Source organism: Caretta caretta, chromosome 7, assembly GCF_965140235.1.
Source record: "Caretta caretta isolate rCarCar2 chromosome 7, rCarCar1.hap1, whole genome shotgun sequence".
In the NCBI taxonomy this organism is placed as follows: Eukaryota; Metazoa; Chordata; order Testudines; family Cheloniidae; genus Caretta; species Caretta caretta.
Window position 1 is genome coordinate 114,061,524 of NC_134212.1, and position 496,259 is coordinate 114,557,782.

The 496,259-nt window shown below is 44.1% G+C and overlaps 5 protein-coding genes, 1 long non-coding RNA gene and 1 pseudogene across 15 annotated transcripts; 3 read left to right on the forward strand and 4 right to left on the reverse strand.

Annotated features, from left to right (window-relative positions):
• The first annotated feature begins 26,244 nt into the window (after positions 1-26,244).
• AFAP1L2 (actin filament associated protein 1 like 2) lies at positions 26,245-148,873 on the forward strand. 4 transcript variants are annotated; one of them, XM_048856997.2, is made up of 20 exons: positions 26,245-26,554; positions 102,227-102,355; positions 102,845-102,922; positions 108,936-109,030; positions 119,106-119,196; positions 125,618-125,701; positions 127,634-127,839; positions 129,159-129,338; positions 131,659-131,748; positions 132,859-132,943; positions 134,749-134,853; positions 135,695-135,906; positions 137,591-137,736; positions 138,142-138,253; positions 139,424-139,663; positions 139,747-139,939; positions 143,447-143,611; positions 144,751-144,944; positions 146,366-146,488; positions 148,120-148,873. In XM_048856997.2, exons 1-20 carry the CDS (start codon positions 26,539-26,541, stop codon positions 148,144-148,146), a joined length of 2,571 nt encoding a protein of 856 aa, XP_048712954.2. In that variant the 5' UTR covers positions 26,245-26,538; the 3' UTR covers positions 148,147-148,873. The 4 variants fall into 4 exon arrangements, with proteins under 4 accessions (XP_048712954.2, XP_048712955.2, XP_048712956.2 ...); XM_075131065.1 differs by lacking the exon at positions 26,245-26,554 and adding an exon at positions 81,277-81,366; XM_048856998.2 differs by lacking the exon at positions 125,618-125,701 and having other exon boundaries at positions 26,247-26,554; positions 127,637-127,839.
• Positions 70,136-70,482, reverse strand: LOC125639577 (small nuclear ribonucleoprotein F pseudogene; annotated as a pseudogene).
• A 3,278-nt stretch (positions 148,874-152,151) lies between the features above and the next one.
• VWA2 (von Willebrand factor A domain containing 2) lies at positions 152,152-227,386 on the reverse strand. Of its 3 annotated transcripts, XM_048857000.2 has the most exons (14): positions 227,187-227,385; positions 209,962-210,022; positions 198,882-198,956; positions 191,980-192,113; positions 189,676-189,785; positions 181,584-181,778; positions 180,899-181,032; positions 179,788-179,920; positions 177,282-177,337; positions 175,555-175,662; positions 172,802-173,383; positions 170,445-170,996; positions 161,908-162,030; positions 152,152-159,738 (listed from the first exon to the last, which is right to left on the reverse strand). In XM_048857000.2, the coding sequence occupies exons 2-14, from the start codon at positions 210,011-210,013 to the stop codon at positions 159,605-159,607; spliced, it is 2,388 nt and encodes a 795-aa protein (XP_048712957.2). In that variant the 5' UTR covers positions 210,014-210,022; positions 227,187-227,385; the 3' UTR covers positions 152,152-159,604. The 3 variants fall into 3 exon arrangements, with proteins under 3 accessions (XP_048712957.2, XP_074987167.1, XP_074987168.1); XM_075131066.1 differs by lacking the exon at positions 175,555-175,662 and having other exon boundaries at positions 227,187-227,386; XM_075131067.1 differs by lacking the exons at positions 209,962-210,022; positions 227,187-227,385 and adding an exon at positions 196,923-197,124 and having other exon boundaries at positions 198,882-198,958.
• Positions 226,665-235,313, forward strand: LOC125639578 (uncharacterized). The gene is made up of 2 exons (XR_012669425.1): positions 226,665-226,885; positions 232,898-235,313. It is a non-coding gene; the product is annotated as an uncharacterized LOC125639578 (long non-coding RNA).
• A 2,249-nt stretch (positions 235,314-237,562) lies between these two features.
• On the reverse strand, positions 237,563-294,621 carry TDRD1 (tudor domain containing 1). The gene is made up of 24 exons (XM_075131068.1): positions 294,274-294,621; positions 292,768-292,838; positions 289,225-289,372; positions 288,453-288,558; positions 286,967-287,030; positions 284,813-284,917; positions 284,232-284,414; positions 282,831-282,974; positions 277,183-277,357; positions 274,112-274,198; positions 273,703-273,885; positions 259,894-260,001; positions 258,403-258,573; positions 256,116-256,367; positions 255,783-255,911; positions 254,797-254,907; positions 253,886-254,056; positions 252,592-252,846; positions 251,927-252,043; positions 251,372-251,485; positions 244,933-245,100; positions 244,303-244,518; positions 244,077-244,126; positions 237,563-242,285 (listed from the first exon to the last, which is right to left on the reverse strand). The coding sequence occupies exons 1-24, from the start codon at positions 294,590-294,592 to the stop codon at positions 242,193-242,195; spliced, it is 3,540 nt and encodes a 1,179-aa protein (XP_074987169.1). The 5' UTR covers positions 294,593-294,621; the 3' UTR covers positions 237,563-242,192.
• A 22,490-nt stretch (positions 294,622-317,111) lies between these two features.
• Positions 317,112-374,119, forward strand: CCDC186 (coiled-coil domain containing 186). 3 transcript variants are annotated; one of them, XM_048857143.2, is made up of 17 exons: positions 317,113-317,267; positions 317,849-317,943; positions 337,273-337,987; positions 340,583-340,709; positions 344,110-344,238; positions 345,288-345,500; positions 347,501-347,620; positions 349,089-349,214; positions 349,564-349,662; positions 350,575-350,661; positions 353,637-353,779; positions 360,607-360,862; positions 361,991-362,180; positions 363,632-363,712; positions 365,040-365,250; positions 367,932-368,151; positions 369,969-374,119. In XM_048857143.2, the coding sequence occupies exons 3-17, from the start codon at positions 337,290-337,292 to the stop codon at positions 370,050-370,052; spliced, it is 2,784 nt and encodes a 927-aa protein (XP_048713100.1). In that variant the 5' UTR covers positions 317,113-317,267; positions 317,849-317,943; positions 337,273-337,289; the 3' UTR covers positions 370,053-374,119. The 3 variants fall into 3 exon arrangements, with proteins under 3 accessions (XP_048713099.1, XP_048713101.1, XP_048713100.1); XM_048857142.2 differs by lacking the exon at positions 317,849-317,943 and having other exon boundaries at positions 317,112-317,267; XM_048857144.2 differs by lacking the exon at positions 317,849-317,943 and having other exon boundaries at positions 317,112-317,267; positions 349,089-349,193.
• A 7,539-nt stretch (positions 374,120-381,658) lies between these two features.
• On the reverse strand, positions 381,659-419,948 carry ADRB1 (adrenoceptor beta 1). 3 transcript variants are annotated; one of them, XM_048858252.2, is made up of 2 exons: positions 418,504-419,948; positions 381,659-381,901 (listed from the first exon to the last, which is right to left on the reverse strand). In XM_048858252.2, exons 1-2 carry the CDS (start codon positions 419,797-419,799, stop codon positions 381,767-381,769), a joined length of 1,431 nt encoding a protein of 476 aa, XP_048714209.1. In that variant the 5' UTR covers positions 419,800-419,948; the 3' UTR covers positions 381,659-381,766. The 3 variants fall into 3 exon arrangements, with proteins under 3 accessions (XP_048714209.1, XP_048714212.1, XP_048714210.1); XM_048858255.2 differs by lacking the exon at positions 381,659-381,901 and adding an exon at positions 404,387-409,422 and having other exon boundaries at positions 418,504-419,946; XM_048858253.2 differs by lacking the exon at positions 381,659-381,901 and adding an exon at positions 415,843-416,792 and having other exon boundaries at positions 418,504-419,946.
• Positions 419,949-496,259: the final 76,311 nt, after the last annotated feature.

The window sequence follows — 496,259 nt, forward strand, 5'->3', positions numbered from 1 at the left end:
CTCAAATAAATTGGTTAGTCTCTAAGGTGCCACAAGTACTCCTTTTCTTTTTGCAAATACAGACTAACACGGCTGTTCCTCTGAAACCTTTCAATTCAGAATGACCCCAAAGAAGAAAATCTCTCTAGAGACTGCAGAAGTCAGGAGCTGTCCTGCTACTAACCGATCTAGTGTTGCTGTCTGCAGTGTAATTCTCAGCCTGTTGTTGTTTGGACTGCTAGAACCTCCTGGTGCGGCAATGCAGTCAAGGAGAGAGACTGAATCCATACCTGTCTCCTTTTCCCTCCGGTCCTCTTCCTTTGCTCTCATGCTGTGAATTCTAAATGACCTCTCTGGACTAACAGGCTCCTTCCCCTGCATTCTGCTTTTTTCCTTGTCTGACAGGTCCCCACGGGCCTGAGGCTACGTCCTGCACCAGCATAGCTGATAACCCTGGAGTGGAGACACAGCTTGTACTCACATAAGTGTTTTTTCTGCCAGCGTAGGAATAACCCCCCATCTTTCCCTCAACACAGCTGCATCTAAACTGGGGGTTAGGTTGGTCACAGCGTGTGTGTGTGTGGGGGGGGTTTCACATCCCCTCGGTGTTGTAGCTATGTCAACTTAACTTTTAAATGTAGATCAGCCCATAGTCTCTCTGGTTTTCATAAGGGTTTCATAGTGGACTGGTCTGGGGACAAACTTGCTCTAGTTCAGTTAAACTAGTGCAAACCTGTGGCTTATGTCAGTGTAACCTGTTCCTGACTGACTTCAGTAAAACCAGCAGAAATGTCAACATGGCCTTTTTCACCAGTTTAACTCCAATCTGTGTAGGTACAGTGGTGCAACCCTGAAAGCGGAGAAGTGGATGCCAGGAAGAACGAACTACATGTGACAATAAGAGGGGATGTGGAGAGGATGAGAGAGAGAAGGAGCCACACATGGCAGATGTTAGTCTGGTTGTTTAACATGCCCCTGGAAGGTGCTCAAATACTATGGAGGAGGGTATAAGAAGCTGAATAGAACAGAATTAGATCTGTGTAGCTCATGGCTGTTTCGGTTCACTGGCAAATCTGAAGACTGAATTTTTTTCAAAACTTTTGGCAAATCAAAAAGTTGAAAAAAGTCACCTGAGGCCAAATGCAAAATTTTTGTTTCGAGACAACTGAAACACTTCATTCTGCTTCTGAGCACTTTACGATGTGTTTGTTTAACATTTTTGGTTCGAGATTTCCTTTAATTTTATTTTTAAGAAAATAAGCAATTTTTTTTGAAAATATCAAAATGTTTTGAAGGTTTTTTTTGTATGTTAGGGGAGATTTTTTTTTTGACTGAAACAATTGAGTGAAGTCAACATGAATTCACAAAGCACCTCAGTATCACCAAATCTGCATAAATTTTTTTTCCCACCAAAAAAAGCTTTGACTGAATTTTTTTTTTTTACCAGCTCTAAATAGAACAGAACAGACTAGCAGACAGGCCTGTGGTTGTATGTTCAGTGGTAGAGCTTTCCACTGTCCTTTAGCAGAGACAGCTTTTGTGCATCAGTCTCATGTGCATGCACCACTCTTGCTGTTTCTCTTTATGCGTTGCGGGAGGAAGTAAAAGACCGGACTTTTCTTCTGAAACCCACAACTAGGTCCATCTCCTCCCCCCGAGCCAGTGCAATGTTATGCATTTTGAGTAAGAGTCATAGTACTACTCATGAGGCACCTGTTCTGCAGTGTGAAATCGCCTTCGCAAGAGATTTTATCAGATGCAAATAATGGAACAGGACGTAAATAAAGTCCTAATTGTGTCCTAGAACAGTCACTCCAGTCATCATCCATCTTCGTATTAAACTAGTGAATTTCAGCTACTCAGCCGTGCTGGCATCTCTCCCTTCTCCCCACTCCCTTTTAAACTTCTATTTATATTCTCTCAGTTGTCTCTGCCAGAAGCTCTCATGTGGCTACATTAGGCCTTTTCAAAAAGAAAGTTGGATTACAGTGATATTTCTCCCCATAGGACACAGCATAAAAGGAAGCTACAGTATAACTTCATTATAGATGTACTAAATCTGGCCTATTTAAATGGAAAGCTTAATGATGCTAGGAAAGGCAGGAGTGCTTTAGTTCTGGAAACTGAAGCTGCTGTTTTGTTGTTTACTGAAGCTGACTGGTTGACGCTAACATAAATTCTGCTGTGGGAAGATGGAAAAGAGAAGATTCAGTGATAGCGGCCGATATGTTCCCCAGAAGTTTATTTTCACATAAGCAGGTTGTGTTGTTGTGTTCTGAGGTTTAATATTTATGGCAAATGGGTTGTAAAAAAATAACTATACAGCCACATGTCCTTTAACACATTGGAATAAATTCCAATTTATTTGTGCTTTTATATATGGACCACTGGCTTCTTTGCTCACGTAAGCAGCATTGACGTCAGAAGAGTGCTTCTGGTTATTGACTTTGGCTGGGTTGAAGTGGTTTGTCCTATGGAAAGGGCAACTGCTAAAAAACCTTGGTTTTGGGGATAATGCCAGAATAAACAACCTTCTGTGAGCTCACAACTGACATCAGACCACAGTCTGCATAGTTGAGGGGGAACTAAAAAACAAAAATCCTGGTGACAATGCAGCAAGTAACATGTCATATTTCATGTTTTCCCAGATTTTGGTTAAACTCATTTTTCTCTCTCCAACATAGGAGTCTTAGTGCTGCTGAAAGATGCTAAGGGTACGTCTACACAGGAAAAAACCAGTCTCAGAGCCCAGGTCAACTGATTTGGGCTTGTGCTGGGGAGCTAAAAGTAGCAGAATAGATGCTCAGGCTGGAGCCTGGTCCCTGAAACTTCCCCTCTTCTTGCCAAGTTTCAGAGCCTGGACTCCACCCTGAACGTCTACACCACTACTCTGAGCACCACAGCGTGAGCCGGTGTCAGTTGCCCTGGGCTCTGAGCCCGCTGGTGGGGGGTGTTGCTATGTTGACATACTCTTAGAGGGCAGCTCTGTAACGGCAATTTCTCAGTTCAGGGCCTGAAAGCTAGATTTCCCACTGAGGTACTGAAACACCTAAAGATACAGATAAATGATTTTGCAAATCCCACCTGCACGTTAAGGTGGCCAGTAATTTAGGCCTGAGGCTCTAAACACAGTTTTTGTACCCGTCTAACTACATTGGTGAGGGGGGGTCATTTGTTATTTTGAACTGAGATGTAATAGAGTGGATGCAGTATAAAGGTGCCTTCTACTGATGTAGTTTAATCCCCTTCCCATAAGGGTAGGAGCACACTTATAACTGTAGCCACACTAGGGGCGCGGTCATGCTTTAGCTCAGGAGTGGCCAACGTGAGCCTGAGAAGGAGCCAGAATTTACTAATGTACATTGCCAAGAGTAATGCATCAGCAGCCCCCCAGCACCTCCTGCCTGCCGGCAGCCCCGCCAGTCAGCGCCTCCCGCTGGCTGCAATCAGCTGTTTCGCGTGTGCAGGAGGCTCTGTGGGGGAGGACCAAGGGCATGGCAGGCTCGGGAGAAGAGGCAGGGGCCTTGGGGGAAGGGGTGAAGTAGGGGCAGGGCCGGTAGCAGAGTCAGGGGTTGAGCAGTGAGCACCCCTGGCACATTGGAAAGTTAATGTCTGTAGCTCCAGCCCCGGAGTCAGCACCTATGCAAGGAGCCGCATATTAACCTCTGAAGAGCTGCATGTGGCTCTGTCCCCAGAGGTTGGCCGCTCCTGCTTTAGCTACTAAACTATGCAGTCTTGTGTGACTTCTCATACTGCTGTGGAAAGTCCCCCTGGAACATCACTGGAAGTAAGAGCAGAGCCAGCCCCAGAATGAACAGGAGTATCATCTTTCAAGCCCACTGCCTCCCAAAGGAGGTGCCATCTGTAGGGGAGAGAGTGCTTGTTCCCACTGCTCGAGCTAACTATAATTCATAACATGTACAGTTTGGATCAGACCACTGAGAAGGAAATGTCAAAGCATTACAAGCCAAGAGGAGCTGGCCCAAAAGACAGCTGGCCCTGCTGGTCTTAACAGAAAAATCCCTCCCCCACCTCCAAAACCATGATCTTTTGAAACAGTTAATGGCTGAGAGAATCTAAAGCATCTTTGGAATGTATAAAAGTCAAAGACTTTGTGTAGTCGAGTAGCTAAACAGCTCCTGCTTTTGTTTATATTGGGCCTAATTTGTCTCCCTTTCATCCCTGCCAGTCAGAAATCACTGTATGGAAGTCAAAGCAACCCTATCGGTGGAAGAGGAGAACCAGGCCCCTGGACTTTCATGCACAGAATTTCACAGTGTTTCACAGAGAGAAGCAGTAAGACCTCCAAAGCAACAGGGTTCTGAGACTGAAGCTTCTGCCCGTGATCTCAAGCAGGGACTTCTTTCCCCTCCTACCGAAAAGCTGGCCGTGACGGGTTGGATCACAGAAACCCTCTGGGGGTTGCCAACTGATGTGCCAAGACTACTTCTGCCCCTGCTTTCCTGCCCTGTCAGCTTAGGACTTCAGTGCCCTGCCTGGTTTGAGCCAGACCTGCTAGCCTGCTGCAAACCCAGACCCAGGTCTGAACCATGTCCCCTAACAGCTGTTAAGTTTAACTGAAAGCAGCTTACAGAAGTGTTCCTGTCTTTAACACTCAGATGCCCAACTCCCAATGGGGTCGAAATCCCAAATAAATCCGTTTTACCCTGTATAAAGCTTATACAGGGTAAACTCATAAATTGTTTGCCCTCTATAACACTGATAGAGAGATATGCACAGCTGTTCCCCCTCCCCCCCCCCCGCAGTATTAATACATACTCTGGGTTAATTAATAAGTAAAAAGTGATTTTAAATACAGAAAGTAGGATTTAAGTGTTTCCAAGTAGTAACAGACAGAACAAAGTGAATTACCAAGCAGAATAAAATAAAATATGCAAGTCTAAGTCTAGTACAGTGACAAAAACTGAATACAGATCAAATCTCACCCTTAGAGATGTTTCAATAAGTTTCTTTCACAGACCGAACACCTTTCTAGTCTGGGCACAATCCTTTCCCCTGGTACAGTCCTTGTTCCAGCTCAGGTGTTAGCTAGGGGATTCCTCATGATGGCTCCTCTTTGATCTGTTCCACCCCTTATATATCTTTTGCATGAGGCGAGAATCCTTTGTCCCTCTGGGTTCCCACCCCTCCTTCTCAGTGGAAAAACACCAGGTTAAAGATGGATTCCAGTTCAGGGACAGAGTAGCAGCTATGTTAGTCTGTACCTTCAAAAAGAAAAGGAGTACTTGTAGCACCTTAGAGACTAACAAATTTATTTCAAGAAAGCTTATGCTCAAATAAATTTGTTAGTCTCTAAGGTGCCACAAGTCCTCCTTTTCTTTTTAGTTCAGGTGACATGATCACATGTCCTGTGAGACCCCCAAGGCTACATTCCTCCCAGCTTGCCTCACAGGAAGGTCTGCCTGCAAACAGAGCCATCCACAGTCAATTGTCCTGATTGATGGGAGCCATCAAGATTCCAAACCACCATTAATGGCCCACACTTTGCATAATTACAATAGGCCCTCAGAATTATATTTCATATTTCTAGTTTCCAATACAAGAGTGATACATTTAGACAAATAGGATGACCACACTCAGTAGGTTATAAGTTTTGTAATGATACCTTACAAGAGACCTTTTGCATGAAGCATATTTTAGTTACATTATATTCACACTCATCAGCATACTTTCATAAAATCATATAGAGTGCAATGTCACACTGGCTATCTCCCACCTGCAACCACTGGCCCACCCCAAACATTGACCTAGTTGCTGCTTCGCTTCCCTTTGCACCTTCTCTGAGGAAAGTGCCCCTGAAGTACAGGATGGGCTATCTGTGGGGAAATTAAGTTTATTGCAGCTTATGCTCATGAATGAGAGAAGTGTGGGATTCTGAGCTTTCTTATACAGTGAGCCACATGCCAGTGTCACTTAGCACAATTTGTTCCACAATACCCTATGTGTGGGGGACTGGATGGTTTATGGCTTTAGTGATGGGCTAGAGAGAGAGCTGTACACTGTTTGAATCCGAGCCACTGGAGGCTCTAGGAAATAAAGTGATAGCCTCCATTCAGTTGCTAGTGAACAAGTGTGCATGTGACAACCCCTGTTCCCCATTACCGTTCTCAGAAGAGAGGCAGGAGACTGTGAGTGGCTTGTGGTGGCTGAAATAATGTTCTACTGCTGGAGAAGACGCCTTCCAGAACAGGCTTGAAGCACAGGGGGGGTTGGTGTTGTACCTTTATTCCAGGACTACCCAGATGATTTAGGTCCTGTTCCTCGGGACAGAACCTGGTCGGGGGATGATGACAAAAAGCGCCACTCTTATTCCCTGATCCCTGGATAATCCAGGGTCTTGTCTGGCCTTCATACAAGTTAGAGCAGTCTCGTGGTTTAACCCAAGGGGCTGATACAGCATTTTGGAGTTACCAGAATGCAGTATTCCTCGGGCCACGGCATCCATCCTTCGTCTCATCTCCAGTGTGCCTCCTATGATACCTGGAGATTCTCCAATGCTCAGGAAATCCTCACTTTCGTGATTAGGATAGCTTTATAGCCCATTTGTACTACCATACCACAGTGACACAAAGAGGCTGGAATGGGGCCCTGGATCTAGCTGTTAGTTGCTGCAATTCTTGGTCAAGTAAATTAATATCTTCTTTAAATGCCTCCTTTTAACATGCTTCCGGCCTACCATAGGTGTTGCTTATTCAGACTTTTGTGAGGTGCTTTTAAACCTTCTTCAACCACATCTGTGAAGATGTCATAGCTCTGCTCCAGGTAAATGCTCACACCTACTGCCACATGTAAAAATGTGCACACACGCAACCTGGGCCTGGCCCTTACCATTTCTAAAGCTGTACCGATTATGGCTCTGTTTCATGGAAATATGAGCCACTCTCCCATCCCCCTGTATCTGCACACAGCGATTATTTTATACAGCTCTTCTTCCTTTAAGATTTTAATGAGCCAAACTTATTTTTAATCTGATTTAACTGTGCTTTGCTGAAATGATCTGAGGGCTAGATTTCACTCGACACACACAGGGAGGCTTTCCCAGGCTGAATTAGTCCACCATATAAAAAGCAGTCTGGTTTTGGCAGGAAGTGGAGAAACAAAGGTAGATTTGCATTTTATTTTTCTTTCCTGCTGCAAATCCTAACTTGTCACAACTCACTCAGTGCACAAGCGAGGGAAAGACTTTGGTGGACAATGTTCTCTGGGAGATGAGTGCTAACCATGGCACAACACGGCTGAGTAGAAACCTAATATGGCCCACAGTATCACATACAGCCAGGGCTGAACACCGCAGGCAGTGGTGAGCTGGAGCCGGTTCGCACGAACCGGTTGTTAAATTCTGAAGCAGGTGTGAACCCGCTTCTCGGCAGAAGGCGCTGCGGCTTTGAGGGGCTCTGGCCGGGAAGTGATGTAATTCCTCCTCTGGCCACCGGGGGCGCTGCGCTGCGGGAGCCATGTGGGCTGCCGCCTGGCCCTGGGCACAAGCCCTGTTGCTGCTGCTGCTCCCCTGGCCCTGGGGCTCCAGTTGCTGCCGGGTGGGTCCCCGGCTGCTCTGCTGTGCCTGGGCTGCGGCATCCTGCTCTCCCCGTGAGTAGCCACCACCCTGCCCGCAGCCAGCCCCTGCCTGCAGCCACCCCCTGCAGCCCCTGCCTGCAGCCAGCCCCTGCCACACCCCCTGCCCGCAGCCAGCCCCTGCCACACCCCCTGCCCGCAGCCAGCCCCTGTCTCCAGCCACCCCTGCACCCCCTGCCCGCAGCCAGCCCCTGCCACACCCCCTGCCCGCAGCCAGCCCCTGCCTCCAGCCACCCTCTGCACCCCCTGCCCGCAGCCAGCCCCTGCCTCCAGCCACCCCTGCACCCCCTGCCCGCAGCCAGCCCCTGCCTCCAGCCACCCTCTGCACCCCCTGCCCGCAGCCAGCCCCTGCCACACCCCCTGCCCGCAGCCAGCCCCTGCCTCCAGCCACTCTCTGCACCCCTGCCCACAGCCAGCCCCTGCCACACCCCCTGCCTGCAGCCAGCCCCTGCCACACCCCCTGCCCGCAGCCAGCCCCTGCCTCCAGCCACCCTCTGCACCCCCTGCCCGCAGCCAGCCCCTGCCTCCAGCCACCCTCTGCACCCCCTGCCCGCAGCCAGCCCCTGCCACACCCCCTGCCCGCAGCCAGCCCCTGCCTCCAGCCACCCTCTGCACCCCCTGCCCGCAACCAGCCCCTCCCTCCAGCCACCCTCTGCACCCCCGCCCGCAGCCAGCCCCTGCCTCCAGCCACCCTCTGCACCCCCTGCCCGCAGCCAGCCCCTGCCTCCAGCCACCCTCTGCACCCCCTGCCCGCAGCCAGCCCCTGCCTCCAGCCACCCTCTGCACCCCCGCCCGCAGCCAGCCCCTGTCTCCAGCCACCCTCTGCACCCCCTGCCCGCAGCCAGCCCCTGCCTCCAGCCACCCTCTGCACCCCCTGCCCGCAGCCAGTCCCTGCCACACCCCCTGCCCGCAGCCAGCCCCTGCCTCCAGCCACCCTCTGCACCCCCTGCCCGCAGCCAGCCCCTGCCTCCAGCCACCCTCTGCACCCCCGCCCGCAGCCAGCCCCTGCCTCCAGCCACCCTCTGCACCCCCGCCCGCAGCCAGCCCCTGCCTCCAGCCACCCCTGCACCCCCTGCCCGCAGCCAGCCCCTCCCTCCAGCCACCCTCTGCACCCCCTGCCCGCAGCCAGCCCGTCTCCAGCCAGCCCCTGCCGCACGCACCCCCTGCCCTGCCCACAGCCAGCCCGTCTCCAGCCACCCCCACACCCCCTTCCTGCAGCAGCCCCTGCCACACCCCCTGCCCTGCCCACAGCCAGCCCGTCTCCAGCCACCCCTGCACCTCCTGCCCGCAGCCAGCCCCTGCCTCCAGCCACCCTCTGCACCCCCTGACCGCAGCCAGCCCCTGCCTCCAGCCACCCTCTGCACCCCCTGCCCGCAGCCAGCCTCTGCCTCCAGCCACCCTCTGCACCCCCTGCCCGCAGCCAGCCCCTGCCGCACGCACCCCCTGCCCTGCCTGCACCAGCCCCGGCTGCACCCCCTGCCCTGCCTCCAGACACCCCTGTCTCCAGCCCCTGCTGCACCCCTGCCCTGCCCGCAGCCGGCCCCTGTCTCCAGCCACCCCACACCCCCTTCCTGCAGCCAGCCCCTGCCACACCCCCTGCCCTGCCCACAGCCAGCCCGTCTCCAGCCACCCCTGCACCCCCTGCCTGCAGCCAGTCCCTGCCTCCAGCCACCCCTGCACCCCCTGCCCGTAGCCAGTCCCTGCCTCCAGCCACCCTCTGCACCCCCTGCCCGCAGCCAGTCCCTGCCTCCAGCCACCCTCTGCACCCCCGCCCGCAGCCAGTCCCTGCCTCCAGCCACCCTCTGCACCCCCTGCCCGCAACCAGCCCCTGCCTCCAGCCACCCTCTGCACCCCCTGCCCGCAGCCAGCCCCTGCCGCACGCACTCCCTGCCCTGCCCGCACCAGCCCCTGCCGCACCCCCTGCCCGCAGCCAGCCTCTGCCTCCAGCCACCCTCTGCACCCCCTGCCCGCAGCCAGCCCCTGCCGCACGCACCCCCTGCCCTGCCTGCACCAGCCCCTGCCGCACCCCCTGCCCTGCCTCCAGACACCCCTGTCTCCAGCCCCTGCCGCACCCCTGCCCTGCCCGCCGCCGGCCCCTGTCTCCAGCCACCCCACACCCCATTCCTGCAGCCAGCCCCTGCCACACCCCCTGCCCTGCCCACAGCCAGCCCATCTCCAGCCACCCCTGCCCGCAGCCAGCCCCTGCCGCACCCCCCTGCCCGAAGCTAGCCAGCCCAACACCCCCGTCTCCAGCCAACCCCTGCCGCACCTCCCTGCAGCCCTACCCAAAGCCAGCCAGCCCCACCCCCCTGCCTCGCCTCCAGCCAGCCCCTACCTCCAGTCAGCCCCTGCCCTGCCTCCAGCCAGCCCCACACCTCGCCTCCAGCCAGCCCCACACCTCGCCTCCAGCCAACCCCGCACCCTCCTGTCTCCAGCCAGCTCTGCACCCCCTGCACTGCCCGCAGCCAGTCCCGCACCCCCTGCCTCCAGCTAGCCCTCCCCCATGCCCCTGTCTGCAGCTGGCCCCAGGGAGCAGCTGGGACCCACACATGTGCACACCCTAGGGTGACCAAACAGCAAGTGTGAAAAATCAGGACAGGGGGTGGGGGGTAATAGGAGCCTATATAAGAAAAAGACCCCAAAATTGTGACTGTCCCTATAAAACTGGGACATCTGGTCACCCTAGCGCACCCCCCAGGGAGTGGCGGGGACCCACACATGTGAAACAGAGCTCATTTCTAGTTCAGGCCCATCTTTTTAAAAAAGAACTTTAGGCAGGGTTAACATACATCCGTATTTTCCCAGACAGGTCAGGCTTTTTGGTTCTTAAATTGCCATCTGGGAGGAATTTTTAAATTTTAAAAAATCCTCCCGGGAAAATACGGACGTATGGTAACCCTACTGGGTACAAAAAATACATACCGTGGCACATCCCTTAAACCAGAACTTTTTATAGGGAACCAGTTGTTAAGATTTTGGCAGCTCATCACTGACTGCAGGCCTGGCAAACTGTAGACAGATTGGAGGGAATATCAGAGGTTTGAAACAACAATGATTAAAGAGCTGGAGGGGCTTATTTATGAGGAAAGATTTACAAGAGCTCTTTCTCTCTAGTTATTTTTGTTTTATCAGAACAAAGGGGGAACTGTCTACAAGTATTCAAAAGGTGTAACAGCACCATTGAAGAAGAAGAAATGTAAGGTATAATTAGGACTAACAGAATAAACTGAGCAAAGGAAAAGATGGCATGAGTATCAGGAAGACCATTCTGCCTCTGAGGTCTAATAGACTGGAATAGTCTCCCCAAGAAAAAGGTGGAAGACTCATCAGTTGGGACACTTAAAACTAGACTGGACAAAGCACTGGACAATATATTGCAGAGACCAGTCCTATATTAGCATGGGGATAGATAAAATGACCTCAAAGCTCTCTTCGTTTTCTGACGTACTGAACCAAATTCTTTTCTTGCAGTGCAAATTAAGATTCACTCCTCTGAAGCTTAAGCGTAAAACTGGTGAAAGGAGCTGCTGTGCTGCTCATGAGAGGCAATGAGAAGTCCACTAACTTCAGTGAGCTTTGGATCAGGTCCTATGTGAGGAGAGGATCAAATCCAAAGTTAGCAGAAAGGAAGAAAGTGAGTCACAACAAAGATTCCGACAAACATTAGACATTCAAACGTGGACTGGAGCAAAAAGGAGATGCATAGATAAGTGTAATAACACAGTAGTAATGAATATAAATTTTTGGTCAATATTGGTACAGTTTCTTGAAACAGCAGAACTGAATGTAGCCCAGGGCTAAACAAAAAGGAAATGATCAAATTTCAATGTAGCGTTTCAGAACAAACAAAGCTATTTAGCGAGTGGCTGACCTGGTCTTAAAAAATTTATAATAGGGAAGAGACTCCTTTTCATGGCCTTTGTGTTTTTCGACCAAGCTAGCTACAGAAAGCAGCTTGGAAAAAAAAATAGGAGAGCATAAAATTACAGCACATCAAGACACATGATTAACTTGGCATTCACTAGCGATGGATGCACTTATTAGTATGCAAAGGCTAGTCTTATGCTAGTCTAACACTTTCTCTAAAATATAATATGCAGCTCTGTTTTAAGGGGTAGTTAATTGGCCACAAAGGTATGAGAATGTGGACAGCCCTGAAGGCCTGTTACATCTTAGACCTTGCTCATAAGAAAGAATAATGAAAAATGTAGGGAACAGGTAGGAGTCTCCTATTGACCCTTTAGCCCTTGACATGCTCTAACACGCAAATGGATGGGCCTGAGAATGCTTCAAATGAAGTACTGCCAAAACCCCTATTGACTTCAGAACTGAGGCTGGGAATTTTAGCTCCTTGCACTAAAGAGTCCATGTAATTTCTAGGGCTGTCAAGTGATTAAAAAAATTAATTATGATTAATCGCACTGTTAATAATAGAATACCATTTATTTAAATATTTTTGGACGTTTTCTACATTTTAAAATATTGATTTCAATTACGACACAGCATACAAAAAGAAAAGGAGTACTTGTGGCACCTTAGAGACTAACCAATTTATTTGAGCATAAGCTTTCGTGAGCTACAGCTCACTTCATCGGATGCATACTGTGGAAAGTGTAGAAGATCTTTTTATATACACACAAAGCATGAAAAAATACCTCCTCCCACCCCACTCTCCTGCTGGTAATAGCTTATCTAAAGTGATCACTCTCCTTACAATGTGTATGATAATCAAGTTGGGCCATTTCCAGCACAAATCCAGGTTTTCTCACACACACCCCCCCCCACACACACACACAAACCCACACTCCTGCTGGTAATAGCTTATCTAAAGTGACCACTCTCCTTACAATGTGTATGATAATCAAGGTGGGCCATTTCCAGCACAAATCCAGGGTTTAACAAGAACGTCTGAGGAGGGGGTGGGGGGTAGGAAAAAACAAGGGGAAATAAGTTACCTTGCATAATGACAGTCATTATGCATATAAAAAGATAAAGTCATATAAAAAGATCTTCTACACTTTCCACAGTATGCATCCGATGAAGTGAGCTGTAGCTCACGAAAGCTTATGCTCAAATAAATTGGTTAGTCTCTAAGGTGCCACAAGTACTCCTTTTCTTTTTGCGAATACAGACTAACACGGCTGTTACTCTGAAAACAGCATACAAAGTGTACAGTGCTCACTTTATATTTTTTATTACAAATATTTGTGCTGTAAAAAACCAAAAGCAATAGTATTTTTCAATTCACCTCATACAAGTACTGAACTGCAATCTCTTTATCACGAAAGTTGAATTTGCAAACGTAGAATTAGGTACAAAAAATTACTGCACTCAAAACCAAAACCATGTAAAACTTTAGAGCCTGCAAGTCCACTCAGTCCTACTTCTTGTTCAGCCAGTCACTCAGACAAACAAGTTTGTTTACATTTGCAGAAGATAATGCTGCCCAGTTCTTGTTTACAATGTCACCTGAAAGAACAGACATTTGCATGGCACTGTTGTAGCTGGCATTGCAAGATATTTACTTGCCAGATGTGCTAAAGATTCATATGTCCCTTCATCTTCAATCACCATTCCAGAAGACATGCATCCATGCTGATGACAGGTTCTTCTAGATAATGATCCAGAGCAGTGCAGACAGACGCATCTTCACTTTCATTATCTGAGTCAGATGTCACCAGCAGAAGGTTGATTTTCTTTTTTGATGGTTCAGATTCTGTAGTTTCCATGTCGGAGTGTTGTTCTTTTAAGACTTCTGAAAGCATGCTCCACACCTTGTCCCTCTCAGATTTTGGAAGGCACTTCAGATTCTTAAACTTTGGGCTGAGTGCTTGTGGTGTTTAAATGTTGCTTGTAATTATTAGAATTGGGAGCACTGGCTGTTGGGAGTCTGAAAGGACAGGAAACAGGAAGGAGGGGGAGGAGTTGAGAGGCTGGGAGAAAGCTACAGAGGGTGCAGCAGCAGCTTGGTAAAGGGGTTTCCACTTTGAAAATAAAGTCCTGTTGAAGCTTGTTAGTACCTTGCCTGGTTGATACAACATTTTGGCGACGAGGATGGATCTTCTGCCTCTGAACCCACCTGCACCCTTTCTGTAAAGCCCAGGTGAGCCTCCAATTGCTTTTACTACCTGGATCCATATGTTTGAGACTTATCTGCTTGCAATCAGTGCTACAGATATTTCTGAAGTAAGAAAGCATGCTCTGCTAATCCACTGCCTTGGAGCAGAAGGGCAGCATATATTTTACACTTTTCCCTTTGCAGATGATAAATATGAGACTGCACTCACTGCAGTAAAGAATTTTTTTGTGCCAAAAGTGAATGTAGTAGCTAATCGCTACAGATTTCACCAGCGTGAGCAGAAACCAGGGGAAACTATAATGCAGTATATTGCTTCCCTGAGGAGTCTGATTGTAATTTGTGACTTTGGGAATACGGCAGATGAGATGATTAGAGACCAGCTCATTGAGAAAACAACCATGCTTCATGTAAGAGAACGCTTACTTCTAGAACCACAAATTACACTAGAAAAAGCAATAACCATTGCTACTCAGATTGAGTCAGCTACAGCTGAAGCCAAAATAATGAGCATGGATACAGGAGGCATAGTCCAGGCTGTGACTCCTTTGCAGAAAAGTTCACTACCACTGCAGACACACAATTGCAAGAGGAAAACGAATGAAGAACCACCGAATCAACAAATTCAAAATACAGTAAAAGCATGTTTTTGCTGTGGATCCCCACAACACCTTGCAAGCTACACAGGATGTCCGGCAAAAGTGGCTCAGTGCAATCATTGCAAAAAGATTGGATATTTTGCTAAAGTATGTCGCAGTAGCCAGTTCAGTCAACAGGTGTATGCAGTTACAATACCAGATGTTACTCTGCTGAGCGTGGACAAAATCACTACTGCACATATTCCAGAACAGATAAAGTGCACTGTAAACATTTCCGCCATACCCTCAGGCAAACCACACTCTATTCAGCTAATGTTGGACACTGGCTCAGCAGTATCTATACTACCTGATTCCATCTATCTGCATTACTTTAAAGATGTGCCTCTTACTGAACCCAAACTTCACTTGGTGTGCTATTTGAAAAACCATATTGCAGTACATGGCTGCCTGCCAGTAATAGTTACTTTTGGTGAATGCTGTGTAACTGCAGAGTTCTACATTGTCCACAAAGGCACTCCTATCCTTGGCAGAGATTTATTGGCTGCTTTAAATCTCAGCGTAGTTAATGGACAAATTGATCTTCCTCAGCAAAGCACTCTTGCGGTACACACACCAGTTTCAGCTGGGACCCAACACCAGGTTGAGGAGAAACTCGGCTGTGCTTAAGGGTTTCTTCATAAAGTTAAAATGCGGAATAATGTGATGCCTGTACGACAGAAGTTACGGCACTTACCATTTTCAGTCAGGGAAGCTGTTTCAGAGGAACTTAGAAAACTTGTTCAAAAGGACATTATTGAAGAGATCAACTCCTTGGAATGGGTTTCACTATAGTAGTGAGGCAGAAGAAGGGGGGAGGCATTCTCCTTTGTGTGGACTTAAGGGAGCCAAATAAAGCTATTGTGATTGACAGCCATCCTCTTCCTCACATAGAAGAAGTATTTGCAGAACTCCGTGGAGCAAAGCTGTTTTTTACTCTTGATTTGCAGAGTGCATACCACCAGGTTATGTTGCATGCAGATGGCAGAGATCTCACAGCATTTATTACACGAGGGACTATTTTATTTTAAACGTGTTCCATACGGTCTTGCACCTGCCCCAAGTGCCTTTCAAAAAATGATGTAATTGATTCTCAAGAATCAACATGGAGTTCAGTGCTATCTGGATGATATTATCATGTTTGGAAATACTTCTGAGGAGCATGACAATAACCTGCAGTCTGAACTAAACAGCATCAGCCCAACAGGCCTCCAGCTTAATAGGTCCAAATGCAAATTTAGACAAACTGAACTCTCCTTTCTGGGACATACAATTTCACAGGCTGGACTAAAACCTGATCCAGATCATATGCTGGCAATTTCAAATGCTCCTCCTCCAACAGATTTGCAAACCTTACGTTCCTTCTTGGGTCTTACCTCCTGGTATGCAAAATTCATTCCCAATTATGCTTCTGTCATTGAACCGTGACGGGAATTACTACGGAAAAGTTCAACCTTAGTGTGGACAACGGAGGCACAAGCTAGTTTCAAAACGGTGAAAGACTTGATTGTACATAGTCCAGTACTTGCACTATTCAGTCCTGCATTGCCCACAATTGTAACTACTGATGCTTCTGATTATGGACTTGGGGCTGTTCTCACACAACTGCATGAGGGCAACACAGAGAGGACTGTTGCATTTGCTTCAAAGACACTAAGTAATGCTAAGAGAAAATATTCTGCAGTTGAAAAAGAAGCACTTGCTTGTGTCTGGGCTACTGAAAAATGGAGAACTTACCTGTGGGACCACACGTTCAAGTTGTGCACAGACCACAGCCCTTTGACAACGTTGCTCACCGCGAAAGGACTGGGAAGAGCAGGATACCGTATTGCTCGATGGTCTGCAAGACTACTCTCTTTCAATTATGAACTGGAATACAAGCCTGGAAACAAAAATTCGGTCACTGATTGCCTTTCTCGTCAGCCTTTGCCTTCACCAGATGGTCCACCGGAGGATGAGGATGTCGTGGTTGTGCTTATTACAAGCACTCTTACTGCAGTTACAAGAAAATAATTTCAAGCCGCTTGTTCAGCATGTCCAATTCAACAAAAACTATGGGAATTTCTGACAAAGAGATGGCCCAGTCACCCTAAAAACCTTGACCCAGTTTTGCTGACTTATTTTAGAGTTTGGGATGAACTTTCTTTGTTTGATGGCTGTGTGCTACGAGGTACACACCATCTCCTTGTGTCAGAAGAATTACAGTCAAAACCCATACACCTGCACACGATACTTATCAAGGAATTGTCTGAACCAAACAACGACTACGGGATCTGTATTGGTGGCCAGGGATGGACTCTCAAACTGAAGCACTCATAAAATCCTGTGTCACTTGCCAAATGTATAAGACAGCAGTGACATGTACCCTTCCATTACAGCCTGTTCCTCTTCCTGAATCTGCATGGGAAAAAGAGGCAATTGACATTGTAGGACCCTTTGATACTGCTGCAGTTGGCTGCCATTATGCCATCACTTTAATAGACTATTTCAGTAAATGGCCTGAGGTAGCGTTTACATCACAAATCTCTTCTGCTACAGTAATTAAGTTCCTCTCTTCAGTTTTTAGCAGGGAAGGTAACCCCAAAGAACTGGTTTCAGATAATGGTAGTCAATTTACTTCCCTGGAGTTTGAAACTTTTCTAGAACAGAGGAACATTTTACACAGAAGGTCATCCCTATATTACCATCAAGCCAATGGGGAAATCGAACGGTTTAACAGAAGTTTGAAAGAGAGTTTGCAAACTGCTGAACTGGAAGGGCAATTGTGGATACCCTTCACTACTGATTTCTTGCAAGCATACCGAGCTATACAACATGCCACAACACGAAGATCACCCGCAGAGTTACTGCATGGGAAACAGATGAATACTAAACTGAACATTGCTGGATTGTTAAAGGCACGACCTGATGCTCCAAGCGACGATGATGTGAGAAAAACAGTTGAACAGAACCAAGCAAAGGCTAAGGCTTTCACAGACAAGCAGTGGGGTGCTAAGGAACCAAAGTTTGAGTGTGGTTCCTTCATTAGAATACGAAAACCTGGAATTTTACGCAAAGGGGACCATAGATTCACAGCTCCTCTTAAAATCATAGAGAAGAAGGGACCTTACACCTATCGACTTTCTGATGGGCAGGTATGGAATGCTTCTTATCTTGCACCTGCCTATGCACCAAGAGGAGATTATGCCAACACCCAATCTGCATTGGATGACTTCACCATAGTACCAACACAACAAGACATTGCACTGGAACTGGGGCTTGAGAGACAGCCTGTCAGACCCAGATGACCACCTGTCTGGACTAGAGACTACGTTATGTAGTATCTACAGTGTTTTCAGTGTAATATTTCTGCCAACAGTATAGTGTCTTGTTTCATATTTGTTCCTGTGGTTAGAACAATAATGTTTATTTTAATTGGGAGAGTTTCTTAAGAGAGGAGGGAATGTGGTGTTTAGATGTTGCTTGTAATTATTAGAATTGGGAGCACTGGCTGTTGGGAGTCTGAAAGGATAGGAAACTGGAAGGAGGGGGAGGAGTTGAGAGGCGGGGAGAAAGCTACAGAGGGTGCTGCAGCAGCTTGGTAAAGGGGTTTCCACTTTGAAAATAAAGTCCTGTTGAAGCTTGTTAGTACCTTGTCTGGTTGATACAACAGTGCTGTAGCTATCTTTAGAAATCTCACATTGGTACCTTCTTTGCGTTTTTTCAAATCTGCAGTGAAAGTGTTCTTAAAACGAACAACATGTGCTGGGTCATCATCCAAGACTGCTATAATATGAAATACATGGCAGAATGTGGGTAAAACAGAGCAGGACACATACTATTCTCCCCCAAGGAGTTCAGTCACAAATTTAATTAATGCATTTTTTTTTTTAACAAGTGTCACCAGCGTGGTAGCTGAAGCATGAAGGGGCATATGCTAAACATTCATATCTGGCACATAAATACCTTGCAGTGCCAGCTACAAAAGTGCCATGTGAATGCCTGTTCTCACTTTCAGATGACATTGTAAATAAGAAGGCAGCAGCATTATGTCCCGTAAATGTAAACAATCTTGTTTGTCTTAGCAATTGGCTGAATAAGAAGCAGGGTGGATTTGATCAAAGCACAGTTAAATCAGATTAAAAATAAGTTTGGCTCATTAAAATCTTGAAGCAAGAAGAGCTGTATAAAATATTTGCTGTGTACATTGATTTAAATTGATTTAAATCATGATTTAAACCACTAGTCAGGAAGACTTGACTTAATCATGGATTTCTACATAAAAGTGCATTCTTGTTGGTTGTTATAACCTTAATACATATTTTTCACAACTCCAGAGATAGATGAGATAGATGAGACCCAAACTGCGTCTCTTTTACGGCCTGCTGCCATTATAGGTTTTCCCTTCTAGTGAGTGAATGGTTTTGTAGACCTCAAATCAATGAAGGCTACATTCAAAAAGACCTCAAGACTTCTGGAATATGCTGCTTAAACAGTTTCACTTTTGTTTCTACTGCCTGTCCCTTCCTTCTCGCATTTATCTCCAGACTTCTTCTCCTTGTCCAGATCTATTCCGCCCCGAACAATTTTCTATTCACTGAACTTTTTAAAACGTTGGTAAGGGATTGACTCTGTGTATACAAATTTGCAGAGGGACAATAGGGTTGAGGTCTGTTATTTCTCACCTCTCTCTATTATTTATTTATTTATTTTAAAAGATTTTTGCTGTTAACAAGCATGTTATCTCTGGAGACACAAATCCACAGTCAGAACTGCAAAACTAAGCATCTCTGATGATATCTTCTAGACTGAGCACTGAATCCCATCGGGTAGATAGAAAGATTAACCTAAATAATCTATACAGAAGCCCTTGGAACCATTTAAGAAGATTGGGTCCTTAATCCATGAAGTATTGGAACTCATTTACAAAACTTTTCTTAAACATTACATGAATATATTGTCTCATACTATAGAATTAGAATTTATAATCCCTATTTCATGATAAGATATCTTTGAGCTATAATGTGTCTTAATTAAAGCTACCTTTTAGATAGGTTTTTTCCTCAAAAAGCATTTTATCAAAAAATCCGATTTAAATTAAAAAAACCCATTTTTAAAATTTTTTTAAATTGCTGATTTTTATCCATCCTGATAAGAAGTAGGACTGAGTGTACTTGTAGGCCCTTAAGTTTTACATTGTTTTGTTTTTGAGTGCAGTTATGTAACAAAAAAAATCTACATTTGTAAGTTGCACTTTCACAATAAAGAGATTGTATGATGGTACTTTTATGAGGTGAACTGGAAAATACTATTGCTTTTATTCTTTACAGCACAAATATTTGTAACAAAAATAAAAATATAAAGTGAGCACTGTACACTTTGTATTCTGTGTTGTAATTTAAATCAATGTATTTGAAAATGTAGAAAAAACATCCAATTGGTATTCTCTTGTTTAACAGTGTGATTAAAACTGTGATTAATCATGAATAATTTTTTTGAGTTAATCACGTGAGTTAACTGTGATTAATTGACAGCCCTAGTAATTTCTAGTTTTATTAGACTACAAAGAACAAGGTATGTCTCTTACATGGTCTTCATATAGGAGCACCATGTGTTTAAGGTAGATACTTCCTTGGCAGAAGAAAGGGGAAAGACAGGAAAAGCTAGTATCTGCTGCCCATTATTGCTTCTTCAATCGTTCCTCTGTCATGGTCACTAATTAATCTCAATTATTCTGGGACTGGCCAGCAATCTTTGGATTCCAAAGAGTCTTAATCACAGTCATGTGGAGAAGTGAAGAGGGACAGGAGGAGGAGAAGTGAAGAGGGATAGTAGGTAACACAGACTCAGATTCATGTCTTCAGGCAGCAGAGGTCTCTAGGATTCTCCTGATTTTGCAAACACAGCTGTGGTGATTTGTTTTAAACATATAAATAGCACTTGATTTCAGTGGGACTACTCCTGTTTTAGGATAAGCAAGTACCTTAAGCATTTACAGGATCAGGGCTAGGTCAGTAGATTCTGGAAGTTGGAGTAAGGATCTAATAATGGCATACTGCTCTAGAAAAAGTCTGCATATTAAACAAGTGAATCTAGGCAAAGATCCATCTTGAGAAAAGGGGGGAAGATTGGTTCTGTGTGGCTCAGCAGAGTTTTCCAAAAGAATTCTGAACAGCTCTGAGATGCGTCTCTCTGTTGTGTGAAAGCCTATGCATTGCTTGAAGAAGGCCCTCCCAAATCCAGGCCGTTTCTGAGCCGGTGATGGCTTTTGTCTGGATTTCCCCAGTCTTGCTGACATCAGAGACTGCTCCTCACCAGCTCAAACGACAAGTCTGAGAGAAGAGAGGAAACAAGGGTGGGCAAAAACAGCGGAGAACACTTCCTGTCTGTACTACACAAAACTGCTAGACAGCTGGGACAAATTAATTAGGAAAACTAACATCCACTTGCCTCCCTACCCTATGTCTCCCCCTCCCCGCCCAAAAAAACAAAACAAAACCGCATGGTCTGTTTGTGCTGGGTTGGAATCTACTCCAGTCCTTAGCCAGCTTAGACACAACTTTATAAAAACCTGCAAGAACGAGCACCAAAGCAGTTTCTCTCTGCAGATTCAGGCTTCCTATGTTCTTGCAGGATTGAGCCTCCCAGAATTCTATAGCTGGCCTTGCTGTCACACAGATATGTAGATAAACAATATCCCAGACCATATTCCAGCTCTGTTGATGCAGCAGGGAAAGGGAGCTGATTATGTCTCCCTGATTCTCTGTCTGTGTTTTGTCCCAGCTCAAGTATAGATTAGGATGGCCTATATTAGGGGGGTCACAGAGTGGCATATGAGCCAGCTTCGTGCCAGCTCAAGAAAAATGTCCAGTTTCTGCCCCCTTACTGCTGCATGAGCTTGTTCACATCTGCCAAATAAAGTAACAAGTATATTGAACTGAGGCATAGATCTTGTTTGTATACGTGGCACTTACACATCCCAAAGCTGCCTTTGGCTTTAGGCCCACAGACATGGATGATCTTGTGGTTTTACAGGATATGAAGATTCTATTCCCTGATTTGCCTTCCTGCTTGACCTTAGACAAGTCCTCTTTCCTCACCTCGCTCTGTCTCAGTATCTCATCTGTAAAACAGGGATAATAATACTCCCTCAAACAGGTGCTGCGAAGCTTAATTCATGACTGTGAACCACACTGAGTTCCTTAGATGGAAGACACTTGGACCATATTTGAAAGAGCTCTGCTCCCTTTCATGCAACAAGGTAAGTGGCAATATCTTTGAAAGAGGTCAGGTCAGTGGCTACTGTGCCTTCCTGAAAATCTGTCCAGTGGATCACAACAGGAGCTTATGGGGGCTGAGTGCAAGGCATGACTGTAGTGAAAGATGGAGTGTTGGACCCTTTACATAGCATAGCAGTGACTATAGATATAATAAAAAGAAAAGGAGTACTTGTGGCACCTTAGAGACTAACCAATTTATTTGAGCATGAGCTTTCGTGAGCTACAGCTCACAAGTGAGCTGTAGCTCACGAAAGCTCATGCTCAAATAAATTGGTTAGTCTCTAAGGTGCCACAAGTACTCCTTTTCTTTTTGCGAATACAGACTAACACGGCTGTTCCTCTGAAACCTATAGATATAATGTAAGCCCTCTGGGGCAGGAATGATTGTCTAGCACCTAACACAGAAGAACAAAGTCCCGCGTAGTCTCTTAGAGACAACGATGTGCTAGACAGCATATTTTACTATTTTATTTTTCAGCTCTCATGTGTAGCAATTTTGCCTCATGGCAATATTTATTTTTATTTTTTTGCAGAGGAACATGGGAACTTGTGGAATGTATCAGAACCATGGTTCCTGGTCTCCACAGATATTTCTCTGAGGCATCTCTTGTAAAAATCTTACAATTGGCAGATATGGGGTAATCTTCCCCCTGCCTCTCTATGACATATTTATCTTATTGCCTAATAGTGAGAGGCTGGTTTGAGTCCTAAAGCAGGAGGCTTTTATCCCTTGCAAACTTCTTTGTTAGCATTAACTGTTGTAACTCTGGGTATTCTTCTTGTTATCCATATAAACAATCCAATTCCTCTTTGACTCTTCTTGGCCTCAGTGGCATCATGTGGCAGTGACTTCCACCAGCTACTTACTCCCTGAGTGGAAAAGTATTTTCTTTCATCAGTTTTGAATTAGCTACTTTTCAGTTTAATTGACTGTTCCCTTGCTCTTATGAGACAGAGAGAACAGACTCTCTGCTCAGTCTTCTCTAGACCATCTATTACTTTTATCATGTCACCTCTTATTTGCCTCTCTCTTGTCCAGTGGTCTTCAGCTATACCTGCCTTTTATTGTTCTACTTATTTTATGGCAGACGGGTGCATGTTTTGTAACTTCTGTAGGCTGAGCATATTGCACACACCAGGGGCTCCTTGCACCCCTCTTTTCCCACCCTCATCCCCTTCTATTTCAGCAGCTCCCTGCAGCCCCCCCCATTCCTTATGTCTGGGGCTCACTGAGATCCCCACTACCATTCCCTTCCCATCCCAAGGGTCCTGTGAGAACCACCATCCCCCCAGCATGCCAGGAGTTCTGTGTGCCCTCTATTTCTCCTATGCCACAATGCCCCATTCTCCTCCACGCATGCCAGGGCCTCTATGTGCAGTCCCATACCCCCCTTTTCCCAGTGCCCATTTCCTCATTTCACCCCATACCAGGCTCCCCCATTTTCCCTCCCGATCAGAGGTCCTGTGACCACTCCATTCTCCCCATCCCTTGCAGAGACTCTGTCTGGTCCCATTCCTTACCCCCATCCCCCTTTCAGGAGTTTTGTGCACACCCCTTTCTCCCTTCCCTGTCACCATTCTTTTTCTCCTTTCTTCTTTGTTTCTCCTTCAAGGTGTCAACATAGTTAATCTGTGTTGGGAGGATGGGCGGAGCTAAAATGAGGGGTATTGTTATGCTGGAATGTGTTAATGGTTGCCATCAAGCACCAGTTGCAGAGGTGGTTGAAACTGGCAGTTCTGCTAACCAACTGCCAGGGGTTCAATTAGTCACCCATTTCCCCCCTTTCAGGTTTTCTTTTCTCTCCCCCCCCCCCCAATCACAATAAAAGGGTTCTGCCCATTGTTGCCTAGAAAGTTCCTTGGAATTTTGGAACAGATCAGAAGCAGTGTTCAGGAGTTACTGTCACTGACAGAGAAATGCCATCAAGTTGAGAGTAGAGTTTTGTGAGCTCAGCCAATGAATATATAAATCATGGGGAAAGCCATTATCCGATGAAGTGAGCTGTAGCTCACGAAAGCTCATGCTCAAATAAATTGGTTAGTCTCTAAGGTGCCACAAGTCCTCCTTTTCTTTTTATTAACTAAAATGTTAGTGGAGCCCAATTACAGAGGCCCCAAATGAGATCAGGGTCCCACTGCGCAAGGGGCAACGTACAAACACAGAGTGTTCCCTTCCCTGAAGATCTTACAGTCTAATTAGACAAGACTGACAGAGAAATGGAGGCACAGAGGTGAAGTGAATTGGCCAGGGTCACAGCAGCAAATCAGTGGCAGAGCTGGGACTAGAACCCAGGACTCTTTTGTCTAAGGCGCTCAGGAGAGCTGGGTTCAAATCTTGGGTCTGACACACTCCCTGTGTGACCTTGAGCAAACCGAGTATGGACTCCTTTGAGGTGCAGTCAGGGGTCCTCTGCTCTGTCTGCGTCCTTCTCTGGATTCCTTGTTCTGGCCCTTTGACTCTCCATCTCATCACCGTTTTTTATTTTATTGTATTTGTTGTTCCCTGTGGTAATGGCTCAGTGGCTCCTCCCCCTCAGACTAGGGGGAGGAGCCACTGAGGTGGGCCTTTAGGTTTGGGTGGACCTTTAGGTTTGGGTGAGCCTATGCACAGGCCAACTTGACAGAACTGATGGGGAAACTGGTGACGTGACAAGTGAATTGGCCAAGGTAACAACAGCAACTCAGGGGCAGAGTTGAGGGTAGAAGCCAGGTATCCTGACTCCCAGGCCAGTGCCCTATCTACTGGATCATGCTGCTTCTCTTGGTGATGTTATAACACAAATAAGGGAAAATAAAATAAAACCAGGTCCCCTCCCAGAATAATATTCAATCATTCTTTTGTACAGTAACTTTCAGCTGAGGATCCCAAATCCCTGTACAAATAAGGGTAAGTATCATTATCTCCATTTTATAGGTGGAAGTCAAGGGTAAAGCACATTTCTAGGAAAGCAGGAACTGCCCCTGTAATTTTTAAGCTGATGGTGTGGGAGCACTTATCACAAAGAGCAGAAAGATGAAGCAATTTAAAAGTACAGAGGAATTACCTACTAGTAAATTGGGGGCTTGAAAAAAGAAAAGGAGTACTTGTGGCACCTTAGAGACTAACCAATTTATTTGAGCATGAGCTTTCGTTAGCTACAGCTCACTTCATCGGATGCATACCGTGGAAACTGCAGAAGACATTATATACACACAGAGACCATGAAACAATACCTCCTCCCACCCCACTGTCCTGCTGGTAATAGCTTATCTAAAGTGATCATCAAGTTGGGCCATTTCCAGCACAAATCCAGGTTTTCTCACCCTCCGCCTCCCCACACACAAACTCACTCTCCTGCTGGTGATAGCCCATTCAAAGTGACCACTCTCTTCACAATGGAGAGTGCTGCAGTTTCCACGGTATGCATCCGATGAAGTGAGCTGTAGCTCTCGAAAGCTCATGCTCAAATAAATTGGTTAGTCTCTAAGGTGCCACAAGTACTCCTTTTCTTTTTGCGAATACAGACTAACACGGCTGTTACTCTGAAACCTCTCTTCACAATGTGTATGATAATCAAGGTGGGCCATTTCCTGCACAAATCCAGGTTCTCTCATTCCCTCACCCCCCTCCAAAAACCACACACACAAACTCACTCTCCTGCTGGTAATAGCTTATCCAAAGTGACCACTCTCCCTACAATGTGCATGATAATCAAGGTGGGCCATTTCCAGCACAAATCCAGGTTTTCTCACCCCCCCACCCCCATACACACACAAACTCACTCTCCTGCTGGTAATAGCTTATCTAAAGTGATCATCAAGTTGGGCCATTTCCAGCACAAATCCAGGTTTTCTCACCCTTCGCCCCCCCTCCCCCCACAAACTCACTCTCCTGCTGGTAATAGCCCATCCAAAGTGACCACTCTCTTCATAATGTGTATGATAATCAAGGTGGGCCATTTGGAAAGTGAGTTTGTGAGTGGGGGGCGGAGGGTGAGAAAACCTGGATTTGTGCTGGAAATGGCCCAACTTGATGATCACTTTGGATAAGCTATTACCAGCAGGACAGTGGGGTGGGAGGAGGTATTGTTTCATGGTCTCTGTGTATATATAATGTCTTCTGCAGTTTCCACGGTATGCATCCGATGAAGTGAGCTGTAGCTCACGAAAGCTCATGCTCAAATAAATTGGTTAGTCTCTAAGGTGCCACAAGTACTCCTTTTCTTTTTGCGGAGACAGACTAACATGGCTGTTACTCCAAAACCTGAAAAAAATAAGTTAGCTGTAGCCCAAGTACACCAACTTGGAACCTGTCTCCAAGTCCCTGCAGGAGGTTCCCTCAGCTCTGGGCTCTCACTGCCCAATCTGGAACCGTCCACAGCAATAAAACAGTTTGGTTCTTCATCTGGGCACCACATTTCAGCGACAGTCATCAGCAATCTCTGGCGCCCTGCTGTACAAGCTGCCCTTTGCTCTGGCAGAGGAACTGTTCATAATACTTGAAGCTTCCTCTTTTCCGAGCCCTGATCTCCCCCACCCTCCCTTGACAACAATGGAAAAGGACCCATCTATTGCCCTGGGTTTGTTGTTTGTTTTTAAAGGTAGCTCAGTTTTGCTTAGATCGGTTACACCCACAGGGGCTGTAACGTGTGTGCTGTAGTCGCAGCCGCTGTGACAGACTCGGGGACTGGCTAGCGAGGAGTTCTCACACGCAGCCCCTTTTAGACACACGCCTGCTGGAGTTGCAGTCAAGTTTGCAACGAGCTACTTTCGCAGCAGCGGGTACAGCCGCTGTACGTGACCTCACAGGGAGGAGCTTTCAGAGAGGGGAGCGAGGGAAACGGACTGGAGCCGGAATAAGAGGCTGAGAAGTGGCTTTAGGACAGAGAAATACATAACTGGATTGGTGGGAAAGCGATCGTCTTCTCTTGGGGGAATCCTTGGGCATCTGGAAGGCTGAAAAAACCCGAGCTGCTGCGAAAAACCTAGCCCTTGTCTGGATCTGCCTACAAGCCAGATGGAAAAATATAAAGGTAAGCTAGGAATGGTGCTTATTATTCCTGGGTGACGGTGCTGGGTGGTGCTACTGTGTGGGTGAGAGCGGAGAGGTTTTGTGGGGGAAACACGCCCGCAGAGGGATCTCTCCTCTCCCCTGCATGGGTTTTAAGGGGCTTGGGGGAGCCGATCCCCGTTTTCTTTCAATTTCTGGGAGCCGCCTTCCCAGCATGGATCAGTGGCGGCTGATGGGTTTCCGCTGCGGACTCCGATCTCTGTAGTAGACGGATGATCGGCTGGGATTCGGATTGAAATTCCAGTTTGGGCTTCTCCACTGAACTCGCCTCAGCAGCTGCGCGTGTTTGGGTTGATTTGGTGTTTTACCCGCCCAGGCGCCCTGGCAGTTTCAAGATCCTCGGAAAAGGGGGATCCCTAGGGGAAGAGGCTAGAAGCCCTGGTGTGCATTGCCTTGGGCACCTTTTCAGACCTGGCTCCGTTTGGGGGTGCCCCCCTTTAGCGGTGTCCCCCAAGGGCTCCGCTGCATGCCCCCCCGAGACCGCGGGGGGCTGCGGATTAACAAGGAGCGAGGGGAAGTTCAGGGATAGGGCAAAACTCAAGCCAAAAAAAAAAAACCCAAAACCCCAACCAAGCCGGAGCTGGAGGAAGCGTGAGGAAGACGGAGTTCCCCTGGCCGGGCTGGGCGGTTTCAGGTGGGCTCGTTGCTGCTTTGGGAGCTGGGGCGGCGTCCAGCCGAAATGGAAACCGCAGCAAGTGCAGACAGGCGCAGTCCCTGTCAATTGGGGCGGGGGGCACGGAGCCGGTTTCCTGCTTCGGAGCCAAATCCTCCCTCCACGCCCCTGCAAGACATTGCTGCTGCAGGTGACCTAGGAAGAGAGGCGGGCCGGGTTTAAGCCCGTTTTTCAATAGAGGGGTGATGGGGGGGCGGTGTCACTGGTCCAGGGAAGCCAGTGGAAAGACGCCTGTTGATTTGGGTTGGGGTGCGTCAGAGTTACAATCAGCCTGACGAATCCAATGCAGCTGTGGCTGACCAAATGCACAGCACAGGACTCGATTAGGGGCAAAGACCTGTAAAAATGGAACTTGGCCCCCAGAAAGCGAATCCTTTGGCTGTGCTGAAATCCCCAGCCTCCGCCATGGCAAAGCGAGGGCAAAGCTGACCGGCCTCCTTTTGCTTCTGCAGCGGAAAGAACCCCCCCCCCCCCACCCCCTTTGGTGTGCGCTTGGGGGCATTCGGAGCACATCCAAATGAGCTGCATTATTTCAGAAGGACAAGCTGCTGGAGGGGAAATGGCAGCTGGTCTCCAAATAGGTGTTTTGTTCTGCTATTGAGCTGAGTGGGGTTTTTCTTAATTACTGCTCTGGTTTGCTGAGTAGTGTACTGTATAGTGTGAAACCAGAATCGGATCTGCTATGCTGGTGTAAGTACACGGAAGTCAATAGGTTACTAGGGATGGATGCCGGTGTAGCTCACTTTGAGGAGAACAGAAGCCACAACAGAGGAAAGAAAGGTCAGGCTTGACAAAGCCCTGGTTGGGATGCTTTAGTTGGGGATTAGGCCCTGCTTTGAGCAGGGGGTTGGACTAGATGACCTCCTGAGGTCCCTTCCAACCCTGATATTCTATTCTATGATTCTAAAGGGCACAACACTAGCCAACGACGATGTCTCCTTCAAGATTACACCTGTCACTTCTGTGGAAAATCTGCAAGGCACAAATGGGGCTCCTCAGCCACTTAAAAACCAACGAACCCTGTTGACTGACATCATCTGGGGATAGCCAAAGGGAGCAAAGAGAAGAATCAACCTGTTTTTAAATTCTTTGTAGCCTATGCACACCTGCTGACTGTCCCTATTTAGGAAAGGACAATCTCAGGGTAAGACCCCCAGCTGGTGTAAATCAGCCTGCAACCAGCACCAATTTATGCCATAGAATATCGGGGTTGGAAGGGACCTCAGGAGGTCATCTAGTCCAACCCCCTGCTGAAAGCAGGACCAATCCCAGTTTTTGCCCCAGATCCCTAAATGGCCCCCTCAAGGATTGAGCTCACAACCCTGGGTTTAGCAGGCCAATGCTCAAACCACTGAGCTATCCCTCCCCCCCGTTCCGTTCCATCTAGTGTGTGGAAAAAGCCAGATCCCTGACTGGCATAGCTATGCCAGGATAAGTGTAGCCCAACCCTCGGGCAAAACATAACTTGGTCAACTTCAACCACTCCCTTCTAGCCAAGGAAACAGGGAGAATGCCCTAAACTAGTGGGCACTTAGGGTCTGATCCTGCTTCCATACGAGACTCCCATCTCTGGAAAGACGAGCGGGCCTGTTCTCTGCAAGGAAAACCTATAAATGCTTGTGCTGCAGAACAGACGTAGCAGTTGCTCTATTCACTGGGCCCCCTCAGGATGTTTTAGTGAGGTAACAGGGAATTTTGTGCTCAGCCAACAAGTTCCAGCCTGACTTTTGATTTAACTGATGCTCGTTAGTGTGACAGCAACAAGATTTTATTAGGATGAAGTAGCTGCACCAAAGCTGTGGTGATTGTGCCCATTTTAAATGAGGTTTAACCGACCTGTTGTAACCCACATACCTCCTGGGTGTGGTGTTCTGTTCCATTTAGTGGCACTGAAACTGCTAGAGAGAGTTAAATGAGTCTGCTCTACTTAGTTAAGAGCCAGTTGGCTTTTAGCTCATGGGTAGAGGCTCGTGCACTAAGCTCCAGAGATCCCCTGTTCGATCCCGCCCGCCGATGACCGGGGTCTGACAGTGTTACAAGTTGGGGCTTGTTCGGGATTTCAGCTGGGAAGTCTCTGAAGTTCGTGATGCGCTTCCTCAGCTAGGGGAGGTATGTCACCCACATACTGGGTGTGGTGCTCTGTCCCATCTAGTGGTACTGAGACCACTTAGAGAGAGAGACAAAATAAGTTTGCTCTACAGCCTTAGCTAACAGCCAGTTGGCTTTTGGCTCATGCACTAAGTTCCAGAGGTCCCAGGTTCAATCCTGCCCACCGACGACCGGGGTCTGTTGGCGTTACCCTGGCACACCTCTCAAAAATGCAAAGATGAAAAATTTTGTACATTGTTAACTGGTAAGGCTGATAAGCTACACTGGGTGAACTTCTGACCCTGCTGGAGTCAGTGAGAGTTTTGCCATTGAGTATTTTCTGAATATGGTAGCACATTGGCTAATTCAGTAATATGTACTTAGTGCAATGGGAAATATGATACTTTCAGCAAGGTTTTATTGAGACCACAAAAGGCATTTTAAAGTATTGCTAGATATTATCTCAACATACCACTGAAATGACATTAAAGTTAATGTTAAGAGACAAATTCTTCATTGACTTTTTTGCTACACCCTGCACAATTCCATTCAAATAGAATTGCAATGGCTGCATCTTAATTAATCTACTGCCATGTGCTGGGTGTTTTAAAAATATGCTCCCAGTTCCACAAGAGTAGCAGGGATGTATTCTGGACATGTGTGTTGAACAGAAAGCACAACATCTGCCCTGGGCAGGGAGCCCGGGGGGTGGGGACATGGGCTGGGCTGCTGTCAAAAGTGGAGGGTCCGCAGATGCCCGAGCTCCCCCGGCTGCTCTTACCTGGGCTGGCTCCAACTTTTGGGGGCGGGGCCTTGGGGGGAGATGGAGGGGCAAGGGGCCAGGCCTGTGGCAAAAAGTGGACGGGCTCCTGTGTTCCATCGTCCTTGAAAGGTTTCAGAGGAACAGCCGTGTTCATCTGTATTCGCAAAAAGAAAAGGAGTACTTGTGGCACCTTAGAGACTAACCAATTTATTTGAGCATGAGCTTTCGTGAGCCACAGCTCACTTCATCAGATGTGTACCGTGGAAACTGCAGCACTCCTTTTTTGTTGGTTTCAATGCTGCTAAATTGTAGCACTCCCATATTGCATGCATGATGGCCTCTACATGAGTATACATGGCAGGATAGAATCTTTCACCCTTGGTACCACCAAGAGAAAGATAATGTGTGGGAGATGCCCTACTGCTAGAGATAAGTGAGACCCAAAAGAACAGTCAGAATGCCAATTTACTATTGTTTCACCACCTGCATCTCCAATCCTCGTATCTTTTCTTCCATCAGCTCTATCAGGGGGCACTTCATGCAGATGATCTGAAGAATGGAAAACCTGTCTTATGAAAGGGGACTCAAGGAGCTTGGCTTGTTTAGCCTAACCAAAGGAAGGCGGAGGGGAGATATGATTGCTCTCTATAAATATATCAGAGGGATAATTACCGGAGAGGGAGAGGAATTATTTAAGCTCAGTACCAATGTGGACACAAGAACAAATGGATATAAACCAGCCATCAGGAAGTTTAGAGTTGAAATTAGACGAAGGTTTCTAACCATCAGAGGAGTGAAGTTCTGGAACAGCCTTCCAAGGGGACAAAAGACATATCTGGCTTCAAGACTAAGCTTGATAAGTTTATGGAGGGGATGGTATGATGGGATAGCCTAATTTTGGCATTTAATTTATCTTTGACTGTTAGCGGTAAAGATGCCCGGTGGTCTATGATGGGATTTTAGATGGGGTGGGATCTGAGTTACTACAGAGAATTCTTTCCTGGGTGTCTCACTGGTGAGTCCTGCACACATGCTCAGAGTTTAGCTGATTGCTATATTTGGGTTCGGGAAGGAATTTTCCTCCAGGGCAGATTGGCAGAGGTCCTAGGGGGTTTTCGCCTTCCTGTGCAGCGTGGGGCATGGGTCACTTGCTGGAGGATTCTGCACCTTGAAGTCTTTAAATTGTGATTTGAGGACTTCAATAGCTCAGACATAGGTTAGGGGTTTATTACAGGAGTGGGTGGGTGAGATTCTGGGGCCTGCGTTGTGCAGGAGGTCAGACTAAATGATCATAATGGTCCCTTCTGACCTTTAAGTCTATGAGTCTCTGACAGGGGTGGGCAAACGACGGCCCGTAGGATTGCCCCCCATGGTGCCACAGGCCCCATGCCACTCTCAGAAGCGGCCGGCACCACGTCCCTGGGGCCTTAGGGGAGCGGGGGCTCTGTGCATTGCCCTTGCCTCCAGGCACTGCCCCCCGCAGCTCCCATTGGCCAGGAATGGGGAACTGCAGTCAATGGGAGCTTTGGGGGAGGTACCTGGAGGTGTGGCAAGGGCAGCCTGTGGAGCCCTGTGCCCCCCCCACCCCAACACGGATGTGGTTCCAGCCACTTCCCGGAGCGGCGTGGCGTCGGGCCAAGGCAGGCAGGCAGTCAGGGAGCCTGCCCTGGCCCCAGTGTGCGCTGCTGCCACCCCCGGAGCTGCTTTAGGTAAGCGGTGCCGGGTCAGAGCCTGAACCCCTCCTGCTCCCCGCCCCCCAACTTCCTGCCCTAAGTCCCCTGCCTGCACCTCGCAGCGCTCCTGCACTCCAACCCCTGCCCTGAGCCTCCTGCCACACCTCACACCCCCGTGCACCCCTGCCCTGAGCCCTTGCCACACCCCCATGCATCCCAACCCCCTGCCCTGAGCTCCCTCCCGCAGTCTGCATCCCTTCTGCACCCCTGTCCTGAGCCACCTCCTGCACTCCGCACCCCTCCTGCACCCCAACCCCCTTCCCTGAGCCCCCTCAAACACCCCACACCTCTCCTCTGCCCCAACCCCTTGCCCTGAGCCCATTCCCGCACCCCCTCCCGCACCCCCTGCCCCAGCCCTGCATACAATTTCCCCATCCAGATGTGGCCCTCAGCTCAGAAAGTTTGCCCACCCCTGGTCTATGAGTTCAAGGGAAGGAATTTCACTTTAAGATCTTCCCATCACTTAAGGGGTGGGGGGCATACGTGCTGTCCAAGCAGAGAAAACGCCTTTCCTTTTTAACTTGAAGCAGGGCCAGTTTTATTCCAGACACCTGTTGAAGGACACTGTTTCTTTAAGGCCTCTTTATGATGTTGTAACACGTTCTCAAGAAGAGATATCCCACCTCCTTCCCAAGCCTTAGTGACCTTGTCATAGAAATCCTGCTAGGAGGGCTGCAGAGAGGGTCCATGCGGGGTATAAACCTGAGAAGGGGTTTCCATAGCAGGATGGAGACTCATGATTTGCCTCCAATAATCAGCAGCGGGCTCTGTCCAGGATAAAACTGAGATTATAGAGGGTTCCCTTACCTGCCCTCCTGAAATCTTTTATCCTTCGTCTCCCCAGCCTCTGAGAATGAAGCTGCAAGTTTCTTAAGTATAACATACCCCTGACTCAACTAATGCTGTGAAGACTTTGAAGCAGGATCTCCCCTCAGAGACGCCTTTCAGCAGTGCCTGATTTTAATCTGAAAGCATCTCATCTCTCTTACAGCACAGCGACAAAAACAGTCTTTGCATGTTTCAGAAATTGTGTGTGGGGCAATAGCTGCAGCAGGAAAATTAACCCATTTGGGACTGTGGGGGAGAAGGTGCTTGCAAAGGAAAGAGGAAATGTGTTGGGTGGAGGACGAGCTACATCCATCAGTGCCTTGGCAATGTATTGGCATTGACAAGATAAGTTGTTTTTTTTTAAAACTACCGAACCCATATACTCCAACTGAAGCATGATTTCTAGTCAGATCTTTCAGAGAAGGATAGGTGGGGCTCCCCTTGTTCTTGGCTGTTTGGGCTGGAAGAAGTTGGCAAACTGCATTTCTTTTCATCTGAAGATCTCCAAGCATTTTGCATACATCAAGGAGGTCTTGCAACGCTCCTGCAGGCTAGATATGTTGTACTATGCCCAGTTAAGCTGTATCTACACTCGCAGGAAAAGGGGTATTTTAACATCTAAATGTAGCTAAGGGTTTACCCTGACCAGCTAACACACGTTAAACCAACAGCTTGCCTTGTCTAGTGAAGACAAGGCCTTAGAGCTATGAGTAGACATAATCAAAGCACAGAAATGTTAAGTGATGTGCCCAGGGTTAAATAGCAAGGCAGAGCTGGGAATAAAACTGGAGAGTTCTGACTCTTACATATCTAGACTAGAGTTTGTGGCCCTTATCTAACTCAAGTTCATGGGCGATCATGTTGAGTTAACTAATATGATTCTAAATTCCAGTCTACAGGCTCCACAAGTGGTGGTGGCGTAATCTAGAACTCAGCCAAGGATAATGTTTGCAGTTGTTAGTTAACTTGATCTAATTGGCAATCTCTGAACTAGAGTTAAAACGGGACAACATGCTTTACTCTAGTTAAACCCTACATCCTAGTTAAACCCTACATCCTCTCCTGTAACAGCTACCTCATTTAACATCTGTTAGAAAATATATAGATGACAAATGGCTGTCCTCCATGTAACATGCCTGTCCTGTTATGGAAGTGACCCGTGTGGGTGTTTGTGGAGGGAGCAGAGGATGCCACTGCTGGGAGTAGGCTGGATTTACTCAGTGGGGATCCAAAAGAAGAAACCCTTTTTGGTTGTTGTGAATGGCTTCCAAAACCACAACCCAACTCAATAATAGATCCACAGCAGCCACTCTCAAGCCAAATCCCATCCTACACACAGTCACCCAGACTAGATCATTATTGCTGTCTCTCTTCTAGCATAGATGCATCTCTAGCCTCAACAGAGCACCTGAGGATCCTGTAGTTTGCTACTTGTGGATGAGTCTCTCTGTGTTCTATGGATTCCGAGGCCAGCAGGCACTGTTGTGATAATCTAGTCTGACCGTTTGTTATAAACTTCCCCAAAATAATTCCTAGAGCAGATTTTTTTAGAAAAACATCCAGTTTTGATTTTAAAAATTTCCAGTGATGGAGAGTCCACCATGACCCATGGTAAATTGTTCTAATGGTTAATTACCCTCACTGTTAAAAATGTATGCTTTATTTCCCATTCTGAAATAGTCTAGCTTCAACTTCCAGCCATTGGATCGTGTTATACCTTCTCTGCTAGACTGAAGATGGGATGGGTTCGGTCACAGAATCCTCCTTGGGACAGTCACTTGATGTGCTGAGATTACCTCTGAGCCTGTTTTCCCTGCCAGGTTGGGGCTCCAGAACCCTGCCTTGTTGAGCCAGGCATGCTAGTCTGCTGCAACAGAGACCCAGGTCTGGTCCATGCCCCAGAGCTGCAGACTTTAACCAAAAACTGCTCAGCAGATCACCTATCTCCAGCACTCAGACGCCCAGCTCCCAATGGGATCCAAACCCCAAATAAATCCATTTTACTCTGTATAAAGCTTATACAGGGTAAACTCATAAATTGTCCGCCCTCTATAACACTGATAGAGAGAGAGCTGCACAGCTGTTTGCTCCCCCAGATATTAATCACTTACTCTGGGTTAATTAATAAACAAAAGTGATTTTTTTAAGTATAAAAAGTAGGATCTAAGTGGTTTCAAGTAATAACAGACAGAACAAAGTAAGTTACCAAGCAAAATAATACAAAACACGCAAGTCTAAGTCTAATACATTAAGAAACTGACTACAGGTAAATCTCACCCTCAGAGATGTTCCAATAAGCTTCTTTCACAGACTAGACTCCTTCCTACTCTGGGCCCAATCCTTTCCCCTGGTACAGACCTTGTTAGTAACTCGGGGATTTCTCATGACGGGCAGCCCCCTTTGTTCTGTTCCACCCCCTTTTATAGCTTTGGCACAAGGCGGGAATCCTTTATCTCTCTGGGACTCCACCCCTCCTTCTAAATGGAAAAGCACCAGGTTTCAGATGCATTCCAGTTCAGGTGAAATGATCACATCTCATTGTAAGACTTCATTACCCACTCGCTGGCACACAGGTATACAGAAAGGCTTACAGTTAAACAGAACCATTTACAACCAATTGTCCTGGTTAATGGGAGCCATCAAGATTCCAAACCACCATTAATGGCCCACATTTTGCATAATTCAGTAGGACCTCAGAGTTATATTTCTTATTCCTAGTTTCAGATACAAGAATGATACATTCATACAAATAGGATGAACACACTCAGGTGATTATAAGCTTTGTAATGATACCTTACAAGAGACGTTCTGCATAAAACATATTCCAGTTAGATCATATTTACACTCATAAACTTGTTTCCATAAAACATTATGGAGTGCAATGTCACAGAAGACTCCATTATTAAATATTTGTTCTCTATGTTGGTACTTATATACTGTGATCAAGTTACCCTTTAGCCATCTGTTTAAGATAAATAGATTAAGCTCTTTCAATCTACCACTTTAAGGTAGGTTTCAGAGTAGCAGCTGTGTTAGTCTGTGTTCGCAAAAAGAAAAGGAGTACTTGTGGCACCTTAGAGACTAACTAATTTATTTGAGCATAAGCTGTAGCTCACGAAAGCTTATACTCAAATAAATTTGTTAGTCTCTAAGGTGCCACAAGTACTCCTTTTCACTTTAAGGCAGGTTTTCTAATCCTTTAATCATTCTTGAGGCTCTGCAGACATAGGCTTCACTGAAGAAAATCAGGGAAATTTTTGGCACCAGCCACAATTGAATTTGATGAGTCATATATATACATTTGTACATGGCTTTAACTTTCAGGCATGTGACTATTCCTTTATCCTCTCCACAGTGTGCAATGAACATTGGGGGTTTGCTCCACACGCTATCAGCCAGGAACATGGGATTGGTGGTGAGATACTGTGTGCGCAGTCTGGAATATACTTTGAATGAAATGGTCTGCATAAATGGGTTTTGTTATTACAACACCCTTCCCTCCACCCCTTCCTGCCTCCTCCTCCTCCTCCTCCTCACCAGGATGGTACCACTGAACAATTTAAAAAAGGGAAACAGCTCACAATGCAACAAGCCAGCACTCCGAAATTGCCCCTTGTAAAATACCTGTAAAACATTGTGGGACTTACCCTTGCTTTATGTTGCTGTGTTTATTTCTTTGTTATGCTGCAGCTTGGCAATGGGAATGCTTCCTCCACTCCCCAAACACACACACCTTTGCCTCTCCCCCCCATGCCCTTACACAACAGGATTTGTTTGCATTGATTCCCAACTGGGGAAGAGAGATTGTGTTTGAATGAGCTTATTGTTTTGGAGTTTTCACTGAGTCTTTTGACTGAAGACCACAGCCCTGGAACATATTAAGTGGATATGCAAAAATGCCCGTGCTATTCTTCTGGAATGTTTGAGGTTTGTAGTTCTCTTTAGCAGCAATGGAATGGGCACAAGTGGGTAATTACAGTCTTGAGGCCAAGTCTACACTAGGAACTCTTAGCTGGTATAGCTGTATGGGTATGCTATCCTGGCAAAACACTCCTAGTCTGGACGCAGGAAGGTATAACTGTGTCTATGCTGCTGGCTTCTATGTTGGTTGGCGTGTGAATTCTGTAGTGTAGACTCAGTGTAAGTCAAATAGACTTGGCAACCTGCCCCGCCCCCCCACAAGGTTTTATGGATTGCACACAGGGATATATTTGACTTTTCAAATGTAAATGCTAGAAATAAACCCACTCCAAACATTTCTAACTTTGGATCTGGGGCTATATGTTTGACCCATTTTAAAATATGGTACAGCTGGAAAAGGAGTCAGTCGAAATGTCTGTTTAAGATACTTATGTGCCCCTATACGTGTAGTGTCTGCATGCCTCAGTCTTTAATGTATTTATTTATTTGTCCATGCAACATTCCTGTAAGAATGGGAAGTGCTGTTATTCAGCTGGGGAACTGAGGTACAGAGAAGCTAAGTGACGTATCCACGGTCATGAAGGAAGTTTGTGGCATAGGAGGGACTTCAATCCATCTCTCCCATGTCCTAGGCTCATGCTATAACCACCTTCCTGAGCTGGACCTTTTCTCTGTGAAATATAATTATGCCCTGGCCTTCCTATCAGAAATATTACAACCATTCAAATAACCTGTTCTATGCTCTTCAAAATGATTGAAGCCAATTTTGGATGAAAGGAAACCATGATAATAAAATGTCCAAAAGTGACAGCAGTTGAAGTGCTCACAGTCATGGGAAGAAGAGAACTTGGAGGTGCAGGAACCAAGAAAACATGTGCAAAAATAAAAGGAGTACTTGTGGCATCTTAGAGACTAACAAATTTATTTCAGCATAAGCTTTCGTGAGCTACAGCTCACTTCATGGAATGCATCTGATGAAGTGAGCTGTAGCTCACGAAAGCTTATGCTCAAATAAATTGGTTTGTCTCTAAGGTGCCACAAGTACTCCTTTTCTTTTTGCGAATACAGACTAACACACCTGCTACTCTGAAACCTGTCAAGAAAACATGTGGCAGCTGTTAGATGTGCAGGAAATAAAAACTAGGCAAAACGTGGATATGTATGAACGAGGCTGAGTGTTCTTATGTGTGACTGTAACCCTGCAGAGTGAAGTTACTTCCTTCAATATTCAAGCAGGCTCCTCACCCTGAGCTTATTTGCTTGGTTTAGACTGTTGTAATCACATCTTATATCCCAGACCAACAAGTAGGACAGACGAGCACAGTAAGTTTGCCAGTGGCTGAGGAAGCTTAATGATGTGACACTCGTTTATTTGCAAACTGTGTTTTATTTTTCTGGTCCTAGTAGGTCTCTGTGCATCTCTGTGGTGAGTGTGCACACATAAGCACCTTGTTAAGACTCAGGAGAATGGGTTCCATATAGAAATGGGCCAGACTGAAACACCTGAGCAAACACATTTGAATTCTAGGAAAGTGCAGATCCAAGTCTTAGGATCATGCCTAGTTTTATATTATAACAGTGACAGTTTGTAGTTTTCACACAGGGAGAGGCATTTCTGTCTCTCTTAGGTGCTTATCTGGCCCCCATTACCATTGTACCTGAGGGCCCCCCCCATCTTTAATTGTATTTAGCCTCACAACACTGCAGTGAGGCAGGACAGGGCAGTGGTGTTATCCCATTTTACAGCTAGGAAACCTGAGGTTGAGAGACTACAGGTGAAATCCTGTCGTCCTGTGTAACCCCCCCCCCCCCCCCCAGTTGTTGGCAAAATTTCTCATTGACTTCAGTGGGGCAAGATTTCAAGCGAAGACACTTGCCTGGGATCAAGCACTGTGGTGGAGCAAAGAACTGAACCCCCTGATGCTGAGGGAATGCCTGAGCCAATGGACCATCCTCCTGCTTTGGGAGGGTTTCCATACACATAGCAGGACATCAAGGGGATGATCTTCAATCCTCCCTTTCTCTATGCTTTAGGTAAGAGCCCTGCTCAAAGGATCATCACACCAACCACGCCTCAGGAGGAGGGAATAGCAGGGCCCTGTGAGGGAGAGGAGTGGGCTGAGGAGGTCTGTCTCTGTGCACATGCTTCTCCTTAAATCCCACAGAGGAGAGTGGTGTTTGCCCCAGCCAGCCAAACTTTAAAAAAACAAAGACCTCCTGGGAGACTTCCTGATACTCTGGTGGACCAGACTGACCCTGCTTGTGGCATGCTGCAAAGCTCATCTGTGGGGGCCGCCGCTGTATTGCCAGCCCCAGGTGTTCAACAGTCATGAGTCAGGCCTCCCAAAAATCTCAAGACTGGCCAGAAACTAACTTTTGTTTTTTTTAAATGAAAGCTGACAGTCTCTCACAATCACAGGGCTCCAGGAGCTGGAGCTTTAAGAAAAACACCAAAGAGTGTGCGATAAAACCTGCACAAGCTGATGAAGCTGGAATGCGCAGGGGAGTGAATGTGGTAAGAGGGGTGGCTATCACAGTCAGTGTGGTCTAGGCAGTTCAATGTGGAGTCTGTCCATGTGCCTTGTGGATTTTACACTTTGCCTTATACATTTAAATTGCTGTAAGAGCCCTGAGTGAAGGTGAGGTGTTCTGAAGGCTAAATAAATGAATCCCTGGTGCATGGCCAGGCTGCTAGGGTTTAGAGGTGGCCATTTCACTGGGCCAGGAAGAGAGGGGGGATTTCTGGACACTGAGTTATGTCTACACTGCAGTTAAAAACCCACAGGTGGCCTGTGCCAGCTGGCTTGGACTCACAGGGCTCAGACTAAAGGGCGGTTTAATTGTGCTGTAGATGTTTGGGTTCAGGCTGGAACCTGGGCTTTAGGACCTTGTGAGGTGCAAGGGACTCAGACCCAAATGTCTATACCACAATTAAACAGATCCTTAGTACTAGCCCCTTAGCCCGGGTCAGCTAGCACGGGCCAACCACCGATGTCTAATTGCAGTGTAGACATACAGTGGGAGGAGGGTTGGGTGAGGAGCCATTCTGATCCACTTTCCCCCTGTTACAAATCATCCACCCCACTCCCTGTCATCTTTCTGGTCCTGAGCTTTAGCTGGGAATCTGTACTGCTGTTTCTGCAGCAGCCGCAGCTCAGAAGAGGGCATGACTGACTACGACTGAAAGTAAATGAAGCTGGATGTCTCCAGAAACAAATGGTAATGCTAATGATTGGCATTGTTTAGTAAATGTGGCGGGTGGGCCAAAATCAGTGAGAACAGCTGTTACTAAAGGAAAGGCAAGCATGGGTAATTGCAGCTGGCAAGGAGAGCCTGACATACTGCCTGCAGACTAGAACGTGGTGAAACAGTTTAGCTGTGGAAATATAGACCCCATTGGATATCAGCAGCTGGGGATATGTTTGAAATCATGCAGGGGAAAGCATGAGAAAATGGCAATTGTTTGGTCTAAAGTTCCAAATATGAAGGGTAACTTTCACTAAAATACTTTTTTCCCACTGACCTATTGCCTTCTTCGTAGGCAAAATTCCATGGAAAGCACATCTAATGCTCTGGTGTATGGCAACATTATTTCCAGACAGAGCTGTTTATAACTGAAGACAAATATCCTAGTAGTATAGGATCAGACTGTGACTCCCACATAACATATATATTGTGCCACTTGTGATTTAAGAAAAGCCAATGTATTTTTTTTCTCAAATGAAACAGTCTACTGCTTATGGGTGATTTCCCCCCATCCCGTTGTGTTGATGTTTTTGGATATGCATAGCATGATTCTTATAAATGAAGGGAAATATTTGCAAGTCTTGTTGGCAATTCAGCTTTTGGGTTTCTTGTCACAGTTTCTTATCACAGATTCCAAAATTTCCCCAAAGATTATAGGGAGATTTTGGTGTGATAAAAGAAGTCAGTCCCCCAAAATGGAGAAGATATAGGGTCAAATTTGCAAAAGTATCTAAGAGATTAGTCACTTGAAAATGAGATTTAGGCTTCTAAATCACTTAAGGGCTTTTGAAAATTTGATCCATAATATATCAGCAGAAACAGATCCACTCTTAACTAGAGAGGAGTCTGATCTGGAAAATTCTCAAAGAGGTTTTTCCATTGCTGTGGGAACTCTACCTCCCTGAGCTACAGTAGCTAGGTTGACCGAAGCATTCTACATGGAGGGTTAGGTGGGCAGTTTTTCACACCCCTGAGTGCCATAGTTACATCAACCTAACTTTTAAGTGTAGACCAGGTCATAGTTAGAAAATGGAGAGCAGGCTTTGGCGGCGGTGGTAAAAAATTAGCGTACTGGGGTCCCCATCCTTCCGATCCTGCTTTCACACAGGTAACTAACTCCTTCAGGTGTGCGTGGAATGTACATGTGCAGACTTCTCTGTCCCGATACGTGCATATATCCAAGAACATATCTTTGAGCTAAAATCACCCCACAAATCTTTTTATTATTGAGTGTGAAAACCATTAAGACTCAGGAGGAAACAGTTGGCTGACAGGGATCCTGACCTTTGTTATGCAAGCTTATGCCATGTCACTGGTGGATTTAAACTGTATGTTTCTCCACAAGCAAGTTTGCAACTTGGAGTTTTCTTGCTGAAGCTCTGCAACATTCCAGCAACTCATTTGTTTCATTTAGTATTGAGACAAACCACTGAACATGGCTGACCTGTCTAGTTGGCCTCCATGCCAGACAACTCAAACTTCCAACATTACCATGCCTATTGTAAATGATATGTGCACTGTAGGTACTCAGGGTAAATAAAATCAGAAGCCACTTGGTATCCACAGGCAGTTTGTGCATAACAGCATGTGCAAAATTCGCAACTGCAACTCATTGCAGCCATAAAATTGTAAATACAAGAATGGAGGCTGCTTTTAAAAACCAGTGACACTATCTGCATAACTATATAAAGCAGGCACAGGGTCAGATGTCAATGGAGCTTCACTGATTTACACTGGCTAAGGATATGGATATATGTATCCAAATCTTGTTGCAATCTTAACTTTGGAGTCACTACTAATGTCTCCGTAATTTCACTTTCCATGGAGCAGATTAAAGAACATGTGCATCTCATAAGAAGGTATATAGGTCTGTTGTCCAGTAGTTTTACCAACATAGGATCCTAGGACTGGAAGGACCGCGAGAGGTCATCTAGTCCAGTCCCTTGCACTGATGGCAGGACTAACTATTATCTAGACCATTCCTAACAGGTGTCTAACCTGCTCTTAAAAATCTCCAGTGATGGAGATTCCACAACCTCCCTAGGCAATTTGTTCCAGTGCTTAACTACACTGACAGTTAGGAAGTTTTTCCTAATGTCCAACCTAAACCTCCCTTGCTGCAATTTAGGCCCATTGCTTCTTGTCCTATCCTCAGAGGTTAAGAAGAACAATTTTCCTCGATCCTCCTTGTAACAACCTTTTATGTACGTGAAAACTGTTATCATGTCCCCCTCAGTCTTCTCTTCTCCAGACTAAACAAACCCAGTTTTTTTCAAACTTCCCTTATATGTCATGTTTTCTAGACCTTTCATCATTTTTGTTGCTCTTCTCTAGACTTTCTGCATTTTGTCCACATCTTTCCTGAAATGTGGCACCCAGAACTGGACACACTACTGTAGTTGACGCCTAATTAGCACAGAGTAGAGCAGAAGAATTATTTCTTGTGTCTTGCTTACAACAGTCCTGCTAATACATCCCAGAATGATGTTCATTTTTGTTTGCAACAGCGTTACATTGTTGACTTATTTGGTTTGTGATCTACTGTGACTCCAGATCCCTTTCCACGTCATTTCTTCGTAGGCAGTCGTTTCCCATTTTGTATGTGTGCAGCTTCCTAAGTGGAGTACTTTGCATTTGTCCTTGTTGAATTTCATCCTATTTACTTCAGACCATTTCTTCCATTTGTTCAGATCATTTTGAATTTTAATCCTGTCCTCCAAAACACTTGCAACCCCTCCCAGCTTGGTATCGTCTGCAAACCTTATAAGTGTACTTTCTATGCCATTATCTAAATCATTGATGAAGATGTTGAACAGAACCAGACCCACAGTTGATCCCTGTGGGTCCCCACTTGTTTTGCCCTTCCTGCCTGACTGTGAACCACTGATGATTACTCTCTGGGAACAATTTTCCAACGAGTTATACACCCAGCTTTATAGCAGCTCCATCTAGGTTCTGTTTCCTTAGTTTGTTTATGAGAAGGTCAAGCGAGACAATATCAAAAGCCTTACTAAAGGCAAGACATACAACATCTACTGCTTCCCTTTCCTTCCCCCTCCCTCCCCCCCACAAGGCTTGTTACCCTGTCAAAGAAAGCTCTTAGGTTAGTTTGACATTTTTTTTCTTGACAAATCCATGCTGACTGTTACTTACCACCTTATTATCTTCTAGGTGTCTGCAAATGGATTGCTTAATTATTTGCTCCATTATCTCTCCAGATACAGAAGTTAAGTTGACTGTAGTTCTCCTGGTTGTCTTATCCCCCTTTTTATAGATTGGCACTACATTTGCCCTTTTCCATTCCTTTGAATCTCTTTCGTCTTCCATGACTTTTCAACGATAATCACTAATGGCTCAGATATCCCTTCAGTCAGCTCCTTGAGTATTCTAGGATGTATTTCATCAGGCCCTGGTGACTTGAAGACTTCTAACTTGTCTAAGTAATTTTTAACTCGTTCTTTCCCTGTTTTAACTTCTGATTTTACCTCATTTTCACTAGCATTCAGATGTCCAGTCACTACTAAACTTTTTGGTAAAGACTGAAAGAAAAACATCATTTGCCACTTCTGCCATTTCCACATTTTCTGTTGTTGTTTTCCTCTCCACCCCCCTCTTATTGAGTAATGGGCTTACCCTCTTCTTGGTCTTTCTCTTACTTCTAATGTATTTGTAGAATGTTTTCTTGTTACCCCGTGACACTGAGCCAGTGAGAGCTAAGCAACCAGCAGGCTAAGTGACCTGAAATCAAGCTTTAGGAACATATTAGAAAAGTATATAAATAATTACTCCTGGGGGAATTCTGCAGCAAAAAAAAATAAAATTTTTGTGCACATTATTTTAAAATTCTGCAAATTTTATTTGTCAAAATAACAGTACATGATCATGTCAGTTTCAATTATTTTTGGTAGTTTTATTTCATAATACCTGTCAGCAAATATGTCTGTAACAATACAAACACACACAAAAAATTCCCCCAGGAGTAGAGAGTTACAGAAACCCCTATGACAAGTTTCAGAGTAGTAGCCGTGTTAGTCTGTAGCCGCAAAAAGAAAAGGAGTACTTGTGGCACCTTAGAGACTAACCAATTTATTTGAGCATAAGCTTTCGTGAGCTATAGCTCACTTCACTTCACTGGATGCATGCAGTAGCCCAGGGCGCCTACTCTCCCTGCCTGCCCCTGCTGCTGCGAAGGCTGCCGTCTCACTGGGCGCGGGCCACCCGGCTCCCCCTGAGTGGTGCCTGGTTCCTGCTGCTCTCAGCCGGCAGGTGCGGATCCCCAGCCGAGCCCGGCCCCTTGCGTCTCCTCCGTGGCAGCGCCCCCTGCCCGTGTCCTCCTGGGCGGCCATGGTGGCAGCGGCCAGGGAGCCTGAGAGGAGAAATGGCCCCCTGGGAAGCGGGGGAGACTCTGAGGTGAAGAGGCTGCTGGCTCTGGTGTGGCCCAAGCGCTGGAGACTGACAGGTACCTGCCCCTAAGCAATAGTGTAAAAAATAATTTGGGACACCGCTTTTTGGTGCCCCCAAATCTTGGCGCCCTAGGTGGCTGCCTAGTTTGCCTAGTGGTTACACCAGCCCTGACCCTCCCCCTGAAGCCCAGCCACAGGGGGCCCCCCTGCCCAGATACCCACATCCCCTCCCTCCCATGGGGGCCCCTGGCCCAGATACACTCTTCCAGAGCCCAGCCACATTCCCCTTTGCCCAGATACCCACATCCCCTTCCCACCAAAGCCCAGGCATGGGGCCCCCACAGTGCACACACCCATCCTCCTATCCCCTAGAGCCCAGCTGCGCCCCTCCAGCCCAGACAGCCATTCCCCTAGCCCTCAGAGCCCAGGGATCAAGAGGGATGAACAGCCTGATGCTGGATCCCAGGCTTGTGTGGAGTTTCCTGCACGTCGCTGTCTCCTTCCCTCGGGGTGTGCGGGGAACTGCAGCTGCTGGGAATCCTTTAGCTTCCTCTCCCTCCCCCCCTGCAGCATCGTCTATGTGCAAGCTGGGCTCTGCCGGGTCGAGCAGCCCCCAATGGTGGCCAGCAGCACTGCAGCCAGTTTCAGTGTGGGAAAGGAAATTCTGCGAACGCATTAATTTCTGCCAAATTCTGCATTGCGCAGTGGCACAGAATTCTCCCACGAGACATAAATGATAAACAGGGCTATTTCTTATAGATAGTTATCAAAGCCATGTAAGTGGACTAAATCCTTTGAAATGTAAACCTATATTGTTAGAGAACTAGAAGTAAATACTAATTGTTTGTCTGTTTACACCCATATATTGTTAGATATTAACAGTGTAACCAGATTAGCCTGTATATGCTAAACTTCAGTTCCTGTCTGTTCCTATATTCTATTGATGCAGAGATCAAAAGGGAATATTAGCATTTAGATGAAACTTGGATGTAATAATATCACCGTCTGTATTTCTCTTTGAAGTTTGTAGTAAACTGTCTATGAACTGCTAGAGTAGTTAATTACCTTATGCTAATGGATGCAGCTAGTTACCAGTGTGTGCCTAGGAAATAGGAGGTTTACTTCAAAGCAACAATGTATATTACCAATTCTTCATCCAAGGAATGCCTACTGTGTTATCTTCTGTCAAGAGGCTATCGTAGCCTGCCAGAGATCTATCAAAGAACTCTAGGGCCTGATGCTTACCATCTCAGATCTGCTTGAACTTTGTCAGGGAAAGTTTAAATTGTAAGACTGAGGTCTCCAGCTCCATTCTGGATTACCCTGCAATTTCTCATGGAAGAATTTAAACAGACTCTACACATGGACTGCCTATTGGACTATAACCTATAGAATTGATTCTGGGTGAACTTTTGACAACTCAGCAGCTCATCATCTCTGCTATGAAGCTGACCTAAGAACTTTATTCATATCTGTATGTATAGTCTTTAACCGTAGTACTCACCTTCTTTTCTTTTATAATAAATCTTAGATTAATTAATAAGAATTGACTATAAGCATGTATTTGGATAAATCTGAAATAATCATTGACTTGGTGGGTAGTGTGTCCAATCTCTTGTGATTGATAGAAATTTATATATGGTAAATAAGATTTTAAGTAATCCTCACAATATTGGATTTGGCTGTCTGGGTGGGAGCCCAGGACTGGATTACTTTAGGGGAGCTGTGTTTTTGGCTTCTGGGTAACTAGTAAGGTGTTGCAGACACTGTTTTGTTGCTGAATCTAAGTATTAAAATAAACCACCAGTTTTGGGAATCGTCTGCCCCATTCTTTGCAGTTTGCCCTGATTGAGCAATCTCAGTGAGGCCCCTCCAGCAATTACGGTCACATACCCTTTATGACTCTAGCCAGTTTAATCTTGTTTTGTGCCTAGGCCTTTCTAATTTTGTCCCTACATACTTGTGTTATTTGTTTCATAGAATCATAGAATATCAGGGTTGGAAGGGACCTCAGGAGGTCATCTAGTCCAACCCCCTGCTCAAAGCAGGACCAATCCCCAATTAAATCATCCCAGCCAGGGCTTTGTCAAGCCTGACCTTAAAAACTTCTAAGGAAGGAGATTCTACCACCTCCCTAGGTAACGCATTCCAGTGTTTCACCACCCTCCTAGTGAAAAAGTTTTTCCTAATATCCAACCTAAACCTCCCCCACTGCAACTTGAGACCATTACTCCTTGTCCTGTCCTCTTCTACCACTGAGAATAGTCTAGAACCATCCTCTCTGGAACCCCCTTTCAGGTAGTTGAAAGCAGCTATCAAATCCCCCCTCATTCTTCTCTTCTGCAGACTAAACAATCCCAGTTCCGTCAGCCTCTCCTCATAAGTCATGTGTTCCAGACCCCTCATCATTTTTGTTGCCCTTCGCTGGACTCTCTCCAATTTATCCACATCCTTCTTGAAGTGTGGGGCCCAAAACTGGACACAGTACTCCAGATGAGGCCTCACCAATGTCGAATAGAGGGGGACGATCACATCCCTCGATCTGCTGGCTATGCCCCTACTTATACATCCCAAAATGCCATTGGCCTTCTTGGCAACAAGGGCACACTGCTGACTCATATCCAGCTTCTCGTCCACTGTCACCCCTAGGTCCTTTTCCGCAGAACTGCTGCCTAGCCATTCGGTCCCTAGTCTGTAGCTGTGTATTGGGTTCTTCCGTCCTAAGTGCAGGATCCTGCACTTATCCTTATTGAACCTCATCAGATTTCTTTTGGCCCAATCCTCCAATTTGTCTAGGTCCCTCTGTATCCTATCCCTGCCCTCCAGCATATCTACCACTCCTCCCAGTTTAGTATCATCCGCAAATTTGCTGAGAGTGCAATCCACACCATCCTCCAGATCATTTATGAAGATATTGAACAAAACCGGCCCCAGGACCGACCCCTGGGGCACTCCACTTGACACCGGCTGCCAACCAGACATGGAGCCATTGATCACTACCCATTGAGCCCGACAATCTAGCCAACTTTCTACCCACCTTATAGTGCAATCATCCAGCCCATACTTCTTTAACTTGCTGACAAGAATACTGTGGGAGACAGTGTCAAAAGCTTTGCTAAAGTCAAGAAACAATACATCCACTGCTTTCCCTTCATCCACAGAAGCAGTAATCTCATCATAGAAGGCGATTAGATTAGTCAGGCATGACCTTCCCTTGGTGAATCCATGCTGACTGTTCCTGATCACTTTCCTCTCATGTAAGTGTTTCAGGATTGATTCTTTGAGGACCTGCTCCATGATTTTTCCAGGGACTGAGGTGAGGCTGACTGGCCTGTAGTTCCCAGGATCCTCCTTCTTCCCTTTTTTAAAGATTGGCACTACATTAGCCTTTTTCCAGTCATCCGGGACTTCCCCCATTCGCCACGAGTTTTCAAAGATAATGGCCAATGGCTCTGTTATGAGTTTATACTCATCCTTTTAGTTTTCACTTTTTGTAGGACTCTTTTTTTGAGTTTCAGACCATTGAAGATCTCCTGGTTAAGCCAGGGTGGCCTCTTGCCATACATTTCCTATCTTTCCTATGCAGTGGGATACTTGGCTCTTGTGCCCTTAATAATGTCTGACAACTCTCTTGAACTGATCCCCCCAACTTAGACTTGCTTCCCATGGGATCTTACCTACCAACTCCCCAAGTTTGCTAAAGTCTGCCTTCTTGAAATCTATTATCTTTATTGTGCTGTTCTTCCCTCCTTCCATTCCTTAGAATCACAAACTTTACCATTTCATGATCACTTTCACCCAAGCTTCCTTCCACTTTCAATTTCTCAACCACGTATTCCTGTTGCTTTTATTGTCATTCTCCTTAAAAGGTAGAGGCATTGTTGTTGCCTTAGGGCAAATCCAGTCAGCCAGAGAGGACAGATTACAGTGTAACACTCCATAGCTGTTACGGGATAATTCTATTGTGGCAGCTAATGAACAACGATAAAGCCGTGCATAGGAAGAAGACTATGAAGAAGAATTGGATTCCAGGGCTTTGGGTAACGGGCAGTAGTACATTGTGCCTCTGTAGATTTTACCTTGCCTCTTATGGCTGAGGTAAATCCCAGAAGGGGTGTGTGGAATAGACCTTGACTAGCTACATCAGTGCAAAAAGCTACCTGTGCCTGGTCTCCACTAGGATTTCATTCGATATAGCTGTCTCCAGTTAAAAATACAGCTATTTTTTGCAGCGGAGACCTAGTCTGTGTGGATCATAACTTCTTGCACTTTCCGTATATGTAACGCCCTTGCTTTCCTAACACCGTAACAGGTTGAATTGCGCAACTAAGATTCTCACTCAGCCTCTTGTTTCTATGATTTGATATATTTCCACCTCCATTTGAATTCCCCTGCTTTAGTCATTTGGTTTATTCAGTTTCGAGTGTTGCTTATTTACCTCCCTTGTTTTAAACCCATGGCAGCTTTATTCTCCTGCAGCTGGTAATCTTGTGATTGCTGTTCAGTCCAGTTCACTTAATGAAGACACGATAACCTAATGATGCACAGTGGCATCTTCCACTTGGTGAAGGCCACGCCCGTGGAATACTGTATAGACACTAACTGATTCAGACCCCTGTCATAACTGTAATAACCTCTGGGAGCCAGGTTTGGATTCCGTTCGCCTCCATATGGTATAAACGTTGGATTCCGTGGCCTGGTCTGTACTAATAAAGTTGCACCAGTTTAACTAAATTGATCGAAAAATTTATCTAGTTAACGTGGTGCAAACCTCTGATATAGATGTGCAACTTGCTGGTTAGCAGGTGTTACAAGTTCCTCCTCTGTGCCCGATCCAAGGAGGACATGAGGCGGTTACAGATCCCAGTGTCAGAGCCTGGGTCAAGCTATAGAGACTCTCCCTTTTAGAATTGCAGGACCTGGTTCTCCCTTTTAGCACCAGAGGTCCCTGGGTCAGTGACCAGTATGGGCCAAAATCATGGCCATCATGGAGGTATTTACCCCTGCTTATGTTACTCAGCTTAAATCAGTAACCTATAGATGAAGCTAAGCAGATTTAAGTGGGGCTTAAGTTGGCTTAAGCATGTTTACATTAGGGATTTGCTCAAGATCAATTTAAAAATTGCTCTAGTTTTCAAATCCTTCGTTAAATTGTTGTAGTCTAGCTAGTATAGACAAGGCGGTTATTTCTAGAAATGGGAGTGAGAGTTAGGGAAAGGAAATAAAATGAAAATTCTACTGCATAATTGTTAAGTTTGAATTCTCTTATGTGGCCAAGACCAAAACCAGACACTTTTTATTTTTATTTTTTTCAACTAAATTTGTTAGTCTGTAAGGTGCTACAAGTCCTCCTTTTCTTTTTATAGACTCAGGAGGCCAAGAACTCCAGCATCCCAATAACTGAATGACTTCTTTTTAACTCCCTAGATATTGTCTACTAAAACTGCCTTTGGCCTGTCAGTGCCCTTTCAGTGCTCAATATAACCAGCCTGGGGCATCTCTCAAGGATAATGATAATGTCTGGGATAAAAGCAAAAATGGAACTGCAGTGTCCTGGTTCCCAAAAATGGAACCCCGGTGCCCTGACTGCTTGTCATGTGCTTTGACTATATTATAGAGCACTTCCTTTCATGAGGGCAGCTTGTTAGTAGATTCCTGGGTGACACACACAAGCAACATTTTCTGTTGGTTCACATTTGAATTTATTTATTTATTAAGATAGTGGAATTGAATTGCTGTGGTTATTTAGATAAAGAATGGCTAGCTCGACCTTCCTGCTATACTTTTGATTTAAACAATGCCATTTCCCCAGATTATTTATTTATTGCCAATGCCATGTTAGCTCTTATGATTGTTCTTGCAGCTTTGTGCAAGACAAATACTGTAGGGATTGCCTGCTGTGTTGTCAAACAAAAGCACTTGCAGAGTGTTCAGGCACCAGGGAATTCTAATTAATCATCTGAGTGGGACAAGAGGACACTAACATGGTTAGTGTTGTAAATAGCTCTCACAGCTCTATACAGATGATGAAGTGAAGTTGTTATCCATATATTTGGGGCAGGTTTGTTTGTGCAGCCGTTGTCCAAAGTCAGTTTCACTATAGAAAATGATACACACCATGGCTATTGTATTCTACTTCAAACAGCATGCTGGACCTAGTTCAGTTATTTTGACTCTTTGTTAATAAGATTTAAATTCCGGAAGGTGCTCTTGGGCTGTATAATGTTAACTTCTCAGTAGGAAAATCTCAGACCAGATCTTCAGCCAACCACAAAATCTTTGCAGTTGAATTTCATTCCCAAGCTGGATTAAGTTTTTGTTGGAAACTCTCTGTTTTCAACATATGTTCTTGTTTTTCCCCACAAACATAGCTGTCTCATTGGCCCTAATTTAAAGGAAACGCAAAAGGCCAAATTCATTCGTGGTGTCACTCCAGCAAAGTCAATAGAGTGACTCTGGGGATCAGTTTGGTCCAAAGATCTTATGCTGGGTTTATGGAGAGGTTACCAGTTTTATTACTATGTTACTTAACTGTGTTTCTTGCCTTTGACAAGTCCCAAAATCAAATTTTGATAACCTGGAAAAATCTGTTCCTATTGCAGGAGTAATGCAGAGTTGGCAAATCATTGGCAAAATATAAGCAGTAATATTCCAGGGATTTAGTATAATTAATATGACTAACACTTGTTCTAGAAATAATTAGGACTATTAATTGGCAAGAATGAAGCACATTGCAGCCACATACTCTGTTCTATTATTATTGGTTGGCATTCCAGTACTATCTAGAGGCCCTGACCAAGATTGAGACCCCATTTTACTAGGCACTCTACAAACACATGAGAACTTACAAGATAAGTAGACAAGACAGAAAAAGGATGGGAGGGAAAACAGGTACAGAGAGATGAAGTAATTGTCCAAGATGACACCACACCTAGGTCTCCTGACTCCCAATCTAAAGCCCCTATCCATTAGCATGCTGCTTCCCAGTCATCCTAATTATGACTACCTAGGTGCTGTATCACTGCTCAGTTATATCTCACCTTGGCAAGTAAACAGACTCCATTTAGTCTTATGGAATCAACTTCCGTTGTATAGAAGAAAGCAGCCCTTAACATCCAGTTGTGTGCGATGCTTACTTCAGTTCCATCCCTCTACGTGAGCACACTTCATCTATAGAAAGACTGCAGCATGGATTAAGAACTATAATGAACACTCATTAATTAACAGAGGCACTGCCATATTTGGCCCAGAAGTGGCCAAAGTGTAGTTTCTAGGCTGAATGTGCCCCATGCACTTCTGCAATTTGGCCTTTCTCTCCCTTCATCTTTACCAAGCTCCAAGGAGAAGCATTGACCCCGTCTTGGGCAAAGTTTGGGTGCCCCTGTCTGAGACTGAATCATGCTCTAGAATTACTCTGAGAAGCAATTTAGACTAAGATATTATTTTAAAATCAATAGTGGAAGAGATTACTAGGGAGCTAAATTGTGAGTATTCCTCACTTAATGAGCAAGGGAAGGATATAATGAATCTGAAGTAAGTACATGTGCATTGCAGAGGAGGTGATCTGGCAATAGTTGGTTATCCAGCCATCCCCTCTTCCTCTAGTCAAATCTCCTGGGCCAGTTAAGCCAGCAGTGCAAACCGGCTGTTTCCCAAAAGAGAACTGAGCTCTACAGATGAAAACACCACCTTATGAAAACACCCCCCCCCTTGGAAGTGGAAAATGGTGCAGAGCAGTACCGGCAGCTCTTCTACACAGAAAGTGAACAATATTTTACCCATTTAAAAGTAGAGGGAATTTTTGTTCTGCAAAATATAATTAGCCAGGGAGAATGTAAGTGCTCATATCGATGTATACATAAAAAGCCATGTAAATGTTCTTCATTCACCATTTTCTATAAACAGGAAATATCTTTCAATCCCTTTAAAGGTTGGCATCATGGGAGATGCCCAACATGGATGAAGGCCAGTCAGTCTGTGGCCCTGTCAGGGACTAGGGCCTGCAGCAGAGTCAGTCTCCTAGCAACCCAACAAGTGCAGCTGGCTTGCAGCAGGCTACCTCAGACTTTAAGGCCAGCAGGGACCTTCATGATCACCCAGTTAGACCTCCTGCACATTGCAGACCACAGAACCGCCCCCACCCACTCCATAACCTCTGGCTGAGTTGCTGAAGTCCTCAAATCATGATTTAAAGACTTACAATTTCAGAGAATCCACCATTTACTCTAGTTTAAACCAGCAAGTGACCCAGACCCCATGCTGCAGAAGGAGGTGACACCCCCACCCCCCCAGGATCTCTGCCAATCTGACCTGGGGAAAATTCCTTCCCTACCCCAAATATAGCAATCAGTTGCACCCTGAGAATGTCGGCAAGAGCCAGACTCCTGGGAAAGAACTCTCGGTAGTAAGTCAGAGCCCTCCCCATCTAGTGCACCATCTCCGGCCTTTGGGAATTTTTGTTACTAGCAGTCACAGATAGACCATATGCCATTGTGGGCAGTCCCATTATAGCATCCCCTCCATAAATTTGTCAAGCTCAATCTTGAAGCCAGTTAGGCTTCCCCCACCCACCCACTGCTCCCCTTGGAAGGCTGTTCCAGAACTTCATTCCTCTGATGGTTTAGAAACCTTCACCTAATTTCAAGCCTAAACTTGTTCATATCCATTCATTCTTGTGTAAACATTGGCATTTAACATTAATAGTTCCTTTCCCTCCCTGGTATTTATCCCCTGATGAGAGCAATCATTATCTCCCTTCCCCTGATTGACTGCACTACCTGATCAGTCAGGAAGGGCAACTGGCTAATTTTTAAGCCCAGCAGCAGCTCTCCAGCTGCTTAATGTGTATCATGCCTGCAGCTGTGCTTGTGTAACCCACCTAAACCACTTAGAGATGAATACGCTCATGCAGTAAAGGCTCATACATTAAGCTTCTGGGGTCGGTCCCAAGTTTGATCCTGCCTGCCGACAACCAGGGTCTGTTGGTGTTACTTTTGCCCTTGTTCGAGTCCCTGCTTTAGCCTGCTCCCTCTTGTTCCAGTCCTGGCTCTTGCTCTGCTCCAGCCCTGGTTCCCCTGTAACTCCTCCTTCTCCGGTACTGATCCTCAGCTCTGGCTCTGACCTATGACTCTGGTTAACCTCCAGCTCTGGCATTCGACTTCTATCTCTCCAGCACTGAACCTCTGCTCATTCCTGGACTTTGTCCACACAGAACCCAGTTCTAAGTGGTAGGTGGCGCTCTCATGTTAACCATTAGGCCAGACTGTGCAGGGCCCGGTCTCCAACAGGCCCTCAGTCAGTCATGTCTTTTTTCTAAAACAGGAATGAGCAAATCACAGTGTGACTCCAGGAAAAGGTATATTTCCACCACTCAAACACACAAAGCTGTAAGGAGCGAGTGTAACACACTAGCTGTGGATGTGGATGTGGCAGATCTATTCTCCCTTTAGCGGTTGGTCCTGGTAGATGGAAGAAACCTGCTCCCTAGAACTGTGCAGGTCAGTTATGTAGCTCAGGCCGTACCGAATTGTGCTTTTGGTGCTTGTGGCGTGGGTTCTATCCATCCTGCTGATACAGTGGATCTCTTCTATAATCAGAATTAGGGAGCTATATAATTTCTCAAAGAAATGAGAGCTGGAAAAGACCTTTTAGGTCATCTAGTCGGTCCCTTGGTCCTTAAAGTACACTTTTTTGTGTGTTTACTCCAATCCCGTTTTAAATATTCCAAGTCATGTGGCTTCTGTCATTTCCCTCTGGAGATTATTCCACAGTCCTATAGATCACTAGTCTTCAAAATGTAATGTGTACGGTGCCTGGCACAATGGGGCCTCATCCGATGACTGGGGCCTCTAGGTGCTACGGCAGTGCTAATAGTTAGAATAAGTATAGGCCTTAATCTCGGAAAGCTCTGACGTGCATGTTCACATGCTTAACTTTGAGTAGTTGCTTTGGCTTAAATGGGACTGCTCTTGTGTTTAAAGTTATGCATGTGCTGAACTACTTTCCTGGATTGGAGCCCTAGTAGGGAAAAACAAGTACAATGAAGCCAGGAAAGGAAAAAAGGTATAAGAAAGGAACACAGTGTAGGTAGGATGTTTATATAAATAGAAAGCAGGATGGCAATAGATGACAGTTAAATACAGGGCATAACTGTGTTTTATGGCAGTATGGATATTTTTTATCCTTCCCTTTGGGCTGCTAGTTGGTGGATAGTGTTTTTGGTCTCCGCCTATGTGTCTCAGTGTATTCATCTGTACAATGGGTATATACTATTTCCTTACTTACAGAGGTGTTGTGAGAATTAATTAACTAAAGTTTACAAAGTGCTTTGAGATCCTCACATGAAAGTTTTTTTTATTATTACTGTTACTGCGTTGTTAATATGTAAATGATAACAAAGGAGAAACTGGAAAATGTTTTCTACTCTCTCCATGAAATATGCAGTGCTGGAAGGTGATGCGGTCTTGTCTACACTAGAAACGGTCTCGTGGTATACTATACCGGTAGAGCTGTACCTGAAAATCCATTAGTGGTGTAGCAGCAGGAGAGTTCTTTTAGCAATAAAGCTTATACCAGTTCACTGAGAGGAATGAACTAGACCAGAAAAAGATTATTATTATTTGTTTTAGTTTGCTACTATAACAGCATCTACCCAAAAGCTTTTGCCACTGACACAGTTGTGCCAGCAAAACTCTTAACTGTAGTCAAGGCTCCCAGTGTCCGCAACTCTCACTGAAGTCAGCGGATGTTCAGGGTGCTCAGCATCGGAGTGAGCCTTTGACATTAAACTCCTGTATCCACAAAGCAGCCCTTTCTGTTGAGAGGAAACTGGAAATACATGGTTAGAAAATTAATCTAACTTTTTATGCCCACAGAGCTTTAGAATCTCTTGGTGTCTTTGGACAGCTTCCACATCTCATACAACTGATGCATATGAATTATAAATGTCAATCAGTGGAAGTATTTTAAAAACTATGGTGCCAGAGGAACAGTTACTAACTTTTTTTAGTCTACGTTTTAACAAAATCTGACCTTCAGCTAGAATAATGAGACACATACTGGGAATTTTGAGGATCAATAAAGCAATATTGCTGCTGAGGGGCATTTAAGGCAGCGAGAAACTGATACAATGAAAATTTCTGAAGGCGCATTTTGATTATCTGGATATAATGTTTATTTGACAGTGAAGATCAGTATAATTAAGGGGTAGGAGAAAATAATGAATAATGAGTCCAGCAAGGAAGGAGGAAATTGTGCTTCTATGGAGCAATTGCAAAAGGGTCCAACCATATGGAAAATTCAGTTCTATGGCGAGTTAAATCACTCGTATGTAATCAGGATCAATGGAAATGAGCTGATGTCAGTATTGGACTGGCCTAACACAGAGATGGAAAATTGTATGGTAACATCCTCTAAGAGAGACCTGCTAATAACAAGAGAAAGTTCCATTCAGGCTGGTTTTCCATAATTTTTTTTACCCAAGGAAGGGTCTGATCCAAAGCCCATTGAAGTCAGTGGGAGATTTCCATTGACTTCAATGGGCTTTGGATCAGGTTCTAAAAGAGAGGTGGAAGGCAGCAGAAAGTAGCACCCTGCAGTGAAAATCCTTGTTATACTAGACATTCTGGGTGAAATTCACCCCTGTGTAGAGGACTAGTACAAGGCCTGTGCACTGCTGAAATCCCACCTCATCACCCAGCATAGGGCTAAAATGGTACCTAGACCTTGCTGCCCACTGCAAAGGGGTGAATTTCACCCCCAAGCCCCATCACAGTGTGTTCGAAGGGATGGTTCTCTACTCTATGCCTGCAGGAGAGCACGAAGATGGAGCTGTGAGCTAGGAAAATGGTTTTATTTAGAAGACAGAACTGTGTTTCCTTGGAGAGAGAAGAATGGAGACTCCACATGGATCAGACTGTGCTTAGTACAGGATGGCACTAACAGGGTGACAATCCAGTACAGAGGTTTGACTAGGAAACTGAGAGTCAACTCCTGGTTTTAATTCCCAACTCAGGCACTGTCTCCTGAGACCTTGGACAAGTCACTGAACCTCAGGCTATTAATAATCTAGGAAATCAACATACTACTTGCCTACCTTGTAGGGGATTTAGTTCAGTAATATTTGTAAAGATCTTTCGATTCTTTGTGCAAAGGGTTCTATTATATGCCACATTTTCTTTAGTGTTTGTTTATGTATATAGGTGCTGGAAGGGCAGAGGAAGGTGGCGAGGGAAAAGGGAGCACTGCTCAGAGTTCTGCTGCATTCCGGTTACACCTCGCTACTGGAATAGCCCTTGGGGCTCCGTTACCAGTCGATGCAATTTACAGATGATCCCATTTAAAGCCATCTTTGTTCCTTCAACCTTCTGAGCGGAACTGGGTGCCAGTTGGCATATCCTGAGAATCTGGCCTAGCATCTGTATTACTAATCTGAAAGCTTGTTTAATTTGGCATGAAACAGGCTAACATTTGCCAACTGATTTTTATTTTAAATGAGGTTGAAAGCGGGGCTGGGGAGTGGGGGTGGGGGGAAGAAAGCAAATGACGATTTTGGAGAGAAGATTGCATTGCAGGTAAATTTGAGCGGTCTGTGAGAATTGCCACAATGCTGCACCCGGCTAATTGGCAATTCATTTAGTGATGAATATCAGCCATTCACACTAGTAGATATTAACTAAATGGGATCATTTGGCAGGAAACAATGATCCCTCTGAGAGAGTCTCCCAAAATGAAATTGGTTCACCAGTCTGAACTGGGTTAGTATATAAGAAAAGATGCCATTGATTCAACAAACAAGGCAAAAACCCCATCCTTTAACCATAATTGGACTCAGCCGTCACAGAAAGTGGAATGTGCGTGTGGGTCAGTATTAATAGAGAAATGCCAAAGGCAGAGAGAGAAGGATGGAATGATTTGACCAAAAGCTGTTTCTAACTAAATAAAATAAGAGAAGGAGGTGGATACATGAAGTAAATGCAAACTCCCTCAGGCTGATTCTGCTCTCATGCTGATGCAAATCAGGAATAACTCCACTGAAATCAGTGGAGGAACAGCTGTGTAAAGCTGACGTGAGCAGAAAATTTTATTTCTTATTTCTTCAGTATAAAAACATCTGTGAACTAGAATCAAGACGATCTATCACCCATTCAAAGCATATTCTCCGGGGAAGCCAGGCATGGGGGAAAACAACAGGGTAGAGGATGTTCAGGAGCCTTCTTCCAAAATAATGTCAAAGCCAGACATGTTGTATTTACATGGTAAACTCTGGAGGCAGGGACTGTCATTGTATTTTGTGTATGCCTAGCACAATAGCTTTCCTGGTCCGTGACTGGGGGATAATAATAAATACAATGACACTAGCATTGTCTCCTGGGGTTAACTAACAAAAATTGCCTGCTGAAATATGGAGAAGAGTTTGGCTTAAAACGCACGATCACCCAATAATTTTGCCTTTGACACCGCATATGTTTCCTTTACATTTGGTGCAATAAATAAGCCTCTTCTGCTTAACTCTCGAGACACTTTCTGTATGGAGGAGAAACCACGCTTATGATGGGGCTTCACAGGGGGACACTCTCAAAGGTGCCAGGTCCAATGACAAAGCAAATGCATATCTTTTCTGCATAAGCTCTGTCCAGACCTGTTGAAAGTTGGCATATGTCTTCTCTGAGAAACAGCTGCTGAGAAATCTGGGAGGAAAAATATTCTCTTCCCAATCTGGATGATCTGAGACCAGCCAGCTGGTTGGAGAGCTTGCCAAATCTCAGAACAATTGTGGAAATGTACAGTAACTGGACACAAGTGGTTGTGGTCCAGGAGCAAAGGGATTTATGAGCCCTTTTCAGATTAAAGTGTGAGTGTCTCTTAATATTAGGAAACTGACAAATATCTTTTGGCAAATATGGAGCCATTATTTACTTTGCAATGGATAAACTTCTTATTCTGTGAAATTTACCATGTCCCTGATTCCACTAATCCTCTTGAATCATGCCTGCCTGGACAGAGCTATTCAAGCTTTCCAAAGCCAAATGTTAGCATCTTCATTTGAAATATCATCTTCAGACTAAAAACCTAGTAGTGATTTTCCTGGTTTGTTGTATAAAGTTGTAAAACAGATTATCCATCACTCTGAGAGCCAAATTCTGGCCCAACTGAAGTCAATAGCAAAGTTCCCTTTGATCTCAATGGGACCACGTCTTGGTCCTAATAGACCAAATAAAATAACTGGAACTGGTTGTGAAATTTCCATTGAAATTATTTTTTCAAAAGAAAATGCAGTTTCTACAGAACCAAATTTCACATTTTTTATGTTTTACTTCAGACAAACTGAAACGAAATATTTTGTTTTGTGTTTGTTTGACCTGACTCCAAATATTTCAGTTTGTTGAACTGACCAAAAACATTTCATTTCAGGTCAGTCCAACTTTAAACTGAACTTCCCAGGATGCAATGCGATCTCTCCTCTGACTGAGCCACATGATGGTATCATGAGAATCAGATGCCTGCAGGTGCATCATGGGAGATGCAGTCTGGCCAGAGAGGTGTTACAATCTTTTCAGTGATGTGGGTTCCATGGTCCACGCAGCCCCTCCACAGGCCACATACAGAAATAAAGTGGCTTCCTTCTTGTGGTTTGACTTCACAAGTATGATACATGTGAGGTCATGACCTCACATGCACCATACACCCAAAGTCATGCCGCAAAGTGGACTCCATTTTGTAGAGCAGGTCTGCTGCAGGGGCTGATGTGTTCAGGGGCTGACCGAATTGGCCTGTGGGCCAGAACAAGTGCGTAAGCCAGCAGATGGCCCAGTTTCGTAGGGGAAAATGGGACCATCGGGCACCTGAACTGCAGCTCCTAAGAGGCAATGTGGCACCCTAGGGAGTTGCAGTTTAAAGTGGAACCAGCTGACAAATTTGATATTTGAAATTTTCATCCCTATTCATAATTAAAACAAATGTTGAAGTATCAGAATTTCCCACAGGATGGAAATTCTCATTTTTTTTTCACTCAGCTCCTTATTTTTTTATTTATTTTGTTTAAAGTGTGCTCAACAGTCACTTCTAAGAGAGAAGGGGAAAATCTCTGTCACAAGCCTGGGTATCTCTATTTGTTCAGTATAGATTTCTGTAAACTTCAGACAAAGCATTTTTACACATGCACATAAAGGTCCTGGACCTTATGCTGTTCAAGTTTATGGCATAACTCCTGTTACTTCAGGGAGAGCAAAATTGGAGCCAAGGTTTGCATCATCACGGCATGTAATTAGCTTAAGCCATGCTCATTCTGGCATCAGTCCTGCCCTTACAGCATAGAGGCAGTTTCCACAGTATGCATCCGATGAAGTGAGCTGTAGCTCACGAAAGCTTATGCTCAAATAAATTGGTTAGTCTCTAAGGTGCCACAAGTACTCCTTTTCTTTTTGCGAATACAGACGAACACGGCTGTTACTCTGAAACCTAGCATAGAGGGTGTGTTTGTAGTAACTCTTTTACATCTATGTCAGTCACAGTGCAAGGGCCTGAATTTCCACTCTATGGATTTCTTCTCCTTTATGTCTCTTCCTTTCATCAGCATTAGTGTAGCCATGCTGTTGGGAATAACAAGGACATTTTGCCATTTAAAAAAAAAAGTCATAACTAATGCTCAGAAAAAACCCTAAAGATTGTTTACTTGCATTAGGAGGATAACTGAGCAAGATGTAGGGTGGGAAAGCAGTGTGATCTAATGGCTAGGGCCATGAGTAGGGACTTGCTTACACTGCCCCACAGTTCGGACTACTGGGGTGTGAGTAGCAGTGTGCACCTGTTTTGAAGAGGATTACATTGATACAAACTAGGAACCTTTCAGTTTGTGCCTGCAGCATCCACACGGGAGAGAGAGTGCAGCACTGCTATTTGCACCCCTCTAGTCCAAACTCAGGGGCAACGTAGACATAGCCGTAATATAACTTACGTTGTTCAGGGGTGTGAAAAAACACACCTGTCTGAGCCTCATAAGTTACTCTGACAGAAGCGCCGGTGTGGACAGCACAATGTGGGTGGGAGACGCTTGTTGGAGTTGGTTTAATTATGGTGACAGGAGAGCTCTCTCCCGTTGGCATACAGCGGCTGCACGAGCAATCTTACAGTGGTACAGCTGCATCGGTACAGTTCACTAGTGTAGACATGGCCTTAGCGTCAGGTCATCTGGATTCTATCCCTGATCTTCCAGTGACTTGCTGTGTATCCCGTTGGAAAGTCATGTCACCTTTCTCTCCTTTGGTTCCTTATCTGAAAAATTGGGATATTTCCTTTCTCCTACCATTTGTCTGTCTTACCTCTTCAAATTGCAAACTGTTTGGAGCTGGGACTGTCTCTTACAATGTGGTGGTGCAGTGCCCATCTCCGATCTTTGTTGTGTAGATGCTGCTTTAATGTAAGTAATAATAATTAGACAGAATCCCATGTCACTTAATGCTCAGTTAGACATGCTCATGGTCTTCCAAGGGAAATGGGGAAAGCCCCATCACATGAGTGATTAAGACTAGACAAACCCCTGGGAGATATGGGAGATGGGATGCAACCATCCTGCATTGGCTGTGGATAGACTAGATGACTTAAGGGGTATTTTCCATTTCTAATTTCTATGAAATGAGCGTTTGCTTTTTGGAAGCTCCATTCCTCTCTTTTCATTATTCCTGTTTTTAAACAAGGCAATTTTTGTTTTTCAGTGATCAATGGGCAACCTTTGGATCTCTCTTGTTGTCATTCCTAGTAGTCAGTCGGCTTTCTCTATCTCCAGTTCTGACCACAGCCAGTGTCTCGGTAACCTTTCTTGGTAGATGCAATGTGTCATCCTATGCCAGGGGTAGGCAACCTATGGCACGCGTGATTTGATTTTCAGAGGCACTGACACTGCCTGGGTCCTGGCCACCGGTTCCGGGAGCTCCGCTGCTGGCCTAGGGTACTGGCTGCCGGCCCCCTGCCAGCCAGGGTTCCATCCGCCGGCCCCGCTCAGCCCGCTGCTGGCTCTGGGTCCCGGTCACTGGTCTGGGGGGCTCTGCTGCCAGCCTGGGGTCCCGGCTGCTAGCCCAGGCCTCTGCAGCTGCCCCCAGCTATGGCCCACTGGCCTCAGCCAGGGGCAGTGAGGGGTGCAGACAGGGGCAAAAGGGGGTGCAGCTCAGCACCCCCACCTTAAAAATTGTTCCAGTGCCACTGTGCTGGGATATTTTTAAGTCCTGATTTACTGCTTACATCACTGTCACGCCACATGGAACAGCGCGCTGCATTTGTCGTCAAGATTGGAATGTACATGCAAGAACTGGAATCAGAATTTTCTGACAGATTTCAAGATTTCCAGCAATTTGGCCCAATGCTTTTTCTAATTAAACCTGAAAAGTTCAATGAAAGCGACTTGGATTTGTCTGTATTTCAGTGGATGGGTGTTGAAGATTTTGAAATGCAGCTCATTCAGTTAAAAAGCTCAGAATTGTGGGCATCAAAGTTTGGAGATTGCGGAGTGCACTTAAAGCTACCGAGAGAGATCATGGGACCTCTATTCTGACCTGATGGACGTCCCTGCCAGTGACATTTAACTGTTAGAAGAAAATTTCCTTGGCAATGCTTTCAGCATTTGGATCCACATACCTGTGTGAACAGGTATTTTCACACATGAAATCTGTCCTCTGTCCCTCTCGGAGCCGGTTAACAACTCAGAAGCCTGTGTGCAGCTTAAAGTATCCAAATACGTGTCAGACGTTGGAAAACTCAGCAAGGAAAAGCAAGGGCAAGGATCACACTAAACTGATAAGATCTGCATTTTAATTTAATTTTAAATGAAGCTTCTTGAATATTTAAAAAACCTTATTTACTTTACATACAACAATAGTTTAGTTATATATTATAGACTTATGGAAGAGACCTTCTAAAAACGTTAAAATGTATTACTGGCACACGAAACCTTAAATTAGAGTGAATAAATGAAGACTTGGCACACCACTTCTGAAAGGTTGCCGACCCCTGTCCTATGCCTTAAACTAAGCATTCGAGGTCATGTACTACTTTATCCTCTTCCCATCGCTTTCTCTTTAGAGAGAAAGAATTTATTTTCCCTGTCTCTAGGGCCTGGTCTACACTAGAAAGTTTTATTGGCATAGCTATATCAATTAGATGTGTTTGTGGGGAAAAAATCACACCCCTAACCAACATAGATGTGCTGGCAAAAGCCCTAGTTGAGACTCAGGTATACTGGGTACCTTATTCCCTCCAGGGAACTGGTGCAAGCTATAGAGAGTTTTTGCTATACTAGCAACCTCTTTTTAGGCCTTCTCTACTTTTAAAAGCTTTTCCCTATATAAGGGAAGGGAAACAGGGGTGTCTTCATGGTAGAGGTCTACTATAGGCCACCAATCAGGAGGAAGAGGTGGATGAGACATTCCTAGAAGAAATAATGGAAATATTCAGAACACAAGATCTGGTATTAACGGAGGGACTGTAACTATCCAGACATTTGTTGGAAAAGCAAAATAGCAAAGAACAAAATGTCCAGTAAGTTCTTGGCGTGTATTGGGGACAACTTCTTGTTTCAGCAGGCGGAGGAAGTAACCATGAGGACAACCCTTTTTAGGCTTGATTCTAACCAGGATGAACTTGTTACAGATCTAAAGGTTGAAGGCAATTTGGGTGAAAATGATCATGAAATAAAAGATTTCATCATTCTAAGGCAAGGAAGGAGTGAGAGCAGCAGCAGAAGCAAATGGACTTCAAAAAAGCAGACTCTAACAAACTCAGAAAGCTGGTAGGGAAGGTCCCAGGGGAAGAAAAATCTAAGGCAAAAAGGCATTCAGGACAGCTGGTGGTTTCTCAAGGAGACAATAATAAAGGCACAACAGCAAACGACGCTGATGCAAAGGAAAGCTAGGAGGAATAGTAAGAGGCCACGATGGTTCCATCCGGAGCTCTTTAATGACCCGAAAATCAAAAAGGAATCTTACATAAAGCAGAAACATGGACAAATTGGTAAGGATGAGCACAAATAAATCTCCCTGCATACGGGTGCTATATATGGTGATTTTTAAGTAAGGCTTTCGACATCATCTCACATGACATTCTCATAGATAAAGTAGGGAAAACTGGTCCCGGTGAAATTAATGCCTGTGGGTGCATAAGTGGTTGAAAGACGACATTAATGCAAACTAGTTATCTTTTAGTTTATGCCAGCAGCATCCCCATGGGCCAATTAGAGCACAGCACTTTGGGGCACGCTGCAGTTCACACCCCTGTAGTCAGCACAGTCTAGATGTCCCAGAGAAATGGTCCAGCTACTCATGTAGCTATTTTTGTCTGTCTTCTGGAGGTGACAAAATGGCCCTCTAGTGGTTCTGCACAGGGGAAAATGTACATGCTGCACTTACAGAAACCTGATGGACAATAACTCAGGCAAGAAAAAAAGAGTTTCTCATGTGAAGCTCATATCAGTGCTGAAGATGAAGAAGTCCACTGTGGGATCCTTCATTTAAAATTTGAAAACAAAATGGAAGCCCCATAAAGCTAAACATTGTCCTCAATGCCTGTGCAGTCCCAAACCCATGTCTCCATTGATTATGGGCGGGGGTGCTGTCCATTTCTAGATGAACTTTGATCATTTCTGAACTCTGGTGAATTTTAAAGAATCTCAGATCCGTACATACCCTGATTGGAATTTTAGGGGCAGTTTCCACCCCTACAATGGGCCAAACCAACACTGGATTCAGATAACCATGAACGTTGGGGAAGTTGTAACTCAGGCTCATTCCTCTTACAAGCTGTGGGTTCTGTTCATGTCGGTTATGTTGGAGGGAGGTACTTTCAGTGTGCAAATGGGGCTCCGTAACAGCCCTGCCAAGGAAGGCTAATCAGGGGATGAGCTGAATCGGCACATTTCATCAGTGTTCTGGACAGGGGCGGCTCTACCAGTTTTGCCGCCCCAAGCAGTCGCCGCCGAATTGCCGCCGCCACTACAGTGGCAAAGCTGCTGCCGAATTGCCGCTGCCGTGCCCAGACGGAAGAGCGTCGGAGCTGCCGCCGAATTGCCACCACGGGACATGGACTGCAGCCCCATTCTCAGTGTCGCCCCAAGCACCTGCTTGGAAAGCTGGTGCCTGGAGCCGGCCCTGGTTCTGGATATGCTTCTTGTCTGGCCAGAGGCCCCCCACTTCTGTGGCGTGAGCTGGGTAGCTGTGGCTCTTACAAATGAGTCAGGGTTGCCTACACCATTCACATCCCCCCCACCATCAGAATGGACTTTGTTACTGGGGTCCCCCAGCCATAGAATGTGCTAGTGAAAACCATCACAAGGTTACTATAGTCCAGTGACTGTTTAAAATGAGTTGATGTGAAACAAAAGCCAAGGTTTTCTTCAGGAGTTACACAAGCAATCACGCTCCTACGGTGAAGTTCACATGTGTGCAGAGGGCCAGCCGGAGGCCTATGCACCAGTAAAACAGTCAAAATATGGCACAAGTGGCATTCAAGTGCTGCATAAGCTTTGTCCTGTCCCTCAGCACGAGAGGGAATTTTGCCTCTAATGATCAGTTTAAAGAGGTGGAGCTGCCCTTACGTTTGCAGCTACATACCTATAGTGAAGGTCAAATCAGAAATACAGGAAACTCTATAACAGGGGTCGGCAACCTTTCAGAAGTGGTGTGCCGAGTCTTCATTTATTCACTCTAATTTAAGGTTTCGCGTCACAATAATACATTTTAGTGTTTCTAGAAGGTCTCTTTCTATAAGTCTATAGTATATAACTAAACTATTGTTGTATGTAAAGTAAATAAGGTTTTTAAAATGTTCAAGAAGCTTCATTTAAAATTAAATTAAATGCAGATCCCCCCGGACTGGTGGCCAGGACCCAGGCAGTGTGAGTGCCACTGAAAATCAGCTCGCTTGCCGCCGGTTGCCTACCCCTGCTCTATAAAAATGATTTAGATCCATAAGCAGGGAATGCCTTTTTAATAGTCCCATATCCAGTTGTTACCCAGCTGACCTGTATTCTGAGCTTGGGAGGCAGGGCGTGGGAAGAAGTAGACTTATAAAAAAAATACACTCTAAAATAGCTACAATAAAAATGTAAAGAGGAAACCTTCTTGACTGAGACACTTTTATCTGTTGCTAAACTAGATGATCTGTGCCCCCAGCTTACACTGAATCAGATGCTTCATGATGTATTGTCCTTAAAATATTGAAGCTGAGATCTCCGTTGGCACCAGAGACAAGGGCAACTGCCTTGGCCACGAGGTCTATTTTATAGATTTCAGAAGTGAGCCTCTTGTCTCTTGACATATAAACATGTTCCCAATGATTAGCAAAGTACCATGTCATTTTGAAGGAAGAAGGGGAATTCCTTACATCACATTAAACGTTGAAATATTGATCTTTTTGTGACCATGAGAGTATCCTAATTCTATATCTCAGTGTTGTCAACTCTTGCCATTTTTAACTCAAAGCTCATACATAATACGTGGTGGTTTTCTTAAAGTGCCAGTTCCTGGAGTCATGTGATTGTGTAGTATTGTTAGCAGTGACTCTGAAACAGACTTGGAGGTCATGGTGGATATACAGCTAAACATGAGTGTCACACTGTCTGAAGTGGCTCACCACTGCGAGTGCCCCTACCTCAGGGCAGACTGTCAGAAAACAGGGCCGATTCCCCCAAGCTGCTGGTGTGTGCTGTAATTAGATGTAATCAAACCAGTAACAAATGTGAGTTCCTGGATCACTAGACCACTCTGACCACAGAGTCACAGACAGTCCCCTTAGACTCACCAGACTATCTGGCCACCCGGACAAACTGTGACTCTGCTCTGAGCTGGCACCTGGGTTGCCAGCATCACAGTGAGTTCCCACTATGATGCTGCAGCCAAAAGGGTTGGTGCCATCCTCAGATGTATAAACAGGGTATAAGGTAGGAGAGGTAAATTCTTGTATTGGACCAATTTCTGTTGGTGAAATAGACAAGCTTTCGAGCTATACAAGCTATTCTTTCAGGCCTCGGAAAGGTACTCGGAGTGTCACAAATACACAGTGGAACAGATTTTTTAGCAAAAGTAGTTAACCCATATTCTAAGAGACCATTCAAGGTGAAGTGGCCCATTAACACCTCTGCAGTCATAGGACAAAGAAGGGGGAGTTAGTGGGTTACAGGTTGTAGCAATAAGCTATAAATCCAGTGTCTTTTTTTTTAAGCCCGTCTAGCAAAGTTATGAATTTACGCTTCTGGGCTTGTCTTTTGAAGACCTTGTGCAGATTTCCTTTGAGGACAAGGACTGACAGGTCAGATCGGGTGTGTTTGTCTTTTATCATTTTTCTGTGTGAGCTCATTTTGAGAGCATAGTGATTTCTAGTTCCACCCTCATAGTTGGTATTGGGGCATTGAGTTGGTGGGTCTTGGTCTGTGTAAAGCTTGCTTCTGATGATGAGTTTGGTGAAGGGGGGCGGGTTGAAGGCCAGAAGAAGGGGTTCAGGAAAGATTTCTTTCAGGATGTGGTTCCATTGAGTATGGGTTGTAATTGTACAGTGATACTCCATTTGGGTTCCAGTGTAGGGTGGTAGGTGACAACTAGGAGTTAAGGTTCCCCCAAATCCCCATTTTGGGTGTCAGAGGAACAGCCGTGTTAGTCTGTATTCGCAAAAAGAAAAGGAGTACTTGTGGCACCTTAGAGACTAACCAATTTATTTGAGCATGAGCTTTCGTGAGCCACAGCTCACTTTCTCCTAGAAGCATGTCCTGTGGTATGAGTGCCTGGCTGTAGAAAACAGATTTCTTTGTGTGGTTACTGGATGTTTGATGGTAAGTGTGGTGATCTGTGGGTTTTTTTTGTATATAGTTGTTTGTTGATGCTGATATGGGAGTAATTGAGAGAGACTGTGATGAATGGGTGTTGGTTGTGGCTGAAATCTATGAGGGAATTTAGGTCATCTGTCCAGAAGATGAAAATATCATCGATATATCTCAGGTACATTATTGCTTTTGTTGTGCATTTATCCAGAAATTCTTCCTCAAGTTGGCCCATGAAGAGATTGGGGAGCCATCGTAGTACCCCTGTCTGTTCCCATGGTTTGGACCAAGTGTTTGTTGTTGAATGTAAAATTGTTATGGGTGAGGATTAAATGGATGAGTTTGGCAATGTGCTTGAGGTGGATATCTGAGCGTTGCCCATTATCTTGTAGATATTTGAGGCAGACAGCGATGCTGCCATTGTGATGGATGTTGGTACAGAGGGAGGTGACATCCATGGTGGCAAGGATGGTGTTCTGAAGGAGGTTGTTAATACTGCAGTGTTTCTGGAGGAAGTCAGTTGTGTCCTGGAGGAAGGAGGGTGGTGTGGTGAATGGTTTGAGGATGGTTTCTATGAGTCCTGATGTTCCTTCAGTAAGAGTGCCATGGCCAGATATGATGGGTCTGCGTGGGTTCCCTTGTTTGTGTATCTTGGGAAGCATGTAGAAAGTCCATGGGGTGCGTTCACAGAAGATGATGTTTTAGAGTTACTCTTGCAGTTGTTTGAAGAAGGATTTGATAATATCCTCGAATTCCTGGATGAATTGTGGTTTGTGGGAGGGTCTTTGAGTTCTTTGTCCTATGACTGGAAAGCTGTTAACAGGCCACTTCACTTTGAATGGTCTCTTAGCACAGTGTTTTTCAAACTGTGGGTCGCGACCCAGCATGTAAGGCACTGGGTCAGCACCGCCAACTGGGACATTAAAAGTCCCATCAGCGGTGCTGCCCAGCTAAGGAGGCTAATGCCTACCTTTTCTGACACCATGCTGTGCTCCGGAAACAGCCAGCAGTGAGTCCGGCTTCTAGGCAGGGGGGCCATGGGGCTCCGCGCGCTGCCCCCGCCCCGAGCACTGGCTCTGCACTTGGTCAATGGGAACTGGGTGGGGGGAGCCAGACCTGCTGTTGGCCGCTTCCAGGGTGCAGTGTGGTCCGCAGTGCCAGGACAGGCGGGAAGCGTGCCTCTGCACCCCAGCTGACCGGGAACCGCCAGAGGTGAGTCCATGCCCCAGAGCTTGTCTCTCTCACCAACAGAGGCTGGTCCCATAAAATATATTACCTCACCCACCTTCTCTTTCTTAGAATATGTGTTAAATATTTATGCTCAACAATCTGTTCTTTTATGTGACATTCTAAGTACCTTTTCCAGAGCTAAAGAAGAAAGCTCTGTGTAGCTTGAAAGCGTGTCTCTCACCTGCTGAAGTTGGTCCAATAAAAGATATTACCTCACTCACCTTGTGTGTCTCATATTCTGGGACCTGCGGGCTACCACAAAACTGCAATAAACAGGGATAGGAATTTGCCAGATGCCTTTTTCCCTCCCTATGAGGGAAAAATCTGGGTAAAAACCTGCAGTAAGGTTATTCTCCAATCCTGTTATGAATCCTTGTTTGCTGTGGAGATTCTCTTTGGCTGCCCTCTATTTTTGGAGGTTTGGAAGCCTCATTGGGATGTTCCGAGCCAGATGATCTAACATCTGGGTCTCAGCTTGGCTGGGCAGGAGTGCTTTCTAGTGTAAGTGCACATCTGTAAATGGGACCACTGTCATGGTTTCCATCCCTCCAACACAGCAGGGCTGTGCCAAATGTCCAGCAGTTTGTGGTGTTTGGGGGTGAGGAGAGATGGATTCCAGGATATTTTTTTTTCTTCTGCTTAAGAGATGAGATTGACATAAACTCTGTTAATCGGCAGCAGTTCAACATCTGCAACGTCAACAGCTGCATTTGGGGAATGCTGTTTGAGAATTGTTTTGGGAAGAGTTCTGGTTAACTCCAGTTGTTCAGTAAGATAGTAGATTGATGGTTAAACCTTGGAAGTTATCTTGCTTCACTATAAAATCGATCACAGCCACACTATAAGTTTCTTGCATTTTCTTATCCCCCGTACTTTGCATATCCTTTCTGTGGGAGAGGTTGGGAGTTGCATGGAAAAACAAATGCACACTGGAAAAAACGTGACATTGTTTTCACGTGTAGTAACCCCTCCCTCCACCCAAGCATGTGCTACTGCCCATATCTCAGCTTTAAATCGGGGCGGGGAGGGGAGGAGGGAGGAGGAGGAACAATAGGCTGAGTCATCTGGCTCCATGTGTATATTTACAAAAGAAAGGCTGGAAAATCATAGGACTGGTGGAGAAAGCTGGATGATTCTGGGCAGATACAAAGGCAGTTGTAGGGTCTCCAACACCTCTGCTTTATCATTTGCAAATATAAACAAATAAATTTCAATAGTGTAATGGGATCACCAAGGGCAAGATTCAGGAAAACCAGGGATAAAATAATGGGGCCAAATTGCTCAATTTTCCTTGGAAAACATCACGTATTAGCACTAGGGAGGAACAGAAAGGTGAAAGGGCTAGAAGAATAAAGCACTTTGATTTCTAATGCTCATGACTCCATCCAAGATGGGGGCAGTAGGGGAAAGCATGATTCTTTCTCTCTTCCCAAAGGACCAGACTTGATGGAGGAATTTAGTGTGTTGTGTTGACAATTCCAGTTGCTGGGGCCTTATTTTGATCTCATTTACAGGCCCCAGATTTATGAATTCCAGGTCTGATCCGCAGACACATTTTGGAACAGCTTAGCCAGCTCGTGGGAGATTTGCCTGTGCGGGAAGAATTCTCTGCTCCTGTGGAGCTGCCATAGAGGCATCTGTGCCCTCCCCCCAAACTGTAGCCAATAGGGTGTGGCAAAGGCTATTGGGGCATTGCTGGAGTGTCCCTGCACCCTACCTATCCCCAGAACAGCCTCTTGGGGCAGTGGCCATACGGCTGAATGTATCTCAGCAGCAGCCCTCCAGCATCAGGTGCAGAAAGCAGTGGATTTATGTAGTGCGACAGGGTCAGGCCAGAAGGCTACAGGAGAGTGATTTTTTTTTTTTTTTTTTTGGTGAAAAACTGATCTTTATTTTCCAGAAATATACAAACTTATTCTCTCATTTCTCCATCTTCTTCTTCTACTCCTCTGATGTACAGGACATTGTTACATCTTAACAAAACTTCACCAAGGTGTCCTGACAATGCACCATCTATGTATTCTTCTGTGTCTGCAAGCTGCATGTTCATGTAGTCGTCGACAGACACCAGGTAGCCCTTGTACTCCATCCCCCACTTCAGCTTCACCATCACCAGCTTCCCTGTCAGCCCGATCAGGAAGGGCTTGGGGTTCAGGGGCAAGCTCATCGTAACGCGGCCTGGCACAAGGCAGTGGTAAAAACAAAAATTACTTGCAAAAATTACGTGCACCTGCTGGAGAGTGATAGAAGGCAGCTATATTAGCCCCAGGTTAAGTAGGTCCCTTTTCCCTGGGTAAGGTAACAGGGAAGGTTCCAGAACAATCATGAACTTTCTGGAAACAATTAAGGCAGACAGGCTGATTAGAACACCTGAAGCTAATCAAGAAGCTGCTAGAATCAATTAAGGCAGGCTAATCAGGGCACCTGGGTTTAAAAAGGAGCTCACTTCAGTTTGTGTTGTGTGTGTGAGGAGCTGGGAACAAGATGTGCAAGAAACTGAGAGTGAAAAGGCGTAGTACTGGAAGACTGAGAAGTACAAGCATTATCAGACATCAGGAGGAAGGTCCTGTGGTGAGAATAAAGAAGGTGTTGGGAGGAGGCCATGGGGAAGTAGCCCAGGGAGTTGTAGCTGTCACGCAGCTGTTACAGGAGCCACTGTAAACAGCTGCAATCCACAGGGCCCTGGGCTGGAACCTGGAGTAGGGGGCGGGCCCGGGTTCCCCCCATTCCTCCATCCCCCCTGCAATTTCCTACTTGATACTGGAGGAGTTGACCTGGACTGTGGGTTCCACCAGAGGGGAAGGTCTCTGGCCTGTTCCCCGATCCACTAGGTGGATCAGCAGAGACTGTGGGGATTGTTCTTCTTCCTTTTCCCCATGCTGGCCAGTGATGAGGCTAACTGAGTGAATGGCAGATTTGAGCCACGAAAGTGGCCAAACTGAGGGCTGCCATGAACCTCTGAGGCGAGCAAATCCACCAATAAGCACAGGACCCACCAAGGCAGAGGAGGAACTTTGTCACAGTAGGCATGAGACTTATGGAAAATATACAGAAACAAAGTGAGAAACCCTTTTCCCTCTGCTCTCCCTACCCTCTTCCTGCCCCCAGACTAATGAAATAACAGCAAGGAATTTCTGACTGCTGTGCTCTTGGTTTCTCTCCCTTTTCTCCTTTCACTACTACTGCTGATTGCTGATCTCTTCCTAATGAAGAAACTCACACGAGGATGCCTATATCCAGGGGAGGCATTTCCTCGTTCACTATAGTACCGATTTTTTGTGGCAAAAGCACATCATACTTGGATCAAAAATTCTATTTATCTTTTCCAAGGAGAACATTGTAAAAGCTGCTTTCACCAAAGGGGAGAGGGCTTGTTTCTGGACCCTAGGAAGGATGGTAGGATAGTTGTGATGGGTTGGGTTGAAGGGAACCATCTCTTGTCGTTTGATTTCTCTTATGTTCAGGGAAACAGGACTTGGTTCCTTCTTTGATGCAATCCTCTTTATTTACAAAGCTACCTGATGCTTTAATCAATTTCTCTTTCTAATGGGCCCCACAGGGCCCCAAACTTTGGCTAATTGCTTGGGTCAAAAAGGGGTAACAGTATGATCTTGCTACTCCCCTCCCTTAAGAATAAGAACATAAGAATGGCCATACTGGGTCAGACCAAAAGTCCATCCAGTCCAGTATCCTGTCTGCTGACAGTGGGCAATGCCAGGTGCCCCAGAGGGAGAGAACCTAACAGGTAATGATCAAGTGATCTCTCTCCTGCCATCCATCTCCACCCTCTGACAAACAGAAACTAGGGACACCATTCCTTGCCCATCCTGGCTAATAGCCATTAATGGTCTTAACCTCTATGAATTTACCCAGTTCTCTTTTAAACCCTGTTATAGTCCTAGCCTTCATAACATCCTCAGGCAAGGAGTTCCGCAGGTTGACTGTGCGCTGTGTGAAGAAGAACTTCCTTTTATTTGTTTTAAACCTGCTGCCCATTAATTTCATTTGGTGGCCACTAGTTCTTATATTATGGGAACAAGTAAATAACTTTTCCTTATTCACTTTCTCCACACCACTCATGATTTTATAGACCTCTATCATATCCCCCCTTACTCTCCTCTTTTCCAAGCTGAAAAGTCCTAGCCTCTTTAATCTCTCTCATATAGGACCCATTCCAAACCCCTAATCATTTTTGTTGCCCTTCTCTGAACCTTTTCTAATGTCAGTATATCTTTTTTGAGATGAGGAGACCACATCTGTATGCAGTATTCAAGATGTGGGCATACCATGGATTTATATAAGGGCAATAAGTTATTCTCCGTCTTATTCTCTATCCTTTTTTTTTAATGATTCCTAACATCCTGTTTGCCTTTTTGACTCCCTCTGCACACTGTGTGGATGTCTTCAGAGAACGATCCTCGATGACTCAAAGATCTCTTTCCTGATTAGTTGTAGCTAAATTAGCCCCCATTGTATTGTATGTATAGTTGGGGTTATTTTTTCCAGTGTGCATTACTTTACATTTATCCACATTAAATTTCATTTGCTATTTTGTTGCCCAATCACTTAGTTTTGTGAGATCTTTTTGAAGTTCTTCACAGTCTGCTTTGGTCTTAACTATCTTGAGCAGTTACTCCTTTCGCCAGATCATTTATGAATAAGTTGAATAGGGTCCTTGGACTGACCCTTGGTGAACACCACTAGTTATCCCTCTCCATTCTGAAAATTTAATGTTTATTCCTACCCTTTGTTCCCTGTCTTTTAACCAGTTCTCAATCCATGAAATGATCTTCCCTTTTATCCCAGGACAACTTAATTTACATAAGAGCCTTTGGTGAGGGACCTTGTCAAAGGCTTTCTGGAAATCGAAGTACACTTGGTCTCCCAATAGAGACCAAGGGGAAATGTCTATCTGTATGTTTGTCCTCTCCACAAAATCACAACCTCCACCATTGCAGACAATCTAATCTGAAGGATACAATGGAAGCTGATCACTCCATCCTCCCATAATATTAGAATAAGGAGTTACTTATTATGAAACTAATGGTAGGTAAATGTAAAGAAAAAGTGAGAAGAGACTATTTTGATCATCTGGTCTGACCTTCTGTATAACACAGGCCATAGAACTTCCCCAAAGTAATTCCTAAAGCATATCTTTTAGAAAAACACCCCATCTTCATTTAAAAAAGAATCCACCCTGATCTTTGGTAAATTGTTTCAATGGTTAATGACCTTCACTGTTAAAAATTGATGCATTATTATTAGCTTGACAATTCCAGTCTGGCATGTGACAACTGTTGTTCAGCTCCCACGGGATGCTCTCCTGAAAGTGTGTTCTCCTTGTGTTGTGAGTTCAAGACCTTGTCCTGACAGGGAAAGTGATTGGAATGTAAGGTGCCCCCAGCTCCTCACCAGAGAACTCAGCATTTCACAGGACTGGATAATGTTGTACTAGTGTGGTAATGGTTGTGCTAATATAATATCTATGTTAAGCATCCAAGTGGCAACGGGATATTTCCCAGAGATAAGTAGAGCTGGACTGAGCTGATATCAGTGGGAGTTGGGTGCCTCTGTGCTTTTGAAAATCCCACCAGGCACCTATCTGCATCTTTAGGTGCTTAAATACCTATGAAAATCTGGGCCTTAACTACTCTCTCTGTTTTCCCCATCTGCAATATGGCAAGCTTGTCACAGGGTGACTGCCCCTTTTAAGAGGCACTGTGCCCAGCCCTACTTGTGTTTCAGTCAGCTCTCCTTCCCAAGTGGGGAGAAATATCACAGTCCCATAATAGGCAGGTCAAGTGACTAATTAGGCTGGGGTGGAGAAAGAGAAGCCTTTAGAACAGTGGTTTTCCACCTGTGGTCCATGGACCCCTGGGGGTCCACAGACTATGTCTAAGGGGTCCACGAAAGGTTGTTATGATAGAACAGTGGTTTCTGCAAACTAAGAATTGCAAAGGGGTCCACACCTCCATCTGAAATTTTTTAGGGGTCCATAAATGAAAAGCGTTTGAAAAGCACTGCGAGCAGTGGCTCTGAATCTTTCCAGACTACTGTACCCCTTTCAGGAATCTGATTTTTGTGTTGCATAGCCCACGTTACACCTCACTTAAACTACTTGCTTACAAAATCTGACATAAAAAAATACAGAAGTGTCACAGCACACTATTACTGAAACGTTGCTGACTTTCTCATTTTTATCATAAATTCTAAAATTGATTGGAATATAAATATTGTACTTACATTTCAGTGTATCGTCTATACAGCAGTATAAACAACTCATTGTCTGTATGAAGTTGTAATTTGTACGGACTTCGTTAATGCTTTTTATGTACCCTGTTGTAAAAGTAGGCAAATATCTAGATGAGTTGATGTATCCCATGAAGGCCTCTGCGTACCCGCAGGGGTACATATACTCCCAGTTGAGAACCACGGCTCTAGAGAGCCAGAGAGATGCTTGTGCTGCTTTGCACACGCAGCCTCTAGAATTCGCTAACTTAGGTCAAAGAGTCAAATGCTTTTTTTAACAGGGCTGGACAGTTTTGAAAAAGGACTAGATGACTGTATAACCAATATTAACACCTGTCTCTATGCCAGGAAGAACAATTGGAACAATTTACCAAGGGTCATGGTGGATTCTCAGTCACTGGCAAATTTTGAGTCAAGATTGGCTGTTTTTCTAAATGGTATGCTCTAGGAATTATGTTGGGGAAAGTCTGTGGCCTGGATTCTGCGGGAGGTCAGATTAGACTCTCACAATGGTTCCTTCTGGCATTGGAATCTATGGATCAGATAGAGGGCTCTTAGGGTAATAAAAAATTATTCTTCAGGAAATGTGGTCACTACTATTGTAGTATCTAGAGCTCCCAGCTGAGATCAGGGCCTTTTTGTGGTAGGCAAAAAGCAGCAAACTGGGGAGACCACCCATGTCTCCTGAGTCTCAGTCCAGTGCTCCAGCCACCAGACCATGTTGGCTGATTCAGGGGTCAAGCTGTCTTATGGAAGGTCCACTTTTCTCTGCAATATCACCAGATACTGGTCATAGCTGAAAGCAGGATTTGATGGATTAAGGATCTGGTCTGTTCTTGCAACCTCTCTTTTCATGTGGTCGTGCCATGGAGATTTAAGACAACGGGATTTCTGTTTTATTCATTCATAATTCCATAAAGTTCTAATCAATGGTCTGGTGATGGCTTTCAGCTATCTTGGAATGAAAAGCTAATACATGGGTTGACTTCTAGTACCCAGGAGCCAAGGGAAGTCTTAGCCATGGCCAGATTGTAACGCGGTAGCGCAGACACTAATATCCATTGTCCACCCCCTCAGTGTGTAATGAATAGTGGATTTCTACCAGGAGGATGCTTGCATACAGGACCCTGGTGTCTGGCTGCCATAACTCTAAGCCTGATGGCAATGAACTTGTTACTGTCTTTTATTTTTGGTGCTGGTTTCAGACATGTTTTTTTAAACGAGTGACTCCTGCTGCTAAGTACAGTCCTTGTTATGACTAATGGAGGGCCAGCTCCTCTTATGGGGGTCACTGCATCCTCCACGGCTCACCTCCTGCTGGAAAAGACACCGTTCCCTGAAGACGGCAGGGAGCGCTGCTGAGTGGAGTTCACTTTTCTGAATATTGAGCCTCATGTACCCAGGCTTAGCAGCTGCTGTGGGGCATGGCCATCGACTCTTACTAACAGACCACACCTTGTGACTCTCCTATGGATCTGGGCATGGCTCCTAAGGTTCCTTTGAGTGATAGGGAGTGATCCTTCCCTATTGCCAGCACGTGTGTGTTGGGGATTAGATGTGGTGATGCTTGCTTTCTATCTTTACCATCTGTCTTCCTTCCATCCCCCAGCTCACCCACACAGAAGAGAGTAGGATTTGTTTGCTTAGATTGCAATCTCTTTGGGGCAGGGACCATCTCTTGGCACAGTGCCTACCACAGTGGGGTCCCTAAGCACTTCCACAATACAAATAATACAAATTATTATTGTTTATTACAGCAGTTCCAAGGGGACCCGAACCAAGATCAGAGCCCAATTGTGCATCCAAACACACAGTGAGAGACGGTCCTTGCCCTGAAGTGCTCAGTCTAAATGATATCCTGTAGGTAAAGTCAGTCTTTGCTGCTGTATGTTCTGAGCTGTGCTGCTGCTCATTCATTTTTTCTCAGAGTATTTTTAGTGGAGGAATGCACCTCCTGACCCACTGTTTGTAGCACTGCCTGTGAGAGCTCTGTACTGGGAGGCCACACTACGCAGCAGGAGTCTGCTCCCAGGCATGTTCCAGCTGTGGCTGTCTAATCTGTTCGTATTCTGGGAATAGCTGGGTGTTTTCATGTCCCCTGGGGATGTTCTCTGTTTGCCTTCTTGCCTTTGTTAATGCTGCTCAGATTATGGAGAGAACTTGGAAGTGGGACAGAATCTTGATTATTATTATTCATAGTGTATTAAACAATAACATAGCTCCTGGCTCCTTCGCTACTGGGAACACAAGTCTGGGGGATATTCATGCATGTACCAGTCAGTTTTCCTTTCATTGTCAGATCCCTTAGGATGCACCTCACCTGGAGAGCAAATGAAGTTCATTTCTAGGGAAGTTTTCAGAGTGTATTGAAAAGACAGGTCCAGATTCCCTCCCACACTGAGATTCAGGGGGAGGTGTGATGTCAGAGAGCAAGTGACATCTCCTTCCCTCTAATTTTTCCCACACATGTGTGGAATGAATTTTGTTATGTGCACCAACATGGAGGTGATGTGTGACACAACACCTCCATATGGGTGCACATCACCTTCATATTGGTGCACATAGCAACGTTCATGTGGTGGGGGTGGGGCCGAGGGGTTCGGCATGTGGGAGGGGACTAAGGGCTGGCGTGCAGGGGTGTGAGGGCTCCAGCTGGGGGTGTGGGCTCTGGGGTGGGTCCAGGATAAGGAGTGAGGAGGTTAGAGCTCTGGCTGGGGGTGTGGGCTCTGGGGTGGGGCTGGGGATGAGGGGCTCAGGGCTGGGGCAGGGGGTTGGACTCGGGGGATGAGGGCTCTGGCTGGAGATGCGGGCTCTGGGGTGGGGCTGGGGCAGAGGCTTGGGGTGTGGCAGCGGTGAGGGCTCTGTCTGGGGGTATGGGCTCTGGGGTGGAGGGGATGAGGGGCTCAGGGTTGGGGTAAGGGGGTTAGGGCCCCGTCTGGGGGTGTGGGCTCTGGGGTGGGTCCAGGATGAGGAGTGAGGAGGTTAGAGCTCTGGCTGGGGGTGTGGGCTCTGGGGTGGGGCTGGGGATGAGGGGCTCACGGCTGGGGCAGGGGGTTGGAGTCAGGGGATGAGGGCTCTGGCTGGAGATGCAGGCTCTGGGGTGGGGCTGGGGCTGGGGCAGAGGCTTGGGGTGTGGCAGGGGTGAGGGCTCTGTCTGGGGGTATGGGCTCTGGGATGGAGGGGATGAGGGGCTCAGGGTTGGGGTAAGGGGGTTAGGGCTCCGTCTGGGGGTGTGGGCTCTGGGGTGGGGCCAGGATGAGGAGTGAGGGGGTTAGAGCTCTGGCTGGGGGTGTGGGCTCTGGGGTGGGGCTGGGGATGAGTGGTTTGGGTGCAGGTTGCCCCGGGGCAACTCTCCCCACCTCTCTCTTCCCGCAGCAGCACCTGGGCTGTAGAGGGAGAGGTACCTGTTCCTGCTGCGGCAGCTCCGGGACTGGGGCCGTGGCATAGGTGCCTCTCCCCCAGCCTTGGCAGGTCAGGGGCATGTACTTAACTACCTTGCTGAATGGGCCATGAGGGGGTAGGTCAGCTGCAGCAACTGGCTTTTGCATAGGTTTGGTTTTTCCCTAAGTATTGAAATTGGCTTCATTACTCTGGGATAGGGGAATACATGAACACAGCAGACCCTCTGATCACTTTTCTGTTGCGCAGGGGTCAAGGGCTGTGCTCCAAGTCCAACATGTACTTAGGCGCTTTGCTGAATAGGGATAATTTGGGGAACTGGAGGGGCCAAGATTGCTGAGCCTACCACTGCTGAGAGTCCCCTTACATTGATTTTAGTTCTGTATTCATTAGATGATTTCAGTGGCTTATTTCAGGCTTTTCATCTTCTCTCTGTTTTCTTGGGTGTTAGGGAAAGTTTTGTTCTGTCCAGGGCAGCTCTGAAGCCAAGGTCCTTCTGGGAACCAGATGTGTCAACTCAGTTAAGATATATCCTGTCTCAAAATTTTCAAACAGAAGTTGAATTTTATGTCGGAGGTGTGTGTTTTCTGAATCCTCCTGATTCTGGGTGGGTTTGTTTTTATTGCTGGTTTTCCATCTTGTTGCAAAGAAGACGCTCTGAGGCCAGATTCTGATCTGATTTACACTAGCCTAAACCAGGAACGACACCTACCACACCCTATGGAGTTAGTCTGGTGTAAGTACAATCAGCAGCGGACTCCTTATTTCACAGAAGCTTCTAAAAGAGAGCTCAGAATATTGCAGCTATTCCTTAATGATGAGGTAAGTGTGGGACAAGCAATTCACAGAACCAACCCACGGTCTTGCTCCTGTGTCATGCACTTACAGGAATTGTTTGTTAGCAATGGGAAAAAACAAGGAAAGTGGGTAAGCAATGATTTTAATGTTTTTCTTTGCAATGAAAGACAGAATAAGAAGCATCTCTCTAGTGGGAGCATGTGTATTTCGACTAGAGATGGGCCCGAGCTGTCAAGCTTAGATTCTGATCTGACCTATCCAAAGGGTTGGGGTGAGGGTGGGGTTTGTGCCCAGTGTTCTGGTTTGGGCCCATATCTGATGTTGACTGAGAAACACTCTCTGGAGTCTCCTCTCACTGAGGCCAGGTCTATATTAGAGAGTTTTGCCACATCTCTGCAAAGCAGAAGAAGGAAAGTCTTAACTCTGTAGCAATGAGTTGTGTATTAAGCTGGAAGGTAAAATCTAGGGCCCGATCTGTGCTCTGTCTCACATGGTGCCCCTCCATAACTTGCTCCAGGTTCTTCTCAGGGTGAATACACTTGAGGATCTGGTCCATTATTCTTTCCTCAGAAAGATCACAGTCTCACATTGCCCAAGTAGAGGGTGCCAAGCAGTGGGCGAAAGATGAGGAAGGAGAAGGGTTACAGTCATAACACATGCTTGCTCTCTTCAGATGGTCACACACCTTGGGGTTCCATTAATCAGTACCGCTGTTACTTTATTTTGCAGTGTGTCAGGAGATACCGGTCTGAGTTGAAAAGTGATTGGTGGGGCATTTCACACATGGGGATGCCATGGCAAAAGGCCCAGAGAAAGAAAGCGAGGGGGAATCAAGTCTGGTCTTGTTTGGGGCATGGGGATGGGAGGGGGTGTGAGAGGAGACAAGATTAAAGATGTAAGATGGGCAGAGCAGTGTAACTTAAACCCACAGCGCCACCCTATGACTAAAGAGGGTAACGTGTGGCTGTAATCCTAGGTAGATTCAAAGTAACCAGGGAGATGAAGCAGGGTCTGGTCTCTTCTCGATATGCAGGAGCAGCATTGTGGTTGCACGTAACTTCCCCTGCTTACTGGAAAGGGGACAGAGACAAGGCAGCAGATGGGTCCAGTAGAAAGAACACTAGCCTGGAGTCAGGACAGCTGGCGTTACCACTGGCGTTGCACTTCTTTGTGTATCTGGTTCCCTCCTAGCCTTTGTCTGTTCTAGGCAGGGATTGTCTCTTATTACGCATATGCACAGTGCCTAGCACAATGGGGTCCTGATCTCAGCTAGGGCCTGTAGGCACAACTGTGATGATAAATGTTGGGCAAACTTCTCTCACAATTGTTCTCTACCATATGGCGGAGCCTGGAGACAGAATAGAGATGCTGCAGTTCTCAGTCTGCATGTGACTTACCTTAAATACACACTGAAAACAGAGAGCCAAAGTATCTACTCTGACCATTCCAACCATGCCAATATCTCAAGGAGCAGTTGTCAAGGGAAAATGTTTTATTTTATGGCCAATAACCAAACTTGTTCCATTGCACAACAATGCTATCAGGTTTTCAGTTCACGTTTAAAAGAACTTTTTTTTTGTACCAAGATACATGAGATCAGCTGTTTAATAAAGTGTACAAAAGACCTGCGCCATCTTGGTCCCATCAGATCTCACAAGCTCAGCAAGGTTGGTCTGAAAACCAGGATGGAACAACCTGAGCTGCCGGACATGGTGATGGTTATTCAGTAGGTGACCCACCCTTCCACTGAGTCAGGGCATCAGCATGGGATTACAGGTGCTCTGCTGCTGGAAGTGACATCTTTCACCAAAGATCTTTACCACGTGTGCTCATGAAGGATCCCAGGATGCTTTCTGGGAGTTTAGCCATGTAAACTCTAGTTCGCAGCCAGATTCCCACTTGGGTCATCCTCTCCAGTTAAATTTCCCATGCAGTTTCAATCAGATGTAATGGTCTGCTTCATGTCCTATCCTGAACTGTTGGCCCTAAACTGTTGTATAGTGCTGCTCGGGTCTTTTAAACCTATGCTGCATCCCTTCTCAGAGGTGGCTGCCTTTCAGTAGTGGGCTTTCTGTCGCATACCTCCCTTGCAGAGGTGTTGAGGCTGAATTAATTAGTACACCAGACCCTCTCTAGAACGCGCGTCTATATAGCGCAAATTCACATATAACGCATTCGCGTCCATGGATCCCAAATTTAATTACTTTAATTGCAATTCATTTTAATGCAGTCCCTGCGTTAACGCGGTACCGCGCATGGGTCCCAAATCTCGTGTTCTAGCGAGAGTCCGGTGTATATGTAAAACACTAATAGATCCTTGACGGAAGGCAATAAAGAAGGACAAATTTTATGATTTTAACTTTTTTTAATGAATGGTGTGTAAGTTTGGATAAGATGGGGTATTCATGGAATCTAAAGAGAAGAGCTTTGCTTAGCTGAACTGAACCAATCATCTGAACACTTCTGTGTTCTCCCATCATTAATCTTTTTGATTTTAAATTTCCTCTATTCAGCGTATCACATTGTATGAATGTCTGGACGTAATTTCTGGCAACCTGGCACTTATGCCTTTGAACCTGTGAAGTTATAGCGGGTGAGTCTGATTGAATAGGACCCTAGAGGCAGAGCTGTGGGAGAAGCTCAGGCGTGTAAGTATGCATGGTTTGGAATGGAGATTTAAGTCACATCAGTTTCAGAGCATGCTGCCAAAATCCTGGCCAATTTTGAGGCTGTGATTGTTTCCTACATTACAGAAATGGTTATTGTGTCCTTAAACTATTTCAGCTGTGGACACACATCAGGGGCATTGGAACAGTGGGGGCCATGGGGCATGGCCCCATCACTTTTAAAAGTGGGAGGGCTATGTGGTCTTGGGGGGGAAGGAGGCGGCGCGGGAGCCGGGCCTGGGGGGCGGGGGGGGGGGGTAGAAGGCTGCGTGGGAGCCGGGCCTGGGGGGGGGTAGAAGGCTGTGTGGGAGCTGGGCCTGGGGGGGGGAAGGAGGAGGGCCATGGTTCAGGTGCCGGTGGGCTCCCCCCTCCCCCCCCACTTTTAGGGAGTTTTTGCCATGCCTGCCACACATTAAATAACTCCGGGAAGAGAGCTGAAAAATAACACAAAGCAAACAAAGAGAAGAGTTAGTCATAGTGTTGAAGGACTCCCCTTAGTAGTTTCTGTCACTAAGAGCTCATTCCTCCCATATGACTCACAGGATTGCACCTGAACCATAGCCAACCTGCTAAGTCTTTCTCTTTTGAGCGGATGTTGAGTCATATGTTAATTGTCTATGCCAATGTCTGGGTGTGAGATACAGCTAAAATTCTGTTGATGAGCATAGGTTATTCTCAAGAAAATGGCAGCATGCAGGAGTTAAATCAAATAATGGGAGAAACTAATTTTGGTCATTGCCACTGGGTTCTTTTCTGCTTTTCTAATGGCCAAACAGAAAAATAACCATCGTCATTAACTAGTTTCCCTAGTCACTGTGTGCTGCCAATGAAACTCTCATTTGGTTAGTTTCTGAGATTCACAGCCACACTGTGAATAAGGGAATCTGGACAAGAATCAGGAGACCACATTCTGGTCCACGTGACAGCTTCAAGGTATGAAAACATCTTCACCGCCCCTTCCCTACAGAGTGCTCACACTGATCTAGTTGTGGATGCTTGCCACTAATCACCGGATCCTTGTAGAATAGCACAAGATCCTGTCCTTGCCACTTTGTAGGTCTTATACTGCCAGTGACCTTGGACTTCCCTACCTCCTTCATCTGACTCAGACAAAGATGACAAGGGAGAACAATGCTTTGTGTTTTTCAGCGTTAGCATTTACTGTACAATGCAGCATTAGCATTTGCTGTAGTAATATTGTCAGATTTCCTGTAAGGGGCAACGGCCAATGAATCTTGAAATCTTGAAAAGCGCTTGATGGGGAAGGAAGTTATTCTAGTTGGTACTCGGTTGGTACTCGGTTCATTTGATCATTTGCTATTGCAATAGTGCCTCACACTAGACATATGCACTTATATAGCCTAATAATCACCGCATTACTTCAGCTTTACACCAGCAGCTCCATTGGCTTCAGTGGTGGGATGCTCATTCTCCGTGGCAAGGAGAACGTGGAAACAATGATGAACACAGGCATGGTAGCTGGACCCGTTCCAGAATGGGCCGAAATATTTGTAACTCAACCCTGGTTTGGGTTTTTTTTTACAAACCGGTAACTCAGGCCAGGCTCACTAAGAGGTTTGCAAACTATCTGGTGGAACTGGGCCAAGTGTTGAGGGTTCTCAGGCTGATTCACTGTGTTGAGTAGAAATGACGTAAAATGTGGCGGTCCTCAGCTGAGTTTTTCGTTTTGAGTCCTAGGGCATGTTTGAACAGTGTCATGAAGATGTGTGACTCTAAGCACACACAAATCTGGCCCAGATCCCCAACAACTTGAAACCACTGAAATTTGCAGAAATCTCATCTAACATCACATATGCTTGGTTCTAATAATACTAGACCCAGCATGCCAGCAATCAGCAGAGCAAACATTGCTTTGTACAGCTGTGATGTGAAGTCTCTGTTTCAAGAAACAACACCTCGGGGAAACCCAATAAGACAGATAAACCAATGCCTTAGCCATCATATGAATCCAGACCTCAAGAAACAACTTTTCCCTGAAGGCTCGACAGAAACCCTCTCCTGTCTAAAAATGAAGAAGAAGTTGTTGCTATTAATAAACAGAAAAGAGGAAGGAGAGTGGGATTCATTTAATTGTAAGGGCAGAATTCTTCCTTTCGTTTTCAGCAGTGGCAATAGTTTGCTGGAAGGTGCTTTAAGACAGTGATATTTATGGATCCTGCCTTTCTAATATGGGAGGGGGAACCGGGTAAATGCAGAAGAGAACTTCTGCTATTTGGAAGGGGTTCAGATTCTGGGGCCCACAGTCCTGGTTTGATTTATCTATCTTTTAAATTCTAATGACTTCCTCAGGCGTATCACAAACACTCCTGTTCTTGTCACGTCTCCTTTTGAAGTTGGATTTCCTAACGCTGCCTTTTCTGGAGGTTTCCTGCTGCCAGTCCGCTGACTAACCCAACTCAGTTCTATTCTTTCCCCCCCACCTCTCCCAAATAATCTCTCTTCTGTTCAGTTTCAAACAGCGACTTTTCCTGTTGCTTGCTGCTGATTTGGGCAAGAAAGGTACCATGCCATACTCACTCAATCTGCTCACAAAGGGCAGATTAATAGAGGAACTACAGAATGGCCAAAGGTGCAAAAAAATGCTGTGAAATATTGGGAAGCTGCCCTAACGTAGCCAAGGCCTGGGAGAGATTATGGGGCGGGGGTTGTGTGTGTACATGAAGGGCAGCCATGATCAGTAATGCTCGGAGGTATACACCTAATTATTGAGTTTCCTTGCTTTGACATAAGAATCAATAACTTGAGGAGGGAGCACAGGGGTAAATGGAAGCGTGTATGTTTCTACATGCATTGCAATCGCTGCTTTATCTTACAGCCTGTCACTTTAGGGCTGCTCCTATCTAGCTAGGTACTTGTGGCCCTTATCACCACAGTATCTGAGCACCTGCCAATCAATAGATTTTTAGCAACACAACACTCCTGTGAAAGCAGGGAATGCTAGCCCCCATTTTACAGATGGAGAACTGCGGCACGGGGTAGATGAAGTGATTTGCCCAAGGTCACACAGGAAGTCTGGCTGATTTGGGAGTTGAACCTAGCTTTCCTGAGTCCACATCCAGTGCCCTATCATCATCGCAAATCCCAAAGAGAGCTGGCATCCTTGTAGACCGAGTGCCACCTGGATTGATCTCTGGCAAAGTGTCCTGTCCACAAGACCATCTGTCCTTCCCAGTACCATTTTGCACCATCACTGAACAGTTTTAATGGGACTTTCCCTGGGTTGCACACCCCTTTTTGTTGAACGCATCTTCCCTTTTACTCATCCCACCTCCCTGGGTGACTAGGAGGAGTTAGACTCCTTTTCCACAACCAAGGACGGGGACTCTTGCATTGCATTGACAGACCTGCTTTCTGACTAACCTATGTGCAACTCTCATCACCCACTCGGATGAAAGTAGATGTTGCAGCAAAAACAGAAGGCCGAATTACATTGTGCATCAGCAAAAATATGATCAAAAACACCCTGCGTGAAACTAGCTTGCTCAGGGAGCCTCTTAGGTTATTCTTGTGGCATTCTTCATGATGGCTCCTGGTATAATTTTACAAAGTACGTACCATGCTGTTGGCTTGAATGCAGAGGCGGCAAAATCTATCAGAAGCTGGTAGCTGGGACAGTACCATCTACACATTTCCTTTTCTGTGGGGGGGGGGAAACCCCTCTTGACTTGGCACTTGCTGCTTGGGAACCTCAAAGGCTATTGTTCAGGATGGAGGAGTATATGAGCTGAGAAAGGATTTCGCAGGCCATTGAACACTGCAGTGCAGCTGAGGGGGTCGATCAGTGCCTGCACCCTTCATCACAAATGTGCTCCCACAGCTGCCTATCTTAGCCCTGTGATATTTATTGCGTATGAGTCGTGCCTCTCCCACGCTCCAGGGGCGTAGTATGAATGTTCGTTCCAAGCATGTGGACTGAACCAATCTTGTCCCCAAGTCCTCCCTGCTGTTGTTCCTCTTAGTGAGCAATTACTCATGCAAGTAGTTCCACTGAAATCAATGGGAGTAAATGCTCACCGGTGTAACATAGGGTGACCAGATAGCAAGTGTGAAAAATTGGGACAGAGGGTGGGGGGTAATAGGCACCTATGTAAGAAAAAGCCCCAAATATCTGGACTGTCCCTATAAAATCGGGACATCTGGTCACCCTAGTTGCACATCAAATCCAAGGATGATTAACTTCTTCCCCCTCTCCCCCATTCAACTCACTTTCAGTTTCCTCAGCTCCCCACCCATGTCTCAAAAAGCTGGGAAAAATAGATAAGGCAAAACAAATGAAACAAACAAAAACCACAACCTCAAAATTCTCATGTTTTCTTAGCCTCGTGAGGATTTTCAAGCTCTGTGGTGCTGCATTCTCTGACTTGCCATTGATTTGCCTTTGGGAGCTGGAGTTTAAATGAATAACTGTTTGAGGGAAGGTTGAAATATTGACTAACTATTTGTGGTAGCAGCCTGTGGGAAAGGATTGATACAGGAAGACTTGTCGGTGGTGGTTGGGAAAGGAGAATGCATGACACCATTCTCCCTCCCCGAACTGTGATTTTCTGGATCCCTTCTCTATGTTGTAGAGAGTGATGTCATTCTCCAAAACTGTAGTCCTCCCTTAAATGGCATCACTGAATTCAACTGATCAGAATGGAGAGAGCTGTGATCTGAGTACAGGACGGGATGCTTCTGTCAGCTCTCTTTCTCACTTGTTTTGTGGCTGGGGGCAAGTCACTTCACCTATTACTCTGTTTCCCGGCCTAATATTACCAGGGTTGTGGCTCTTCATCTTCAAAGTGTTTGATAAACATCCATGAAAGAACATTTGTACATGTCCCCGGTATTAATATGATCACTTGCGGGTGCTTTGTGTTTGCAAGATAGTAATCGTAGGCTCAACTGAATTAATTCCACAGCTGAAGGCAGAAGGAGTCTTTTCCAGCCAGAATATTGGTTTTACTAAGTCAACAGGGAGCACCTTCAAGTTAACAGCTATTATAAGGTTCTTAACATGAACATTTAAATTAAATGTCCTTATTTTCAATGAAAAAAATGGCAAGAATCTGAATGGGCTCCCAAGCTGTGGAAAGGGGGAAATCATTGAATATTGGAAAAAGGATGAAGAACATTTTTGCCTGTCTGCCCTTCATGCCCCATTATCTCCTCTTCCCAGCCTTTCCATTTACTTACTTCTCTTACCGGAGTGTTTGTCAGGACCTTTTGAAGATGTAAAGAACAACACAAGTGATGAACGTCATTATTTATCAAGATTAATTATTGCTTTGTCTTTTCAACAATGGATCCAGCTCCTTGAACTATCTGTGGGTGAGAGAGTGAAGCTTTCCTAAAAAATCTCTTTCTCAGGAGGAAGTTGAGCTGGTGAAAAGCTTCTCAAGGGGCTAGAAAACTATAGTCCCAGGCTGTGCATTGTCCAACTGGATGATTCCGTCCAGCCCCCATGAAGTAGAACAAAATGGCGTCCTCCACCTAGTGTGACTTCCCATGCACAGTATATGCGAGGTCATGCTGCACAGAGGACACCATTTTGGACTGCCTCAGGCATGCAAGTGACTTGTCATGGCATGCCACTGCACAGGTCACTGGGTTCTCCTTATGTGCTTTCTATGGATCTAGGCCCAGTATGGATAGGCTACTTCCCTCCTCTGCTGTGCTGCCAACCCATCCTCTTCAGGGAGCAGCAGGATGATAAACCCAAGGATTTCCTCTTCTATACCTTTTACTTACGAAGGGAACAGAGGCCAAGATCAAACCCACTAAGATCTTATTGAACTTTCCCTGGGTAGCTGCAGGACAGGGAGAAAGAGGATAATGTATGTAACAGAAGTGACTGCTGCACTGGGCCCAGGTAAAGTAGTGGTGCCTCTCCCCACTACGGAGCAGGATCCCCACCCATATTTAACCATGTGAACAACTGCACATATCACTGAGCTAAGCAACTTCTGCTATGATCTGCCTGATCACGCCCCTCTTCTAGAACAGAGCAGAAGACCTTCCCAAGCCAACTAACACTCAGTGCAGAAGTTCCTGTGGGAATTACCTCCTTGCTTTTAGACATGCTGTTCTTACCTGGGAATCTTTCATTACGCGGCAAAAATCAGGGACATGGAGCTGATGGGAACATGACATAAGCCTGGCTTTGTACAGCACACGGTTGAGAAAGTTGAGCACAGGACTGGATTCTCCCTAAACCTACCCCGATGAAATCAGGAGCAGAGCTATTGAAGACAGTGGAGTTGCACTGGTGGAAAATGGTGTGAGGAGAAAATCAGACTGACAGTAACTAAACGCCACCTATACAATTGTGCGGGCCACATTCTGGACTGATTTACACCCATAGCAATCAAGGGGATGTAAATAAGTGCAGGATATGGATCATGCTTTGCAAGTGGGCTTTTTTACTTGAGTCAGTCAGCTCCTGCCTTTGTATCCTAACAGTGAAGCTATATTAAGGTGCACAGGAAATGAGGGAAAGTTCTCTCAAACGCAGCAAAACAACCATTTACCGGATAAAAGAGATTTTGTTCCTTAGCCTGTCTTGGATTTTGTTTACATGAACAAGAGCCAGTTATCCAGAGTGGAAATAATATTCTGCATTAAACCTCTGAAACCCATTACATAAACACTGCAAAGGTATTGCTAATCCTATCATAGATTTAAGAATTAGATCATTGTTTTCATTTAATGTTTCAGCAGAAAATCTGCAACAAGAAACTGCTGATGAACAAGTTGAAGCCTTTCCAGGGAGCCCCATTTCCTTGGGACATTTTTAAACTGAGATTTGACTCTTTAATCTCCCTTTTGTATTAACAAACCGCCAAGGAATCATTGTAGCTTGGCTATAATTTAGCCAGTCTGGTGACTTCTCTTTTCTCAGCATTAGAGCCTAACGAATACTTACCTCATCCATTGTAATTTACATACTACCTCAACACATGTTGCCATAAACCCCTCTCACCTTCCAGCTTGTAATAACAGATTGGACTGGCCTGCAAAATTCTGATCCAAAACTGGAACAAGGGCTGAACTTGCCCTAGAGGTCAGAAATGTTCAGGTCTCAGAGGACGGTGGAGGTGGAGGGTATAGCAGGACCATCTTGGCTTGTAAGTGCTCAAAGTGAGGACCTGGCATAAGAGCTGATCTTTCTCTAAGGAAGACAGACCAAGTCAGGCATGCAATGCATGCCTTGCTTATCTAGACAGCCTGCCACTGGATCTCTCTCCCCTCCACATCTGCACAACCTGGAGCATTAGCAACATAGCACTGTGCTATGCCACGCTTCCATTCCTGGGTGTCCATGCCCATGGGTTCTTCCTCCTTTGCAATCAACTCAAGTAGAAGGGGCATTCTGCATCAGATGTTGGTGACATTCATGGGGAATGGCTGCTCACTCCACCCCCATTCAGCTGTGAGGGACTGTCTCTCCCGTTCCAGTTGAAGTGGGGATGGAGATGATTGAAGAGTAGAGGAAGGTGTTATCACACATCTGCCTTGAGGCTCTCTGCTTCTCTTGTCACCTCAGCACTGTGTAATGCAGGGGATCATTTAGGCCACAGTAGGTTGTGCTGCAGAATATAGGGCATGAAACTACATGGTACAAATGGCTTTTTTCCCCCTCTCAATTTTAGCTGAATAAGTTGGAACATGGAGCGTTTCAGATGGACAAATTGCTCCAACACAGTAGCTCAATCAAAGGCCAGGAATGGCAATTCAAATTCTATTATTATTAATAATCAAAATAATAATCAAGTTGAGTCTACACTATTTAGCCAAAAATATTGTCACAGTAATTCACAAATGTGAATGGTGATTGGGAATTGTTTAAGATCACTTGACTAGTTGCCCAAAAAGCCACACTCGAGGAAGAAGGCCGTTAAAAAGGGGAGGTGAAGGCAGCTATAAAAAATACACACACAAAAGAAAGAGGAAGTTGATAGTAATGAATATAAATCAAAAGCTAGGAATTGTAGAAATTTGGTAAGGGAAGCAAAGGGACTCAAGGAGAAGTCTATGTCCCTCACAGTTATGGACAATAATGAGGAGTATTTAAGTATATTCAAAACAAAAGGAATCCTAGCAAAGATGCTGGTCCATTGCTAGATGAAAATGGTAGAATGATCAATACTAATGGAAAAAAGGCAGAAGTGATTAATAATGGGCTCTTCAATTTTGCAGAGAAAAGCATCACATGAGCCAATGGCTGGAAGTTGAAACTAGACAAATTGACTAGAACGAACGCATAAATTTTTAACGCTGAGCATAATTAGCCTTTGGAACAACTTACCAAGGGTTTGGGGTGGATTCTCCATGGCTGACCACTTTTAAATCAAGACTGGATGTTTGTCTAAAAGATCCACTCTAGGAATGAATTTAGGGAAGCTCTATGGCCTGTATTCTATAGGAGGTCAGACTAGAAGATGATCACAGTGGTCTCTGCTGGCCTTGGAATCTATGATCTATGAAAAGGAATTGAGAAATATTCATATTGGTGCATAACTGGGCAATACTCAGCAGCTGAAGAATATGGCCTTGGCAGCACCATTTTTCTATCCAACTCAACAGTTCCGTGCCGGAGTTATGGCATGGTGGAAAGGCTGGATTCTGTGGCATGTAAAGATGGTAAAGTGGGTGGGATTAGTTTTCCCTAGCAATGTGGATGCTGGGAGAGATGTTTGACTGAAATACTCTGAAATCTGGTGGAAAGAACCCTACTTAGACTGTAAGATCTTTGTTCTATGTTTGTATAGCTCCTAGGATAATGCAGTCCAGGGCTGGGGCTCCCATGTGCTACCGCAGTATAGATAAATAATGGCCCAAAATCATGAGTCAAGTCCTAAAAGAAAGTTATGAGTTTGATGTACAAATCATGGGATTTGGAAAACTGACCAGACAAAATCTGGAGTTTGAAGTGATTGAGGAGAATGTGAGCTACATTGCACGGACTGTCACTGTGGCAAATGATGTCACTTATCAAATATTGCTGTTCTCCCCTGCACGATACACATTTTTAAACTGTGCCAGCTGGTTTGCACTACTAAATAACCCATATGCTGTGTTATGTCCTCCTGGGCAGCTGTAATTCTGCCTAGAAATAAGTGTAATGTGTTATATGAGACTGCAGATGTGACCATCCTCAGGTGCAACAGGAATAAAGATGTTGCCCTGCTGTTAAATATAAGGGATCACACATTATGTGCCAGATCCTGCTCTCATTGAAGTCAATGGGAATTTTTTCAATGATCTTAAAGGGAGCAGGACCAGCCTTTATTATGTTTACAGTTGTAAGTAGGGGGCTGGGATCTTCTCAGGCCTCACAGTGTTAACTGGTCTTGGAACCCTGCTGAGAGATGCTAAATGAGCCAGTCCTTCTGACTCACTATGGGAAGTGGAGTTTGTAATTTTCACCATATATATAAGAGAAATGGAAGTGGCAGATAGGGTTGAGACATATGAAGGGAGAAGTCCTGGGAACTACTAAGCCGGAGAAGGCATGTGCTGAAGCTTCTGTTGTTTTATATTATGTCATTATGAAAGAGAGGAATTTTGACTGTGAACAGAGTGTGTAGATTGTGTTCTGGAGTGGGTTTGCCGGCCCCCTGTACACAGTTGCGTAATAGGATGCCAGAGGAAATAACTGGTTTGCGTATTGCCACAATGACTAATGCTCAGAGTCTAACTGAATGCTCCCTGCTGTCCCTCTACAGAGGATTGATGAGGATCATATGAAACATTTTTGACAGTGGTTGAGCAAGAATATTAAGAGATGAAACATAGCCACTAAAAGCCCTGCGATGGCACCTGTTAACCAACATCTCATAGTACTTGGCATACATCCCTTCCCTGTGAAATAACAGTGTAATCATACCCATTTTACAGATGGGTAAGCAGAGGCACAGAGTAAGTTAATATGGCCCATCAGTGTAACACAGGGAATCAGTGCTGCAGTGGAACCGGAGGGGGAAAATCGCATATCCCTATTCTCAGTCCTTTCCTCTGAATGCAACAAAGTTTCTTCAACATTTTTTCTTTTGCCTTCTGCAATGTTTCAGTTGCTCATTTTAAGAAAGGATGGTCTTGAGCCATATAAAAGATTGAAAACACGAGAAGAAAAAGATAGGAAGGATACTACCTGGTATTAAGACTCGGTGGTGTGTGGGTCCTTCCTCCTTGCATGACTGACAGATTCCTTTAAATTGCATCTTGCCTGCAAGAGAGAGATCCTGCTCCAGCTACTTTGGGCAGGGTTAACCCCCTTTATTTCTTTGCTTCAGGTACGTATGGCAGAATTTTGCTCCTGTACTGTAACTGGCAGTAATTATGATAGCACTAATCATTAGGAGTTTGTGGGCCCACAATCATGATAGCTGGTGAACTTGTTGTAGAGAGGGGAAGACTGAGCTACCAAGGAGGGTCCCACAGCCAAAGCCCCCAACGGCCTCAGGGAAACCATGTTTCTAGCCACGTGGCTGATGTGCCAGTGGCTATGGGCACCAACGTGTAAAAATAGACACCAATCGGTGGTGCTTTCCCTGCTGGCGCAGGAGGGCAGGAACAGACTGCTGGGTGGGGTGGGATAAAAGGTGCACTGGGAATGGGGAAAGTCCCATGACTCTAAATCTGCCTCAAATGCACTCCAGGAGCTGCTGGTAAAGTGCTATGTGACCATTTAAGAGCAGCCACCCTTCCTTTACTGATCTGCAGCAGCCCTTCATTCAGACATCTGCAGAGCAGCTCTTGTGCACGGCAGCCCCCTGCCCAGGTAGGAGCCTGCCACCCGAACCAATTGTATTGTCACAGAGTTAGTTCCCCACGTCTCTGTTCCCACAGGGTTGAGCTCAGCCAGAAGACCATATGTTGCCCATCTGCATGGAGCAATCATTGGATCTCCCACTCCCACAGGTTAACTAAAGGAAACAAAGGATAGGTGTATGAAAAATACTGGACCAAGCTTGTTGTTAAGGGACAACTCTCCCCAGGGCTTTATTCATGGTACAAAGCCCTGTGCTTGTCTCTCTCAGTCACGTCCTGTGCATGATTCTGTCTTGAAAACAGCTGTTTTATATGATCCAATGTCCTTTCTGGGCATGGTTAGAAACCACATTAGACACCAAACAGCTGTCTCTTAGCATACAGGGCAGCTGGTCTCTCTAGCTCCCCCACAAAGTCAGCAGCATGTAACCCTTCTGGTGAGTAGGGAATGGGCATGGAAAGCAAAAAAACCCCAGAGATCACACAAGAGAGAGAGAAAAATAGAAAACAAAAGGGGGGAAAAAAGCAACCTGAGGAGAGGAAAAGGTCAGGGTAGGGGGAAGAGACAAGGTGACTGCTGTAGGGGAAGGGTTGCCTACATGCCAAGCCATCAGACGGTTCAGTTCAGGAGCAGTTCATCTTGGTTTCCTTGGCCAAAGTTTTCCCTCCCCCATCATGCTGCTGTGGGTGTTTGTCTGTCCGGACTCCACCCCAGAAGTGTCTGCTAAGTGTCTGCTGGGAGCATGTAAAGCTCGAAATACATGCACTTACAGGTGCAGTGCTTATTGTCATAAGCAGTCCCCTTGGCTTCAGGTCACTGAGCCATGCTACAGGATACTCAGTTACATGGCTATATTTATTGGTGCAACGGGAAGTAACTCACAGAATTAAGCGCTACGCCTGGTAGTGAGTGCATGCAGGAATCAGCCCACAGACTATTTAAAAAGCTCTTGGGGATCTTTTGGGACGACAGGTGTTCTATAAAGATGCTGTTATGAAGGGGATGTGCCGCTGGCCTTATTCAAATCTCGTGCAAAGAATTTGCTTGCCAGAGTGAGACCTCCTGTGGCGCGGCTGAGTCTGGTGTGATGCACTGCCTGGGTTGTAATGGAAAGGGTGAGAGACCCATATCTCTGCGGGGCATCGCTGTGTTTGTCATGAAAGCTACAGTAAGTGACCCAAAGGCGTGGGATCGCTCAGAGAAAAGCCTCTATTTCAGCCGTCTGAGTGCTTTTCATGCTTTCTCTCCCCCTCTTCCTCCCCGTCCCCCCCCCCCCACCCCGCGGATGCTGTTTCTCATCTTCCGATTGAGCAGGGAAAGTAAGTCTGTTGTTTGTTCAGAAAACTGAAAAGCCTTTTGTGCATCTTCTGCTGCCGGTTAGTTAAAGTTCAGAGTTTCTGGGTTAGAGCTGCTGGCTCGTCAATAAGATTCTTGTTCAAATGTCCAAAGCAGCCCACGCAGAGCTGCTTGGGCTCAACTGTTCCGTTCTCAGCCTATGACCAACAAGACACATTGTCTGCCCCTCTTCCTCCATTTCGGGCTTTGCAGCAAGATCAAGCCAAACGTTTCCAACTTGGATGTGGAGAGCCAGGCAATTAAAACCTGATTTAGGCACCTCAGTTGAAGTGGTCTCTCTCTCTTTTTTTCTGACACAGCTCAGCATTTTGAAAACCCAGGACAATTTATTCAAGTGCCAAAATGTGCTGAGGGGCTTCCTACAGCTGGTTGAAAATGGGGGGAAGTTTACAAACATTTTGAAATTTTGAAGTTGTTTCCATTTTGCAAAGCGCAAAAATGCCCCATTTTTCTTTGTGAGGATTTTTTAAATATAAGTTTGTATCTTAAACATCAAAATGGTTATTGGATTTTTGTTTGCTGGAAGTTGTTGTTTTTTTTTAATAAATAAAAATTTTCTATAATCCTTTTAATTTTTTTTATTGAAAACTTTATGAAAATATTCCTGAAGAACATGGGCAAAAGTTAATAGTTTTTCATAAACTGTTTTAATTAAAAAAAAATTTCATTCAAAGAAGTGCCAAGTATAATTCCTAACTTGACACACCCAAGTTTGAAAATTGTAGCCTAAACTTGCACCTTCCAGTGGCCATGATTTGATAACATCAAAACCAAGTTACATTGTGGTGTACAACGTGTGTTTAAAGGTTCTGCAGTCCATCTTCCTACTCATGTTATGGCACCTATCCAACCTATGTGAGCATCATTCTACAGCAGTACCATGTTTCATGTACTGTATAGAACTGATACGTTTGCTATGTACCAATTGGCATGCAAATGCAGCTTGCTTTTAAAGTATGTACTGTCCGATCTTGCTCCTGTTGAAGTCAATGGAGGAATCCTGCCTTTATGCTGTGGCTATTTACCATTTTCACAGCTCATCTTTCATAGGAATCTCAAGTGGGTAAGGTGGAGAGATGGCTGCTTATTTGAAGAAGTAAGTGCTTTGTTATTTTGGAAGACAGTCTCTTCTAAGGGTCATCCAGCTGTTGCAGCTGTCACTGGCAACGCATCTGGCTCTTCTCACGATTAGAGAGAATAGCTTTCTTCCGCTGTCACCACAGAATACTCTTGCCTTCCCAGCAATAGTCAGCCCTTATAAATGTCCCAATTAGCCGAGTAAGAATGGGGTAGATCCCCACGGTATGCTGCTAACACTCACTATTCAGGGATTTGAATGCTCTCTCTAAATCGGCTTTTACCCAGCACACAATCCTCAGAGGGTCTATTGATTTTTTTTTTTCCCTGCAGCAAAGAAAGAAAACCAAAGTGAGAAGGCATCTGCCTTCTGCCAAAGCAGCCTCGTGGGAGAGCATAGAATGCTGCCATCTTAGAATGTTTACTAGGGGAAACCAGAGAATGAAAGGCTGCTACGGAAAAGCCTCCGCTCTACATTGTATTGAGTAGACGCTTTCAAGGGAATCTGACATAGCACAGTTCCCTCTGACTGATCTGTGAGGAAACGCCTCCACTGTTTCTGCCTGCGGCAATTCTAAGAATCAAAGGAGCATGGTCAGTTTCACTATAGCTCTGGACATTCCAAGGGGGTTGGAAGAGTACACTATACTCACCAGATGGGGCTACAGAACTAATAGTACTTCTAGCCCCCTCCAGGATACATATGGTGTGAGAGAGGTGCTTGATTTCATCTCCCTTACCCCTCCTCCCCCCATCTTAATGCAGCCTGGGACAGGCATAAGAGCACGAAGTACTCTATCAGTAGTAGCGTTCTGCTTTCAACAGGAATCAATGCCCCCGATCGCTTAGAAATTCTTCCAGTGCATCTCTTAAAGGTTTGAGCAAAGGTGGTCTTGGGGTAAAGGCACTAGAGTGGGATGCAGAAGGACTGGGCTCAGTTCCTGGTTCTGCCACAGAATCCCTGGGCAAGTCACTTAATCTCTCTGCGTCTTGGTTTCCCATCTGTAAATAAAGGGGAAAGTAATGCTTCCTTTTTTGTACCTTGTGTCTGTCTCATCTGTTTACAGTGTAAGCTCTTCAGGGCAGGGGTTGACTTTTACTACGTGTTTGTACAGTGCCTAGCACAATGGGGCTCTGAACTTGGTTGGGATCTGTACCTTGACATAAATAACTGGTAATAATTCATTTCGTTTAGATTAAATGAACTAGTTCAATCCCGTTCAACAGGGATTTCTGAAACACCTGTGTGAAGGTTAATCCTCAGCCTGCCTTCTTGCTTCCTTAGAATGCCAGAGTGTGAACTGGATTCTTCAAATTAGACATAGATATGTATCATCATCAGAGCAGAATGGCAAAGATTAGAGGCTGTTGGAAGGAATATTTTTGTAACCCTATTTAATGGTCATTTACCTTTGAACAACATTAATGTTGGGCATAACTTGTGGTTACTTGACAAAGAGTGTGTTGCCTCTGGATCTGATGTGAACTGGCTAGTTTTTTGGCTCTGGTTTCACATAAACTGGATAGCCAATACTTTGAGGCTAGAGACTTCTTTTCATCTACCAAGCATAGCCCTAGACTCGTGCCAAGATGGGGTCAGATGCATTGACATCCAAATGTCGTGAGTGGAGCGTGTAGCCTTTGTGTGGAAAGCAACTTTGTTATTGCAACATTAAAGTCCCCGGCTCTCCACGTGTCACTCTAGCAACGAGGATGCTTTGCTGGAATGAAGTGGAGTTATTGGAATAGGCTGCTTCTAGGAAGCCATAATAGAAGTAGCAGTAGTAAAACTGGATAGAATACATCTTCACCTCATGCTTTAGAGTCAAATGTCGGATGGGAGAACTTCAAAAGCATCCCAGAGACTGATTTGTAAACCCACATATCTCTCAGGGCTGCCAGTCTAGCCCATTCTCTTGGACTCACTTTCCTAGTCCTATGCTTTGGTGACCATCTCAATCCAAACTAGAGCAAATGGGTTTAAGGCCAAATTGTTAAGGGTCTGCTGCCACAGACTCCAGACTAGACGCTGTATGGGGTTTGGCAGATCCGTATAGTTCTTTTCCCCAGTTACCTGGTTCCCTCATGGATCTGAGCTTCCTAAATGCCTTTTAAACATTATTTTAAATTTCTAGGGGCCCTTTGAATGATTGTTGCCTAGTAACCACATGTTACAGGGGACAGATGGTCTGGTGGTTAAGGAACTGGACAGGGATTTAGGGGACTGAGGTGCATTTCTTGACTCTATTACAGAACTCCTGGATGAACTTGGGCAAGTCCCTTAATCTGGGCCTCACTTTCAACAGGCTAAAAATGAGGATGATAATCTCTAGCTCTCTCTCGGGGTAGGTGTGATTTTTAGATACCATGCTGATAAGTACTGTATGAAAACATCACATAGATAGGAGCTGCGATTCTTAAAAGGAAGGTGCTAGACTAGGGTAAAAGTAAAGCCCCACATGAGGTCAGATGCACAAATCTCATTGACTTTTATAAGGACTCGTGTTCCTAACTCCCTTTCTGTACTTTGGAAAAATCCCACCCTGATTCTACTAGTCCCATCCCCTTCCCTTGCTGCTGCTGCTGAACCCTTGCTTTCTAATGTGCTAAACAAAGGCCATGGAGATGTTGGCTGAAGAGCGCCATGGGGCTGCAATTTGAATCAAGTGGAGTGCTGCGTGTTGTCAGAAGCCCCACAGGGACATGACCAGAAAGGCAGGCCTAGCTACATCAGTGATACCTTACCACATGGTCGCTTCTAGACCACCAGGGTGAGAAGGCAAAAACACAGGAGGAAGAGACAGTCCATGGTTAGGACACTAACCAAGGACTGGAGAGACCTGGGTTCAATTCCCTACTCCAGCACAGACTTCCCATGTGACCTTGGGCAAGTCACTTAGCTCATCTGGGCCTCAGCTCCCCATCTGTAAAATGGGGATAATAGCACTGGCCTGTCTCCTGGGGTGTGGTGAGGATAAATACATTAGATTTTGAGATGCTCAGGTACTATAGTCATGAGGCAGTATAAATATCCAAGATACACATTCAGGGCAGAGGGGAGCCACTGAGGACATTTGGATCAGGCTACTCTAGATACTTTCCAAACTGGTTTGCCCATCACTAGGTTCAATATAGTGTTCACACAGTGGGACAAAGCCTCAGCTTGTTGAAATCACTGTAGCTCCATTGACTTCAAAATTCTACCTTGGCTTAATGTAGAGACACTTCTGGACCATTGCTAATTCTTACCCACCTGCTGTGATTTTTCTTCTTCTTCCTCATTTCCACCAAGTATCCCTTTGGCTCCCTTCATATTCATCCTTGAGACTTCATCTTCACTTTCCCGCTTGTGCTCATTGCTTTCTTATTAAAATTAGCACGTTCCTTCCTCTCTTCCTTCTTCCCTCTGAAATGAATAGTTCCATTCATTGCAGTGGCAATTTATTTGTACAGGTATCAGGTTTGGATATGGAGCGTCCCACTGAGATCAGAGAGAGATTTGCATAGGAACAGGCCACGCATACATTGCTGTTGTTTGAAGATGAGCTGAATGTTTTTCCTTGAAGGCCCTGATCCTGGTCCATTGAAGTCAATCGGCATCTTTCCACTGACCTCTGTGGCTGTTGGATCAGGCCCTAAATGAGCTGTTTGAGTCACGGGAAACCTGAAGACAGCTTTGGCATTCTGACTCCACTGCTGGAAAATGTAACCTATTGCATGAGCTGTGTTATTTGTAAGAGATTTTACCCTGTGTGCTATAGTAGTTCTAGATGCCTGGGAGAATCATAGAATCATAGAATATCAGGGTTGGAAGGGACCCCAGAAGGTCATCTAGTCCAACCCCCTGCTCAAAGCAGGACCAATTCCCAGTTAAATCATCCCAGCCAGGGCTTTGTCAAGCCTGACCTTAAAAACCTCTAAGGAAGGAGATTCTACCACCTCCCTAGGTAACGCATTCCAGTGTTTCACCACCCTCTTAGTGAAAAAGTTTTTCCTAATATCCAATCTAAACCTCCCCCACTGCAACTTGAGACCATTACTCCTCGTTCTGTCATCTGCTACCATTGAGAACAGTCTAGAGCCATCCTCTTTGGAACCCCCTTTCAGGTAGTTGAAAGCAGCTATCAAATCCCCCCTCATTCTTCTCTTCTGCAGGCTAAACAATCCCAGCTCCCTCAGCCTCTCCTCATAACTCATGTGTTCCAGTCCCCTAATCATTTTTGTTGCCCTTCGCTGGACTCTCTCCAATTTATCCACATCCTTCTTGAAGTGTGGGGCCCAAAACTGGACACAGTACTCCAGATGAGGCCTCACCAATGTCGAATAGAGGGGAACGATCACGTCCCTCGATCTGCTCGCTATGCCCCTACTTATACATCCCAAAATGCCATTGGCCTTCTTGGCAACAAGGGCACACTGCTGACTCATATCCAGCTTCTCGTCCACTGTCACCCCTAGGTCCTTTTCCGCAGAACTGCTGCCTAGCCATTCGGTCCCTAGTCTGTAGCTGTGCATTGGGTTCTTCTGTCCTAAGTGCAGGACCCTGCACTTATCCTTATTGAACCTCATCAGATTTCTTTTGGCCCAATCCTCCAATTTGTCTAGGTCTTTCTGTATCCTATCCCTCCCCTCCAGCGTATCTACCACTCCTCCCAGTTTAGTATCATCCGCAAATTTGCTGAGAGTGCAATCCACACCATCCTCCAGATCATTTATGAAGATATTGAACAAAACCGGCCCCAGGACCGACCCTTGGGGTACTCCACTTGATACCGGCTGCCAACTAGATATGGAGCCATTGATCACTACCCGTTGAGCCCGACAATCTAGCCAGCTTTCTACCAACCTTGTAGTGCATTCATCCAGCCCATACTTCCTTAACTTGCTGACAAGAATACTGTGGGAGACCGTGTCAAAAGCTTTGCTAAAGTCAAGAAACAATACATCCACTGCTTTCCCTTCATCCACAGAACCAGTAATCTCATCATAAAAGGCGATTAGATTAGTCAGGCATGACCTTCCCTTGGTGAATCCATGCTGGATGAGGCATGAGGTCATTTTCCATAGTAATGGGGGATGCGGGGAGCAAGCATTAACCTTAAGGAGAAACACAAACTCTATCTTGACTTCCATGTGGGCAGCTGTTGGGGAAGCTGACTGACAGCTGTAGCTCCGAGATAAACCGTGGTGTTGTTTGGGTTGTGCTCTTACTGTTATCGTTACTTATATGTAAAGTGTCACGTCTGGTAGAATAAGCTAATAGGACAGTATATTTCGGCCTTGTCTCCAGTGGGATTTTGCGCCAAGTCCAGCAGTCAATGGCCAGCCACCCAAGTCACTGCACCAGTGCAAATTCCACTGTAGACTGGAAAATTGTGATTTACACTGTGGTGTTTCGTCTGTTTGCTGGACTCTCAGAGAATGCCTGAGAGATGCGATAGATATCAAATAATCACTCTTCTGTTTTAATTACAGTTATTGGTAAAATCCCAGTATTTACAAGTAATTCCCCATTTCCACTTGCTTGTGAAAAGCACTGGGACTTCTTGGTATTACTGGTACCTGATTTGTGTTGCAATGGGTTATGTCAGGTCACGAGACAAGCCAAGACAATGCAGCACAATGCAGACATTTGAAGGTGCCCATTGGTGCTCAGCCAGACCAAAATAGAAGTAATCTAATGTAGAGAAGCCACTATAAAATGTAAAGGGCTCCCAGGCAATAGAGCAAAGGCTCCTGAGCAAACTAAGTTGGATTATATACATTGATCTGGAGGCAGTAGACTGGTGTTTACAGTCAAACCCAGGAGCAATGGTAAATTGTTGGATCCACAAAGTTAGCCAAATAAAATCAAATGGCGTTAGAGTAGCAAACACTTGCTACCACCCAGTATATGGGCTTCTTACACTCCCTCCCTCTTAGGGCATGTCTACACTTACAGCTGCTGCAGCGCGTGGGGTGAATACGCTCTATGCCAATGCGGAAGAGCTCTCCTGTCGGCACAAAAACCACCTCTGCACGCGGCAGAAGCTATGTTGGCAGAAGCAGCTCTCCCACCAACGTAGAGCCCTGTGCACACTAGTTCGTATGCTGTGTAATTTATGTCGCTTGGGGTGGAATGTTCATACCCCTGAGTGACAAAAGTTTTGCCGACATAGGTAGTAGTGTAGACATAGCTTCAGTAGGGAAAAAATTGCCTTGTGATTAGGGACTAAGACTGAAAACTAGGCTCTATTCTTGGTTCTGCCACACACTTTCTCTATAACCTTGGACAAACCACTAATCTAGATGTGTGTCAGTTTTCCTGTCTACAAAATGGGGATATGAATGCTTTCCCTTCTCCCAGGGTGTGGAGATACTTCATTGCTGTTTTGTGTGGGGTGCAGATCTTACTGTAAAGGGTGCCATGGAAATGCTTATAAATAAATAATAGCATCTCCCCATCTTAACCGCTCCATATTTTGTAGCCCCACATCCCCTAGTGGTGCAGCAAGAAATTGTAATAATTAATATGCTTATGCAACGCATGAGCTTGTTGCCAGTCTCTGGTGCAGCATGTGAATATCAGGAAGTGATTGAGTTAATGTACAAGAGGAGAGTCCTAAGAGAAGGAATCACCATACCTGGCTGACTCCTTGCCCTTCCCACCCACTGTCATTCTTATTCGGCATTTCCTTTCTTCACAAAACACTCGGTTCTTTCTGCTCTGGAATGGTCTCCTGCCCCTGTTCCTAACTTACCCCGGCAACAATAGGAGAAATCAGAAGTGAGTAACTGAATGCCAGCTAATAGAGTGTGAGCCTTTTTCCAGAAGCTATTCGACAGGGAACAGTTACATAGAAAGAGGAAGGATTTTCTTATAACTAAAATAAACTGATTGGCTCTGTTTAGTCGTGGTGCTGGGGGCATGATCCACTTGACCTGTTCTCCACTCGCTCTTCAGGTTGTAAAGGGGGTGTTCTTTCCATGGCATCTTTGTCCTGAACACTGATTCAGGAGCTGATAAGTCCTGCACTTGCTTTCACATCCTCTACATCTCCATTCAATGCAAGTGCGAACTGCTGGAAGCTCTTCCGAGCAACATAGTCCTAGAAGACATTGAGTATCATGGGCATACTCTATTTCTTGTGCATGAGTCTTTGGGTCACTGCAAAGATAAAATGGAATCAAATTTGAAGTGGCCCAAAAAGGCAGCGTTCGGAGCTGGACCCCAGTCTGAATCAGGTTGAGACTAGGGCTGAGGGCTCAGGGCTCTAGGTAAAATCATGGTCTCATTCAATGGTGCCAAAACCTTGCCAGCTGCTTTCATGGTAGTTCCAGCAGCGAATGGCCAAACTCTCACAAGATCAGCTGTTCTCACAAGGTGTCTAAACTCTTTGGACAAAACCTTTGTGTGAGATTTCAGGTATAGCTGAACTGGAATCAGAAAACAAATCCCTTCCATTTTGAGATGTGATCCAGAGCCAAAACCCTAAGAATAGGTTCAGCTCAGAGATGCAAATCCAAATCCCTCCTGATCAAAAAAAAAAATGTCAAGAGGTTGGGAATTTGAGGTTCAGTGCATGTCCTCTCTCTAAATGTAACCAGATGTCCCTGTAAAGAAATCATCCCAATTGTTTGCCATGTCTCCTTTAGCTCTAGAACAACTGCTTACGGAACTTGAGGATTTTCTGAACATACTGAATGAAGAGAGCCTCAGCAGCACAGCTGTAGTGAAAAAATGCTTCCTTTCTGACCTCCTGCGAGTGTACACGAAGACAAGCGGTACGTGTGGAGTCAGAGCGTGGCGGGTGAGAGAGGGGCGTTACATGGGTATTTTTATAAATTGGGACTGGGGAGAGGGGATATGAGAGAGAGACATGGATTTGGGTTTTAAATTGTGTATAAATTACTAGAGCTATATACAAAAATAACCAGAGTTGCACATTTTTAAAAGTAAAGGATTTCCAAGATTCCTGATCATTTCTGTTTTCCTTGTTAAAATTCGGTTTATTTAGTCCACACCATAAGATACACAGGACATGCCGTCTGGCTGAGTTCATATTGAAATTTTAACTCCTGGAATTTCCTGGCTGTTCAGTGTTTAATTTCTCAACATAACATTTTGTAATTGGTAGAGACCAACTGCATTTAGTAGAGACTTAAGTGTACATACACACGCGTGTGCACACAGTTTGCTCCTTTCTATGTGAAAACTTTGCAGCATGAATGGGACTGGCCCACTAAGACATCTCTCCTTCCCTTTGTTTGCAGGTGGCGATGAGGAATACATTTACATGAACAAAGTGACCTCGGTTAAACAAAAGGGTGGACAGGAGAAAGAAGGTGGAGGTATGGAATCTACGGCTACCAATTGCCTGGGATTTAACTTCCCAATGGAGAGAGAATAAAGGGGCATAGGATTTGATCCTGCTCCCATTGACATCAGACATGATTCCCATTGATTTCAGTGGGTGCAGAATTGAGCCAATGGAAGGGGTGGAATGACAACTGTATTTTTACATATTCCATGCTTTTGGCTAACACAGTGAGATTATTCCTGGAAGTAGCACTTTTGAGGGCAGTACTTTGGGATAAAAATGTCTCCTTGCTAAGTATGTAGCTTCATGGAACCCTACTGAAATATTTAAAGAAGTCATCCCATTTTATATAGACCCAAAACAAGTCAATGCATGTCTAAAAATGTTTTTTTTTTTTTATTACTATGTTCAGCATGCTGCTTTGCACCATACCACTGGTGGTTTCAAATAGTCTAAACTGGTGCAAGGTGAATTATTTATGCACAGAATATACATATCTTGTATTTATGTAGCACCCCTTCCCCCACAATCCCAGGTAGATCCTAGCATTTTGAAAACTGTATAAATTGAGAACAATAACCCTGGGTGAAATGCTCATGATGGTTATCCCACAGTTTTTCTGACTAGATCCACCTGGTTTTGCATTCACAACATGGGAAGGAATTCTCCAAAAATTCTGAATTATTTTGTGAAAATTTCTCCCTTTCACAACATTTATGGAAACTCAGAAGGACCACTTATCTCCAAAGCTTCATGCTTATAAATATAGATCAGCCCTTTAGCCACTTCCTATTATTATTATTCATGTTTATTACAGCGATGCCTAAGGGCCAGCTGAGAATGGAGCCCCATACAAACATAAGAGACAGTCCCTGCCCCAAATTGCTTACAGTCTAAATAGACAAGACAGAATGAGGGTAAGGGAAGGGGGACAACACACAAGCAAAGTGAACAATATGATGGCCTGCAAAGATCATGTTAGTTCCATGATTTTTATTGTGTTTAAATCTGCTTCATGCAGCCAAATTGTGGATTAACTTCAAATGCTTCTGGAAATGAGGCCATCTCTTTTTACTATGCGTATTCACAGCCCCATCACAGTGGGTCACAATCTTGGTCAGTGCCACTAGTTGCATTAATTATAATATTAAACCATAGCCAAAGAAGGCCTGCTTGTATCAACCATGACTTGAGCATGGAAATCAGTGGTAATGGAAAGATTAATTTACATGGATTTGCTATCCTGCGTCCAATGACATGTACAAGGCTTGGCCAGGTAATGCAGTGAGCCATGGAGCCGTGTCAGGCTGTTAAAGCCTGCTGTCATTGTTTTTAGTTCAGCCTTTTCCCTATCGTGGGCTGTGAGCCCCCACTTGTAATCATTCCCTAAGGGATATATCCCTTGCACTTTCAACCACTTCCCCAGACTAAGTTAAACTTCTAAGTTTTGTTTGGCAAAACTGAAGGCAGTGGCTTAGGTTCTATGTATGTGTGGTGTAAATCCTAGTTATGGATGTGTAAAAGACCCCAGTTCTGTGACTGACTGGACGGGAAACCCCGCATCTGTGCAGAGCCCTGTTGAATGAATGGGTGCAGGTGCTGGAATCTGCCTATCCAGTCAGTTGCAGGATCAGGGCCTTAATGTTTAATTCATTCAAGCCCTGATTGTGCTAATGTGGACTCCTGTACCCATGCGAAGTCCCATTAAAATCAGTTGGACTTTGCATGATAGGTGCTTGGTGCGTGCTAGCAGATCGGGGCCTGGACCCATTCACAGTTAGATTGCACTGAGAGCATTCCCTTTAGGAGCAATGCAAGATAAGATGTTTTCTAAAGACAATCACATCAGCTCAGAGAAAGGGGGGAAAAAGCCTCTAAAAACAGGTGAGGAATGGCCAACAATTTTTCTCATTGATGAATCTACTTCTGATTGCACTAATAAAGACAATGAGCTGAGCAATACAGTCCTTCGTAGTTCTCTCTTTATGGCATAGTAATTGAATTCACTCTGGTAAATGACCTAACAGAATACAAGCTATCTGAAAAATACCTTGGAAGGAAAAATAAATATTGTTCTTTGGTAATACCAGCGTGGAAAATACAATACAAATGCAGACATTACAGCAATTATTTGGCTGGATACAGGAATTTGCTTGGTAAAATTCTTTGGTCTGTGTCATACAGGAGGTCAGACTAGATGATCACAATGGTCCCATCTGGTCTTGGAATCTGTGAATTATTTGCCTTGTTTGCAGATAATGGAGAGCACAGTTGTATAAGAATGAAGAAATAGGACATTTTATTTCCGTTAAAACTGTGCATGTTTACGCTTATTTCCTTTTGCCTGTTTTTTGTCTTTCTAAATGTCACCTGCCCAAATTCCAGGGCTTGGGGAATTTCAGATCCAGTGAAACCTGTACTAAGTGTCCTGTTATTAAGGAACTTCTTGCCTTAAGAGAGAACCGGAAAATATCTCCTATTGTATTAAGGACAATTCTGCGATGTCTTTACTGGAAGCGAGTGTAAGCAAACTGGTTTTGTAAGGTTTTGTCTACACTTATTGAGGGAACGATGCATCGGCAGTCAATTTAGCGGGTTTAGTGAAGACCTGCTAAATTGAACGCAGATGGCTCTCCGGTTGACTCCTGTACTCCACCTGAACGAGAAGCGCAAGGGGAGTCAATGGGAGAGCGTCTCCAATCGACATTGCGTAGTGTGGACCCTGCGGTAAGTAGATCTAAGTTCGTCGACTTCAGCTACATTGTTCATGTAGCTGAAGCTGGGTAAGTTATATCGATCTCCCCCTGTAGTGAAGATAAGGCCTTAGACTCTTGAGATGATACTTATGGCTGGTTTAGAAAAATAATTATTCCTCAAGCAGATCCCTCCTTATACAAGGAGGGGAGAACAGCAGGAAACTCCTTGAAGTCCAGCAGGGATCTCACCATTCACATCTGATTTACCCTGAAAGTGCCCAAGTACTACAGTAACAGGCTATATATAAAACCCTGAGATCCCCAGACTCAAACTGCATCCCACGGCCAGCTCCTCAGCTCTGTGGAGCTGTGCTGATGTACATCAGGTGAGGATCTGGAAAAAGGTCTCCATCCTGCTCTTGATTTGCAGAGTAGATTTGGGGGAGAGAGGGGGTGGAAATGAATAAGGAAAACAAACTGTTTATTCCTGGCCTGCTGATGTTCATTAGGGTGATTCCTAGGCATGAGGTGAAGCCAAACACTCACCATCTGATGAAGTGAGCTGTAGCTCATGAAAGCTCATGCTCAAATAAATTGGTTAGTCTCTAAGGTGCCACAAGTACTCCTTTTCTTTTTGCGAAGACAGACTAACACGGCTGTTCCTCTGAAACCTGTCATTATGCTTAAGCAGATGCTGGCATCACACAAGGAATGTAGAATTTTGGATGAGTGATCACTGCACAAAATGTCACTTGTCCCTCTAATTGTCTGCAGTGTTTGGAGGGCGGCTCTGTTCTGTGCAGTAGTTACAGATAGGCAATGTGCTTTTCTGCTAAAGATGCACCTACACAGTGCGCTTCTTGAGAGAGGCTGGGTACCTGTGAACGCGCTGGTAACCAGGGGGTATGTCGACACTGCAAATTATAGTCTGTGGTGATGAGCCACAGAGCCTGGGGCAATTGCCTCGGGCTCAGGGAGCTAAAAAATCACAGCGTAGACATTCAGGCTCTGCCTGGAGCCTGGGCGCTGAAACCCAGTGATGGGGGGAGGGTCTAGGAGCTCAGGCTGCTGCTGCTGCTACTTTCAGACCTGCAAACCCTTGACCCAGGCTCTGAGACTCTGTGCCAGGGATTTTTCTTTACTGTGTAGATATGCCCACTAGGTCAGAAATCTGAATCTCCTCATCTCTCTCAGAACAGTTTCATGGTGCTACCCTTTGGGTGCTCCTCTCTAGGAAGTATCACCCTTGATGTTCTCTTTCCAGGAGCGATGGTGCTGAAAGTAGCACCCTTGATGCATCCTAGAAGAGGGAAAGCTCCGGCACCAGCTAGTTAGTAGTGTATTTTAAGTGTAACCATGGGGTGCCTTGGCAGCGCCATTTTTCATTTCTGCATGATGCAGTAAAGCAGCGGTTTTCAAGGCTGATGATCAGACACCTGGGGCAGCCTAATTTTAATGTCAACTGTGCAAGGAACCGAGCAGCCCTGCCTGTCGTGGCTGTGCTTAGCAAGCAGATATTTTCAGTTGGTTTTCACTGACTGAGCAGTTTGGCACATGGCTGCTTCTGACCTTGTAGCTTAATGAAACTGTCCAGCATTAACAAGGAGGGACGCACAGAAGCTTCACCACAGGCAGCAGACAGCCTGGGGGATTACGTCATTGTGTGTTTCGGATTGTACTGATGCTTCTGCCACCGTGCCAGGGGCTCATTATAGGATGCAGATTCAGAGCTGTCATTGTGGCTTCCGAGTCTGAGACTGAAATGGAGCAGTGCGGGTCCAGCTTTTATTTATAAAACACATAGAAATATGCAGCGAAGTTCATGCCAGAGTCTTCTGAACCCCATGGTAAGCTGCACTAGGAAAGGCACAGCACCCCGACTGTTCTAATTTATATTGTCCCTATTCACACCGGGAGTGAGGCTGGGCTTTTCAAAGGCGCCTACGGGAGTTAGGCAATCCATTCAAAGGGAGCTGGGCACCATATCCCTTGTCTAGGCTCTGGCACTTTACGTGGCCCCCTTTATTGTAGTATCTTTTAATGTATTTCTCCGCACAATACTCCAGTGAATTAGGACAGTGCTAGTATATCCATTTTACAGATGGGAAACTGAGGCCCAGAAAGTCTAACTGACTTGTGCAGGGTCACACAGGATGTCTGTGGCATAGCAGGAATTGCACCTGGGTCCCAGATTAACACCTGAATCACTGAACCATCCTCCCTTCTTGGTCTGTTTGAAACTCCTCCCCCACCACAGAGTGCCAGGTTCTCAGCGGGTGTACACCACTGTAGCTCAATGCAGCTATGCTGAAAATGCCCACTGAGGATTTGGCCCTGTATTTTTTTTCTAACAATCTTTTCCTCGGCTATGAGGTCCTATATAAATGCGTTAGTTACTAGTGTTACAGTTCTCATTTTATTATTAGAGTAACTGGACTTTGCACCTCTGTGGCAACCTTTGTGCTTGAAGCGAGTGGTGTTATCCCCATTTTATGGAGCTGGAAATGGAGGCACAGAAATTGGTGATTAGCTCAACCACAGAGGGTATCCGTGGTAGAGCTGGGAATAGAATGTACTCTCAGAAGAGCCCCTAACTTGCAGTCCCCTGCTTTACTCACTATGTCACACTGCCTCCCAAAAACCTTAGATGTTCCTAAGGCCTAATCAAGATGGCCATCCTTTAGCTACAACTCGTTTTACAGAGGTGACAAAATTCAATAGAAACCATTTTTTGTAGAAAATAAATCTGTTCCTTAGGTTCTAATTGTGGTGCAATAGATGACGTATGTAGTCTTTAAAGGGAAAGAACTTTTGAAACTTTCTCCTTTTGAAGACTTTAGGCCAGGACCTCCACTGAAGCCAGTGTGGCTACCTGATTTTCACCTATTGAGAATCTGGCCCTTTGTTTTTAAGAATGTTAGTGAGTGGATCTGGGAGAGTGAAAGTGATTTTTACCTGCAAGTGAAACCATGTACAGCAGAGTAATAACAGAGTGAACGTTTTAGAACGGCTCAATATAGACATCGTCATTACAAGTGAAGTGATTTTTATTTTAAAAGTCATTTTGGTCTTCATAGTTTTCATTCCAAGTGGAAAAACATTCCAAAACAAGAAGAGCTCCTACCAAGAGAACTGGTTCTTTAGTTGTGGTGCCGTAGCACTGTATTCTTGGCTATGGCCTGAAATGACATGGTCACGATGAAGCATCGAAGGCAGACTCTGTAATTAATACCCTGCTTCCTACTCAAATATAACGTAGCGCACAGATGTTGCTGCACCGCTGCTAGGTAATAAGTGCATTGCTGGGACATGCCACGTGTCATTATTCTTGCTTGTTTCTGTTTGTAGCACTGGATTGTGGAGAGTCTTTGTCCAATGGGGAATCAGGACACCATTCATCTCCTCCTCAGAAGAGTCTGCCGGACCTTCCTCCTCCAAAAATAGTATGTGTTTGATTCCTCATCACTCCCTTTTCTCTCTCTTTTTCTCCTTTGCTTTCCACGGTCTTAATATTTAATCAAATCTACCTCTAATGATAGAATTTTATATCTTTAAATTCTTCATGGCACATACTGGCTCTAAACACGGACAATTTTTTAAATTATGCAACATATAATGTATGTAATTCACAAAACTCTCTCTGTAACAGGATGTTATTGAGGCAAACAGCGTAGTCCTGGTAAGTTTCAAAACAGGCTTAGGTAACTAGGGTTGAGATTTTCAAAAACAGGAGTATAGGCTTGGCACCTAACAGCCACTTGTCTTTGAAAATCTCCTTCTAGATGCGTAACAGCAGCAGCAATGATTAGACTGCCTGGGAGAAACTTACAAAGGCCAACAATCCTCAAACTTCAGGGCATTTGGGTAATCGCCACGTGGTGTCAGGACAATATTCTCTCTCTGTTGTGTAACACTGCACTACTTGATCACTGCTGTGGAAGACAAGGGGGTTTGCTAGCATCTGGCATTGTGCACTTTCACAGATAGGCCAGACCCTAGACCAGAGGTGGGCAAACTACGGCCTACAGGCCACATCTGGCCCTTGGGACCCTTCTGCCCAGCCCCTGAGCTCCTAGCCCCCCGGCCCCTCCCCCGCTGTTCCCCCTCCCCCGCAGCCTCAGCTCACTGCGCCGCCGGCACAATGCTCTGGGGGGCGGGGTGGGCTCCTGGGGCAGCACAGCTGCAGAGCCCAGCCTGACCCGGTGCTCTGTGGTGCGCGATGTGTGGTTGGCTCCAGCCGGGAGGCGCGGCTGTAACGCCGCCAGCCACCAGTGCTCCAGGCAGCACGGTAAGGGGGCAGGGAGCAGGGGGGGTTGGATAGAGGGCAGGGGAGTTCGGGGTGGTGGTCAAGGGCTGGGGGTGTGGATAGGGGTCAGGGCAGTCAGAGGGTGGGAAACAGCGGGGTTGAATAATGGGGGCAAGGGTCCCGGGGGGGCAGTCAGGAAGGAGGGGGGGTTGGATGGGGTAGTTGGGGCAGGGATTACGGGGGCAGTCAGGGAGAACAGGTTGTTGGATGGGGCAGAGGTCCCCGGGGAGCAGTCAGGAAGGAGGCAGGGGTTGGATAGGGTGGCGGGGGGCGGTCAGGGGACAGGGAGTGGGGGTGTGTGTGTGTGGATGGAGCAGGGGTCCGGGGGGGAAAAGCGGGGGCTGTCAGGGATCGAGAAGCAGGGGGTGGGGGCCAGGCCAGGCCTGGTTGCTTGGGGAGGCACAGCCTCCCCTGACCCGCCCTCCATACAATTTCTGAAACCTGATGCGGCCCTCAGGCCAAAAAGTTTGCCCGCCCCTGCCCTAGACCATTGTTCCCTTCCATATGGCAGTTTCTTACGAAACCTGCAGCCAAGTGGATGTGTGAGAAAGAGGAAGAAGATGTGAGTGTCGGGACCTGCACCCGTGGCAAGGGTCCCTAGGCAAAAGCAGAAAGGAAGCTTGATTAACGTTGCTGTTCTCCTTGCTACGCTGTAGGTTATAATCCTTTAATCCTAATTCAGGGCCTTAAAGGGGTTTTAGGGGAGTCAAATCAGTCAGTGTCTCGCCACAGAATTCAGATGAGTTTGTTATGCGTAAGACTTGGAAGAAAGCTTGCAAACTCTCCTATGATGAAGGACTCATGAGTCCGGCCATCTTAACACCTCTGCTGGCCAGGAAGGAATGGAGTTTAAGCCACTTCTCTTCCTCTTTCTTTGGGCATAGAGTGCAGCTGCTCCCTAAGACTATAGCAGCCCCTGCATCTGCTCTGCAGAATGTGGCACGGGGTGGGGAACATTATTGTGCAAGTTGCATCCTGAGTGCAGCTTTCTCCCCGTTCATGCTTTTTGGTGCTTGAAGGTTTGCTGCGTGCATGTGTATCTTGCGAGACCAATTGTACATGATTCAGGTTTCCCTGAGACTTTGTACAAAAGAAATCTACAAACAAAGTTCCCTTGGACTTTTCCATGGGCCAGTTATAAATGTAATTAGGTTACAGTTCATCACAATCGGCTTTCAGTGGGATTTTGTTTCCTTGCCAAAAGAGCAGCCCTAGCTATTCTCCAGAGACACTGACAAGCGGGGCTTACTGTTTAGCAGCCGATCAGACATGGGAATCTCAGCAGTAAGGACTTTCTGATGTAAAAGGACAGCAGACTTGAAAGAGAGGGGTTAGTGGGTGGGGGGAGAGAGGGGTTAGTGTTTGCTAGGGACTCACTGGAGAAACCGTTCCTTTAAAAGGAAGGAGAAGCCAGAGGGTCAGATAAGGGATTACCATAAAGGGTCTTATGGGAACTCTGCTGTAAGGGAGTTTAAGGGATGGATGTCACGTCAGGGTGCTGGGAAAGTGAAGCCTGAAAAGGAGAAAGGTAGGGCTGGATTAATACAGAAGCCTTTTAGATGCACTGCGGTTGTCCTAATGGATGCATTCCAGAGCCTGTGGAGTTTTTCCAGTTAACCCATCTGGCTTACTTGTTAAAGCTGCCCATGCTCTCCATGCTGAGAAGGGAAGGCAGCCCTCGCTCGTGACTGGGAGCAGTGATCTGCGTGTAACTGGTTCTGATCGCAAGGGGCGCCGTTCCTGGTGGAGGTGGTGGCAGCAGGAGGAGTGGCGCGATGGGTAGACGAGGCCACAGGCCGGGGTAGCAAAAGAGCCCTGCGCCAAAGGGAAAGCCTGCCTGAGGATCAGCAGATGCAGCTCTTCTCATGCGGCCTGTGCTGTGCGACATGGCCCGAGGAGCTGCAGCTGCACAGGCTGAGACACACACTGGCTCTGACTGTGGGAAACTTCGAGGCAGCTTCTCCTGGTTGTTCGGTGGAACAAATACAGGAATGCACCTCTAGCTCAGCACAGTGTAGGCATGGGAAAAACTACTGCTCTCCTCCTGCCCCTACTGTTGCCTCCAACAAATCAGAGGCTCTTTCTTGATACCCCTCTTTAATTCCTGTCCCATTAAATGAAGATTGCCCAGTTATTGATCAAAAACACAAGTCTCTCATGCGTCTCACAAGTCTCCCTTGTAATGAGTCTCACATCCAGTCAGTTAGGTTTGAACCTAGGACCTTCAGTACTGAAGCCCCAGCATATACAATTTGAGCTAAAGGAGCAAGTCTGTTAGAGGGTAGCAATAGTAGGATGTTATCCTCTATGTGAATGTGGCACACACTTTATATGTGTGTTACACTCTCTCCATACTTCTTCCTTTTCCTGGCATACATGTAATGGGATTGACTGTCTCTGTTCAAGGGAGACACCCTGGGTTGGATGGGCAGAGGTCAGGATGATGGTGCTTTGGAAGAGCCATGCAGGATGAGCTGGCACTGTACCTACCTGCTCTGCTCATCATTTAGCTTCACATTGATTTTTGAAAGCAAGCAATTCGATTGCATGTTTAAAGAGGGATGAAGCAAGTGAATGAATCAGACTTAAGTGCAAGTGGGGGGCAGGGAGGGAAACAGCCCTTCCACCTAGGACAACAGGAGAGTCTGTTCTGCATTTGACAGGCCGAGAGACAGATTCAAGTGTTGCCAGCACATCTGCTTGTGCAGTCTGCCATGGGCCCAGGTGCTGGGAATGACTGCTGCTCTGGCTGGAAACAGAGTTTCTTCCCCAGCTTGGCATCTGGCTAACCCTGAACTTGAAAAACCAAATCCCACAAAAAAACTGTCTTGAGAATGAAAAATCTCTGTCTAACTGTTGTGGTGGGAGAGAGACCTGTAGGGCTGGTTACGGTCTTAAAAGACTCCAGAGTTTGTTCCCAGTATTTCGAAAGCAGACCCCCAAACAGGAGCAGGATTAATCCTGCAATGCATTTAGGAAGACCTGGTTTACACGAGAGACATTTGGGGATCAGATTTTCAAAAAAACTGAACTTCAATTTAGGCACCTAAATAAAGGTGAGATTTTCCAGAGAGCTCATCTCCCATTGTGAGATTAATGGCTAGATTTTCCAAAGACTTCGGTGGCTGATGTGTTGAGCTTTTTTAACATACTGGCCTGATTGCGGGTGCTGGTCAGGAATTTTTTTACTTTTTTTTCCCCCCACTGAAAAATGCCAATTTGTATAAACCAAAACTGTTCGCGGCAAAGGGTCATTTTCAATACATTTCCTGAATTGAAAAAATGTCGAAAAAAGCTTTTGAAATAGTCCAAATGTCCCATTTGGAAAGTTGAGATTTTTCAGTTCAAAACAGCTTATTTCAAATTTTAACTTTATACTAAAAATTAAAAAAAGAAAACAGGTCAAAATCAAAATTAAATATTTTGAAATAATCTGATCCAAATTTCCCATTGCCCTGAAAACCCCTCACCCCCACTTTGTTACTGAGATTTTTCAAAAATTTGACTCTTTTTGTCCTGATTTGGGACAGAATTTTTTTTTAAAATCTCAAAGATTCTCCTGCCCAGTGCTAGTGCTGACCTGTTTTGAACATCTGGCTGTAATGATCATACTTCTGCATGCCTGAAACACACCCCACATCCACACAACAGTGCTCCTAACACCGTGCATGCATGTCAACCACCATCTGGATTATGCTTGCTCTGAGCAAAGCAGCTGATCTTGAAAGGTATGTCTCCACCAGAATTAGACACCCCCACCATGGTCCATGCCAGCTGACTTGGGCTCATGGGGCTAGGGCTAAGGGGTTGTTTAATTGCCATAGCCTGAGCCCGAACATCTACACTGCAATTAAACAGCCCCTGAGCCCAAGCCAGCTGGCACGGGCCAGCCATGGGTGTCTAATTGCAGTGTAGACATACTTATATGTGAGCAATCCCATTGATTTCTCAGGTCATTAGCGCTACACATGCACTTATGGGTTTGCAGGAAGGCAGCAAAGGATAGCATTTAAGTAGTCCTGATTAGGCTTTGAAGTTCACTGAAGTGGAGAGGGCAGGGAAGGGGCGATTGCTTGTGCTGATGCTGTGTGGCTGAGGAAAATTTTCTGAGACGCCAGGTTAAGAGAGTGGCAGCATGTTTGATGACATTGCTGTAGCTTTGGCAAGGGATCTGCAGTGTTTTTGTCCCTGGGACTTCTCGCTTTTCCTTGATGTTAAGGCAGTGGGAGTGTGTTTTCTGTTTTTTAGGAATTTGCTGTGGGTATATCAATCAGCACCAGTTACTATAGTTGGTAGGGGTCGTGGGGGGGAAAGAATGTAATTAAGTGGGCGTGGTTTCATTAGCCTCTGGTTAAAAAAACCGCAAATTCTTAGTTGACTGATCAGCATGCTCAGAAGCTATAGGACTTTCCACTCTGGGCAAGTTGTGGCTTTTCCAGAAGCCCTAAGCAAAGGGCAGTGAAGTGTTGTGCTGTCCCGGAAGTGAGTTCCCCCTTATTTCCAGCAGGGGAGTAATTGGCGTCAGGTATAATCTTCTCCCCCATGCATCAGATCAGCTATGTTGGCTGGGAAGGCTCGAGTCCGCTCACTCCCTGCTCACCTGCAGTGGTCCATTAGCGGGCTGCCACCTGGCCCTCAATTAATATCCAGCCAATTTTCCTCTAACTTCTCCATAGACATGTTGGACAGCTGCAAAAAGAGGCTTTGGTTTTGCCTATGTGCCATCCTCTCCAGTGACAGTGTGGTGAACCCTGGAGTGTCCGGGGTGCTCAGCTGCTCTCAGTTTGGGGAAATTTTTCTCCTTTAGCCAATTGTACCAGTTTCCCTAACAGTGCTGTGTGCGCTCCGGAGGTCCGTTTGAGGTTTAAGAATGAAGGTGATGAGTGAGGTGGAAGCTCAGCAATTAAAACCCTGGGAGCTTGGCTTTTTTTTAAATTTTTTTTTTATGTGTGTGGGGAGAATAGAGAGGGTGGGCGGGATTGAAAAACCTCATCAGCTCATCGCTTTGTACTTTGATTCAGAAAAGGGCAATGACCGGAGAGTGATGCTCTTAGGGAGGCTGAGTTTAATGAACAGAGGCCACAGAAACTGAAAGCTACAAAGGAACCACCCTGGTCTCTAAAACCAAGTGTGGGAAGTTGCTTGTAGAATGATGAGGTGACGGCGGGGTGTTCATTATCCTGTGTGCTGGGAATAGCTGTTCATTATCTGGCACTTACAATGATTCTTTTCTAGGTTCCTTTTTCAGTGCTAGAGCCCAGCATAAGTGGGTCTGATCCAACGCCCACTGAAATCAATGCAGGGCTGTGACCTGACTACGTGTATGCACAATGCCTAGCGCAACAGGGGCCCTTGTTTTGGATGAGGCCTCAAGGTGCAATCACAATATAAACCTCAAATAACAACAATGACGTCTATGGGCTTTGGATCAGGCCTTGTATATATTTAATTCATTCTCTCTTCCTGTTCTCCTCCCATGCCTTAGCCCTAGCTAGGAGTTCTGTGCTCTGCTCCCACTTTTCACCACATGCTTCCAGTTGCCCCTAGTGAAAACACACTAGTGTCTTATCGTACCATTCCCACTTATTAGCGTAGAAATGGCAGTGCTCTGGGCCGTTCCTGTATGATGCCATCAGATGTTTGTTAGGGTTTGCATGCTCTGTTGTGCCATTGTGAAATGGACAAGTGTGCTGAAATGACCAGACTGGGTTGGCTAACACAGTGCAGTATATTTTTGATCTAAGCTAGAGACAAAAGAAGCCCACACCTTTGATAAAGAGAAAACAATAACCTCTAAAGAAGCTGAAGCCTAGTCCCACATAGGCCCTTTTGGTTTCCATTGTCTGTATGAAACAAAGTAACCCTCCTCTCTCCTGAGACTGTGTTGGACAGCATAGGAAGCAGTCAAGTGAGGGGTTTTATGTAGGCAACGATGTCTTCCCAATCTGATTATTGCTTTAAATTCTCTGCCATGTACAATGTAGGCTGGCTGCAAGTGCCAATCTGCCACAGATTCAATGATAGAACTAGTCCCTGGCTGAGGAAATGCACCCAGTAAAACTATTGAGTGTTTATTTTTCTAATTTAATGCTTTAGCCGAAGTTCTTAAGCATTTAAATGTTGTAGGAAAACGTAGGTAAAACATTCCCCATATGTCCTCAAAAACTGAATGGAAAGTATACTAATAATACCTAGCAGTTCTATATGGAGAGGGCCTCTCCTTAAAGCACTTTGCAAAGGTAAGTAAGAATTACCCCTATTTTACAGAGGTAGAGACCAAGAAAGGTCAGGGACTTGCCCGTGGTTACACCAGGGGTCTGCTCATAGCTAGCTAGCCAAAGCCAGAGGTCCTAAGTCTCAGGTCACTGCCCTGAGCACTAACGCAGACTGTATCCCTGTATCCGGGCTAGACTGGGAATACTGCAGTGTTAATATTCTCCTTCAAAGCCTGGTAGGCCAACAGTCCAGGTTAGTGGGTTAATATCAGAACACAATAATTCCTCTCTTGGCTGAATGGTGCTACAGATATAAGAACATAACATAAGAACTGCCATACTGGGACAGACCATTGGTCCATCTAGCCTAGTATCCTGTCTTCCGACTATGGCCAATGCCTCAAGAGACATTGGCCAATTTATACATCGTGTTGAAGGGATCCCAAAGTGCTTTGAGACAATGGGCCATGTCCTTAGCTGCCTGTGTCCAAATTCATATTGAACAATTTTGGCTCTTTAGGCAGAAGAGCTAACATCAATATGCCCCTTAGTAAGGACGGAGGTGCCAGCCAGCCATTAGCCAGAGGTTGCTGATTAACTTAGAGTTAACTCTTAGAAGTAACTTAGAGTTGCCAGAGTCTTTGACTTGACCCTTGCTCTTTAATACTAAACATGAAGAATTCAAATCAAATCAAAGAATTTAAAAAAAAATTAACAAATTAAAAAAAACCTAGGCCCTGAAAGCCAATGAAGTATAATCAAACAGGCAAATAATTGAACTGTATAAACAACTATTACCCATTGTGCCATTGGGGTAAAATGCAAAGGCAGATCAGCAATGGCCTGCTATAGCTTTACACAGTGTGTTAGGTGCAGAGAGGTATAAGGTATGGGCCTCCTTGTGCCCAAGCACCGGGCGCCCCAGGGGATATTTATCCCAGCAGAGGGCAGGCAGTGCCTCTGTCCCTGCTCTCCTGGAGGTTGATGCCCAGGGGAGGGAGTACAGCTGTAATTTGCACGAGTGCTCCATAGGAGCTCTGCTGGCAGGGGCTGTGAGGTGAGGGGTGGGCACTGAATCAACGCACTCTCCCAACCCCCTTGGCCCTGCCCATATTGGGATGGCGTTGGCCCGTTATCTTCTCCTCTCCCTTGACAAACCATTGTGTGGGCAGCCAGGAGTGAATGTACGATTCCTGGCCCTGTGCTGTAAGGATCTTCAACAGGAGAGTAAGGAGCGGGGGACGTGTCCCCCTCATTGCCTGCCAGTGGCTGCATCTCTACTCCAGACAAGTGAGATTTCAGCCCCTATGTACAGGCCATTGGAAGCTGGTCCCTGATGGAACTCCCAGCACCCTCACCAGAGCTGATGTTTTATGCTGGTACCAACTAGAATCTAGCTCATACCCTTGCAATCCAGAACACACTATAACCCGGGTACTAAGAGAATAACTGCCACTAGCTAAAATAATGACAGGTTTCAGAGTAACAGCCGTGTTAGTCTGTATTCGCAAAAAGAAAAGGAGTACTAGTGGCACCTTAGAGACTAACCAATTTATTTGAGCATGAGCTTTCGTGAGCTACAGCTCACTTCATCGGATGCATACCGTGGAAACTGCAGCAGACTTTATATATACACAGAGAATATGAAACAATACCTCCTCCCACCCCACTGTCCTGCTGGTAATAGCTTATCTAAAGTGATCATCAGGTGGGCCATTTCCAGCACAAATCCAGGTTCTCTCACCCTCCACCCCCCCACACAAATTCACTCTCCTGCTGGTGCTACTCGCTTTCAGCTGTTTTTAACTGAGTTATATGAACATAGCCTTTCTGGTGACCGCAGATACGGATTGTGTTCTACTATGCGTGGAATGGGAGAGGAAATGTGTGGTGCTGGACAAATTGAACAGCAGGGCTAAGCTACAGGATGGTAGCATCATGAGGACCCCCTCCCCCCTTGTGTGGGCTGTAACTCCACCCACTATCTCGTTCTGTGCAGGTTTTTATGCTGCGGTCCTCACTGCAGTATCTGAGCGCCTTCCACTACTGCATTCAAGTTTGCAGCTCAGTGAAGTCAAGTGCAGTTGTATGAATGGCTTGAGAAGTAAATGGGTTTGGTTTTTACCCACCTTCTCGTTCGTGTGTTGGCCTTTCCAAGGGATCAAGGAACTGTTTTCTCTGACAGCTTGTGTTGGGGGGAGGGATTTGGCAGATGAAACAGGGTTTTTCCAGCTCTTGGACTCTTTTCAAAGGCTCGTTTCACTTTAGTGTTGTTTATCCACTTCCTTCATTTTTGCTCATATTGGCTTTAAAGATGCCTGATGTTTTTCCTAACTTGGGACTTTGTGCTGTGTGACCCATGGGCTATGAACTTTCAATTAGGGAATTTGAGATAGGGTAATAGAGTTCAAATGCCTGTTTGGGCTAAAGGTAGGTAATAGTTCTACCTCTCCTCCCAACTGTCCTCCACTCAGGTACCCCATAACTATTCTCCTTAGTGTTGAACGTCATCCCCAGTTGAAATCGATAGCTTATGTGCAGCCATCTGAACCTAATGGAAGGAGTCCATTCAAACAAATGGCAAAACTCCCATTTACTGGTGCAGTAGTATCGGATCCATGGTTAGAATGAACAAGCTGACCGCAGCTTTTCCAGGGTCTGTTCTATATCCCCGAAATTGAGGCTTTCAGGAAAATTGAAGAGTTGACTATGTAAAGCACTGCAACATTGTGACATGGTATAAGAACTGCCAAGCGCAGCATCACAACATTCCTTTAAACCTAATTCGGAGAGCTGTATATCGAAAGCCAGTTAAATACTAGCACTTACTGATGTGTCTTTCCTGGAATCTGAACCCATTTACCTAGAGGTCATGAACTGCACATCTAAAAGGACCCCTCCACTGGGCCACACTTTAGCATTACCAAAAAGGCTTGTTCAAAGATTCGGAGTGTTCAGCTTGTTACCAAAAAATATGCTTGGTTTATTCATTCACAGATTGCAGAAACGAAACAGCCTTCGAGCCCCAAGATTGAGTCTCCAGAGGCATATTATGAAGAGGCTGAGCCATATGACATCTCTGTGAATGGTACGTCAGAGCTGGTTCTCTGCTTTTCATGGCTATCATTAACTAGAGTGAGATGCAGAACTCAATGTTTGTGGAAACAATCAAACAGAACTACTCCCATTCAATTCTTTATGGCTGATGGTACAAATTCGATCTGTGTGGATTTGCTGGTCATAAGAAGGGTACATTTATAGTTTATAAAGGATTAATAAATGACTAGTAGATGTTCTACACCTGCTATAGACAAGAGCAGTATGTATTATAGATGGTTATAAAATGTTATATCTGTTGGTGGATTCTCCATTTCCTGAAGTCTTCAGATCAAGACTGGACGTCTTTCTGGAAGAGATGCTTTAGCCAAACACAAGCTATTGGACTCAGTACAAGGGTAACTGTGGGATTCAGTGGTCTCTGATATACAGGAGATCAGACTAGAAGATCTAATGGTGTCTTCTGGCCTTAAAATCTATGAACCCTATGGGTATATGGGACTTTATATCAATCTTGAAGCATTTGTTAAAACAGCTCTTCAAAATGTATTAACTATTTACATAAAGGCTACATTTATAAATAGTTTATAAAGTGTGACAGTTTATAAACTGCAGTGGTCTAGATCACTAGACCGTCCCCTCTTACAGTCTCGTGTACCAGAGTTAAGGATAAGAAGTAAGGCTGATGATTTGGATGAGAATTCATTACCATTGTGTGAGCAGCGCTAGACGCAGCTGTGCAACCCTGAGCTTTAAAATTTGTGACGAAGAAACAAAGTGGGGGATGTTGTTTGAAATTATGCAGGGTTAATTTATTTTGACAGTCATCTCTTCAGGATAAGGACTGTATCTTCCCATGTTTGTACAGCGCCTAGCACAATGGAGGCCGTGATCCTGATGGGGAGCCTTTGGGAGCTACAGCTCTCCCATCGGCTTAATTACTCCACTTCTGTGAGAGGCAGTAGTTACGTTGGCGGGAGAAACTCTCCCACTGACCCAGCACTGTCTACATGGGGGAATAGGGTTTGTATAACTACATCACTCACGGGTGTGGATTTTTCACACCCCTGAGTGATGTAATTATACTTCAGTAAGCGTGTAGTGTAGACCTGGCATTAGTTTGAGGCTAAGGTGAATGATATAATCAGATAAGTTAAGTGGAGTGAGTTGGAGTATTAGCTCCTAGTTATCACCCCATCTGCATCAATCTCTTTCTATGTTTAAATCAGCACCTTCTTGACAGCATGGGACCTGATCCAGCTAGCTACTGATCAGAGTCGGCTTGGATTAGTTTCCATTCTCTCCAAAGCACCATAGTTTGGGGCGGTGCAGATAAAAGCCTTCAGGGTTGTCCCATCTCTGTAATGAGGAAGCCAGGTTTGGGTTTGCAAAACCTCACCCTGAATTGGTTGGCTTCTAGATGTCATTTTATCTAAATGGCTCCACTCCAGTCAGAATACTGCAGGCCAAATTTTGTTCCGTTACTCCTGATCAGCACTTTGGGATTAGTTACCAGGCCCTGTGAGTGGAGAGAAAATCCTACCTCCAGCAGGATTGGTGGGTAAAGCACTTTTAGAAAGAAAAATAGGTGATTTTTTTTTAGTGCTTGGGGTTGCAGCCTTGACAGAGACAGTGCAAAGATGCTATTATGGGGTTCGGCGTGCAATCCAGACCACGGAGGGAGGGGTTGTGTCACCATTTGCCCTGCAACCCTGGGTGTTTTACAATGCTTTGCTGCTGTCACTCACAGCCTGGGGTGCTCACAACCAGTCTACAAGCATGCAGGCCATATCCTGAAGAGCTAGACAGCCCTGGTTCAGCAGGTCTCACCCCTATCTATAGCCTGTCTATAGCCCCACTCTGGCTTCCACCAGCTTTGGTTCAGAGGTGAAAGTAAGCTGGTACGCCCCAGTATGGCGTACCGGCAAGAGCCGGTGCACCGTACTGGGGCAGTCCGGCTTCCCCAGGGGGCAATTTAAAGGGCCTGGGGCTCCCAGCAGTGGCTGGAGCCCCAACCTTTAAATAGCCGCTGGAGCCCCGCCGCCGCTACTCCAGGGCTCTGGGGGCTATTTAAAGGACCAGGGCGGTAGAAGCAGGGAGCCGCAGGCCCTTTAAATAGCCCCCAGAGCCCTGGGGTAGCGGGGGCTCCGGGGGCTATTTAAAGGGTCGGGGCTCCAGCTGCCTCTGCCGCCCCGGTCCTTTAAATAGCTGCTGGAGCCCCGCTGCTTCCCCAGGGCTCTGACGGCTAATTAAAGGACTGGGGCAGTAGAAGCAGGGGAACCCCGGGCTCTTTAAATAGCCCCCGGAGCCCCGGGCTGCTGCTGCTACCCCAGTTGGGGGGTGGGTGGAGGAGGAGAAGGGGGGGCACTTACCTTATAGGGTGGGCTGGGGCTGGCTCTGACCCTCCTCAGCCCTGCCCCTTCCACCCTAGGCCCCGCCCCTTCCAGGGGCCTGAGCTGGCCCCAGCGTACCGGTAAGTCACTTGACTTACTTTCACCCCTGCCTTGGTTACAACCAGCAATAGACCTTAGTTGTCTTTGCCTGAGGACCGGACTGGTCAGAGAATCAAATACATGTTCTTTTGTCTAAGGCAGACCTGTTTACCAACTGCCCCAGGCATGCCTGGTTTAAACACACTTTCGTCATAATTTCAACATATATCCATAACTCTTAATACAGGCTGCACACATACATCATGCAAGACTATTAACAGTCAGTGAGTTATTCGTTTTCAAATGATACCTCAGAAGGCATATTTTATACAAACATTATTGCAATAGGGTGGGAATACAGGGATGCTTAGGGTCACACCTGCCCCTTTACAAAACTGTGGGAGGGTAGGCCTCTGGCTGATCCAGAGGTAGCAGGGCAGAAGGATAGCTCAGTGGTTTGAGCATTGGCCTGCTAAACCAAGGGTTGTGAGTTCAATCCTTGAGGGGGCCATTTGGGGATTGTCCTGCTTGGGCGTTGGACTAGATGACCTCCTGAGGTCCCTTCCAATCCTGATATTCTGTGATTCAGAGCCCTTTTTCCTGGACAGGGCTTCTGCCACCATATTTTCTTTCCCCTTTATATAGAAGAAACCTGTTTTGCCACCTTTCTATGTAGAGTCTCCAGGACATAACATCAGACAATATCCATAATTTCAGCTACCGGGTTTTTTACAAACACTTTACAAACATGTTAATGACCAGCGTGATGTTAGATTTCAAACAATATATTACATGTCATCTTTTAAATAAATATCCTGACACCAGTGTGTGAACTGTGATGAGCATGTCAGGCCTGAGGAGTGGCTGACACAGAGCAGTGAACCTCAAATGGGCCTCTGGGTCATAGACGCCCCACAGCGTCACGCTCCCCTGTGCTCTGAGTCCGAGGATTAGAATTCTGCTGATAAAAATTTCACCGTCAGCTCCACCTCCCACAAATTAAAAAAACCTCCAGTTTTTGCCAGTTTCACGTCAGATTCTTTCCCTACCCAAGCAAAAAGGCAGCTGTAAGCTTCATCCCACAGGAAAAGTTGGGAATTAGCTAGCAGGTAAAAAGAAAAGGGAGTCACACCCCTTGTTTCTTTTCCGGTTGTTTTAAATTGCGTGTAGTCACCTGCCAACACAAGACTTCCTCTAACTTGCTTTGGAGCCTCATTCAGGCCAGAAAGCATCGTACACGCCAGGGTGTTTTCCAATTGCCTTTGCAGTGAGATAATAGTTACATTTTTTGCCATACACATAGGAAAATATAATTGTCCAATTATGCTGAGAATCACAGCATACAGGGTCATGTACCAAACCTATTCGTATGTAGCCAGGTATCCTATCTTGTGTATATGCCAATTAAACTGGGTTATGTTACTCAGACAGCTTTATAAAATGAACATTTTTGTGCATAGAAAACCTTGTGCGAGGAATAAACAATAATTCTACTGAAAACTCTCTCTTTTGCTTGGCAATGCAGGATATTTAATTCAAAAACAGGAAGATGCACTGTCAGGGAATGCCTCTAATAACTGTGATGGCACCTTTGTCCTGAGAAGTTTCTAGTGAATGATTATGTGGGCACCAGGCATACAGCAAACAGGATAAGATGGTTCGGGGTAGTGTCAGAAATATAAGATTTCAGTTACCAGAAGCACTGTCTATTGGCTGCTATTGTTAGTTTATCATTAGACAAATGAGAAATGTATTCCATGTTATATAGACCAATGAACGGCATAAATGCAGGGGACTGGGAGTCAGGACTCCTGAGATCTGTCCCCAGTGTGTTACTGACTAGCTATGCCCCTTTGGGCAATTCACTCAACTCTTCTGTGCCTCAGTTTCCTCCTCTGACAAAATTGATATAATTATACTGCCAAGTACCTATCTTGGGAGAGTTGAGGCTCACTGGTGAAGAACAATGGGATGTGTTCTGGTCCCCTTTCTTATGTTGAGTAGCCCTTACTCCTCAGATGGCTCCATTGACCGTGGGTCTGAAATCTAATATGGGGCCACTTGTGGAATAAGGTGCTATTCAACATGAGTAAAGGTGAACTGTCCTTGAGAGATCCTTGGTTGGAGAGTGTGGTGCATCATTGTTAGGTGTTAGTGTTCCCCTTCCTAGTCATCAGCTGCTCTTTGGATTCCCTTCTAGTTTATATGTTAGCTTTGTTTGTCTTTCCTAACTATTTTAAATGTGAAGCCAAATTTTTACCTGCAAACTGGTCGCCGCATCCTTGGAGAGTAAAATGGTAATAAACTTGGTGGTGTACACCACTGCCCTCTGCTGGATGGAATCAGAACTGTTCAACTGTGCCACAGGCCCTGTAGTGCAAATAGTTGGTGGAGATACTCTGTTAGTTCAAGTGCTAGGGGAAGGATCTGAATTCTATTCCCTCTATGGCCACCATACGTAGCACAGTGACAGCTGCGAAGTCCGAAGTGGAAACAGATTACAGTATGAGATGAGAACCCTATTTTGGCTGGTTGCTGACCTGGACTGTGTTTTAAGGCTTCTTTGTTAAATGAATCCCTTTTGTTCATAGGCCCGGCTCCTCCTGTCATTTATGCTGGGGGAAATCACAGGTCGCTAATGGAGTTACACCTGATATCCTATAATTTTAATGGAGTTGCACCTGTATAAAATGCTGTGGGAGGAGAATCAGGCCCATAAAGTGAACTGGGATGGGAATATGCAGGTTCAGACAAGTCCTGAATGTCAGAGTGGACAGTATTGTTACTCACATCTTAACTGCTGAATTACAGGGCTCTTCAGCTGGTATCTGCCCCAGACATAAATAAGGTACTTTGCAGGTGGTTATGCACAGACACCTTTGCAGGGGGGTATATGGAAAGGAAAAAGCTTAAGAAGTGTCCAAGAATCTCCATGGTCCTAGCGAAAGTAACTCTCTGACCAGTTCACAGTTGAGGCAGCTACTTTAGGTGAATGAAAATCTGGATGGGAGATCTGTAATGAGATTATGACGTTAAGAAGAAGTTTAATTAAATGGCTGAAGAGGAGCTATAGTAGAAGGGGAAAGGGAAGGTGTGTTGTCTACTGGCTACAGCACAAGTCTTGAGTAAAGAGACCTGAGTTCAAATCCTGGCTCTGTCTTTAAATCTCCCTAGGCTTGATCCTGCATTCTCTAGGTTCGGAGTTTTGCTGTTGACTTCAATGGGTACAAGACTGGACCCTCAGTCCCTCAATTTCCCCATCTGTAAAGTGGGGATAATGTTACTTATCTCCCTCATACGGGGTGATGGAAAGTGCTTTGAGATCCTGGGGCAAGGATGCTACATAGGGGCATGATTCCTAACCGAGTGGTGAAGATGCAGGTAGCTGGGGAGCTGCTGTTCGTCTCTGTTACTGAGTTTTCGAATTTAAGTCTTGTATCTCCAAGCAAATGGATGTAGTAAAATAAAACAAGAATAGTAGCACTAATAAAATTAGCAAATATGTTGCCAAGAAGAGACATCAAAGCAAATCCTCCAGATGGGCTGAGGAGATAAGCAAGTCATGTGGCATCAGAGGTGGGACTGAAAGACACTGTAACAAATTGTGGATGAATAAATTAGAATGAACCCAATAACGACAGGCTTGTTAGGTCTTGTGGCCTTTCCTTCATCCGCAGTATTTTTGCACATAGTCTAAGAAGGCCATTGCCCTTTGTTATATTTGCATTAGTTACTAGGATCCCCTTTTGCTTTGAGTCCATGCTGATATGGATTCCATCCTTATCACTCTAGCCGGATGCTGCATTTGCATAATTGAGTGGCACGATACGAAACAGAATGGGAATGTGAGTGACAATGTGGCTGCCTAATTAATAATAATTCAGACTGAAATATTTCATCTACACCAGTTGATTTTAATTTTGATGGTTATTTTAAAAAGAATTGCCTAGTTCAAGGGGAACCAATATAAAATGCGGGGGCTTTCTCTCTCTCTCTCTCTTTTTGCTTGTGACTATGCAGGTATTCTTGGTAGGCTTGCTGTCACTGGAGCCAGGACAGGGTTGCAGGTTACCGAGGGAGTAATTTATGCCACAATAACTATGGGTACAGCATGTTTTCAAAGCCTGAACTTCTGGCATTGTCTTTGTATTTACTGTCATCGTAGCTGAGAGGAGCACCTGCCCAAACTATTCATTTCGTTACCACCGGCATTCCTCCCTTACGAGCATGGATGGATCACCACCACCATTTGGCACATTGTCAGGAGGGCGGGGGTATGGTGGGGGAGGTATTGAGAAGGTTGCAGTCACTTTTTGCCAATCAGTGTTTCATCCCATATAGAAAGAGTTTTTATCAGAGTACATCTGAATGGCGCTGCTTTTTATTGATGAAGATGTTGCAACCAGTGAAGGGGCTGATCATTAGCTGGTGTAAATAGGCATAGTTCTCTGGAAGTGGAGCCATGCCGATTTACACTAGCTGAGGATTTGTTCCAAAGTCTTCTAGGAGGTAAGCTGTAGAGTGGGAAATAATATAGTCGTCGTCTTTTGAAAGCTGAACTACCTGATTGGTTGATGGTGGGCCATTAACACGATACCCATGGGCATTCAGTGAATTTTGCAGTAGATAGTCTCCTTTCGAGAAATTGGCTTAATTAGTGTTGCTTTGCACTAATCACCTATTGGAGCTATCGTATAACACTTAATTGGGAGAGATTTGGGGAGCAATATTGTAACATTGCTGTGGCTTCTGAAAGTTAATTTTCTTTAAAAATGAATACACCTACCTTACAGAATAATGCTTCAAAGAATCACAGTGAAGTCTTTTAAGTCTATTTTCTCTGTTTTCTTCTCAAAAATGTCTACAATGTTAAGGTAACACTGCACTTGAGTGGACATTTAACTAAGTCCTGATGAGAGTAGCATAATGAGATCAGTATCTTAATTCTGTTCAGTAGGGATGAACATGCATGAATTAAATACGTGGTGGACAAATCTTGGGGTATGCCTCTGATGGATCTGTGTGAACCACACTAATAATAATGGGTGGCTGGCAGATTACATCTGTATCATGAACACCTCAGTCTTGTTGCAAATCTCATGGAAGTTGCTGGGGAGTCTCTCTATTGACTTCAATGGACTTTGCACCAATGACCAGCCATCTTCACCTTCTGCAAACCTTCATGACGTACATACATCAGAGCTGGGTAGCACTATACATAGTGGGTGTAATTTTCAAGCATGGTCAGCATTGACCTCTGCTCTCATTTGAATGGTAAAACTCCCCTTTACCGCAATAGGAACGGAGTTAAGCCAATGCTGAGCACTCTTGAAATCCCACTCCTTATTAAGAACGTAATGGACAGTTACATACTGTTCTTGACTGAACATAAAAACAATCACTATTATTTAAGGCTATAATTTATTACTAATTCTTATTGCCACCACTCAACATCGCTTCACTGGTGCCAATGCTCAGATGTATGTCTTGCCATAGGTTCCATGTTGAGTCGATATAGCCGTGGCTCAGAAAGAGAACTATAAAATAACATACTATGAATCATTGCTTGTTGCATGGCCTTGCAGAGTTTGTTTTTATATACAGGAGGCAGGGGCTGACTCGGCAGGGACTGGACATAGCTTGCAATCGTGCTGCAGGTTTGGAAATTTTGGCTTCCAGTTGGGTGTATAAAATATATCATTGGAAAAATACAACCAAAATCTGATAGCGCATCTGAGGAAAGCTTTTAAATTGGAGCCTCCTTTGAGTATTTGCAAAGAGAGAATCTCAGGTGCAAAACATCAAAGCAACAGTTTGGGCTAGAAGGAAAAACCGGATGCTGGGAGATCAAATTCACTAAGAAAATGGCCTTAGGAAATCTTCAGCAGAGGAAAGTCCTGGGGCAGAGCCTGTGAGCTGCTGGTGACTCTGGCATGGTGCGAGGATACTCTCACTTGCCTGATGTGAGCATGTGTGAAACAAACAGAAATTGCCACCCAGAAATACACTTGGTGACCAGCTTTGCCTTTGTTACAGAAGACGGAGAAGCAGTCAGCAGCTCTTACGAATCCTATGATGAAGAAGAGAGCAGCAAAGGGAAGTCAGCAACCCACCAATGGCCATCCACTGAAGCCACCATTGAGCTAATGAAAGATGCCCGCATCTGTGCTTTCCTCTGGAGGAAGAAGTGGCTGGGACAATGGGCCAAACAGCTGTGTGTCATTAAGGACACTAGGTTGCTGGTATGCAAACATTTGCATTTTCTTCCCCCCCTACCCCCAAATAACCTATTTTCTCAGACTGGCTTCTCAATACCCATATGGCAGAGAGTCTTATCTTAATTCAGATGCTTTAAGAAATATCCACTTCGCCTCCATGTGGATTTCTCCAAAGATTTCCACTCAGTAACAGAATCAATAGAATACAGACAGCTGATACCACAAGCCGAAGAACAGGTAAAGCAGTATTGTTGCTAATTGTTCTAGAAAACAATGTGAGGTAAAATGTTCATCGATGCCAAAGCCAGAAGGGACCACTGACCATCTAGTCTGACCTGCTAAGTAACACAGGCCAGAGAACTTCCCCAAAATAATTCCCAGAGCAGAGCTTTTAGAAAAACACCCCATTTTGTTCTAAAAATGGCCAGTGATAGAGAATCCACCATGACCCATGGTAAATTGTTCCTATGGTTAATTACCATCCCTGTTAAAAATTTACACCTTATTTCCAGTCTGAATTTGCCTAGCTTCAACTTCCAGCCCATGGCTCATGTTATACCTCCGGAGGCTAGATGGAAGAGCCTGTTATCAAATATTTGTTCCCCATTTTTCAAAAGTGCTTAAATCCCATTTTCAAAAGCGAATTAGGCACTTAGAAGCTGACATCACATGGAAAACCAATGGCATTTAGGGACAAATTTACAAAGGCATTTAAGTGTCTAAAGAAGCAGATAGTCACCTGACCTGTTTATGCACTTCTGAAAATCCCACTAGGCACCTAACTCCCATGTAAACTCAACCTAACTCACTGAAGAATTTTAAAAAATCCCACTAGGTGCATCTGTAGGCCCCTAAACACTTTTAAAAATCTGGCCCCCCTAGGTGCCTAAGTATCTTTTGAAAATGGGACTTAGGTGCCAAAGGCATGTCAGCACTTTAGAAAATTTTACACATGGCCTAGTGGTATGTAAGTAAATCAGGAACTCCTTTGTTCTAATCCTGACTCCTCTGACAGCAACCTCCCATGGCTGTTATTTTACTCAGAACGTTATTTAGACCCTGTAAAATCTTTTGAGATATAGTTTGTGTGAAAGATGCTGATGTATGAATCTGTGTGTGTGTGTGTGTTTAGGTGGGTATATATCTGTGCTACATATTTTTGTGTCGTGTGTGTGTGTAAAACATCTGGACGCTGCAGCTGTAACTGAGTTGGGCCTTCTTTGTGTTATATGCAGCCATTACAGATGTGCATGGTGCTCCATTTGTGCTGAGGTTAGGAAGTGGGTTATGTTGAGTTTACATGCTTTTAATCTCTAACTTTACTTCTCTCCTTCTGCTCTCAGTGCTACAAGAGCTCCAAGGACCACACCCCTCAGCTTGATGTGAACTTGCTTGGCTGCAGTGTCATACACAAGGAAAAGCAAGTGAGGAAGAAAGAACACAAGCTGAAGATCATTCCGATGACCGCAGATGTGATTGTGCTGGGCTTGCAGAGCAAGGACCAGGCAGAGCAGTGGTTCAGAGTGAGTGGAGCTGTGTCACTTGGCAGATTAGCTGGAAGATAATCCACTCTCCCAGTGGAAAAGGGAGCTGTTCATTCCACTCTGCCCCTGTGGTAACTCCCTCTGCTGTACCCAGGGCTGGATTAACTCGGAGGCAAATAAGGCACATGGCTATGGCCTAAATTGGTAGGTGGGGCCCAAAATCATAGGCCGGGGTCCTTCACCACCTCCCCTTTGCCCTGCTGAGGGGGCACAGGCCACCCGCAGCAGTGCCCTCCTCCCTGGCACTGCAACCCTAATCTTGACCCCCCATGGTGGTGTTTGGAGAACACGTCCACCCTGCAAGAGCAGCTCCTCTACCGGGGAGCTGGGCCCAGTTTCCCCACTCTGGGCATTGCCACCTGGCACAGCCCCATTCAAGTTTGGTCCAGCCAGCCTTCCATCATGATGGGAGAAGGTGGCTGACCTAATCTGAGTGGGTGGCATTGCAATACTCCCTCCCCGCTTTCCCCTGGGACCCCCTCTCGCACCAGGCTGAGAGAAGCGTATGTTTGCCCCATTGATGGGTTAATCTGGCCCTGCTTGTACCTCACACCTGCCTTCTCGGCGCTCCCTCGCACTCTGCCCTGACTGAGAAATGTGGTGAATAAGTTATTCCTTGCAGTTTTCTCACAGTGAAGAAGATAAAAGAATGTAGAAGGTCCTCTGATTCATTGAGGTGAAATGGCAGTCTCTCTCATTCACTCTTCTGGAATCATTTTTGCTGGCAGGGAACCTCTCCATCTCCTGCCCTGGATTCTCCATGCTGGGCTCTTCACACGTCTTCACAGGCTCAGCACTTCTGCCAGAAGAGTGTGCATGCTGGGATGTCAATCATGTGGGGCCAGCAGAGTCAGATCAGCCGCGAAAGCTCTGGCTCCCTGCACCATGGTCTGAATTTAAGGGAAGGGAGGGGAGGATATGTTGCCAGGGAAAGAAGCAGCTAAAATGATCCTTTAGGATTGTTTAAGTTGTTGAGAGGCGGGGGGGGGGGGGGGGGGAGAGAGGAAGAGGGGGTTAGAAAGAGGAGAGGGACAGAGAGTGAGTGACATGGGACAAGAGCAAAGAGTGTGGATATGAGGCTACATACCTTTACTATATTCATAGGGATTCAATGCACTGCACTGGAACTTAGCTGTACAACTCCCATCGACATTACTGTGGCTCCGCTTGGAGACTGTGCTCCATTCCACTGTTCTTCTGACATACACTGGCCTCATTCACAGCTGCAAGCACATAGACACATGCTCTGCTTCGTTTTCATGTCCAGGGCAAGCGTGTTCCCAGCAAACCCCTGCCACCTTCTCTATGTCGGAGAATGGAGAGGACCTCCCCAGCCCAACCTTTCCAGCCAGAATAAAGAAGGTCTTTCAGCAAGAGAGCACTGAACTCCCAGCTTCAGTCTAATTGATGTTTAATGGAAAATGCTGCAGAGACAGAAGAACGCTTAATGCCTCTCTCTGTGACAATGTGTGGGAACGCTTTTTGGAGAAAGTCCCAAACACAGAATAGCCAAGGACTGTACAGGAAACATGGTTGTTTCATGGAAACTGCAGCAGAACAATGAACCTTTACAAAGATCAGTGATTAACTCAAAGCAAGCAGAAGAGCTCTGTTCACTTGCAGCCTTCAACACGCTCACTGGACTGATACAGCGGGCCAAGTTTTGCCCTGACTTAAACCCACTGCAGCCCCTTTGAAGTCACTCAGGTCGCAACATGTCAAGTCAAGGCCGGATTTGGCCCTTAGAATTTCTGTTCATTTGAACTTTATGGGCCAGGCGTCACCCCGTTGAAATAAATTATGAAGAGTTACATGATTTACACTAACTGAGGACCTGGCTTTAGTGATTTCAGTTCCCAGGCCAGTGATGCAAATTGTGTCATCTTACTTTGCTCCTAGTGCCTAGCATCCTCTGAATTTTGTTTTCTGTTTACAGTCCACATGAACCCAAAACCTCAAAGAGAAATTCTGTCAGAATGGCTTGCTCCACCTACATTCATGTCTGCACCCTAGGAAACTGAGCTGGGCAAGGGGTTTGACATCAATCCCTAATTCTGGTTTTGCTTGCAATGGGTCCCAGGTTTTGGTCACTGTGCTCTGGTTTCTCTGAGCCTGCATTCATGATGAGCCTGCATTCATGATGCTTTTGACAAAGCCGGTCTGAGGTCCAAGTTTTTAACATTAGGTGAATTCTGGCATGATGTTGAGTTTTGCTGCCTATGTTCTGCATATCTCTGAAGATTATGAGTATTGGTAATTTTAACAACTCTTTTAGCTTGCTGCTTTGTTCTCTGTGCAGGTAATCCAAGAGACCAGTGGCCTTCAGTCTGAAGTAGTGGGTGAAGGCAATCAATACATTCCAGACTCCCACCGTCTTAGTTACCTCAAGGTACAGCTTGTATCTTTAGCCAGGTGATATTCAATGTGTAAAATGCTTTAAATCCCTTTTTTTAGAGCCTACTCCTTTAACAAAACACATGGAGAGTTTACACCAGTGCAGTAACTTTATCTGGGCAAGAAGGAGGCTGAGACTGATATGAATGCAACCACGCTTTACTGCTGAAAGACGCATAATTGGAACAATATTAATTTTCCTTTATATACATAGAGGGCATAAGCTAACCTCTATTATTCCTGAACGGCCATCTGCAGAGTTTCTTGCTCCTTCCACTGAAGTGTCTGGTGGAGACATGTTACTGGACGGAATGGACCACTGGTCTGACCTAGTGTGCCAGGAGCTATGTTCCTACCCTGACCCTAGTATAATGATTTGCCTGCATCCAAACTCTCCAAAAGTTTGGATAATTTCAGATCCAGATTCAAACGTTGAAGGCTGGGACCATCTCCAATACAAATAAATGTTGGGAGTCTTAAGAAACAGCCTATGGAGCAGCACAGAGGTGACTATCTGAGAGAGGGGGAACTGGAGATTCTCCAGTATTAGGCCATCACAGTAGCACAATAAACCCAAGTAGGTGCCCAGATACCATGGTGAGGGACACAGCATGGATGGATAGATGGACAAAAAGAGGCGGCAATGGATCCCATCCTACTTTTAGGAAAATATTTATTAAAAAAAATAAAAATTTAAGAAGCTTGGCCTGCAATTTAAAGGGGAAAGGGCTCTAACTAAATGCCTGCCAGGAGTGGATGGGTCTCCGAAAAGCACACAATATAGGCTAGCTCCAGTGATTTTAACAGAGCTACACTGCTCCAAACCAGCCGAGGGAGGGGGCCCACACGTTTAGAGACCTGGGTTTGCAAATGTGCCGGGGTTGCTACATAGGACATATGTGACTTTTCATGCTTCCTTCTGTGATGTCCACACCTGGTTCCCATAACGATCTCAATACTTTCCCAAAATTTCCCTTGACCAGCCTAGAGACCCAGTCCATGGATTTTTTTTTTTTTTGCCAGCAAAGACATTCTTGGCTGATGCTTGGTGTTAATAATGTATTGCCTTGGCCCCGTGGTGCTCACGTTTGGTCCTCGTTGACAGGCGGAGTTGTCTGAGAGGCATTCTGTGGCATCAGAGAGCGGGAGCAGCACGGACGGCCACCCGGAATCCATCGAAACAAAAGATGGTAAAAGAAACCAATGTCTGGTGTAACAGGACACCCCTTTGCTTGGTCTTCTTACCCCACAGAAACCACAGACTCTACTGGGTGTGCGTTCACAGGACCATGTGTTTGAGTTCCCACTACTCCGGTCCCAGTGCAACAGTCTATTTACAATACCCTCTGTGCTTTCAGACCGCTCCTCAGGACCTGAGGCCTCTGTGAGCCTGAGCTCCCCCCCACCCCACTGAGCACTTCCTTCCTGTGTCTCTTTATCCTGATGGACTAATTGGCTCTTTAGCCCACCAGCCTGATTATCTAATGCCCTCAATCTGCTTTCTGGGTGGGGCAGGGGGAACTAATTGGCCTCCAACTGATCGGAGAGCAGGTTCACCTGTTCACCCTCTGCACTGGGGAGAAGCTTGCCTGGATGGGTTTCTGCTTATTACAGATCACCAGCCCCACCCATTGCACTCACAGTGGACCCCAAACTGATCTGACAGCTGGTGAAAGCTGTAGACACATTAACTTCCATTTTTTTCAGGGACAGATGGAAAGGAAGGATGATCAAGTGGTTAGGGCTAGCAGTGTCCAGCCCCTAGCACAAGGGGGTGGGAGACGATTCTGTTGTGGTGGTCACCACTGCTGCATCCTGTCTTGACCACTCCTCCAGTGACGGGCTGGGGAGAGAGATGGGAGAGAAGGGGGTTGGAGATTGGGTGAGCTGTAGGTGGGGGGTGGTCAGAGATTGGGTGAGCCAGGGTCAGAGGGGAGCAGGAGGGAGAGGGGAAAGGGGGAAAGAAGGCAGAGAACAGGACCTATAACCACAAAAAGACCTGGGGGGCTGAGGGGAACATAGACCAACTGTGCCCTTCTAGGAGCTCTGCACTGGGGAGAGGGGTCTGCAGGATAGGGGGGGCTGGAGTCAGGGGCAGCTGCCCCCATAATTCAAGCACTGATTAAATGTTCATTCACTTTGGTCTACTCCCATTTCAGAGAGGACTAGACCAAAGCGAGCAAACTAACTAGTAATGCATGGCAGCTGGCTCCACAAGGTTGCCATGGCCCTAGGGTGAAATTGACTCTTTTTTACCATGATGCTGTGTGGCTTATGCAAACTTTGACTGGGACAAAATCGTATCCCTAACAGCGGGGTCCTGGCCTGTGACTGGAGCTCCTAGCACTGCAGTTATACCAATAATAAGGATGTTAGACTGGTACTTTGAGACCTGGGTCCACCTCTGCCAGACTTCCTGTGCTGTGTAAGTGGCTAAAGAGGCACTTAGGTACCTAGGCGTTTTTGAAAATCCCCTAACTCCTGTTGCAGTTAATGGGATTCAGACACCTAGGTGCTTTTGAAAACCTCGCTTGGTGCCTATTGGCATCTTTAGGCATTTAAATACTTTGAAAAATCTGACCCTTAGTCTGCCTGGAGTTTTATAGCTGAACCCTGCCTCACAGGGGTATTGTGAGGATAAATACATTAAAAAAGAAAGATTGTGAGGAGCTCAAATGCTATGCGGGGAGGGAGAGCACAGAAATACCAGATGTGGCCCTTAGAGCACATCCTGCATGTTGTGTACAAATCAGAGTACCCGTTGGTATGCACAGACTGTGTTGTTTATGAGGAGGACCTCGAATAAGTGATGCGTCTGTTTACTATTGACTCATTTTTGGCATTCACTGCTAGGCATTCTATATTTTAAAAAATATGCCCGCCAGCTAGTTTGGAATGAGAATCTTACGTATCGCTTTAACAGCAGGTAACATAGTTTGTCTGTAGCTCCAACAGCATGATTTACATACTGTCCATTTCTCTCTGGTTTTGCTAGTCAAGAAGAAGGGTACAACTGGCCTTAAACTGAGCAACCTGATGAACCTCGGGAGAAAAAAATCCAGCTCATTGGAGAGTCCAGAGAGGGCACTAGAAACTTCCAGTAAGCGACCAGAAGGATGTTACCATGAAAGAGAACCCACAATTTTGTATTTTCAGCCTAGCACCCTTAAGATAATTGTGCTCACAAGAGCAGGTAGCAGCATGAAGGATGAGTTGCCAATCAGCCATCAGCCCCTGAAAACATCAGAGATAGACGTAGAAGGCCTCTGTGCTTCCCTCCCCAGAAAGCAACATAAGACATGGGGTTCCTGAGCGCCCAACAGGGAGAGGTTTGTGTGGGATTTAAAGCTTTGGGTGAACAGGGTTCCATAGTTTTGCATAAGCTTTGACTAAAGGCAGGTCTACACAGAAAGCTTCCATTGGCATAGCTATGTCTCTTGGGTGTGAAAAATCTACAATCCCTGAGTAACGTAGTTAGCTGACTTACTCTGGTGTAGGCAATGCCAGGTTGATGGAATAATTCTTCTGTTGACCTAGCTACCACCTCTCAGGGAGGTATATTAACTACAGCAACGGGAGAACCCCTCCTGTCGCTGTAGGGAATGTCTATGCTGAAGCGCTGCAGTGGTCCAGCAGTTTAAGTGTAGACATAGCCTAAGCATCCACAGTTGTTTGCTGCTCTGAACCTAACCTGAATTCTGAAGGTAAAAGTGTGACCAGTTTTCCACCCAGGATGCATGTCACAGCAAAATTTGGCTCCAAACCTTTACAGTTAACCTATGTGTAGTAAGCCCTCTGCCTTTTAAACCAGCAACCTGAGAACCAGACACGTCTCTGTTGACATACTGGCCCAATGGAGGCTTCAAATGTGCATGTGATTCCCAAGCCTACGTCCCAATGTGGTGGAAGATGTTACTAAGCCAGCATGTGCTTGCTTGCAGGTTACCTGAACATACTAGTGAACAGCCAGTGGAGATCCCGTTGGTGTCACATAAAAAATGGTCACCTCCATTTCTACCAGGACAAGAATAGAAGTAAATCTGCACAGCAACCTCTGAGTCTGGTGGGCTGTGAAATTATTCCAGACCCCACCCCTGACCATCTCTATTCTTTCCGTATTCTGCACAGTGGGGAAGAACTAGCCAAATTAGAGGTATGGTGGCCTATGTTTCTCCTAGGGAATTGTCGGGAAGGTAGCCATAAAAATTCCTACCGCCCTGCAGGGTAAACTCAGCTGAGTAACATTCTCAGAAGTAACTCTCTTTAGCCGCAGATAAAATGTTAAGTCTCCAGGACTGCTGGTAACTGGAAACAGACCTTCTTCATATTATGAAGAACACTAATCTTAAAAGGCCAGGATCTCAGCTGGCATAAATTGGTGTAACTCCATTGACTTGCCATTCACTTACACCAGTTAGGTTCTGGCCCAGAAAGCACAAGTAAATCTATTCATATCTGCTACTTTCACTTGCCTGTATCCTGGACTGTTTATCTCTAATCTTCGTTTCCTCTGACATCAGCATGACTGGAGTAGGAGGAGGACAATGTGAGCAATTTCCTGTGTTTTCCAGTGGGTGGAATATTTATAGCTAAACAACAGGCTTGAAATGACTGCTACAAGGTCTGAAGGTGTTTAGTTTAGCCGACCGATCGCTGTATGTCTGAGGTGCCCAGTAAATCACAGACCATATGTCTGCTGGCAGATTTAAAAGCTAAAGAGGTGCTTGAAAAAATAACAGCAGTTTGTAAATGGGAGAAACTAAACTTCATCAGAGTGTCACAGTCAAGGTCCAAGCTGACTGGTTGGTTTCCAGGCAGTACTAGAACATTGCACTAATTTTACTGGACTGGAAGGGGGAGGAAGAATTGATTCCAAAATATCGATTCCACATTTTGCCTGATTTAACAAAAATCTGCTTAATTTTAGGGTTACACAAGACCCGGTGACTTTTAACAACAGCGGTCTGTGCAAACTTTATCCAGTTTTGATTCACATGAGTCGTCCCCTCCCCCCGCCAGTTTTGCTTTGTTTCTTTGAAACATTGGGGTTCAAGCCTAGTTTTGCAGTGTTTCAGATGGAAGCTATCTGAAGCCATCAGGCGTTCCACAGGGTTCTCCATTAGAGATGGTCTCAAGTCGCAAAATTCCTATCTGGACTGAGAACACTCCAAACAATGAACTGTGGCTCGTTCAAGCTGCTGGTGAACATTGAGGGTTTCAGTGTGTCTCATTACAAAGACATGGGCCTTATTCCAAAGTCTGATCTGGATTGGGGTATAGATTTCAAACCTCCCACGCACTCGGAAAATGGTCAGTGGATGTTTGGACACAGGGTTTTGATTCAGACCCATAAATCAGCCTCAGTTCTCTTGAAACTTGTCATGTTCAGAGACCCTGCAGATTTCATTATTGAAGTTTGTGCAGGTCTCCTAATACTAGCAATCTTGAAAGTCCTGTCCTCTACTGGTCAAAGATTGAAAATTCAGTCTTTCCTTGGCAAAATTGGATTGCTTGAAAGACTCCAGCCAGGGTAGGGCTATAGGCAGCTGAGATCTCCTCCACTGTAAGAGGGAAAACTCAGAGCCCTGGTCTTGGCAGGGAGGTAAAAGAGGAATTACTTTTAGAAATACTCTAGTTTAAAATATAAATTTAACTATAAAGTCTACGTGTGGGACCTTAATCCTTGTCAATTTGATTAATGTCAAAGCATTGCAGTTTATTTATCCTAACAGACCCAAGTAAATCTGCAATTTACCTTCCCATCTAAACCATATTAAGCATCTTGGAAACTGCTCTCTTTACAGCCATAAAAATCTGTTTCTTTGGCTATGTTGTAGGCCAAGTCTTCTGAGGAAATGGGCCATTGGCTGGGCCTCCTCTTATCAGAGTCAGGCTCCAAAAAGGACCCAGAAGAATTCACCTATGATTATGTCGATGCTGACAGGATTTCCTGCATCGTGAGTGCTGCAAAGAATTCCTTCTTGTAAGTCACAGTGGCAGCATTTTTGGCTTTGAAAAATTCCTTGATCTTCTAGGCAGATCCTGAGTGCACTTGATCTCAAAAGAAGAGCAGCAGATCACATTCTCCTGATGCTCAGCTTCAGACACTTAGCTGGGCAATCAGGAAGGCAGTGTGGTGCTCATTCTCCTCCATTGTCACTCACAAGCGGGACTGAGGCAAGGAGACTGTGGATTGCACAAAGGAGCAAACCCTACCTCTGCCACAGAGGATACCCTGGCTGTGGAGTCAGTGTGGAGGGCAGACTGGAAGACCCGGTGTGTAGGGGTGGGGCTGAAGGCTACATTGCAAATGTCGTTTCCCAGCCATGGGTGGGAACACGGGGGGCACCTGCAGCTTTTGAAAGCATGTTGCTTTGGGTATTTACAGCTTAATGCAAAGGAAGTGCTGTGAGCCCAACACCTATATCGATAACCTGCCCAAGATAAGGACCCAGGAGGAGGAACTCTACGATGACGTGGACCCGCCGGAGGAGACCATGGTACGGCTTTACAATGGCAGCAGTCTTCTGCTACTTGGGCCATTTGCTTATCCCTTTTCTCAGAGCAGCTGAAAGAATGAGAGTTGCTTTAAAGCTGTTGTGATTCGGGGTGATGCCGATCTGCCCACTGAATACCCCAGGGGGTGGGGTGGGGGAATCCTTAGAGAGCACTCAGACTCTTAGACAAGTAATTGCATTGAACCCTGTGGCCTCTTGATGGCAGCTTTGTAGCTATGATCTGCTGAAGACAGTCTCACGCATGGATATTTGGCTAGCAGGGCAGCAAAATACTTCAGGGCTAAAGATAAAGGCTGCTTGAATTGCAGATACCTCTCATTATAAAGGTAGACATTTCTCCCTGAACAGCCAAGGCTTTCTTCAGCAATACAAGGGGAGATCTTTTCAAGCATCCACTAAAAGTCAAACTCCCTTTGCTCCCTGGGAAAACCACCCAGAAATTTGCTAAATCTTTCAGGAAAATTCCCCTTTCTTCCCTGCGGAGTGTGCCTATCTGCTTACCTACCTCGTTTATTCAAAAGCAATAACTTGGACTCGCATGGCTTAGGGGATTGTTAGTGGAATACAGAGTCTTTCCTGTCTGGCTTGCTTCTTTGAATTCAGCCCAGAAGGGTCGTGGTTGAACGTTGCCAGTTAACAGCTGTTCACTGGTATGAATGAAATAGGCTGGTGGTCTCAGTCCGGAACCTTGACCAACACATCATTGCAACTGTTGGAATGGCCATGGACAATGAAAACTGACTCTTACAAGGACAGTGGCCCTTTACTTAGGATGGGCAGCGTGAAGCAGTTTGTCTTGCTCCTTCCCATAATAGACCTGGCCTGAGGATGATAACAAATTGGTTTTCGTTCACTGCGGGTCTCAGCAAAAAAAGTGTTGGCCTTTTTTTTCAAATCATTCAATTCATTTGAAAAATACAGAGAGAGAGGGCAACATTTTCAAAGGCACCTAAATCCTATGAGGAGTCCTAAATCCACTGGCTTTCAATGCGACTTTGGGCCTTAGACTTCTCAATCACATAGGTGCTTATGTAAATGTTACCCCCCAAATCATCCAAGTCAACCTTGTTGTTTCCTAGCATGAGACTGAGATTGTGCCTGCCAGCAGGGATTAGTCAGGATTCTTTTCAGATTATACTTTCTCTTTTGCAGGAAGAAACACCTCAAAGTGAAAGCAAAGACGAACTGGACCAAGACAAAGTGTACCTAGACCTCACACCGGTTAAATCCTTCCTGCACTCCACTGGCAGGAAACCGACACAGCCGTCACCTCCACTATCCCCATCTGTGGACAGTGCCAGCAGTCAGGCCACAGTGGACAATGTATCAGAAACAACTCTATTGGCTAAGGAAGCAGAGACCTGTAGAAAGTTAATGGAAATCCCAGACCAGGTGCTGTAACGACTCCAGTGACAGAGGTCATCAGTTGATTAGTCCCTACTGCCAATTCATTCCTAACATTTTTCTCTCAACAGACACTTCAGGAGAAGATGGAGCTGGAAGAGTCACCATCACAGACAACCACCGTCAAAATCCAGATGCAGCAGCAGAAAATCACCTTCCCGCAGAGCAGTCCTGAGATCAAAGCCACCCCAACAGTCACAGCCAGCGTGCAGTTAGCGTCGGCACCCAGAGAGAAAGTGGAATGGCCCAAGGTGGCAAATACAGGTGGGTCCACTAGACGACATAACTATGCCGCCAAAGGGAATGGTGGATGGGTGCGCAAAGTCCACCACTTATCCAACTGCTAGAATTGAAAGTTTTCTGCACTTGGCTGATCTTATGGTGGTTTTTCATCTGCTAGTGGTGAGTAAGGGCTGCACCCTGCAGGGCACTGGGGAGTGCCCAAACTTTTGTGCAGCCATTTCAGCCAGGATCTCTGCTTTTCCTCCCTCCGTCTACGGCAAAATGGCTCATCTGCTTGGTGACCTCTGCTGTGGCTCCAAAGGTCCAAGCATGCCAGGGGGGCAAAAGAAGGAATGAAATGTGCTTGCTAATGAGTTTGGGACACACAATGCCAAGCTGGGCCAAATCCGTAAAGTGGGTCTGCAGTGGACGCTTGCAATGCTGGCTCTGGCTTGTGTCAATACTGTAAAGCAGAAGGCTTGGCAAGTGGCAGTGATAAGGGCAAAAATGCAGACTGACTTTGTGGGAGATGTCAGCTTGGTCTCAAAATTAACACCTCTGCTTAAAGCAGGGGAGAGGGAGGATACAAAGGTGAAATGAGTCTGCTTTCAAGTGGACACACAGCTTCCAACCAGCCTTCTGGAAAGGCAAAAGAGACCAGGAATCCCTCCCCCAGATTAGTTTCCCAGGGACAATGGGAATAAGAGAGAATAACTGTGAAGCATTCAATGGATATTGCCTTTGAGACAGGATGACGACTTCCTCAGAGGGGGCCGTGGGTGGGAGCTGTCTAGTATGATGATGATAAACCACAGCAACTGGCTAAAACCGTTTTGTAAGAGATGCTAAATGTTAAAAAGGATTGACATGGACCATGAAAAAGGGGCTTGCAAAGCAGATCCTGGGCACAGAAAGGAGATCCTTGAGACACAGAAAACAGAGGGAAGAGTCAGAGGGAAGAATGCTATGTAACATCTTTTCTTTTCACTGTAACCAAACTGGGGGGGCCATATCTAGATTCACTTTTGCGACGCTTGGATCTAGTGTTGTTCTGGAAACTGTTACTTTTGTTTTATAATGCATTTCTCTTTCTTTTTAATAAATCTTGCTTTCAAGAAAACCAAACAAGCATTACTGTTGCTTGGGTAAATGCCCCAAAGAGAACCACACCCCTCCAAGCAGAGGCAGTGAAGAGGAAAGGGGTCTGAAGCCTCTTCACTTGGTTTCTTGGTCAGACATGGGCTTAAAGGATCTTTGCTACAAGAAACTGTGCGGTGGACAGCCCCTTGAAAGGGATAAGGCTAAAGGCTTAGACACTTGTTTCATGTATTCATAGCACTTTCTGAGTGGCCTAAAATGGGGTTGGCCTCTCATGAAAGAAGCAAAGACACATTCCCTAGCAGGATACAACAAGTGCAAGCCCTAAACAGACAACAGAAGTGGGGAGGAGCAGAGGAAGGGGAACCATAATAAGCTCATATGGTTATTCAGTAAGACATGAGAGCTCTGTGGTGATCTAGCCTCCTCCCCACATCTCCCGGGGTGAGGGAAGAAGTGAGAAGAGAGATTGATTAGATGGAGGTGGTTTGGCAGATGGTTTGGGGAAGGGCTTCCATGCGTAAGGTGCCGCATGAAGTCAGATGTGAGAGAAGACAATGAAGGGGACCTGGTGGCATTGGTGGAGCGAGGAGAGGTAAAGGGAGAGCAGGAGGAGGCCAGGTCACAGATATAGGCAGAAGCTGCGTGTTGTAGGGCCTTGAAGGCAAGGAGAAGATGTTTGTGTTGGATGTGTAGCGCAATGGAAAGCCAGCAATTCAGAGATGGGACAGGGTGGTTGAAGTGGTGGGAAAGAGAGAGGATTTTGTCAGCAGTGTTTCAGATGGAGTGTGGAGGGACCTGAGGAGAAGGAGTTGAGATGTGGATGAATGCTTTGGCCACTGGGACAGGAAGGAAATGTGGGGGGAGGTGGGGAGGGAGAATGGTGGGTGACAGGATGTGGCCATGGTTCGGATGAGGAGGGAGACGGAAATAGAAGTTAAACACTGATGCTGTGTTCAAGATACAGATAGACACAGCCTATTCCTAACGGGGCCTAAAAGCTAAGGGATGTAGACCTGGAACAAAGCATGAACTGTGTCCAGAGGTGCTGGAATCTCCATCAGGAGGAGTAAGTACATTCTGGGACTCTCAGCAGACATATGGCGAGCCTTGCGGTGTCCCCCCCTAAACACATCTACTTTAGGTGTACGAATTAGGAAGCCACCTCCTTCCATGTTGTTGTAAACCTGGCTCCAGTCCTCCTCCTTGCCCTGACCGCCCCCAAATCACCAGGGTTAAGATTTCAAAACAAGGATTCTGGTTCTCCCCCCCTCTTCCCACCCCCCTCCAAATTTGCATACCCCGGATGACAGTGTGGTGCTGCACCTCAATTAAGATGAGCTGACTTTAGAAGCCGTGGAGTTGTGGGTCTACAAACTTTCGAGCCAAGACTTTCAGAAGTCACTCGAGATTTTGGGTGCTGCAGTTTGAGGGTGCCTGATGTGAGTCACCTCCAAGAAGCCTGATTTTCCAGAGGATGGGAACTCAGCGCTTTTTGAAAAAATCCATTCAGGTCATTCAGGCTGAGCATTCAGCAACTGCTGTTCCCAAAATCACCAGCGATACCTGAACAGCTGGGCCTTGACTTGTTTTCAGAGCAGTGTTGTTAAATTGGTGGTGTCCTTTAAAAGCTCACATACAACTGTGTCTTTAAACTACTTTTCTATCTAGAACCTGCTCTCCTGGGGTGACTGGAATATGTCACAGTGTGGATGGTGTTGCCTAGTGAGTTAAGCACAGGACAGGAAACCAGGGACTCCTGATTGCTAAGCCTGGCTCTGCCACTGTTGCCTTTTTTGTTTTAGAGCTGTGAAAATAAGGGATTTTTCAGTCTGCCAGCAAGCCAAACATTTAGAGGTGGGAGGATTACCATTTTGGGTCAAACTGAAAACAAAACTATTTGAAATTTTTGACAAATTGAAAAGTTGGGGGAAAATGTTGTGGGTCAAGTGAAATGTTTCAACAGACTTGAACCATTCCATTTCGAGTTCAACCATTTTTAAACATTTTGGGGTATTTTAAAAAGAAATGTAGAAACACTCATTTTCAACCGAAAAACTGACATGGTTCGTTTCCAAAACCTCAAACTAAATGTTTGGGGTTTTTTACTTTATTTTTTTTTAAACCAAAACAATTTGGCAAAACTGACATGAATTCATGGAATGTTTCTGAGTCACCAAAACTGTATTTTAACTGGAAAACATTTTTGGCTGAAAAATGTCCCCCAAGCTGGACTGTTTTTTCCATTATTAAAATGGAGACAATATCTCAGAAGGGTGTATGAGAATTTAATTCACGGAAGCTGCATAGTGGTATATCAGGCCTAAGTGATCGTATTACTTTCTGGAGCAGTTTGCTTTGCTTTGCTTTCATGGATACATGAAGACACTGAAAACTTTTTCCCTGTAGCCTTGTCCACTGCTAAGCCTGGCTTTGCTGATGTGTTTGCAGTGCCTGTAGAAACCAAACTGGGCAAGAACAGGATGGAGGCTGAGGTGAAGCGGTACACCGAGGAGAAGGAGCGGCTGGAGAAGGAAAAGGAGGAAATCCGGTCTCAGCTGACCCAGCTTCGGAAGGAGAGACGGGAGCTGAAAGAGACGTTAGCTAGCTGTCCAGGTAGGAGCCCAGGGAAATTTCAGCTCAAAGGAGCAGGTTCTGAAACAGACCTAGGCACTGGCAGAGAGACCATTAGGAGTGGCATATGATGCTTTTGCAGGAGAGGAAGGATGTACCCAATGGTTCAGGTGCTAGCCTGGGACTTGGGAGTCCCAGGTTCAATTCACTGCTCCAAAACTGACTTCCTGTCTGGCCTTGGGCAAGACACTTAACAAATACCTTTGAGGCTCTGAGCCTAATGTGCTATTTCAGTGGGAGTTAGCTGCCTCAATACCTTTGAAGATCTGGGTCTTGGTCTCTCTGTGCCTCAGGTCTCCATCAATAAAATGGGGATAGTAGCACTGCCCTACTTCACAGGGATGTTGTGAGGATAATTATATTAAAGAGTGTGAGACGCTCAGCTACTGCAGTGACGGAGGCCACCTAAGTACCATAGATATTGAAGATCCACGGAGCACTCTGCACTGATTCACATAATGGTGACTAGACTGGGGTGGGAACAGGCTCTGGGAATTAGTGATGTAGTGCCAACCATTTAGTGTTAAGTTTTGGTCCCTCATTACACATCTGAGCTAGGAGGAGACGGACCCCTAACTCGTTATCATGGGTCTATGCAGTTAGTCACGTACGATTCGGAATACTCCTTGTAGCATACACAGGCTGAGCATGTCTGACAATGCTAGTGGCTGATGTGTTTGCAGTGCCTGTAGAAACCAAACTGTTTCTAGTTTGACAACCCACTAGTGGCTGGGGCCAGGGCCCGAGGCTGCCGGCAGACACAACCATACTCAGTGTGTTACAAGGGACACCGGACTGCACAGTCATTAGTGTTCTTATTCCGATCACTAGTCCTCCCTCACCAAGTCATGCAAGTCTCCTGTCACACATACTAACCTGCCCAATCCCAGTTATGGAGGGACAATTGCCGAGATCCTCCTCTAACAATAGAGCCTTCAAGGGTTGGTACGCAGGTAATTGCTCTTTTACACTCGGTCTGCTGACAAATGCATGAAATCCACTGAGCGTCTGAGTCTTGCCTGAGAAAAGCAGCATATGCACGGGAGATCTGTGAGTGCAGTTATCCCCACGGTGCCCTGGCTCAGCTGGGTGCGTGTATTTATTTTGTCTTCCCTCTGCAGATAGCAGCCTGGTGGCTAATGTGGAGCAGAAGCTGAAGGAAATAGACGAGGAGTGCAAAATGAAAGAGAGCAGGAGGGTTGACCTGGAACTGAGCATTGTGGAAGTTAAAGAGAACCTGAAGAAAGCTGAGTCTGGCCCGGTGACACTTGGCACAGCTGTGGACACCACGCACCTGGAGAACGCAAGCCCCAAAGTATGTGCCGCGCTAAACAGCTGCTGTTTCCCAGCCAAGTGGCAGGGAGTTGCTAATCACGGCCTGGCTCTGGGGAATTGAAGTGCTTTACATCTCCCCTGTGGTAGCTACTACTAAATAATCTCAGGATTGCAGCCTCACAAATAGGGATGGGCCCAAACCTAAAGCCCAGATCCTGCCACTTCTGCACTGTGGAAAAGGAGAGATGAAAGGTGCTAGCTGGGCCCTGGGGAGACCTGAGTTTAATTCTCTGCTCTGCCATAGGCTTTGTGCATGGAGAGGTGACGTGTGTGTATATGGAGGTGAGGGGGAAACAGGGTCACCCTAGGGTCACCACAAGCCTATGGGGCCGGGCGCCTGCCCTGGTGTTTGTTCAGGTCTCGCACAGGGACCTGGGGGAATTTTACCAGGGCCAGGGGGTGGCTAATGTGTAGGAGCCCCCAGCCGGGGAGGCCTTGGAAGCCATGGCTGGAAACCACCTCGCCTCCAGGGGCTTGGGGCAGGACCACTCCTGCATGTGTTGACTCAGAGTCAGTCCTGCTTGGTCCCCCTTCCTGCATGGCAACTGGTGGAGTTGAGCCAATCATGTGACCTTGGGAGAGGCAGGTGCAACAGCTGGGTGCTGCAGGGAGGGAACATTGCTTTCTGGAAGGGAAGACTGGGGGTGAGGGAGGGAGTGTGACACAAGCTGTTCAGGGGATGGCCGAAACTTTAAATTGTGCCCCCCACACACTGTTGCGTTGCCTCTGTGTGCATGACTGTAGGCAACTCACTTAGACCCAGACCCACAAAGGTATTTAGGTACCCCTTGACTAACCCACTGATTTCAAAGGGGAGCTAGGTGCCTAAATACTTTTTGAGGCTCTGGGTCTGAGTGTGTCTGTGCCTCAGTTCCCCATCTGCAAATTGGTGATAATAGCACTGCCCTGCCTCGCAGTGGTATTGTGAGAAAAGATGCATTAAAGAGCCTGAGGCGTGCTGAGATACTACACTAATGATGGCCAGTAACTACCTAAGCGCATTAGATCCAAACTTTGAACCTTGTGTCCATCCCTTCTTGTAACCTTTGTCCGTATTGATGACTGAAGCCAAACAGCGTGGTGGCCTGCAGTGTACTTGGTTGATAAATATAGAAATTACAGACCAAAAAGACCTATTGGGGCTCACCCTTGAAGAACTGAGCCACAAAGAGCCACAGTGTAATCCCCAGTTTGCCCCTTGATGATGTGATACTCATGTTCGTGCTGTTGCAATTGCACCCCTACAATTCAGCCTCATTGCTAGGTTGATGCCTCAGCATGGATCAGCTCTTAGAGTTAAGCAGAGTGGTTAGCTATTTTCTGGCAGGTGACTAATGACAGGACAAGTTTAGTAACACAAAATCATCATGGTCACAACACTTACTTTTATTGTAAATACAGGTAAAAATGGCCAGTCCAGCAAGTGGCACAGAGAACTCCCCGGTCAACTCGGCAACAGCGTTAAAAAACAGGCCTTTATCCATCATGGTTACAGGAAAAGGGACGGTTCTACAGAAAGCAAAGGTAAGGCCCAGTTTAAGGTGGGGAGCAAAACGAATCCCCTTGGAACAGATGCGTATACTCAGCTGTCATTGAACTCTGTGTGCATCATTCAGTTCCATTCTCCTCTTTCAAAATCCTTTGCTTCCAGTCTTGCCTTCTCAGCACTGGAAAGTGGCTGCAGACTGCGATTGACCTGTGACGGGCAGGAATGAGAACCATTCTTCTGTGCCTTGGTCTGTTGCTCAGAGGTGATTAGCCTTGGTAATGGTTTTGCCTTGGCGGGGGTCTGCATCTGGACAGGCATCTTCATCTTCTAACTGCAATTTAACTTCCTGGCTATGGCTCTTAGAGCGCTCTCTGTCTTTACACAACCACACTGAGCTGAGCAGTACTGGACAAGCTAAAGGCAGCACAATGTAACAACCCAAGCATTAAAAATCAATCTGTCAAACACGCCCTTTTCAGAAACTTGCCTAATCTTTGAAGCACAGTGAGGGAAGGTGAAGACAGATCATGCTGTATGCGTAGGACACAAGACAGGAGCAGTTTCCCAGCTCCACTCACTGCGTGACCTTCAGACAGCAACTTAACCCCTCTCAGCCTCAGTGGGCACTTTTGTAAAAGGGTGGGTGTGCTACTGTGTGGCCTCTGTTAAGCAGAGGGCCATACAAACAATTGAGACACTAGGTGGGTAGGGTAATACCTTTTACTGGACTAACTTCTCTTGGTGACAGAGACAAGCTTTCAAGCTACAGAGTTCTTCTTCAGGTTGGTGTAGTTTGAAAGCGTGTGTCTCTCACCAACAGAAGTTGGTCCAGTAAAAGATATTACCTCATCTACCTTGTCTCGCTAGTATCCTGCACCCAACACTGCAAACATACAAACACTAGGTTGTATTTATGATGGCCTATGCTTTCAGAAGTGACTTGTGATTTTTTTTTTTTTTTGGGTGCCCAACTTGAGAGCCCTAAACAGGGCCCAATGTTCATGGGTGGGGGCTCCTCACAGCTAGATCACAAGCCTTTGAAATAGTCATATGCTGGGTACCCACAATTAGTATCCAGTTGTGAGCACTGAGGCCTATCCAACTAAAGTGAGATGGTGAGCTGTGTGTGGTAGGGACCCATGTATCTTTCCCTTTGGGCTTCCCTCCCCGTACTCCATATTCTCTGTCCTATCGCAGATGGACACGTAAAATGTCCCAATCAGACTCTGCCCCTTAGGGCCACATTAGTGCCTTTTATCACACAACACCCATCTGGAAAAGCTACGAAACTAGCTGAGCTGCCTTCACACCCTTCTTAAAACTCCTTTCACGAATGCTGATCTCCTTTTCAGTGCAATATGCTCTCTCTCAGGCCTGGTTCCTAACTGCGGGTGTAGTTACTGTCTACTTTAGGTTACAAACATGGCTGGGTGTAGAGGTCCCTGGCGTCTTATGTGACTACAGTGCTGTGGCCTGTGAGTGGTACCACTGAAATATCTTAACCCCTCAGAATACTGGCTGAGTGAGCTTGAAACTGTAGGTGGAGGAATGAATGATTATAGGATACAAATTCACTTACGCAAAGACTAATGCTATTGGATTCCTTTCTGGAGCACGTGGGACAGAATTGTCTTCACAGAGGTTTGTGGTGTTGTTTTTTTGGCAGGAATGGGAGAAAAAAGGAACCAGTTAGGATGACTACATTTTCAAGGATGGACTAAAAAGACTGGAATTGCCTATACCTGGACCAGAGGATTCAGTCATTTGTAGGCGAAGGGCCAGGCTAGAGCGGCAAGCCATCCTGTCCTCTATCACCACCCTGGGCCACTTGCTCAGTAAAAAGACGTGGGACAATCTGTGATCATCAAAAACCATCCTGCCCATTCCCATGGCACAGCTGAGAATATCACAAATGGCAAGTCTTGGAATCAGCCTCCTACCCTGATTGATGTAAACAAGACTGTTACTGTACAGAGGGCTGGTTTGCATATGTCTACTTTGAAGTTCTATCATTGCATTATTAATGTTTCTTTATTAGTGATATCTCCCCTTGTAGCAGAGTGAGAGGGGGATGTGGTGCTTGTCTTTACAGGCCTGTGCTTTCTATACTCAACCGTCACTCCCAGCCAGTGTGGCTCAGGAAGGTGGCCACGCAGAAGTAGGGAAAAACCCGTTCTGCTGAGAAGAGAAACCTGCACTATGGAATGGGGAAGCAGCATTAGCCAGGCATAGGAAGTCAAGGTGCATTAGAAGGAAGCGAGGGGGAGCTAAGAGTACCCCTTATCCAAGTACAAGTCAAGTCCTGGAGTAACTGTCAGTGATACGAACCATGTAGCCACCTCAACTGCTCAGAATCATTTCCCCAGCCTTTCATGTGCCAGAATACAAGGATGATCCCTGCTTAATTGTCTGTCTGTCTGTCTGTCTGTAAGTAAAGGGGCAGGTTTTGGAGCGTGGGAGCTAGTTCAAAGGGATATGCCCAAAAGCTGTTGCTAGGAGATTGAATTTATCTTGCTTTATGAAAATAGTGAGGGTTGTCAGAGAGCCAGAGCCTCACCTGAGAACAACAGGATAGTGTTGGAGGTTACCTGTGAGGGTCTAATAGCAATGTTTGTTACAAAATGAGGGAGTAGCATGCAACCTCCCCACCCTTCAAATTATGTAGCTTTGGGTTGCTGGAGCCAGAGCCAAATTGCAGGGCTGACCCATAGGGGACGAAGGGAAATAACACCCCGCCCAACCACACATACATTTCCCTCATTACTGGTTTTCCCATCTGGGCCTAACTCGGAATAGTGCTGCCCTGGCCCATCTTTGTAGAGAAAGAGGTTGCAGGTCTGACTGAAAGCAAGTGGTTCTTCTGTGTGTGTAGTAGACACATATTACAGCCCCAATATTCTACAGCATATACAGACGTGTCCTGTGAGAGAGACCCCCCTACACTAATGCCCTACTCATGGGACAGGCTTAGCTGCAGCATCGCCAACCCTCCAGGCTTGCCCTGGAGTCCTCAAGAATAAAAGATTGTCATGTGATGAAACCTCCAGGATTAAGGCCAACCAAAATTGGCAAGCTACCTGAGATGAGGTAACAGCCAGAACAGAGGCCTGATTCTTCTGGCTTTTATAGTTGCCATTGGACTTTACACCGCATTGCTGTAACTGTGAGTCTAGCTGTATTTGAGGAGTCAGCAGAAGTTTCTATAAAACCCTGTCTGGTGTTAAAGAATTTTTACAACTGAAAAATGGACCCTGGAGTTGGAAGCCTGGTTGGCAAAGACTGAGTCCCACCCACCCACACTTTCCAATAGTAATTGTTGCTCATTGATTTTGCTCTTCTAAAGTTAGACATTTAAACAGGAGGGGAGATGAAATAATCAGCTCACCAACAGTGCTGGGGTCCTGGGGAAGGGCCCCCCCCCCTTCCTAGCCTGTGGAACCGACAGGCTCCTTCACTATCCAGCTAGGTTGGATTAGCTTTTTTGGAGCCCCTGGTTCTGCAGGCTGCCGTACCAAAGGACAGTTCCTGCCACGGCAGCTCTCAGCACCACAGGACTGGAGTCCCTAGGGATGCTCCAGCCCTGGGGGCAGACCCTGCAGCCGATACCACAGCATGGCCTTCTGCACACTCACCAGCCCAGCAGGCAAGGAGCTCTAAGAGGGGATGCTGACAGATTTCCTCAGCCCTGGTGTTTCTCCAAGACCAAGTGTGATCTCAGCCTTTAACACTTTGCATGGTCAGCAGCTCCTCTGTGGTGCAATTAACTCACAAGGGTTGGACAAGGAACTACAAGGCTGACTCACTCCACTATTTAGCCTTCAGCATTAATTGAACCACCAGGGCCAGAAGCAGGCAATCCCGCCAGGGACCACTAGGTGGAAGCGCAGCATCACACTTTCCTATTCTCTGGCTTTTTGATTAGCCAATCTGGCCCCACTCCCAGTTAGATCAGGTAAAAGGGGTTCTGCTCTATTAGACTCATTGGATCCAGCTATTTAACAAGGTTCTTATGCAGCTTCAAAGAATTAACACCCACAAGTCACCTTGAAACTGACTCTCTATGCCAGAGGGGGAGATTAAATGCAAAGGGAACCAATGAAGGCCAGCTCCACAATTTATACCCAGCCCTCCTCCCATTGTTGTTTTTTATTTTTTAAAAAAGCCTCATCTCTTCACTAGCCGTACAGTGGTGTTTAGCTGCTTTCCTTCAGTACTTTCCCCTGACCATCTCGGGAAGAACGCATTAGGGCCCTGCCTCGGCAAAGCCTGTCGGGAGATTCTGCAAGGCAAGACAGGGCAGTTAGTTCAGCATCAAATGCCAGGTTTGCCTTTGAAAGTCTGCCCCTAAACACAAGCGTTGCTGACTCCAGGCCTTGGAGAACAAGGAGTGCATTTACAAACCTCTAAATCCCTAGCACTGGTCTCTGTTACGTTCAGAAATGTAACGTAGACAAAGACACAACTGTGGTGGAGGGTCTCACAAAAATCCAGGTTTCTCTCCCCTCAACACAGGTGGGGTATTGGCCCCACCAAACTTTCATTTTCTACCCATCATGCATTTCCTGTCCCATGAGAGCCTTACCATGTCACCTCCCGCCCCCCTTTGCTATAACATGAAAGCTTCACTTTAGCATGTCATTGCATCCTGCCCTGTCCACCCCACACCCTTCTCCTGACATGGTGGAGGAAACCCTCTTACTTGTAGACAGAGCTGGAAGAACAGCTGCCTGATCCTCCATGCCCTGTTGCTGCAGAGTGGTCCTCCTGATGTATCTATTCCTAGGAATTACATCTAATACTGACTCTTATCAGGGGATTGAGAGCATCGAGCACTTTCCACATCCACCAACTGGGTGAGTCCTGACCCATGCTGTTTACCTACGACAAAACGTTAAACAGTGAATGCCTCTGTCATTGCCATGGTCTTCCTAATTCAATGCTGTTTTCTTGGGCATAACTGTGACCCATCCCGTGACGCTTTAAAGATTTTTTTTTTAAATAAAGGTTGAATATGTTAAATTAGGGGGCTGCTTTTTTAAACAGCAGGTGGTGGTTGTTTTTTTTTTAAAAGGAACAAGCCAGGACCAGTCCGTCTCCCCAGCTGATCACAAGTGTAACTGGTGTTACAGCCTTACACAAACCCAGAAGGGGAAAAACATAACTAACATCCCTTTTGTCCACTAGGTAGTAGCCTTGTGACATGCTGTTTGTGCTGCAAGCTCTTAATGACACTAACAGGAACAGGTTCACTTGGGAAGAGAGGGAAAATAAAATCGGTCATAAATGTATGTCTTAGCCCAGCCTTCACTGCACTCCAAAATGAAGGTAAAAAACCCACCCTCTTAAGTAAGCTGCCTGTTGCGTGTGTCTGAGAAAGGAGTCGCCACTTTGTGAATATAAAATCCCCTCCCTGAAACAGTCAGCTTGGTATCACAGCAACAACACGAACTACATGGTAAGGCCCAGGTCAGCCATCTCTGCTTCACCCCAATTGTGCTGGGTTTCTTGGTAGAGTTACCACATGCCCTGAGAACCCAAATCAACACACCCTTTCAGAGCTGCTCTACCCATAGGTTTTGTACTGTTTTAAATTATTTCCATTAGGGGTGGTGGGTTTTTTGCGTTTGTTTTTTTAACTGATGTAAAGTTTTATACCAGTAAAACTCCTAGCGTAGATGCAGTGAGACTGGTATAACAGTGGCTTATAGCAACATAGTTTATTCCTCTAAACTTCTGGTATAACTTATTCCCAAAGGTGTACACAAGGAAATGGTGCATAGACCAGTCTAGCTTGTCACTTTAGGGGGATTGTACCACTTCATAGTTAAAGCCGGGCAATTAGTGTGCATAGGCAGGCTCTAAGTACATAAAATGGAAATGAATATTGCTTCTCTGTCAAGCACATTAGGTCATGGTTGCAAAGTGCTTTGAGAGAGTCGCAGCAGAAAGGCACATATCAATACAAATTAATTAACAAGCCCATTACCATCCAGTGGACTATCGACAGCGATAGCTCAAAGAGAAGGAATAGTTTCTGTCCATACATCATTTATGGAATGTAAATGGGAGGAACAGTTGCTTTCCTAAGCGATTCTTATCTTTTACAAACCATTGCTCCTCCGCCTGGTGTTAAATGTCCAATTAATCATCCCTGGTAAAAACGACACTAAGAGACAAACGACACATCATGAATCATTCTGGTAACAAAGAATGCAGCCAAGAATCCAGTCACAGGGCAGGATCCTTCAAGGCGCTCCTCACATGAGCAGCATGGTGCTTCCTCAGGAGAGCTAGTTCCAATGAGGCCAACAGGAGCCCTCCCGTAAGCACGACGCAGTTGAGTAAGTGTTTGCACGATTGGGCCCACAGGCCGGCCTCTTCAGGAGTCCTAACTTGCATCAGATTTGCAGAGAACAGCTGATTTACTTCGCTCACGGCAATGTTTATCGAGTTAACGTCTAAATATACATCTCTCTATCACTAATCACTTGGTTATTTACTGGCATCTACTGGAGTTTTAACATATACACAACTCAGCATTCCTGTGCCAGCTGTCCATCAAGGAAACAACAGTGAACATCAATACATCTAGGCATCTAGTACAAAAGTCTCATTTTCTGTGAAAATGACTTACAAACACATTGATAAAATACAAAACTTGTTAGCCCTGCTCCTCATGGAAAAGTTCTCTGGGAATTTAATAGCGTTCAACAGAAACTACATGTAGGATTTTCAAAAGTGCTCAGTGCTGGTGTGACTCAGCTCCCATTAAAGTCTGTGGTAAAGTTTCCACAGAATTCAAGAAGTGCAGAGGCTGGCCACTGCCGAGTTTAATACATAGAATTTAATACAGGATCATTATTACAGTGGTGCCTAAAGACAGCTAACAGGCCTCTGATGCTGTACCAATACATAGTAAAAAATAGTCCTGGCCCTGAAGCGCTTGAAACAGCGTGCACATATAGTGTTTATATATCTGTTTGTCAAACATCTCTGTATCTTTTGGACATCGAGACACTGATCCAATATCCACCGAAGTCAATGGGGCTGGATACGGCTGTATAATATGACAGAAGCACAAATGGGACTTGTTCTGGAAGAACATCCATTGCTATAACGCCAGGGTTTTTCTTAACAGATTTCTTTTACCATCCCTTCTTCTTGCTTTGAAGGCATTGGACAATCCTTCACTGACTGCTGAGGTATCTCGCAGTCCGACGTAAACAAATCAGAGCAGCTGTCTCCTCAGCTCTTTTGAAAATCCGTCCACTTACTCAGATGCCTATATATGGATCTTAGGAGTCTAACTCTAAGATCCCATTTTAGAAGATCTTGCCTCAAATATTTATGGACATTGTTTGGGACAAGAACCAAATTACTCCACTTTCATCATGCATATTGTTTAGGCTTAGTTTAAACAAGCTACCTACGTTGTACGGGACAAAGCCTCCTGTCTTCACACAAGCAAAAATTCCCAGTGAAGTCTGATTAAGGAATCAGCAGGAACTGGCCCAGTATTTGTGACTTTTATAGGTTAACAACTCATCTCAACGAGGTCTTTGAACTTCTCATGCCAGTTACAGGTCACAACAACACACCTATCTCACTGCAAAGGCCAGACACCTTCTGACAGGAAAGCAACCAGCAAACCAAAGAAAAAGACAAGAAAACAGATTTTTTTCAGGTCTTCTGAGGAAGCAGTGGGAATGTTAAAGACAGACGCGCCTAGCACTAAAAGTAAAAACACTATCTCAGATTCAGTAGTTACAGAAGGGCAAGATGTTACTTGTTTTAAAAGGAGAGTCAGGGGAAATAAAGCTGAAGAGGGTGAAATGTATGGCACTCACATTCCACTTTATGACATGAGACCAGGCTTTCCCACTGAAGTCAACATACGGCCATCTGAAGGGATCATCCAACTTGCTATGGGGAGAGAATCATTCCTGTTTCCCATTAGTTAGCTCCCAAACACCCAATTACTCCCAGTGAAAATTTGGCATTTTCCTCTCTAGAAAAAGCTTTTGTTTTCACCCCAACAGATCTTACTCTACCACCCATTTTGCTAAATCACCTCCCCTCCTGCTGCTTGGTAACTGTGCAAGGTCCGAACAATCTTCCAACTTTTAGGGTCTGAACTTCCCATCAAGTACTTTCTCATTAAGGATTTCTGTTTAACTTCAAACTAGGCTCCAGGAGTGAATTTAAAGAAGGACCATGTGTAAGTGCCAAGCCACCTCCGCTTTTTAACTAAAAATTGCCAGATTATGGTCTGTGCATTGTGCAAGACCATTTTTGTTTTTTGAACTGAGATAGAGAGACCAGGAAGTTAAAAGGCAACCCCGATGCACTGACACCTTTCAAGCTGCAAGTTGGTTTTATTTTCCCCCTAAACAAACAAAGTAACTTTTTTTAGCCCAGACCCCACAAGTGCTTTCTCTGGTGCTCGTTATTCACACCTGTGTCATATCAGGATCTACACAGTGAGACAGTTTTATTTATGGCTGTTCATTTGGTAGAACATTGGTTCCTTTAACTGCACCATGACCACCTGGGTTTCTCTTTCGCCTTTCTACAGCAGGTCAAATAAGCCAACAGGTCCACCTGCTCCCATTGGCCAGCCACATCCATTCAGATATATACTGATTGACATACTGTCCTCTACAAGTGCAACAGACTGCAGGGACCTTCAAGTCTGATTCTGCAAACATGGCCAGGTGAGACATCACGAGTCTCCTTGACTTCAAAGCACAATGCCAGGTAGTAAATGTTTACAGGGCCTGGCCTCGTATGCGGCTGTGTCTGTGGCCTAATGTATCTGGGATTCGGTATATGAAAATGATCACAACAGTTCAGTCCCTTTTTAATGCACGTCATACTATGAGCCAAATTCCTCCTTCCTTTACAACAGGCAAACAAAGTCAATGGGACGTGCAACTGAAGGCATATTTAGCCCACCATGGTTAAGATATTGCAGAGGGAAGTCCTTGTCTGAATTACAATTTTCTGTCCATTCTGTCAAATTCTACTTGCTTCACTGCGGATTCATAGACAGGACAGGCCTGATTTTCAGCTGAGCTGAGCACTGCAGCTCCCATTGACGTCACTTGGAATAGTGGGTGCTCAGCCCCTCCTAGAACCAGACCCTAAGGTATTTCTATATTTCTGTGGTTTTCCCATTATCACACAGCTCTTCTGGAGTGGGGGGAACCAATAAAATAAGCCAACTGGGGGTTTCATTGGCCTTAGAGCTGGGATGAATTTGACCCAATGAGTCATGGTTCACTACAGATAGCAATACCTAGCTCTTATAGAGCATTTTCCATCAGTAGATCTCAAAACACTTTACAAAGGAGGTCTACCTCGTCCCCATTTTAAAGAGGCATGGAGAGGGGAAGGATACTGGCCAGAGGTCATTCAGCTGGCCCGTGGCAAAGCCAGGAATAGAACCCACGTCTCCCAAGTCCTAGTCCAGTCCTCTATCCACTAGGCCTCACTGCCTTTATCTCCATGATCAGCCTGATTTTCCCAGCACTTTCCCGACGTGTCGCCTTCTTAGCTGCCTAGGAATGTCATCTTCCACCAGTCGAGAAAGCTGACGAGGCATGGAACACGCCGTTTTCATACTTCTCCAGGGCTGTTAGTTTTATGCTGTATTCTATTCATATTACACACTAAAACGATGACACCAAAAAAAAAAAAATGTAAGGAACCAAAAGCCAAGCACTCAAAAGTTACGAAATGCCAGAATTCAGATTATCTGTGCCACCTTAACTGGGCCCCCGCATGTGTGGGCGCCTAACTCCTTACAGCTCCTTTGAAAAACTCAGTTAAACACCCTCCATCTTGCATATCACCATTCTCTGTACTGTGGCAGCACCTAGGGGCCCCAATCAGAGATCCGAGCTCTATTCCACTAGACACTGTATCTACAACCACAACAAAAAATGGTTTCTGCACCAAGGAGCTTAAAGTCTGTGGTTTTATCCAGACCAGTTTGCCCATCCATATTTTAAATGAAGCAAATTCATGGGGGAAAAAATCCCTGGTTTTGCCAGGCCTCTTCCCCACACTCAGCCTTATCCCAGTAAAATTTATGTGCTTCAGAAATGCTCATATTAGCAGTGTATTAAAACAAAAGTATATCTATATAGCATGGTTACAATCGTACAACATAGGTGCATAATCAAGCCTAAGGGTTCATTAGATCTATACAAATCTTCTCTGTATGCAACATAGTATGAGGAAAATATTGTAAATACCTTTATACTTTTAAGAAAGCACATTGCAATTACTCAAGTCGTACACTGTACGAAAGCTAAAGGAAGAAGAGCCAACTCTGTGTTAAAGGCAAGCTGCCAAAAGACAGTGAAAGTGAAGCAGAGTTTAACCTGTGCATCTGTTAGACAAAATATACAGCAGAAAATGCCAGAGTGTTGTAAATATTACAGCGAAGCAGGGCAGCAAGGGATAATAGCATAGTCTCTCTACCACCAACAAACCATGCAGGGAGTGCAAGATGACAGAGAATATTTTCAGAGCAGAATTTGGCTGGAAGTGGAACCAGCTCCCCAGATGTTTCCCCAGTGTAAAATACAAACTGTGGCTTTGGATGGTAGCCAAGAGACTGCTGTAGCCCATTCTTTCCAGAACAGAACCCATGGACACTTTTACAGAAGAAGTAACACCAAAGCGGCAACCAGGCCAGCCATAATTAAGGGAGAAGGGTTAGTGCCTCTTCCTGCTTCCAACGTCAGTCCGGCAATTGCGCTTCCGTCGCTGCTTGCCTCAGGCGCGGAAGCCGAAGGATGATCGACGGGCGGCTGAGCAGAGCCAAAGTGGAAGTTCTCCTTTATTTCTTCCAGCATAAGGTATAGACTAGCATTGCTGCTGTTGCAGAACTAGCTTTAATCTCCATGAGTGGGTTAGACCATTGTCCTTTAGACAGCCACCCTGTGAAATAATCGGTCTCTCTTTTGGTACATCTGTGTGACTAGTAAAACATGGGGCCAAGGCACTTGGATGAAGGGGGTTTTCTTCTCTTTGCTATTACCCTGAACACTGAACCCTAGAAGCTACAACCCTGAACACTGGCAGTTGCAGTTAATCTTTCTGGCTCTGCTCTGCGCACAGCAGAACTGGAGTTTCTGCTTTCAGTCTCTCCAAGGCGATGGGCTCCATGAGGAAAGCAGTTAAGAACAACATAATAAAGTAGTTAAATAGCCCCAGGAGAGCAATCGTGTATGTCTAATAGCTTCACAGGTGATCCACTGAGCGACACCCTCTGAAAGGTGCTGGCCTGGGGCCAGATTCTGTTCTTTGGAGGTGCGTGTGCAGCTCCTATCGAACTTATGGCTCAGCCTCGCCTGCTCCATGTAAAGCTGCCACGACCGCTAGCCTGCTGGGTGAAGAGCGATCAGCATAAAACCATTAAGGGAGCCAGACGTGCTGCCTATTATGGTTCCTATCCCTGTTCATCACAATGGTATTTCCGCCTTTCAAGGGGGCCAGTTTTACAGAGACCTCCCCCAACGGGAGGATAGAGCTTCCTGGTAAAGCCATGGAACGAGCGTTCCCAGCACTCAGAAAGGAGCCTGGGTTTGGCTTGGAGGAGAGGGGCAAAGAAAGGAGGCGTGATAAGCGAGGGTAAAAGAAGAGGGGCAAACAGAGAGTTTGCAAAAGGGAGCTGATGGAGACAGAAGCCGTGGTTGAATCCAACACAGCAGCCAGGTTCCAAAACACAGTAAGGTGCAGTGTATGCAACCGACTGCAACCCCATTTGTAACCAGCTCTGGAACCCTTACACTGCTGTATTTGTAGCACAGATGACTCGGACAAACCCCCAGCTGTCCTAGGGAGAGTTTGGCATGAACCAAGCATGCAGGATCGGGCCACAAATGGTATCGTTTACATAAAAAACCCAATTCAGTAGACTCAGCTCCTTAGCACACCAGATCCAAAGCAGTCCTTAGCTTAGCCCAGGATGTGTCCTCCGCACTGTGTGTGGACTACTCCGCTCTAGGCTTTAAACAAGTCAGTTTTCAGCCATCACCTACCGTTCGATTTACATAGTAAACTAATCTGATCTCTAGGACTAAAATAGCCAAGCTCATCTTGTAAATATAGCAACGTACGTATTAACTGCTGCAGCTCCATTTTAGAGTTGTTTCACGTTAAGGCCCTTCCTAACAACAACAAAATGCAGCTAATAAAAATGCCCATTAAGCCAAACCACATTACCTCACCCAGAAACAAACACAAACAAAGACAAGAGCTAAGCAAGGGAACATCACTGCATTTGGGATTGAGAAATCAGTAACGCATAACAAAGCCCATCACTAGCTCTCACTTTCATTTGTCTTCCTGTGTTTATCCAATAATTCATTCTAGTGACTTCAACTATAGGAATATTTAACTGGGGCTGGTAAGTAGCGTATGGAAATTACAGCCAGACCAACGGAGCTGAACTGATTTACTGGAGCTGAGGACCCGGCTCTTTGTTTGCACAGCCATACCTATAGTTTATAGAGTCATAGATTTTAAGCCCCGAAGGGACCCTCGTCTGACCTCCCCTATAACACAGGCCACAGAATTTCACTCCCTATTTTCGCCATCTAGATCGTAATTTCTGGTTGAGCTAGGGCATCTTTTTTAGAAAGACGTCCAGTCTTGATTTACGGATTTCAAGTGATAAGAATCCCCTCCACACCCGTTGGTCAGTTGTTTCAATGGTTAATTACTCTCGTTGTTAAAAATGTGCACTTTATATAGCTCTGTTTACAGATACATTATTTAGGCTAACCCCTTTCGGCTTGAACCCCAGAAGTACTCCAGCCTTCTCTAATAGTCTGCTGCCAACTCACAGATCTTTCAAACAACATACGTGAAACACCAAAATCTTGGAGTGGAAAAGCAAAATGGTCAATAATAAATATTGAAACACAAAATATTGAGTTATTACAAAAGAAAAAAAATATTGACTACTGATAAGCCCAGCTGGTGTCCTGTGTGAACTTGGAGACATTACTTCAGTCTCTGTGCCAGATTAAATCATTCATTGAAATACCTGGTGGTTGCTTGCCAGATCGTCTTGTATATTAATGGCTGCAAGCAAACATTAGTGAAAGGAGAACTGCACAGTGAAACTGCCCAACTCAGTGTCCCGACTGAGCGTGCCTTTTTGCATGTCGGAGAGCTCTGTTAAGCTGCTGCAAACCGCTGGGATTTCGTTGGATGTGAAAGTTTGTGGGAGGGACCGGTGATCTTGAAAAATCGCCCCTTAAAATTCCTGTTACAATAAAAATAAACAAATGTCGAGAAAGAAGAATGGTCCCCAATACAAAATCAATGTTCAATTCTTTGTACAGATAAAGTACATTTCAGACAATACTAGCAGATGCAATGGCAACAGGCACATACTGTGGTGGTGGTAGCCTGTATGAGGTCAGATATTGTGATCTCAGGTGAGAGTCAGGACTTCTGGATTCTATTCCTGGCTCTGCCAAAGTGTGTGAGCTTGAGGAAAACATTTCATATGGATCCTGAGGACTTGACCTCCAAGGGTTGAGGAAATGAACAGTTGTGAGTGAGTTGTTAACCGCCCTCTCCTTTCCATATTGCTAAATGAAAGGAGGCCGCAGGCAGAACCTTGCTAAATGGGATTAGGGTCCTGGCATGGGAAAGAGGCTCATGGTGTGGCAAATAGTGCAAACCAATGACTCCACACAATATAGGGTTAAAGCCTGAGGGCAGCTGCAGCTCCTAAGGACCCTGCTTCAGTCTAGGAACCCTCTGTAAAAACTGCGTCTACGCATTAGCAAAAGACTAATAGTCCGAGTCTCTGCTTCCCAAAGCACTAACTACCTCCCCTCTGATGCTGGCTGACGTGATCCCCTGACCAAGATAATCCTAGAGTTAGCTTCAAACCCACCACTTCCCAGTGTGAGAGGTGGACCCCTGTTAGTGCACTGCCAGATTAGTCTATGGGGAGGGGGTGTGGGGCAGAGAAGAGGGAGGGTAGGAAAAGCTTCAGAGTCTACTCTGTTCCCTGTCACAGCAAGCACAGTCCCATAGCCATGGGCAAAACAGCCCACAGCTCCTTGAAAGAGGTCTGCTCCCCCTCAATACAGGTGGGGGTGTAGTGGGTGGACCTAGGTACAATCCTATCAGCCCAAGCTGCTCTTCTCAGAGTGGAACTGAGGGCCACATGAGCCCCACGGAGCTGCCAGAGGACGCCACCAACCATTCACCCCTCCCCCAGGTTGTATGTGGAGCCTCTAGGTGCATTGAGAAGGGAAAAAACCCAACCGCTGCCATCACCACCACGGTCCCACATGAACTGAAGGAAAGGCAGAGAGTGGAAAGAGAGAAAAGAAAGGGAGAGAGTTTCACTTGTGCCAGGATATGGCAAGGAGAGACCCACAGGTGGCTAGAGCACAGGCGGCCAAACTGCAGCTTTTGAGCCAGATGCAGCTCTTTTACAGTTAAAGCGCAGCTCACAGAGCGCCCCACAACCCCATTTTCTGCCTACCCGAGCTCGGGGCTTCTGCCCTGCAGCGGGGTGGTGGGGCGAGGGGCTTCTGCCAGAGGCGACTGGTTCCTGATGAGAGTGGGGGGTCACAATTTAAAGGTTCACCCCCCCCCAACAAGTTGTGAGTCATGCCCCTCCATCACATTCTCCCCTTAACCTGAGTGGTCGTCCCTGCATCTTCCAGCTGTTTCCACGGCCTCTCCCCACGACTGCAGCGCCCAGCTGCACCATGTGACTGAGCGGGGCCATCAAATCCTGGCAAAAATCTGGAGGGTGGCATGTGACTCCACATGCTCTCCCCCCAGGGTGTCACCTCTGGCTTCTGCCCAACAGGGAGAGGGGTCTCGGGGCTTCAACCCCCACAGGGTGTGCCTGCTTCAGCAGGAGTGGGGCTGAAGCCCTGAGCCCAGACAGGCACCTCCTGGGGGGCTGAAGCCACAAGAACCCCCTCCCCACAGGGCAGAAGCCCCTACCCCACCACTCCACCGCAGGGCTGAAGCCCTGAGCCCCAGCAGGTGCGCCCCAGCTCTTGAACTTCTGAAGACCGTTGTTTGTGGCTCAGAGGGTCAGTTAGTTTGGCCACCCTGGGGCTAGAGGAAGCAGAGGACGTCTGCCAATCCGTTATAAGGGGGGGGTCTGTCATGAAAGGAGCAGGAATCTTTGCTCCTGCAAGTTGTATTTAGCATTGTGTTACGTGAGCTGCATCCAATACTACCTCTGCGGCCCTGAGGATGTCACATGGGCAGCAGCTCTGTGCTGACTGGGCCGCAAGCGACCTGCGGGCCGCCGGTTGAGAACCACTGCTCTTGACCATATAGCTGACGCTCCGGCCCCACCCTTGAGCTCTTAGCCCTCTGACAATGTGCAAGCCTCAACCTGCACTGCCGTCTGAAATTCACTGACTGGTTCCTGTTCAGCGAGCCTTACTGCTTTCACAGTGCGGTCCTTCCCAGCCTCGGCATTCACACCGGTAGCTTCCATTCCTGAGAACGCACACTCCCTCATTCAGGCACGGGTTAGGTTTGCACAGGTTCACCGGGTGTTTAGCCTCTGTAACAGAGAAAAACACAAACAGAACGGCAGGCTCTGGCGCATTACACAATATTAACTTCTCAAACCCGCCTCCGGCGTGAGCACGTTGGCATGACAGTAAATGTTGCCCTTGCAGGGAAAGTCGGTTGGATTTACAGAAAGAGGTGGAAGGAAATAAAATACTTGAATGGCAGAGACCCAAGCCGTTTGCCGTGTTGTTGTGTGTACATTGTAACAGCAAAACACCATCAGTTAAAGTCTAGAAAAGGTCAGGGAAGAGGATTTACTTTACTAGCTGTCCTGAGTAAGAGACTGGCATGGCTCCCACTAAGGCAAGGGCATCGGGTCCACTAACAGACACCCCACAAAAGAGAGTAAGACATGTTTCCTGTCCCAAACAGCTTACAGTTGAAAGCCCCAGTCCAGCAGTCAGATGCATTAGCACAGAGCCCAGAGCTCCTGCACAGGAACTGAGAGAGACCACACAAGACATGGGACAGCATCTTAGATTAAAAAAAAAAAAAAGAGGGTGGAGAGATTATTGGTAGAAAACAAGGTGGGAAAGATTTCTGAAGAAATGGGTTTTTAAAGGGGGATTTGAAGGAGGAAAGTGTGTGTGTGTGAGAGAGAGAGCGCACAAGCGCGAGCGCCTATCAGCTCTCCTAGCATAGCAGACTACAGCTGTCGGAAAGCCTCAGCACTTTTCGTGCCATTTTTCTGTAAAAACACAGGGTTAAGCAGCAGCATCTTAGAAGAATCTTCTTGTACTGTGACTGGCATTTCTGCAATAGTGTTTGGAGGTATGTGAAATTCCTCAGCTAAACAATTAAGTGGCTTAGAATGTGGGTCTTCTAACCACATCACTTTTGTTCTCTCACAACTTGGTGCCTGGTAAAGAGTATAAAAATCAGTTTCTCTATCCCCAAAATTGGCTCATTTGGATGCTATTTTCTATCAGGATTGTGTCTAAATAGTTATCCATCAGAGCAACTTGGGATCCCATTCATGAACTCTCCAGAGAAGGTGGGAGGTAATGCAAAATACTGCAATGCAAGTCTCTGCCCTCTACGGGGTGGAATAAGAACTACTCAACCACATGGTATAAGCACCCTTTCCCTCACCCTGCATCGGTTTCCAACTTTCTAATTCCAGAAAACCGAACACCCCTGCCCCACCCCTTCCCTGAGGCCCCGCCTCCTGCTCACTCCATGGCCCCTCTGTCCCCAATCCTGCAAACAAATGAACATGAGTATCTTTACACCTGTATGTAGTTCCGTTGAGTTGAACGGGACTACTCACATGTGTAAAGTTATTCAAATGCGGAATCAGAGCCATAGTCCTCCCTCTGCTCCATTTCAATCCCAGCAATAACATTAATTTATAGACTAAGACCAAAAGGCACTAATTCTAGTCTAACCTCCTGGATATCGTAGGCCATTAAATTTCGTCCCATCGTGCATGTATTGAGTCTAATAACTTGTTAAATAGCTAATGTTTGGCTAAAGCATACCTTCCAGAAGTGCATCTAGTCTTGATTTAAAGACTTTATGAGATGGAGAACCCACCACTTCTCATGGCAAATTGTTCCAATTGTTAATCACTCTCACTGATAAAAATGTGTGCCTTATTTCTAATTTGAATTTTTTCTGGCTTCAGCTTCCAGACTTTTTTTATGCCTTTCTCTGCTAAATTAAGGAGCCCTATAGTATCTGATGATATTTCCCCATGAAGATACTTCTACACCTCTCAGTCATCTCTCAGTCTTCCTTTTGATAAACTAAACATATTGAGCTCTTTCAGCCTCTCATGGTAAAGCATTTTCTCTAGCCCTCAAATTATCTTTGTGGCTGTCTTCTACACCCTCTCCAACTTTTCACCATCCTATTTAAAACAGACACCAGATTCAGATAAAGTATTTGTTTCACCAATGCCATATACATATACTCCTACATGCTGGTGTTGCTCTCCAGAATGGATGCATGATAAAAGGGTGAATAGGTCAAAGTGAATTTAAGCTTCAAATGCAGGTGAGTCAGACAGCTAGTAAGAATATAACTTGTAAAACAGAAATTGGGGAACTATTTTACTTTCTTGGAGGATAATGGGCAATCCAAAAGGGATACTAAGAATCTGCTCCACCCTTAGCTGTATTTGCTTAATAACTTGTCAGATATTGCTCTTGTACAAGTACAAAACCTGAGTTGTTCATGTCACATCATCCGTATAAATGTTTTGTATAATGCAACATTGGTGCAACAGTTCTATTCCATCTATGAGAAAGTGGACGACAGTTCATGTTTGTCAATGGTGGTAAATTGTGGAAATGATAGACCAATAAATATATTTTGATTTCATAAATGCCTATATTGTAATTCTGTGTGTGGAATTAGGACCACACATTATCACAGCTGCAATGGGTCCATTAAAAAGGCCCACTCCTGAAGCCCAAATACAAATCCACAGAGCACAACCACTGAAATGCACACCTGTCCAGATACCTATATAAATAAATCTGGACAAACTGACTCCCACCCCTACATGCAGATACACACGTGTATTCATGTGTACACATGTAGCATGCCCTAACACTTATACTTCCACATTATTTATTACTGTTGTTTTGTGCCTAGAGACCCCAACTAAGATCAGGGCTCCAGGGTGGCAGGTGCCGGACATACACATAAAAAGAGAGAGTCTGCAACAAAGAGTTTATAATGTAGCTAGACAAAGGTGGGGAGAAATGTCTGATACATTGGCTCTTCTGAAATTACTAGTCAACAACATTCACTTTTTAAGAAATAATACATTTCTTTTAGACTTCCCTGCTCTTTTAAACACTTGTTATGAAATGAACACACACATATTTTATCTCATTTTTTTTGCGCACAAGCCAGCAAAAGGAATAAAAGTCAAAGAGTTAGGCTGCAAATTTTATTCACACGGGTATACACACATGTGGCAATACACACAGCTCCCTACACAAAGACACACAGGCTTTTACACACATACAATGCATACATGCACACACACACTTGCCTACACAGAGACACTTTTTCATATACTTTTCCAGGGGCTGCCTAAATCACCCAGCCGGGAAGGGAGGAGGGTGGGCTGGAGGGGAAAAGATGGGATGGGGGTGGAGGAGAGGGGATGGGGGAGGGAAAGAGGCCAAGAACGAGAGCAGGGGGTGTGTGAGAGGGGGCAGTGAAGGAGAGAGGAGGGGGTGTGGGGGGTATGTGAGGTGGATGGGGATGCAGGGGGAGGCAGAAGGCTACAGATGCATGACGATGTGGAGGGCACAGGGGTGTATATGGACATAATGGGAGTGCAGCAGTGTATGGAGGTGAACGGGTGCACGGCTGCAGGGGGAGCGAGGGACATGGGGGTGGTGGCTTTGGGAGGTGGAGAGGATGGGTGGGAGAGTACTGTAAGGGGTACAGGGCTGGGATGGGTAGGTATGGGGGCAGGACGGGATGGGACGGGGGAGGGATGCAGTGACGGGGGTGGGAGTGCAGGGGGTGGGAAGTGGAGGGATCCAATGACAGGGGGATCAGGGTGTGGGGGGGTTGGGGCAGGGAGGGATGCAGTGATGGGGGGATGGAGGGTTGGGGCGGGGAGGGATGCCGTAACAGGGGATGGGGGTGCAGCCCCATTCCCAGCATTCTGAGACGGGGATACACACACCTCGAACTCCTGGGTGCCGGCACTGGGGCGACAGACAGACCGTGGTTCGCCGCAGGGCATGTGCCGCAGCTGGAGCCCATCCACACGAGGAGCGTGAGGAGAAGAGGGCCGGCAGCAGCTGGACAGGTGCGTGCTACGCGACCCCTCAACAGCCACCTTCTGAGCGTGAGTCGCACTAGTTCCTCCCCTGCCCTGACCCGGCCAATGGGAGCTGCGCCTGTGGGTGGGGCAGCACCCGGACCCCCCGCTCTGGCTGCCCCTAAGGCTAGGAGCTGGACATGCCAGCTGCTTCCCAACCCAGGAGCCGTGCAGCATGGTGGCTGGCGCCACCAACCGGATAGTCAACGGCCCGGTCAGTAGTGCTGACCAGAGCCGCCAGGATCCCTTTTTGACCAGGTATTCCAGTCCAAAACTGGACACTTAGTCACCCTACTCTAGCCAGTAAGCTCTTTAGGGCAGGGGTCCTTTACTAACTCTGTGTTTGTACAGGGCCTAGCACAATGGGGCACAATTCTTGGCTGGCGCTTGGGCATTGTCACAATAAATACAGTTAGTATTAACTACACCACTAGCAGCCACTGGAGAATCTCCTTTAGCTCAAGAGAGGAGAGGCTTAGCTTTTGAAACAGAAAAATCCTGCATTCAATCGACATTCTCATTAGGAAGATCCAAATGGCCACGGTGAAGTTCCTTGACAGGATTTGTTACCGTACACAGACAACGTCTGCATTACAACAGACACTATGTGGATTTCTACTGTCCAGCCAACCATCAGTGGCACATCCTTTAGCAGAAGATTAACATCAGGATTCCAGTACCAACTTCCATGACCTGTGACCATTATTTAGGTTTTACACTGAACAATTCACTGATCTGCTCCATCTGTCCAAGCTGGGGTCAAGGAATTGGGGTGGCGGGAGGAGTGTCAAAGAGTGCACTGAAAACACTAGCCTTTGATCCAAGCTACCTTTCACATACTTTTAACATCAGAACCCATGATTTTCCTGCCTTTGCAATCATCACATGGCCTCTGGTTCTGTTATTATGTCTCCGGCTTAAAGCAGAAGTTGAAATGATAGATTTTTCTCTGTTACACTGTCCTTGTCCCCAGCCTTGGCCCACAAACAATAGTTACCAGCACACGCAAATAACAGCTGCAATTCAGGAAATGCTGTGTTTCTGCTCTGTAATCATGGACTTTTGCCACCTTCTCTTCTACAGCCAAGACCTACTGAACACTTAAGCAAAAGTCTGAGAGCCTAAGTGGAATTTTCCTCACACGTAGACCCTATCAGCTTTCTCTGAGCATGGGAGAATTTCACCCTTAATACATATTTCTCTACTGCACATCAACTGCTATTAAAACTGCACAGAGAGGTCAAGATTCCCCCTTGTTTCTAGTAAAGTGCTATGCCCTAGGAACATCACCCTACACTGACCCATGATCACCCTGTGGCTCTTTCTCTTTGTATGCCCTATATTAAGCAGCTCTGAAGAAGGGGCACTTTAAGGCCACTCTGTACTCTGCCACCCACAATCAAAGAGACAAGGTAGGTGAGGTAATATCTTTTATTGAAGTAACACGTGGGTGAGGTAAAAGATGTTATCTCACCCACCTTGTCTTTCTAACAGGGACCAACATGGCTACGACCATACTGCATACCCACAGTCAAAAGTCCATTCTCCTCTGGTGTATTGAGAATTCCTGAGGAATTACTGACTTTCCCAGTCTCTTGTCTTTAAAGGGCAACTGAGTGAATAGAAGGAGCTGACTAGGTCTTTAAGGTCGCACTGTTACATGCTATGCAAACATCCCAGACTCTCGGCAGGGAGGAATTTGCAGGTTGTGACTGAGAAGGTTTTCATGTTGTCTCAGTCCACGGGACGTAATTTTAATTGTAGGAATTCCCAGAAGTTTGTTCTCATGTGCAAACAGAAAATTAGCCATGCCCTGAGCACCAATTGTTTCACATACCAGCCAGTTCAAGTAAACATCATTTTCCTCTTGGGAACTTAAGCCATTTCATTTCTTCAGTGGGGGAAGCATGACTCACTTGTCTTGTGGGGCATCCCTTCATCTTAGGGCCTGCAGTCTCCCAATCAGACACCTCCACTCCAGGTCAAACACTGAGGTCCTTACTTAGGCAAACTCCCACCAAAGTGAATGAACTGACCCTGAAGGTCAGAAAAGCAATATAAATACTCAGCACACAGAAAAGAAAGAGACCCCTTGTTTTGCAGCAGGGACCCCTAAAATCCATTGCAATCTGCTTCCACCCCACCTACCCCAGCATGCTAGTGATTCACCATAAAGCTGATCAGAGCCTCCTCAATCTGCCATGCCCCCAAAATTCTTTCTGCATCATCACATTCCCTTCTCTCCCCCACAGACAAAGCTGGGGAGGATTTGACAGTCCTTTTTTCTTCTTTCCCCTAAGCATTAATTAGTGATTAACCTACATCCATTTAACGCCAGCAATACATTCCTAAGGACTCTACTCGGTAAACAGAATACACTGACCCTTCTAAGATGAGCTGATTATTATGCCTTTGCAGCCCACACATGATAACTTTCTGATGGGCCAGCTTTTAAGCTCTCTCCCCCGTCTTGGATAAAGGCAAGTGCATCTTTGAAGATGAAACATGGATCAGCTGGGACTCTTTTGATCTTTGATGCTTTCAGACAATTACAGAATGTTCCTCTGACCATCTATAATCATTTCAGCCTAACCGCCTTCCAAGTGGAAGAGTTTAATCCCATTTCATCTCGACTTTATCTGCTCATAAAACATTAGCACATCTGCCATCTCTCTTAGCCAAGGCAGTGCTTTGAAAACGTTGTTCATTCCTTCCTGAAACAGAATTACCCAATAGAACCATTTCCCATCTATCGAAAGGCTTGACCTTTAAAGCAGTTACTGGGCATAGAAGTGTTATTCTATTTGGCTAGGCACTTATATGGCCCTCATCCTGGTAGTAACTGAACACTTCCCAAGTATTCAAGGATTGATGGCCATAACATCCCTTCAGGGAAGAATTATTCTCATTTTATAGACAGGGAACTGAGGCACAGGGAGACAAGGGACATTTGCCAAGATCACACGGGACATCTGTGGCAGAAATGGTAACAGCCCAGATCACTCAAGTCCCAGTCTAGTGCCCTAAACTCAAGACCATCCATCCTACCTAATCGCCCTCATTTTTCCATATTCAGATGATGATAAATATAGCTGCAGATCTCAAAGCACTGGATTTGCCTGTACTGGCAACAGGGCTTCATTATAAAACAGAGAAATGGCAAGAAGATAAATTGAGTCTTACCCTGTATAAATATATGCCATAGAAGGGCCCAGTGCTGCAAGTCACTGAGTAGCTCCTGCAAGCAGCACTACTGACTTGCTCAGCACCCTGCAGGATCAGGCCTTAAATCATTTCAATGGAGCTGCATGTGTAACCCACACACCTCCTGTGTGTGGTGTTCTCTCCCATCTAGTGGTACCGAGACCACTTAGAGAGAGCGATTAACAAGTCTGCTGTACAGTCTTAGCTAACAGCCATATGGATTTTAGCTCATGCGGTAGAGGCTCAGGCATTTAGCTCTAGAGTTCCAGGTTCGATCCCGCCTGCTAACAACCGGGGTCTGTTGAAACTATGGCACTAAACACATGGGTATAAACATCAAGTACCTATGTATATTCTTAAAACTAATTTACAGTCATCACCTGTATTCTTCCTGCTTAATAAAAGCACCTCTAACTCTTTAGATCACCTGTGTCGTTACCTTTACACTTACCTGTACATCTCATAAGAAAATACAAAGCAACAGCTTTTTAAAAACACCCCAGAAGGCTGAAAGTTATTCCTTTATCCCCCTTTCCTTTGATCATAAAAGGACACCGTTCCATAGTTAGCAATGGGGGCTTTACCCCAGCTATCTGGGGGATTGCCCAATTCAGAAAAATAAGGAGAAAAAAAGACAATGAAGAAAATAAATTTTTGTCCATGTCAGGTCCACGTGCTTATGAGGGCTCTTAATTTAATGGAATAGCCCCTTCTATGTGTTCCCCCTTCTCCAGTGCCCCAGGCTGTGTGCACGTGAGCCCTCAGACAGCAGCTTTTCACTGAACAGCAGAACACTGAGCGCACTCGCAAAAGTGCCCCTAATAACGGGGACCGTTTGCAATGAAGGCAAGTTACAGTCGCCCCACCTAAACGTTCAACCTAAAGCTACCATGGTTAGTTAGTGGCCAGTAACTACAAGGGCAAGCAAGTCAGCCGTGAGCAGCAAGTGGACAGGGGACAACAGGAAGGAAATGATGGGACTGAGCCACAAGTTTCAGATCTGGATCCAAAGCCTGCTGAGATAAAGGACTCACACAATCAGGTGTTGGAACCTTCCTTGTGGCTCATAAGGAACTTGTCACCAGCTGCTTTGAAATACGTCCCCTCTTCGTACCCCCAGTAAGAACATTGCATTGGATACCTTGCAGTGTATGTAGTATGTGACATCCTACACATTTAAAGCAAGATTTAAACTCTCTTGTGCCTCTAACACACAGAGTGAAGCTGATTTAACCCAAATAGGATTACAACAGGCAACCACAACTGGTAAAGTAGCCAAACCAAACCTCATGGACTGGACCGGGGCTCAGTGAGACCCTTGGGTTTGTCCGTTTTATAAGGCTTCTAACAGCTGGTTTCTGGGTGCAGCGGGAGAACTGAGAAAGGGAGGCCAAAAGCCATCTCACCTTCACATATTCTTTCCATAATAAAGTCTTTGTAATTGCGCAGATCATCGTACGATGAAACGTGGACCAGGCAGTTGGGAGAACCGGCCACCCTCAGCAGCGTCTCCCTCCGTACACCCCCAATCCCGACAACAAACACCGACACGCCGTCGCTCCGCAGCTGCTCAGCTGGAACTACTGCATCCTCGGTGCCGCTCCCGTCCGTGATCACAACCACGGCCTTGCTCACCCCGGGCCTCGCCCCCTTTGGAACGGTCATGACGTCATCATGAATGTGCAGCAAGGCTCTGCCCGCGGAGGCCGAGCCACCAAGGAAAGGCGCTTGGCTGATGGCTTGAAAGAGAGCTGAGCTGGTGACGTGCGCGTCCAGGGCAAATGCAGTGCGAGCCCTGCTGCCGTAGACCACGAGGCCGATCTGGGTGACGTCCCGATTGATACTGAACTGCAGAGAGCTGCTACTGACAAAGTTCCTCACCCGCAGGAAGTTCTCCCTGCCAACTCCAGCTGAGGCATCCAAGGCAAAAACCAGATCCAGAGACTGGGACTGGCAGCCTGGAAAGGAGAGAGCAAACTTTAAGCCTTTCAGAATATAGTCATTATTGACCGAGCAAAGCAGAGGAGCCACCTCCCGTAGGCAAACACATCACTACTGGGCAGTAATGAACTGCGGCATTATGAGGAATGGCAGATTGCAATTCACAATTCATTGTTACAGGAATATACAGCCCCCTCGTAATGAGCAGCTAGAGAAGATAATCCCCAGCTATACAATCAACACAAGCGCTACTGCATTAGATTATATTTCTAGTTTCTTTCCACTTGTTACACTGGTTCGAGCCAAATCCTTCACCTTGAATGGTCTCTTACTATATGTGTTAACTACTTATGCTGATCAACCTGTTTCACCTCATATTTAGCTGTGACTACCTGAGTACCTTTCCCACATGTGACAAAGAGCTCTGCCTAAGCTCGAAAGCTTGTCTCTTTCACCAAGAGAAGTTCGTCCCATAAAAGATATTACCTCATGCACCTTCTGTCTCTCTGTACCAAGGGTATTCCTTTTTCAGTCAGAGGCTTGGCCCTGTGGTCTGAGCCCATAATTGGAGGAGCCAGGACACTCGGGTTTGATCTAGGCTCGGACAATGACTCCCTGGGAAGCTTTGGGCAAGATACGTACCTTCTCTGTGCCTCAGTTACCCCATCCATAAAACAGAGATCATAATTCTGACTACCCTCACTCTGAGGGGCATTAGAAGGATTAATTACTTATGGCTAGACTGTGCCGTTGAGGCCCTGTCACAGAGTGGCCAGCACTTTAAGAGCCTCACCTGTGTCTGATGAGCTGCCCCCCAGCTAAAGCAGTGAAGCCAGGAATCAGGTGATAGCTTGGAGATCACCTTGTCCTCATAACAGGCAGCAAATAGCTCATTTGAGCTAGAGAACTGCAGGGAACAGGGAAGGCTCCTACAGGCGTCTCTGAAGCAGTGGAAATATCCCAGGTTATATGTGGCTCCCAGGCAGGCAGCCTGTGGAGCGTAATCCTGTAGGGAGCTGTCTAGGAAGAAGGAGGGAGCAGAGAGGCTTGCCTTGATGCCCAGGTAGATGTACGGAGTAAACAAACTCCTGCAGAAGGGTCTGGATCAGAGGGGAAGTTCACGGTTGAGATGTCAAACTTGTGTTAAACAGTTTTATTTTGAAGAAATAACACTGAGTCCCTGAAGAAAAGGGAGTGAAATCCTGTGACTGGAGAGCGTTCTTTGGTGCACCGACCAGTGAAATAGTTCACCAGCTTCCAGGCCCACAAGGCGGGGGCAGACTAGAGCCGCAGCGCCCCAGATGAAGCTTGGATGATGCCCTAGGGTCTTCATTTCCTCCCCCTAATCCCCACCGCAGATAGAGAGTGCACATGTTGCAGTTTACCCCTTTCAGCGGCACATAATACTTGATCCATATGAGCCCCCCCTCCCCATACCACTAGCCCGCTGGCTAGCCAGCTCTCTGGGCTGGTACAGGAGTTGGGAGCGGACCACAACCCGTCCTTACCGTTTTTTGATTGATTCGTGCCTATGGGTGCCCGAGGAAGCAGCAGTCTTAGACACAGCCACCCTTGCAGCTGGGGAATATAGGTCTTTGCATGGGAGGGGTTCAGTGCTTTCAGCCTCTCTAGTCCCTGACACAAGCTAGCTCTCAAGGTCCAGGGAGTGCTCTGCCGATTATGGATCAGTATCACTGGATTCCCGACCATTGTTATGTGGGGGAACCGAAGTTCATTCTTTTAACCATCCTACTCCTTAAATCTTGAACTCCCCTGAGCAGTTATTCTGTCACTGCACTACAATCTATAGCCACGGCCTTACCTGGATGACTGTCTACACTGCAGATTTTTTTCTGCAGCTCAGGGATCTTGTTAAACAGATCCGAGGGGTTGGAATAGACAACCGTCCGCTTTGGATTCCCAGTCACGTTGTCCAGCTCTGCTCTTAAGAAGTCGCTGCCCACGCCAATTAGGAAGAGCCCTCTGCCCCTGGTATATTTAGCTGCTTCTACCACAGGATCCTGGGACTCCGAATCCGTGAGCAAGACAACCACACGCGGGAGATCGTCGTGAACATCCGCGAAGGCCGGAGCACTCTTAAAGCCATGCTGCGTGACATACCGAAGGGCTTTGCCGGTGAAGGTTCCCCCTCCGCTGAAATGCATGGTGTCAACGCTCTTCATGAGACCGAGCACATCCTTGTACTTGCCCACTTTGATCGGGATCTGGACATCACTGCTGTACTGGGCCACTCCAACGTTTGCTGGGGAGTCTTTGCTCAACACTGCCCGAATGAACCTTTTCAGGAAGGCCTTGTAGCGCAGGAATCCCTCCAAGGTGGTACCAGATGAGCTGTCCACCAGGAAAAGAAGATCCACGCTGCACTCCAGACTCAACTTCGGTGCTGAAAGCAAAGGAAGTGAGTAACTGCATGTAAATCAAAAAATAAGCAAGCACATCATGTGGGTCTCCTGCAATCCCAATGATCTGAAGGAGAGAGAGAATGCACCCCAGAGCCTCTCTGTCAAGAAAACAAAACAATGTGTTGGGCAACATGTTTTGTACAGTAGGAAAATCATGCCTCAGGACACCATTCGCTTTGGTAGGATGCCACAAAAACCTCAAGGGGCTGAGGAATACGTTGCAGGAAGTCATCCAGTGATTAGGGCATCTTTTGATACAACTTGAGAAACCTTAAAGGAGTCTGATCTCAGAAAATGTGGAGCACCCACCCCTTTAAGGTTTCTCAAGTTGTATCAGAAGATGCCCTAACCACTGGATGACTTCCTGCAATGTATTCCTCAGCCCCTTGAGGTTTCTGTGGCATCCTACCAAAGCGAATGGCATCCTGAGGCATGATTCTCCTCTTGTACAAAACATTCTTGGGCACCCAGAATCATTAATCCCTTCTGAAATTCCCAGCCCATATGTGCAGGTAAGTTCTTCAGGGATCTGAGGGAGGAGAGGCGAGGGGTGCAGAGCCAAGGCACAGGTATTTCAGCTGTCCCCCTCCTTCAGCAGGATCCACTTCTCATGCCCTGCTTCCAGATTTCCCCGCATACTGAGATGGAAGGAGCCCCAATGAGGCTGTAGATGAGAGGTGGGCAAACCTTTTGGCCCGAGGGCCACATCTGGGTATGGAAATTGTATGGTGGGCCATGAATGCTCATGAAATTGGGGGTTGGGGTGTGTGAGGGCGTGAGGGCTCTGGCTGGGGGTGCGAGCTCTGGGGTGGGGCTGGGGATGAGGGGTGGGTGCAGTAGGTTGCTCCGGGCTGGGACCGAGGGGTTTGGAGGGAGGGAGGGGGATCAGGGCTGGGGAAGGGGGTTGGGACGTGGGAGGGGGTTGGGATGCAGGCTCTGGGCAGTGCCTACCTTAAGCAGCTCCAAGAAGCAGCGGCATGTCCCTGCTCTGGCTCCTATGTGGAGGTGAGGCCAGGCAGCTCTGCGTGCTGCCCCATCTGCAGCTGCCGCCCCTGCAGCTCCCATTTACGCGATTCCTGGCCAATGGGAGCTGCAGGGGGCAGTGCTTGGGGTGGGGACAGCATGTGAAGTCCCCTGGCTGCCCCTACGTGTAGGGAACATAGGGGGGACATGCCACTGTTTCCAGGAGCTGTGCGGAGTGAGGCAAGCCCCGGACCCCGCTTCCCAGTGGTAGCTCGAGGGCCAGATTAAAATGTTTGGAGGTCCGGAGTTTGCCCACCCCTGCGGTTGACCAAGTTCACAGGGGCTTCTGAATATAGTGGGACTCAATGACAGCTACTGGTGGGGAATGGAAAATGCCCCCCCCCCCCCGATTTTTGCACTTGATCAAAGTTGCACAGGCAAAGTTCAGGGGACACGGGGTAAGCAGCATGGCTAGCATGCAATGGTCCTGTACTAACCCAGCCCAGCTGCTGCTGCTGGAGCACACCGTTCAGGCTGTGTGCTCGCAGTGCCAATGAAATTTGACCCAGCTGCCCCTCCTGACAGATGGGGAGGCAGCCTGGCCAAATGGAGTTGTGACCTAGCACATGGGGAGTCTGTGCCTGTAGGGCAGAGTCCAGGGGAGTCCGCGGAGAACCGACTCCCGGTGACAGGCTCATGCACGGTGTGGGTAACAGGGGACACTCCCTAGCAGAGGGAGACTCAGGGACCCTGCTGGGGAGAGGGGGAGGAAGAGGCAAGCAGGGACCAGAACAGGGTTCTTAAGAGGGGTAGGGAGAAGGACCGGAATTTGCCACCTCCTGGAAACATCTAAATTGGCACCACTGGTGGGACTCATTTCTTGGTGCCTTCTGCAGCCACAGTGGCTCTGAGGAGAGAGCAGAAAGGATCATCCCCTGGAAATGGTAACACTAGGCAGCAAGTCCCAGTCACTGACAGCCCTACAGCCCTGTATCAAGCGGTAGGAAAACAAACTCAGCCCTCTGAGCAGGGTTTAAAAGGCAGTGGTTAGCCTCAACCCCATCCAGCAAACTGCATTATAATTCTATACCAGGGCTGTTACAGGAAGGCAGGCTGCAGAGGGATGGTCCCAATCAACAGATTCAAGAGCTAACACCGCACCAGTGGACCAGGTTTAGGCCCCACATACCGCAGCTGGCATCTCCTCCAAATCCAACAGGACACACACAGTGGTACCTTTCTAATCCCTCTGGAACGCATGTGCCTCCATTGTGACAAGGCTGGGAATCACAGGGATCTGCAAAGGCACCCGAGAAGGAGAAGGAGAGAGCCTGGGTTGGGCCCAGAGAGAAAATACAGCAGTCATGCTACACAGTGGATTAGCTATAAGTGTTTTGAGAGTATGCAGAGTCAGATGGGCTCTAGGGCATTTGGAAGGTAATTGTCCTTCGCTTTGCAGAAAGGTCTCTTTCTCTACTCAAATAAAGCATAGTTAAGTAAGGCTGGGATGTCTGTGTAGCTTTGCTTGAGTATTAATAATGTACAAAGATAAGCCCCATTAGCAGAACTCAGTAATTTCTTAAATTTAACTTATTTACACTTGATGAATATATTCTTGACAAGGGCAGCTCCAACCATTTAAAAAAGCCTGCTCTCTTTAAGCACGGTTTTGTAAGACCACATTACAATTCAGTGTCAGCTCTATAAAGCTGTCCATTCCTACGTGTGTTTGCCACCTTGCACTTGAATTGCTGTGGAGTTAAATCACTTACATCAGGGAAATGCTGGAGTAACTCCACTGGAGTTACACTGGTGTAAATCTGAAGTAACTATTGAAATCAGTGCGGTTCCTTCAGATTCACACCAGCAGAGAAGAGATTAGAACCTGGTCCATTCTGTTCAGATACCTTTTGGTGCATATTCAGCATGGATGGTTCTCGGGTGTGGCTTACAACACTTTTTGCTCAAAAGCTACCATGAGAAATAGTGAATGCAAGCAGTCCAAAACACTCTACCACTGAACATTTCATCTGCTGGGCTGTATTTATGGTGTGTCCCCGTAGCACGGTATGGTGACACCATACATTGACGGTATCAGAACAAGTTTGGCAGCTATCCATTTCATTTTCAAATCCTACCCTTTCCTCCAGAATTTACTGCATTGCTTGTGTAGCACATACAAATTTTGCTAGATCGAGGAATCTCCATTTCCCTTCCGAATCAGGGGGCTTAAATGATGAGGATGTATTTTCAAAGGGCATTCAAGGAAAATAAAGCAATCAGGTCACTCCATGATTTGAACCACTGAGTGGTCTGTCATACTGGTAAATCAACCAGAGGAGCTATTCCCACACAACCACAAAACCAAGTTACACAACTACTAAGTGTCAGGTTCCCTCTTAAATGAATGATACTGATGGTTCCAAATTACATGGCTGAAGGCATCTCACTCAACTACAACTTGAGCAGAAACGTTCCACGTTGGTAGCAATGCAGTCCCCAAACTAATGCAATACTTGGACACTATTTCTTGCTGGCTTATGCAGATGATGACAATAGTAATTTGGGAACGGTGTGATTCTATCAACAAACAAGAACGTGAAGAATTTCAGACTAATAAAGGTGAACCAGCTCCTCCAGGAGTGAAGGGAGAGACTGAAGGTAACTGTTTTAAGCCAGCAGAATGATTTCATGGTCAAGAACATGAGTGAAACAAGAAATCTCACTCTTTTCTTTAGTGGTTAATGAAAGACTGGTAAAGGGTCTATTCCTCACGAACATCCATTAAGAATTATGATCCCTGCTTTTCTGATCCTTGCTGAGGAACTGAATGTGATTTTAAAATAATCACCTGAGTTTAGTTCACTTTTTTTTTCTTAGACTGTAATGAGATTTTTCAGAAAGGTCATGTCCTACCTGGGCATGTAGTTCGGTAGCATCTGGCCGGGTGTTTGATCAAGACTCTTTTCCAACTAAGATAGAAAGATTGGTACAAAATATGAAATTGGACTGACCAAGTATTTAAAAGATTAAGAAGGCATTTGCAAGGCTGACCATTTAATCAAAGTTCTTGACAAATGAGTTTTCCCTCAAAAAATGCAGTTTCATCAAAATTGAAACATTTTGTGGGAACAGACTGATTTTTGACAGAATTAAAATTTGAGGTGAAAAAGTTGCAACAAATCATTTTGACTATCAATTTGCTTCACTTTGTTTAGACTACTAATTATTTCATATGCCGAATTAAAATATTTGATATTATAATATTTTTACAATACCAGATATTTCAATAGTTCTGAATTGTCATTTTTTGGACTTTTCATTCTGTGGGAAATATCAATCTTTTGTTCTGAATCTGAATAAAAACAAATTTTGAAATGTTGCAACTTCCCATGAAACGGAAACTCTGATCTCCAACCAGCTCTAACTTTTCCAGTTAATAAGAGAGCAAGGGCTGCACTAGAAAGCAACTCTTGATTCCCAAGAACCCCTCCATATGAGATCAATGAGCGAATGCTCATTGATCATGTTTTTGAAACCATTCATCTCATCTTAAAGGTGACCTGGAAGGGAAAAATAAATGATGTGTGTCCCCCTTTTTTGCTTGTTTATAACTAAGGCTGCGTGTCGGTCACGGAAGTCACAGATTTTTTTGCAGGGGCCAGTGTGGTTTGCTCAGGGGCTGCCCGAACAGCAGCAGCAGTTTAGGTGTGGGAAGGGGATCAGGGCTGGGTCAGGGAGTTGGGTTCCAGGGCAGCGCTTAACTCAGGGGGTAGGGGAGCTCCCCCAGAAGCGGCTGGCATATCTCTGCAGCTCCTAGGCAGAGGGGCCAAGGGACTCTGCGCGCTGCCCGTGATTGCAGGCACACTCCCGCAGCTCCTGTTGGCTGCGGTTCCCCTCCAGCCTGCCATCCCCTCCAACCCCAGCGGGGGTCCCGGGCCACGCACCGATGCCCACCCCCCCAGAGCATTCCCCCTGGAGCATCCCTGGCCCAAGTTTTAGTTAGGGGTATATAGTACAAGTCATGGACAGGTCACGGGTCATGAATTTTTGTTTACTGCTCGTGACTTGTCCATGACTTTTATTAAAAATATCTGTGACTAAAACGTAGCCTTATTTATAACATGCCGGGGGTAGGAGAGTTTTGTTTTAAAAGGTGGATGGATTCCCGATTTTTTTAAAACTTTAGAAAGATCAGCCTTGTCAAGTCTAATCTTCCCTAGTTTTGCTGGAGGACTCATTGGGGCTTAGAGGAGTGTAGTGTGGCATTTCTCAGCCCTTCATTGAAGAGGAAAGGATGCTCACTCTTTAACAGATCTGTCCTTCCAGGGGTTTGTTAGACATTTGGAGTTTTAAAAAAAAGATCTGAGATTCTGGACAGCCTGAATAAAAATAGATTCCCAGCTCAATGAGTCAAGTTTCACTTCCTTTGTATTTGATGTCATAACCCTACTAGTCTGGAAAACAAGACCTGAATTTCTAGTATAAAAAACAAGCAAGAGAAAAAACACCAACAATTCCTCCCCTTCTGCCTCCCTCCCCTTCAGGCTCTCTTTATATATCAGACAAACAAAAAAAGAGCACAAACCTACATTTTTCTTTGCAGGTCACTTTAAAATTCTTTCATTAATTGTACAAATTGCAGTAATGAAGCTTTTAGAAGGCATTCGATTTCTTTAAGGATCTGATAAGTTTCACAATCTTTCAAATACATCCTCACCTCACCTCGAGAGGAATCTCCTTGTGCAACTTGCTGCCACTGACCTGACAATATACTTCTCTTTTTTGCAACCTATCTGCTTAATATTTTCTTCGGTATGAGTGGGAGCTGTTTCCAGACAGCTATTGAAGCCTCTCCATAGCCCAGCATCTCCCAGTTCCATTAAGTAAGGATAAAAGGACTTCCCTGAAAATAAAAGCTTGCCTGGCTAATATCACAACTAGCTGGATTTGGTTCAGGGTCAACAGAGTATCTGGGATTTATCCACTCTCTTTATTGCATAGAATATAAGCAAGTGTTGCACAAATAGGAATTGTGTGAAATACATAAATGAGGCTATTTACATAACAGGCAGGATGGTCCAGTGACAAGGAAACCTGCCTGGGAATCTGGGTTCTAACCCTGGCTCTGCCACTGACCTACTGGGTGATCTTGGGCAAGTCACTTTGCCTCTCCATGCCTCCGTTTCCCCTCTCACCCTTTGCTTAGATTGCACCTTCTTCAGGGCACAGACTTTCTCTATGTATATGTACAGAGCCTGTCCCAACCTCAGCTGGGGCCACTAGGTGCTGTTGTAATATAAATATTAATATAAAGTTACAGTAAATCATAAACCCAAGTCATCGTACCTAACAATGGAGGTGTGTGCGCTCTCACTCTGTGTGCACTACTAACTTCAAGAGAGAAGGCTCGCTGACTTACCTGTAAAATGGACAGAGAGATGTATGCACCGCATTTGGTCTCTTTGACCCTTTCCAACACATATAGTTCCCAGCCAGCTCTTTCACGGTCTCCAGTGTCTTGCGTTCGCAAGGGTGAGATTCAATCTTGCAACCTGGCACAAAGAGTGCACACAAAATAGCTGGTGCATTTGTTTGCAAGTGAAGTTGTCTGGGAGTGGGAGTTGACACAGCTGGGATATTGCTCAAGCCACAGCAATGCCAGCTTGTCTCATTGTCCAGCAAAGAGAGTTCATTGCAGCTTTTCGACAAGTCCCTCGGTGATGCCCCAAAACAAGTAAACCTGTTGCTGGTGGGCAGGTCAGCCCTTTACTGGATTCCTGGGGGCAGCTTCTGTAGTCTGCATTGTTCTGGCACAATACCTGCACCCATGTCCACCAAGTCCACCCCTGTTCTTCTGTTCTACAGAGCTTCCTATACCACCATCATCACTGTACTAGCTAAGCACCTTCCAGTAGTGGGTTCAGCAATTTGACTTACATGATCACTTGTAGTTCTTAGGGGATTTTCACCTCTCATCTATCTTAGGTATTTATATGACCCCCACTACTGTATATCTGAGTGGCTCACTGTCTTTAATGTATTTATCCTCAACGCCCGTTTGAGGTAGGAATTATCCCCACTTTAAATGGGGGGACTGAGGTACAGAGAGACTAAGTGACTTGACCAAGGTCACACAGTAAGACTGTGGCAGAGCAAGGACTCAAAACCCAGGTCTCCTAAGACCTAGGAGAGTTTGCTGATCATTGGACCATCCTCCCTCTCACACAGAGTCCCTGGGGTTTGAGCAGCGCACACAGGGGTGTGGCTGTGCCACGAAGTCATCTTTTGATTGATGCTAACCTCTCAACAGCCTCCATTTCTTTCCTCTAGACAGAGGAGAAGACCTCTCCCAAAGGGGTAGACTGTGCTACCCTGTGAGCTGTGTTAGAGGCGCCAGCTTTAGAGAGCTGTGTTAGAGGCGCCAGCTTTAGAGAGACGCTCTGGAAGTGAAAGGCCAAGCTGACAATCCCCATACAGAAGTGAAAGGCAGGACAGTCATTAGTAAACATGCACCAGGGTGGCATAGTTACCTGGAGAGACAGCACTGCAGACAGTAGAACTGGTGAGGGTGCTATATAGGCCATTGGCAGCATCGTCCACATGTTCAGCAAACAGCACATGCTGCTCAGCTGGTTCACTGGCCAGCGTGTGCAGCTCCTCCCACCTGCACAGGTGACAGGACATGTTAATACAATCTTCTGGCATTAAAGAACAGGAACAGACCCTTTGCAGTCACAGCTATTTTCCTGGATGGGCATTAAAAAGAACAAACACTCAGAACTACGAGTGATGTAGCTTTACATCCACACAGGACCCCAGTGTATCTTCTCTTAAAAATCCATTGACATTTCTAAAGACACATGCTCATAACAGAGCACTTCTCCCTCCAAGCGCCCTTCTTTCTCGCTCACCCCGTTCACAAAATGAACTCCTACTCCACATTCATATCCCTCCGGGGGGCTGGAACAATTTGTACAGTGGGGCGTGCTGAGAGCCATTGAACTAAACTGTAAACCCTATACATGATGGAAACCACTTCAAGCCAGGGAGCGCTCCCGCACTCCCAGCACCCATGTGTCCCTCCCCAAATTGCTCCTCCGACTCTGTGATTGCCCCTCGCCCACTTGGTCTTGCTCAGGGGACTTAGTTGCTGAAGGCAATGGCTAGTCTGTTAGCAGTGCACCACTCCCTGCCCCCCAAGAGACAATTTTCTACCTTGGAAACTTGACTCCCACAGCAAATACTGTGGTACCCCTGTCCTTCAGCTGCTTAGCGGGTGTTGCTACATTGCCTTGTGATTTCCCGTCCGAGAGGATGATCAGGATTTCAGGGACAGAGGAATTTCTGCCACCAGGGAAACCTTTCTGGAGAACGTATTTCAGCGCGAGCCCCGTTTCTGTGCTCCCGCCTCTGAAACAAGCAAGAGAAAATTGAAAAAAGAGGTTTTGGGCTAAGTGTCCGAATCCCTTTTGCTTTCTTCCCATTCCCCGCTGCCTGCTCTCTGGTAGCACCAAGTCTAGGGCACTTCTGCACTTAGACCCATTGCACAGCCATACTGATGAGTCTAATTCTGTAATTTTCACCACCTTCCTGCTATTAGTTGGCAGCTCCCCTTCCTTTGACTCTTCCTTCCCCACCCCACAGGTGCAGACATGCCTTGAGAAAAAAATCCACAGATGCAATAATGGGATGGCTGCTTTCAGTGAAAGACTCCTGGTAACTCATGTATTTAAGAGAAGGCTAAACCATACCAATCAGCATGGTCCAGCAGAGAGAGCATTGGGTTAGGACCCAGGAGATTTGGCTTCAATTCCCCCCTCTGTGACCTTAGGCAAGCTACTTCAATAGTGCATACCTCAGTTTTCCCATCTGTAAAATGAGGATAATGAGGCTAACCTTTCTTTACAAAGTGCTTTGAGAACTACACTGCCCCTGTATGGAAGAGCTGATTAACAATGAAATCTTCCATTTACCAGCCCCACGTACAGTGTTTGTGAAAATACAAACACTTCAACCATCTTGCTTTCCAATGGGTATAAATTTTATACTGCAGGTACAAGCCCCTTACAGAGAGCAAAACCATAGTGAAATTTCTTTCGAATAGAACTATAGCTAGATGCCTAGGGAGCAATTGCTAAAAGAGGGCAGGGAGGCTGTGCATGGCAACTCACTGTTTGTTTTGGAGAATGTTTCTTAATTAAGTGTTGGCAATTCAGCTGTGCCCAGAGGCACAGTCCCTTCTCTCGCTCGTTAATCTTTGATTAATTTGATTTTCCACAGAATGCCATTTGTTCATCAGTAATAAACCCCCCAAAAATGCAAATCCCAAAGGACTTCTGAGTGTATCCCTGGAAACTGATGAGGGGAGAATACAAGGCACTCTTTATTCAGCCTTCCTAGAAAAACTTTTCAATTAATGACGAACAAAGAGCGAGGCACAGAGAGCAGTTCACCTGGATTTCACAATAAATTAAACCAGTGAGGTCAGGAAGGTAAAGGTGGGGGAAAGCCACCCATGATTCCAGCTAGTGGAGCACAGCTGTGTAGATACAGCTCCAAGCTGGAAAAGCATTCTGGGTATTAATATGCAAATAAGCAGTCCCAAGTATCCCAGTCTGCTTTAGAATTCAATTATCTGGCCACTGCCACAGGCACCTTCCTGACTGGAGAAGGGGTCAAGCCTGCAACCATTTTAAATTGGCACAAATTATCAACTTCACTTCGTTTTTGTCTCTGACACGAACATACTTTAATCATGGGACACCATTTCATCACATTATTATTATTTGTCTGACAATAGCATCTAGAGGCCATGGTGGAGATTGGGATCCCATTGTGCTAGGTGCTGTACAAACATATAGTTAGAGAGTCTCTCCCTGAAGAGTTTATAGTCAAAATGGACAAGGCAAAGGGTGGGAGAAGGGAAGTACTATTATCCCCATTTTACAGATGGGGAACCAAGGCAGAGAGATTCAAGGTCAGATTTTCAAAGGAGCTCCAAGGGGTGAAGATCTCAGCTGGGTTTTTTCAAAAATCTGGCCATAAGCACTTCATAGAGCCAGGCCCTTATTTGGTATCTATAGAAATGATGAGTTCTTATGAAAATCTGGCCCTAATTTTGGGTGCTGAGCATTTGAAAGTCTGACCCTGAGCTCTCCTGAAAACTGGGCAGGTCATGTGAGGGCAAAGGTCACACAAGCCCATCTGGGAACTTAACCCATGTTGTGTGACTCCTAGTGAAATGCCGAAGCACAAAGCCCTGCTCCCTCTGTGTTCTTCTTTCCTCCATGTCTAATTCAGAGAATGATCCATAAATACAGCTCTTGGAGATGCACATGCAGCGAAGAGTCAAGTAACGGAATATTTTGGCAGTCATGCTGTTCTGAGGCTGGAGTGGGAATGCCTATTGGCCATGCTAATACGATAGAAAGCGATTATTTTAACACTGACTATCATTTATTCAGTACCCAACTAAATATGTACCCTCACAAGTGCCAATGGGTTGTACATTCCACTAGTGATATAAATTACTTTATAAACCAGGACAGTTGTTAAGTACTAGGGAACGACAGAGCCTATGAGCCTTTCAGCTGCTCTACAACTGCTAACAATAAAGGTCTACAATGTCGGTGTTGTAAACTGCTGCTTGCTATTTAAATACAGAATAAGAATCCATCTTCTCCATCTCCTTCCCCAGTATCAGGCGGCGTGCACGGTTAGCTGTAAGACTGTTACAGTTCTACAAGTCTAACTGTAATTATAAGACTTATTTCCTTACTGGGTATTAAACAATGCACTTTTACCAGATAGCTCTCTAGTCTAATTTACACCACATCACAGGCAGCTTGAGGGACACAGAAAATGAATAAAATACTATGTAAAATTTTAGGAAAAACACAAATTTACAATTCTATACAGCACAGCTCTGGAGAAGGAAGGAAGGCCCTGTAGTTGTTTCCTTAGGCTCTCCCACCTCTATCCACATGTTGTCTCTTGTCTTAGTTTGTAAGCTCTTTGGAGGCAGGGGCCATCTTTTTGTTTGCATGTACACACAGCCTAGCACAATGTTTAGTCTAGAGAAGAGAAAACTGAGAGGGGACATGATAACAGTTTTCAAATACATAAAAGATTGTTACAAGGAGGAGGGAGGAAAGTTGTTCTTGTTAACCTCTGAGGATAGGACAAGAAGCAAAGGGCTTAAATTGCAGCAAGGGCAGTTTAGGTTGGACATTAGAAAAAACTTCCTCTCGGAATACTTCAGCACTGGAATAAATTGCCTAGGGAGGTTGTTGAATCTCTATTACTGGAGGTTTTTAAGAGCAGATTAGACAACCCCCTATCAGAGTTGGTTAGATTTTACTTAGTCCTGCCTTGAGTGCAGGGGAGTGGACTAGATGACCTCTCGAGGTCCTTTCCAGTTCTACACTTCTAGGATTCTATGAATGGGGTCTGGTCCAGGACTGTGGCTCTGAGACACTTCCACAGTACAAAGACAAATACTAAAAGCTGTTAAGGCACAGCTATGCCAGGCTTCTATTTCTGGCCTGGCCACAGCCTTCCTGCGTGAAGAGGACTGTATATTCCAAAGGGATCCATAATTCTGGGTGCCTCAGCTTCAGCTGCCCAACTTGAGCTATAGAGGAGCTGTTTAATGTGAAGGGATTTGGACACGTAATTCCCATTAGGTAGCCTTGAAAAATCTTAGCCTTCTATTAGAGTAGCATTGAGAGAACCTCCAGTCAGCACTGGGTTCCTTGCGTGGGCACTGACAGGCAGAAGGTGACATTGTCCTTTTCCAGAGGAGTTTACAAGTGAGGGCCTCAGTCCTACATATTACTCTGAGTGAGAACTACCCAATTAGATGAGTGTAAAAACTAGGGCAGTTGATGTATTGACACCAACACTTTATTTTAACCCTGGTCCCTTTAACATTTACCCTTTTTTTTTACGGTTTAACAATTGTCATGTGTTACTTCCAACAACTATATCCAGATAAGCCACAAATTTCCTGCCCCCACCCTCCTGCGGACTATATAAGCCAAGAGTTCTGTAACCTGCCATCCTTGATTCAACATTTGATATCAGAGTAAGCCCAGACCACCTTGAGCCCTTTGGCTAATTAAGCCTCTCTATCCGAAGAGACATTTCCATCTGTTGTCTAATCCTGGCTGAGGAGTTTCAACATAAACCATTTCCTGTTATTGCCTTTTAGTATTGCTTTTACTTCAATCCAAAGCAATTACAGGTAGCCAGACTGCAAATGTCAATTCTTTCTTTGAGGCATGATGTTCTTCTTCATATATATTGTCACACACACACGGTCTCTCTCTCTCACACACACACACACACACACATCCACCTCTGTACTTCCAAATCACGTTTAATTTGTTTGAATGATTCTCTATTTTAATAATGACTGAATTTCTTGATATCTCAAGTATTTGATCACATGTACGCTCAGAGCTCCTAAGTTCTCCAAGTCCATTTACTTCTCTTTGTTTCACCATATACCTGTCTTTCTTTTATATATAATGCATTCCAGGAGCTTTTCTTTTATCTTCTCTCTGATGCATAATCCCATTTTCCCCCTCAACTTTCCATTATTTTCAACCAAACTTCAAGAACATATGTTAAGTCTCTGGTCAGATGCTACTGGCCATCAGTTTGTTTCAGTCCCGGTGTGACTTGAACCATCCATAAAAATCTAACAAATTCTGCAACATGTCCCAAGCTCTGACCCAGCAGCAGAGGTAGTTGAGGTGCTTGAACTAACAGTTATTATGGCTGAAAATATTATAATGCTACTTCATAATACTGGGAGAGTCTCAGCTGGTGAAAATTGGCACTGCTCTGTTAAAGTCAATGGGTAATCCCAGTCGCGGTGTGAGCTTGGATAACCTCTCCTGACTCAGATGCTTTAGCTGAACCACAAAATATAGGCCTGAATAACTATGAAATTCTATGGTCTGTGCTATATATGTGGTCTGACTACATGATCATAATGATCTCTTCTGGCCTTAAACTCTATCAAATCAGGTTTTCCCATGTATAAAACAGACATATTATTAGTCACATAACTCACTGGATTGTTGGAAGCCGTAACTAATTGCTTAACATTTATAATGTGCTTTGAGATCCTTGGATGAAAGATACCATATGTGAGTGAAAATATACAATATATTCAGTTTGATGGCCCCAATAAACTGTATCCATTTGAGCCATGGAGATTAGAAAAGGTTCAAATCAGAATTTGGGGTTAGGGCCCCTCAAAAAAGAAATTCTGCCATAAGCGCAGGACAGAAAGCAGGTGTTATATGGGACACATCTCCCCAGCAGAAACAAAGAGCATCAGGATCACACTTTCAGAGTCTCTCAACCAGAAATCTTATTTTTGGCAATCTGATAGCTGGAATCCATCCATAACTATTTTGTTCATTCCTATATTTCAGCCTTTCATCTAAAACTAGATGAAATGGCCACATGTAAGGCCATTATTTCTGTTAAATCTGTCAACATTCATCTGCCATCATTAAAAGACATTTTCAGTGCCAAGCCAAATTCCAGATATCCAATGTGGCCTCATTTTCTCTGCTGTCAGAGGCTTTGAAACAATAGCCAAAGAGGAGCTGGTATCCCTCTGCTATACTTCCCCCGGAACATTACACAAAAGGTTTTCTAGACCGTATAATTAAGTTATCACTGAAAAAACTACAGATCTTGCTCACTTGAAGTTGAAGAGGATCTTGAGTTTGTTTGCAAACTCTGGGCCATATTCAGAATTTGTTTAGACACTTTGACTATTGAATGAGCTGATCCTTTAACCCGAATGCCTTTTCTGCTGAAATTCTACAGCCTGTGGGAGATACTCCTATATTTTGTCCCCACTTACTTTCATAGGCTCAATGTGACCTTCCCTACCACCCAAACAAAAGAAAAGAGCACTTTTTAAAAAAGGAGATGATTTGGGCTCCAATTTCCTTTCTTACAGCTTAAGGTTCATTCCACACTTAAAAGTAACGTCAGCATAACTGTGTCAGTCAGGGGTGTGAAAAAACCACATCCCTGACCAATAGATCTATGCTGACAAAACAGACACAGCTGTGTTGATGGAATAGGTCTTCTGTTGATGCAACTAATATTCGGGGAGGTGGTGTTCCTATATGAATAGAAAAACTACTTTTGTTGGGGTACAGTGTGTTTACACTAGGGGGTTATGCCAGCACAGTTACACTGACATAAGTATGATTAGGGTGACCAGATGTCCCAATTTTATAGGGACAGTCCCAATATTTGGGACTTTTTCTTATATAGAGTCTATTACCCCTCACCCCGTCCCAATTTTTCACACTTTCTATTGGGTCCCCCTAGATGGCATAGGTTCCATAGTGTAGACATACCATTAGGCTAGGATTTTCAGAGGCCTGAAGGAGACAGAAGCCCGGACCTCACCTCATAGGCATCTTTGAAACTCCAACTCCATTTCCTAGAGCCACATGAATACATCAAAATCTCAACTTTCATTAAAAAGTAAGTTTCTAGGACAAAATCTTGGCCTACTGAAATCAATAGGAGTTTTGTCTTTGACTTCAACAGGGATAGATGCTCCCACTATCCCTTGTGACTGGGGAGAACAGCTTGAAAATATAAACCCGAAACACTCAAAAACCAAAAGACAAACAACAACAACCTGACGTTTATCTGGTTTGTTTGTTTTTTAAATCATGATTTTTAAGGTGAACTTGTGATTTTGGGAGCCTGATCAAGATTTTTGAACACTTTGGTTGACAAGACAGTGGAAATGGAAACCCAACTGCAGTGTGATAAGAAACAAAGACCAGAAACAAAACTGACAACTATAGAAACCAACCAAGTCTAGCTTCAGCAAACAAGCTGCGTGAAGTGCAAGTAGTAACAAATTGGCATGGGTGGTTAAAAATCTGTGCATGATCTTTATCTCTGAGTCAAATTTACAGTGCTTCCTTATTCCCATCAAGTCTCATGGGGACCTATAAGAATTCATGGCACTACTTTTGAAGGAGCTAATCATCTGGACTTAGAAGCAATCACGGACCAAAAACGCCATTTTAGTGTTAGACCTCTGCTCTGCCACATGGGAGCCCCACAATCAATTTTTATTCTAACTGGCCAACCCAGAAGGGACTGAGAATGTTTTTCTCCAGAGTAACCCCTACGATTGATTGACAGTGTAGCTTTTTATTTTATTTAAAGTGAATTTTGTAATATGGTATTACGTCACAGTGGGTTTGGCTCTGGCGACTACAGTTTCAAGCTTAACAGAGTGAAAGTCACCTCTGCTAGTTGCTTCAGAGTTAGTCTCTAGGAACACATAAAGACCAAGGATAATGACCACACACATATTTACCAATACTAAGTCTAGTCTATTTCGTAAGTTTTATTTAAGTTACAATTAAAGTTGTGATTACCCAAGCATAAAACTGACCTATGCACAAGTTACAACTAGAGTTCTACTCACATCCTTACCAATAGTGTTAGGGTCTGATGGGTCTCTCATGGCTTGATCATCAGTAGAGGGATGGTTCCTGCTGGAGTCTCCCAGAGGGAGCTCAGTTTTCCCATTCTGGCATCCCCTTTTTATAATGTGATTCTGTCTACACCTACATTCTGCGAGTGTCCATAAAAGCGTCTGCCTTCTTTTCTCTTATTGCTCTGTGTCCCCTGGAAACTTAAGGGACCTCAATTTTCTATAGGCTGTGTAAATTCCCTTTGTTCTCATTAGCATTGATGCACAACCTGTATCCCATGGTTAAGACACGTCTGAGACAGATGCGGCTTTACGGTATTTTTATGATCTAATATTAATCTTCTGGGTAATTTTTCGCAATATTATTACTTGTTACCTCTTTTCCCATAATTTTAGGGCATCAGGTTATTTCTTGGTCACTTATGTCATCATTTCTGGTCTCCAAGGCCTAAAATAGCTAAGGTAAAGTCTTGCAGGCCTCAACCTACGGGTCTTGCATTTCAGCTTGTCTTACTCATGTCTAATACTTGGTTCCTCTAAATACTGATCAATCTTATACTTTTATAATCCTACAAATTAACTCTAACATACAGTGAATATATGTAACATAAATTGATTAATCATAACATCACACAATAAATGAATACTAAACTAAAATCACTGGCTACAACAGGCACTGCTGATGAGCTCTAAAGGGAATCTGGTTCACTCCTTCCTAGTCAGCAGAGTGAAGGACAGGGCACAAGGCCTGGCCAGAAAATGCACATACCCTCAGAGAGAATAGGGCTGTCTAACAGAACTTACTTGAACACAATCTTCTTGATTTTCTCCTTCACTTCCTCCTTGGTTAAATACAAATCCAAGGGGAATTCTAGCTGGGGAGTCGAGCTAAACTGGATCACTCCCACTCTAACCTGAAAGAAGAGGTTAAATAGCATAAGGAGCAGGTGGCTGGGAGGGTTGTATTATTTTGATTATGTGACAGATTTAGGAACCTTGAATTGTTTCAAGATAAACCACACTCTTCTCATTGCCCTTCTTGGCTAAGACCCTCCAATAAATACCATTCACTCACATTCCAAGGCTGGGGGGGTGGTGGGGAGAGGGCAGAAGCTCACTATGATTGGGGGAGGTGGAGGGATAGGAGGGGGAGTGAGGAGAGCTATTGAGCACAACGAGGCAGCCGGCTCCAGGCACCCAGGCAGGTCTTACTGCCAGTCCTACAGCAGTTCCTTGGTGGATGGCACCCCGTGCCTCCCTTGCTCCTCGGCAACTGTTGCCCTGGGCGCTCACACTCCTTCCCTCTGCCCTGGTGCCTACCCTGTCCCCCACCCCAGCAGGTTGGATATCTCCACTGGGTCCTGCTGTGGCTGGAAGGCTGGGCTGGAAAGTCACATGCGCCGGTGCCTCTCCTGGCTGGATGGGGCCACACATCCCCTCCCCCCCCACCCACAGTGCAGTACCTGCCCACCCACCCAGCTAGCATAGCTGCTTCGATTGGCCAAGAGAAAGCAGATGGGGAAAGGAGAACTTGGGTTTGAACAGAGACTGGGAGTGGCTGGGCCATTACACATATTGAATCTATTTCCCATGTTACGTATCCTCACACCTTCTTGTCAACTGTCTAAATGGGCCATCTTGATGATCACTACAAAAGTATTTTTCTCCTGCTGACAATAGCTCATCCTAATTAATTAGCCTCTTACAGTTTGTATGGCAACTTCCACCTTCTCTGTACGTATACAGCTTCTTACTATATGTTCCATTCTATGCATCCGATGAAGTGGGCTGTAGCCCACGAAAGCTTATGCTCTAATAAATGTGTTAGTCTCTAAGGTGCCACGAATACTCCTGTTCTTTTTGTGGATACAGACTAACACGGCTGCTACTCTGAAAGCTGTATATTCAGTTTCCATGGAAAATCTTCCTCGTTGTCTATCCCCATAGTTAGACCTTGATTTAAGCCAACATCCAAAATAAGAAAGGAAAATAATGATGACCGGAGCTGGATCCCTTCCCTTCCCATTTATTTTAATTCATTTTATGCTGGATGGATCCCAGAGACTTGGATTCTAATCAGAAGGTCTTGCCCAACCAATCATCACACGCTGGCTCTGCGGGACATCAGCTCTTTGAGAACACTGTGCTACGGCTGGAACCATACAGTTCCACGAGCTCTCAGGAAGACAGATCGTGCCTGTGTGTTTGATGAAACAGGAAGTGTCTGGTATTTTGTCAAGCAAAAAACTAGAACTCCACAGAGGGTGGGGGCGGGGTGGGGACATAAGAACAGGGCAATAATTGTTGCTTAAGGAGAAATCGTTCTTAATCATGTAGAGACAGGAAATCCAACTGGAAGCTCCTCACTGGTTCTTTGCTGGATATGACAGCTGTTCCCAAGTGTTAAGGTTAGCCATGAAAGGCACAGCTCCAGAACCAATTGACAAGCCCCACACACTACTGGGAAATCTGAGACACTTATTGCAGGCAGGCATCTATAGGCCACCAGTCACCTTACTACACTGTGGATGGCCTGCAGGGAAATCCTTCCATTCTACCCCTTCATTTTGGAATAGAGAATACTTTTAAAAAGAGAGAGGACAAACAGGACCTCCGCAGGCTTCATAACCACTTATATCCATAGAGATAGCTGGTTAACCTCCCTGGGATAAATTCTGCAGCCAGGATTTCCAAAAGTGATTTGTGATTTTTGGGTGCCTGACTTGAGACAAATTCAAGGGACCCGATTTTCGGAAAGCATTGAGCACCCATCCTCTGAAAAATCAGGCTCTTTTAATTAGTCTCAGTGTAGGCATCCAAAAATCACTAATCGGTTTTTAAAAGTCTGGCTTGTAACCTTTAGTCTGCAAGAGCTTGTCCCATATTTTTAAATGCCAAATGAAACTTTGAAACATTTACAACATATACGTATGATCCAGCATCAGCTCTTCATAGAACCTCGCCGTATCCTTTTCTGGGTAACCTTTGGATCCCTCCCTTCCAGCAACTCTAATGTTTGTCATTTCACTCTACACATATGGTGTTCTGATGTATCAGGTAGAACCATGCTGTTTGTAACTAAAACAAGACATTTACTGTCACACTCACCCTATATGGATTGATGTTCAAGGCATCACAGAGTTTGCCTGCGAAGTGCTTAGATCTCTCAAAGCTTCCTTTGCCAATGCTGTATGACCCATCTAACAGAAGGAGGAGATCTACTGAAGCAGAGCACTGCATCACTGGAAGAGAACAAGATATATGCTGTCAGGATGCACATTTATACTTAGATCACAGATGACAACAGAATTCAGTGAGCCAGGTTTACTGGGGCGGGGGGGAGAGAGGGGAGAAAGTTCAGCTGATCATCAATTTATCTCCTCCAGAGAGGAAACAGCAAGAAATCCAGGCATATGGGATTTCCACTGTATTGTCCTGGGGCCAGCCTTGGAGTTCCCAAAATCTAGTGTAACTTTGTGGTCTGGCCCCCAGCACTGTAGTACCAGAAACAATACATCCTTGCAACTTGGGGTTTCCCATGTGCTCACCTATAAAAGCTCTTAACGCATTTAGTGATTCTGTTTAACACAGAGACAGTGCACTAAAGCATCCACTAAGATGATCCACAGGACGATGCAGAAAAGGGTGAGCAGCAAGTGACTGATTACAGTTTATATGTGGATATAGAAGACTTGAGTTGTAGCAGTTGTAGAGAGGAAGGATGGTCCAGTGTTTAGTGTTTGCATAGGATTTAGGATATAAGGATTCAAAGACCATGTTGAGCTACAGACTTCCTGGGTGACACTGGGCAGTTGGTAACTGGGGCCATAAGACAAAGAAGTGCCAAAGTGAATATCTAGGATTAAGCGCATTATACAAGGACAAAAAATTAGAGCTGGTTGAAAAAGTAAAAAATAAATTACATGAAAAATTTCAAAATTGTTTCACCAGGGTTGGAAACAAGCCATTATCTTCCCCCCCCTCTTTTTTTTTTTTTTAAACTCTCATCTTTGAAGCTTTTATCAGAACAGTTATCAAAATTTGCATTTTAATGCAAATGTAAGGGGACTGTTGCCCCCTTACTAACATTCAGTGGGGGTGTTTTAGTTGCTACCTCCCAGTACTAAAAAGGGAGAAGGGTCGATGGGGAATCAGGACCCTGAGACTGCCAGTCCCCAGGAACAATGGGGAGAGGCCAATGCTCCAGGTCAGCCTGAATGACACGGTGGACAGGCTAATCAAGGAGTCAGGAGGCCAGGGAGGTCCCGTCCTCCCTGTGAGCTGGATTTGCCTGGGTCAGACAGACAGAGTGGGGCCAAGCTAAGGAGAAAGCAGGGGCCTGAGATGAGCTGGGGAGATGAGCTGTGCCAGATCCAGAGAGAGCAGACCCTGTCCTGAGAGCAGAGCTGCAGCCCCAAAGCTAGAGGCACAGCCCAGAGAGAGCAGACTTGCCCTGAGAGCAGAGCTGCAGCAACCAGAGCCAGAGGGGCCAAAGAAGCAGCCCACGAAGCAGGTCAGTGCTGGGAGCAGAATCACAGAAGCAGCCTGCGGAGCAGACCTGTCCTGGGAGCAGAACTGTAGCAGAGGCAGAGGGGCCAAAGAAGCAGCCCATGGAGCTGGAGGCAGAGCAGCAGAGACAGAGTGGTGGAGCTGGGGCTGGAGCAGTCTGGAGCTGGGTGCGGTGAGCAGCTGGGGAAACCGAGGGGGACCCTGGGCAGCGGGCCCAGCACAGGGAGACACCTCAGCCAAGAGGCTCTGCAGGCCAGGCTTGGATCGTAACCCCAACAGGGCGGGGGCAACACTGGGAAGAAGGGTCCTACCACTTAGAGCCTGAGAGCGTGTGGCCACCACCAGAGCAAGTGTCCAACCCACAGCATCCCTACAGCACAGCCAGGACCTGAGAAGAAGGCCTGGGACTTACAAGGAACAGACTGTGAACTGCCCTGACATTCCAGAGACACTGTTTGTGATGTTTCCTGCCACAGAGCGGGCTGATGTGTTTTCTTTAACCTTTCCCATTTTCCCTTATTCTTTTTAAAATTAATTGTTGATTAAATAACTTGCATTTGCTTTAAATTGTATGTAATGGTCAGTGGGTCAGAGAAGTGCCCAGTGCAGAGAGAGTACCCTGGAGTGGGGACACCCTAGCCCCTGTCCTAGGTGACCACAGCAGGGTTGGGGGTCGAGCCCCCCAGGAATCCTGGGCCCAGCCTTGTTGGGGTTACGAGGACTCTGCCAGACAGGAGAGTGGAAGGGGAGTCTTCAAGGGCAGGGAGGCCAAAGACTCAGATCCTTTCGCCGGGGTAGTGCAGAAGCCAAGAAAGTTCCCCACAATAGTGGGACTATTCCCCCGCTTACACAAATGTTGCAATATATTTAGCAAAAATAAAGACATTTCAAAGAAGTCAACAACTTTTCAACACAAAAGGAAATCTATTTGACTGAAAAATTGTAATGACCTCTTAAAAAAATTGGTGGGGGGGAGCAACCCTCATCTATGCTGAGGGAAAGTAGGTTTTGGGTGGTGGGAGAATAGGTGGCCAAAACAAACAAATCATCTTTCCAGACCCCAGATCCTGAGGCTTGAAGGAGCCAAAACAGCCCCAGATATATCTTAGAGCAGCTCTTAATAAGCATGTGGTCAACTTTAGGCATGTGGTCATGTGACCCGGCCCACTGACTTCAAATAGGACTGCTTAAAATTAAGCACATTCATAAGTGCTTTCCTGGATTGGAGCGTTCAGCATTTTGTAGCCCTACGTGAGATACGTCATACAAAAAACAAGTTACAGAACCTCTCCCCAACACCACCACAACACACACACACACACACACACACACAGAACTTGCAACATATCTAGTGGCTAGTTGAATCAGACACATTTTGTCTCTGAAGAAAGCAGAAAAGCCTTTTTTCAAACACGCTATTTTAAAAACACAAACTATCTGATCAGCTCTGAGGCTTTGACTAGATCAGTCGAGCTTCAGGCTGCACTGGGATGATGTCCTGGTGTCACCTAGGCATGTGTGAAAAATGTTTGCTCAGTAGTTACTAGTTGCTGTGAGTGTCTGCGCCAAGGTGGAAGCTGATGGTTTTCACTGACAAAGATTAAACTGGTTTCGGAGGAGCAGCCGTGTTAGTCTGTATTCGCAAAAAGAAAAGGAGGACTTGCAGCACCTTAGAGACTAACCCATTTATTTGAGCATGAGCTTTCGTGAGCTAAGGTGCCACAAGTTCTCCTTGTCTTTTAAAGATTAAGCTGAGGCTCCCTTTTCAGTCTCTGCAGAGACACTCAAACCAAAACACTTCCCTGGAATTTGGGAAAAAGCTGGGTAATAGGAAAGAGGACATGTCCCTGACGTTGGCAGAGCAGCCACGAATTCTTGCAGTTTTTCAGCAGCCTGTCACAATCATGACATTCACCTCAGGAAGCAAGGCATCGCATCGCTGCGTAGGGGACGCTAGTTTGGAAGCAACCTCAGACGTCTCACTCCTCAAAGCAGGGGAGTGGGATTATCCTAAGGAAGCATGGCTACGTCGTGGCTTCAGAGAAATGGATGGAAAACCAAAAGGCACCTCCTACCCCTCAAGCAAACTTTCTCCCACCCTGTAATTTCCAAGGGATGAAATGGAATCTTGGCATAAACCACGGCCTCCCACTGAGCTAGAACTGATAAGCAACGACTAGAACAGCTTGCACATACAGGACATCCTTCAGCTGGGGATCTGAAAGTACTTTACAATGGTGAATTGGTTAAGCCTAGAGATAGATTAGTATTCCAAAAATCAACCTGTATTATAATCCCAGATTGCTTTAGATTCTCTGGCCTTCAGTTTACCTGTGATCTTCACAGGCTCCTGCTAGGAACCGATTACCTAAATCCCTTAAAATTAGTGTTTTGTCCAAAATCACACAGCAAGTCAGCAGCAGAGCTGAGAACAGAATCCAGAAGTCCTGACTCCTAGTCTCTAGTCTAGCAGTAACTACTCGACCATCCTCTGTCCTGAAATACATGTGAACAGTTGCTCCTCTGCCAGGTAACACCAGGAGAAATTTTAAGAGGGGGGAAAAAAATTTCACTGTGTCCTTAATGTCAGTGATATGTTCAGAGAAAATTTTAAAGACCCCCTGCAGCATTTTGTAAGACCAACTTTGAGGGAAACTGAGATGCAGTGTCAGAAAGGAGGAAGCAGTAATTACAGAAGAAGGTGTAAAGGGTGTTCCAACGATAACTGGAGTTCTTTTTAATGGCCCAGCTATAAAAAAGCATTTGTGGCCAGTGCCCCTCCCCCCACCAGTCACTTCTCTTCCCAGACACAGTTTATCATCACAATTTTCTCATTCCTAGTAGTGAGAAAGTGTGTTTATAATTAGGATTTTCTAATGCCAGATTATAAAGGATTTAAAGCATTCCATTCTGGGTCGCTGGGTTTTGTTATACGGTAGCCTCATTCTCTCAGAAGTCCTGTTCTTTGCAAGTCCATTCCAAGCCTCGATTGGCTGGAACGCCAAAATTAAGACAACAGTTCCGCAGCACAGACAAGCTATAGCAGGCAAACAGGGCCTCGTTGCTAGTGCTGTTCGCACTTCAGCAGCTCCGCCTCCGTGTTTGAAATCAAAGCACTGAGACCCACCAGTGAGGTGCGTAACTATGAGCTTCGTTGGTCATGTCTGCTCTGCATGAGTATTCACACAGCCCAGATTAAACTCCAAAAATTGTCATAACCCATACTGAGGTCAGTGACAAACCCAGTAAGGATTCTCTGGAGACTCTTCTGTCTTACTGGGGAAAGAATCTGGAAGAGATGTCCCCATGACGTTACAAAGTCTCTCAGAACACTGCTAGGAACTTCTGTAACCATATTAATAGCATTAGCTGCTCTATATCCTAAACAACCAGATACGGATATTAGAGTTCTGAGGTAACATCTTTATGGAACACTATGCCCCTGCATGTTATAACCATGAGTAACAAACCGATCAAGAGCACCAATGTACAGGGTATCTGCCGAATAATGCTGTCATAAATATAAAGGGAAGGGTAAATACCTTTAAATCCCTCCTGGCCAGAGGAAAAACCTTTTCATCTGTAAAATGTTAAGAAGCTAAGACAACCTCGCTGGCACCTGACCAAAATGACTAATGAGGAGACAAGATACTTTCAAAGCTGGAGGGTGGGGGAAAACAAAGGGTTCTCTCTGTCTGTGTGTTGCTTTTGCCAGGACCAGAGCAGGAATGCAGGTCAGAACTCCTGTAAAAAGTCAGTAAGAAATCTAGTTAGATATGCATTAGATTCTGTTTTGTTTAAATGGCTGATAGAATAAGTTGTGCCGAATGGAATGTATATTCCTGTTTTTGTGTCTTTTTGTAACTTAAGGTTTAGCCTAGAGGGATTCTCTATGTTTTGAATCTGATTACCCTGTAAGGTATTTACCATCCTGATTTTACAGAGGTGATTCTTTTACTTTTTCTTTAATTAAAATTCTTCTTCTAAGAACCTGATTGCTTTTTCATTGTTCTTAAGATCCAAGGGTTTGGGTCCTATGCAAATTGGTGAGGATTTTTATCACGCCTTCCCCAGGAAAGGGGATGTAGGGTTTGGGGAGGATTTTGGAGGGAAAAACGTTTCCAAGTGGGCTCTTTCCCAGTTATATTTGATAGACTCTTGGTGGTGGCAGCAATAAAGTCCAGGGACAAAAGGCAAAATAGTTTGTACCTTGGGGAAGTTTTAACCTAAGCTGGTAAAAATAAGCTTATGGGGTTTTTCATGTAGGTCTGCACATCTGTACCCTGAAGTTCAGAGTGGGGAAGGAACCTTGACAAATGCCCTCTCATTTTTTGTTTTCCTCGTGCTCGTTGCAGTCCCTGCAGTCACTTTCAGTTGCTGCACTAGCATTGGCTAGGGACACTCCCGGGCTGCGGCTGTTACATCTTGTATGATATAGAGATAGCTCAATGCAGCCTCATCTTATCCAATTGTTTTTCTCTTCCTGCATAACTAGGTCCTCCTGGACTGCTGTTTCTACAGCTGTTACAGACTTAAAATGAATGTAATTAAGAAATAAACACACAGAATGAGGAGGAAGTCTCTTTTCTATCATTCTTTAAGTCTATAATATGATAGGGATGAACTGTATGTTACAGACAAGTTCAAAACCAGTCAGGTCCTGGCCGACAGGAGCTTACCTTTAAGTTGGACAATGGACACTGGAAAATGAAGGTTACAGTAAAAGATCATGCAATATAATTTTGTAACATACACCTCTATCTGACTATCGAGGTACTTAATATGATCCCCATCACCACGGCCGCACAAATAACAACAAATTGATTCTCACAACACCTCTCTGTGGGGAAGCATCATCACCATTTCACACACGGGGAACTGAGATAACGTGATTTACCATAGATCACTCAGGAAGTCTGTGACAGAACCTGAAACAGAACTCAGGTCTTCTGAGTTACTGTACAGTACCTTAACTATAAGACCATCCTGGCTCAGACTATCCTGTTGGTTCCTCTGTTAAACACATAACTAGGGTGACCAGATAGCAACTATGAAAAAACGGGACAAGGGATGGGGGACAATAGGTGCCTATATAAGAAAAAGTCCAAAAAAACGGGACTGTCCCTATAAAAACGGGACATCTGGTCACACTACACATAACTAACTTGAACAAGGGGTTAATATGCTGAAATATTACCTTTAGGTTTGAGGGAACAAATTTAGGCAAGAAGGCTGAAGTGGTGGAACAGAAGCCAACTGAAATAAATGAGCCTCAAATCTGAAGGAGTAGATTGAGGTTGCATGTGGAACATAGCATTTGGGAGAGTTTTCCAGCATGGGGACACTGATGTAAGGATCCATTAGTGGGAGGGGAGTTAGCAGGGTGGAGGGTGAGTGGAAAAGTAGGGGGAGAGGTGATGTAGGCAGCATTAGAGCTGGGCAAAGCCTTGAAGGTGAGGATTAGGCATTTTTGAATTTCTAGTTTATAAACACAAACTTACGTTGGCCAGCAGCAGAAATCTTGACAATTGTCTCCTGGTTGGCATGAAGTTCTTGTAGACCCCATGTGAGCAGCACTGTGGGATCAAATATATATTAACCCATTAATCTGATTATTTCTAAACTATTTAAAAATACTTCTGCAGGGCATTCATTCATGTTAGTGCCACAGACACCGATTAAGATGTAATTAAAGTGGGTGGGTAGGAGTGGTAAAGAATTTGCAAAAACAATGTTTCTTGGGGTTCCAATTTACTCTCTGAAACGTGCCAAGTTTACAACTCAAAATATTGTCTAACTAGGGTTGCCAACTCAGATTGGGATCTGAAAAATCAAGTAGTGTTTTGATTCCTGTATCCTCAACAGGATCATCAGATCTCTGTTCTCCAGAAGGAACATAGCAGGATGCACTAATCAAATAGGGGGGGGTTTTAGTCAGTAGCGCTAGGAGATAGGATTGTGAAGGAAAAGACACAGCTGACGTCTTATGTCAACGTGCCAGTGTACAGTGCCACTTTTCTGACTGCTACAACACACCTTACATTTGGTGGATATCTAGGCTTTATCTGATTTATAGATTAATATATTCTAAGGCCAGAAGGGACCATTACGATAATCTAGTCTGACCTCTTGTATACCACAGTTCATAGAACTTCCCCAAAATAATTCCTAGAGCAGAGTTTTCAGAAAAACATCCAACCTTGATTTAAAAAATGGTTAGTGATGGAGAATCCACCACACCCCGTGGTAAATTGTTCCAAAGGTTAATTGCTCTCATCCTTTAAAATGTACGCATTATTTCCAATCTTAATTTGTCTAGCTTCAATTCCTAGCCACTGGATCATGTTAAGGGCTTTGTCCGCTACACTGAAGAGCCCATTATTAAATGTTTGTTCCCCATGTAGGTACTTATAGACTGTAATTAAGTCATCCCTTAATCTTCTCTTTGTTAAAATAAATAGATTAAATTCTTTAAGTCTATCACTATAAGGCACGTTTTCTAATCCTTTAATCATTCTCATGGCTCTTCCCTGAATACTGCAATATACCAATATCCTTCTTGAACTATGGACACCAGAACTGGTAACAGTAGTTCAGCAGTGGTTGCACCAGTGCCAAATACAGAGATAAAATAACCTCTCTACTCCGATTTGAAATTCTCTTTATGCATTCCAGGATTGCATTAGCTCTTCTGGCCACAGCATTGCACAGGGAGCTCATGTTCAGCTGATTATCCACCATGACCTCCAAATCTTTTTCAGAGTCACTACTTCCCAAAATAGAATCCCCATTCTGTAAGTATGGCCTACATTCTTTGTTCCTAGATGTATATATTTGCATTTAGTCGTACTAAAACGCATATTGTTTGCTTGAGCCCAGAGATCCATATTGCTCTGAATCAGTGACCTGTCCTCTTCATTATTTACTATTCCCCCAATTTTTGGGTCATCTGCAAACTTTATCAGTCATGATTGTATGTTTTCTTCCAGGTCATTGATAAAAATGTTAAATAGAATAGGGCCAATAACTGATCCCTGGGGGACCCCACTGGAAGCCTACCCCGTCACTGATGATTTCCCATTTACGATTACATTGAGACCTTTCAGTTAGCCAGTTTTTAATCTGCTTAACATGTGCCATGTTAATTTTATTTGTTCTAGTTTTTTTCATCAAAATGTCATGTGGTACCAAATCAAATGTCTTAAAGAAGTCTGCAGATGTTACGTCAACACTATGAGCAGTTTGGCTGATTAAAGGTAATCTCATCAAAAAAGAGAAAGTTAGTTTAATAGGATCTGTTTCCCATAAACCCATGTTGATTTGCATTAATTACATATACCCTTCTTTGTTCTTTATTAATTGAGTCCCATATCAGCTGCTCCATTATCTTTGCCGGGATTGATGTCACACTGATAGGCCTATAATTACCTGGGCCACCCCGCTTACCCTTTTTAAAAACTGGCACAACATTAGCTTTCTTCCAGTCTTCTGGAACTTCCCCAGTGCTCCAAGAGTTATTGAAAACCAACATTAATGGTCCAGTGAGCTACTCGACCAGCTCTTTTAAAATTCTGGGATGCAACATATCTGGACCTGCTGATTTTAAAATGTCTAACTTCAGTAGCTTCTGTTTAACATCCTACAGAGCTACTGTTGGAATGGAAAGTGCTCTCTCATCACCATATGATGAGACTGCATAATCTGTGTCTTCCTCAAATACAGAATAGAAATATCTATTGAACACTTTTCCGCCTTATTATCGATAACTACCATTTCCATCTAATAATGGACCATTATCAGAATTCTAATGTATTAAAAAAACTCCTTATTGTCCTCAACTCTGGAGGCCATAGATTTCTCCTTGTGTCCCTTGACTTCCCTTATCAATTTTCTACAATTCCTACCTTCTACTTTATATTCATTACTATCAACTTCTCCTTTCTTCAATTTGTAATATATTATTTTTTAATTTTTTTTATAGCTGGCTTCATTTCCCCTCTAAACAAAGTCTTTTTTTAAACCAGCACAGTCTTCTTCCTCAATTATGGCATTGTGGCTTTTGGGACATCTAGTAAGGGGTTCTGAAACGATTCCCAATTATCATTCATATTTTTCTAGTTCTTCCTCCCAGCTGACTGGGCTCATAGTTGTTTTCAGCTTTGTGAAATTGGCCCTATTACAGCAGCAAGTGTATAGATTACTGGTCTGGCCTTCATTCTGCTGGCACGTTATAAGTGTGATCAAGTCACAATCTCTTGTACCTAAGCTACCATTAATTTGTAGTTCTGTGATCAGTTCCTCTTTATCTGTTAGGACAAGGTCTAAAAGAGAATTCCGCCATATGGCAAAGAGACAGAGATTTAAAAGTGAGGTGCTTCTCCGTGCAGGACAGGGGGGCTAACCACTGACACATCTGAGAAGGACTTGCTGGAGGGACTTGGTCCAACCTGAAATGCTGACAAACCTCACAAGAAGGGGTGATATCCAACTGGGTGCGTCTCAGGACCTTAGTTTTGTTTTCAGAGACCTGTAACTCTCAAGTGCTTTCAGAGCAAAGTTTCTGTGGGTAAGAAACTCCTTTGCTAAGCCTGTACTCCCAGCTTTCCTGCCAATGTCTCCAAAGAGATTAAACTAGAAGTCCAGAAGCCATAGCCTAAGTGGACCTCTAGGGTGAGTACGTATTAGCAACTGCGGGGGCTCAAGAGGTTCCAGACACTGATTCAGCATCTAGGGTGGCTGGGCAGTAGTGCCTCATGTCCCAAAGAAGGGTGTTAGACAGGATGTCTGAACCTGCCCTATAGTCCCGGAGCTAGAAATAGCGATTACGCTCTATCCAGAGCCAATGGGCTCGAAAGCACTTGAGACCTCTCGTTTGGGTCCACTCACAACAGCCTGATGCCTGGACAGTGGGAGACTAGCCCAGGCTGTGACATAACATTTGTATGAACTCTGCAGCCCAGTCAAACATTGGACAGCTATTGCCATCTACATTTGCACTCTTGCTTGACAGAAAGCATCCATCCCTTTTCTACTGCCTCTCTCCTAGCCCCAATGGTGAATATTTAGGGATAGTAAAATTCTCCCGTGTTGAGAGCCACTGCAAAGATCATATACCACTTGGAGCCCACTTGAACCTTCAAAATGGGGCTCAAGCAGTGCAGAGGGTCAACCCTCTACAGCAGAGGTTCTCAAACAGTGGTCTGCAAACTCCATTCAGGTGGTCTGCAGATAGTTCTCTCTAAGGTCAGCTCCCAGACTGCTGCGCTGGGCATCACAGCATGGGGAGTAGATGGCCAGCCCTCTGTGGAGAAAGAGGTGGTTAGGGACTATTTAGAAAAGCTGGACGCGCACAAGTCCATACGGCCGGACGAGTTGCATCCGAGAGTGCTAAAGGAGTTGGCGGATGTGATTGCAGAGCCATTGGCCATTATCTTTGAAAACTCGTGGCGAACGGGGGAAGTCCCAGATGACTGGAAAAAGGCTAATGTAGTGCCAATCTTTAAAAAAGGGAAGAAGGAGGATCCTGGGAACTACAGGCCAGTCAGCCTCACCTCAGTCCCCGGAAAAATCATGGAGCAGGTCCTCAAAGAATCAATCCTGAAGCACTTACATGAGAGGAAAGTGATCAGGAACAGTCAGCATGGATTCACCAAGGGAAGGTCATGCCTGACTAATCTAATCGCCTTCTATGATGAGATTACTGCTTCTGTGGATGAAGGGAAAGCAGTGGATGTATTGTTTCTTGACTTTAGCAAAGCTTTTGACACGGTCTCCCACAGTATTCTTGTCAGCAAGTTAAAGAAGTATGGGCTGGATGAATGGACAATAAGGTGGGTAGAAAGTTGGCTAGATTGTCGGGCTCAACGGGTAGTGATCAATGGCTCCATGTCTAGTTGGCAGCCGGTGTCAAGTGGAGTGCCCCAGGGGTCGGTCCTGGGGCTGGTTTTGTTCAATATCTTCATTAATGATCTGGAGGATGGTGTGGATTGCACCCTCAGCAAATTTGCGGATGATACTAAACTAGGAGGAGTGGTAGATACGCTGGAGGGCAGGGATAGGATACAGAGGGACCTAGACAAATTGGAGGATTGGGCCAAAAGAAATCTGATGAGGTTCAATAAGGATAAGTGCAGGGTCCTGCACTTAGGACGGAAGAACCCAATGCACAGCTACAGACTAGGGACCGAATGGCTAGGCAGCAGTTCTGTGGAAAAGGACCTAAGGGTGACAGTGGACGAGAAGCTGGATATGAGTCAGCAGTGTGCCCTTGTTGCCAAGAAGGCCAATGGCATTTTGGGATGTATAAGTAGGGGCATAGCCAGCAGATCGAGGGACGTGATCGTTCCCCTCTATTCGACATTGTGAGGCCTCATCTGGAGTACTGTGTCCAGTTTTGGGCCCCACACTACAAGAAGGATGTGGATAAATTGGAGAGAGTCCAGCGAAGGGCAACAAAAATGATTAGGGGTCTGGAACACATGACTTATGAGGAGAGGCTGAGGGAACTGGGATTGTTTAGTCTGCAGAAGAGAAGAATGAGGGGGGATTTGATAGCTGCTTTCAACTACCTGAGAGGTGGTTCCAGGGAGGATGGTTCTAGACTATTCTCAGTGGTAGAAGAGGACAGGACAAGGAGTAATGGTCTCAAGTTGCAGTGGGGGAGGTTTAGGTTGGATATTAGGAAAAACTTTTTCACTAGGAGGGTGGTGAAGCCATGGAATGCGTTACCTAGGGAGGTGGTAGAATCTCCTTCCTTAGAAGTTTTTAAGGTCAGGCTTGACAAAGCCCTGGCTGGGATGATTTAATTGGGGATTGGTCCTGCTTTGAGCAGGGGGTTGGACTATATGACCTCCTGAGGTCCCTTCCAACCCTGATATTCTATGATTCTATGAAGGTGCATGCCTGGGCGGCCACTCACAAGATAACGAAGGGGGTGTGGCTCCACTAATTAGGTGCCTAGACCCTGGAGAATATGCACATGTAAGGTGAGGTGGTGGCCTTGGGGGGAACAGAGGGTAGGTGGCAGGGGGCAGTGGGATAAGAAGGTGGGGTGGGGGGAATTTGAGACATGCAGGGCTGTGGTGACCAGCTCCAGGGCTGCAGCTACCAGGGAGAGACGGTCCTCCTTCCCAGCCTCGGCTCTGTGGCGGGAAAGAGACCCCACTCCAGCTCAGGGGCTGCCATGGTGGGGTGGCGGGATGAGGAGAGAGAGACCTCCCTCCTTGCCAGCCCCAGCTTGGGGGCTGCCGCGGTGGGGAAGAGAGGGAGAGTCCCTCTCTCCACCGCCGCGGTGGCCCCCCTGAAGGGGCTGGGAAGGAGGGGGGGGTCTCTCCTTCTCTCCACCGCAGCGGCAGCCTCCCTGCAGGGTGAGACCCCCCCTCCTTCCCAGCCCAGTTCGGTGGCTGCCACCGCAGGGGAGACCCCCCTTCTTCCTAGCCCCAACTCGGGGGCTGCTGCGGCGGTGGAGAGAGGGCACATCCATCGCATTAGAAAGGTAAGACTACTGATATTAAAATATGAGTTGTGCGCTTTTATCTGTAGAACAAAAAAAAGTTAATTAAGGTTTTTTTATATAGCACTTTTATCCATAGCACTTTACAATAGTTAGCTAATGGTACAAACAACATTTGGAAAGATCATTAAGTGCTCCGCCGAGACCCTCAGCAATTTTCAAGTGGTCCGCAGAAAAAAAATTTTGAGAACCACTGCCCTATACTATACAGATTTCATGGGGGAGACCAGCATTTCTCAAATTGTGGGTCCGACCCAAAAGGAAGTTGTGAGGGGGGGGGGGGGGGGGGGATCAGAAGGTTATTTTAGGGGGGTTGCGGTACTGCGATCCTTAGTTCTGCGCTTCCTTCAGAGCTGGGTGGCCAGAGTGTGGCAGCTGCTGACTGACAGCCTAGCTCTGCAAACAGCAGCGCAGAAGGAAAGGTGGCATCCTTACTTCTGTGCTGCTGCTGGCAGGGGGCTGCCTTCGGAGCTGGGCTCCCGATCAGCAGCCACCGCTCTCCAGCTGCCCAGCTCAGACGGCAGAAGTAAGGGTAGCAGTACCGCAACCCCCCCACAATAACCTTGTGACCCCCCCCCGCCAACTCCTTTTTGGGTCAGGACCCCTACAATTACAGTACCGTGAAATTTCAGATTTAAATCGCTGAAATCATGAAATTTACAATTTTTAAAATCCAACCATCATGAAATTGACCAAAACGGACCTTGAATTTGGTAGGGCCCTACTGGTAACATACAAACACTGAGAGTAGAACTTGTTCCTGCTGACCTGCCTCGTTAGTGCTGCTAGAGACCGAGTCCAGGCGTAGGAATAGTTGTCACTGTGCTCATACTCACATCAGGCACGACATGCCATTGTAGGCAAGACCAAGATGTCTAAATCCCTGTGGCTTCCCAGCCAGGGTGAAAACGCTGCGCCTACTCCCTAGAGATGGGACAGGCTTATTGCAGGATGGATTCTCACAAACAGGATGGTTCGTAACACATTGCCCTTTTCCCCTTTGTGTCTGGAAGATCCTACAGCTGCAAAGTGTCATTAGCTAATGTCTGGCTTTACTAGGTTTACTTCAGTGGTTCCCAACCAGGGGCCTGGGGTCCCTGGGGGGCTGCGAGCAGGTGTCAGGGGGTCTGCCAAGCAGGGCCGGCATTAGACTTGCTGGGGCTTAGGACAGAAAGACGAAGCCCCACTGATTGGTGCTGAAGCCAGAGGCTCTGAGCCCTGCCAGCTGGGGCTGAAGCTGAAGCCTAAGCAACTTCGCTTTGCAGGGCGCCCTGTGGCATGGGGCCCCAGGCAATTGCCCTGCTTGCTACTCCCTAACACTGGCCCTGGCTTTTATATGCAGAGAAACAGTTGTGACACAGCTGGGCCATGGAGTTTTTATAGCTTGGTTGAGGGGGAGGGAGGCTCAGAAAGAGAAAGGTTGAGAACCCCTGCACTAGTTAATAAGCTATAGCGCTGGAAGTGATGCTAAGAGAAGACTCTTCCCAGCCCAGCCATGAAAGTGTCCAGATCAGAAGCACGTCTCCCCAGGAACAAACTGGAATATGTATTTCAATATCAGGGTTTTTAATTAAAATTGGCATTTCTGAGGCTCCTGCTAGGGACAGCTATGTTGCAGAAGTGACATTTTTTACACTTAACAGCATGGCAGCCCTAGTGTACGTTAGGGACTTTAAATCCACTACCAACTTGCCATTGGTCTGATTTATCAACCAGAAGAAATGCTTTCATGATTAAATACTACTTGAAATTATTAAAGGCCTTATCTCACATCTGCAGGTGCAGCTCCATTGACTTCAATAGCATTGCACCTGCTGCTATCTGGGGCCAGATCCTCAGCTGGTGTAAAACAGTGTTACACCACTTGGGGGATTTGGTCCCTGAGTCTGAACCAGACCCTGGCCCTACCATAGCTTTTTAGTTTTGCTAATCCTGTATTACAATCAGGATGGGGACTTCTTCTGAAGTCACGTCAAGAAGACTTGACTTCTTCTGAAGGCAAGTCACACTGCCTGCATCACAATGTCCCTGTTTCACATGCTGTCTGCTGTGCTACCCCAGGTTTGGGGGCTTTTTGGAAGGCCCAGCCCAAGGGAATCTTTCCCTCCAATGGGTGCTGGATCCAGCCCTAAAATTCTATATTAAAGTAACTCTGATCTCCACTGAAGATGTCCATAATTCCTGACATATACAGAGTACTGACTCCCAAAGTCTTGTCCCAGCCTCCACTGGGGCTTGCATAACAGGGATGAATAATTCAGGGGAATGTCTCTACCTAGAGACTGATCTTGAAAACACTTAATACCAGGTGCAGTGCTTAATACCAGCTTTTTGTTCTGGGTTTGTACAGCGCCCAGCACAACGGGGTCCATGACTAGGGTTCCTAAGCTCTACAGTAACACATAATAATATTCCTGTGAGTAGTTGTTTTGCAGTCAAGCAAGAGTTCAAATTCCATTGAAGTCAGTGGCTCACTCACAGTGCACAGCACGACATCCAGTAATGAGAGTTGTTAGCAGGATTGAATCCTTCATTTTGTGCCAAATTCATGACTAACAACCAACGTGATGGGGCTCTTTCACGGGCACTGACCTGCCACCAGACTCAGAAGTAACCAATGTAGATTTAAAAAACCCACTCGTGTTTTCTATTGTGTATGAGCCGTTAAGAGTGCTAGTTTCTTACGGACACTGGGCCTGATCCAGTGGCCACTGAATAAACGGAAAGGCTCCCCTTGACTTCCCTGGGCTTTGGGTCTGGACCATTGCACTGTGTTTGCACTGCGAAGTGTGACGCTTCAGGGCGGCAGTGAAGCTGTAGAACATGCTTGAAGAACTGGATAATGGATGCAGCAAAAGCCTAGAGACTGTTGCAGGTTCAACCTGCTACTGGAGAGCATTGCAACAAGGCACCTCCTCTCAGTCTGCCGCACATGCTCAACTCCCTCCTCTCAACTTCCCAGCAACCTTTTCCCTTCTCACGGTTAAGGAATGTGAAGTACCTCAGACAGAGACTGGGCGATTTTTCCTCTGACTGCTGAAGAGATCCCGTCACGGCAGTCTGAGAAAAGTGCAGCTGAACGTGTATTATACCCAGAAGATTTGGCAAGAACAGTAGCTGCCCATTTGGTTAAGGTTGTGCAGCATCCTTTCATTGGTTGGGTTTGCAATCTGAGGTTCTGTTTAGACTCTCAGCTGCCACTTGGAGTTCAGGCAACAGCTACAGCCAGGTGGCTTTTCTGTGGCAGCGTTGATTGGACGCAAATCTTGTTACTGTCATCCATGCCTTTGTCATGTGATCACAAAACACGTGTGCTTGGTGTTGCCAACTCTTGCCAATGCACTGTGAGTAATGCGATTTTGGCCCCTGCTAGAGCTAATCTGAGTGGAGAAACTCCAGCCTTCAAAATTTTTGGACTGCCAGGCGGGGTGGAGAACGACTGATTGGCTGCCTTCTCAACTTCTCCACCTCCTGGGGAATAGCAGCCTACCAGAGCTGCTGCAGGAGGCAGGCAAAAGTTCTATTTCCCACCCCTCAGAAGCAGAGAGAAGTTTTTGGATAAAGGAAGGTGGAGAGGGAGCAGCCAACACCATTTTCACAAAAGGGAAGGAGGAAGCAGAAAGAGCCCAGAAGCTCAGGCCAGCTCCCCCCTCCACCCCTTCTGAAAAATGGGTTGACTCCTCTCCGCTCCTTTCCTCTGGAAGCCATTTATTTTTATTTCTACAAACTTGGAAGCACTCAGAGCTGGTGTTTCTGTGATGATATTTGGCAATTCCAAAGGAAAGGAAGTGGAGATATTCCAGCCACAGACAAGATGTTCTTCAAAAGCAAAGTTTGGCAAGTCATGTTGTTCTCATATGGCTCTCACAGCAAGACTAGATCAACCAGCTGGTTGGACTACTCCTAACAAACATGTTTACACTGAAAATAAAATCTGATCTATTTACTCAGCCTTCCTGTGCTTAAATTGTCACAGAAAAAGCCAGGATATCTATTGATCTTCTTTATTTGTGATTGCTTCAGATAGAAATTCTTTCAAAACCTCACAGATGGATTCTCAACAAAATTTTTAAATGTGGTTTTAGTCGCTTTTTACATGTTCACTGTGTGCTTACGCACAAAGAAAAAGCAGTGTGAGTGAGACATTGGTCAGGGATTAGACCAGAAATTAAGCTTCAGATTGGGGAGTGACATGCCCTTATCTCTTCATAACACATGCAGGGACATATGGACTGGGTATTCTGAAAGGTATTTTGCCATCTTCATACTTTGAAACCCCAGTTAGTTAATTAAGGGCCATTTGCAAAAAGGAAAAGGCAGGAGGGGTGTAATGCAAAGGAGTGTTTTGCACAGAAATGAAGCTTCAGGTTGGGGAGTAGCATGTACTGGTCTCTTCATAACAGTTTAACGGAGATGAGTACATGTCCCTTGTGGTGACCCAAGAGGTAATTGGGGTGTAACATGTGCCAGCAGCAAAAATAAAGTTTCAGGTCAGGGGGTGGCATCTCCAAGATACTTTAGTGTATTCTAACAGTTGCAAGGAGGTGTCATTGGGGGTACTGTGTCATTTACAGTCAGTCAAACTCAGGTCCTCATTCAAGGAAGGTGGATGTGTGTGGGAGGTGTAAGGTGTGGCAGCATTTTTTGCAGGAAAAAAAACTGGATCATAGCGTGGCATTTCCCAGCTACCCCAGAAAAGTTTGATGCTCACAGGACACGTCACCCGGGGGAGCTTGAGGAGTATCTTTTACACATCCTCAAATCCCAGTTACTTATTCGAATTAAGAGGAGATTGCATTACAGGGGGGGTGCTTGCCACTCAGAAATGTGTATTCTTATAACAGTACTATATTTTGGTATAAAAGTCAAAATCAACCTCCTGTATTTCCTTGAAATTCTTAAAAGTTTAAATTTACACAGATGATGTATTTATTCTTTTTAAAACAATCAGCCTTTCAACATCGGAATAAGGACCCAACTTCAACCTCCTTGCCACAGCTGAAGTAAATGGGGGCATCCGAGCCTCAGCCCCTTTGGTATGAAAAGACAAATGTTAAAATAAAATGTACCTTGGGCACAGAGGAAAACGCAGATGGAGTCAAATGACAGGAAGAGGCTCATGGTGACAAACTGAAATTTAAAAAGAAAGGAACAAACATTAAATTTTCATGAACTCCCTAAAATACAATCGTTAAGTTATAACTTTCACTGGGGAGATGGATTCCATTCCTTTACAGATGTCCAACATCGCCACTTGAGAAAGTTTGTTTGCCCCAACTCTTCTCTAGCACAGTGTGAGAGAAAGTCTTAGCCAAAACATATCACCCTTCTGGGGGGAGTTTTCAGGAGGGGAGCACAGAGGAGAACAGAAGCACAGAGGAATCAGACATAAGAGTAAACTAGTCAGAAATTTCAAGATACACAGAAGGAAATGAGGTCCTAGGGCCTGAAGACAAATTCTTTCACTGCACGGAGGATGCTCTTCAGTTTGCATTGCAGGTGTCGGTCCTAGGAAAGACTAATGGCACGGAACATGGAGACTAGTTCATCTTACGTATAAGATGAAGTGCTGGGAGCTAAGACACCGGAGTTCAATCCCAGCTAGGACACCCATGTATGTCTACACTGCAAAGAAAAACCCATGGCACTGAGTCTGAGCCTGGGTCAATTGACTCGGGCTTCCAGGGCCCAAGCTCTGAGGCTAAAAAATAGCAGTGTAGATGTTCCTGCTCAGGATGAAGCCTGGGCTCTGAAACCCAAGGAGGGTCTCAGAGCCCAGGCTCCAACCCGAGCGGGAAGATCTACACTGCTAGTTTTAGCCTCATGGCCTGATCACACAAGCCTGAGTCAACTGACCCAGGCTCGGATTCAGCGCCCCAGGTTTTTCCTTGCAGTGTAGACGTACCTTTAGTGCCAAGGTACCCGAGTCCCACTGAAACCAGACTGAGGCACCAAACCTGCTTTGGTGCTCTTGAAAATCCCACTAAGTGCCTAAGATACATCTTTAAGCACCTAATCCATTTGGAAATCTGGCCCTAAAATCCTATGTGACCTTGGGTAAGTCCCTGCACCTTTCTGTGCCTCAATTTCCCCATATACAGAGTGGAATACTGCAGTAAGACTACTCAGTCTACATTTATTGATGTCGAGATCCTTAGTAGTGGTATTCCAGAAGCGCTAAGTGTTATCATTATCCATCCTACGGGTGTCATGGAAAAGGGATTCTCTTATCAAGTGAGGTATGCAAGAACCGTCTACCATTTGAATGATGGACTCTGTGTTCTCCCACATAACCTCAGGTCGAGTTACAAATGTAAATGGGAGCACATCCAGTTGACAGCTGGAGGAAGAAAAAGGGTCTGATTATCATCCTCATTGCCAGGGGGTGCAAATACAAAAACAAAACCCACCCTTTACACACACTATTTAGAGTCTCCAGAAACACTAACCTCATTACAAAGGCAAGCACTGACCCTAACCTCTCACATCCCACATGCTCATGACCTGATCACAGCTTCATTACCTAGCATTCCTAAACAGACCTGTAAACAAAAAAAGGTCTCAGAAGACACAAAGTGGTTAATTAGATCTGTCCTGATTAACTATACCTCGCCGTAAGCAGAGGCCTGTATTTATACAATGGGTGATGAGAAAAGGACACAAACCTTTTATTGAGGGTTACCCAACAGCAACATACCATGATGTTTCCAAAATGGCTCGGCTAGGATGACACCGGAAAAAAACCCGGGAGAGAGAGAGCAGAAAGATCACACCTTTGCAACTGATGGAATGTTGCTTTTTCTCTCCTTAGAATTGATCGTCATGGGAATAGCAAGGGCCAGAAGAGGAGACGTGGAGAAGAAGGGGCATCACTTGGTGCATTGGAGGGCAAAGGATCTTCTGGGGGTTGGATGTTCTGCCCCCTTCCTAGTCAAACTCAAAATACTCAACCTTTCACCAAAGATCTCAAAATGTTTGATAAAGTTTTCAAACCAATGGCAAGCGGGGTCTACTTTAACAGTGAAAACTCTCTCAAGAGTTCTGACTGTCCTGCTGCTCACTAACCATCTCTAGACAGCATAGGCCTGTATTCTAATTCAAGGCTTCCCACAGCATGTGGAGGATCCTAAGCAACGCAAGACAAGCAAGGCTCCTTGCAGCTCTCTCTGGCCCTTGTATGGACACCCAGCTTCTGCTTACACAAAGCTGGCCACTGCAAAACAGCGAGGGAAGAGATTGTAGGAAAAGATCCCTAGAGTGGTGCCCCGCTACCCAGCGACACTGTATCACAAAGGGACAAGGAGTGAAAAGAGGGTCATGGCCTTGGCAGCACTAGTACTGGAATCATCTATCACTGTCAGTTGCTGGACAGTTGGCAGCTCTCTTGCGTGCAGGGGTAAAAATGCATCTACCCAGGTAGCACAGGTATGAGGCTGCCACTGTTCTTTACGCAGTTTTCTAGTTGACCACATTTAGTGTTGCAGGAACGTAAATCTCAGATCCAAATGCAACGGCTCAATCACAGAAACTGAGCGGATGGCAAAAGCCTTTACATATTTTACCCTGGATACTTGCTTTTTCTCAAGTAAATAAACTAACATCAACATTTAGCTCCATTTGTAAACACTGTCCTTTTGGTGGTAGATCTTACCTTCCTAGCAGCTGGGAGGGAGCGGGTACAGTAACACCCTAGTGGGGTCACATGCAGGTTGAAATGGTTAAGATTCCAAACTGATATATAACCCCATGAAGACAAAGATGTAAACAGAGGGCATGTCAAATGTCAGTTGGTTTTACCATTCATCAGCTTTAAACCCATCACTCATCAGAGCCAGAGGGAATGCAGGACTTTGACCTTAAGTGATAGATGACTGCAGATGGGCTTCGGATGCCACCATCACTAATGCAACAAAGCTCTGGCTGAGCCACTCACTGAGCCCAGATCTCCTTCCACCCCAGTCCACAAGACCATCCTTTGTCCTCCATCACTTACTTGGTCCATCTTATTGAAACTAAATGGGGGGCGGGACAGTGTCTTCCTACATGTTTATACAACAACTAGCTCAATGGGGCTCTGGTCTCACTTGAGGGCCCTGGGTGCTCCTGCAATACAACTAATAGCCGTACTAAGTGTCTTATCTGAAGGACCTTACTAATGGAGGACCAGGTAGCTAACGTCTGCCATTACTGTAGGCTTCTTCCACTAGGCAGTGGTAGCCACATCCTGACAGTCTGCCCAATCAATCACCATCTCCATAGCTGTCTGGGAACTGTCAAATACATTGACAGGTTTCAGAGTAGCAGCCGTGTTAGACTGTATCTGCAAAAAGAAGGAGGAGGACTTGTGGCACCTTAGAGACTAACCAATTTATCTGAGCATAAGCTTTCGTGAGCTACAGCTCACTTCATCGGATTGCATCCGATGCATCAGTTGCATCCGATGAAGTGAGCTGTAGCTCACGAAAGCTTATGCTCAGATAAATTGGTTAGTCTCTAAGGTGCCACAAGTCCTCCTCTTCTTTTTGTCGAATACATTAGTTATCAGTGAGCAGATAAAGGAAATAGCTATCTGGGCAGGGATTGGCTTCTGAAGCAAAATTATGTTCTTGGAATCAGCTTCAAGATGAGCAGTTCTACTGGTCAGTGATAGCGTGGTGGTTGTTTTTGTGATGGGAACACCTGGTCTGTAGGAGCTGGACTGAGAGGAAATTTTTTTCTTTTTGTAAGGAAATTTTGTTTTGTTTAAATGCAAAACACAAAATTAGCTTGTAGAATGATTGCTGCAAATTAGAACTAGCCAAGAGCTCAGTAGGAGTAAAAACCAAAAACCAGGACTTGACATTTAAATGGATAAGGAGAATATCCACAGTAGGATAGTAACATTATGTGTGCACATACACAAGAAGCTTGTCGGGATATAAACCTTCATGCCTCAGGGCATAAGGCACCCTCTAATTGACAAGGAGGATTAGGAAAGGAACCTCTCCTCTGTGCAGGTTATTCCATAATTGCTCACTTCAGGATTCTTGCACCTTCCCCCAGAACGTCTCATACCAGCCACTGTCAGAGGAAGGATCAGAAACTAGATGGATTGTTGTAGAATATATGGGCTAAAGGTATTAACATAACCCCAGTCACTGTCCAAAATTAAACAGTGTTAAACAACGTTCGGGGTTTAGTATACAGACCTCGGGCTGCTTAGAACCCTAGCACACACACTATTAAACATCCTTGTAACCTTTTATTAAAGATGAAGAAAAGAAGGAAAAACATTTTAAGCATTTGAAATGTAAAGTATTAAATAAGGCTTTCATATTAACAGCATCCCTTGTTCCCTTTCCCTTTGGCCGAAGAGTGTTTTGGCCGAAAAGCCTCCTGTGTTTGTCAGTCTCTTAGATCAGGGGTGGGCAAACGTTTTGGCCTGAGGCCACATGGGGGTTCCAAAACTGTATGGAGGGCAGGGTAGGGAAGGCTATGCCTCCTCAAACAGCCTGGCCCCCACCCCCTTCCTGCCCCGATTGTTCCCCTCAGAACTCCCAACCCATCCAACCCCCCCCGCTCCTTGTCCCATGTCCACCCCCTCCTAGGACCCCCTGCCCCTAACTGCCCCCCCAGGACCCCACCCCCTATCCACCCCCCCCACGCCCCTTTCGGAATGCGGCACTGCGAACACGAGCGAAGGACTCAGGAGGAGCAGGGGCATCCACACCGCTGGGGAGAAGCAGCGGTTTCCTCTTCAAAGCGCCCCTTCTCTCCGGCCGGCTGCGCAGCCGCCCGGTGCTCCTCCTGAGTCCTCCGCCTGTGTTTCCCGTGCTCCCGCCACCCGCGCCACCTGCCTGCTCCCCTGAGGCTGCAGGTGAGCCTCCCTCCCTGCTGTCCCCCGCCTCCGCAGTGCAGCCCCCTCCCACAGAGGATGCACCTGTGCTGAGCTGCCCGGGTGCCCGGCCCTGGGGCCCCCTGTTGCCTGCCCGGAGCCAGCCACACCGCCTCGCTGCCCGGCAGGAGCTCACCGCCCAGAGCACTGGTGGCGCAGCACACTGAGACTGCAGGGGAGGGGAGACGGCGGGGGAGGGAAGCGAGCCTCCCCGGCTCGGAGCTCCAGGGCTGGGCAGGACAGTCCCACAGGCTGGATATGGCCCACGGGCCGTAGTTTGCCCCCCTCTGTCTTAGATAGTATCAGAGATGCTACCACCTCCTTTTGCAGAAAAAGAGAAGTTAGTAGAGAGGGGCTGGAGCAGCTGTTGTTAAAATCTGATCCCGTTTCACCCCAGGTAGGGTTTGGGATTCAGCTGGAGCCAGCAGAGGTGGCAGTTTCATCTGGGTCCCTCTCTTTGCCCTTCTCTGGTCAGGACATCTCTCAGGATCAGCACATCGAAGGCCTGGGGTCCCAGGAAACAGTGGGGGTGGCAGCTGGGTGATGTAGTTATACCAACACAAATGTGTAGTGTCAACCGGACTCAGACTCACATGGTTACATTCTGTCAAATACAACCGGAGGCGGGCTCAGGAGCCCCAGATTCCCATGGAGCTGTGCGTGTGCTTTGAACATTGGCTGGTTTCCACTGCAGAAGTGGCTGCGTTTCAGCGATTGATAACTTCTCTGTACTCCGCACTTCCCTCCCAGGCGGGGTGGGAGTACAGCTGGTTGGGAAAAGGGTCTCGTTTCTGCTGCACACCAAAAAAAAATGTGTTTTTTTGAAGAAAAAATCAAAACGTTTCATCTTCTTTGACAGGAAAAAAAAATCAAGATTTTCTGCAGAAATTAGACACTTGCCACCAACATTTTCATTTTCCCAAAACCTCAATTTTCCATAAAAAAACCCCAAAACAATTCTGACAGCAATTTTTTGGCCAGCCCAAGCAGTGAGCCTACTTAATGTTTGCAAAAGTGCTTTTGAGTCCCTGGAGAGAAAGAGAGAGAGGGGCCCTAGAATGAAAAGTGGAATTGCAGAATTAAAGTTAATACTACCCCACTGCTAATCATACCCAGCATTTCTCTAGTGCTGCTCATGATGTTCAGAGTGCTTTACAAACATTGCCTAATGCTGTGGTTCTCAACCAAGGTCTTCCAGCGGGTACATCAATTCATCTAGATATTTGCCTAGTTTTACAATGGGCTACATAAAAAGCACCAGCGAAGTCAGTACAAACTAACATTTCATTACAGACAATGACTTGTTGATACTGCTCTATAGACTATACACTGAAATGTAAGTATAATATTTACATTCCAATTGATTTATTTTATAATTATATGATAAAAATGGCAACGTAAGCAATTTTTCAGTAGTAGTGTGCTGTGACACTCTTGTATTTCTAGGTCTGATTTTGTAAGCAAGTACTGTAGTTTTTAAGTGAGATGAAACTTGGGGGTACGCAAGACAAATCAGACTCCTGAAAGGGGTACAGTAGTCTGGAAAGGTTGAGAGCCACTGGTGTAATGAATCCTCCCTGTCGCATGTGGTGTTGCCAAATTAGCAAGTTCAAAGTATGTTTAAATAAAAGAAAGTAAACACAAACCATTACTTCACTAAGGAAGTGGTTGTGTCCCTCAGTAGCTTCCAGGCCCAGTACATGCCAAGAAGGTAAGATTATGTTTTGTTCTTCCCCAAGGGCATGATTACTTCAAGTTAATTCCAAAGCATACGTGACTTAACAACCATAGAAAACTAGGACAAGACCCTACTTGCTACCAGATGTGACAGGTGTGGTGGGGAAGGAGAGAGGATATTCCAGGTTGCTTCAGTACAGAATACAGACAAAGATGTTTCAATGACACTGTCCTACCTCAGGTGTAAATGAATTAATTCTCCAGTGCCCAGCTTGATTCTTGCTGGGAGAAAATGAACTTGAAAAACAACTCATGGGCTCAGCAGCAGTGTGTCAAATGCTCCTCAGCAGCAGTGGGTCAATGTCAGCTCCAAGATTAGCATCAGTCATACAACCTCAGACAGCGTGTTCATAGGCATGACGCTGTGGGTGCTCCGGGGCTGGAGCACCCACAGGGGAAAATTAGTGGGTGCTCTGTAACCACCGGCAGCAAAGCTCCCCTCCCTCCCCACCTCACCTCCTCCCCTGACCACGCCGCATCCCCACTCCTCTGCCTACCTCCCAGCGCATAGCAAGCTCCGGGAGGGAGGGGGGAGGAGCAGGAATCTGGGGCACTCAAGGGAGGAGGCAGGGCCGAGGTGGGGATTTGAGGAAGGAGCTCTAAAAAGGGGCAGGGAGGGAGCGGAGCTGGGGTGGGGGCAGGGGCAGAGCGGGGCGCCAATGGGTCTGTTGGCTTGGGAAGTGAGTGGGAGCAAAGGGCCTTTAGTTTTTCTTCCCTGGTGTAAAAACAGTTTATGGCCAGGGTTTCAAAACTGTATGCATGCAATCCTATGTACACATGCTGCAGGATTAGATAAAAACTGGTCATTTGCACACAGATACCAAACTGGTGCTTACAGTTATGGGAATCAAGTACACAAATTAAGTGTGCAATGTTTTGGAAAATCCAACCCATTGAATTTGTAAAGGGTTTTTTCCCAAGTGTCTTTTGTCACATGTAAAATATCGAAATGTCCTTTTTATAACAAGTGAACCAAAACCAAACCCTGGATCCAAAATCATCAACGCTGTGCGGAAGTGGATCTAGAACCAGATTCCAACTTCGGAGCTGAATTTAGGCTGAACCAAATGGATCCAAGACCCAGGGAAAATGCAGACCTGGAATGCCTAACTTGAGCAGGCATTTCTGTGAGATGGAGAAAAATATAGCTTACAGTTAATGTAACCTACTGCTGATTTTTTGTTGAAATAGCATGGCCATTATGTGGTACTGTGGGAAATCAGAATAAAATACCCCAGTAAGTTCACCATTACTACAATGTCGGCCAAATGCTTAATACTGTGCACTGCTTTATTGCAAACCCACCGTCGGAGTCTGAGGAATCAGTGCTGAGGCATGAAGAGGCTTATTTGAAGGTGCCAGCCAGTAGCTTTAATTAATTACCACCTACTCTTATCTTGGCTCACAACAAAAAGAGCTGGCTTACCTCAAAACCCTCCTGGGTCTATTTATAGAACGAGAGAAAAAAAGATTATGGTGTGTTTTTATTCAAAACATCTGATGAACAAACCAAACTAGACTTCCATAGATGGGATATTATGTTGCTGATTCATTCCAGGCATTGTTTTTTTGAAAGGAATGCAACATTTGGCCTGAGTAAGAAGTAACACAGCAGCCCAGTGCAGCCAAAAACACAGATTTTTAGTAGGTTGAAGTCTTCTTTCAAATGCAGATCTGACTTCTAAGATAAAACCAAACAGTTGATCTCTATTCCATTAGCTTTTTGGCTGACACAAAACAGCTGCTTATTCTGATCCTTTCAATTCCTCTGGATTCATCCCCCCCACCAGCCCACACACACGTTCTCTTCTGAAATTTTAAGAACCTATTTTCCTGGGAGCGTGTGGGGGTGGGATGAACACATTAGCTTCTTAGAAACAAAAGCACTCAGACATAAGACACAAATGCATGTGTTTGCTTTTGTTGGCAGCTTCCAACCCCAGATTTAGCTTGCTCACGACAGGCAACAATGGAAGAAGAGAAATTCAGTTCAAAAAGACAGCCACCCAACAGACACTCCCTCATGGCAGCTCTCCACAATGCCAAATGCCTGCCCGCAGCTCCACAACCTCTATCACATAACTAAGAGATGAACATGTTCCTCTGCATTCTTCTCCTCCAAGGATCACAGTAACACTTCTGTGAAAGGAAAGGACTCCAAGATTGCTAGGACATTTCAAAATGGTTAAATATATACACACACACATATATATATATACACACACACAGAGTGATGAGCTGCCAAAATCTTAATAACCGGTTCCCTCCTCACCCCACAAGAGGGTCATGGCCCGCCGCCAGGACTCCTGCCCCATCCAACCCCTTGCGTTCCTTGACGCCCCCCCTCCCAGGACCCCTGTCCCATCCACCTCCCTCCCCTGTCCCCTGACTGTCCCCAGAACCGGGCAGGAGGGTCTCGTGGGCCACCGTAGGGGGTGTCCCGCCCTGCCCCTAAGAGCCAGAGGGACCTGCCGGGGGGGTGAGGTGGGGAGTCCCGGCGGTGCTTACCTGGGGCAGCTCCCAGGAAGCATCCGGCAGGTCCCTCTGGCTCCTACGGGCGGGGTAGCATAGCTAGGGGGGGAGTAGGGGGAGTGGCCGCTCCCCGCACTGATCACATCAAAAGTGCCGCCTTAGGGGCCGACTCCGTGGGTTCTCCGGGGCTGGGGAGCCCCCACCGGCAGCTCCCCACCCCGCACCCGGCCCCAGCTCACCTCCGCTCTGCCTCCTCCCCTGAACGCGCCGCCCTGCCCTCCTTCTTTGCCCACCCGCCCTGGCTTCCCGTGAATCAGCTGTTCGCACGGGAAGCCAGGGAGGGCTGAGAAGCAAGTGGCAGCTTCGCGCTCAGGCCCAGGGAGGTGGAGGTGAGCTGGGGAGCGATTCCCCTGCGCGCCCCCCGGATTACCTGCTGCAGCGCAGGCAGCCCTCCTCGTGGCCCCCGCCCCAGTTCACTTCCGCTCCGCCTCCTTGGGCCTGAGTGCGAAGCCAGCGCCTGCTTCTCAGCACTCCCAGGCTTCCTGTGCGAACAGCTGATTTGCGGGAAACCGGGGGCAGGGTGGAGAAGCAGAGCGGGGCGGCGCGTTCAGGGGAGGAGGAGCGGAGGTGAGCTGGGGCTGGGCGCGGGGTGGGGAGGGGAGCTGCTGGTGGGTGCTCTGCACCCACCAAATTTTCCCTGTGGGTGCTCCAATCCCTAAGGCGCCACTTTTAGCCAGTTGTTAAATTTAGAAGCCCTTTTAGAACCGGTTGTCCCTTGCGGGCTTCTAAATTTAACAACCAGTGTGAACCGGCTCCAGCTCACCACTGTATTATATATATATTTTGTAGATCCATCATTTCTAGCTTCTCTGATCCAGTTTCAATTGGACATGCTTATTCTTCACTTCCTGTCCAAAATGGTTATATAGCATGGCTGCAAACTGTCAAGTAACTACCATGGCTCCACCCGAGATATGCCCGCTCTAAGTGGCTGGCCAATAGAGTTGGGTGGAAAATGAGTGCGTGCGGAGAAATTTTCAACTTTTTTGGGGAAAAAAAAAAGTTTCGAGTTTTCAATTTTTTGTTGAAATAAATAAATAAATAAATAAATAAATAAAAATGCACAGGAATTTACCACAAATTTTTGTTTAGCTAAACCCCAATTTTCCACTGAAAACGCAGGCGGTTTTGCTGGAAATTTTTCAAGCAGCCCTACTAGTGAAATAATGATAACTGTGCATAAAACAGGTCTGCACTTACACCCAGCTGGGCCCTATCACAATTAACAATTTGGGCTTTGGATCTGGCCCTATAACAATTAACAATACCTGAATTTAGGACCTTTTTTGAGCCCAAAAGCTAGTTCTGGAACTTCCTGCATAGTTTGTTCCAGTGGACATCATCATGCTACTGATTTTGCCCACCATTCGAGCGGCAGGCACGTTTCCACAAACATCTGAACTTTGTGTTGCGACAGATATATGCAAGACCTCTCGGGGCACATATTAGTGGTGTAATTAAAACTGTGATCACTTCTAATTGTCAGGGGCTTTCCTGGTCCTGCTTGCAAGCGGGGGCTCTGTAGGGAAGCGTGCAGCGTGATCTGGGACTAGCAGCAATCAGCTCTGCAGCCAGCCAACCTAGAGGAAGGTGGGATAAGCGGTGCTTCTGTTTCAGGGAGCAGCCAGCTTTGTTTATCTCTGGTTTTGGGGTTTGCGTGTGTTATTCTGGATTCTAAGAATAAAAGTAGTGCTATCTTCCAGCAAGAGTATTTGATGTTTTCAATCTAACTCTGTGAAAATAACATTTTGCCCTTCTTTAGCGTTTCAGGCAATAAGGATCTCCCTGAAGCAATCTATAGCTAAGTACAGGATACCAGGAATAAATGTTTTGCTGAAGTGCCTGAACCAGAGGGATGTAGCAATCTATGTGAACTCAATCTCTTAGGTTAAACTAACTACAGCTGGAAAGAAATAAACTAGGCAAACAATATAATTATTCCAAGGCTGTGAAAACATCTACGTGACTGAGTCATGTACCTTGCTAGGAACTATTAATCCAAGGCTAGAATACACTTCTGGAGATTCCTGTACTCTGCACAGCTCCAAATCCTTTAGCTTTTTGCAATGGGTTGTTCACGACTGTGAATTCTATTTCAGACATTCCCGTCTCAGGGGCTGTCTACACGACAGCGAGAGTTGTGATTCCCAGAGCAGGGCAACAGGCTCAAGCTACCATGCTAAAAATAGCAGTGTGGCCATTGCAGCACTGGTGGAAGATCAGACTAGCCATTCAAACTCAGACCCAGGGGGCTGGGTGGGCCACCCAAACTTGGACCCAGGATACCGGGTTGGCTTGGACTGAGGTGACTAGCCCAAGTGGCTGCCAGTGCTGAAAAATCCACACTATTATTTTTAGCTAGCTAGCACAAGTCTGTCTACCCATGCTGGGTATCAAACCTCACAGCTGCAGTGTAGACATACCCTCAAGGGTCTGTTCCTCAGCACAGAAGTTATTTATATGCAATGTATTCTTGCAGGAGCAAGCAGGCAAGATCTGGGCCAATGTGCAAGAAGCACACCGAAGAAATGAGCATATGGAGGCCCCCCGGCCTGATTCTCCGCTTCTCTACACCTTCTGTAATCATCTACACCTGTGCAAGGTGAGTGTGAAAAGTTAGTGATAGACGCTCACCTTACATAGGTGTAAGTGACTATCCCCAGTAAAAGGTTGTTGAGAATCAGACCTCCTATATGTACAGTATCTTTGCAGCATACTGCAGTATTGTGTGTAAGCAAGGAGATGGGTCACTGCCTTATTTCTTAAAAATGCATCAATCACTCTCTTTTTAAATGTGACTGAGATATACACGTACACCCCCCCCCCCCCCAACACTGATCAGTAACGGGTCAGAAGGACCCTTGACTGATTGGCCACCTGGTCCCATGAGGATGCTGACTTAGGTCAAATGCCATTGAGCAGCAGTTAGAGTACAGAAAGCCATGCAGCCATCTGAGAGGCGACAGAGACGGCACAGCTGGAAAGCCTGCACTGGGAGCAACAGACCGCCAACTAGTCGTTTCTGAGCAATGCAAAGCCTTTGCCATTGATTAGAATGCTGCTCCTGACAATTCCAATCATACCTTAAAATGCAAACACATCACTGATCAGTATGGCAGAACAGGGCTCACAGGATCATGAATAGCAACACAAAGTCAGTCCAGTGGTCCATCTAGATTGGTATCTGTCCTAAGCCAGAGGCCAACCTATGATATTGCAGAGGAAGACGGAATAATCCTCATAAGTCAGTCAATTCTACCATGTACATAGGGTGTGGAGAAAAAGTCCACTTTTGCTCCCTTTAGCAACCAGCTTAGATCCTCACACCTGGGACTGATTATCTGAATCTTGGCATACATGATAAAATGATCGGTCATAAGGGCTGTGAGCCCCACTAGAAGCCAGTCTGGGATTTTCCTCTCAGGCACCACTCCTACAAACTTACGCTCTATTAAGCATATAGCAAAAGTATTCCAAGATTGGGGCCTAGGGCCTATTCCAAAGCCCATTAAAATCAGCTTGAGCCTTCCCATTGGCTTCCATGGGCTTTGGCTCAAGACTGTTTTTAAAACATACAAATGGGTATTTCCATCAGGTTAGCTGGTCAGTCTGCCCTGCTCTGAAAAAGCCAGTAAGCCATTTACACCCATGAGAACCTCCCCGGAAAGGCTGATTTAACTCACGTCTTTCAGATGATGCTCTGTTCAGGTTATCCAACAACTAAGTATCCTGGATACAAGAAAGGACCACAGGGGATTTGCTTAGCTCATGAAGCATTTTTGTACCAGGCTATGTTTGTACATGCTCCCAAGTACATTCACATCAGAAGTCAAACGTGTAGCCAGAACATAGGTACTGGGATTGTTCTCTTCCAGAAAAGACACCAGGAACAAAAATACAATCAGAGGAGGTGGGTTTTCTGCGAAACTCCTCAAGTGTCCCAAATAAGCCATTTTCATTGTTTCTAGCTCACATCTCATATTCACCTATCATCCGCCCCACAACCTCACCAATATAAATGGGAAGAAAACTCTACCCTGCTCAAGCACCTTTCATTCCAGGCTCTCAAAATCCTTTACAAGCATTATCCACTACAATGCAGCTCTTAGGTATTTTATCCCCACATGGCATGTGTGGAAACTGAAGCACAAAACTAGGGCTAGGGGACTTGCCCCAGGGCACAAAACCAGTTTGTAGCGGAGCTGAAAACAGAACCCAGGAATCATAGCTCCCAGACTCCTATTATAAGCACTAGATCTTACAAGCAGATATAGCTGCCAATCATGTTTAAAATAGGTGTGATATGGGGTGCTTTTTTTAAATAGAATTCAGGGTCTACATTTCCATTTGTTCCAGGTGAATGTGTCCCTTATGACCACAGGCAAGAGCTCTATAGTTGGCCTATAATACCGTAACACATTGAGGCATAGAATAAGTTCAGCCACAGGCAATTGATCAGAACAGATGTGCCATTCTGATTCCTACTAAATTCTTGGTGGCCAGACAATAACCATCTAGCTGACTGCTCTCACCTGCTAACTAGATCTGCTGCTGGCTGTGGAAAGATGTAGGGTGCATGTTAACACTTAAGCCAGGACTCTTACGGAGTGTACACTGAATCATCCCTATGGATCCAATCCTGCAGTCTGTGCTAATGCAGAACTCCTACTGACATAAGTGGGCAGCCAGTGAAAGAACAGAAATTGCAGGTTCAGGTATTGGCATGAGCCCAAAGGGAAATGCCTTCCAGCTAAGTCCAATAGGAGCTTAACCAAGGTTGCCTGAGCTGAAAGTCAACTTTATATTTCTAACAGTTAAGCAATGCACTTTAAAAACCATTGTTAAACTCCCATCAACTGACTTGGCACATGCTATAATTCAGGTGTGCATAACCTAAACATATATTCTGTTCTAAACCCACTTGTTCCATGAAGTCTGCCAACTACAGAGACCACATACCACTCTCTGTGTGTTCTGTATTGTAATGCTCCCACTCCTGCCTTTAAGATTGCAACCGAGGGTACTGAGGGAGTTGGCTGATGTGATTACAGAGCCATTCGCCATTATCTTTGAAAACTCGTGGTGATCAGGGGAGGTCCCAGACGACTGGAAAAAGGCAAATATGGTGCCCATCTTTAAAAAAGGGAAGAAGGAGAATCCGGGGAACTACAGACCAGGCAGCCTCACCTCAGTCCCTGGAAAAATCATGGAGCAGGTCCTCAAGGACTCCATTTTGAAGCACTTGGAGGAGAGGAAGGTGATCAGGAACAGGCAACATGGATTCACCAAGGGCAAGTCATGCCTGACCAACCTGACTGCCTTCTATGGTGAGATAACTGGCTCTGTGGATATGGGGAAAGCGGTGGATGTGATATATCTTGACTTTAGCAAAGCTTTTAATACGCTCTCTCACAGTATTCTTGCCAGCAAGTTAAAAAAATATGGACTGGATGAATGGACTGTAAGGTGGATAGAAAGCTGGCTAGATCATCAGGCTCAACGAGTAGATCAACGTCTCGATCAACGGCTCGATGTCTAGTTGTTAGCTGGTATCAAGCGGAGTGCCCCAGGGGTCGGTCCTGGGGCTGGTTTTGTTCTACACCTTCATTAATGATCTGGATGAGGAGATGGATTGCACCTTCAGCAAGTTGCAGATGACACTAAGCTGGAGGGAGAGGTAGATATGCTGGAAGGTAGAGATAGGGTCCAGAGTGACCTAGACATATTGGAGGATTGGGCCAAAAGAAATCTGACGAGGTTCAACAAGGACAGTTGCAGACACCTGCATTTAAGACGGAAGAATCCCATGCACTGCTACAGGCTGGGGACCAACTAGCTAAGCGGGAGTTCTGCGGAAAAGGACATGGGGATTACAGTGGATGAGAAGCTGGATATGAGGCAGCAGTGTGCCCTTGTTGCCAAGAAGGCTAAGAGCATATTGGGCTGCGTTAGTAGGATCATTGCCAGCAGATCGAGGGAAGTGATTATTCCCCTCTATTCGGCCCACATCTGGTGTACTGCATCCAGTTTTGGGGGCCCCACTACAGAAAGGATGTGGACAAATTGGACAGAGTCCAGCATAGGGCAACAAAAATGATTAAGGGGCTGGAGCACATGACTTATTACAAGAGGCTGAGGGAATTGGGCTTATTTAGTCTACAGAAGAGAAGAGTGAGGGGAGATTTGATAGCAGCCTTCAAATACCTGAAGGGAGGGTTCCAGAGAGGATTGAGCTAGGCTGTTCTCAGTGGTGGCAGATGACAAAACCAAGAAGCAATGGTCTCAAGTTGCAGTGGGGGAGGTCTAGGTTGGATATTAGGAAAAGCTATTTCACTAGGAGGGTGGTGAAGCACTGGAATGGGTTACCTAGGGAGGTGATGGAATCTCCATCCTTAGAGGCTTTTAAAGGCCAGCTTGATAAAGCCCTGGCTGGGATGATTTAGTTGGGGTTGGTCCTGCTTTGAGCAGGGGGTTGGACTAGATGACCTCCTGAGGTCTCTTCCAACCTCTCACCTCCTATGATTTTATGATTGTAAGCTACTGACAATCATAGTAGGGATCTTATTATTTTTTAGCACAGTGTAACTACTATATAGTACCATGTATCCTCACAATAAAATACTATACAGTTCATAGACTGCAATATTGTGTTTTATGGACTACAACTCTCAATTCTAATTTTGTGGATAAAGTTTTAAGACTTATTACAAACAGTATTAAAAACAGCATTAATATAACTAGGTCTCGTCAAAATAAAATCACAAGCTAGATCTTTAGCTGTTGTAAATCAACATGGCTCCATTAAATTTAATGGATCTATGCCAATTTACACCCAGTGAAGAGGTAACCCATGTCTGTATGGTGAACAATGCCAAGACAAATTGCAATTGGGAATACATACTTGTAGAACTACTGTATAAACTGGAGGTACTAAAAATCACCCACTAACTGTATTACACTTCTACCTGAAGTTCTAGTATTTTACAATCTACACTTGTGCACCATACTATTCCTATATATTATGTTGCCGACTATTTAGCCTTGCACAACTCTGCAAGAAAATACTTTGATCTACATGTTTTGCCAAAATAATGCAGGGTACTGAACTAGCCCACTACAAGGAAGAAAAACGGAGCTAGATAAGTTTCAGAGTAGCAGCCGTGTTAGTCTGTACCCGCAAAAAGAAAAGGAGGACTTGTGGCACCTTAGAGACTAATTTATTTGAGCATAAGCTTTCGTGAGCTACAGCACACTTCATCGGATGCATTCAGTGGAAAACTGAACGCATCCGACGAAGTGAGCTGTAGCCCACGAAAGCTTATGCTCAAATAAATTTGTTGGAGCTGGAGAACAACAGAACAGTCTGGTTGCAGCTTCATGTATTCCAGGTGTGTTTGGCTTAACAGAACCCAAACTGTGGAAAAATCCATGAAGGAGGGGAGAGAAATCTAACTTCAATTTGCTTTTTCCCCCATATATACAATACGCCCAGAACCCAGGGCAATGCTCGAAATACGCTGATCTATACCGTACAGCATTGCGCCAGGACACAATGTCCGGGTGGAGTTTCTTCTAACCTGTACGTTGAGTGAGAATTTCTGCTATCCTTCTTGCGGTGGGTACATTTCTGCCCGTGCCCTCCCCCCTCTCTCGGGGGCTAAACGCCCTCACTAGTTTCGGAAGTCCGCCAAACTCCCTCCCGGTGCGTGGGGACACCGAGCAGCCTGCAGCCGCCCCAGCAAAGCGGCAGAGCTCGCTGGAGCCACGCGATCCGGCCCTGGCTCACCTTACAGAGAAGGAACCCATGTGCCGCACGCACCCACCCAGGAAGCCGGCACGTCTCCCACCAGGCAGGTACCGAGGCAGACAAGGGGGACAGGGATTTGCCCGGGTCACGCCGCCCTGGGTCGGGAGAAGAGCCTTCGTGCCAGACAAAGCCACGCTCATTGACCCCCCCCCCACCGGGCTTGCGGGCAGGGCCCCCACGCGCCCCAATCCCGGGTCTTTTGCCTGCTCAGCCCCAGCAGCTGCACCCAGAGGGGAGACTCCAGCCTTTTGTCACCGGCGGCGGGGCGGGTGCAGCGTGCGGCACCTCTGCCCAGACACCGGTTCTACTGCAGGGGGGGAAGACGCCAGACGCTTGTAATTTACCAAGTCCGCCGCGCTTGCCTGCGGCGTCCCCGCTCGCCACGGCTCCGCTCCCTGGGGAAGCTAATGGGCAGCGACCCGTCCGACGGAGGCGCGGGGGAGCTGAACGCAGCTGCCGCTGGTTACGCCGCTTACAGGTTCGGAAGCGCGGCGCTGCCTTCCCCCGGCCCTCCCTCTTCTCTGCTGCAGGGGGCGCTGCGGCGCAGGCCGAGGGGGCAGGTGCTGCGCGGAGCCAAGTCAAGCCGGGGAGGGGTGGGAAAGAGTTCTCTCTCCGGACTTTTCCACCAGCTGGGTCGGCAAAGCCAGGCCAGGGCCTGAGCACTGAGCAAACCACTCTCCGCCAGAGCCGCCTCCTTCCTGGCGGCTTTGGGCAGCCTAGTTTGAAATGCAGGTGCCTCTGAGCATGCAGAGGATGACCTCCAGTGCAGGGCTTCACTATCCAGAGACTCAGGGACCTTTGAAGTATGAAATGCAGGGCAGGCCTGGTAACAAACAACTGCACCCCACGGCAGGGGGAATGGGGCATCAGGGGCTGTCTTAAATGACTCCCTTGCATCCAAATTCAAATAAATGTGAAGAGTAGTCGATTGTATCAAATATCAGTAAAAATGGGTATTTTCCAGTCCCACTGGCCCAGAGATTAGAAGCACAGTTGCCAGTAAATAAGCACCCTGACTTTCACAATAAGTCAAAAATCAAGGCCAAAACAAGCCAATCCCTAAGAACCCCAACACTCTATGTGACTAGATCCCCTCGCCTGCAGGCTGGGACTGTGGTGGGCCTGCTGTGCACCCCTGACTCTCTCCCCTCCTTGCCTCTGCTTGCCCCCCCCCCCCAGGAGCTGATAAAAAAAATAGAAGCAACAGGTTACAACAAGCAAAAAACTAGCCAACAAGCAACTCACAAGACAACTAAGCCAAAACCAAGCCCAATTTCTATGGGGTTTTTTGCTGGTTTGGCATGTCTGATCAGAACTAGGATGTCAAGCTTGTTTCACTGGTTTCTGACTCTTTTCTCTGGTGGTTCCTTTGTCCTCTCCCCTAGCCTGCACTGGATTTGGCATGGCTGTAGAGCTCTTGCAATGCAAAACACTTGTAGAATAAGGACTGTACTGGTTAAATCCAGAGGCAGTCTGTTGTGCTGGCTCCGTGTGCCACCCTTGCTTACTTCTCATTCAGTGTCTCACACTAATCCATGTGTTCATCAGCAAGCCGTAAGGGAAGAAGTTACAATTTGCAGAAGGGACATCATCAGTCACTGGCTAGCAGAGCGAAGTTGGTAGGCTGATAAACTGATACAGCCACAGAAAAATCATGGTCTCCCTCTCCCTCTGCAACAAAGCAGTGCAGTGCTCATTCCACTGTGCTTAGTGGCCCTAACCCAGAGGTAGCCAACCTGTGGCTCCGGAGCCACATGCAGCTCCTTGTATAGGTGCTGATTCCGGGGCTGGAGCTACAGCCATTACCTTTCCAATGTGCCAGGGGGTGCTCATTGCTCAACCCTGGCTCTGCCCCAGGCCCTGCCCCCGGCCCTGCCCCCACGGCCCCGGCCCCTGTCCCCAAGCCTGCCATGCCCTTGGTCCTCCCCCACAGAGCCTCCTGCACATGCGAAACAGCTGATTGTAGCAGGCGGGAGGTGCTGACTGGCAGGAGGCGGGGGGATGCTGGAGCTGATGGGGGCTGCTGACATATTACTGTGGCTCTTTGGCAATGTACATTGGTAAATTCTGGCTCTTTCTCAGGCTCAGGTTGGCCACCCCTGCTCTAACCCATCTGGGGAGATTTGTTCCCAACTCTCTTTCCTACTCTTCAAGTTATTATAACTTGGAGGATACACCCAACAATTGGACCACCCCTTTTCCTGTACATCAAAGCTCTCAGTCTGTCCCTTCCACATTCCCTTAAACCCTATTCCTTTTCAGAAGTGCTCTCCTCAATACAATTTACTCCCATTTTTGTATCTCACCGTTATACTTTGGATTATGTTCCTCTAAATTATAATATGATTCTGAACTATGTGCAAGTCTGTCTGCCCTCACTCCAACATGTGTTTGTGTCCTGATACCACATAACTTTAGGGGTTCTACTATCACAGTTTATGTCAGCAAATGACTGAGCTGTTAGTTTAATAAGGCACTGGGTCCTCCAACTCACCAGTCCCATGTTAAGATTAATATATTTTCAATTTAGGTGGAAAATTTTAAATATCAGTTTTATATTTCACCGTTTTTACATTTCTCTTGATGTAGCCATTAAAAACCGGAGAGGACAATTTAATTGTTTATAGTCCATTTCATTATCACGTTCTCATGCCTAGCACCCTGCAGCAATAGCAGGGTGTGAACACTACAGAACATTTGGTTTAATTTCACAAAGAGAGTTTCAATATTCAAAAGTTTAGGAAACACTGCCTTCAGCCATGTGCAAAGATCACTCATGTTTTTGTATTAAGCTAGCAACTGATCTAGGTGATAATTTTCAACACTCTTAAGGTACCTTGGCTTTACATTTAGAGAACGGAATTAGCCCCTAAGGTTGAAATGAAACAAACCCACACAGTAGAATATATTTAAAGCTAAAGTATCCAAGATTGTCTTCATGTACCAGAACAGCTTACAAAGTCCTCTATTAGAATGCCCTGCACTATGGTCTAAAACTTGTATGATAGCAGTGGAAGAGAAAATGTATGTACAGCTCAGCTGTGGCAATGGTTCACAATGGGCTCTGGAATCAGGCTGTTTCTTCAGCCTGCTGTATGACAAACAGCATGCAAAGTAGCAGCAGTTGACTGTGTCAAAGCAGACTGAGAATACAGCATTGATCTGATGAGCAGCAATTCCTCTTAGGCACTGAGTTGCCCCATTTTCCCAGTTGAACCTGCAGCCTCTGCAGCTCAGGGACACTATGTCAGATGAAGAAGGCATACTGAAGGCATACGGAAATTTAGAGGATGACAACACCACAGAAAGAAACAGATGGGGTCTAAAAGAAAGTATGTTACCTCACGTTAATAAAAAAAAGGAAAGAGTCCTGCCAGAGCAAGGATGAATTCCAGTGTCAAAATAAAGGCAAGACGTCATCTAGAGAAGAAATAATGCACTGTTCTGGGAGCCAGGAAGTGCCTGAATGAAATTTTTTGGATAAAACTTTGCCAAAAAAAAAAAACAAAAAAACCAACCAAACACGCAGTCAGGTCAACTGGAACATTTGGCAACTTTGTATTGAATTTACCGCAGTTTTGGTCAAAACAAAATCAGAAAACTCAAAAGATTTAATTTTTCCAATTCGAAACAACTTTTCATTTAAAAATTTACTTTGTTTTATATAAAAAAGGTAAAGAAATAACCTCAACAATTCAACAAAAAATTGTTTAACCCAAAACAATTGTAAAATTATTTTTGATTTGGCCACTGAACAGAAAAATTGGTTATTCGCACACCCTTAGTCCTGAGTTCTTTTGCTAAACTATGGTACTGACTTGTTTTGTGACTTTGACCAAGTCACTTCATCTCATCCTCACTTCATCTATGGGTTAAAATGGGGTTAACACCTACCTAGTAAACAAAGGAGCTATGCAGATTCATTAGTTAATATCTGCAGAGCACAGTAAGCCTATCTAAAGTACGCCTACTGTTCCACTGGGTGACAATGAATCAAGAAAGAACAAAGAATGTGCATTAGACAAAACTTTTTCACAATCATAAATGTCTTCCTTTTAAGCGTCCCACAGTCTAGTAAGACCTGACTGCAAAACTTATTGAGAAGATGTAGCAATGTTAATTCTTGTGTTCCAGAGCTGTTGAAACAGAGTGGAACTTGGCTGTGCTCTTCTTTACATCCACAAGCAACGTACAATCTACTTTTTAACAGGAGTTTGTTTGCTTCACGTAGAAGCAGTTAACTATTCTATTTCTATGCCAATTCTCCCTTTAATAAAATACCTGAAGGAAAATGCTCCAAAATAGAGCTGATTGGACAAAAGTGTATTTTCCATGAACATTTTCAAATTAAATCAAAGTCTCAATCTGTTGGATTTTAGTGGAGTTTTTCAGCTTTTTAACAAAAGATTAATAATTCTCTATTTTCTCCTCCCTTCTCTCTCCCCTCTTCATTCCCCTGCAAAAAAAGAGGAAGAGAAGGTAGAGAAAATATTTTGAGTTTTCTATAACTAAAACTGAAAATTGACCAAAATGGCAGTTTCAGTTGAAAAGCTACTTTCAAGTAAATTTCAAACAACACAACTCTAGAAATCAGATCAGATCTACATCCCTTATTTAAAGCTTTCACATCCCTGCAAAGGTTGCTTCATTTGAGGAAGGGTGGTGTGTCTACTCTTACAAGTAATTTCAGACGGTCACCATGCCCATCTCTTTAATAATGGAGGTCTGATTATAGCTTCTCTTGGACAATATGCTGCTGCTCTTGGATCAGCTGATTGTGGTTACCTACAGTAGACTACAGGGTAATATCTGATCTAAAAATCAATGGCAGATTTAGCATCACCTTAAGGGGGAGCAGGATCCAGTCTTCTCCAGTTCACTACATTACAGGACCTTTCCATGTTCCTACGACCAACAACTTCAGTACACTTTTAATACTGAAATAATTATAAACCGTCTTATCCCTCCCCACCCCCACCCTTCTCTAAGAATATACTGGGATTTATTTAAGTGTATTAGCAAATTTATTCCAGTAGCAGGAGCTATATTTAATAGGCAATGGATTCCATTACTAGATCAAATCCTCCTTATTCTGTTTTCTTTTCTGGGTATTTTAGGATTAAACTGTTTTTAATTGACAATTCCAATGACTGATTACTTTTCACCTCCTGGATCTATTTAATACCTTACCCTACAGTGGAGGGGAAACTGATTTTAGTTTTAGGAATAGGTTTCAGGGCTCACTGAATTCTTCAAAGGAGCAATACATAAAATGGTAAAGTCCACAAGAAACTCTACACCTCACGCCTACAACAGGTGAGTGAATTTGAGCCATAAGTATACAAAATTAGGGATATCTCATTTTCCCCACCTTTTAAAATATTAATACAAATACTAAACTAATACTTGGCATTCAACTAACTTTTCAAAAATGCTATTTTACAGATTAGTCACTGCAATGTACACCAGAGGTAGGTCTCAACCTTTTACAAATGGGGAAACTGAGGCAGATGGGTAAAGGCACTTGCCCAAGGACAGAGGGTGTATCACAGGCTGGAACCAAACACTGAAAATTGGGAATCCCTGGCATCCATATATCTTATATGATACAGTTTAAATGCTGCCAGGGAGAAGTCAATTAGCAGGTAAGCTCCATTTACTAGAAGAAATCATCAATTTGGGATCACTTTAAAAAAAAAAAAGTCTCAGACTCAGTGTTCTCATCTGTAAAATAGGGACGATACCTACTACCACTCATGGGCCCTAGTGAATAATATGCTCCTATTATAGGAAGCACTATACTAACACATAAAAGACAATTCCTGACTGAAGATTTTACGGTTTAAATCACTGTCCACAACTAATTTTTGTCTGAAATTAAATAATGAACTATTTGAATCATCGCCATCACTTTAAAATACTTCTCTTCTTCCGTCTCTCCCACGCCCCCCCAGCTGCTAGGCCTGCTCCAGATTCTTCAGCACATCACACGTACCATTTTCTTTTTAGGTGGGAGATTAACAAACTCCTTGTGCCCTCTTTGGTTCCCACACAGGACATACAGTGGAATACATCTTACCGGGCCACTTACAGGACCAGCAAAAATTGACTGCTGGGAGCAGAAGCAATATCTGAAAGAGGAACAAAAACTGTAGGATTATGGCAGCAGTGCTCTCTCTATCCTGTATAAAGCCACACCCTGGAGCTGGTAATACTCCTTACAAAAGACATATTCAAGAGAGTCACAGTCCTTTGTTTAGGAGAAAGGACAAGAGGAGTTTAATAAAGAACTAAATTTATTGCAAGCGGAAAAACCCCTTAGTGAAGAACTAGACACTACAAAAATAATGCACAAGAAAGAAAATAATGAAAGAAAAACAGATTGTATAGGGGAGGAAGAAACTGAAGAGAGGAAGAAAATATGGAGGCAAGATAAAAAGGTTTAAGGAAAACTGTGAGACATTTAAACAAAAACTGTGAAGCAAATTATACTGAAGGGCCACTTCATTCACCACTGAAATGCAATTACCTCAGTCCCAACTGTTTGACAGTACACAATACTGCATAGTTTAGAACTGAAACAGTGACTGTCTTCCTCCATTTGAATTCGGAGGGGGGAAATACATGTAAGTGGAAAGCAATTACCTGAGTTATTTGCCCAAAACACTAGAGTTAACACCTCTGCTTTTCAAAGAAAGATATTGCTATGGAAACTCTCATAAGCACAAGTGTCCAGGACCAGGGTTTTGTGTCTAGCAGGACATGTAACTCCATGGTGCCCCAGTGGTAAGAAAAGTAGATGGCACCTTCCTTAAGTCACCAGTGAAATACCACCACTTATTGGAAAATTCCTATTCAGATACTGACATGGCGTGACACTGGTCTGATTGCAAGATCCAATGAAAACAGCACAAAGCGTTATGGCGCAGAGAAGGTTTAAGACAAGAAAAGAGACGGCCTGTTGAAAGAAAATATGGTCTCGTGACTTGTGTTTAAGGCACTTGACTGGGACTTGGGTGCCCACAACTGTTACTTAGAATGTTGGCATCTTCTCCGATTTTAGATGGAGACCCTGCTAGCTAGCTTAATATACATTTTAAGACTGTATTGCCCTCCTTTTTCTCCTCTTTCTCCCTCCGCAGTAGAACTGGTTTTATTTTTGTTTTCTAATGAGTCTGGTATTGTTCATCTGTGTACTAAGGGTAGAAACTTATAAATGCATAAAGAGTAATAACAACATACAATTGATTGGATACAATATTATGCCTTGCAACATTAAGATAGCAATTCACTCCTTTTCCACAAATGTACAATAGACAGCCTAAAATTTTCAAATACTGTACAGTAGGAAATGTTAACAACTTTTACAAAAAACACCACAGCATACAGTTTACCGCAGACATTGCCTAACAACCAAATGCCATCCATGAGTTACTTACTGATAGCCAACCAGTCATGGAATCTCTGACCGGCTACACCCCACATTCTAACTCCCTTTCTGGAAACATGTATGGTTTGGTATCTGGAGTTCACACAATAATACCATGAGACTTTAGACTGTAACTACTGCAATTCAACAGCAGCTCAACTTTGATCTCCCATTTTATTTGATAACTACCCTTGTATGTTTTTTTCATATTGTTGTGTTGGACAATACATTAGTACCCAGAGTGAGACAGAGGTCCATTTGTGATGCACTACTTTGTGCCAGTAACTCGTCAGGCCTGGCATGCTCACTGCACCTAACACACTGTTGTTAGGATATGTACCCAATAGGGGACATGTAGCATATCACTGAAAAACTAACACCACACCGGTCTCTAATATTCTTGCATGATGTATGTACGAAGTGTGTACAAAGTTATGGATATGTTCTTAATATGTTTGGCAAGCAATGCATAATCACAGGGAAGGACTACACTACAGCGGGGATCGACGCTCTGAGACCAAATCACCAACAGTCGATTTAGCAGGCCTAATAAAGACCTACCAAATCAACTGTAGATCTCTCTCCAGTCGACCCCTGTATTCTACCTTTGAGGAGAAGAGTAAGGTAATTCAACAGGAGACTTTCTCCTGTCGACCCCTCACGGTAAATCAACCTAAGATACATCGACTTCAGCTACATTATTTACGTAGCTGGAGTTGAATAGCATAGGTCGACTTACCACGGTAGTGTAGACATAGTCATAGTCTACCCTAGACAAAGAAATGTATCAAGCTAATAATCAAGGGACAAGACAACATAGTGTCAACACCCCAGCAGGAAAATTTGGGCTATAAAGATGAGGGTCTGGAATTCAACTACAATAATATCGTATACAATTGGTTGTATTATAAAAGTGCATCAAGTAAGGTCTATTATGAAAGACTAACACAATGAAATGTATGCACTAACACTATATGAGAAATTATAAATACTCACTAACATTATGCTTGGAAGTCTGTGAATAAAAGGTATTTGAACCATGCAGGTCATGTGTAGTTGATATACGGGTACTATCCCAGACAGAGGGAGGGAAGGAGGTTATCAGTCTCCAACAAAATTCAGCAAGGTGTGACAAAAACAATGGAAGACCCATTTACATACAAATCAGCAGGCGGATGGGTCCACAGGAAGGGAAGAACAGCATGAGATGATCCTGAGTCTAGGGACAAAGCAGTGAGTTTAGAGAAATATAAAGAGATAGAAGAAGCCATCTTGGCATCCATCACGGGACAGACACAAGGGGCCAGAGCTCTTGCAAGCTGAGAAAGATGGGTCCTTCAGCCAATGGGGTTGTAGTTTCTGGGAACGGAATATGGGTGAGAAACCTGCTGATGCAAAGATCTTTCACTTAGGAAAACAAGGGAAAGTAGCACCTTGTACTTCGGTGGAAAGTCCTGACTGAAAGTCAGTATGTATGTAAAGAGAAAGATTGGTAAGAAATCTACCTTGAACCAAGGCTGTAGCTTGTTAAGTCTTAGCCACTAGCAAGCGTATTTTTACTTTTGTTGGTTTGTAACCCATTTTAACTTTATTCTTTCTACTTAGGTTAAGTGATACCATGTCCTTTGTTAATAAACCTGTTTTATTTCTTACACTCAACCAACTCAGTGCTGAGCTTGAAGAGAAGGGTGAATTTACCCCAGTTAAGTTAATAAGCCGTAATGTGCTTTTGTCTCTTTAGAACAAACCACCCTTATTAATCCTCTGAATGTTTCTGGAGACGGCTGGATGTTTTCAGGCAGACAGTTCTGAGGAAATTCAGGACAGGTGGTGTGTTGGGGTCACTTGCTTAATGGTAACCAAAGCTGGTGGAGACAAGAGTGTGGCAGTGGTGCTGTAAGCAGGCTGCTGGATTCAGAGTTGCTGAACAGACACACAGACACTCAGTGCATGCTTGTATGCTGGCTGGGAGTGTCCAGGCTGGGAGCTACAGCAGCAGAGGATTTTAAGGCAGTCAGGGTTACAGGATAAGTGGCAACAACTTCTCATTGGTCTGAATCACACCCCAAAACGTGACACCCATATTTGTAAAACACACATGGTATTAATTTAAAAAATAAAATAGATTCAGCTTATTTTAAACCTTCTGAGTCTTTCTATGCTGCGCCATCAGCAATACTGTACTTAGATGAGCCTGGGTGATCACAACATGAAAGTATCACAATCTGCTATTAACTGAGGTCCTATTTTGTGACAAGCGCTTTCTACATACCAACTTGCACCAGCAGTTTAACAAATATTTTTTAAAGTCAGTTTAGTTAAACTCATGCAAACCCCTATGTGGATACATTTAAACTGAGTTACAACTGACCTGTGATCAATTTAGCTTTAATCAATAAGGAATAGATTAAGTCAACTGATTGTGTCCACACAGGAGTTTGCAACTGTAACTAAAACTACTTAAAATAATTTTGCTTAAACATATACAACTTGTGTTTAGACAAGGCCTCCAATTTTGGAACTTAAGCTGTTCTGCCTGTGTGTTGTGTTTTAGCTATATAGCTTAATTCAGCCCCCTAGGGACAGAGATAACATCTTCCTTTATAATATGTCTAGTACTGAGCACATTGACAACTCAAATAATTTTGGGGATTTCATTAGAAACACTACCTTGGGATTATATTAACACCTGACATCTATACATCAATGACATTTTAGAGATTGCAACAGAAACCTATGAATTTCCTTTCTATATTAATATTCCTAGCAATCATTAATGGGGTTCTCTTTTGCCAGGAGAGGGAAAATAGGGGCTTTTCAGCATTTCAACATGGAACCCAGAATATAAAAGCCACAGCCTCTTCAGTCCGCTTCAAACGATGTGGTAAAATTCAGATGGATACAAATCTTTTAGATTGAAGATGGACAGTTTCAAATTTTGAAGGAGATATAGGCTGCATTTAAAGGACAAAATGATAGTTTTAATATACTCTCAACATTGGCATTCAGGTTAACTCCATTCTGTCTCAATTTCCAAAAAACCCATTTGTGATATGCAAATTTGATGGTAAAAATATAAATAAAAATAAATCCAGAGACACAGAGACACATTCTGCCTTTGGATGTGTGCATATAAATTCCTATTGACTTCAAAGAGAATTGCATTCAGTGGCAAAATTTAGCCCTTAATGATGTAAACACCAATTTTGGAGAGAAAAAGGCAAGGGCTTAATTTTCAACAGATTAACTCCGTACAAATGGAAAGAAATCTAGACCGTGAAATAGCTTTATTACTCCTGGTAACATACAAAGTATGTGCAGCATTTCAAGATTGATCTTTGAAATACAACAAAAATGTAGCATCCTCAAATTTAAAGCCGAGCAAAGTTTAAATAAGGTGACAATAGTATGAAATGTACAATTTGTTCACACCATGCTTACATATTACCTGCATCCGGCAGCTCAGTAAATACAAAATCATGTGAGGAACAAGCCTAAGTTCACACTGGTGCCACACGATCATGAAAGGGGGAAAAAGACCGTTTCCAAACTTTGAAAAGCCTTCATGGATAAAACTATGATGCTTCAGCAAGTGGGATTTTACATAAAAAAGCACTGGAACAGAACCATTTACGAGGAAAGATTGTAATTCAAAACTCATATATTCAGTATTAATTGTACAGTCTCTCCGTATACAGTCCCGTACATTTCAAAATTAACTTGCCGTTATCTTTGTACTATACAAAAGAGAAATAGAAAAACAAACTACAGTGCTAGAGGGACCTCACAGTACTGGAGAGCCTGTAACCTGCGTGAGAAAATATGAACTAACAGATGTTCGGATTGTTAAACGAACAAAAAGGTTGAAGAGAGAGTGGGCACTGTAAATCTGAACAGAATGGTCTAGCATGTCTTATCTGTAGTAGGAGGGAAGTAGTGGTTAGAACACAACCATGAGTCACGAGACTTGGGTTCTAGCCCTAATTTTGCCACAGATTGGCTGTGTGATTTTGGGCAAGTTACAACCTCTCTGTACATCAGTTTCCCATCTATAAAATGGAAATAATGCCTATCCACCATCTATGTGAAGTCGTTTAATATCATTGGATGAAAAGTGCTACATAAGTGCAAAGTATTTTCTGAAGTTAGCTGAAGTTTTGTTCACTTCTGAGATGTTAGAACTCATGCGTCCACTGCAATCTTTATGCAAGTGGGTCTTCGTCCAGCTAGTTGGTGAAAAAGGGCACTGCCCACTTAAGCTCTCCATTGCAGCAGATGGGGAGAAGGGGAAGTGTACAGGGATAGATCAGAAGGGCAGGAAGCCATTGGAGCTAGGTTAGGACAAGGTCAATGCTCACTCTTTCTGCTGACTGGAAAAGTGAGGTTTCGTGGGGTATTTATACCCCATGCAACCATGGGGAGGCCCCTCTTTACCAGGATTGGGCTGGCAGCATCAGCAACGTCTTCATTTGCAACCAGCTGGCTCTGCGTAATAGAAGAGTGAGATCAGGAAGTGGGGTGGGGGCGGGAAGGTTTTCCTCTTTCCCTGCATCTTGGGCCCAATCGAGAGGGGGGAAAAGTGGGGCCCCCATCTGTGCTCCTGTGGGCAGCATGGACAGGAGGAATCCTCTGGGGATCCTTTTGTCCCATGAGTAGCGGGGGCGGGGGGAACACTGCTGGTGCAGGGAACAAGTATTGAAGACTGGGGAAGCAGGCCAAAAATTAATTGAAGCTAGGCACACTGTTGCAGCAGAAGTTCTTTCTGTAGCAATTCTAAGGTTACAGGGTGCTTACAGGACAAGTAGAACCAGACCAGGGGTATGAACAACCTCTAGGACCCAAGAAGCAGAGCATTACAACTGCAAGAAACAGAATCACTATTGGTGAGTTGGACTGACACCAAGGGGTGACTGAAGAGTAGGAGAATTCAAGGGAGAGAAGCTCAACAGGCATGGCTGGGGACAGCAGGGTGCCGCACTCAGGGGTTGGGCCTTCCAGTGGGGGGGGGAGGACGGGACGTCCAGAATAGTGGATATGCGAATGGTAATTTTAACCACTTCTCCTACAGTGCTGCATTTGGGGATCTTAGAGGGGAGAGAGGCACGGCACGTGGATATGGCCTACTGCGGCTAAAAACAAGATGCTGGGGAGCGGCCACTTTCTGCAGCTCCCCAGGACTTTAGCTACTGAAATTTGTGGGGCAACGGATTTAGCCACAGAGCTTGGGAGGGCGGTGGGGGGGACACCTGGGGACCCAGTGTATTGGGGGAGGGTCCAGAGTTGCTCGGTTAGCTCAGCTGCCTCAGAGATCAACAGCTTTTCACATCTGTTACAGGCTAACTTACAACTGTGTAATAGGTTGGGGGCTTACCTCAGAGGGAAGTCTAGCAAAGGTGATCCCAGTAACCCAACATAGGCACAGGTTTGGGATACCAGAGATAACCAGATGGTACAGATGCCACTCATTAAAGTGGGAGTCATTAACACAGGGGATGGGGAGACAGGGAATGTTAATTCATGGGATAGGATCCCTGTCTATGGGCTATCTCAGGTGCCTCAGGACATTGAGGTTAGTTAGAAATATGGTCATGCTTCTGAGAAGATGTTAAAACTAAAGAAAATGGTTTCCTTCTTTACTTATCCACCAAGAGCTAAAAACAACTTCAGATCACACATGCATACACCACTTCCTATTGACATAAATGGGAACCACGTACAGACACAGAATTTGTCCTTAATGCCATACAGGAACTGTTGCTCCCCTCTGTTTTTGTTATTGGTGAGGTCAGTAGCTGTTGCAGCAAAAAATATAGGAAGCAAACTTGTGTCTTGGCTGTAAAAAAGCCTTTTAGGTAATCTCCAAACACTTATGTTGAACTTCTCCAAAGCTGAACTTTTTATTGACAATTAATAGTTCAACTGTAACACATCTGGCTCTGAATGTTATTAAAGTGCTCTGAAAACATAAAAGCTATACACGTGCTACATACTGACCTTGGCTTCCAAAGGATATTTTGTGAGGCTATATTGTATTCTCTTCTTACTCATCTGAACATCAATAGCGTGTTATTTTCTTGGCCACATTTTGGATTTTGCAGGTCATATCATACTCATCAGAGTCTAAGCCAAATGTTTTTAGAGGAAGAGAGGGGAGCTGTAAGTGATAACATTAACATTCAAAAATGCACTTATTCCTTAATAATGCGCAAGTTAATGTCATTAAAATAGGATCCAGTTCTGTCAGCTGGTCCATATAAGTATGTCACACACACACACACACACAAAAAAAAAAAAACTACAGAGGGGGGAAACCTAGGGTATGTTTTCCGTATCTTACACCCAGCAAAGGAGAATGCTATAAAGCAGTTTCAAATAAAAGCCAATTGTCTGACTGGATATGATAGCTGTTCAAATGGAATTTATTTCTGAGTGAAAGTCACCCTGTGCCTAGGGAAAAACACAAACTTATGAACATTGCCGATTCACCAAGAGTTTTTACATTGTTGAGGTGTGTGAAAGGAACAGGTTTCTAATAGACTTGGTGGACTGGGACTACACTGACTCTTTTCATAGACATCCTGAATTTACAAAAGTAAGCAATAGTTTACTGCCATACACAAAGTGATCTTAAAAAAATCCCCAAAACTTTTCTCAAAGTTTATCAAGAGGAATGAGAACTAAGTCTGGTGGCACAAGCAAAGTAACAGTTTAAAAATTCCAACTCCTTCACATTAACTGCAGTGCTCCTGAAAAGTATCAGATTGGCAGCACTCTAAACTGAAGTCCTTATGTCTCTACAAAACAGATGCTCATGACCAATGGAAATACACGTTTCCATGTTTCTAACCAAACATGGAAACTAACTCTAAAGTTGAGAGCAATTCCATCTCCATGGCTATGGACCTCTTGGTTTATCTGCTGAGACTGTCAATAAAGGTGCCAAATTGTGAATGTGATATATGCTTTCAAATGAAGGGGGTAAATATGCACTGATACAGCGTCTGCGCATATACAGGAACTTTATCCATTAATAAAATAAAGTTGCATAAACAGCGGGAGAGGTTAAGTAACCTGTCTAAATTTAGTGGCAAAGGCTGATGGGGAACCCAAGAGTTCTGAGAGCCCATTCCTTGCTCTAACCACTAAACAATGCCTAACCAAACTGCTGAAGAACAATCTGAAGAAAAGGGACGATTTTGCAGGTAAGAGAGATACCTTACATGCCAATTAAAAATCAAGTTTGGTTGTTCATATTACCTCACGCAGCTGGAGGAAACAGTAAGGAAAAATAAAAGGTTGAAAATACCGTTTTAAACAAATCTAACCGTAAATTAGACATAGAACATGAAGTAGACCTAATGAAAAAAGTAATATCTGTACTGTAATTCTTCGTGACAGATTGTTTACCTAAAATTTCACATGAATTTTTATTTCAAACTTAAATTTTATGTTTGCTATACATTAAATGTAAAAATGAAGTTGAGTTTTCTAAGACAAAAATCCAATTTTTCCCTCTTGTAAATGAAAACTGAATAGTTTTCACGAAGTTCTCTTACCATACTTTTGGTTGGCAAGTGAAGAGTTTTCTTACAAAAACAGTTGCTTAAGAAAAAGTATGGCCTTCGTTCAAAACAACTGCACTAACAGCCAGAGGCTTCACGTCTTAACTTGGCTCCATTTAGCTTTGCTCTGATCCAGATAGTGTAAATGTACAATTTCTTATTTCACATATATACAAATACATTCAGACAGCATTTAACAGCAAAACAATTTCTACAAAAGAAATCAAGCTTTTTTTGCTCCTGAACACAGCCACTATTCTAGGAATAAGAGCAGTGAGCAGCAGCAATTGCATTAACATTGGCAACAGAGTGTTACAGGTCTAACTAAGCATATAACACACACATCATGCCTAAAAGATTTAGTGTTGTAATAATTTTTTCATTTCACTACACTTATCTTGAGCCACATGTTTATTTAAAAGAAAGAGGAGGATCTGTTCATGTTTTTCAATCTGTGAGGGAAGGACAGAGAGAATATTAGCAGGCATGTTGCCATATAAAGTATTATGTAAATGTTTGTTTTTAAAATTAAATAAAATCAACTTGAAAGCCACTTTTTAAAAGTAGTTTTAGGAACTACAAATGAACCTGGGTTCCCATTCTAGTTTAGTGAATGTACAATTACCTTTCCCTATTTTGTGGAAAAAAAAAACACAACACAGCATGGTGCATTAAATGATTTTGGCTGACCCTCAATTTTTTTTTTAAAGACACCCCTAAGGAGAGCTCTGATGAGGTGCTAGAGATGATGATGTCAGCAGATCAATGGCCCAGGCCAACAGGAAGTTAACCTAGCCCTGTCACCAAGTTCTCTCCTTGCTCCCATTCACTGGTGTGCTACCTACCTCTAGAGTTACTTCCTGGAAGCCCTTTGTAGTGTATTAAGTCTGTCTTTCCTCCACCTGTCTCAGGGGATTCAAAGCCAGACCCCTTCCATGTCTTGTCCCCCACTCTCCCCTCTCCCCCCACCCCAACAAAACAAGCAGAGGAGTCATTCACAGGGCTGGATGCAGAAATCTGGCTGGATTCCTCATGGCTACAGTTCAAAGGACTACCTGGGAGAAAATGATTTTGCTCCATTCTGTAGTAGGACAGGGAAGGAGCACGAGTAAGCTCATTAACAAGATGGCTTTACTCTCTACCAGCCTCTAAATGCCTGGCATCAACATTCCCTCTCTGAAGTTCCCCAGCTTCCATGATAATCCCTCTTCAGTAGAAATACTCTCCTTTCCCCCACAAAAGTCATCAGAGCAGTCAGAACCAACAAATGCTTCTGGTTCTACCTCCCACACAAAGATAGTAACTCTCACTAAATGTAGGGCTTCTCCTTAAAAATAAAAATGGGCCTTTGAAACTCCAAAGTTCAGATTTTTAACACTGATTTCACTCGTTTTTATAAAAACAAAACAAAATCTAAGTTTGCTTATTACCTGCAACAGACTTCATAAGATTCTTGTAAAAAAATACAAGCATGGAGGCATTATGAATGCCAAGTTGCACCCACAGTTAATTTTTTCATAGGCACATTAACCCTTGGTTATATGAAAAGGCTGGTAGTCCGTTGACCATATAATGGTGCTGTTATAATATTCTAATAAATGATCTTTTCTTTAAAGGTTGCAGGTTCCGCCCGCTTTACATAGCCTTAATTCCTATGCAACAGTCCCTAGAATTTTAATTAAATACATTTTAATCATCCTACAAACAGACATAATTGAATATTGTTTTCATGTCAGCAAGTCAGTTCTATAAAACTAGTAATGGTACTATACTTTTTCTTACAGATACATAGTAAGCAATTTCAGTGGTCGGGATAAATACTTTGTGGTTTTCTTTTAAAAAGATAAAAATAAGTCCACCTCCAATGTCTTAATATCAGCAGCAAATTCTGGCTTGCTACTTCAAATATTTATGGTGTAGAACACACTGAAGAATATTCACAGTAACTTCTCATAGCATTCATATATACTCTGAACATTCATTTTTTACATGCATCTGTGATAAACGAGGAATTGACCAAGACTATACAGCCAACCTATATTTTCCATGTTGCATGACATTCTGAATTATTTGACTATGTAAAAAATAAAATAGGAAAGTTCACATTTTTAGAACACTTCTTTTTTCAATTTTATAGCCAGCCACAAATCAAAAATCCCAAACCTTTTCCATGCTCTTTTTTTTTTTTTTTAAACATCAGTATCTGGAAGAGAAAATGTAAGTTTAGACTGAATACTACTTACTTGCTTTTTTAATTCTGTGCAACAGCAACTAGCCTCATTTGCATGGGCTACTAGAGAAAAAATGAACAGGAATCTGATCAGTAAAGCATTATTATTCCCTCATTAACTGGCTGAATACAATGAGATTTTAGAAGGACAAAGGACATTAGTTATGGATACACACAACGCATTTTTGAACACTAGAATAAATTTAAGAATGAGAATATTTTAAGTGAAAAACAGTTACCTTGGTGTAGAATACTTTGATTTCCAGAGTTGCTATATTTGGCTAAACCTTCCATTACTAATTTGTCGGCTATACTTAGACTGCTGTTTTCAAAACACTTCTCCACAGATACAGCATGAATATTCTCATTGATCCCTTTTACTGTGATCATGACACACTTATTCAATATTAATGTTTTTAGCAAATCTATTATTAATGGAGACCATTCCATGATTCCTGGAAAAAATAAAGTAAGAGACAACTGAGTTCTAGTTTAGATTGTAAATAGTTAAGCTACTTCCGCTACAACATCATTAAAATCTTAAATTATAAAATGCCAGTAAAACCTAGAAAATGTTACAAAACTTTAAAAAAAAATCAATACCAATAGCTTTATCATTAAATTAGGAGCAGCCCAGTTTTCTAGTTGTCTATAGTTTTTTTTTCTGCAGTACCTAAACTATTTCAGAAAATTTTCAGATTAGTCTTTCTGGGTTTGAAAATAGACTTTACAATGCTAATCTGTATACTGTTTTTTGAGTCCTCATCTAGATGGACAATATAACACAGGGGTTAATGGTAACAACATAATTTTTTTTTGACTAAATAGTCACACTGCTAAATAGCCAACATGGTTGGTTATGTTTCTACCTGCAAGCGAACACTTAATTATCTGAAAAGGGAGCTTCAAGTAATGTGCAGTGATTGGCAGGACTCTAGAGAATGGTAGAGTTTCGGTGTTTCCATAGTCTGCATATGCTATCTTCACCTCAGACTGAGAAACTCCCAGAACGATAGCTCTGTACCAATGGCCATCCCCTGGAAAAAAAAAATTGGAACAAAACATTTGAAGTTCTTCACTTTCAGACTAGGATCCAGAGTTACATAATAATCCATCTAATCTATATAGCTTTCCAGAATTTAAAGGAGATTATTCAGAGTACATGGATACCGTAAAAACAAAAAACAGAAAACAAAACATGGCCATTTAGAAGTACTAATTTTTTTTAAAAAAGAAAATCAACATCAGAAAAGAACTAAGCTACGTTACAGATGTTTCAAACCTTCCAAAACCTCAACTTTTCTTAGTTAAGAAATACAGTTGGTGTTCAAAATTAGATCACATGCCTTTTGACAGGAAAATCTATAGACGTCCTGGTGAGGGCATGGGATAGGAGAGAGAGATCGAGTTTCCTCCAAATCGTTCCATCTGAGATTTGAGTTTGCTAGCCCAGTCACCCTGAAGTAGGGAGTGGGAAAGTTCCTCCCCACCTTATGTCTTGGCAGATCTCAAAAGATCAAAGTCACCCAAGTAAGGCCACATGAACATACACTAACTCAATTGGCTCCTGTTCTAGCTCCTTGGCTGCACAGCTCTGTGATACTAGGAAAATCTGGCACAAGAAATGAAGGAGAGTCATGACCCATGCGTCTTGAACCCAGTTTCACAGGATCCATGGGGGCAACCACATTCCAACTCTTCACGTGGCAGCCTGCTTGCAATGGCTTACTTGGAACTAATGAAGCCCAGCCTCAGGATGAGGCCCCACCTCTGAGAGACATCTGGCAGAGCCCCAGAGCAGCTGATTGGCACACTGGCCCTACTTAAGCCAGCAGCAGGAAAGGGAAGCTGTCCAAACTACTGTGCTCACCCTGCTCTGGACTGTGTGCCTTGTGCTTCCTGCTCCTTGATTTCCTGGCATCCTGACCCAGCTTAACTCCTGGCACCTGACTTGTGGTTCTGATATTCAGTTTGTCTTTTGCTTCTGATCTCCCAGTATCCTACTTGAGCTAACTCCTGTCCTGTGACTGTGAACTCTGGCTCTGACTACTACTTGTTTGGACCACAATAACCCTATAGGACTAAGCCTGGTGCAAGAAGGTTGGACCCAGCTGCATCACTACAGCCACCAGGTGTACTGACTTGCCCAAATGGGCCCCCTGCCTCCAGGCAGAAAATCAAGCACGGCAGGCTCAAGTAACACAGTTGGCTTGGCACAACCAGCAGCTGCAGGAGCAAGTGAGGCAGCTCAGCGCTGAGAATACTGTGCTGAGAACACAACTTGCAGCTCCTTGCCTCAACCAGAGGCCTGCAATACCCTTGCCTGAACAATTCAACGGGAACTGCCAGCAGTTTGGGGGCTTCAAGAACCAATGCCATCTTGTTTCTGATGTGTACCAAAATCTATGCCTCTGACCAATCCATGCCTCTGACCAATCCTTGGTAATCAGCCTGCTGACAGGAGATTTATTAGACTAACCCTCCCAACCCCCCTGGTACTGGAAGGCCATAGCCCAGTGCTGTCTAACTGGGATGCCTTTCTCCAGTCGATATCGGCCATCTTTGATGATCCACACCAAGTTCAAATGGCCAAGGGGCTGCCCCAAGGAGACTCTGGCAGAGGCAAGGCACAGAGGCCTCCTACACAGCACATTTCTGCTGCCTCACAGCAGATACAGAGTGGAATGAAGCAGAGCAGCAGTACCAGTTCCAAGACGCTTGCAGGAAGAAATCAAAGAAACTGGCCTGCAAATCTGGCCATGCCATTTTGGGCTGCTTAGTATGAGAGCAGAGGAGGTTGGGGAAAAGAAGCCAGCCCAGGCATAATGGGGGGAAAACGGACCCGTACTCTAGTCCTTACTGAAACACACCCTCAGCCCCATCCTGGGGCTTCCCATTTGTAGGTGCCTATTGTGATGGGTTCGGTCACAGAGACCCCCTTGGGACTATCACCTGATGTGCTAAAACTACCTCTGTGCCCGTTTTCTCTGCCAGTTTGAGCCTCCAGAATCTTGCCTTGTTGAGCCAGACACGCCAGTCTCCTCCAACACAGACCCAGGATCTGAACCATGCTCCCCAAAGCTGCAGACGTAACTGAAAACAGCTCAATAAGTACTCTTGTCTCCAGCACCCAGACCCCAATGGGATTCAAACCCCAAATAAATCCATTTTATTCTGTATAAAGCTTTTACTGGGTAAACTCAAATTGTCTGCCCTCTATAACACTGATAGAGAGATATGCACAGCTGTTTGCTCCCCCAGGTATTAATCATTTATGCTGGGTTAATTAATAGACAGAAGTGATCGTATTAAGTATAAAAAGTAGGATTTAAATGGCTTCAAGTAAGAACAGACAGAACAAACTAAGTTACCAAGCAAAATAAAACAAAACAAGCCAGTCTAAGCCTAATACATTACGAAACCAATTATAGATAAAATCTCACCCTCCGAGATGTTCCAATAAGCTTCTTTCACAGACTGGACTTCTTCCTAGTCTGGGTACATTCATTGTTAGTTCCAGCTCAGGTGGTAACTAGGGGATTTCTCATGACTGACAGCCCCCTTTATTCTGTTCTACCCCCTTTAATAGCTTTGGCACAAGGCGGGAATCCTTTGTCTCTCTTTGGGTTCCCACCCCTCCTTCAAAATGGAAAAGCGCCGGATTAAAGTGTGATCCATTCCCCACACTTTCCCCTGATCTTTGGCATCTCCTGGTTAACCATTCATGATCCCTTCATTCACTGGTGAGAACAGAAGGTCACTTTCCCATCATAATTCTGCTGACAGCACAGCCGGAGACCAGGAAGTGCTGCACCAAGACCCAAGAGGTTCAAGTAGGTGTAGTCACTGCATTGAAACACCTACTAGGGGAACTATGGAACATCTCACCAGATACTGTGACTATACTGATGTCCCTGAGAAAAAGAATGCAGAAAGTCTCCTCCCACATCAGGACTACGATTGCCCCACAAAACTCCAGCTGGGGTGAAGATTCTGTTTGGGCAGATATACACCGTGTCAGAGCCTGAACTGGCTGCACTGGGAGAATATCTACAAGATAACCTGGACCCGGGGTTCGCTCGTAAGCTGACTTCACCAGCCAGTGTCCCTCTATAAAAACAAAGGGTTGCAGCCTCTGCTTCTGTGTCGATCACCAAGACCCAAATCAGATAATCTGGAACCATTACCCACTACCACTTATCCCTGAATTGTTGGAAAGGATAGGGGCCACTCGCATATTCACTAAATTGGATCTCCAGGGAGCTTACAACTTGTCCGCATCCAAGAGTGGGATGAATGAAAGATTGGACATAACAGGTCTGAAAGGCACTTTGAATATTCAGTTATGCCATTCGGACTGACTCATGCCCCAGTAACATTCCAGCACTTCATTAACAATATGCTATGAGACCTACTGAACCAGTTCATGGTGGTATACTTAGATCATATATTGATCTTCTCAGATGATATGGACCAACATACCACTCACATCCGTACAATCCTGCACAGATTATGAAAACATGGTCTCTATACTCAATTTGAGAAGTGCACATTTGATCAGACCTCAACCAAATTCCTGGGTTTCATCCTGTCCCCAGAAGGAATCAAGGTGTAGTCTTCCAGCAACTGGGCAGCCCCCTGCAACATGCGTGACTGAAGCTATTTTTAAGCTTCGCAAACTTTTAGCAGAGGTTCATTTTGAATTTTACAAAAACAAAAAACCACGGCCCTCACTGCTCTACTCTGGAAAAATGCTCCGTTCCACAGGTCGCCCAAGGTCCAGCATGCATTTGAGCAGCTAAAGCTTGCATCATGTCTGGGAGGGCCGATACAGGAGCAATGGTGAAGGCAAGTTTTATAGTTTTATTGTGGAAGTTGAAACGTCTAGCACAGTGACTGGGGCAATCCCCTCTCAGAGGCATGGAACCAAGCAAATACTGCACCTCATTGCCTACTACTGAAGGAATCTTACCCTTGCTAAATGAAACTATGAGATCTTGGACAAAAAGCTCTTGGCAATTAAGACTGCCTTCAAAGAGTGGTGACAGTACTTGGATGCGGGCTCTGGCTAGGGATGCGGGCTCTGGGGTGGGGCTCGGGATGAAGGGTTTGGGTGCAGGCTGCCCTGGGGCTGTGGCGGGGGAGGGAAGAAAGAGAGAGAGAAAGAAACAGAGAGAAAGAGAGACTCCCCACAGCAGCCTGGGGGCAGAAGGCGAGGTGCCTCTCCCTGGCCGCGGCAGCTCCAGTGGGGCCGGGGGAGAGGCGCCCCTCCCCACTGCCTGCCTGCACATTCAGCCCTCAATGGCCATGCATCTTAGAGGGAATTTAGGTGCATGAAGTCCTCAACTTTAAGATTAAGCTGGGCAAATTATGGTATTGATTAACTGGGAAGGTTACAGCCTGAAGGAACACACTTGGGAGCCAGCTGAAACATTCATGCTCTCACCCTGGTTCAGGCCTTCCATAGGAGCCATACTGAGAAACTTGGACCCGTGTTGCCCAGAGGGTGTCCTTAGGGGAAGGGGTGATTTCATGACCCACGTGTCTCGAACCCAGTCCACAGGGTCCATGGGAGCAACCATACTCCAACCCTCTACATGGCAGCCCGCTCACAATGGTTTATCTAGGACTCATGAAGCCCAACCCCAAGACGAGGTTCCGCCCTGAGGTCCAACTGGCCAAGCCCCTGGGCAGCTGATTGGCCCACTGGCCCTACTTAAGCCAGCAGCAAGCACAGAAAAGTATCCAAACAACTGGGCTCCATCCTGTTCTGGACTGTGCGCCTTATGCTTCTTTATTTCCTGGCATCCTTACCTGGCTTGGCTTACCTGGCATCTGACTTGTGGTTCTGGCCCTCCAGTTTGTTTCCTGGCTCTGACCTCCTGATCTGGCTTAACTCTGGTTCCAGTTTGTCTTCTGCTTCTGAACTCCTGGTGTCCTGACTCAGCTGACTCCTAACTCCTGTCACATGACTGCGGACTCTGGCTGCAACTACTAAAGTCTGACTGCCCATGACCTGGCCTTGACAAGGAGAGTTCTTCCCATCCCAGCACAAAAGGAGGGGAAAGGGGGATCTTCACACAATTTAATGAAGCATCAATTGCACCACTTAAAGCAGCAATTAAATTTTATTAATTGCTGTCTCAGTCTTAACTATAGCATCTCTGCTGTAACATTAGTGGTGTTTTCTGGATGTTTAGACAAATGCTATGTATTAATTACCTACTCCTTTGACCTACCACGAGTGCTAGCTTCTATTTACTACTAAAGGACACAAATTCCTCAACATCTCTTTTAATCCCCCAACTCATTCAAATAGTAAAGTAAATCAGAACTTCAACTCTGTTGGCCATCTTTTCATCTAGTACTTGACTTCAGTGCCTAAATTTAACACTGTGTTTTGTAGTATTTCTGTCCATCTCTCCTTTAACTGTTGACAGATCCGACACCCTTGTGCTTCACTTTACAGGAATGTTCTGTTGCTTGCAGCTATACCACTTTGGACTGTGATCTTGACACCAATGTCCAATCACGTAAGTAGGTGCAGGCCTGGTCAGTACTTAGATAGGACACCTCCAATGAAAATTCAAGTGCTACAGGAAGTGATGTTTATGGATTTGTTTGGCAGAACTCTTCTTTGAATCAATACTGAAATAAATGACTCAGGGCAGGGCTACACTGGAAACTTCTAAGCGCTGTCATGGGAGCGCTCCCAAGGCAGCGCTTTGAAGCGCAGGTGTGGTTGCGCGCAAGCGCTGGGAAAGAGCTCTCCCAGCGCTCCTGGTAATCCACCTCCATGAAGGGAGAGGCTCCCAGTGCTTGGAGCCTATTTACACTAGCGCTTTAAAGCGCTCTGACTTGCTGCATGCAGGGGGGTGATTTTTCACACCCCTGAACCAGCAAGTTAGAGCGCTATAAAATGTAAGTGTAGCCAAGCCCTCAGTCAAGCCTCCCCTCTGGGTTGCTCCTGAAGAAATTTATTTTGGATAACATATAAAACTGCTTAGGAATAGGGGAGTTCACTCACGAAGCCTCACTAAATTCCAGTTTAGATCATTGTATTGCCCCTCCTAAAACTCCATGGATTTTCAGATGCATGAAGCATTCCTTAGTTTCTAGCCTTGACTGTCACATATTGTTTGTAACTAAACAGAAGCCATATACAAAATGAAATATGGCAATGTTTTGTGGCATATCAAGGATTTTACAAATCTCTCTTTTCTTAAAGGTTTGGACTTTGCCATCTGCCCAAGTTTTGCAGTTCAGATCACATTTCCTTTTTTAGAATGAACAAGAATTCTCTCTCACCTGCAAACTTGGCACAACAGGCTTCACCGACTTTTGGTCTGAAGGAGTGACTGTTCTGAGTGTCGCAATATTCTACCAGTTCAATCATCAACCTACGCAACTTCTCTTGATCTACTAAATATAAGTGAAGAGAATCTGTTAGTACTGCACGAAGTTTCAAGCACGATAAAAATTATATATATTTATTATATATATTTAACATTATAATAATGAATTGAGAGACTACCAAATACATCTCAGACAGTAAGAAAAATGCAGAAATATAAATATTTTTATTAAAAGCTTTGAGCTAACTTAGGTAATATCAGGCCTAATAATAGGCTATACACACACACACACCCACCCACCCATAGGAAAGCCTATTATTAGGCCTGATTTTACCTAAGTTAGCGCAAAGCTTTTAATAAAAATATTTATATTTCTGCATTTTTCTTACTGTCTGAGATGTATTTGGTAGTCTCTCAATTCATTATTATAATGTTAAACATCTTGCATCAGTCTTCCAAATATATTGCTATCAACTAGATAAACCAAGAGATTCTCTTCATTTCTTACCTCTGGTTTCACTTGGTAGAGCATAAAACAAGTCTGGGCTTATCACTTCCATTACACGGACTGACACAGTTTCATTGATAGGCAATTCTATTGTCTGCCACTGCTCACAAGAGGTTTCTAAAGTAATTAGATACAAACTAGTAAAGCACAGAGCAAAGCACTTCTACAAATATATACAAGTTCACCACAGTTGCACATGTCTATTAACTTAAGTAACATCTCCAGTCTATCAACATGTTCCAGTCATTTTAGTGTGATTGCAGTGAGATGAAAACTGAACACTGACACTAATACACTGGATATTCTGTTCATCAGAAAATATATAAATTTTCTTACAATCAATCAATGCGAGCTAATTTTAATATTGCTGAAAATAAGATACTAGAAACCAATATGCGATAGACTCTTTAGTCATACTTCAAGTTTGCTATAATTTGTTACAGTGTATTTAAGTAATATTGTTTAACACATAACCCCAGTGACTTGCACATTTACCTACTTTTTGCCTATCATGCCACCTGCAGGACAACTTGCACCCAATCACAAACTTCATGATGTATTTAAAACTAGATACATTTATTACATCTTAGATGTGATCAAAAGGAGAGTCAGACTGAGGGATACCCAATATTCTTATCATTCGTTAACAAGACTGCTTTAGTCACCTCGAGGCTCTACTTTCTCAGCAGATGTATTTGGTAGCCCATCTTTATTTGGCAGACCTTCCTTTAAAGCCAATTTTTCACTAATTAAAATTTCACTGATTTTTCTTGGACAACCTGTGGAATTATCAATGAGCTCTATTCCAGCACCACTTTTGTTGAAAGCAACTACTCTGGCTTGAAGTTTAATTCTTGCAGTGCACATCTGAAATCTTGCTGTGGCTTCTGGGAGCCATTCCTTGTTAACAGGCTTTACACCTAAGGAAACAAGACAAGACTTAAAAATACATTTTCTCATTCACAATTTAAAAAAAAAATTACCATTTTAGTTTTATCCAAATTTTTAAAATGTCCTGTTAGTTAGAAAGACCACTTTTGCAGCCATAAGGAATGTGTACTCTAAGTATATCTAGTGCAAAATGAGTTGGGGCCCCCAAAATGTAGAATATCAAATTCCTCTTAAAAAATCATCCTGAGTTTATTCCTAAATCCGTAATAGACTCTGCATGACTGTCAATGAGTCAATCTCCTCTGTGCCTCTGTTCCCATTGCTATCCATAAAAGGGGATGATACTACATGGCAATACAAGGTTTGTAAAGCAGTTTAATATCCTTATTTGCAAAATACTAAATAGGCAGAGTATTAACTGACAGAAGGGAACAGCTGTTTTTGCGCCCTAGTGCTCTTCCTCATCTAATATATAGAATTGGAGTGGTAGTTTAGGAATGTATCCCTGAGTGCCCAGATCTTCCTTTTGGGAAAAAGGTGGGTCAGGGAAAATGTCAGATTCCTTGCCAAATAACTATTTCAATATTTATTAAACTAAGATGCGATCCTGAAACCTTTTCACTTTGAGCATGCCAGGGGGTCTTATTCCAAATCAAGACAGGGCAGGCAGAACCATAGCTCCACATCCACTCTGTACTGGCCTGTATCCAGGAGCGGCTTGTCTCTGCATTGCCTTTAAGTAACAATAAGAAAATAAACTTGGGTGGAGCTTAGAATGGGGCAAACTGTAGGAGATGAGAGCAGAGATATAAATGGAGGTGTAATTGTGAAGAGTTTACAGGTGATCAGAAACTTTGCCTTTCAGTTCACAAAGAGAAATCACTTCTATTTAACAGAAGAAAATATGGTTAAAACAATTTTTTTAAACACATTTCACTAAAAACATGCTACACTGGAAGGTCTACCATGCCTGAAATGCCATATGATTTCTAACTGTAAAAGTCGTTATGACAGAATGCTTAGCAGATGCAGAAATTATTTCTAAAACATCTTTAAATGAAGATTTACCTGATAACCAACACCTAATTCCTTGAAATGGAAGTTTTAGGAATGTTGATGAGATCTGTCGAATTTTATCTGGAGTTACTGTCTCAATATTTCCATAATCCACAAATTGCACTTTAATAGCTCCATCTGAAGAGATTTTTTTTACCAAAGCACGGTACCAGTTACCATCACCTAGGATTTAAAAGAACTGTGATTTCCCACATTTACCTAAATCATAAGCAGAACTAATTTACTTTCCTTGGCAGAGAAAATGGGCCTTAATTTCTGTTGCTTTGCACAATATGTAATCGGTTACATGACTTCAAAGTAGATGTAAAACACTGCCATTCTGATTTGATAGCATTTTATATTCATTCTGCACTGCTTTGAGTGACTATACGAGGTGCAGGGCAATGGGCAATCAGGCCCCTTCCACAATATCAATACAGTTTTCATCTAGAAATGAAAGTACATAAAAAAGTGATGCAAGTAACCTATTAACATCCCATACAAACTAGTGGAAAATCCAATATTTACCTCCTGGAAAAGCAATAACTTTCTCTAAGGTAATAATTAAACCTCTTTCTCTATACTGTTTACTTCTGTTCAATCAGACTATATATTAACAATATCCAGTATTATGATCTATTTAGGTGTATATCGAACCTGAAAGGTTCCTAACTGTTCACTCACTGGAGTCACTATTCACACATACTTGGTTTACCGTTACCAACTGCAGAACAATTTTCCTTCCTTGTTCAACTTAGCAACACATCAAACACATCAAGACCATGCCCAAAATATCTGATAAGGTTTAGAAAGCTATATATTAAACAGAACATTCTCTGAGTCAAAGATAAAGATGCATTTTCCATTTAAGGACATTTTTGTAAATGAAAAAATGAACAAGAGTAGTTGGTAATATTACTTACCAGAGAAAAAAGCACAGCAAGGTTCTCCCTCTGAAGGCTTGAAAACACTAGTTGAAATCTGCTGGCAGTATTCTGCCAATGACTTGTTGAGTACATTTAGAGCAAGTAAATCTAAGCAGAATATAAAAAACAAAGAACAACCAAACTTAATACATCTTTAGAAGCAGCAAGTCAGTGGTTTGGAGTTACCAGGCACAAACAAGACCGTGTTGTGCAGAATGTCAATCTTATTTATTGGGTCCCATTAACAGCATATTTAGAAAGATACTTTAAAAAATCTCAAGGTGCCCCTGATTTAGGGTAAAACAGTATTATTATATTCATGTATAAAAGTCTAGTACTGTTATAAGTTTTAGTTGGCCAAAAAATATTGGAAATCTCTTCCCCATGCAGGTACTTGCAGGCCATGTCATCTCTTAATTTTCTCTTGGATAAACTAAATGGACAGTTCGACCTAAGCTCAATAAGACTGTTTTTCCAGCACTTAAAATATTCTTGTGCCTCTTTTCTGAACCCGTTCCAATTTTTGAAGATGTTTTTAGAGTTCTGACACAAGAATTGGACACAGTATTCCAGTAATGGTTTTAATAATGTTGTGTGCATCCCTACTCCTACTTGATATTCCCCTGCTTGGGCCTCGATCAGTTATGTTAGTCCTCCTAGACACACTGGGAGCTCATGTTCAATTACCCTTCATTCCTTTTCAGTGTCACTGCATCCGGGATACTATCTCCCAACATTCTTTGTCCCTAGAGATCTGATCTTTGTCCTTATTAAAATGCATGCTCAAATTTAGACCTACAGGACTAGTATGAACTAATTAGGAAGCTCAGGCGTAAGCTCTAAGTATGAAAAGTCCACTAGGAGCATCGGTGCATGAAAACTACATTGATCCCATTCCAAAATATTTTACAAGTTAATATGCAACAAGATTAAGGATGAGAAGACAGAGAGAGCACAGAAAAATGAAGGTTGAGACAACTCACCATCATCTTTGAAGATCTGACAGAAGAAGTCTCCCGGATTGTTCACCGTACACAGCATGACATTTACTATCTGTTTAAGAGTCAGCTTAACCCATGTACAATCCATTTTATTTATTGTTTCTCCTACAGCTAAAGGGTGAAGGGGAAAGAGAAGAAAACAGGGTCAGAGAGACATAAAAGACAGCATTATAGGGAAAGAAAATGTACATTCTAAATGCCCATTCTTGGCCACATAACTGACCATACTCATTTCAAGTCACCTAATAGATTACTGTATATCTATTGTACAGTATAGATAAAACCAGCTTCTATAGCAACTTTTCATATACTTACCACTTACTTCCTTCACAGTGTTAACAGTTTCATTTATTGTCAAGACATCCTTGGAATATTTCACTGCATAGCCTGATTCTAAAAGATGTTTAGATACATTTATTATTGGAGTAACAGATTCATCTGCAATCTCTACAACAGAGCTATTCTCCTTTTTGTCCACCACTCTTATAGTGATCATTTTATTTTGCACTAGTTGTTTCATCAGAGAGATAGCTTCCAAGGACCAGGCTCCTGATGGGGGCTTCACACCTGAAAGTGAAATTTAAAGGAAAGAAATATTATCTTATTTCAAGCTGGACTGTAGTTATTGGGAGTTGTTCTCCCACAATCCCCATTCTTGAACTAGTTCATTCTTCATTTTGTGAAGCTGTTTTATGAATAACATTGTCAATGGTTGAAATTACTTGCCATTTAAATATGCATCAAATCAATAGCAGCACATGCCAGTGATTTAATGTCAGGGGTTACAAAATGCTGAAGGGAACTATTAAGGTAGCGTCTAGAGTCCTAGAGATCAGAGAGCCATTGTTAGATATGGCAAGTGCTCCCCCAACACATCTCAATACTGCTAAGCAAGAGACACTCAATTTTTGTATTGCTTGACACAGTTTTAATGATGGAAACGCTCAAAAGAAAGGTTACTTAGTAATTGTAGTTGTAGATGATTGCCAGTATAGACATACTTGTGTTTTGCCATACACTCTCAGTGCCAAGTAAGAACCCCCTAGAAAAGCAGTAGTCATTGGACTTCGGGATGCAATGGCTGGACTCAGGTACATATTAAGATGGAATCCCCAGCACGCCATGCACTATCAGAATCTTCAGCACCTCTTTCTAACTTTGCTATTTCCCTACGTTTTGTTTTAGATTTTTGGTGATAGTTCTACAAAGTTAACATTAGACTTCCCCACTGTATAGTGTCAGATGGATCATTGCAAACTGTTGGTTCAATTCAAGGCAAACATCTCCACGTTTAATGTGGTATTAGTCTACTCTATTCTTCATTCTTATCAATGAACTGCTCCATTTATAGGAGCTGCACTGCAATACCGGCACAGAAACAGTCAGATTCCAAAACGCACCTCTTACAACACCAAAATTACTACACCTCTACCCTGATATAACGCAATCCTCGGGAGCCAAAAAAAATCTTATTGTGTTATAGGTGAAACCGCGTTAGAGCAAACTTGCTGTGGCCTCGAGCATTTCTGTTATTAATGGTCACTTCCCACCCCGACTGCCCCTCAGAACCCCCGAGCCATCCAACCCCTCCCCCACTCCCTGTCTGCCCCAACACCTATCTACACCCCTGCCACCTTACAGGCTCCCCGGGACTCCCACGCCCACGTTCCCCTCCCCCGACCGCCCTGCCCCCAGAACCTCCAAACCATCCAACCCCCCACTGCTCCCTGTCCCCTGACCGCCCCCCGAGACCCTTGGCCCAGCTCCCTTAACATGCCACTCAGAGCAGCGTGTTGGAGCCAGACGCGCTGATCCACCTGAGCGCACAGCCCCACCCTCCAGAGCACGGCTTTACTGCGTTGTAGCCGAATTCGTGTTATATTGGGTCAAGTTATATCGGGGGAGAGGTGTATTACCAAATTACCAAAAACGCTATTGCTGATTCCATCCAGTGTGATTTGCAGGGCATGCCCCATGTGCATGGGTTCTATCCCTAAAGGCACAGCCATCCTTTAAGGTTTTCCTCTTTTACAAAGCTTTAGAGCCTGAGCAGCATCTCAACCTTGTCCTTTTGACAGGATTAAATGGAATATTCCTTACTGACAATGTTAAGAAAATGCTCAGAGGCTTCAAAAAAGCCACTTTGATCCAAGGGAGCTGATCCATAGTTTGCCAAAAAGTACCATTCAAATATTCGGTGCCGTCAAATTTTTCCAAGGAAGAACTGGTGCCTAAGAAAGTCATTGCAGCCAGTACCTCAACACATTAGAGCCAAGGCCATATGCACAATGCACAAGTGCATATTTGAGGACAGTACAGTTCTTACAGTATATTTTATTCCTTTTTACTAGATATCTTTACTATGCACATTTGAAAGGACTTTAGCTTTATGAATTTTAACGTTCCTGTTATCACTATGAAGTGCTAATTTGATTTTCTAAAGGTAGCTTTCAAACCTTAACCTCATCCTCCCTCCCTCCCTCAGTCAGTCAATGGTTGCATCTGGTCTTAAATTAGGCAAATTCTGAAAAAATTTTGCCCCACATCTGTTTTGAACTTTATTTTTCATCCCACCTGCAATAGCTTGTAGTTCATTTCATACCTGCTAGCGTACACTTTATAGCTTGCACTGGCAACTCCAATAATTTTGGGATCATAGGGCGAAGCCTAGCCACTTGGAGAACTTCAAAGTTACCATAATCTATGTAGCCCACTAAAGCAGTATCTTCAGAGGTATATGCTAGAACAGAGGCACGATACCACTGATTGTCTTCTGGAAGGAAAGATGCAGATACAAACATTCTGTGAATGATTAATTCCTAAGCACCAAAAGGATTTCTTGGCAACACATTAATACAAAATGCAATGGCTCTGAACTATAATATTGTCATGGGTTGAGTTAAACCTTGTTGAAGCTGTTAAGTATAACAGCCACCCTTCATTCAAAATAAAAGAAAAAAAACAAGCTCCTTAATGGAACCAGATAGCTGAAACAACAGGAGATTCCACCCAAAAGATGGGCACATCCCTGCCCAAAACAAAAGCACCCGCAAGTCCCACCAGAAACAGAGCTATGTGGCCAGAGGGGTTTCACTGGGTACTGCTTGATGGAGAGGCATCTGTCAGAGACAGCAGAAAGACTACAGAAGCAGACAGAAAAGGCAACAAGAAAGCAAAGGAGACAGCCAGAAAAAGCACTAGGAGCATGGCCCTGAGAAGAAGCTAAGTTAAAACATTTTAGGGCTAGGTGCTAGCTGGAAAGGGCTTAGGACAGAGGGCAAATAACTGTCTCCTGTTTAATTCCTACTGCACTCAGGGAAACAGGACTTTAATGCAATCCTGTTTATTGATAAATACCTGATGATCAATGTTTCCTCCTCCTGGAAATAACCTGCAGGGCTAATTGCTCAGGTCAAAAAAGGGATAGCAATAGGTTTAGATTGTGTTAAGGCATTTGGAAACTTAAAGTGAGATATTAGCGAACTTTACTCCACTATCACAACTATGTTCACCAAAACAGATGAGCAAAGACCGAATCCCCCTGCCAATATCAAAGTAAACATTGCTGGACGTTGCACTGCTTCTCTGATCCCCATTTTCTTGTCTCTTGTATTATGTATCCCATACTGTTTCTGGACACAAGAAAACTGTTTATTTAGCACATCGGTAGTATTCTCTTCCTCCGGCCTAAGGGCTTTTTCCTCAACGTCAGCTAGAAATTTCTTCAGGGTTTCCCTGAAAGTATTTCTACCCAAGAATTTATCCAATGCTACAGTTTCCTTGGTGTAAGTACCCATTCCAGGCTCTTAATCACAGCTGGTGTCTGGTCACAACACTGGTTACCTAGATGTGGCTGATAATTCTGTATCCACAGGTAAACTGGGTCCAAGTAAAATGATAAAAGCCCTGTCTACACACAGAAATATCTTTGAATTAAATATATTTCTAAAAAAGTTTAGAGAGTTGCACCAATTAGTTAATGTAGACACTCAAATCTATTTAAGAGTGCTTTATAGAGATTTAGTTTAATTTGGTAAGAAATTAAACATAATAGCGATCAGCCATTTAGAGTCATCCTTTCCCTCTCCTTTACCTGTGAACTGGGCACAACAGACTTCTCCAGCAGCTGGACAGAAATTTGGGACAGTGGGGATTTTGTTACAGTATTCACCCAAGGATACTTGAAGCTCAGCAAGCTGGCCTGTTGACAATAAGAGTTTTTGGAGAATACTCATTAACAAGACTTCTTTAAGCAAGCACTACAAGACAAACCCTTTTAACTCAATGCCCAAAATTAAGATTTATCTATTACATAAAAATCAGTATTAGGCTCCTTTGTGTGTCAAAAGAAGGATTTCCCAAAAGCCTGAAAGAACAGAGGTTTCCTATAATCAATGGTATTTCTCCAGTGGACAAAAATCAACTTCTTTCTGTATAACTGGGTGGGATGGTTTTTCAGTCTCAGTACTGGAACAGACTTGTCAAAACTTGTGACAGCAAAGGCACATCAGCTCTCTAAAAATCTAATTCAATGACAAACTTCATTAATGCAGAGCTAAAGTTGGTTGGTGGTTCCTAGTGCCCTTCCAGGACATTCCAGGAGTTCAACAAAATTCAAACCTCTGAAAACCAACAAATAAGGAGTTAAGGGACAATTCTGATCCTGAAGCTGGCAACAGCCACTGGGAATTATCAGCATGCACTCCTGCTGCATTCACTGTGTTAGGTATAGCATGATCAAAGGAAAGAGGTGCATATGTACCTTGAGAGATCTAGTATGCCTCATTTCAGCAATGAGTTCTGTAGGCTGTGTCATTAGCGGTACAAAGGGAGCTTCTTGCCAGGGGGAATGGCAGCAATAAAGTAGGATACGAGTGGTCTCTGGGTTTAATGATGGCTAAGTGAAAGTACAGTGTTAAATACCACCCTGAGCCTAATGGTGAAGGGGTTGTAAAATTTAGCAGGTGTATGCTGTTTCTGTGGAGTAAACTACATTTGAGTGAAAGTCAGGCGTAAGTAGCTCCTGTTCTGTACAGATCACCTAGCCATGTGTTTTGCCTAAAGAGGCAGTGTTAGACAGTCCAACAGTGACCACCTACCCTATTCCCTAAGTTCAGCACTATCTGCAGAGTGAGTGTTATGGATCTTATTGAGGCATTGCTCAAAGAGATCGGAGTTAAGGTTGTGCTGGTGTGCATCTTTGTTCTAGTTCCTGGTTTTCAGAGGTCTGAGTTCTGCCTGAAATGCTGGCCAGGCCAGGTCTTCCCCCACCCTGCTAACCTCCCACCCTGCATGGGAGCGATAGGAAATACAAACCGAAAGCACCTAAGTTTTCAGAGGTGTAAATCTGCATTACTTTCAGCACTCCTGCTCTTCCCCTCCCACCCCTACCGATCCCAGCTCACATGGGAGGCAGGGAGAGGGGCTCGGAGCCCCTGAGAGGAATAGGGCTCCACCAACTTCTAATCCCTCCAAATCCTCCTCCCATCATTCGACGCTAAATCTCCACACCTATTCCCTCCCCCATCTGCTTGCACTCAACTCTCACAACCGCAAGTATTGTATAGAAAACATTTGTATTGCATTTTCCCCCTGTAAATCATTTGAGCCCCTTCTGAATTATCTGCTTTACTCTGATTATATTAAAAAACCCCACAACCCTTGACATGGGTGGATAGTAGCATCAGATCTACAGAGCTCTAAGATTTCTGCCAAAAGGTAGGATTCAAACTTACAGTGCCTTGGTATAGCTCAGGTTTTGACAGCCACAGCATGTTCCCTTGAGCTACCCAGGAATATGTGAAACTTGGTTGCGTGGAAACAGTTTTCCCTAAGTCTTTCTGCACATGCACATTGTAATGTGATGTGTGAGTGTTTAGCACAGGGGTAGGCAACCTATGGCATGTGTGCCAAAGGCGGCACGCGAGCTGATTTTCAGTGGCACTCACACTGCCTGGGTCCTGGCCATCAGTCTGGGGGGCTCTGCATTTTAATTTAATTTTAAATGAAGCTTCTTAAGCATTTTAAAAACCTTATTTACTTTACATACAACAATAGTTTAGTTATGTATTAAAGACTTATAGAAAGAGACCTTCTAAAAACGTTAAAATGTATTACTGGCACGTGAAACCTTAAATTAGAGTGAATAAATGAAGACTCGGTACACCACTTCTGAAAGGTTGCTGACCCCTGGTTTAGCATATACCATTCTAGACAACTACACATGCCCTTTAATATTTTCAGTACTGCTTCCTCAAAGGGGCTGTGGATGCCATGCACTAGCTGTGCTAAAATGTCAAGCAACGGATTAGGTGGGGGATGATCCAAGCCCCAGGTGTGTGCGCAAAAATTTGGTAGTTTGTGGACTACATGAAATGCTTGAGGGGTTTGGGTTCCTCAGGAACCACTTGCTCAAATGACCCCAAATTTGGATCACTAACCCTACCCCACTCTCCTGTAAGGCACAGCATCCTTCAAGACCATCTAAGCACATCTAACCACAACAGATTTTTAGAGCACTACAACTCAACCTTAACTAAAGCAGAACTTGGCTCCATTACAGTAAAATGTTGCAGATTATTCTACAAAATCTTTTCCTTTGCTCTAGATGAGAGAATTCAAGACTCTACAGAATTTAAAGAGATTCAAGGACCCCTCATGACACCGTACAATGCAACCTGGCGTCCTTATGGTTTGCCATGTCTGGATCAAAAGGCTGGCATTTTTTTTTCCTCATCAAGGTAACCTTTGGTCTCAAATCACAGGATAGAGGTCTTCGTTCTTATAGTTCAACTGGGCCATCAGAAATGGATTTAATATAATGTAAGAAAGTCTTATGAGCTTCAAATGGAGGAAGTCTAGTATATTCTGGGAGACTTGTCACTGAACAGCCAGTCACCAAGACAGGTTTCAGAGTAGCAGTCGTGTTAGTCTGTATCTGATGCATACTGTATGCAACCGATGAAGTGAGCTGTAGCTCACGAAAGCTTATGTTCTAATAAATTTGTTAGTCTCTAAGGTGCCACAAGAACTCCTTTTCTTTTTACGAATACAGGAAATCTTTAAGATTCTCCAATTCCAGAGGCTGGCTGCTACCACTGATAAATTTAATAAATCTCAGAAGCTGCTTCCCAGATGAAAGGCAAAGTGCAATACTGGAATTGCAGGTTTCCAATAGAATCAGGTATTTTTTGTGCTCAGGACAAGTACTTTATAGAGCTATGAAATCCAAAAATTTCTTCAGAGCACCAGCTAAATGACTAACCAGGGCACCTTCATCTTGAATCTCTGGAGATGACAAAAGTCTAACTATCAGGTCTAAGATTGTTCAGAGGTGAAAACACGTAAGTGAAAAAAAAACACTGTTCTGTTTTGGTATGTACATGCCTGAACACCACATATCACAGAAAGCCAATCTTTACAAGAGTGATTAATTCTATTCCGCGATCTAGAGGATGAATTCCTGTTAGAAAATTCCCAGCCAGCTCTAGTATATATTTTTCAGTCAAAATTCTTCAACAGAAAATAGTTTTTGTAAAATCAAAATTTTAATTGAGAAAATTTTGATTTACTAAAATGTTTTCAGTTTTCCCAATGGAAAAATAAAAAACAACAGCTACTTACCCTACAGTAACCGGCTCTCTAAATGGTTGTCCACACAGATTCCACTCTTGGTACACAAGTGCCTTACATGCCCAAGATCAGATTCTTTTTGAATAGCATCCCCTCATATTCTCTTGCCCACCGCAGCCAAGCAGGACATGCAACTGCTACTCAGTTTCTTTGACAATAAAAATCCCACATAGTGGGACTTCAATTACTGAGGATGCAAGGTGGGTAGTGGAACCTGTGTGGATAACACATCTCAAGGAACCAAGCTTACCATAGGGTAAGTAACCATTGCTTACTCTATGGTAACCATAAAGAGAAGTATAACTTGAAGAGTGACTGGAGAACTGGTCTACCAAAGGTGGCATCTGATCTGGAAACCCAAACCAGGAAAGTAATGGGAAGTGAACATGTGGACCTAGCTCTATGTGCCCACACCACGTTTCAGAAATCCAAGCATTTGACAGGGAAGTTGCTGAGGTTGCATGAGCCCTCGTGGCATGCATCCTAACAATGTCTTGTTAACCCCTTGAAAGCAAAGTCTGATGTAGTCCAAAACCCATTTAGATAATCTGAAGGGAGATAGAGGGTTAGAGGAAACTCTCCACGAAAAAGTCATGAACACTCTTGTTAATACTCTGAATGACTTAGTTCTGACTAAATAAAAAGATAAAGCTCTCACTACATCCAAGGTTTATAGTTTCATTTTGGCTGGATTAGAGTGGGGTTTTAAAAAGAATAGTAGGAGACGAATAGATTGAGATGAAAACCCAATACCACCTTAGGCAAAAACTTGATGAGGCCTGAACTCATCCTTATAGAATATAGTTTAGGGAAACTCTGCCATGAGGATCTTCACCAACTCTTCAGGAGGTGTCCAGATAGCAGTCACATTAGTTAGGAGAAATGATAAAGAGCAGTTGCCAAGGGCTCAAAGGGTGGGATGGAGATAGAAGTATGCAAAGTTCCCCTCTATTCAACATTGGTCAGGCCGCATTTGGAGTACTGTGTCCAGTTTTGGGCCCCACACTACAAGGATGTGGAAAAACTGGAAAGCGTCCAGCGGAGGGCAACAAAAATTATTAGGGGACTGGAACTCATGACTTACGAGGAGAGGCTGAGGAACTGGGATTGTTTAGTCTGCAGAAGAGAAGAATGAGGGGAGATTTGGTAGCTGCTTTCAACTACCTGAAACGGGGTCCCAAAGAGGATGGATCCAGACTGTTCTCAGTGGTAGCAGATGACAGAACAAGGAGTAATGGTCTCAAGTTGCAATGGGGGAGGTTTATGTTGGATATTAGGAAAAAATTTTTCATTAGGAAGGTGGTGAAGCACTGGAATGTGTTACCTAGGGAGGTGGTGGAATCTCCATCCTTAAGAGGTTTTTAAGGTCAGGCTTAACAAAGCCCTGGCTGGGATGATTTAGTTAGGGATTGGTCCTGCTTTGAGCAGGGGGTTGGACTAGACGAATGTGCATTGCTAGAATGTGCATTGCTATTCTGCTCAGTATTATTGGCGGAGAACATCCAACTGTCTATTGTTTTTCCTGAGTCAGTTCAGGTGGTATATCAAGGGTATCTGTAATCCACGTCAAGAGGTCCTCAAAGGTCTTAAATTTGTCGAACCCCTGAAGAGGGTGGGTTGACCACCTCACTGGGGGAGGAAGAGATCCGAACCTGGGGCGTACTAGTCATCCACTGAAATAGTCTTGGCCATTTGAAGAAGTTGGGTTATAATTAAGCTAAGTTATTAAGGATTGTATGTGTTATGATTATACAGGCTACTGCCAGGCTCAGCTAATTTAAGTGGGGCCACTGTAACTCAATCAGCATTCTTCCTTTATAGCTGACAAATCTCAATATGGAGCACAATGCACCTTAGGAGGATGTCAGAGCTGAACTGCTCTAATAAAGCAGAACATGTTCTCATGGCAGGAAATGGAAGATTTTCTGGATACATTAAAATTGCAGACAGTGCAGAAATATGTATTTTCAAGGTATTAGCCTTCAATATGATATCAAAACCATCTTGCAAAAACTCCAAAGCATGAGACACTTTGGCTACATGATGCTGAATGTGTCTCTGCACCATGCCTTGAATTTAGACCAGATCCTTGAGTAAACTCTTTTTATTGATTTTCTCCTATATGCTAAGAGAGTTTCTGTGAGACCAGCAGAGTAACCATTTCATTTTAGAAAATTCCTTTCAAATGCCAAGGTGCTAAATTTAACTTGCTCGGATCCTAATGAAGACTCTGGGATAACACATCTGGCAGCAGATTCAGGAACAATGGTGGCTCCACGGTTATGTTCATGATGTCCAGAAACCAAGGCCTCTTGAGCCACTGCAGGCCACTAAGGCCTTGTCTACACTACACAGTTTTGTGGACAAAAGTCAGCTTTCATCAATAAAACAGTGGAGGTGGACATACTACAATGCTCCTCCTGCCAATTTAACTCTCCTGCTACGCTGACAAAATAAAACCACCCCGAGAGGCACAGAGCTTTTTGCTGCTAAGTCAGAGCGACGCAGTGTCAGTGTAGACACTGCGCTTGCTTATGTCGCCATAAATGGCCTCCAGGAGGTGTCCTACAATGCCCATCCTGACCAATCTTGTCAGCAGTTCGAACTCTACTGCCCTGCAGCCAGGTACACAGGCATTCATCCTCTCCTCCTTTAAAAGACTGGGAATTTTTTGAAATTCCACTTGCTGTTTGCTCAGCATGGAAAGCTCATAAGGCATCTTCCCAGCTGATCCTAGCGGCTCCATGCAGCAAACGCTCTCCCACTTGGAATATACCAGAGTTGCTGGATCTGCGGGGAGAGGAGGCTATGCAGTCCTAGCTCCACTCCAGCCATAAGAACTTCAATACCTATGATCAGATTTCCTGTGGCATGTTGGAGAAGGGCTACAAAAGGAACAGGCAACAGTGGTGTGTGAAGATCAAGGAGCTGAGGCAGGCGTATCAGAAGGCAAGGGATACAAATTGTCACCCTAGTGCTGCACCAAAGACCCGCCACTTTTATAAGCAGCTGGACACCATCCTCAGCGGTGACCCCACCTCCACTGCTAAGAGCCCCGTGGATACTTTCAGGGGACTGGAGACAGCAGCCAGCGGACTCATTCCCGAGGATGAAGTGGTGGATGAGGAAGTGGAGTTGGAGGATGAGGTGGGACAGGTGATAGGGTCGTCCAGTAGCGTGGTGAGCTAGGACCTCTTCTCAACTCCGGAGGGTTCAAACCAGTCCCAGCATTCGGACTCCAGCGCGTATGATGCAGGAGAGGGGAGCTCTGGTAAGTGCTCATTTTGATTTGATACTGTTTGGTTATATGAGATAGAGTTGTCCTTTGTTTCATTATATACTAGAAGTGGGTTAAGGGATAGACATGTACAAGACTAGTAGTGTTTGCATCTGTTTCCCATTCCCATATGCAGCTACTCAGTGGGGGCCCTGCGGAAAAGTGTGTTAATGCACACAGAGATTTCATGGGTATCCTCCAGAGAGATCTCTAGGAAACTTTCCTGGAGGTACTTGCCAATCCTCTGCCAAGTTTCCTTGGCAAAGCTGCTGTGTTTCTTTCCCCACTAAAAGAAACTTTGCCACGCCAACCAGCAATCACTTGTGCAGCAATCAAAGTGGCACACAGACAAGCAGCATAGGGACCCGGTCTGAAGCCACACACATGCAGGAGATGCCCTTTTGCATCCTTGTTTATCCTCAGGAGTGAGATATCAGCCTCAATTACCTCCACCTGTGGAAAATGGTGGCAGAATTTACAATAATATCCCTCGTTGCTTGCAGCAATTCCCGTAAAAAAACACCTAGGCCCCTTGCCCCATCTTGGGCCTTCCCCTCCCCACCGTCCCAGGCCGAACTGACCATGTTTAGGGCACTCGCCCAGCTGCGTGCTTGCCAAGGGAGAACGAGAAAGAGGTGCATTTAACTATTATGATTTAATGCTGTAAGTGCACTCACAATACTGCCTCTGTTTCTTGTGCTTCTGCACCTGTGCCCTTGAGGGAAACCCCCTACACACCAGTGGAGCGCCTCTGTCTGATAAGGAGGCAACCCAGGAGGAGTAAAGGAGGACACATTTAGGGAGGTGCTCCAATCATCTGACACCACAGATCATGACCACAGAGAGTGGAGAGAGACAATTAACAAAAAATTGAAAATATAGTTAGCCTGGAGAGGAAGCAGGGCCAGGAACGGATGATAAAAAAGGATGGAAGACCAAATGGAGATGCTGAAGTCCCTGACTGCAGTGCAGTCAGAACACATGCATGCTTGCCTCGGCATGCAGCTTATCAAAAACTGCATGCCATGCCCTTCCCCCCACCTCATTCCTGGCATGTTCCTGGCACATCGCAGTAGCCCTTTCACTCTACCCCAGCTGGATTTATACACAGCTATGAGAGCCTCCATTAAGAGGAGAGTCTTACTCAGTATCATGTCCCTTGCAAGAAATTGTATTCTATGTATTTGTTATTGCTGTTTAATAAAAATGTACTCATAGAAAATTAATCCTTATTTCATTTTTCTCCCATACCTTGCTGCTGGAATTCACACACAGTGGCAATTGGCACATTTCAGATCACACTCAGGAAGCAATTACCACAAGGTTCATTCCAGGTGGCAAGTAAACAAAGCCTGGCTGAATGCCTTTCATGAAGACACATTACTGGAGTTCATTGTCAAAGCCTCTATGATTTGAATAGCCCCCCTCTGAGCTCCTCTCATAGCCCTGGTTCCAATAGCCCTGCTCAAAATCAGCCGATCCAGTAGATGCTCCACCCCTGGGGAAACTTTTCCCCCTTAGCTTCACAAATATTATGCAGAGTACAGCAGACTACTGTGACCATAGGAATATTTTTCACACTGAGGTCTAACCTGCCATAAAGGCAGCGCCAGCAAGCCTTTAATCTGCCAAACACACATTCAATGGTCATTCTGCACCTGCTCAGCCTGTTGTGGAAGAGCTCCTTGCTGCTGCCAAGGTTTCCGGTGTAAGGCTTCATAAGCCATGTGAGAAAATGATCCTGGGAAACCCAGCATACCCCTATGGGCATTTCAACATCCCCCATTTGAATCTTCTGGTTTGGAAAGAAAGTCACTGCTTGCAGCTTTCTATACTGGCAAGGGTTCCTGAAGATGCATGCATCATGCACGTTCCCTGACCACCCTGCGTTGGTATCAGTGAAACGATCCTGGTGATCCACAAGTGCCTGCAATGCCAGAAAGAAGTAGCTCTTTTTCTTGAGGAACTCTGTCACAAGATGGTCTGGGGCCAACATCGGGATATACGTGCCATCTATTGACCTGCCGGATTTAGGCAATCCCACTTCTGCAAAGCCATCCATTATTTCCTGCACATTTCCCAGAGTCTCAGTCCTTCATAGAAGGATGCGATTAATGGCCCTGCACATTTGTGTGACTGCAACCCCCATGGTGGACTTCCCAACTCCAAACTGATTCGTGACTGACCAGGAGTGGTCTGGCGTTGCCAGCTTCCACACAGCGATCACCCCACACTTCTTCACCGAGAGAACAGCTCTCATTTTTGGTATCCTTATGCTGCAGGGCAGGGACGAGCTCTGCACAAAGTTCCAGGAAGGTGAGCTTTGCACATTGGAAAGTTTTGCAGCCACTGCTCGTCATTCCATACCTGCATAATGATGCAATCCCACCAAGTCCATTTCCTCCTTCCTGGTCATCTGTATTACACTTGTGATGATGGGCACTGGGGAAAAGCATAAAGTAAGCCCTTTTGAAACTTTAGTGACAAGGCATCTATGCCTAGGGATCCTGGCTGCCTTCTTCCTGCAAATTATTGGTGAACCTTTGATGGAAAGATCTAAAATCAGAACTCCAAAAGGATTCATTGTGAAAACTCCATTCTGCCTGATCAATTTTTCTTCTGCTCAGCCAGTCAGTCTTCACATTATTGGTGCTCTTGGTATACAGGGCCCTGATAGACCATAGGTGGACTTCCATCTACTGCATCACAGATGCTGCTTCCTTTTGTAGATTCCTTGACCTCGTACCCTCCTGATGGTTTATGTATGCCATCGCTGCCATGTGTGTGATTACCAAAATATGACTATTCAGCAATGCTGGGGCCCGCTGTCAAAGAGCATACTTAATTGCCCAGCCTCAGCTCTAGGAAAATGTGTGTTTTTCTTTCATTCTGAGATGGACCATATCCCTTGAGCCACCAACTTCTCAGAGAATGTTTCCCAACCTTCCAGACTGTCATCTGTGATGACATACTGCTTTGATTCTGCCTTGGCCAGATCTCCCTGAAATCTCTCTGGACTCATCCACCAACCCAGGGATTTCAACACAAATGACAAAATGTTCAACTTCCAAGATGGGAAAAAAAAATAATCAGAAAATGGTGGAGAAGGGACAGCAGGAAACTCTGGAGAATCCTCATATGCATTCTTGCCAAAGGCACTATGCCTGTGCAGGACATGACCATCCCTACAACACTCAGAGTGCCTACCCATGTCATGTGATACCTCCTCAGGACGGTTAACTGCTGAATTGATCTCGTCCCATTTTTCAGCTGATAAAGATTTTGTGGGCCTCTGTGTCCATCAACACACCAAGATTAACTAGGTGCTGAGAAGGCTGTTGCAACATTTGGATTTTTGTCTGAGCCACCAAAATAGACCCCTCCTTGGAGGAGGCGCTGACTAGAATGATATCCACGAAAGGGTATACCTGTATCCTGTTCTGCTTGAGCAAAGCCACCAGAATGGGGACTTTTGTGAGATATAGATGACTGTCTGAAAGGCAGAATTTTGTATAAAAAAAACAATTGACCCCATGAACGAAGCACAGAAATCTCCTGTGTACCTACTGAACTTGCATATGAAGATAGGCCTCCTTCAAACTGATTGCTGAAAAATAATCCCTCTGTCATATTGCCACTACTATGGACTTTAAGATCTCCATCTTGACTCTGGCCCTTCTTATGAACTTGTTCAGGTGTTTTAAGTCCAACAATGCTCTGTCCTCCCTGGATCTCTTAGGTACAAAAAACAAGTGAGTATGTTCAGAGAACATCTCCACCTTGGTAATTATCTTGCCGATTTGCAGAAGCTGATTTATGGCCTTTAGCATATTTTCCTTGTTTGTGGATTTAAGGATACTGGAGAAGGGAGAAAAAGAAGACTCCAAATATTTGAGAATTCTATGATGTACCCTTGTCAAAACACATCCAGGATCCATTAGTTTGATAGGGAGAAAGATCACTGGTCCCTGAATTTTAATAGTCTACCCGCAGTTGTCACTCGTTGGAATTCTCCAGACTTAGTCAGGCATTGTTTTTAAGTGTTGGAATTTGCATTTCAGGAAGACTGATATCTACCCTTTCAAGGCTTACATTTGCTGTAATCTTGCCTTCCATACTTTCAGTAGCCAAGAAAATGAGATTCATACCTGTAATAAGGTCAGCTATCCCTATACCCAGATTTGGAGTAAGGATGTTTCTGTAAGATCTTTTTTGAGTTATCTGAGGATTCCAGCATCACTTTGTCTCTAACAGCTCTCCAAATAAGCCACCTCCTGAATATTTTGAAGACACTAACGTGATTCTGGCTTCTATATTGTCTTTCCAGGCTCATAAACAGGGATGCTATCATCTGGTCACCATGCTGGAGGCCGTGACATGTGCTGAAAACATCAAAGCATCCCTGGTTTTGTTGGTTATGAAGGCTGAAGCCATTGAGATTTTCTTTAACTCCGAACCTAACCAAAACGATTTCTTCGTCTTTTTTGGGGGGGCACTCTAGCTGCAAAAAACTGTCAATCCAGTCCAGGACTGTCCTTACACAACATGTTGCTGCAGAAGAAGCCCAGATAGGAAGATCACAGAATCATAGAATATCAGGGTTGGAAGGGACCTCAGGAGGTCATCTAGTCCAAGCCCCTGCTCGAAGCAGGACCAATCCCCAATTTTTGCCCCATATCCCTAAATGGCCCCCTCAAGGATTGAACTTACAACCCTGGGTTTAGCAGGCCAAAGCTCAAACCACTGAGCTATCCCTCCCCCCGAACGTACAGAACAATGGTATTTCCATTCTGCAATTGTTGAGTTCTTTTGGGAAAAAATCCCCTTCCATTAGGATACCTGCATCTTAGACTAGTGCTGAAACTGCTCTGACACTTTGGGAAGAGACAAAATCTCCTTTGCTACAGTGTTCATTGTAGAATTTTTTTGATATACCTGGATATTCCTCAGGTTTTTACAGTATTTCCCATTTGGCTTTAATTACTTTTTCCAAAAAGATGTGAAGGGCAATGTATAGTTCAGATTATGAAACAGCTGGAAAATATTTTTTTGTAATTTCTGGACCAATCGTTTTTTCTTCCTTGTAGTATTTGCTAGTGGGCTCATCCAACAAAATACCTGAAGTATCTAATCACCCTTTGTAACATCTTCTCAAATGACAGTTTGAAAAAGATCCTCTTGCTTTGCTTCATCCTGCTATTTAGATTCTGATTTTAGAGTTCACCTTCCTCCTCTGAAGAAAATCCTGACTTTTGTCTTGACTTTCTCCTCTCTGGGATTTGGATTGAACATACTACCTCGTCTTCTTTTTCTTTGGTGATACCCATGAAGATGAGGATGAAAATGAATTAAATGATGATGAAGATAAAGAAAAATCAGACACAAACAATTCTATTCCTTTTATTATTTTTTTGCTTTCCATGGATCAAAACCTCGTGAGCAAAGTTTTTTGCTCTGGTGATGCGTTAAAGAAACTGCTATTCTCAGAAGAACAGGCCAAGTTTTTTTCCAATATTTCTGTGGTAATTTTTTGAACCCTTTCCCCCCTTTTTTAAATTTTACTCTTTAGGGGAGGTGGGGATTGGGAATCTGAGTCAGGTGAGGAATACCATGAACCTCCTCTGCTAAATGCATCTCTATCTTTGCCCTTTGGAGAGCAGACCAAATGCTAGTAAAGGGATATTAAGCTGCTGCCCAGGGCTCCAAGATAGCAGACTTTGAGGTAATGGTGCTTTTCATACCAAACCCAAGAGCTGCCTAGCCCAAGAGAGAATTTCTTCCCAATGAGATTCCCTTCTTCTTCCCTATATATCTATCTATGCAGAATTCCTGACCTTCCCAGAGGCTAATGGAAGGAGACTGAATTTCCTGACACAGATGGGCGGGGTGTGTGTAATGATGTGACCTGCTTTGCAGGAGGGCACATCCCTGAAACAGTCTTAGTCACTTCTTGCTCTCCCGGGCCCGCCTACGGTTTCCCTGTGACAGGATGCTGTCCTTTGACATATCTGCCTCTGGTGGCCAAAGGGCTCTCCATTTTTCTTACATCCTTCAAGACATTCGTAGTCTGGCTAGTGGGGAACTAGCTCCTGGGTCAGAATAAGGCCACCAGAGCAAAACAATTTCCAACCCAGAGGATGAGGCAGCTGGAAAACAAGGCACAAACTTATTGCAGGGATGCAAAGCAGGAGGAACATAGCCTTAGTCTCCTGTCTGGACTTTCTCCATCATCCTAATAGCCCGTTACTTGAGCAGTTGGGAGTGGCGCTGTATGAGACAAACTACATCTTCATATTTTGGGTTTTGTTTTCCCATTCTCTCTTGCAGCAGGTGCTGAATTCCACTTCCCTGTCAGTAGCTACTGGAGGCAGAACAAACCCGAAACTAAGGGGAAGGGTCTCTGAAAAGTGGGGGCTAGTCCCTCGTCTGCCATCCAATCAGCTCTGATTCTGTAGCAGTAGGGGGCAGACAGGCAATGACCCAAACTAACAATCTGTGGACTTAGCCATGAGAGAGAATAGAGGCATCAAGCACTCAAACAGCAACTGCTATAAAGGAAATATCGCACTATTAGTAGTAGTTTAGAATCAGTTCAGCATTAAATAATATTTTTTGGGTCAGTTCAACAAATCAAAAAAAAAAATCACATTTTTTTGTACAAGTAAGGCAGAAAAAATAATTCGGTCAAGTGGCAACACAAGAAAGCTAAACTCTGTGCCATAGGATCTTGCTGTTTTCAGCCTCTTCCAGACTCATAGGTCCTCACCAGCTATTCTAGGCTTCAAGTTACATGCCACTCTTATTCTAGGGCTCCTAGTTTATTCCCCCAACTCCATTTCCCCTCCTTCTGGTCCCACCTTCTTCCCCTGGGACCTTCAGGTGCTTTTTATTAAAAAGAAAATTAGTATACATAATTGTAATATACCATTTTTGCATAAACTATTATGTTAACACTTTTACTTTAGAATGACCTGTATGAATATATTCACTTACGGCCATTATGAATCTGCTGACAGAAAAAGTCTTCTGGCGTTTGAATATGGGCAACTACACCAGAAAATGTATCTCCCACGGATACGGAAAAAACCTTTATGGCTAAATCACTATTGTGAACCAGTTCTTCATCTTCAGCTGTTTTTTCTCTTTCTCCCTCAGAATCCTTTTGTAACACAGTACCTGAGGAAATACAAACATGATAGGAGAAGCTATTTTACTGAGTTAATATTCTAATAACACACGCCACATCAGTCAGTGAATTGAAGCTAGTTCCACTGTCCAGCGTCTTAAGTTTGAAACAGAGGGCAACCTAACTTCACCATTAACTCCACACCATCCAAAATAGGAGAAGATACCGTTCCCAAATTTCAGATTAATCTGTCAAAAGCCTGATTGGTTTACTCACCTGTATCTGGGTTCATTTTCTTAGTTTCTTTCCTCTTTGGACTCAATTCATGCCCCATTTCGAGAAGTATTGTATCTAGGTGTTTCCCTATAATACATATTTATGTAAATTAAACTAATTTACATACAAAGGCAGTCTCAGACTAGTTTTTTTAAATCATGTTTTCTGAACGCACTCTCTAAACTACGAACCCTGGAAAATCTGACCTAGACTGTGTCTATTTTACTTGTTGGTCAAGCGTCTAGCATGCCATGGATGTTGAATAACATTTTTATATAGATATACAAACAAGTCTCCGAGTAGTTTGACTACTAAGAAGCTTCCTAAAAACACCCATTTCTCAATTATTACCACCTTGCTAATTTCACTTCACCAAAATATCTATAACAATTGCTACTGAATTTATCATGCCATGACTCTATAGTTAAGGCTGAGTTGCATGTGTCACACCAAGCAGGATTCAACTGCTCCAGATCTTCCCCAAACTTACAGCACTTTGAGTACAGGATGAGGCCTGAGAATTTACAAGTACATCCATTAGTTTATGAGTTAATTAAAAACTGGGTCCTTTAAGATCTTCAGTGTCTGTGACAGTCTCTTCTCTTTGTCCCAAATGAGCAGAACACCACAAATACTTCAAACTCTCAATATAGACAAAAATTAATTTTATCTCATGCACAACCTATATTTGAAGAAGTTGGGTTATAATTAAGCTAAGTTAGTAATGATCGTATCTTATGATTATACGGGCTACTGCCAGACTCAGATAACTTAAGTGGGGCCACTGTAACTCAACCAGCATTCTTCCTTTATAGCTAATGAAGGGCCAAAATCCCAATAATATGTATGTAAGATCTTGACTACAGTCTCTGTTAAAAATCTCTCTCATAGGCCCAAACTCCATGGCCTGGTCTAAGGCATGAGGCCTGGCTAACAATGGACAATACATGGCTAAGGAAACTGGAAAAAGCAGGAAACAACCCTTGTTTGTTCACTATAGATATTATGAGCTGAAACAGCATAACTCCAGGTGGAGAGCAGTAATTGGGTGTCTTTATCATGCGTTACTGGCACACAACGCACTGAGAGGAGCCTCAAAGTCTACTCCCCAGTGCAGGAAGGAGATAACACACACTCCCCAAATGCCAACCAGAGTTCAGGGAGAGGCCTAACATGTCAGCATGAGATATGACATCCTCCCTTTCACAGATGAATCCCTCCCTCACAAATGCCAATCATAGTTCACAAAAATGCAAAGGTAAAACCAAACAATTGTTATTGCTGTGTACTCTTCACGATCCTTTTGTTTTAAATCCTCCAGAGATATACCTGTGGGCCACACCTGTCTGGAAAGAGCCACCGTCACCCCTAAGGACCTGAAATCAGGATTCAACTTACACATTTTAAAAGTAAAATTTTGGCGAATAACACCTGTGTATTAACAACTATGTTAACCTGAGCTATGGGTGAAGCCATTAAGTAATCTTTTAGACTATTAGCTTATTGTGCTAATTTTGTCTTGCTGCCAGAACCTATCCAGGGGCTCGGGAACTCCTACCCCGTCGCTTCCCTCCGCCCATCGGCATTCTATATAATCTATTGTAATCAATTGTTTAGCAGTGTCTCACTGAGCCTAATAAACAAAGTGACTCTCCGCCAGCGGTGTGCGTAATAAACACTCGTGGCTTGACTCTACACAGCGTCCATTTCTGTTCCTTCTATTTGATATCATTACTCAATAGTATGAAGAAAACTAGCTATGTGTGTCAAGAGTTCTCATTGGTAAGTTAGCTGGCTCAAATATCACTATTTTTTAAAGGTTCTGTGCCTGCAGACATAGTATGGACATCAGTGACTAAAAGACTAGATGGTACCACTGCCTTAACTTCATGGCACACCAAAGCTGCACAATGGGAAACCCAAAAGAGCAGGTACAACAGAACTCAGCTTTCCCTACCTCCCCTCTTCACATAGCACTGGTTTCACAAAGAGCCCTCAAAACCAATAAATTAATTGCAAATTTAGGTCCAGATCCACTAGTATCTCTCAGCTGTTATAGCAATGCAAGGCTGGGTTTACAGCTGCTTAACTGGCCAATGCACTCTGGCTGCTTCATGCTACCCTTCTCCACTGAGGACTCTGTCCTTAACATGTAAATATTTAAGATTGGTATTATGTCTTCAAATAATTAGAAATATCACACACACTAGCATTTTGGGGGGAATTCTTGTTTAGTTTTTATGTTAGTTAGTTTAGTATGTAATTTTAACTACATTTTTTAAAAACTAAAGAAATTCCCAGGAGGAAAAACAAAACAAAACCCCTCTTAGAAGCTGGGTTTAAGGTTGAGAGTATGTGCCAGTAATTTAAGGATAAAAAGTTTTCAAAACCATGCATTACAAACTCAGGAAATTCAAAATTAAATTAATAATTAAAAGAAATCCAAATATGTTAAGGTAAGAAATGCACAGTTTAGGGTCCCAAACAACCTTAAGTCTGCCCTATAGTGATAACTTGAGGGGAAAGATAAAATCTGATAGGTCTTTGAGAATCCATTTAATGTACACTAGGACCACAAAAACTAAGATGCATTAGTCACAGCCATATTATTACTGTATAACATCACTACAGGGCAGAGATACAGTTGTGCCTGGAAAAGGCAACTACCTCAAAGTAAACAGTGTGAAAAAAAATTACAGTAAGAAAGAATGTAAGGAAATAACCCCAAGTCACTACATGCCAGTAGACAAAAGCTCTATAAAGACTAGCACCATATGGCAAGAAAATTATTATCCAGACTTTCTAAATGATCTTATTAAAGGTTCACTACTGAAGAATTTAAGTTTATAAAGGTAGTCAACAAAGCATGAGATTAAGCCAATCAAGACACACAACTTTTCAAAACAAGATCTCTCTCTATTGCAGCTATTCAAATTTCTAAGACTAGAAAACTAAACATTTTAGGTAAAAAGTGTGCGATCTTATTTCTGTAAAACGCTTTAAGGGAACAGAAATGAGAATCACAATTGACAATTTTAAGATATGTCCCTGAACAATCAAACCCATCTTACCAGAACCTGGCAGGACAACATCTACAGCGAAACAAGTCATCATCTCCTCCTGTAATAGGTCAACAACAGTCACCGAACAGTACTGTCCCACGAGCAGAGGGGTAATAATGTTAGCACAGTCTTTGTTCCATCCTCCTTGTTTTGGAACAACATTAGCAACACAACACTTAATGGCCTGAAAGAGAAAACCAAAAAAGAATACATTTTTTAAGAAAATAAAATTAGAGCCTGCAAAATCTTTGGTTTGCAAGAAATATAGTCACTGGTTCTTATTTTTGTTTTTGCACTCAAGTCAATCAAGTCCATATTAACAATTCAAGCTATTTACATAAGGTCCTACAGTTACAGGGGAACTAAGGGACAATATATTGAATTCTTGTTCCTGTTCTTCCCCTGCCTCCACTGTTATCCTCATTCATTGTGCCATACAGAATGGTTACATACCCTACAATACGTGCAGATGTGTCAAGACCTATTGTCCATATATACTCCACTTCTGGTGTGCACATGTACCCCATGTGCAAGACTGCCCTTGTGCCTCCCCTCCTCCACATCCTTCAGTTCTTTCACAGACACAGAAGCCAATTGCTATAGAACTCCACAGGAGGAGGGAGGAAGGGCGGGGAGTGGAATAGATATACGGACATCATCTCAAAGAGCCAGTTACTCTAGAGCATGTAACTGTTCTCTCTAAATGACTGTCAATATGTATTCCACTTTTGGTGACTAACAAGCAGTGACCTAGTATAAAGGAAGTAAGTGCTCAGAAAGTCTACTTAAATAAAGGCTCCAGGACAGCTCTGATAAAGGGGGTTTCAGATCTTGATACCCCAACTATGCTGTGTAATATGAAAACATGTAAATGTGTGGACTGATCCCAGAGTAGCCACTCTGAGGGTTTCAGATAGGAATGCATCTTAGGGAAGCCGCAGAAGCTGCCTGAGTTCCAGTACAGTGGGCTCTTACCTGCATGGGTGGATCTGATCTTGTTAGCTCATAGCATACCCTAATACAATTAGATACCCCACACTTAGCTTTTGGATAGATCTTGCCTGAACTTTCATCCTATCTGTGAATGCCACAAATAGTCTCAGGGAGTCTGAAAAGTTTGATCCTGTCAAGGTAAAATGAAAGAGCCCTACAAACACCAAATGTGTACTTTCTAGTTTCTCTTTGTAGTGGGACTTAAGAAAACAGGCAGATAAATCACCTGATTTAAATGGAAGGCTACCACTTAGGAAAAAACAAAATTAGCATGAGGCCTTACGGCGCTTTGTCCTAACAGAACACACTAAGACTGAAAAGACATGAGAGCCTGCATTTCAAACTTTCAAATTGATGTTATAGCCACTTCAGTTATGTCTGCACAGCAGCTAGGAGGTGCAAATCCTAGCACAGGTAGACATTCACATTCAAGCTCTGCTCAAGTTAGCATGCTAAAAATAGCAGCGTGGCTGTGTTGGCTGGCTTGGGCTAGCTGCCAGAGTACATATCCATGGGGTCGGGCAAGAGTGTATGCGGGCAGCTAGCCTATGTCACCACCCAGGTTGCCACATTCATACTGGGTTTTTACACCTCCTAGCTGCTATGTAGACATATAAGGCCCTCTTCGGAGATGGATGCAGAGTGAGCAAGAATGAGCATGATGACAGGGGGGAGTTGCAAGTTGCAGTGGGGGAGGTTTAGATTGGATATTAGGAAAAACTTTTTCACTAAGAGGGTGGTGAAACACTGGAATGCGTTACCTAGGGAGGTGGTAGAATCTCCTTCCTTAGAGGTTTTTAAGGTCAGGCTTGACAAAGCCCTGGCTGGGATGATTTAACTGGGAATTGGTCCTGCTTCGAGCAGGGGGTTGGACTAGATGACCTTCAGGGGTCCCTTCCAACCCTGATATTCTATGATTCTATGATAGGGATGCAAAAGGGAAAAGGAGAGGGCTCTGGGACTGGGGGGAAATAAGAGCCTTAAGGAACTTAGCGACTGTGGGGAAGGAGAATATGGTGTGACCCCAGAGGGAGGGGATGTTGAGCTGATATTGCTCAGTGTACTCCTGTGGAGCTGACTGATAGCCCTGAGTTAGTGAGTGAGAGTGCATCATCCACAATGGAAAGAATAGGAGTCTTTAGAGGACATAGATGGCATTGCTCCGCCCAAACAGGACATCTTTTCCACTTGGCTGCTTATATTAGTCTAGTAGAGTCTTTTCTGAACTAGTGTGCTCTGACCTCCATAGAGCAGCTTCTCTCCATGATGATTAGCAAGCCAGCATCTGCCCTGTCAAGTGCAACAAAGCTGGGTCCAGATGTAGAAAGTATCCTTCATTCTGGGAGATTATGATAGTTAAAAGAGATGAGGATATCTGTGGCTGAGTGGACAAGTTCATGAGGTTCCAGTACCAGAACTGTCTGGGCTGGTTTTAATATGATCATCACTGCTGAATCCTACAATGTGGTTTCTGAAAACCCTTGGTATTAATGGTATCAGTGGATAAGCCTAGATCATTCCTGGAGTCCACAAGTTGAAGAAAGTATTTGTCAGAGAACCTGGTTCAGACCCTGCCCTTTGAGCAAAACAGCTGACATTAACCTTTGAGGCGAACAGATAGACAGTCAGGTGACCCCACTTACAGAAAGATGTTCTGGATGACAGAGTCCATGACAGTCCATTTGTGGTTTCCTTGTGAACTGTCTGTGGAGATGGTCCTAGGACATTTTATAATTCTGGCAGAAGCAGAGCTACTGGAATGATTTGGTGGCAAATGCACCAGTTCCAAAAACAAACAGTTTCCTGGCAAAGAGGGAATGATCCTCCCTGTCTTACAAAACATTACTACATTGCTATTGTATTGAGAGCTGTGACGTGGACTGTCAAACCCCACAGAGTGGGAAGGGATATCTGTGAATGCTAGACCCATAGCTCTGATTTCTGATCTTAAGATTCCAGCATTAAAACTCTAAAGCCTAGAATGTCTTGAGTCAGCATGAAGCGATTAACAGCTACAGCATAGTCGAAAGCTTTTTGTTTAGAATATCTTAAGGTGCAATCATTACTGGGATTCACTGTTACCATCTACTTTAAGTTCCGAGTCATTTTTGGCCTTTTTAAAAAATAACATGGCTTTATGAATGACAACTGTATGACAGCATAGGTTATCAGCAAGTATATTTATATGATTGTGAGTCTCACCGGAAATCCAGACATCTTGGGTCTGAAGATATCCCAGGTGAGTTCCCCACCCAAACACGGAAGCATGTTCATGAGCATCTTGGTAGGAAGCTATGGGCAAAACAGTACTCCCCTTGTACATCTGGAAAGGGTGCTTCCCCCAATTTAAATAAAAGAGAGCTTCTCAAGGACCCTATACTTGGAAGTTTTGAGGGGAAAAAAGGAAGGAAGGAGTGGACTTTGTATTTAGGGGTGCATATTTTGCCATCCCTGTGAAAAACTGCCCAAATGTGGCCAAGTTTTAAGTCTCTGGGGGAAAAAGTCACAGCTCTTTATACATATCCTGAAGAAACTTCAGATTTTTGCAGTTGCAATCTCCACGATTTCATCCACATTGGGTATGCTCAACAGTGCTGATGAACCACATGAGTATCAATATGATGCAAAGAGATGGAATTTATTTTTCCAGTTTGCTTTTTAAAAATCTAGGAAATTACACACACAAAGCCATTTTAAAAGAACGTTAAGGTTGTAAAGTCAAGAGCCCAAAAGAACAGAAACACCAGAATTAAGATGGCTTTTGCTATTCTAATTTAGTCTTATTTTATATATGTATTATAACCGTCCGTATTTATGATCACATACCATTTTGCCCCACAGGATTCCTACTTCATTCAGTGCATAATGTAGACCTGCTCTAAGGATACAGAGCTGCGTAGTAAAGGAGACTGTCTTGTCCTGAAACAATCTCTGTGAAGACGACCCAGGAGCTTTGGGCAAAGACTGACTGATGTCTCCTGGTTCCATGACACTGTGGAAGTCAGTCTCTGTGTCTTGTCACAGCTTTCCTTAAATTAGCTCCAAAGGCTGGGATGCTAGCAGTGAACAACACACAGAAAAAATCTGGCACAAGGGTAGAAGAGACATAGCTAAAACCCAGAGCTTCATGGGCAAGTCAGAACTGCCTCAATTTTCAGGAAGAGAACCAGCCCAAATGTCATGGACATGGGAGAGGACAAGATCCAAAATACAGCTTAAATAGCCACCTATTTCTCATGGTGTATATGTTAGGTGTATAGGGATAGAGCACCAGCTTGAGATCTCAGTATAAATTCTCAAGTGAAAATGGATTTGGTGGACTCATTCCAGGTAGCAAATTAATATTTGTCCAAATACTACAGTCTAAAATAATTCGCAACCTGTAAAGGTTCAAAGAAAAAATATTTCACTAGTGCTTCAGCATTAGGTGAGATGTGTGGGTGACAGTATGTTAGATGATGGAAAATTAGCTGGTGTTATCTGAGCTTCAACAAGCACCGCTTGGAGAAGGTTCTAGTGTCTAGCCTGCACTGGGTGGCATGTCTTCCATGAGTGGAAATATGCAGAGGCCAAAATTCTCTAATAACTTTTGACAAATTTTCAATTGCCACACTTTCAACACTTCACAAAACCATAACTCTGAATTACTAACAGTAACTGAATCATTAGTAGAGATACGATTCTGTCATGGTGGTCACCCCTGTCATGGAACTCAGGAATTCTGCCATTTACATCAACTCCATCATGAAAGCTCACCACTGTCACAGAACCATGAATTATGCCATTTATCCTGCTGCCACGCATTAACACGTCATTAGTTCACTTTGCTCTAGTCCTCTTTGAATGCCACCGCCCCCAGTAATCTCCCCCCAAATCACTCAATCGCAACACACACATCCCCAGTCTCCTCGATCCCTGACCCCACTCTGATCCCAGTCCCCATCCCCCCTCCAGCTTGTCACTGGAGGAAGAGTGATCAGGATGAGATGCAGAGGGCTTGAGTTGATCTCTGCAGAGAAACTGGCCAGGGCACAGGACAGCGCTGCCCTCTTCCTGCTAGGACGAAGAGGCCTCTCTCCAGACTAGGGCCTTGGGGCCTGGGAAGCACCACGCCCAGGTAGCAGGTCCCAGCAACCAGCTAGGGAGGGAGATGAGGAAAGGGGGGAGAAATCAAGGTCCAGGGGACCTACAAGAAGGAAAGAAGGTAGAAAATGGGAGCTGCCACTACAGGGAACCCAGCTACACTGAGTGGAAGAGAGGACAGGGCAGACCCCCCCTCCCACCATAATTCAAGCACTGATTGACAGTTAGTTGGTTCAATCTGATCTAGTCCTATTTTAGAGAGGACTATATCAAAACAAGCTAACTGCTAATGCATGGCAGCTGGGTGTACAAGGTTGCCATGACCATATGGTGAAATCATCTATTTTTTACTGTGACTATGCCATGAATTATGTGTAATTTTACCATGACAACATCATACCCCTAATCATTATAAAAGGAATGATACCAAACTACGCTTGCAATATTATCTTTTAACAAAATGTTGTGGTAACTGCAATTATAGCATGCCACTAGAAACACTGATTTAACTGACAACTGTTCATTTAAATACAACATTTGCTCACCCAACTAGCTATTAGAAGTTAAAAAGAAATACTCACACAGGGAGGAAACAGTTCGATGTCTTTGTGGAGTGGTTTAATCCAATCTAGTGGAGCATTTTCTCCATTGCCATAATCGATATATAACACTTGTGCTTTCTTCTGCAAGATATCCACCTTTTTTACAAGTACTCTGTTCCAGGTCTACACGTGAACAAATGATATTCCGGATGTAAAAACACAACTACACACTCATTATATTCTCCACAAAAGGAATAATTTCAGGAATTACTTTTACTCCATCAAGTTGGCAACAAAGTAAAAAATATTGATCAGTTCTGAAGCAACTCAACTGAACCAAAGACTCATTGTACAGCAATAGTTTTGGGCAAAAGTCATCTGAAAAAGAATTAGTACTGTCACCAAGACATGGTTCATTTCAAAGCAGAAAACAGTCAGGATTCACAGCAAGTCTGCTCCAAAGAAATTTCCATCTCCTCCCTCCGCCCCCCAGGACAGACACCACATATCATTACAATGCTTCTAACGGCTTAAGAGTCTGGTAGCATTGAGGGAAAGGAGGAGGGGGAAAGAAGAAAGTATAGAAGATGACAAGGGGGGAAATAAGTTGTTTTACTAAGGGCAGGTCTTCACTACCCACCGGATCGGCGGGTAGTAATCAATCTATTGGGGACCGATTTATCGTGTCTCATCTAGACACGATAAATCGATCCCCGAACGCGCTCCCCATCTACTCCGGAACTCCAGCTTGAGAGAGTCTGAAGAGGAGTCGACGGGGGAGTGGCAGCGCTCGACTCGCCACCATCCTCACGGCCAGATAAGTCGACCTAAGATACGCCCACTTCAGCTACGCTATTCGTGTAGCTGAAGTTGCATATCTTAGGTCAACCCCCCACAAGCGTAGACCAGGGCTAACAACAAAACTGCTGTCAGGAAAGTCAGGCCACACACCAGGTAAGAATCAGAAGTAAATGGGGAGGGTCAAATGACCTGCACTAAGGTTAAAAAAATTGAGGTATAACTTTTATTTGCAGGTTGTCCCGTTGTACCAATAGTAAGATAGCCCATCATGGTAAGTATTTTGACTTGCTTAGGGTCTGTTTAAAAAGAAAATTAACTTAATAAAGAACTTAAAGAAAATATTACATGAAAATGAGCTGCTCTAGGACAACGTAAACTATCTCAAAAGACAAGAATTTCTACAAAGTTGGATTTCAGAATGTGCAAGAGTATAAACTACACCTGGTTTCCAAATGCTACAACAGATTCATCACTCAATGCAAATGCTGATAACAATGGGAGTTACATGCAACACAAAACAGAATATATAAAACTAAGTAAACACACACAATTTAAAAGGTATTTAGGACGTTTAGATATTTACAGTCCCACATTCTTTTAAAAATGTTTATCAGGCCTCAAATAAAAAAAAAAAGTTACCTGATCCAGAGAATATTTTGCAACACAAACTTCCCCTTTGATAGGAATATATTCCTCTTGGTTAACAATATTTGCATAACAATCTTTTAGTTTCACAGTAAGTTTGCTGATATGTTCTAAAACTTCTGGAGAATAGACCTGTATATAAAATTCACTTGGGTTCCTGAAGTCTGTGACTGTACCCTAAAAAGAAAAGCCATACTACTGAAGTATCTAACTTTAATACTTGTCATCAATAACTTACCATGTTTACTATTTAATGGAAACATGAAGAGTGTCTATATACTATAAATATTCTGTATCAGTTAGAACTGGTAGATGTACACTACTGATGCTAGGAATGTCCAATTCTGTACTACCACCCCCATCCCTTTTATAGCACTTCCATCTGTAGATGGAACAACTCTTAAAAGGATGGGCCAGGATTGCTATCCACATTTTACATGTGAGGAAACAGACACACAGAGGTGAAGTGACCTGTCCAAAAAATAGATATGAACACAGAAGATTCTGACAGTGAAATGTATCAATATTTTCCAAAAATAAATTTAATCATGCAGTTGGTGGCAAGGAGAAAGTACCTGTATTTCCATAGCTTTTTTGAGCCCTAGGTTTTGCAGATCAGAAAGCATTATTTTCTTGATGTCATCTTCTATCTTGTGTGCATCAACAGGAGATAAACTGCCCTATTTAGAAACAAATATAGGTGATTTCTAAATTGGAATTGAATATTACCTGCTTCAGGGTAGCCCTTTAAAGCATTTATGCTTAATTAAATTTTCAAAAGTAACCAAAAGCGACTTAGGTACTGAAGAATTTAAGTCTCAGAGAAAGTCAACTTAGGTGCTTTTGAAAATTTTATGCCTAAACCCGAAATGGAGCACACAGACACTACCTTCCTTCAACTCCTCACCATTTGCTCAGAATAGCAACTCTTCTGACAAAAGTGAGCACTGTTCTATACAGAGGTGTTTGAAAGCACAAGGTACAAGCATACAGTTTTGAAGTCTAAAAGAGCAGCAGTTGCCTTTGGTATTGGATAACTTACCAATTTAAAAAAAAAAAATGTAGGACTTCTCTGCTAAAGAGTTTAACATGACCTGCAAATCTAAATGAAATTAAACACACTAAATCTAAATTAAATTAAACGCACTTAACTCCCACTGATTTCAATATATATCTAATTTGCTCAGACCATAACAAAATGGCACCATATTTAAATTTGTACCTTACTATTATATCATAAAATACTCTCTCTTCTGTACACGAACAAAGGGATCCCAATAATGGCTTATCAGCCTACCTCTATACTGGGATCCACATCTACTAAAGCTTTTCTGTGACATCCTATATTGTAAGATGCATTTTTCAATGCAAGAATAAAATGTATTAAATTTCCTTCACTGTATTAGTTGGTAGTGCATGTCGTCTTGCACAACCTGAGATTTAAAACTGAGCTGAAGCTAAACACAAATGGAACTCTGTTCTTTATACATTTATTAAAAACCACGAAATAAGGATGTATTTAATTCATTATCAATATATCCTCTTTTGCAAGGCACCTTTATTTAATTGACCTTTATTGTCAATTAGCATTTGCTGTTTCGAATCAGAGTTATACTGCAATATAAGCACTGGAGGTCTGGACTATTTTATATGGCTATATATAAACTACCATCAAGGCAAAGAAAGAAATCAGACCTATAACCTTGAATAAGGATTTAAAGTAGAAAAATTAACAGAAAGCTAATCTTACCGGGAAGCTCAGATATATTTATACCCAATAGTTTGTACAAACAAGTTTCCCTCCATTTACCTTCCAAAAAGGAAAAAGTTATGATGGAAGTTGGGTGAAACCTTGTTGAAGCTGATGGCCATGATAGTGCCCTTCATTAAGGATAAATGTAAGAAGCAGTTAAGCTACTTTTTTGGAGTAAGATAGCTGAAATAATAGGAGCAACTGCCCAAAACACAGACAATATGTAAGGCCAGTTGAAATCTGAAATATGTGGTGGAAAGGTTTCAGTGGAGATGGAATATGAACAGAAAGGCCTGGGTATTGTCTGCTGGAATAACATAGGTCTGTGGGCAGAAGCAGCAGAAGAGAACGCTAAGAGAGGGCTTTTTGACGAGTCTGCTAGCTGGAAAGAATCCTGAAACTACAAGCAAAGAAAATTGCCTCCTATGTTTTTATTCTGAGAAACATGACGATGTGCACATTCTAAATCAACAGTATTGCATCAAAGAAATACCCAGCTCATCAATTTCTCTTCCTAGCAGAAACAACCCACACGTTCCCGAATAACTGCTAACCGCGTGGGCTGAAAAAGTAACAATATACAATGTGTTAGGAAATGTAAGCATGTAAGTAATGTTTCTGATTTAGACATTTTATATTTCTGTCTCCTCTTCAAATCAGAACCTCCACTACCGATGCCATCTACCATACTCTCTCCTGACACAGGTAAGAAAGATCCAGCAATAACTGAACTCTACTTTTCTCAAAAACTTCAGTTTTAAACAACCATTTTGGAAAGTTGCTTAGACTAGCTTGTTTGATTTGAAGCAACAGTGTATTTTGAAGCGATCAAAATTTCTTAACTTCCTATTCTCTTCACTATAGTGAGTTGAGCATTAGGATGTTCACCATAACACATTAAACTTAAATTCATCCAACCTGCAGTGAGCTTCTCCAAAAACCAGAGCCAATTAAAATAAAAGTTAACATTCTGTACCTTAAAATCAATTTTATTCTTAATTTCACCAGGCAACTTGGCATTATCTTCACTTTTCTTTAAACTGAAATAAAGCAGTTGATTAAACTATTAAAGAAAGTCACAACAGTATTCAAGAACCAGCAAATAAAGAATCAAGCCATTTTAGTAACAGGTACTTATAGACCCAAAGCAAAATGACTAAAGTGTTGTAAACGCATGAGTGTCAACCTGCATCCTAGATCCACAATGAAGACTGCATAATAAAGTAAGGTAAAGGCCAGCTTATTTTATTTTTTTTAAACCATACTTCACAGCTGGTAACTAGCAAGAACAGTTCTTGCATCTGAAGTCAGATGTGGGAGGTTATTAATTGTACATTTAATATATATGCATGCTGAGGTGTGTCTCACTTTTTGTAGTGATACATTTTTTAAAAAATTCTGATCATGAAGATTTTATTTTAATTTTACTTCCTTGACATGAAAATTAATGCAACTTCACGGCTAATTATTACAGAAAGGATATAAACTTAAAACAAACAGTCTGGGCCAACAAGTTCTCAGACTACGCTGAAAAACAGCAGTATGGTGTACCAACTCCTCTATGAAACTTTTCTTCCCCAGAATCTCAGCTCTCTTTCTTCTTTAAGTCTTTAGTTATGGTTGTGACAAAAAAGTCAAACACTAAATGAGAGTTTAGACTTGACCTCAAGTTAATTGGCAATTCACGTGTTTGTAAAGGTTTGTGTGGGTGCTCCCCAAAGGTCTGTTCCAGGGTACAAATGTTTGTTCTTTACCTTGACTGAATCCCAAGGTAAAAGGCAAATGTTCATATCCATGGACCACCTCCTTTCTCACCAGAGAGCAAACATCATTCTTGGATGAAATTCTGTCCCTACTGAAGTCAAATGGCAAAACGCCCATTGACTTCAATAGGGCAGGATTTCATTCCATATAAGCACAGTTATTGTACACATGGAAGAGTAGCATAACATAAGCATGTAATAGATTTGAATTTCTTTTACCACTATGCAGCAGCTGCAAATAGAGGTAGTACCACAGTGACATCTAGGCTCTGGCTGCAAAAAATCTACATTACTAGTCAGGTAAGGAGGCAGAAAAAAAAATTCAGCTTGACTTTTCCCACCCCAAATTCGTTTGCAGTGCTGTAACTTAACAAGAGACGTTTTCACTTGTAAACTCAGCAAATTTTATATTTAGCCATTCAGACACAGTATAAAGCTCTAGGTGGTCATTTTCAGACACCTTTCTGAACCTTTTTTTTTATTATTATTAATTTCCAGCCCTCTCCTGCCTCGTTTTCTTATGATGCTCAGATTTACAATGTAGTGGAATATCTTTCAGTATAAGACCAAGCAACATAGATCATTTAAAGGTATTTGAATTATAGTAAAAAAATTAGAATTAAATCAAAAGTAATAGTCATTTGCCTATTTTTAAGATTCTCTGAGTTACAAGATTTTGCTTTAACATCCTAAACTTACTTTTGTTTAATTGGCTTGCATACAATACCATGTGCAGACCAATCTTTCTTCTGGCAGTCTGTAGAACAATAATATGTCTGTTTACACTGAGAACATCTCAGATCTCCTAAAATTAAAAAAAAAAAAAAAAAAAAAAAAAGTCAGTACTGTGCCTAACCTAAAGAAGGGAATAGGCACAATCATGGCTGAACAAAAAAAGTTGTTTGCATTACTATATCTGTGTTGGACCCAGGATACGAGAGGGACAAGGTAGGTGAGGTAATATCTTTTATTGGACCAACTTGTGTTGGTGAAAGGGACAAGCTTTCAAGGCTCAAAAGAATGTCCCTTTCATCCACGCAAGTTGGTCCAACAAAAGATATCTCATCCATCTTATCTCTCTCAAAAAGAGCTGACAAGGTATAGAATACATATTTATTATTAATTTAAGATACCATTATCTTTTTGTTTTTGAAGTCTGTACTTCATTAATTTTTCACTGAAGTATTTGCTTTTTCATCTGTGTGGTGTCACCATGGATTTCTCAAAGCATGGATTGACTGATTGATTGGATTGATTAATAGTTTTGTCTGATGCTTTTTAATCTTTGCTATTTATGTTTCGCAGAATTACTATGCCAATGTAAAATATCAATTTCTTTCAAAGTGAAAGTCTGGGGGAGAGGGCTTAATATCTACATTTTTATAAGAGCCTTTTGCACATATTTACTTGAAAGCCTTGTCCAACTTGAGTACTGTGTGTGCAGGCCTAAGGGATAGTAATTAAGGCTTACCATACAGACCGCAATGATGGCAAGTAGTCATCCGAGGGGACGGCATTAACGAATTAAATAGTTTTGAATTGTAGCTTATAGATAAAATATTCTCAGGGGAATTCTGTATCTTCTTCTGCTTTGTGTGAAGCAAGTCAGAATTGGAGCTCTGTAAGAGAAGACAAATCTCAAATAATATTTTGTAACAGGAACTCAAAGCTCTAAAGCAGTAATATTCCAATACAGAATACCTACAATTCTAGAACTGCTTACCCTAGTATAGAAAAGTTACAAGTTCTCAAAATCCCAAAGCACATGCTATTTTCTTTACAAATAACTGCAGCTAAAGCTACCAAATCAAGTTTATAGTATTGAGCAAGTTTTATTCAATTAAGGTTCTGATCACACTTTAAAATAGCAATGAAACTTGAAACATTTAAAGCATATTCTTAATTTTTAAAAACTAATATAGAGCGGTTTCACTTAACTAACAAACTGTGGATCACAGTCATTTAGGGGTACCTTTTGATTAACAAGAGAAGAATGCCAGGATCTACAGAGAGACCGAATAATTCTTTTCATAGTACAAATTTGTGTAGCTCCTAAATGCTTTAATCCAGTAAGAAATCCCAACCCTTAAAATGTAAACAGTTTTATTCTTACAGTGAAATAATTTATCTGTTTATTTAAACTTAAATAATTATGCCAACACATCTGTTATGCTGTAACCCAATTGCAGCAATATTTTGGATTACCTATATAATAAGGTATATATTCAGCTATTTTGACCCTATGAGATATACACTTACAACAAGGGGGGTATCTATGCCATGCCAAGAGTCCTACACTATTGTGATATCAGAGATAACTAATCACCACCCTTATTCTACAGCTAATTTTCATGCAACAATTCTACTGGTTGTATGAGAGAGACTACACAGATGGTATATTACTTGGCCTAACTGCCACTTGCACAAATCAACAATCCCCAGCACAAGTCTACACAAACAATGTACACAATAATCCCAAATACACACAGGCCCTAACTGCAGCAAACATTCTTCATTCTCCATGCACACAAGACACAAAACTCCTACCACAACCCCGCCCCAGAGACAAAACAACTCCAAACATCACTCTGAAGCAAAGAATGCCTGTTGAGTCAGTTTGCAGTGATAGAAACAGCTGCAAGTATGTTTGAAAGCTCTATTTAGATTATCACTGGGATTCACAGTCTGTTACTGTCCAATTTTTAAGTTCTCAACCATTTTTGGCTCCCCCCTGCCTAAAAACAAAAATTATGCCTATGCAACAGCATGGCTTTCAGCTACTAGTTTTATTTACGATTCTGTAATTAGACCATTTAATGAATAATGCATCAGCAAATTATCCTACATTTGATTCTTACACCTAATTAGATAACAATTCAAACAAAAACATCGAGGAGTCCGGTGGCACCTTAAAGACTAACAAATTTATTTGGGCATAAGCTTTCATTGGTAAAAGTGTGTATTTACCCACGAAAACTTATGCCCAAATACATCTGTTAGTCTTTGAGGTGCCACTGGACTCCTTGTTGTTTTTGTGGATACAGACTAATGTGGTTACCACTCTGATAATATAACAAAAAATAATATAAATATATATAATATAATAAATATAATATAATATAAAAACAAAATATAAGTAAAGTAACAATAAGCGTCATGCAAAAGCAAAGAAGTTCTGAAACTCCATCTTTGCCAGCTACTATCAGTATTGCAACGGAGTAAAGAGTAGGCGATTTTGGCTATGTCTACACTACAGACCTTACAGCGGCACAGCTGCAGCTGCGCCACTGTAAGTTCTCCTGTGTAGCCGCTCTATGCCAACGGGAGAGCTCTCTCCCAGCGGCATAATTAAACCATCCCCAACAAGCGGCGGTAGCTATGCCGGCGGGAGAGCATCTCCTGCCAACATAGAGCTGTCCACACTGGTACTTCTGTTGGTGAAACTTATGTCAGTCAGGAATGTGTTTCTTCCACACCCCCACCAACAAAAGTTTTATCAAGATAAGTGCTATTGTATACACAGCCTTCATATGCTATTCAGTATCTCTTTGGTAAAAAGGTACATAGCATTAGTTATAAAAAATGTCAATTTCAGGTCTCATATGTGGGGGCCTCAAACAAATTTTAGACATTTAAAATTAAAGACCTTACCTCACAGTAGCTTGAAGGCTGGCCTACATACAGTTTTTTCACCAATGTAACTAAATCAGGTTCTTGGCAGTTTAATTTAAATCAGTGCAAACCCTAGTGTGAACACTCAAATCAGTAAAGAATCAAATTAAGCTAAATCGAATAAAGACATTTTAAAAATCTGATTGAGAAAATGCTATTAGCAAACTGGTATTTGTCAATAAGTTAGAGAATGCTGTTTGTGCCAGTGACTATGGAAAGAGAAAAAAATATACCGGGAGAAGAAGAAAGACCAACAAAAAGCAGAGCAAGACAACAGCCAGAGAAAAGAATTATGAAACCTACAGAGCATGATTTTGAAAAATTGCTGAACAGAAGCGAGAAATATAACATAACCTGCCCAGAAAGAAAGAATTTACAACAGATATGTACATTTAAAAGTAGGTAAATCACAAACTTCTCTAACATTTGTCAGGTTTTTTTCCCCCAAACTTTCGACATTTCATTTCATGTGAATACAATATATTCATCTGTCTGAAAGGCCGAATGTTAATTTTTGCTCACCTGGATTAGGTTTGGACCAGCAACCTATAGGTAAAACAGGATAGAGGACCTGGGTCATTCAGTTTCCCTACATTTCATGCACCTCAAAAAATTAGCATTTGTGACCTCTTTGAGAGTATGAACATCACTTTAGGACTCACATCAGTCTTATAATCCTTGAGTCTGCAAGAGTGTATTTGATCCAGGATCTTTCTGGACCACTAGCCAGTGAAGAAGTCAATTTATTGGCCTAGTGGAGAACAGATGGCCTCTGACAAAATATGCATCTTTTAAATGTTCATCTTTGTCATGTGAGTGATTTTCAGAGGAATATTGGAGAAGCTACATTATAAGGTAAATATGGATGGGGAGGGAGATTAAGTGCATCTCTCAACTTATGTCTTTAATTTTGACCAGTGCACTGTATCTCTGATACTGTTAGCAAATCACTGTTCCAATGCCATTTCTAAATTTGAGCCATAGGTAACTTCTCATTAAAACACTTAATATTTTTTCTGATATTTACTCGGCAGCTTATAGACTACCTGTAAATAACAATGGAAATTTTGCTTAGCTACTGGGCATTTATGTTTAAAAATAAGTTAAATGTGCAGTCTAACTTTATATTTTAAAAAGTACACAAATAAGGTCACTTGTAAGCAAGAATACTGCATCTGCAAACAACAAACAAATGGTTAATTGTAAACTGAAATGTGATGCCAACAGGAAAAAATGGAGCAAAAATAAACACAAATGCAAATATTCTAGCAAGGCATGAAATATAGCTGATCATTTGTTAGCACTATACAAGCTAACAATTTGGCACAAAACCCCAACTTACAGCATTTTCCTCCTTAGTTGAAGATGTTAACAGCAAACTACTTCTACCACTTATGCTTTCCACTGAGTTTCCTAAAAACAAAGAAGTGTTCATAAAATGGTCTGATTTCATAAAACCAAGACAGGAGTAGTATTAACAGATTGTTTACAAAAAGCATAAGACAGACAAAATATTATCTGAAGCTAAGAAAACTGAAGATCTTCCATTTCTACTAATTAAGAGCAAGGAATACGAAAACACAAGTGCCACAGCTTTTTGTTTTATAACTGACTAACATTAACTTTTGACACAAATCATTCTTACCAAATACATCACTGAAACTAAAGTATCCTCACATAATAAAAAGTAGATCAGTCTATCACTTGATACAAGACATTGGATGAGTAATTAAAATCATGCACCCTCACAAATTGCACCACTTAAATGACTTTAAACGAGTATGACCCCAAACACAAGATTTAAAGAAAGCTCAAATAAATCTGCTAGCCTGGATGTGAGTGTCCGCACAGCAAAGCCATACCTGGATTAGTGTTTCACACTATTTCTGCACTCACCTGTGTGCCTAGGAGGGGCATAGCCCATGATTCTTTGTGTTGAGACACTCAAGAATTCTTTCCTAGGACTTTCAACTGTGGGAGAAGCTGTTTGTCCTGGGGGGAGGGGGGAGAGCAGGGAGGAGAGAGAGGCGCTGAAGGAAGAGCACTGGAAGACTATCAGCACCCAAATGATTCTGCCTGCATCCTCACTGCTCTGCCAGGTCCAGAAGCCCCCAGCAGCTCTGCAGCACCAATTTTGCAGGGGAAAAATAAAATTCTGCACAGAACATTCTGTGCAAATTCTGAATTGCGCAGTGGTGCAGAATTCTCCCAGGGGTATTGTATCCTTGTTGCTGTGTGAAAGACTTACACAAGCAAGGGAAAACTCCAGGTATCAAGACATAAGCAGCCCCTGAAATTATTAACTTTTTTTAAATCACTGGATTACAATTTGATACTCTCCCTTTAATGAGTTTTATTCCTTAGTCAGATACATTTACAATTGTTGTGCATAATTTTTACATATACACATGCATATGACAAATGAATGTTATCCCATTACCAGGTACTCAAACTGCATTCAGATTGATTACCCTTATCAAACTGGAATTTCAGATTAGTGAGGAAGTTTATTAAATTAGCCTTTTCCCTCCCTTCTGCAAACTACATGTCTGGGCATGTTGTATAGTGCTACAAAAGGTAAGTCTTCACATAGCTACAGGTTTCAGAGGAACAGCCGTGTTAGTCTGTATTCGCAAAAAGAAAAGGAGTACTTGTGGCACCTTAGAGACTAACCAATTTATTTGAGCATGAGCTTTCGTGAGCTACAGCTCATCTGATGAAGTGAGCTGTAGCTCACGAAAGCTCATGCTCAAATAAATTGGTTAGTCTCTAAGGTGCCACAAGTACTCCTTTTCTTTTTGCACATAGCTACAGAAACTTACCCTATTTAAAAGGTGTTTTATCTCACCTGTTAGTGTTCCCTGGCTCATCTTTGATCCAAACTCTTCCTTGTTAAAGTCATTCGCCACTCCACTCTTGCAATGAGAGCTAGCATCTCCTGAACCATTCTCACGACTAGTAAAGAACTGTTTAGTTTGCTCACAAAATAAGAAGTTTTTGTTGGTTAATCCAGAAGTTCTACCTCCAAGATCAGGGCTTTTCACCCAGAAGTTGGGATAGGTGCGAGGGCTTCTTAAGGATTCATTTGGGGCTTTGGTTTCCTTGCTCTTTATATGATATCGTCGGTTCATCTTGTAAACATCCACACCCAAATCTTTCCCTGACATCCTACAAAGTTACTATTTTGTAATTACAAAAACCTAGAGGGGGAAAAAAGTAGTTAAAACATGTGTTAAACTGGATATAGCATTCAACTCTGACTTTTAAAATACTTAAATATAGCTTAATTTTAAGGAAAGTTTTAACAATGCTTATTAAACTAATGAAGAAAATAAAGTATAAATGATTATCCTAAAAGAAAGGTGTATTAAGTTTCTTCCTTAAAATTTCAACCATTTTTATCATTCCAGATGGAGGATTCATTCATTAGTAAAGAACTCTTAAAGCGGTAGTGATGGTAGACGGAAATAAATCTGTCTCTCATTGAGCTGTCCATATTTTTAGTAAACCCGTGTCTATGTTAAGCTAATACTAACAGCATAATTCTGAGAAAAAATTGGAGCTGTAACACTTAACTCTTATACTCCCCTGTTCTTAAAGAGCTAGAGATAAGCAACTGAAAGCAAGTGTTCTGAAGTATTACAAGTTGAAATATTAGGAAGAAAATCCAATTTCAATTTGGCAAGGATTATCTTGGGAGTATACTGTAGCAGGCTCTGCTTTTCAATGATTTTTTTGGCATTTGGGACTGGTCTCCAATAGAAAGTTAGGCTGATGTTAGTCACCTTATATGAGCCTAACAGTGCACGTGTTTGCACTCAGATTTATCTCTGGCCGACATAAGCACCCTGTTACAGTGACGCAGTAACACCACCTCCTCGAACAGCATTGAGCCATGACCAACATACTGAGATTGACACAGAACAAGTGTAGATGCTGCATGACCTATGTCGACCCTAACAGTCCTCCAGCAGCTGTCCCACAATGCCCGACAGCTCTGGTCACAACTGTGAACTCCATTGCCCAGGGGTCAAAAAGACCAGAACCCACCCCCTTAAGTGTTTATTTTTGAAACGCCCTTTCCCAACTGCCCAGCCAGCAGCTCTCCTTTGTTGTGTGCAACTGTCCAACTGGTCACTCCACTTATGCTTTCTAGACACTCCTGCCTGGAGGTATTATGGCCTGTGAGGAAAAGAGGCTGTGCAGGCATAGCTACAAAGCAACTGACTACATTTCTACATCTATGAAAAACTGGATAGGGGAGGCAGGCAAAGAGAAACAACAGGGATCAGCAGCAGTACCACATGAAAATGAAGGAACCGTGGCAGGCATCCCATAAGGCCAACCGTCAATCTGGTGCCTAGGCGCAAACCTACTTTTACAACTAGCTGCTTGCCATAGTCGGTGGAGACCCCCCTAGCACCGCTAATACCTCTGAGGAGCCAACAGACACACCTGCCATTAACAGCAAGCAGGAGGATGGCGGATCTGCAATGCGGCATTGGAGGCATCCAGCTATACCCCGAGTCAAGACGTGTTTGAGACTACACTACAGTCTAGCCAATACCACCAGCTGAGCATGGATGAGCCTGATGCACAGGAAAGAACCTTGGGTAAATATGTGAATGCTTTTTCCATTACAATATTTAAATGTACAGATGGTCCCAGACACCAACATCGCAGGACAAAGGTATCTACTTTTCATTGGTTTACTTGCACTAGAAGAGGTAGCAGTCCAACATTGGTGCGGGGGTGCGGAAGGGAGAGAGAAGAGATGTGGAAATGTTTATGTACACAGGGATGTCCCCTGAATCCTTCTGAGAGATCTCAATAAAACTTCCATGGACGTACTCTGCAATCCTCTCCTGAAGATTTCTGAAGATGGCAGTCTTATTTCTGCATGCATCCGATGAAGTGAGCTGTAGCTCACGAAAGCTTATGCTCAAATAAATTTGTTAGTCTCTAAGGTGCCACAAGTACTCCTTTTCTTTTTATATCACTTCTGTGTGTGCATACCTAACTGTGGCAGCTTTTTGCCAACAGAACTTATATTGACCAAACTTTGTAATATACACCTGGCCTTGGGTTCCAGAAGTTAAAGTACAATGCAGTACTGCATTATCGTATATGTTAAAAGAATTTGCTAGTTTGAAATAAATTTGCAAGAAAGCCATGTATCTCAGGGTATCTACAACCACCTACCAACACATGCTACAATGCATACTGTAATTAGGTCTTCAAATAAGGAGTAGTTTCTGAGCAGCAGCTACTTAAAACTCCTTATCTCTGTAAGAAGCAAGCTGTTTGTACTATTTTAGCTCACCCTTCTTATACAGAAGTAAAACTAAACCTAATACCCAAAGTGAGCAGCAAACTGAGCTCAATGGAATCCTAATAAGCCAGCACAATTTTATTCCTCAAGTATACAGTGTAATGAGATGAAGAACTTGTCAACAGAAGCTCCAGAACATTGATAAATACATGCAACATTATTCATTCTTGTCCCTCTTAATACAGCCTCCAACTTAAGTTTCAAAAAGTGTTGCAATTATGCAAAGCTGAGTTGAAGTACTCTGAGAAACAGCTAATTAACTCAAGATGAAATGTAAGAATAAAAATTCTCTCATCACCTCACAAACCCAGCCCCTTAGTGTGGCAGTTGAATTTTATTATCAAAAAGGATCACAGCCAGTGACAAAGTTTCCATAGATGCAGAAAAATCTACAAATTTCAAGGACCTTATTTTTTAAATAAATTACTGTATTATGTTATGGCAGGAAAGTTGTAGTTATTGCTAGAGCTAGCGCTTGGTAAAGTACCTGTTAGAAATCCTTGGAGAGAAAGTTCTCCATATTTGGACTCAGATCAAAAGTGAACTGTTCTGGAAAGTTCTGAAGAGCAATAAATGGCCATAGTTATGTCAGTGTGTTTTTCACTTTGAAAGTTACTCAGACACTTCTTTGATTTTAAATTAAACATGTATTTTAAGACTTCTACCCTGCCAAGGACTTAATGAGGATTAAGTACTGCATCTTAGATTAAGAAACTTGGCATGTAAGAAAATTAAGTATTAGATAATTATATACCCCTGCTTCTATGCACTACATAGTGTATCACTAAATTAACATATCAAGGTGAGAGGTTATAAATAATAAATATAGCAGCACTGAACAAGTTGTTTAGTTCACTGCACCAAATTATACACAATTCAAATATCTGATCTAGAATTAAAATGAACACCAAGTTTCATATTATTGAAAATTCCTGAAAAGCTGTTTCTCCTGCTTAGCCCAATGGTTCTGCATCTTCATGCATCTGCAACAAGAATGATATAAGCAAAATACTCCTCCTGCTAAGCATTAATATCCAGCACCCTAAATAAAACTGCCTGGCTTAACATGCACTAAGTAGATTTCACATTTATTTAGCAAAAATAGTTAATGTTAGAAACTCAGTTTTGCAAAACAAGCTATTTCTTTTTCATTACAATACCTCAATTTTACCTAAATAGGGCACACCCAAGGAAATCATTCAGTTGACTTTAACCATAAAACTTTGTACTTCTAGAGCAGGGGTAGTCAATAGGTGGAACGCAGGTCAAAGCCAGACCACCAGACGCTTTTGGATGGACTGCAAAATCTTATTTTATCTAGTCTAAACCTTGACCAAGAAATTTAGATCTTGACAAAAATATAATTGATTACCCCTGTTCTAGAGCATCTTTCATCAGAAGCCCAGGAAGCCCTGAAATGCTAAAGAATGAAGTCTCACACCACCAAGAGATAAAAGTAAATCATGATTTTATAGATGGGAAAGGAATAACAGGAAAACTAACTTGACCAAGTTTACACAGGAAATAAGTGGCAAAGTCAGAAACAACATTTCCATCTGTAGGAAACAGACACAATGCTAGTCTAAAATCTAAACAGTGTTCTTGATATTTGGCAATAGCACTGAGGGGAAGAGGATGGTTTCTGGGGCAATGCATACAAATGAGAGACAACTCTGTGTTCTATTACCACCTTTGCAATTAGCTCACTGTAACTCTTTAGGAAAGTCACCTAAACTGGGATTTTCAGAAGGGCCTAAGAATTTCATCTCTGGGGAAAACTGACCAATCACAGAATAAAGCATTTTGCCACAGTGCCCCATCTGGAGGCTCTTATTCTGGAATAAGAGTGCCCTTCCCCAATTTACCTGGATTAAGGTAATTGACAAAAGGCACTTTTATTCTGGAATCCACACAGGCACTTACTCAGTAATAGCCAAAGAGCTTTAACACCCTTCCTTGCACCAGAATAACTTCCAAGTGAGCCCTAAGAGAAGTACACGCCTTCTCATGATATTCAGTGGGAGAAGCATCCCTAACTCCTTTAGGCCCCTTGGAAATCCCAGCCTCGCCCATGCGCCTCAGTTTCCCGACTGTACAATGGGGCTAACCATGTCCCTGATTCACAGGGTGTGGGGTGCCGCTCACGAGCGCTAGGCTTCGAAGCCAGGAGGTGCTGTGCCGACTTCCTCCCCCAGAGCCCCACTTCCCAGCAGCCTGAGGGGAAACTGAGGCACGGAGCACCGACCCAAGGGCGGGGAGGGCACCACAGACGGCGCCCACACGCTGCGGAGGCCGCCCCAGAGCGACGGGAGCCCCTGGTCACCGTGCTGCCCCCAAAGGGACCAAGGGCCCGGCCCCCCCGCTCACAGCGTCTCTCCTCGCCCCGGGCCGGCGGACAGGGCAGAGCCCACACAGCGCCGCGACCGTTAGCCCGGCCGGGTCCCTCCCTTCCCGCGTGCGCCCAGCCCACCACGTGCCGCTCACCGACCGGGCCCCGCCCAGGCGCCAGCCTCGCCCCCCGCCAGGCCTCGCCCCCTGCGGGCCTCCGGCTGCGGCCGCGGAGCCTCGGGATCCGGGCCCGAGATCCAGGCGCAGGTCCCCAGCGCTCGGCGGCGGCGGGCTGTGGCCCGGGGCTCACCCCCATCAGCGCTGCTGCCTTCTCCCCGTCTCCGGCCGCGTGCCCCGTCTCCGGCCGCGGGGCTTCGGGCTCCAGCCCCCGGCATAACTCCGCTGCAAGTCCAGGGAGTGACACTGGTATAAAAGTGGGGCGAGGGGAGACGAAGGCAACAGGAGATGCCCTTGGATGGAGAGATTAGCTCAGCATCGGCGGCAGCCTCTGGAAGAATCTGTGGTCTCGAGGAGTCTAGCTCGCGTTGGTTTGTTTTTGAATATTTGCCTCACCGTAGCCCTAACTCTCTGCATGTGTTGCCTTGTCAATAAATTGCTGTTCTTTGATGGCATGAAATGTAAGGCAATGTAATACTCCTGGGGGCTGTCTGCAGGTAAAATTGCCCTGGTTTAACTGAAGGGGTGAATTTAAACTGATTTAGTTAAACCAGTGCCAGACCCAGTAGGGCTGCTCTGACTTCAGTTCACGGCAAAAACGGTGTGTTTTGATATCCAGATCACTACTGCGATATAAAGGTGAGCGGAGGGAAGGCACAGGTAGTTCTGACCTTAATGTAGCTAGTAGGGCTAAACCTCGGTTGGATATAGGGGTGACTTCAGCTAACAGCACTGAGGTATAAACTACAATGCTTTGTTTCGACTAGGATTTTACACTGACATAGCGATCTCGAATTCACCACATCTCTGTAAAGGCACAACTTTTTTGCAGTGAAAACATCTGAGAGTGGCTTTTCCAGTTTAGATTAAATTGCCTGGGAACAAGTTGAAATTCAACCAAAATAGGCTGCTCAAACAGAAATCCGATTGTCCACTGAGAGCAGCCCCTGGCTCCGCCCGCTAGGGCATGCTGCCCAGGGCAGGTGGAGTGTCCAGGGCTCCCCGCAGTGGCCTGGGTCCCTGGGCGGCTCTTACTACTGCCAACTCTGGCCTGGCCAGGGCCTCTGGAGGAAAAGGAGGAGCAGGGGGGCAGGGCTCCATGGCAAGTGAGGGGCCCAAATGTTCTTTGTTCCCAGGGTCCCAATAAATCTTAATTTACCTCTAGGCATGCACAGACTGAGTCTAGTGACTTTTCTAGTTGGAGTGGCATGGTGCAGTGGGTTTGGTGACTGGCTTCACAGGAGGCCTGGCTCTGGTATCGGAGGTAACTGATTATTTTACAGCTGATCTTAGGCTTGATTTATAGTGGGTTCAGATGCAGTTAATAACACTGCAGGTGGCACCCTCCAATCATTGTCCCTGCTGCAGTGCAAAAGTACTGGCTTTTGCACTTTTGTTGCCCTTTGTAATGCAGCCATTTCTGCACTTTGCACCCTAACCGATACCTGAGACTGCATTTCCATATTTAGTCTGCATCCTATCCTATGGTGAATACTGCACACTACGCTAGACTGTACTATATAAACTCACTGCATTTTGCTGAATCAGTCTTTCTCTCGCACTACCACATGCGCTCTGCAATCATAACAACTGTGTCTATCTAGGTCCTTACAACAGCAACCAACCCATCAACACAACATCTCAGTGCCTTGCAAGAGTCAGCCAAAATCTCAATAGGCCATTGGACCAATTTACCTGCTTACTTGCCCCATGATAATCGGTTTGCAGTTTGTACTCTGCATTTTCAAAGTCCTGTATGCAAATTAATGAATTGCACCTTCTAATTTATCACAACGCAAATAGTGATATACTGTCCTTGAAACAAGTGCTGGGCAATTTGGTCAAACAGCACCTTACTTGTTTTTTTAATGTATTATTATTATTATTATTTATTTTGCAGAAGAGTCCAGAGACCCCAGTCAAGATCAGGGCCCTGTTGTGCTACATGCTGTACAACCGCATACCAAGGCATGGTCCCTGCCCCATAAAGCTTACAGTCTAAGAAGACAAAAATATATCTTCATGTTATACAGCACAATTAATATCATTAAGATGCCTAACTTCCTGGTGCATGTTCACCCCAGCAGTTAGGCATCAAAATGACAATGATACACATACCATTGATTGTGGCATCACAACTGCATCCACAATTATTTGCATCTGCAAAAGTGAGGGCACAAAAGGGAGAATTGGGCTGAAAATCAGGTTCATAAATCTTCATTTTCAGTGAGGCTTAAACAGGTGGCATTCCCACTCTGCTCCAAATAAAATCTGTACATACTGTATAAGGTCAAATTTAAACCCTAATTATAACAGCAGAACATAAATATCAACCTAAATTTTCCCTACAAGCCTGGATGTTCCTGAGGTTTTCCACGTTGTTAACTGTTTCGTTTCTCATGTAAGAAAGAAGAGGGTGAATCACAGATGTGCATCATTTACTGTGAATGAACTCTCATTGTGGTGCCACAAGTCGGGATGTTGTGTGTCGGTGCTTGGAAGTTAACACCATGTATTTTTGTCCCTCCATCAAGAAGGAGCCAAACCCAAAGAGCACAGTAGACCTCATGAGCATATTCAAGACCGATCAAGTGGAAGTCAAACTCAAGGAGCCCAATGAAGCTCAGACAGCATACACAATCATATGCTGAACACTTGTCTAATCTACTGTGAGCAATGTCTCTCTCTGATGTCATGAATGAGTGGATCTTATTTTGTGGCAGAGCTTGGAAAAGAACTACCAATTGTTCACCTGACATTTGACACCTACTCCTCTCTAAATTAGTGTGTGGTTAGAGTTAATTTCTGGATACAATGCAGAGCACTGTTTACTGTAGCTTTGAGACTATTTGGGGTCACCCGCACTAGAAATGTCAGAGATAAATTTCTCCTGCCTGAGTTCCTGCTGCTGAGGGAGTTGAGTTCAAAACAGACCACCTCAGAGATCCAGTCTATAGACTTACGTCAACACAAGGCAGCTTACATCAACCTAACTCGGTAAGCATCTGCACTAAAATGTTGCTCCCACCAGTGTAACTCACCCACTACGCTGACTTAATAACTCCACCTCCACGAGAGGTGTACCGCTTAGGTCGATGTAGTTAGGTCAACGCAATGTCATTGTAGACACTGTATTACTTATGTTGACTTCAGTGGCCTCCAGGAGGTGTCCCACAATGCCCCACCATGACCACTCTGGTCACCATTTTGAACTCTGCTGCCTGGCAGCCAGGTACACAGATATACGCCCCTCCCCTCTAAAGCGAATTTTTGGAATATCATTTCCTGTTTCCTTGGCGTGGAGAGCTTACCTAACGACTGCCCACCTGAGCATGCTGGCTCCATGCTGCAGACATGCTCCTCCCTGCAGGATACAGTAGGTGATGGATCTCCTGCAGCTGTGGGGGAAAAAGTCTGTGCTGGCACAGCTCTGATCCAACCGTAGAAATGTTGATATCCCAGCAGATTGCTTGGGGTGTGTAGGAGAAAGAAGGGCTAAAAGAGGGACTTGCAGCTTTGCCGCGTGAAAGTCAAGGAGCTGTGGAAGGTGTACCAGAAGGCCAGTGAGGCTAACAGTCACTCTGGTGCAGAGCTGCAGACCTGCCACTTTTACAAAGCGTTGCACACCATCCTCAGTGGAGACCCCGCCACCACCATGTGGACACTTCAGAGGAGTCAGAATCACTGGTCTCTGCAGTGAACAGGGAGGAGGAAGTATTGGACAGGGAGGAGGAGCAGTATGCGGGACAGGCGACTGGGGGATCCAGTGGCACAGTGAGCCAGGACCTGTTTTTGACTCCAGAGTAATTGAGTCAGTGCTTACAATTCAGCATGGGCGAGACTGATGCAGGGGGAAGGAACCTCTGGTAAGTATGCCATTTGCTTTGATGTTGCAGGGACACATCTGTTCATTTACTCTTTATTAATCATTCTAGAAGAAGTAGTGAAATAACCAAGAGAGGTAGAATTGCTATCTGTTTCTCACTCCCCGGTACAATTAGGCAGAGCGTGCCCTGCCAAACAATGTATTTATGTGCACCAGGATGTCCTGTGAATCCTCCACAGCGATCTTGGGAAACTTTCCTGAAGGTAGTCTGAAATCCTCTTCTGAAGGTTTCTGGGAAGGGCTGCCTTATTTTTTCCACCACGGTAGGACATTTACCCATGCTATTCAGCAATTACTTCAGCAGGCACCACTGCAGCACGCAGCTAGCAACATATGTCCCCAGTCTGCAGCAGGAAGCATGCAGGAGATGTTCCCATTCAGCCTCCGTTACCGTCATGAGTGAGATATCAGCTAAAATCACTACCACCTGTGGGAAAGGGTGCCAGTATTCAGTTTAATTGCCCTTTCCGCATATACTCATATCTGTGAGCTATCCCATCTCCGAGTGTCCCAACTTGCACCCTCTCCGTGTGCTGTACTCATCATGGCTAGGACTGCTGCCATGCTCTATGAATCCCAAGGAGAAGTGAGAATGTAGTGCTTGCAACTTGTGTGGATCTAGGGGAGTGAGTTCAGTATACTAAGTTTCCATTTATCTTGTGAATACACTCACAATAATACCTCTGTGCATTGCATCTTTTGCACCTGGAAATGTGGCTTTGAGAGTCTCCATCCACACCTGCAGAGCAGTTCAGCCAGATAAGAAGGAGAACAAAGTGAATGTGGGATGAATGTTCAAGAGATCCTGCAAGCCTCTCGTGCTTTGCATACCAAATGTGACGGGTTGGATCACAGAAACCGCCTTGGGGCTGCCAACTGATGTGCCAAGACTACTTCTGCCCCTGCTTTCCCTGCCCTAACAGCTTGGGACTTCAGTGCCCTATCTGTTTTGAGCCAGACCCGCTAGCCTGCTGCAAACCCAGACCCAGGTCTGAACCACGTCCCCTAACAGCTGTAGGCATAAACTGAAAGCAGCTTAAGAAGTGTTCCTGTCTTTAACACTTGGATGCCCAACTCCCAATGAGGTCCAAACCCCAAATAAATCTGTTTTACCCTGTATAAAGCATATACAGGGTAAACTCATAAATTGTTCGCCCTCTATAACACTGATAGAGAGGTATACAAAGCTGTTTGCCCCTCCCCGGTATTAATACGTACTCTGGGTTAATTAATAAGTAAAAAGTGATCTTATTAAATACAGAAAGTAGGATTTAAGTGGTTCCAAGTAATAGCAGACAGAAGAAAGTGAATTACCAAGCAAAATAGAATATAGCAAGTCTATATCTAATATAGTGAGAAAACTGAATACAGATAAAAACCTCACCCTCAGAGGAATTCCAGTAAGCTTCCTTTTACAGAATAGTCTCCTTCTAGTCTAGTCCAACAATAGTCTCCTTCTAGTCTGGGTCCAACAGTCACTCACACCCCCTGTAGTTACTGTCCTTTGTTCCAGTCTCTTTCAGGTATCCTTGGGGGTAGAGTGGCTATCTCTTTAGCCAGCTGAAGACAAAATGGAGGGGTCTGCCAGGGGTTTAAATAGATTTGCTCTTGTGGGTGGAGATCCACTCCTCTCTCCTATGCAAAGTCCAGCTCCAAGACAGAGTTTTGGAATCACATGGGCAAGTCACATGTCCATGCATGACTCAGTTTTTACAGGCAGCAGCCTTTGTCCACATGCTACTTTGAACATCCTCATGTAGAGTTCTTTTGTGGATTGGAGCCTTCCAAGATCCATTATGCGTTAAGTGCTTCTTGATCGGGCACTTAACTTGCAAATTCCTTTCTAAAGAAGCTGACCAAATGCCTTACTAAGATTATTTAAAATCAAACAAGTATACAGCCAATATTCATAACTTCGAATACAAAAATGATACACGCATACAAATAGGATTAATAGGTTCAGTAGCTCTTAACCTTTACAGAGATATGTTACATGGCATATGTAGCGTAAAACATATTCCAGTTATGTCATATATACATTCATAAGCATATTTCCATAAAGCCTTATGGGCTTCACCGTCACACCGAACGCAGGGCTTAGAGGATCACCCTCACGGACAGAATGGACAGGGATAGAGTGGAGAGGAGAAAAGCTCAGGAAAAGGAGAGACACATGCAGAAGCAGGAGATGCTAGCGCATCTCAAGTAGCAAACAGACATGCTGGAGACTCTCGTTGACCTTCAGGTTCAACATATCTGTGCTCACTTCCCTCTGCAGCACATAGAGAACTGCATTCTAGGTCCTCTCTACACACCAACCCCCACCCCCATTCCACATGGCATTAGGGGCCACTACACTACCCCTAACAAACCACTCCAGAGGAGAGTATAGACAATCACAGCCACACATACATTGACCTGTGAGAGAGACAGTAGGCATATGTGTTTGTGAAATTAAAATGACTGCTCTTTCCCTTCAAAGTTTGTTTCCCTGTATTTATAAAGTTTCATTCAGTTATAAATATGTCTATCTGCATGATTTGGAAATCTATTTATGGAAACAATTCATCTTTATTCACAACATATGCTGGCTGGGGCTGACATCATTCACAGATAACAGCAATAGATGCATTTGCAATGTTCTATTACTACACACACCACACTCAAAAAACAATTTGCGGTGCAAAAAACCCAGGGTACCAAAAAACCAATGCCAGGCAGAGCACACCACCGCAACACACATTACTGTGGATCACTATTAAAATGGTCTTTCAAAGCCTCATTGAACTCTTCTTATAACTCTGGTATCTGGCAGCTCAAAATCAGCAGACAGCTGTTTCACTTCTGCCCTGCACCCTGGCCGAAACTTTTCCCCCTTTGCTTCACAGATATTATGAAGCACACAGCAGGCAGCTATAACCATTGGGATATTTTTTTCACTGAGGACTAATCTCATGAATAAACAGTGCCAGCTGCCTTTCAAACTGCAAAAGGCACACTCAACTGTCATTCTGCACCTGCTGAGCCTGTAGTTGAAGCGCTCTTTGCTGCTGTCAGGATAGCCGAAGTATGGCTTCATGAGCCATGGAAGTAAGGGGTAGGCTGGATCTCACAGGATGACTATTGGCATTTCAATATCCCCAATGATAATCCTCTGATCTGGAAAGAAAGTCCCTGCTTGCAGCTTTCTGAACAGGCCGCCAGTGGTCTTAAAGATGCATGTGTCATGCAACTTCTCTGACCATCCCGCAATGATGTAGGTAAAATGTCCCCAGTGATCCACCAGTGCTTGCAATACCATAGGAAAGTGGCCTTTTCTGTTGATGTACTCTGGGAAAGGTGGCCTGGTGCCAAAATAGGGATATGTGTGTGTGAGACGCTCTGTACCTCGGGGGAACACCCTGCACCCCCATGTTCATCCTTATAATATGATTGTGTGGTATCCAATGCAAAGTTTGTCATGTTGGGTGTCTTCAGAAGGGTCATGATGCACTGAGCATTGTTGTTATAGTAAATGTTATAGGTTGTAATTTCATGTATATAGTTCTGAGAGTGAAAATGTGTCCTCATGGCTTAAAACAAGCCCAGGCAAAACTCTCCAGGAGCAGAAGGGCAGTTCACACCTCATCAGGGCATGTATGGGACAAACCTAGCCTAGTCTCACAGGAACAAAGGACACTGGCCTAGGCAGCAACAAAGGATCTATATTGGACTTTTGAGTGAGTAGCCCCCCCTTCCCTTGGTCAGTGGGGGAGCAAAGCCAAGAGGGAAGAAAGAACATGATAAAAGAGAGAGACATTTGCCACGCTCTCTCTCTTCCACTTCCATCTACAGACACCACCACCAAGCGACTGAAGCGCTGATCAAAGGGGAGAGCCTGGCTGAAGGGCAACCAGCCACCCTGTGGTGAGAAGCATCTAAATGTGTAAGGGCATTGAAAGTGTTAAGATCAGTTTAGAATGCGTTTTGCTTTTATTTCTTTTGACCAAATCTGATTTCTTGTGCTTTTACTTATAATCACTTAAAATCTATCTTTTGTAGATAATAAATGTGTTTGTTTATTCTACCTGAAGCAGTGTGTTTGGTTTGAAGCGTGTCAGAGACTCCCCTTGGGATAACAAGCCTGGTACATATCAATTTCTTTGTTAAATTGACGAACTCATATAAGCTTGCAGCGTCCAGCAGGCATAACTGGACACTGCAAGACAGAGGTTCCTAGGTTTGTGTCTGGGACTGGAGATATTGGCTAGTGTCATTCGGTTGCACAATCCAAGCAGCAACTGGCCAAAAGTGCTCAGTCACATAGCTGGGAGCAGCTTACATGGTAGAGGCTCTGCGTGAACAGCCCAGAAGTGGTGATTCTCACAGCAGAGCAGGGTAATGCTGGCTCCCAGAGTCGAGGATTGGAGTAACCTAGCAGATCACTGGTCCAGATAACACCAGGGGAAAGTCAGTGTGCCATCTGTCGCCCCACCGCAGTTCAGGAGCCCCATTGCTGCAAAACCATCCACTATGTCCTGCACATTGCCCAGAGTCACAGTCCTTCGTAGCAGCTGCACAAACACCTTGCACACTTGCATCACAGCAACCCCCAGGGTAGATTTCCCAACTCCAAATTGATTCTGAATTTATCGCTTTCACACAGCAATCACCACTCACTCACGACTGTCAGTGCAGCTCTCATTTTGGTGTCACTGAGCTGGAGGGTAGGGGTGAGCTCCACACACACATCTAGGAATGTGGCCTTGTGCATCCGAAACTTCTGCAGCCACTGCTCATCATTCCATATCTGCATAGTGATGTGATCCCACCAGTCAGTGCTTCTTTCTCGGGCCCAAAGCCAGCACTTCACTGTCTGCAGCTGTTCCGTGAATGATAACAACAACCATGAATTGTTTCTGTCTATGCCTCACATCAAGGTAGCCGCTAAAGAATTGTCATGTTCCCTGTGGCCCCTCTGGTGGCTCTGCAGATACTGCAGGATTAGGCACCCATGCTCACAATGCTCATCACAATAATGCAGAGGTGTGCAGGAGCCAAGCTTCTCACACAGATGACAGACCTTTGGGTTTGCAAGGCTTTTGAAAAGAGGCGCAAAACATTATGGGATGCAGATAAAATTATGGGATGGAGAAAACTGCATCATGGGACATTGAAATCAGTGACTCCTGTGCAACTCATTTCCCCCCATAAGGGATTGCAAACCCTTCCCAAAACAGCCTGTGCCATGGGCAGCCGGTGACCTGGCCACCGGGGAGGGTAACCCCCAGCCCCTCCCCTTGTGCCCGAGGCCCCGCCTCTCCCTTTCTGCCCCATCTCCCTCCCCTTCTACCTCCCCCTCCTCCACAGGAGCCCAAAGCACCCCCATCGCAGCCCCCCAGCCCTGCAGCGGATGGGCGAGGGGGGGGGCAAGGCCCCAGCCCCAGTGCACCACAGCTTCAGCACCCACAGCTCCTGGGCAGCGCAGCCATTTTGCCCCCAGCCCCAGGTGCCTGGGCAGAGTGGCTGCCGAGCCCCGGGGGTCCAGGCGGCCCAGTAGCCACACCCCAGCCCCGGGGCTCCAGGCAGCCCACCCCGGAGTGCTGGGCAGGCGGTGCGGCCCAGCACCAGCCACCGGGCAGCCCTGTGTCCCTGCTAGATTGTGGCAAGTCGTACAGTGGGATGGCTACCCACGGTGCACTGCTCTCTGCATCAATGCAAGCACTCATAGTGAAGACATGCACCGCCGACACACAATGAGTAATGTGGACATGCAAAAGCAATTTTATTACTGCGGTGGCTATGCGTAGATGTAACTTAAGTCAGCTTAATTTTGTAATGTAGACTTACCCCAAGTCACCGCTGCTGGTAAACTGATATTATCTTTTTGAAGGAAGGTTATCACAAAAGGTAACCTTATTTAATCAGAGCTGGAATCTGCATAGTCCTACTATAGAGCTGTGGCAGTGAGTTATAGGCAGTTGCTGCCATGGTCTCTGCAGTGGATTCAGTGCTGCATCACTATGAACTCTTTCTGCTCTATGAAAGAGGGACCAGCAGACCAGTCAGAGATAATTTAATGTCACCTTCTAATTTTCAGCACTCAGTTTATGTCTGACACTCCTAAGTTTAGGAGCTGAAACTGAATTGTCTTTAATTTCAATGAGAGTCTGGTTGTCAGGGCACCAATTAAACAATACATTAATCATGCTCCATTTGTTCAGCAAAATTATTGCAGTTGTTTTCACTCTGTCCCTCCAGAACATTAACTGAGTTCTATGAAGGCTAAGGACATTCACTAGCTTCACTATTAGCCACACAATGTGCCGTTGGGATCACACTCGGCTGCGAATGGAAGATCAAAGTGATTACTTTTTCTCAGATGTTGGCTGCGGAGAACTTTTGTACCCATTTCCCCTCAGGCATTAGATTTCAGTTGAATCTATAAAAGTTGCCGTCTTGCTCAGAACATGTTTGGGCAACTTTGGGTTTCTTCTTAAATTGGATTTAATTGGCTACACTCCACAGCTGGTAACCCTGTCAGCCGCCGGAGCTAAATGTTACATTTCAGCAGCAGACTGCATGCAAGGGTGTTCCAATAACTAGTATTTTGTCTGATAGCACCAATAAAATTAAGTGTCTGTCAGCATTTCAGCTGCCAACCTCATTTTATATGAATTCAGAACTTTGCTGTAAAAATGTGTTTGCAACATGAAACTTAGCACACAGCGTCTTGACCTAGGAGCACATTTTGTTCTGAAACGTTTTAAACAGATTTTGCACCGTGCGCTAGAAAACGGTGCTGCTTTGTCTTCTATTTTCAGTTCATTTCCTCTCTTTTCCCCCTTTCCTTTGTTCTTTTCCCCTTTCTTTTACTATGCAGTATTATTTTTTTTTATTTCAGCTCAGTTTTTGTTTCCCCTTCTTCTGTCTACGCAAGATAAGGTTGTACCCGTTTTCCAGCCCCATTGCAGCTTTGCAACGATGGTAGTGTTAATGAAGAAAGGCTGCAGGTGTTTTCAGCACAGTGTCCTGAAATCCAGGTCTACACACAGTTCTAAGAATGCTTCAGCCTGGTCTACTTTAGTGTTTACACCCTTCTTTTTATGTGGCACTCTTCACCATAGTATCTGAGCACCTCGCAGTCATTAATAGATTTTACCCTCACAATACCCCTGTGAGATAGGGAGGTATAATCCCCCTTTTACAGATAGGGGATTGAGGAACAGGCTGAATTAAGTGATTTGCCTAAAGTCACAGGAAGTCTGGGGCTGAGCCAGAAATTGAACCCAGGTCTTCTGAGTCCTAGTGCAATGTCTGTTCCCCTAGTACATACATTCTTCCTTCACCTCAATGCTCCTATCACCAGTAGATGGCAAAATCCAGTGGTGACTCTGTGGGAGCTCAGAGAAGAAAAAGCTTGTGCTGGTAAACTTCTCCCTGGGAGGGTTGATCCAATGCCATGTCTCAATCAATTTACTCATCAGTAAAATAGTGATAATACTGCTCGATAGTTCAAGAAGGGTTTTGTTACTTATGCTACACTACAAATAAAAGGTGTCGTCTTAACTTGGGTTAGCTAAATCCATATTAGTAGGATGACCAGATAGCAACTGTGAAAAAACAGGATAGGGGGTGGAGGATTAGAGGCGCCTATATAAGAAAATGTCCCAAAAAATGGGACTGTCCCTATAAAAACAGGACATCTGGTCACCCTACATATTCGCTAACCCAGGAATGGTGGCAAAGACATATCAACTTAGCTTATAACTTAGGTTAGTAGCTTGAGTACAACCCAAGGCTGCCCTGTAGGTCTCAATGAGTTAAAAGCTATTTTAACCTGAGTAAATTAAACCAGGTTACATAATCTAAGTTAAGAACACACCTTTTTTTTTTTTTTTTGCGGTGTAGACATATTCCTATTTGTAATGTACTCTTGAGTTCCTCTGATAGAAAGGTCTATAGCAATGCAACATATCATTATGTTTTTAGGTAAAGAATGGAATTATTGTGTAAACATCTTTTTGGCTTACCCCCTCCCCTTTTTTGTTTCCATTTGATAATAAAACAATACCCCTAAGCCAAAATCAGCATCATCCAAAAATGATTAAGGGATAAATCCTGCCCCCTTCTCTGCAATGCAGAGGGCCCTTGTCTGCTGCAGAACAGATGTGGTTCCATTGTACAGGGAGAGAGCACATGAGTCTTTTACACTGTAAATTCTCTGATTCAGGGATTGTCTCTATAACTGTTTGTACAGCACCAAGCATAAGCAGTGCTATCGTATAAATGTTTATTAATAATAATAACACCCTATTGTCCCCTAATCTAAGGTTCTCACAGGTGATTTGGGAGTTATTCTAGCCCTAAGGCTGGAGTAGAAGCCAGAGAGAGCAGATAGGGTAGGAAGAGAATCCTTTCTGCCCATTAATCCTACAAGCTGCCTTAGTGTGTGCCATCAGTAAAGGGTCCTAAAATAATTTTGTTTTAAATATCCTTACCGATGTTACAAATGGATCTTGGGATTATTGCAATTTAATAATTTAGGCAAATATTCTCCATTCCTAAACTAAAGGCACTGACATCCCAGTGAGGGCAGCATTGAGAGAGGAGTGAGAAGCAGAACTTAAAGGAGCATTTCCTGGTTTCTAGAAGCTTGTGGGTGGAGTTTCTTATAAAGCCAACGTTCATTTCAGGGATCTGTAAGGAGACCTTTATGGAGCATTTTGTGGTTTTCTAACATTTGAGCTGGGTGTTTTGAAATCCCACTTTCCAGAAAAATGTGGGGAGGAAAAAAATCCTGTTCTACCACAGGTTTCAGAGTAGCAGCCTTGTTAGTCTGTATTCGCATCCGATGAAGTGAGCTGTAGCTCACAAAAACTTATGCTCAAATAAATTTGTTAGTCTCTAAGGTGCCACAAGTACTTCTTTTCTTTTTGTTCTACCACAGTAACTTTAAGTCCACCCTAATTAATTTTTTTAAAGAAAATGTATATGGTACATTTAATTCCAAAGATTCCTAAAATTGTTCATTTCAGCTTTGAATTACAGGAGCTGAAGAGAACCACTGACTTCATAGGTATATAAAAAAGCAAAGGAACTATCTGTTTTCCTACTATAACATTTAAGAAATGGATTGTTTTTCCAGCAGAGAAGAAGCAATTGCTTCTTCTGCCAGCTTCTCTGTTATGGTAAACATAGGTATTTTCCCTTATGTAGTCAGCCAAGGTAGGTTTTTCAATTTATGTCTTCTTATAATTAATAAGTGCCATTTGTATAGTTCCTTGCATTCCAGAAGGCTTTGTGGACCATATAAGAATCCTTTTACCTGCTACTGAAATGCAATGCAGACACGTTTAGGACTGAATGCCAAAGCCATTTTATCGATCTATCTGCTAACCTAGGATCCTATCTCTGATCTTACACCAGTGTAAATTCACTGGATGAAATTCTAGCCCCCCTGAAATCTGTGGCATGCTGTCATTGACTTCAATAGGGCCAGGATTTCACCCATTAACTTCAACTGATTTACACTTAATTGGCATCAATGTGTGAATCAGGCCTAGAGACCTGTGAGTGCATGGGGACTGATTGTGGGGAGTGGATATAATTCTCTTTTAAGGTGAGGATAAGCTACTTTTATTATATATTACTTAGGCGCTGATCCTGCAAGGACCTCTGCATGGGTGCCTGTGTAGCACCACATCTAAGTAAATGAGGGTCTGCTCATGCAGAGCTTCTTGCAAGACTGGGGCTTTATACAACACAATACATGTATCACTTGCCCAAAAAATACAAGTTAAAATGGGGGAAAAGGAAATAATGATGTAACACAGAGGAGTCCTGGGAAGAGACTGATCTTTGTTTTTTAACCCCAGGCACCTGACGTGGGCTAGGACTACAAAAAGGTTATATATGCCAATAGCCACTGACCAGTTACAATTGGTACTTTGAAATACTACTTCTTTTTTTTTTAAAGCCTTATGCAAATTACTGTAAGTATGTATACCTATGTATGAACAATGTTATCAATGCTTGCTATTTGGTGCTTTTCCTAAATCCCCCATTGCTTGAATAAAAATAATTGCATGAGAATCTCAGCTTTCTTTCTTTTTTTTTTTTCCAAGTAAGTTTCTAGCCCTTATGGCTGCAGAGAAAATCTTGATAATGTGAAATGAGTGTACCCTAAAGGCTCAGAAATCAGAAGGCAAATAAAAAGACTCCTGAATGGTTTAAAAAGCATGAGATTTTCTTTAAAAAATCATACAATCTTGTGATTTTTTTTTGAGCCCTGACTTAGGTTTTTAATGCTTGAAGTTGGCAATATTGTATACACACAGGTTTAACTTTCCATATGGGAGTAGTTCCAGAAAACCCAGTGTGACACTGGCAGACCAGATGTCAGCTCATGCCAAAGCCCCAGGTCAATTCCCTTGTGTATTAGTATAGATCAAACTAATTGTTAAGTGTATATGAATGTATTTGGTTTTTAAATGTCTTGAAAACTAAGGGGATATTACTTGCATTGTTTTCACTTATTTGTATCCTGTTATAATGTAATAGCAAACATTTACATTGTGTATACCCCTGTAACTAAATAACCCATCAAATGAGCCATCAAATGAGAAAAAAGCCTTGTGAAATGCAAATGAAGAACTTTAACAGAAAAATGCTAATTTCAAAGCAAGTGGTCACTGTGAATGATGATTGGCGGTCAAAGACTCAAAATAGGCAGTCAACATTCCTCACTCTCCATCATAAAAGGAAAAGCCCATGTGGGTAGTGACATTGTCAGCTTGTTTTCTGTGAGAAGAAGCTATAAGAATGGATTCAAGGAAAGGTCCCACATCTCTGGATTGTTTGGATTCTAACAGGCAGAATGACTGAATGAGGAGACACATCCCCAGAGTTATTCTGGGTAGCCCTTAGAGACTTTTGGGAAACTGGCAGTTTATTACATTGCTGCTACCATTTGGAATTACAAACTGTGACTCACCTGTGCCTATATTTTACCTGCTTTAACTTCGCAATAATGCTCACTTCCTTTTCTTAGCTAATAAATCTTTAGTTTACTATAGAATTGGCTGCCAGTGTTGTCTTTGGTGTAAGAGCTAGAGTACAGTTGATCTGGGGTAAGTTACTGGTTCCTTGGGACTGGAAGCAACCTAAATGTTATGTGATCTTTGGTGTAAGTGACCATTTATCACTAAGTCCAGTTTGTCTGGATGGCAGGATAGAGTGGAGCAGGGGTCAGCAACCTTTGAGAAGTGGCGTGCCAAGTCTTCATTAATTTAAGGTTTTGCATGCCAGTAATAAATTTTACATTTACAGGAGCCCCCGATGGAACCCCAGATTGGCAGTGGGCTGAGCGGGGCCGGCAGCCAGGACCCTGGCTGGCAGGGGTCCAGGCGGCTGGAACCCCAGACCAGCAGTGAGGTGAGCAGGGCCAGCAGCTGGTAGGTCGGCAGCAGGCTGAGCGGGGCCAATGGCCGGGACCCCAGCTGGCAAGCAGCCGGCATCCGGAACCCCAAACCATCAGTGGGCTGAGCTGGGTGGCGGACAGAACCCCAGACCAGCAGCAGCTCACCTGCTGCTGGTCTGGGGTTCCGGCAGCTCCTGCCAGCTGGTGTCCCAGCCGCCAGCCCCGCTCAGTCCTCTGTCAGCCTGGGGTCCCGTTCACTCAGGCCAGCAGTGGGGCTGAGCGGGGCCGGCACCCTGGCAGGCAAGGGGCCAGTGGCCGGAACTCCAGACCGTCAGCAGGCTGAGCGGGGCCGGCGGACAGAACCCCAGACCGGCGGTGGGCTGGGGTTCCCTCTGCTGGCTCCTGCCAGCCGGCAGCCGGGACCCAGGCTGGCAGCAGCATGCCAGTAAAAATCGGCTCACGTGCTGCCTTTGGCATGCGTGCCACAGGTTGCCGACCCCTGGACTGGAGCATCTAAGGGGACTGTCTGTGATGCCATGGTAAGAATGGTATGGTGATCCAGTTCACATTTGGTGCTGGCTTGGTGAAATCTAATTATAGAACATACCACCAGTTTGGGGTGTCTTTCCTGTTTTCTGACAGTCTTCCTTGAGCTGAGCCACTCCAAACAGCCCGACACCAGCAGAACTATTTACATTTCTAAAATTATTCACAAGACAGTGCAGGTTTGGGGGCATAGTATACATGTGTCTCTATATACATATATAGAGGAACCATCAACATGTGAACATCCTAACTAGCCTTAAGTATCTGCATGATATTATATTTTTAAGCTTTGTCCATCTCTCCCTCTATTTCTACCCAATTGTTGCTACCACTAGTTGAGTCTTTGTCTGTATTTTAGGTCCTGATACTGCAAACATTTACACACATGCTTAAGTTTACCCAGTGGAACTACGTAAGTGCATAAAATCAAGCAAGTGTGCCAGCATTCGAGCCCTTGACTAGAAGCCCTTTGAGTCCCTGGGTCCACATCCCTTTTTTCTGATATCTCTCTGTATGGTGTTAGCTCAATTTTGAGCACTGAGTGTATACATAATATAAAAATAATAATCATAACATGAAGAAAAGACAAGACAGGGAGGCTGAGGACTGAAGGCAAGATGATCATACAGGCACTTGGGAAGCTAATGGAGGTGACTTGACGGGTAAGTTTAATGTTTTAGTTGTAGAATATATGTTGTTTTTTTTTAAATTCCGGGTACAAGTTGCAACCCTAAGAAGGTGAGTATTCCTTGAAGTCAGCATGATCACTCTTTAATTAAGATTTGCAGGTTTGGAATCTTTGTAAGCTTGATTATAAATAATTAAAAATTGGTGGTTAGGGCACCAATCTAGGACTTGGGAGACCTGGGTTAAAGTCCCTGCTTTACTATCTGGGCAACTCACTTAGCCTTTCTCTGCCTCAGTTCCCTATCTATGAAATGGGGATAACAATATTTCTCCATCTCACAGAGGTGTTGTGAGGATTAATTAATTAAAAATCGTGAAGTGCTTTGAGATCTACTGATCTATATAAGAGCCAGGTAAGAGCCAGGTATTATTATTCTACCTAATTTCAGAATGGCTATTAAACCTCATGCTTCAGGGCCCAAGCCAATCTCTAATCATAAGTCACAAGGTATGGGTATGGGACAGGTTTTTCCACATCTGCCTACTGCAGGGTTTTTACACCTTCCTCCGAAGCACCTAGCACAGGCCACTATTGGAAATAGAGTATTGGACTAGACTTTAGGTCTGATGTAGTCTGGCAATTCCTACGTTCCTAATACATTTTGTATACTTTTTAGGCCCCGATTCCGCAAATTACTTTGTATCTGCCCAACTCTGAAGTCAATGGGCTTACTTATAGTTAGGTGTACGCTTAAGTAGTTTGCTGAAGAGGGGCCTTAGTTTTCACGAGTGCACATTGGGACTGTGAGATCACATAAACTAATAATGCAGTAAAGGCGTCTGGAGATACTAAACAGCAATAACAAATAATGCAGCAAAGGAGTACGAAGAAGGCTTGGTCTACACGGCCAACTTATGTCAGTGTAACTGCGTCACTCAGATTTTCCACACCCCTGCACAACCGAGTTACACTGACCTAACTCCCAGGGCAGCCAGCCCTGTGTTGACAGGAGAGCTCCTCCCCCACCTACTGCCTCTCCGGGGGGCGGCTAAACTACACTGACGGGAGAAGCAATCCTGTAGCGCCCTGTGAGTGTAGACGAGCCCCGAGTGGGAGCTGTGGTCCCTCCTCCATGAGGGCCTGGAGCAGGTGCCAGTGGGAGGCATCCCTCAGTCGGATTCCTGCCGCCGTTCATCATCCTCATCATTGCTAGCGTCGGGCCTTGTAAGAGACGGGGAAGCGCCGTGCAAAAAAGGTGGGGCAGGGACACAGGAGAAGCCTTTCCGCACCGTCAACAAGCGCCTCCCCCGCCCGCCCGCCCGCCCGAGCCACACAGGCCGGGCCCGCTGCGGGCAGAGCGCCAGCGCCAGCCCCGCCTCCCGCCCACCCGAGGCGGGCGGGCCGTCTGCGGCCGCCATCTTTGTTGATGTGTCAGCGCCCAGCTGCGGCCGGGAGCTGCCGCAGGAGGAGGAACAACGCGGGGGACCCCGCCGCGGCCATGGAGGCGCTGCCGCCGCTCTGGCTCCCACCCTCCTAACAAGCGGGTAAGAGGCCGCTGGCTGGGGACCGGGAGGCTGTGGCCGGGGTCAGTGGGACTGCGGCAGGGAGGGTGGAAGCGGGGGTTGGCTCGGTGCATTTCAGCCCCCTGTGCCCCTGCCCAGCTCTCTCCGTCGGGTGCCGGCCCTGGCTGATCGCTACACCCGCGTTAGACTTGCTTCGCTAGTTCGCCTCCCTAGTTTGCGGCTGAAGAGTTTTAACCCCTGATGCTTAGGACGCTATTCCCCCCCCCGCCCCCCAGGAAGAGTTCGCTGGGGAAGCCTGGTGTGGACAAGGGAGCTAGGATCATGCTGATGGTTTGTGGTTGTCCCTCTTCTCTTGTCTAAAGATCTCGCAGCACTTTATGGCCAGGCTGGTTATTGAAGTTCCCCTTCTGCCTGGGAGTTAGGGAAACCTTACTGTAGCCACTGATCCAGGGGCGCACGCAAACAGAGGCCACAAGTGACGGAGGAAGAGAGGACCCAGGAGTCCTGACTTTCTTGCCAGTCAGCGTTCTACAGCTGCCTCTGTAGGTGTTAAGGCGACACAAGTTCTTTTCTTTTCTTTTCTTTTCTTTTCTCTTTTCTAGGATCGTCACCGATGATCCTGGTGTGCAGCTGCCTGCTGGGTTGTCTGACAGTTTAGTGCTTTTATTTCCTTCTCCAAAGTACCAAAAGTGATTAGGTAATAAAACTCTAAGGAGCTTTGGTGTTTCTCTAAACACTGGTTTCAGAGTAGCAGCCGTGTTAGTCTGTATTCGCAAAAGAAAAGGAGGCCTTGTGGCACCTTAGAGACTAACAAAATAAATGGACACAAATCAGATGTCAAGAATTATAACATTCAAAAACCAGTTGGAGAACACTTCAGTCTCTTTGGTCACTCGATTACAGACCTAAAAGTTGCAATTCCTCAACAAAAAAACTTCAAAAACAGACTCCAATGAGAGACTGCTGAATTGGAATTAATTTGCAAACTGGATACAATTAACTTAGGCTTGAATAGAGACTGGGAGTGGATGGGTCATTACACAAAGGAAAACTATTCCCCCCTTCCCCCCTTCCTCAGATGTTCTTGTCAACTGCTGGAAATGGCCCACCTTGAGTATCACTACAAAAGGTGTCCTCGTTCTCTTCCCCCCCCCCCCCCGCTGGTAATAGCTCACCGTGTTTCATGTTCTCTATGTATATAAATCGCCACACTGTATTTTCCACTGAATGCATCCGATGAAGTGAGCTGTAGCTCACGAAAGCTTATGCTCAAATACATTTGTTAGTCTCTAAGGTGCCACAAGTACTCCTTTTCTTTCTCTAAATACTGAGAGCCAGAGCTGCCCCTAAATGTACATTGAAAACTAATAATAAAACAGCAAGATTTAATGATTGCTTTAATAATAATAAAATATTAACTGTGGTTATTCTGTACAGTGGAAACTACAGCAGACAAAATTTACTTTGGGCTTTTGTGTGTGGTCTTTTCAATTGCTAGTTGCTATGAGATTTCAATGAATCTGTTGCAAAGGAATCCAGGTGCAGGTAGCTGTAGTTGGAGTGACATCAGTAACTTGTGGCCTCTGTGGGAAAGGGTCAAGTTTAGGAGACGGAAAAAAACAAAATGAAATTGAATACAAGGAGGTTAAAGTCTTGACTAGGCAGCTTTATACCATCTCCTCATTCAGAAGCTTTAAAGTGTCTAGCTCCTGCTGTGTATCATCTGATTTTCCCCCCTCATATTTGTTTTTTTCCCCCCTCTGTGGAAAGTGTTGATTATATTTTTACTGTCCTAATGCATAGAGTGTACAAAGCCTTCCCATTGTTTCTGCGGTTTGTGCTTCTATTATACACTTGCGGTTTTTGTGGTAAAACTATGTGAAGGCTATGGAATAGCTGACATGAAGGGATTTTTTTTTAACCTTGCAAGATTACTGCAGTACAATATGTATTTTCAGCTTTTATTTATAAGAGCTGTCTGAAGTTCCAGGTTTAAAAATGGGAGGTTTTACAGCAACTCAGGCAAGAAGAAAAATTCTGTTTGCGTAGTCCATATTTTTAGCTCTGATCCTGAGAAAGCAATCTTCACTGGTGGACCCTTTAAACCCACACAGAGTTCCAGGAACCTCAGAGAGACATTTTGAAGATCTGGGCAGGTTGTGTTGCAGGATTGATTTTACACATGAAGATCCCAATCTGCCCTTTTATTTCTTTTTAATACAGTACTCTTATTTTTGTTGTTTACTTTTTCTTCTAGTAGAATTTCCTTTATGAAAGGTAAAATAATACAGTATAATACTAATAATGCAGCACTCATTAAAAAAATCCCAAAGTGCTTCATTATATCAAATTTACAGATACTAACTTTAAAGGGACATTATCCAGGTGAAATCTAGTTGGCTTCATCAAAATAAAATAATTTTTAAAAAGTAGTTTCATTTCCTTTGAGTCTTCCCTGCTAACTTCTTGGATAGAATATAGTCACAATTTCCTGCTTTATTTAAAAAAAACGTATATTTCTGTGCTGTTGCTCTCTGTAAGACTCTCATGAACAGGGGAAACTGATAAACTGACTCTTCATGGGAAACAGTGAAACTGGCTATGCAGAAGTGTGGACAAATGTGCACTCAGTAGTGGCTTTTAAAATGTAAAATCTCATGTGCTTGTGGGAATTAGGATCATGTTTTCCTTCATAGGTTCGTATAGTTCCTAACTCCTGGGAGCACATGAGATTTATATTTGAAAAGTTAAAATTAAAAGAATATTGTGTGCCCACTATACTACTCATCTTTAACAGACCTCTATTAATGAATTTACCTTTAAAGCTTATTCACTCATCTGGGTCTCCTGAGCACTGATATTTTGGTCCCATCTGCACTTTTAAAAGTTTGCAGGGGGACCTTGTTGTAATATAGAAATGCTCCAGCACAGTAACACATGAGTCTGACTGATCAGTATATATGGAACAGTACCATATTTCAGCTGTTCTTTAACTTTGGACTTGCAGGGTTGTAGCAACTTTTGGAAACTCCTTTAATTAAAAACCCATTTTAGTTCACACTGGCTCAACCCATGACTTAGTTTTCAATTTGTGGTCTGCAGACCTCTGGGAGTCTGCAGCCTATGTCCAAGATTTCTGCACTTCCGTTCAAAATTTTTTAGGGGTCTGCAAATGAAAAAAGGTTGAAAACCACTGACGTAGCCAACTCAGGGTGCTACAGTGTTTTAACTAGCAATGGTCTGGGGGAGCTCTCATATAGACAGGTTACTAGGAGTTAATTGGCACTTCAGCAGGCAAGTCATCCACCCCTGCCCAGAGCGGGTCTGGATGACATGGTAGCTAAGATGCTGCTACGGCAGCAAGGCTACACTAGGGCTGTTGCCAGTGGAGCTGCACTGGTTTGAGACGTGGGTGGCTGAACAGTACAGAAACAACCGGGTTTAGTTAGGAATGTGTCAGTTTAGCTAGGAGGGTGCTAAGTCTTTTCTACACTGGGAAAATTTTGAAATATGTTTCTGCACTGCTGCAGCTCCCCCAATGAAGGATTATTTATCTGCTTGTCCCTCCCCTCCCCTTCCTTTTGTTAACAAGCCCTTAGAGCTTAAAGGCTGTTTTAAAACCCTGTGTAAAGATTACTGGTTTTGGGCCCCAGGCCAGCCCCATTGTTGGGACTGTAGGATTCCGCCTTGCCCATCCCCGACAATTATGAATAGATCCACTTTGACCATCGCATGTACAGTAACCTTGGAACCAGACAGACTAAATATTAACAGACTCTGGTTGCCCAGTGACATGCATTGTAATTGTAACAAATCTAGCCCCAGTGGTAAACCTAACCATTTTCAAGTTTTATCTTCAAGTTGAGCTGTGATTGGTTTCACTGCCAAAACATCAATCAGATCACAATATGAAGTCTTTGCAGGATACGGGGAAAAACTCAGAGGTACCTCAAAGGAATCATGTAAAAAATACATACTAAGGTAATGCACAAGGTGTGACACAAGCAAAGAAAACCCAGTTAAAACAGCATATCTTGTTTTCCAATTCCTTTAGAGTGAGTCATAGTGCTTTGAAGATATACAGTCCTGAGTTTTGCACCTCAGTGCTGAAGTGGAGCAACCTGCAACCATTAAATATATATAAATAGCATTAAAACCAATTAAATAAAATGATAGTCTGATACTCTAAATTTCCTTGCTTTTATGTACTCTGCCAGTCTACCTTTATCCCTCCCATCTCCTGAAGCTTAGTGCTCATAACACAGTGAGGCTTTGTCTACACTGGGTCAGAGAGCTGTGTCAATTTACACTTGTGTTTAGAGCACTGTTACAGCCTTAATACACCATAGACTTTTCCATTCTTGTTACAAACAGATTTGTGCCCTGACCACGGCTGCAATCCTCTTTGACTTTCCCTGCGTAGACAGGCAGCCTGTAACACAGTTTGGTTCTACCTCCATGAGCCAAGTAAGCGATGTTTGAAGTAACTATGATTAGGACTAGTGTCTTATAGTAGCAATTTTTGAGAAATCTCCTACTTCTGCCCTACCACTGAAGGGAGTGGTAGTGTAGATAGAGCTCAGGTGGTTTTACTGCCATGTTGCCTAGACCTGCACTGTCTAAATAGTAGTAATGGTAATAAACTACTTGTCTCAATCAAACAGGGAAATAGAAAGTTATACTATATTAAGTAAAGACCTTTAAAACACAGATTTTAAACATGGTTTAGTTCAAGCCAAACCATGTTAGAAACCATCTTATCTGTAACCATGTTGAGCCATGTTTGAGTTGAGCTCAAGCACTTTTCCTTAATGGTGCTTAAACACATGTATACCAGCACGGAGAGGCATATTCTACTCCTGTTGCGTGCACAGAACGTATCATTCTTCTCTTATTTAGTAGTACACAGAACTAAAGTACAACTTTTTTTTACATGGTGTCTTCTATCCGTACTTTGTTCTGAAACAGTGGAATGGAACTTAGTACAGGATTGCTGGCTTTATGTTGGAAATCAGCAAGCAAAGTGAACGCTGCCAAGTGGTACAATAATATGATCAAACTAGCTGTCCTAGAAAGAATTGCTTGCAGTACAAGAGGCAGCAGAAACAATTTCTTTATTTTAAACACACAGGTTCTCAGACTGCTGTTCGTGGACCCATGACTGGTAGCTAGTTGATCAGAGTTGTCTCTCTATCTTGTTTCAAGCTTTTAAATTCCATTAAAACATCACTAAAATACATTAAACACTTTCCCCATATTATCCTTCTGTGTGAGCAATCACTATAGAATCATAGAATATAAGGGTTGGAAGGGACCCCAGAAGGTCATCTAGTCCAACCCCCTGCTCGAAGCAGGACCAATTCCCAGTTAAATCATCCCAGCCAGGGCTTTGTCAAGCCTGACCTTAAAAACCTCTAAGGAAGGAGATTCTACCACCTCCCTAGGTAACGCATTCCAGTGTTTCACCACCCTCTTAGTGAAAAAGTTTTTCCTAATATCCAATCTAAACCTCCCCCACTGCAACTTGAGACCATTACTCCTCGTTCTGTCATCTGATACCATTGAGAACAGTCTAGAGCCATCCTCTTTGGAACCCCCTTTCAGGTAGTTGAAAGCAGCTATCAAATCCCCCCCTCATTCTTCTCTTCTGCAGGCTAAACAATCCCAGCTCCCTCAGCCTCTCCTCATAACTCATGTGTTCCAGACCCCTAATCATTTTTGTTGCCCTTCGCTGGACTCTCTCCAATTTATCCACATCCTTCTTGAAGTGTGGGGCCCAAAACTGGACACAGTACTCCAGATGAGGCCTCACCAATGTCGAATAGAGGGGAACGATCACGTCCCTCGATCTGCTCGCTATGCCCCTACTTATACATCCCAAAATGCCATTGGCCTTCTTGGCAACAAGGGCACACTGCTGACTCATATCCAGCTTCTCGTCCACTGTCACCCCTAGGTCCTTTTCTGCAGAACTGCTGCCTAGCCATTCGGTCCCTAGTTTGTAGCTGTGCATTGGGTTCTTCCGTCCTAAGTGCAGGACCCTGCACTTATCCTTATTGAACCTCATCAGATTTCTTTTGGCCCAATCCTCCAATTTGTCTAGGTCCTTCTGTATCCTATCCCTCCCCTCCAGCGTATCTACCACTCCTCCCAGTTTAGTATCATCCGCAAATTTGCTGAGAGTGCAATCCACACCATCCTCCAGATCATTTATGAAGATATTGAACAAAACCGGCCCCAGGACCGACCCTTGGGGCACTCCACTTGATACCGGCTGCCAACTAGACATGGAGCCATTGATAACTACCCGTTGAGCCCGACAATCTAGCCAGCTTTCTACCCACCTTGTAGTGCATTCATCCAGCCCATACTTCCTTAACTTGCTGACAAGAATACTGTGGGAGACCGTGTCAAAAGCTTTGCTAAAGTCAAGAAACAATACATCCACTGCTTTCCCTTCATCCACAGAACCAGTAATCTCATCATAGAAGGCGATTAGATTAGTCAGGCATGACCTTCCCATGGTGAATCCATGCTGGCTGTTCCTGATCACTTTCCTCTCATGCAAGTGCTTCAGGATTGATTCTTTGAGGACCTGCTCCATGATTTTTCCAGGGACTGAAGTGAGGCTGACTGGCCTGTAGTTCCCAGGATCCTCCTTCTTCCCTTTTTTAAAGATTGGCACTACATTAGCCTTTTTCCAGTCATCCGGGACTTCCCCGGTTCGCCATGAGTTTTCAAAGATAATGGCCAATGGCTCTGCAATCACAGCCGCCAGTTCCTTCAGCACTCTCGGATGCAACTCGTCCGGCCCCATGGACTTGTGCACGTCCAGCTTTTCTAAATAGTCCCTAACCACCTCTATCTCCACAGAGGGCTGTCCATCTCTTCCCCATTTTGTGATGCCCAGCGTAGCAGTCTGGGAGCTGACCTTGTTAGTGAAAACAGAGGCAAAAAAAAAGCATTGAGTACATTAGCTTTTTCCACATCCTCTGTCACTAGTTTGCCACAGGGATGTTACACAATTAGGGCTAGGAATAAGTGGTCCATTCAATTTTTGAGTGAGCAGGAGAAGTGGTCCATGTGGTTATAAATGGGAAAGAATAATCATGGGGAAATTCTGCCCCCCCCCCCCCAAAAAAAAATTCTGCACACAATACAGTATTTTAAAACTTTACATATTTTTTTATCAAAATAACACTATATATAATCACTCTAGTTTCAATTATTTTTATAATTTATTTAAAAATAAAGTCAGAAATTGTGTCTGTAAGAATACAAGACACACACAAAATTTTCCCCCCAGGAGTAGAGAGTTAAAACAACCCAGTTCCTGTTTCTCTGCTACCTCTCCCCTGGAGTCCAGCTCAGGGCCCAGACATCTCTCCAGATTCCACCCCACTCAGACACTCACACCCCCCCCCAGAGCCCACCTGTGGGCCCCTTCTCCCCAGGCCAGATACTTGCATGCACCCCCTACACCCCTAGAGACCAGGGAGCCAGAGGGAGAAACAGCCTGATCCTGTTGGGATCCAGGCTTGTGTGCAGTTTCCTGCACGCTTCCTCCTGGGCGTGCCAGGAACTGCAGCTGCCCAGAACCCTTGCTGCTCTTTCCTCCTTCCCCTGGTAGTGTCTTCTATTTGTGAGCTGGGCTCTGCTGGGTCCAGTGGCCCCTAGTGGCGGCCATCAGCTCAGCAGCTCAGTTCTGGAGGTGCGGGGAGTAAATTCTGCACAGAACATTAATTTCTGTGCAAATTCTGCATTGTGCAGTGGTGCAGAATTCCCCCCAGCAGTAAAAGAAGGAGTGCATGAGATTCTCTGTATTATTAAGCTGTCCATGCTACAAAATGATTGGTCTCTAGATCTTTATGATTTAATGAAGTTCTCAGTCAGAAACGGGTGGCTCAATTATATCTATAATAAAATATTGTGCATTATTAGGTTAGCATATTTTATTATCTCTGGTATGTTTGGAATTCATTATATTTGCTATAGAGTTAACAACTATTGTGATAAGAAAAGGAGTACTTGTGGCACCTTAGAGACTAACAAATTTATTTTATTGTGAGCTTTCGTGATGCATCCGATGAAGTGATATGTAGCTCATGAAAGATTATGCTCCAATAAATTTGATAGTCTCTAAGGTGCCACAAGTACCCCTTTTCTTTTTGCGAATACAGACTAACATGGCTGCTATTCTGAAAACTATTGTGATATCATTGGTCGCTGCATAATTTGGGTCACAGCAACTGATCTGCACTAGCATTATTACAGAGTATTACAAGTTTGTGCTTGTTTTATAAAGGGCAGAAGTTTGTGAGTGTGTGAGAGGAGGGAATCTTGAACCTATAAGGGAAATTTTAGACTGACAGAAATATAATTTTCCCAAGATGACAATTGGCTAGAATCCTAGGAAACTATACTGGTAAAAAGGCAGTTACTACTATAACTTAGGTATCTCTCTGGAATCATTCATCTATCTTACTAACCAAAATGAGTGTTGAGACTGGAGCAGATGCAAAAGTGCATGATTTTGCTGCTGAAAACATGCAGAAAATTGAGTCATCGAGCTGATGGGAGTTCCTGGCCAGTCTAGACGCAGAGTTTATTGGTATGATAGATAACAAGGTTACTGAAGACAGAAGCCGGTCTAACTTTTGAAAAGCCAGTTGGCAATCGAGCAAAACTCTCCTTGACTCTGACTGTCAATTTACTTACACTTCTGTAACCTCATTGCTATTTGGTGTCTATCACTGCTACAACCACAATGATGCCTATCCGAGTCACTGACTCAATTCCATCTTATCTGAAAGTATCCCTTTTTACTCCCCTCTTTTCTAATATTGCACAGTCCTTTGCCCTGGCCTCCCTGAGTCCCATCTCTCCAGATTGCACCTGCCCTTTCACATGTACAAAAAACCCCATGATTATATGAGCATCATCCTCAAACAGCACCCACTGGTCCAATATTCATTTAAGGATCTGATTCCAACCCTCCCTTTGTTGTTAAAATCCTCCATAGACTTTCTGTAACTGGCTTCATGGACCTTTGTTTCTTCTTTTGAACTTCTAGCAGCAATCTCTCTTCTCTGTCACTCTGCACATGCTCTGACCATAATTGTCAACTCTGTAGCGTATATATAACTAGCAGCAAGCATACTAGAGAGAATAAAATATGCTAACCTAATAAAGCACAATATTAATTATAGCCATAACTGATGGACCTGTATGAGAGGCAGCTCCTCTTTATTTCTTGTCACGTAGAACACAATTTCTTTATTTCTCCAGTTAATTGATTCCCCATCTCCTTATGAATCTTGGTTGAAAATACATTTTTCTCACTTGCCTTTACTACTTAAATTTTCTCTCATTTACTTCTGGTAGTATTGTTTAATTCAATAAAGTGAGTTGAGATGCAGCTTGTATGAAAGACACCATGCAAATTAAAGATGTGTTGTATTATTGACTTGGAAATAGAACAGGAAATCTAGTTGTCTTGATCTATGCAATGAACATAAAACAGTAACTGAAGATATCCTGTTCTATTAAAAAATCTACCCTCCCCCTCTCCAGACTGATGGAACGACTGAAGTACAAAGACGTGTTCAGTCCTTTTACTTTCAGCTGAGTGAATGCTTTGAGATTTGAGTAACAACATAGCTGTCATATAATCCAAGCTGCAAGAGCTCTCTGTTCAATTTTAATTGTTAGACTGTACTATGTGTACAGTACATGTGTCATAAAGCGTGCTCTGATGACACATGCATATCTATACATTTCCTAGACACTGATTGGGCATGCTGACCTATTTCTTTCACTAATTAAATGATTATAGTTAGTGACCTTAGCCCATGAGACCCATGGTTTTAAATTAAAGTTTAATTTTTTTTACCACAAATCACATAATTATAAAAATTCAGAATATTTTGTAGTATCAAATCATTATTCCTTTAATACTACCCTAGTGTAAAACTGTGTGATGAAGTGTAGACCATGCCACATTGCATCATGTGGATTTGTTTTTCTAGTAGTTAGTAACTAAGTAGTTAGTAACTATTGAATTAGTAACAAAGTAGTTCCTTGTTTCTGTCAGTTGTCAGGTTCTTGATACGTCTTGTAATGCAGTTTTTGTGTATTGTAGTAGAGTAACTTTTTAAAAGGTAGTGGAAAATATATTTTTAATTTTACAGTAAGGTGTTTATAACAGGATGGTGTAAAGGACATGGAATGATATTCGGTACTATGGTATTACTAGGAGAAAATTTCTGCATAGGGCTTATTTATCTGAACAGTTATGGGCTTGCTAATAATACTTAGTGCTGTTAATGAAGGTCTTTGCACATAATCATTTCCAGTCTTATTTTGAATATTCTATGTTGAATTTTGTATGTTCAGCAAGAAAATTCTAAACAATCTTATACACTTTGAATACTTTCCATCCAATTAATCTTAACAGTTAACGCTTTTTTTTTTTTCAAATAAACAAATCCTTCACCCTATTCTATATTACAATGACTAAAGTATCTTGTCATTTGTTAGTATTTCCATTTGGAGTAGGGGGTTTGATTAAATCAGTTGTACTCAAGATTTTTATTGCTCAAAACCCTTGAACGCAAAAACAGCTTTATAAATAAATTATCCCATAGATACTTGTACACGTTTCTATTTCTGGTAATCTAGAGGAGTTGGAAACTTCATTGATAGGTTTTTCCTGGTGATGGAAGCTGTAGTGTAGACAGGTCATAGGAGTTGGATGATCTGATGTGGTAAATACGTGAACCCTGTCTACCCTACAACATCCACTCTAGATTGTAAACATTTTTCTGCTGCAGTACAAATGTTCTCAGTGATCACTGTATTGTTTCATTAGCTTTAACAATTGTTTCCTTGGCAAAAATGTGCTTTTATATAGGGGCCCATTTGTGCAGATCATCTTGCAGGATTGAGGCCTAATATCCGAATGGAAGAAACAAGTGAGTGTAGCAAATGATAGGGAAAAAGAAGGTGGGAAGAAAGTAAAGGGTTAATTATAGCAATAAGACCAGTTATTCAGTTTAGGCATGTGCACATCTTAATGGGACACAAAATGATTCATAAAATAATTTATAACTGGCGCTTGTTGCAGACATCACAGTAAAGAATAATTTTAAGGAGAGTTTGCAGGTTCATATAGATTTATAAAACTGACATATTTTAACATGAGTTTTGGAGAATTAAGTCAGTAAATGTACAGATAAAATATTTTCTAAGTGGAATAATATCTTGATAACATTCAAAGTGTAGCTTGCAGACATAGATAAACTACATTCCATTTTAACAAAAAGAGGCTGAATTTCAGCTGAGGATGCACTTGGAATCTTGTGGCCTGACTTTCAGAGGTACCGAGCAACCATAATACACAGTGAAGTCAATGGGAGCACTGGGTGCTTAGTACTTTTGAAAATCAGGCCACTTCGTTCTTTTCCCTAATTAACAAAGGTGACGTATAACAGGTAGAGCAGAATAGGTCAAACACATCTAGAATGCTTTATAGCAATCCTCAATTTGTGGGTGGAGTTCATTCTCTCTCTGTCCCTGTCTCTCTCTCTCTCTCTTTTTTTTTTTAATTTGGAGTAGGAAATTGTGTTGCAACACCATATGACCCGTAACCATGAGTTTTCAAAGTAAGCGCAGTAATACATGCAATTTACTTCTGGAAATAGAAGTCATATTGCTTATATTTGCTAATGGAAGAGTCAGGAAAAGCCATGAATTCTTTCTTGTAGCATCTCTGATTCTTGATGCCTTGTACTTTTCATGAAAAAAAAAAATCTTCATTTATCACCCTACAGCCCACTAGCAATCATGGTTGTCTAGATTTATTAGATTTTATTAGAATTGTTTTTAAAAGTATGGTTAAGAAAATTTGTTATTTGGGGGGGTTGGACCAGTTGCCCACAGCTGATGAGTTCCTGTAAGAGTGAAACCAGTGACAATTGGTTTCAGCTGCTTTGAAGGGTGTACTAGTCCTGTAGTACTGTGTCAAAAGCAACAATGCTGGGAAAAATAAAGAGAACTGTACCATGTCCTACACGTAATGCAGCTGATTTTCCTTCTTGATTCAAGTTTGCCATTTGGCTTCCGGACCAACTTCTGTAAGTCCCATCCAAAGCAGAATTTTACCATTAATTTTACATCACAAGCCTGCCTTAAAGAATGAGTAACTTTTATTTTTGTTGGTGTGGTACAGTACTTGATATGTAGAGATTACCAAGAATATCTAATAAAAGAAATCATGCAACCCATGCTCAAAAAGGGACTCTGGCTTCTGTTCTTCAGCTCAGTAAGGCTAGGTCTACGCTAGAATTTCTTTATATTTCCTTCTACCGCTGTTGCAGCTCTGTCAGTAATAGTAACAGTTGGAAGTATGAACCAGGCACAGGTCTTTTAACCACCTTGTTTAACCACTAAGGGCTGATGATATACTTTTTGTAACTTATCCCAGTATAGTTCGTTTCCCTTTCCGTATGGGGATGGCTGTATCAGTATAAAAGTGTTTTATGTGATAACTACATCCATGCTGTGGCGGGGAGGGTTTGTACCAGTTTAAGTTCACTGGTGTACTTAAAGTGGTACAACTCGTGTGGTTAGACAATGGTGCTCTGGATTCAGCTTCGACAGTATTTGACTGATATGCAGGTCCCATGCACCCAACATCTTTGAGTACCATTCGTGATTCACATAAGCAGCGTGAAGATGCTGTTCTTTCCCTCTTGGCGATATGGGGAAAGGTGAATAACAATAACCTTATTATTGGGTTCTGCTGGCTGTGTGTCCTGATGAGCAGTGTTATGAGTGAGTGTTATGCAGACCAGATGAGCGTTACTGGAGTTGGAGGAGCAAATGGACCTGACTTTATGCGTGCCACTAGTTCCTTGCACATAAAGGAGAGGAAGTCTGCATCACATAGCACAGACAACCAGTTCTTTTCTGTGGAGCAGACAGCTGCCCCACAACCCTGGCCACTAATTATAGAGAAAGAGAAGAAAAAGTAGATCTTTCTTCCACTCATTAGTAGGAGGGAGAGGAAGAGAAAAACAGAGGGGTAAAACCCCATTTTTTCCAGATGCCAGTGGAGGGGAAGGACCCTACCAACCAGGAGGGAGAGAAGATTAATAGTCCCCTCTCCTGGTGACCAGCAGAGCAAGCTACACATTAATTCACTTTTATCTATTGTATGTGCAATTCAGGTTTTAAAAATATCTCTTATAGTCTGTCCTCTAATTTTTGAGCTTGTGGGGTTAGCAATATGGAGGATTAGTGGAAGTTGCAGAGCATTTGAAGGATTACTGCTTAGAGGTGTTTGCTTTGATATTCTATGATGAATTTCAAGGAAAATGACCTTGACAAAATACAACCTATAAAAGCTACAGGAGCAGTAATAGTACAGGAAGATTTCTAGGTTGTTGGTCAACACAGGTTTGAGGAGGGACCATGAATATAAAGAAAGATTCTAAATAGTTTAAGGACTTTGCTGTTTAAAATTGGAAGGTATAAATGAGTCCCTCTGAAGAAATCTTAAGGTAAGGTCTGGTCTACGCACCGTTTTTGTACCGCTTTAACTACTTTGGTTAAATTTTTGTTGAAATAGTTATCAGTACAGTCCTTAGGGTAGATGCAGGTGTTCCTGTACAGAGCATTTTTATACTGGTATGATTTTATCCATGCTGGGGAGAGTTGTACCACTGCTTTATTGCCATATCTAGAGTGAATAGAATATATGGAAGGGTAGCAGGGGGGTGGCATTACTATTTCACTTCCTGTAAGAGGTGTCTCGATACTTTCACATCTCCAGAGTTTGAAAGAATATTGTATTTTAGCTGACCTGTGCTCTGAAGTCTGTCTGGTGGTTGCATGATGGGCTAATACATTTAGCAAGTTGACATTTGGTGACAAAGAATTGAAAATAATCTTTACCACTGCAAGTTAAAGTTGAATCTCTCCAGCCTAGTATGTCATGCATTATTGTGGTTCTAGACTAATAAATTAATCAGAAGTTTAATTTGAAAACATTTTAAAACAAATGCTATCTGCATCATCTAGTCTTCAGTGAGTGAATTTCCTTAAGCTTATTATTTTCTGCAGAGACTTGCAAAATATTTTTTAGTTTAAGTGTGATCACAGATACTCTCCTCTTGTAGTAATTCAGCATGATAAACTTATTACTGTACTATGATCTGTCTCATGGTTATTCACGCATGTAACTTACTCTTGTGCTCTTCTTTACAATTTAATTTTTCACCACAAAATAACATTAAAAATCAGTGTCTGACAGACATTGTTTTAAAAAACCCACCAAATCCTCTGCTTATTACATTTCTTAAAGTGAAGTTAACAGAGGGCTGTATAATTGGTTGTCAGTTTGCAAGAGTATGGGAGTGAACCCTGGATAAGAACCAGAGTTGAATAATTACCTTGGGGTAGATCAGACATAAACAGATAAACAAGGTAAGGGTTTGATTCTGCAGCCCAACATGAGACACTTTGCAGATTGGATCCATTCTGTGCGGATCAGGCCCCTACTTCGTTAAATGATTCCAATAAATATATTAAACTTCTTTAAAAAATTCCCAAGTGGATTTGAGGGCACTTCAATCTCGGCAAAAGTGCTCTGGGTCAGACAAAAGACTAGCAGAAAAATAAATATTTTTACTTAAGTATTTTCTAAATTGACACCTTCAACTTGGAAATGATCTTGTCTGAAATTTTATGCTTGGTAAAGGCCATGGTCCTGCAAATGCACAGATGCTTAACTTTTAAAGATACCGATAGTCTCATTAACTGTGGACGCAGGGCCATAGTTACAACACACCTGTAAGATTACTGACACTGAAAGACACTAGCAAAACACTTCTTTTCAGTTTGTGCATTTGACAGCATCTTGTGTATCATCAGCTTCACTGTTTTCCCCTTTATATAGTCAGTTTCTTGCTTGCTGAAAAGACTGTGATAAACATTAAAGGGGGAGCTGAAAAACCCTTAAACTTTTTTTAAAGGAAACATAAAAAAAAAAAATATACACTCTGCAAAAGGCAAAAAATGCATTATTTAAATATTCATTTCCAAAATATTTAAGTTGACAGTGTCCCTTTAAAAGTTTTCCAGCTGAAGATCAAAACGTGACCCTAAGATTTTAAACCAGTTTACTCTGAATATTGTGTCAAATGCTGAATCATAAGAGGCTATATAAGTGGTAATCATAATATTAGTCTGTATTTTTATGATCCAATTTACAAGGAAATAATGAAAAACAAGGTTCCTCTTCATCAACCTTCAGAGCAGAATTAATAACACACATCCTTCAGCTTTCTAAGACCTTGTCATTGGCTAGACCCATCTTCCCTCCACCCACTTCCAGGTCTGCTTTTCCCCTAACATTCCTACAGCAGAGTGTGTCATGAATGCCAAAAAAGTGTTACTCATTTTAGCAGGCAGCACAGAACTTATAAACATAGGGACGATTCTTGTCTCGTGGGTATATTGCTGTGTATATTGAAAAATTCAGTCCTGCACACACTCGTGTAGCAGAAATGCATATGGACCAATTTATCAGAAAAGACGTCAATGAAATACAGGACTCAATGTAAACCCCCAAACTGCTAAATCTAAACCATGAGATTAAACCAAATTAGTACCTCTTTTCCTCCCCTTGCTTCCCACTCTTTGTATGTGCAAACTGTTCAGATGTCATTGTCCTCCTTGCTGCCCTCACCACGTTGCTCCTGCTGGCACATTTTACTTTGAAGGATGATACCTGGGATTACTATCAGTAACAAAAATTGTTACATTCTTGCGAGTGCCATCCTCTGGTACTAACAAAACAAAACCAAAAAAAACCTACGTCTCCCACCTGCTGCAACTGTAGTTTTACTCCCTCAAAGCACAAAGGCAATATTTAAAACATATCTGAATTGTGCTGCCCCGCAAAATTAAATTTTAAAGTTTTGGAAATACCGTCAAGTAACAGAGGAAAAATATTTGCAAGTCATCTCTGGTGCATGCAAAATATGTTGTAGCATTCCCACCAAAGTAGTAGTTTGCAACACTGAGTTAGTAGTGTTACCAACCCTCTCAGTGGTGTTTTTTTTTCCCTTAAAGCTCAAGCTCCTGGAATCATGTGGTGATGAGACTCTCTGCTTTCATTTATACAAAATAAGCCAGTTTCTAGTCCTCATACTTAGAGAGAAAAGCTTGGAATGTGAACCCTAAAAACTCAAAAACCAGAAAGCAAAATGTAAACTTAAAAATGATGAAATCATGATTTTGAAGGCCTGACTCATGGTTTTTGACTGCTTGGATTTCGGAATACAGAGTTAGTACTTATGGCTATGCTATTGTCTGTCAGTATGATGGAGAGAGGGGTGTTTTACTCCTATGCAAATCTTATTCATTCTCTCTCTTGTCCTGTGCCGAACTGGTGACTATTACCTTATAGCAGGGCTATGGTTTTGAAGTGGAAGGCTTAGACTTGTCTGCACTCCACGTACCACCTATTTTTTTTAATTTTTTTTTTTTTTTTTTTTTTTTTTTTTTTTTGGTAATTTGTGTCTGAAACTCTCATTTGGTCTGTTTACATCAAGTCTGATTGAACTGTGTCCATGCAATGGCCCCCCCTTCCCCCGGACCCCCCCCCCCGTGCAGCTCATTTGAAACCACATTTGTGTATCCCCACCATCCATGCTGCTTAATCCTGTATGGGCTGCGGCACAGAGGCAAAAGTGCTGGGAAGTTATGCATGGAAAGCGAAATGTTGAGAGAATGCACTTTGGAATGCCCTATGCTGTAGAGAACTGGGAGGAAGGAGAACTGGTCAAACTAGTGGTACAGGCATGCTTGGAGGGTTCTGCCAGAGCACCCAAGTGTCATGGACTAGTTACAGGATCTAGGTATCTGGCAAAGTCAAAACATGGTTAGCTGCCATGGTTACTAATAGACTTAATCATGTTGTGTGCTGACGCCAACTAGAGATTAACCACGCCACTTTCTTACACCGTATACAAATAAATGCCACCTCCATCGCTGTCGATAAAATATTTTATCTTGTCATAAGCTTGTCAGTGTTCTGTTTTTCCATAACCACGCTGACATCTGACAACCTACGTTAGGGCACAGTAGAAAGCATCATAGATATTAGCCAAAATGTCAGATTTGATTTAACAAAATTGCTACTGCTAGGCTAAGTTTTATTGAAATTTTACAAACTGCATCATTACCAACACACTTTAGTTGATAAAATGGTGACTATCTCTTACCTTAATTTATAAGATCTGTAGCAAGCAATTGCTTGAATAATTGAAAGAATATCTGGTATATTCTGCCGTATGCATGTTCAAATTTGTTGTCTTGTTCTATTCATTTGCAAAGGCTATTTTACATAAATAGCAAAATAGAGCTGGGAGGGTCATCCATGCTTATGTAAACATATTGGATGAAAGTTTCTGATATGAAGCTCAGCAGTGAAATGATGAAAAATGTTGACATTTGTTTCTATTTAAATGTTAGCAGTTGAAATGGAAAAAATTAGTTATCACATCCTATTGGGGTCTATTGATTCCACATTCATCTTGGGCTTTCTCACAGGTCACTTGCTAGTTTGAACTAGAATAAGTGCCGGATACTCTGAAACTTGAGGTCTTTAAGTCAACATTTGAGGACTAAAGTAACTGAGCCAGAGGTTGTGGGCCTATTGCAGGGGTGGGTGGGTGAGGTTCTGTGGCATATGATGTTAAGGAAGTCAGACTAGATGATCGTGATGGTCCTTTCTGGCCTGAAAGTCTGTGACTCTGAGACCTGGGTCAAGGTAGGGCAGTAAATCTCCTTATGTAGACTGTTATTTTGGTATGACTTCCTTTTTTAGGCCTGGTCTAATCTACCAAGTTAGATTCACGCAAGGCGACTTATGTCAACCTATTTGTGCATATGTCTATGCTCAAATTTGTCTTTTGCTGATATAAACGCCTTGCTACAGTGATGCAGTAACATCACCTCCCCAAACAGTGTTGAGGCATGGTCAACCTACTGAGGTCAATGTAATGTGAGCGTAGACACTGTGTGACCAATGTCGACCATAACAGTCCTCCAGCAGTTGTCCCACAGTGCCTGACGGTGACCGCTCTGGCTACAGTTGTGAACACCAGTGCCCAGGGTCATGGAGGTCAGAAGTCACTTCCCCCACACGTTGTTTATTTTTTAAATACTTTTTCCTGATTGCCCACCTAAGTGAGCGCACCTAGCAGCTCTCCCTTGTTGTGAGCAACTGTCCATGCCAGTTACATGCTCTAGATGTGCAGTTGCCTGGAGTAGACAGAAGTATTGGGTCCCCTGGGTCTCTGGGGAGACAAGACTGTGCAGACACAGCTGCAGCCCAGTTGCAGAAATGTGAACATCTATGAAGAGATTGCATAGGGGATCCTGGTGGAAGAATACAACAGGAATCAGCCCCAGTGCTGTGTGAAAGCAAAGGAGATGCAGCAGGCATAGTTCACTCTTTCATAGTGCAGACTACATGGTAATAGTGGCTTGTACGCCACCTCCATTCAGTCGTGACTGCACAGACTATATCCCTGCCTGCTTCCCATGATTTAATCTTCAGCAGCTCCAGAGCATTGCATCTTGTGTTGAAAGTGACAAGAGGAAAGTGTTTTGCGTCTCTTTTAAAGGGTCTGAGAAGTGAGTTGTCCTTTTTGAAAAAAGCTGATTGTTGTTGTCTTCAGTATATCTTTTCTCCTATGTGTTCTGTTCCTGTAACTTGCTATTCTCCACAGGCTTCCCTATCTATGTTGTCCAGGCATCTGATGCTCTCCTGGTGTGCTCCTCCTCTGATATTGTCTCTGTCTGCCTCTCTTTCCACTCCCCTGTACGTTTTCCTTTTGTTGGTGGCTGGCAGCTCCCGTGCAGCTACTGGCTTCCATCCCTGGGTAGTGTTCCTGTCTCCTCCTAGTAGAGACAGCTGGGCAGGTGGCTCCTCATTATTTCCAGCTGCATTTACATATTATAGTGGAAAGCATTAATGGTGGCTGTGGATCACAGACCTGTTAAAGTTGATGGGTATATTAAGCACCCTTAATTCAAGCTAGAAGAGAAACCAATTAGATGTCCCTTTGTTTAGTGATAGCTGAAGCCATACAAGCTACTGCTCAAGGTGCTGGCCAGCATGGCAAGGGCTGAAGAGAAGCTACCCATGTGTAGCCTAAGGGGATTCCTTGGAGACTGACTGACTGAAAATCCAGTAGCTGGGCATTGATCAGTTGTAGCTCCATGTGGGGAAGAAGGTGAAAGGAACCACTCCAGTTTTCTGGGTCTAGAGACCTCCATACATACTCAAGGGTCACAACAAGCAAAGAACCTATCAGTCAGTACTTGGTGATGAGAAACTAGTGTACGTATGTGCGCTCACTGACTGTGGAGGAGGAAAAACCTGTGGACCCCCTGAAGGATTGTTATGAATGACTGGTGGTTTCCACTCTATAGCAAGAGACCTTGTACTCTAAGGCATCATTGTTGTGAGTCTTTGAATCATCTTCATTGGCAAACTTAAAATGAAACCTTTACAGTATTTTATTCTTTGAACGCATTGTTTCTGCTATTTTTATCTGAAAGTAGCAGGAAGTGCTTGGTTTTTGTTTTTTAAAAACACAGTAGAATTAACAAAACATTTGCCACCTCTACAGTTTCCTCCCTTCAGACTGCAAGAGTTACTGAAAGGGAGAAAAAAAACCCTCTACTACATAAAAATTAGGTTAAATTTCAGTGTCTGGTATCCTCCCCCCGTCCCCTGAACTTCTTTTTTTAAATAAGAGATTTATAATTGTTGGAACAGTGAATGTTCAAATGTTTAGCAGACAAAAACATTGGCTAACCATTGGCAATGTAAACAAAATTATTCTCCTTCCTCCAGTATCTGAACTTCTAACCAAGTATTTTTTCCTCTCCCCCGTTTTAATCTTGACTTCTTGAATGTAATATATTGTCCAAATTCTCTTTCTAGATTCCTAAAACGGAAGGATGGAAGAGTGTTTACCGGAAATACAGAGCATACTGAAGCCAGTCAATCTATCAAAGGAAGACAATACACCTTCCGGCTCATCAAGTAATGAGAGCACAAGCAAGATTTCTGAAGTGAAGGACTGCTCAGATGTTGGTTATACTGGTGATGAGGATTCCAGCTTGGAAAGGGAACCTAAATTGTTGGCATCAAACTACAATGTAACAACTATTGATGTAAGAGGGGATGGAGCCATAAGTGAAGCAAAGGAGCTGCAGCTTTCACCTGATCGTAGTGGAGGTGGGGATTCCTGTGCTAATACATGTTCTGAAAGGCAAGTAGAAGACTCTGTGAATGCAGAACACTTGCCTGGTGAAGATTTTGAACAACAGGTTTCAAAAAGTAATGGCACAGAACAATCCCTAATGGAAATCCTGCAGGAGCTAAGGGAGGGGTGTGACTTTACGAAAAAATCTAGCAATAGAATCTATTCTGAAAGCCCTTATGACACAGACTGCACCAAGAAACTTATTTCCACAATACAACAATCATCATCACAGGAGGCTTTGCTAGAAGAAATAGAATCTGAACTGTTAGCTACAGATTTTACGAAAGAGCGTAAGCTCCCAAATGGAATGAGGAAGGGTGAACATGCCTTAGCGACTTTTGAAAAATGTGTGCAAGATAAATACGTCCAACAGGAGCAAACGATAAAGAAGTGAGTATCTAGATTAACCTCAGGACAAATAAGTATGTGCAAGAGTATCCTTACTTGTATATTGTGGAGTTACAACTTCCATGTTGTGCAACATATGTGGTCTTAGTTGTTGCTGTTAACCCTGTCATGATTTTGGCTTATATTAGCTCTTTTTAAAGATGTTGTGTAAATGAGGTTTTTTATTTATTTTATTTATTTTACAAACTCTATAATCATTCTAAATTTAATTTACAAATATATACAATGAGTATACATAGACCTCTAACTTCTTGTTGAATGTGGCATGAACTGAACAGACATTTGCTAATCCTTAATCTGAAATCCTTGGTGAGTTAGCCTACATTAGTTAGAATTCCTTGTTAACTCCATCAAAGTACTGGTGACATGAATCCTTTGTCAAATATGATAAATTAATCCACTCTAATTTTTATTCAGTTTCATGCTTATATCTCCGCCAGAAGAATTTCATCAGCTGTCCCAATTGTTAAACCAGTTATGATTGTTAAATTAAAGTTTCCTCTGCCAGTTTTTGAGATGGCCAAGTTTGGATTTTAAAAAGAAGGCTTGAAAAGAAAATCTTTAATTCAGTTCTCATAAAAGTATGAAGCAATTAAGGGATTTTATTTTTATGCATACATCTTCAAGCATCAAATAACATTGAAATAACATCTGGTAACACAGTAATAAGTTACAGGAAAGCTTTTGAAATTCATAATTTACTGTATATATACAAAGTTTGCTACAAGAAATTTTTGTACTTGAATTGTTAACTCAGTTTTACTGAACGAAGATTGTTCAAACACTCTTTCAGCTCACTGCTTGAGTTCTTGGTTCTCGTTTTATCTTTCATATTGCTTTCTCTGTATAACATGAGGGGCATTTGGTCACTGGAAAAACCTAACCTTCCACTTCAAACTCTTTTTTCTGCTGACAGGGCTGGAAGTGAAAGTGGCTTTTATTTATATATCTCTGTATTTTTTGTGTTAACTTCTTGTGGGAGGAACTGTGATACCACAGTAATGGATGACCACATTAAAAAAAAAGTCTTCCAGAGAGAACTTCCCATTCAAAGCATGGGATTCTGGAGAGATCTGCTATGATTTTGGTAATCTTGCTATCAGAAAACATACTAAGTGTAAAAAAACGGTGACTTTGTGAGTCTGGCATGTGTACATTATGCATAAAGCAGTTACAAAGAATTTGGGAGTGTTTTGGGGAGTGGGAGTTGAAGGCAGTGGGTGTCTAGATGGTAGTAATTCCATGGTATTGTGTACAAACCAGTTAGCTGGGTTTTACCTGTTTGTTTACTGTGCCCCTCATTTGTAAATACTTGATTGTAGCCGATCAGTCTTGTACTGATCACTGTCTTAAAGAGATGCAGACAAACCAGTACTGCTACTTCTTCTGCCTTTTATACCCTTTCCAAAACAGTGAGCCCTGCAACTCCCTCCACTCCCCTAAGTGCCTTGAAGTTAGCTAACCTGTTTAGGTGTTTCTGAAAATCCCCCTTGGTGCCTGTCTGCATCTTTAGACTCCTAAGTACTTTGTAAATTGGGCCCTAAGGCACTTTTGAAAACTTTACCCCTGAGTTTTAGGTATAACTGTCTTCTGTATCACTTCTGGAATGCTGCAGTATGTAGCCATAATCACCAGCACAAATATGCTATCATTTAGGCTACAGCTTTGATTCAGCCTTCAAACTGTTATACTGTAAAGCAGAGGCTCTCAATCTTTCCAGACTACTGTACCCCTTTCAGGAGTCTGATTTGTCTTGTGTACCCCCACGTTACACCTCACTTGAACTACTTGCTTACAAAATCAGACCTAAAAATACAAGTGTCAGAGCACAGTATTATTGAAACATTGCTTACTTTCTCATTTTTACCGTAGACTTAGAAAATAAATGAATTTGAATATAAATATTGTACTTACATTTCAGAGTATAGTCTATAGAGCAGTATAAACAAGTCATTGTCTGTATGAAATTTTAGTTTGTACTGACTTTGCTAGTGCTTTTTATGTTATCCGTTGTAAAACTAGGCACATATTTAGATGAGTTGATGTGCCCCCTGGAAGACCTCTTGCATACCCCCAGGGGTACATGTACACCTCTTTGAGAACCACTACTGTAAAGGAACAAACTATTTTAAAACATTTGAACTACCTACAGGTGGGGGAGAGAAGATGATCTTGTGGTTAAGGGACCTGACTGGGTGCAATTTCTTGCTGTGTTGCAGGCTTCCTGTGTGAGCTTGGGCAAGTCACATCACTCTGCACAACCGTAAAATGAAGATAATATCTGTATGTTTACAAATTGTTGTGACTTTACACTTACGTGTTGGAAGTACTCTAGTGTCATGGTGATGGAGACCATGCAAGTAATCACTTACATTAGTACCAGCCACATTGTTAGTGTCACGTCAATTGCTGCAGTGTAGCTAAGGCTCTGTCTGCCGTTTTGTAAAAGCCTTGCATATAGGGGTGTGCAACAAAGCTGTTTTGGGTTGAAAAGTACCAGTGCCCAATTGTTTGGATCACTTTTCCTTGTCTTCCACACAGACAACAAAGCAAAGCAATTTTATTTCATCTTTACAGATTGATTAAAGAAAACAAAAAGCATCAGGAACTGATTTTGGATATTTGTTCAGAAAAGGACAAGTTAAAAGATGAATTGAAAAAACGAACAGAAACAGAAAAGCAACACCTCAACATTATTAAACAGGTACAAATAACAAAAGAGCTGACTACGCTGTCTAACCTTTCATTGGCATGTACGTTTAACTGTCATTGATGTTAGTTGGAGTTTCTAGCCGGCATTGTGTGTGTGAGCGAGGGAGGGAACAAACTCCCAGTGCTAATGTAGCCTAGGCATTTCTTGACTCATTCTTCCATCCCACAAAGCCTTATTAGTTTGTTGAAAGCGTTTACTGCTATCTTTGGCTTCGAACCACTGAAATGTTCAGCCTGTAGAAGTCTAATGAAGTCAACGGGAGTTCCGCATGCGCAGCGTCTCTGGGTGCTGGGCTCCTTGGGCCCAATCCTGTAAATGCCGTCCGTTCCCATTTGAAGATGGCTGGATGACTAAACGTCAGCAACAGGGAGTCCTACTCAAATTGCAAAACGCAACCTTGGCATGCACTGTGTACTGCAAAAAGAAAAGGAGGACTTGTGGCACCGTAGAGACTAACCCATTTATTTGAGCATGAGCTTTCGTGAGCTACAGCTCACTGCATCGGATGCACACTGTGGAAAACCACAGTATTTTCCACAGTTTTCCACAGGATGCATCCGATGCAGTGAGCTGTAGCTCACGAAAACTTATGCTCAAATAAATGGGTTAGTCTCTAAGGTGCCAGAAGTACTCCTTTTCTTTTTGCGAATACAGACTAACACGGCTGTTACTCTGAAACTGTATACTGCATTTATCTGAAAATTATATTGCCATTTGGGCCTGCCAATTTTCTGTAGCGGATGTGTCATGTGTGAGGCCACCTTTAAAGGTTATATATTTGTTAGTTTAAATACTGTACTATATACAAATTGCCAGCTACAGATAACTGTATATAAACCCAAGATTGAAGGCTAAAGTTACAATTGAATCTGGGAATGCTGCAGCTGTTGACCACTTAAGGCAGGGGTTCTCAAACTTCATTGCATTATGACCCTCTTCGGACAATAAAAATTACTACATGACTCCAGGAGGGGGTACCAAAGCCTGAGCCAGCCCAAGCCCCCGGTGTGGGGGCCAGAGCTGAAGCCCAGTGACTTCAGCTCCAGGCAGGGGGCCTGTCACCTGAATCGTTATACCCAGGGCTGAAGCCCTCAGGCTTTGGTCCTGGACCTAAGCAAGTCTAAGACAGCCCTGGCAACACCATTAAAACAGGGTCGGGACCCACAGTTGGACCACTGACTTAAGGCATTGTTGCAATTGGTGATGTTAGAAGAATCTTAACATATATTAAAGAGTTGCACTCCCTTTTGGGACCAGTTATTGTGTGTACATAGACAAAAGGGGAATTTTCTACAGATGTCTCCACAAATAGCTTACAGAGAGTCAGAAGAGATGTAAACCGTAATCTGTCCTCTTTCCTTTTTGTTAGTGAAAATGAAAAGAAACCCCTAAAGTTGAGAGACTAATTAGAAAAAGGGAAAAAATCTCTGATATATAAATATACTCTAGAATAGACACACTCTTCAAAAGAATGCTATTTAGGTATATATGTTCCATATAGATAATTATAAGAACAAATAATGTGTGGTACTTCAAGTTACTGTATATGACCCAGGCATTTTCAATATAATAGTTATTGAGAATTGTCACAAACCAAAGAAACGTACACTTGGTGTTTACTGGCACAAAATATCACTAGCGTGGCATCCTTTTGAATGTTATTACACGTTTATAGGATTATTTTGCTAGTGCTACTGCTGTAAGGTTGTTCAGGCCTGTGTTTATAACTTGACATTGAACTTGTTCTGTGGTGAAATAGTGTCCCAACTAATTTTTATATTTTAAAATCAATGTTAATGTTTTAGTCATGCCATAGATCTGATTATTAATTTCTGTGCCACACAGATTGGCAGGAGACATTCTCAAGTGCTGCGTCAAAGATTTATACAGTACTTGAACGCATTGAGGGTACAGAAGCTTTGTCTGCTTTCTGTGTATCTCAAAGCTTTTTTGAAAGTACATAGCATGGTTGGAATTGACATTTAAAAAACATTACAAGTTGAATGGAAACAAACGTCTGTATAAACCAATAAATGCAGCTCACTCACTGTCCCTTGCTCATATTCCCCAATATCACTCAGTGATTGCATGAGTATCTTGGATTTGCTATGTGACATTTCATACCATATGGGCTGTGATGGAAAGTGCTAATGATAAGTGGGCCTTTCTGTTACTACTGTTTAATTCCATTTGTCAGTTAAGTCAGACCTTTAACACTTTTAATATTGCACACTTTGGGATGATTACAGAAGAGATTACTTTAAAGAAGTTATTCAAGTAGCTCTTTGATATTGCATCTTGAAATGGAACTTGGCAGCAACTAGATTCATGGGTTGCAATAACAGATTTAGGGATGGTTTTTTGTAGTTGTTGCTCAATGAATTTGTATACACGAAGTCCTTAGATAAGTATTTCCTTAGCTTGTCTGACGTTCAGCAGAGTAAAATCATACGGCTCTAAAATGTGTTCACAACTGCAAGCAAAACCTGCTACCGTATGTGCATGCTTACACAAGTGTATTAAGTTTGTTTGTGTTTGTTTTTCATGCTCACAGCTTTAGAGGGCAGGATCAAATCCTTGATGTGGTGACAAAACTGTCTTGTCTTATTCTTGCCTTTTGGACATGTATATCTTTATAGGCAACTGCATAAAAATGTAGGACGTAATGCCGAGCTCTCAGTTTTTATTCTGTCCTTGCTCAGTGAAACATTACCTAAGCAAAGAAAGCATTTATAACAGGGGTGGCCAAACTTACTCATCCTCTGAGCCACATATGACAATCTTCAGAATCTTCAGGGGGCACACCTGCCAGAACGCGGGTCTTTAGCCCCACTCCTGCTGAAGCCCTGAGCCCCAATAGACACACCCTGTGGGGCTGAAGCCCCAAGACCCCCCCCTCCTGTTGGACAGAAGCCCCTACCCTACCACCCCTCTGCAAGGAAGAGGTCCCGAGCTCCCCCCTGCAGTCTGGTAGGTGGAGACTGGGCAGGGGGTGAAGTTGTGGGGACGGGTTCCGCGCACCGTACTTCAGCTGTAAAAGAGCCGCATGTGGTTCACGAGCCACGGTTTGGCCACCCCTGGTTTATAAGAACCTCAAAATTTGACCCATTTCTCTTTACCTTTTCACATAGTAATTTATTTTAGTCCAGAGGTTATGCTTAGTGTGATGCAATCAGCCCTTGACAGATGATGATCTCAGTTCCTTTCATCTTTAGTACCGTAATACAAAAGCTGGGCTGTTACTAGTGAATGTTGCAGTTTGATTAGAGTTTGGCAAGTGCAGTACATATTTTAAAAATGCTATAACATCTAATTTGTAAGAAACAATTGTACAAAACTTGATAGAATCTTTACTGACTTCTATAATTATCTGCTAATGTTTGCTTTACAGTTAGAATCAAGAATAGAAGAGCTTAAAAAAGAAGTTAAAACTGCTAAAGACAAACTTGTAACACAAGATGCTGCAGTCAAAAATACTATTCAGCAATTGCATAAAGAGATGGCATTTCGTATGGACCAGGTAATTTTGAATTCCTTTGAAGTTTTAATAATTAAATCTCTCATTAAAGAATTAGCTTGCTGTAGGAAACATTCAGCAGCCTGAGCATTGCAGTCAGTAGATATGTTGAAAATTGATACACCAAGGCTTCCAAACTTTTTTTTTTAATTAATAGGATTCAATTATTCATGCATTTTGATGGTTAGTGAGCTTCCAAGTATTTGTAACCTTTTGTAGAGCCACTAAAACTCACATATGCTTTGTCTGGCCACGCTCTTTCATTTGTGTATTAATATGTAAAATAATAAACCCTGGAATGATTGTTACCCTGGAATGATTGTTTCCCTGTAAATTTTAATTTGATCAACATTTACATTGGTTTTGAATGGAGGGAGAAGTCCACAATTATGCAGGCTTACCAGTGAAATCTGATCTTTTCAAGCACAATTAAAATGATACAAAGAAATAATATTTTCACCTCATTTTATGTTGCTGGAAGGTCATCTGTTTTCTTCCTTAAGATTTAGCCAAGTCAGATGCTTTCTCTGTGTTACAAGAATTTTAGAACATAATTTTTGTTTTCCTTAATGAAACAATATTAGCAATATCTGGACCACAAAGTCTCTATGTGAGAAATGATGTACAGCTGAATAGTAATTGTTAAATTATTTAGTGGAGGGACAATAACTGGGGAATGGAACTGGATATCTGCAAAAATATTTTTCCACTTAGGAGTTATCAAGTGTATATTCTCCATTTTGGAGTCATCAAATACATTCCAACTGCACCGGCCTGCTGATTATGCAGCTGAAGTAAAATATTTAGCTTTTAGCTTGCAAATACTTAAACACATCAGTTACAACTCTGAGTAGTCCCATTTAAATCAGCAGGACTGCTCATGGTAGTAATGTTAAGCCAGTGCGTACCTTGCTTGCAGAATTGGGGACTTTAAGACTTGCCTTCAGTTATGTTTTAATTACTGTGTTGGAGTACTGTGAGTATCCATTGTTCATGTATAAAAACTATCATCGGTGAAATGTAAACTTATGGCTGAATTTAAATTTTTAAAGGCAAACAAGAAATGTGAAGAGGCACGCCAAGAAAAGGAAACTATGGTGATGAAGTATGTTCGAGGAGAAAAAGAGTCTCTAGATCTCCGAAAGGAAAAGGAGTTACTGGAGAGAAGACTAAGAGATGCAAATAAAGAAATTGAAAAGCACGTGAATAAAATCAAACAACTTTCTCAGGAAAAAGGAAGATTGCACCAGCTCTATGAAACCAAGGTACTTTTAAAGAAACGGTTAAAAGCACTATTTAAATAATCAGGAAAACACTTGTCACCTTTCATTTAATAATTGTGATATCTTATTACGTTCCCTTTTACTGTGTGGCTGCGAAAGACCCATTTTATGTCAATATATTATTTCTGGGAGTGGGGGGGAATGAGATTTTATTGTCATCTTCCTGAGATTCCTATGTGTTCTTCTGAACTGAAGTTTGTAGCATGCTAACAGCACAATTTTCTTTTTGCAGCCATTATATTGTAGATCGTCACTTCTTTTACAAATAGTGAAGATTTACAAACACTGTAGAATTTTGTTATATACTTTTTTTTCTTCCCTTGTGGCTGTCCATACTGGATTTTTAAAATAGGCTGAGCCATCAAAGCCTGCACTCCTTTTTGGAAGTCAGTAAGAGCTCTACACATGTTGCAAGAACTGTATCAGGCCCTTTCCCTTGTACTCTTCCACAGGATTGTTTGACTGACTGAATTTTGAGGCATCTGTGCAGATATGTTCCTTAAGTACTAAGGTTCAGCAAATGCTCATTACAAGTGCAGTGTCAAGGCAAGAGACAAACATTTAAACTACCAGCGGTCTAAAAATTTTGAAATGTAATAATTGTTTAAACTAATGGGAAAAAAAACAAACAACCTGATTTTATGCTCATGAAAGATCCAGTATTCTCCCCAAAACGGAGAGGGTTCAGACTACTCTGATGGATTTGATCACGATCATTGCTCCAAGTGATCATTACTCACAAGAGGAAGAAGATCAAAAGAACCATCTTATTGAAACTTGAGAACTTTGGTTCCTGGAGCATAGTTTTTATGTATGTCATTGCCATTCCTGCTCCTAAGAATTAAGCAAATTGGAATGGACAATGTGACCTGTTCAGGTCAGCAAAACAAAACGTAGCTGGTAGGTCTAACTTCTAGCTTAACAGTCAGGACAACATTGCTTGGAGACTTATATTAGAGTGATTCTGCTGCCCTCACATGGTGCTTTTGTAAACCTGTTTTAGTTTAGATCTGTTATTTCAGAAATATTATTTGGCTGCTGGGATTGTATTATAATGCACGGGTTTTTTAATTGCAAATATTAGTTTGTAGCTGTTGGTATCTAAGGTTATCTCAGTAATATGCTTTGCTGATTAATACCATTCGATGTTCACTTGAAGAAAAATAGAGTGGTGGTTTGTGTGGTGTACATTTTTTTGGCCAACAATCACTGTTGCCCTTCACCTTGTGTAGTCATTTACATCAGTGCAAAATGTGTCAAACAATAGCAGTGTGATTTGATAGTGTTTTACACCCACTTTGCACTGATGTAAACAACTATATTTAGGTGCAGCCTAACGATACCTGACCTATTATATCTGGCACCTATCTAGGCAGTTGTCCTCTCATTATTTGAACAATTTACACTTCTTTCCAATAATTGTCCATTTAGTCAAATATCCAATGTACACAATGCTTCTGTCAGAGTACCCACAGAAGTCAGTAAACCTCACATTTTCTGCTATATCCTCCTACAATTTGACCCCCACCCCCAAACCTGCATCTTTCCCTTAAGCCTGCAAAAAGAAAAAGGGGCTTTGCCACTTGTCCAGAAGATCAGTATGTCTAATCTGTCATGGATCTATGCAATTCCAGACAAAAAAGTCCTTCTGGAAAACAGTCTGCTAGAAACTGTCTCAGAATTAATCAAGGTTGCTTCAGATAGAATCTCTCCTCTGATCACAAATGTGGCAACAACACACATGGACAGAGAGGCAGTGTCTCACTGAGGGCCCATAGACCTAGACAGTTAAGGCTTTAAGACCCAGTCCTGTAAACCTTTAGCGTGGCTAACAGTATGCAGCTTTTTGCAGGTTTGGGGCCTTGTAGATGAAATCTATTTGTCACTCATGTATGAGGCTAATTCTATAGCTGTATAAAAATTGGGATTTAAAATCAATAAAATGTAATCTGTGGATGTTTTTGTTTGTTCCTTTTTTTTAGGAAGGTGAAGCCACTAGATTCAACAGAGAAATAGAAAAATTGAAAGAAGAAATCAATTCTCATATCATCAAAGTAAAATGGGCCCAAAACAAATTGAAAACTGAAATGGATTCACACAAGGTTAGTAAAGCAATACCATGAAGTAAGATCATAATGAGTCCAATATAGTTGCTATGCCATTTTCTTGCTTAGTAGCACTAAAATGATTAAAAAATCATTGTTTACTTTTTAACTTGATGGATTTTGGAATAGTACTTTAAAGATAGTGATATGGAAGTGGAAAATGTGAAAGGATGGATAGAATATATCAGTGTTTCTCAACCTGGGATGGATTTAGGGTGTAAGTGCAGGGCCAGTGTTCGGGGGGGGGCAAGCAAGGCAATTGCGTGGGGCCTCATGCCGCAGGGGGCCCCGCAAAGCTAAGTTACATGCTTCAGTCCCAGGCAGCGGGGCTCGGGCTTCGGCTTAAGCCCACCACCCAGGGCTGAAGCATCTAACTTAGCTTTGCAGGGCTCCCTGTGGTGTGGGGCCCTGGGCAGTTGCCCTGCTTGCCATTCCCTCATGCTGGCCCTGAGTATTAATTATTTACTTCATTATATTTAAGGTAAGGGGTTACAATTTTTTCAAGTCTTAATAGTGAGGTCACTTTTTTAATTTAATTTTATTTATTTTTAAATCCGAGGGGGTTCGCCAGCACAAAAGATTGAGAAACACTGGAATATATCCAGGGTGATTTCTGCTTTACTCTGATTTGCGAGAGTGCTTTTAATTCAGTCTGTCGTAACACAGTGTGAATGACACATCCTACAATCCTCGCTAAGAATTTCTTCTCTCGCTTCTCCTGAACAAGTCAGTTCAGACTGTGTGCACAGTCTAAATCACAAACAGTAACAGTCTGATTTAGGGTGACCAGGCAGCAAGTATGAAAAATTGGGACAGAGTGTGGGGGGGTAATAGGTGCCCATTTAAGAAAAAGCCCCGAATATTGGGCTGTCCCTATAAAATCGGGACATCTGGTCACTCTAGTCTGATTGGAAAAGAGGAAAGCAACTGGACATGGTTCCTTGCACTTGGTTCTCTTTAAATATGTATATTGCAAAAACAGAGAGAGCTGAATTACCACAAGGACAGAGAGATGACCACTAGATCCTCGCTCTTAAGAGCTTACAACTGTGATAGGACGAAACACATTGCTGTGATTGAACAGTAAAGTTTTCAGTTACATGATTTTTTGTGTGGAGATAATGAGTCAGCCACTACAGGCCACTTGTTTTTTCAGTGTTACCAAAGGGAGCCTTCAATGTGGCTCATGGAAATATGGCTACAGGAACACAGTGGTAAAAGCAAATTTTCCCTTGAAGTTTTTGAGTTGTGGTGTTGCCATTCTGGAGAGCCATAAACAGATGATTTAACAGTTGGTGGTGCAGCACTTTCTAAGCAAATATTATGATTCTCAATAAAATCATTAGTCGGAAACTCTATTAGAATTGAAAACATTTTGCTGATAACTCCCTTTTCCCTGCTAATTCAAAGTCTTGCTCTGTGACACTCTGTAGGTTCAAATAGTTATTCATGGTTTATTTTCTAGGAAACCAAAGATAAACTCAAAGATGCAACCACAAAGTTAACTCAAGCAAAAGAGGAGGGAGACCAAATACGGAAAAACTGCCAAGAAATGATAAAAACATACCAAGTAGGCATACTTTCTCATGAGGTGAAATTAACATGTTTAACATCTGATTTTTTGTTTCTTATTTTCATCTTAAATTGTAATAAAGTGAAAAATTATTGCATGCATGCATGCCACGTGAGATGTTATGCCATTAAATGTATAAATGTCAATGATTAGAGATAAATAAAAAAAATTAGGGAAAAAGTGAGATCTTGAGTCCAGTTTCATTTGAGTGCAATGTGTTCAAAACTACTATATATGGTGGTACAAATTACAGATAGTGATAAGAATGTGTGTCTTCTGTGTTCATAAAATAGGTAGAGTTTTTCTTTTAAAAAAGCTCTATAATTAAAATGCTCCCTTTTTTTTTAATTTCTTCCAAATCAACTAGGAGTCAGAAGAAATTAAATCAAATGAATTGGATGCAAAGCTCCGAGTAACAAAGGGCGAACTAGAAAAACAAATGCAGGAAAAGACTGAGCAGCTGGAGGTAAACTGTTGTTGTTATAGGCAGTATGACTAGGATCTGTTAATACTAGAGTACACTCCCTTTCAGAACCTGGCATTAAACCTAGGATTCCACGGGCCTTGTCTACACTTACTGGGGATTGACGCTGCTGCGATCGATGCAGCGGGGGGTTGATATAGCAGGACTAGTTAAGACCCGTTAAATCGACTGCAGAGAGCTCTCTGGTCGACTCCAGTACTGCACTGGAACGAGAAGATTAAGGTAAATCGATGCAGCATGGTGTAGATATGTAGCATGTCGATGCAGCATGGTGTAGATACCGCAGTAGGTCGACCTAAGCTATGTCAACTGTAGCTATGTTATTCACGTAGCTGGAGTAGCATAACTTAGGTTGACTTACCACAGTATTGTAGACAAGGCCTGAGTCTTAACATTCCTTTTCTGTCTAACAAATAGCTATGGAGCCCTCTGGCAAAATGTCTCATCCCCCTCTAGTGGCAGGTTGACCAAGCCTAACTACTTTCAGCTGCTACCATTTACTGTTAGCTCAAGTGGTAGAGGTCTGTTTGTGGATGAAGATATCCCTGTGCTATTTGATGATCCATCTTGGAGTTCAATGTGATTCAACATGATGAAACATCTGGGGTTTTTTTAGTTTGCCTTTTGAAAAAACCCTAAGAAATTACATCCCCAAAAAATTACGTTAAGAGCACATTAAGGTTGCAAAGTTAAGCACATGTATTATGATGTAGTCATTAGTTACATGATCACATACTATATCTTGCGCAGGACTCTGGGCTGATATTTATTAAACCCAGGCAGTTAGGCAGGCAGCAAATAAGTTCTCTATTGGTGGGTGTAGTCTTACAGTGGATGAGGGGATCCTGTGCCTCCTAAAATGACAGTGTTCTGATGCTTTCTCCCTTTAAAAAGGTACACTATGCCAAAATAAAAGAACTGGAGGACCTGAAGAGAACATTTAAAGAGGGTATGGACGAGCTGCGTACACTAAGAACAAAGGTAACTAAAGAGTTCTCTCTTGCCATGAGACTGAAGGTGGAACATAAGGATTTTGAAAACAGATCCTATTGTATCTGGCTAGTTTACATAAAGAGCAAGAATAATCGTGATCTGGTATAGAGATTTGTCAGCATGAATTCAGGATGGCTGCATTACTCCTAAGCATCTGTCATGGAGGTTGTGGAAGTCACAGATTCCATGACTTCCTGCGACCTCCAAGACTTCTGCAGTGGCCAGTGTGGCTGACCACAGGGTCACCCAAGCAGCTGGCCCTGGGACCAGATGCTCAGGCGGCCCTGGGAACAGCCACACCAGCTGCTGTTGGAGCAGCTCTGCAGCCAGCTGCTCGGGCAGCCCACAGCCAGTCACACCAGAAGCCCCGGGGCCAGCCACACCGGCCACTACTCTGGCAGCCTCAGGCAGCTGGCCTCGGGGACCACCGGAGCAGCAGTCTTGGGGGCGGCGGGAGCTGCTGCAGCTTGGTGGCTCCCAGCAGCGGTCCTAGGGTGGCCAGAGCAGAGGTTGGCCCAGGAGCTCCCCCATCCCTCCCCTGGCGGGCGGAGCAGCAGCTGGCTCCCCGGGATCCCCTGCCAGAAAGGGAGTGGAGCAAGTTCTTACCTTTCTGCTGCTGGATGTGGTTACTATCTCAGTTTCCCCTTCTGGAGCTGTCTCATTACTTTAGAAGGCATAGCTCTCTGGGGGGACATAAAAGTCCATCCTTTCTGGGGTATCCTGAATCCCAGATCAACAAGTAGCCACCTGGCCACAAGAGTTCATTAAGCAAATTTCCTCCTGATTATGTTCCATCGACCATAGTCTGTTTCAAAAACATAAAAGGTTCCAAATATCTGAAATAGCTGAAGATCTGGCCAGAGGCTACATGATCACAGGCTGTCTCACCTGGGAAAACCTAACAAATTTCCCCATCTAGATTTCGTGGGGAACAGATGACATGGAGGAGGCTTCCTCCCTCCCCAACTGGGGCCCTGGAAAGGAAGCAAGTACTTGCCCTGTGCTTGCCACAAACACGGCTCAAATGCCCAAGCTCGCTCATTTCACCCAGTGGGGAAAAAACAACTCCTCCAAACAAAGCCCAAGCCCAAAAATAAATGAACTCTATGTCCAGGGTTTCTTCTTGGGTAGTATTAGTCACTTCATAAGTTTTTGTCCTGGAGAGACCCATGAACAGCCACAGTTCTTCTCAAAGTTTCCCCCTACTATCAGGAAGACAAGGGTTTATAGAATAGCCTTCTTTCCCAGCATGCCTTGCTGCCCAGGTTAGACTAGAGGCTGTTTTTAAAAGAAAAGGAGTACTTGTGGCACCGTAGAGACTAACCAATTTATCTGAGCATAAGCTGTAGCTCACGAAAGCTCAAGCTCAAATAAATTGGTTAGTCTCTAAGGTGCCACAAGTACTCCTTTTTGCGAATACAGACTAACACTGCTGTTACTCTGAAACCTGTTTTTAAAAGGCCTGAGTACCACATTTCAGGAGGATAGAACATAAGAATGGCCATACTGGGTCAGACCAGTGATCCATCTAGCTTAGTATCCTGTCTTCTGACAGTTGCCAGTGCCAGGTGCTTCAGAGAGAATGAACACAGCAGTCAACCATCAAATGATCCATCCCTTGTCTCCCATTCCCAGATTCTGGCAATCAGAGGCTAGGGACACTCAGAGCTTGGCGTGGTATCCCTGAGCCATTGGTGGACCTATTAGCCAAGATGGTATCTTCTTTGAATTTATCTAATTCTTCTTTGTATCCCGTTATACTTTTGGCCTTGACAACATTCTCTGACAATGAGTTCCACAGGTTGTCTGTGCATTGTGTGAAGAAATACTTCCTTTAGTTTGTTTTAAACCTGCCGCCTGTTAATTAATTGGGTGACCCTTGGTTCTTGTGTTATGTGAAGGAGTAAATAACACTTCCTTATTCACTTTCTCCACACCAGTCACGATTTTATAGACCTCTGTCATGTCCCTTCTTAATTGTCTTTTCCAAGCTGAACAGTCCCAGTCATTTTAATCTCTCCTCACATGGAAGCTGTTCCAGACCCTTAATAATTTTTGTTGCCTTTCTCTGGACCTTTTCCAATTCTAATATATCATTTTTGAGATGGGGTGACCAGAACTGCACATAGTATGCAAGGTGTGGGCCTGCCATGGATTTATACAGTCGGCAATATAATTTTTTCTCTTAGGAACCATCAGGAAAGGGATAGATAATAACATTGTGTTGGCTTTTTTGACAGCAACTGCGTGTTGAGCACATGTTTTCAGAGTACTATCCATGTCCGTGTGGGGCTGTTTCTGTATGTACCTCTAACTGCAATATTCTGATCATTGCACATAGATTTTTTCCTAGTGGAGGTGGCCCAGAGGGGTTCTGACAGCACAGTATATTGCCATGCAAGAGATCAGAGTACAGCTGCATTTTCAGAGTGTACTAGAGGCTGCATACTAGGTCTCTGAGAGCTCGTGAAGAAGTGCCACACATCACTGATGAGCAGCCCATCTATCAATCTGTTGGCCAGCTCAAGAGCAGCATGGACTAGCTCTGTAGGCAGAAGCATTCAGTTCTTAGACAGAAGCATGGGTGAGCATGATGAGGGTTGGTTGTGGTAACTGTAGGAAGATGAAACTGCAGCTTGGCTTTGGTCCACCCATACGTGTGGGTTTATGAATCTTTTGGAGGGGGATGGTATTATCCCTCTTAAAGCTTGTATGACTTGACTATTTTTAGAAGCTAATTCTTATAGTTGTTTTGTTTTTTATGTGACTGAACTGTTCTCTGTTTTAGCTTTTGATCTGTGAAATAGTTTGCATCTGATTTTATACATTGCTCAAAAACAGGGAGGGAGTACTACCGTAACTGTGGTTAGAGCTTTAGACCTATTGGATGAAACATACTATCCTCTGAAGTTTGGCAGGAAAATAACCAATTTACAATTAAGATTATGTTCTTTTGCACTTAGGTAAAGTGTCTGGAGGATGAACGGTTGAGAACAGAAGATGAATTATCAAAGTACAAAGAAATTATTAATCGGCAGAAGGCTGAGATTCAGAATTTACTGGATAGAGTGAAAATTGTAGATAAGCTGCAGGAGCAACATCAAAGGTATAAACTAAAGGTTTTAAAGAATTTATTTGATTATATAGATTTATGTTTTGGGCCTGGAGCATTTCTATGCTTTAAAAGTATTGCTGCCTTTACAATGTATTGGACCTCAGAGAATCTGTATCCTCTCCCAGCTGTGGCGTGTTCCTCATAGAACCTTTCTAAATTATTTAGTCTTACAGGCACCCAAGAGCAATACTTTGAAACCTGACAGTTCTAGGGTTAACTGATAGCTGTAACGAATTACCTTTGAAATAGTACGGGGCAAAATTTAATCTCTGTGGTAACTCCATTGACTTTGGTAGTATTCCAATAGGGATGAATTCAGTCACTGGTCCCTAATCATTTCACTAGATTTCAGTAAAAGTGACAGATATGGTGTACGGTGGATGGTAATAGGTTGTGTCACACCGGTTTTTACTGATCGATGCTCGTTCTACTGCTGACTCTGGACAACCTCCATTCAAGGAAATCAGCCAATGCTCATTTTATTGAAGGGATGAGAGAAATGGAGCTAGTGTCCCCAGTGTTTTGGAGATAGGGAGGGGAGAGGTTGCTGAGCTGGGAAGATCAGCCCTCTCTGAATGTGATGGATACATTCAAGTATTACAAAAATACAAACTTAACAAATCTTCTTTAACATATGGTGCATTAAATATTATTAACTAATACTTATGAGCGTTTGTGTCACTAAAAACCGTAGCATCTGTTCAGCTGTAACAAATGCCATTGCTTCAAGGAAGTGAAGGAGCAGACAAGCTGATTCTCCCTTCACTTGCACCAGTTTGACAGTGGTGTAGTTTATTTAATTGCCATGTAGCTAATACAGATTTACACCCAGTGATGAGCTGCCAGAAGTTCAAGAACCGGTTCCTTCACTCGCTCTGGGTCTTCAATGGCACGTCCTTCAGTCCCTCCGGGTCTTCGGCAGCACTGAAGGACCTGCCGCCGAAATGCCCCCAAAGACCTGAAGCGAGTGAAGGACCCGCTGCCGAAGTGCTGCTGGGTCAGTAAAAATTCACATGGGAGCCTCCACAGCTGAAAGCTCCGGCAGGATGGACAGGACGATCCCGCGGGCCACATCCTGTCCATCCCACCTGAGCTTCCCCACCTCTTTAACAACTGGTTCTAAACCGGCTTCAAAATTGAACAACCGGTTCCAGCTCACCACTGTTTACAGCCCTGTAAGTTAGAGGAGACTGTGGCTCACGGACATTCCAGAGCAATGTCAGAGCATAATCCTATTTCTATATGGTACATGTGAACTAGAGCAAAAACACATACTATCCATTTTCATGGATTCTGACAATGTTGCATTGGAGGCAGATGACCATCGTTTAAACAAACGCCCACATGTGCCTGTGGAATTTGTAAGCAATTTTCATTTGAGGTTGAACAGCATTTAATCAATTATCTGCTTTCCTTACGGTTTATACAACTAAACGTTTTCAGTTCCTTATATCAACCTTGGCTCCTATTAACATCATGGCATCAATCTTTTCGAGAAAACTGCAGTCAGTCAGACGACACCTTGATCAATATCAGTTACTCATCAACTACAGGAGGGCTAATACATTTTCCTCCTCTGATGATGATGATTGAACAAATATTTGACTAGGAATTTCATTAGGTTGGGTGGGAGGGAGAATGGAAAGCGGGGCTTTCTAATTCTTTGCATTTTAATTTACATTAATAATGTACTATCCCAGGGGAGGAAAAGCCACACACTAAAAGAAATATCTCTGTCAAAATAACTACGTTTCCAGAGACTCCGTCTACATGGCACAAAGTGGAGGTTTAACAGCTTCATTGCTGCCTTCCACCACAGGGTCCCTTTTATAACTACACAGGGCAAAATACACGTTGGTCAGTGCTGTTAGTGCTTGGTCTAGAAGAGGCCAACCCTGCAGTGACAGCAATTGGAGGTGGATGGCCAGTTGCAGTATAGGGGACATCTGCTATTATAAAAGTAGCTAGAGAAAGCTGTAGCCTTGCTCTGAATTTTCTTTTAGTCACCTTTTCCGGTGTATGTCTGAATGGAGGTTGTATAACTACTGCTCTGTTTTGCAAGGATAGTGTTCTAAATAACACTTGCATATTCTGTATAATGAAGTTGCTGGATGCAGGGTATTCTACCCTAACATGCCCAAACTGCGTCATGATTTGTTTGTTTGTTGTTAAGCGTAGTGAAACAACACAGTTCGAAATGTGCAATGGGAAAACAGCCTCTCCCAAAGAGTATGGGATGAACTGGAAATATAAATGGGGTTATTGTAAGGAAAATAGCTGACATCAACCCAGAGTACTGCTGTAATTCATTGTATGTTTTTCTAAAAGGGCAAACAGTATATTTGACTGTATTCACATGGAAGAGAATGAGACAAAGGAGGGAATAAACGATTAACATTCCCTAGCTGGAATACAATACCAGCCATACTTTTGTGGCCACCAAACCAGCAACATGCTACCAGTCACCATACTATGGCCATAGAGCGGGAGCAGCTTATAGCAATGTGGATAATGCCAGGTGTCAGCTATCTAGTTTTATAAGAGTTGGGCTTCATTTTCAAAATTATGAATAGGTGTGGAGAATGCATTTGAGTGCATCCAAAAATGGATAAGCATGTTAGCCTAGTGATTTTATTTCTTCTTTAAATGCAATGTGACTTGAACATCTTAAAGTAACCTGCAGAAAAATTTTTTAAAATGGGTTTGCACCTTTTTTACTGTTTTATGTGATATAAGAAGTGCATGTAACTTGGTTTGGGTTTTGACTTGCTCTTTTCTCCCTTAGTGGGGAGAGAGGTGGTATTTTTACATTAGTTCAGGTCATGTCCAGGCTAGATTTCTCTCTAGTGGCTGGAGGACTCGTGAAATAATATCACAAATGCAACTCCGAGGGGAAAGGGATATTTAGTATGTTCCTAAAATTTGTTTTTGGCATCACTTTAGCTCCAATGTCTAACAGGTCATCTTTACTGAAGATTCAGCATCGTGCCCCTTCCATTTAAAGTGTGATTGCACGCAATACACATGACCTACTCAAGGGAAGGGATGGGGAGGACAGTGAAGTTCTCCAGAAAAGGCAAGAAAGAGCAAACGTGATATCATTCATATTTCTGTGGTACAAAACAAAACAAACTTTAAAAAATACGCTAAACAAACAAAAATAAAATAAAGAAGTGCAACCCCATTTAAAAAATATCTTTTTGAGGTGTCCTTTGACATTGTGGCTTAGATGCCAGTCTCCTTTTGGGATTCTCATGAACATTTGTATGTTGTAACCTTAGATCTAGTTTTGTAGAACTGACAAAAAAAATCACAAATTTTGTTTAGTCTGGTATTATAAGAAAACCAGCACAGGCAGAGAGCGTTCCTTAATGCTGAGATCCAGTTCCTGGGGCAGGGAGAAGGAAACCAGTACTCTGCTGCAGAAGTCTCGTGTTCTCATTGTCTCAGTGCCAACCTCCTCCCTACGAGGAAAGGCCTTTAGTACTCTCGTGCTTGAGGAAGTCTTCATTGAGTGTGGTGGAGGTTTCTTCCCTTCTTTTTGTAAGGGAAGTATGTGCTGCTGACTGATGAGAAATGTGCCCTAGTAACCCAGAAAGACAACTCTGCCTTGTTTGAGGTAGCGACATCAGAAGTAGAGGTCATTTTACATTAAGATTCCATTTATAAATACTTTTAAGTATAGTACATACTGGAGTAATGTGTGTCATAGGTGGCTTTATAAATGCATCAGTAGAAGGTATTTGATAGTTATAAGCACCCTGGTGGACTCTAAAACAGTCTGACAATTAAGCATGTATTAACACATCTAATCATTCATTAACCTTCTGTAAACTATTTATAAATCAAACCTTTGTAGAACATGTGATCAGAATAGAAAAGTGACTTCTGTGAGAAAGCAAAGGTGTTTCTATTAAATATACCTCTTAAGAGTAAGGTTTTTTTATCTCCTTTATTAAAGAAGTTATCAATTTAGGACAGGATGATCTAGTGCTGTGACTTTTTTCTCTGTGGAGGTTAACTGGAATTTGGAAACTCTTGACTAATCTACCTGATGAAAGGAAAACTGTCTGCTTTGAAAAATCATAATTCACTATTAGATTTTTCCTTTAGTTGGGATTAGAATGAAATGAAATACTTGACCACGTAATAGTCAGTGACCTAAAATTAGGTCTGTCCTAATGAAGAGAACAGCCGATGTCTTAACTAGGTTATTGTGGAGGATTGTTATGTAATAGCTGGGTCTAAAAGAATTGTCAAATACCATATGAACGTGTGGCAACAAATCACTTAGGCAGGTTTAGGGTGTATTTGTGGTAACAAAAAAAGCATGAAAAGATTAGGGGTTTTTATTTACTGAGGATGCATTTATGTAGTAACTAATATTTTCCCAAAAGGTTGTTATGAAAGTTTGTGAAGAAGTTTTGTTACCCATTGATTACAAAGTAATGTGAGACACAATGGATTATACTGACATGGCAGGCAAAGTATTAAATTGATATCAATCAGAATGGCCCTGTTCCTAATACACATTTTCTGCTTCCATAAAGAGAAAGTGTGAAAACATTCCTGTAGAAAATTCAAGCTCGTTAACTGGGAAAGGCTGGCAAAAGTAGTACCTTATAGGGCTAATGCTGCAAGTTGCTAAATGCCTCCTGCAAAATTCTGAGTGGTTTCCCTTCATATTGGCTTTAGATCAAGCCCTGTGACTTCATACAAGTTTTCAAATTAATCTTCTCATGCAGTCCTTTTTATTAATGGCGAGTGATGAATACTCAACCATCTAGCACAGTCAAGGAGCATATTGTAGTTGACATCTTAATTACAAACGAAAATTAAAGAAAAATGCACCACACTATAGTCCCCAAAGACTGTAAAGTTAAGTCCAATAAATTGGTTAGAATTGAATTGAGCTACAAAATTTGGATCCAGATTTTTTTGAATCCACCTTTCCAGACTTCACAAGATGCTCAGATCTGGGATTTTGGCCTAGTCTTTATAGAAAATAGGGGTCAGTTGCAAACCTTGGATCTGAATTCAGATTCTAAATCTCCCCAAAGTTTGGGGTGTCCTGCTCTGAAGTTTTGGTTTAGATATGGGCATGCAAACCTGGCTGTGCTGTGGCCCCTCAGAATAGACAAGGCTAGTCATGGGAGCTAGGCTAGGGGCCATAGAGAATGCACTGGATTCGTCTTATCTTCCAGGCATCCTCCACCACGTTACAAATGGAGCCTTTGCGGTACTTTGAAACTGGTAGAACACTTTGGCAGGGGGAGGCAGCCACTTGAACTCATGGGGGTGAATCCCCCATCAGGGTCGACTCAGTATTGTAACAGTATTACTATTATAAAATGGAATTTTCAAATTTATATAGCATTCAGACTCTTCTATTTACTAGTCATTATTAGGGATATGATACTGCTGAGGGCATTCTGTGCCAAACAATTAAAAATTCTGCACCAAAAACATAAAACATTCTGTGCACAATATTTTAAAATTCTTCAAGTTTTATTTGCTAATAATTAAATGCAGAGGCTCCAGCATGGCAGTGGAGAGCAAAGGCCGCTGGCTGCACGAAGATGGGAGATCATCTTGCAGCCTCCCCAGCACCCACCCCGGGGACACGGACTCAGTGGTGAGGCTGTGCCCAACACTGACACAGCACAAGGCCTGGGCCTGCCCCAAATACACCCTGGGGCCCTGGCCCTCTGCGCCAGGCGCACCAGGTGTGGGGCAGGCAGGCTCAATCAGGCAGGATCTAAGTGTGGAGCGGCTCAGGGTGGGGGGATGCCACTGTGTAGCGAGAGGATTCTGTGGGACAATCTGGATGCAGGCAGCTCAGTGGGGAGTCTAGCTGTGGGGGAATCTGGATGCACAGAGGCTCATTGGGGGGGTTTCCAAGTGCAGGTGCAATGGGACTCTGCAGGGGCTTCCAGGAGAAAGTGGTTGGGGCTCAGTGGATGGGTCTGGGTGTCTCAGCAGGGGAGTCTGGATGTGGAGGCTCAGGGGGGTGGGGCTCGCCAGGGTGGGGCTTTGAGTGCAGGGAGCTCAGTGCGGGGTGGTCTGGGTGCAGGGGGCTCCAGATGCAGGGCTGAGGTTCAGTAGGGTGGAGTTAGAGTATGGAGGGCTAAAGGGGTTCTGGGTGTACGGGGTGAGGCTTGGCAGGGGTGTCTGGGTATGGGAGGTCTGGATGCACAGGGGTTGGGAAGATGGGGGAGCAGCTCCCTGTACAGTGATCCCTCCCCCTGCAGCTGAGGAGTAATGGGGGCAGGAAGCAGGGGAGGATGCTGAGCTTTCTGCAGCTGGGGGAGGTTTCTGGGGATGGGTCTGACACAGGCCTAGTTACTCCTTGCAGGGGAAGAGGAAGTCCCATCCCCACCTGCCTCCACTCCAGCAGTGACTAGCAGCTGATCCCGGCTCAGGGTAGGAACCACTGGCTGGGGTGCCCTAAACTTGTGGTGATTTACCTCTCCGCCAGCTGCTCCGGGTGCCTTAAATGATGTACCTGCGCAGCTAGGGAGTGGTGCGCGACTGCTCTTTCAGCTTCCCTGTCAGAAAGTCATTCTTCTGCAGGGAAGCAAAGCAATTTGTGCGGGACGTGAATTCTGTGCACGTGCAGGGGCACAGAATTCCCTCAGCAGTAATATGATTGGGATCACTAACAGCTTGGAGGTAAGAAATATCTTTCAGATGTTGTTACAGATATGAAATGGCTTGAAGTTTGAAAGCTATTTCGTATCTGTGATAAATATTTAGTATTTTCACATTTGATATATGTTTTAGGGGTGACTTGAGGTTAAATACATTTGTTTTGGTAGAGATGAACAAGAAATCGACACCTTGAAGGAAGAACTGGACAGTCTGAACTCTCTGATTACTGATCTCCAAAAGGACATTGAAGGCAGTCGGAAAAGAGAATCTGAGCTACTTGTATTCACTGAAAAGCTAACGAGTAAGAATGCACAGCTGCAGTCTGAAACCAACTTCTTACAGACCCAGCTCGATAAGCTTACCTACAGTGAAAGAGAGTTACAGAGTCAGCTGGAACATGTGAGACAGACTAAAGATGATCTGGTGAGTACAACATGCAGATGGATTTTGTACTAATAGGTTATCTGATCAGGGCTGGATTAATGCAAAGGCTCTAAGGTCTGTGCCAAGGCTCCAGCTCGTGGAGTGTCATCTTGAGTGCAGAATTTCAGCTTTCATTTAAAAAGTTAGTTGCTAGCCCTTGCAGTTGTGAATAAAAGCTTGGAAATGTGATCTGAATGTAACCAAAAACTTCTTCCTGAGCCTGTAGACTCCATAGAACCATAGCTTTGACGTGTGAACTGCCCTATATGTGTCAATGGAAGATCCAGTGCTCTGGGAGAGGGACCCTGTTGCTTCTCCTGTCTCTCTAGGAGGCAAGAGTTGACTTCAGGCTCCGTCATTTAGGTAGATGAAGGATGGGATCTCAGCACAGAATTAGGGCAGTGGGGGTGGAGTCATAGCAGGAGGCCAATGTCATGGCATGCCTAGGGCCCAGGACTGCCTTAATTCAGTTTTATACCCATCAGGATTTAACTCAGATGTGAAACTGACTCTGCAAACCATTCATGTTTAAAGAACTGGTTTGTTATATAGGAGACTAGAATTATTTTAGGCTGCTCCCATTGTCCAGAGGTACTCCTGTAATATTTAACAGTGTAATTTAAATAGGCCCACTCTGACTTCAATAGGACTACTCACTTTTAGTGTAGGCATTTGCAGGATTGTAGCTTGATTTTGTGTATCAAGTGTGCCACAACTGGAGGTCCTTTCGTAAAATGACTTTTTAAAATCAACCTGGAGCAGCCTTTGTGCTTGTATCTGTATGCTCCCATCAGTTGTAAGAATAATTTTGTGGCTATAATAAAAATTATTACTAATAGCCTCATCATGGTTCTATTTTACTGTGTGCAGATATATTTTGAAAAGTTACAAACTGGATTATTTTTAGAGTTTAAATCTTATTCTGTACTGTGCTAAATTCTGGAATAAGTAGTACACCCTGTTTACTGCCTTGGGCTATCCCACACTGGTGGTATTTGGCTTAATTAATGGTTCATAAAATGATGTGAAATTCTCAGATGAAGGGCAGGTGCAAAGTGGTGGTGATGTTGACGTTAAGCAGATGGTTATGCCTAGTGATTTTAGATGGTTTTTTTATTGTAAATTCAGGCAAACAAACTGCAAAAGGAGGAAGAGCTACATAAACATGAAGTCCAGACACTGCAGACAGACTTGGCTTCTCAACAGAAAGAACTAACAGCACTGAACACCCAAGTAGATGAATTAAAAGACGAGTTGGTTACTCAAAAGCGTAAACATGTGGCAAATCTTAAAGACCTCACCAAGCAACTTCAGCAAGGTGAAAACTCCCCTCTCCCCCCCCGAATTAGTCTTGTGTCTACTAGAGTAGTTGTTCTCAACCAGGTGTCTGGGGGCCCCTTGGAGGGACCACGAGAAGGTTTCAGGGGTCCACCAACCAGGGCCAGTGTTAGACTCGCTGGAGCCCAGGGCAGAAAGCCGAAACACCACTTTATGGGGCTGGAGCCCAGGACCCTGAGCCCTGCCACCCGGGTCTGAAGACAAAGCCTGAGCAACTTAGCTTCGCAGGGCCCCCTGTGGCGTGCGACCCCAGGCAACTGTCTTGCTTGCTACCTCTGAATGCCAGCCCTGGCTTTTATATGCAGAAAACTAGTTGTTGTGGCACAGGTGGGCCGTAGAGTTCGTATAGCATGTTGGGGTGGGGGAGCTCAGAAAGAAAAAGATTGAGAACCCCTGCACTAGAGTGTACTAACATACTCCTCCTCACGCCCTGCATACGCAGCTAGAGAAGGATTCCTGCCTGCATCCATATATTCTGTTAGGGTGCAATCCTTGCAGGCCTTCTTTTTATCAAATCGGAGATCGAATCTCATAGGCAGGAAATTGCTTGCATGTTACGTGTGTGATTTTCAAATGCTGACTTGATTAAAATAGAAGTACTGGAAGGGATCTACACATTCTTGGTATTCAGCTAAAAGGATATTCTATGAATCAAATGGCATGGGACAATTGAGACTTCATCCATGGTACACAGAAGGCTATTCAAGACACATCAGAAGCTTTCTAAATGCCAACTGTAGCCAGAATTATTGTTGGTGGCATTTGTAATTTAATTTTAAGGAAGTGCTTCATCTGTTTAAATATATATATATTCATACAGAGACTGATTATTAATTTTGTACTTTCAGGAAGTTAACAATAATTCAAAAGTGCATGTGCTCTGAATTTAGAGTGCAGTTTGGCTTAATGAGGTGTTTGGAATTTATGTGAAAACATAACTCTTATGTACTATTCATATATTGGGAGAGGAAGTTCTGTTTACCTTCTTATACAGGTATGAACACATGTGCTCATACTTCTTCTCCCAGCACTATTCAACATCTGGGCACAGCCACTGTAGTGATAGCAGTCACGGAATAACTGATTTCCACAGAGCAGGGCTGTGTTATGTCATTCATTAGCTATTTAAATAGCATGCCATATCAATAATAAAGCATGGCTTAAATAGTAGTCTCAAGACAACCCAGTGCATGGAGTTACCTCTTCACTTGAGGACTGATCCAAAGCCCATGGATTTCAGTGGGCATTAGACCAAGCACTTAGTGATGTTCACATGGTTTGTTCGTCTGTAGTATTCTCACATGTATGATTTGGCAATTAAAGAAAATTGTCTCAGTTCCTGGTGGATTGGGGTGGTGTGTATGTGCGGGTTCCATTTTCTTGGGATTTTTTTTTCACATTTTGGTAACCCTCCTCATGTTTTCTTGTTAGCACGAAGGAAATTGGATCAGATTGAAAATGGCGGCTGTGATAAGGAAGTTAGCAGTATGGGGAGTCGTTCCAGCTCATCCGGTAACGTAACAAATAACAGTTCTGCCTTTACTGTTCGGTTTTAATAACTCAGACCTGTTTTACTGCCACAGCTTCAGGGTGTTTGTGTTTTAAATAGTTATTTCTATAGGTTATGTACTTCTGAGCAATGCTTTTGTTAACACTTCAACAAAACTTTCTCCTGTAGAACACCAAGACTTATGGAATATCGTCAGTCTTGGTAGCGAAAGTCCTGGAGTCTGTTTTAGTTTGCTGTCCCTCTTTTCTTTTTTAGTTTTGAGATACATAGACCTGATAACTGCAGTGTTTGCCCAGTAATCCTTAACTGAGAATCAATTTATGTATAACCGAGTAAAAGGAATATCTTTTTCATGTTGCAAAGTCTGGGGAATTCATTGAGGTTCAGGAACTTACTATAGATATAGGGGTCTCAGGCCTAATAATGGCACTTGTTAATATAATTGTAGCCACGTGTTCTTATTATAGACAGTCTAGCTTTTTTTACTCCTATCTTTTTGAACTTGCTGCTTTTATGTTCAGAGGTACCTTAGATGACACTTAAATGTAGCCAAAGGCAAAGCAAAAATCAGTAGTTGTCTCCATTATTGTTTAATTAAATTGCACTAATTGACAGTTGGCACTGTGTAACGGGTAAATCAATGGGCATATTTACAGGCATCAGTGTGCTTGTCAAATTTATTCCTTTATTGTTCTACCATGAAGAAAAATGTTTTTTTTTCTGCTGTATCATTGACATTTATTTACCTGATCGATATCACATAATTTTAAATTAGGTTAATTTATATCAAAGTTGATGCACCTTTAGTCCATACGGTTGTGTTTGAGATATGTAGCCCTTTCTTTTCTCTTCGTAATCCCTCTCCATCCCCGTCACTTTTAAAGTTGCTTCCAGAGCTGCTCGGTCCTTCTCCTGCCATCAACCCTGCAGCACTCTTGTATTTAATAGTTTCACTGGTCTAGCTGTAGTTTTTTGGTAAAGGTTTAACTATATCCGTGTAGAACATAATACAATTAAGTTGATCCAACTCTCTAGCGTGGGCAGTTTTATCAGTATAAAGGTTCTTGTACAGAAATAGGCTATATACTGATGGAAGCACCTTTATTCCGCGATAGCTGTGTTTACCATTGTCTGAACCTATATAGTGAAAATGGTACTGTAGTTACATGCAGCTACTCCAGGAGTAGCTAAATGAGATCAATATTTTATGAAGAAAATATTTGGGCACAGTCTGGAGCTATTGATTTTGTGATGAGATGGACTGGCTTACTTGGCAAGAAGTACTTCATTATAACATACACAGTTCTAAACAACGTCACTGTTTGGTAGGGTCCCTTAACGCACGAAGCAGCAACGAAGATCGCTCGCCTGAGAATACTGGATCTTCAGGAGCTGCTGATAGCTTCCCAGAAGTGGACAAGGCTGTCCTGATTGAGAGAATAGTAAGACTACAGAAGGCTCATGCTCGGAAAAATGAAAAGATGGAGTTCATGGAGGATCACATTAAGCAACTGGTGGAGGAAATCCGGAAAAAAACCAAGTATGTATGATATTTGGATCACATAGTGTTGGCTCTCAATGACTGTCCTGCACTGGAACACTCTCTCTTACATAACACACACAATGTTAACTTGAGATAGAAAAATGTTAAATGATAAAACATCTGCAACCACAGCAGACCTCAGATTTTAATGTTCACCTTATTTTCTGTGAACAGTTACGAGACTATGCAGCACCAAGTGGAAGGCCCTGGATCTGTGGCTTAGTCCCCTTTGCTCCTTGAACTTGTCAGGAGCTGTCAGTGCTGCAGGTTCTCACCCTGTCAACAGTGCCTCCGCTTTAACAGCGACTCCCTCTGGCTGTTTGAGGTGTGACATTGGTATAGAGTCAAGTTCTTCTCTCTCTCAAAAAAATGTTGTTTTGTGATGCATCGTTTCTATGCTGAGAGGTCCTCTGTTGATACAGAGTCTAGTATAATTCCTGATGGGAGCCTTTAGGTGCAACTATAATACAAATAATAAATGATGATCGATGCCTACTGTAATAAAATATCTGAGCCAAAGCCTGTCCATCTTTAGTATACGATATAAGATTTCTCTTCTCCATGCTGTGCAGGCTATGGGATTTCCTGTCATTTAGCCTACTGGCTAGGTTCCTGTCTAAGGTCTGCTCGTTCAGTATTGCTGGGGGTCATAAGGAAGAAGTTGGAGTATACTCTGTTTTGAAGGAATGTTGTTTGTATTAAATCTAACCATTACCACATGCAGTCCTCTCTTATGGTGATGCCATCTCATGAGACGGTCTCTCATAAAAGATCGTGAGCTCCCTGGGGTAGGGACCCTCTGTAGTGCCAGTAGAGTGCCTTGTAACACAGGGCCTTGATCCCTCACTGGGTTCCTTAGGAGCTACTACAACAGAAATGCTCAACAAGCTGTCTCATTCAGACTGTAACAAAGCCAAACTACTACTGCTAACTTTGGCACTTCAAAAACATACTAAAAACAAGTAATGTGTTTGGTGTCTCGTGTATGAAAACACAGGCTGTTCTGAAAAGCAGCATGATTTAAAAGTGACTAATTAGAAAAAAAAAAAAAAAACTTTCAGAAACCTAATGCAATTTTCTAACTCTCAGGAATTACTGTCTTTCATGTAAATTGAATGAGTGCAGATTCATTCTGTGCACGATGGACAGTGCTCACCCAATAAGCAGCTACTCGGTATTTTGCTTTATCCTCTCTGTTCAGTGAGTGCCCCGAGGCCTTATTTACTGTACCCTATTTAAACCCTGCTCTGAGGACAGAATTGTTAGTTTTCCTCATGAGCTTTTCTATGGGGTTCATCTCAGCAGTAGCTGAATACTTCATAAACCTCAATAAGTGTATTTTTACAATATCCCTGTGAGGAGAAGGGATATTATCCCCCTTTTACAGATGGAAATTGAGGCACAGAGTAAGGTTGAAAGTGTCTACCAGTCTTAGTGTCCAATTTGAAAAATCAGACCCTAGTGTTTGAGTACTTAGCATTATACAGCACTTTGTACATTCAAAGCACAGCTACTAGTGACTTCAGTTGCAGCAGTGAGTGCTCAACATTTCTGCAAATCAAATTCAAAGGTCTCACATAAAGCATCCAGGAAATAAGGATCACACAGTTAGTAATGGTCTGTGAAAAGTGTGATTAAGTGATTTGCCCACCATCACAAAAGAACTCTGTGGCAGAGGTAGGGATAGAATCCAGTTATCCAGGGATAGCATCCAGCTGCCTTACCTATGACACCATTCTTTATCTTCCTGTCATCCCTTGCCTCATTCACTGCTCACCTTCCAACTTCACCAGATGACAGGGGTCTCCTTAATTACACAATTCTTATTCATCTCCAGAACATCCACCCTGTGCACGCAATGAGGCAGGGGACTATAGAAGAAAGTCGTATGTGATCATGTAATTAAAGACTACATTATAATGCAGAAGGGGTTGAATTAAATTTACACAGGCTTGCAACTTTTTGGGATCTGTGACTTGTACTTTTGAGTCACTCAGATGCTTTGCAAAATCCCACCCTTGAATATTTCTGCTAACAAAACTGACATTTTTTCTGGAAATGCTTTGGATTTTAGTCAGACTACATCATAAGGTTCTGTCTCCAAGAACTGTTACAGTTGCAATTCACACCCTTTTATTATTTATTTGCTTTTCTCTAGCATCTGGATGTCCCACTCATGGACCGGGACCTCATTGTGCTAGGTGCTGTACAAATATAAAAAACAAAGATGGTCCCTTCCCTAAGGAGCTTAGTCCTTTGCTAAAGCGGTGGCCTTCAGTACCAGGGTTGGTTTTTGTCACTAAGTGTATTTTTGGGGTGAAATCCCAACCCCACTGAAGTCAGTAAAAGCTTTGCTTTTGACTTAAATGAGAGTTAAAGATTTCCAGGGTCCACCCAGAAGGAGAGACCAAGGGTGAAATCTTATTTTGGGTGGTGATTGCTGTTAATATGTGAAAAAGGAGATGAATCTGTGTGTGGCAAGAAATGGCTTCAGCCATCTCCCCATCTGAATACACCCCTCTAAGCCTTGGAGCTTTTGTATCAGGTTTTTGCTCTTGACATCATGCATGTGAAGATCTGTTTTGTTGTAACCCGAATATAGTATATATACCTCCCGCAAAGAATCCTGAACCATAACTCAACACCTGAAGTTTCACTTGGATTTCTCTTTTTTCCAGAATTATTCAGAGTTACATTTTGCGGGAAGAAGCTGGCACACTGTCCTCAGAAGCCTCGGACTTTAACAAAGTCCATTTGAGCAGGCGCGGTGGCATCATGGCATCCCTGTATACATCGCATCCCGCAGACAGTGGGCTCACATTAGAACTCTCTCTGGAGATAAACAGGAAGCTACAGGCTGTGCTAGAGGATACTTTATTAAAGAATATTACACTTAAAGTGAGTACCTATGGTAGCCTTTCATTCTATGAGTCAAATTTTTTTTGCTCTTCTCAAATAAATACTGCCCTGAACACACAACTACCAAAGAAGAGGTCTCTCTAGAGATCATCATCATGGTTTGTCTTGGAACATTGACAGTGAGAGAGAGCAAAAATATGCTCAAAAGACACACGTTCTGATTTCTGTACAGGTTGGAATTTTGTGTGTGTGTATTTCTTAAAATGGGGATGATTCTTCTACCACTAGGCTCATGATTAACAGTTAGTAAGGAATCTATCTACTGTAATTCCTCACTTAAAGTATCAGAGGGGTAGCCGTGTTAGTCTGGATCTGTAAAAGCAGCAAAGAGTCCTGTGGCACCTTATAGACTAACAGACGTATTGGAGCATAAGCTTTTGTGGGTGAATATCCACTTCGTCAGATGCATGTAGTGGAAATTTCCAGAGGCAGGTATAAATATGCAAGCACTTAGTCATCCTAGTTAACATTGTTACGTTGCTGATCAATTAGGAAACATGCTCTTTTAAAGTTGTGCAGTGGTCCCTTATAACGTTGTTTGGCAGCCACCTGCTTTGTCCACTGCTTGCAGAAAGAGCAGCCCGTTGCAGCAAACTGGTGGGGGCTTGGAACCAGGGTGGACTGGCAGCCCCCCTATCAGCTCCCTTAAGTTCCCTGTGTGGCAGCCGCCCAGCAGGCTATCAGTTGTCGGCAGTTCAGCTGTCCCTCCTAGGGTGACCAGATGTCCTGACTTTATAGGGACAGTCCCGATTTTTGGGTCTTTTCTTATATAGGCTCCTATTACCCACCATCCCGTCCTGATTTTTCAAACTTGCTGTCTGGTCACCCTAGTCTCTCCCCCTGACTGCCATGTGCTGCTCCTGGGAGCCTCCTGCTTGCTATACAAGGGGGGTGGAAAAGAGGGGGCTAATGTCAGGGTGTTCCCCTGCACTCCACTTACCCCATCTCCATAGAGCAGGTGGGTGGACATGACAAGGCTCAGAACGGAGGGAGGCTTGCTGGCAGCAGCAGTTGTCTCAACTTGCTGATCTACTTAAAAGGGCAATGTACTTAAAGTGTGGACAGCATACTTAAAGGGGCAATGCACATCTCTCTGTCTGCCATGCTGTCTTCCCTCCCTCCATTTGTGCTGCCTTGTAGAGCGTGAGGCTACATTAACAACGTGTTAACCCTTGAGGGCTCAACTGAGTGCTAGTTCATTATTTAGCAGTAAGGCATTCCCTGGGAAATATCCCACCCTCTGACTTCACCACCTCAATCAAGCTTCACAGTCATTGCTGTGTACAGTATTAAATTTTGTTTAAAACTTAATAGTCTTTTGTCTGGTGAAAAAAATTTCCCTGGAACCTAATGTAAACCCCCCTCCCCCCCCCCAATTTATATTAATTCTTATGGGGAAATTGGATTTGTTTAACATCGTTTGCTTAAGGTTGCATTTTTCAGGAACTTTTGCATTTTTTTACTACAACGTTAAGTGAGGAGTTACTGTATAAGCTGCTCTCTGATTCCATGTCTATCTTTATATATTGATTAGTTTTGAACTGAAGCAGTATACCTTTTCAGCATGCTCAATAGAATCCTAAAATCTATAAGAAAGATACTGTCCTTTAGAGCATCACATTCACTATTAATGTGGGGAGAGAAGGGTTGCTCCCCCGCCTTTTCACTGCCAAGTAAGCATGCTATTTTCAGGTAGCAATCCACTCATATTGATGGCAAGTGGTAATTTAAATTCAGTATTGTATGGTGCATCTACTGATGTTTTCCTCTTATTGTTCCCTTCTCTTTGTTCAAAGGAAAATCTGCAGACACTAGGAACAGAAATAGAACGGCTTATTAAGCACCAGCATGAACTGGAACGGAGGATGAAGCAAGTGTAACAAACTATGGAACAGTCAGAACAAAGAAACAGGTGCTGCAGACTGTCATTTTGAAGTTTCTCCTGTAAACCGAGTGTCAACCAATGGCAGGGCCTAATCCTGCAGACCTTTAACCACACAAATTGTCCTTCTAGACGGGAGAGGCTCTCTAAGATCAGGTGTGAAGGGTGTTTTGCCTCAGCCATTGATGAACTTCTCTGTAGGCTACATTCTTAGAACTCTTCTTTGAAATTAAGGCATCCAGATGCTTTGCGGTGTGCACTACATGTAGAGTACATTTCAGTGAGATTTTAATTTCTGCACTGTGCAATTAAGCAGCCTGCTAATGATAAAGCTTGCAGGGGAGAAAAATTGATTTGCTGTGGAACATATCCAGTGCTACTGAGCTTCCAGGGCTTTCAGAATCTTCTTCCCTACTCTAAGTGTTTGATATATTTAAGTTGATCAAGCAATTAACATATGCATGGGAAAGGGGCTTTATAATTAACTTTTGTAAAAATAATTAAGGACATGATGCATATTTTACATCATGGCTTACCTAGAAACTGAATATGAATTGACTTTTGTGGGGGGTAGGTAAACTAGCAAGAAATTAGAATGAGAAACTTCTGCTGCTGATACTAGGCATTTTCAGCTATATCAGACTGTATCAGCTCACCAAGTCTTTCATAAAATCCACATCTCTGGACATATGAATCTGAATAACTTTGAACTCAGGTAGATTTTGTAAAATAAGTTTGATTTTCAATATAAATTAACACAACTTTTAACGTGTGTGAGTTAAGTTGTCCATTATTTATATACATACTCCCTTATTCCAAGACATTCCAATCTGTTAAAAAAACAAAACCCTCCCCCCATTATGTTTAGTCATCTTAATTGTAAGTATAGCCCAGCTAGTAAAACTGACCGTAAGGTATATTTAAACGGTGAATTGAAATTTATTGGTGGAACTGTAGAAGCTGAACAAACATCACACTCCACTTTACTAATGTGAATTAGTCTGTCAAAATGACTTAACTGTGACCATCATTTGAAATGTCAGGTGATATCTCCACCCTTCATTCAAAGTGATGGGGAAGTAACAAGAATGGTGTCACCTCGAGGCTGAGTCACAGTATTTTCTACAGTGTAATATTAGAAAAAGGTAACAGATGGACTGGAATGGTTCCACTCCTACAGTAAATGCGTATTTTGTTGAATTAGTGCCCATGTAACTAAAATGCCTGAGTCAGACCAGTTCATCTTGTAAATATATTTAGGGTTTATACTGTATTTATTAAATATTTGCACTTCCTATTCTCATGAAAAGTATTTAGTGCACATGTACACTCCACAATTTAATATTACCCGTTTTAATTTGAAAGGCCACTTAAAAACTTTATTGCAGTGTTGTCTATTAATCTTTTAAATGTTTCTATACCTCCTCACCTCCTACCCCCTTACTTCATGTGCAAACCAAGCTGTAATCTGTAAACACAGGGTAAAAGTTACCAAGGGATCGAAGTTATGTAGGTGCCTATGTATTGTCAAAAGCCCTTAAATCACTTTAATCCTTCTGAAAGTTTTATCCATGAGTGCTTAACTTGGTCTATGAGAATTCTGATTCAGTGAGATTTATTCCTACATGTAAAGTTAAGCAAGGTATGTAAGTGTTTGTAGGATCAAGGCCTGGTCTGCTTAGAGTTCCTTATGAGTCCTGAATAACTGTCATCTTTACTTTTTTTTTTGAGCATTTATTTGGAAGAAGGTAAAAACTATTGATTCAAAACTTGGAGTTGGGGAAAATGTGCCCCAACTGTGGCTCTCAACCTTAGTTTTGTTTTTTTTTAAATACTTTTTTTTCCAAGATCTAAGAACAAATGAGGCCAGTGATGGAAAGCTTAGCCAGCCTGGATCAGGCTTACCTCTCCTTCATTAAGTGAGTAGGAAACTTTGTTAACCTCTGAAGGAGAAAATCCTAGTTCCATTGATTTCAATGGGCATTGTGCCAGCGAGTGAAATTCTGGCCCCTCTTGAAGTCAGTGAACTAGTAAGTGTGTCTGACTGAATTAGACCCCACGGCAGAACAAAGTTTTCAGGAACAACGGTCACATCTCCAAACAACAAAGTTCTCATACCTACATGTACCAGATCTGTTTTCATGCTTTGAAAAAAATAAACTGAATGTTTCCACTGTTTAATCTGAAACCAATCTTGCTATTTTCTGGAGTATTTAATATTAATGTAACCTTTTAGTGTGGTGTTCTGCAGCTGTTTAATGTGAACGTAGTAAAGAAATGTGATGCAGATGGGATAAGTGCAATGATATTGTGGAAATTCTTACTGCTTTATGGCATTGTGTCATTCCAGCTCTTAAATGATTTTAGAGCACGCTGTTATCCTCTTGTCTTGCTGAAAGGTGCTGCTTCCTCTGTGTTAAACACTCACATTCACAGGGTTTTTTCCCTTGGTTGTATAAATTGTATATGTAGTGGCCATGACATCCTAGTGTTCATTATATTCTAGTCAGATGTTTTGTATAGGCTTTTTCTTTAAAGTCCCTGCCACAGCCAGAAATGGCACTCCAGTATTTACGTTGGTGCCTATACACGTCTTTGCCATCATACTTTTGACATGATGCAGATTGTTGTAGGAATAATTTGTTAGTAGTTTTGCTTGACTGTACAGATGTCAGTTTTCTCATATAGAAGATGATGCTGCAAATTAAGAGAAGCTTGTATTTTCCTCATGAATATTCTTGTCTGACTCCTATGCTAGTGTTTTCATGGTATACTGCAAGGATTGGAATGATTTCTTTGGTGGAGGTAAAACATTTTTGTTAACAGCCTCTTCTCGAGGGGAATAGCTTTAAATCAAAGTGAAATCCAGCCCTCTATGGAATCAGCACAAGGCCTGTGCAACAATTGTATCCAGTTGATCCTTGTTTGGGGAACTGGAGTGTTGCATCAGCTTTGTGCTGGCTGCTGCAGTGATAAGTATCGGCCAGGCTCTCAAAGATGGAAGGAGGGATTTTTTTTTAAAATAAATTCAGTATGTTGAATTCTAGGAAGTATAGTAGGCTAGTGTTTTCAGAAGGAGAGACAGGCTATTAGGTGCCCACTGTCCAGTGAAATTTAGTGGTACTAGGTAGTTAGCTGCCTCAAGTTTCTTCTGAAAATACTTATCTAAACCTTTTGCCAGTTGCACGTATGGGCTGAAGGAGAATTTGCAATTTTTTTTTTTGGTAACACATCCCACCATCCAGGTGGATTGTGGTTTCAGGTCCTAAAGAAAATTGCTTCTGGTGGCCTAGCTGTGGTGGTCTTTCCACACCATGGAAAATCCTATTCCAGATTAGGAAGTCAGGCCCATGTATCTGAATGGCACCCTGTATGCCAGACATCAGTTGTCCTTTCCCTTTTAAATCCACTTAAGTGTATGCAAGTTTTTTTTTGTGAACAGACTTTTCTAGAAAACAATGGGATATGGTTTATTTTCCCAAAATATTTTCTGCTCTGCAGTTGCTTACTGATCTTTGCTCGTTGCTGGCAACATGCTGAAAAAAGTAACTTTTGAAACTGGTTCGGTACAGCAGTAGAATTGCTGTGTTATCTAAAACTTTATACCCACTACTTACTTTAGGAGCAGCAAGGCAGTTCAGCTGTACAGGTGTCTCCATAAACTGTCAATAGCAGCCAATACTTTTGACTTTTTTTTAAAAACTTGACACATGACTGTGCTATTAACTATTAGTAACAGTAGGTGGCGTAAGAAATCAACCTTTTCATGCCCATCGAAAAGATAGCTGAAAATGTTGCCAAATAAAGAATTTTCAGTTGATACAAAATGATCTAGTTATTAGATTTCCCCCCAAGGGTTTTATTTACTTACCCATTCTCTGTTGATGGTGATAATGATGTTCAATCTTCCAATATGTACATATGTGTATTGACAAAGATACTTTGACTATTGATTTGATTGTTAATTTTGTAGATACATTTCTGTATAAAATGAAGTTTTTCAAGACATGACTATACATTATGTATATAGTGTACTTTGAAATAATAAACATGAAAATATCTGAATGCTTGTTTTCACATGTCACATCTGGGAAATACTTGGCATGAGGAAGGCTTAAGGCCCAGATTCTCAGAAAGGGGAGGCTCCCCAATTCCAATCTTTGCTTTTGTTGCATGTTTCTTTATAAGATGTGAAACTTTGAGTAACATTTTGGTGATGGAACCTATGATATGGATGAGAGTTCAAGTTGTGCAGGAGAATCTAAACATGGTTTTAAATCAAGTGATTTTTGGATGTCTGAGACTCATATGCCCAGAGCACAGATATTTCCAATTACATCTTAATTTAAGGGTGTGGGGGAGTGTGTATTTGGAAGCTCGGACAGTTATATGGTTACAGAAGGCTGTATTTTGTACCTCCCTGCAGCACCTCTGGTATCCTTTTTATTTTCATGTGGCTTATTAATATCACCTAGCTGTTATAGCTCCTATATTTCGGAGAGGCCATGCAATACCCCTTGCAAGAGGTAGCCCACATCCTGGGCCATGCCCAGTTCCTTTTCTCCAGCATGGGAGTGTAAATCTGCCCAAAATGGGTAACTGATGACATGAGTTGAGAACAAAAGTGATGAATGACCCAAGGGACATGGAAAGAAATTACTGAATTGCTGGGAGCCTAGGTAACAAACAAGAGAATTGCTGATCTTTAAGTATAATTTGGATTGCATTGCTATTACTGAACCTGGGGAGGATTACTGGTACCACTGAATGTTTTAAAAAAAAAAATCAATGGTTGTATCTTATTTTAGGCAGGATTGAGTGGGCAAAACGGGAGGAGAAGCAGCACTCTGTCAAAAATGGCATTAGCTGTTTCCAAGTCACTGACAAGCATTCAAAACCACTTTCTTCCAAGGTTAAGGATGAATGTCCTAAGAGATAAAGCTCAAGATGTGGTATTAGTGTCTGCTACGGACCACCAAATCATAGTTCAGAAAGGATGACTGCCTCCTTACACACCTATCTGTAACATGAATGATCACAAGAGGGGACTTCAAATGAAGTGACTTATGGTGGAGGTCTCATGCTGCCAGTACTAAAGACATCCTTGGAATTTGTAAACATAGATGACAACTTCCTAACTCAAGAAGTGTTGTAGACAACATGAGGGAATTCTGTAGTAGACCTTGTTCTAAGACATATAAGAGGAACTGATCACCCAACTAGAAATGAACCATAGCTTTGGTACAAGTGATCATGACTTGGTCATGCAAGCAGACTAGAGTCCAGACCAGTAATTCACACACACACTCTGCTTTAATAGGGCCAATTTCACAAAACTTAATTATGAGCCAAATGAACTAGGAGGAATTTTAAATAAAAAGTGAATGAGAATTCTCAATTATCTAAGAACTTACTAGATGCTCAAAAAAGCCACAATTCCACAAATGTCATACTGGTTAAAAAAAACCACCTGGTTTAGAGGCAAAGTGAATGCAAACAAACAATTTAAAAACAACAAAATGAAAGAGGGGAAGTTGATAGTGAATATAAATCAGAAGTTAGGAATTGTAGAAAATAGGGGAAGTCAAAAGACAGGGAGAAATCTATGGCCAGCAGAACTGAGGAAAAGAGGTGGGTTTTTTTGTTTAACATACATTAGGAACAAAAAATCCTGACAGTGGTATTGGTCCATTACTTTATGGAAATGGTAGACTCATCAATAATACAGAAAAAGCAGATGTATTCAATAACTCTGTTCTGTATTTGGGGGGGGGAAAGTATATAGCTTCATCATATGGTGAAGATAATTCTTTCCATTCCACTAGAATCTCTGAACAGTGTGAGACAAGCTATTAAAATTTATATTTTAAAAAAGTCCAGATAAATTGCATCTAAGTTTAAAAAACTGGCTGAGGAAGTTGCTGGATGCTGTTGATGCTGATTTTCAATAAGTCTTGACACACTGGGGAAGTTCCGAAGAAAGCTAATCTTGTGCCAATATTTCAAAAGGCTAAAACAGGATGACCTGGGTAAGTATAGGGCTGTCAACCTGACAATCGATCCCAGGCAATATAATGGAGTGGTTTATAGGGGGCTTGATTAATAAAGAATCAATATAATTAATGCAAAACATGGGCTTATGGTGACTTCTGCAAGACATTTGACTTGGTACCATATCATATTTGGATTAAAAAACTAGAATATAAAATTAACATAGCACACATTAAAAGGATTAACTGGCTACTTGCTCAAAATGTCTCGAAATGGAAATGGAAAATACTCATTGAGTGGCTGTGTTTCCTGTAGGAATCTGGTTTTGACCTTACACTAAAACATTTTTATCAGTGACCTGGAAGAAAGTAATCACTGAAAGTCTGCAGTGGTCACAAGTTGGAGGAACAGTAAATAATGAAGGAGACAGGTCACTGATTCAGATAATCTAAATCAGTTGGTAAATTAGGAGCAAGCAAACAAAATGGTTAATACCACTAAATGTAAACATACACATCTAGGAACAAAGAACGTAGGCCATACTTACAGGATGAGGGACTATCCTGGGAAGCAGTGGCTGAGAAACATTTGGGGGTGGAAGAGGCTAATCAACTCAACATGAGCTTCTACTATGACACTGCAGCTAAAAGAGCAAATGAGATCCTGGGATGCATAAACAGGGGAATCTTGAGTAGTGGTAGAGATGTTATGTTACTTGTCCAGCACTAGTGGAATGATTGCTGGAAAACTAATGTCCAATTTCTACTGTATATAATAATTCAAGTAGGATGTTGATAACTTGGAGAGGGTTCAGCAAAGAGCCATGAAAATGATTAAAGGATTAGAAAACATGCTTTAGAGAAACTCAAAGAGCTTAATCTGTTTAGTTTAACAAAGAGAAGGTTAAGGAATGACTTTATTACAGTTTATCAGTAGCTACATAGGAACAAACAGTTAATAATGGGCTCTTCACTCTAATGGAGAAAGTAGTAACACCATCCAATGGTTTGAAGTTGAAGCTAGATAAATTCAGATTGGAAATAAGATGTAAATTACTAAATGGTGAGTAATTAATCCCTGGGAGAATTTACTAAGGGTCATGGTGGATTCTCCATCACTGAATTTTTTAAAATTAAGATTGGATGTTTCTCTAAAAGGTATGATCTCAGAATTACGTGGAGGAAGTTCTATGGCCTGTAGTGTACAGGCGGTCAGACTGGATGATCAAAATGGTCCTTCTGGCCTTGGAATCTACGAATCTACAATGGTGATGAGGTGTCATTTCCTGGGGCAACATCTGAAACTGAGTAATTACTCAAACTATACAATAGAAAATATTTTAACGAGAAATTAGACCTAACAATGGTTTTATACCCTAATCTGTTCATAAGCGATCAGAACAAGTCCAAATATGAACCCAGACAACTAGTATCTAGGATTATAAAATTGAATAAAGAAATGGGGATGAGTTGGCATATATTTAACTGCTTGCCTGTCTAGAAAGTTAGTGGTCAGATTAAATGCTCCAGTGCCAATAGTTTCTAATTAACCCTTGTTACGGAAGCAGAGACTGGGCCTGGTAAGTCTGGTTACTGTAAGTAGAACTTGCTATTGCACTGCATAAGCAAAAGATGGCAGTACATCATTGTGATTGGTTTTACTGTTAGTGCAAGTGTATCTGCAGTATACAATTTCAGAATTGTGTACATTCTGTATTGTACTTTAAGCTTTTGGAAGCCAGAGTCAGATTTTTTCCCCCCATCCTATAACTGGCAGTAGATCTGATCTATGGTGAGCTTTTGTACTATTTTGACTATAGTGTTGTAGCCATGTTAGTCCCAGGATACGAGAGAGACCAATGGAAGTTGATCCAATAAAAGGCATTCCCTTCACCCACTCTCTCTTTATTATAATCAGCTCCAACAACTGGGCCTTGCCATTAAAATATCCTTTTTCCTCCAATACAAACTTGGAAATCCAATATTCATTAACATGGGCCAGATCAATTGCTGCTGTCAGATTATTGTAAGAACAGCATCTTAACAGATCAGCTGCTTTTGTAAGTACATGCCATAACTGCTTCCTTTCCGACAGCGAGGTGAATACAGCAGAGCCAATGGAGCAGTAGGAGAGCAAACTGGGTTCCATTTTGCCTCACTTCCCAACCAAAATGGTCAACCTAAGGGCTGGATTCTGCCCATAGATCTACAGGAATTGATTAAATCATAAGATGGGGGCTGGAGTTTTTGACGTATTTTATTGGCTCAGATTTTATTGCTTCTGAAATGATGGCAGATGACAAAGGTCCATTTCTATTCCCAATGGAATTAATGGCAAACTCCGACTGGTTTCAATAGGAACAGGATAAGGATCTGAAGCAGAACATTTTCTTACTGTCAGCTCTATAGACTAGCTCAGTCTAGCTGTGTTCTTTTTGCCACTTACATCCCCTCCACCAGTCCGAACGACACTGCACAAGCCATGTTGCCAAAGTAAGATGTTTCAGGTATTCTGTATGTGGATTCATTTTTCACTAACCTCCTAGAATGTTCTGGACCTTTGTAGAATCTTGTGGAACCTTTGAGACTTTCTGTAAATACGGATTCACAGATCCTAGCATGCAAATTTATCATCTTATATGACAGATATAAATCTTGCTACATATGCAATAAAAAATAAGTTAATTAAAAGTTTAACAAATGGGGGAGGATGCCAAAGATGCTCCTTGCCAGGGGCGCCATTTGGTCTAGGGCTGGCCCTGACAGTAGCAGCGTAACTGAGCAGGGAAGCCAGTTCTCTAATACTAATCCTCGGTCTGCCACTTGCTATGCAATGTTTGGCAAGTAATAGCTCACCCCGTTCTACACATAAGGGAGAGGGGACGGACACATTCCTGCTTTAAAGGGATATTGTAAGGCTGTGTTTGTAAAGAGTTTTAAAGGTGTAAAGCGGTAGATAAGTACTCAGTCTTAAACTGATATTAAACTATTGGTAATAAATATGGAATTTATAAGAATTCCACAGTTACTTTTCCGGCTAGAACCACATTCTAATGGCGCACAGCCCGGGGAGCCTGAAAAGCTCTAGACATTATCTTTTCCTTGTTTTCAGAGGTTTGTAACAGGGGTAGATTGTTTTTACAAAGTAGAACTTGGGGGGGGGGGGGGAGGGGGAGGAGACTTTCATACATAAGTGGGTAACAGTTATACCAGAGCATCTCTGAACAACTTCTCCTCAGCTGATGTGTAAATACTATATACGTCTTTCAGTATGTTTATGAATGTTCTGGTCTGCTGAGTGCTACATAAATTGGGAAGTCTTAATTGAGCAAGGTAGCTTAAACACGCTAATATTCCTATTTAAATCAATGGGGCTACTCACATGCTTCTATGGTGAGGCACATGCTTAAGTACCTTGCTGAATCAGGGTTGTACCTGGAAAACGCGATTAGTTGGGGCCTGAAGGTACATGAATTATTTATGACATTCTGTATTCCTGGGACTTCTTTAAAGCAAGGGAAAAAATCATTACAAGATCAGAATTTCCTTACTTTAGTTAGTTCTAAACTAAATTTCATTCTTAATTTAGACTATTGACAAGAGGTTAGACAGGCACAGTGGTTGGAGCAGATAGTTCAGGGGACTGATAATGGAATATAGAGCCTTTCCCCTCCAGCTCACTTTTGATTTTAACCGTGGCCAGGTTATCTGAAGTTGTTCCCTTCAGACAGCTGTTCACTGGCTTGTATTAAGCTGTTGGTCTCATCTCATTCTATTGATTACAATTGATGACAAAAAATACCTATCAAAACTGGCAATAAAATTACCCCAGTAGATGGTTTTTGGAAGGGGTTTAAAGGATTGAATCAGTATGAAGGGTAGCAATATTCAGACCTGACCTATTAGAGAAAGTAATTAAAAAGAAAGTGACTGTTTTCTTGTAAGAATCTGTAGGACAAGCCAGGAGAAATTTCTCTCCACTCTGCTGTGCAGAGTGGAACTGGAGTGGTTTTGTATCAAAATGAGCCCAAATTCAAGCAGCCATTTCAAAGGTGAGACATGTAGTCAGATACATACTTCAGTCAATCTGGGTCTAATTGGCAGTGGGGCAGAGTACTTAGGAATTTGGTGACAATGATAGTTGCAAGCCCTCTTGTTTTCCTCTAGCCCCCATTATCACAGCACCTTTCTAATCTGGGTCACAGCCCCAGTGTGTGTTTCCACTGCCATGAAGTCAAAACAGAAGTTTTGCATATGTAAGGACTGAAGGCATGGGTGGCAGGTATCAAAGGTCATGGCAGGCTAAGCCTCCCCTGACCCAGGCTGTGGCCCCTCCCTCCCTCTCCCCGGAAGCCAGTGGGGGGCTCAGGTCAAGCCAGCAGCCTGAAGCTTGGGCCAGCTGGCAGCCAGGATGGCACTGGGGGGGCTAGCTTGGCTAGGGCAGGCAGGCCGGGGCTCCTTTGGCCATGGGGGGGCATGGGCAGAATGGGTGGGGCCAGTGGCCTACCCTCCCCAACGGAAGGGTTCACCTGCTGCCCATGACTAGAGGATCCAGGCCCTGGTGCGGGGGGGGGGGGGGGGGAGGGAAAACCAGCAGGAATAGACAACTAGAGAGGACTTGGAGAAACCATACACGTAGGGAGTTGTTTCAGAATGGTAGCCATGTGTCAAACATACAGCTGAAGGTAGCATAAAATCCCTCCTTTACCTGTAAGGGATTAAGAAGCTCAAATAACCTGTTTGGCACCTGACCAAAAGGACAAATAAGAGAAGATACTTTCCAACCTGTGGGGGAACGTTTTGTTCTGGGCTGTCTTGTTGTTCTCTGGGACAAAGGGCAGGAAAAATACATCTCTTAAAGCCATATCCGAAATAAGCATCTAAGATTACAAATTGTAAGTAATAGCAAGGAAATGCATTAGGTTATCTTTTGTTTTAGCTTGTGACTTTTCCCTGGGCTAAGAGGGAGCTTTATTCCTTTTTTTGTAACTTTAAAGTTTTGCCTAGAGGGGAATCCTCTGTGTTTTAAATCTTATTACCCTGTAAAATTACCTTCCATCCCAATTTTACAGAGGAGCTGCTTGTACTTTCTTTATTAGAAAGTTCTGTTTTTAAGAACCTGAGTGGTTTTTAGTGTTCTACAAACCCAAAGGTCTGGTCTGTGCTCACCCTGTTTACCTATTTGGTTGGTATATTATTCTCAAGCCTCCCCAGGAAAGGGGGTGAAGGGGCTTGGGGGGATATTTTGGGGAAAACAGGAACTCCAAGTGGTCCTTTTCCTGAATCTTTGTGTAATTCACTTGGTGGTGGCAGCGATACTGTCCAAGGACAAGGAAGAATTTGTGCCTTGGGGAAGTTAACCTAAGCTGGTAGAAATAAGGTTAGGGGGTCTTTCATGTGGTCCCCACATCTGTACCCTAGAGTTCAGAGGGGGGAGGGAGCCCTGACACTGTGTTAGTCTGTATTAGCAAAAACAACAAGGAGTCCTTGTGGCACCTTAGAGACTAAAATTTATTCGGGCATAAGCTTTCATGGGCTATAACCCACTTCATCAGATGCATGGAGTGAAAAATACAGTAAGCAGTATATATATTACAGCACATTAAAAGATGGGAGTTGCCTTACCAAGTGGGAGGTCAGTGCTAATGAGGCTAATTCAATTAAGGTGGAAGTGGCCTATTCTCAACAGTTGGACAAGAAGGAGTGAATATCAGAGGGAAGATTACTTTTTGTAGTGGCCCATCCACTCCCTGTCTTCATTCAGGCCTAGTTGTGTGGAAATGCTCTGCAATTCTGAAGCCTTGGTCCGAAGTATGCAGAAGGAACAGCCACATGCACACCTGTAGCACACAAGGCTCTTAAATAAGCAAGCATGGATAAAAATAGGTTAGCTGAATTGGTTTTTGACAAACGGAGATAGACCTTCCAACCACTTCCTGGAAAAATCGTAACGTTCACCTTAAACCAGGGGTCTCAAACTCAATTTACTTTAGGGTCGGTGCCAGTCCACAAATCCTCCCAGCGGGCCAATAATGTCACTCCTGCTGCTCAGAACCTGCCCACCAAAACTCCCCCTCCCCACCTGCCTAAGGCTCTGGAAGTTCGGGTGGGGAAGGAGGTGCAGGCTCTGGGAGGGGGTCAGGCACTGCTGCCCCTGCAGCTTCCCATTGGCCACAGGGGCGCTCGGGGCAGGGGCGGCATGTGGAGGCACAGCCTTGCCCCACCCTGGGACCACAGGGAGGGGCTGGCAGACACATGGAGTGAGCAGGCAGAAGCCACTCAACTCCACTGTGCTGCCGGTGGTGGGCAGGGCCCCAAGCAATTGTAAATCATGTGCGGGGGGGAGGCACACCCAGGGGCGGCAGGCGGGGCTAAGGAAGACACCCAGCCCCAAAATTGCTGGAGCCCTGTGGGCCACATTGAGGAAGTTCTTGGGCCACAGATGGTCCGCGGGCCGTGAGTTTAAGACCCCTGCCTTAAACTGAGTTTTCCTTGTTTCTTCTGGGAAAACTGAAGCTTGCAGGACCAAGGGGTGATGAACTGGTAAATAAGCCAGTAAGCAAAACTACCAGATTACATTTTTATGAGAGGATGTTAAAACCATTTCCTTCTCTCAGGTTCTCACTTTTGTTTTCCAAGCCTGCTCTCTCACTGAAGCACCATTCAGTTGTGACTTTAGCACAGCTTTTGACACGGTCTCCCACAGTAGTCTCGCCAGCAAGTTAAAGAAGTATGGGCTGGATGAATGGACTATAAAGTGGATAGAAAGCTGGCTAGATTGTCGGGCTCATCAATGGCTCCATGTCTAGTTGGCAGCCGGTATCAAGTGAAGTGCCCCAAGTGTTGGTCCTTGGGCTGGTTTTGTTCAATATCTTCATAAAATGATCTGGAGGATGGTGTGGATTGCACCCTCAGCAAGTTTGCAGATGATGCTAAACTGGGAGGAGTGGTAGATACGCTGGAGGGTAGGGATAGGATACAGAGGGACCTAGACAAATTAGAGGATTGGGCCAAAAGAAATCTGATGAGGTTCAACAAGGACAAGTGCAGAGTCCTGCACTTAGGACGGAAGAATCCCATGCACCGCTACAGACTAGGGACCAAATGGCTAGGCAGCAGTTCTGCAGAAAAGGACCTAGGGGTTACGGTGGACGAGAAGCTGGATATGAGTCAACACAGTGTGCCATTGTTGCCAAGAAGGCCAATGGCATTTTGGGCTGTATAAGTAGGGGCATTGCCAGCAGATCAAGGGATGTGATCGCTCCCCTCTATTCGACATTGGTGAGGCCTCATCTGGAGTACTGTGTCCAGTTTTGGGCCCCACACTACAAGAAGGATGTGGAAAAATTGGAGAGTCCAGCGGAGGGCAACAAATGATTAGGGGACTGGAACACATGACTTATGAGGAGAGGCTGAGGGAACTGGGATTGTTTAGTCTGCGGAAGAGAAGAATGAAGTGGGGGGGATTTGATAGCTGCTTTCAACTATCTGAAAGGGGGTTCCAAAGAGGATGGATCTAGACTGTTCTCAGTGCTGCAGATGACAGAACAAGGAGTAATAGTTTCAAGTTGCAGTGGGGGAGGTTTAGTTTGGATATTAGGAAAAACTTTTTCACTAGGAGGGTGGTGAAACACTGGAATGCGTTACCTAGGGAGGTGGTGGAATCTCCTTCTTTAGAAGTTTTTAAGGTCAGGCTTGACAAAGCCCTGGCTGGGATGATTTAGTTGGAGATTGGTCCTGCTTTGTGCAGGGGGTTGGACTAGATGACCTCCTGAGGTGTCTTCCAACCCTGATATTCTATGCTTCTAAGATGGATTATGTCTAGTTTCTTTGCTTGAAAAAAAATAAATAAGAACTCCCGTATGGAGGGTACTGCTCATTTGCTGATACCATTATTATGGTGGAGGTTACCTGGCTCTCAGCAAGCATCTCTCATCTCCGGGCAATCACAAATCTCATTGAAGCAGATGGGTGAGCTAGCTGCTTTCCATTCAGGTAAAACCAGGGAACAATGACATGCTCCTTTGTTTGATGAGAGCTGAAACAGTGGAAGCCACCACCCAAGGACTAGACTATACGCAAGGCTTGGGCAGTAGCTGAGCCATGCAGGTAGAGGGGTTTTCCTGGGAACAGATAAACACAGGAGCTGAGGGATTAGTTGGTGGAGTTGCATGTCTGTGTTAGAAGCAAGGAGTAAGCTAGCAAACAGTGAGAAAACTACTGGTAGTATGTCCTTGAGAGGTAGCTCAGAAAGTGTTTTGGGCAAATTGTTGGTTGGAAGGACAGGATCTGAATGTAAGCAAGGAACCTGCCTCCTATTTGATCCTACTGTGTTCTAGGAAATAGGACTTGGCACATTCTTTGCAAATGAACAGGACTGCACCAATCCTTTTTTGTTCTTTCAAAAATTTACAAAATGGCCATTGACTTAATATAGCTTTGAAACTTTTCTATGCAGAACAAAAATGCTGCTTTTAACAATCTTACTTTAAATGAAACAAGCAGAGAAAGAGTTTCCTTAGTTTGTCAAATCTCTTTTTAAACTTTCCCTTTAATTTTTTAGTACTGTAGTTCATGTTCAACACCATACTGTATTTGCTTTTTCCTTTTTTTGGTCTCCACTGCGGTCTGTTTGCATACTGCTGGTTCTAAATGAGGTGCGTGGTTGACTGATCAGTTTATAACTCTGCAGTTCTACTGCATCAGATCTGACAAGATGAACTAATTTTGAGATAGGTAGTAGAGGTGAGATACATGAACTCAAATGACAACGCTCAGAGCCCTCACCAATTCTACCAGGAGCTGTAAACACATCCAAATGAAGATCATGAGTGGAGCAGACAGAATTTCCTGAATAGCAGAGAAAGCATGATAAATAAAAAAGGGGGAAAATATACACCAAACTTTTGGGAAAAGGCAAGTGCACAAATACAAAACAGAGGAGACAAACAAAACATGGATATTGTGGAGAAAGTCATAATGGAACCACATATGTAATAATTGTGGGGTCATATGTAATAATGGTGGCAAGGAAAAAAAGATATGTCTAAACTTCCAGACAATAAAAGCGGAGAGGCAGGGAAAAATCTAAAATTCAATAAAACCCAAATGAAGTGGTTATTGCTCTCCAGTCCAAGGCAAATTTCAGCAAAGCATTTAAGCACGTTTAGTCCCATGGATGTCAGTGGGACACCTCACACGCTGAGTGCTTTGCTGAATTGTCTCATCCTACATGTCATTTTTGTTTTACTGCAGTACTGTGGGCAGGCTTGGGGGGTGGGGAGACGGCACAAAGGCCTCAGAGACCTGTTTCATGGAATCATCGAAGATTAGGGTTGGCAGAGACCTCAGGAGGTCATCTAGTCCAACCCCCCCACTCAAAGCAGGACCAACCCCAATTAAATCATCCCAGCCAGGGCTTTGTCAAGCTGGGCCTTAAAAGCCTCTACTAATGGAGATTCCACCACCTCCCTACGTAACCCATTCCAGGGCTTCACCACCCTCCTAGTGAAATAGTGTTTCCTGATATCCAACCTAGACCTCCCGCACTGCAACTTGAGACCATTGCTTCTTGTTCTGTCATATGCCACCAAAGAAAAAAGCCTTGCTCCATCCTCTTTGGAACCTTTCCGGTGCTAATCCCTGATTACTAGACCTGCTCTCTTGCCTTTTGTTGCAGAGAGGAGCCCCTTGCTGTCCTGTTCTGCTGGTCATGAAATATTTTCTATCCAACTGCTGTCTTTTTGGCAGCCTCTTGTTTTCTTCTTTGTCATGAGGGTGGTGATAGAAGGGACTCTTCCCAAGTATTACTTTTACTGTGCTCTTTGCAAAGGGGTGGCGATTAGGAATATTATTCATAATTTAGCAGGAGGAAGTGACTCCCAGAGGTTGAGGTGGGGAGGATGATGATCTCATTCTTTCCACAGACCCAAGCCTAGGCAGTCACACCTACTTTCCTCATTTTCAAAGCTCCTAGTAGGCCAGAGTGACCATGTCATCCTGAACTGACCAACAGACAGGAATTTGCATTTGTTAAATTAAACATGTTGTTTAAGGGGCACTGGTGGCAAAAGAACCCCCAGGTTCCATCCCCCACTTCTTCCCATTGCACATGAGCAAAACTGATGCCATGAGAATGTCAGAATTATATCCTTCACAATGTTTATGTTGGCCTCTGAGATCATAGACGACAATGTCATGTTCTAGTTGTCATGGGGAGGCACCTTTGTTTTTGCTGTTGAACAGCAGCAGAGTTCTAGGAATTACCGCTATTAAAGCTGTATCCTGCCTTTAGCAATGGCCTATCTCTAATGCATTCTCCAGAGGAAGTAAAAAAAGTCTCACGTGATGCACCTGTAAGGTAGAGGAGTCGAGGAGCAAGTGTACTACAGGGGCCAGGAAAGAATTTTTGACCCAAGAGATTTTATTGTCCATGCTCAGATAAGGGTTAAGCCATAAACCAGTTCTGGACCAGTCCCCAAACTTTTTAGAAGTCCAGCTCCAGCTACAATCCTGATTCTGAGCTAGGGGACTCACGCCTATCTATCTCAGAACTTGATGCACATATCCCCGCAACCAAGACCCAACAGTGAGTCAGTGGGGAGTTTTGCCATTGACTTCTGTTGGCCAAGCTTCCACCCCCAATGTTTTTTAAATATCACAGGGACCCTCATTCCCAGTACCAATGTGCTTCCATAAACCCTATGGATCAACTCCAGAATTCATTTTAGACACAAAGCTGGCTACAAGTTGTTCGTACCCTTGTAGTAAGAGTCCTATAGATTTTAATAGCAATGGAACGGAGCAGCCTATAGGCATTTAAAGAATTGTATAAAAGTTACTAAAGCCCCAAAGGGTTTAGAGAATTCTCTTCTTGTTGGGGCTCTGTAAGAATTTACAAATCTTCCCAAAGAGGCTAGAGAAAAAGACATTTCCTATTAGATTCCATAGAGCTTTTCTGTAATTGTTGCATCATAGTTCCTAGGTCTCAGGACCTTAAGAGGACAATAACCCCTATTTTAATAGTTATTGCTCTACAAACGTACAGGTCACTTGTTCCTATGTGTTTTGCTGGGAAAAGGAGAACTAGGAGGTGGAAGATCATTGTGATTTAGCACAGCCTACAAAGCCTTTATACACAAGCTTATTGTAATTTAAGTCCTCAGGACCCCAAAATGCATTACAAGGATAGGCATTTTGTGCAGAAGATAATATTGGATTGTACAGTGCTTCTAAAGAGGTGGTATTTGTACAAGCATAGGAAATCTTTTAAAGAGGACCATGCATTAGTGAGTAGTTTCCAGCTAGCAAAAGCCATAGTGTTGTTGTGAGCCTGAGGAAGGACAGAAGTTGCTACATGCAGTCAGGAAGTTAACTGAGAAGAAAGAGCTTCAGAGGGGTAGCCGTGTTAGTTCGGATCTGTAAAAGCGCAAAGAGTCCGGTGACACCTTATAGACTAACAGACTTATTGGAGCATGAGCTTTCGTGGCTGAATACCCACTTTGTCGGATGCTTAGCCGCTTCCTGAGAAGACCGACCATTTGTAGCACTCTGCAGGCCCCGATTCTGATTTATGCCAAAGTTTCACACAGGTGAAACTTCAGTTACTTTAAATGCATTATATTTGAGTTGGTGAGAGAGGAGAAGCAGGCCTTTTATCTTTTTCAGCACTAGTACTTAGAGATGGATGCTAACTCTGTTGGTCTTCCCATCCCTGTAGACCTCTTCCCCAAACTTTGGGAGTTAAGAAGGAATTTAAGTCCAAATCAACCCCTGGTTGGGGTTTTGCCAAACCCTGTCTCTTCAGAGCTTGGGTTTTTACAAAACTCAAACTCATTTTAACAAAATTCCAAAGATACGTTGTTCCCTTGGGATCAAGGGACAAACCTAGCAGACACACAGACCCAGGAAACAAGCCTGGCTGGGTTGCCAGAGCAAAATTCTCACAAGCAGCAACTGCACCCTGGCTGTCAATCATCCTGTCAGATAGGGCTGGGTTTCTTACTTTAATTCCTTTCAGTACTGATCACAATAGAGATAATTCAATTATTCAAGGAATTTGCAGTGGGACAGATTTAATATTAAATGAATACTAATTCAGAAAAACAGGAGTCCGGTGGCACCTTAAAGACTAACAGATTTATTTGGGCATAAGCTTCCATGGGTAAAAAACCATTTCTTCAGATACAACTGAAGTGCATCTGAAGAAGTGTTTTTTTACCCACGAAAGCTTATGCCCAAATAAATCTGTTAGTCTTTAAGGTGCCACCGGACTCCTCGTTCTTTTGTGGATACAGACTAACACGGCTACCCCTCTGATACTTGACACTAATTCAGAGTATCTCATGGATAGTCTAGGTTGCTCTGATCAATTCTCCAGTCAATGGTAATCAATAGGCCACATTTCCAAAGAGGTGATGGAGATTTCATGTATTTGATATACAAAACCTAAGCACAGTATATGCCAAGGATCATGCCACCCTATAGGATGTTTCTATTAGCTTCTACAGTCTGTGTAATAAAACAAGTCATTACTGTTCATATCAATCCACTGGGAAATCCCACATCATTGGAGGAACTTTACAGAAAGACTACTAGAAAAACAGGGCCAACCCAGAACAGGGATCAATTAATCAATGTATTTGTATGTTGAATTTCACCCAGTATTCACTCTATAGCTTCTCAGTCCCAAAACTGGCCTCAGTGAACTCAGAGGGAGCTAGCTGTTACTCTGCCAATTAGTGGGGGCAGGATTGCCCCATTGTGACCTGCAGGTATGAGAGCAGGGTCCAGTGTTGTGACTTTTTACATCCCTATTAAATCTAAAGTTACTTTGCATAAGTAAAACTCCAGGATCAAGCCTTGAAGTGCTGCCTCTCGTGAATGAGGAAAAGAAAGCAAGATCTATCATCTATGCACTGTGTTCTAGTCTAGTCTGTACACAGGAAAAGGTTACTCTGACATACAACCACAAGGCACAATTCATTCATGCATCATAGTCCCATGGAGGTAAAGCTCTGTGCCTACAGGATGTATTCCTATGGCTAACTGTAAAGTTATAGCTACTGCACTGGCAGCATGTTTGCAGGGAGTCTGAGCCACTTTGGTCACATGATTACAAAGTTGCTGGGTCAAATATGTATTTGATATTTCACATTTCGGATTCCTTGATTACTTGCTTTAAATGAGTCATTAAGCAAATCTCAGACTGTTTAAAAATAGTTACTTGCCTCATAAGGCATTAGTGTCGTACTGTCGACTGCAAAACATTCTGCACTTCCAAAAAAGAGTGAAAAATTAGAGTGCGCTTTCACACATCATTACTTCTCATGGTTAGAGCTGGAGAGCTCATTCCAAACCTATCATGTCAATACAGCACAGTTTGGAAGCCCAACAAGCAGCATCTTATTCTTGTTATTTCTTAGCACAGCAGGTTCTCAAAGCATTGTCCTATGCACAATAGCAACTGCAGTGGCCGTTCAGTCTGTTTCCTAAAATAAAAACCACATTTATGTATTTGATTTCTGGAGTACCACACTGGCTTAGCCATAGCAGCCTTAGGCATCCGGACGTCAGTTAAGAAGGTCACATGCAAACGTTTAAAGAGCCCGTGTAATCCAGTTAACCAGACCACAATCCACAGTCAATCCGTATCAGCAGGGCTAGACAGCAATAACTCCCCCAGCATCCCTGATAGACTCCCTTCTTCCACCTGCTCTCAGGGAATGAGAGGACTTGTGAGGTTAGCAGAGATGCCATGCAAGACTGCTTGACTTCTACAGCAATATGCGTTAGGTCAGTAGTAGTCATCTAGCGTTATAGGAAGGCAGGGTAGTCTTGGTGGTTCCCTGGGCCAACACTTAAAGTCATTTTAGACACTCCATCCATGTTTAAGTGCAGGCTTCACAGCACTGAACAATTTAAAGAACTACATTCTGGAACTGATGCTTTGAATTCACGCTGCTATTAACATTCTCCATGAAGGATTACCGACACTGTAGGTACAAAACTCCTCTGCTAACATTCCTGTGAGGGGAGGGACTGCATCCTCACCTCAGTCAACTCTATTACAATTGACTGAAGTGGAGTCTGATTCTATGCCCAAGTGACATCTGTAGGTCCTGATGGGACCTTGCATTGCTCAGCAAGTGCCTAGCACCACACAGAGCGAAAACCTGGCCCTGTTGACTTTTGGGCCATGATTTCATTTTAACGAGCATCACCGCTGTTAAAGATCCATCAACATATCAGTCATAAAGCCCCGTCTCTTGGGATTGATAATAATTCAGATGAATATTTGCTGTGGATCGAATCATGGCAATACAAGGGATGTGCCCAGAAAGGATTCATTGTTACAGTAAAGAGTAACCAATGGTTCTTCTATTTTTCGTAAAAGGAGTGCAAAAGAGTGTCCAAGTTTACAAGCTTTAAATGCCTGCTTGAATGCCAGACAAAGAAATAGTTTTGTATGGGAAGTGACTCTTCAGGCCAAACTTAATATGATTCTCCCCATCACCACCACCGTTCAAAATTGATCTTCTAAAAATATTTAACTTTAAAGTATGGCTTTTGTTCATGAAGGATACATTTTCCGTAATATCTGCACTATTCAGAAAGATGTTTTGTTTGTTCATCTGGGATGGAGGAGGCCCAGACTACAGCAGCACCACAGGAGAACTGGCTGCTGGCAGCTTTGGGCAGTAGACCGTGCACCACCCCCCACCACTGCAGTCGTGAGCTATACTAGCAACAGGAGGGGAGGAGCAGACCCGACCCCTCCCCGCCTCCAATAGCTGAGAAGCAGCAGCCAGTTATCCCCAAGACCAGGAAGCTCATGGCCATTGCACCCAGAGGCAGTGGTGGCCACATAGGGGGCTTGTGGTCAAGATGGATGGATGCATCCATCCGCCAACCTGACATGATGTCCCAGCAGGTGTGCTTCCTGTTTGCAGCTTGCATCCAAGGGTTTATGGAAAGGTTGCTGAGGCTCATCTGTCTGACCACTACCCCATGCTGCTCAGGGCACTAATGATACCATGTGGGCACTGAGGATACCACCAGGTATGACCCTGAGCAAAATCAGCAGAGACTACAGAGCCCTGGGAGCAGGGTTGTGTATGCAGCTATCCTCCCAGTTGAGGTTAAAGACCCAGGACAGGAACACGTGCATCCTGGAGACAAATTCATGGCTGGCACAGATGGTTTCGATAGGAGGGCTTCGGCTTCCTTAACCATGGGATGCTGTTCCAGGAAAGAGGACTACTGGCTAGAGGTGGGACCTGAGAGTCCTTCCTTGAATGGGAGATGGAGATCTAGGCAGGAGAATGCTTGTGTGTTGCAGGTGGCTAGGCACAATAACCTTCTCTAGAGACTTGCAGCAGCCTGGAATAAATAACCCTATGCTAAGATACGTTATTTCTACAGCACTCAAGTGTGCTTAGTACTTTGCAGAACAAGTGAAAAAAGAAAGGTTTGTACCCTAGGGAACTCACAATGATACATGAGGAGATGCTCCTGGGCAAATCAATAGCAACTGGGTTTGAACCACAGGACCTCTGGATCTAAAATGTGGAGCCTCTACTGACTAACCTAGAGAACCCACCTCCCTTAACTCACAGGCTGTAGACTCATAAGCCTCTCTGGGTAGGTCTACACAACCAGCAGCAGCAAGCTTAGGTCGACAGACTCGGACTCAGGCTACTGCACTTAAAATAGCTATGTAGACAGCAGTTATGTTGGGACTGAGCCTAGAGATTGGGCTCTGAAGCACACACCCCTCGCTAAACTTCAGAGCCTAAGCCACATCTACCCAGCTATTTTTACCGCTGTCCAGTGAGCCCAAGTCTGCCACCCCAGGCTCAGAGGATCGCTGCTGTGTTGACATACCCTCGGAGATGTCCTAGCCACTAGCGTGAGACAAGGCACACCACTGCATTAACAAGTCTGGTTCTGTTCAATATCTTCATCAATGATTTAGATAATGGCATAGAGAGTACACTTATAAGGCTTGCGGATGACACCAACCTGGGAGGGGTTGCAAGTGTTTTGGAGGATAGGGTTAAAATTCAAAATGATCTGGACAAACTGGAGAAATGGTCTGAAGTAAACAGGATGAAATTCAATAAGGACAAATGCAAAGTACTCCACTTAGGAAGGAACAATCAGTGGCACACATACAAAATGGGAAATGACTGCCTAGGAAGGAGTACTGCAGAAAGGGATCTGAGGGTCACAGTGGATCACAAGCTAAATATGAGTCAGTGTAACGCTGTTGCAAAAAAGCCAAAAAATAAAAACCAAAAACATTCTGGGATGTCTTAGCAGAAGCGTTGTAAGCAAGACACAAGAAGTAATTCTTTAGCTCTACTCCACGCTGATTAGGCCTCCTACTGGAGTATTGTGTCTAATTCTGGGCACCACATTTCAGGAAAGATGTGGACAAATTGGAGAAAATCCAGAGAAGAGCAACAAAAATTATTAAAGGTCTAGAAACCATGAACTAAGAGGCAAGATTGGAAAAAACAACTGGGTGTGTTTAGTCTGGAGAAAAGACGACAGAGGGGACATGATAACAGTTTTCAAGTACATAAAAGATTGTTACAAGGAGGGAGAAAAACTGTTGTTCTTAACCTCTGAGGTTAGGACAAGAAGCAATGGGCTTAAATTGCAGCCAAGGTGGTTTATGTTGAACATTAGGAAAAACTTCCTTACTGTCAGGGTGGTTAAGCACTGGAATAAATTGCCTACGGAGATTCCACAATCTCCATAATTGGAGATTAAGAGCAGGTTAGACAAACACTTGTCAGGGATGGTCTAGATAATACTTAGTCCTACCATGAGTGCAGGGGACCTCTTGAGGTCCCTTCCAGTCCTACGATTCTATGTTAGAAGGACTTGGCTTTGCAAACGCTGCCAACAAAAATAGGCCTTAAGGGTCTGATCCATCTCTGACTGAAATCAATAGCTAAACTCCCATTGATTTAAAATAAAAAAAAAAATCAAGCTTCATGCACAGTGCTAGCAGGACTGGGCTTTAGCAAAGGACTTTAGTGATGGCAAATGATGCGACTATAACAAGGGGTGAAAGAAGATGATTTGCAATAATTGGCTCCTGCTGTTAAGTTCAGACATGTGAACACCCTGAGGGTAACTAACTGTAGCTTCTTACAAATGAGAACTCATTTTTGTAGGCAAGATCATAGATGTGAATTTTTAGGAGGCTCAAAGCCACCCCAGTTCAGCAAGACACCTGGACACATGCTTAATTCAGTTGCCTGGTTTCAGAAAAGCATCCTTAATCACCACGTGCTTTCCTAAATTGGGACCACCAGGAGGTAAACATGTGGTTTGGTGATCAGGGAAGGGCTTAAGTGCTTTGCTGAACCAGGTCCCAAGTGAGTAGCATTATCTAAACAGGAGTAGGCTCATAAAGTTGTTCTAATGTGGGCTTCCACTGACATGACAAGCGCACAATAGGTCTATTGTCTGCTAATAGCTAATTGTGTACATTTAGGTACAACAGTTCTTAGCTGAAATATGACAAGCTTAACAATTTTGAAGTTTGTTACATAATAACTGGAAGCATCAGAGATAGTATCAGGCTTGCTGGCAGAGATCTAGACAATGAGCCACTCCTGTAGGCAGCGGTCTTCTTGTAGACTAGGGTTGCCAACTTTAATTGCACAAAACAATACATTAGCCCTGTGCCTTCCCTGAGGCCCTGCCCCTGCTCCGCCCCTTCCTGAGGCCCTGTCCCCGCTCACTACATTCCCCCTCCCTCGCTGGTTCGCTCTCCCCACCCTCACCTCACTTTCACTGGGCTGGGGTGCAGGAGGGGGTGAGGGCTCTAGCTGCTGGTGTGGGAGGGGGCTCCACGCTGGGGCAGGGAGTTGGGGTGCAGGAGGGCTCCGGCTGGGTGTGAGGGATTCATAATGTGGGAGTGGGCTGCAGGTTGAGGCAGGGGGTTGAGTTGTGGTAGGGGGTACAGGCTCAGGGGTGGGGCCAGGGATAAGGGGTTTGCGGTGCAGAAGGGGACTCCAGGCTGGGGGATAGGGCCAAGGGATTCAGAGTGTGGGAGGGGGTTGTGAGTTGAGTCAGGGAGTTGGAGTGCAGGCGGGGTACAGGCTCTGGGTGGGCTCAGGGCTGGGGCAGAGGGTTGGGACTGGACTGACCTTGAGCGGCTCCCAGTCAGTGGCGCAGTGGGCCTAAGGCAGGCTCTCTGCCTCTGCCCCGGAAGCGGCCAGCAGGTCCAGCTCCTATGCAGGGGAGCCAGGAGGCTCTACGTGCTGCTCTTGCCCACAGGCACTGCCCCCTAACTCCCACTGGGCACAGTTCCCAGCCAATGGGAGTGCAGAGCCGGTGCTTGGGCAGGGCAGGGCAGGTCATGGAGCCCCATGGACCCCCTGCCTGGGAGCAGGATCTACTGGCCGTTTCCGGGGTGCAGCATGGAGCCAGGACAGGCAGGGAGCCTGCCTTAGTCCTGCAGCACCACCAACCAGACTTTTAACGGCCTGCTCGGCAGTGCTGACTGGAGCTGCCAGGGTCCCTTTATAACCGGGTGTTCTGTTCGAGAACCAGGACACCTGGCAACCCTATGGTAGGCCAGTGCCAGCACGCTAGTCTTGTTTTTCTTAATCTCTCTCTAAGAAAGCCACTAGGATGGTTATAGTCAAAGTCAGTATTGCATTACTTCGTTGACATGACTAAGTACTATTAAATGGAACTATGTGGATAGCACTGGTTTGGAACTTAAGCAAATGTTTACAAAACAGTGCATCAGTACTTTAAGAATGAACATAGATATTTACATCACAGACTCTGGTGTGTGCTCCAGAGTCTCCAGTCTGTTGTGTCAACTCTCATACGCCTGCAGGAGGTATTTGGGAAGAAAAAAATATCACCATTATACTAAGTCAAAGCAAGTCCGCTGAATTCGTTTAATCGGCCTCCATTTCAATGTTCTAACTAGAACCACCTAGAATGTGGCTAGCCGGGCTATAAGATATTATGGAATTGAGGAAACGATTATTACTCACTGCAAGAGTTGTTTTCCTGAGCGAGTTTAGTGTGTTGGTGAAAGTTATCAGCAAAGTGAGCTTAGAACATGAAGGCCTCCATGCACAGAACAGGAGGAATAGGGAGAAGTGATATTCAGTGATTTGAGTGCTGACGTGGGGGATCTTGGTTCAGTTCTGTGCTTTGACTTCTCCTTTGTCCCACTGGAAATCTTTTAGTCTCTGTGCATCAGTGGAGAAAACACCACGTCCCCCTCTCACAAGGGTGTTGTGAAATTCCGTGCTATCACTGATTGTGTGGTGCTCAGATACAGATGGGGCCACACCAGTGCCATAGCTAGAACAGGTTAAGCAAGATACATCTCACACTGAAACGCAGGGTAATTTATCTTGACCTGTCTAAGCCTACCAGCAAACACTGATTTGTGCCAGCTGTGGTGGCAGCAGTCCTTCTGATGAGATGCCTGTCCAAAAACTATGCAGACAATCAAGGCTGTTTCTGTAAGCCACCACTTCTAGCACAGGCTGGATACAAAGCAGCAGCGTAGAGGTGAAATGACTATCCTGCACATCCACCATGTGATATATGCCATCATGTGCCAGCAATGCCCCTCTGCCATGTACATTGGTCAAACTGGACAGTCTCTACGTAAAAGAATAAATGGACACAAATCGGATGTCAAGAATTATAACATTAAAAAACCAGTCGGAGAACACTTCAATCTCTTGGTCACTCGATTACAGACCTAAAAGTGGCAATTCTTCAACAAAAAAACTCCAAAAACAGACTCCAACGAGAGACTGCTGAATTGGAATTAATTTGCAAACTGGACACAATTAACTTAGGCTTGAATAAAGACTGGGAGTGCATGTGTCATTACACAAAGTAAAACAATTTCCACATGTTTATCCCCCCTTTCCCGCACACGTTCTTGTGACCTGCTGGAAATGGCCCACCTTGATTATCACTGCAAAAGGTCCTGTCCCCCCCCGACCCCTGCTCGTAATAGCTCACCTTACCTGATCACTCTAGTTACAGTGTGTATGGTAACACCCATTGTTTCATGTTCTCTGTGTATATAAAATCTCCCCACTGTATTTTCCACTGCATGCATCCAATGAAGTGAGCTGTAGCTCACAAAAATTTATCAGAGCATAAGCTTGTTAGTCTAAGGTGCCACAAGTCCTGCTTTTCTTTTTAATGGCCCACTGAAAGTCTTCGGAACTACTTAGACCACAAACACTGCAGCAACGTAATCAAACACTTTCAGGTCATGAATGAGGGCGAACACAAGAACAGTCAAGCCACACAAAGGAAGTCTTTTGTAGCGCTAGATCACATTTCACTAGAGTTACAAAATACATTTTGAAACAACACAGGTGTGTTTATTTTTTTCCTTTGTAGGACTTTGACTCTCAGATCTCAAATTCTAAAACAGGACTCTAAAATCCTTGTCTTCCTTGTAAGAAATAGCCTCCTGAATTAGGTTTCAGTTTTGACTTACCTTGTGTCTAAGAGTACGTGAAGGATTGGTCTAAAGAGACAGTTTCTGCACCATAAGGGTTGGGCAGTTTCTTGGAAAATGCCTTATCGGTGTCACTGCAAGCTGGAAGGGGATTAGGGGCTTGTTAATGCTCTCTAATCTAGCTGCACTTCCCCCACCCCCATTCCTATACAAATGCGATATTGGCCTATGAAACAATATACTATTTCTTAATTTCAATGAGAGTTAATATTATTCCATACCAGGTTGTCAGACTGAGATGGCTGCAGAACCACAGAGTTGGGAAAAGCTTAATCACTTGTGATACTCCTGTACTCCAGCCTGAACAGACTCCTGAACCTAACGTGAGAAACTGTGTAAAGGGAACATGGGAAAGCGCGCTCGTCAGCATTATATCCATTATTTCCTGCCAAAAAAAGTTATATTTCCTCCATCTTGCTAATGGAAAAAAGAATTGTTTGCAGTGGTTCAAAGAGATACGCAGCTAGGAGTAACAAGATAAAGCTGGACAAAGGAAAGTTTAGCGTGACTAGCAAAGAAAAATGCTCTAATGGCAATGAGGACCTATTAGACAGTGAAGTAGTCTTCCAAGAGAATGGTGGAAGTGTATTAATCAGGAGTGGATTAGAGTGAGACTGGACAATGTTACAAAACCTATGGTAAGGGACAATGCTGTGGGAGGTGGAGGGGGGGGGGGGGGAGAAGGGCGGCAGGGATGGCCAACCTTTGAAGTCACACCAAGCCAGAATGGGCTGGCGCATCATATCAGCCCTTTTCTGGTGGCCCTATCAGTGTCTGCAGAACTTTAGCATTCAACTGGATACTTGCATTGCTGGCCCTTCTGGTTGAGAAAGTTCTCGCTATGAACAGATGCAGTGCTAACTTTGAGAGTCTGCAGACAGACCGATGGAAGATGTTTGAAGTGCCCTTGCTTGTGTCAATTTGGTGTTTACTCTTAATCTTAACGATGACACTTTAAATGCCAGGATTGTTTACTATTTCATTGCTTGACATTTTAGCAACTGTCCTTTCTGTCTTTTCTATTTGGAACTTCTATGATAGTTAAAGTGAACTGTCCTACAGTAGCAATCTTTGTGGAAGCGTTATTTCCATCTTATACATGTGTGGAAGCTCGATGGAGCATGGTTTTTCATATTAAACATGAATCTATATTTCCCTCCCACAAGTTACTTGATCCCGTATGATAAGCAAGGTAAGGGGATGACCCAGCTAGAAAGCCTGTTTACTGCAAAATGCCAACCGCCCACCCTCTCCCCTCTGCTGCCAAAAATTAAGGCAGATTGTTAAACAAATCAAGAGTCTACATTATAGTCAAGTGCCCGTAGCCATCTCTGGTAACTTATCCTTGTAAATCATTCACTTATATAGTGAGCATGTTTGCTCAATGTCAATGATAGAAATGGACCATGACCAAGAAAAACAGAGTAGGATTATCCCATGGCACCTGTTTCCACCAAAAATATTGTAACGAGCTGGCTGGTTAAGGCAACATCCTCTAGTGTGCTCTCACTGTCATCATGGAAACGCCTTCGGCTCAGGGTCCTTCAACCCTACTTCCTCCTCTGTTACACCTGCTGCTTCCAACGTATTTCCAGCTGCTTTGCCAGAAACCCAAGATCCAGCAGTGACTGAGTCTGGTCATCTCAGTTTCTGGCACCAGGAGTTGTGCATCTCAGACATGCGCTGTTGCTAGGTTGACTTTTCCTAACCAAAGAGGTGAAGAGCGGGGAGCCCCAGAATAATTCCTAGTGCTCATTAAAGGTGCCAGGTGAACAACCTTGAAGATTGAAGTCCTCTTGTTAGCCATGAAACATTTGCATTTTAGCAAGTGAAATCTTTCCCACACGACCCACTCAGTGGTGTCCACATGGGACCACCTCTGGGAATAAGGTTAGGTCAGTTTTCACAAGCCACTGAGCTTGTTGAGAGCACCATTGGAATTGTAATGTGGGCCAGCAAACATGCGTAAGTATATAGACTATCGATACATTATTAGGAAAAAGTCTTCTTTCCCCAAAGAGGCGGATGGCCTCCATTTGGGTTGGTAGACCAAGAGTTGAGCTAGGGACCTGCAGAATTAAGAAACCAGGGTTGCTTCAGCCTCAGAGTCAAGCCTCTCTAGCTGCAGCCTAAAATTTCCTCTATAGATTGAGCACAGAGGGTATGTCTACACAACTGGACACTGTTGGCTGGCCCATACCAGCCCACTTGGGCTTGTGGGGCTGTTTCACTGCTGTGTAGATGTCTGGTCTTGGGCTGGAGCCTGGGTTCTAGCACCCTGCAAGGTGGAAGGGTCCCCGAGCTCAGACTCCAGCCCAAGCCCGGAAGTCTACACAGAAGATATACCCAGAGTGGAACCTGTAGCACACTCAGTGGATTACATTAATGCATTGTTTTCAGTGCAGCAAATGCATGTCCAATTGGATGACATGCAACAACCAGGTTCAAATCAGGCATCACTGAGTAGCTAGGTGGCTTTACAGCTAGGATGGCGATAGAGAGCAAGTATTCTGGGAGCACAGTGAAAGCAGACAATCTGCCCCTATGCTCTTTCTAGGCATGGTGGTTCCATACTGCTCCCAATGGAAGTCACTTTAACTCCAGCTACCCCTGTGAGTTAGATATGTTGTCCCATTCTCTTTTACAGACTGAGAAGATACAGAGGTGAAGCAGAACCAAGAATAAAAGCTAGGTCTCCTAGAGTTTCAGCCACCAGATCACACTCCCTCTTCCAGCAGGATTGCACGGTTTGAGTAACAAATTCCTATAGCTACAGAACAACTATTTCAATACTGGAATGCAGTGTTAAACTAAACACAAAACAGCAACAAATTCAGGACAAACAGTACAGAAATTGGGGTGGGGGAAAATGAAAATAGCTCTTAAGCTTCTAAGGAATGTCTCAAAACATTCGTGGGGTTAGGTTTCTACTGGGACAAAACATTTTTGTCACATCTGCTAGTGAGCGGTTTTGTACAGGCCAAGACTTCAACTGCTTTTCATTTTAAACCTGAAGAAGGTCTTCGAGGAATACAGACAGAGGCTATAGGATTTGTAAGGAGCTTTACAATCTTTTATCACAATATAGATGTAGTTAGTGTGATTGGGTCTAATTCTTACAACTGAGAGTGGGAAGAGGAGTGATTCCATCCAATACAATGGAATAACACCAATGTGAAACTAGTGTAAATGAAAGCAAAATGTGGCTCATTGGCAGTTTGTGGAAGAAAGTTTGTCGAAGAAAAATGTATCTTATTTTTTATGTACACCAACATCTTGTTGCTGTTGACTAAAATCAACTGGGCTGAGTGCTGTTTGGTTGCCTAAGGATCACCAAACAGTAGTAACTTTAAATCACTATCAGCTTGGGCAGGATTTGAACCTACCAGCTGTTTTGTTGTTATTGTTTTTTTAAGATTAAACTGGAACTTTGGCTACTGACAGTTTATGCTTTTTTTGGAAGATTGCTTCTGGAGCTTCTTTACTTCACACTTGATGATCCTGTTCCTCATTTTCTAAGGCAGTTACCAAACGCTAACCCTGCCGCTTCCCCACTGCGACTCAGCTTTACTGTAAATCAGTGGCCTTTGGGGAAATATTCACCCTAGTTATTTCTGGCAAAAATGTTGACATAATGACTGGATCAGAGACTATTTTTGAGCCAGCTCCACATCAGAGTAAGAATTTGGCTGCAGCCCTGATACCAAATACAAAGTGTGGAACAGACTCTTGATGAGCCTGAATAGCAAACTGTCTGAATTCTGCACTTGAGTAATTATACAATCCTTTTGCATGGCCAAGACACTGAGCTGTGAACCTTTAAACTGCTGAAGTTGATCACTCTTGAAAATCCTGGGTGGCCTAGACCCAATAAAAGCATGGCAAACTCACTGGTGAGGTGATGTTGGATTCAACGTCAGACACTTTAAAGGGCTTGGTTTTCAGGAAAGGCCAAAGCACCTGCCCTTTGAAAAGAGTCAGGCCCCTTTAAAGCAACTCAGGCAGGACACACACAAAAACAACTCAATGGCCACTTCAGAAAATATATCAATGTATCTATCTTCACCCTCACTTTTTAAAGTATCTTACGAGACACCACATGTCCTTAAAGCACTTCAAGAAGGGACAAATACCTAGCTCTTATTTAAGGCTTTTCCTCAGTAGAGCTCACTGACTCTCTTTTTTTTTAAAATACTTTATCATTATACTTATTTTACAGATGGGGAAACTGAGGCAGATATGAAGTGACTTGCCCAAGGATACCCAGCAGGCCATTGGCAGAGCCAGAAATAGCCCTCAAGTTTCCTGAGTCCCAGTCCAGTGCTCCTTCCACTAGGCATATTTCAGTTAGGGGCTATGACCGTATTGTTGGGCTCCCCCCCACACACCGATATAGAATAGTGGAAATTCAGGGATCTGAAGTTTTAGACCTGGACGCGTCAGCCTTTGAACTTCACTCATAAGTGACTGGACCCTTTATTTATTCAGCCTTTTTTATTTATCACTTTATGAAAACAAACTTCATCCTTCTCTAGAAGGAAATAGATATGACCCTACCAGGGTGCTGCATCTATGAACCAGATGGCTGTTTTTCCACACATCCTGAATGGAGAAGACTGGCAATGATACAATGTCACAACAACATCCTTACAGGCTGCAAGCAGGTTGTAAATCAAGCTGCTAGTCAGATCTGCCACTCCCGTGTACATACAGATGCTGTCTTGTAAGAGGCAGTGGGCCAGACAGATGACCTTGAAAAGCAGGCCAAAATAGAAAGATTATGGAAAACTTGTTTGAGAGATCTTCATTCCACATGTACTATCACATGTGGGAAGGGTTAGAATTTCAGTGGCAAGGAGTCCTGTGGTGACATGTGTAAGATAGGACTAGTGATGTCTGGAACTCAAAAGATTTTTGTTCCGTTTGGCTAAGCTGTTAAAAATTAAGATGCATTTCTGAAGCTTATATGAATGGCCTGAACCTCCTGGGTCTGAAAAGCAGGCTGGCCCAGGTCCATTTGTCATCAGAACCAGGAAGTACAAAAGTGCCTGTGGGAAAGAAAAGATTACCAGCAACAGCTTTAACTGCTCTTACTAAGCCTCAAATATTCAGCTGCAGTCACATTTCAGTTCTGCCTGAAGGTTTGGGGGTTGGCTTCTTATTGTATTCCAAATAGGTTGCCACTCTACGGCGATACCCTGAACTTTGTATCCTTAGTGGTCTATAGATTTTGAGCCAGTTGAATTGCATTGTTAATATACAGTAGAATCTCAGAGTTACAAACACCAGAGTTACAAACTGACCCGGTCAACCAACATTCCTCATCTGGGACCGGAAGTACACAAACAAACAAAAACAAAACAAAACCACAAAACAAAACAAAAAACCCACCCATGCAAATACAGTACAATACGATGTTAAACGTAAACTCCTAACAATATAAAGGGAAAGTTTTAAAAAAAAGATTTGACAAGGTAAGGAAACTGTTGCTGCTTTTCACCATCTTAATTTAAATGACACAAGCGCAGAATTTTTGTTCTGTGTAGTAAAGTTTCAAAACTGCCTTAAGTCAATGTTCAGCTGTAAACTTTTGAAAGAACCATTGTAACATTTTGTTCAGAATTACAAATATTTCAGCTATGAACAACCTCTGTTCTTGAGAGGTTCGTAACTCTGAGGTTCTACTGTAGTTGGTTTAATAACTACATTAACAATATAGTTAATTGGTGCCACCTCTAGTGGGAGCATATAACTTACCTTTAAACCAATATAACTACATCCACACGAAGGGAAGGCACTAGTTTATCAGTTTTAAACTAGTGCCGTTAAATCAGTACAAAAAACAACCTTGTTTAGATAAGGCCTTAATCTGAAGTAAGATCTTCCTCAGTTACCCAGAGCCCTGGAGGTTTGATGGCAGACACACCCAACAACTTTAATCCTTGAACAGGGGTTATCCAGGTTTTCAGCCATAGGCACAGGAAGTAGAGGTGTAGGGGGTGCTGCAGCACCCTCAAGTTTTGTGCCCAGTGTCCCAGCCACCAGCCCTGCGCCCCTGCCCACTCCTGGCCGCTGGGCCCACTGCCAGCCCCAGGGGCTCTGCTGCCAGCCCCAGCTCTAGGGGCAGTAGAGGGGCACAGACAGGGGTAAGGGGGGGGGTGCAGCTCAGCACCGCCACTCCAAAAACTGTTCCAGCACCACTGTTTTCATCCAGAACCCACATACAAGACACGTTCCACAAACAAAATTGGAACTTGTACAGTGGACAGAGCAATCACATGTGACTGTATGCCAGCAGAATACTTGCCAGCCCATTCACTGTCCTTTTCCAGACATTCTAATGTTTGGGTTCTATAGAGGACATCAAAGTGATCGCAACAAGATCCCTTCTATCTTATGTTCCTTTAGACTGTTTTTCATGCAAGTTTCACATTTAAAAAAACCCAGCACTGAAAGCTCAAATCCAGGGGGCTTATAAAGCCCACAGGAAGGGAGTCCTGCTCTTACAGATCCTATGAGCCCCTCCAAACCCAGAACCCCTTCCCACACCTCAAACCCCTCATTCCTAGCCCCAGAGCCTGCACCCCCAGCCCAGAGCACCCCACACACACCCCAACCCCCAGCCCAGAGCACTCTCCCACACCCTAAACCCTTCATTCCCAACCCCACCCCAGAGCCCTCACCCCCATTCCCCAATCCTCTGCCCCAGCCCTGAGCCCCTCCCACACCTCAAAACCCTCAGCCCCAGCTCTGTTGGGTCACAGGCATCAACAAGTTTCTTCAACTGGGTCCCCAGAAAAAAAGTTTGAAAAACCACTGCATTAAGGAACACACATATTGTTTCTACACCTTAGTCCAACACAGAGTCAAAAATGAGGCCTTAACCTAGGCCAAAACAAAAGACCAAAGAAACCTTTACTTACCTAGCAAGGTGAGAAGTTCCCTCTGAGCCTGGTGATTACTTCCACTTCCTCTCAGAGCCCCTCCCCTGACTTCCTGTGCCTTCTAATAATAGCCCTGCTCTAAGGACCCACTAGTTAACCCCTGTCTTGCCTACCCCGGTTAGGTGTTTATATGAGAAAGCTCTTTATATTACATAGCTTTGCAATAATTCCCCCACTAACACCACCACCCCTACCTCCCCAATACCAAACACTAAACTGCATTGCTCAATGAGGCCAATAACACAAACCTGGAGTTTGTAGGCCAAGACCTTCTGGAGATGTAATAGGAATATTTTTAACAAGTCAAATACAAAGATGTTTTCAAACACCGCAAATGTAAATGACTTTTCTGAAGTTTGTTTTCAAACTTCCTAGAACAATTCTGTCCTGGTATGAGATGTGGCAGACAAACTCTCTTTGGCAGGGAATGAAAATTGAAAAATAGGAAACTAACTTCAACATTAACTATGGAGTGTTATTGATGCTATATTAAATAAAATAAAAGACTACATAGAAAGGCGTAAATTACCCTGTCAAACTTCAGAGGGTTAACCTGGCAAACTTTCTTCTGTCAATCAGAGTGGCATCCCTGTTGCCATCCAAAGTTAAAACAGAAGAGGTGAAAACGGATACTTCACCTACTAGTTTAGGAATACTAAACAGTGTAAGAAGGGAGCCAGGAAATGAAAGATAAAGAGTCATCAGCATTTTCTTATCTCTAATGAATGGGAGCAGTGCAGAAAACAATGCAAATCCCTTGCTTCTGTGTTCCCTCTAGAAGAATTACAGGCACATAACATTCTGTTCATTATTTTCTTTCTTATTTGATGCTAAATAAGTCATTGAACTTTGCCATGAGAACTATCCACTTTTTTTATTACCAGGGCAAAAAGAAATCCCTCTCCTCGAGAGGTTTTCACTTTTCTACCAGATTTTATACAATAATGTTTGAATAGATGAGTAAAAAACAACAACCCGTGTTTCAAAACTGCCTGAGCAATACAGATAATGGTTATTTTTCTCTTGCAAAGTTCAAAATTGAAGAAAGGAAGCCATGATGAGTTCAGAGAATCGTTGTTCTACTTCCAGAGGTTTTATCTGCGGAGTCAGGCATTCTGATAGACAGGACAGAGGTCACTGAGAGGATTATCTCCCTGAAGTGTTAATGGCATGCATCTGACAATATCAAACATTTAATTTACGAGGTGCCTTGTAACGTAAAGACAAAGCATCTGATTTAAGTCCGGCCAATTTTAAAATGAAGATATATTAATTATGGATACATACAGACTTCATACATTTATCTACCCAAAGGGGATGTTTACTAAAAATTGTGTACTGATGGAACTGTTACATAATATATTAATGGAAGCAACACCTCACTGAAATGATTTCAGTCTTTTTATCACTGCATTCTTTACTTGTGAATAAGTGTTAACACTACTCTGGCTTCTGCTTCCCCTAAAGCTGATTTCGATATGTAAAATTGTGAATGCGTTACATATTGCTATCAGTTCATCAATGCTGTAATGGACACACTGGTATTTGTGAAAACAGCCTAACTGTCAGATGGAAATAATTCTCAAAGTTTTGCATTGCTCATTGTTTTCAAATTACCTTAGCTTAGCCTCAGTGTGTCAAGTTGCCCTCTAGTGGCTGGAGGATAACAGCCTACTACTGTGACCAGATAACAGAGTTACTCCTTCTATTCAAATGGTAACTCGCTGAGGAATAATTATACAGGTAATAATAATAATAATACATAAATGGTGCTTTTCATATGTAACTCTCCAAGCACACGGCAAAGGTACATATTATTTTTTTCACTTTACAAATGCGCAGAGAGGGTGCCTAACATGCCCAAGGTCTGACAGTAAATCAGTGACAACTGGGAGTAGAACTCAGACCTCCTGAGGTCACCCTAGCTACTGGACCCCCTTGCCTGTGTCTGCTTTCTTATGTATCTTATGCAATCCCTACTCACTCAGAATTTTTGTTGGGTCAAATTCTGCACAGATTTGTATTTGTATTCAGTGGAATCATGGAGGGTTTAAGTCGGCGCAGAATTTGGCCCAATGGCGTTTTTGCTTTTATCTCTTTAAGGTGACAGAAACGACTGTTGCCAATGTACACTGAGAACAATACCATGTACTGAGTATCTCATCAAACCAGGGGCTGGCTAGACTGGAGTTTTTGCTCCTATTTTAATTTGAGTTAACTGATTGCCAACCAACTTGAGTTACCTTCGCTAACATATTTGTCGAAAACACTCTACAAATGTCAGTGGTTTACTCCAGAGCACAGCATCTGTGGATTGGCTAGACGAACATTTATAAATATGCTAGCTACCTTGGGTTAATTGGCAATCAACTCAAGTTCAAACAGGAACAAAAATCTCTACTCTGTGTCTAGACGCACCCTATAAAGCGTGAACCAGTATTACAACTCCTCTTGCATTCGTTATTATTACTAGGAGCTGTACTGCAGCAATGCCTAGGAGACCCATCATGCTGAGTATTCTATAAACACAGAGGGTATGTCTACACGTCAAGTGGGAGGTGTAAATTTCAGCCCAAGCAGACATATCCATGCTAGCGTTGATTGAGCAATCATGCCAAAATTAAGAATGTAAATGTGGCAGTGCGAGGGGCTAGCCCCCGAGTACATGCCTAGCATCTCAGATGGGTACATACATGGGGCAGCTAGACCCTCCTGCTGCTCACGCACAGCAGCTACACTCTAGTTTTTTTGTGCTCCTAGCTAGATCAGAACTAGTGCAGGTCTGTCTCCTCAAGCTGGTAATTATCCCTCCAGCTCAAAGTGTAGATGTACCCAGAGATAGACAGTCCCTGCTCCAAAAGCCTTCCCTTGATCTATTTTAGGTCATTCTATTGTCACAATTATCATAATATCTGAGCACCTCACTCTCTTTAATGTATTTATCCTCACAATGCCTCTATGAGGTAGAGCAGTGCCATATCCCCATTTTATAGACGTGGAACGGAGGCATGGAGAGGCAGAGACTGTGTCTATACTGCACAATTAACCCAGGTGATTTGTCCTTGGGTCTGAGCATCCAGGAGGTTAACCTAATCCACCTGTGAGCATCCTCCACAGACAAGCCCTACCCGTATTACTGTGCCCTCACGGTTTCTGCACTCACCGGTGTGTATCTGGGAGCATATCCCTTGGTTCTCGGGGATGACCCTATCTAGTATTCTTTCCCCATCACTTGTGTCAATTGTGGGAGAACTTGTCTGTCCTTCTGTGGGAGGGGCATTGGAGGACTATCAGTACGTGTGTGATTTAGCCTGCATTCCAACTGCAGAGGGGACGGGTTCCAGCCCAAGTTTAATCAGAGCCTATGCTCTAATCTAAATCCCCAGTTTAAGGACCTCCAAACCCAGGTGAGAGGTTTTTATGTGTGGATGGTAGGAGAGGTAAAGACAAGTAACAGCCTGGGTTCACTGTGCTGTCTGGATATACCCTAGTGATTTCCCTGAGGTCACGCCGGAAGTCTGTGGTAAAGCTGGGACTTGACCCCTGCTCTCCCATGTCCTGGCTAAATAGAAAATAGACAGACAATCTAAATAGACAAGGCAATGAAAGAGAAACAAAGAGGTGAAGGGTTTGTCCAAGGTCATAAAGCAGGTTCCTGATGTAGCAAGGAAGGGAATACAGGTCTCCTGGTGCCTGGTCCAGGGCCTTAGCATCTAGCTCACATTGCCTTGTGTTACACATAGCTGCCGTTTAAAGAACTCATCTTTAAACTAGTTTTGTCTCGCTAAACAACAACATGATTTCACTAATATTTTAAACCAAGCTTCCCAAGTGAATATTTAGGGAATAGGACCAAACCAAACCAAATCAAACCCAACCCTTTGGATGTCTGCAGGTGTTAGACAATGGAAGCTTTGTGGGACTTCTCCAAAGTTACCTGCACCACGGCGAGAGGGAAGTACTTTTGTTTATAACATACAATTGTGGTTTTATTAATCCTATATTATGGGAGTGGCTTGTCAGATACCTTTGCCTTCCAATTGTCCCCTAAAGACCAGATCCTCAGCTGCTTCAGATCTGGTTCTATGATTCTGCGTATCTTAATCCCTCTTTCACAAGGACAAATTCTTCATCAAAGGACGATTCAATGTCCATCAGCTAGGGAAAAACAGGAAAAGACTAACAGGGCCAAAGCAATGGACTTCCTGGGGTTGTCCCATCTATGTATGGAAGCCAGGCTACCCAGGGCCATGGAGTTTGCCCCTCTATTCTTCCCAAGATCCTCTGATGATGGAGGCCAGCCCAAGTGCAGTTGGTGTGGCAGGCTTCCTATCTACCACCTAGAGAGGCAAGGGTGAAGCAGAGGAGAAAGCCCCTTCCTCGAACATCTAGAACCAGCAATACACCATACGCCCACCAGGTCCCAGGCAGACCGGCGTAATCTCCGCAGAGCTGTGCCGGATGGGAAGGGTGACTTGAGCTGAGGGTAGCAGAACACTGGAGCGCGCCTCCACCAGCCAGCTCTACAACTCCTGATATGGAGATGGTTAGTTTGTTACTTGTCTTCCAGGACAGTGGTTGACCTCTGCTGGGTGGGGCTCAGCCTGCCACAGAGATAGTATCTGCTACAGCCTGCAGCCTGTGTTGCTCAGAAGTGCAAGGATATACCATCTTGGGCTGGACCTGGGCCTGGAGGGCTCAAAGATGCTCATTATGTATTGCCATACATTGGGCCTGATTCTGCTCCTGTGAATGACAAACTATGATAGACTTCACTGGGAGCAGGATCTGGCCAAGGGCACACCCTTTTGCACCTGATTTCACAAATTCTTGGACAATCCATACCTAGAGTTTAAAATAACAGGACAGATGCTGATTGTTACACAACAGCTCTTATGACTACTTAAAATGTGTTTATGAGGATTAACAATTATATAATGACTGCCCAAGTGTTACAAACAATAATCGTTAAACCTCAGCTATATCCCAAACAATAAATTAAATGGCAGTTTGGTTCGTTACCAACTGTGGGTGAGCTGAAATGGCTCTGCACAGATGGGCAATTAGAAGTGAGGTAGAGGGACCTGACTGCAAAACCTTGGGAGCATTAGTGCTACCAGCCTTAGTGCCAGCCATTCCAAGGGGGTGTAGAATGGGAACCTGGGTCCAGAGCCTCAAAGGTAATTGGGCTCCTAACTTTACATTAATTTCAATGGCTGTTAGGAGCCTAGATACCTTTGAGGCTGTGGGCCCGGGCTGCATTCTTTACCAGCTGATGGAAGGAAGCTGGCAGGGTGGGGGCAGAAAAGAGCACATTATACACCCCAAAAAGGAAGTGTAGAGGGTACTTCTTTGGGCACTAACTGTGCATTCCACAGACAGAACTGTAACCATAGACTGGTACTGACACCCTGTCCTCAGCATGACTGGGGTTTGCAGAGCCAAGCTACCTTCAGAAATATACATCGAACTTTCGCTGCCTTTAGGAACTTGGGGGTGTGACTGAGGGGCAGAACTGGGTCCATTAGGTATATTTAGAAACCTTCATCTAAAGCATCACACTTGGTTCCATGCCAGAAAGTCTCATTTGGGTTTTCTTGGACTGTCTTGTTCTTAAAAGAAGCATTGTGATATTGACAACACTGATAATCTGCTGTAGTCAGCTGTTTTTGTTGTTTTCCCTTTAATTTTTTGTGACATTCATCCCCCCTTGAATAACTATCATAGCAGGAGCATTACCAGATTGTACTTTAAAAAAAGCAAGTGAAAAGTAATTGCTTTAACATATGACTCCTGGTGACTCCTGTTGACATTCCTGGCACTATACCGTGTCTTTCTGGTATTTTCACAGCATATTCTGTCTGCCAGAAGGATATCTTAGAGTCTTCAGTGTGCCTGAAAGTGAAATAAAAATAATACTCACTGCTCCACCAAAGTGACTTGTTTTAACTTTTCACATTTAAAGGAGACACTGGTTACTGTCATTCTGTGGTTAGATTGTAAGCTTTCTGGGCCAGGGACTGTCTTTTTATTATATGTACCTACAATGCCTACCTTACTCCCTAGGCTTGAAAGCCTGAGCTCCACCCAGTGCTCCAACCTCCATGCTGCTATTTTTAACTTGCTAGCTCAAGCTCTGTTAGCATGCGGCTGTCTACCCAGGCAGGAAGGCTCACTCCCAGCTGCAGTACAGATGTATCCTCGAGGGACAGATTTTTAAAGGGATTTAGGTGCCTAAAGATGCAGATTGGGGGGATTTACAGAACCGCAGGTTAGGCACCTAGTCCCATTTTGTCTCTTTCAGTATGTCTACACTGCAGAGAAACCCCTGTGGCTGGGTTGTGCCAGCTGACCCTGGCTCTGGCTCCCAGGGCTCAGGGGCTGTTCCATTGCAGTGTGGACTTTCCAGATCCTGCAGCCAGATCTCTGGGACCTTCCCACCTGCTAGGGTCCTAGATCCCGGGCTCCAGCCCAAGCCTGGAAGTCTACACTGCAGTTAAACAGCCCGTTAGCCTGAGCCAGCTAGCATGGGCCATCTGCAGGTGTCTAGTTGCTGTGTTGACATATCCAGTGAGGACTGTAGTGTTGGGTCCAACATAGTGGATGAAGAGAAAAGAAAAAAGGTTGTCCCATGTCCTTATGTCTCGGGTGCACAGATGCCATGATGAAGGCAGGATTGTGTTGCTGTTTTCTGTGTCACATTGTAAACTCTTTGAGGACAGGACTCTCGTCTTACTTGTTTTGAAAAATGTTGGGTCTGTTCGAATAGAACTGAATGGCAGCCCTCCATCTCGGAAGATGGTGGATGAATATCCAAAGCATGTGGGTGGCTAAAAAGCCCACTTCTTAAGTGGCTGTCTTTGCCACAGACAGTGCAGGCGTAAGGTGCAGGGCCAGAGGATGAAGCTGGCCTGGTGGGCTTTCCTCTTCGCTCGCTACAGTTCTAGGTACATAATTATTAACAATGAGTATCAAATTAGAAATGTGCCTAAACCAACCCCCTGGATCTGAGCCTCCCAAAGCTCTGCCAATGTTCAGATCCCAAGTCAGACTCTGCAGGCGGGTCTAGCTGTAAAACTTATTATGGCCAAAGAGCTAGCTAGCCACAATGCTGGTTTGCAAAGTGAATCTGTATGTTCAGTTGTCAGTTAAATAATGTGAACCAGGAACATGTGTGAGAGTTTACATGACAAACCCAAACATGATACAATTCTAGGCAGGCCCAATTCTGCTGCTTATGTTAGCAGTAAGTAGCAATAACTCCTAGGAGTCTTACAAAAGTACCTGATTCTCACCTGCCCTGTAACCTGTGTAATCATTTATACCTGGCAAAGCAGGTGTAAAACATTAGCTGGTCAGAATTCTCCACTGAGTTACACTGGCCGCATCACTTATACATCCTCATTGCACAGGTATAAATGACAACACAAGGCGAAAGGCACTGGAGAATTGGGCCCATTCACTTTAGCGGGACTGTGCAAAGTGACAGGTTTCAGGGTAGCAGCCGTGTTAGTCTGTATCCACAAAAAGAAAAGGAGTACTTGTGGCACCTTAGAGACTAACCAATTTATTTGAGCATAAGCTTTTGTGAGCTACAGCTCACTTAATGGCTTCAGAGTCAGGCCCAGTATGAGGTATTATCCAACTCCCATGAAATTCGAAAGAAAGACTCCCTTAAGTTGCATGAGCCACACTTGCTTTTAGGAGGAACAATGTAAATCTCCACTCCAGAGGCAGTGGAAATTAAAGGCTTTGTTGAAACAGTTTGCCTAATGAGATAATGTGCATGCCCACAGCCGCCACTCTGAGAACCTAATGGCTGAAGAAGGGGGTTGTGGGTGTCATTCTTGTTCATGGAAGTCAAACAAGCTCCGATGAAGTGAGCTGTAGCTCACGAAAGCTCTTGCTCAAATAAATTGGTTAGTCTCTAAGGTGCCACAAGTACTCCTTTTCTTTTTGCGAATACAGACTAACACGGCTGCTACTCTGAAACAAGCTCCAGTGATTTACGCTAGCTGAGGATCTGGCTCAAATATTTTTCTTTCAATGTGCATTAGAGGTGGGGAACATTTAAGAAGTGTTGGAGTTTGCTCCAACTGTTTATCTCCTTATGGAAAAGTGCTTAATCGGCATAGAGAATATAGAAGGGATAAAATTCTCTAGGTTTTTAGAGTCATTTCTGTTGAAGGCTATTTTATTTCTATTGAGTAGCTGACAGATTCATTCCTATTAAAAACGATTGGACTTTTTCATAAGGGGCATTATGTTGGAAAGAAAACGTAACATCCAGCCCTGTTGGTTCCCCCTCCGGCTTTGCCACCAGATATCATCTTGTTTATTCTTTTTTCCCCCACTCTGTCACTTTCTCTGACACAGTTTAGCATGGCTATTACTGTTTAGGCTAAATGGACATCTAAGTAAAAAAAAAATGGATCTGTTGTGTAAGGCAATCATAGCAATTCTACTGTTGATCTTATGTTATCCATGATTATTTACAGAAAGACAAAGAATACTTACTTCCTCCTTAGCCATTTTGGAATTTGGCACCCTCTGAATGTGAATCAGTGATGCATATGAAAAACAATCCTGTGGGACAGTGTGCTTGACCTTATTTCAGCAGCTTGCATTACTGTTTTTTCAATCAAACCAAAAACTTTGACCGACAGGAGTGAAACCGAAATCAATCTCTTCGGTCACTCGATTACACCTAAAAGTGGCAATTCTTCAACAAAAAGACTTCAAAAACAGACTCCAAGGAGAGACTGTTGAATTGGAATTAATTTGAAAACTGGATACAATTAACTTAGACTTGAATAAAGACTGGGAGTGGATGGGTCATGACACAAGGTAAAACTATTTCCCCATGTTTATTTCCTGCACCCCCACCCCCGCTGTTCCTCAAACATTCTTGTCAACTGCTGGAAATGGCCCACCTTGATATCACTTCTAAAGGTTCCCCCCCCCCCCAGCCCCGCTCTCCTGCTGGTAATAGCTCACCTTTCCTGATTACTCTCAATAACACCCATTGTTTCATGTTCTCGGCGTATATAAATCTCCCCACTGTATTTTCCACTGAATGCATCCGATGAAGTGAGCTGTAGCCCACGAAAGCTTATGCTCAAATACATTGGTTAGTCTCTGAGGTGCCACAAGTCCTCCTGTTCTTGTTGCGAAATAACATGGAGGGCGTGTGTATGTGTGCATGGGAATTAACTTCACGCCAGCTGCTGATGTGGCTAATGTAGCAGAACTATTTTAAGTATAATCCTTCAAACCGAACATGTCTTCCCCTTTCTGAATAGTACAAAGCTGGCTGCTAGTCAAAGGATAATTATTTTCCATCATATCACCTAACAGAAACTAACAAACAAAACACCCATTATTTGATGTATACAGCACTAACCGTGGTTTAGCAGTTAACATTTTCCTTGAATGCTTTTAATGGGACTAATTGCTCCAGCTTCATTAGTAAATGTCAATTATTGCTGGTGACAATGGACCTTTCTGGAGCTGTTGCTTAGTAGCTCTCATAAAAGATTAGATTATAAGGGCCAAATTCTGACTCCAGTGGCATATCACAAGCATAGCTGAGGATAGAATTTGGCCTGAAGAATGTCTGTGCTGTTAGTTCATGACTGTACCGTTTCCATCACTGATATATTACAGGGGAAGAAGTAAGTACGTTCCACCACATGGGAAATAATAAATTAGGAAAGTGTGCAGAGCAGGGGAGGTTTGCACAATAACAGCTTAAAAGTTATTAATAAAATTTCAACTTCAGATAAGGCTTGGAAAAAAAAGATAAGGAAGTTGTCTTCTATATTTGAATACACTTGCATGCCAAATGACAGAGATGGTGTTTGCAACAGAAATAGTGCATGCTATCAGAAACAAACTACTTATCATGCTGAATTCCTTGCACTTTGTGGGCGATGTAAAGATGTAATTCTAAGCATTTTAGGCCACACTTACTGAACCAGATTTAGTTAGTTGCAATTTTTGCTTACTAATGGCTCATGCTGGTACTAGATCTATATGTAATCCATGGATGAAAGTGCAATATAGGTGCACACTTTGAGCCAGATTTGTAAAGATATTTGGGTGCCCAAAGATGCAGATAGGTGCCTAGTGGAATTTTCAAGATTGGCTAGGCACCTAACTCCCATTGGCACCTATGAACTTTTGAAAATTCCATTAGATGCCTATCTTTAGGCACCTGACTACTTTTAAAAAATCCAACTCCTCTCCTAACTTGTCTGCAGTGCTGGATTCACAAGAAATGCAGGATCTGGTTTCCTTATGCTTTTTACCTGCAAAAAGCAGCTACACTGAAGCCCAAATCTCCAAACCCATATGCCTAAAGTTAGGCTCCTAGATTTACATGTACATGCCTATAGAGAAGTAGCTTAATTTTCAAAAGTACTGAGCTCCCAAGGAAGTCAATGGGGGCTACAGGCTCTTAGCATCTTTGGCAAACAGGCCACTTCTATTTTAGTGCCTAAAGTTTAGAAGCCTGTTTAGACATCCTGGCCCAACAATTTGAGCCATAATGCATGCAGTCTGTACTCTTACAGTAAATTTTCTGTTTTATCTGCTTCTCCCTTCCTTTCAGGTCTCTATTCTTCTGTTACTTAACTGTTCCGTGCAAGTGTGTGTGTGGCTGCGAGTCTAATGTTTGTACTCTCCTAGTGCAGCTCCTACTGTTAATCCCTGTCTGGTTTTCTTCAAAGAAATATCATTATGGATGTTTGACTCATTGCCTCCGGAGTAACTCAGCTGTGCTGTAACTCTTCGCAGAGCATATTCCTGCTTTAATACTAAGAACAGGCTGTACCAAGACAGCAATCCATAGTCTTCCCTTCTTCACACTCATGCACACCATATGACTTGCTCGGCCTCTAAGGTGCTGCTGCCTTTTTTACACTGGATGAGGTGAGGCATGTATCAGCCATTCAGATTGCGGGATGGATTATCTTTATTGACTGTTTAATCCTTCAGCCAATTAGAGACCTTCCAATTTTCAAAACTGCAGTATCTACCTATAGCCTATCTATCAGGTCATTTCTGATTGTCCAAAACACAATGACCAAATCCTGATCACTTTACTCACACAGGTGGTCCCATTGAAGTCCATGGGCACCATTCATCCTACATGTAACTCCAGTGACTTTGAGCATTAATCAAGGATGAGTGTGGCCCAGTGTATTTTCCCAGGGAGAGCGAGCTGAGCAGGTTTTGGTCCTAAAGCTGATCTAAGGCCCCCAGTTCAGCAAAGCACTTCATCATGCGCTTAACTTTAAGTGCATGAGCAGACTCATTGACTTCAGTGAGATCACTGGGGTGCGTAAAGTTAAGCATGTGCTAAACTGCTTTTGCTGGATCAAGGTCGAAGTCCATTAGACTCAATCTTTTCTGGCATCGTAGAGTAGCAAATCGTCACTCTACTGCCTCCATCATGTATAAAATCATCACATCCTATATTAGTCAGCTGGAGTCAAATTTTGCCCTCAGTTACACCTCTGCAATTCTACTGACTTATCTGGAATAGTAGGGGTACAACTGAAGGCAGAATTGAATTCTTGGATTTAAATAGATGTCATTGGACCATGACGATAGAACGTATGTTTCATCTGGCAGCTGACCTGGCTTCACTTTGGCATTTAGCCCATTTCACTTGTTACGGGGGAATTATTAACTGCAGTTCAAGCCTGAACCCCAATGAAATCAATGGCAAAACTACCTTCTAAAGGCCCTTCAATTTGGTCCTGCATAAAAAAGCATTATCTTCTTGTAATATTAAGAGCACTTTGAATAAAAGATCGTTCCTGAAATTTTAAACATTAGGGCTTGGCTTGTTTCCAAAAGAACTGACTTTCACAAACGTTCTCCCAGGGAGGTTGCTGATTGCTAACTTCACTATTCCTCGGAGCGTTAGAGCACTAAAGACAGCCTCACTTTTACTCTGCACATCACAGGACAGAGGTGCTTTACAGTATCGAGCAGTCTGTCTTTTTGTTGCTCTATTTGCCACAGCAGTTTCTAGTAATTAACTATTTATTCAGCTACCTGAATGAAATGCACCATTATGAAACAATGTAAAAAATGTGGCATTATGACGGAGTTCTACGTTCAAGACGCACATGAAAGATCTGAATCTGCCACCTTCCCCCTCTCAGCACAGCTGTGCTCATATGCAGAGTTCTGCCGAAGTTCACAGAGATACCAGCGTGACTAGGACACTACTCAATGTGCGTAAGGGTAGCAGAACCTGGCCCCAAATGAATCCACTACTAAGAGTAACATACCATCACAAAATAAGGGCCACATACGCTTTGCTTTATTCACAATATATAATTGTTTAAGCTACAGAAAGTTTTTTTTTTTAAACCAGTCACCTAACTTGTGTGATATAGGACCTGATCCAAAGCCCATGGAAGTCAACAGAAAAGATCCCCACTAACTTCAGTAGTCTTTAGATCTGATTCACTGAGTTGAAACCACTTAGGGGGCCTGATCCTGCAACCATTAAAGACAAGGGCAATACTCCCATTGATTCCAGTGTGTGAAGCGTCAAACTCATTGTGAATTTTGCTTGAAAGTGTTTTTACAATGCAGCAGAACAAAAGTCCGGAATTGTTTCAGATCATTACAGCCTGAAAATTATATCTCCAGTTAGATACCCTGAACTCAGTGGAGACCTCCATAGACTTCAGTGGGAATAGGTTCTGGCCCATATAGAATAGGGACTTAACCCTGCTCTCTCTGAAGTCAATGGCAAAAGTCCTTGAGAGTTCAGTGACACAGGATCAGACCCCATCCGTGTGAAGTGAAATTATTCTAAGAGTATCATTGACTTTATGATGGAGTACAATGCATAAGTTTCTATTAGACAGAGAATTTTCAGCTTTCAAACAAAATAGAATGAAATAGTTTTGTACTTCTAAATAGTAGGTATCCTGACTCCCAGTCCAGTACACTTAACAATAAAGATTGGTATAGCTAAGTAGGCATCATTAAAGAAAACGAATGTTTTCAAAATTAGGCTGGAAACACCTTGTTTTGGCCATTAGTTTAAGAGAAGTAGGCAGCTCTCACTGTAACAGGAACACAACCTTATTTGGTCTAGAAAGGTTTTTTTTTGTTTTCTTTTTTACAATATTGTGTCAGGAAAAGCCATTAGACAGGACTGTATCGTTAACCTGATCCACATTTCCGAGCAAAACAAACTCTGTCCTTTCCAGTCTAGCCGGGGACCGCTTCCGAACCTATAGAGAAACACTGAACGTAACTTGCTTGTGATGCAATGACATTTATTGCACATTGACCGATCACTTACACAGTAGTAAATTGCACCAGAGTATAAATACGTTATAAAACACACACACACACAGAGATGGGAAAATGGAAATGACACACAAGTGCTAAAACAACAGCAGATTCATGTGGGCACTTGGACATAAAAAATAAAAATAAAAGGACCCTTAAGATACTTTAATTTATAATATAGATACATGTACAGTACCTTGATAAAGTAATATTAAAAAAGTAACTTCAGTAAAATCGTAACATAGCAGACAAGAACAGAAATAGATCTGGGGTTTGACGTTATTTAACCCCCGTTTTATTTGTAATTTTTGTGCAAGTAACATCTTTAATTCACTTTACAATTCTTGACAGGTTTCAGAGTAGCAGCCGTATTAGTCTGTATTCGCAAAAAGAAAAGGAGGACTTGTGGCACTTTAGAGGCTAACAAATTTATTTGAGCATAAGCTTTTGTGAGCTACAGCTCACTAGCTCACGAAAGCTTATGCTCAAATAAATTTGTTAATCTCTAAGGTGCCACAAGTCCTCCTCTTTTTATAATTCTTGACACTGTGCAAAAAATGGCTATGTTGCCGTTTTTTAAAAATGTGCAGTAATTTTTTTGATACAAGGAATTCATTTTTACTGTTCATCTGTAATTACAATGAACAAACTGCAGAAGGCTCAATGACTGGGGTGGGTTTTTTTTAGAAAATACTAATAGTGATACATAAATAAGCTGTTTAATATAAACACGTCTTTTTCATTTCCCCTGTACAATATGCACAGTTTGAGGTAGAAGTTTCTCAGCCTGATTGCTATTGTCTGGCAAGGGAAGATAAGCACAAAAAGTCACTAGTTTGCTGGTGCTGAAGAAAAAAGCAGAAGAGGTTTGTTCAAAATACAAGTATATCAATGTTCAACACTATGTATTTTTTATTCTTATCTGCTTTAGATAATGGGGGAGCCCAGCTACCAAGAGCTTAAAATAAAACTCATCAGAACACAAACACACTTTCAAAAGTGACTTTTAGCCATATGCAAAAGTGCTGAACACCTGCAATTCCCACGGACTTCAGTGAGATTTTTCGGCAGCCAGCACTTATTAAAATGAGGCTCTTTTCCTCCATGCGGGGCTACTGCTGCAGCTCCCAGAAGTAAGGCCAGGGACAGCCGATAGTCCTAACTTTTGAAGCAAGGTTAATAACAGCTTGACCCTGCCAACGCTGACGGCAACGGCAAATTTCCAATACTTCAGTGTTTCAGGATCAGGCCCCTCTGCAACTGGAGCCCTCAGAAAAACGTAACCTATTTTCTTATTTCCTTTTCAAATTATTTTCCCTAACTGCCAACATCGAACTCCCCACAAAAAGATAATAATAATCCAAATGGGTTTGAGACAGTTTTTGTTAATTTCCTTTGTTCAGTGGTCAGTGGCCTCCCATTTCCTTTAGCTTTAGATGAGGTATGCTGCATACAAGTTCACCTGCTTTTAATTTTAAGTAAACACAGATTCTCTCCACAGCAAGAGATCAGTTTGGTCTGGTGTTTATTAACCAGACTCCTGGTGGGTTTTTCCTCCTTTTTATTTCCCTTCCTGTCTTTCTTTATGCTCAGTGTCCAGTTCACACAACCCTCTGCCCCACAAACCCGACACACACCCTATCGTTATACCTTGGATTCCGAATAGGAAATTTTGCTATTCCTCTCCTCCAGGCTGGAGTCACTGCCTCCCTGTGTGCCCCCATTGCAATCGGACCACGTCCCTCCGAGGCTGCGCTCTGGGGTGCCCAAAGTATTGATGAAGCTCCCTGCATACCGGGAGAGCTCCCCAGCACTAGCGTGCAACCTCCTGTCAGCTTTCCTGGGGCAGCAGAGCAGCCTCTTGAAGGCCTTGCGGAAGTCAGGGCTGCGGCAATAGATGATGGGGTTGAAAGCCGAGTTGGTATAGCCCAGCCAGTTGAAGAAGACGAAGAGCTGGTCTGGCACCAGGTCCCTGTTGAAGACCTTGACCACATTGACCAGGAAGAAGGGGAGCCAGCAGAGGGTGAAGACACCCATGATGATGCCCAAGGTCTTGAGGGCTTTTTGCTCCTTCAAGGCCAGGATCCTGGAGGTCCTTCTCCTACTGGTTCTGCCATTGCCCAGGATGGGCTGATGGTGGGATTGGGCCTGAGCAGGAGGCTGGGGGTGGCTGCAATAGAACCTGCCCTCGCACCTATCTATCTTCCTCATCTGTTCCTTGGCCTCCCGGTAGACTCTGATGTACACGAAGATCATGATGAGCAGGGGGATGTAGAAGGAGATAATGGAGGAGGCGATGGCATAGGCCCTGTTGGTGACGAAGTCACAGCAGCTGGGGTCCTGGTAGCAATCCAGAGCCTGGGGATCTCCATCCCGCCACCAATGCATCATGATGGGGAGGAAGGAGACCAGGGCGGAGATGGCCCAGACGGTGCAGATGATGCCCTTGGCCCGGCCCTTGGTCATGAGGCTCTGGTAGCGGAAAGGCGAGGTGATGGCCAGGTAGCGGTCGATGGCGATGACGCACAGGGTCTCGATGCTGGCCGTCACGCACAGCACGTCCAGCGAGGTCCAGCACTCGCACAGGAAGGAGCCCCAGAGCCAGCGGCCCTGCACCACCAGCGTGGCCCCGAAGGGCACCACCAGCGAGCCCATCACCAGGTCGGCGCAGGCCAGCGAGGTGATGAAGAGGTTGGTGAGGGTCTGCAGCCGCTGCGTGCGCCCGATGGCCGCGATCACCAGCGCGTTGCCCACCACGATCAGCAGCACCATCACGGCCATCAGCATGCCCATGCCCACCGCCCACTGGTGGGAGGGCAGCTCCAGGGGCAGCTGCCTGCTGCCCGGCGGGTAGGGCAGGGTGGAGGCGCTGCTGGGGGGCACGGGCGGCGGGGAGCTGGACCGGTTGGGGGGGTTGCAAAATGGGGCGAGCCAGCCGTCTCCCATGGCTGGGGCGGCTCAGGGCAGCCGGCTGCGGAGCCGGGCTGGCGGCATGAAGGCGAGGCGAGGCGAGGCGGGGGCGCGCTCCCTGCAGCCGCCGCCGGAGCGATCTCCCGGCCGCCGCCGCCGCCGCCGCCGCTCCGGGGCTGCAGCGTGGTTCCCAGCGCCCCGCGGCGGGCTCCGGCGCCCCGCGCCCCGCCCCGGCCCCGGCGCGTCACGGGCCGCGCAGCCAATGGCGTGGGGGCAGCGGCCACACCCCCCCCGCCCCGCCCCGCGGCTGCAGCCCCCGGGCTGGGCTTGGAGCGGCCGCGAGAGCCTCCGCCCGTCCCCTCGCCCCGGGGCCCCCGCCGGAGGCAGCGCGCGGCGGGCGGGCGGGCGGGCTTGGGGCGTGTTGGACGGCGCCGGTTGCCAGCCGGACGCGGTGCCGCTGGCGGCAGCGTGTTGCCGCGATTTCCCCCCTCTGGTCCCGCGGTCCGCTCTGGTGAGCCCAGTGCGGTGGGTCCCGCCAGGGGCAGGTGGACCCGGGCCGCGGCACCCGCAGTCCCAGCCAGCGAATTGGGGTGCGGGAATGTGGTCATCGGAGCAGGGAAGGCTGCGGGCCGGCGTTTCACGTGCAAAGGAAGGGAGGCGTGAATAAAGGATCGTGTTTAATTAGCGGGCGTCCGCTCCCGCGCTTCAGTCTCGAACCAGTGACAGGAGCGTAATTCAGTAGCCGAACTCAGCAGCCCCTTCGCCTGGTTTTATGGCTTTATGTGAAACCCGGCTCCAAGAAAAGTGCTGCCCGTGTTTAGCTACAACACACCAGGGGTTAGAGCCGCATGACTTAGGAGGAGAGGCTGAGGGAACTGGGCTTGTTTAGTCTGCAGAAGAGAAGAGTGAGGGGGGGATTTGATAGCAGCCTTCAATTCCCTGAAGGGGGGTCCCAAAGAGGGTGGAGCTCAGCTGTTCTCAGTGGTGGCAGATGACAGAACAAGAAGCAGTGGTCTCAAACAACAGATTGGACTTCTACTTAGAGTGCTTCCGCTGACTTGCATGGGCTGAAATTGTGGAAAAGCAGCATCACTTGCCCCAAAGCCTCAGCCGTGCAGAACACAATGCCATCCACAGCCTCAGAAACAACTCTGACATCATAATCAAAACAGCTGACAAAGGAGGTGCTGTCGTCATCATGAATAGGTTGGAATAAGAACAGGAGGCTGCTCTGCAGCTCTCCAACACCACTTTCTACAAGCCACTGTCCTCTGATCCCACTGAGGGTTACCAAAAGAAACTACAGCATTTGCTCAAGAAACTCCCTGGAAAAGCACAAGATCAAATCCACACAGACACACCCCTGGAGCCCCGACCAGGAGTATTCTATCTGCTACCCAAGATTCATAAACCTGGAAATCCTGGCCGCCCCATCATCTCAGGCATTGGCACCCTGACAGCAGGATTGTCTGGCTACGTAGACTCCCTCCTCAGGCCCTACGCTACCAGCACTCCCAGCTACCTTCGAGACACCACTGACTTCCTGAGGAAATAACAATCCATCGGTGATCTTCCTGAAAACACCATCCTGGCCACTATGGATGTAGAAGCCCTCTACACCAACATTCCACACAAAGACGGACTACAAGCCGTCATGAATAGTATACCCAAAATGTCATGGCAAACCTGGTGGCTGAACTTTGTGACTTTGTCCTCACCCATAACTATTTCACAATTGGGGACAATGTATACCTTCAGATCAGCGGCACTGCTATGGGTACCCGCATGACTCCACAGTATGCCAACATTTTTATGGCTGACTTAGAACAACGCTTCCTCAGCTCTCGTCCCCTAATGCCCCTACTCTACTTGCGCTACATTGGTGACATCTTCATCACCTGGACCCATGGAAAAGAAGCCGTTGAGGAATTCCACCATGATTTCAACAGTTTCCACCCCACCATCAACCTCAGCCTGGACCAGTCCACACAAGAGATCCACTTCCTGGACACTACAGTGCTAATAAGTGATGGTCACATAAACACCACCCTATACCGGAAACCTACTGACCGCTATTCCTACCTACATGCCTCCAGCTTTCACCTTGACCACCCCACACGATCCATCGTCTACAGCCAAGCTCTGCGATACAACCGCATTTGCTCCAACCCCTCAGACAGAGACAAACACCTACAAGATCTCTATCAAGCATTCTTACAACTACAATACCCACCTGCGGAAGTGAAGAAACAGATTGATAGAGCCAGAAGAGTTCCCAGAAGTCACCTACTACAGGACAGGCCTAACAAAGAAAATAACAGAATGCCACTAGCCATCACCTTCAGCCCCCAACTAAAACCCCTCCAATGCATTATTAAGGATCTACAACCTATCCTGAAGGATGACCCAACACTCTCACAAATCTTGGGAGACAGGCCAGTCCTTGCCTACAGACAGGCCCCCAACTTGAAGCAAATACTCACCAACAACCACATACCACACAACAGAACCACTAACCCAGGAACCTATTCTTGCAACAAAGCCTGTTGCCAACTGTGCCCACATATCTATTCAGGGGACACCATCACAGGGCCTAATAACATCAGCCACACTATCAGAGGCTCGTTCACCTGCACATCCACCAATGTGATATATGCCATCATGTGCCAGCAATGCCCCTCTGCCATGTACATTGGTCAAACTGGACAGTCTCTACGTAAAAGAATAAATGGACACAAATCAGATGTCAAGAATTATAACATTCATAAACCAGTCGGAGAACACTTCAATCTCTCTGGTCACGCAATTACAGACATGAAGGTCACTATCTTACAACAAAACAACTTCAAATCCAGACTCCAGCGAGAAACTGCTGAATTGGAATTCATTTGCAAATTGGATACTATTAATTTAGGCTTAAATAGAGACTGGGAGTGGCTAAGTCATTATGCAAGGTAGCCTATTTCCCCTTGTTTTTTCCTACCTCCCCCCCTCAGATGTTCTGGTTAAACTTGGATTTATGCTGGAAATGACCCGCCTTGATTATCATGCACATTGTAGAGAGAGTGGTCACTTTGGATAAGCTATTACCAGCAGGAGAGTGAGTTTGTGTGTGTGGCTTTTGGAAAGGGGGGGGGGGGGGTGAGAAAACCTGGATTTGCGCTGGAAATGGCCCACCTTGATTATCATACACATTGTAAGGAGAGTGATCACTTTAGATAAGCTATTACCAGCAGGAGAGTGGGGAGGGAGGAGGTATTGTTTCATGGTCTCTGTGTATATAATGTCTTCTGCCGTTTCCACAATATGCATCCGATGAAGTGAGCTGTAGCTCACGAAAGCTTATGCTCAAATAAATTGGTTAGTCTCTAAGGTGCCACAAGTACTCCTTTTCTTTTTGCGAATACAGACTAACACGGCTGTTACTCTGAGACCTAAAAGTTGTAATTCTTCAACAAAAAAACTTCAAAAACAGACTCCAACGAGAGACTGCTGAATTGGAATTAATTAACTTAGGCTTGAATAAAGACTGGGAGTGGATGTGTCATTACACAAAGTAAAACTATTTCCCCATGTTTATTCTTCCCCCCCCCCCCGACCCCCCACTGTTCCTCACATGTTCTTGTCAACTGCTGGAAATGGCGCACCTTGATTATCACTACAAAAGGTCCCCACGCCCGCTGTCCTGCTGGTAATAGTCTCTCTCTCGCTGTCCTGATCTCTCTTGTTACAGTGTGTATGGTAACACCCATTGTTTCATGTTCTCTATGTATATAAAATCTCCCCACTGTATTTTCCACTGCATGCATCCGATGAGGTGAGCTGTAGCTCATGAAAGCTTATGCTCAGATAAATTTGTTAGGTGCCACAAGTACTCCTTTTCTTTTTGCTGATACAGACTAACATGGCTGCTACTCTGAAAGTTGCAGTGGGGAGGTCTAGGTTGGATATTAGGAAACACTATTTCATTAGGAGGGTGGTGAAGCACTGGAATGGGTTACCTAGGGAGGTGGTGGAATCTCCAGCCTTAGAGGTTTTTAAGGCCCAGCTTGACAAAGCCCTGGCTGGGATGATTTAGTTGGTTTTGCCCCTGCTTTGAGCAGGGGGTTGGAGTAGCTGACCCCCTGAGGTCTCTTCCAATCTTAATCTTCTATGATTCTATGAGTAAACATGTATTAAAACAAAATGTTCACTTTGGACGTTGGACCTGATCCAAACTCCACAGAAGTCAGTGAGAGACTTTCCATTGTGTTCTTTGTGCTTTGGGTCTAGTCCTTTATCACTTACCACCCAAGCACTGAGTTGAGTGGTCTCTAATTCCCCTGGAATGGCTGATATCATCAACACCTAAAGCTGCAGCAGGAATGCAGTTCCCTCCACTGTTTTTACTTTTAAGTGATGGCACTAACCCTTGCGGAGGAAACACAGACCTCAGAATCTGTGTCTCACTGCTCCTGCCGTGGGCTGGCTGCACTTTGCACATTTTAGTATTAAATATCTTGTCAGTGCTCTGGAAATGTAGCTCACTGTGCGTGTCAAGTATTCTCATCATTAAATAATAATAAAACCCTTTGCTAAGAACAGAGATCCTTTTGTCTCCCCCAAATATTTTATTTTGATTTTTGTTTTAAGTGACAAATACGGCAGGAGCAAAGTACAAAATAACAAATAGGGAGCAATCCGCCCAGCCAAGGCAGATGTATCAAAGACCTTTCAAACCTGTGCAATTTATGCTGTTCTGCAACACACTGTGACTAAGATGGTACAGCACCACTGCTTCACATTAGCTCTCAGTACAGCAACAGGGAGGGCAGGCTGGCATGGGATGGAGGGTCTGAATACAAAGGTTTGCTCACCTGGTTGCTATAGCCCGCGGTGACTGTGTCAGTGTCCTGCTGCCTGGTGTGTGGTAGGAGATGGTGCTGTACTTTCCAAGCCCTGCATAGCTCTCCATCACAAGTCCTGTTTATTTTGGCTTTGTGCAGGGCTCCCCTATTCAATCCCTGTATCATTCCTAAGCCTGGGTGTTGGAAGGCTTGGGTTCTATTTCTAGAGCCCTGCGCGGATACAAAATTTGTATCCCATCCGATCCGCAAACATGGTCTGTGGATATCCACATCCGTGGACATAAAGCAGATACCTGCAGATTTGCAGGGCTCTATTTCTGGCTTTGCTCTGGTGCTTTGGGCAAGTCTCTCTGTGCCTGTTACCCCAGCCATAACATGGAGCTAATAGTACCACTGAGATGCACAGGTGAAATAAGACACAACTGCTTGCTACGCTTCTTCTTTATTAATAATCACTGCACCAGTTTACATGTGTGGTATGTGTGTTATCCCAGTGAGAGAATATCTGGATAACAGATTATATACAAACTCCAGTCTTGTTCACAGCACATCCCCTGCAACTGCTACTACTATCCCAACTCATTGGACTCATTGGGCCTGAGTCTCATTTATACGTACACCCCTTTACACTGCTTTGATGTTAAAAAATAGCCTGAAAAGGGGGGTAAATATTATTTACTTCTCCTTGAAGTCTCCTTGGCACTGCAGCACAGTGGAAATGAGAATCAGGCCTATTTGTTTTTTTTAATCACCAGTGTGTATTACATTATTACGTGGAAAAAGAAAAGGAGGACTTGTGGCACCTTAGAGACTAACAAATGTATTTGAGCATAAGCTTAGCTCATGAAAGCTCATGCTCAAATAAATTGGTTAGTCTCTAAGGTGCCACAAGTCCTCCTTTTCTTTTTGCGGATACAGACTAACACGGCTGCTACTCTGAAACCTGTCATTATTACTTGGGACTTTTACACTTTACTCCACTCAGCACGGGAGCAATTGGAGTCTTTATTTTTCCCCATTTCTATTTATTCAGCTAAGGTTGTGTCGTTGTTCGAGCTCAGCCATTAAAAATCCCCTCCAGGCTCAGGCGTGGTTACAACCTGGGGGTGAATTATTTATGTATTTATTTACACGCTATTTAACCCTGACTAAACGGCCAGGCCAGCTCAGACCTGCCCACTACTCCCCAGTTCTCCTGTAATCTTTGGCTTGCTGCTCAGCCAGCCCAGCTCTGGGCCTTGCGGGGTGGAGGGAGCGCCATATGCCAAATGCAGCGCAAATAGCTTCAGAAAGGATCATGGCTAACCACCCGTGACAAGTTTCTGCTCATCTGTGTCAGGAGACAAGGAAGGTCAGTCACTGCCAATCCATTCCCTCCCTGCCTCTTCCCCACTCCTCCACCCATCACCCCCATAATTACAGGAATAGTTGGTGCCCGCCTGTCCTCCTCCTGAGTCCCAATAGCAGGAAGAGCCCATTACAGTGGGAGATAAGGATGAAGTTCTTCTGTAAACATGACCTGCAAAGGGTTTTATTGTTAACTGGTGAGTTAATCCTAGCAAGCTATGTGCTGACTGCCACAAACAGCGAGGATTCAGCATATCAGTCCGTCTGTTTAGGTTCCCTGAAACCAGGCTGGCTGGATCCCCTTTCAAAACTATCCCACAATCTAGAAGCATATCTAAGGAGGTCATTGTCATATTGTCTGAGCACCTCACAAACACAGATGAATTTAGCCTCATGCATGGATTGTCCCTGTTTTACAAGTGGGGAAAGCATGATGCAGAGGGGTTAAAGCCAAATATTTCAAAGTTTCCCGTAATTTTGGCCCAGCCTGTGACACCTGGGATGTGATTTCCAAAGGGGCTGGACATCTGCAGCTCCCATTTACTTCATGGGAGTTGTGGGTGCTCAGCCCTTTAGAAAAGCAGGCCCTAGATGTCGCAAGTTAAACACTCACCTATTGAGATATCCCAAAGTAGTGGACAGGATAGAAATGATAATGAGCTGGCCAAGATCACACGGGCAGGGATACAGCCTAGATCTCCTGGCTGCCACTCCTGTGCTTTAGGTACACAAGACACTCATCCACCCACCTCTCATTCATACTCATTGTCCTGATGGTACCTTTATATCACTAATAAACTACCTTACCTTTGGCGTATGCTCATTTATTAGGGTTACTCTTCTGGGTTTTCTTTAGGCTAGACAATAGGAGCTGTGTTTCCTTCCAGGGAGCTCACAATGCAACTAGGCTGCTTCAGTATTTTGGATATCAATCATGGATTTATTACTAGAATTGGTCTCATATTTGCTGAGCTGGGTGTGTGCATAGAATCATAGAATATCAGGGCTGGAAGGGACCTCAGGAGGTCATCTAGTCCAACCCCCTGCTCAAAGCAGGACCAATCCCCAATTTTTGCCCCAGATCCATAAAATGGCCCCCCTCAAGGATTGAACTCACAACCCTGGGTTTACTGGGCTAATGCTCAAGCCACTGAGCTATCCCTCCCCTGACTAGTCAAATACTAATTATTATTATAATCCTTTGCCATTCTATATGTCTTAGATGCTTTGCAAAGGTAGGTAAGTTCAAGGCCCAGAGAGATTAAGTGACTTGCCAAAGGCCACACAATAAGTCAGAAGGTCTATAGTCCCTTGGGGTTTCCTGGGATCGTTGTTGTGCCAGCAGGCATAATTCTGGAATGTCACATGAGAACTGGAGCCAGCATAGCTTTGGGGTTGTCTCAAAAGGAAAAACCAAAGGTACATTTAGAATTTATGTGCTGGCCAGCCCTCTGCCCCTTGCTCTTTAGAGCATTTTGCTGATAACTGGAGGGTTAACTCGTTTTCAGAATGATACCTTTGCAGGTCACCTTTAACTCTAAATTTCCTGGCTTTTGTGAGTTTCAGACGAGATGCTTAGCATGATTTTAATATAGCTCTTTGTGTGCAAATTATTTAAGGATGTCAGGTCAAGTGGAGTGAGTTCAAAACTCTTGGATGGATTGTTTCTGCCTGCACTTCAGGTCATAGTTTTTAATGAATAGCTAATCTATTTTTTTCTGGAAGTATTTTTTTTAAAAAATAATTAGGGGGGTCAGTTCTAGCAACACACCCATTGCACAGTGGATAACAAATGGACCCCGAGGGAATATAAAATGGAATTTCAATTGAGGGACTCTGTTTACACAAACTATATGAGTGAAGGCTGAATGTCCCAGGAATTGCAGTAGACTGTATATTCTGGGCCTGGATCTCCTGAGCTGCTCCGCAGAGTGTTCCATTGACTTCAATGGGGGCTTCAAGTAGGTGCATGATGATTCACATGGAGCAGCTTACAGGATTGTATACAAATGTCTATATTCACAATTACTGCTTAATAAACTAGTAAAACAGATATTCAATGGGAGGGAGAAACCTAGAGAAAATATGGTCAGATACCACTCGGGATGAGCATGATGCAAGCATCTAGGTAGATGGAAGTGATGCTGAAAGAGACCAAAGAGATGTTGAAAATTAGATATGAGTTTGCAATGACATTTGCGGCTAGGATACATAGAGACATGACACCATGAAGGAGGGAGGTAACAGCTCCTCTCTATTGACTTGATCCTTCACCTGCTGAAGTCAGCAGGTGTTTTAATGCAATGAGGTCAGGATTAGTCCATTCAATATGTAGCTTGTAATGGATGAAAAGGCTCTCACTGACTGTGTTAAGAGCCAGTCTTGCTTACCCCAAAAGTTCAAAAAATCATGAATTAGATCCCCCAAATCATGTGATCGGACCCCAAATAATGAGATTTTAAAAACAGATTATCTTGTGATTTTGGTCTGTCTTTTGTTTTTATTATTTCTCCCCCTCTCCTCCCCCTTCCTGTGTGTATGTTGGACACTTACCAGCGCTCCCACATTTATTAAGTAAGGTGACTCTCATCCTCACTGCAGGAGCTCTCACTAGCTGCCTGTTAATAAACTTGTTTGTTTTTTTAAATCTAAATTTGGGAATGGGCGTGTGTTGGGGGTCACCCTTCAAGTAGTAACTGAGACCGGTGGAAGCCAGAGTGTGACTGGAGTGTTTCTAAATGTTAGTTTGCCGGGGTCAGAGCTGCTGGACCAGCACTGATGCTATAACCAGACACTCAGGGTGTGACCTACATGCTGGTAGGATGTGTGTGAGCAGCCCAGATTGCGGGGGAGCTACAACCATCAGAGCAGAGTGAGGCACCTAAGGTTGTAGGGCAGGTGGTCACACAACCCTCACAGGTCGGGCTTGGACCCTAGAATGTGACGGGAAGTTCTATGGCCTGTGATATACCAGGGTTCCTTCTGGCCTTGGAATCTCTGAATTGGGGATCAGTAGGAGTTGGGGATCAGACCCTTATTGGTTTTCGTCTGACTCTGGAGGATAAAATTTCTGTCCAGACAAACTCAACATATATCTGTCATTCACTCTTCTTTCTTGCTACTTCTAAATCCTTCTAAATGTATCATACTTCTGATAAACCATTTCACACAGGTTGCCTAAACATTTCCAGCAAAATCAGAAATATCCCAAAAGGCCTTCGATACAAAGTAATCAGACTTCACCCTATCAAGTCTGTCCCAGTGAAAGACTGCCACTTGCTTGACTGTATCCATATGGTTAGACATTTGTTACTAGAGAAATGGCAACATGGTGGAATGTTGCCAGAAGATCCACATCTAGTGTATTTTTAAAATAAATAGTTCTGCTTTTCTTGACGATTATTTTCCATAAATGCCTCAGCTTCATTTTGGCATTTCTCTAGCAGCAGGAGACGGTTATCCTGTGACAACATGCAATTCCATTGACATTATCTCTTGATTATACATGACAACGTGCCAGATACTGCACATGGTTGTTCTGTGTCAAACAATGCAATGAAAATATAAAACAAATGTGTTAAATAACAGAAGGGGCCGGTTGCACAATAGTACACATTCAGGAGATGACACCACAAAAAGAGAGATAAACTGCCACATCTTGTATGTGATTTCAATAGAGTTATCACTTTGAGTTTGACTGGATGGGCCCAGTCCTGTGAGATACTGAGCACTTATCAACTCTTATTGACTTCAGAGCCGAGAGTGCTTAGTATCTGTGGGATCAGGTCCTAAAAAAGCAAAATTAACCTGGCGATGTCCACACACACACACACACATGCCTTGACTATAGTAAAAAAACAAAAAACCCTGCTTCAATATTCTCTAATAATGCAGCTGTTTTCTTACTAAAAGCAGTTTTTCATTACACCTGTTAGCAGGCAAATAGCTGGTTGAAAAATTTTTGACAATTTTTTTTCCCTGCCAGAAAATGCCATTTCATCAAAATCAAAATGTTTTGCAGAACCTTATCAGTTTTTACAAAATTATCCGGTTAGCTCAGAGTCAGTCTTTCTTTTGCTCAATCTCTTCTGTTGAAGCTGTTCCACTAAGTATAAATAATTAGATAGTCTTTGGGCCAGAAAGAGAGAGGGAGGGAGACTGACTATAGCTTGATGGTTAGTAGTTGTGGGCTCTTCTACTTGAGAATTTCTTCTGTAACATAATTATTAATTTATTAATGGTTCCCACATTTATATTTTAATACTTTCCAGGGCCTCTAGGCTCTTTCAAAGTTCTCTGCACGAGACAGGTGCCCACTGTCAATCTATGCCTGGTGCTTGATTTATAAGCTGAATACCTATTTGCTCAAATCTTACGTTTCCACCCATCACATTAAGAAAAACAGATCTTAAAATGCAAACAGGAAACTGACAAAATGAGGTGGCTGGTTTTAGTTAAAGAGCTGATGTGGGGGGTGTGATGTTGTTGTTTATGTCTTCAAAGAAAGCTCCCCTAATGGCGGGTTTTGTGTCTGCCCTTTGCTCTTTACAGTCACTGAAGTGCCAAGTGTAACCCTGCTCAAACCCTGCCAGAACTATGTCATGGTAAGGAAAGAAAAATGGAGGCCTCACCATTCTGAATCAGACCAATGCTCATTTATAGTATCCTGACTTATGCTAGGTGCTTTGGAGGAAAGTGTTGGACAAATTGTTACCTAATCCCTCTTTTTGCTACTTCTGGGCTAGATGCTGCCGTCTTACTCCCCTTAAAAAGTGCCTTACTGAAGCCACAGCTGAACCAGAGGAGGATAAATCCATCCCTCAGACAGGGCCAGGGCATGCGGTTGCTGCGTCCTATGGTATGAACTGGCTGCCAACTCTCCGCACCCTTTGCTGACGCCCCTGGATCTGCAGGTGTCCTGCCCCTACCCCATCCCGTCACTGCCTTCCTTGCACTCCAGATGAGGCAAGCACGGAGGGCCCTGCTGCAGCACGCTGGAGAGTGGCGGCATTCCTATGTACCGGTGCTACGCGTGGACTACTCAGCAGTACAGTCAGCGCGGGGGGGCTAAGTGGCGCCGTGGGCTTTGTACTAAACCCTAGGCCGTCCAGGCTGTCCACCCGTGGCTTAGCTGGGAGTGTAAATTTGGGTGGGCCCTGACTTTCAGGCACGCTGCCTTCTGCATGGGGGAGGGCCCAGGCCCTGCGCTTCCTGCATGGGGCGGTGGTTCCCATTGCATCCTTTCCAATCCTCTCCAACCCACCCCCTACCCGCATGTTAGCAGCCTGATGGTATGGCCGGGTGAAAGGGGGTGGGGCAGCTGGCGCACTAATGTGTGTCCTTTGCCGCTTCACTGTGTGCGGCTGCTGTGTGCCAGGGTGTGCTCCTGCTCAGATTTAGGTGGGCCTGGATGCTAAGTGGGTGGCCCACCCACGGCTACGCCCCTGCTGTGCACCTGGTTTGGCGAGCTCTGACACCAGAGATGGTAACTTAAATGGCAACATGTAATTCTCTCCACTCCTGTTCGTTTGATCAGAAGCGGCCAGCTGCACTGGGCTGGGTTCAAGATTGTGTCCCCTGCCCTGAAACGTTAGCAACATTGACATCAGACACAGGACACTGGACCAATGCTCTGGTGCATTATGGTAAATCGTATACTCCTATGGGACACAGCTCCTTAAAAGCAGCTCACAGGAATCCTACAGCACCTCTTTAACATATAGATGGAATTTCTGGTCAAAATCAGAGAGAGACAGAGAGAGCAGAAGGACTTAAATGCGGGTCTCCCATCCCATGTGAGTGCTCTAAACACTGGATATTGCTCTCTCTCTCACACTCGCTTGCTCGCTCTTGCTCTCTCTCTCATTTTGGGGGAAAAATTTCTAAAGGACTCCATTTTCTGCATCAGAACAAAATCAGATTTTGAAACCTAGCCTAGTTACAACCCTGTCTAAAGTAGCTAGAAGTCTGCTGACTCACTGTGACAAGAGCAGCTCATTACCTATCCTGAGGAGATAAAGGAGGTGGGAATGACTCTCTAGCACAGGGGTGGCCAACCTGTGGGGACGGAGCCACGTGCGGCTCTTCAGAGGTTAATATGCGGCTCCTTGCATAGGCGCTGACTCCAGGGCTGGAGCTACAGACATTAACTTTCCAGTGTGCCAGGGGGGTGCTCACTGCTCAACACCTGCTCTTCCCCAGGTCCTGCCCCCACTCCACCCCTTCCCCGAAGGCCCCTGCCCCTTCCCCCGAGCCTGCCATGCGCTCACTGTTCCCCCTGCACCAGCCTCCTGTGCACGTGAAACAGCTGATTGCAGCAGGGGGAGGTGCTGACTGGCAGGGCTGCCGGTGGGCAGGAGGTGCTGCGGGCTGGAGCAGGGGGGAGCTGATGGGGGGCTGCTGATGGGGGGCTGTATTACTGTGACTCTTTGGCAATATACACTGGTAAATTCTGGCTCCTTCTCAGGCTCAGGTTGGCCACCCATGCTCTAGAAAGAAGGAACGAGCATAGAGGATGCTCTCATGGGAAAGTTTAGGCACAGTCAGGCCAAAGGAGTAATCTTAGCCTAAGATTTGTGTTGTGTGGTATCTTTATGAATGAAGCCAAAGCCCAGGAAGGGGGTGGAGTGAATTTGGACACTAACTGGGGTTCCCTGAACTCCATTAAGAACAGTTATGGAGTCAGCCTGTTCTGAGTGCCTATTTGGGATTCACAACCTGAAGATCCCTTCGTTCCCTGAGTAATTCTGAGCTCAGGACTCTGTTTCTCCTGCGTTATTTCATCACTGTTGTTCTTTATGATGCCACTAGCTATTTGTAGGGAAATGCAGAATACTGAACTCAGGGCTTGTGTGGTGGGGCAGCTCCCTGCCCCAGTCAAGAAGGCGTTAAAGAGCTCCTCTGGGCCAATCAGCCCCAACCCACTGCATCTGTAAGGCTTGGTAGTCCGAGAGAAGAGTGGGTCCGTAAAAGGGAGGATCCTGACTCAGGCTGGGTGGTTTTCAAGGGCATACAGAGCTAGTGCACAGAGCTCCTGGTCCGCAGGAAACACAGGGTGTCTGCTGAGGAAACTGCTTGAGAACACCAGCTCTCTGAAGAAATAGAGGGATAAACTTTTCTTTTAGGAGCCCTGGGACTTGGCCTTGGTTGTCTGGACACACAAAGGACAAGGAACCCAGATCTTCCTCCCAAGAGATCATGGTCTTTACCCTGTGTGAGATTATTGGGGCCAACCTCCCATGACCAGGAAGAAGGCAGACTCTGTAAGAAGTCCAGCTGGAAGGCTGTACCCCAAGAGTGGAACCCAGATGATAGTCATGCTGCCATCCAAAGAAGGATGTCCAAGACAAGAGAGGTGCCCCTCTCATCCCAAGGGCGTACCAAAGAGGTACAACCTGTCACAGCTTATTAGGCAAGCAAAAGATGGACTGGTTTTAGTTTTGAAACATGTCCATTTGTAGAGATGGATCTGTATTTGAACATCAATAAACTGTGGGAAAGCTCAGATTGGGAGCTAAATGTTGTGGCTCACACCCAAGTATACTTATTTGGCATTTTAGAAGTTTGTCTCTAAGGGAGTTACACAGATTTATTCCAGTGGAGGATCTGGCACAATCTTTTGATTGTTTTCAACATTGACCCCCAAGAAAATGTCTGTAATTCACCTTTAAAGTGCCTAAGCTCTTCTGAAGTTCTCATTCTTGCCTCTTGGAGTGACCCTTTCAGGGGCGCAGTGCGTTAGAAGAACCGTTCCTGAACTGGACCACCGAGTGAGGAGGTGTTGCAGGACATGGAATGATTTTACAACTGTGGCTCACACAGTATGCAGAAAAGAACTCACTGCATCCAAAAGCAAGGCTGAAACTTATCTAGGAACAAACAGAGGCCTGGGCAATGTTTTGGGATGCACAGTGTCCTTTTCTAAGTGGTGTTTTTTGTAACTGTAATCAATATTATTGTTTTTGTTACACTCTGAATTAAAGAAACTAGGTTTTTGCCTCACTGTTGCATCAGTTGGCAAGTCCCTCCATGCCCTGCTAAAAAGGATGGCATTAATAGTGGAACTCTACCATCTCGCATCTCATCCAGAAGGCTGCAAAAGTGCACAGAGACTCAAACTGAGAGAAGACTCTGAACAGAGTTCACCTGTTTTATAGGGAATGGAAATTCTGTTCAGGGGGATGACAGAACATTTTACAGCATGTTAGAAAACTATATAACAGCCAACAAGCCCCATACACAGGATCTCTGTTTATACAGAGAGTATAACCTAGTGATTAGAGCAGGTAACTTGTGACTAGCACTCCTGCGGGCTTCTATTCCCTGCTGTGTCAGATTCGCTGTGTGTCCTGGTGGAAGTCACTTACCTTCTCTGTGCCTTAATTTACCCTTCTGTATAAATGGACATAAACTGTTAAAGAGATGTTATGTTAATAAATCCATTGTAGGCTTTAGATAATCCTCTAAAAGCACTTGGAGATGTTTGGCTGAAAGGTGCTGTGAATACAAAGCAGTAGTATTTTGGTGTCAAGGAAAACACTATTTAATTAGTTCTTTGAAGTGAAGAAGCCATTAATTTTGTCTCTGTATAATGGAAAACTTACCGGGCCAAATTAATCCCTGCAGTAAATTGAGCTAATGAATTTATTAGATACCAATCCAGATGTTTTTAGGGCTATTACTAGTCCTACTGGATGCTTTAGGGCTAAATGCATGCTTGGTTCTGGTTAGCTGAAAGTCTGTTGTGGATGGCACATGTGAGTCCATCCAACATGGTTCTTATTGTGGAAAGCCCTGCCAAGATGGTTTTGATGCTTAGCCAATCTTTGCTGGGTGCCCTAGAGGTGTGGGAAACTGGTTCTGGGTTCTGACGAGTATGGAAATCTTGTTCCACTGGGAGAAAAAGTCATTCCGGATACTGTTCAGGTAAAGAATGCCCGTCCTTGCTTGGACCAGCTTATGGAAAGTCCCTTTGGGAAGGAGCTCTGGATTGCTAGAAGTATGTTCCACATGGTTTTCACATGGTTTAGAATGTGGAAAAGCTTGGTGGTTATCTTTCAGTGGTAGTGAAAGCTCTTTCCACATGCCTTTGGGGATGTTGAAAGCTTGTTTCAGGTCTTTTCAAGCGGTGTGTCTTTCTCTGTATGTGTAACATGTTTTAATAGCTGTTAGGCCAGTTTCCCTTTCTTTGGTTCAGGAGATAAACAAGACTTGCTATTTCATAAGCAATAATGTTGCTGCTTGTTAGCATCCATGTGGAGCCCTTTTGTCATCTCTCACAACATTAACCTGTCATGCCACATACTAAAGGGCAGTATATTACCAGGTATTGAACAGAAGAAAACTAGTTAGATGTTGAGGGATATATCCTTCCACAAAATGTGTGGGGACCACAGACCGATTATATTGAGTGTAAATATCTAGAGATTCATAGATTCCAAGGCAAGAAGGCACCATCATGATCATCTGGTCTGACCTGCCTAGATAACACAGGTCATAGAACTTCTCCAAAATAATTCCTAGAGCACATCTTTTAGAAAAACATCCAGTCTTGATTTTAAAATTGCCAGTGATGGAGAATCCACCATGACCCTTGGTAATTGTTCCTTATTTCCAGTTTGAATTTGTCTAGCTCCAACTTCCAGCCCCTGGATCATGTTAGACCTTTGTGTGCTAGACTGAAGCATCCATTATCAACTATTTGTTCCCCATGTAGGCACTTATAGACTGTAATCAAGTCATCCCTTAATCTTCTGTTTGGTATGGGAAATAGATTGAGCTCCTTGAATCTGTCACTACAAGGCATGCTTTCTAATCTTTTAATCAGTCTCAGCATTCTTCCTGAATTGTGGAAGAATTGGACGCGGCATTCAAGCAGCAATTGCACCGTGCTCAACAAGTAACAACCTCTCTACTTCTACTTGAGAATCCCCTGCTTTTACAACCCAGGATTGCATTAGTCCTTTTGGCCACAGTGTACCGCTGGGCACTCCTATTTAGCTGTTTATCCACCATGACTCCCAAATCTTTTTCCCATTATATAGTTCCCCACCCCACCCCCGTAAGTATGGCCTACATTCTTTGTTCCTAGGTGTATAAATTTCATTTAGCCGTATTAAAACACACATTGCTTGCTTGCACTCAACTTACCAAGTGATCCAGATTGCTCTGTATTACTGACCTGTCCTCTTCATCACTCACAACTCAATTTTTGTATCATCTGCAAATTTAATCAGTGGTGATTTTGTGTTTTCTTCCAGGTCACTGATAAAAATGTTAAAGAGCGCAGGGCCAAAACCCAATCCCTGCTGGAACCTACTAGACATATACATGCTTGAAGATGATTCCCCATTTACAATTATATTTTGAGACCTATCAGATTTTTAATCCATTTAATATGTGCCATGTTAACTTTATATTCTAGTTTTTTAATCAAAACGTCATGTAGTATCAGGGCAAATGCTCTAAAGAAGTCTTAGTAAATTACATCAACGCTATTACCTTTATCAATCAAACTTGTAATTCCATCCACACACAAAAAATCTGGTTAGTCTGACAGGATCTATTTTCCATAAACCCATGTTGATTAGCATTAATTATATTACCATCCTTTAATTCTTTTATTATTTAAGTCCTGTATCAGCTGCTCCATTATCTTGCCCAGGATCGATGTCAGACTGACAGACCAATAATTACCCAGGTCATCCAGTTTACTCTTTTTAAATATTGGGACAACTTTAGTTTTCCTCTAGCCTTTCCTCTAGAACATTGGAACTTTCCTCTAGCCTAGAACACTGGAACTTTGTCAGTGTTCCAAGACTTATTGAAAATCAATATTAACAGTCCAGCAAGTTTCTCAGCCAGCTCTTTTGAAACTGTTGGATGAAAGTTATCTGGATTTGCTGATTTAAAAATATCTATTGTTAGTAGCTGGTGTTTAACATGCTCCCAAGATAGTGGTGGAATGTATAGTGTGACCTGAAAAGGGATGAAGCAGTAGGATCCATCAGTGTTAGATATGTGGCTTGTAGAGCCCCATAAGATTGCTGTTATTTAACCCAAAAAGCCAACAATTACCCTGAAAAATCCCAGCATGGAAATGTATGTGGAAATTTTGAGCTAATGTCAATTTCCTTCCTAATCTGATGATTCAAACCTATTCTCTTTGATAAATGTCTAATAACTTTTTAATCTGATGCTTCAGTGCTGGAAATGATTGAGAAATTTAAACCTCAGTGACATCACTTTAGATAACGTCTATAAATGCCATTGATTGAAAATTCATAGGGTTAAATTTCCAGGGAAATGCTCCTGAGTTGCATACGTCAATATAATGACAACATGAACGCAGCCCTGTCTCTTGATGAAATCAGCACTGCAATCAGTGCCATGCAGAACTGCAGGGCTCCTGGATCTGATCGCATTCCTACAGAAATATTCAAGTGTGGAGGTGAGATCCTGCTGAGGCGACTACACGGGCTATTTCTCAATATATGGAGTCCTACCATCACTGTCACCATGTACAAGAGGAAAGGTGAAAAATCCAACTGTGGTAACTATCGCTCTATCTTGTTACCTTCCATCATCAGAAAGGTTCTGGCTAGAATACTCTTTGATCATCTGATATGCAACATTGTTAATCACATGCTGCCAGAGTCACAGTGTGGTTCCAACATGGGGAACAGCAGACATGATATTTGTAGCCTGTCAGATGCAGGAAAAATGCAAAGAACAGCAACAAGACCTCTACACTAACTTTATCTGATGCCATCAGTAGACCTGGGCTTTGGAAATTACTACGTAAATTTGGTTGTCCAGAAAAATTCACCAACACTGTGAGGCGATTTCATGATGGAATGCTTGGATGAGTCTGTGTAGATGGTGTTCTGTCAGACCCATTTCTATCACTAATCATGTTATGCAGGGCTGCATAATTGGTCCACCCTTCTTCAATCTCTTTTGTGCAGTGATGCTTGATGAGGGTACACAAGACCCAAATACCGGCATCAGCATATGTTTCTGATCCTCTGGGAAATTATTTATTCTCAGCAGGCTGTGATCTTCCACCAAGGTCTTTAAGGCAATTGTTCATGAGCTGCTGTATGCTGATGACTGTGCCCTACAGGCACTACTGTAGAAGAGACACGGTTGATTATAGTCAGATTCGCAGAGTGTGCAGAAAGGTATGGACTGACAATCAGTCTGAACAAGACAGTTATCAGCCTGCCCCAGGGGAACCTTACATGAAACCAGAAGTTGCCATCAGCAACCCACAGCTGAATGCTGTTACAGACTTCTGCTATCTTGACAACATATTGTCAAATGTTACTATAGCCAAGGAGCTGACAAGTCATATCGACAAAGCCGGTTCATCATTTGACAGACTACCAGGCAGAGTCTGGCAGCAATATGGCATTAAGCTTCAAACCAAGTTAAAAGGCTATAAAGCAGTTGTGCTGTGAAACATGTTGCATGGGTGTGAGACCTGGACCTGCTCCAGGCATCACATTAAGTTGCTAGATAAGTTCCATTTATGACACCTGCGTGCCATCACATGGCAGGATAAAGTGATCACTGATGAGGTTCTGGAAAGCAGTCACTCCGCAGGGATTGGAGCCAGGCTTGTCACATCACAGTTATGCTGGGCTAGTCTTATGTTAAGGATGGATGACACCAGAATGCCAAACCAGTTGCTTTGTGGCGAACTGCACACGAGTTGGCCAGAAGAAACACTTCAGGGACTTTCTGAAGCATAACTTGAAACGGTGCAACACTGATGCTGACAGCTGGGAGTCGTCAGCAACAGATCACGCTGGCAAGCAGTAGTCAACGATGCGGTTTCCTAGTTCGAGATTCACCGTGTTACGGATCTGGAGGCACAGAGGCTGATTCATAAACCACAGTGGCGTCGCAGGCACAGACCGTAATCTCTCTTGCCTCACAGAGCTACCAGAAAGGACTGCCACTTGTACATCGGCCTTTATTTCCCCAACGGTACTCACCAGACATAATACTGTCACCAGCGTCCTCTTCGGTCAGGAAGGACAAAAAAAATGTGGAACTATGAGTTACTGTGAATCTCTCTCTTCAAATGCTTTGCTCACGATTTCCTGCTAGTCTGTTTACTGAGGGTTATATTTGATAGTGACCATATGTAGAAAAAAATTGGGGAGGGGAGACTTTGTTTTATTTCTTATCTTTGGATTAAGGTGGCACAAAATTAAGATGTCAGCCACAAACCTCAGAACCAACTTTGACAAGATGCATAAATCAAAATGAAACAAATGGAAAGAGACAGGGTTTTCATGGTTCTGCATTATTGTACATTAACTAAAATGCAGCTATAATAGAATCGCTTTATCTCTGTCTGGTCTGCTAACGTAATTATTCACGCAAATTTAGGATGAAATTCACCCCTCTGCAGAGGGCCAGCACACAGTCTATGCACCCTTGACAGTTAAGTGAAAAATCTTGGCTCATCTGTAAGTAAGAACGCAGGATCACGCCCATAAATTGCAAAACTATTATTTAGAAGTGTGAGTAGAGCCATAAACACATGCCTTATCTCACCAGGCTTCCAGCAGCTGCTCAAACTCCAACTGTCCATGCAAGAGCCTCGCATTAAAAAAGGAGCAAATTTCTGAGATTCATCTCAACCAACAAGACTCAAAGTAATAAAGAGAAATGCTGTCAGGTTGTGCTGTGAAGGGACTAAAAATAACTGTAATAACATCACTGGCAAATCAGCTTATCAAAATTTCATTTGTTTGCCTGACTCTGAAGCAGCCACTGTAATAGAGAGAGCATTCCTATAATCCAAGAGCAAGAGTTTATTGCTATTCTGAATGAAAACCTCAGAGCCAAAAGTTTAATTTAGTGCACCTGCTCTGACTAGCCTTCCCTTTGCCAGAGAAAGATGCTCTGTATTAGCGGTCACTTGTGGCAATGGCGCTCTCTCTTCTGCATATGGCCCGCCAAGTGTTTTGCTTTGGTGAGTGTCTTAATCTGTCAGAAAAAACATACTGCACCACGAAGAAGTCATTTTAAAATCCATCGGTCTGTTTATCTATTTGGAATAATTGTATTCAGGCTGTTGCATACATTCATATAAGTACATAATAATTTAGGGCTGTCGATTAATCGCAGTTAACTCATGTGATTAACTCAAAAAAATTAATCACAATTGAAAAAATTAATTGCAATTAATCACACTGTTAAACAATAGAATACCAACTGAAATTTATTAAATATTTTGGATGTTTTTCTACATTTTCAGATATATCTATTTCAATTACAACACAGAATACAAAGTGTACAGGCTCACTTTATATTATTTTTTATTACAAATACTTGCACTGTAAAAATGATAAACAAAAGAAATAGTATTTTTCTATTCACCTCATACAAGTACTGTAGTGCAATCTTTTTATCATGACAGTGCAACTTAAAAATGTAGATTTTCTTTGTTACATAACTTCACTCAAAAACAAAACAATGTAAAACTTTAGCGCCTACAAGTCCACTCAGTCCTTCTTCTTGTTCAGCCAATTGCTCAGAGAAACAGGTTTGTTTACATTTATGGGAGATAATGTTGCCCACTTCTTAATTACAATGCCACCTGAATGTGAGAATAGCACTGTTGTAGCTGGCGTTGCAAGATATTTATGTGCCAGATGCGCTAAAGATTCATATGCCTCTTCATGCTTTGGCCAGCATTCCAGAGGACATGCTTCCATGCTGATGACACTTGTTAAAAAAATAATGCGTTAATTAAATTTGTGACTGAACTCCTTGGGGAAGAATTGCATGTATCCTGCTCTGTTTTACCCGCATTCTGCCATATATTTCCTGTTATAGCAGTCTCGGATGATGACCCAGCACATGTTGTTTGTTTTAAGAACACTTTCACTGCAAATTTGACAAAATGCAAAGAAGGTACCAATGTGAAATTTCTAAAGATAGCTACAGCACTCAACCCAAGATTTCAGAATCTGAAGTGCCTTCCAAAACCTGAGAGGGATGAGGTGTGGAGCTTGCTTTCAGAAGTCTTAAAAAAGCAACACTGTCATGCGGAAACTACAGAACCTGAACCACCAAAAAAGAAATCAATCTTCTGCAGGTGGCATCTGACTCATGATGATGAAAATGAACATGCGTTGGTCTTCTCTGCTTTGGCTGGTTATCAAGCAAAACCCATCATCAGCATGGACGCATGTCCCCTGGAATGGTGGTTGCAGCATGAAGGGACATATGAATCTTTAGTGCATCTGGCATGTAAATATCTTGCGACACTAACTACAACAGTGCCATGCAAATGCCTGTTCTCACTTTCAGGTGACACTGTAAACAAGAAGCGTGCAGCATTATCTCCTGAAAATGTAAACATACTTATTTGTCTGAGTGATTGGCTGGACAAGAAGTAGGACTGAGTGGACTTGTAGGCTCTAAAGTTTTACATTGTTTTATTTCTGAATGTTTTTTTGTACATAGTTCTACATTTGTAAGTACTACTTTCATGATAAAGAGATTGCACTACAGTACTTGTATTAGGTGAATTAAAAATACTATTTCTTTTGTTTTTTTACAGTGCAAATATTTGCAATAAAAAATAAAGTGAGCACTGTACACTTTGTATTCTGTATTGTAATTGAAATCAATATATTTGAAAATGTAGAAAACATCCAAAATATTTAAATAAATGGTATTCTATTATTGTTTAACAGCGCGATTAATCGAGCGGCAATTAATTTTTTTGAATCGAGCAATTGATCGTGATTAATTTTTTGATTCGCTTGACAGCCCTAATAATAGTAGCAATCTAATTCCTTTGATTGCCTATTAAAATAGTGACTACCAAAGACTAAGTATCCACAAACCAAACTTTTCAAACCTGGGTGCCTAGATCTATATTTAAGCACTGAAATCAGTCGGACATGATTTTCAGAGGTGCTGAGAACTCACAAATCCAATTGAAGTACATTGAAGTACATAACTTCACTCAAAAACAAAACAATGTAAAACTTTAGCGCCTACAAGTCCACTCAGTCCTTCTTCTTGTTCAGCCAATTGCTCAGAGAAACAGGTTTGTTTACATTTATGGGAGATAATGTTGCCCACTTCTTAATTACAATGCCACCTGAATGTGAGAATAGCACTGTTGTAGCTGGCGTTGCAAGATATTTATGTGCCAGATGCGCTAAAGATTCATATGCCTCTTCATGCTTTGGCCAGCATTCCAGAGGACATGCTTCCATGCTGATGACACTTGTTAAAAAAATAATGCGTTAATTAAATTTGTGACTGAACTCCTTGGGGAAGAATTGCATGTATCCTGCTCTGTTTTACCCGCATTCTGCCATATATTTCCTGTTATAGCAGTCTCGGATGATGACCCAGCACATGTTGTTTGTTTTAAGAACACTTTCACTGCAAATTTGACAAAATGCAAAGAAGGTACCAATGTGAAATTTCTAAAGATAGCTACAGCACTCAACCCAAGATTTCAGAATCTGAAGTGCCTTCCAAAACCTGAGAGGGATGAGGTGTGGAGCTTGCTTTCAGAAGTCTTAAAAAAGCAACACTGTCATGCGGAAACTACAGAACCTGAACCACCAAAAAAGAAATCAATCTTCTGCAGGTGGCATCTGACTCATGATGATGAAAATGAACATGCGTTGGTCTTCTCTGCTTTGGCTGGTTATCAAGCAAAACCCATCATCAGCATGGACGCATGTCCCCTGGAATGGTGGTTGCAGCATGAAGGGACATATGAATCTTTAGTGCATCTGGCATGTAAATATCTTGCGACACTAACTACAACAGTGCCATGCAAATGCCTGTTCTCACTTTCAGGTGACACTGTAAACAAGAAGCGTGCAGCATTATCTCCTGAAAATGTAAACATACTTATTTGTCTGAGTGATTGGCTGGACAAGAAGTAGGACTGAGTGGACTTGTAGGCTCTAAAGTTTTACATTGTTTTATTTCTGAATGTTTTTTTGTACATAGTTCTACATTTGTAAGTACTACTTTCATGATAAAGAGATTGCACTACAGTACTTGTATTAGGTGAATTAAAAATACTATTTCTTTTGTTTTTTTACAGTGCAAATATTTGCAATAAAAAATAAAGTGAGCACTGTACACTTTGTATTCTGTATTGTAATTGAAATCAATATATTTGAAAATGTAGAAAACATCCAAAATATTTAAATAAATGGTATTCTATTATTGTTTAACAGCGCGATTAATCGAGCGGCAATTAATTTTTTTGAATCGAGCAATTGATCGTGATTAATTTTTTGATTCGCTTGACAGCCCTAATAATAGTAGCAATCTAATTCCTTTGATTGCCTATTAAAATAGTGACTACCAAAGACTAAGTATCCACAAACCAAACTTTTCAAACCTGGGTGCCTAGATCTATATTTAAGCACTGAAATCAGTCGGACATGATTTTCAGAGGTGCTGAGAACTCACAAATCCAATTGAAGTACATTGAAGAAGTAGGTGCTCAGCACTTCTGAAAGTCTGGCCAGATTTTAAATTAGGCTCAATAATATGGATTTAGGAGACTCAGATTTGAAAACCTGGGACAGGAACTTTCACAAAAACAAAGTGGTAAATCAAAACCACAGCAAAATTAAATCACGGGAAGGAAGAGATAATTACAGTAAAAAAGCCAGAATCAATACAAGAGATTAACTAGGCAGACCTGAAGCCAAACCCTGACATATATTACTCAGTTCTAGGGCTAAACTCCCACTGACTTCACAATTTGGCTCTCGGAAGGGAAAAACATCAACAAGATTATGCAATGTAGTAAATATGCATGTGTAGCATAAATAGCAAATACCGTCTCAATGGAATTGCTATAAAGGTACTTGCGTCCCCTTAGGAGGTACCATGCAGCCACATCTTTTTTGGCTGAGATTTAATGTGTTAAATCTGCACTGGCAAAGTGTGGACTTGGTGATCTAATGAGCCTTCTGTCTTTTACTGTTGTGTTCTTTCCACAGGAAAAGCGTTGACATATACTCTTTGGCCTGGATGATTTTATTTTAGAGCAGGGTTCTCAAACTTCATTGCACTGTAACCCCCTTCTGACAACAAAAATTACTACACAACCCCAGGAGGGGGGACCGAAGCCTGAGCCCGCCTGAGCCCCACACCCCAGGTGTGTGTGTGGGGGAAGCTTCAGCCTCAGGCAGGGGGCCTGTAACCTGAGCCCTGCCACCCAGGCTGAAGCCCTCGGGCTTCGACTTCAGCTCTGGGAGGTGGGGCTTGGGCTTTGGCCCCAGGTAGTGGGCCTCGGGCTCCAGTGTCATCCCCAGGCTCCAGCAAGTCTAATGCCAGTCCTGGCGACCCCATTAAAACGGGATCACAACCCACAGTTTGAGAACCGCTGTTTTAGAGTAACAGAAACAGCAAAAAGAAAAGGAGTACTTGTGGCACCTTAGAGACTAACCAATTTATTTGAGCATGAGCTTTCGTGAGCTACAGCTCACTTCATCGGATGCATACCGTGGAAACTGCAGACATTATATACACACAGAGATCATAAAACAATACCTCCTCCCACCCCACTGTCCTGCATTTGTGCTGGAAATGGCCCAACTTGATGATCACTTTAGATAAGCTATTACCAGCAGGACAGTGGGGTGGGAGGAGGTATTGTTTCATGATCTCTGTGTGTATATAATGTCTGCTGCAGTTTCCACAGTATGCATCCGATGAAGTGAGCTGTAGCTCACGAAAGCTCGTGCTCAAATAAATTGGTTAGTCTCTAAGGTGCCACAAGTACTCCTTTTCTTTTTGCGAATACAGACTAACACGGCTGTTACTCAGAAACAGCAAAGAAAGAACCAATGCAAAATCTCCATTAGAGAGAGCACAGTGTGTGTGATTAGCTCAGTAACCGTGGCTATCTTGGACTAGCTCATGTGGTATGTCCCTTAAAGGGCAGTTAATAGAAAAGAGCCGAGCAGTTACATACCAAAATACCCCTCAGTAACTACTATGATCCTGCAGTACAGGTGCAACTAGATTCTCAGCTCTGGAGTTGGGTTCAGATCTATATGTCTCAAACTTTGGGGAATCTGAACCTGGATCTAAATTTCATAACTGGATCCTGTTTCTCTAATGGACCAAATACCCCTAATCTGCGGTAGTGGGGGTTGGAATCTAAACGTTCGCCTAGGTCAGAATTTTGTGGCTGATCCCCCACAGGCCATCTCCAAGCCCCAACAAATGCTGGTGGGTGGAACAAAATCCAGACATGGATCCAAATTTGGCAGTTCAGACAATCTCTAGCCCCATCCCAAGAAGCCAAGTGTTGCTGGTGGGGGCCAGTGGCTCTCAAAGCCATTTCATTGAGTGTGAAGCCAATGTTAGAACTGTGCCAGTAAAACAATATTGGACTGACCCCATGTGTGAACCTGGATTTGCTTCCCCTGAGACATTGCCTGCACTTTGCGACAACTGTGGCTAGGTAATTAGGTTAAACTCCATTTGCCGAGTGAAATTTTTGAGGCTGTGAATCAAAGAACAGCCTGCGTGTTGTTATTCACCTTTACTTCAACAGCTGTTTCTGCTAGACTATAGATAGACAGTAAAAGCACGGTGTGTAACTCTGCTAGAGCTTTAAAACAGAGAGACTGGAGAATGGAAGGATGTGATCCAGTGAGGTGCTTGGGGCCGAAGTCGGTAGAAGTTGAGGGCGCTTAGCACTTTGCAATGTCGGGTCCTCAGTGAACATCCACTCTGCAGACTCTACGATGTTGGACTCTGCAAGCTGTAATTAGCTGAAATTATTTCACAAAAGATCTGGAACCCTCCCCCGCCCCAGCATTAATGTTAGGAAGCTCCCCAGCACAATACCTCTTTGGGAGCTGACCTGAGCTGAACCAAACACCTGTCCTGTTGAAATGACAATCCTGCTGGCCACCTGAACCGTTCTGCAATTTTCTCACTTCTTATGCATTGCAGAACGGTGCCCCACTTCTCTGATCTGGATCCTTTGTGTGTGAAAAAGGGTAGCTCTGGGGCCAGAGGCACGGCTCATGTCAATTAGCATAGCGCTAGCCACTTCACTAATGCTCTGTTGATTTACACCAGCTGTGAATCTGGCCATTTGCAGGTGGCATTTTCCATTTAGCACAGCTCAGTCTGCTTAGAGCACTCTTGTGCCGTGGAATCAAGCGAGTCTTGGGCTTTTTGTCCACTTTCAGAGCCTAACTTTCTGCCCAGCCTTAACTGGATTTTTTTTTTGACCAGGTACTAACCCATCTGCTAGTACCTGTTGGTGGCTGCAAATCAAGTACTTATATGTCCAAGTGGCATAAATTATGCCCACAAGTAATTATGGGAACACCTGTGTTCATTTGCACACGGGAGGTGCTAAAAGGGAGACCAGTATTAAAAAACCTCAAATCAATCCCTGGCCTCTGTGTCAACAGCTTACTAAATAATAATTTGTGTGTATAGCTCTTCATATCTGAGAAGCTCAAACAAATGTCTGCCAGTGATTTTTTAATGGCTTTATTATTGTTGGTACATAATAGCAAATACCTGACCTGCTCCACAGGGATTTTGTACAGCTTAATTAATTGATAGGGTGCAAAGCACTTTTGAGATGCTCAGATGAGAGGTGCCATGTAAATGCAAAATTAGGTTAAAACACAGAGGCATGATCTAGTGAGCTGAGAACTCCTGAGCTGAAGCCTCTTCTGCTAATACCTCCCCTCGGAGATCACGGGCTAGTCATTTAGGCTCCCCTCCTGTAACAAATCATTCACATGAATAGTCTTTATTACAGCTGAACAAACCCCTTTTCCATGAATTTAACCCTTCATTTTTAGTGGGTTCACCAGGAACAGATTTCCATTTTTACAGATGTGTTCATCATTCAAGGGATTGTTTGTGCAAAGATATTTCACTCCATAGGGCAGCTTGAGAACTTTTTTGCCTTTGCAATTTATTTCTTTGAGTATCTGCTATTCACGATTAGGGCTCTGTGATCGGTCTGATCACCTGAGCTGCATGATATTACTTCTGCTCCCTGCCTGAATAACTCCCAAATCCACAAAGAGCTTTCAAGCTGGCCACAAAAATGTTTCCAACATGAATATTTGTGCCACTAACTCCTGAATGAGTGTCTACAATACTTTTTTTCCCACTAAGGTTTCTGTTAACGAGAACTCACTCAGACCTACATTTGCAGAAAGGAAAAGGGAGCAGAGTACAGTGTTGAAATAACTTTGTGTGTCTAGGTCAATTAATTTATCATTTGTATTACAGCAGCTAGCAGCCCTGTCCAGAATTAGGGCTCCATCGAGCTAGGTCCAATCTAAATAGACAAAAGTTGGGAGGGGAAACAAAGGCACAGACAAGTTAAATGACTTACTCAAGGACAGCCAGCAGGATAGTAGAAAAGCTGGCGTAGAACCCCAGTCTCTGTAATCTCAGCCCAGGGCCTGATCTACTGGGCCACACTACCTCTCTGTAATCAATCCCTTTTAGTAGCCTTTGCCCACTTACTCCTTTTATTCCTTCTTGCCAGTAGTTCTATTGAAGTTAAAGGGCTATTTGTAGGGGTAAGGTTTGAGGGATCTAGCCCTTCATTGCCTTAGACCCACTTTACAGATAGAGAAACTAACACTACTGACCCCCCTGATACATATGGGGGGTGGGAAGGCTTAATGAGTCAACATCTGTAAAGTGTTTGAAGATGAAGAATGCTAAGTATTATTAAATAAGCATCACAGCACCCTGTGGGGCTGTTTATACCCATTTTATAGATGGGCAGAATGAGGCACAAAAATTAAGGATCAGATTTTAAAAGGTATTTAGATGCCTAGGCATCTTTTACTCCAATGATTTTCAATGGCAGTTAGGCCTAGGCACCAGCTGGGCTTTTCAAAAGTACTTATCTGCATCTTTAGGTGCTTAAATACCTGTAAAATCTGCCCCTAAGTGACTGCCCTGTTTCATGCTATGATTGAACATCAGAGCCAGAACCAGAGTCCTGCGTTCTGGGGCCCAGGTGCTGCTCTAACCACTACACCATGCTCTCTCCAGTCTGTTTTTCAGTGCTTAGGGTCTGCGGTGAGAACATTACTCGACCCCCGCCCCTCCCAATTCATCTCTTGTGGTTCACAGGCACAATAATGGCTTGTTTACCACAATGAGGATTTTAATGAATTGCACTTTGAATACAGAGTAAGAACAGTTTTAAATGGAATGATAGATGAATATTTCCTCCCACCCCCAAAGAAGAAATGAATCTCTTTTTCGCACAGCAGGTTATATTCCGGAGTATGAGCCGGGCATATTCCAGACTATGAACTAAACATTTGGGAAATGGGAAACAAATTTGCATCTCAGTTTCCAAGGGTTTATTGTAAATAACAGCAAGAATGAGATGGGGGGGAGGGAGGAGTAGGAAACATACTATGGCAAAATCCTAAGCATCTGACTTGACTATCAGGACAGAAGATATAGTACAGGTTTCTTTTTATTTTATTTTAAAAAGTTACCATATATTTATGAAGTCAGTATGAGAGAACTGTCTTGGAAACGTCTGGACCAAAAGAATTATATATATTCAAAAAATTGCAGCAGTCTTGCCAACTGCAAGTGTTCAAAAATCACAAGTCATCCCTCCCCAGAAATCATGACATTGGCTTTAAAAGCATCCGATTCAAAAAATAAACACCGTGTTCTTTTTATTTGCTGCACTGGATGGGCAGTTGTTTTGCATTTTCAAGCTTTTCTCCACAACCACAATGGCTACAATCTTTCTTCTTTTAAACAATGAAGCTTGAGATGCTCCTGCCACCTCCTGAATCCAGAAGTTGGGGCTTGAAGAAAAACGCTGAATATTGCAAGACTTCAAATCACTAGAGATTGTACCACTACAGCAGAGGTGGGCAAACTATGGCCCGCAGGACCCTCCTGCCCGGCCCCTGAGCTTCTGGCCTGGGAGGCTAGCCCCCATCCCCTCCCCTGCAGCCTCAGCTCACTGCGTCGCCGGCTCTGTGCTGTGCGGTGGTGTGGCTGGCTCCAGCCGGACGGCACAGCTGTAGTGCTGCCAGCCATTGGTGCTCCAGACAGCGCGGTAAGGGGCAGGGAGCAGGGTGGGTTGGATAGAGGGCAGGGGAGTTTGGGGTGGTCAGGGGGCGGGGGTGTGGATAGGGGTTGGGGCGGTCAGAGGGTGGGGAACAGAGGGGTTGAATGGGGGCAGGGGTCTCCGGGGGGCAGTAAGGGGCAGGGGTTCTGGGGGCAGTCAGGGGACAGGGAGGGGTAGATGAGGCAGGGGTCCCGGGGGGCCATCAGGGGACAGGGAACGGGGGGGTTGGATGGGGCAGGAGTCCCGGGGGGCCGTCGGGGAGTAGAAGCAGGGGGGGTCAGATAGGGGATGGGGACCAGGCCATGCCTGGCTGTTTTGGGAGGCACAGCCTCCCGTAACTGGCCCTCCATACAATTTCGGAAACCCGATGAGGCCCTCAGGCCAAAATGTTTTCCCACCCCTGCGCTACAGCAAATGCTATGTGCTTGGATGGAAGGAATGTCTGTCGCCTGAATTTTAAAGTGTGATTATGACATTACAAGGGTTTGGGGGTGGAGTGCTGGGATGTTGCGAACCCAATATAGGCAGAGTATAGGGCTTCCATGTGGGAGGCCCTGAATGCTAGGGAGCTACAGGCTTCATGCTGCTGTATTTCCTGTAAAGCGATCCAAAAAAGAAAAACCACCCCCGGGAATGATTCCCGGTGTCCCTTATTTGTTCTCCACCTCTGACTTCCATGTCAAGCTGATTCTGCTTATAATTATAATCCAGGCTGGCTTTTTTTTTTAATTACCAACACAGCCAGCTCCACCTGATAGCTGACACTCAAACTGTGCTCTCTTGTTCTGCTCTGTAACCCATCCCCAACAGCCAGGCTCCTAGAACCAGCTAGAACATGGCTACTGGAGGAACGGTGCTGCAAAGGCACGAGCTGTATCAGATCGCGACTGGCTCGTGCAGCTGCTTTGTCTCTGCCAGTGGTGTTTGTGTCAGTGAACTAATCGCACATGACTTGGATGAGAGGGTGGGAGCTGATAAGGGACTGTTTTTACAGAGTGACTTCTTGGACTGTAGCTATGCTTCAGTGAATGAAATAATTGGGAAGCTTAACAGGGTAGGGAACCAGCAGCCCCTTAGTTCTGGTCCCAACTTTGACACAAAGTACCAACCCTGGCTTTAACTAGCTCCCTCTGTTGCCATGGGCAAGACACTTAATCTCTGGGCCTCCATTTCACCATCTGTAAAATGGGATATAACAACACCTTTGTGTTTGTGGGGTAGTTGTGAAGATTGATTAATGTTTTAAAATCACTGAAGAAGAAAAGTGCCATATAAATGTGAAGGGTTGTTATAACATCAAACACCAGGGCTTCCCCAGAGAGGGCTCGAGATTACAAGTCAGGAAAGGACTTTTCAGAAATTTCCTCAAGTATGAGAGGGCAAGGACAAAACAGGATTTATCTGTAGGCTATAATTGATGTTCTTCTGGGCCAACCCATTTGCCAAAGCCCTGAATAATTGGCAGGTAGTTTCCATTATAATGAGAAATTGGTATGAGTCAGCTCTATTCTTTGGGATAATCTAGTTGATTTACAAAAGCGTCCCCAAAGTCCTATTTCCTTGACCACAATACAAACAGAGAACAGGGAGTTTCCTTGCTCAGAAGTCCCCAAATGTGCCACTCCAGTGAGCTCTGTGCCCAAGGAGCACAGAGCTGCCTCTCTGCTTCCTCTGAGAGTCACAGTAACATCTTCTCCTGGCTTTCTGCCACCCACACACACAGCTTGCAGCCAATAACCTAGACTCTGCGCTTGCCATCAGGGAAAGCCGTGTCAGGCTAGGGAATGTCTACACTACAATTAAAAACCTGCATTTGGCCCATGTCAGCTGACTTGGGCTTGAGGGGCTCTGGCTAAAGGGCTGTTTAATTGCAGTATAGATGCATGGACTCTAGGCCCCTGCAAGGTGGGAGGGTCCCAGGGTTTGGGCTGCGGCCCGAGTCTGAACAGCGACACTGCAATTAAACAGCCCCTTAGCCCGAGCCAGACGAGCCTGAGTCAGCTGACCTGAGTCTACCTGGGTTCACTACCTGCTCAGCCATGGCCACATGCGGGTAGTGCCTCAGGTCGTAGCCACCATTGTTTCCTGCCGTATTTACTGCATAAAGAGGGCTTGACGGCTCTTTCTGTTGAGCCAGAAGAGACTGTCTGGCGCACCCACTGACTTTAATGAGGCCTGAGATTGTTTTTGGCTTTAAAACCCACCTGCTGGAAGCCACTCTAGCTCCTTGCAGCTTGGCATAAAATACATTTTCAGTGTTGGTGAAAGGTTTTTGAGTCTCCACCAGGAAGAGAAGTGTCTATACTTAACCCCAAGAGGTAGAGAGGACAGGCTTTGACTGTGTAGCCACCCCCGCCTTCTGGAGAGACAACCATTAAGCAAAAGAAGATCAGTCACTCTCCATAGTCCTTGTCCTCCTTGCAGAACCCACCTGTTAATGCCAATTGAAAAAGTGGAGGCAACTGAGGAGGGAGCAACAAAGACAATTGGATGGCTTGACTAATTAAAACATAAGAATGGCCATATTGGGTCAGACCAAAGGTCCATCTAGCCCAGTATCCTGTCTTCCATCAGTGGCCAATGCCAGGTGCCCCAGAGGGAATGAACAGAACAGGTAATCATCAAGTGATCCATCCCCTGTTGCTCATTCCCAGCTTCTGGCAAACAGAGTTTAGGGACACCATCCCTGCCCATCCTGGCCAATAGCTATTGATGGACCTATCCTCCATGAATAAGTAAGAATTCAGATTTAAGACCAAAATGTTCAGAAGTGGCCACTTTTAGACCAGTTGAAGTGGGTTATACAGTCAGGATGAAATCCTGGCTTCATCAAAGTCAATGGCATAACTTCCATTAACTTGACGGGAGCTATGATTTTTGCCCTTGGTGTTTGAAGACCCCCAATACAGTGTCTACTTTATAGATATGCAGCCGTGTTTTCAGTAGTTTAGAAGAAGGATAATTACTGGAGGGAGGGGGGAGTTGGAGAGGGGGTGAGAGAAAGCACACCTCACATGACAGGCATTAGTCGGGTCACTTAATGAAGTACTGGAAGATGCTCACATACTACAGTGAAGAACTTGACAGAATAGAATAGGGGATGGTAACAGTCTATACATAGCTGAAATGTGCTGGGGAGATATAAATGGCTTCAAACGGTACATGAGAGCATACCCAGAAGTAATCAGATGAAATTAAGAAGAGGAATGAACATCAAGCAAAACTTTCTGTGGGTGAGATGTACTTGGCTACAGAGTCTCCCAGGAGAAGGATGGAAGCCCCATCACTTGAGGCATTGCAAAGCAGGTTTGACAATACACAAATACAGGCACTAGCAGGGAGATGAACTAAGTGACTGACTAGATCTTTTCTATCCCTAATTTCTATAAATCTATGGAGAGCAGTGATGGATTTTGTGATGGGGGCATTTGTCCACTTGGAACTAGACTGAGACGACGTTTAGGATTAACAGAAGCAAAGTGGAGAGATGGCCCTGTAGGAATCAGAAAAGAGTTGAGGAGGTTGACAAAGGTTTGGCATAAAGTATCTTAAATAAATCACCCATGCCTCTGCCCATCATGACTTTTCGTCTAATATCTCTTCCATACCCAGCTAGGAAACATGTAATATCAGCAATCCGGCAGCACTGGGCACTGAAAGTTTTAAAACTGTCCTCAATCAGCCACATTCAGATGCTTGAGGGAGATGCCTGGATCTAAGCCAATAGCTTTTGTCCTTAAAACAAAAGAAAAAACTCTATGAACTGGAAGGTCTACTACTATCACTTTGTCCTTGTAAGAAAAAAAATCTGTAATCCTGTGCCGTAGGGTCAAAAGTAAATAAGTCATGAACACAAAAGAGCACTGGACAAAGGCCAAAGGATTGCACACTTTGAGGAGTTCTCTCACTGTGAGGCATCAGGGCAGGGTTTTTTTTTTTGTTTGTTTTTAAGTTGTCATTGAGCTGGACAGCCAGGTCAATAGGTAGAAAGTAATTAAAACCTAGGAATATTTCAGCCTGTGGACTCTCAAAATGCTTAACCTGCAACATGTTCCACAGGCTGGCTGTGGGGTATATGACATTCACACAAGGCAAAGCCTTACTTAGCTTACTCACCAGAGCAGTCTCATTAATATGTTCACTAATAATTAAATTCAATTAATCAGTAAGGCAAATAGGATTTGGCTCGGAAGAGTTAATTGCTATAAGGCAACAGACTACATGAGAGTCGAGCTCTGAGGGCACGGTCAACTAATAAATTATTCTGATGATGTTAAACTTTAACATGTTTCCTTGGTTGAAAGAAAAGGAGTACTTGTGGCAGCTTAGAGCCTAACCAATTTATTTGAGCATAAGCTTTCGTGAGCTACAGCTCACTTCATCGGATGTATACTGTGGCTTGGTTGAGTTTGTCATCACATGATAGCTTGCTGCCATTTTGCGGGGTGGAGAGCACACATTTCTCTCACAATATACTGCTCAGTTTAGCTCTCTGAAAAACAACTCAGACCAGTAAACGCTCTGATTAACTGTTTATTAATATTGCTCCAAACCCAATATTGGCACGTGCCTCGGCTTGACGCCCAGGTGAGCCTTTTTAAAGGAAATGATAGATTAACATCTGATTCCAGAGGCATCCCCTAGTTCAGATGTGTCTGGGACACGGTTATTTATTTTTTTAATGACATACCCAAGAGCTGTAGCTCACGAAAGCTCATGCTCAAATAAATTGGTTAGTCTCTAAGGTGCTACAAGTACTCCTTTTCTTTTTGCGAATACAGACTAACACGGCTGTTACTCTGAAACATACCCAAGATTTTTTTTTTTAAGTAATTTGATTTCAAATGAGTGGGAAACAGAATACCTTTCACGTATCATCAGAAAAGATAATATCGTGGTGGGGGGAAATACATTTGTTTCTGTGCTAAAGCAGAGGTCAGACCAAGCTGAAAGCTACTATTACACTTAACACAAGGCCTTTCCTGCTAGATTTCTACCATCTTATTTCATGGTTTTAGTCTGTATATCTTTTCATTTTCTGCTTTAGCAGTAAAAACACTGAAAATAAATGAAATGCTATTTTCTCTAAAAGCTGGATCCAACCTTCATGTAAGTCAATTGAAAGCATCCCATTGGCTTCAATGTAATTGTATTGGACCCAAAAGCCAGAATAAAATCCCATTCTTGTATATTTTAGATCTTAATTATAGCCCATATTCATCCCTAATGAATTCAATAGGTTTAGAAGGGTGAATTTAGCTCTATGGGGTCATTCTGCACTCAGTGAGATTCTTTTCTCAGTTTTCACTCATGCAATGCTCCCATTGATTACACTGGGAATTGAGGCTTGCTCCCTAATTACTGGTCATCAAATTTTCTGGCCCTTTAAAGTATTCAGCCATGATATTTCCCTTGCTGACATCCAGTGACAGTGAATACCATGGGCTGATCATACGTTGCAGTCATACTCTCCTTCACTGGTTCTAAATTGGTGTCCATTCCCTGAGTCCCCCCAATCCTCATTTTTAGACAAATGGCACAGAATTGTCTATTTCCCCTTTGAATTCAATTCACTTCTAGTGCAGAAGGTATGGTGCAAGCTGCAATCAGGGCATGAATGGGGCTTAAGTGAGGCATAGGGCCTTGTGCAAACCCATTGCATTAGGGCAAATTTAGCTTTTTTTTAAAAAAAAACCTTCAGTCAACTGTTCTCTAATTTTTCTCTTTTGCAGGCTAAATAATCAAAGTAAGTGCAAATTATTTGGGCTGAATCCACTTCCTAGCACCCAGCCTCAGTAGCTTGGCTGGGTATAGGTGAGATCCCCAGGCTGTGGACCTACAGCAGAGCTGATCTGCAGATGCTATGTCTGTCTCATGGCTGGAACAGCTCCTCCAGCCTGGGCATGCTCCCTGCATAGGAGGTGACAACATTATCTGCTCAGTGGCAGATCCTCTGACCCACCCCAATCCATCCCGACCTGTCCCTGCTTTGTCTGCAACCCACTCCTGTGCTGTAAGCAGCCACAGCAGCAAGCTGTCTCACAAGGGCCCACCCACTGAAGGGCCCATACAAGGGCCCATACACACTGAAATGTGTGTATGTCTACACCTGCTCCAGTCACATCTCTACTTGCAATGCAGATATACTCTGAGGTGTTAAGCGGTGTTTTAAAACATGACAGTTGGAGGTTTTTAAAAACTCCTTTCCCCCTAGTCTAGACAGAGAAATAGAGGAATAGCAGCTGGCATGGAGAACTACCAGTGGAATAGTTATTCAAAGCTCACCATGTCCATGTGAACTTGACAACAACACCTATCTCTTACATAGCACTTTTCATCCATAGATCTCAAAGCACCTGAACAAAAATCAGTGTCATTATCCCCATTTCACAGATGAGGAAACTGAGGCATGGGGTGGGAAGTGACTTGCCCAATTCAATTCACTTCTAGTGGGGTTGGCCCTGCTGCCTGAGGGGCTTGAGCTGCTGGACAGGAAGCAGCGCAGCAATTAGGTGCTGGACAGCCCCAACTCCAACCTGTCGCCTGCCCTGAGCACGCTGCGCCACCAGTGAGGAGAGCCCTTTGCAGCTGTATTCCATAAAAATGGGATATTCATGTCTGCATGAAGCACTGATCCCCACAGCTGTGCAATGGTGAGGTCAGGATTTAGTGAGCCAGGGAGTGGATCAGCACCTGCTACATGGTCTGGTTCTGGAGCCATGGGGAGTGCACCTCTTACCATCTCCGGTAAGAGTAGAGAGGCATAATTAATTAATAGATGTAAAGTGCAAAGCTGCTAGGCAGGTATGAGACAGTGTTATGAAGTTCTCTGCTAGTGCATATCTTTCCAAAGGTTAGCGGAGGAGACCAGACTTGGACACAGCCTTTTCCTTCAAATGAACACAGTGGTTCAGGTCCCAGAGTGTAGCCCGCAGTCCAGCCCATGAAAAAAGCAGACCTGTATGCTGACACTTTACAGAACATGCTATGGTCTTCAGATATTGGACACACTCGATAGCTGGGAGCCCAATCCACTGGAAAGACTCCCATTGACTTGACTGGGTGTTGGATCAGGTCCTGCTGTGAGCCAAAGAGCCAAGTAGGTGTAAAGAGTCTATATGGGACCAGCATCCCCTCTGTGTTTACTGCACTTGAGCCCTGTCTCTTGTCAATTGCGAGGAACAGTAGGGTCCATCACTGCACAGGAGAAAGTCAGGCAATTTGCACCAGTACAAAGTAATAATAATAATTCATGTTCATCTCAATTAACTTCATCTGCTGTTGTGCCACTCTACTCTCCAATATACTTAAATCCATTGGGAGTTTATCACCATCCTCATTAGTTTTTCAAAGCATTAAATGTTCAATAGAAGACACCATTCCCTTATTATTACCCTCATTGTCATGACAACAGATTTGTGTTTTGCTGCTTACCGCTTTAGTCTCCTTGAGACCAAGGCAGCACAATTGTCATATCTCAAATATTATGTGAATTATAGTAATCTACAGTGGCACTCTGACCTGAGCTGTTTTCCAAATGGCTGCTTGGTCCATCTCAGCCACTGTTTATCCAGTTGCTAATCTGTGGGAAAGAAATGAAGTGGTCAGACCATCAAAATATACAGAATGCCAGGAAGGGTCAAAGTGGGAACCTAAATAAAACAGGAAATGGCACAGAAGTGACCTAGGCTGGGGAAAAGTGTCATTGCACTAAGAAACAGGGCAAATCTAGTAACCCATTCTCATTGCTTTCCACACACTAATTCCATGGCATACATGGAGGAGTCTCAGCCTGTCAGCAATCTATTTCCTTTGTGTTCCAGGATAGTTGCCAATAAATAGTTGAATGGAAAAGAGGGGGGGTATTCTTGTTGGGCAAGTCACTTCCCACCCCATGCCTCAGTTTCCTCATCTGTGAAATGGGGATAATGACACTGATTTTTGTTCAGGTGCTTTGAGATCTATGGATGAAAAGTGCTATGTAAGAGATAGGTGTTGTTGTCAAGTTCGCATGGACATGGTGAGCTTTGAATAACTATTTCACTGGTAGTTCTCCATGCCAGCTGCTATTCCTCTATTTCTCTGTCTAGACTAGGGGGAAAGGAGTTTTTAAAAACCTCCAACTGTCATGTTTTAAAACACCGCTTAACACCTCAGAGTATATCTGCATTGCAAGTAGAGATGTGACTGGAGCAGGTGTAGACATACACACATTTCAGCTTTCAGAGTAACAGCCGTGTTAGTCTGTATTCGCAAAAAGAAAAGGAGTACTTGTGGCACCTTAGAGACTAACCAATTTATTTGAGCATAAGCTTTTGTGAGCCACAGCTCACTTCATCGGATGCATACCGTGGAAAATACAGGAGATGTTTTTATACACACAAACCATGAAAAAATGGGTGTTTATCACTATAAAAGGTTTTCTCTCCCCCCACCCCATCTCCTGCTGGTAATAGCTTATCTAAAGTGATCACTCTCCTTACAATGTGTATGATAATCAAGGTGGGCCATTTCCAGCACAAATTCAGCGTGGGCTAACCATCTGAATAAATACCCAGGGTTCTAGGCAGGCTTAGGCATCCCTGCTATTGGTACTTGCACTAGCTAGAGTAAAGCTAGCTCTGGTCTGTCTATGTGTGTTGCAATCATAGGTCTGAGGGCAGGGCAGACACATCCCAAACTGGTTTATACTTGCATTTCCACTGAAACAACAAAAGGTGTGTATTGAAACCCATTTGGTGATTTCACTGCAAATCTGCAGGTGGCCCCTCGCTTTAGAATGGCTAATGTCAATCTTAGCTAAACTCAGGGCTTGTCGACACTTAAAACGCTGCATTGCTTCAGCTGTGCTGTTGTAGTGCTTCAGAGAAGGTACTGTGTACGTTGACGGGAAGGATTCTCCTGGAGAGGTGGTAGCTAGGTTAACAGGAAAGTTCTCCCATCATCCTAGCACTGGACTGCACTAGGGGCTAGGTCAGTATAGCTGCGTCTCTCATGATGTGGATTTTTCACACCCCTGAGAGGCAGCTATAGTGAAGTAAATTCGACATGTAGCTCAAGCTTCAGTAACTTTAGCTAAATTGTCTTTAGCCACTTTTATTCTGAAATAAGAGAGTCCAAAGTGGCTAAAACAATTTAGCTGAAGTTACTGAGCTTAGCTAAATCAACTGGAGACACTTTTATTCAGAAATGAGAGAGTCCACACACAGATTTGCAGTGAAATAATAAGATTGGGTTTAGAAAACAGACGCAACTAAGGCTATGTCTACATTACAGTTTATGTCGCATAACTTATGTCACTCGGGGGTGTAAATAAGCCACCCCGAGTGACATAAGTTGCACCAACATAAGCACCGGTGTGGACAGTGCAATGTCGGTGGGAGAGATTCTCCTGCCGACACAGCTACCACCGCTTGTGGAGGTGGTTTTATTATGCCGACAGGAGAGCTCTCTCCCACTGGCTTAGAGCGTCGTCACCAGACGTTCTGCCACTTCAGTGCTGTATGTGTAGACAAGCATGAACTTGATGCGCATTTGCATGTAGACCAGCCCCTTGACTAGACAGGTTTTAGCACTTTTCAAAATGTGTTAATCACAGTCAACGTTAGATGTTAAGTGGTGTTAAAAAAAGGTGTTAGCCAACATGGTTTTTTGGTAAAAAGAGCTTTGGTCCTAGCCTAGATGAAGTTTGCTGCTCCAGCATCCCTCTGAAATTGCAGTGGAACATGGAGACATACTGCTGCCTGGGTCAATACTAAAGGTGCACCAGGCCCAACAGCACCTACAGGAGCTGTACCTAGGGAAGGCGCTGATCGGTGTGTTACGTTGCTCCTGTCTTGCCTGATCCACACAGAGGATATGGGGCTGTTATATCCCTCGGCTTCTGAGCCTGGCTCTTTAGCTCAAGATGCGGACGCACCTGTGGATGCACCCTCAGTGTGATTAGCTATATTTTTATATGCACTAAGTGTATGGGTTTAGGAAGAAACTGACTATGAAGCATCTGGTACTGGCCACTGTTGAATATTAGATCAGATGGATATGGATCATTGGTCTAGTGCAGTATGGCAATTCCTAGGCTCCCATGTCTTTGCCTAAGGGACGTATGTAAAGTCCACAGCCACCTTGTAGTTATCACTTCACTAATAGAGCATTTAATGCCAGGAAGCAAATGTAGCATTGACATTTTACAGTTATCCCAGAACCTAAAGGGCGTTGGCAGCCTGTATGAGCAGCAAATAATACAAATGGATGCTGCATGACAAGGCCATTGTTGACATTCTCAACAGATCCTCATAAAATAAAGCTTCACCCAGCATTACTGCCACAGGCTAATGAAGCTGGGAGGATGGAAAGTACTGGGCCATCTAAAGGCTTTCAGATAGGAGAACTGTTTGTTCCCAGTCATCTACTCGCATGTTCATGCCAACGCTCATATGATGGTCCTGGCACAGACAACTCCCACTTGTACATGATCAGGAAGTGACAATTACTAACTTAGTTTTGGAAACTGCTGCAGTGGCCAGACATACACAGTCTCTCTCTCTCTCTCTCTCACTCACACACACACACACATTTCTGGGTAAGTTACATTGTACCCATATGGTAAGGAAATGGCTTTAGAGAACCCTGCCCAAGAAGAGATCTTTATCCTTCCTGGCATTACCCTTGATTTTGCTAAATTTTATTCATAAAAGCTACTTAGGGATAGTTGGACAGGGGTATGTGATAACACAGAACTTTGCATCTCAGACATGGTGTAGCTAGGTCTCCCAAAAATCCCCTCCACAGTAGGGAAGTGGTATGACATGGGTAAACTAAACAAACACAGAGAGGGTAAGTGATTATTTGCTCAAGGCCATACAGACTAAGCGAGTGGCAGAGTTGGGACTAGACTCCTCCCCCCCCCACGCCCCGAGTCCTGACTCCTAGTCCCTTGCTCTAAACACAGACCTTATTGTAAGTCACAGATGTTTGTGACCTCAGACAACACTGCCACAGCTGTGTACAAAGCTGTTGACACCACCCTACTCCTCTAGGTTTCACTGTCTAAACTCTTCTTCCCTTTGTGGGAATTTGCTGCTGTGGCTGGAGTTCCAGCCGCTCATTAGGTACTTTCCAAGCTGCAATCATACTATCACCAGAGTAGCTGGGTGCCCTTCCCAGGGATCACATCAACAAATAATCATCATGCACACAGAGCTAACGTAACTCACCCTGCTTGACCCAACAGCAGGGCTTGAACCCATGACCTACCAAGCTGAAACCACGAGCCGTTTATCACTTGAGCTGAGGAGCTTAGCCAGAAGCAGCGGCCGACCTGCTGACCAGCCACAAGAAAAGGACAAAGACCCAAAACTCTGCTAGCATGGATTTCAGGAATATTCCACTACCCTCCTTTGTGCCTTGGGCAGAGCCTCAGCTGGTTAAGTTGCCATATAGCCCTGAGAAACTTCCGCAAGGACCCGAGGAGACAGATCTGGAGATCACAGCAAAAACGGAGTGAGCTTTCATGGAAAAGCCTAGTCAAAACAGGAGTCTTACAGCTGAATGTGGTCATGCTCTGGCTTAGGCAAGATGCAGGTGGAGGGAAGCCACAGAGGTGAGAGCTGCTCATAGATGGAGGCAGATTCTGTTTCTCCACTCATGCGTCAGAGCAGCCTTCAGAACACTCATGAGATACTTGCCCATGGCTCCAGTGGCCAGGGGAAGAGTAGTGGATAGGTCAGTATGGAAAGTGTGCTTGTCCCTTTAAAACAGGGAGGGAGAAATTACTTCGCTTCTTTCATCCTCTCTCCTCCCTCTCACTTAGTTTGTCTCTTGACAGCAGCAAGCTGAACAGGGAAGAAGGGAAGAGATACAGCTAGATCTGCTGGCAACTGTTGGCCATAAAACCCTTACATTTTAATGCTGGTTACTGTCAATACTACGTTAGCAGTTTTAGTGAGGCCAGGCAATTGAGAATGCAGTGAGCTCTCGGCCTGGGATCATGAGAGAAGTGAAGCTCTCTAGTGTGTGAGTTCATCAACAAAAGAGGAAAGAGAAATTCCTTCCAGTATTCTGCTATTACGACTGACATTTATTGTTTATATTACAATAGTGCCCTGCCCGAAATCAGGGCCCCAAACATGCAGTCGGGGCAGTCCCTGCCCCACAGAGCTTACAGTTTAAATAGACCAGACAAAGGGGTAGCAGAAACACAGAGAGGGGAGTGGCTTGCCCAAAGTCACACAAGAGGCCAGCGGTAGAGTCAGGACCTCTGGCCTCCTGCCTCCCCATCAGGTCCCTCTCCACTAGCCAGTGCACTAAGCAGGGGTGTTGGAACAATTTGTGTAGTGGGGGTGCTGAGAGCCATTGAACCAAACTGTAAACTGATGGAAACCGCTCCAAGCCAGGGGGTCTGGCTGCACCCCCTGCACCCCTAGTTTTAGCACCTAGGCCACTACGGCCTTTCTGCCACCACAGAACTCAGTCATTTGTAACTGACCCGATCACTCTGCACCACCTGAAGTACATCTGACTCAGCACATTCCCCACAAGCCAGGCTGAATCAGATCAAGAATGCTTGTGTGAGGAGCTCATGCTGGGCTTGTAATTGAATTAGTATCGCTTACCCCACACCTGCTCGATCAGAGCTCTGTACATACCAGTCAGTGTCTGCTCCGCACCACGGGCACCTGGCTCCTTACCTGCCAAGGGCTGTGTTGTGTTCTCAGAATAAAGCCTGACGGTGCTTCAGAGTCGGTTGTGAGAAGCAGAGTCGGTTGTGAGGCTTGTGAGGAGCGGAGTCTGTTGTGAGGGTTATCTCCGTCCATCACAACAAGCAGCTTTCCCCGGGGCGGGGGCGCTCCCATTGTTCACACTTGTTGAACTGATTTAGCAGAGCACTACAATGGAGTAGAATTTTACACTTTACATGCTGGGAGATATTAAAGGGCATTATTGGATAGCTGGGACTTCAGAGGAATAATGGAGAGATTGATCTCCCACAACCTCTGGGATTCTCCCTAATTTTTTTTTTTAAATTAAAATGTGGCCTGCTGGATTTTAAAATCCAATGTACAGGTTTGCTCGGTCAATATTTTAATTGGAGAGAAAACTCATCCTTTTTAGAGCAAAAATGTCAGCAGACAGGTAATATCCATTCACTACATTGAATATTTTCCTTGGAGTGAAAAAATATTTAGCAGCTATTCACAGATGCGTGTCGTGTGACACATTAAAATGATATTAGGCCATTTCCTCATCCAGATGTTAACCAGGGGGAAAATCTTAGAGCTATAAATAGCACTGGGCAGTGCACTGGTGGGAGATGGCAGTGCGGCGTTACCATTGTGTTCACAGCAGGGGTACTTTTTAAAGAACAGGAAACCGCATATCTCGCTAAAACACACGCTTGGTAAACCACACCAGAAAAAAGGGGCGGGTTCGCCCCACATCTCTGAAAAGCCCGAGTAGCTTTAAATCTGAACATTAATGACATTCTGGCACAGTTACAGGAAGGGTTAATCACACCACACTGTGTTGTTCACTGAGGGACAAATTCTTTCCAAGTGTAAATGGGCAAAACTCCACTGAGACCTGTACAGCGGTTACACATTTGCAACAGCAGCAAATATGGCCCTCTGAGTTTATGTTATGCTTCCCGAAGCAGATAACAGTGAGTCTTTTATAGGTGGGCGCTAATGAACTTGTGTGACTCAGAGCAGCTGCTGGGAAATAGAACTGTGGAACGTTAAATTTGCATTGCACCAAAATGATACTTGGGAAGAGAAGCTAATGACCGTTCCAAATGTTTTGCTGAACGGAATGACAGTATTGTGCATAGCTAGGCTCCAAAACTCCTGTATCCTGGAATTTATGTTCTGAAGGTCACTATAAAGTTACAAAACAAACAAAACCTCCATCTCTGTTTAGAGAAGGCAGAAGTTTCGGGAAGGAAAAAGCAGCCCATTTTACTGGAGTTTAGAAGCAAGTAACTTTTTTGTACAAGTTACTGACCATTTCGAGAAGGAGAGGATGGACATAAGCTTTTTCACATTGACATTTTCCTTGCTCTTGGTGAAAATTATGGTTGTCTTTAGAAACCACTGCATCTGATCATTTTTTAAACTGGTTTTCTGTGAAGAATACAAGCACAAGAGAATGAATTAACCTGCAATGCTACTAATTTGCTGGCTAAAACTTCTCACCATTTTAGGTAACAACATGGATAAACAGAACTTGCCGGAGTCTGGATCTAAGCTCCCAGCTTGTGTTCCAGAATCTCTTAATGAAGTTTGCGTCAAGTTCTGTTGGGAATTTTTGCCAATAGTTTGAAAAAAAACATGAACGGTATAAATAATGACTATTAAGAATAACGTTGTACTGCTTTCAGAGTAGCAGCCATGTTAGTCTATATTCGCAAAAAGAAAAGGAGTACTTGTGGCACCTTAGAGACTAACACTTATCAACAAACACACTTTACAAACAAAAGGCCAGATCCTTGGATCAGTGCGGAAGTCAGAAGGTTGTGTACAAAAATAGTTGAAAGCTGACCTTTGCATTCGTCTGATCTTACTTCTGCTCTATATATAGACTGGTCCACCTTTGCTGCATTAGAGCAGCCTAAGTGCTCATCTAAACTATGCTGGCATTTAACAGCCACAGGAGGGCAAAACATAGTCAGGAATTGACTTGGCGCAGGGGCATCTTGACCAGCTCCCCTTTTCGTTAGCTGAGCCCCTCTCCCTGCTACATACAGTGATGAATCCCCTTTGTCGGACCTTCACCACTGGAAGATCCTATTTATCCAGGGGCAATCCTCCCCAGACAGGTTGAAGTGAGGGTTTTAGCCAGATTATGCTAGGAGTGAAGTGGAAAATGTTCATCCCACACTGGAGGATATGAATTGTGCTGGGATCACTGACCATGTTATGCTGGAGTCAGCTCTGTAGGACAAAAAGTGAAGGTTATTATTTCCAACTGACGTTGCCCAGGGCAGGAGGTAGGACCTGAATCAGAATGTGTCCAGAACACTAGGCTCAATATCCCTAACTCTATAGGAGTCATAGGGTCCTTAGTTACCGTAAGTGATCAGGAGTGAGAACTGTGATTTTATGTCTCATCTGAAAGATACTAGAAACGGCCATTTCTAAAAGCTCAATGGCAAACACTTTGTCACATACCACTATTTTCCTAGCAAAAATCTCCGTTAACTTATTAACTAGAAGACAAAAATCTACTTTCTTCCTAGCTCTTGCCCCTTATGGGGCCATGGACACCTCAGTTTATTTTTCAGAGTAGCAGCCATGTTAGTCTGTATTCACAAAAAGAAAAGGAGTACTTGTGGCACCTTAGAGACTAACCAATTTATTTGAGCATAAGCTTTCATGAGCTACAGCTCACTTCATCGGAAGTTTATTTTGATTACCCAAGTCTTCTCCTCAACCAGTGCCTTCCACCTCAGTGATCACACTTATTCATAGAAACGGTCTCCCCACACCCAGGCATGACTTCTGGCTAGTTCTGTTACACCATTTTTATTGAAACCTATTATGAGATGTTATCAGTTCCTATTGACTTAACTTGCAGGTGCAGCCAGCCATTTGTGCATCTAATGGGCTTCAATTGCTCACACATTAGTGGAAATTGCCATTGAAAAATCTAGTCCTACATTTTGACTCTGAAGGCAAGAAAAGGAGGTCTAATAACACTTAGCCCTTTTTACAGGGCTTTACAACTTGCACAAATATTGCCATTCATTCTGTGGAGCCATGTCAGCAGAAATCCAGCCATATAATAAACAGAGGTAATAATGATATAGTAGGGCTCAGGAATTTCAATCAAAGCCTAGAGCCCAGTGGTGCTAGGTACTGTAGAGGTCATCATCATAGCTTGTGGCTCCAAGCCACAGCCAAGACATGGTATTGTCACTCATCTCAAATAGTTTCTTGGAAGTAGAGTGTCAGGGCCAGGGCATAGGTGGCTTGGCCTAATGGTTACTGTAGGATGAGGGGGCATGCTAGGGTTCAGATCCAGAAGGTAAGCAGCCGAAGTCAAGAACCAAGAGCCAGGTACTAGGAATCAGGAGACATGAGCAGGTAGTGCTGGGTGAGCAGTCCGAAGCAGGGTGGAGCCTGGTTGTATAGATGACTTCTTGTTTCTCTTTCTGGCTTAAGTAGGGGGAGCAGGCCAGTCAGGAGCTCTGGTGTTCCACCAATGAGTTCCCAGGGGTGGAGCTTCCTATATGAACTGGGATTCCAGGTGTCCAAGTTCTAGCTGATGCCAGTAAGCCATTAGATGGAGGGTTGAAGCATGATGTCCCCTCAGGGACCATGTGGACCTGGACCTGGGTTTGAGACCTGAAGGTCATAATATACAGGATGTTGATGGAGACACTGCATCAGGAAGTATTCAAGTGTTTGCCTAATCTCACCACCGTTACATTAGGGCCATGCCTCAGTTTCCACTTCGTCATATTGTCACCAGTCTTTGACACCCCAGCTCTTGCTTGATTTAGGGTACACTAGTGTTTTCATTGCAGATCACTGCCTCGCAGGAGTTGTTCTGAAGGAACCAGGTTCTCCAAAATAATTTGGCATTTCCCACCATTTTGCTACTCTATAGCCTTCCAGTGGTATTTTGGGGAAAGGGATTTTCAAAAGCAAAGCTCTTCCTGGACTTCAGCCTCTTGGATGGTGGAATATGTCCATGCAGATGATGTCTTAGATCATGCACCTATTTTTCTCTCCTTTTTACTGAAGGCATCCTGCTGCCTCATTGACGGTGGAGCAATTTCCGTGAGGCAGTATAGTGACAGTATGGGAGTTGGTTTCAAAGTCCCTGTGATGATGCTACAGGACTGATTGAGTTCCGTATCGATTTTGTGTGCATGGCTTGAGTGTGACCATACTGGGGCACAGTAGTCTGCAGCTTAGTAACACAGGGCAAGACTGGTTGCTCAGAGCGTTTGCGGGTCTGTGCCCCATTTTGTGTTAACCAATTTCTGGAGCATACAATTCCTGGAGTTCACTTTCTTTTTCAGCTTCTTAATACGCTCTTTGAATGTCAGCGTTTGGTCTACTGTGACCCCAAGGCACACCAGATGTTCATAGTGTTCAAGGACTGTACCATCCCAGTAGATTTTGGATTGGCCTGATGATGTTTTAGGTGGAAGGCTGAACTAGATACAGGAACCAAGTACATTAGTATTTTCTAAGTATGTTCAGATAACCAGTTAGAACGTGCTCATTGTCCTCAAATCCTTCTGACTGGGTGGCAATACAAAGATCATCTACATAAATGAATCTTTGCATGTCAGAATTTTGGTTGTCCATTTGTGTAGATATGCAACAACTGTGGCGACAAGTAACAGAGAAGACAATCCGTGCCCTAGAGAGCTCACAATATGGATGACAAAACAGGATGACTGAACAGATAAGTGTGGGCAGAGATAGGGTAGAAAGGATGAGGTAACAATGAAACTAACAGAGGTTATCATGAAAGTAGAAGTCTCAGCTTGCGACTTGCCTCAGCATGGCTAGACAGGCACCATAGCAGAAGCAGGCTTTCAGGAGAGATTTAAAAGAAGATAATGTAGCCGCTTCATGAATTTTCACGGGGAATTTTTGCCATGGGGGTGGTGTGAGAGAAAAGCCCAGAGTTGCTTGAGGGAGAAGACAAGTGGGTGCCACTAGCTGCTATCATTGACAGAGCAAAGGTAGGGGATCAGTGGTTTGATAAGCAAGATCTGACAGACTGGGCAGGGCTAACAGGAGAATGGTCAAAGTTTACCTCAATGGTGGTGAATTTTTCCACAATTTTGCACAAAGCATCCAAAAAGCTAAATTTCAGGGCCTGAGCCAAAGCCCACTGAAGTCAATGGAAAGGATCCCATTGGCTTCAATGAGTTTTGGATTGAGCCCTTTCTCACATAGCTACGGAAAGTGAAAGCTCTGCCCTCCCCCCACCCCCCATTGGGCTGCTGCTTTTAGGACATGAACTGCTAGAAGCCTTTAAAAATAGATCACGGACTTCCTGTTTTTTTACAGCTTATCTGAACCTCTGTACTCACTTGTTTGGAGGGGAATAAAGTTTGGCACCCATTATTGTGTTTTCCCAACTTGCTTGTCAACTGGCATGTGAGGGGATTTTTAAAGTCCATTTCAGCTTAGAATAATAGAAACAAACTATCAGAGAATTTATAGAGTAGTATGGTAACAAAGGAACCATCTGGTTTTATACCATTATATCTAAGTGGATTGTTCTCCCAGTAGTAATAAATCCATGACATTTCCGTCCAACTGCTACACTGTAGGAAGCAGAGGTATTTTCCTCTTTTATGTATCACATGCCAGTAAAGTGGCTTATTAATTTCAAATAATAATAATAATAGCTGATATGTAAATAGTGCCTTCCATGAGGAAGGATCTGAAAGCACTTCAGAAATGGCAGGCAGCATCCAGGAACCTCACCACTTATCACTGTAATGCAGCTATTTTTTGGACTGAAATGGGACTAATATTTTAATAATGCATAGCTGCACTGTACAGCCGTTTAAAAAAGGAATTACCCAGTTGAAATTGCAGCATGATTTTAGGAAGCTGGAATGTAATTACTAAAGATGGAATGAGGACAGGACACCAGAGCGAGCACAGCTACAAAAACCACGATGGATGATGGTAGAATAGAGACCACAAGTGGTGAGAACCTTGGTTCTCGGCCTCATTCCAAAGACAGAGAGGGGAAGTGGTAGGATGCACAGATAAAAGTCCAGTGGTGAGAGGCGCATGGTCCAATTGGTAGAACAATAGAATAGGTCATAGAGTTTAAGGCCAGAAGGGACCACCAGACCAGACTAGATGATCTCCTGTATTTCACAGACCACCAGCCCCACCCGGCACCTGCACACTAAACCCAACAACTGAAATTAGACCAAAGTATTACAGCCCACAGGATACTAGACTATTTATTAATGATCTGGATGATGGGATTAATTGCACCCTCAGCAAGTTCGCAGATGACACTAAGCTGGGGGAAGAGGTAGATACAATGGAGGGTAAACATAAGAACATAAGAATGGCCATACTGGGTCAGACCAAAGGTCCATCCAGCCCAGTATCCTGTCTACCGACAGCGGCCAATGCCAGGTGCCCCAGAGGAAGTGAACCTAACAGGTAATGATCAAGCGATCTCTCTCCTGCCATCCATCCCCACCCTCTGACAAACAGAGGCTGGGGACACCATTCCTTACCCATCCTGGTTAATAGCCATTAATGGACTTAACCTCCATGAATTTATCCAGTTCTCTTTTAAACCCTATTATAGTCCTAGCCTTCACAACCTCCTCAGGCAAGGAATTCCACAGGTTGGCTGTGTGCTGAGTGAAGAAGAACTTCCTTTATTTGTTTTAAACCTGCTATCCATTAATTTCATTTGGTGGCCCCTAGTTCTTATATTATGGGAACAAGTAAATAACTTTTCCTTATTCACTTTCTCCACACCACTCATGATTTTATAGGCCTCTATCATATCCCCCCTTAGTCTACTCTTTTCCAATCTGAAAAGTCCTAGCCTCTTTAATCTCTCCTCATATGGGACCCATTCCAACCCCTAATCATTTTAGTTGCCCTTTTCAGAACCTTTTTAATGCCAGTATATCTCTTTTGAGATGAGGGGACCACATCTGTATGCAGTATTCAAGATGTGGGCGTACCATGGATTTATATAAGGGCAATAAGAAATTCTTCGTCTGATTCTCGATCCCTTTTTTAATGATTCCTAACATCCTGTTTGCGTTTTTGACAGCTCCTGCACACTGCGTGGACGTCTTCAGAGAACTATCCACAATGACTCTAAGATCTTTCTCCTGATTAGTTGCAGCTAAATTAGCCCCCATCATATTGTATATATAGTTGGGGTTATTTTTTCCAATGTGCATTACTTTACATTTATCCACATTACATTTCATTTGCCATTTTGTTGCCCAGTCACTTAGTTTTGTGAGATCTTTTTGAAGTTCTTCACAGTCTGCTTTGGTCTTAACTATCTTGAGCAGTTTAGTATCATCTGCAAACTTTGCCACCCCTGTTTACCCCTTTCTCCAGATCATTTATGAATAAGTTGAATAGGATTGGTCCTAGGACTGACCCTTGGGGAACACCACTAGTTACCCCTCTCCATTCTGAAAATTTACCATTTATTCCTACCCTTTGTTCCCTGTCTTTTAACCAGTTCTCAGTCCATGAAAGGATCTTCCCTCTTATCGCATGACAACTTAATTTACGTAAGAGCCTTTGGTGAGGGACCTTGTCAAAGGCTTTATGAAAATCTAAGTACACTATGTCCACTGGATCCCCCTTGTCCACATGTTTGTTGACCCCCTCAAAGAACTCTAATAGATTAGTAAGACATGATTTCCCTTTACAGAAACCATGTTGACTTTTGCGCAACAATTTATGTTCTTCTATGTGCCTGACAATTTTATTCTTTACTATTGTTTCAACTAATTTGCCCGGTACTGACATTAGACTTACCAGTCTGTAATTGCCAGGTACACTTGCCATTCTTTAAAACCTTTAAACTAAACTGTAATCAGAACTTCTTGATTTAAACAAAACCCCTATCATTAACCTAGGTAACTGTAGGAGAAAATGCAGGCAGCCCTTCTTAAATATTGGTGTTACATTAGCTATCTTCCAGTCATTGGGTACAGAAGCTGATTTAAAAGGACAGGTTATAAACCATAGTTAATAGTTCCGCAATTTCACATTTGAGTTCTTTCAGAACTCTTGGGTGAATGCCATCTGGTCCCAGTGACTAGTTACTGTTAAGTTTCTCAATTAATTCCAAAACCTCCTCTAGTGACACTTCCATCTGTGACAATTCCTCAGATTTGTCACCTACAAAAGATGGCTCAGGTTTGGGAATCTCCCTAACATCCTCAGCCATGAAGACTGAAGCAAAGAGGTCATTTAGTTTCTCTGCAATGACTTCATCATCTTTAAGTGCTCCTTTTGTATCTTGATCGTCCAGGGGCCCCACTGGTTGTTTAGCAGGCTTCCTGCTTCTGATGTACTTAAAAAAAAATTTTGTTATTACCTTTTGAGTTTTTGGCTAGCTGTTCTTCAAGCTCCTTTTTGGCCTTTCTTATTACACTTTTACATTTAATTTGGCAGCGTTTATGCTCCTTTCTATTTACCTCACTAGGATTTGACTTCCACTTTTTAAAAGATGCCTTTTTATCTCTCACTGCTTCTTTTACATGGTTGTTAAGCCACGGTGGCTCTTTTTTAGTTCTTTTACTGTGTTTTTTAATTTGGGGTATACATTTAAGTTGAGCCTCTATTTTGGTGTCTTTGAAAAGTGTCCATGCAGCTTGCAGGGATTTCACTCTAGTCACTGTACCTTTTAATTTCTGTTTAACTAATCTCCTCATTTTTGCATAGTTCTCCTTTCTGAAATTAAATGCCACAGTGTTGGGCTGTTGAGGTGTTCTTCCCACCACAGGAATGTTAAATGTTATTATATTATGGTCACTATTTCCAAGCGGTCCTGTTATAGTTACCTCTTGGACCAGATCCTGCGCTCCACTCAGGACTAGATCGAGAGTTGCCTCTCCCCTTGTGGTTTCCTGTACCAGCTGCTCCAAGAAGCAGTGATTTAAAGTTCTGAGAAATTTTTTCTCTGCATTTCGTCCTGATGTGACATGTACCCAGTCAATATGGGGATAATTGAAATCCCCCACTATTATTGAGTTTTTTATTTTGATAGCCTCTCTAATCTCTCTTAGCATTTCATAGTCACTATCACTGTCCTGGTCAGGTGGTTGATAATAGATCCCTACTGTTATATTCTTATTAGAGCGTGGAATTACTATCCATAGAGATTCTATGGAACATGTGGATTCATTTAAGATTTTTATTTCATTTGATCCGACATTTTCTTTCACATATAGTGCCACTCCCCCACCCTTCGCCCCCCCACATAACCTGTTCTGTTCTTCCGATATATTTTGTACCCCGGAATGATTGTGTCCCATTGATTACCCTCACTCCACCAGGTTTCTGTGATGCCTATTATATCAATATCCTCCTTTAACACGAGGCACTTTAGTTCACCCATCTTATTATTTAGACTTCCAGCATTTGTGTACAAGCACTTTAAAAACTTGTCACTGTTTATTTGTCTGCCCTTGTCTGCTGTGTCAGATTCTTTATGTCAATGTTTCTCATCTGATCTGGCCCATACTTTATCCTCTTCCATCCTCTCCTCGTGATTAAAACCTAGAGAATCTCTATCAATAGACTCTCCTCTAAGAGAAGTCTCTGTCCGATCCACATGCGCCTCTGTAGCAATCGGCTCCCCCCGCCCATCTCTTGGTTTAAAAACTGCTCTTCAACCTTTTTAATGTTAAGTGCCAGCAGTCTGGATCCACTCTGGTTTAGGTGGAGCCCATCCTTCCTGTATAGGCTCCCCCTATCCCAAAAGTTTCCCCAGTTCCTAAGAAATCTAAACCCCTCCTCTCTACACCATTGATTCATCCACACATTGAGACTCTGAAGCTCTGCCTGCCTACCTGGCCCTGCATGTGGGACTGGAAGCATTTCTGAGAATGCCACCATAGAGGTCCTGGATTTCAGTCTCTTTCCTAGCAGCCTAAATTTCGCCTCCAGGATGTCTCTCCTACCCTTCTTTATGTCATTGGTACATATACCACGACCACCGGCTCCTCCTCAGCACTGCACATAAGTCTATTTAGAGGCCTTGAGAGATCCGCAACCTTCGCACCAGGCAGGCAAGTCACCATACGGTTCTCCCAGTCATCACAAACCCAGCTATCTATGTTTCTAATGATCGAATCTCCCATTACTAACACCTGCCTTTTCCTAATGACTGGAGTTCCCTCCCTGGAGAGGTAGCCTCAGTGCGAGAGGAAACCCCGACATCATCTGGAAGGAGGGTCCCAGCTATGGGAAGGTTTCCCTCTGTTCCCGTTGGCTGCTCTTCTTCTCTGGCCTTTCATCCTCCTTAACAGTGCAGGGGCTGTCTGACTGGAGGTGGGACAAATCTACAGTGTCCCAGAAAGCCTCATCAACATATCTCTCTGCCTCCCTTAGCTCCTCCAGATCCGCCACCCTAAGTTCTGCACTTAGGAAGAAAGAATCCCAGGCACTGCTACAGGCTGGGGACCAGCTGGCTAAGCAGCAGTTCTGCAGAAAAGGACCTGGGGATTACAGTGGACAAGAAGCTGGATATGAGTCAGCAGTGTGCCCTTGTTGCCAAGAAGGCCTATGGCATAGTGGGCTGTATTAGTAGGAGCATTGCCAGCAGATCGAGGGAGGTGATTATTCTCCTCTATTCGCCACTGCTGAGCCACATCTGGAGTATTGCGTCCAGTTTTGGTCCCCCCGCTACAGAAGGGATGTGGACAAATTGGAGAGAGTCCAGCAGAGGGCAATGAAAATGATTAGGGGGCTGGGGCACATGACTTACGAGGAGAGGTTGAGGGAACTGGGCTTATTTAGTCTGCAGAAGAGAAGAGTGAGGGGGGGATTTGACAGCAGTCTTCAACTACCTGAAGTGGGGTTCCAAAGAGGATGGAGCTCGGCTGTTCTCAGTGGTGGCAGATGACAGAACAAGAAGCAATGGTCTCAAGTTGCAGTGGGGGAGGTCTAGGTTGGATATTAGGAAACACTATTTCATTAGGTGGGTGGTGAAGCACTGGAATGGGTTATCTAGAGAGGGGGTGGAATCTCCATCCTTAGAGGTTTTTAAGGCCCAGCTTGACAACGCCTTGGCTGGGATGATTTAGTTGGTGTTAGTCCTGCTTTGAGCAGGGGATTGGACTAGATGATTTCTTGAGGTCTCTTCCAACCCTAATATTCTATGATTCTGTGATTATGGTCCCTTTCTTAGTTCTTGCTCTGCCACTGACCTGCAACAGAAACTTGGAGAAGTAACCATCTCTCTGTGCCTTTGTTTCTCCTCCCACCCTTTCACCGTGTTGACTATGTAACCTTTCAACACTTTGGGGCAGGGGCTGTCTCTTAATGTGTGTTTGTATAGCACCTAGCCCAGTGGGGTCCCAGTTTGAGGCCTGCTGCAGGCCCACCATAATGCAAGTAAAATGATCAATAATTCTCCTTTTTGTTCTGTTTCTCCATATTTACCGTGTTCATTTCCTCCCAATGACCCTGGTCACCCCTGCAATCTTGATCCAGCTGGGAAAAGAGAAGGTGAGATATCTCAGACTCAAAGTTATTTAGCTACTAAGGGTCTGCTCCTGTACACTGCTATGGCAGGTCCATCTTTGAACTAGGGACTCTGATCTTGTTCAAAATTACTGATCAGAAAATAAAACCAATGGAACACAGATACTCAAGATTCTTCACTGGCCTACTCATAAAACCATCTTCTATATACATTTTATTTATATGGCATTTTATGTCAGCAGAAAAAATGGTGTTTTTTCTTTATTAGAGGGGTGCAGATTGCAAAATATTTGAGCACTAAGAAAGCAACTCACAAATTCCTGTCTCCTAGTTGAGTTGTGTATCTGATGTTTGAAACATATGCTTTTTTTTTTTTTCATGAAGCTAAGCCTTGAATTTTGGTTTCCTGAACAGAATTTACCCAAATCAATGTTTTTATATAAATAGAATAAAATCATAACAATCTTTCCTTCCATGTAGTGCTTTTCAGCTGAAGGCATTACACACATTAATTAAATGTCACAACATTTACTACCTCAGTGTTTATGCATAAATATAATAATGCTTTCCATGCATATGGCACTTCTCATCTGAGGGCACTGCAAACATTAAACAAACTTCACAACATCTCATTCTACCGAGGAGTAGTAACACGGCACATATTTAAGTTCATACTAATAGTTGGGCAAAGAGGGGCTAAGCAACTTTAGCAAGGTCACACACAGAGTCAGTTTTAGGGCTGGGATTAGTATTCAGGAGTCTTAATTCCCAGTCCCTTGTTCTAACCTCTAGATCGCACTGCCTCTGAGGACCCAGGTACATAGAAATGGTTTCCAGGGAGAGAAATTCAGTTCACACTTGCTCCGGTGAATCGGTGAACTTCAGTAGCAGCAGCATGCAATCGAGAAAGTTATTAGTATTTATTATTTGTATGGTGCCAACATTGCAGGGCACTTTTTATAGACAAGCATGAAGAAAAGGTCAGTGCCTGAAGAATTTTTCACTCTTGACAGTTATAAACAAAAGGAGAAGAGATGGAAAGCAACAAAACCAGGGTGTCTGAAATGTGACTTTGCCAGCTCTCACGATTATATTCCCTGGTCTTGGGATCTTCTGTTTTTCTTAAAGCCACCGCTCCCAGTATTATGTGAGAATCAGATTTTAACTTTTTTTTTTGAAGTTTCAGGCCTTCATGGTTGCAGAGAAAAGTTTGAAAACATGGTCCTGCATGACTCAAAAAAGAATTCTAACGGTGTTATTTTTTTTTAAAAAACCTCATGATTTTTAAGTCAGTCTCAGGTGGACCTGACTCAAGATTTTTGAATGCTTGGAGTTGTTAATACTGAATGCTTTGTTCTGCAGCCTTTGGATTATATATTTTTGTGGGGAGAATGAGGTCTAGTTTATGAAACAAACACTTTTGTGACTTCTAAGAATCTGGTTAGTTTCCTTCAGGGGGACTGGGAACAGCACTATGAAAACTGACCAGAGTCTTGTCAATTTCACCCTGTAGTTTTGTGGAAGGGGGCCCCATCCAGCAGCAGCAAATTAAGTCTGTGCATCTTCTGTTGCTCATAAGGTTCTAAACAGTAACTGAGTGAAACTGACAAAACCCTAGGAGGTTTCACTGCTGCTGTTGGTCAGAAGCTATTTCTGTTTGGTTCTACCCAGCTGCTCTCTGGAAAAGTTATGACCCAAAAACAGGGGAGAGGAAGAGAATAGGAAACTTCCCCTCCCCTTTCTTTATGTCTTTCTTCTGAGGAATTGGATTCTTTTATGTATGAAAAACATTGTGCCTGATCCAGGAAACTAAATTATTTCCATCCTTGGAAAAATTAGATGGAATCAGAGTTTAATTCAACAGGCTTAATTAGCATCCCAATAGACTGCTGTCAACACAGCCGCTTAGAACTGTCAGGATTCTTAGAAAAACATTATTGTGGAGAGTGTGAGAGGAAAACATATGGGGTGACAGGAAATCACCTCTGGTCCTCCCACTTTCCCCTTAACAACATTCATTCACAGCTTAACTGTTCACTTACTGAGCAGCATTTATTAATTATGCAATAGACCACTATCAGAACTTCAGTCTATTTTGCAAAGCTAAAGTGACATACCTATTTGTTTGATTGAGCTTTTAAACATTGTAATGCAATTGTGCATCATTAAGTATGTACAGGGCCCCAGAGTGCTCTCTGGGATGGAGATCTGATGTATGAGTACCAGTAGTAACAGTACCTCATCATATTTAGATCATGATTTGCATAACAGGTAAATGTTCTAATGATATTTAAACTACGTCCCACTGGCATGATATTAAAGCAAAAATGCAGGTTTTTAAAACAACAAAAACAAAATTAATTTTGATATGTAGGGATTATAATTATCTAACTATTTGATTTGAATACTGAGGGTGAAATTCTGGTCCATTGACTTCAATTGCAAAAATTCCACTGACTTCAGTGGGACCAAGATTTCATCCTTGAATACTTTCCCCATAAGTTTGCCACTACTTATGGATGCAGCATTGTCTCCTGCTTAGAACAAAGGACTGGAAGATATGGATTAAGATTTTCAGAAGTGACTAGTTGTTTTTGGTGCCAAACATGAGACAGCTCTAAAGAGAGCTGATGACCCTTTAAATTGTCTTTTGGAGCACCCAAAAATCACTCATCACTTCCGGAAAACTTGGCCATGGGTTTTATTCCCAAATCTGCCTCTGACTCAGTATGTGCACTGAGCTTTGTAAAGCTATTGACAATATGATTCTGGGCAGAAAGTACTTCTATTTTTTAAGTACAAAGTATTATTAAACCAGTCGTGCCACTAAAGGCGGGGAAATTGCTATGCTGGTTGTGCTTTAAAAAGGCTCCACTTTTCAAAACACAGTGCACTGCCTAACAACAGACATTTACATTCATATTTAGGCACTTACATAAGTGAGCTGATTTTCATGGATTTAGAGCCCCCACAGCTCTCATAGAATTCTCACAATAACTGTGGGCAATATTCTGCTGGCAGGTTCACCAATATAAATCTGGAAAACAAAAGGTTACTCTAGATTTGATTATCAGTGCAACTAAGAACAGGAGTTAGACCACAAACTTTGGATAGAGCTAGATTCCCCCACCCCTCTTCTTTCCAGGGCAAATTATTACTGCGACTTGAGACAAGGTAGGTGAGGTAATATCTTCTATTCAAACAACTTCTGTTGGTGGAATGTACAAGCTTTCGAGCTACAGAGAGAGATCTCCTTCAGGTCCTGGGACCAATATTGTCAACACCACAATTGTGAATTGTCCATTTATTCTGTCACTCGGTGGCTGAGGTTCAAACCCCTGATAATCACACAATAGAATTTTATATGATGTTTTCTTTCAGAATGGGCTTGTGTTCAGCTCCAGGGGAATTTTACGACAACCAGGGACTTCACCTGGAGGTGTATTGCAGGTGCTCAGCAATTCAGGCAGCTTGATTTGGTGTTTAAATATGGATCTAGCTGATTGGTTGATGTATTTATTTGTAGGCTTTTCTATGGCTCCCATCATCACATCATTGGAGCACCTTGAAACATGAATTTAATCTGTAAGGCAGACAAATGTGGTGTGTGTCTGGTTTTTTTAAAAAACAGATGGGAACACTGAGGCACTGAGAGGGTAACTGACTTGCCCAAGATCACACAGGAAACCTGTCGCAGAGCTGAACCCACATCTCTTGATGTGTATCGTCAAGCATGAAGCCATCCATCCTCATTCCAGTTTTATACATCTGATTTTGTGGCCCTATTGCAAAAGGCAATAAGTGCTGCTGATGCTTTAGAAGGAAATTCCTTTTACACTAGCTGCGGCTGTAAGTTTGCGCTCCTTTAAAAAAGAGTCCCTGAGTGGCTTCATCTGTAGGTGCCATTCGTTTCTACACACACTCAGCAGCATCTTCTGCTTGCTTTCCACTGACTTTCACATTAAAATAAACCTTAAGATGACAAATACAAATACACACCAGAAGCCAACATGATGCAATTCCACTTTTCTCTTCCACAGGTCCCCACTTACACCTTAAGGAACGAAACTGCTGTTTCTATACTGTGATTCTCTGGACTGGTCCACACCACAAGTTACTGCACAGCCAGCCAGGGTGTAACACTACAGTGCACAAGCTTACTGTACAGCAACGTCCCATATTGGCATGGCTACAGCATATTGAAAGAAAAACTGTAAAACTGTAAAATACTATTTCTTTTTTTCTTTTTTACAGTGCAAATATTTGTAATCAAAAACAAATATCAAGTGAGCACTGTACACTTTGTATTCTGTGTTGTAATTGAAATCAATATATTTGAAAATGTAGCATCCAAAAGTATTAAAACAAATGGTATTCTATTATTGTTTAACAGAGCAATTAATCGCACAATTAATTTTTTTAATCGCTTGACAGCGCTACAAAAGACCTTGGGAGTGACCCAGCAGCTAATAAAGCTGCCCAAACCTGGAACACAGGATCCATTCGGATTACACTTTACCATATGCTTGCTTGCTTGGTTCCTAGGACAATATCCCAAGGCTGATAAGTGCAGTGACCTCTGCTCATAGCTGGAGCATCTGACATCTCATTTCTTTTGCCCTTCTTTTGCCATTTAAGTAGCTTGTTAAAAAAAGTGGGGCGTGGAACTAATAATAATAAAGTTTTTTAAAAAAGGATACTTGAAATCATTTTTAATTGACATTTTGAATTTCATCAAAATTTGAATAGTTTCAACCAGCACCATAAAGAATCAAAAATCAGGAATAAAAGTTGGTAGAAGCGTGATGAATTTTTCCTCCTAGAGTTTTATTCAAAATTTGGATTTATGACCAGAGCTACATTTAAGCTAGTTTCTTAGAAGAACATACACATATGCCAGGAAGAGCAACAAATCAATTGTACTGGAATAAGGTCAAGACACCAATCTTGCAATTAGTTGGGTAAAGATGGACCCCAATTCCTTCAATGGGGGGGGGGGGGGCTATGCAGGGGTTGGATTGCATGGCTTTCACTGCGATACTGTGATCTAAATGAGTATGAACCCTCTGAGTTGAGCAGATGCTCCACATTGGTTAAGAGAAATGAGAGCAAAAATACAGGCATGTCGGATCCTAGGTTAGTAGAGAAAATGAGAACCAGCTCTCCTCATTACTGCATATGAATTTTCAGTACAAAAATGAGAGCCAGCTCTGGCTCTCAGATAGTTGGTTACATTATTCTTTTAAAAGCACACAGTACGTTGTATACTACGTCAGCAAGCAAGGCATTCTCCTTTTAGAGCATCCAAAGGACCTGAACTTGAACCAAAGGTGAAACAAAGACCATCCTAGATAGTGCCCCAAGATTAGACAATGTTTTGAAATAGATTTTAATGTAAGTCTGCTGTCCTCTAAGGAGTAAGTTATCACCCGTTCTGCCAACAGAAAGGAATATCATAAGTTTCCCAGTGGACCCCACTTACAGAACATCGAGCCAAAATCAGAGTAATCTCACTGTGTATCATGTTTACTTTAGTTGCATATCTCATGCTAGTGAAGTAAATGAAATAATCACTTTGCACTATGCAAAAGGATTGCATTTATAGAAGTTCAGACCACCAACTGGTTATGGTTTTCATACATCCATACATCACACCCATACACAAACACATCTGAAAGTCTGAACATTTTTCCCATTAGGTACCAGAAAAAAAGCTGTCAGGCTGAAGTTCAATGACATTTTAAAACACTGCAGAAACAAGGTGGTCAAGGTAATATCTTTTATTGGACCAAGTTCTGTTGGTCAGAGACAAGCTTTTGAGCTTACACAGAGCTTGTCTTCAGGTGCGTGTCACAGATTGTTTAGCATAAGTAGTTAACACATATTTCAAGGGACCATTCAAAGTGAAGTGGGCCGGTAACACCTCTCCAGTCATGGCAGCCTTGGGTGGCTTAGTGGGTTATAGATTGTTGTAATAAACCACAAATCTCTATTCAGCGCAAGCAAATCTCTATTCAGTCTCACAAAGTTATGAATTTAAGCTCCCAGGCTTGTCTTTTGAAGGTGACGTGCAGGTTTCCTTTGAGGGTGAGGATTGATAGGTCAGTTATGGCGTGATTGTTTTGTGAAAAGTCTTCACCCACAGGTGATGTGGTGTTTTTGTCTTCTATCATTTTCCTGTGTGAGTTCATTTGAGAGGATAGTGATTGTCTGGTTTCACCCACATAGTAGTTATTGGGGGATTTAGTGCGCTGGATGAGGTACACCACATGTTGTGATAGGCATGTGTAGGACCCAGGGATCTTGAAAGGTGTGTTGTGAGGGATGTAGATCATTGTCGTAGTGGAGATTTGTCTACACGTTTTGCATCATTTGTTCTGGCATGATTTGGTGCTGCTTTGAGTTGGTGGGTCCTGGTCTGTGGGGAGCTCGCTTATGATGATGAGCTTGGTGATGTTGGGGGGTTGATTGAAGACCAGAAGAGGGGTTCAGGAAAGATTTCTTTCAGGACAGGGTTTCCATTGAGTATGAGTTGTAATTGTTTATTGATACTGTGTATAGGTTCCAGTGTGGAGTGGTAGGTGACAACTCGAGGTGTGTGGGTGGAGGGGTTTTTATTTCTGTATTGAAGAAGGGTCTCTTGGGGTATCTGGGTGGCCCGTTCCATGATGCGATCTTCTTCTCTGCTGGAGCGTCCTTGTTTGCCGAAAACAGTTTTAAGGGTGTTAAAGTGTATATCCTGGACTTTCTCTTTGCAGTATGTTCTCTGGTATCTGAGTGCCTGGCTGCAGATAACAGATTTCTTGGTGTGTTTGAGGTAGTTACTGGAGCTGTGAAGGTAGGTGTGGTGATCTATGGGTTTCTTGTATATCAGAGAGGCACTATTGGGCCACAATTCCTTCCCTGCGTCCTTCTGAGAGTAGCAATTTACAGCTGGCACATACCAGCAGCCAGAGCTGTCCCTTGGGTAGGGCAAATTGGAGCGACCGCTCCAGGCCCCGCGCTTTGCAGGGCCCCGCGGTTTGGTGAGATTGGCCAGCGCGGTCGGTCCCAGAAGAGATGAATCCATCACTTCTGCCCCAGGCCTCCCCCTGCACTTTGGGGGCCACGCAGGCCATTGGGATTAGCTGGCGTAGTCGGTCCTGGAAGAGTCAAATCCATCACTTCTGCCCCAGGCCCCGCACCCCGCTAGGGAAGGCCCTGCCAGCAGCACTAAACAACACTGCTCCACATTGGCCTATACTATTCCAGGCCTCTGCCCATTTCCACCCCTTCTTACCCACTGCCTGCTCACTGGCTAAAGTGAGCCAGTTCAGGCTCCTACGTGCCTGAACCCAAGGTCTGGGTATCCCATGTAGGATGTGAGAGGAGTCCTCATTTCCTCTTACTGCCCTGCACGAAGAGATACAGTCTAGAGTACCTGGAGCACACTTACAGGTTTATGGCACATTTACAGTGTATTTGGTATATTACACAGTAACTGTAAGTGCCAAATGTGTGTGTTCATAAATCAAACGATTCCTTGCATGAGCAAATTGATTAATGATGACTGAAAATGCCAGTTTGCCTGTGCAAATCAGCATCTGCACGTAAAGTTAACCGTTTTGCCCATAGAGATGTGCAGCGTAGTCATATACAATGGATGCACCGACTAAGGTTTTCACCAAAATTTAAGGAGGGAATTTGAACACTGGCTTGAAGTAAAATAATTTTCTAAGTTCACACACACACATGCACAGACACACACACACACAGACACCCCACTAGCTTTGCCTAGTTTATGTGCAGAGATTAGTTATGTCTCTGTAATACGAAATAATGGAGGAGTTTGCGGACTAGAAGCAAAACATAATGGATTACTCAAGTCCGTTATCAGTGGCAGGACTTGCCACATATCTGCCCCATACACCACATCAGATGAGACTCTAATTGGGCTCTGTTGATCCCCAGGCAGGACAGTAGCTCCACCTGATAAGACAAAAGTGAAACACTCTTCAACTGACTTAAGCTCATCTCAGCTGGAAGCCACTCTTTGAGTATCTTGTAGTTGTCTTCTTACACTGCTGAGAGACCTCCCTGGCGAAGTAATGGATAGCAATGAGATTAAACCATTAACCATTACATGCTGAGGGGAGGCAAATGCTTGCTTGGCTGATTCTCATGAAGCTTTGCTGGGAGACTGAACCTTTCAATCATTCACAAATGCAGAAAGAATGACAAAGATTTGTAAGATCTGATTTTTGAGGTTTGTTTTTAGAGCCACCACCAAAGATCCCATCCTGTAGATTACACTATGATGAGGTGGGAAAGCTTTCATGTCCCGATGACCCCAAGAGCTATGTTGGTGAGGGTTCCAAGTTTAACATCTGTTAGGCACCCAAGCTGGATAAGGTCAAAGGGCAGGGACCAGACACAAAGCAGTCCACCAGTCCTTCATGCTGGGGACTGAGCGATAGGCCAACAACCTTTCCTTGTAAAACTAAGTTAAGCAGTAGAAACACAACACATGGGCGATGGGTGGACCATCCTTAGGGGAGGTTAGCCCCGGCTCTGCCCTTCTGCCCGGGGTCCCCATGGCTGGATCCCCAAGACACCCCCTCCGCCTCCCATGGCCAGAGGAGCCCCAAACCCCCCACAGCTGGAGGAGCTCCGGGCTGGCCTGAGCTGCCCCAGCCGAGATGCCCCGGGGGAAAAACAAAAGCTCTTCCCAAAGAACCTGAGCTTTTTATATGCGCCATGCAGGTTTCAGGTGGCTGAGGAGGAGGTATGTGCTACTCAGCTTCCAGGGTTCATCAGTAATCTCTCTAGAGTCTCTCCTGGGACCTGAGTAGCAGACACTGTCTCCTCAGCCACCCTGGAACCTGCATGGTATATAATAAAAACTTCCTCCAGAGGAAGCCCAGACCATTCAAACCATCAAAAATCTGGTACCTGGTGTCCAGCAGCGGTGGCTGCTCCAGGGGAGGCTAAGCCTCCCCTGGCCTATTATACCTACTGCCTATGACAACAAGGGAGTTACTGCAGCAAATGGCATGAGACACCCAAATGGCAGAGCCTTGTTTGTGCCCTAAGCAATGGCTGACAGCATAGGAAATATTCAGATTCAACAAAGATCAGACCTTCCATTGGGTTCTTTGTGAGTTCATTCATTATAAGCGTGTTACCATGGTGTTATTAGTCACTGTGTATTAACTGAGCTAGGCAGAGAATACCTGGGTGTAAAGCAGATAAAGTATATTGTAGATAGCAAAGAAAGTAATAAAAGGAATTCAAATGCCCAGCGTTGCCACAGCTACAGAAATAGAAAGTATTCCACAAAGGTCATTTCCATCAGATGGTTATAAAGATGTGATTTAATCTGAAAGATGCTTTACACCAAGGTAAGTTTTGTACTAGTGATCCCCTGAAAGGCAACGAAGGGACCAGCCATCTCATGTGGGACAGTAGTGCACTGTAGCTCCTGAACAGGGCGTTTCTTACAGACGCAGCATCCCCACTCCACTGCCCTGGGGGAGGCAGAGCAACAACCATGTGTCACATCAGCGTCGGGATCCAAAGACTTCCAGGGTCTTCCAGCCCAGAGGGGAAAGTGAGCGTCCGATATTTCTAATGACAAAAAACATGCAAACCCCCAGGGGTTATATCATGAAAAATCAACCTTGAATCAATCTTTATGCAACACAAAGACCGGAAAGTGCAGAAACGTGGGCTGTGACTCAAGGACCCCATCTACGTCCGCATGCATCTGCATACAAACAGGATGCATACAAAACAGCTCAGCATGTCCACACAGTGACATATTTCCCACTACATCCACGCATGGACTGCATTGGCTTGTCCATATCTACCGTGCTGCACAGTTCTCCCCAGCTCCCTTTATGCCTTTTTGGATCCTACTGCACCCTTGTAAGCCCCAGCTACGACTGTGGTGTACTGCTTCTTCCAAGAGCCAGCCCAGCGTAGTCATCTGCTGGGCTGTTGTGGATCTTGTGGTTTTATAACTTAGCAACCTCAAACAAAGAGAAGCATGCTGTCGCTAATCTACCTCAACCAAAGTAAATAATCAGCACTGGTGTGTGCTGTGACCCTACTGACACAAACGGGTGATGTGGAAAAAAATACAACCCTCGTACTGACTCACTCGGGGCTCTGTGAAGGACAAGATTCCAGTCATGCTTTATTCTTTTCTAATCCCATCCACTTTCGCTAGCCTGGGAGACAGCTGGCCATTTGCTAACCAAAGGGTTTAATGCTTACTGGTAAACAGCCTGGGGAATGCACGTTTGGTGTTCTTGGTATGGAGCTTGCAAAAGGACACACAACAGCCATGGGCTTAATCATTCCTGATCTGCCTCCATCCTGCCAGTCGTGCCCCTCAGCCTGTCTCTGATCTTCCTTTCTGCATGTCTTGTGGTCAACTTATTCCTAAGAGCTAAAACTGGACTCATGTTGTGAAATGTCTGAACATTCCCCATTTCTCTGTCCCTGTTAAACAGTGTCACTGGGGAACTTCAGAGTCCAATCATCACCATCATCAATTGTCTAAGCACTGTACAGGCACACGTGAGAGACAGGCCCTGGGAAGGGTAACAAAGAGGTGAGGTGATTTGTCCAGGGTTACACAGCAGTAACAACCAGGACTAGAACCCAAGTCCCCCAAACCATCTGCTAGACTAGAGCACGTTGCTTTACCTTAGACTCCTCCCTCTTTTTCTTCCCTCAGCTAGGCAGCGTCCCCATGTAAAGCTGCTCGTCAGCTGTAAAGTTGAGGCGATGGCAGGTTTTTTTCCTTAGTGTCCTGGGCATATAACCATTCCATTCCAAGGGTGGTGAGTACCCGCACCTACCTCAGGAGAAAATGTCATCAATGGCCACAACTTGCATGAAGCCCCTTAGTTTTGCATTTCAAGGGAAAAGTCCTCTGCCTTCCTTGAACAGGATCAGCTGGTTTGGGATGACCTTGTAATGAACCAGTGTCTCCAGACACACATAATCATAGAATATCAGGGTTGGAAGAGACCTCAGGAGGTCATCTAGTCCAACCCCCTGCTCAAAGCAGGACCAATCTCCAATTTTTGGGGCAGATCCCTAAATGGCCCCCTCAAGGATTGAACTCATAACCCTGGGTTTAATAGGCCAATGCTCAAACCACTGAGCTATCCCTTCCCCCTGAAAACAATTGTCACACAGAATGGCCCCCTCAAGGATTGAACTCAAAACCCTGGGTTTAGCAGGCCAATGCTCAACCCACTGAGCTATCCCTCTCCCTGGATAGGGATAATGTTAAACTCACTTTCAGGGACTTGAATCCAAACTTACAACAATGAACGAATAACAATCAAGGCTCTTTGCCACACAACCTCAGGCAATGTTTGCTTTCTAAGCCGTAATAAACACTATGCATTTGAGAGACCTGCACTTCTAGGGGCCTGATTCACCATCACATTATTCGAGTTTTACAATAGTGTAACACCCCCGACGTCTCCAAAAGAAAAGTACACGTGTGGAAACATCACATCGCTGCCCTTGTCTTCCTGCACAGCCTCAATCTATACACAAGGCAAACGTTTCCACCCTCCCTGCATCAGACACTTGCCAGCCATCACCAAGTCATCACCTCTAGTTCCAGCCGCGGCCTGTCTTCCTGTTCACTCACTGCTTAGCCAGGCATACTAAGAACAGTGCTTCCTAACCATAGACTGGTTTCTTCTCCATCCCACAACTGTTAAGAAACCACAACATGTTACCCTATCCAGTCCAGAAGCAGCACCTCCTGCCCTCCCTCCCATCCACTATAAGGCTGAAAAGCCAATCTACCATATCCACCCTACATGGGCAGGAAATCCAGCATCTTCTCTACTTACTTTTCCCTTGTGTGTCAGGGAAACAACCAAACAAGAAACACTGAGTTCACATGAGCCTACTCCTCAGGTCAGGCCAGTACATTACTATTTTACTGTAGCATGTGTGTAGAATGCATTACAATTTCATTTGTAGTCAATGATTTTGAAAACAATTCTAAAACTGGGATTACAACATAAGTGTATTAGATGGATGATGGGCTGCAGTAGAGGAGCAAAGGAGGAGTGGTTTAAAAATATGCAATACAGTATTTTATAGGTTTACAGTTCAAGAGTTTGTATGAACTGTGGGTGCATACAAACATTTATTTACCTTCTTTAAAACCAAGCAGATCAAGCACTGGCCTGGACCGGGGTTCTGTTCCTGGCTCTGACCTGTTGTGTGGATTGGGGAAACTGAGTCACAGAGAAGTGAAGTGCCTTGCCCAGTGTATAAGATGGTGATAATCTGCCTGCTACCTTCGTAGAGGGCTTGGAGATCTACTGATGAAACGCTGTACATAAAAGCTAGGTCGTAATTATTAATTATTATTATTATTATTAAGAGTGTTGCATAATTGTAAAATTAGAGTTATCCTGACCGAACTAGTTTAAGAGCTGGAATTTGCCATCGCTAAAGCAAATAGTTTGCTTTTATATATAGTGGGCCCAAAGCCTGGAGGTGGGGAAGGGAAAGGCAGTTGTACACCAGCTTTATGTTCCGCAGCGCCTGGATCTGACCCAGCATTGTCAGCCTCAGGTTTGCAACCCACAGACTCAAACCTGGTATAGCTAGAGCACAAAGGCACTTGGGCCACGACCACTTTTGCCTTGCCACACCCTCTCCACCAGGCACAGGAACAGGATGGCCAACTACACCACCTGGCCATTCCTCAGCTCTGGGAGAATCCACAAGAGACCGCTCAAGCTGGCTTTGTGTCTCATTGCACCACAGAGTGGGCCAGTAGGTGTGTAGGTTTTTAATGGAACACAGTGCAAACCGGAGGAATAGTATATCTGGGAGGTAAGGAAAACTGCAGTATGCCTATGATGAAGGAATCACACATAAAAAAAATAAAGAGCAAGCATCTGTTACCATCCACACTTGGATGGTTCATAAACTATTGTTCCTATCAGGGAAATTAAATTATAGGGAATTGAAATGTTTGTGGTTATTTGATATTAAGATATTTTTCCAGCAGAAACCAAAAACGGTCTCTCTTAAGTCATGTCTTTATTGCTAAGAATGTTTTCATTTTACGCTTGAACTAGACACAGGCCTGAACTGGACGCCCAGCTCCAAAAGGCTCTAACGTAGTAGATTTAAAACCCAGACAAAAATCCAGACTCTGTGAATGGGTCCCTGTTAGTATAATGGGACAAACTGGACCTTAAACCCACCCATCTGGGAGCGTTTGAAATCAGAGATCCAAAGCTTGGTATTGCCACTTCTCTTTATAAAGGGCTGAACTGGAGCCCCAAATCTAAACATTGCAACATTTACACAGGGAGTGTGTTGCCATCGAGCACAAACCTAGGTCTGAAGAAGTCACGTGCACCCCTGTTTGTAGGTAATTTTTATTGCTGTTGCAAGTCCTAAGCACCTCAATGAAGAGATGGAATGTGGGATGGGGGCAAGTCCCACATCATTCCCCCTGGTGGCAAGATTTGGTTCTGCAGGTATTCCACCCTCAGCTCCCTTGAGGTTCTTGCAATAAGAATAAAGACCCTTGTCCGGTCTTACTGGACTATAGATCCTTCAGTCCCAACTCTTGTTCCCCTTTAAACCAGGAACTCCATAGCCCTCCTTGGGGGTCTGTGCTGTGATCAAGGCAAAATGTTCTCCTTGGTTCACATGTCCCCAATCCTCCTTCTAGGGCCTGTGTCGACAACTCAGACTGACTGTGGCCCCGAATCAGCTTTTCTGAGAAGGCATCTTTTAAATCTGTCCTTTCCCCTAGGCAGGCGGGCCTCTCTCAAGCTGGCTGCTCACTCTCTGCTCCTTTAACTCTTTGAAGGCTTCTCTTTTATCCCTAGGTATGGGACTGATTTAGCCACACAACCTACCTATCCCTGTGGCTTTGATAGTTTTCCCCTGGGGAGAAGAGCTGAGTGAGGCCAGGGTGGGGGGCTGGACCACTATCTCCTAAAGGGGCCAGTCATTGTACAACAGGGAGAGAAAGGTGGGAATATTTTGAAGAGGTTATTATTTCCAGTGACAGTGGAGAATTGGTTTGAAACACATGATGGAAAAGACTATTTAGAGACAGGCTGAAACAATAACCAACACTGAGGCTTCGCATAAAAGGGAAGACGGGTCACAATTTGGTTTCTACAAGCTCAAAACCCAGTCCTGTGGATTCCCAGCTCCATACCAAGTCTACTGGACCAGAGCTGCCCTTTTTGTGCCCAAGGTCTCCACTTGGCTGTAGAAGTGCAAAGTAGCATCATCATCAGGCCGTGCCCAACTCAAAAGTCATATATGTTTAAATCAGGGGCCAGATCTTTGGCTGGTGTAAATCAGCATAGCTTATTTGGAGTCCATGTAGCCTTGCCAATTTTCACCAGCTAAGTTTCTAGCCCCAAACCTCTTTAACGTCAGGACTTTTGGACACAAATCACTCAGAAGCTCAACTGTCCATTCATTGCATCCGTCTTCTGTTCTTAGGGATGTGAAGCTTTCTGCATTGCATTGCAGGGCCGCTTGTACTGAAGCCTGCCTCCCCTGTCATGAGAGGGGTTCAGTTTACTCTCTCTCTCCCTCTCTCTCTCTCTCGCAGAACAAAGGAGGACTCAAGTGAATAAAGAGAATAGTAAGCAGGTTGACTCCAGCCTGTATGGGGTTATAAAAGAAGGAAACTTTTGTCTTTAGTTCCAAAGGCATTGCAGGGATCTTGTGAGAAAATTGTTCCCAAAAATTTACTTTATCCCTGTCCCCATGCTAATAACTAACAAATTTTCTCATGTTTCATGTTACTCTCAGTGTATTGCTTAATTTAGAACATTACACTGCCCTGGATGTTTAGTATTAGCACTACTGTAAGCCACAGTTACTGAGCTGTACCCATAGAAGACTTTTTTGGCTATGTGCTCATGCCAACCATTTAGCTGAACCCACTGAGGAGGACTGGGGGCAACAAAGTCTCTCTAGCAATTGGAAAAGTCCCTTTCTGTTAAACAGGGTAAAAGCGTCACAAGATCTACGTAGAGAGGTTTCCTTGCTCTTGACACTTTTCTTGCAGTTGCCTTAGAGCAAAGACCATGTTGATGGTTGATCTACTGACACCGAAGCCGCACAGACTCTCTGCATATACACGTTCAGCAAAAGCATGCAGTCGTTTGACAATCACCTGTGTGAATGCCCCATGAGAATGCCTTACCAGAACCACTAAAGAAAGAGAGAGAATCCTCTGGAGTTGCTGCAATCGCTCCAATCTCCTTTGTTTTTACCACGACATTATGAAGTTGGTATCCTTCAATGTCTTGTGGTGCCCCTCTTTCCCTCCAGCAGGCTAGCCAAACACTGTGCCTGAACACCTACACAACCTGTCCTCCTTATTACAGTACTTCAGCTAGAATTCCATCTTGTCCTGTATCCTTTCCTGGGGCTAGGGAGGGGATACCCCTTTCAAGCTCATTTATAGTTGGTTCTATATGCAACTCTTCAATAACCTGGAGCCTAACTCAATTTTAGAAGGACGTTCACAGCGAATACTAGAAATCTCAGCATTTATACCAGTTTTACTGCTAGAGAAACCTAAACAGAACAAAGTTACTATTAATGCACTTCATCGCCCACTGCCAGGATATTGTGTAAGCCATCTATTCTATGGACCTGTCGCTTACAGACTTCCCTGTACTCCTTGATCAAAGACAGATATTTTTAGAGCCCATTATTCCCTTGCTGTAATCTTTATCGTCAGGTTTGTGGTTGCCATAATCGGCCACTTTGACATTCACATGTGACGAAGGTGTTAACAAGCTTCTTGCAGGTTGTACTCCTGGGAAATTTTGGCTTGATTGTTTAAAAACAAAGGCAGAGAGATTGCAAAGTGCCAGCCTAATTAACACAAGCATAGGTGGCTTATTGTAGTACTTAGATGGAACAAATAAGGAATGGAAAGTTGACATGACTTTTCAAAAGGATTTTAATTCTTTTTTTGATTTACCCACAGATGCAATGAATCTTTAGATAGTAGGCTTGGCTGTAGCATACCAAACAGATTAAGCAGAGCCGTTTTTCTAAAAAAAGGCACATCTGCAGCTCAGGAGAATGAAGTCCTCCATTTATATGCCAAACAGTACAGCCTCCCCATCTTCCATCAAGTGGCCTCTATCTTCCCTGGAGACACCACCTCAAGGGGTTATTCTTCTAGGTCATGGTGGCAGCTTTTACAACGATCACTTATCTTCTGGGAATTGAAGAGAGACCCACCAAACAGGCAAATCAAACAGCTTTTGGATCATAACTACTTTCCATTACTATTGACCTGGGCTGGATTTGAACCAGTGACCTAGAAGTAGAAGGTGCTGTACACCATCAAGTGAGGCTACATAGACATACGATTGCACCAAAGACTTTTAAAAACAAACCATCTCTTTAATTACAGCTGGAGTACAGAGGACTGTCCCACTTACTGGAAACAAGTGAATTATCACCTGCTTCATTCCAGATGAGGCTGAGGCAAAGCTAGTGGGAATATGCTTTCAATACAACAGTGGGTACTGTTATTTGATGAGTTTGATTTGCCCCAAGTCACCTTCAATCCTGAGTGTGAGAAAATTCTCACACATCTAGTTTATTAACAAAGCTCAGATTCTGCAGCCTGTTCTTCACCCTTTTGTTATTTTGTCAGTTATGTAACATGCTCAGCAAGTTTTACAAACACCGACTGCGCTGTCTCAGAGTACAGGCATCTGGCATGAGCAGTGCCAGATGGAGCCATACCACAGGGCCCATTAGCTCACCCACAATATGTCAAAGCAGAAAGCTCCTCATTTTTAACTCCTTTGCATTACTAACAAAGGCAAGTGCTAACAACATGGCCCACCTTTACAATGAAGTGAGCTGTAGCTCACGAAAGCTTATGCTCAAATAAATTTGTAAGTCTCTAAGGTGCCACAAGTGCTCCTTTTCTCGTTACAAAAGGAAGGTCCAAGGCCCAGCTTTACAAAAGGAAGTGTCGTGCACTGGTTAGAAAAAGGGACACACGGCTCTGACACTAGCTTGCTTGATAACTCCAGAAAGGCTTAAAATTTCTCCATGACCCAACGTCAACATTTCTAAAATGGCGAGGATAGTACTCATCTCTAATAAATACTTTGAGCTCCTCAGAGGAAAGGCACTATGACATATGGTTCGGCTCGCCGGTTGGTATAAATCAGCATTGACTTCAAAGGCGCTCTGCCAATTTACCCCAGCTGAGGATCTAGCCATGCAAGTGTAAAGGTTTATTATGTTAACGATCTCCTCACTAGCCCTGTATCATTTAAGTTTTTCTTGGCTTCTCCTACCCACTGCCAGGAAGATGCAGAACACAAGTTATCAGAAGATTAATTTGGCAGGATGGATTTAGAAGCTGGTTGGAGTACTTCTAGGGGCTGCCCAGAATGTTGAAAAATTGTACAAAATGCACACAGAAATACTCCAACCCTAGCTCTGCCCAGATAAAATAAAATGTGCAGTGTAAAATAATGGATATAGACAACTAGACTTCCAAACACAGTGTGCACACAAGCATGCAGCTGGACATGTAAGCACACACTCATGGTGAACCTGTGTGCATGTGTATGTCCAACTGCAAACAGAATATGAGAAAATCAGAGTGCAGTTTTGCACATTTGGATTTGCACATAAGGTCTGTTGTGTGAAAATTTAGCATGCTAGAAAAGATGGGACTGTTTTTGGTGTAATGTACTACTCACCAGGAGTAATTGTGGAGAATCAAACTCTATAGCCAGATTCTGCTGTCAGTTACATCAGTCAACCAGGAGAACCTGCATTAGAGTGACCAGATGTCCTGATTTTATAGGGACAGTTCCGATTTTGGGGACTTCTTCTTATATAGGCACCTATTACCCCACCCCCCATTGTCCTGATTTTTTTACACTTGCTATCTGGTCACCCTAACCTGCATTGAAATTAGTTGATTTGCACTAGTATAACTGAGAGCAGAATCAGACACTCAATCTATAATTTAGAGGAGGATTGCTTGGTTACTTGCTTAATTTTTCACATTTTCATTAGCTCTAAAATAGATTCCGAATCTTTAATGTGTGTCCCTGTTTTATGTACTATCATTAACTAATCTGTTTAGGTACTATCATTAATTAATCTGCTTTCAGTTCAGTTGAAAGTTTCCACAATCAAATAAAGAAAACAAAGCAGGAGAGGTTGGGGAGAGCAGTTGAAAGGTATTTGGAGATCAGGGATTTAATTTATCCATGGTCTAAATTAAAGCATTTAGACAAAATGTCAGCTTTCCATTTCAAGGCTGTAGAGATGAGGATGTAGAACAGCTGGTAGGTAACAGTCTGGTGGTTACCTGGCATTGACTTTTGTGCAACATCGCATATGTTGACTGGTAGAAATGCTAAGAGTCATTAGGACGCGGGTGTGTGCGTAAATAATTAAAAATGGCCGGAGAGAATATCATGTGTAAGTGACTCTCACACTAAGTAAATGACAGAGCTCCAGGCTGTGAGGTGAGAGTTATCACTGGCATTACCCGGAAGTAAGCTTCATCATCATTTATTTTCAGATGCAGGCCACAAAGGTTAATCAAACGAGGCAGCTTTTAATTTTCCCTTTTTTAAATCTCTGAGCTTGTGAGCTGACATTTCATCCATAACAGTATGTCAGCAGAGACTAGTGATGTAGAATGGTAGATTATGACAGGGAGAGAGTTGCTTAATTCTTGTTTTTATCAGTTTCAAGCTATGGAATAATCAAAGGGACTTCCACAGAATAAACATAATTTTAAAAAAATGGAATTCCGTGCTGCTGAAGGGGTCTCACGGAGCACCCTAGGGACCGATGCCCCTTGTGCAGCTACAGAGCAAGTAGCATGTGATAAGCAGTTTAAGCCTTCATGCATTGCCCTGCCAATCACCTGGCTTGTGTTTTGAAGGGGCCAGCTTTGGGGGCTGTGAGACAGTGCTTACATCCTGTTGCCCAGTCAGCAGTTAGCATCCTTGTTCCAAAGGCAAATGCCAAGATAGAGATGTGGCTTCTAAATCCTACTTTTTTTTTACCTCTCTCCCTAGCGAGACACCACCTTGTGAAAGAAATACAAGTTAACCCTCCGGTGTCTGTTGGTCTCATGTCACTGCAATGTAGGGACTGGCATATTGACTCAGACTTGTGCTCCATCTTCTTTAGCATCCTCTCAGCCACCTCCAAGAGAATATGGAAAGGATAGTGGCCTTAGAATCACCTAGCACCTTTTGGCCCTCATGAGTGAGCATTTCCCCCTACTCAGCTGTAGGAGCAGAATAAAGCTGCAAGTCAGGCAACTTCCTCATGTGACAAATCAGGTCGTCCAAAGACCCGAGCGACCTCCAAGGAATTGAGGAGCTGATATTTCATATCTAACAGGCAAGCAGAAAACAACTCAGAAGAAGTACTGAGGGCACCATTTTTCCTTAAAAGGAGAAGGCAAAGCAACATTTAAAAAAATCTGTTTGAGAGGTTTAAAACAACACAATACTTGGTTGTGCCGCAAGGGGATTCCAAGGTTGCACACTGATAAAACCGTGTGATCTTAAATGGATTGGATTTTCAGAGTTTGAATTGAGACACTTGAAGAAAACCAGGTTTCAAAGATCTTGGAGTTACAGAACCCAGGACGGAAAAGACTTATGAGATCATCTAGAGTAGGTGCCCGCCCATTCAGGATTGTTTGCTACTGTACATTTATTAGTGTATTCTTTGCTCTAGTTTGGGCTAAGTGAATTTCCTGGCTTATAATCTACTTAACATGAAAATTTACATTAAAAATAGGGTTTGTCTGACACAAAAAGCAAATTGACAGTTAAATAGAAAATGTTTCACGTGTCTTAGAATATTTAGGCAAAAAGGATACATCAGAAAAGCTATTAAGATGGTACTTTGCTGTGCCTAGCTATTGTAATGGAAAGTACATTTAAAGCATTGAAAATTAAAAAAAAGCACAGAAAGAAATAATCAGCCAAATAGTCATCACAAATCTCAAATCCAAGCTGGCAAAATGGCATGCCAAGTTTCAGCTAAGCACATAAAATTCCAGCTGACAGATTCATCTAATTTACTGCTTTGTTTTGGACATCAGGTTAAAACAATCTCAAGAAAAACTGAACCAATGCAGCTATAGATTGAGTTTTCCAAGTGCGATGAGTTCAGAAGGCAAAGGAATTGGGTATTTGGCCCAATCATGCAAAACTTACTTTTTTCTTAAATATTAGAATATAAATATCACCATCTTATCAGTAGAAAATGTATTACACAGTAACATCAAGGCAAGAATCTAAGAGAGCCAGTATTACAGTTCTAGTGGGTCTGCTGCTCCCCACTCAACTCTGACCTGGCTCCCACAGCTTCCTACTGCCAATTCCACATTGCCCTTTTCTCAGTAATAACAATCCTTTCCCTTAACAACAACGGTACTAAGTACTTCCTATAAACTATTATCTGAAGCAGGATTAAAACCCACAATAGAATATTAGTGCCCCTGCTCTCCAGCTTCTAACACCTCAACCTTGTTTGCTGGAAATCTTACCCCTAGTCTCCGGCCCATTTGCACCAGCTACTACTGCACCATTTACTGCTCCTGCTGGAAGCTTTCAGCCTGTCTCCCAGGATATTGAATGAACTTTACAATAAAGTAAGGGCTAAGGTCACGACAAAACTGGGGATTCAGTCGACTCCAGCATCAAGTGATATACTTTGACTTTAGCAAAGCTTTTGACACGGTCTCCCACAGTATTCTTGCCAGCAAGTTAAAAAAGTATGGATTGGATGAATGGACTATAAGGTGGATAGAAAGCTGGTTAGATAGTTGGGCTCAACGGGTAGTGGTTAACAGCTCGATGTCTAGTTGGCAGCCGGTATCAAGTGGAGTGCCCCAGGGGTCGGTCCTAGGGCCAATTTTGTTCAACATAGAATCACAGAATCGGAAGGGACCTCAGGAGGTCATCTAGTCCAACTCCCTGCTCAAAGCAGGACCAATCCCCAACTGCATCATCCCAGCCAGGGCTTTGTCAAGCATGACCTTGAAAACCTCTAAGGAAGGAGATTCCACCACTTCCCTAGGTAACCCATTCCAGTGCTTCACCACCCTCTTAGTAAAAAAAGTTTTTCCTAACATCCAACCTAAACCTCCCCCACTGCAACTTAAGACCATTACTCCTGTATTCTGGTACCACTGAGAACAGTCTAGATTCATCCTCTTTGGAACCCCATTTCAGGTAGTTGAAAGCAGCGATCAAATCCCCCCTTATTCGTCTCTTCCGCAGACTAAACAGTCCCAGTTCCCTCAGCCTCTCCTCATAAGTCATGTGCTCAAGCCCCCTAATAATTTTTGTTGACCTCTGTTGGGCTCTTTCCAATTTTTCCACATCCAGCTTCTCGTCCACTGTAACCCCTAGGTCTTTCTGCAGAACTGCTGCCTCGCCATTCAGTCCCTAGTTTGTAGCAGTGCATGGGATTCTTCATTAATGATCTGGATGATGGGATGGATTGCACCCTCAGCAAGTTTGCGGATGACTAAGCTGGCTGGGGGAGAGGGAGGTAGATACGCTGGAGGGTAGAGATAGGGTCCAGAGTGACCTAGACAAATTGGAGGATTGGGCCAGAAGAGATCTGATGATGTTCAACAAGGACAAGTGCAGAGTCCTGCACTTAGTGTGGAAGAATCCCAAGCACTGCTACAGGCTGGAGACCGACTGGCTCAGTGGCAGTTCTGCAGAAAAGGACCTGGGGATTACAGTGTATGAGAAGGTGGATGTGAGTCAACAGTGTGCCCTTGTTGCCAAGAAGCTAACGGCATATTGGGCTGCATTAGTAGGAGCATTGCCAGCAGATCGAGGGAAATGATTATTCCCCTCTATTCAGCATTGGTGAGGCCACACCTGGAGAATTGCGTCCAGTTTTGGGTCCCCCAGTACAGAAAGGATGTGAACAAATTGGAGAGAGTCCAGCGGAGGGCAACGAAAATGATTAGGGGGTTGGGGACATGACTTACGAGGAGAGGCTGAGGGAACTGGGCTTATTTAGTCCGCAGAAGAGTCAGGGGCGGATTTGATGGCAGCCTTCAACTACCTGAAGGGGGGTTCAAAAGAGGATGGAGCTGTTCTCAATGATGGCAGATGGCAAAACGAGGAGCAATGGTCTCAAATTGCAGTGGAAAAGGTCTAGGTGGGATATTAGGAAAAACTATTTCACTAGGAGGGTGGTGAATCACTGGAATGGGTTACCTAGGGAGGTGGTGGAATCTCTATCCTTAGAGGTTTTTAAGGCCTGGCTTGACAAAGCCCTGGCTGGGATGGTCCTCCTTTGAGCAAGGGGTTGGACTAGATGACCACCTGAGGTCTCTTCCAACCCTAATCTTCTATGATTCTATGATCACACATATACATTTTCTTTATACTTTTCAAGTAATTCTTTCATAGTTGGATACTGCTCTCTCTCAAATGACAGGAGGAAGCTAAAAGTGTTCTTGGAATGCAAAGCAGAGAGATCGTGTGTGTTAAATAGTTGCAATGGGGAGAATTTTCAAAAGTGCTTTGGTGATATAAGTACGTAAGTTCCTATTTGAAAAGTGCCTAAGTCCTAATAAGAGTTTGGGTAACAATTTTCCAAACTTGTCCAAGTGATTTAGGAACTTAAGCCAAGTCTACGCTACAAACGTACGTCGGTATAACTACATTACTCAGTGTGTGAAAAATCCACACCCCGAGCCACGCACTTATACTGACCAACAGATTTATTTGGGCATAAGCTTTTGTGGGTAAAAACCCGCACTTCTTCAGTTGCATGGAAGTGGGGTTTTTTTTACCCACAAAAGCTTATGCCCAAATAAATCTGTTGGTCTTTAAGGAGCCACTGGACTCCTCATTGTTTTTGTGGCTACAGACTAACACGGCTACCACTCTGATAGTTACA

Coding starts and splice junctions, on each gene's coding strand:
- CCDC186 (XM_048857142.2), top strand. CDS start 337,290: ATGGAAGAGTGTTTACCGGAAATACAGAGCATACTGAAGCCAGTCAAT. Junction 340,710..344,109: donor ACCTCAACATTATTAAACAG/GTACAAATAACA, acceptor TTTGCTTTACAG/TTAGAATCAAGAATAGAAGA. Junction 362,181..363,631: donor CACCAAGCAACTTCAGCAAG/GTGAAAACTCCC, acceptor TTTTCTTGTTAG/CACGAAGGAAATTGGATCAG.
- VWA2 (XM_048857000.2), bottom strand. CDS start 210,013: ATGAGCCTCTTCCTGTCATTTGACTCCATCTGCGTTTTCCTCTGTGCC. Junction 181,779..189,675: donor ATCAAGAAGATTGTGTTCAA/GTAAGTTCTGTT, acceptor TGCTTGTTTCAG/AGGCGGGAGCACAGAAACGG. Junction 175,663..177,281: donor CTACCGAACTACATGCCCAG/GTAGGACATGAC, acceptor GTGCCTTTGCAG/ATCCCTGTGATTCCCAGCCT.
- AFAP1L2 (XM_048856997.2), top strand. Junction 125,702..127,633: donor TTATGCCACAATAACTATGG/GTACAGCATGTT, acceptor CCTTTGTTACAG/AAGACGGAGAAGCAGTCAGC. Junction 129,339..131,658: donor AGGCAGAGCAGTGGTTCAGA/GTGAGTGGAGCT, acceptor TTCTCTGTGCAG/GTAATCCAAGAGACCAGTGG.
- TDRD1 (XM_075131068.1), bottom strand. CDS start 294,592: ATGTCAGGGAAAGATTTGGGTGTGGATGTTTACAAGATGAACCGACGA. Junction 252,044..252,591: donor TGAGAAAGTAGAGCCTCGAG/GTGACTAAAGCA, acceptor TAATTACTTTAG/AAACCTCTTGTGAGCAGTGG. Junction 244,127..244,302: donor TCAAAGTATTCTACACCAAG/GTAACTGTTTTT, acceptor TTTTTTCTCTAG/TAGCCCATGCAAATGAGGCT.
- ADRB1 (XM_048858252.2), bottom strand. CDS start 419,799: ATGGGAGACGGCTGGCTCGCCCCATTTTGCAACCCCCCCAACCGGTCC. Junction 381,902..418,503: donor TTTCCTATTCGGAATCCAAG/GTATAACGATAG, acceptor TGCTTATTTAAG/AGCCTTGTGTGCTACAGGTG.